This window comes from Erithacus rubecula (assembly GCF_903797595.1).
Source record: "Erithacus rubecula genome assembly, chromosome: 5".
NCBI lineage: Eukaryota > Metazoa > Chordata > Aves > Passeriformes > Muscicapidae > Erithacus > Erithacus rubecula.
This window is the reverse complement of record NC_136687.1, coordinates 51,976,166-52,552,881: the sequence shown is the minus strand read 5'-3', so window position 1 is coordinate 52,552,881 and position 576,716 is coordinate 51,976,166. Positions and strand designations below refer to the sequence as shown.

The following is a 576,716-nucleotide window of genomic DNA, read 5'->3' as shown; positions in this document are numbered from 1 at the left end:
CACTGGACACTGGTCCTGAACTGTGCTTATTTGTAACAGATGCTAGAGAGAAAATTCTCAGATGCAGGTACTGAACTTGTTGATATAGAGACTGAGTCATATGTTCCTGAATCTGCAACAGTGAAGCTCAGACTTGATCACAGAGTAATTTGGGGCCATTGATTGCAGTGTTGAATGGACATCCTGCATCATTTGGGAGAGCTTCCACCTCTAATTCATCCAGCTGTGTCTGAACTGTGAGCAAGAGCCACAGGGGGTTTGAATGTCTTTTAGCTAGTTAAAACACCAGCTTGGTAATAAAGCCTGCTACAGACCTGGAGTGTAAACTCCATCAAATTCAGAGGTATTAGTGCTCCTTCCTAGCTGCCCCTCAAGACAATAAGAACACAGGGCCATTGCTCCTCCAAAGATATATGCTATTTTCATTGTTTTTGTTCTAAGTCATGCAAATATCAGTTTGCATTATAGATAAATTATATTCCTGAAAGACAAGATTGGCAGGAAATACTCCATCCTTGTGTAGAAGTTGTCAAAACAACTTCATAATTAAGAGAATGCTTAACTTAATTTTCCTTTTTCCAATCTGTGTAGACATTTCTAAACTACCTTCCTGTTTGAAGCAGAAATAATTAATTTTTCTCATATAATGAGGATGTAGGTCTGCATTTGGCAAGACTTCCTTTTTTGATGCATGAAAATATCAAGGTGGTTCAGTCTTATGAAAAAAATTAGGATTGGAAAATAGCAGTGACAGTTCACCTCTTTGTAGGACACTGCAAGATCTCCAGTCACCACTGTGTCAGTGAGCCATCTTTAGCAAGCAAAGGAGCACCATTATCCAAAATTGTTTGTCCAAGATCACGGAGGAGGTGAGTGGTGGAGCAGGACTTGAGCCCATGCCAGCACTCTAATCTCTCTGCCCTGTGGCTGCCTGTGCTTAAATGACTTCAGGGACTGACAGCAAAACCTTTGGAGTGCTGCTTTTCCATGGAGGGTTATCCACTGTCCAGCACACAATCCACCTACTTGTGCAAAATGCCCCAAAGCCTAAAATGTTCTTGATTGTAATCAGTGTGGAGGTAGGGAGTGCTGAAATCAATAGACTGTCAACACCTGTTTAATGGTAAGCAGGTGCTTAGATGTAGTGCTGCACAGGAGGGAATGGTGATAAAAGCTGCTGGGTTCTGGTGAAAAGAAATTTTAGAATGAGGAGGAACATATATTTTATTAGTTAGTAGATGTGGCTGTGCTGCAGTATCAGGGAATATGTTGTTGTGCTCAACAAGCTGTCCAGCTCCTACCCATACTCTGTGCTTGGATAATGAACTAAAAATTCAGTCTCATGAATTTGAAGTCTGTACCTTTAACATGAAATTCACTTAAACTGTTGTGCAGCGTGTTGGAGGCAGAGGAAGAAGGAAGAGAAAGGAATATCTCTGCTCCAATCCCGTTTTTCAAAGAGACACATCAGCACATAATAAGTTTTTTCCATCATATTCAAGTAGATGATCATTATCCAGCTTGCAGTGAACATCTGACTTGGCCTAGACAATTGTGCAGTGACTTGATACTTAATCAGTGTGGACCTGACCTTTACAAAAGCAGTTTTAAAAGTCAGATGCCATCATCTTTCTAGTTTCTATTCCTCTGTCACAAGGCTACCCTTCACTTGCTTGTTTACTTGTCTAACTTTCATTGAATCAGTTTGCCAGAGATCAGACCTGCTTTGCTTAGCCACATCAGGCTCTGGCTTTAAACTCTGAAGCGTGTTACAAAACTCTTACAAACTTACCTTTATTACAAAAAAAACCCTCCAAGAAACATTAGGATTTCTGTGTTCCAGCTCCCATATTAGGGATGCCATTTGCCAGCAAGGACAAAACCTGAAAGTGGATGTTCATGGACTCAGGTTTGGTTTGGAGGCAGAAGCCCTTTTGAGAGATACCTACTTATCATGGAAGCTCTGCAGGGGAAAGCAAGGGTAGAGTAAGTGCCCTATCAAACATCTTACCCCTTTTTTTTTTTTTTTTTTGAGCTTTATCTAAAACAGCTTCAGGCTACTCAAAATTTTATAACCTTTCAAAACCTTACAAGCCAGCTGTAAAGCAAGAGCTCCTCTTGTTAAACAGCCTGCAAATCAAGGTGTGAAGGACAAGAAGTAGAAAGGGAAATAAGAAATTTGCCTCTTCTGCTGCATTTATCTTTAATAAGAGGATGCCTAAAAGCTTCAGCTTTTTTTTATCTTTGACAAAGATTTACCAGAACAAGTAATACTAAGCCTTTAATGCTGTTGCATTACATAAACCAAAATGTTAAATTTTGTTTCTGTTCTCATTCATCCTGCTTTGAAAAAACCTCTGTTAAATAAATCTATTATTTTGGAAGCTTGTTTGGGGTTTATTTTTTGTTGTTTTTTGTTTTTTAAATGCCAAGCAGTACTGATTATATCACAGGGGTATTTTGAATTCTCTTTCACCCTCATATTTGCCTTATATAGCCGTGTAGCTTGGTATTTGAGATGCTTTTTTTTTTTCTCCTTTCATTTTTGTGGAAATAATCAGTACTGCATTGTAACCAGCATCAGAGCTTCATTGCCACAAATCTCCTGTGCTTGTTTGATGAAATGCAAAATGCAGAGTGTGGAACATAAAGCCTGTGTCTGACTCCAGGGTCTGTTCATGCCAAAGTGAACTTGCTACCTTTTCCTTTGGCCTGTGATTGCATGGCAGGTGATGTTCTGCAAGATCTGAGTCTTGCAGGTGAGGCACAGCTCCTGTAAGCAATTTGCCTGACCTTTGGTCAGGTACAGGGCTGTGGTAGGGCAAGCACAGCTGAACAGAGGGTGAGACTGGCCCACCCTGGCTTTGTGATGTTTCTTTGACATCTACTGGGACCAATCACTGTAGACTCAAAGGGAGGTACATATACACCCCCACTCTTTCTCATTTTAACTTTTACAATGATCTGCCATGGTCTTGGTTGGTGTCTATGACCAAGATTGATTAATTTTAATCAAGTGATGGTAACTCACGTTACCCAGATCCCAGCACAATAAAACTTCACTCTTAAGGCCTGTCCTTCCTATCTGTCTGTTACATGGCTTGTGAGATCACCCTAAGCCCAGCAGTTTCCATTCCTGACCACAGATGCTGTTTCTGGCAAAAGGATGTCAAAATGTTGTTTATTCTATGACAGCATGCCTGTCCTCTTGACTCTGGAACACAGATTGCTTGTGAGGATTAACCCAGCTGGTTGTAGCCAGGCCACAGGAGTTTGTGTGGGAAGTGTTTTCTCCTACCCAGAAGCCAAAGAAATAGTTCTGACTACATAAGTTAGACACGTAGAAAGATACAGATTTTAATTTGTTTTTCTTTACCGGTGAGAAGAAAAAAAAAAAAGAAAAGCCCAACACAAAAAACAAACTAATTGGTCCTGCATTGCATAGGGAGAATGATTAATCTCCTGCATTCAGGAGCATCTGTCTACTACTTCTGCTTGAATTCCTCAAAAGGCTAAGAGTGTTTCTAATGGTCATTTAAATAATAAATGCCACCACACTCATTAAGGGTGTATCAGTCGTTCTTTTTCTGCTCTGGTGCTTGTTGTATTCTATTAATATTTATTGAATTCCAGGAAATTCATCCTGAGCTAGTGGTCCACATTTCTTTTCAAGGTCACCAAATATAAATATTTTATTTATCTAATTTAGAAAAACGACGTTAGAAGCGATGCAGCAAGCATGACAAGAGTATGAATTAGTGGAAAGCTTCCCTCAGGAAATGTATCCAGATACCAGAAATGGATAATTATAAGTCAAATAGCTTCTCTCCTAGCAGGTAATAAAGATACATAATGGCAATACAAGCCCTCACCTGAAGGTGTGCATATGGCAATAACAGTTAGTAGCACAATAGACTATTTCCTGTTAGGGCATTGGAAACATCCAAAACTTTCTGGTATTTGGGCCCCAAATAAGCTTATTAGAATTTCACCTTCAGATTTTGACATGGATATGCATGTGAGCAACATGACAGATTTTCAGCAACCCTTTGGGAATGAATATTCCTAAATGTGTCAGATGCTTGATGTTGTGCCTTATGCTGGCCAAAAAAACATGCCATTGTATGAGTGGCCAGAGTAGCTAATTTTGAGCATTTTGTGGGTTTTCCTGCCCCTGACAATCTGCTGCTCTCCCTTCAGACAGGGCTGTATTGTATAGTCCAGGAGTGTTCTGTTTCTTTAGCACCAGTTATGAGATGAAGAGAAGCTTCTGATGGTATTTTGTGTACAGAATGTTCCGTGCCCTTTTCTGCTACATATTCAGCTTCTGCACTCTTGGACTCTGTCATCTTTGTGCTCCCTGGAAATATAAAAGTTCCTCTTATGATAATTTCATTTTAAGCACCATCCTGCTTTCTCCAAAAAGAGTGCAATATATGATGTGAGGGGCTAGCTTTTAGAAATTGATAATTGCATTCTTGCAAATGCTGGTTATAAGAAAACAATGTTTCAAAAAGGAAAAAGCCAGTAGATTGTTTACCTCCTCAAAATGTTTACCGAAGAACAGTTTTCCCAAATTGAGTATTGAGCTGTCAAGACTCAAAGAAAACAAATGAAGTGGCATTTAATTTAATTGAATATTGTGCTTGTGGGTTTCTGTATTCAATTTTTAGCGCATTGTAGTCTTTTGCTACAGCTAAGGTTAAAATTAAAATTAAATGTTTGCTGCTATTGTCTAGAAATATCACAAAGCACAGGCTTCTGAAGAAATGGGGGGTGGAAAACTTGTGGGGTTTAGCAGTAGTGTTTTTTAAAATAATACACACACAGCATCTACAGAGAATACATTATGGGAAGGAAAGGCTGTAACCCTGGAGCTTTAAGTGTTGTTGTGTGACCTGGTGAAGAGCTGCAGCCTGTGAAGAGGACTCCTGTCAGAGATCCTGTGGGATGGCTCCCATGATTGAGCAGGGAGAACAGGGTGAGGAGTCCTATACCAAAGAGGAAGGAGCAGAGGCAACATGTGACAAACTGACCACAGTCACCATTCCCTGTGTCCCTGCACTTCTGGGCAAGGAAGAGGTAGAGAAAATTTAGAGCCAAGTTAGGGCTGAGAAGAAGGGACAGCTGGAGGGAAACTGTTTTTAGATTTGTTCTTATTATCCTGTTCTGATTTGAATTGGTAATCAATTAAATTCTTTTCCCCAAGCTGAGTTTGCTTTACCCGTGCTGTTAATTGGTGAATGATCTCTCCCTGTCCTTATCTTTACCCAGGAGCTTTCATTATATTTTTCTCTATTCTTTCTAGCTGGGGAGGGGGAGAGATAAGAGCAGCTCTGGAGAACACCTGGCATCCAGCCAAGGTCAACCCTACACACCTTTTCTGATCTATCAAACTGGAGATTTACTTCTCTGTCTCATTGTTGACTGATACTGAGCTCTGAAAATGCAGTACTAATTGGCAGCTCATTGATAGTCTCAGTGGCAAGGCCTTGATGAGAGCAGATATGGGGAATAAATCACTCCATCTCCCTCTTGCAGAGTTTGCTTCACGCTGCAGGGAGCAGGCTTAATCTCCTGCATCCTGGTTGCAACCGTTTCAGATGGATCTGTGGAACAAAAAAGAGGAGAAACTAGGTCATAATGTAGTCACAGGAACAAACAGAGCTCTGATAATATGGAGCTGACTTGCTAAAATAAGTGTTAAAAGCATTGAAGGTTCTTATGTCTCTAACCCTGAGCAGTACTTATGGACAGGTGGCAACAGGGACATGAAATACTGTGAGAAGAAAGACTGAAAAAATGGGGTAGCAGGAGGAATTGAATCAAATGGAAAGAACAGGTATCTCTGAAGCTGCACAATAAAAACTTTAGCTCACTGTCTGGAGAGCTTTGGTCATGAAAAAAATAGATCCTTGTGTACAGGGACATGAGGTAGAAAGCATATAGACACCTGAAAAAATAGCATTTAGGTGACCAAAAAGCTCAGTAAACCCCTTAAACTGATAGAGAAGAGTGACAAGGAGCTGAACAACCTGTGACAGAGCAGGAACAAGGTACATATGGCAGGGGCACAGAGAGGAGTGCTCTGGGGACTGTCAGCAAAGCAAGCCAGGAGGGCAGAGCAGCAGCAGGTTGTTGAGTGGGTCTGAGCTGGAACCAGATCTGGAGACAGACCTGTTATTGCAGGCACTTCAGAGAATTAGGCTGGACAGGGAGGAGAGCCTTAATGGGTTTGGCAAACAGATGTGATAAGGCTTGGAGTTCATCATGTGCTTGAGCAATGCAAAAATATTTGTGTCACCTTCATTCTTGCTCTTCTCTAGAATCAGAAATTATGCACAATGCATTAATGTATGTATCTTTGTGTAATGCACCATATCCTCCCCTTATTTCAAACCAACATGGAACCTATGCATGGCAAAATTATCTTTGGCAGCAAGCTAAACAAGTTCTATCATGATAAGCTCCTAAGTAAATACTGAACAGTTGCTAACTAAAGTGCAGTGTATAGTCCTTGATTTTTCAATTCACACACCCAACATACAGTAATGCCTTAATTGTTTTTATGCCTAAATATACTTGAAAGAAATCTGTAAGTGTGTCAGTGAACTTTAAAAGACAAATTATTTTCTGTATTTTCAGTGGTATGGTAATGGTGGATTTAACAGAAATTGAAGGGAGGCTCTCGTGGAAACGTACAACAGTCTGAAAATCTTTGGCCTTAAATAATCTTGTCTCTTCCTGTTATTTTCACTTTGCTCTCAGATGAGTCATTGTCAATCAATTACTTGCCCCTTAATCAGCCTTGTGGGTAACTATTCTGCAAGACAGTGTGTAGCTCTGTCCACACAAGGGTCAGCATCCTCTGCTGTGAGCTGTGGAGTGCTCTGGCATTTTGTTCAAACCAGGCAGCTGCCCTTCCTCTGGAATTGTTGTGGAGGAGGCTGAATAGCCCATCATGAGATCAGTGTTTGACAGGTGAGGTGAGTTGGAGCCTGGGTGTGCCTGCTGTCCCTCGGGACAAACAAAGAACTGCCTCAAACAGGTCACCTAACAAGGGGATACAGGGCAGCAGGGCAGGGAGATGCCCATGGCTTTGCTGCTGTCTGGACTCCCGAGTCCCTAATGACAGGCTGATGCCTGCCTGTTCCCATGACAGCACTCCTAATGGCCATTCCCATGGAAACCTGCTTCAAGAAGGATGCACCCATACAAATGAGGGGTAATGGTTTCCACCACCCAGCAGTGGAATTTTTCAGGAGTACTTAGCATTAGAGCTTGTCAGGATTGTCTCAAATGTTTTTAATCAGAAAATGCTGGCTTATGGAAACACAAAGTTTGGGCATGTTTGCAGGAAGTCAGCTGCAAAATGTAAAAAAAAAAAAACAAAACAAAACCCCCCCCCAAAACAACAACAACAACAGCAACACAAAAAAAAAAAAAAAAAAAAAAAAAAAAAAGGCCAATATGTGCTGACTGAAAAATTTGTCTTCTAGCCTGAAAGGAATTTTAAAAGCATGTGTTACTTTGGTGCATTTTATTTTGATTACTGATCATATTTAGAACAAAGTCAAGTACAATCAACTTGAGCTAACACTGTACATTTAGTTTTGGAGTGTGCTTTTGTTTTTTTCAATTTTAGAATTTATATAAATTTGATCTAGGGAGTATTTTTTGTATTTTATATTTTTTTCCTAGGCAGATAAAAGAATCTCTTATCTCTATTACAATATATCTATAATTATCTCTAAAATATTCTCTACTGAAGGCTCATCTAAATATGTTTCATTTTAGTAAAGTGTGTTGTGTTTTTTTGGTTTTAAGGGGTTTTTTTTTTGTTTTGCTTTTTAGGGTTTTTTTGTTTTAGTTTTGGTGGTTTTTTTTTTTTTTTTGGTGTTGGTTTTTGGATTTTTTTCCTTATTCCCAGTGGGGATAAAATGATAGGAAAACTCAGAATGCCTTTGAAAATCTTTCCTATATTTTGCAATGGAAACTCTACTACATTTTGGGTTTTAATGTCCAGAAGTGTATTTCCCTTTATCATGAGGGCTATGAAGTTGTCTTCACTTTGGAGGGGCTGGGAAAATGGGGACACAGGTCCACTGAAGTTGGTTTCTACTGGTAAGAGATGTATGGTGCTGCTAAGCCACAAAATTCAAGCCACAAACCAAAGTAATTCAGCTGAGAATTGCTCTAGCAGTTGGTTGCTAATTCTGAAAAATAATCTACCACCTGTTGTTTAGTCTGTAGGATTAAAGAAGGTTTAATGTTTGAGGCAAGAGAAATTTATTGTTCCAGATGGAGCACAATTTTTTTAAAAACTGTGGGTGAAGATCAATTCTGTGCAGTAGAGTACCTTGTTTAAAAAGGTAACTTGGTACAAGCCACAGCACTCTTAATAGCAACTTGTGGATAGAGATATTTTCAATCTTCATAAATTCTTTTCTCTGCTTAGAAGTCATCACAGAGGAATGTATGACAATTCTTTAATAGATACCCTGTGCAATTGTCACATTTTTATTTTCTGCTGTGTATGTCATCAGATTTTAATAAGAGATGATAATATTATAGTCCCACTAAGAATGTAATCAAAGTTGTGTTTGATGAACAGGATAAACAGTTGCTGGAGAGGAAAATATGAAAATTCAAGGGTTATTTTGTTTGGGTTCTATTTACTGACCATCTGGGAAGAAGAAAATACTGGCAATAAGAAACTTTCGGAAATCAGTGGTATGAAATCGATGAGAAGACAGGATAAGGTAAATCTATTAGTTGGAAAGGCTAGATGATATTGGTTGGAATATTTCTGCTCAGCAAAATCAGTTTTCTGATAGGCACATAATTTTTGTGACAGAAGTGCTTTCAGGGAGTATTTCCCAGTTTGGAGAGAAGGTAATGAGGGATGGGAGAATATTTCTGGTAGGGCTAGAAAAGGGGATTTACTGTCAAACAATCATTTGTTCAAGGCCTGGGGAACTTACAGGGGCAGAAATGTGGATCTTATTCCAGGCCTGGGTCAGCCTGGGATATAAATCTGGGGCATTTGGTGGGAATAGGGGGAACTTGACTAACATCATGCAGAGGAGTATGTTGTCACAGCAGGTATGTTGGTGTACAGTCAAGCTGCACACATGATGCTCTAGAATTGATATCCAGGATGTTCAGCAGGAGCCCCACACACACGTGCAGTGCCCCATCCTTGGGGGAGATTTTGGGTTATATTAACAGGAAATCCTATCCCTGGATAGGAGTTATTAGAAATCTTGTCTTGCTTCTGGTCAAGCTTTGTGCTGAGCCTGTTTTTCCAGTCCTGTTTTCCTCACAGACTCCAAGTTTCCCATCTGGTCACTCTCAATCCTGGTTTTCTGCAGTCAGATTCATCCAGCTGGGAATGTTAATGCTGGAAATCCACAGTGGCACAGCAATCCTGCTCTTTCTGATGCTGTTCCCTGGCACCTCCAATTTGCCCAGCCTGGTCAGCTTGCAGAGTCAGCAGAAAACTGGGGACTTACTTGGTTGGCCTTTATGGGGATTTATCAACAAACTGGACAGGCTGGAGGCTGGGGATCTGTGGGACTTCCCAGCATGGGATGGCCCTAGGACCCCTAAAAACTCAGTCTGTTGGAAATCCAGGGCCTCAGGTCTTTGTCAAAGTGATCCCAGCCTGTTGGATGGGTCCTAAGGTAGCCAGAACAAGGAAAAATTGTTGCCTTTTGTTCAGCTTACAGCTTATGGGAGAAAACAGAAGGCAATGCAAACTGAAAACAAATCAAACAGTGCTGCCATCTGTAATAGGTGTATGGAGTGGCAACTGATGACTTTTAGAAAGCTGTGTAGAAAGCAGCTTAATCAGCACAACCTCAGAGTACACATTTTGTGCTGGTTTAAAGCACTGAATTTAAAGCCTCTTATTTTTCACCACCAGCATTTTGCATTTCAGCGGCAGTAAATATTCAAAGGCCCCAAGACATAAAGAATCCCCAGGGATGCTGTAGTTCTCCCTTGTTTTTCTTCAGCAGAGACATGAACATTAGTGTAGCTGGTTAAGAAGAAATAGCTTTGTCTAAATGAAATCATTAAACCAAACTTTGCTGTTGACTAAAGTATTTTGGTTTTCTTGAAATTTTCCAGCAGGGTGACCTGTGCAGTTTGCAGAGCTGGGTCCCACCCTGGCATGCAGCTGCTTTGGAACTGACTGCACATTCTCCACATTTATGTAGCAGCCCCCCAGGCTGGTGCAATTGTCCATCAAGTAATTCCCAAGTCATCTTCAGCATCAAGGGCTGCTTGCAAGATTTTGAGGGGAATTCAGAACTTTGAAAAGCAGGCCTCAGGCAGTGACTAATGTACCAAGAGAATGGATAATGTTGTGTTATGCAGAATATTCACAAATACTTCCTTCAAGTCACACTGATACCACCGCAGAAAAAGCCCTGTGAATTAAAGCTGCAGTCTGGGGTCATAATATTTCTGCTGCCCCAAAAGGAAAAAATTGCCCATATTAGAAATATTTGATGAACTTTTCCTTATCAGTACTTTGCCAAGGTCTTCAACCAAATGCCTCAACAATGTAACAGTATCTAGCAGTAATACTTTGTTGGGTGCTAAACCCTATGTAGCTCTCATATAATGTCTGAGAATCAAATGTCTTAGCACAAAATCTGATAAGAGAAGGAATCTATAGCTACAATGCTGTGTATGGAAACTCATGCATGTACATCATGAGTACATGAACTCAGAAATTATAAGTAAATTTTAAAATCCCCAAATTATCCAGGATCTCTCCCCAGGTCCAGTATTTCCTTGATTCCTCACTTATTGTAATGACAGTGCAATTCTTTGTGGATATGAATGTTATTTTTTTTAATCACTGAACTGAGAAACATTTAGCAGCATTTCAGGTGGAAGAAAACAAATCCATTGACTTTGTCTTAGTCTATTGGTAAATGTTGACCTAGCCAAAGTGACAAATGTCAAGAATTTTCCTCATGAAGGAGCTGGATGGAAGATAGAAAGCATGAAACAAAAACCTGAGCCAGTAGTACACATGAATGCTGTGCTGCTGCATTTTATCCCTCAAAGGCTATTCTATTGTACACAGCACAATATCGGTGTGCTCCATGTTTTCATCTTTATATTTAATTCACAGCTAATTTCACAGGGGAGAACAAAAACTCTCCCGAGTTCTTCAAATGAATAGTGTGATATAAATAGTGCTCAGGGAAAATGCCAGCCAGCTCCTGGAGGTTTTGTTTCCATGGTGGAGGATATGTAGTGTAGGTTGTGTGTAGACATATTGGTGCAATTCAAGCTCCAAAAATTTGTCTGGAATCTTGGAGAAGGCACTGGTTTGGGTTTCAGAAGATGTGCTATTTGAAGTCTCTGGTAAATAATATTACTGGGGACTTGGAAATTCCTTTTGTTCAAAATTCCTAGCAACTCTGTGCCTGCATAGCCTAAATCTGACCCCTAAATATTTGTGTCTGCATTCCTGACATGCAGGCACTGATACAAGGGATTAAACTTTTCCTTCTGAACCTTATTAGGACTAGAAGTTCTTTTGGGGTGAGGTCTTTGGGAGGCCTTCCACTCCCAAAATCAGAAGGTCTGCACCAATGTGAATTAGTTTACCTAATTTGTGCCTTTGATTTTCATATTTGGCATCTTTTAGCACCTATGACTCCTTAGACATATTTAAAATCTGGTCTCTTATCCATAGTACTCCTCATTCTAATATCCCAAAGTAGCAAATTTCCATCACCTCCCTGGGATTGCTTAGAATTTTTTTGCAGGCTGGGGAAGTCAGAAGGGATTGATACCAATCTTGCAACTTGTCTTGACATGTGTGAGTACCTTGCCAGAATTACTGTGGATCAGTTTCTGGCCTTATCCAAGTGAGGAAAGGTAAATCCAGAGGTTTTTTGCCCTTCTCAGTGAAAATGGACATTGTTTTAATCTCATTCGTTCTGCTCTTAAGGTGAAGTGTATGTATGTGGGTGGAGCTGGCTAAACTTCAGCTTCCACAGTAACAGGTCTTTTTGGCATCAGGAAAAAGATGCAAATTGTTTTTATGTGGCAGGTGTTTCAGCCAAATATCCTGGGATCAAACCAACATTTATCCAGTAATTTGAATCCCAGCTTTATGCACTCGGTGGGCATTGCCCACGAGGAGGTAATGCATCAGTAGGCAGAAAAGCTCAGAACACAAAGAAAGGGAATAAAAAAATCACAAACCAACAAACTCAATTGTATTAAATATGCTGCCCAGGGATGCTTTCCTCTGGCAAAAAAATAAACTATTTAGATGCAGAGCTACCATAATGATTTTATAAAATAAACCAGCTGTAGGTAGATGATAGTTTTGTAACAAACAGTCAAGACCCTGAGCTCCATTTCAAATATCAATTTGTCATCTTGTTGGTCCTGGAAGGGATCATTATTGCTGTTCAATTAAACTGAATTTGGTATGACAGAATCTTACCAAATACTGGCGTCTGAGGGGGTTGTTCTTGCTAAAATTTGAATGACATGCTGTTATGAATGATGGTGTCTGAAATGAGTGAGGATACTAAAAGAAGTAAAAATAGACAGGACTTTGTGAGATTTCCCAGCAACTGATGTGTTTGGCCTGTTATTATAAAGTTGAGTTAATTTGAAAAGATACACTAGTTTCCAGGAGTTTTAAATGCAAATATGCCAAGGAAATTAAATATGTGGGTGTGAACTTTGCAGTGTGTTTTGTTTAGTCAAAATCAGGAAATTTTTGCATGTTCTTTTTTAAACTTGTTAGCGTCTAGGAGGGTGCTGAATTTAGACTCCCCATGACTACATTCTTTACATGTTTTCTAATCCCTTATTATAGCTTTATTCTAGGGTCACAATTAAGACAGCCAATTAAATGCAAAGTTATATGGGGGGGTTGTTGTTTTTTCCAGTCTCAGGTAGGGTAACCAACCTGCCCAGGTAGCCCTGGTGGTTGCTGTGGCTAGAAGATCCACAGTGGTTTGCAGAGAACTGCTGCAAGAGTGAGAATGTTCTGGGAGTTCCTGCTGTCTGGGAACTCCAAATTTCCCTCCTCTGGACCCTAAACACCTGATTCCTGGCAGCTCCAAATTTCTGGCACAGGATTTAATGAGCTGTGTTTAATGAACTGCAATATCTCTGGCACTCATGTAATGCAGCATCAGGAGTTGCTAACAGACACGGAGACCACACTGAAAACAATTTGTGGCTTTTTTCATGTGTTCTGTTTGTGCAGGAAAAGCAGTGTGTTAGTTTTAGTGGCACTGATCAGATTTGAGGCTATTCAGACATATGACATGAGAGATGGTCTATGTTTTCTCCAGCCTGTTTTCTTGTTTTCTGAAGTTTTTACTTCTGTTTGTTTCCCCTTATTTCTGAGGGTGAAGCTCTGGGACAGTTCTCACTCTGGAGGGTTGGAGGCAAGGCACTGTTATCTATGCTTTATACCTCAATTAAAACTCTGCATGGTGAATTAAAGCTAACAGTAAAGCTTCTTGCCTGTGTCCTGACTCTGCCATTCTCCATTTTTTCACAAACCTTCCTACCAATTAGATTCCATAGTCTCTGTCAGTGACAGCTCATAACAAAGCCTATATTGGAATGTCTCTTAATTGAGCATCCTTTAGCTCTTTACTTTCTTTTTCATTTCTTAGCTGCTTTAATACTGTCTTAATAATAGTTTTCTCTGAAGATTTCTTTTCAGAGCCTCTATTCAAATAAATTGCTGTTAAAATGATCATAACATGGCTTTTCTCTCTCTCTTTTTTTTTTTTTTCCACACGCAGAATTATCTCAATTGGCATTAAGTTCAGGGAGTCAAAAGGTCAAATGTACCTTCATAAATCTAGGATGACTTCACTGAAGTTATTGAATTTACAGTCTCTTAACAGAGCGCTCAGGTTGACCCCAGAGCCCTCAAAATTAGCTCTAATGGGAAATTTAGCATTTTCTGGTGAGCTGCATATGATGACACATTGTTAGGATTATCAGATGAATGAAAACAAATGTTTGCTGTACCATAGCATTCTGTTCTCCTCTGTATTCATATCTACTCTGTTTGACTGGTGAATGACAGCGACTGAAATTGAGGGTGATTGCATTAATAACCACTAATTGAATTCAAAACAGCACTTTTGCTAGGAGGATTTTCCTCTCATTTTTCAAGTAGAGATGTTGGCGAGGGTTTGGGTTGTTATTTGTTCTTTCACTATTATCCTTCTTAAGCCTTCTCTGTGGTTGCAGCATTGGCCAGTGGCTTCTCACCATCACAGCCACTTCCCACAATGTTCCCCAGTGATTACTTGGAGCAGCAGTAATTAAGAGTAAGGCCCCAGATTGTTAACACAGGATGCCACAAGAGAGGAGTAGTGCTGTGTGGAGTCCTTGAACCTGCACAGTGATAGTCAGTATGGCAGCACCTCATCTCGAGCTCAGCTTCTTTCATTAGGTTTTTGTATTCAGACTGCAATTTATTTGCTGCAAGTGACTGACTTTATGTGTCTTGGTCATGCAGGTTTCCAGGTAAAAGCACTTTTTTTGTTTGTTAGCTTCCTGAGAAATGGAATTCGGTATTTGCAGTGTCGCATTTATTTGTTTGTTTACAATATCAATTACCTCCTTGTTCTCCCTTGTCTCAGTGCTCTGTGTTTGTTTGCCCTCTTCTATCAATGATAATCAAGGGGCTGATCAAATCTAAGTCTCTTTGTCTTGACTCTGAAGTGCTTGCTGATTAAAGTGGGAGAGATAATGGAATGCAGTAGAAAGGAGATACATTTACTGAGTTCTGTAATGCCACATGTGTTAAACTTCACCCCAAACATGCTTTTCTTCCATTTCCTGCCATTTCCTGTTTATCCATTCATACCTGTTTTCCAAGCCCCCTTCAGAGACATGTTTGCCCTCTGGGCAGGACTGGGGAAGTCAAGACTGCAGGCCTGCCTCTGCCAAGGTCCAGCTGTGAATCCCTTCTTCCTGCCACGCTGGCTGAAGTGCTGGGATGGCAGTCCCTCCTGTCCTATTGTTGTATGTGATCAGTGCAGCTAGTCTGGCTGCCTGTGTTGGTGACCTGCTCCTCTTTGGACCAGGCTGAGGGCTGCTCCACAGTGCAGGACAGCCACTGGCTCTGTGCTAGTCTGTACCTGTCATTCCAGATGTCACAGGGTCCAGGTGAACTGGGAACTCCAAGAACAGACCTGCCAAAAATAGTTTGGGGGTAGGACATATTGCCACCTGGCATATACTGGAGAAGTACCCAAGCCACTATAAAAGTCATTGCAGAACATATATGGGGACTGAAGGCAGGCTAGGGTCCAGCTTTGGTTTTTTTTCAGTGTCCTGAACAGAATTTGGCTGCAGCCAAATGAAATCTCAAACTCTACTACTACAAAGTAACCTCACACACACCTTATCCTGCTTGGTGGGACAAACGCTTCCTGTGTTATATGAATGTCAAACCACATCCCATAGCAGCAGCATCCTTGTCACCAGTTCAGTGGAAACTATGTTGTAGTAATCTGCAAATATTAAAATTATGCATGATTGCCTTGTCAGTTTTGCCACATGTGTTTATATGCAAACAGATCTTATGACTAGTGCTTCCAAAAGTAACTAGAAATGTGTCAGTGCTGAACATTCAGCAGGTTTTGTTGGTTGGGCCTGACCTGAATGTTAATCATGTTTTTCCTTAGATGAGCATTAAATCTCTTCTGCTTCTGGAGACCAACATCAAAATTCAAATATTTAATTTGCTCATTGACATTTATTAAAATAGCTTTGTGCTTGAATATCAAGTTAAGGCAGTGGTAGCTAATTTCGTTAGTCTAGATGACGTTGGAAGTAAATTTAAATCTGATTGAGAAGCAGTTAATACTCACTAAGAAAAGGAGGGAATGAAAGGTCAACATTATAAAATGTTGACATCTACAAACAGCAGAACTTTGGATTTGGCTTTTGAGGTAACTGAATGAAGCCTCAAAAGCTGTTGGTATAGGTGTATTTCCAAGTGTTAGGAGAAGTTCTTCTGCTGCTTCCCAATATAGGCCTTAGTGTCCTAATGAGACAGAGATGACCTCAGACCATCTGTGTGTAAATCTTACTCCCTAGGCTGAAAATTCTGGTTGGGAGGTTAAATGTGGATTCAGCAGAGATGAGTGTCCTGGGGGAATTTTGCTTTACAGAACCATAGAATCATTATGTTTAGAAAAAAACTCTAAGATCATTGAGTCCAAGCCATGAAAACTGCTGTCCTGGTTGCTCATGCTCCCTGGAGCCACTTAAATCTCCCCCAGTTGCTTTGGCACTGCCATGACCTGATCAGCCCCACTGGTGAAAGCTGCTCTATCCTGCAAGGTCTCTCCACTCTCACTTGAGTTCCCCTGGGTCCAGGAACCTCCCTCCAGCTCTTTCAGAAATTTTGCTCCAGAACTTACCCAAGTCACCATTGCAAACGTTGTTGTACCTCACTGACTGAGGAGAAAGTTGCTAATTTAAATGTTGCCATTTAAGTGAGAATATATTTACATATATATGCACACATGTTGTGAAAAGGCCTTGTTTTGAATGATATCAAGTACATAAGGCCCTTTAAGTTCCATAAAATATGAGGAAAGGCATTTATAAGTATAGGTGTAAGGAAATATTTCAGCTGAGTGGAAAATTAAGGAAGGAGGGACAAGAATACTTGGCCTCTTGAATAACCTTTTCAAGTAGCTGGCTGGTCTCCTATCAATAACTGGCTTGTTGGGTATAATTCCAGTTTTATACCACTTGCTTACATGATTGCTTGTATGTTGGCCTGGAATACTGAATTGTGAATGTATTGTTAAATTCCTTTTCATTGTGAAACCATACAGCTGTAACTGAGAGAAATATGTTTAATCCCCTGGGGTGGGGATCAGCTAGAGGCATATAAGTGCAAAAAAGGATTATTTTTTTTTCTTTTTTGAGAAAAGTTTCTGTATTTTTATGGATCAGTAAGTTGGAACATTTATTCAGTAAACAAAGAAGAGCTAGTCCTTTTAACAAACAGCGTGAGGTTTGCTTTGAGGGTTTCTGGTTTGGTCCTGTTTCATTGCATTTATCTAGAAACACTTCTTTTGGACATCTCTGAAGGGCTTTTGTTGTTTCTTTAATCTTGGCTGTCATGCTGAGCTAGCAATGACCTCCTGAAGAGAAGGTTAATGTTAGTGAAACTTCCCTAACTTAAAATAAAGCTGTCAGCCCTGTGCACAGGGGTCCAGTGAATAACATCTGTTTGAATAAAGCTGGTTGTTTACCTAGGATAAACTGTTTTGAATTCTCGGTGGAGTGTCCTACAGAAAACCTGAAAATCCATAAAACTTCTCAGACTGAGAGTCAGTTTGAATTAACCCCAAGTGGGATTTCACACTTGAAAGTTTCTCCTGGGTGCTCTATTTCAGGAATGTGTGAAAGGTACCACACGGTCATATTGAAGAATGTAGATGAGGACATTGCTGGTGACAGTTATTTTCTCAAATGCCTACCCAAGGAAAAGGTGACCATCTTCTTTTGCAGGCACTGAAAGCAGACATCAGTCCCAGAGCATTGTTTTAATGACATCAGTTTCTTGGGTTTTGGCAGACATGTTTTTTTTCTGACACTTGGAATTCCACGTGCAAAACTTGGGGTCAGAAGGAACTTCTGTTGTTAACATTGTTTTGATAAAAATGCCTTGAAGCCCTTTAAGTAACTTTATAGATAAATATGGCTTTCCAGGAAGTAATTGTTTTCATTTGTTTGTTTTGCAATATGTGGAAATGTATGTGTTATTGCCTGCCTCATACTCTCAGTTTAGCTGAAGGAGCACAGAAAAATTGATTAGCCATTTTTTAAACATAATATTGAAAGGAAATTATGGAGTAGTAGTGATTTCATACCAACAGTCTCATTCAGGAAGAGGAATATGGACCAACACCCAGCTGTCCTTCAAGTACAGTTTCCCTGTGCTCTAGTACTCAGCTTCTCTGAGAAGTGGTGCTTGCAGGTAATTTAGAGAATACCTTCAGCAGCAGCTTTTCCTCCTCTGTTTGAGGAGTGTGCCTTTCTAAAATCTGGAAAGACCATTTGTATGAGAAGGCTGAGTCTTGGAACTCTTGTAGTCTTTGAACTGAGTCCAAGAAACGTCAGTCTTCCTGGCTGCTTTGTCACAGCAACACACTTGTTGAGGAGAATCCCCACCCAAAACCTGACAGCATTCAGTTTTGTAGCTGTGGAAGTCAGTTACAGGAGTTTCTGCAGCATTTGAAATCCCTGTGCCAGGTAGAACCTAGGAGTGGCTCTGGCTTGCTAAGGCTCCCACTAGCCTGCTGTGTACTCAAACTTCTTGAATCTGTGGTCCTGTGGTGAGGAGATAAGGTTGATCGGCTTGTTCTGAAGGGGGCAAAAATCATCTCTGAAATCAGCATTTCCAGGTTTCCCATGTTCAGTGCTAGCTGGCAAAGTGTGTACACATACATGTGTTTGCAGTCAAATGGACTGTGGCTTTTCTTTGCACAGATGTCAGTTTGGAACTAGGAAAAAGTTGATATTTATGTTTTGTTTAGAGCAACATTCAGGGTGTCAGACAACAAAGCAATTCTAGTTTGAAGCTAGATGCAATCTGTCTGTACTATCCTCATGACAGCATCACACTCTGTGACCTTTCAAACAGAATCTCTCTGTGAATACTTCTCTCTTTACTAAATTTTAAGGTCGTGGATTTGGGGATGGCCTATGGTTTTAGCTCTTAATTTTGAGAGTGCTCTGAAATGAGCTATTCATTTTTTTTGAGCATTGAAGCTCATGAGCTTTCTCACCAACTTCAGGAGGTAGTTTCACAGATATTAACAAATTGTCAAGAAAATTCTTTGTTTACAGCAAGTTGCTATCCTGACAGTGGGTTCACAAAGAATCAGCATTAACTTCTTCAGGTAGCACAACTGCTCTGATCATTGCAGGGCAATGATCCCAAAGGAAGAACTGTCCCTTGGATGACTTGTCCCTGGGACTGGTACCTTCCCTTGATCTCTGCATTGGGTGAGAAGTCACAATGAGCAAATCAAAAGAAGAAAAATTCAGCCTGTATTGTTAGCTATTGAAGGTGTTTTTAACCCTAATGGATTGTTAAAAGTTATATATCCTGCTTTCAAATGCAAAGGCAAAAATGAATATTTGGTTTTTATGAAATGTTCAACACTGAGTTGGTTTGGGGGACATTTACTATAGGAAGGTTTGGTTCCAGGAGCTGCAAGGGAAGAAACATCTCAGTAGTATTTGTTTTTAAATTAATCTTAGATAATAAGTGAGGAGATTTTCTTGCCAATCCTTATTTGAGGGTGGGTGGGTTATCTTGGTCCTCTGTAGTTACGAGAAGGACTCATCAATAAAGAGCTCAGAAAGCAACTTCTAGTGATCTTGAGATCAGACACATGTAAAACAAGATTTATCTCTTGATAGCTTGTGATACATGGTGAAAGCAACCCTTTTAAAGTTATTTCTGGCTCCTCCTTTTCTGCTGCTTCCTTGCAATTTCTCCAGCCATGTCCAGGCTCAGATTTACCCAATCTTTCTTTACCCAAACACTTGCATTTTTTCCAAGGACTGGCACAGCTAGGAGCTAATGCTGTTTGCATTTGATGTAATAGAGATACAGAGTTGAAAGACCTGACATTTCTGCCAGCTGGGTCTAAACCTTCTTGCTATCTATCTTTGCAGCTGTATGTAAATGCCACACTAGCTGGGGAAGGAGACTCACTCATTTTTATGTTCCATTGTTATGGGTTTATCAGCTCTAGCAAGAGAAGGAAAATTCACTAGAACTGAGTGCTTTTATGAATGATATACAAAATCTTGGCATCACATCTCCACTGTTAATTAAACTCTCTTGATTGTGACCAACTCCTTTGCCTTTGGGACAAAATTGAAGAATGTAGGCTTAAATATGAGCTAAACCTTTCTTATACACTACAAGAGAATCCTAGAGCCATGGATAGTGAGCCCTGTGTCTATCAAAAAATATTTTAAGTAGTGTAGTTGCTGCTCTTGTGTAACTTATCTGCCATTCAGAATATCTCTCATGTTATCTTAATGCTCTGATGGGAGCTGCTGCCTGTGAACTCAAGTGGATCATCCCATCTGACTGATTCTATTGGATTGCACACACCCCTGTGGCTGCAGAGGGGCCTGTGAGTTTGGGGAGAGGAGGTGATTTGCATATGCTTCACTTGTATTCTTGCAATAGCTGTGCTCTGCCAATGTACTATAAATAAACTGGTTTATAGTAAAGTACTGTACAGTATGTTCCTGGCTGTCTTCTGCAGTGGGAACCATGCAGGTACAGTGTTGGAGTGTTTCAGGGATTACTGATTGTTTCACAAGCTGGTCAAGGAAAATCAACATATCTGCATGCCCACTGAGCTCTGACTGTGCAGCAGTAGAGAGAATTTCAGGCTTTAAAGCCACATGATGTGTTTTGGAAACTCATTGGTATCTCTCTGATCTATGCCAATGGGCATAATCAAGGACCTGATAGGTGGTTTTTTGGGTTGTTTTTTTTTTTTTTTTTTTTGTCAGGAATCAGCTGTCATATATTGGCATGTCAAGCCCTCCTCTATTCATCTTCTTTAAACCATTACATTCAACAGCACCAAAAAAAAACCATAATCAAACCAAAACAAAGTTTACCATTCAAATAAACTTTATTTGACCCCGAGTAAGGTGTTATAATTTTCAGATCTGCCTCAGCCAATAAGGCATCTGGAGGAAAAGATTTGTAAATAAAGGATGCAGAAAATGGCTGAAGGGATAAATGAAAGCACAGAAGTGGGTAGGATGTTTTGGAAAACCCTATTATATTTTCAGTCATCTTTCCATCCCAGTCCATGGTCCATGTTTCAACCACTGCCTAAAATTAAAAAGCAATTTTTAGACATCCTTCAGTCTAGAATTTAGACTCATCAGTGATTTCCATAAATGGATGTGAAGATCCTTAAGGAAGTATATGGTTTGGAAAATTGTATCATGTGGGTCTTATTGACACTCAGGCAACGAAATTCTGGTTCCTTCTTCATGACTTCAACCTATGCACTGCCAAGAACTTTAAAGAGCAATCTCCTTTCCTGAGAAGTAGCAACACATGACAACACATTTCAATTTTGAGAAAGTGAGTGTGGCATGGAATGAGAAGAGCCAAGTAAGGGAATTGGTCATTCTTTCTAAAAATATGTGAGACTTGGCTTTGAGATAGTGAAGGTAACCTACAACACAGATCACCCATTCCCTCCCATCAATGGATGAGACTTCTCTGGAGGCCCTTTGAACCCTGTGGGAAGGTGGCAGACTGTGTGCTGACACATCACTTATCATTTCCTACAGAAAGCATAGAACCATGTCCTCTGGTGTCCTTCAGCTCTTTCCTCATCAGCTTCAGAGCTGTTGTCCAAGTCTGAACCCTTAATAGAGGTTGGTTGTCCCTTATAATTTCTCTCCCACTTAATCATTCCATGTCTTACATGCTCTGGTAACACACCTACCTTTCTTCTCTCCTGTTTCTGTTTTTACATCTTGGTTTTTTTTCCCCTCCCCAGTCTCTCAGGATCTTTCCCCCAACCTCAAATCCAATGACAAAAACTAAAAAAAGTAATCCTGGAATCCTGGAATAAACCTTCCTGTTTAACTGGCTGACTTTGTTCAGAAACTCTTCTGTTCTAGAAGAGAAAACTGACACAGTTGTTATTTTCTAAGTGCATGAATTATTTTTTTGTGTTACCTCAAACATATTTTTTTTTGCTATGGAAAGGCAAGTAGTTTTTCACTTTAAAAGCAACTTCTAAGCCATAAACAAATGGAAGGTTTCATATTTTATCAGCAATGAAAAGGTATCAAAAATTCCACTAGAAGTAAATGTGTGTGCATGTGCACGTGTCTGTTAATAGATGATGAAGGGAGGATGAGTTAACTTTTAGAAGATGGTGTTTGCCAGACTCTTAAGTAGCTGGCATCTAGTTCTTTAGTTCTGATATTTATTTTTTTTAATCTGTTTACTTGGGGAGAACCTCAGGCTTCTCTATAGTTAGACAATTCTTTCAATAATTTTAAAATCTCCTGGAAAAAAATGGATATTTGAGGCCATTGTGTTCTTATGGGATTCTTGAAAACTGATGGATGGAACAGTTGAGCTATGCAGGTTAATACCCTTGTTGAGGGCATTAAATTAATTAAATTTAGCCCTTAAATCTTGGTACACAACAGCCATCTCTGTTGCTTTCTTCCTTGTACTGAGTTATGTTATCTGCATGAGTTTTGCTCTAGATTAGTCACAGCATACAACAGCTTCTACCAGACTGCTTTGTCCAAGAGTAAAAGAGGTATAGGGATATTCAGGAGTTAATGGGACCTACCCACAGGAGAGTTGGCTTGTGGTTTTATACTTTCTTACCTGTTCAAATACAGATTCTAGTGTTGTAGCATAAAATATAGTGTGTACTGAGTGCCCTGAACCCAGCTCTGGGGTAAAGCCTTTTATTTTTCCCAAAAATTGAATATCCTAGAATAAAGTTGAAAATACTTAATAGGGAGGTAGAACAATGCACTTCTAGGTGAGTTACAGGTCCTTGCATGGAAGAGCAAAACAATGTTTGGTGACATTGTCAGGTGGATGTAAAATACAGGGTGAAATATTGGGTTGTTTGTTGTTAGAAAGATCATCATGTAAAGGATGCGCTTTCCTTGGACTCTAAGGGAAATCAGTCACTCCAGTTAATCTAAGAATTCAATAAGGAGTTACCAAGATGCACCAGCTTCTTTTCATTGGAACAACAACAAGCCTGATGCCCACTTCTGAGAGATTTTGCCTTGCACTGGGGAGAAATTGCTCTGTGCAGAAGTTAAATTTTGTGGGTGTTGGATTTAGCTGATGTAACCCAACTGGACATCTTGGGCAGGAGGTAGGATGTCTTGGTGAGAATTTTTCACTCATGCCTTTGGGTGTTTTGTATATTTTGTTTAGCTGTAACTGTGGTGTCTTATAGAAAAAAAGTTTGGCTTCTTTCTTGAGCTGTGCTTTGAGATATTTCCATATTCTAAGTAGCTTATCTTGCTGCTTCTCTTATTCAGTGAAGTATTTGGACTCCTTGATGTGTTTTTTCATTGCTGTTAAAAGGTGCCAGCACCTTGAAATCTTACTCCCTCTTTTTTATGAAGTGCTAGGTCTATTCCTAGAAGCATTAATAATGTATTCACTTTGCAATTTCACTATTCAATTACTGAAGATGCCTGGTACGTGAGAACCTATTTAAGTTGATAAGGCAAAGCTAGATGAATAGGATTATCTGTTTCCTAAGCATACTGAATACAATGGTATATGAATCTTATACCTGCAATGCTCTTTATGAAAATGTCTCAGAATCTGCATTAGTTCCCACTTGAATCTACTGGAATTGGCATTAAAGAGAATAGAATTCTTAAATTTAGAAGAGTATTAAATGTTAGAGAAGTGTCCTGTTGGATATCTGGGTTGCCAACACCCTTTTGACAGAGCTGAACATAGGATATGAAAACCATCATAGAAAAAAAATGCAAAAGATGGGAAATTTTCTCATTCTATCCTGGATTTTTTCCTGGAAAACCAGAATTCAAATCCTTCTTCCAGTTTGGGAAGTGATGTCAGACCTTACACTGATGACTGGGGCTGCAGAGAACCCCAACTGGAAGAACAGCACTTCTCACACACTTCACTTGACTTAAGAGAAATGTGATGATGAATCATTAGCAGAACTTCTTTAGCCCCAGGGCATTCATCAGAGACTCCACAGCTATGTCCTCTCTGCTTTTGGTGAGGCACAACAGCAGAGTGCTGACAGAATCAGAGCTTTGGGAGTTGTGCTGCAGGGCCTGAGCTTGTATTTTTTTTTTCTTTCAACATCAGCAGGTTTTTCTAAATTTTTTGGTTTGAGTGGAGCATGCTACAGAACTGAAGTTTGGGTTGTTGTGGGGACACTTCCAGAGGTTCTGCACAGCCTAACTGGAAAGGTACCTTGTCAGTGAAAATAACAAAGTGAGGGAACTGAATAACTGTTGGGTCAGCTGATGTGTAAAAGCTTTCCCAGACTTTTAATATTGCATGGCACTTAAAAATCACATAACTTTTCTCTGGAAGGCACTTCACACTGTTCCAAGAAAAGGGTCATGCCCTTCCATGTGTCCCCACGTACTGGCAAACATGGACTTTCCAGTGTGGCTCCCTCTGAGAGTGGCTTGCCTCCCTCATGCACCCATAACATACAGCTGGAATTCATGATTGGAGTCTGGCTGCACCATCCCCTCCACCTGATCAAGATGGACTTCCCCTGGATCCTTCTCAATCACATCATGCCTCATTTAAGTTTCAGCAAGATACATAAGAACATGCCTTAACAGCTTAGAATAATCCTGTTAGTCTCAGTGGGTTTACTCATACACTCCAAGCTGGAAGGCACTTTGCTAAATGAAGACCTTTGTAATGAACTCAGCATGAGGAAAATGCAACTTCTGTTCCTTTTGATTCCCTAGAAAACTCAGTCTGACTCTGAGAAAAGGTTTAATCAGGCAAAATTTCCAGGCACATTAGGAAAAATTTTAATTACCAAACATGCCTGTCAGTAGGGGTCATTGCTTAGGAAAAGTAGCTGATGTTAGCAGTCCTTGAAAAGACAAAGTTTTAAGTATTCCAGTGCAGATTAAAATGGTATTGGTGCTTGCAGTTGCTAGACAAGAAAGAATAGAGAAACAATAAGATACTTGAAGGCTGGGTAGCTATTGATGTCAATAGGAAAACACTTTTCTGCTTCACAGCAGTCTGTTCTTGCCTTCCTTTCCATACCTAGCAAATGAAGTGAGGGTGATGGTCTGGAGGCTGTACTTGGAAGTGCAACGTGCAAAGTCTTTTTAAAGTCAGTACCTGTGTTTTGTTGTGAAAAACACAGCAAGAGCTGATGATCTTTGAATTGTGCACAACACAGATTTAACTTCCTAAGCTCTTACTTATCTCAAACCAGAGTATGTTCAGAGCAATGCCACCAAACTGGAATCACAACAATGCAATTCTGCTCAGGTCTTCTGGGTTTTACCTATGATTGGTACAACCAGGTTGTTAGGGAAGGAAACAAGCACAAGGGATAAAGGAGACATGCTCAGAATTCAGTGAGGTTATGGCAAAAGCTGTGGAACGAAGTAACAAACACATCCTGTCCCTTTTGTATACCACTCATTACAAAGGCAGACATCACCTCCCACAGCTAGAAAATGAGTGAACTGCCTGCTTTCCTGAGGGCAGCTGGTCCCTTCAGGAGCTGAAATAAGCTCAAGCTTTACTTCAGAAAGTAATAAGAGAAAATGCCCATTTGGATGAAGGAAAAAACCTCCTGATGTGTTTCCTGGGGCACAGGAGAACTTTAAAAATCATATGGCATCAGGAAGGAAATATGCCTTGAGTCACAGGAGATGACAACCCTACCACTGCTCTGTTGCTTCCACAAATTGTCCCTGCCCTCAGACTATGCTGGGAGGGGTGCTGAGACCACGAGATAGCTCAGCAAGTGGAGACAAGGATCAAGGGTTATTGCTCCTGCCAACCCACCACAAACAGATCTGCCATTAGAAGACTTGCATGTGAGGGCTCTGCAGAGGGGGAACTCGCCATGTCCTTGTAGCTGGCTGGCTGCATGCCCAGCAAGGTGCCAAAGGTTCCAGTTTCAGCCATATTCACCACTGGTTTTGCAAAGGGAAGGGACAGAGAGGCAGCATGCTGCATGTTGGGAGGTTTGGAGCTTGTCTGTGGGCACCCAACTTGGACTGCAGCTCCTGGAGAAAGCTTATCCTCTGTGTGTGGGGTTAATGTGAAATCTGGCTCTCAGCTCCATGGTATGGTGATCCAAGGCAGATCTTCTACAGGATTGCTGGTAAACTGATGCTCACAAAAGCACAACATGCAGGACTTTTTTCACTACCTATGACTGAAAAGGCACTGATTTATTAAATCTCAAAGTACTGTTAGTCATCAAATCTTAAAATCTTAGTCTGATCCAATAAATAATTCTTTATCTAGGGCAAAAGCATTCAGTGTTAATTAGAGGAATGATTCAGTAAATAAAGGTCAGAGATTTTAAATGCTTTATATAGGGCAAAAGAAAATTTAATCTCAGGGTTGTAAACTGTTTTTGTTAAGCAGACAGGAAACACTTCCAGCCAGAATCTCTGAAATGTAAATGAGCCTATTTTATCCCTTGATTTTCACAAATCTCTCACCATGTTGCCACTACAGAGGAGGAGATAAAGAATTCTAGTATTGCTTCCAAAAAGATCATATGTTTACTGAAACCAGGCTGGAACTAGGTCTGGGCATACTATTTTGTGGAATTTGTAGTACTATTTTTAATATTGATTCAACACAAATCATAAACTGATGGACTGGTTTGGATTGGAAGAGAGTCAGAGACCATTTATTTCCAACTCCCAAGCCATGGGCAGGGACACCTTCCACTAGACCAGGCTGATCAAAACCTCACCCAACCTGGCCTTAAACACTTCCAGGAATGGGGCAGCCACAGCTTCTGTGGATAACCTGTTCCAGGGTGACTTGCTGCCCTTAGAGTAAATAACTTATTGAAATGGTAGCTTGCAGCAAGATCTAGTTTTGTACTGAGAGGTGGAACCCTGAGTCTGAGCTCTCCTTGTCTATGGACAGTTCACAAATTATAAATGTCCACCTAATAAAGGCCTCCAGTTCCATTATCATACATGGAGATATGGACAAAGCAGAACAAAGCTTGCAACTTATGTTCTTGTGAATGAGAGGAGCAAACCAAGAAAGAGATGAGTGCTCTGACTGATGTCATGAAGTTTTGCAGATCTTCTGTAGGGATGTTCTTGGATCTCATGTTGGTTCTCATGACATCCTTTTATTTAGAGCTCACTCCTGTGCAGACCCCTTGTTCATGGTGCCAGGTCAGAATATGATCCTTTGCAGATAGAACAATGAAAAGGGATAATCTATGAGATGGAGTGTGCTGTGTAGAACTCAGGAGAACAAAACTAGAAAGGTTGAACAATCCTGCTGGTTTTACAGGTGAAGAGAAGCATCCTACCCAAGGTCTGGAACTACTTGTATCTCGAAGATGCAGGGATATACTTTGAGAGGCTTGGAGAAGTGATGTCTCAAGGAATGGTAGAAAGCTGGGAGGTTTCTAAGACAGGGAAACACAGGCATTTTTGCCCTTTTCTTCTTTTTCCTTCTAGAGGTTGGAATCTCCTGTGGTTTACAGTAGTCATGGGACTATTATCTTACAGAACTTCTAGATTTCTCCACATTTGGAAGATAAATAAACTTCCACCAGTTTCACTTGCAGAATTTGAGACTGGGAGTTTGAATGGCAACTGAATTGCAACTGCACTGAGGAGGACTGTAGCTGCTCTGTGATAATCAAATTTGGTTTGCTTGACACATAATGAGATTATTGATTAGACACACACAGCTTGCCATTTCAAATCACATCTCCTCTTCATTTCCAAGGGATGATTGACATAGCCTAGCATGCTCAGCATCATTAAATGGAAAGAGTTATTTACGGTGTTGCATCAGAATTTATCACTAATTCCCAGATCTGACAGAAAAGAATCACTTTGTGTGCTAGGCATTTTTATCTTGCCATTAAAAGTGTATCGAAAGCTTTAGATAAGAACTGAAGCTGAAATTCCTTCCTAGTCCATATCCAGATATCTGGCCTGCAAAACTGAAGCAGGGAGTGGTGGGACATGTCAGAGCAGCTCCTGATCCTTCCATGACCTCGGACATGCTCTGGCTGCTCCAGATGTGAATCTCAACTCAAAGGGTTCTTAGACTGCAAAGTTCTCTGAGGCCTCACCTTCCCCACATTCCATTAGTTATCAGCAGCACCAGCTGTGGGCAGACTTCAGTGGACAGATAACATGTGCTGTGTGAGCCTTCATTTAGGAATTCATAAGGCATCACTTCCATTCAAAGGAGGTGATATTTACCAGGAGCAGGTTTAATATGCTTTTATTACCTTCTCCTTTTCTTGAGGAGAAAGGTGCATGGCACCCAAAACTGTGCAGGAGAAGCTGTGAAGGGTTGCTATGCTCTTGCTACTGATCTAAAGCTGTTAGATTCTTTTTTTTTTTTACCCTGAATGTCAAGCATTTCTCCTTCAAAATCTTCCTTGGATAATTTGAAAGAGCTGAACTAGAATCCTGCCTGACAGGACAATTTTGCTTCAAAGTAGCTGTAAATAAAATCATACTGTTCTTCCAGTCCTCTTGCAGATACTCATACCATATTCTGTCAATGGAGCTAAAGACATCTGGGTAAAAGTAAATTTGATTTTTTATTTTTCAAACAGTCTCCTAGACTTTGTGACAGTACCTCTGTGAGGCATCACTGGTTCCACACTTGGACTATCTGGAACACCTCTACAGAGTCCCAATCCATCCTTCATCCTTCTAGAAGTGTTGTGAGGGTGGAGGGTGTTTGAATAAAATGCACAAAGTTAAATGAGCTGTAAAAATATGCATTATACAGAGAGACTCCAGGAGCTCTCTCTCATTTGTCTCATCAAAGCAAAGATAAATGAGCAACTTTCTCGTAGGCTATAATTACCTCTAAGGGGAACAAAAACATTGATAATTGACAGCTTTGAGCTTGACCCTAGGAAGTAACAAAATCCAGTAGTTGGAAATTGAAATTTACAGTGTAGAGAGTGCAATTTAGAAACTCAGAGACATGATTTTAACCCTGTAAGTTAACTAACTATTGGAGTAGCAAATTTGAAATTGTGTTATCATTGATTTTCAATCTAAATTGTGGGGTTGGGGTTTTCTTTAAAACATGCAGTCTTCTTCTCATATTATTTTAAGTCCTTGGCCTGTTTTGCCTCATAGAAAGAGCCAAGAGATTTTAAGAGCTTAGCTCTTGTTTTGGCAAAAAAAAAAATGTTATACAGATAGTAATATAGTTTGAAAGGCATTCTCCATCTTTAAGCTTCTAAAGGGGGGAGGACTTTAGTTTTGAAAATCTGATCCCAGCTGTGGGATTTGAGAATCTGAAGTATCAAGGCCATGAAACTAAAGAACAAACCCATCCCTCAGCATAGCAGAGGGTCTAGAGCAAACCAGACCCTACATTTTGAATTCCTCTGTCATTTCCTCCCCTGTGTCTTATCATGCCTGAAATTTCCACAGTTTTGTTATAACTGAGATTTAGGCTGTCTAAAAATCCCATCTGCCCAAGCAAAATGCAATGTGGAAGCTGAACCTGGTCACAGAGCACCTCTGCAAACTCCCTAAGCAATGGATATGTTTCTTTGTGCATTCCATGAGTTCAGCTGCAATTGCTTCCCACAGGATATTTTACTCCTGCATCTCTTCCAATACACAGCAGATGAAAAGGACTGACAGGCATTCTTAGCCTTGGTTCAGTTTCCTCTGTCCTCAGCGTCCCTACCCATGCATCTGGGGTTTTTAAAAAAACTCCTTGGACTTAAGGGGTTCTGTCTGCCATTTTCTGGGTTTATCAACATCTTTATGCCTATGCAAGTCTCAGCTCATTTGGTACTTTGCATTTGTTCCAAACTGTAGCTGATCCTGTGCTCTCCTTTAAAAAAAAACGTTTTTCTTCACTTAAAGAATTTCTATTTTTTATGTAGCATAAACCCAAAATGAGAACATGAATATGCAATTGATCAAGGCATTGTCTTGTCTAACCATACAAATGATTTCCTTAGATTGTCCTGTTCTTCAGATTCTGTCATAGGATCCAAATCAAATGAGAAATCAGAACCGATGCAGCTGAATCAGAACTGATTTACAAATCCAAAACCGACATGTGATAATTACAATATTTATGTTAACTATCAAATTTCTAGGTATTGTTTACCTGACTATGCCTTGTCCTGCCATGTAGCTGGAGCATTTTTTTGTGCTTCACAGCTGCAGCAAAATGGAGTCTGCTGGAAAATCAGTATTTGGTTGTTAAATTAGTGTTGTCTTTTTCCCACCATGTGTCACTCACAGTGTACAATCCTATTTTGTCTGCCATTGGCCAGTCACAGTCTTAGATGTTCTTTCTGTGCAGTTCCTCAGGAGGTCCTCACCACTTTTCTTGTTCTGAATAACTTGGTGGTTTTGTCATTGGAGGAGAGAGGAGTTGTTTCTGCATGAGAGAGAACTTGGCCCAGTGTTATTATAATGAAACCAACATTATACCATAAAACCCAGAATCCATTTAGGGTTGAACTGGCCATTAGGGTCCAAGCTGGGATCAGGGAATTTGATAGCAAGCCATCCTTTAGGAGAGCTGTGTCTCAAGCTGAGAGTCAAACAGGACACTTCTGCTCTTCAGTGATCTGTGGAGAGTATTCAGAATTTTTTTTGGAATGAAACACCATCCCTTGGCTTCCCAGCCCAGTCTCAGCTCATCCCTTTCTGCTTACCCTCAGGAACAGAGTTGCCTCATGTTGTACAAAGTGAAAGATGCATTTTGAATGATTTCTGAATTATTTATATTAACCCCAAATGCCAGTGCAGCCAAGCTGCTCTTGGAGTATGGCTTTCTTACAGGGCATGCTTCTCATTTTCAACACATTTACTCTTCCTTCCAGTTTTTCTCATGAGCTTTTTGTTATTGTAAATAGCATGCAAGCTGAGGGTGAGTAATATGTTAGACTCTCAAACCTATTTTTGAGGCTACCAAATAGGTCTATGATGCTGCCAGTCAGAAATCAAGCTTTCTTTTTGTCTGTGGAGAAGTTTGTTGAGGGTTTTTTTGCCTCTCATTTAGCTTTCTGAAATCATAGGCTTCTGACCTTGTTCTAGTTGGCCTCCCTTCCTTTCAAAGACCTATAGAACAGTCGTGACATGCAAAAAAAAAAAAAAATCTGCAAGAAACCTGACTGCCTTCCCAGCCAACTTTGGTGATGGGAGCTCTGGAATGAGGCTAACCTTACCTTCACTGGAAAAGGTTTTGTTCAGCAGTTCCTACGTGCAGCTTGTCAGGGCCACAGACACTTTGTCATTTGGCTCCATCTTCTGGGATAAGGCAGGAGGAACAGAAAGCACTTGAGCTGACACTTTGCAAGTCCTGTCACACAACATTTATTGGTCTTTTCTTATTCTTCATTAATGCTTCCATGCAAGCTCACACTGGATGCAAACACAGTAGGAAACCTTTTGCTTTTCTGGAGATGTTTTAATGGGAGCAAGAATTCAGTACACAAAAAAAAAGTGCTGAAAATCAATAGCTTTTTTGTTTTCTGAGACTAAGAAAGGACAGGTAGTGAATGTTTGACTTGCAATTCAACAGTGATAGAAAAAAAAAGAAGAGCTCAGGTAAATGGCTTTTTGATTCTTGCCCAGTTTTGCAGAATTAGCTGCGACTCTGGCAGCACAGTATTTGCTCTCTGCTGCTGAAGCCTTGAAGGAGAAAAGGGGGATAAGGCATTATTGCTATAGCAACCTCCAAGTGGGTGCTGTAGGTGATCAAAACGCATTTGTTGATGGAAGTTTTGACCACCACAGTCTTTCCATGCAGCCAGGACTGTGGGCCAGCTAGCCGAGCTGTAGCCGCGTTTGCTTCCACTTTCCATTCAGTCTTTGAGTTTCCACTGTTCAAAAATTAACAGTCTAAAAGTCTTCTCAGGCTTTCATCTCTGACGACTCTGTTCCTGATGTTGCTGAGACAGCCTGACATTAGTCCCAGTTCTTGGCACTCTGCTCTGACTTAGGCAAAAAGCAGCAGCTCTACCAAGGCCATTCACTGCATCCAAAGGGCAGCTGTGCTTGCTCCTGATGCTCAAGATGTTGCAGAAGCTGAAGTAATATTTGGCTTTTGTGATTGTGTGGATGGTGGCTTGTTGCTGGCAATGAGCTCCCAGAGGAGGTGTCTGCTGGTTCCTGACCAGCTCTGACCTGCAGGTACAATACCTGCTTTCATCCTGGAGTAGGGATGGCAGTGGGAGACCTGGGAATGAGGGCTTTGTATCCCCAACACAAAGCTGTGCTGGTTATTGGCACATCAGGGGGAGTTCACTGCAGAAAATAAATTACCTGTTTAATCAGAACTATTTTGATCATAATTCAACAATAACTTATACTTTGTTTCTCTTATATGTAATTCATGAGGGGTGGCTAAATGGTTAATGTAATTTTAAATAAACTGGTTTGAAATAGGTTGCCTGAAATCATGCTTTATGTTCATGTATATATCTACTTCTCAAGCAACATACTTATCATATTTACTGAGCACTTAGTGATCCCTTCTGAATGCATTTCTACAGAAATTCTAACATAAAAGGGAATGCACCTCTCTTTTTTTTCCCCTTCTATGTAAGCCAAATTTATTTAAAATTTGTGGGTTTGACTTGAAAATTGCTTCCTAATGTCTAAGATGAAGCTTGGTAATGAAATAGTGTGCATGCTAGTAATAAAAATCTGTAATTTTATAACTCAGGGATGTACTGTGCAACCTTTAATTTAGAATAAGTTGTAATTTGGTTGAAAAGGAGCTACTCATACAAATGCCTCAGACATCACAGGCATGTAGGTGTTCCTTTAGGTCAGTCTTATATATTGGACTTCTGGGAGCTGCCCTGATGCTTTGATTCTTTCTCTCACTGCCTTGAAGAAAGACCCTTCTCCTGCAGCCTCTGGGATGATAGGAATCTGCTGCTCTCTGAAAGGGGGTTTTGGCCTCTTTGGTTGTGTAGTAAGCTTAGTCTGGCTTGGAAAAAGCTTTGCAGGTCTAATTCTCTAATTGAGAATTAGAACTGAAGAATGGGTTACTTGGAACAAGAGGAATTGAGTTGCTAAGGATGCTGGAATTAAAGCTTTAGGTACAACTGAAATTTTGGAGGGACAAAGTATTTGCAGACTTGATATCAGTTCTGCATTATCCAGCAGTCAATACAGGACTGTGCAGTCTGGGGTTTTTTTGCATAGTTTGGGGCTTCCAGAGGACATGGAACAATGCAAGTCCTTTAGTCAAGGCTTTTTGTCTCTTACTCTTTGCCCTGAAAGATGATTTGGCACTTTGCACACTGGAAACTTTGGTCATTTCCATCAGGTTCTAAGAAAACAAAAAAAAAACCAAAAAACCCAGAAGACAAAAAACACAAAACCCACTTTTTTTTCCTTCCTGAGTTTATAACTTCAGCATAGGTTTATAAAATTTCTGAGGGTAAAGAGCAAAAGAGTTCCAATCCTCACACCTTTTTCCTTCATTATTGCTTATGCCATAAGAAAGCCAAGGAGATTTGTGCTTATGAATAACAGTATTATTCAGGAATATGTAGGCAACTGGAAATAACTGCTATGTTCTCCTTTGGGTTTCCCCACTTTTCTCAAAATTATCCTAACCTAGGTATTTCTTCAGTCAGATCTTTGAAGATTTTTCTCTGCAATTTCTCCTGTCCTGATGGATTTAACACTAGCATCTTGTACATGCTGTTGAATATTTGACTTTTTCACTGGTTCATGAGTGTGGAGATATTGTCCTGCAGGTCATTCGTAGTTACAGGAGGTGACAGAGGCTTTAGGGGGTGAGGAGAGCACATATGGACCCTGCCTGGAGGCACCTGAGTGAGCTGGCACCTGAGCACTGGGGACAAAGTCCCTCTTCCCAGGCAGGCAGCTGAGTTGGAGGGGTGTGCTGAGAGAGGCTGGGTCTGTCCCACAGGAGCAGCAACCCCAATGGTAAGAGGGAAACATGCCTGAAAGGGCATTTTGCTGTTCCCTTTTCTATTTTCTTTTCACTCCTGTGCAAAGCCTAAATAACACTTGGCATTTGAGCGTGCATGAGCAGCAAATCTCTGTTAGCAGTGAGCTCCCAGAGGAATGTCTGCTTGTACCCAGCTGGCTCCAAACTGTGGGTGTAGCAGCTTTTTCACAAGGCACTGGCTGCAGGTGAAATAACTGTTCTCCTCCCCAATGCATCCTTTGACTGAGCTTAAACAAATATCAGCCAGCATTCTGGAGACAAAGACGAGGTGTGAAAGAGCTCCTGTGAGGGTTTCGCTTCCAGAAGAAGCCCAGGCATTCAGGAACATGGGGCACTGATGAAAGTGTGCCCTGCAGACAAGGTACCCAAGGCCACATGTGCCCTGCATGTAGGCACAGCCAGAGGATGTGTGTCATATAGCTCTGTCTCATCTGCTGTTAGATTGTGGAGCTGTTGTTGTATTCTCTCTTGATACTGAAAGACAGATCAGGAGAGAGTTAGAATAAATGGGTCTTGCCTTTTATTCTCCTGTAGTCCAAGCCTCTGACAACAGGGAAGAAAAGAGGGGGTGAATTGGCAGTGGCAGTCACATACCTGGCTCTGGTGTGAGCTGAAGTGGATGAGACAGCAGCTGAGGTCTCTGCAATTGTTTCCATTGCACAGTGTGGACATGTCAAATCAGACAAAGCTCACTACCAGTGAGTGCTTGACGTACTTGGTTTGCTTCAGGCAACCTTACAGTAATAGACATTATGTGCCCTTATGTGCAGCATTTCAAACTCCCAGTTCAAAACCCTTATCCACATTGAAGTCTGTGGTGAGAAAATATTTTTCTTTGCTGCAGATGGTTAAAAGTGAAGGTAAAGTGTTGGAAAAATTATAAAATTTTTGATGTCAGATGTAGTGAGAATTTACTTGCTCTTCCAGATGGCATTTGCAAAGGCACAGAATGTCACAGGTTATTATCTTAAATTGAATAATAAAATATGCACAAGTTATTTTACAGCTGCTTTAATACCTGATTTGTAAAATGATTGCCAGTTAATAACAAATCATAGCTGTTATAATTAGGACTAAGTCATTTGTAATTATGGAACTCTAGAAGACAGAGTATTGAAAGAAATGAGGAGAAATAACTTGTCAAATAGCAGTGTTTATTGAATGATGAATATTAATGGATTATCAATTAACTAGTTCTTATCTGATACAAGTTATTTGTAACTGGAGGTGAAATAGGAGTTTGTGACTAAGAGCACCTTTGTGGCCCATCCAGAAATCTCTGAAAAACAAGATCTTCTTCATCCTATTGGCTTCAGTGACACAAAGAGCTGAGGCTTTTCTCAAGTGAGAGTTCTCTTTTCTCCTCACTCTGTGCTTTTTGTTAATGCAAGCTGCAGAACCTTGCTGACTTCATTGAGTAATGCAGTTTCCCTGAGAGCATAAAAATGACCTAACCAAATTAAACAACAGGTCTGGCAGCAACGTGTGCCCTGGGGTGGCAGCAAGTGGAGGGTGAGTGGTGGTGCTTCCCTGGGATGTGGTTCCTGTCACCCTGGAACTAAGAGACTGCTTGGAGCCAAGGTGGAATTCTCATCTAATGGCTTTTAATTCATTGGCCTTCTATAAAAATGTTCGACTGCTCTTTGAACCTGAGTGAAATTTTGATGTTCACATAATCCTGTAGTAATAACCTTTCATCTTGACTGTGCATTGCATGGGGAATTGTAGCTTTTTCTCTGTTTTGAACCTACAACCTGTTGATGTGGCTTGATGCTTTTCAAGCTTTCTCCTATAACAAAGAAAGTCCATATGTATTTCAAACACATTTTTAATAGCATTTTTTATTTTGAACCCGTATCATATCATCCCTCTTGTATTTTAGGCTGAAAAGCTGTAGGCAATCCAGTTGTTCCTTGTTTTAATGGTATATAATGCCTCTGGTTTTCCTTTCCTTTCTAGTTCTACAGCATAGTTTTTAAGATTTGGGAAGAGGCCAAACCTTCAAGCAGTATTCAAAGTCAGGGTCGCTTTAGATTTATACAGATATTTTCTGTTTTGTTCTCTATTTTGTCTGACATTTTAACTGCTGCTCATTGAGTGTTTTAATAGAACTCTCTCTTTTAATTCTGAATTCACTTTTCTGATAGGTGATAGTTTATTCAGAATATTGTTGTGAATATGAAATTAGGATTGCTTTTTTTATGTGCATCACTTTACATTTCTTCAACCTTAGTTTTATCTGTCTTTTACTCAGTATAGTAAAATCTTTCTGCAACTCTTTGGAGTTAGCTCTTGGCATTTTTTCCTATTCTGAACAGCTCAGATTCTTTCCTTTTTGTGCATATATCTGTTTCTTGGAGTCTTTAGGAAATTTGCAACCCCTGTTGGCATGTTCTACCCGCTGCCCTGTTCTAGGACAGTGCAGCACTCCCTGACATGAAGCAGCACACACATTTTGGGATGTGGCCACCCCCTGAAGCCCTGGTGCCAGCAGGAGGGTTGTCTCCATGGCATGTCTCCATGCTGGTTTGTTCTGCTGCAGGTCAGGGCTAGTTAGCCTTTGGGAAAGTGTGGCTGAACAGATCCATCCTCACAGCTGGGCTGGCCAAGGCAGCCAGGTGTGTTTTAGAAGCAGATCAAACATTCAGCAAGGGTTCTGTGTGGGTGGTCATATCAAGCTGTGCACCTTGGGATTTTTCCAGGTATTTATCTAGAAGCAGGTGGTAGAATCTATAATTCTATGTGATCTTCTCAGCTGGCTGTCATGAACCAGGCTGCAGCTCTAGCTCTGTCTTGAGATCTCCTCTGCCTCAGTTCCAGCAATGGAACAAAACTTGTCAGAACCCACCCTTACAGGCCTTCCCATCTCTCTGTTACATAAATGCTACCTGGAGAGTTCACCTCTCTGGGAACTTGTTGTTGTAGGCAATAAATGGTCTGAGTGAGTACAGCATAAGTTAGGGGTGGCAGGGGGTTGGAAAGGAACAAAAGTTCATGGAATTGGTACTGAGATGGGGATTTGTCCCGGGAATAGTTGGGATTACAACCATTTAACTGAGAATGGATGTTGATTGTTTCACTCCCACTTTGCTCTGCCCCCCTGAATGGTGTGAGGATTGCTTCCCAAGCAAGTGCCATGTGTCTGCTGCCCACAGAACAGTGTTTTATACAGTGACCCCTTGAGAACTGCTGCTGTGAAAATTGTCCTTTCACTCTGAGGGCTCCAAACACATCTGCCAGATGCCAAACCCAAGCACAGATCTGCAAGCTCTCCTGGAATGCATCAGCCAGGCTTCCTGTTGAGGGAGGGAGGGAGAGAGAGCTTGGTACCTGTGCAGCTCCTGCACTGCTCATGCATCTTACCTGCAAGTCATTGCAGTGAGGGAGGGAGGGCAGGGAATGGGACAAGGCATAGAAAATCCTCAGTGTAGACTTTTTACTAAAATGCAATTGAATTAGCTTTGTAGTTCCAGTTTGAAAACTTAAGGAATAACTTGGCAAGACTTCTCCACACATATCCTCTCCACCCAAATTTTTCAACCACATATTCTGTAAATAACAGAATTATAAAAAATATTTTTAAAAATATATTTTACATTAAAAATGCATATTAAAATAGTGTGCCAAAAGTGTAGCAAGGAAAAAATGTATTAGTGCAGTTTCTCTGGGGATGTATATATCAAGGATATAGGTAATTCTAACATTTAAGGCATTAGAGTAGGAAAAGTGATTGTACCTCTAATGGCAGGATAAGTCTTGAAAAGAAAGTAACATAATTTTCATTTCCAAAACCATTACAGCATTTTTTAAAGCTTTATTCAAAGCTAGGCTTTTTTGTTGTTACATACTACTGCAAATTGTTACTAGCATAGTGTTGATAAATAGGTATTTGGGTGTTGAGACAGGGGAGTAACTTGAACTTACATCTATAATGATGGATTCTGGGCTGGCTGCTACTCCACAGGAAATATGTTTGGGATTGTAGTATTAATTTATAGTAATACCAAAAAAGGATCTCAGCTGTTAGTAATTAATTATCGGATGAGAGAATGGGGAATAAAGTGGCCCTGTTGGAGCTGGTCCAGAGGAGGGTCACAAAGATAGGGAGCTGGAGCACAATTCCTGTGCAGACAGGCTGAAAGAGTTGGAATTTTTCAGCCTGGAAAAGAGGAGACTCTTGGGAGAACTCAGAGTCCCTTCCAGAACCTAAAGGAGACCTACAAGAAAGCTGGAGAGGCACTTTTCACAAGGGCATGTAGTGAGGGAACAAGTGACAATGGTTTTAATCAGAATGAGGGTAGATTTAGATTGGACATTAGGAAGAAACTGAATGGTCCCTAAGGTTATTTCCAACCCAAAACATTCTATGGTGCTATGTTTATCGTGAGCTCTTTAAATCTATGGTGCACTTTGATTTTGACTGTGCAGTCTGGTCCCCTTATCTCAAAAGGGATATGAAGGAAAGTATCATAGAAAAGAAAGAAGAACAGCCTTGCATGTTGGTGCACAACAGTCAGGAGAGCAGGCAGTAAGAGAAGGTGTGACAGGGGGTCTGTGCAACCTGAAGTGGGACACAGCAGGGAAAAAGGATCCTGTGCTTATTTTCATCCTGGAAGAGAAAGTGCAGCCTGGAGACAGCCACTGAAGCTGCAGTGTCAGATTGAAAACAAGGCAGCAGCTTTTCATATTATTGTAGATAATAAACCTTTACGTGACTTCCAGGAGCAATTTAATGAAAGAGATGCCTCTTAAAGGACTATAAAAAAATAATAATAATAAAAAGAAATAGAAGTAGCACCTCTGCTACTCTGAATTGGGATGCAATTCAGCAACTTGGTTGTCTGCAAAACTCAGGGGAAAAAAATTGTCTGGTCTAGAGAGAGAATGGATCTTTCCCCTTATCTGATGTAGCTACTCTTACCCAAGCGCTGGGAAGGCTCCCAGTGGTGTCAGAGCTATTCTATATAGATATCTTAACTTATAAGCATGCTGAAACAAGAGCCTTGCATTTTTGTGCATCCATATGTGAAGATAACTATAGATGGACCAAAAGATGGGTGGTAGCCTATGATTTCAATGAGTGTGAAAAGCAGGAAGGACTTGAGCTCTTAGCAGAAAGCTATCCTGTGAATCTATCACCTCACCTGAAAAGCAGACTTTTTGCCCGTCATTCTATATTTTTAAGGAAGCTTAAGTGTTAGCAAGTATCACTCTGCAACTGTAATGTGAAAAAAAAACAAATAGGCTTTTTTGAAGAAGAACACAATTACATACCAAGGTGAGTAACCTACTATGATGGTGCAGTGCAGTCTGGTTTTTTTTTTTTCTTTCCCTGAAGGTTTGTTGTATCAAAATCTTTTGAATATGCACATTTATGTTTAGTATTTTCCACTCTAGAAAAGACCTGGAAGATTTGATGTTGGCGTTATTTAAAGGGAAAAAACTTAAAAAAAATATCACCTATAGTTGTGTAGCATGGCCTGACCCAAGTGAAGCCATGTGAAATGCTGCCCTGCTAGCCCAGCATATGCTCCTTGCCTATGTGGGTATCCTGGTCACAGGGCTGAGAGCTCAGGTGGGAGGGAGAAAAGTATGAGAACCTAAACAGCACTGAGGACTTTTGCTGGTTACTTTATATTGGCATGAAACTCCAGTTTCTGGATTACTCATTTCCAAACTATTCCTTATACCCTGGTGCAATGGAGGGTCAGTGTCAGGGTTTTTAAAGTTCATTTGAAACTTTGTGAGAAGGAAGTCAAGACAAGGAGGAAGGAAATAGGATGGTGACATTTTGAACTGATGATTAACTCAGCAGAATTACAGTGGACCAGCTGACATTTTCTTACCATGCTGTCTGGGAGAGCTGCCAGTGTGGAATTATATTAGTCAATGTGTGAACTGACAAGATGTGTGGTCTGGTGTTTGCAAGAGAGAACAAGATTTAGATTGCAGATAGAAGCCTTTGTCACCTTATTCCAGTGTGAATCAAAAGATAAATGGAAGTCCTTTTACAAAGACCAGCTAGTTTTCCACCAATTAATGCTTCAATTATTATCATAAGTACTTTGCAGAAGAGTTGATGCCATTGTGAACATCTCCAGTTTGCTAGGAATCAAGCAATTAACAGTTAGTTTTAAGAATCTGGTCCTGGAAGGGTCACAAATGCTGAAGTAAAAGAAATATAGCCTTGAATGGAGAGCTTAGAAACTGGTCCTTGCTTTCACAGAAATATTATTTCTGTCCCAGTACCTTCTAGGGATATAAAAATCCCAGCAGTATAAAGTAAAAATAATAGAATCTGAAAATAATAGAGCCTGAAGGACCCTCTAACTTCTCAGTAATTTTGTATTGCATATAGTAAGAGCCAGGCAGTCAAAAGAGTGCAAATTTGCCCAGTGCAAATGCTGAATGAGAGAAATTGCTAGGGAAAAGTTGGTTCTCTGAGGGATCACACCCTTTTTTAAGAAAATAAGACTCACTGTACAGCTTCAGAATGAACTGAAATTGCAGTGAGAGTTCAGGGAGGTGCAGATGAGCAGGAAGTGTCCACTTTGTCTGAAATCTCTATTTTCTGTTGTTACTATTCCAAAGTTTGGAACAAGTATGATGTTTCAAGTATTTTTTAGTTTACTTGAAACAGACTCATTCTTTTCACAGGCATGATCGTATTTCTTTTTTAAATATATATTTTGAATCTCTCAGCAGTAGGATAGGCAGAAATGGGAAAAACTGCTGTCATTGAGGCTTGCACTGGCTTACCTCTCCCTGCAAAGCAAACTGCTCTAAAGGTAGTGTGGAGAACAAGAAAGTTGTGGGTGAGGTCAGGCAGCCTGCTGGCATTCAATATTCCATGGGCAGCAGGGTCCCTTGGGTCTGAGTGCTATGGGCTTCTGTAAAGAGGATTTTCTGAAGGGATTCTTGCATTTGAAATGAGAAGAAAAATGTAAAATGTAAGTTGAGGAAATGGTGAGTAATAATGAATGGAATGGCAAATAGCTATAGCTCTGCAGACATACAAATAGTCTGCAGTCAGTTCTGTTGCCAGGGATGGTATAAAATCTTTTTTTATTTTCTCTCTTCTTTTGCGGCTTTTTATGGAATAGTCTGTCTTTTTCCTCTTTGTATTCTAAGAATGGACACATTTCAGGTTTTGACTGTGAGAAATTAGTTTTGGGTAGTTCTTTCTGTGGATAAAATGTTGTTTCTCTTGCTGTGGGAGTGTCTTTGATTTCATAAAGAATAGTGATTGATCCTGTTATGGATTTATTTCCTGGGCAAAAAATAATGAAAAAATATTGAAGCAGGTAGTTTGTGATTGCTCATGAGTCACAGCTGTGAAATACATAAGGCTGGAAAGGACTTCTGAGCTTTGCCCAGTTGGGTTTTGATTATCTCCTAGACTGAAGACTCTGAAACCTCTTTGGGCAGGCTGTTTTATCACCCTGACAATAAAATAGTATTTTCTTATATTTAAAAGGTATTTCCTATATTTCCATTTGTGCCCATTGCATTCCTGTATTGTCACTGAGTTCCTTTGGCAAGAGTCTGGCTCTGTCTCATTTACCATCCTTCTCCCTGCCTCAGTCAGGTTCATATTCATCTAATAATATCAACTCTAAACTTTCTCATCTTCATCCTAAGCAGTCCCAATGTTCTCAGCATATTTCTATCATCTCCATTGGCCCTTTACTGTCTGAAGGGCAACTTAAAAAGTCTTTAATCTCTGAAAAGAATGACAGAAATACAGATTTCTAGAAAAGTCTTTGTGGTACAGGGCTGTCAAAATTGGAATTTGACAGAATACATCATGAAATCATTATAAATCAGTAAATCGCTTGACCCACAGATGGAAATTCGTTGTGTCTTTTCAGGAATATTGTTCCAATGTGATACATGCTAATTTCTCAAGGGAGAAGGGATGGAAAAAGAAAACCTCCAAATTTGACCCCAAACTATAATCTTATTAATGTGTTGTCTTTTAATTCTGTTAATTCTTTTAATACTGAAGGAGTGATACAGAATCCTTGTTTTGATATTTTCAGGCTCTTAAAAGTTGGGCTGCTAGGTAACACTGCTAGAACTAAATAGGTGATAGTATATTCACTGGAGAAAAGTGATATTACTCCGTGGGCACATGAGCTATAGTAATATTGAAACATTCCGTGGAACTGAAGATTGGATTCTGAAAAGTGTGCAGCTTCCAATGATTGCTGTAAACAACACCATTTAAAAAAGGCAGTTTTTCAGAGGCATGGAAATGAGAGCTAAGCTTTATAGAAAATCTATTCTGGATGACTTCATTATATGAACAGAAAAGAAGAGCTAGTAGTGATTTCACATTAACTAAACTATATAAGCAAAATATAAATATTTGGATAGCATTTGAACACAAAATTCTTTTGCATTTTTCCTAGAGCTGAGGTGAAGTCAGGAAGTGCTGTTAGAATAGGGGAGTGAATGGATGCCAGCAAACACAGCAGTGGCAAGGCTGGATCTCCAGCAGAAGGCAGAGTGGGAAGTGCAGCTGAGTTGAGAACATCATTGGCACTGCCCTGGGAGGGGTTACATGGCATTGGCTTGCTAAGAGGCAAAGTCAGGAAAGTAAGTGAGGTTGCTATTTATGGCCCAAGAGAATTTAATCCTTCAGGTATGTGGTAGGGAATGTTATCTTCACATTTCCAAACTGCAAAAATAGCTGCAGTTCCCAGGGGTAGAGAAATCCCTGTGCCATAGCTCAGGGGGGGAACACTGCTGTCATCAATGCTAAGCAGCACCACTGCAACAGCATGGTGAGGTTTTTGCCTTTGATGTTCCTCACTATCCATGAAACCAGACTGTCTTGAAAACTCCTTTGTAAAATGAGCTCCAGATGTGATGTCAGATTCCTCAAGATGTAAAGCTTCCTCTCTCACACTGCACCTTTCCCTCCCTCCCCAAAAAGTTTGAACCTTTCTTCCTTCAAACATCTCCACACACAATTCATGGAATCAGTTGTTCAAACCTCTGATCCACCAGGTGAACTGAGACAGTGCACAGGCCCTTCCTCCCACACTGAAAAGTGAATCTAAAAATTGTTTGAGGGAAAAGAAATGGGTGGGGGAGATATAACTTCTATTGAACTAATGAGCTGGAGAGGAGCCACTGAAGTCCAAGAGCAGGATGCTGTGCTGTAATGTTCACAGAGAGCTTGAAGGCAGCAGAAAAAAGAGATTTCTAAACCTGAAGAAAAGCACCAATATTTTAAGGACAGACATGGGGTTAATTTAGACTGATACAATAGGTCTTCCACAAAAGAATTGGCTCTAATCTATTTAAAAAAATAATAATAATAAAAAAAAACTACCCCCCAGTAGAGCTCTCCATGTTTTAGGTAAATTTTAGAGAAGTTGCAGGTACTTATTTTCTTGACTAAATTTCAGTGTTTTGCAGGCTGTTATAGGAAGGAGGGAAGAGAACTAAAGGTGAAAGCCATTACTGATGTGATTTAGTCCTGTTTCTTGCCAGAAAATGAAAAGCCTGTGCCTGAATGCCTGAATATAGGCAGAAAAGCAGGACAAAGAATCAACTTATGGGAATGTCAAAGGTCCAAGGCTTCTCTATTCTTTTCCACAAGTCAAGCTTAAAAAAAAAAAAAATCACACTAGCATTCACTTGAAGCTTTCTTGTTTGGTTGTTATTATTTGGAGTGTTTCTGTGCTTCTTTGGATTTATTCCTGCTCTCCTTTTTCACATGGGCATGCCCACCCAAATGGATCACTTTCTGGAAGATTTTGATCCAGCTTGTGAAAGCATTCCTCCTCATAGTTTTGGGCTTTCTGTAATAGAAATTGAGCACTCAAGAAAAGCTTCATATTCTTCAGTTTTGACCAGTCACAGCAAATCATTGCCACTACCAGCAAGGTGCAGGAAATTAAGTAGCAAACAATATACTGAAAACATTTTGGACATGTACTTTTCCTGCTTGTGTGACTTTTTAGAAAGAGGCGTGGTTTACATGTTCCAGGAAGGTTTCCTTTGGGCTAGGTTTTATGGTATATTAGTCATTCTGTGGGGGCTTTTGATGCTGGGATCTCTCTGCATCCTGCTGCATAATTAGCCAAAGGCAGCAATGCACAATGAGGGACTGGCAGCCCATTTTAGGGACAGCTAATGGGATGTCAGGCCAGGCCCACTGAATGAGTGGGTCAGTTAGCACAGCTTGGGATCAGGGTGTGATCAACAGAATTTGTTTTGTTGCAATTGTTAAATGCCCCCACAAGTCCTGCAGGAAGATCATCACCTTCCTATTGTCAGTGGACTTTTATTTTATTCCCTATCATTGGTATATGCAGATGGTTTTGAAGGAATAAGAGGATGTGAAATTCAGAGGGGTGTTTTTACTTCCCTCTGGTGAATGAATTATATTGGAAATTTGGCTTTAATGATGTGTTTCTTTGACATTCTTCCAACTATAGTAACTTTCTGCCTTGTGAAGTCATGTGTGAACTAAATAAATGCTTTCCTGGGAGCCTCATTTGCCATCTATGCTGGTAGCTAGGTATTAGGTAGTCATTTTGCAGCTAATGAAAGATAAATCAAAGTCACTGCAGGTGATTCATAGAGGGAATATTTCCCTTCTGTTTAGACACAGGGAAATGATGTCTGATTAGCTGGCAGGTCTACATTTTTGTGTTTTAGGAGGTTCAGGTCCAAAAATTGCTTATTGTTATAGCTGAAATTAAAATGCAAGCACATTAAACTTAATATTCTCACTTGGAGCACAGAACACAATAATCAGAGGTCATAAGCATGCTTCCCTTAAGGACAGTGTCAGAGCAAAACAAAAATCAGCTTTTTCATGTCTCCTGGATACAGGTAACTGGCTGCATACAATTTTGTTATCCAGCCACCCAGAAGAGAATTATGCAGAAGAGTATAGGTATGGAAAGCATGTGCTCTCCAGGACTGTGGAGGCTTTCCTGAAAATGTGTGAATTAATTAATTGTAAATTTACCTAGTGTTTTCTGTGTGAAATTGTTGACAGATGGTACAAACAGCCAAATACTGAAGTTTAGTAAGGAAAGTGAGGGCAGTGGTGATGGTCAGGCCATATTCCTTTGCTGCTCAGAAATGCTGTGTGCATTCTGTGCTTAATGGATTGTTTGTCAGGATTGATTTTAAGGTGCCACCTGATGGAGCTTTGTGCAGTGTTCTGCTTCTTCCCCATCTCTGTCCTTGTTTATTTTATGCTGGTACCAGGTATCTCAAGCTGCCCTCCTTTAAAGGAGACACCTCTTGCTGCCTTTGCACCTTGTGGCCCAGCAGCTCTGCCCTGGGAGAAAGGAGAGCATCCCCTGGAGCAGCACAGCTGGGCAGGTGAGGGTTGTTCTGCTGCAAAGCAGAAGGAGTCTCCAAATATCATTTGCTGGGAGCTAACCAGAGGTCAGTGGAATGATTTGGTGCAGCTGAAATGGGAATGAAGCTCCTGATTTATCTTCCACAAGCAGAGTAGAAGCTCCAAGGACTGATACCTCTTGCTGCCTCTACCCCATCCAGCAGTGAAAGCAAACCCCTCTGTTGCTGTCTGTACTGCTGCTCCAGAGTGTTAAAAAATCCTCCTTCTTAACATCTGGAGATGCTTCTGCTCTCAGTAAGTTAAGTAATAGATGGGCTCTCAGTGAGAAGACACCTCTAAGTAGAATTTAAATAAACTAGCTTTTGGCTGGGACATGGTGGCCAGATCTAAGTGCTGGGCTTAAGTGTATTTAATTCAATATTTGAGATTTTTTGTTGCCTCAGACAGGCAAACCATGAACAATGTGTTTCCACAGCAACAGGAGTCTGACAATGTTTTGGATACTATTTTCAGCTAAGTACATGTAAAATAACTGCAATTTTTTAAAAAGCTGTAATAACCACTTCAAGTGCATTTATGCCTAAAGAGAATTTTTGTACTTACGTATTCCTATCCAAGAAGTTAAGAAAATTATTGTAAAATACATATTACCAGCATATCTAGACTATTTAAATGGTTAAAATGTATCAAAATAATCTTTTAGCAGTCCTCAGTTTTATTTATTCTTTGTATAATATAATGTAGTTAAAGTAATATTCATTCATTTTTAACTACTGATAAAAAAGTACAAAAACTGAGACTTGTTAAATATCTCCCATAAAAAGTAATTTCTAAACTTTCATTCAGTCACATGTAAGAGAATAAATTGTGTGCCATTTGTACAGTGTAATTTGACATCCATAGCCACTAAGAAAGCAAGATTAGGTCAAGAATACATCCTCATTTCCAATCAAGCTATTATTTCAGTGTATTAGTTCACTGCAGAGCTGATGATCTCCCTCATGGTTTTCACACTTACAGACAACTTCTTAAAAATAGTGTGACTGCCTTTTTTAAGCAGCAATAAAATTGTCTCTTGCCAGGGAGAGTAAAAAACCTGATTTTTAATATCCTAATATTAAATAAGCCTGGTTTTCTTTGGTGTACTCAAAAGCTTGCTTTATTTTCCCTTTCCATTTGGCTCAAGAAGTAGTGAAGTTCAATAAAGTTCAATAATGTGTTGGCTTTAGGTGTGAGCACCTGAGTCTCTCCAACAGAAGATGCAGGTGCAGATACCCAGCAGAAGGCAGAGATGGTGTGAGATAATTTTCCTGCTGGATCTGGAGAGTGTTATTGGGGTCATCTTCTGGTCTGTTTCAGGCAGGTGCTCTACACTGCAGGTGGGATTGGGGCAGAGAGAGGCTGATTTTCCATCTGGTGCTTGAGCATTGGTGTTATGCATATGTGATTAGGAGGGTCTAGCTTTTTACTTTACTGCATCCTTACAAACCCATCTTTATTGAGGAGATTATTAGAAGGTAAGACCACAAATTCCCACACATGTGGGGATGGTGAAAGCAGAAATGTGTGTTGGAAGCAGGGTAGATGTCTCTGTGTGAGTATCTGACCATTTCCATAAGCAGAATTATGTTATTCAGGAGATATGTGTGTGTGCTCAAGTTTGATTTCTCTTGCTGCTTCCATGAATCCACCTATTGGCAAAACAATGAGTATTCAGATGTTGCAGGCAGAAAAATATCTAATTTTTCTACCAGTGATGCTGATACTGAAGCCTCACACAGTCCAACACAGATCAGTCTGTTACTTGACTAAATTTATAACTGAATGTTAGATGCAGCTTACTGCAGGTCATTTTAATGTTTGGACATACTTGAATTGTGTCACTGTTGCAAAAGACCATAACTACAGAAATTGCACAAGTCACTTCTGTAGGATAAGGTCTGAAAAAAAGTAATTAGTGGAGAGAATAAAAAACCATGTTTCCTTGTGAGGAAATGCTATCTTCTGAGGGAAACATTCCTTAAGAAAACTGTCAGAAAATGATGTCTGTAGAAAGAGAATTAAAGCAAATTGATTTTTATTTCTGGGCTTAGGATGACTGCATGGGTAAAGTATTCTCTGAGTTCCACAGTACCTTATGATGAATGTCACTGCAAGGCACTAATGCACTTCTTCAAGGAGATGGGGGTTAAAGCTGTGGGAGCTGCTCAGGCTCTGAACAATCACATCTCATTCCTGGAACCTGACAAAACTTAGAAGCAGCATAACACATTATGAACACTAGTATATACAAAGGGCAATATTTCTATGAAAACAGGGACATGGCAGAATTTAGTGGTTTTTTTCCTTTAGTGTGTCTTTCTGAAATTACTCACTGCTCCTCAGTCATTTAACTTGCACCAAGAGATAGAGCCCTTCCTTGGAATGACTGTTGTTCTGCATTTCTGTAAATGATCTGGCTTGAGGTCTGTGTTGTGTTATTCCAGGTTGATGTTGAAGTAATTGCATTGATGTTGATAGGTATGGAAATGGGATAAGTCAAAAGGTCCTTGTAGGTTCATAAATCCATGTTTACCCCAAAGGTAACCTTTTTTTCATGGTTACTATTTCCTTTTCTGATCCTTGTGCTGTCCTCTGGCTTTCAAATAATTATCAAGAATAAAACCAAAATAAATAGTATATCTTTAAGATAGCCATCCTTCAAAAGGACAGAAGCATTTCTTTTTTGAGGAAGAAAATGCCCAGTTGAAACTTCAAAGGGATAACTGCACAGAACTGATTGAGCTCCTAATGCTTGAAAACACATCAAAGAATCCTGGATTTATAATCCTCATATTTTATTCATGAGCTCCTTAGAAGGAAATGATTCAGCATCAGTGAATTTGCAAACAAGACACAAAGAAAGAGCATTTAGAAAAGAACTCCATTTTGATGAGGGTTGTGGAAACCTACTATAAGAAAACATCATAACCAATACTGATGCAGGAAGAGGAACAGTGCCTGACTAGATTAGGAAGTACTTTAGCCTTTAACCACTGAATCTTCATTTGCAATCCATGCCTGATGAGCAGCAAGTCCTTGTTCATGTGATGACTCAGCTGGCAAGGCTTCAATGTCCTGTTTTCTACTGCAGGGACAGCCCATCATAAAAAGCCTGCTTTTTATGGGTCTTTGCTCCAGTGCTGATTGAGGTTGGAGGCTGAATTTTTGTTTCAACCTGAAGATGTTTGTCAGCATATCCTTGACCCAGGTCGTGATTTCTGACCCCAAATGTATTTGGAATGGCAGGATGACAGCATTATCAAAAGGTCACCTAGACCAGTCTACTTTCTAAGACAGGATGAGCTATTCCTTCTTCCTGCCAAGCATGTCAAACCTGCTTAAGATGCTCTGTAGAAAAAAGATTGGTCTTCTCAATGCTTCTTGCTCACATAGGTGTGAGGAAAAATCTTTCTAACTTAAAATGGGCAAGATTTGCATAAGGAAACACTTCTTATCCCACCCACTGTTCACTCAGAGACCATATTTGATAATTCTAATATCTGCTGGTGGAGGTAAATATAATAAAAAGAGATAATTGATTTTTTTTTTCATTCTTTTTGCCCTGAGTCTGGAAAACCCTGGGCAATCTCCTGGAGCCATGATCCTCCCCTCTATCCCTTCTCTTCCAGGGTATGCACAGGCTTTGTCAGCTGAGGTGGTCAGCCAAGTTTGGCTGGCGTGAGTAATTCCCTGGAAGAAACTGTCAGAGACCCCTGCTGTCCCTTGCTCAGTGACTTTTATCAATGAGGGTGCTATTATTCTTTGAAATGTCTTTTACTGCACTGTCCTTCTAGCAGGAAACCTTTAGAATGTTTTTTTTTCCTATTTCTTTCTTTAACTCAAATATTCTTTCTTCCCACACCCAGGTCTTTTCTCCTACAGCAATGTTCTAAAAATATTGAACCAAGAAATTAATGTCTGCTTGCTTCCATATCCCCAAAGAAGAGTAAAAATCAAGATGTTAAAGCAAGTTTTCATGCTTTGTTCTTCCCCATTTGTTCTACAGCACTGAGAAATTGAGATGTTAATAGGCAGGGCAGCAGGCCAGATATCAGCATAGTGCAGAAGGTGCTTGCTGGAAATATATATGATTTTATGCCTGCATTTTTCTTTTGTAGCTTAATGTGTAAGGAAAGACATTACATTTTCCTGGGAGCGTAGCTGATTGATTGAGAAACTTGACTGGAAATAAAGAGGTCTGGTGTAGAGTGTTCCAGAGACACTAACCTCCTTTTTTTCATTATTGCTCTTCTTTCATCTTGCAAGCTTAGCCATGGTCTTTACTCTTTGTCTTTAACACTTGGAGAATGCAGCCTTTCAAAGATTAGTCTTTCAAAATTGACTGGCATTTCTAAGGCTGGCTATTGTAGTTGTTTGGGAACTCCAGTAATCTTTAATTGTTCCCATGTATAATGAAATAAAGGTCTTGTGGCTCTAAGGAAGAGGAAAAAAAGGTTAAAATAGGTCACCTGATACCTGCTGAGAGGACAGCACCTGCTTTCTATGCAAAGAGCTCTGGACAGGAAAATGTTCAGTGAAATCTCTGCCATCTGCCTAGTTAGGGAGAGCTGCTGCTGTTAGGATCACCAAGTGCAATATTGGCTTATACATTCTTATCAGAACAAATATGGTTATTTTACATTCATGCAATACTTTGAGATAGATAAATTATTTACTATCAAAACTTTACTCATTGGTAGGGAATGTTTTTGTATTGCCTTAAAGTTTATTAACAGGCTCTTGCTAAGCTTCGTTGCACTTTTTGATTTAAGGTTACAGTTCACTGGTGATTGAATTTGCAGAGACATAACTTTTTCAGATGTCTTCATGTCTAAAGGTCTCATGGAATCTCCAGACCTTGCTGGAATGTTCACTGTCTGATATTGCCAGTGAAAGCTCTGCATGTAGCTTTCTCACACTTTTGTAGCACTTCAGCCTGATTCCATTGAGCATGTGTTCACTCCGTTGGGAAATAAAACTTGAAGGGTTTAGACATTTGAGTTTTGCTGAGAAGTGCATTGCCATTCATCTTCTTTATTGTCACTTCTTAGCTCCACCAGCTGAGTTTGGTAAGTGAACATATGGGGTGGAAACAGTGATAGACTGTCCTGTCTCTCCCAGTCTGCCTCGTGTCTATCTCATCTACTCCTATTTTTTGTCTTTTCATCTGCTTCCAGAAGGAGTCATTATGTTGATATTAATAAGTATTACAATCTGCAAAATAGTAACTTTTTGACATATAAAGAGCTGTATCTTCATGATGACCTCTTCTCTGGAGAGACATGACAGCTTGATTGTCTGAAGTATTGATGGATCGTTCTGAAATAGTTTAAAACCAATCTTTAAATTATCCTTGTGTCCCCTTTCTTGCAATCAAAGTATTCCTATTAGATGAACTGCATGGTGCTCATCCTTCCTGTAAGAGTCTCCCTCAAAACATTGTACATTGGAAACTGTCCCTAGTAAGATGCAAAATAAACATTTTTAAATATGTGGAGTTCATGTTGGATGTGAACAGAGCAAAAGCCAGAAGAAAAATTAGTTACAACTGTGTTGCATTATGAAGCTACAAGGATGTGATTTCTATGTGGATAGGGCTGGAATTATCATAGAGCTCACTGTGTTACTCAAAGTGATCTGTCTGGAATGCAAGTATTTCCACATCTACACACCTTTGAAATTACTTCAGGGCTACCCTCATGGAATTTTCCATTCCCTTGAAATACGCCTTTTTGTCCACAGTAGAAGTTCTTTCACAAGAGAAGTGTGTGTTTTCTAGCCTTTTGTTTTTAATGATTGCCTGTCTGGATGCAAAGGGAAACACACCCGACACGGCTCCTAAATGTATTTCACTGCAGGAGCTTCTGCTACCCATTCTGACAATTTGTGGGGTTTGATGAATGATTTCAGTGATAGCCGTAGAGGAAAACTTCATTTCTGTGGCACACTGGATTTCAACAAGAGATCTGATCCAGAATAGATGCAGCTCCTACCCTGGGGGTTGAGTGTAAAAATGAAAGCCATGCAAGCGACCATTTCCTTGACAGCTGCAAACTTTTTGATGTCTTTTCAGAGCTATTACACAGGGGCAGGATAAGACTATTAAATGGGGCTTAACATAACATAACACTGCCTTTAATCAGAGAAATTGCCATTGCATGGAGGAGCTTCTAGAAATCTTAAAAAATATTTCACCAAATCACTTGGCAGTCTCACTTTGCATGAAACCAATGGCACATTTCACTTTTGACTTCCTAGTAATGGGATTTTCTTTCTGTCACAATGCATTACTTCATTTTTGCCTTGGCTCAGAACAGATCCAGCTGGTGCTGGGTAATAGAGCAAGTGCAATGTTAGTCACTGGAGTTTTGTGCTAGGTCAGTTTCTACATAGCCATTTCATGGAGATGAAGTCTCCAAAACACGTTAGCTTGGATCTTCCCTTTTTTCCCTACTCTTGCTTTCAATTAGAAGTACAAATTGTCCATCAGTTGTGAACTCCCTTCTGAAATTTAGAATGCAGTTGTCTGCAAGTAGTGAACCTATCTTGAGTGCAGCTATTAAAAGAAGTACTGCTAAAGTAGCCAGCTAAGTGGGTTTATTATGTATGTCACACTGACAGATTGTTACTGCTGTATTTTAGTGCTTTAAAATAACTATTTACCTGTAAAGAAGTCTGCCCATAATATTAGGGGCCTCAAAAACTTCAGACTAGAAATATTTTAGGATATAGCTGATGTTATCTCCTGTAGATGCACTGTTGTATCTTTTGTACCAGAATGAAGTCAGTATTTGGACATGGCCAGATATCTAGAGTTGTAAAATAAACCACAAAATTCAATCACGTTGATATCCAGCCTTCAAAATATTATTTTACAAATTACTTTGATAGCCATAATATATCTGGCTGCAGACATTCTCTTTATTCCACACTGTGGATGCCTTCTTCTAGAAGAAAAACACTGCAGAAGTTCTGCAGGGGAATAGAGGAATGAGAATTAATCCATTGGATAAGGCAAGCTGGAGGGAAGGAACATGAAGGTTCCTTGGTACTCTGTAATTAAATATTTGCAGTCACTATGGAGAATAACTATTATAGGCATATTTTGGCTTGCAACTGAATATCCTCTTTGGGTTTTAGGAAGTATTGGCATCTTAACATCTGGGACTTGGTACCAAGAAAGTAACAGAGTATTGAGGAAGTAATGAAGTGTCTTAACAATTGGAAGCACAATTATGCTTTTAATTACTTTGCACAATGATTTTAAACAACTGGAGCAAGCCATGCTTTGACAGCCCTCCCATTTCTATGGGATTGGGTGTTGGGCATGTCTAAAGCCATTTTGCAGTCAAATGTTGCAGGTGTTAATTAATGTGAGAATGATCAAATTTTGCTTGTGTACTCAGCAGAGGCCTAAACTTGTATCAAGACAAATTAGAGAAAGCTGAGTCAAGTTTAGCACAACCAACTTTACAGCTGACTGCTCATCTGCAGCTCAGGCCCAAGGCACCAAATTGTGTTATACAACCCAAAGAGCAATAAAAGGGAGCCACCAGCACAGACATTGGATTTGATGCATTCATTTTGCTGTCAAGTGTACTTACATTGCAAAGCTTGTGCATTTGGCTTGTGCAGCTTTCTGTCATCATTTTGTTTCTCGTTACGGGGTTGCTGAAGAAGGAGGCACTGGGATATTTTATTTTTCTTTGATGGTCCCAGCCAGTAACTTAATACCTGCTTTCAGGTTCACATTTTTCTGGTTAGACTCCCATCTAGTAACATTCCTCTTTACTCCATAGACTATGCCAGGGAGAGATCAAGCCCCTCTCAAGGGAAGACTCTTGAGAACCCCTAAGTCAGATCTTAGCTAAGCAGCATCTGAAGTATTTGCCCGTAAGAGTGTTTTTGCATGTTGTTACCTCCTCTTAAGCAAAAATCAACAAGAAGAGGAAATTGATAGTTGGATCAGTTGCTTTTCCTATGTGAACTGAATGTTTGTATGGAAGAGAGAAAGAAAGATGTGTTCAATGTGTGAAGGGAGAGTGGAATCTCTTCAGTAAAAATGTTCATGAAATTTGTCCTGCTCGCTGGTATGTTTCAAAGGGGTTAAAGGATGGAGGAGGTTTAATTTTTATTCTGAGGAATTTGGAGAGAACTATGGATGCTGTGAGTGATTGGCTGATGGCCTTTCATGGAATTGACTATCCATCAAATCTAGGCTGCTGGGTTGCTTCTAGAGGGATTTCAAGAAAGATGTTTCTAGCACAGCAATTTGTTCAGTGATCCAACCATGTAAAATCTGAGTAACCAGATTTCAAATGGGACTTTTGTTATCCCCTTATTCTGAGAAATCAGGAGAAAACACAATTTTATCTCAAGTTAAAGGAGAATTACTGCAAAAAAAGAGAAGAGCCCTGGCAGTTTAGCCTGGGAAGCTTTCAGAGGGTCTGAGGGATGGCTGTGGAGCCAGCTGTGCTGATCAAAAGGCAGGCTGTGTGGTGGGAAGGCCAGAGCTGAGCATACACCTTGTCCCTAGCTGATGTGGGGACTGACTATCTGGCAGCTTAGCAAACTGAAAGGGCTCAGGACAGGGCTGGAGGAAGGCCAGTGCTGGCATAGAGAGAGTGCAGGGCCATGGTTTGTGATGGACAAAGAAAAACAAACAGGAATGTGACAGCAAGTGATTAGATCAGCCCAGCCTAACTTGGCAGCAGATGTTTAATTTCCTTCTTTTCTTTCAGTGTTTTGACTGATTCCATGCCTTGTACATCCTCTGAAGATTTCCCTCCTTGTCCATGTGTCCTAGTGGGCCCACTCTCCTCTAGGCAGCACCACATGGCTCTAGCTCAGTGCTGCTTTACTGGTGCTTTCCACATCCTAGAAGTATATATGGCCAACAAAACTGCACTGAAATTGCAAGCTGTTTGGCTAAACCTGCTTCTGAAATTCTGAAACAAAGCACCCTCAAAGCCATGCTTTTAGTATTGGACAGCTTTGGGTGGCACATACAGGAGAGAGAAGCAGTATGGAATTAACAGAAATCTGTGTCTGGGTCTTCAGTCAGGTGCACAGGAGCTGCCTTGAAGTGGTGCATCACCAACAAGGATTTTCCTGAATGAGGCTTTGGACACATAGCTGAAGTTCCCATCCTTGTTATTCTTCATGTTCTCTGCCAAGCTTCAGCAACCCAAACCCCTGGTCAGCTGGGGGTCTTGAGGGCTTGTACTGTCCTTACTCACATGAACAAGAGTCAATCTGTGGTGGTTTGTAGCTCCCAGCAATTCATATAGCAGTCCAAGGTGGATGTGGAATAAATAAATCATGAGCTTGGGGAAAAAGTAGCTGCATGGCTGCATTTCAGATGTTACTTGTGTTGTAGTTAGGGAACCAGTTCACTGACAATAGAATCGTGGAATTGTGGAATCATGGAATCATAGCATCATAGCCTCATGTTTGTGTTGGAAACAACATTACAGATCATCCAGTTTCAGTCCCCTGCCATGGGCTAGGATGCCTTCTGCCAGCCACACTGTCTGTTTGCCATGCAGACCTTGGCTGAGAATTGGGTGATGAGAGTCTGATATGAGAGATGGTGAGCCCCTGAAACTCCCTTTGTCCAGAGGTGGGATTTGCAATGGATGGTCAAGGTTGTAGGTAGCATGGTTACCTGAGCAGGGTGCTCAACTACCCTGATAGTACAAAGATAAATGTGTGAGTTGATGACTCTCACCAAAATGATGCAGATTCCTTCAAGGTTTAGCAAGATTTGGCTTAGTTTGTATGTTTGACAGCAGCTTTGCCCAGGTCCTTACAAGCAGCATGTGGTAATGGCTTGTGCCAATGAATGTGTCAGTCTGTGGTTTTGTTTTGCAGCCTTTTCCAATGAACATTTGACTGTTAGCTTTCAATTTACATGTTTTAAATGTGATTTATACACAGATGCTTTGCACTGTGCTGTTTCCTAAAGGATGGTCAAGATGGGCTGTAAGGATTCTTGCTAACACATACGTGAAATATGTACATATAGGACAAAATTGAACAATAGACCCTCTCTTCTTGGCAAAAACAAAACAAAGAAAAAAAGAAGAAAAAAAAAAAAGAAAGAAAAAAGAAAAACACGGGGAAAAAAAATCCCAAAAAACCCATACATCCCCAAAATCAAAAACATGTACCTAACATCTACCTAACATAATTAAATGCTGAAAAATGGTCTTCAGCCTCACTGAAGAAACATAAATAGAAAATTAACTCTAGCTTTTATTTCATGATACTATTTCTTTGTTAAATTCTGTTGTTTATAAGGCTTATTTTTCTACCAGTGAAATAATAAAGGCATAAAAGTTCTTGTGAAACCACTGTCTCAGGTAAACACTATTTATTCCCTCAAAAGAGATGCTGTGGTTTGCTTTAATGGAGCAACATCTGTTCATTCAGAATTAAGTGAGTTCCCTGAACAATAATTAATAAAGATATTGCCACTAAATATGCCTGGCATATTTTTTATACTAATAACATAAACCCATATAGCTGGGGGAAACAAGAACACAATAAGTGCTCTTGTCTGCTTCCCCCCTTCCCCTACTCTTGACAAAGAACTTCACTGGATAGTAAATTTTTGTCTGAATGTCTAAACACTGATAATTCATTTTGCTAGAAAGACTTGGTATGTTCTCACTAGCAATAACTGTAAGAAGATCTCTCATTCTTCTGATTGTGTGATGATAAGGAGTCAATAATCCAAAAAGCATTGTACTAAGATGCTTCAGAGCCTGAGTATACAGAAGAAAGTCCTAATGCATTCTTTTTTATGTTGTTCTTCACCAGCAAAATTCACTAGGCAAGAGAGTAGGTCACTGACCTTCCATCGATCAGCACACAGCAGTTTCTCATTCTTTAGAGTGGATTTTGAAATTTGCAAATAGAAATGAAATCTCTTAAAGTATCACAGGAAGAGAATGGTGAGTGTTGTCACTTGTTGTTTGTTTGGGTTTTAATATTGTAAAAATATTAAGTTGCATTGCGCTCATCTTGGACATCAGCTGGCAGGGTGTTCTTAGGTTTGGTAACTGTTTCTCCTCTAACTTTACTCCTGGTTATTCACTGCAAAGAGGTTTGCTGTCTCATACAACAGATAAACAAAACATGCTAACAAGCTGATGGTCGAATTTACAATGCTATAGGAAAGATGTTTTTTGTAAGCAATTGAGTAATATATCCATGTTAAACAATGATTTTGGAGCATATTTTCCTCTGTTGACAATTAAGGAGAATTACAAATCAGACTTCTCTATTTTTTTTTTCTTATTTCTCTATGGGCTTATGCCCTTAAAGGAAAAGGGAAGACTGGGTGGCTGAATTAATGTCCCTCTATTTTTAATTTCTCTGGCTGTGATTGCTACTTTCAGTGGCACCTTTGCCCATTACAATTATATGTCTCTTGATCTAGGACTGACAGCATCTCTGTAAAGGTCAATCTCTATAAGAGCATGCAGGGATTTAGCTTCCCTGGAACAATGAGTCTTCACTGAAAGGGAGAGAAGTGGTTAAATCTGGGGGGGAGAGGGGGTGGAGGATGGGGAGCTTTTTTTGTTCCATTATAAAGGAAAAAAGCTTTCAAATAGTTCAAGCTCCACAACTGTTAACAATGCAGACTATTGAAGGGATAGCAATCAGCCTACACACCAGACACACAGATTGAATTCTTGCTGCTTGTCATGTAACCAGAGATAAGAGTATTTTCCAGTGACTCTGATAAAATAAATGCTGTCATAATGATTCTGAGCGAGACTCATCCAGATGTTGCAGACTTCTTGCTGTGGTATTTATTCATAAATCTTGTTAAAACATAATCAGAGAAAACATGTCTCAATTAAAACCATCAAAACTCTGTGACAATGTTCGTGCAAATGCAATAATAATCCTAATGTGTTGACAGAAAATTTGTGCAGTAGGTTACTGGCATATTTGAGCTTACTGATTAGAGCTCACTAATTAATACAAAACTAGCTTCTTACAAGTAAAAGAGGATGTGTAAGTTCCTCTGTACATGAAGGATTATGGATTATGCCCTTTTTGCCTGTGTGCATATGATTGCTGGGACTTCCACAATGCTTAAAATTCATGAAGATTTTCATATGTATTAACCTGTACATGTGCTTATAACTTGCTTCCCCCTAGTCTATGCAATTGTTACCTGTTCCTGGTACATGGTGCCACTTAATTCAAGAGTCTGGTTGTGTAAAATAATTAGAGAAGACCATGAAGATGAAATGGAGTTTTTATGAACAATTTAGAGGACAAAACAACTTGCATAAACTAAGGTATCACCACTCTTCTTTCTAACACTTGACTGTGCAGCCATAGCAGTCTGCTTTTCATTTCCCTTTGGTGAGCTGTATTTAAAAAAGCAAAAAATACTTTAATTCTGTGCTTCCCTCTAAATAATCTGGTGCCCTGCTGTAGGAATACTGCTCACTGGGAGAGGATGGTTCTGAGCTGATGATTCTGTTAGGACGTGATCACGCCATGACAGATTTAACTGTGAAGCTTTAAGATTACTTGTGAATGCAAAAAGGAAACAACTTAGCTTGAAAATTGTAACATCATGTGTCAAATATAATTCGGGAGCAGAAAGAGAGAGGGGATAATTTTTGACGCTTAGGCACAGCCTTAAATCTGGATGAGCTTTTTGGGGACTGGAGTGCTGCAGCAAAGCCTTGAGGATACTTACAAGTTAAGGCATGGCTGGCCAAATGTGTCTTAGCAAGTTCAGGAGCATTCAGAGTAGCTGGATGGAGGAGGGCTAGGCACCCTTGGTTATTTGATGTGCAGAATCTTGCTGCTCCCTGCTAACCTGTTCGTGACTGACACCGCCGTGAGACAAGTTAGGGCTCCTGCTAAAAATTTGTAGCAAGCCTGATAGAAACAAATTCTCACACTGCAGGACAGAAACCACAATGCTGAGGCTTGTAAGCTGCAAATTGATTTTATAAGGCACAAATGTGCAAGCCCAATGGTTTTATCTTCCAATAACATTGCACACTGTTGCAAATGGTTCCCTGGGATTCAGATGTGCTCTGGTTGCCCTACCCCATACCAGAGGGTTTTTCCATCAATCTCTGACTACTGCACAGCTAACATTTTCACACTTGGGAGAAATGTGCAGGACAGGTGTGCAACTATTGCACTAATACCTGGTTTTAAGCTTTTTTACATCCTGGCTTGATGCTAGCCAGGCATCAGAAAATTTTCTTCTACTCAGACTGGGGAAGGTGAAACTGGAAATAAAAGAACATAAAACATGTTCTTAAAACCCTCTAAATTACAAACTAGGTCCAAGTTGCAAATTACAGGAGAAGGAATGAAAGAAAACTGTATTTGATATAAATTCACTGATGTACAAAGTGTCTCTCCATGTGCTCAGGGGAGTTCCTTTAGAGTTTCCTCATGAGAGACTGTGTCCTCCCACATGTCCTGCATCTCAGACACTCTTTATGCAGAGAGGTCCTAGAAGAGAATCTCAACTATTACACCTGATGACTTGCAGCCCTCTGGGGGTTCCTTTCAATGACCCCATTTTCCCTTCCAAAATGCATCTACCTTTGAGTTATTCAGGGAATATATTTTTAGCTTCTCCTGGTAAAAGGACTCTTTCACTTTTTGAAGATTTTGAAGATGCAGGTGATACTTTTGCAGGCTGGATGAGGTTTCCTGTGCTGCACTGGCCTGGGGTCATTCCTTAACTCTGAGGGTTATTTTCATCTCACTCACTCCCACGGTGAGCCAATTTGTATGCTTCAGTGTGAAGTGTCCCCATCCACTAACCCTGCCTTTCTTCATGAACAAGCTGATGTAAAATGTATGTAGCTCATTTTTTCTTTTGAGAGCGGATGCTTTGGGTGAAAAATAGGTTTAGAGTGATTGACTCTTCAAATCAATCTTTGGTATTCTAACACACAGAATTGAGCTTTGTAGGTTTCTTTGTCCTTGCAAGCCACACTGAGAGGCAGGAAAGTGCTGTTCTCTGTATCATTCCTAGCAAACCAGAGCACAGAGAGGCTGAGAAGAGATTCCTCCAAGTGTTTCAACAATCAGTATTGTTTAAGTGTCCCTCTCTGGCTGAATCAGTATGCAGGCTATAAGTCTCTTACTGAATACCCTAAGTGCCCAAACAGTCTTCGCATCTTAAGTCCTGTGTACTCCCAGGGCAGCCCTCATCCCACATAGGCACAGACAATGAGCAGCTGTCTGTGCCTTCTAGACATTTCTTTGACTGTGTTTTAAAAGTCCAAGGAGAGATTGAAGGGGTTGGAGAAGCTTAGGTTCAAAAGTTATTGATTAACAGACAGCAGCCCAATACCTGACCCGTGTTTTGGGGATGAGGGGAGATAGAGGTTTGATGCCCAACTCTGCTTAAAAAATTCAAAACTTTTCAGCATTTCAAGCAGAATAAAAAAGAGCCTAGCAACTCAGGTATATTATGGTGGGAATAACTCTCTCACAACTTTAATCTCTCTCAAAACATTTGAGCTTATGTTGGAGCACAAGTGAGTGCTTTGGGAGAAGGTGGAAGATGCCCCATATGAAACTGCTGTGCTTGCTGTCTTATGGTCCCAAGACTTTGATGTCTGGATAACAGTAGTAGTTAGTACTAGTAGTAGTAGTGTGACATTTGCTAATGTCTAAGAGCCACCTGATCCCTTTGGTTGCATTATAGATCTATCTCAGTCTTAAAAATCTTGGGGTGTGATACTGTTTCACGTTTTGATACTGAAGAGAAGTGTTATTTGCAAGACTATCAAGAATCTGCTTGTTAAAAGCTCTAAACTGTAATTTCATAACCCTTTATTGTCTCAAAGTGTGTATCTAAGGAAGCATTTCAGTAGGCTGAAGTAGAATTGACTCATTCTCTAATGGATCTGCAGCAAACACTACTCCTCTATGGAGGGCAATCTAAGGACTGTGGCCCAAAAACAAGTAATAGCTGAAATATAATCATCACCAGTAAGAAAATGAGTTTATGACAGGAATTACTACAGGGAGAAAAAAGTGTTTTGGACAGAACAAATACTTCCTGAAGGATGGATGCATGGCTTTGTGCTTATGATTGAGAAAGTTCAGGTTAAGTTTGCTGAGGGGGATATTTCTGTGAAATCTCTCTTGATGAAAGTCAGGTCCTTAATTTAAAAAGGCTGTCATACTGTCTGCAATCTATTTATCAAAGGAGGATGGAAGACAGTTCTCTTCAAATTTATAGCCTCGTCAGCTTGTAAATGTAGAAGTAAACTGAAGTAGAAAGTGTTGTGTTGTTTTAAAAACTGATTACTTTCTGGAAAAGACCTCTGTCTCTGTTTGCTTGTCTCATTATTGTGACAGCATTTCTCTGATAGCTTGCTGCTGCCAGTCCTTGTTAGACAGGCAAACACATAGGTGCTCTGTGGGAGCTGCTGTGTTGTCCTCTGGATGGACTTTGTCCTCTGTCTTCCCAATTTCCCTGTGGTGGGCTTCTGCAAACTGAGCATCTTGATTTCAAGGGTGATTTCAAAGTCCTGTAATTATGGCTTTGTTTTTCATCTGTCAGAGAAGCCCCATATTCTTCATCTACCCCAGAGGTGTGAGATGGGGTCCATGTGCACTAACATTTGGATGTTTAAATAATCCAAACTACTGACTGAAATCCTCTTTAAAATCACTGAACTGCCTTTGAAGAATTATCTGTCAGATTCTGTCACAGAGGTTCTAAAGTGACAGGCTCAGGTGTTTAAACTTAAGTGAAAGCCATGTCACCTATTTTACTCAGATCTTACTGGAAAGAGTTCTGGCCAGGCATAAAGGACCAGATGTTCAGAGGAGCTCAGCTCTCAGGTTAGGCACTTAAATGAGGTCAGTTTTTCACTTTTGTTTCATTCCATGTAGACTAGAAGGATTTCATCAGAGCTGCAAAATGCAGTTTTGTGATTTCAGCTCAATGTCAAAAATAAAGAAATGTCAAAAACACAGCAATGACAAAAGGATCAGAATGTCACAGGAAAATGCAGCATTTTAGCACCATTGATCTCAAGTCAGGGAAAGAGTTGAAATGAATGAACAGAAAGTTCACAGAGCACAGGGGTCTTTTACTTCATTATTTTGCAGTGATAACAGAATATTTAAACATTTATAAATTGCACTCTTGATTTTGTTAATCTCTTAGGGACTGCAGGGCTCAAATGGAGGGGGCAGCTCCAGAATATTTTGTGCCTCTTTATTCTCCATTTCTCACAGCCAAGATTAGCAGACAGGGCTCAAAACTCCTGTTTATCTGTGGCCCTCCCCTCTGTCCTATCCAAAATACAAATGAAGACCTGGACCTTCCAGAGTATGAGAACAACCACTGTGACAAAGAGGATAAGAGAAAGTGCTCAATTTAGTGCCTATGCCAGACCAACAGGTGAACTGGAAAACAAGCTAAATGGGGTGAACTGTAGTTACAAATAAATTATTGCTGGTGTTATTGTGGAAAGTTTGGAAGCTTCTCATAGCACCTGCATTTTATTATGCTGCTCTCTGAATGTTTGACACTTGGCCTGACTTGCACAAGCACATTGTGTAGTGTTTTTTTAAAGCAAACAAGCAAGCAAGCCTGTTTTGTTCTATACAGGAAATAAAATCTGCACCAATACAGTAAAAAAAGCAAGGAATGCAAATTGCATCCAGTGTTTACCCCATGGCAGCCAGCTTTGAAAAGAAATTGGATTCTTACACACATAGGAGTTTGGAGAATTCTTCAGCTCTAAGTTTGTCAGGCCTGTGAATCCAACCAAGCCATCATCAGCTAGACATGCTGAATTTGCTGTGTGCAAGGCTACAGTCCAACAATAATTGTTTTCCTAATTAGATAACAAGTTAGAAGCTTTAAAAAGCAGAAATGGATGCTTGGATGCTGGGTATAGCACAAGGTCTTGATTCCAGCTTTTTCAAGTAGAAGAAAATAAACATTTCCTCCCATAAAAAGCAAGGGTTTAAATCCATGTACACTACATATAACTCCTTTACATCAGTGGATAGATAAATTTTATCAACCTATGAATTTCCAGTTTTGGGGGCTGTCTGTTAAGGTGATTTAGCTAATAATTTTAAATTACTTTTCACATCAATAGTTTGGGGTTTTCCACAAGGTATTTCTATTTGATTTTGTGTTGTTTCCTTGAGTATTAATAAAAATTGATTCAGGCAATAAACTTTGTGGTGGCAACCCAATAAACAAGAGAAACCTTGTGAAGTGGTATTGAAATAGGAGACTTAACTGTGAATTGCTTGAGCAACAGCTTTCCCCTTCAGGTGCCAAACCATCAACAAGTAGCACTAATTTATGTGCAACAGCCGTACTGCTGTGAGGTAAGGACAGGCTGTTTTTTCTTCCAAAAAATCCAATGAGATCTTGTCCCTTCTTAGAAGGCACAAGTGTGTCATTCAACTGCTTGTCAGCTTTTTCTGAATTTGTTAGAGAAGTTAGTTCTGGGAAACTGAGCTGCTACACTTTTCCTCCCCTTCTGTTTTAGAGAAAGGGATGATGAAAGGGGTAAGGTGCACCCTCCATGGCAGGGTGTGGACAAAAGAGCTGCAGTGTTGAAATTATAAGGTACTGTGCACTTGCTTTGATCTAGAACTCTTGAATTCCTCAAAATCACACCCAAAAGAAAAAAAATAATTTCAATACAAGTAAACAAGTATTCAGTGATGCTTTCACCTGAAATGCTGACTCTTACCAAAGAGTCTGTTCATGAAAAGCTGCATTAAAGTCTTGGCTTAGTCTAAATGAGAGGTCTTTGCTGTGAAGGTCAAAGTGAAAGGATTGGCCATGTTGCAAACTCTGGAATGAATACAGGACTGGCTTAGAGAAAAGTGGATAGGTCCAAGCAAGAGATAAATTTGGATGCTGTGGTATCTAGTGGCCCATCCTGCCTTCTCTTTCTCAGATGATGTGCTGTTATTAGCTAGTCAAGGAGAATTCTGGTGAGGATTTCTAGTGAGATTATCAATGACATTTAGCAAATACTTACAGCTGCTTTTGAAGACAAGAAAGGACAAAGAGGCTTTTTTTTCATGAGGGGGATTGAAGCCACTGTTTTTATTCATAATGGCAAATCTTTGGAAATTGTAGATCCTGATGTATGAAGTTTGCCTTTCTTCAGCATTTTTATGCTTCATAATTATTTTCTCCCATGGAAAAGGATTGATTATTTATAAGATTAAATCAAAAGGGTGTTTTTTCTGTTTGTCCTGAATTCTGCTGGGATAGAGTTAATTTTATCCCTGGTGGCTGGTACAGTACTGTGTCTGTGATTTAGTTAATGTTTTGGTTGTTGCTCAGTAGTGCTTACCCCAAGTCAAGGATTTTGCAGTTTCCCATGCTCTGCCAGTGAGCAGGTGTACAAGAAGTTGGGAGGGGACACATCTAGGACAGCTAGCCCAAACTGACCATAGGGACATTCCACACCATAATACACCATGCTCAGTGTATAAACTGGGAGCAGTTGGCCAGCAGTTTCTACCTCACTTTTTGGGGTCGAGCTGTCCTGAATGTCCTGGATTGGTCAGCATCTGTATTGTGCATCAATTTTGTTTCTTTAGCTTTATTTGCTTTATTTCTCTGTCTTTTAGCTCAGTCTCACACTATTATTATTTTTTTTAATATTTATTTATATTATCTAAATTGCAATTATCAAAGAATTCTTGTCTCAATCCATGTGTTTTACCTTTTTTTTTTATCCACATCCCAGCAGAGTGGGGGAAGACAAGCAAGTGGCTGTGTGGTATTTTACTGTTGACTGTTATCAAACCATGACACTGCTGAAATTCTGACAGTAGCAATAATGCCTAGTTTTCTACTGATCCTAGATGTGACAAAGTTGAAAGTTAGTGCTGCTCTTTGAGGGAGCTGGTCTGTTGCATCAAAAGTACTGCATGGTTCTTTGAAAATCCCTGCCAAAATTCCTTCAAAAAGTGTTTACATGGTGTGTGCATCAGTGATTTGCACCCATGAATGAGATCACTGATTCTGACACAAACTATTAAAAATAGCTCTGTTAACAGGAAAGACGTGTTTTTCTATTCAGGAACAGTTTAAACTTTTTAATATTTGCTTTGAAATTCTTGAAATTCTATGACATATCCATGAAGTGCTGCCCACCCTTTGGGGGGGGCTAGTCTTGTTCAGGATGACTTACCAGGTTTCTATGATGCATTATAGAAAATATAAATTTTGAGGTAAGGTTATAGGCCTGGCAGAAAGTTTGCTGTTTGCAAATGCTGTTTGCATCATGGCTGGGTAAAAAATTGGCTCCTAAAATGACTCCTTTGGATGAAGGAGTGCAGAGCAGAACCTGTGCCTAGCTCTGGACATCAGCTGGACATCTTAGAGCAGACTCAGTGCTGGAAAGAGGAAGAGAGGAAAAAGTGCTCTGGAGGGAGTGGGGGGTTAGGAACTGTTTGCAGCCCTACACTGAGCAGAGGAGGAAGAGCTTACCCCAGTGATAGACACAATTTCCAGTCATCTCAACCAGGCTCTGACTGCAAAGGGACTGGGAATCTGTGATCTGAGGCTTACACTGCCTTAATGTAACAAGCCCAGTGGAAAAGTCTACAGCCATGGATGTGGCCTGTGGTGCTGGATGTTAGAGAATATTTAGAGCCATAAATATTTGATTTGAGTCAGAATCTACAATGGAGTAGCTTGGCCAAGGGAGCATTTCTAAAATGAAAAGAGAAGGCATAAGGTAAAGATAAAAAGAAATATATATATATATTTAAAAATGAGGTAAAGGGAACGAGTGGATGTGTGTAATGATGAAAGCACAAAGGACTTCAGAGTTCTGTGGGCTTGGCTTGAGAGGCAGAGGAACAGCAGGATGTAGGAATGTTGTAGCCTAGCAAAGGCTTTACATCCATTTTTACTTGGGAGAGACTTTTCTGTTTTCTGGTATGGCAAAGAGGTGATGGTGAGTTATTACACAAGTTTAGCAACACTGACTTGCTGGGACCTGTAATGGCTTGTAGGGATGGGCAGGAGAAAAAGTGGGAATGCTTTGCAATTAGGAGCACCCTGTATGTAAAGATTCTTATCAAGTGGTGACCCTGCCCCATTTTCAGCTGCACCTCTCATATCACATAAAATAGAGTTAACATGAAAAATGCAGTAATAAAGGCCTTTTTGTCCTCCTGGTGTTGATCCTAGGAGTGGCAGTCATCTTTTGGGAAACCAGTAAGGAAGAGCCACTCTGGTTTGGGGTTGTTTCTCAACATATTGCTTGAGTGTCTAGAGAATTGAATGTAGCTTAGACTAAAATAATTATTCTGAAAAAAAAAAAAAAAAAAAAAAAAAAAAAAAAAAAAAAAAAAAAAAAGAGAGACCTAATGTAGTCTTACACCTCTTTGAGGCTGTTGTTGTGGTGATCAGATTCTTGACATCTGAGAAGGGATCTCTTCCCCACACATTTTTACCTGCAGAAGATATTGGTTTCTGATGGTGAGGGGAGCACAGGTGCATGTGCTCAGGAGATGCATCAGCCAACTGTGGCAGTCTGAGTGTGATGCACTGAGAAGTGCTGGTGGGATGTGCTCTTGATGCTGGATTTCCAGAGGTTTTGCCTTTAGGAAATGTTGCATTTGAGCTATTGGAGAGTGGCTAAAAGGATAATGCACCAAAGTTCTTTGTGTAATGGAGAAGCAAACGAGAACTTTCATTAAAGAAAAAATACACTTACGTATATATAGTTCATGCAATACAGAATAGAAAAGGCTCACTGGTCCAAGAAGGCAACACCTCTTTGAAAACATGCTTTCTGCAAAGCATCACATTTCTCATGTCTCCAGCAGGTGTTTAATCATTGTTATAATTTCTTGTCCTTGAGCAGCCTGAGACCCCAAGTCTTCAAGGCTGCTTCTTCCCTGGTTCCCAGCAATATTCAATGACAAGTAAGGAGAAGATGACTTGTGAAGCTGAATTTCACATCTTTCATCTGAGTAGAGAAAATGTGATTAATCTTTGCATGGCAACCCATCCTATCCATCTGCAGTCTTGTATGTGCAGAGCAATATCTTCCTTTATAGTAAGAAAATGTTACCCAATCGTACTTATTGGAAAAGAATGAGAAACATGCAGACCTTGTGAAGAGAGATAGTGAAAGCCTTGCCATTTGGTAAATTGGAGAGGCAAAGTCCTTCCTGTCTCCTTCTGGACAGTCCCAGGTATTGGTTACCCTTTCCCCCTGCTTTCCTCTCCCCCAGTACTGACTGGGGGAAGATTCAGCTTGGGCAGTGTCTTAAACTGCTCATGCCTTTTACACTTCTTTATAGGAATTGCATCAGTAGACATCCTACCAGCCCTAGTGTTTAAATTCAGGGAAAGTGGCTTCCTAGTCAGCAATATCACTAGTTGAAACAGATTTTGAGGATATCAGTTTGCATAAAGTATTTTCTAGGAGAAAATTAGGAAGTGTTCTGTTTTGTGAAGTTCACCAAGCTCCTCCTTCTGGCCATTTCAAAAGGAACTTTTTGAAGCCCCTCCAAGACCTTTTATAACTGTTTTTCTTCACTCCTTAGAGAGTATTTCTAAACATTTTTTGTACTCATAAATGGAAGCCATAATTGTTTTTTTAAAACGGAATGGTTTTTGTCATTGTGTTATTCCCCAGAATTCCATTTGAAAGAAGCTTTGATGGGATTTTTCTATTTGGTGGGAGAGTAAAGTGTCAACATTCCATGCTGCATTCACACTGCTCCCTAACAAGTGTCTGCAAGAGAGCTGTGTCTCACTGTGGCTGTGCTTCCTTGCCAAGACCAGATGCTGCTTCTACAGGGAGAAAAAAAAGACAATGTTTTCAAATATTCAGTGTTTGCTTTCTTGGAAACAAGTGCAACTTGCTAAGTGGCCTTTGGAGTAAATATTGACACAGTTAAGATCCCTGCAGTTTTCATTCTATACTGTGTGTGTCTAAAACAACATTGCAATTTAATGACTGATTTTCTGTGGTATAATGTAGATATTGGGGCAGTTCTTACTTTTTATTTGTTTACCTGTGACAACCCAGCCACAGACTTTTATTTGAAAGGTACTGAATGAGTTCAGGGCACATTTTATGGGGTTTGTTATAACGATATAATTTTCATTTAAGAATACCTTACTCTTTTCATGCAAATTCCTCAATAGATTTCAGAACATCCAGTTGTATTGTGTTTTAAACAACCCCAACCATTAGACTAACCTCATCCTTTCTGACCCCTGTCTCTTTAGGGTTTCCTTGGGCAAAGTAAATGCTTGTGTTAAATAATTAAGACTTTTTTTTTTTTTTTTAACCAGTAGAGAACACTAAAATTCAGGGTCCTTTCTGGCAAGTTTTCCTCCTCTATATCCTGGCCTTCCCACAGGCACTTTAACAGTTCCGCGTATTTTCAGTTTTTGGGATTTTATTACTTGTATATTAATACATCTCTTTGCTAATTCTCTAATTGCAAATATTCTCAGCACCAAGAAATGCTGCAAATAGCACACCCTGAGCTGTACAGTCATGCTGTCTCCAGGAGCTGGTGTGTATGACTGCAAATACATCCTTTTCATCACTTTCAGGTCTCATAGTAAGCACTTCAATTGTCCATGTTCAGGGGAGGATGGGAAAATATTTGGGCTGCTTAGCAGCACGAATCTTCTCTTTCCTGTGAAGCTGAGTGATTTAGGAGATCTGAGTGCTATGTTTATGTAGATAAATGGAAGCTTAGTAGTTTCTCTCTTCTGCCTCCCCACCAATATTTGTCTCCACTTAGGTATGAGCCAAACTGAATCTGTGAGGCTGTGCAGAAGTATTTCATCAGCAATATTTGGATCAAAACTATGTGGGAGAGTTTGGCAGAGTAGCAGATGTATGAAATTATTCCTCTGCTATGTTTTCTTGATTAGGATTTCTATCATATTACAAGAACCAAAACCAAAAAAGGCAGATGCTTTAAAAATGCCAGAAACTTTAAAAAACACCCAAATGCATTTTTAAAGGCATGCAATTAAAAGTCATGAAGCTCCTCTCCTAAAGAAGAAAATCTGTGTTAGACGTAGCTGAAGTTTGGCAGTCTTCAGGGAAGCAAGGTACACATTAAAATATAAAATATTTTCTGTCATTCCACTCTTGTGTTATGATGCACTGGTTAACCATGAATGACTTGTAGTTTCACTGGGGATGGTCTTTTTCTTCATTTTCATTCCTTAATCCCAAAACAGATGCTTAAATGAGAAGCTCACACTAGAAAAAAGTTTGCTGTTTAGCTGTAAAGGCCAGCAATATCCTGTTTCAAGTAGTCATAGCTTTTGGAGACTTTGATTTCAGTGCTCATCTCAAATGCCCTTGAGCATTTGGGATGCTGGACAATGGGGCTTCAGGTCACTTCTGCAACCATAACCTGTGTTCTTACTTCTTGTTGGTTAGATTGTAAAATCAGTCTGAAAGCTTTTGGAGTTGACATTAATTAAATCTTAGGCTGGGAATTAGGAGTTTGGAGTTTTGCTCCTAAATTGCCACTGACTGGCTTTTACAGCCAGGAATTACCTACCCCTTTGTGGTCTTGTTTCATTTTCCAGGCTTAGCTAATGGCACCACAGGGACTTCTGAGTTCCCTGTACTTACACAGAGTGCTTGGCTCTCAGCACAGTGTGGTCCATTTTCAGCACCTCCTCTGGATTACACAGTAATATAATGGTCCTGATGAGAGCAATGGGGTGGAATAGAAACATTGTTGGCTTCTGGAGCTCGTGGGCTCCCTGCATTTTTGCAAGATAACTCCTTCAACATGGATGTTTCATGCTTTCTTTCAATCACTTCTTTCCATACAGTTTTCAAAGAGGTTACATGACCAGCAGTCATGTTCCTCTGAGTATCTGTGGTAGTGAAGACATGCTGCTGTAAGATAATACTTATTTATGAGATAATAATTTTGGAGTTCATCAGCAAGGCTATTCTATAAGTTGGTTTATTCAACAAGGCTTTCGAATAAGTTGGTGTATTCTAGCTATTATGACCAAGTATAAATTCTGAGTGAAAAGTTCCTTTGTCAAAGGAACAAAACTTTGGGTTTGCCTGTTGCAGAAAGTAGAGGCAAAACTGAGAAGTATCCATTGCAATTATTCTTCATTAAATTTTTCATTTTTAATACCAAAATATCTTGTCTTTTGGTTGCATTTGACATTATAAATATTTAAAAGTGACTTATAACAAAAACCATAGGTTAATCTCATTTCTTTTCAATTGACTATAAAAACAAAATATGGCTGATGATTTACTCAAAGTAGATGTGGGGTGTGTTCAAGGTTATTTAGTTGTGTTTTCCAGGAAAATCATAATCAATTGTTGCTCATCTTTTATTGTATGTTTTTTTCTTATCTGATTAGTCAGATGACCTTGTTCTCTGATTTTAAAAGACTACCATTGAAAATAGAATAAAAAGGGAAGGAGTAGAAGGTAAGGAAGAAAGTGGTGTTTTCTGCTAGTTGCATTTTGCACATGTGTATATATAAGGGGCCTTTTACCATAATTACCTATAGATTAAGATCTTCAGGGAATTTTTTCCCTCTATGTTAAGAAATATGTCTGGAAATCATACTGACTGTGCTTGTCATACAGCTAAGCATCTATTTTGTGACTTGTATTTAAAATATGTTCAAATATGCAAAGCATACAAAACTTTGCTCTTAATACATTGCTGTTTCTTTAAGAAAGTTGTCACATCCATCTATCATTGCAAACCAGACTGTTGTCCAAAAATCTAGGGGAGCAGGAGGGAAAGAGATGTTGAAGAGGAAAGTCATATCAATACCATAAATGAGAAATGTGAGCAGTGCAAAGTGCACCAGTAATAGTGTTGGCGTTGAATAAACACTGAAAAAAAAATATATTTCCCTCAAGTTAAAATAAGTTTAAAGTTTCAGAATTGTTTGGTGAAGAATTGAGTAAAAATTCATGAAAGTACATGGATGTTTTAAATGTTTTGCTATTGAATCTTGGAAAACTGAAGATATAGAAAAGTGTCTGAAAAAGATGCTTCTACACTCATCTAAAATGTTTGGATAGCTTCTGCCTTTAAAATACAAAGTAGGTAAGAGATAGCCCTTTTTGGTCTCACAGGTGTGATGAAGCAAGGCTTTTGGCTGTTCCACCTTGTAAATCAGAGCACATCCTCATTTGCAAGTGTATAAATACCCCTCATATTATAGCTAACTGATGCTTTCCTCCCCTTCATGTTTAAATAATGCATGTCATGGATGTCTAGCTGTGCCTTTGGGGAGCTTCTTAATAATTTCTTTGCTCTGAAACAGAATCCACACTTTAGTTCCCTTACTTCCATCCCAGCTTGACTCCCATGGCATGCCCTAGCCTATATTTTTTCATCATACTGGGCCAGGTTATGCTGCCCAAGCTTGACAGTATTTTATAAAAAACACTGTCCTGCTGACTCAAAAAGATTTGATTTGCTATGGTGGCCCTTGGGCTTTGAAGAACAATATTGCATTTCTTTTTCATACCTGCCTTGGCTGTTTTTAAAAAGGAGGCAAAGAAAACTGACCTAGTAGCACTGCAGGTTTTCCATATATCTGGGGAGTAAAACAAAGGCATCACTTCCTCAGGAGCTTTTTTGTCCCTCCATTTTTTTTTCTGTCTTCACTGCTTTCCCAGTAGCTTGCTCTGTTTTTTTCAATAGCTCTTTAGTGTTCAGCTACCCCCTCCCTCCCATGATTTTTATGCATGTTATTTAAGAACTGACTTCCAAGTCCCAGAACTTCATAACAGCTTAGTTGTCAGTAATACAAATTATCTTCCTTTAAAAAATATATTGATGACAACCAAAAGCAGAAGTTTTGTTTGCTTTACCTGTTTTCAGGTAATTTCTTAATAATTTCTTTCTTTCTGAGATTGACTTAGTGACTTTTGAACTGGCAGAATGTGGTGATATTTTTAAAAATACACAAAGCATCTAGGCAAAGTAGCAATGTGGGGCAGTCCATAGTGGGTTAAGAGGTGTGGAGATTCCTTTAAACCCAGTGTTAAGTTCAGAGTATAAAAGGAAAGAGAAGCTGGATTGGAGGGAAAGTTGGTGTGGGAATACACACCACCCTAAAGCCAGAAACTTAGTGCTTTATTTCTGTTTCTTCTCTGTGTTACAAATAGTTCAGGGGGAGGAAATGACTGGAAAGATTGCTGCTCCCATAAGCAGCAATGCTGTAGACCAGAGGGAGCCTCAGGGTGTGTGTTCTCTGCTTTTCTACAGGCACAGAGCACTTCAGAGATGCTCTTACAGCAGCTCTCACATGAGGCAGCTGATGCTGGTTTGCCTTAGGTGGGGTGGGAGTCTGTATCTGGCCAGATAATGCATGTGGTGTGGAGGCAGCAGCACAGATGGAATTGGGCTTGCTTGTGTTTCTCAAGAGCAATAAGCTATTCCTGTTTTCCCACCAAATGGCTCTTGATCTGTGGTTCTCCAGGCCTGGAATTAGAAAGGTGTGATCCCTGGCATGCCTGGAGCTCTGGTGCAGGGTGGACAATTATTCTGCTGTGTATCCATATGTGGAATGTCTGCCAAGTTCTCTGCATTCACTGACTTTCTGACTGAGCTGGCCACATTTCAGCTGCCAGTGTTTCCTCCAGACAGAGCAGGTAGGAAATAAAGTTATGCTCCTTGCTCAGTATAAGAGCTCAAGGGCCTGGTCAGTCTCATTTTATAGAAAGCAGCTGAGTTCCTCAAAGCAGCCATCCTAGAAAAGAGAGGATGCAAAATGGGGAAAAAGATGGAAAAAAACTTTTAGTTAGATACAAAACCTTGATGGTACATATTAGAAACATGCCTTCTCCTCCCTCCCCTTATACTCAAAAACATAGGGAGTTGCTTACAGCCAAAAAGAATTGTAGTCCCTAATTCACTTTATAAATCTGGCCCTTCAGTATTCATAAATAACACCCAAGCAAGGCTTTATAAGGAATTTTTCCCACCAGTTTCTAATAAAATCTGAGACCATAAATGTGCAACCCATACAAAACTTTTTGCCAGCTGTCACTGCTATAGACAGCTCAGCAGGTAGAAATGTAGCTCAACAGTTCCATCCCCAGTCGTCTCTCTAGCTGGAAGAATTTTACTCATTTATTAATGGGTGGACAAACTCCAGATTCCCATAGGAAGAATGAAATGTAAGAATAGGAAAGTTTTCTTTCTCACAGCCTAAGGCCCCTCAGACAGTGGCTTTTCTTATATACTTGGGCTCTGTACAACTAAACTCCTCCAGGTTGTCTGCAAGTCCTTTCTTTGTTCCCATGCACTGATAATGTCCAGCAAAGACTTTCACCCCTCTTTCTGAAATTTCTCACTTAATTCACTTGTGCCTTTTCTGTCTTTTCTCTTGGCTGTCCTGAATCTGAACTGTGGTTGTTACCCTTGCCAATTGCAGTGAGGCTTCCTGGAAGCTGAACAATATTTATATGGTTTCCACTTAACTGTGTACTTTTTAGAAATGCTCAACTGAATTAGAAACCAGTCACATAAAAAAATAAAAGTAATTTATGAAACTGGGAATTAGAGCCTTTTAAAATGTTAAATCCCTGTTCAGAAAGGGATGGAGTAAATATAATTTCATAACCAAAACCCAAAGGTCGAATTTTTTCCACCATTTTTTAAGGCTGTTCTCCTGCTTCCTTACAAGAGAGATGATATTTCTTTTCCACAAGAGAGTTTGTTGGTCTGTGGCAGCATTCAAGGATTCTAATGATATTAACATTAGACAACATGATATGTGATGGGACTTATTATCTCTCTTGGGTCGAGTTTTTGCTTCATTCTTTGCAATTTAATCTTCTGTTCATTTTGGCTGAGAATATCTGTGGCAGATCTAAGTCAGTATTTGTGTCTGCTCTAGAAAGCACAGGAAGATGCCAGAATTTACTTAATGAACTTGAGTTATCATTGTTAGGGTGAAGTCTTGATGACTTTTTGGTCCCTGAAACAGATGAAACTTGTGGATAGTGGTGGTTGGTTTCTCCAGAGATGTCAGTGCAGTGTTTCAAGGGGCACAGGGTGGAGGGTCATCTGAAGGATGGGGTCTCCCTGAGATGGTGCAGTATCGTGTGATGCCACAGAAAAGTTGTATCTGGATGGCAAAAGGATTTGCTTCCAAGTTACCCACAGGGGAATTGACTGAATTTTGCAGTACTTTGTTTTTCCTCAAAGATTCCAGAAACTGGAATTTTTTGTGAGACTGGCAGCTTTTATTTGACAATATGCCATGGCATGTTTTTAACTGAGTCACCCTCTCTCTGTCTACTGATGGAAGAAACATGTGAAGGAGGAAGCATGAAAAAGATCATGGAGTCAACTAAAACAAGCAAGGTATCCCATTACTTTTTTATATTAAAAATCCCTATGTTTTAAGCCTGCTGAGTATTTTCTTGGAGCTGGTCTGTGAGCTGGGTGTTGGCAGCACTGCAGCTGTCATCCTGCTCCATGCATCATCCTGCATTCTCTGTGTTAATCTGACACACAAGTGTTTAAAGCCAAATGGACCATTATCACCACCTGCAGATCACAAATGAAAGAACTCTGCTCAGTAGTTCCTGGGCTTATTATTAGCTGTGTAATGGAAGGGCTGTTAAGATAGAGGTGAAATACAGACCATGACTGTTCAGGATTGGAGTAGGAAAAGAGAGCAAATCCTTTGGATAGACACTGGACTGTCGCCTGTATATATTCCTGTAAGCCAAATGTATGCATTGGAATGTGTTTTGACTGGAAAGTGTTTTTCCTAGAGCTGTAAAATGACATATAAAATAGGATTGTATTGCATAAATGGAAACATTAGGAGGCTTAGAAAGTAGTTTGGCAAGCAGATGTGTGGAGTTCTATTTTATAGAGCTTGCCAATGTTATTAGGAAGCTGACATCTAATAAAACTTAATTCCATAACATTAAAATACTCACTTATTTGCTATAGAAAAAGCCTCTCTCTGAGAGAGAAAAGGGTGGAGGGGAATGCTGCTGGTCACTAGGCAACGTGTTGCCACATTTCTACATTAGTGCAAATGAGACATTTACCAGGTGAGCATGGATGAAATATTGTGATTACTGGAGGAACTTTCAGCTTGAAGAAATTATCATATGCAGATAAAATACAAAAAGAATGGCACTGAGAGCATTATTCATGTGATGGGGAGGGAAAACTGTGACACATAAAACTCTTAGAGGCTCCAAAGTCCTTTTAGGGGTTACAGCCAGGCAGCCACTCCTGCCTCTACTGCAGAGAGCAATGTTAGTTCTGGTCTTGTGGGGAGAGGGCTGAATAACAAAAGCTGGCCACACAAGGCCTGGGGGCTTTGCTGGTGGAAAAAAAAAATAAAGAATTGATTTGCTTTAACAATGAGAGAGTCCCTAGAGCAGGAGGTTTGGTTTGAAATCAAAGCAAATTGAGCTGAATTGAGCTGTGAGGGGCTTGACCCAACATTTCACAGAATGGGTAGGTTTGGAAGGGATTCCACCTCTCTCAGCAGCCTGATTCAGTGCACAGTTACATACATGGCAAAGAAAGATGATCTTCCTCATGTTCAGGTGGAGCTTCCAGTGCCTCAGTTTGTGCCTCTTGTCCTTTTGCTTGTCACTGCTGAGAAGAGCCTGGGAACATCCTCCTGACACCTCCCTTCAGGTATTATAGACATTGATGTTGTCCCCTCTCAGTCTTCTCTTTAACACTGAACAGGCCCAGCTCTCTCATCATGTCCTTAATGGAGAGGCCCTTAATTAATGTAAGAGGTCCCTTACTTTCTTTGTCACTGTCCACTGGATTCACTCCAGAAGCTCCATGTCTCTCGTGTCCTGTGGAGCCCAGAACTGGACACAGGCTGAGCAGAGGGGCAGGATCACCTCCCTGGACCTGCTGTCAGTGCTCTTCCCAATGCACCCCAATTCCTGCCCATCCTCAAAGGCAGACAGCACACTGCTTTGTAGGTGGAAAGGTCCAAACCTCTGAGTCTGATTTTAAAAAAATCATCTTCCACAATGTGTGATTTGCCAAGAATAAGCAACTCTCCAGTACAGCAGGATTTATTGTAGTCATGTAGATTATTTCTATAACTTCTGGGTTTTGTGGCTCATTCTCAACTTGCTAAAGGTAACACTCCACACTATCATGCACTTGTTGTATGTTCCTTTGTGTATTATTTTGATGATTACATGGTGATAGCAGATTCTCAGTAGCAGTAAAATATCAATAGTATTTATACTTATATCCTGGCCCATGAAGAAAAATGTCCATTAATTTTCTTCTTGGTCTAGTTGCAAATGATACAGTAGTTAGTAACTTAAACAGTATCTTCTAAATTAAATTCTTCTTGAGCAAAAACATTATTTATTGGCATTTAAATTTCATCATGCTGTTTTCATATAGTCTTTAGTCAGTTTACATTTATTTGCATTGGTGCCAAAAACACTTCTTCAGAGATCCACAATGCTTAACAGCTTTGGATGGCTGGCACAACTTTAGCTTGCAAATTTTCTTCTCAAACTATGAGTCTTATTTCAATTTCTCTACTGTGCAGCCAGTGTTAACCAAATACCGCTCAGATATGTTTGTTTAACGTGCCAGAATAGAAGTGGTAGCTCTGAGCATTTAAAACATTATTGTTGGAAGCATCCATATAGTACCTTTTTGTGGCTTTCATCTCTTCAGAAGCATGTCCCCTACCTAGTTGTTTTGTTTTTAAGGAAGGTTAAACTATCCCTTTCCTATTTCTGAGGAAAGTATGTGCGTGCCTGCAGCCACTGTCATACTCTGCCACATATGGAGTTACAGGATAGGGAAAAAAGAGTTTTGTTCCTTCCCTCTGTGTTCCACATCACTGCCTTTGTTCTCTGTAGTGATGATAAACACCTTGCTGTGCTCTGTGCAGTGGTGTGGTGTCTCCCTGTCTCCTCTGAAGGCAGAGGACACTACCAGGTGTGGTGTGTGGCACACCCTGTGAACCTTATGCTCAACCTTCTTTCCATGATACCTGTACTGATATGCCAGGGAAGGAGGGTGGCACTGACTGTGGAACCTGCTGGTTTCATCATCTCTGTGGCTGTCCTCTCCTCCTGCAACTCAGCTGCTTTATCTGCTAGCTGTGATCTCCCCAAACTGGCAGAGAGACCATCAGCAGTGGAGAAGTCACTGCTGCCAAGTATTTGTGTTTGCCTCCAGCAGAAACACATTTCTGAAGGAAGTTCAGTGAACTGTTCCAAAGAATGGTTGAATAAACAGTGATTGATATAAAGTAATTAGTGTTAAAGCAGTTTGAGCAATTCTATATTAATTTAGTATGAGAATGTACATTTATAGGGATTTCCAGGTAACATCAAGCTCTTAAGATGAGGTAAGTGTTGACAGAACTTAAGAATGAGAGCAGGGCTTCATAGTTAACATACTTAGCTAAAGAGGTGACAGTTGATTGGTTTGATCTGTCACTGCTGAATCAGCTCTGTATTTAAAGCAGGAAATAAAATTCCTGTCTGCCTGTGAGGCAAAAATCCCAGTTCTATGAAGAAAACCAGTCATAAATTGGGCAGGTGGGATGGAAACAGGGATGGTGCTTTAGCAGAGGGACTAGAAACATGCTAGACACTGCAGACAATGAACTCAAGGAAGCTTCATGGATGATGAGAAAATTACTATTGTGTGATAGTTCCTGACTAAAAAGCTTTGGGATGGAAGCTGCCTGAAAGCACTGCAGAGATGCATCCCCCATAAATGGATTATTCTGTGTTGTCAATCATGATGGGTTTGAGCATTACCTATGAAGCAGAAATGCATTGCTGTGACCAGATTCAGGACACTTGACAAGTTTACAGCAGCTTAAAATATTCTGGCAGTTCCTGTGTCAAAAAGCATGTGAGCTGTATGGATAATTAAGCTATGACAACTAATTAGGAACATTGTTATGGTTTCAATGAAACAGAGATGGATTACTCAAGATGCATATTAAACACAGCATAAATCTTTCAAAACTGGGTTGCAAATATTTGATAATCCGGTATCTAATTCAGTCAATTGTTTATTTAATAGTATTTTCAGGAGTGAGCATTCAGGAAATCTTCATGATGGAGATAGCTGGTGGAATCCTGATGCTCCTATTTCTCATCTCTAGGCCCTGCAGATGATGACAAATCATTCTCAGAACTCCCTGTTCTGCAGCCTTTACCCAATAAGCTCTGGCCCTTGCATGAACCCAGCATTGGTTAAGAGGTTTGTTCTGTTCTTGAGTTTATTGGAGGATCAAGATTTAATTTCAAGAAATGCTTGTTTTTCATTTACTTTATAATATGGAAAGGGGCTAGCTATGTTCTGTCTGCCTTTGAAAATCCTATTCAAATGATCTCCTGCTTGGGAGAGCCCTAAAAGCTCAGCATGTACAAACATGAATTCAGAACTTTGGAGAGGTTGAAAGCTGCTGCCCTGCTCTGTTAATCCTTTAATCGTTGAGCACAGAACATCTGAGCACTGTTTCCCAACCATTCATTTGAACTACAGAGCAAAACTCAGATCCCCCTGAGACTTGTATCCATGGAACTGAAACCATCACCATCCTGGAGCAAATATATTCTGAATTATTAGTTTCACTTCTTGTTCTACGTGACCTGAGAAATGTTACAGTTCTACATCTTCACTGAATATTTTCAAGATGTTCCCAGTTTTTCAGCACTAAGGGTGCTAATATTAATCCATTTTAGCAGCTCCTCTCTTTTCCACCCCTTTACAGCTGTTTTGGAAGTAATTCCTCTCCTGATTTTATTGCATTGAAGTGCTTGTCTTCAGTTTGTCATGCAGAAGTTGCTCTCTGTTCAGTGTACTGCATTGTCTCTAGGTAACATCATTAGCTCAGACTTTGATGTTGCTGTTTATATCAAATTGGAGGAGGGTAGGAATTGAAACAGAAAGGTTTTCTTTCTTATAAAATTATTTCTGATCAAATTCTGCTTAAATGCAGGTAAAAAGGATTGTCCATCCTACAGATTATATGACCTCAGTCAGAAAAAAAAAATATATATTCTCAGCTAAATTCTTTTTTTCCTCTTATTTATAGAATCACTGAAAAATAAAAAACCACCAGCAGCATACAGGTCCTTTTGTATCTTGCAGGAGGTTTCTGCTTTCTGCATCTAAGGAGAGGCTGTAGGACTGGGAACTAGATGTTATGGGGCTCCTGTGACTCATCTTCTTGTTAAATCCTTCATTTTTGCTGTACTCTGGAAAATCAAATGAGAGGTCTGGTATCTTCTGCTCAGACATTAAACTCTTCTTCCCAAAAGCAAAATTTTGCTTTTTGGTGGACTATATTGAAGGAGCAGGAGAAGCGGTTCTTTCCTTTATAAGTGTTCATGGTGCAAGGAAACTGCCATTCCAGTCCATCCTATATGGAATTCTAAATTTTCCTGAGACTTTTATGATGTTTCCAGATTTCTCACATGTGTGTTCCCAATTCAGAGTCTGTCTCTAGGTGGCCCAATGAAGGGACAACAGCATTCTTCTAGAGCATAGATAATGGAGTGGTTGCCTCTACATCCCCAAGGATGTGCTGACACTCATTCCTCTAGAAAACTGCTCAAAAATAAATTTAGGAACTTAATTTTGGGTTTATAAAGTCCATTACCCCTTAAAGTAGCCATAAAATGCTGTCTTTTGAAAGTGGTACAATTTTTCAGCAGGGATTTCTCTTATGAGTTGCTGCCATGGGTGATTTCAGTTCCAGTGACAAGTGTACAAAGCCTTTATTTTGGGGAAGGCTTGCCATGGTATGGAGTTAGAGAAGTTCTTATAGTACTTTGAAAAAATAAAAATGCCTGCATCTGCTTGAAATGTTCTGTCTGTGAAAAAAAAAAACAAACAACTATATCTGCTTGTAATGTGCTGTCTGTGAGCATCTTAGATGGAAACATGTTCTGCCCTTTATTTTCTCAGGCAGTGCTTGATAACTTGTGAGGGATAAGATACTGTAAGGGAAGGTACTTTTATTTTTTTGGCTTACTCTTATGACTGCTTATTTAGGAAGGCTTTATGGCACCTATGACTTGACAAGCCTGGTTATATTTGAGGAGTGCTATTCAGCAGTGGTAAGGATCAGTTACTCTATTCAGCTTTTAGCACAGACCCTTTGAGTTAAAGACCTTCATCCTAAGGACAAGTCGTGTGAGCTCCACATGGTTTTCACAGTGAGCTGGTTTGTTGGAGGTTTTTTTTGTTTGGTTTTTTTTTTTGGTTTTTATTTTCTTCAACATCTCCAGATTTTAAATTGTGACTAGAAAGAGAGTCTGAAAGTGTTTAGACTACTCATTTTCATGCCCTGAAGTATAATATCAGCTGTGTCATGTGTGTGTTATTCATTCAGATTTTATGAGTTCTGTCCATCCATTGGAAATTTGTTGTGGATATGCAATAATATGCTTCAGTCTTGGCACACAAATTGTATGTTCAGTGCCTCTTATACAACAATATGAGTTTTAAAACATAATAAGTTTTTCTGTATTAAAATTGTGTTCCTCTGTGACAGTGCATCTCTGAAATAAGGGGGTTAAATATTTATCCTTCATTTTGAGACACTTTGGTGAAGGTTTCTTTAGGGGAACTGAGTAAAACAAAGACATTCAAAAGTGATAATGTACTGTTCTATCTAGCTGCAAATTATATTCTCTCTCCTGGCTAGGTGGTAGGCAATACATATATATTCCTGTGAGTAATATGTTTTTCCTACTGCTGGGAACAACAGCAACAGCATGTTGCACTGGTGAGCCCAAAAAACTTTGGTTCAGTGATAAGTATCTTATCAGTTTGTGCTCTAATTAAAGTTATTCACCACTTACAGACATAAAATTCTGCAAGTTATGCTGGTGCTTCCTTTTGCAGGATAGTTGGCTTTTGTTTCTCCAAGTGCCAGAGGCTGGGCACAAAGAAAAGTGCCATTTAGTTTGGCAAGTAATGTATGTTATTCCTGTGGGGTCTCAGAAGGGAAAGCACAAGATGCTAATGAGAATTTATCCTGTCAGACACAGACTGAATTTTATAGACATTATGGACTGTGAGGCCAGAAGGGTGCAGAACTGTGTGGAGCTGCTGTATGCAGAATAGATGTGGTTGTGGCTTTATACCCTGCATGCAATTTGGACAGCCTGCACGAGATTTGTGCACAGCTTGACCCAAAATTGAAGGGAAGCAATGGTGTGCACAGGGAGAAGTGGTTACATGGTCAAACACACCTTCCCTGAAGCAGCAGCAATGTTAAAAGACACAGCTCAACACACAGCCAGCATATGCCCTCACTGCTGCTGCCCAGGAAAATTAACTCACTTTTGACAGGAGATTGGTAGAAGAGATTTGTCCAGCCCTTGTCCACCTCTTTCAGGAAGAGTCAGCAGCTGGAGCTGGAGTTGCAGTCCTGCAGAGATCAGCCCAGGTCCCTGCTGCTTGTCCTCCCATGGCCCAAGACCAAAATGAAACTGCACAGGTTTGAGAGGGGATCAGTACAGCATTAATTAAGGCCACCAGTCCATGGCAGCAGACAGTCTGTCAATGGGTTTCACGGCACTTCTTCATAAAAAGTATCTGCTCTTCCTGTTTTCTCTTCCAGATACAAGTCTTATGGCACTGTTGTTTCTGATCATGGTGTTTGCTTGAAAGGATGTACAAACAGAAGTAGTGTTACATCTTCTCACTAATTCAAATTTTTTTTAAAGGGGGAAAAAAAGGACCAATATTCCTCCCTCACCAAATTTTTTAGAAGGTGCAAAAAATTCTTATTTTCCTTTTTTTTTTTTTTTGGCAGAACTTGTGGTAAGCATAGAAATTCCTACTTCCTCCAGTCTCTCCAGAAGGAAGCTATTTCTTTAGTAAGAAGAGTGTCTTGGGAATAGGGTGTAGAGGCAAATTTAAAATTATTGGTAGAAGAAATTGCTACTATGTTAACATAAAATTTTCTGTATTTTGGGCTTAGCAAAAAAAAAGCATGGTAAATTGTAATAAGAATTATATTGAATTGAAGAGTTATAGTCACAGATCTTGTCATTCACTTCTCTCATGACAGTGTGACCCTGAAAGCTCCTACTGTGGCATGCACAAAACCATATTTTGAGTGAAAAGCTAATGTATGGGCTTGGGTTGTTTTTGACTGTTTTGCTCAGCACTATCATTGCTACACTGGCTAGCTTGTAGATATGAAGGGCCTGGGTTTTTTTTGTTTAATACACTATAAATAACATCAAAAGAGATGAAATGGTGAGCTCTCTTTTACTCTGCATACCACCTGCAAAATGAGATCTATTAAAACTATCACAAGATACCATCTCTCTCCTGAACAGCAGTCAGAAGGAACAGCTGTGTGTTATTTCTGCCTCGGGTTGGAGCTCATTTCAATAAGCTGAGATTGGCTGCATTTTCCAAGACTCTGCTATCTGGCTCATTTGTAACAGCCATTCTTCAGAGCTCTTGCATCTGTCAAACCTCATACAAATCCTCCCCTAGAGGAAGCAGATGTTAGAAAGTTATAATTTAGATGTTTGTTTTGCCTCTTAGAAGAATTCTGGACAGCAATCGCTGTGGTCTGTTAAACATCATTAGCAAATGCAAATTGTTGATAAACCTGTATTAGTTAGCAAGTGATTTTTGTAACAACTTTTTACCTCAAGAATTAGAGCAAGGGGAATAAAAAGGTAATCTACTCTGACAGACATCTAGAACTGAAAAAGCTATAGATTCATGCACAGACTTAAAGGATGGTGCCTAAGTTATAATGCTTGAAATGTGTTGCTGGAGTCATTAATAGTGTAGACTAAATGGAGAAATCCAGAAGGTTCTGTCACCAGTGTTAGATGTGTGAGCACTTTCCAGAGAAGACCTTCCCTTCATTTTTCAGGTTGGCTTTTTGGCCATCTGGTGCTTGTTTTAGTAGTTGTCCTTTGCTGGGGGAGTTAGAGCAGACGAGAGCACCTGCCTGGCAGTCTGAAGGACTTGTTGTTATTCCAATGGTCTGCAAAGCTCCAGAAGGAGATATGGGCATTTTGTGTTGGGGCTTGGACTGAGGAGCACAGGGTCCAGTTCTGTGTGTTCTCACAGTTTGTTCTGTATGTGAACCATGTCATGTTGATTTGCTTTTAAAAGTAATGAAAAAAAAATAAAATAGCAGGGAGCAGGGAGTGTCTGTTAATCTTGACCTGGCTGCTGCCCTTGGGGATTAAGCAGAGGAACAAAGGGGTATTTGTTTCAACTAGCTGGAGTTCACACTGCAGCAAGCAGGATGGATTCTCTGCTGAGGCAGGTTAAGAGGGATGAGGCATTTTTCATTCAATTGTCAGGTGTCTTCAAAAATCAAACTCTTAACAAGAAACATGAAATGCAGGAGAGATTGCAGCTGATTTGTTGTTGGCAAATGTAGCACCTTGTTATGTACTTTTGTAAATATCTAGAAGATGTTAAAAACCCAAAATGTGTTGGAGTGGCACATTGTGTTCTGTCTGCAGTGAAGTACTTGCATCATGGATTCATTAAAAAGCAGATGCTGCACACACAACCTGACTATTACACTGCCTCTGCACTTGAGGCCTTGGAGTGCTGAGGCAGGGTCATGGGGCAGATTTTAATGAATTTAAAAAAAGGTTATTTTACTCCTGTCTCCTAAAATACCATACTGTTGTTGAATCCAATCTTCTGTAGTTTTGCTTTTTAAATCTTAGAAAATAGAAAGCCTTTTTCCAAGAACACAACCTGTTTTTTTTCTTAAAATAATGATAAAATGTTCTGTCTGTTCACATGCTGAATTATCATTGACTCTTTCAAAAATAATTATGATCTGTGCCATACTTCATTCTTAATTAACAAAAAGGAGTTGCTACTATTAACTGCCAACACATTTTGATGTGGAGAAAATTGATTATCCATGCTACAGGAAATGAACAGGTCAGATTTTCAGTTGAGACAAGATGTCAGAACTGCAGCTGTTTCTCTTGTCCCCATTTTAGACTTAATGCTAAAATAATTGTAAAATAATCTTTTATCAAGAAATGTTTCTCTGATGGATGAGAAGTGAAGCTGAAAGTGAATTGGGTAGAATCTATCCTGTTTTGCTCTGTCTGGGCAAGTTACTTTAACCTCTCTCTGCCTGGGATTCCCCCCCAGCACCTAATCCTCTCATCTAATTAGGCAGAGCTCTTTTGGGCAGAGTTTATGGTGCATCTTTCAGGGTGCTCCATCACTCTGCAGTTACCCAGTCACCAGCAGTCCCTCAGGTTAGGATTGATCATGGTCATCCTAGAACTGGGGAGTTGTCTCCCAGAGAGATGAATGAAGCTGAAGGAAGAATAATTAGGAAGAGCAGAAGGTAAATAATCTGTCATCTGAATGAGGACAACTACATTTTTGGGGGTTACAGGGCTTAGTGAGTCAATTAATCCCACCATAACCGGTTATCACAAACTGCAACAAAAATGTGCAGAGGATGTTGTGGTCAGTCACAAAATTGGTCTCCCACACAAAATCCATCATGGAGCACCCATCATTGTCCTACCATAGCTGTCTGAAGTTTTTCCAGTTGCTGCCTTGCAGAGCAACAGTGCTTAGGACAGGGCAAAACTCTAACCCCGCCCAAATTGTTTGTCTATGCTGCTTCTGAAGATTAATTGTCTCATCTGCTAAATCTGTGCACCTAAAATTGACTTCTATTACTTTGTTCTTACTTCAGTTCCAGTTACAGATGATAATATGACTTTCCTGAGGGATTAAAAAACTCTTCTATTTCAGGTTATGTGCTTCCTATATTGACACTCAGACATCATGATCAATTCACTTTACATACTATCTGCTATTTTACCAGTTTATTATTCCTGAAATGTGCTTGATGAAGAGAACTGCCAATATAGGGTGTCCATTTGCAGGATGGATTGACAAAACTTTTAATGGTTCCTGGAGTCTGTCTACATCTGCTTGATGGCAGAATTTATTTTGTTATCTTTCAAATATCCCTTGTAGGTGCATATTGCACTCTGCAACATCCCAGAGCTTTAGAATCATGTGGGATTGAATTCTAGGAGATCACTTCATTTTTAAACTTATCTTTTAAGCAGAGAAAACTATATCATAGTGTTTTGTTTTAAACTGTTTATCTTGATGCTTTTTTTTTTTTTCTTTCTTCCCCCCCACTGGAAGGAGAGTATTCTTCTGCATTATTAAAGATATCTGAGTCCCTAAAAACTCCTTGTAACACACAGTAGGGCTGGATAGACCTTTGTTCTGTAGACTCTCAGCTGGAAAGTACAACATCTTTCATGGCTTGTGAGATGGGAGGCAGCCAGGAGAAGGTGATCAAAAATGTGAATGAATTAATGATTCCCAAAGGAATTAAGTCAAGAAAGGCTTAAAGCTGTAGAGGTGCAAAGATGCAGGAAGGAATGTGATTAACTAAGGCTCTGGCACACCTCTGAGGTAAGTCAGATCTTTTCTGAGCCAAAGGTTTTGCATAACCTCAAAGGGTCCACTCAGATAATGCAGAAGCCAAGTAACTTGAGGAAGGCATTTCCTCTCAAACAAGGGTTAAAAGGACAGATTTGAGTAAGGCTTGGCCTCTGGTGTAGCTGTCAGCTAGGTGTTTGTAAGCAGTGAGCACTTAGCAGGATAAAGGCAGCATTCCTAACAATATGGCTACATTAGCAAAGAAAAGGATGTGTGACTGTAATGCTGAGGTGAATCTTTGCACAATCCTGCTTTGTCAGCTGCTTGTAACATTTTGTAATTCATTTATGTGCTCTGTTGTTTGTGCTGATAAGCAGCACTGCAGCCCCACATAAGCTTGGTGTGAGTGATGGTGAGAAACCATCCCTGAACCACCATAACTAGTGGTTTCTTTCTGAGGCACTTGGTGTGTTTTCTGGAGCCAAAGGCCCACTAAGCTCCTTGGCATCTCAGTGTGCCAGTTCTGTCACACAGACACATCCAAATCTGCTTTGAACACTGTTTGGGAAGAGATGGCATATCATCTTGGAAATTTCTACTTGGTTTCCAGTGTGGATACAAAATCCTTACCAACCCTATGCATAAGGGGACTCTGATATCTATATTAAGACCCTGTTGGCAATGTTTGTGTGTTCCTACTTCTGCACAACAGCTTTCTTTGGCTTCACAAACTCCCCTAATGTTCTTTATCCAAGATGGGATTTAATCTGCTCTGGAAAACTCATTTCTAATGCCTGGGTAGCTGTCCAGTGCTGAGCCGTGGGGTGGTTATAAAGTCCCAAGTGCTTGTATGAGCCATTTAAAGACAGAGACACATGTCCTAAGGACACATGGGGCTGCAATGTGACTAGCATGTGCTAGGAACAGCAGATCATGGCTAAGAATTTTGTATCAAGGGCTTAGTGCAAAATGTGTGATGACTCCCTCAGTCATCCTTCTGTATGCATTGCTGAAAAGATTGCAGCAGAAGCCTTGAGAAAACTTGACTGTTCAAAATGGGAGGTTTTTAGCTAGAAACAAAAGGAAATAGCCTGTCCCTAACATTAAGATTGTTTTGGTTATTTAAGCCTGTTGTGTTTAGGAAGCAATTTTCAGCTTCATTTCACATGCCAGTCAAAGAAGAAATTGTGGGTGATAAGTGCTGATGCTGTCAAACTTAACTGTCTGACTGAATTGGTGTCCAGGTGTCTATTTCATGACTTAGTTCTCAGTTAGCAAAGTGCATGTTCCTCCATGTAGGTTATTGGTTTCCTGTTTATATTTCTTAAGCAGTAGGAACATCAGCACTCCCTCCCTGGGAAATGGTTTGCAGAAAAAAAAAAGGCTTTATTTAGTGATAAGCTGTATACAACAAAAGCTCTCAAAAAGTCTGGTTCCCTTTCCATGTCTTTAAGCAAAAGAATACTTTTTTTTTTTTTCTCCCTTTTGCAAAATGCCTCTGTCTGGCTCCACCAGTGAGAAATCTGCAGAGTGCTGTGAGTAAGGTTCAGCAAGGAACTATCCAGTCAGCTCCCAGGGGAGGAGCACTCTGCAGCAGTGGTGCAGCAAGGAACATGCAATTGAACCAACTGCATTATTAGTGCAGATTTGTTGTGGAACATCAGCAGTTTTCCACCAAGAGTCAGAACCATTGCATTAGGTGTTGTTTGTTTATTTGCTCTTCCCAGTAACCTGCTCTGAAAACCTCAATATCATTAGATGGTGATTACAGAAAAAAGCAGCAGCAAGTGGGATCATGCTAATGAATGTGTTCCTTCTGTGCCTCTGAGTGTTGCTGGTTACTGCACTGCTGCTGACACACTGTGCAGTACAGAAAGCCTTCCCTGCACTCAAAACCTCATGTAGCATTTCTTATTTGCTCTGATTATTGCTGTTGAGATGTACTTAAGTGTAGCAGCTGGCAGCTCTGATCAATATCAAGGCCCTGTTATGCCACTGATTGTGCAGCTCTCCCCAGCCAGTGAGCTCACAGGATGGCAGGGCTGGAGCAGTGACCTGACCAGCTTGATGCAACAGGAAAAGCCAGCACTGGTACACAGGTGTCCTGGAAAGCAAAGAGCTTCTGGCTTCTCATTCTGTTTCTGCTTTTGAAGAATGTGCTCTGCTGCCAATGACCCAGTAAAACAAATAGTGCAAGGTAGGGAAATGAGCAAACTTGGGAGTTTTCATCCAGGAATGAGTCCAGAGCAAGCTGGAGGTAGAAAACTGTTTTTGCAGGAAAGCTCAGCCAAATTGTTGCAAATGCAAGCACATGAATGAAAACCATGACATGCTTTCTGCCACATTGTAAGTCTGTGAAAGTACTCAGTATGCCAAGTAAATAAAACTTGTTAGAAGTTTGCTCAGCTCTCAGTAAAAAAAAAAAAAAAAAAAAAAAATCTTGAGTTCAATTTTATACTTGACATTTTTCAAATAATACAGCTGCTACCTCAAAGTAGGCATCTAATAAATATGAAGCTGACTCTTAAATGTATTCTGATATTCAGGTCTTCACTTGATAAATTAAATAAATAAATCACCATGTAAGTGAATTTAGGTGGAATTACTCTTTTTTCCTGAAGAGACTTCAATGCCTTGGGACAGTTGGTGAGGGAATCAGGGACACAGCTTATTTTTTCCTCTATTCTTCCAGGTGCAGGTAATGACATTGAAAGAAACAGATGGTTTCAGATCCCTGGACAGTTAGTGTATTAATATATGGTTCCATGCCAAAAATTTTGTTTTTTTTGATAGAGGGATGGCCTACATGACACCAGGCTTGCTAAGTTCAGGCAGATTTCACCTCTGTCAGAGGGAAAGACAGTCTTCAGTCAAAGGACAGTGGGACTTACTGATAGGGCTTTAAACTTGTTGCAACAGGGGAGGGGGATATCAGGTTTGGCAGTGACAAGGTGTGGGACAGTATGCCATGCCACTCAGCTCAAACTTGATGCTTGCTCTGAGTTAAATAACTGTTGTGTCTCTGTTGAGCTGCAAATAAAGTCTTGCAATGGTGCTTAAGCAGCAGCTTAAGTTTATCAGTGTAATATTCAAGTTTTTCTTGTTGTGAGGAAGAAACAGAAGGAAGGGAAGCTTATTCTTTGGATTTTTTGACTTAATTTGAAATGAGCACTTCAATTTCCTGATTTTATAGGATATATTCAGAGGTGCATTGCTAATGATCTTGTTCCTTTCATCTCATGGGTGGCTAGAGGGGGTCAGATCAAGGAAATGCCAAATGTACCATTACCTTAATGAGGACTGTAGTGAACACCCCTGTGTCTGGTGCCTGTCCAGGGGAATTCCCTGTACCTGCACCTCTTCAAAGTCTCTGTGCTGCCAGGCAGTGAATTAGAGCTTTCTGATGAGGCTCTCAGTAAATATAATTAGCTCAGGTCCCCCCAAAGGGAAAGACTTCCTTATTTTTCAGACAAGAAAGTCAGTGGGACTGTCTGTGAGACTGGATAATAACTTATTAATTATTATTAATTGCATTATTATTGCACACTTACCTGAGACCCATCCTCACTACCTTGCACTGATATCAGCAGGCTTTTTAAAGTAAGTAGACCTACTTAGGTCCATGTGACTTCTCCTGAGAGTAAGACTTTGCAAAATCTGATGTCAGCACTTTAATAAATGAAGTCCCACAAACAAAAATATGTTTCCTGTTTGCAGGTATTGAACCTATGCACCAGATCCATGTCAGTGGGGAAATATGCCTGTCATTGAGCAAATGTTCCAGTCAGCAAAGCACAAGGATTAATGATGGAAAATACTAGATGAATGAGTATTATAAAAGCTGCCAAAGCTTAGGCTCCCATATCAGTTACATTTTACCTTACACATCGCCTTGGTGTAGCAGTAAATTATTAATGCTGAAAACTGTTATTTCATTCATGAATAATTGAATATGGCACTGGATGGGTAATGGGGAGATAGCACACAATGTAGGAACAAAGGCAGTGGCTCTTGCTGATCCAAGATGCTCTACAAGCTCAGCGAGAAAAAACCCTGGATCATCTGTTGTGCACCTAGTAGGCAAAAAGAGAATGGATGGATGGGTCCTGGAGCCCTTCAAAGTGCATCTGGCCTGTGCTGCTGAGTGATACCAGCAGCAGTATCTGCAGAGAAAGTTTCAAGGAGTGGTATTTAAGCTGTGCAACTTCACAGGGAGGGTGTGTTCTTCTCAGCTCAGTATTGCAGAGCACTTTGTCTGCAAAGGGTCGAAAGGGGAAACTGCATTTGCACCATCAAACACAAGAGCCAGAAGGAAGAGCTGCCTGAGCTCTGTGACAGAGCCTACCTCACATTGTCAGGAGGGGAATGTGGAGTACCCTAGAGCTTTGCTTGAGTGCTGTAAACTGCTCTCTAGAGAACACTTAGCTGTCCAGGGATCTCAAACATGTAGATACTCCCAGACTGTTCCTCGAAATTCTGCCTTGTTCTTGCTTTTGTTGTTTGCAGTCTGAGTGGCTCAGGGAATAAAATCACACTCCCTTCAGACCCTGACAGGCATTAATGAGGTCCCCTCTGAGTCATCTCAAGGCTGATCAGGCCCAACTCTATCAGCCTTTCCTCATAAGAGATGTTTCAGTTTCTTAATCATCTTTGTCACCCACTCCAGGAGCTCCATGTCTCTTGTCCTGAGGAGCCCAGAACAGGACACAGTTCCAGGTGAGGCTTGACCAGGGATGAGCAGAGGGGCAGGATCACCTCCCTGGACCTCAGTCAGTGCTCTTCCCATGCAGCCCAGGATACCATGGGCCTGCTTGGCCCCCAGGGCACATGGAGGGCTTGTTGTCCACCAGGATCTCCAGGTCCTTCTCTACAGAGCTGCTTTCCAGCAGCTTGGTACCCAGCATCTGCTAGTGCCTGGGGTTTTTCTTCCCCAGGTACATACCACCCTGCATTTACCTTTGTTGAATTTCAAATGTTTCTTCTCTGCTCATCTCCAACCTATCATGGTCCCTCAGCAGGGCTGCACATCTCTCTGGGGAATCAGCCACTCCTCCCAGCTTTGTATCATCTGTGAACTTGCTGAGGAGACTTCTGCCTCTTCATCCAAAGCATTGATGAACAACTTAAACAATACTTGGGCCAGTATTCACCCCAGGTGCCTTCAACTGAAACCTGTGCCACTGATTGCAAGCCTCTGGGACCTGCTGTTCAGCCAATTCTCAATCCTCACTGTCCACTCATCCATTCCATGCTTCCTGAGCTGCCTTGAGGATGTCAGAGAAGAATCTTGTGTGTGTGTAAAAAGCCTTGCTGAGATAGACAGCATCCACTGCTGTCCCCTCATCCCCCCAGCAATTGCTTCATTATGGCAGGCAATCAGGTTGGTCATGAGTGATTTACCTTTTATAAATTTGTTGGCTTCTCCTAATCACCTTCTTGCCATCCATGTGGATGGAGGTGGCCTCCAGAGTGAGGTGCTCCATCAGCTTTTCAGGCAGGAACAGTTTATTGAAGCCCACCACAAGTCCAACTATAACATCTCTGTTATATTTCTATGCTATATTTAACAGCACTTCTGGTAGAGCATTGTAAAGTATGTGATCTCTGAGGATGGAAAACTGCTTAAAGTGCACTTGCTTGGAGCACATGCACATCATGGCACAAGAGCTGCAGGGCTGTGTCTAGGTCAACCTTCCAGCCCAGTCACCATGCTGGGATGTTGTTTACAATTTGCAGGCTTCACTATCTTTTTTAGATGCATCATGAAACACAGGATGAATTACCAAGTTTCTGGGGTGATTTCTCTTTGTAGAAGTTTCACAGCTTAGTTATTCGTTGCTAGAGGGGATGGAAATGTCAAAGTGTTGGCGACAAAGGAAGGTTTCTCACTGTGGTGTGCCAATTAATTGGTTCAGGGATAATCTGAGACCAAGGGCTTTTCAAGTATGGAAAGAAAATGGGGAAAAGGTTAGATTTACCACCATTTTTTTTTTTCTTCTGAAGCATCTGATGGCTGTGCAGAATCTGCATTCAAAGAACCAGTAGCCTGATTTTCCTGTGCTGTTGTGATTACAGGAGAAATAGGGGGCCCACCTCACCTTATCCTTGCATAAAATGAGACCTTATCATGCCTGTGTGCAAATAAAGAGGGGAGTTCTGGGGAAAACTGCTTCCTGGAGTGAGGGAAAAGGAGCCAAAATGCAGTTAGTCAGTGTCTGCCTTCATCCTGCTATTCTCTGAATGCTTCTACCCACTTGCTGTTGTTATTTCTTCACTTGTGCTTTGCAATATTGAGAAGGTATTTTGAGTAATGTCTGAATCCATTTTTTATCGTCTTCAACATGGAGAGAACTTCTCCCCTAATTTTGCTGTCAAGGCAGCAATCCCTTGACTCTAGCATTGAAGAATATTATGTTGATGCTCTTAGCTTTGTTTGGCAGCATTTATACCTGGCTCAAGTTAGACTATGCTGACAATTTTTTCCTGACTTTGGGGATATTACTTATCCTAATGAAGGGGATGCATTTTGCTTAACTGGCACTGTTCATGGTACATGATTCCATTGCCTGTGAGTGACTCTAAGCCACAGAGATAGGCTCATAAACAAGATATGGATGAAAAGACTAGCTGATGCCTTTTTTTAATTTGCAGAGATATGGTAGAGCTAAGTAAATTAAATGATTCATTTATGCTAATTTCACATGCACACCAAATAATGCATGCCACTTTTGTACTCGATTGTAATATCTCTAATTTATGGAGATTATAATGTAAAATCAGCAATATTGCAAATTGAGTAATTGGTGGAAACTCCATGGCTCTCAAAGAGAAAGGAATCTGCCTCATAGTAAGGCTATCTTTAGACATGAAAGAAGGGGGAAAGGAAGGTTGGGCACATTCATGGCATAGTAAAAAATCTATTTGAGTCAGGCAAACAATCTATAAACAATTCACTTGGAAGAGAGCCGGGTAAAATAAACCATCTGATTTTATAGGAAAAAAATAATCTGAAAAAGGTTTTGACATAGCAGGACATAATTTAGGCCACACAAAGATATGTCCTGCTGCATCAATAATATTTTTTTTTTGTGGTTCTTGCCTTATCTGTATGTTAGGAAGTAAGAGATGGCTCTTCCTTAGTGAGAATCTCTTTGTTTCCACGCAGTTGCTGCAAGGTTATAAAAATGTATCTAACCAAATAGCCCACTTACCTGAACCTGATCTCCTGCATGACAATTAAAATCCCATTGAGCCAAAGAGCTGCCACTGAAGGAGGCTGTGAGCGTGGTGTGTGTCAGGAGTGACATCTCTTGCTAACACAGCTTGTGGACAGCAAAAACATCCAGATTTTATCTTTGGAATTGCTTATCATATTGATAAAGGTTAGCTAAGTTCACTATCAGCATTTTTATGAAAGATTTGATTGGAATGGTAATTTGTGCTTGTTAATTAGAAATCACATTGAAGCATCTCGTGACCTAGATATCAGGATAATTTGCATGCAGAGGCCTCTGCAAGCAGTAGTGTTGTAAACTGAATTATTTTAGATGCAGCACTAATAAAAATGTAGTTATTTCTGTTTGATGTCTTCCCCCTTCTCATGTTTTCTCCTCTTCAAAATTGTAAGTATTATTGGTACAGAAAAAAATCTGAAAATTGCCAGCACAATTCTGTGACACTTGTATTGCTAGACTTTGCCAGCTTAGTTAGACCTCACATAAAATTTCACTGCATAGACTGTGTTTATTAATAAAAATGGCACCACATTTTGTGGGCAGAAATCTTCTTTCCCAAATTTTCCCTTCTTATTTTTTATTTATATGCTGGGTCAAATGATATTTAGAGTACCTATTTGAATCATTGACAAACATTTAGTTCAGAGACATGGAAAATTCTGTCTCTGAAAAATGAAGGTTCTTGTAACAGGAGCATTACAAATTGGTTTTCCTGTCTGTAAAATGTTCAGATGTTTCACCTTGCTCATACAGATGGGGGCTTGTGAAGAGGAACTGGTGTTAGTTGGCATTCAAATACTGCTCTGAGCTGCTTGCACACATCTCAACGAGTTGCTTGACTAAATCTGAGCAGAGCACTTGGAAAGGGTTCACACCTGCACCATGCTCTGGGCTGAAGAGCAGCAAGTGTTGGTGGATGCAGTGTTGTGTATCCCAAGCCTCTGATAGATGGATCCTGGACACAATCCCATCAAGGAAGGTCCTGTGGGAAAGCAAAAATTGAGGTGATGATGTCTGGGTTGGCTACAGACCAATGCTGGGCTTTGTATATTACAGAGGAAATTGTTATAGATGCTGTATTTTTCCCTTTGGAAAAAATGCATTCCTTCTGGGAAGGAATGGAATTGGGTCATTCTGCTGATGCTGCATTTTGAAAGGTGGAGGAAGTTTGGGAACCCAGAAGGCAAAGTCCATTCTCTCAAGAAGCATTTGAGCTGAGTGGTGAAGAGCAGAGTAGGTGTTACACTAAATCTCTGAAGTTGTTTGTCCAATCTCTTCCTGGCAGTCAGGGTTTACATTGTGCAGCTCTGGGAAGATTGGGAAAGATGATTTTATGTGGTGTGGGACTCCATGTGCAGCTGCCTTAAATGGAGAGACTCTCTCTGGATGTGTGGACTGGAAGCTATAAAAGTTCTTCTGGGCTTTGCAGAGAAACTTTTGAATGGAGAAAAAAAGTTTTGATATGTTTTATTTGAGTCCTTAGTTCCAGTACCCATGCTATTGTATCTCCTACCCTTCCATCTCTTCCCTGTTAAAAAGTCATTCTTTCATATCCTGAAATAGACCCAAGAGTGTTTGCAAAAGGAGAACCACCATCTGGTAGGTGGGATTCAGAGAAAGTCTCTCTTATTAATTTTTCTGGAGTGGAATTAAAAGTGCCCAAGGGTTTGATCCAGCTGTTCTGTTACCTTTTGATGATGCCCTGAAGTCTTATCTGAGCCCTTCTTGCTGTCTGCAGCACCTGGTTCTAAGTATTAAGCAGGCAAATCTGCCACCAATTCTTTTATTTCTTTTCACTAATCAGTAAAGTGGTGCCGGAATATATTTGGGATGTTTGGAAAACAAGCCCCACTTAGGACAATTCTCATCCTGGGAATGTTTGTAAATCCTGACTCCTGATTTCCAGCAGGGTGCCTGTGACTCGTATCTGCCTGATCCAGGAAAGAGGCCACAGCAAGATGATGGTCAGATCTTATCTAATGTAAAGCACTTTGCTGATTAATGCCATGTAGGTAGCTTAGGCAGGGCTTTCATAGCCTTGTGGCAGTCACTGCATGTCTCCTAAAGCCTGAATGATGCAAGATTACTTCTGCCACCATTTAATTTGCATTTTACTGATAAGGCCCAAAATAGACCTTGTTCTCTGACTGCACAAGTCTCCAACGTTTTCCTTTGTCCTTTTATTGAGAACTAAAAATCAAAGTTAAAATTTAACTAAAAGTTAAAAACCATTCAGTTAAAGCTGAATGGAACTGCTGATTCATAAATAGAACAGTTGCTTTTGGAAAATGTTAATATCTTGTGATAAAGCAGTCATTGCCATTTTATGATACCTGACAGAAATTACCCAGTTTCTTTGCACACAATTAAATGGAATTATCAGCCCATTAGGTTAGATACATTTCACAGTAGGAAAATAAAACCTAATGTTTACTTATCGATGTTTAAATAAATTGTAATTATCATTCCATGACAGTCTTGTACTACTGTAATTAAGCTTTAAAATAAAGGGTAATTGGAATTAAGGGGGTTTATCTACATTTCATTTAGAAGTTATTGTTGAAGTCAGCTGTGGTAATGTGCAATAACTTTCAGAAAACAGCGCTCACCTGTTTCTGCCATGGATTCCATGCAATGATGCTGGCACTCTAGAGAAGGAATTTGTGTACACCTCACTGAGAGCCACAAGGAGCCAGCTCCATGTTTGGGGAAACTTCCTTACAATGAGCACTGACTGGCTTTTTCCTTTTCTTGGAATTCAGTGCCTTTTGAGACTGAATGTCTTTTGAGACTGAGCTGAGCTTCCTTGTTTTTCTCCCACTCTTTGATTTCTGTTTCTCGCAAGAATAAGTTTCTCGGTTTTCAGTTTTTTCCTGCCCAGCGTAGCAAATTGAATGATATGGATTGCTGGCTGCTTGATTCAGCAGGCTTTGCATGCAAACCTTTGATTTGCCAAGGAAACTCAGGGCTGGGTGAAGAAAAAGGGCCCAAATATACTGCTTGGGGACTTCTAAATTCCCAAATTTGATGCAGCCAACAGGACTTGGACCTTCTGAGGGTATATTCAATAGGTATGGGGTCGGTATGGGGAATGCCCCAGGGACAGAAATCAGCTCTCCCCTCAGCAGCAGCAAGATAGGAACAGTAATGCATTAGTTGAGACAGCTGTTGGCACTACTCCCTGAAAAAAAGGGTATGTCTGACTCTCAAATTCCTTAAAGACTTCAGCAAAAGGATTTAAAAGGGGACATGGGCTCTTCTGAAATGGATGATTCAAAAAACATTTGGAACAAACAGCCCTTTGTAAGTAAGTGGGTAACAGCTCTTCAGTAAGTGGGGCATTCAGGTTCCCACCAGCAAAGGGATGCTCAAGCATGAGAAGAGTTGTAACCTCTGGCTGCTTAGGTTGAAATGCTTCTTTTGAGACTGTGCCTAACACTCAGAAATACTGTGATCAAAGCTTTTGTCCAGATTGTTAAGGGTTTTTTAATGTTTTTTTGGGGGTTTTTTTTTTTGGTTTTTTTTTTTTTTTTTAAAGCTTACTGTTTAGTTTTCTTTAAATTTCATTTGGATATTGTGAATATTTTGCATAAGCAAAAGAAAGCAGCCATTCATGCACATCAGTCATTTGTTTGAAGCTGCTTGTTCTGGTGGGTTTGGTCTTGTTTCCTTCCATGAATTGCTGTGTACCAAGAATCTAGATTGCCTAATTAAAGGTGATATTTATTTGAGTTTCTCCCTAGGCCCTTCAGTTCACCAAGGGAATGGACAGGCCATAGTCTCACAGACAAAATGCATTTCCAGTGGGATGAGCTCCTTGAATTTAGGTTTTTATTCCACATGGACAGTGATAATGTTGAAGCAGTGTTGCACTTAATCTTTGCTCCTTGTTCTCTTCCCATTGTGAGTAGGATGATTCTTCCTTTTCCTCATGGCCTTTGTGCTCCTCCTGGAGTCTGTGGAATTCCTGACACACTATCAGGGCACAGTAGCAAAGGTCCAAGTACCAGGAGGCACATCCTGAGTATCTCCCAGACTGAGCTGTTTGTGTCTCAAAGCCTGACAGATGCTACCTCAGCTGATGGATACATTCCATCACACCTTGAGATCTCATGGTCTCATCCCATTTTGTGAGAATAGCCGGGAAAATACTTCCTGCTCTAGTTACCCACAGTAATATCTTAATTTGAGAGGGACAGCCTATGCCAGAACCTGAAGTCAGGACTGAGAAAGCACTGCATGCTGGATAGGGGTTAAAGTTAGCTTTAATTGCCCAGATTGGTATCAGGTTTTGTCTGGCATCTCACTGTTAGGTACCAGTATTTCTCACAAGCCCATATAATTTTAGGGAGACACTTTAAGCAGTAGATTTAAGACCTGTATTTTAATTTGGTAGTATCTTAGGAACTCTTCTTATGAAGTAAAGTCTATAAACATTCAACATGCTCTGAACTAAAACTCTGCCACCAACAAGGAGCTGCTCCAAAAAGGAGCTTGTTTTCATAAAATATTTTGAGGGTTATGGCTTTTTTATATTGAGGGGGAGCTCTTTGAAAATGTCAAAGTTGAATCAATTTTTTTCCATTGCTGTTTAAGTGGATTTGGATTAAAGATCATCTTCAGCTTAAATATAATTTAAGAATGTAGAGTGAAGACATAATGACATTCAGGAGAAGCAACTACGTCACTTTGAAAACTAATTAGGGAACAAATCAAGCTGGAAGATCATATTAGTTATGCAATATTGCCATGTAATCTTTTTTTTCCTAAAGGAAAGTAAACACATGAGACTATTAGTCAGCTGGGATAAATCAGATTTGTTCCTGTTTCTATGGATTTATTTTAGCTGTGGATTTACTTTGACTTTTAGGTGGTGCAATTCAAAATTATTTATTTCTGATTACCTCGTGATTTTTCTTTTAAATTTTGCATATTTGAGAGGAAGTCAAATTTGCAGGCTTGCCAATGTAGTTAAAGCACATGAGATGACATGGAAGAGAATTTTCACTTTTTTTTTAATCTGTATTCTGAGGCTGGCATGATAGGAATTAACTGCCTTCTTGAGTTTTAGCAATTAGTCTTTGATATCGATAATAGGATATTTTTCATTTTGGGTTTTTAGTTTTGGTTGGTTGGTTGTTTTTTGGTTTGGAGGTTTTTTGGGGTTTTTTTTGTTTGTTTGGTTGGTTGGTTGGTTTTTTTGTTTGGTTTTTTTTGGGTTTTTTTGGTTTTTTGTAGCATCAGTCAATTCTACAGTTCAGTTCATCATTTTCATCATGGGTAAATTAGAAGACCTGATCTGATTTTAATCCCAGTTACTACCAGACAGAAGCCTGCCCATGAAGTGATGAACCAGAATTCAAAATATTTGGAAGTGATTTTTAATGATTTTCCTTAATAATTTTTCAGCATATTCATAGAATTCTGATCTTGTTTCTTTTATTTTTTAATATAAAGGGAAAAACTGTACCTAGATTAAACAAATTTTTAAAAAGGTGTCATCTTATAAAGAAGTAATATTAAATTTTAGTGTTTAAGCCAAAAAATGTCCCTGCAGCCAGCCAGCCAGCTCTGGAAGCTTTAGTTTGATGTGCCAAGCTAACATAATTGAGTGTGGTTACAGATCCACTGAAGTTAAAAGTAAAGTTTCCATTGTTAGTGGGCTTTGATCAGCAGTTGAAGAGGGGGGATGTCAGCCACATTGATCTCCATGTTAGCTGTATTCACAGTTAAATTAGTGGGTTGCACACCATTTCCTGGGTCGGATGTGCAGTTTTGTGAGCTCTAAGTTAGTGTCTTGTGCTGTGTACTTTCAAAGGCAAACATCAGAGGGAAACATGGATCATCCAGACAGCTTGCTGAAAAAGAAAAGTTCTTCTTCATGGAGTTGGCTGGCAAGAGGGGCAGCTGGGGGTGGCAGGTTTGTTAGATACCAGCAGCTGTGTCTCTGATGAGGAGGTTCTTGTGAGGGTTGTGCAGCTGTTGTTCTGCCTTCTCTTATGACCAGTGCCCACCTTTTATTATTGGAAGATGAGAAACTCAGGGAGTAAGGCTCTTCCTTGCTCTTCCTATGAGTGAGGGCACAACAGGGTCCCTCTTGGCTGCTGCCCCTCAGGATGTGCTTTGATTTCCTGAAGGGTAACAGAGACACAATCTGATAGACAGCCACAGTCTCAGCTGCACTTTAACAGGCTGGGCTTTGTGAAGGAGCATGCTGTTATACATATGATAGAAAAAGAGTGTTGGAACAGTAAAAAGAGTTTTAAAATTCCAGTGCTTGTTTATTCTCAGTTAGTGATCTTTACCTTGGAGAGCAGATGATGTAACAGCTCTGTTGGAGCCTGGAGCAGTGGAGTGCAGTCATGATTTCTTATTCCCCTATAAAATTTTACATTGGATACAGTTGACATTTTGGTGCAATGGACCATAAATTAATGCTGGTATGAGCTATAAAAGGAAGGACATTAGAATAATCAAGTGGCTACAGAACCAGTTCAGTGTGTGACTGTCCATGGCACAGAATTTTTCGATTAGCTTACTTTTATGAGCCTGCTCTCTTCACTTTGTCTATATCCAACATACCTTAATTTCATTTTCTCTCCAAAGAAACTCAAGGGACTGCTGAACCTCCTGAGTTATGAGATTTTTGTGTCAACAGAAATTTAATTACTTTAGTGAAATGAATCACTGTAACCCATCTGCAATAAATCTCCACAATATAATCCAGAGAATATAGTATTTGTTGAACCATAAGGTGTAATCTTTATCAGCATTTGTCTCTCTATTAGTATGACCATGTTAGAGACATACTTGTTCACTTTTTTGTTTTGTTTTCCTCTGTGTGTGCTTTCACTGCCTTTAGGTTTGATCTCTGTTGTGAAGGTAAGGACTGTGCATGGCACATCTCCCACACTGAGGTTTGCATTTCACAGAGACACTGTTAGCACTCCCAGAGTGACTCGCTCACGCTGTGTTTGCCAATATGAAGTGACTACTTTAGGCTGGAGTTGACAGTTTTTCACCCTGCCAATTATTTAATCAATGTTAATGGCACATTGAATTACCCTAAATTGCTCCTGTTTTAGAAATTAAGGCCTGGACTTCTTTTTTTTGTCGACTGTTTCCTAGGGCATGAGTATTGGCAGGAGCTGGGGAGTAAGGAATTAAGATGAGAGGAAGGAAGGATTTTGCTCTGTGTTACAGCTAGAATGGAATGATGTACTCTGCTCCATGTATATTTGCCCTCACTAATGTGACCTGTGTAAATTTGTTGACTCAAAAGAGTTCTATATAGCAACAAAGTAAGATTTTGGTTTCTAGCTACTGAGAGAAATCATCTATATCTCAGGCATTAAATTTCTCAGTTGATGAACCAACCTGAGCAAGAAAAGTGTGGTTGTGGTGAGTGCTTGGTTGGCTGGTTGGGTTTTTCCTTAATCAGAGTTCAAAATGGAAAATAATCCTAGTTCAGGAGTCAGTTCTTTCTTATTAGCAAGTTGGTGAGCTGATTTCTTTCCAGTTCAGAAAGAGGAAAAATTACTTTTAGGTGCACAGTAGATGTGAAAACTTTAGTTTCCACTCAGGTTCCTAAGAAAAGTTGTAACTGGGGAAAAAAAAAATTAAAAATTGCTATTCTTTTTTTCTCCACAAGGAAGATCATGATTGTTTTCCTTATAAGTTTCTTACTGAATGATGGTTTCAAATGAGTAAAACTGATAGTCTTCTGGGTATTTTGTTCAAACATCTGCCATGGCAATACAACACTGATGTATTTCAAAGATGTCTAATGTCCTTGTAATAGCCTGTAATTTGCTGTGAATCAAATTTTTTATTGCTGTGTTATTTCTGTGTCAGTGCAGCCTTTGGATTGTGATGATCTACAAGATGATGTCTTGCCTTGTGTAACCCATCTAAATAATTTTCAGTTTTGATCTCTGTGATGTATTTCATTCTTAAAGAAAATAGTCTCTGTTGGAGCAGAGGTGTATAAACTGGAGATATATAATTCATTTTTAAATAGGAATTCACTTTCTTACACCTTACTTTACAGCAAATATGCTCCTCACACTTGGTAACCAACAGTCCTGTGGGTATTATTGGAACTGGTGTTGTATCTTTCCATGCTGTCCAAGAGGTTTCCTTGTTTTGGTAGCTCTTTGCAGTGAGGTCAGTGGGATCAACTGTGATTCAGAGATTCTCTGAATCTGAATTATCTGTCAAATTTCACCCAGAGAAGTCATCTGGCACTGAAGGGATCTGGGATGTGCTGTTTGTGACAGGATCTTTTCTATCCTTCTGTTCACAGCCTTCAGCACTCAGGATTATTCACCTTTTCCAGTCAACTTTTTCATAGAATCATGTAGAAATTATTTCCTATATTTATCTTGAAACTGTTTTACTGCAGCTTACTCCTGTGGCTTGTCTGCATCTTTAAAGATAGGGATGACAGAGCCCTTGGCATGTTTTACATGTGGATATTTTACATTTAAAGCTATCATATTTCCCCTCAAGAACTTTCCTTTTAGGTTATACTCTGAACTCATTATGTGTAGTTTTCTAGACCTGAATTATTCATAGTGTTCCCATCTGGATTTTGTCTAGCCACTTCTTTGATATTTTTTTCCACCAAATATGTTTGATTTGTCAGGATAATTTTGGACTTAAATGCAGTTTTACACTTTGGATTATGTCCCTGCTAGTTCTATATGCTCCACAATGGTGTTTGTCACTACTGAATCATTCAGGTAGTTCATGGAACTACTGTCCTAAGTCAAACCCTGTGGTTGAATAAGCACAAAAGCACCTGACTCTAATAATTGGGTTACCTGCTTCTTTTTATCTCTAGGTGAATGTTACACCTGTTTGACATGGTGCAACTTAGGTACAAATGAGCTATGGGGGGATAATTTTTTTATTATTATGGTTTATATTTCCCACTTTTTCCCATGCCTGCCAGTCTTTAGGCTTCCATAGGAATACTTCTCAATAACTGCCAAGTAACTCATTTTCAGCCTGCTGAAATAAAAAAAACTACCAAAGCAGCTCAGATTTGCTCTTAGGTCTGAAACAGGACTGACAGAGCAATTAATTATTGCAATTCCTAGTGATACCAGAACATTTAGTGTACATACCTGCACAGAGAGAAAGAATTAAAACGTTCCTTTTGGCCAAAAAAAGGGTGAAAGAAATATGAAGGCAGGTAAGTGAATGCAAACGACCTTAAAGATATGACACTCTGAAATGAGAGTCTCCAAGATATTTTCATAAACATCTGCCATACTGTCACAGTGGAATGAGTCATCTGAGGCCATCAGCAAGCTAGTGGGTGGTTTGTTTTAATTAAGGATTCCTTTGGTACAGACATATTTTATATACATATATATATATTTGGTGAATCTTACATGCATGCTTAATAGGTATAAACAGAAATTCTTGGCTTCTGTCCCCACTGCCTAGTAGTTCAGAACTCCCTTACAGAAGTACAGCTTTTTCTCTCAAGCAGCTGTAGCTTGTCTTGCTGTGACCCTGCTTGATCCCTCTGGCTGGCTTTAGGCAATATTTTGAAATCTGCTTTTTAAAGTGAGTAGTGCAGCAGCCATTTGTGGGCATACATTGAAATGGTTCTTTGCTCATCTTCTGCTCAGCCTGCCAAGAATCACATTGAAACTAAGCTTATTAATATAAAGTAATTTACTGCCCATCCACCATTCTCAATCTTTCCAAAATGCATGCTCTGTCATTGTACAATATCTTTGCTGTTTAAAAGGGCCTGCAAGATACTGACAAAGATTGCTGCTGTAACAACCCAGGTCCTCACTTGTTGTAAATCACTGCAGCTAATATAGCAATACCAATTTCTCCAAGAAATGATGAAAATACAATTTTCCAGCAGAAACTGCTTATTCAACAAGATCAAAACATTTTGTGGAACATACCGACTTCAATCAAACTCCATTTATAAAAGAAATCAAAGTGAAGTAGCCTTTTACCTCATTAAAAGATAGCTTTTTGATTTTTTACTTTGAAATTTAGATGAGGAATTGGAACATGATATTTTTAAACATGTTCAGTTTTCATTTATTAAATGAAATATTTGCACAAATATGTACTTTAAGGGAGGTTTTGACAGTTGGCAGTTCATTTGAATGCTGAATTAAGTTCATGAATGGTGTGAATTCCTGCACATCTGAGGACTTTTGCTAGGAATTCAGGGATGCAGATCAGAAGCCATTATCACTGATGACTTCTTGCCATTTTCAAATACAGCCAATGAAAGATTAAGAATGGAGAAGCAGTTCATCCCTAAGGTAGGAATGGTCCCTATGATATCCTATAATGGGGAAAGCACAGGGAATTTTGCATTTCATGTGATATTAGGTATACTTGCATACCCATGTCTAAATGGCTACACATTCATGGATGAAAATGATGCAAGATTCCTTTCAGATTTATTTCTGTATTATATAAACACACAACATGATAATAATGCCTTTAAGTGAAGGTAATGAAACTTTATTAGCCTGTGATAGCTATGTCAATAAAAATGTGAAGGGTGTGCAGCTGTTCTGAAATAAGCTTTGAATTGTGTGTGGCAATGGAGTTATTGCCATCTTTGTTGGATAATCCACTGTAGAATCACCAGAGCTTTGAGGAAATGAGCAGGAAGTTGAATCTCTGGGTCAAGATTTCCTGCTTTTCTGTGAAAGTGAGCACATTATTTTGGAGAAGGGGAAATGCTGGCTGTGAGACTGTGGTTTAACCAAGTGGGTGGTGGGAAAGGTAAGAGGCAAACCAATGGAAAACCTCTAGGGAGAGCATTTGCTGGGGACTGTTCACATTAAGGTCTTGGAGGTGTTTGGTTTCAGTGCTTCCCTGAACTGAAATCTGATGATGAGATGGATGAGTGGGTAGGCACCATGCCCATGTTCCTTTGTAAGAGAGGCAATGATACAGTCATCTGAGCAAACTGGGACTTGCTGGCATTGGCACCCCTTGTATATTTGTACTGTAGCCAGGAATGGTCATGCTGTAAAAAGCCTTGGAGACACCAGTGGGGTTTGTGGTAGCTGCTCCTGCAATCCTTGGAGAAAAACAATATATTAATCTATGATTAATTAAGAACAAGAAGCAACTATGACTCCTCAGCTCTAGCTGATATACGATTGTAGTTGACTGCATGTCCATATAAATCTGACAGCCAAATTGTAAACAATTAATTTGGGCTATAAACTCAGGCAGTGAATGCTCTGGTGTTGAGCAATGCTTGGATCCCTCACAGCACAGATGATTTATGCTTTACAAATAACTAATAATGACACATACAGCTTTTTGTAACTATCACCTAACTTGATGGAATATTTGTGTGTCAATTTGATGATGTTTGTAACTTTGGACAGTGCTATTTACCTGTGGTTCAGGTCCATTTCTGTCTGTAGAGATGTGACTGCACATCTGTCCAAGCTCTCCTTTTCTATTGGTTTGCCATTAGTGTGGTATGGGCATTTCAGAGAGGACCACTGCTGTTTCTGCCACTCATTTTATTCCATCTCCTGCTGTTCACCTGTTTCTGGATCCCTCATTGCTGCAGCAGACCAGTTTTCTTTTGCTTTCGTAGCACCAGACTAGCTGACAATAGGGAAGGATCCAACCCAAAATATAAAAGTCACCCCAGGACAATAAGAAACACCATAGTGTAATGAAAGGCATAACAAGTTTCTTCAGAGTTACCTTGGATGAATTTCAGATCGAATTGAATTGAAATTCTAATGCTGAGTCATGCCCACATATAAGTCTGGCTGAAACTGGGTATCCTGAGAAATGAAAGATGCAAGTCAATACAGCTCATTTCAGTGCTGAGCTTCCATTAATCTTAAAGATACACAATTTCTGTGTTATTTTGCAGGAAAGAAAGAAGTAAAGCACTGTCTGAGTATACTTACACATACATTTGCAGTCACATTTTTTAACTTTTAAAGATGCTGTGGAATTCAAGGTTCACGATATCAACCTGTTTTGCTAGCAAAACAAATTACTCAAGGGCCCTTTCACTGTAGGGAATTTTTCTTCCTGAAGAGAACAAATCTGTTTTCTTTCCAAGTACAAATTAAAGAACAGGAGTTGCATTACTGTTGGCAGGTGAAAAGATGGCTTTTTCTGTGCTGAACGCTGATCAGGGTTTACAGTATGAATCCGAAGTTACATCAATTGTTTTTACCAATTCCTAGGCAGAGCAGATTTTTCTACTATGTTATAGCTTTTTCATGATGGAGAACATAGTATCTGCTTTACAATTGAACTTTGCTGCATGTTAAGATGCCAGAAAGATAAGTGATCTTCTAGAAACTTTGCTAGACTTGGTTAGCCAAATAAAAACCCACTACCTCATCCTTTGTTTATATTCAGGTATAGCCTCTGGATATTATCCAGAGTTGTTAAGTGATTCAGAATATTTTAGCACATCTTTGCAATTTTTCCATCCCTTCAGGCTATGCTATTCATTAAAACTCAGTTCATTAATTTGCTACTGTCTGTGCGTTCTTTCTAAGTGGCAGCACTAATATTCAAAGTTATCAGTTATTGTTTTCTTCCAAAGTATTTTGTTGTCTCAGCTTTGTACAAGCCAAACACTGTAATTGCCGCTTTTAATCTTTCAAAGTGCTTTGCAAAGATGAATTAATTAATTATCATAGCCCCTTGCTGAACAGGTACAGTTGTAGTGGGCAGAAATTGCAGGACTCTGTGCTTGCACCTGAGTGCCCAGTTATAGCCCACATGGGTGTTGTATCAGGAATATGTCAGAGGATTTCAGGCATTTAGGTTCTCCAATTTCCAGTAATTTACTTGGAGAAATATAGAGGCTCTGCCTGCAGAGCTGAGCTAGCCTAAGGGAGATGTGTCCCAGAAGAACAGGGTCACTGTGGACAGTGGATGGAGGCAGTGATCTCTGTCTTAGAGCCCTTAAAGTTTAGGATAATGTAGTAGTACCCTTTTCTGTGACATCAATATTCTGAATTTAGTGCAACTCATGCCCCCACAGGTCTTGTTTGCTCATAGTGAGAAGCACATTTCTTCCCCTGAGCTTCCTTGCCCATAATTTAGCTGGGGGCCTGGACACCCTGGTCCTACACTGGCCAGCCCCAGGGACAGAGAGGTTCACCCAGGTAATAAAAATCAATTTACATCAGCAAAAACCATTTCCTTTCCCTCTCAACAGCAATGCTTGCACCCAAAGTCTGCTGGGGGAGCCTTCTACATGAAATGCTGTTTCTTGTTGAAAAGCAAATTGGGAGTAGTTGTGTCCTATAAATCTTTGACTAAAAAGATAGGTTGTCAATTTTATCAAAGTTGCACTGCAGAATAGCCCTAAGCAGGAGTTTCCAAACCCCTACTTCATATTCTACAGATAAGGATAAATTATAAGCCTCCTTGCTATATATCTCTGAAATGTAATGTACCTCTGTCTGTAACACAGGCCATAAAATGGAAATGAGATAGCCAGCACTGCGGTGTTTTTCTGATGTACAGAGGTTATCCTGGTAATATATTTCAAAAACCTCCAGCAATATTTTAAAAGATCAGCAATGTCAATTTGCATAATTTGGTATATAATCTTTTCATTTTTCCTAATGGCTGAGGAAAGGTGAATAAAATTTCACACTGTTCACAATAAGAACAAATAATTTAAGGCAAAAAAATGCCACTGTTGACTGTTACACAAGGACCAAAGCGAATATGTGTGACTTTCATAAACCTGTCAAAATTATCTTGGGCTTGTACCTTGCACCTATAGGGAAGATACAACTGGAAATTATTTAATTGCCTCTTTGTCAAACCAAATGGATATGGAAATTTTGTGGTTGACCTTTGATATTTTGCTAAATTCAATTAATTAGATTCAGCACTTAACGGTGTACTTGGCTTGGATTACTGCCTGGCCAAATGTATGCAAGTTCTTTATAATGAATGCTGGTTACTCAGTGTTGGGGTTCATAATTCAGTGGGACTGCCAGCCATTAGACCTTTAATATTTTTAACTAGGTCTTCACTGGATGAAAGCTGTTGCACTTCATTTTTCATAAAGGCTTGGGGTTGCCATTTTTTCAATCTACATATTTGGTTTAAAAATTTCGGTTATCATTCTGTCAGGGAGATTTTGGTTTTGGTTTTGTGGGGGGAGAATTGAATATTTGCAAAACAATACAAATTTTAAAAATAATTGACACCGACTTCAAATTCCCTGTTCAAGTCAGAAATAATTTCTTTCATTTTGAATGAAATTGTAACTGATTTGGGGATGAAAAATAGAAAATGCCAATTTGAAGGAAAAAGTCAACAGCACCATTTTAAACATGGCCACAAACTTCTGACTAGACTAGACTTTAGTCTTAAACTCAGAGAGATCAACCCCATGTTTTCTGTTAATATGCTAGGTGTCAGAAAACTCTAATCAGCCTCTCAGCCAGGTAAATCTCTTCAGTTCTTTCAGCTGCATTTGACCTATCGATATGACAGCCTGTCTAATCCACAGATATTTCTTCTACATCTACCTCTCTGGAAATATTTGCTCAGCAAGTTAAACTTATAAACTGGTTTTTTCCAGCTCTTGAAAGCCGATCAATTCCTTGGACTCAAAGTATATAAATTCTCTCTCATACGTCATCTTTTCGTCTCATTGATCCCCATATTATAACTTTCCTCTACATGTATTTTGCTGGGGGCTCTGTTGAATGAGATCAGACACCAATTTGAACTGGAGGTCTGTATTTTGTATTTTTTATTTGTGTTTTGTGAGAGCTTTCATAGCTGCTCTTGCCTTCAAGATACTGCTGTTACTGCCTGGGTGGGTATATTCCAGTTCTGCCCAAATGAGACTCTAACAACTGACTGCAAATGTATTTGCTACAGAACTGTGTTCATTCTTGCATACAGTCATAAATTTGGAAATAATGCCAGTCTCATTTTTTTGTAATTCATGATATATAAGGATATTGCAATTTTCTTCTGTTCCCAAAAGATCGTTTTCACAAACTGAGTAATGCTTGGAAGATATACCTTGGATTTCTCCAGAGCAAACAAATATAGAATATAGTAATTTTTTCTCCAAACAAACACAGAATATAATTTCTTTTCTCCAACTAACTATGTTGACAAAGCCTTATCTACTCCATAATGAAAAGTCTTGGTGACTCAATTGATCCTTAAAAAAAAATTAACCTGTATAACTGTTTTAACACATTTGTTAGCTTGTCTCACTCAGAGTTGGTATGAATACTAAAATGTGGACGATGTGTTGATGTTCAGTCCTTGTTGAAAGGCATCTTCACATAGTTTTTTTTTCCTTCTGCTTCATCTTAAAACCAGAGATCTGGTAAGTCTCTGCTGTAAGGTCCAATAAAGGAGTGAACTGAGACTGAAGGATCTTACTGCATCAGCAAAATACTGCCTCCATATTTAGTGTTCCTCTGGTTTAGCTTTTCTGTCATCTCAAACTGCTTTTTCAGGGAGTTTCTCCTGAAGGCTCAAGTGCAAGCAGTGATTGAAATGAGAGTGGGGAATGCCCTAGCTTCTCTTCCTCATCCCAGAAGAGCAGGGTCAGGCACTAATCACCACTTTCCAGAAGACTGACCATTATTTTTTCATGTATTTCATTCTCCTGGTTGGTCTTAAGCCAATCCTTTCAGCTGCAAAAGACGGGGCACCCTCACATCTCATGAGATTACATCTTGTGTGAGTAGTGGAAGTGCTCAGCATGGTTCCTGTTGCCTTGGTCTCCAGGAGGCCAGATCTGCATGTGCTGCTGTCTGACCATGCACAAAGGCCCCAGCTGTCATCATTTGCACCTAGCTGATGCCTGCTGTATCCAACACCATCTTCCATCTGCTCTTTGGGTGTCCACTGAATTCACTAATTCACTTCAGTGCCATATGTAGCCATTTCTGTGTCAGGGATGTTTGCCTCTTGCTCTGGCCTCAGACAGCTGATGTGGAAAACAGTCCATCCTTCACTGAGACCTGTGGCTGACTGTCCTGGTTTGAAGGACAGGTGTCTGCCAATAAAAGCAGAAGCTTCTCTTTGAAATGGTGAATATAAACCCTCTCCTTCCAAATGACTGGAATTTTGAAATTAAGAAGCTCTCAGGCAAAGATATGGGAATTAGGAATAACAGTTCTTTTCTATGAAAATTAAAATAGAAATACAGTATTAAGAACAATCCCAAAACACTGACAGAGTCAGAATACAGCCTGACACCCTGTCAGTCAGGGTGTTGTTAGCAGTCCCATTCAATGGTGGCTACAGTCCCCCTGCAGTGGCAGATGTGGTTCAGCTGGAGCACTGCTCCTGTAGAAGGTGCAGTTTTCCTCTGAAGGTCCAGTGATGATGTGGAAAGGTCTGGCTTTCCTCTGTAATCCAGTGGAAAGAAGATACCTTGCTGTTCAAAAATCTCAGTTTTTATCTAGGTAGGAAAGGCTTGGCTGCTCCCCCTGGCTGGAGCATCTCCCAGTGGGATGATGTAATTTTATCAGTCACACAGTGGGACTGAACGGCCCATTAGCAGATGATATCTCCTGGAGGGAGGATGGGCTGTGGAACAGATAAAGATGATTGCCCCACCTGGTTTAAAGATGGCCTATTAGCAGATAATATGTGCCACGGAGATAAGGGTCACTGCCCCACCCAGCTTTAACAGATGGTGACAGAATACACATTTCTGGCTACAACCTGTATTTCAACCCAAGACACTGATGAGCCTGACTCTGATCCTAGTAGCAGTACTGCCACTAGTTGCAGGAGGTGATCCTGGGGTTTTAATGGCATGCTTCTTGCAAGAGCTTCTTAGTCCTGTGACCATATCCTTCTTGACACTATCCATACACAGGAAAGAGTCCCTAAGAGCAGTCAAACATCTCTATTGTTGCTTTTGATATGTATGCTTTTGATATGTGGCTTGACTTGAACATCATTTTTGTTAATGCTGTGTTTCATTTCACCAGACAGAGGATATGAATGTGTGGGAGGAAATCAGTGGACTTGTTCCATGTGAGCAAGCACTTCCTTGCCTTTTTCATTTTGTGAGCCATTTCTTTATTTGCGGAGGCAGAATTGCAGTTTGGGAAATGAGCAGATACCATGCTGTCTTACAGGTGCAGGAGATGGAAGGGACAGGATGGTTCCCCTGCATGAAATGGGAAATTGGGCTGTATCTACATCTGTTTCATTTCAGACCTAGTTCCTTGAAATTCAAGACTGGAATGTTTCCATTAGCTGAAGCCAAAAGTCTGTTGTTTGACTCACAGATGAAAAAGCCTGGGTGCCACCAACTTTCCAGAACTCCTAAGGCACATGTCAAAATCTTTGTATGCCTGAGAGTCATTCAGCTTATTTCTGGTGTGAAAAGGGAGCTATACATGTAGTTTCTGGGTGGGATATCCATGACACCAGCTTCTTGGAAGTCCCATCACCCTGTTGTGGAAAGGCATTGGTGCATTAGTAAGTTGTGGAGGACACTGGATCTGATTCACTGCTGGTCATGTGAAACTCAGCCTGCTGAGAACGTAATCTTATACAGAGTTAGGGAGGATAAGGCAGTTGGGAGGCATTAATGAAATGAGCAAAGAGCTGCAAAGTCCAGCTGGTGGGGAGATGAGGGGATTGAGCATTGAGATTTTGGACTAAACTGGAAAAGCTGGTAGATAACTACTTCCATGGGTTTGCAGAGTTAGTCTATAGATTGTGTCACAACATTTCTTGAAATGAATTGTATCTTTTGAATATAAACTTTCCCAGGAGCTTTTTGGGCTGCTTTTTGTCTTTGGAATGCACTTAGGTGATGCAGAGCAAAGCATGAATGAACCACACATTGAAGAAACTCTTTATTTGAGACTTTGGCTCTCAGTGATTTCTGTACAGCAAATCAGAGTGGCAGTGGTAGGAATGCATAGAAACACAGTGTGCTTAGAAAACCTTACCACTATTAAAATTCACTGAAAATTCAAAATGTAAGAGAACATGTCATCTACACTTTACCCCCTAACTGCAGAGAATAAATCTAAGGTAAGAGAAAGACAACCTTTGAAGAATTTGAAGGTTTGAAAATATTTCATTTAGTTTGGCCAGATTTTGTCTCTGCAGTTGCAACATGGATCTGAGCAGTTAAGACTGGGTTTGTTAGAGATTTCTGAGGCAAGGGAAATGCAGAAAATTGATTCTGTCAAATTACTTAAGCCAAATCTACCAAACCTAGTAAAATCTAGTATTGGAAGAATCTGAGATGGCTCAAGCCCTGCACAGATGGCCCTGCTCTGTGAAAGCATTAATGCAATGAATAGATCCTGGGAGAAGATACTACTACATTTATTCAGCAACCAGGATGGAGTGCCAGGACAAGACAAATGGCCTGTCAGCCTGGAAGTAAAGGGACACTTATTAGTTTGAATTTGACACAGGTTCAGAAGACAACATGGTGCCAGAGACCATGTTAGCATTGCAGAAGAAACCACAGATGGTTGAGAGAAAATAGTTAAAAGTCCAGGATGACAGCTGGGATCTGGCCTTTGCTTAAGAAATGCTTGAACCAAATGTGTAGCTAACAAGGTGAAAGAGATACAGCTTGTAAAAGCCTCTGAGAATGCATCTCCCAGTGGGTTAGAGACAAAACAAGCCCTTGGTTACATGTGGAAAATGCTGCTTTTACAAGATCACAGTAGGGATTTACATATCTGTCCTCTTGAAGATGTGCTCAAACACCTTCCATGAACCTTTCTGCACTCTGCCAGAGTCTGAGCAAATCTTCCTGGGGATCAAGATGCATTTGAATTGTCAGCCTTTGGCTCAGAGTGATTACAGGAGCTGCCGCCACAACATGCAGAAGGTATCTGATTTTTTTCCTCATTAATCAATGCCTCCATCAATACTGCCAAGACACAGTATTTCCAGACTAGAAAATATTTCCAGAGGCAGCTAACCACTCAAGATTGTGTGATTGAGTATTTTCACATGTCCATGGTAGGTGAGAGAGGAATGTTGTGCAAACACGGAACAGTCAGCAAACTCCTGTCTTTTCACCTGTGAGCCAAATGTCTACCAGTATGTTTGTCATTCAACTTTGCCTTACATTAACATGCTTTTTTGGTTGCCTAATCTTTCCAAGTATATGTTTATGGCAGCTAAGTAGCCATTGAAAAGAAAGCTATAGAGATTTACTGATGTAAAAATAAGTTTTCTTTCAGTTTGGATGCTGCACGCATGCTCCTGCTAAATCAACAGGAATCACACTGTTTCTTGGCATTTGGTGAAAACAGCATTTAATTGAAGACCCAACCAGTAGTTACAGATGAATACTATTCCTCATTTTGCTTCTGGACACTTTAATCAACCTGCCTGCATGTTGGGATCAATCAGTTTCAGCAGTTCTGTTCATTCATCTTCATCCTGCCATTCATCTCATGGCAGCAAGGAGAGCACTGTGTAATTGAATTTAGTTGAAATCTAATAAGAAGAAAAACCGTGACAAGCCACCTATAATCAGCTCGATTCTGAATTTTCAGAACAAGCGTTAGCTTTGTATTTCCAGGAGGAACATATTGGGGGTCCTGCAGAGCTTCAATGAGAAAGCTGGCAAAGAGTGAAACACTGGAGATATGGAGTCTGTTTTGTGGTTTGGTTGTAGGGTTTTTGCCATTATGCTCATTTAAAATAGAAATTATGATGTCTTGCTTGCTTTTCACTCAGCTTCCACAGAGTTTGCTTAATTTAGAAGGGAAATCCAGCACCTTTTCCCCTGTGTAAGAGGTATAAAATGACATTTTGTGGTGTGTGTGTGTGTATTTAGGTTTTTTTAAGGCTAATGTAACAAACCATAGAGACGAAATCTCAAAATATTTTCACTGAAATTGATGTAGGATTAGACTTTAAATTTTTCTAAAGTGCTCAGCATTTGATCTGCATTTCCACATGGGCTCCCTTAGAAACGATTTTGTAGTGTCATGTTCATGGAGTTACTGCTTTTTTGAAAGCAGGATATTAACCACTTGGGTTTAACATGCTCTAAGTTATGTATGCTGTCTTTAGAGTTTCAGCTGATCTGACTTGACTGAGTATTCCCATGGAACAGTGCCTTTTTTAAGACTTTTACCATTGCAGATCTTTCTGACAGAATTGGAGGACATGACTATAAACAGAAACCAACTTAAGAATACTCCAAGGATTTCTCACTGCCTACAAATTCTTTATTTTTGGTAGTAGTTTTACACATGAATTGCAAAATGTATTCATAATCTGAAATAAGGGAGGTAAAATTGGAGAAGGAAAGGTCCCTATATACATATGTATGTGAAGGGATTGTGAAACAGTCCATCAAGGACCTATTACAAGGGCTTATAATGTGTTATTCAAATAGGATATTTAATAAGGTATCTCTTTTCTTGAAGTGTTATTGCAATATATTGCCAATCTTTTACCGAGTTAAACTCCTGGGAAGTGCATGTGTGGCCATTTTTTCAGACCAAATGTGGTGAGGGGAATATGCATCAGGATACAATTCTAATTTTTCCATATTAGCTAGACCCTACTATCTTCCAAGACAGTAATACTCAAGGTCCTAAGGTTGTTAGAGTACATCATGTGTCCTGATTACAAATATATAGTTTAAGCAAGGTGCTTCAAAAATATTGTTAGTTGGGGAAAGGAATAATAAGCCTATTCCTCAAATATCTTTTTAAGAAACCTAGCAAAGTATCTCCTTTTCCTGGGTTTTGAATCCTGTAGCTATGTCACTGAATAAGAAATGCATATGCTCGGAATGCAGCTTTTGGGTGATTTCAGATTACAACATCAATGAGTGCTTTAATGTTGCACAGTTAAGAATGTCTGCACAGCCACCCACTGTGCAGCTTTTAACCATGGGGTGCTGCACAATTTTGAATTAAGCTTCCCATATTTTATGCACCACGTTGGACTGGGATGCAGAGAAAATGTGTATAAAAATGCAGGAAATTAATCAGGCCATAATAGCATTTTTGCATGTTAAGGGAGTATTTTACCAGTCCATGGCCATGCCTGACTGCAGGAAAGGAGCAGCTCTGTGTACAGCCATTTGTCATGGGCAAATGAGGAAAGCACAGTGATAGGGAGATGTGTTGACAGACTTGAATTCATCCTGCCTTTTTTCCAACCTGGCTGGAGATAAACAAGTTTTGGACTAAGGCTGTACCCGAGCTAACAAGCCTCATTCAGCCTCTTTAATTCAATTACCTGAATTTCCCAGGTCACACAGCTCTCACAAGCCCTCTGCCTGTTGGACATCCTTCACAGCAGTCAGTCACTTCAGGTAGCAGGCAAGAGCACAGCAAGTTGTAGGCAACTCTTTCTCTACCCAGAAATAAGGTTCTGAGATTCCACGGGTTTTTGAATAATTTTTGTTTTTAAAAACAAACCCAAAACCCTTCTCAAATAGCAGCATGGGCACAGTAGTTAATTTTCTCTCACTTTAACCAAAAGTAAAATTAGTTTTAATTGATTGTTGGTCATTGTTGTTATTTCTCTGCTATGGCAGTAGGGTCTTGTGTAACCAGTCCAAGCAAAAAGTATGCAAGACTCAAACCCTGTAACTGTAATGTGAGATAAGTAAAAGTGGGACAGTACTACAGGGTGGGCAGGAAGAAGTGCACAGTCTGCTAATGAGGTCAATGCAATTAGCACAATAAATTCAGTCCAAATCATAACAGGTGCTTGTGGCAAGAAGTTTAATGCATTTTTATCCTTTCGTGTGAAAAAACGGTGGCAACTGCCTAAGTAGAAACATGTCTTTATTTTGATTTTTATCTGAAAATGTTTGGTTTTTCTTTACTCTAAGTAAATAATCTCTAATTACAATGTACTTGTGCATACTCTCCTTGCTGCTTTCTGTAAGAGTATTTTTTAAATCACTGGGATGCCTGGAAATAATTCAAATAGAACATCCAGGATGGTCTCATAGGCATAAATATTATGTGGGAATGAGGCTGCTAAATCTTTTTTATCCACTAAATTTGAAACACATATAGATTATATTCTGAGACAGAACATAATTTAAGGAGGATGTAACAACTCTCATTACATTCCCATTAGTCAGTAACATAAACCACTTTCTAGCTGTGGAAGATTTGACAAGAATAGGCTCTGATATTGTATGCATGAGATGTTTGTTATTCGTGCTAGTGATTAATTTCTAGAGTTTCTGAGATGTTTTGAATGTGTGCCTGACCTGTGCTGCTTTCAGTGTTACAATCACCCTCTTTTCTTACTTTTCTTTCCTCATAACACTATAAAAAATTCAAATTTTCAATCTTTCTTTGGGTGACAGAGCTGTCCTCCAACAGCTACAGGTATAATTGTCTATGGGTGAGAACAGACCACTCTAAAACAGAGCATATTCATTATAACAAAAATTATTTTTTTTTATTGTAAGTTTTAGAGTGCTGCAAGAGGGAAGAAGAATGTTTTTGAATGAGATTAGCTGAGGTATTCAGGCTGCTTCATCCCAGGTAAAATGACTTTTTAAAAAATAAATTCTTCCAGCTTCCTTCTACTACACTGAGTCTTTCATATGTTGCAACCTTTGTCAAATTTTACCAGGGCTTTCACAGTGTTTCTAGATCCTTCTACTGATATCAGTAGAGTCTGCCTTCGAGTTATTCTCTTCTTTTAAAATTTTACTAAATTTTAAATTAGTAAATTTTAGTAAATTTATATTTTAAATTTTCTCATTTTCACTAAAATTTTACTAATTTTGAGGTATGTTTTAAACCCTGAAAGGACCATTTTGTTATCTAAATGCATTGGCTAATAAAATACTCAAACATCCTCTCTGTAATACAACTCAGTAGCAGAGAGGTTTTGTAGGTTTGGAGAGGGATTGGAAGAAGTGGGTTCATGATCCAGATTCTTTGTGTCTCTGACACTCAACAGTGATAATTTTCTTAAATCTACACAGCAGAAGAGACTAGGGACAGGAACATGAGAGTTCTCCCCTTCTGAAAGGATTTATTTCATACTAGCAGCACTTACACATAATACATTCTGTGGAGAAGAAATTTGGGTCCAGAAATTTGGTGGGAGTTTACTCAGTGCTCTCAAAAGGCCAAGATTTTGTTCTGTCTCTCATGCTTTAATTTACTGTAAACAGCAAAAGCATTTCCACTTACATATGTGGGGAGGTCTAAATCATTGTAAGTCAGTGCAAACAGAGGAAAACTTTATATGCAGCCTGTCAACAGCAAATGTCAATGGAAGAGCATTAGTAATAAATGTCATGGTGTGCTCTAATTACCTCCTACAGCTCTGCTCCTTTAGGGTAGATGTTCTATCCATTGAGGTCATGCTGTGGTACATATTAATTAAATCTCTTCAGTGTTATCTGCTGTTTCTGGAAGGCAGCAAATGTAATGTGCAAAATAGTGGCTTATCTGGAAGGAAAAGAACACATCCCAGAGCAAGGAAATATCTTTATCTTTTTGAAATAGATATCATCTATTATTAAAGAAAACAAAATGGGTACCTGCTGGATTTTCTGCTCTTGTTAATAGCATAGTTTAGGAATATTGACTAGAAAGAGGAAAGGGAAATATGGTCAGATATGAAAGCACAAGAGCCACAGTTGTGTAAATATGTGTTTCTATTAAAGTTATGACCCTGTAAAGTCAGGGGCTAGTGAAGAGAGGCATCCATAAGCATTGGAAAGAAATGCAGCTGCAAGCAGCTCTTTGCCCTTTGCTTGGAGAAATTCCATTTGATCTGATGGAGAAGCAAATTGTTCCACTCTGAAACCCTAAAATCCACTAAAGTCAGCCAGTGGAAAAATGTGAGGTTTTCCCTTGCTGCATGTGTCTGGCTCAGATTTCTGGTGCTCTTCTCATGTATATTAACACTCCCTTAGCCCATTTTTGACAGAGCTATTTTTGCTTTTTTATTTCAGCTACAAAAATATCTATCTGCACAGGTAGAACCACCTTTTTACCAGTCAAGAAATAGGATCCTGTTTGATGACACAGTGGAAAGTGGAAATATTTGCAAACTGTCAGGGGGGAATACACTTTGGGCTTGAGGCAGCTCACATTCATGTCTTTTAGATCTTAGCAGAGATGCTTCTTAAATCATTGAGAATCTTCAGAAGAGCAGTCATCCCTACTCTTAGAATTACTGAAGGGCAGCTTATTCTAGGAGCAGGGAGTTGGTTCAAAGTGGGTGAGAAAATGGGTAGGCTTAATTAACAAATTTGGTACAGTCCAAGAATAATGAGATAGAAGCACTGCAATCCAGTTTCTTTGGGTCTCTACTGTCTAGGCTCTTGTGCCTTGTTGATGAATTGGGATCAATAATCTGTGGCAGGTAGAAAAATCCCCAAATTTCCATTACACTCAGTTATAATGTTCATTTAAATCACTTTTTTACTGAAGTCTGTTTGTTTGAGTTTTTAGGCTATGTCTGCAACACAAATACTGGTGGACAAATAGTTAGAAGAATTCATAGTGTTTAAGAACATAATTCTCAGGAAAGTTGAGAAGCAAGTAGTTCCTCTTGTTCCTAGATGTGTACATCAGTTTTGAAACCTGGCTACTGTTTTAAGTTTTCTAGGGATTAGTCATTTGACAATCTGTTAATTATCTGATTTAAAATATTTTGGATGCAGCTATTAGCATAAATTATTACTTTAAGGGAGATGCTTTGGTCTACCGCCAAGCAATTACAATAAGTAGTGTTTAACTAGGTGTTAACATGGGGGAGAATTTCTTCCTTCTCTGTTGTGCAATTCAAGAGTTACCAGTAAAGTTCAAAAAGGAGAATGGAGAAAAAGAGCACAGTGGAAGAGGATCACACTGCTCTGTTACCACCCAGCTCAAATCTCTTCCTCAACTCAAAGGTACAAGGACTGAGTTCCTAGATGGGTTCCTGAATTAAGATCCAAGATTTTGTCCCGAACTGTTCCAAATTTTGGAATTTCGGAGGAGAGAGAACCTGGATACAGAGATTAATATCTAGCTGCTTTTGAATTAAGGTTTAGATGTGGTTTTTTGATGCTACTTTCTACTTAAGGCCTTTTTCTAGTTTAAAATGTTTTCAGATTGGACTTGTTTCTTTCCAAGGCAGGGAAGAAACAGGTGCAGCCCTGGAAAAAGAGGGTATTGTTTTCTTTTTATCTTGTTTCTTTACAATCTCTCTCATCTTAAATTACAAATGTATAGCCATGAATATGCTTGACAGCTTGTCTTCATCCCATGCCTAGAGTGAGCCACCACAACTTGTGTGCTTTGTGTGCCTTAGCATTGACCTTTCTCAACACAAGGTGAAAAAGTCACAATAGAGAAGCTAAATAAAAAAAAAATTGCTTTATATTTTCAAGTGTGGGTACATAAATTCTCTCTTCACAGCACCAGGGCATAGGTATATTTCAAGTAATTGAAGGTTTGCATCTGTTACTTGATAGAAGACCTTCCCACATAGTTGTTTTCTGCTGACTTCAAATAATCATAAAGAAATTATTGTAATTACCTAAAAAAAAAAAAGATCTTCCCATGTATGAGTACCCAAATGTAGCTGTATGAGCATCACACAAAAGAAATTTATGCCATTAATGATGCTGCAGCTGTCCAACAACATCTGCTCTTTTTATTACTGTACATCTTCTGGTGATGTGACAAAAGATATGGCTAAGGCCATGGCACAGAAAGATACCTGGGTGTCAGTCTGCACAAAGGTGAGAGCTGCTTACAAGTCATTAGAAAGGCAACAGGCATATGGAGTTGCCCAAAAATTTGCAAATTTTGCTCTTTATTACGTCAAGTTATGTCTTTGATATCACTGAGGTTACTTCTCTACCCACCTGAAATCCCCCAGTGCCCAGTTGGGTCTCCACCTGCACTGAAGGCATCCTTTGGGAAGAAAATGGCAATGAATGAAATTCAGATCCAGTGAATTGTTCCAGCAGTGTGGATGGATATGAATTGGGGTCCAAGACCTACTTCAGGTTGCAGCAGAGTTTTCAATAGTGTGCAGCCCCCTGTTGGCTTGGGATTACTGGATAGGAAACCACCTTGCACTCAGGGACACAGTTATATTGGGAAGATAGAGGGAAGTAGAGCCAGAGGGAGCTGAGTTTCAAGTCCAAGTCTGACATGACCTTGCAGAGAATCTTGAGGAAGTAATATTGCTTTACTTATATGTAATTCTGGACCTGTGTTTTTCTTAACGTGCTGCACATTGATTTTACTCTCTGGCATTAGTTTGGGAAATTCTTTTCAGCCATGTAAGCAAATAAGTTGTTAAATCACTTTGAAAAACATCCATCAGAAGTGCAATGCTGATGTGAAATAAAATTGCATTTATGCATGTTAATACTTAAGAGACAAATATTCCACTGGGCAGGAACTCCAGTTGCTTATGTTTCCTTCCTAAATCTGTCACCTGCTGTCCCATGGCACTCAGATATCCAAAATACTGCAGCCCTTGCCTTGGGACAGCCTTGGCTCACTAGCACTGCTGTGAAGGAAGGGATGGAGCCTTGAGAAAGAAGCACTGGAAGCACTTTACCACGACCACCACAGCTCTCTGCTCAGTTGCTGCTGTCCAGCTTTAAAACAAACACATGCATGCCACATTTCCTCTCCTCACACTTCATCTTTTTTGCTCATTGTTCCTTATTATGTGTTTGTAGATTGCCTGAGGAGCAGTGGAAGGCTCTGTGCTTGGTGCCAGAGTAGCACACATCACCTTACAAAGTTCTAAAGCCTTGGTGCTTGCAAGGCTTCATAGAGATTTTAAGGTGCATAGAGCAGTTTTTAAATGCTGCTTATGGAGGTTCCCATTTAAAGGACAGTGTTTGTACACAACTGGTTAATTATACACTTTGAGATAATACAGCTGATTTACTGTCCATACAGCTAAACTTGGCAAGTTTGGGAAGTACTGGAATTCTTTAAGGCACTCCAAGTAAGGTGGTTTTTGAGTTATTCACATTTCCACCACTAAATCAGTCTTTCAGGAGGAGTATCCCCATTGTAGTCATTAAGCAAATCTTCAGGCAGCTAAGTGATTTTTCTCAATCTTCATAAAGCCTGAATTCTGAAAGCTAGATTTCCAGAAATGCCACAGAATGTTGAAAATTCTTTCTAAATATCAGGTTGACTCTTTTGGGTACCATATTTTGAAAAAGTTGCTCCAGCTTTGGTCTCCCAAATCATTCAGAGTTTCTTCATTATATGCACTGATTATGTTCACAACATTAAGGTTTTGACAATCTCCTTGCCCTTCTGTTTTCCTAAGTATTGGGTTTTTATTTTTTACAGGGAGAAAGGGAAGGAGGAGGAAGGTCTTTTTTAAAAATAGAGTTATATTCAGTACTATGTTGAAAAACTGTCACTTGCAAAAAAGTGTAAACAGTCTTGGTATCTGTTATGATTTCACGGAGTACTAACAATAGCATAAAGCAGCAGATTCGTAAAAGGGAGTATTTTTCTTCTTTGAGAGAGAACAAAAAGCAGTTCTTTTTAAAAGGGGGATCATTTGTATTGGGCACTGTGGTTCTGACAGATTAGTAATAAAGCTGCAGAACTTTTCCTTTGAAATCTGTGCTTCAGGAAGATTTATGGTGAGACAGAAAACTCCATTTGATTCTGCTCAAAATTTTGGGCATGAAAAGCTTAAGTCTAAAATTCTTTTGAAGAGAGTCCAAAGTAATAGAAAAGATAATTTTGAAGAAGCTGTGGCTTAGAAAACTATTTGTTTCAGAGTTAGGAGCTCTGCAATGAATTTTGTGTGTTTCACAAGAGCTGTAATGTAGTTCTTCTGCAATGGCTTAAGGCCAAATACTTGCCACTACTTTCAAAAAAGTGATTTACAACCTGCTTGTGCCTTTAAATAAGACAGTTTAACTTCTTTCTGGAATCTTTTCTGTCAAAGCCAGTCATTGCCAGTCTTCAAGTGACCCACAATATATTTCTTCAACCAGATACCTTTTGGATTAGATTTTTTCTTTTTGAGGTTTTGTTAGCTCCTTGACAACCTTCACAGTATAGCAGTGTTAAAAAACAACAACATTTTGAAATAGAGGCCTTTAAATCTGGCTAGTTGGTTGTGTTATGTCTTTTTGCTTGGTTTATGACTGTTGAGAAATTGCAATGCAGATAAATATATTTTTCAGCTATCCTTTAAAGGAAGCAGCTCCTGCCAAACCACTTCCTTTAATCTCATTTATTAGCAGTGACTGAGTGTGCCATCCGTTTGGAGACACTGTGCTATATTCAGATGATGAAAAATTCATCTCACCTCTGTGTGATAAGGATTGCAGCACACGTGCAGCAGAGATTTGTATTTGTATAGAGCACTGGAGCTCATTTCCTTAAGGCAGAGAGTATCACAGTGGGGTATTTCCAATGTTACTGTGTGAATACTCCTTGTGCTCTTTAGGAGAGGAGTTCTGCTGAACTTAGGACTCAAACCTCAGTTTTGATAGCCTTAAATACTTTTTGTACCTTGGAAGTAATTTTAAGTTATCTTTTCACCAGATTGATTACTGACAGGAATTTGTGCTCTAGAGGGGAATGGACAATATCTAGCCTTAAAGATTCATTTTCAGGATCTACATTTAGGGTCAGGAAGATGGAATGATTCCTGGATAGTCTATCTCCTTTACTTCTGTTTCTACAATGACTAATTGATGTGTCCTCCAGGGCTTCCTTCATGCACTGAGGTTTACTTTTTTATCTCTGTTTCCATTTATTGCTGTAATTTGGCATAATGAAGTAGATTTCCAGTTGTGTTCTGATTTTAAGCAAATTTATTTTCAGGTGGCTGCTGGAAAGCCTAGTACTACGTGTAGCTATTCTTATGATTTTGAGGGACATCAACATTTGAGTGTCAAGTAGTTACTTATTTCATTTTGTAAGGAAGAATAAAGCACTTCTATAAAGCCTTTGACATGACCTTTCCCATGCTCTTTTCCCTTTGTTGGGATTTCTCTTTTCCTGTACCCCAGGCTGTAATATGTAGGCAATTTTCTGTGCTAAGTCATCCTACAGTGCTGTTCCTGGGAATGGTTCATTATTATCCCTGTGCTCAGCATCAGGATGCATAAAGAATTTATTTTTAGGAGGTAAAAGATCCAGATACATTTACAGTCATTCCCAATTCCTCCTGTGTGCTAGAGGCATCATTTCAAACTACAAAAAAAATTTCTGCTCTGAAGCAAACATATGTCTGTGGAGCCATACTAGGTCCTCAGATGCTTAAGTGCTGTTTCCACTGGAGAATGGGGTTGTCCTGCCTGGGAACACAAAGCAGAGTTTGGCACAACACAGTGGCTCAAGAATTATGAATTGGCAGTTTAATTCTTGCCACTCTAGTTTAAAGCAAGGCTGCAACTAAATTAAATAACCACTGTGAGGCTTAACAGTCACTTTGTTCTTCAAGAAGCAGAGAATGTCTGTTGGGGAGATTTTAAAACCTGAGTTTATATTTTAAAATAAGTGGCCTGTCTCTGTTGCTGCTCACCATCCACATGATATTGGCTTCCCACCAGTGAACAGGACAGATCCCACTCCACTCACTGTTAGACTGGAGGCTGAACCAGCACAGAGCCACAGCAACAGCCATAACACAAAGCATCCTTAGATTTAAGAGCTCAACCTGTTTTTTGCTGTTCCTACCATTCTCACCGAAGCTTTTAATTAGAGAAAGTTCATCTTGTTGATCGTGCTGAAGTTCCAGAAATGAAGTTCCAAAACGAGCTGGGTACCTCTGACATCCCATTTCACCTCTCCTGGCTTTGTTCCACCCACCTGCAAGGGGCTCTCAGTGTGATCTTTGGACACTCTGCACACAAACTGGGCATCAGGAACTCTGCAACCTGCAGGACTGGTCAAATGGGCTCAGCTGGATGAGCTCACATTGAATTAACAGATTGCAGCTTGCTGATGGAGACATGCCTCTGCCTTCCTCTGTAAATTATGAATGGTGATGGTTTGGGCAGCATTTCTCCTGAGTGAAAACACTACCAGCTCAATATTATGACTCACCAAGCAGCACATTCCTATAATGGTAGGCTTTTAAAATATTTTATGGGGTATTTGCATGGGATGAAGTAAGACTAAATAGAATTGCATAGAACACTTTCCACAAAATTTGCTATAAACCTCTAACAGGGCAAATCTCATTGCAGACTAATTAAAGAGATCCTGCTAAAATGAAATTAGTCTTTATTGCTCTCACTTGAATCATCTGGAATATAGCAGTATAAGAAGACTAAAGGATTTTTTAATCTTAAGATATTGAAGAAGTATTTAATAATATTTCCCACTATTTTACTAAAAAGAACATTTTACTAGGTCAAATCATCAAGGATCATCTTTTAAAGCTGATCCAATATTTGGAATCAAACTTTCCAGGCAGTCCCCACACTTTGTCACTTCCACATGGTGAGCACTTTTCCTGCATGTGTCAGCACCCTCCCTGCAGCTCTGAAGAGCACCCAGTGCTGCAGGTTGAGGGTCTCTTGTAAATTCAGTGGTAGCTGTTGCTGTAAGAGGGTTTGAATACCTTTGTGAAGTCTGAAGCTGTAGGAATATCCTTGCACTAAGAGAGAAGTAGGAGATGGTACCTGGCTTTAAATAGATTAAGTGTAGAGCTCTTCCAACTTTTTCCAGACTTTCCCAAGTGCCCAGGTTCTGTCAGGAGCAAAAACTGTTTTTGTTTTTTTTTTTCCCATCTTGCCTCCTGAAATTTAGAAGAACTAAGAAATATGTGTAGTAGAGGAGAAAGAATATTTTTGACATGTGTGATAATTGCAGTGTCTGCCCTGGTGTGTACTTCATTATATGCTGATAGCTTATTCATTAAAAGCTTTATTACAAACACAGACATCTGACACTTTAATTGAAAGAAATGGAAAAGTTTGAAAATTGTTTTGTGCTTAACTCTTATGCAAAAATTACAAACAATTTCTCTTTCTGATGCACAATGCTGATTTTTCACACTGGAATGCTCTACCTGTGAAATTTCATCCTAGACTGCATTTTAATAGCAGATTTCTTACCCCTTCCAAATAAAAGAGTATAATGGAAATAATGCTAGACTGAAATTCCACCCTTAATTTGAGCTGTGCTAGGAAGCCTGGGTTTCTATTATTCTATTACTTTTTCCTTTTTCAGAAGTGAGTATGTACTTCTGTCACTTGGCTTTATGCATATTCATACACCATTTAGCACTCTTTGCTCAGCTGGATGAGGTATTGCCTAGGTAATCTAGCTCATTTATCTTCAGCAGTGCAACTTGTGCTCAGCATTATTCCCCAGTGGGGCCTGTTACACTGCAATGGGTGATTTTTGGTTTGGTTTGGGTTGGTTTTTTTTTGTTGTTGTTGTTTTAGCTGTAATGTGTGTGTTATTTCAGTTGTAATAAATTCTGAAAGCTGTATATTTAGATGCAAGTGTATTTTCATATGATAAAGCCTGGCTGAGTTAATGGAATACCATCTACAGAGCTTTGTAGACTCTGTCCTGTGCTGCATTGCCCCATGTATGCTGGTGTGACCACTGGTGTAGGAGTGATGGAGAGGAGAAGATGTGACACCAAATTCTGAATCCCCAAGCACTTTGTAATTTTTTATGTTGAATTGTCATTACTGGAAGACAGCAATGCATGTGAGCTCCAGCTCAGGTCACTCAGCTGCACAGGAACTTGGACCCACTTTTTGTCTGCTGTTTTCCCCCTTCTGTGGGGAAACAAGTTTCAAGTCCTCTTTGCAACCACCTTAAGAAATTATGACTTTTGGGCTTTTTTAATGATCTCTACAGTTTTAGATTATCAAGTGTCACAGATTACTGAGGAATGTTGTTGTTATTTAGCTTTAAACTTAAGGACAGTCAGTGATTTATGCCCCACAACTTTGGAGCACTTGATTTTGATTTAGGCTGTTCCCTGCCATTTGCCAATAGAAAGAGAATGTTAGAAACGAGCTGTGTCCCTGCATAAGGAAAATATCCTCTGGATGTAAATGTCTCATCAGTGTGGCTCTGTCAACCTGAATTTCAAGAAAAATTGATGCTTTATTTTCTCCTTTCCTTTAGGCAATGGTGAATCATTAAAAGAGCCTTTTGTTTGTTTACTGTGGGGCCGACCCCTTGGGAGCATGGATGTCATGCATGATAGATTTATTGATGGATGATCATTTGTTTGGGGCTCTACTGTGAAAAATGGTTTGACTTCATAAGTATCACCTTCAGAAATTATTTAGAGCCTTCTCTGTTTAAATTATGAATCTTTGCAGCTGGGAGAATCCTTGACAGAGGCTGTCTGTAGGAACAGGAAACCTTCTCATATGAGTAGCATTAACCAATAACCTCCCCCAGGGTACATCTGCATGGGCCAGGCACCCATGTGGGCTCAGAAGAAGCTGCAGTAATGTAAAATTGTGAGCTGATTTCTCTTCCCCTGTTAGGTATGCTCATAACCTCTGTGGCTCAGATAAAGACAGTGTGGAACTGATTGCAAACCAGATGCTCCCAGTACCTGGGCTGCAGGGCTCAGGGCTGCTTGCACAGTACAGCTCAAAAGTGAGTTAAATCAGGTAGGAAAAAAATAAGAGATACGAAGACTTAGAAAATGGGAGCCTAATAAAGATGCTAGCACTGATCTGGTACAGATCTGCAGAGTTAGTAGTATGTGTACAATTCAGAGTAGCTTAGCTTGTCCTGATTACAAGACTCTGAAGAAGAGCTTTACATTGATGCTTCATGAGTTGCTAAAACCTGCTGCTAATTGACTCAGTCTGGAGGCCTCAGAGGGAAACAAAAACAAAGATCCTGCAGGTGTTTTAATTGGTGTTCTCAGAGCAGCCCTGTTGTGCTCCATGGATTTGATTCAAGCTGCTCTCAGTGCCCAGATGGGAAGTGGCAGTGCTGCTGCCATCTACACTCTGTGGGTGCTGCAGCCTCACAAGGAGCCCCAGCAGGTGCCAGGGTCTGAAAGCAGCTGGAGCCATGCAGGGAAAAAGCATTCCCCTCCTCCTGGCCCAGGATCCCAGCAGTGTGTGGCAGGTGAGGAGGCAGGTGATGCAATGTGGGGGAAAATGCAGAACAGCAGGGAATATAGCACAGGCAGTTGCAAAAACAGTGGAGAAGTAAAATCCACATCAGTTAACACCATGACTGGTACCTGATGGCAGTGCACTCCCAGCAGTGGATGTAGGTTACTTAAGAATGACAAAGAAGTTACTTCTCCCAAAACACTGTTTGCTTTGGGGGTTGTTTTATGCCCTATAACATCTGCTTGATCCACTATGAACAGATCCAAGAAATTTAAGACACACTATACAGAAACTGCAGTGCTTAGGAACAATGTATGGATATTGCATATATGCTGATGATAATCCTGGCAGATAAAGGTAAGCCTTGAATAGCTGCCATTAGATATTACAGTATATTTGTTACAGTACATTTTGTCAAATTCATGTGAGAGAGCATTTTGTGTATCTGTCAGGCATGAATTGTTTTACAAGAGAGAGGTAAACTAATCTGCTAAAATTAGCTAGAAATTAGGTAAATTATTGTGAAAACTGATGCTTAGCTGCTTCCTTTTGTTTCTTGCAGTATAGAGTCCTCTTGTGTCCAAATTATTATAGATTGATTCCAAATTATTATAGATTGATTCAGTTGTGCATGAACAGGGTTCAGTAATGTTAAAACAGTACAATGTTTTTTGGCATTTACAAACCATTGTGTATATTCAAAGCATTTAAAAGTATGAAAGTTTAGATTATGATCCACTGCAGTTAATATCAGCCATGAGTCACTGGTCAGTAAAGAAGGCAACATAGGACAAACATTTCCCTGCCCATGTTAAAATTCTTGTTTGCCATATAAATGGAAAAATTCTCATCAAGTGACATTTATAGGTCTCTAGGGTTGTTTGTGCTCAGGATATCAAGGCTGACTGTTGTATCAAAAGTCAAGCCTGATCATCTAAAATGTGAAGTACAGTTTTTATTTAAAGCAGAATCAAAGCAGAACTGGGTCAAATTCCTCCCATTGAAAGCTGATTGAAAAGGTGTGCCTGAATGCCTTCCACCTTTTGAAAATCCAACCTAGATACTTCATTTTAGGAATCATAATCCCTTAAACTTGGGTTGGAGGCAGGTAGTTTGAACATGTTATTTTCTATAGGACAATTTTATAGGCTGATATGAACCTTCACCATTGTAGAGCAACTTGACTTCAGGGTGATGGGTTACTTCACTCAAGTGTTCTATCAGTTAATATTTTAATGTTTCCTATAAGAAAAGTGTAAGTCTGATGCTTGCTAATTTTTATTCTGATAGCAATTTTACACCTCCAAAGAATGTATTTTAAGGCCAGTGGACACAGCACTGTGTGGTCTGCCTTAGCTGTTAGACTGTTTCAAGTAACTCATTTTTCTGTACTTGGACTTTTGTACCTGGCTGTGGTTCAAAAAGAGAGCAGTGATTTTGGCCTTCTTCATGAAGTGCTCTGAGAGTGGTCTGTTAGTTAACTTCTTTTTTTTTTTTTTTGCTTGCTGTCTCAAAATCTAATTTCTGTAATACAATCCATGCAAACTTAGTGCTTTGGGGGATAAAAAAGAAACTATTGGAGTACTCACATTTTTCCTTGAAAACTGAGGTTTTGTAAGAAGAAAACCATGAGTTAATAAGTTACCCCAAATCTCTGAATTCATCTCCTCAGATTTCTGGCTAGCTTTATCTGCTAATGTCAGGCAGTTTTCCCTCACAGAAATATCCATATTCTATGCAGATGCTTTAGGTTTGTTCTTGTGCTGGCATATTTAAGGCAGGACACCTTTTCAAGTGTGGACAGGCTCATACTAGTGAAATATATACAAAGAAAATGGTGAAGACTACCAATGCCAAATTAATGAATTACATTATCAATGCCTTATAGAAAGAGCCATGAATCACATTACAGGGTAAAGAATGAATTTTGCCCCTTTGCTTTTGATAGAAAAAGTAATATACAGTCTGAAGTCTAGCTTTGATATTTCTCTCTACTCTTCTCTCTCTCAAAGCTTTCTCATAACCAATAAAATTCACAGGTTTGCCATATCTTATTCAGTGAGAAGGCAACTTAAAAACTAATATGCTGCGTTGGCACCAAGTGAAAGAAATTGATTTAGAAGATGACAGCGAAAGGGCCATGCTGAAATGTGTATAGCCAGGCAGTGTCACACTTCCTTGGAAAGCATTCAAATCAATTTCTCATGGATATGTATTCCTCAGGAGCTGTATCAGGCAAAAAAAAAAGCTTCCTTCAGGAAGCACTGATCTGTCCAGTGGGCTCCCATCAGTGCACTTCCACAGTGCCACCCCAGGAAGATTTACTGTGCTTTTCCATTTCTCTGGTGTGTTAGAGCAGTCTGCCTGAGGTGGCAGACCAGGCTGGAGCCCAGGACACCCCGTGCTGATCTCAGCTTAACTCCTCACTTGTCCCTTGGTCAGGGGCAAGGCACATCCTCTTCAATTCACTCCAGTTTCTCCACCTGCAGAATAGGACAGCTGGATTTTTTTATTGAGGGTTCTGAAAAAGTGTCTGAGGAAGAAAGGATGGAACTGCTTCAGCTCAATGAGTCTGGTTTATATATCAGTGTTTAAGACCCTAATAAACTATAGACACTTTTCTGTTCTCATGCTGTATCATTGGCCATGCCAAGCTTCAGGCTTACACAGGCAGGACCAAATTTCTGAGGGAAGTTGTGGGATTTGTGGATAACAGTCTGAACTAAACTACCAGCATTTATTTTTCATTCTTCTTGTCACCAGCCACAGGAAGTGAGGCTCTCTTAATGTGTTTGGCATACCTGGGTTTTAAGTTGCACAGTGGCCAGGTGTCCAGAGAGCCAGGGGAGATGAACATAGAAAGCAGAAAGTTTTGGTAACTCACAACTTCGTGGCAAAGCCTGTTGGGATTTAAGGCTACATATAAGTTTTTGGGAAGGTAGACACTACCTAGAGAAATGGAGATTATATCCATAAAGAAAGGCAGTGAGATTGGGCTGTTTAGAAATATGTCTTTTAAGAAATAGTGACTGCAGGTTTCATATTCCCAGGGAATGAGATTGCAGCACACTGCAATACAAAAATAGAATAATAATGTGAAATGGAAATAGAGCAGATGAGTGTGAAGGTTTTCTGGTTGCTGATCTTCCCTTCCTCCCCTGAATCACAGTCTGTCTGTAGAAAAAATGTTAGAAGTGGTTTCTGTTATTCTCCCTGGTAGACAGTGCTTAGCAAGTTGCTAACTTAAAGGCTGTCTTTTGCATTTTTTAAAGAAGATCATCATCATTCCTCATATGCAGGAAATCCTGTATATCACCTCAGTGCTGCTGAACTCACTGCTGCTTCAGAGTTCATCATTTGAGGGATTAATTTGCTGTTCTACTTAGTGGTTTTGTCTGTGTGATTTATGGATTTTGTTTTGTTTTGAACTACAGCAAGCACTACACTTGCAAGCACTTCCTATTTCTTCAAAAATCATAGAATTGTTTAGGTTGGAAAACACCTCTAAGATTGAATCCAGCTATTAACCTAACAGTGCCAAGCCTCAAGTGCCTGCATGCCATCCTTTTGGATGCATAGTTCCCTTCCTGCTTCCCTTAGTCTAAAGGAGACAACTCTTTGCTTTTGACTAACCAAATAACATACCTTTCTCTTTGCCATATAAGTTTCCCAAAAAATGTCTCAGTCTGCAGTCCAGCTCTGTCTTTGAGTTCCTAGACTCTCTAGAAGTCCACTTTGAAGTGGATCTCACTACTGAGCAATTACTCTATGTGTGGAGGTCAGGTGGCACTGATCCCAAAGAGTGTCACTCCAGGACCAGCATCAAGCATTCATTTCTAGGTCCTGAAATATTTTCACAAGTGTAAGCACATTTTGTAGGTGATTCACACGAGGATGCATTTGAAGGAGCTGAAGGCACTGCATTAGTTTAGTCAGTTATAAAAAGGCAAATGTAGGTTTTACTAGGGTCTCCTGAAAAAGTGGGTTGAGCTGTAGCAGAAAGAAAAATATGAGGACTATGAAAAAAAGAGTTTCACTTTTTGTCATGCTTTATTCCGGTTTCTTTGATGAAATGAATGGAAAACTGTTGGTTTAGAATTAAGCAGAAATGCAACATTTTCATTTAGTTCAGGATGAAACATTTGGGGTTTTTTTCCCCCTGAGACTTGTGCCTTGTTTCTCTTTTTCTGTCTTATCTCAATCCACTTTTGTAATGATGAAAAGGAGAGAGCAGAGAAAGAAGAAAACTGCAAAAGCTGAAACTTAACTCTTTCTCTCTGATTTTTATCAGCATATAATTTACTTTGGTTGTCAAAAGGTTTTGCCACTGTAGCCATCTCTACTGTTGGTAAAGAGTATGAGGCAAAAGTGCATCATCTGGGTATGTTTGAAACAAGGTAACATTGCTTAAAATTTAATATTTTATAACAAAACAAGCTGGTGCTTTGAAAACAAATAAAATAGCATGTGAAGAGTATAGACAAGTCTTGCCAGTTTTCAGTCTGATAATCATTGGAGTATTTATTAGTGTGTCAGTTTTTCCTGGAGGAGTAAGCTGGGATCGTTGGTTTGGTAGCATTTTGTTTCCCAAGTGTTATAGTGGAAAATTCTCAATATTTTCTGATATCTAGCAGCCAAATATTGAGGATTTTATGTCTCTATTGTTGTGCTATCAGCAGATCAGGACTAAGTTTTCCTGTATGTACTTATTTTTGAAAATTATTATAATAACCCTCAAAACCAGACTTATTTTGTTGATTTCTTTCAACAATTCTTCTTACACCTTGAAGTATCATTACTTAAACAAGAATTGTATTTTGGAAATACACTTCACTCTTTTCCAGTCTGGCTTGATGCACTCACTGGACAGTGAGATTTTCCTGTTTTGCAGAGGCTGATGGGTTAAGTGATTGAGCATAAACAGACTGAACTGAAAGTTATCTAAATATTCAAATGTTCAATGCAGTAATTCACTGACACATCTTGTCATAGTAAGTGGCTGAGATAGAAGAAGAATCCTGGTAAAACTTGGGGTGGGATTCACAGCTGGCTAGCACCACTTTGCTTGGAATCATCTTGGGCATACCCCACTTTAAACACACCCATTACCTGTGAAGATCTGGCTGGCTGGGCTGTTCTCTTATTTTCTGTGGCTGTGGGAACCACAGGGGTATTGTAGGCTCTGCACTGCTCTTGAAGCTCAGGTTTTATGAGTATCAGGCTGAAAGTTGAGCCTGATATGCCTGCCTTCCAGCTCATAATTCCAAAGTGTCCTCAGCATCCCCTTGAAATTGTGCTGCACTAGGGCTGAGCTGTGGGCTATGGATACATTCCAGGGGCTCCTTTGCTCTGGTTCTGTGTGATGTATGACACCAGAGATTAATTAATTGAATATTTTATTTAACAAAGGTTAAAATAAATTAGTAAGCAATGTGCTGCCTGGCCTGAACACCCAGTCAGAACTAGTAGTTTTCATTATCCCTCAAGAAATCATTGACTATTTTATGTGATGCAGTAATATATTATTCATAGACAATTTCATTGGTAACATTATTGTGGATTCCCAATATAAAAAGAATATATATAAAGACAAGAAATCCTAAGGCAGAGAAAAACAGGTGATTTTCCATAAAAATGAGGATGTACAGTGCATATTCATACACACAGAAGACTACAGATCTTCATGGAATCAGGCAAACACCTGGTCCTGGTGGTGAGCCTTATTCTTAAAGCATGCCTGCTACTATACATTATAATGCACTAATCTCTTCCAGTTTCTTAATGATAAACTTGAAATATCTACCTGAAATGCTGTTCTCTGCCTGAAGCTGGGTATTTTCAGTCCCATTGTTAGCAATGCACCTGTATTTATTACATAGATGCATTCCCATCCATTTTATTCACCAGGCTTGGGAAGTAAGAGTATGCACCTGGCTAAACTCATCTGCATATCTTGAAGCCTCATCTTCTTCAGTGACAGGACACAGCACACAGAATTGTGTACCCATGCTGTCACCTGAGGAGAAGGACTCAATTCCATGGTGTCTCTGGCAATGTGAAGTAACAGTGTTCCAGGGACATTGGTGCTATCACAGCTCTACAGGCATGCTCTAGAGATACTGCCAGGCCCATTGCCAGACTGGCATCTGTCTAAAGGCAGTGCCTCTTGGATTTCACATCAACAGTAGATATTTAAAACTGTCATTGTGTCCTGCACAGCGTGTCCAAACTGTCATCTTGTGGAATGGACTCATAAACAGGGACCTTATGATACTTGCACTGAGTTCAGTGTAAAAGCATATTGTGTTAATCCTTTTCTTTTTGCTCTGTGTCTTGTGGTTGTCCTTGAAACCTTGCAGGAGATGTTGTTATCTAAGTGGAATATGAGTTTGCTACAGTGAACTGGGCTCTTTAGAAAGCTTTTACCATTTCATAATTTAAATGTATGTTTGTCCCTCTTTAATTGAAAAGTTGTTAGGAGTGAAAGGTTTGTGTGTCTGAATTGTTTGAAGGCTGCTTTGACTTCTGGTTGCCGAGGAAACTGTTTTAATATAGAATTGTATCCCAGTGACTTCAAAGTCTCTGTTCTGTTATGGTTCATGCATTCCTTGGGATAGGAACTGTTTCAGTGGGAAACTGTTTCAAAGTAGTTTAGTTCCATCTGGGTTTGGCATATCTAAAAAGTGCTGATGGGACTTCAAAGTTCAGCTGGTGCTGAAATTTCTAGGTGAGTTCTATGTTCCATATGGATTCAGGACTGGACCCGACACCAAAGCTGCTGACTTGTGATTTTGGAATACCTGCACCATCATGTTACCCTGTATTCTGACTCATATCCTCAGCTTCTGGTATTACTCTTTTGCCTGTTCATACTAGTGGAGTATGCAGGGTTTACTGAGTGGTGATTGTGATTATAATGGAGAATCTTCACATTAAAGCCCTTATGAAGATGGGGAAACTGCTTTTTATGTAGATGTGAACTGATGAAATCTTACATGAAGAAGGCAAAGGAGGTGATAGGTCTACAGGGCTTCAATCCTTGTCCCTCTCATGCTCAAGATGTTGGAAAAGATAATTAATCCATCTCTTAGAATCCCATGTTGAGACTAGGTTGCCTATTCACCCTCCTATCAGGCCACCGTATTGTCACCCCAAAGATGTAGTGTCAACCCAAAGATGGGTGACACTGATGCATAGGATCACCCCTTCATAATTAGGAGCTGAGCCATCAAACTGTAGAGTATGGATTTTATTAAGTCCTTGGAAATATTACCTTGACTCTGGTTAAATAATGAGATTTCTAGGAGTGCAGCCTCTGTCTTGGCTGCTATTCTCCTTGTTCCCGAGGCTGGAATAAAAAAATCCACAAAACTTGACTGGATTCCTCCAGCAGCAGGGCCTCTCTTCTCACAAGCTGTCAGAGAGCAAATAGATGCTGTGGGACCTCAGGGACAGGAGGACACAGTTAAACCCAGTTCTGTAGGAGAGGCATTTCCTTACCACAGGTATGTATCTTAAGGTTGAGTGGTAGCCACTTCTTGCTCCATTGCAGCATTTGACAGACTATCTAGAATAGTGTGGGAAGCCCATCATAGTCCAGGTACTGGGGTGAAGAAATAAAGAGGAGGGGGGAAACTCTATCTCAACAGCTCAGACATCTGCCAGTCAGAAACAGCTTCAGAACATGTAAATTGCAGAAGTGCCTTCCACCAAGAGTTGTCTCCCATGTCAGGAAAAGACAAAGCTTATCTACAGTAGTGGTTGTGGGGAAAATAGCATTTTTTAAAAGTGTATTTTCTCCAGGAGGCACATCTTTATATACCTTTTATGTGGAGCATGAATAGGTTAGTACAGAGGAAGAACTCACTTCAATAGCAGGTTCTGCTGTGCAGCAAAGGCCACCGCTGCATGGACGAGAGCCTCCAGCCCAGAAGGGGAATTGCACATCAGCTCTGGAGGCTAATAAAGGCATGACCTTCTTGCCTAATGAAAGAAAAATTTCCCAGGAGATGCTGTTCCCTGCTGGCTGTTTTAGGTTCTCCCAGTCACAAGCCACAATCCCGTCCCTCCTTTGCAATCAGCAGCACTTGTGTTGTCCCACCCAAGCTGTGGGAGGGAGGAGGTCTGGCTGCATGTGAGCCTCTGGGTGAATGATCAGGAAATACTTTTCAGTCAAAAGGGTCCATAAAAAAGGTATTTTATTGCAAAAGAAGCATAGGACATGAGGAAGTTTAGCAAAGAGAATTCTTGAAGGTGACTGGTTGATTGGGGTGATGAGCCCTGTGTGGTCAAATACTTTAATTGCCCTGGAGTTTGTGCCATCAGGAGCAAGGCAAAGAGCTTCAGCACATCTGGGCCATTTTTTCAGTCCTGGTAAAAGATAATTATTACACTGAATGAGTTTTAAAGGTTCAAGGGCTGAAGTGGACCATGGGATTGAGTCATCTGGCAGAAACCTATGTGAAACTGATACACTCATTTTGATTTCATCACAGTCCACATACTTTCTGAAAGTTAATTGATTTCTGGACTGCCATTTTGGAAACAGTGGGGAAGACAAATCTTGACTAATGTCAAAACATCCCATTTTGAATCTGCAAAGACTCCATTTGGGTGGAGGTTTTTTGTTTGGTTGGTTTTTATTGGAGGGGTTTTTTTTTTGCTGATTTTTTTAATGGCATCATCGTTAAAATGCAATGTATAAATGCAATCTAATTTATTTCATATCACAATGTTAGATCAGTCCAAAGCAATTATTTTTCTCCTAAAATGTCATGTTTAATTTTGCCTCTTAATGAATTTAGAATTGGAAATCTCAAAGCTGTTGATGAAACCAAATGTTCATCATTTTTTTGGACAGTTCTCTTCAGGTGCTCTGCATTTGGCTGGGGTAGAGTCACTACACAGCACAGACTGCAGTGTCTTCCTCCTACCCTGTATCTTCACTGGTTGGGGTGAAATCCCTCCAGAAAAGAAAGGCTTTTTCCTATGTGAACTGTGAAGTGGAAAGGAGTAGTAATTGTCATCAAGTTTTCCAGGGTCTACTACAGAATTAATTCAGGCCACGTATCTTGTAGCAGGCATTAACAACAACTGTATATATAATAAGTTTGACACATTTGAGTTCTAAAAACCTTAAACTCCAGGGATTCAAGCCAACTTCATTAAAACAGTGGAAGAAAATGTTAGCAAGTCATTTTAAATGGTGTTGGCATATATACACCTTTTGACTTGAATCACTTACTGTTGTGCCAGTAATTCAGTCTGGGTTTTCTGGCACACTGTGTGAATATAAGGAGGAAGTGGTAGAGTTCCCTTAGACTCCCACTGGTGCTTTGGCTGTTATCTTTGCAGTACTGCTCCCTGTGTATGTGTGTGTGTTTATATTTTTTTTTAATTTATTTTTATTTTCAATATATGGGGGAAAGCTTCTGTTTTTTCATATGCAAGGTATTATGGGGTACAAACTGAATTTTTAATACTTAAGTCTTTTGGGTATTTTACATTTTGCTTGCTGTGATATGTAGTAGGGCTTAAATAATTCTGCAGTCTGGACATGTGTATTTGTCTGTCTAACAGTTTTTGAAGCTGATGGCTAATTTCAATTATATTTTGAAGAGAAGCAGAGTTGTCAGAGGGACTGCACTCCTACAAGTTTTTAAGGATTAGTGGCTCATAGGGGAGCCACAGTCAAGGAAAGCTAGCCCTTTGTTAGCAGGAAATTATACAGAAGAAACACTTGTGAACCTGGTTTACTAGTTCCTATGGCTCATTCAAATTATTTGTTTAAACCTGTAATACACCTAATTTATACAGAGAGCAGTGTATCTACACATATTTTTCTGTTATACACATGCATAATGTTCCCTGAAATCCTTCCAGAAATTAATTGTGCTCTTCCTTGCTAAAAGCAGAACCTCAGCTCCATCTGGTGGCTCTGTGATTGGCAAGACTAAACTGCTGAAACTCATCTTGTCTGTGATTTTGCATTTTGTCTAGTGAAAAAACATAAGCACAGAACCAAGCACACAGATAAGTATTGCTCCCTCGAGATAGATTTTATCTATAACAGAGAAGGCCCTTATCTTTTGATTCCTTTCTTTAAGGGGGGTTGTTTTTCTGAACTTAATGCCTTTAGAGATCAGGGGCTTTTTCTTCAATCATGAGCTAAAAAACTCTTTAGGAAAAAGGGAGAAATTTCCCTCCACCTCACCTTCATCTTTTGAGAGCAGATGGTAAAGCTTTATGAGGAAGGTCAAATATTATATCTGAGTTCCAATGTCTTTTTGTCATGTGATCCCTGGAACAAAGCTTCAAGCCATCTCTAAAATCAGAAATACTAATGGACGGGTATAGCAAATTCTTCACTAACAGCACCCTTTGATAAAACTCAGTGCTAAGAGCCACTATTTTCTTCCTTCATTGCTTTTTCTCTGCTTATATTAGGAAGGCATTGGGCCTAGGTTTTTTGTTTGGGAGCTGAGTTGGAATAAAAATAATTTCTTACTACAAATGGGATAACAAAAAAGAGTTCTGAAATGAATTTTTCATCAAAAATTACTGTTAAGTCTGGCAGAGTTTCTGTTTTGATTTTGGTCACATGCTTTTAAAAGAAAAAAATAAGGTAGCGCTAAAAATGAAAATAAATTATTTTATTCAAACAATAGGCCAGGCTTCACATTTTCAGTAAAATAAGTGATGTAAGTGAGCTAAACATTTTTTGGTGAAAAATAAAATGGTTTGTGGCAGTGGCCTGTGCTGTCTCTGATTTTGCCAAAACATGAGGGCCTGGAAGTAGGGCAGTAAAAATTATTATAGACATGCATAAGGTCAGCTGAAAATTAGCTCCTTTGCTCTTTTTCCATTGTGAATTTATACAACAGCCCTACTGAAACTCTGAGCTAAGTCATTAATTTAAATACATCCTAAATTGAATTTAAAAAAAAATGTTAAAATTAAACAACTTGATTTCCCTCTGCCTGCCACTGTCTTCTGAACCTGACTAAAACTCAATGACTGTTTGGATGGGCTCAGAATGTCTTTAAATTTTAATAATGTGGGTGACATATAATTCTTCACTCCTCTTTTTGGCAATTAGCAGAATTGGTGTTCAGCTTTCCTTTCATGTTTTGTGTATTGCATGTGACCATGAAAGTGGAAAACCTTATACTTAAGGAGCTGATGAGTAGGAGAAGGAAGGGATTGTGACCTAGCCTGATGAGAGGAAAGCCAAATCCAACTTCTTCAGCAGACACTTGGTGAGAGAAGAAGTGAGGCCCAAGACTAGGATATGGAAACAGTAATCCAAGACTGGAATTCATTTTTCCTTGTACTGCCTTAGTCCTCTGGCACAACCTGTCTCATTTATAGCAGCAATGTTCTTAGAGCTACAAGCAGTGAGCAAACCTGAACCTACACAGGAGGAGGAATGGAGAAGGGTGGATCAAAGCATTGTGAAGTGCAGCCAATACAGCCAGGGAGAACACATTATGAGTCAAGAGTCTGAGTAAAACCAGCACATCTTGCAGGCAATTTTAATCCTTAAGACATTCAAGTTTGCTACAGAGGTGCCTTCACTGAGGTTTATGGTCTCCTTGTGCTCCTGGCTTGTGTCACACTTACCCATTGCTAGGCATTTGGCAGTGGAGCAGTTGAATATTCTTTCCTTTTTATACATTGCACTTTCCTATGTGTGGGGAAGAGTTTTATATAGCCACAAAGAGTTTTATATGCCTTGGTGACATTTAATCTACATACTCTCCTCTACTGCTCCGTTTTCCTAATGAACAAGCTGTAGGCTGCATATTTTGCATACATTAATGCTTTGTCACTTCAAACTTGAGGCACAAGACTGTTCCAAGCAGAAATGCCATCTTGTTCCTGTCATAAGTCTTAATACAGGAGAATATAAAAAAAAAAAAAAAAAAAACTGCAACATTTGGAACCCTTTAACCAGTTTTAAGCAGCACAGGGTGTTTGCCTGTCTCATCTGTTTATAATAATGCTTGAAATCTTAAATGAGAGCTATTTCTTCATGTGGGAAGCACAGAGATCATTAATAATAAAAAACAGCTTTTTCCTAAGCTGTGTACAGTCATGATAGATTGTGGTCAGGAAATGTTAATTTCCCTTACCAGGAATTGGTGCAAAAATCACCAGATATGAAAAAGGTTATGCTGTGGTTGTGTCAGAAGGGGGATTTAATCTCTGCTGCCAAAAATAAAAATATACACACATACACAAAATGTAATACATTGCTTCACACTGAGGCTAGCTGAAACAAATATGTAATCTACTGCTAGACAATTGTAAATGGTGTGCTCCAGAGAAGGGAGATATGCAAAATGGTTAAGCAAAGCCCATGTGATAAAACTATTCCCCCATTTCAGCCACTTGCACTTTTAAATGGATGTTGAATGCATGTTTGAAGGATGGCATCTGCAAGACAGTATTTTCCCAAGAACAAACAAACAGTCGTGTTGGGGAGCAAAGCTGTTCAGTGTTTTCTATTCCAATCATGAAATGGAGGTGAACTTTTCTGGCATTTATTGGAAGAAACAAGCCCATAGGACACAAGAGAGCAATCATACTTGCACATGTTTGTGTTCACATTCAGGTGCAATGGGGAATTGTGGTATAAGAAGGCTAGATATGGATCTGGGGAGCACAGACTTCTCAGGACAGGCTGGAAAGATCCTTAAAAAAAATGTATCACAGCCCTTGGGCATCCCTTGTCTTTCCCCCACTTCTGAGCAGCCCCAGTTCTGCATCACAGCATAAAGAACAATCCCTCCACATGCTTATGTGCACATTTTCAGTGAGGCATTAAGGAATGAGTCTCTCTATGTACAGAGGCAGGATTTGCTGAGGGAGCATCCCATGCTGCCTCAAAAAGGGCACTGACTCACAAGTTCACACATTGCCACAGAGACCCTGAAATGTCAGATCTTTAAGGATATAGTAGATATAAAATATTTGTTTTAGTAGGAAAGTGGTCTTGCCCTACTGATCTGTAAGGAGCATGGAAAGGATGATGACTTGACAGGTAGATAAACACACAACATATACCTCTCACATCCCCTTAGTGATCATAAAACATTTTGTAGTGGTGGGGAAGCCTTTGGAGGGTTTGGCATGGGTTTGGGGTTTGGATTTACTTTGGGGTTTGTTGCAGTTTTTTTGTGGGGGAGAGGAATTAATTTGTTTTGTGCAAGCAGAAATATGGGCAACAAAAAGTCAGAAGTGTGTGTTCACAGCAGCACTGTATGTCAGTAGCATCACCACCTTTTCTGTGGAGATTGCAGTGTCTGGAAGCATTCCCTTACAGCAGCTCACTAATAACTATGAGCTAGAAATCATGGGGCAGCAGAGGAAGTATTCACTTTCTCGTGTAGCAGTTAGCTAAAACCTGACCTTTTGATCTCAGTTTGACCAAAAAGGATAAAATCAATCATAAAATGAATATATATTCCCAAATCAAAGTGTATTTCCTAATTGGTAACTCTTACTGCACTGCAGTAGCAGCTTTGAACACACTTGATACAATTTTGACACATTGCAATTTGGTCTGTGGAGTTCTAATGACTGTATGTGAGGTAACATTGATTTTAGGCTTATTTTTCTCCTTTTCTGTTTTTCTTAGTCACCTGCTGCAGCATCTGAATCCACACATGAAATGAAGTGTTGCTCAATCATGTCACAGCCGTGGCACTGTCTCTGCCTCTGAGCTTCCCTCCTTTGATATTAAAAGAGCCTGCAGAGCCCAGGCTCCTGGCTTAAGCATCAAAAGGAAGCTGCTTAATGCAGGCTATCTGAATAGCCTTTTGCTGCCCCTTGTCATCTCTTGTAAGGTTTTCTTCAAGTCACATGTTTGCTTAACAGTGACATTTTTAGGGGAGCCTTCAGCAGGGACCTGTGGAATTCAGATTGGGAGTATCCCTGAATACCTTTAAAATATTTTATAGTTTTATGTAGATACAGAGGGCAGCTGTAGTGGTAGTTTGGGTATGTCTGTCTCACTGGTTGTCTGCCCTGTAAGCTGTTTGCACTGCACCAGGTCAGAACAAGAAATATGACAGTGGGTGTAATGGAAACATTGGGAGCTCTCATTAGGGCTGGCTGACCTTTCTGTCTGAGCTGTGGGTCTGCAGCAGGTTCCATTAGAAGCAAATGTCCAAGGAACTGTTTAAAATAAGTGGTCACTTATTTTAAGTGACAGCAGTATCAGCAGCAGTGTCCCTCTGCTTCACAGGGAGCCTCACACAGACACTTCCCCGTTCATAGAAAAGTAATTTCTCAGGATCACAGAAATACCAATACTGGCACAAGGAAGAACATTTTTCACTATGTGAAAAATTCACATGCTTTAGTTAGCATTAATTTAATGAAAATATTAGAAACACTAAGTTGATAATTTGACCTTGGCTTCTGAAAAATTTAGAATCACCCTAAAGAAAGCTTGGGCCAGAGAAGATATATCAGACAATCAAATCCATCTAAGCTGAGCTTTTGAATTACATTTGTACCGTGCTTGTTGAAAATCTGAATTTTTACTGTCCTTCCCTGGAAGAGGTTGCTATTTTTGGCATCAGCACCTGTGTTATCATCAATGTCTGATCACTTTGTCTGTGTGTGGCAGCCCCATTCCTCTTCTCGTGGTCTGCCACAAACACTGCTCTACTCAGAGACACTGGGGAGGGCAGGACTTGATGCCCAGTTGTAACAGCAGAGACTCCCCCTCAAGGAGCTTCTGATTAAGATCACGAGGCAAAGTGCTGCTTAATTTAAGGAAAGATAATACCCAGAGGTGATATATTCAGTCTTAGCTTAATTGAAATCAAAGAGCACGCAAAAAGTGAGGGAGACAGCAGACAAAAGGTTAAGCAGAGCACCTTGTATCAAACATTCAGCTGATGATTAGCTGTTGATTGTGGAGCATAAGCCAAAAATCAAGTTTTATTGTGTGCCCTACAGCGATTTCTGTGTTCAAAATGAAATCAGAAAAACAGGCGCTTGTTTATCTCCATAAGTTATTGCAGCATGTGTGACAAGAAAATAAAGAAGTCATGAAATATTATTAGTGCTTTCTTTTTATTGATTACTGAGTTTCTTTAGCTGCAGGAAACACTGGAGAAAATTTATGGCCCCACCCTTTAGTTTAAAAATTAGCGTAATTGTTAAGCTGTGGAATTATGAACAGCTCCTTGTCGAACAGTAACAAAAAGGCAACCTTTACAAAAAACACCTAATATTTGCCTCCATCAGGAAACTTTCACACAATAACAAAACCTGATCAGTAACAGGGGAATGTAGATGGCAGTAAATAAGAACTGCTGAAACAGGAAGTGCAAGGCACATAATGAGGGTGCTTCAAAGAGATTTGCAGTAAATACAGGTTTTGGGTTTTTTTAATAATAGGATGTTTACTCTCACTTTTTAGTGCAGAGTCCATCACAGTAATTCCACTAGCTTAGGTGGCACAGGAATCAAGTCAAGACTGATGAGAGTTAGATTTCTGTTTTAAATCACACCCACTTTATCCTCCTAGTCCACTTTGCTTGAAAATATTTCCACCAGACAATGCTGTGCACTTCTTTCAGAACAGTTAAATAGTGGAGGCAGGGTCTTTTCAAATAACTTGTTGGTTTATATCAGCCTTTGTGGCTGACACTTCATCTGTCCATAAATTTTTTAAATGCCATTACAGTGCTGCTGTATCTTTGGGGGCGTGATGCCTCACTTTGCCCCATCCAAATTATCTTCCCTTTGCATGAGTTCCATCTGCCAAGATTTGGAAGAAACTATTTTTAAAAAACTTAAAGATTGTTTCTTGTTCATTGTAAGGTATTTCTATTCCTAAGGCACCTTTCATCTGATGATTAGCATCAAAGCATTTTGTAAGCCTTGATTCTTTAGCTTTCTCAGTAGTCTCAAGATATTCTGAGAAAAAAGTTTTGCATAGCTCAGAGCTGAAACTTCTTAACAGCACAGAGCAAGGTGACACAACAGCTTGGGCCAGAATTAAAAATGCAAGTGATGTTTGGCTAAAACTGTGAGAGGAAGCTGCTATAGAGAATGGAATGCATGAGTTGAGTGCTTCACATGCAGTTGAGACCTCCCTCTCTTTCACCTTCATCTTACTTTGTTCATCAGGCTCTGGAGGAAATAAAGAACTGGGCACTGAGCAGAGATTGCAGAAAACATTGCTGAGCTTGAAAATAGAGATGTAGGTGGAGAATAGCAGTGTTGGTTCTAAGGTGAGAGCCAGTTTTCGGGAGACCAAGGAAATTGGAATGCTCCATCATAGCCAGCAGATGCATTGGGTGAGCAGCCCCCAGCTGGGATGTGTGGTGCTTGAAAGTCCTCCATGTAGTTGAGAACTGGGAAATCCAACAGCAGAACTGCTGAGGATCTGCTACAGCAAGACAGAAAGGAAGGGGTAAAGCAGGTGCCCATCCTTCATAAAAAGGAATGTGGCCAACAAAGCCATCCAGTTCTGCCATTACCTGATTCTGCTGGTCCAGGAATTTGGAAAAACAGTTATTCAGTGTTAGCTATAAGCCCTCTGAGATGTTTACATATGCTCTTTGTTTCACACTGAGAAACAGTCAAAAGAATATCATTGTAGCCTTTCACTGTAGAAAAATTCAATGAGTGCCCAGGCTTTTCTCGACAGAATGGGAAATATGACCATAGGTGTAACAAATACCATCCAGTGAATCACCTCCTCTACCTGATTTTCAGACATGTTTAGCACCTCCACCAGGGATAATGGTTTAAAGAGCTCTCTACTCAAAGGGAGCAGATTTCTTAGTGACTTGGCACTCTTTGGGAGCAATCTACACTCCTAGCATAATGCACAGGGTGAGCTGGCAGAAAATGCTCTGACCCACTACAACACAGGCATGTGTCTTCAGTAACTAGCTGTTGGTCCTTAAAGATGATACTGAAATGGAAAAGGATATGCAGCCTGGGCAAATAATGGCCAAATTTGTTTAACATACTTTACAACAATGGTTATGTCACACAATTTTAAGAAAACCTTGTCTGTTAGAGGCTGAGTCTCTGCATTCAGTGCTGTAGAACCCTGAAGGAATCACAAAGAATTTATCTAATTGGCATCATGGATGAGGGCTGCTGAAGCATTGGGAATGACCAGATCTTCTGCACCAGCAATGATCTTATTGCCATAGTTACAGTTGTCTGACTCTCCTGCTCCCTGCAAGTCGACAAATTACATTAATAATATTTGCAAAACCTTGAAAGTCTCACTTAGAGTACAAGTAGTTGAACAGCTACCTTAAAAACCAGTTCTGCCTACAGTCACACCCAATTCTTCTTCAGCTGTGTGGGGAAGCCCTCATTGGCTGTAAAACCAAAATATCTGTACACTCCTTAATGCAGGCACTGGCATCCCAGGAACTCCTTCAGATTTGAGAATGCTGAGCAGGCTGAGCTCTATGGAGGGCTATGAGGTAAAGTAGAAGTTTCTCATGTGCCTTCCTGCCTAGGGAAGGGAATGAGTATAATTCTTGCAAACCTGTTCAGATCAGGAGCCTGGGTTAGGACAGGGGCACTGAGATCAGAGTGAGTTGGTGTTGACTCATCCTGGCAAGACTGAAATGCTTTTTCTTTCCATGGGGTGAGAGTGTTGACTCCAGCCACCCGTGGCATTTGAGCCATCTTTCATTTCCCACCAGGAAGCTGTGCTCTACCTGAACAGGGCAGGGGTCCAGCAGCACAGGCTGTAAGAGCCAGAGGAAGGACACTTACCACTCTTGACTAAAGAGTCTCAACTCTGGTTCTCTGAATTAAAGAATAGAAGGCTCAAAGGAGTATGGTCACTAACCCACTTTCAAAGTTAGGTCATATTCCAACCCTTAAGATTTGTATCTTTTTTTTTCTTTTCCTTTTCATCTCTCTGTTAGCAAGCAACAGTAGCTTCTTTTTCCACTTTTTCCGTTTTCATCCCCTCTTGTCTCAAACTGGGTGATAAACAGGGTGGCCACACTTAGTCAGGTCCCTCACAGGTATTAAGATGAATTTTCCTTTCCAATGCATTTTGTCTCAATTTCCTGGCCTGTTAGGATCTGTGTGGTGAATTGGGTAGTTTCAGCATACTCTGTAGTCAACTGTCTTTCTTTTTCCATGGAAAATGTGAGGATGTCATTGTCAGGCATGCACAGCAACTAGACTGCCAGGCATTCTTGCATGTATCTTCTTGTTTTGTAAGCTCACTTGATAAATTAAGAATGGATTTCACACAAACAGACTTCCAAGATGTCATTTAGGACAATTAGTACAACAGGATGGGCAAAGGGTCTTTTTATCAAGCACACTGTCTGTGCTCATCTGCCATCTCTTTTTACAGACTCATTTAAGGTGAGTCTGCAATGCATTCAAGGTTTCAGGAGAACATCCATTTGAACCTTTTAATTGAGGTCAGGAGAGCAGAAGCAGCAAGCAAACTTGAAACTCTGGAAAGAGGGGGAAAATATGTCAGTGGGTGTGAGACAAGCCTTGTTGCAAAGGAGCACAGGTTTGGAGAGATGGAGTGCATGTCTTTTGCTGACAGTTTGCTGTGACTTTTGTGATGGTGTCAGTGAGCCTCTCCCTCCCTCTCAAGCACAGTTTCCCCTCTGGACCATTGCTGGACAGGGCTCTGGGGGCACAGCAGCTTGTAGAGGAGGAATTTTTCAGTATCTCATGGTAATAGTCCACTTAGAAGCCCTAGAGTTGAAGAGAGGCCCTAAGTGTCAGTGCATCTGAGAGTGTTCAACTTTCCATTAAAAAAAAACAAAAACAAAAAACAAAACAACTGTTTTTCATGAAAAATACTTTTCTACATTTTTTTTCCAAGCCTTTGCCTCCATCTTTTGCACAATTGAACCATATTATCCAGCAGTGTGGAGGGCATGAACTCTGTATTTGCCTCACATGCTCCACACTAACTGTATTAAACTCACCTCCTTGGTGATATGGATTAATGTTTTGAACTGTCACCTGTAGCCCATTTCATAATGGCCATTAATAACATTAAAAGGTGCATGTGTATTGAAAAAGGAGAGAAGCAAGCACTCTTTCAGGTGAGCAGCTGCATTATATCTGAATTGTCTTGGCAAAGTTGCTACTTTCCTGTGCGACCATGGGTTGGGATTCTTTTTGCTTGTTGGGTGAATTGAGAAAGATTGTATCAGGCATGACTTAGAAGGCATTGGATCAACAGAATGCAAGGACTCATATTGTATTATGCCTTTCACAAGTTGTTTGAACAGTGGGTCAATTCTCAGTTATCAATAGTTTGCAATGAGAGATCTGGCTGTGGTCTTTGATATGGTTTTTAAGTTGACCCCTACTGATTCAACTGTGCATGTAGAGGATGTCTGCAATTGCATCTTTGATTTTAAGTCATAACCAAGCTGTAGGAAATAAAACCTCCGTGCCAAATAAATTATAGAATATTTTACTAAATTTTGCCCAGCAAGCTAAAACAAACATGCATCCTTAGATGTGCCAGTAATTCATGTAACGTGATAATTACTCAGTGTGCAATCATTACCTTTCCAGTAGTACTCATTACCCCAACAGTAACACCTGGCTTGTAGCTATAATGATACCATTTTGCAAGTTTTTGAAGGCATTTATTTGCTCTGACTGGCATTGATTGCATTTCATTTACCTTTTTGCCCCTGCTATTGTTTATTGGCAAGAGTTTATCAATTAGCTCAGTCAAGATCCCAGCTAAAACTACTGTTTCACTCACTAAAAATCAATAAGGAAACTCAATAACTCTTTCCAAAACCCAATAAAGAACCAGCAAATAGTGTTCACAGCAGATATCTGAACAGGGCTTTGGTTGAATAGTTTATCTGTTGAAAAAATTATGTTTTTTATTGGCTTTAACTACCTATCAAATGCAGCCTGAACCTGCAAGCAATTTGTTCCTGCCCTGCCCTTTTACTTTTGTTTCAAAATATTGAAATAAAGGAGGTGTTTTCAGAGAGGAAGTATTTTGATAGTTTAGAAAACATATCTTAAGATAAAGGTTATGAAAATGTGAAAGTACTACTATTTTTGAAGGCTAAAACTATGCTGAAACCAAGCCACAATATTGTGTGCAGGGACAGGAAGGAGGAACAGGCAATGTTATGCTGCTCAGCTCACACCAAAGCAACCACTCTTTGCTTCCACTTCCAAGTGACTTTGTAATTGTCCTTTTGATGTCAGTGGACATCCATTCCTCATGCCTAAAGTGGGAGTCCATCTGGAGTGTATTTTTGGAGACATGGGCTGAAGCTCATTTGTGCTTTTCATGATGAGGCTAATGTAGTGACCTTCATAGCAGAAAGCAATAAGAAATTATTTTGTGTTGTAGTTTGGGATGAAAAATTCAAGAGGAATATATCTGACTATGAGCTAACTAATTCTAATGCAGAAGCAGTAGGTGTTTTCAGCAGAGCTACAGCAGGATCAGTTCTCACATACCCTTTAGATATGGGCAATATTCTTGCTCTTTTATACTACTGTGGCAGCTAGAGGCTTTCAGCCAAGCCAGGGTCTGGAATAGTGTGTGATGCTGTAATGTTTGTGCACACAGTGCAAGGCATTCCTGTCCCAGAAGATATGGTAAAATTAGCAGATAAGACAAAAATACTGGGAGAAAGGAATTTTTTTTGTTTTTTGCTTGTTCAACTGATGAAGATAGGGAGAATTTAAGAGATACTTCCTGATTACCCGTGAAGTTGCAAGCACAGCCCTGAGGCAAACACTAGTACCTTCATTTCTAGCAGGATACTTTAATCTTGTATTATCCTTCATGTGCACAGGAACCAGAACACAGCAGGTGGGAAACCTTGTGCCTCTCATGTTTTGAAATGGTCCAGAGAAAGCAGACGCTTTTGGCATAACAAAACTGCTTAAGGCTTGTCAACAATTAACATCATGTTTAGAATGGAAAACATATATTTTTAAAATCTGCCTCGCTCTGATCAGATTAGAAAACAGTGTCAAGGCAATTAAAGGAAAATAAATAAGGATGAAACTGCTCTCAGAGTAATGGAAAAATAATTATCATTGTGCCAGCCGATGGCGTGTTGTCCCTGCTGGATGCCAGAGGAGAAACATTTATTTTCAAAGTGATTTTTGGGCCTCATCCTGCATGGTGCTCATCTTGCCCAGTTCCCATGCAATGTTGGTAGAAGCTGGAGGTACCCAGCACCTCAATGCCCTGAGCATCTTCCAGGATCAGCCCACCATGGATGAGAGCAGTTTGTGCACTGGCAATGAGAGACACACAAAGGAGTTGAAAACACAACAAAGAAAAATAAAATGTGTTGGAAAAATTCTTAATTAAAGATGATGGCTTTTAGCTGTGATTTATTAAGACAGTTGCTGCCATGTTTCCAATGATTGTCAGCTGTTTTGGAAAAGTGTCTCCTTGGATATGCTGACTCAGTTGTTCTGTTTATGGTGAGAGATCTCCACAAAACAGTTCAGCAGCTGGGAGACTGCTGGTGTGCTGGGAAGTGTGTTCACAGGGCTTATCTCCAAATCTTGGAGAAAAGCCCTCTGAACTTTGGTGAAGAGATTATCATGAAGACTTTGAAACCTTGTCCTTCTGTTCACAATAAGTTACTCCTAGGAAGGGGAATTGAAAATAAAACTCTGATTTTAATGAAAACTTTAGGAGTGTTTACATTTGCTTTCATGGCCTTCAGTTTTATAAACTGAAGCATAATTCCTGCAGCAGCAAAGGGAGAGGCCAGAAGTTTTACTGGGAGCTTAGCACAGATGCAGTTTCTCTTGGCAGAGGAAAAAAAAAAAAGCAGTGAATTCCATTAAGATGTTGGATTTTATTCTGCCTGGATGCAATTTAGCAAAGGTAAATGCATTGTGCAGATCAGGGGCACAGCAGTCATATGCTCTGGCCTGTGACATGAGCACATATTGAATGGTTCTCAAGCATTCCCTTTCTTGGCTAAATAGATGATGGCAGCAGGAGAGCTCATGCCTTACCCTCCTGCTCTGAATGTTCTCAGACCTTTCTAAGTACAGCCAAGGGGAGGACTTTCTTAATCAACCTCATTGATGATCTGACTGAAGGTCTTTAGCAAGGTTTATTATTTTCTTCATCTTTGGCCTGAGTTGGTGAGATGGGTAATTAATTATAGTTTATCCATTTGTCAGGATGATTAAAGCAGCTCTGCTGTGCAGCTTGACCTTGACCTTCAGGTAAACAGAGAATTCTTTCCACTTAACTCTACCCTACCACTGCATGACATTTGTGCAGCCTCTTGCACCTAGTATTTTCCTCTACATTTTTCTGAATTCTTTGTATTTGTCTAATATGTTGTGGGGTTTTTTATCTAGAAAGTACATAGAATCATTCTCACTAGGAGTGAAAGAATTTCAGAGGCCCACAAGAACATTAATATTGAATATTGTGGGCACTCTTGTGGGTTTATTAGCTTTTCTACAGATCTACATCCCTTTTATTGAAACTAATATATAAATTTCCCCTGCCTCTTAGTGATTTATTCTCTCTTTCTTTACTGAAGCTAAGGATAAATCTTTTGTGATCCTACTCTCAGAGGTTTTATTGAAATCCACACTTTTTCTTATAGAGGCTCCTGAGAGAACCAGTTTAAATGCCTACCAGAGAGGTGGAGGATACTGAGGTTTTTGTACTGAGACTCCAGACTGATGTTGGAAAGGGTATTCCTGCAATCTTGTTTGTGCTGAAACAGTAAAATAAACTAAGGATAGCTTTCAGATTTGTTTTCATTAGCATTACTTGACTTCAAAAGTCTCTCCATGTCTTCCTCTTTCCAGATTATCTCTTTCAACTTCTCTAACTTGGCAATTTGAGCAGATACTCTTGTTTCTGTCTTGGGAAGGAGTTTTAAAGATCCTAAACTAGTGGTACAGAACTGGCAGCATGATGGAGGACAGGAGGCCGGAAACTTGGCCATCTTCCTTCTGGTGTGCTCTTGAGAAGTGCCTGCTGTTTACTCCCTGGTGACTTTTCTCACAGCACCATTGTCTGTTAGTGCACCACATGTCAAAGGAAAATGTTCTGATTTAAAATGCAATAGTGCCTGGTGTTGATACTCTAATTGTGTATTCATACTCATAGATCACTTCAGAAAACCCCAATACTTGCCAGAGTAGAGAAGTTGTGAGCAAAGATTCTATAAGTTATGACATTGCTTTAAAATCTTGAGACTCCAGGGTGTGTGGATCTGTATTTCTCTTGGGTATTTCTTTAGGGTTTATATTTTTCAGGCTTTCCTCTGTCAGCTGAAAAGCAAGTCACTTATGAATAAAAGAAAAGCTGAGAATTTCCTTCATGTTGGAGGGCTTCAGGAGCCACAAATTGAGCATGAAATGTCACTGGATTTGTAATGAAATCATAGGAGCTGGCAGGACTGCCAGCTTTCTCTCCTTTGCCTACTTCTTAAAAACAAAACCCTTTAAAATTGGACTGCTGCTCCTATAATAATTTTAATTAAATATTACTGTCCTTTAATAAATACCTCCTATTCTGTGACCTCATGTGTAATTATTTTGCCTTAAGCTTATGATAAGCAGCAGATAGAAGTGCTTGATAATGATAAATAGCCGAGGATTTAGTGTATGTCAAGTGTGAGTCCACCTCCTCTTCTTTGTTGATGCTTTTTAGCTGCAGTTGCACATCTGCAATCAAGCTGAAGTAAATACTTTGAGGAAACTTTTGCATTATTCCTTCCAAAATGGATTTTCTCCACAGCCCAAACTTTTGTAATTTAAAACCAAACATATGCATTGTCCGCACATTTCAAGAGGCAGCTGGATTAAAACCTTTTGGATGAGATTTTAATGAATGACTGTGTTCTCTCACTGAATCAGTGCAGGGAGTAAATTTTTAATGACTCATTAACAAAGTTAATAGTTTTGAAAATCATTACAGTGCGATTCCATTATTTTGTTTCCTTTTTGCAGTGCGACTAATGCTCCATGCATCATAGTAATGTTTTTCTTTTGGTGCTTCCAACAAAAGTTGTTCTGACTCAGAGCTTCCTCTAGGAAATGTATTATGAAAATGGCAATTTGGAAATACTCTGAGATGCTCAGGAGCTGGATTTAGGATCACCATCTAACTACTTGAGGGCCAGACACTACACCCTGTATGGGCCCCTTTAGAAGGAGATACATAACTAATAGGATTTTTTAAAAGTATTTGAGTTTGCCTAGCATCTTGATTTAAGTATGAATCAGAGTTCAAGTTTCTGTAGGCACTCTATATAACCCTGTAAGCTGCCTATATTTTTTTCTTTCCCTCACTGTTTGAAATGTTTCAGATGGTCCTAGGTCTGCATTCATATGCACACTGACCAGCAGACTTTGCCTGACATAATAAGAGATTTATGCACAATACTATGTATTCCCTTCTATCTACAGGCAGCACTTCCTATTGGCTATATTTTATGTACAGACATAACATTTATAGGAGCCTTTTTGCTACAGCTGTCGCCATGAAAATAATCCTGTTGCATTCAGTTCAGATCGACGACTTTGAGTGGATAAAAAAATACCTAAAATTATTTTGTGTAATTTATCTCCTAGTCAAATGTCTGTATAGTCCATTGCCTGCTGAGTGAAGAGAATTTATAATAAATGTTAGCTAACAAGCTCCTTCCTTGCTAACTAGAGCATTAAATTCATTGACAAATGTTGTCATGAGTTGGTTTGTGAGGGAATAAATGGAGTTCTGAAGTAAGGAGAAGAAATATGAGGCCACAGAAAGAGACTTGGAGAAATTTGAAAGCTTCACGCTTGTCAGCATTAGAGAAGACCTTTATCCTGACAAAACTATACAGAAAAAATGATTTATAAAGTGGTTAATGGAGGTGGTATGGTCCCCCAAACCATCCTGAAAAGTATATAGGGGTTCAGAGTAGGCACAGGGGTGAATTTAAAACTAAAACTGTGATTCCCATTGATTTGAGAGCAACTCATGACACTGAAGGAGATAAATGGAGATGATCTTATTGTTTGTGAAGATTACTTGCCATATAGTTCATAGCCAGGCTACCCAAGGTGTCTGAAGGCATCAGGAGATGGTACTTTTATTGTTTTGCAGACAGCACCAGTATTGAAACCTGTGCTCAGGAAACCTTGCAGCTTGAGCTTAAATGTAAAGTAACCTTAAGCACAAGCAACTTTCCCTCTTGCTTATCCAGCCCCAGCCAAGAGCCTCGCAGCCTGCAGCACAGATATCTGCTGAGGCCTTAAGGTGCTGGTAGGGGGGTATTATATTTCTCAAAGACTCTAACTTTTAAGACATTTTGCATGTTTCCTGCTTGTCTTGATATGCATCTGTGTCATGATGGGGACTGTGATCCAGGAGATGTTCACAGATTATATTTCCTTATTCTGTAGGCAATAGACCCTGCAATAGCCTCAGTCCTGCTGTTCTGCAGAGAATAAAGCCTGCTGTGATAAGGGTTACTTGCAGAAATTAAGTACTTTCAAGGACAGGACTACAGGGAATCAGGGTTTTATGAACCACCAGGGCTCCTACCTACCCAAAACCTGCTTGCAGATGCCACCATTTCAGTCATAAATGGGAAGTTACCCATGTGTCACTTATCCTATCTCACTCCTGCTCCTGGTGCTCCCCAAGTTTATTCCTCTTTGACAGAGACACTGATTTCCTTGTCAGTCTCGTGGTGCTGGTGCCTAAAACTCAGGGCTGGCACTGCCTGTGCCAGGAGCTGGCATGACTGAACAGGTCTTCAGGCAGTTTGGTTTCAAAGGAACAGATTCATTTTTTACATTGGAAGTGTTCCCTTTTTCAAGGACAAGAAAGATATCCATGGAAAAAGAGTAATCATCTTGAGGGGTTAGACCTTGCTCAGCAGCATAGACAAAGGGAACTGAGACTTTTGCAACCATCAGACCTGGCTGTTTTTGCAGATGCCTGGTAGTTTCTTAATAGATTATTGCTGTATTATTCTAGGTGCTGATACAGGTTGTAGTCAATCTATGCAAGCTATTTGGATTTAGGTGCATGGATGTTTAGGTCAATGCAGAGTGAGAGCAAACAACATTTTCGGAAAGGAGGCTGCTTCATATGTGCTGCCTGTTACTGGGTATTTAATTCAAGGGAAAATTCAATGCTTTATCCTCACAAGAAATCAGTAAACTATATTGTACACTGGAAGTTCTGTGTAGAGCTCTTGGAAATGGCAGTTCTGAAAAATAAAATTTACTGATATTATCATTGGCTCATTCAGAACCGCAGTATTTTTAACAGTATTTATTGATAATATATAGATTCTAATTAGTAATTCCCACTTTTAATTATCTTACATTTAGTTTCAGCAAATGGTCTCCTCGTTCTTTAATGTAAATAAATTTGTGTGAGCATGTGTTTAATGGCCTCTTTCATATTTTCCTTTTAATCACCACTGGAATTTATTCTGCTTGAGCTAAGCACCTCCATATTTTGTGGCAGTTTACTTATCTATCGTTCTTCTGGAAATATCACAGAAAAGATTAATGGATTGGCACCAATTTGGTACTTGGGTGATTAATGTCAAAGCTATTTCTAAACCATTAGTTAGTTATACATGACATTTTATCTTTGTTTAGGAAAAAAAAATGCACTAAGTGCAGATGCTAACTATAGATTAAGAAAACTTAATTTATTTTGAAATGTAATAAACTTTGGAGAGTGCTTTGCCTCCAAAAGTAATGTCCTCACCCATAAGTGCTCAGTGTTAAATATTTTTATTTTAAATCCACTTTTACTCATTAGTTTGAGGTGATTGTTTGTCTAAATAACAATACACTACAGAAACACTGATTTATGTTTTGCTTAAAAGAAAATAAACACCACCCCTACTCAAGATGTACTGTTATTCCTGCCCTACAACTAAGGGCACTGAACAATTTGATAGTCCAATTCCAGTATCAGATTTTGTATATCATTTCTGAGTGAAGATATTTCATCCCTAACAAAAACCAAAGGGTTTTGTCCTTTAAATCTTTATGCACTGATTTATGTTGAATTATGTGATTTTATGCCTGTATACAGCCTGGGTAAAGGTTTAGGTCTGAGTCCCACAGGGCCTTCTGTTTTACCAGCTGCAATTTCTACTGAAAGAAGCAAAATTTCCAACCAGTTTATGCAGAACAAGTTTCAATCCTGACTGTGTAGCTGATCAGTGGATGTCACAATGGCCAACCTAGAGTGTCACACACTGCAAAACATCTGGGAGGGAATGATTCTGAGTGAAACTGTGACACAGACACACAGCCACTATTTGCAGTGTGTCACTGAACCTGCAGAGCAATAAAGCAGGCAAATGGAACTATGAATTACCTTGGGGAGGGAAAGATGGTCAATAGTGTGATATTGATGAGATTCATGGTATAGATTTCCATTTGCAGCTGCAGTGACGCTGATAGAGAAATAGTAACAACTGTGATGTATCTCCTGAAGGTTAGATCTTGTGTGCTGTCTATTTAAAAATCAGTTTTGCACCCCAAATCAGTTCTTGGTAGCTACAAGGTTTTCCAACGTCCCAAAGAAACCCTAGTCCTTGATTAGCTGAGAAATTGAACTTGGAGTGATGTCCATGGCAAACCAATGCTATGGTTTGGAATAGCACTGTATTTTGACTTCTGGCCTTAAATAATTTTTCCTTCTGTATTGTGCCTAAAATAATTTCATATTTTACTCTAGGGGACTAAAATGGCCTGATTCTTGCAAGTGTTCTAGCAGCAGCCAGGGAGATAGGAGAAGAGTGCCAAGTAACTTGAAGACATATAATTAGCACTGTCAAGCACATTTCCCCAAGGACAGGCCTCTTTAAAAGCCTTGATTTCCAGGAATCCCTATGGAGATCAACTCGTGTGTCCTAAGCACTTTTGCAAATTAGGCTGCTTGTGTTGTCAGTGAGGTATCCCTGTGCAAATTTGAAATGTTGGTTGGCATATATCAGGCTTCTGCAGGGCTCATGTATGGTGACTCCTGAGGACTTTGGCCATTCAAAGAATGCAGACTGCAAGAAATATTTCAGGGTGTCCCATGGTCTGTCTGCATGGGCATCTCATATCACAATAACTGAGGAGATAATTTTTCAATTGAATAGAAATAATTTTGCAAAATGAAAGCTAGTGACAAAGAAAACTGAACACAGGAAGATAGAAAACACCATGACAGAATTAATAGAGTAATCTGTTCATCAATTACTGTTTGAAGAGTATGTCAAGTTCTTTTATTTTGATTTGTATTCGATGGATCAGCACTGCTTCCAGGAATAAAATCATCATCTTTTTGTTCTTTTTGCTTTCTTTCCTTTCCTGCCTAGGACACATAATCAATATCTATAAATTTCTTCAATTTTATTGTTCCAATGTGATTTTTTTAAAAAATACTTTTAGCTAAATCTTAATAAGCAAAACTTTTTTTTTCCAGCATGTTGATCTTCATTCTTGCTCAGCATTTGGAGTGAAACCTTAGTCTGATAAGAAAGCAAAGAGGAATCAGTCACCCAGGTGTACCTTTATCTTATACCCCTGTGCAGGAATCTCTTTATTCCTGGATAGGAAATCCTGAAACTGCATTTTCAGTACCTTTTTTGATATTAAATTTTAGGCTTTTCATTTAAAAACTGGCTACCAAAACACATTTACCTCACTATATGTGTCCCTGCTTTTGGCAGGAATCATGCAATTGTAGTGGAATGGTTTGGGATCTCCCTGCCATGGGCACAGACTTTTGTCACTACATCAGTTTATTTAAAGCTATGTCCAATTTGACTTCAAACACTTCTAATGAAAGGACACCTAAAATTTCCCTGGGCAACCTGTGTCAATCTCTCCCCCTTTGCTGTAAAAAATGTCTCCTTTACATCCAGTCTAACTTTATCCTCTTTCAGACATGGAGGTTTGGAATCTTTATATTTGCATTGCAAACTTGAGCACGTATAATTAAAATAAGAACAAAAGCATATGAGCATTTCCAATTAGTTTGGTGCCATTAATCTTTGGATTAATTTTCTTTGAGCAGCTGTAATTTCCATGTGATGGTATTGAGCAGCAGTTGTCTGGGCTGTTGCTGCTAAGCAGGGATCTGCTGCAGGAGAGTGGTAGATGGGAGCTGGAGCACAGATGATTGTTTGGCTTGATGAACAAAACCTGACTCGTGGTTGGCACACTGGGGTGAGAAAAACAGGGCAAAGAACGTGCATTTGTTGTGTTGTGAAACATAAAACAGAGAAAATAAGGAATCAAGAGCATGAATATGTGCACATCTGCAGGTTTACTTGTGTTCACAGACCTCTAACTCTAGAACTATTCATTCTTTTTGGTGTGGATATGGATATTCAGGAGATCTAGGAAACATCACTCAACTGTGAGATAGCCTGAGTTCACTGCACCTCAGCACAGCACTTGACCTATCTACTTTTAAACTGGGTTGCTTTTTCCTGTCATCCTTCTGATTGCACGGTTCCACTCTGAATGCATCATTAAAAATTCCTTGGAACAGAGAGAGCCTGTTTCCCTCTGGCATATCAGGTGATTTTAATTCATGCCATAAGAACATGGGGAAGCATTTGCCTGAGAAGGGACTGCAAACACATATGAACTCTCTAGTTATTCAATAGGTTAACTACTTTTCTTTGCTGTCCTGTGTTCCATCAATAGCTGAAGTTTCCATTGGGTTCAGTTTCTGCTCAGGGATTTTCCTCAGTGTACAGAAGGAGAATGTGCTGCAGAGTTGCAGCATTTCTGATGGATATTTTCTTCTTGGAGGGGCAGTACTTCCATGTGAATTACTTGTAAGGGGCAGGATTGTGACAGTATGCCTAAGGGCTGGCTATCAGACTGGAATGAATGAGAGCACATATGCATTAGCTGTGTGAAACACTGCAGTCCTGAAGTAGATGCTTGTGCATTTGTACAAGATATACAGCAAGCTTCCTTGGATAAGGAATTGCTGAGGTTTTGGACAGGCAGCTCTTGTGTCTATTGATAGCTGGCTCTGGAGCTGTACTGTGACCTCCTGGCTTGCACTCTGCAAGAAATTCCATGTACTGCTTTATCCTGCATGGGACCTGTGATACCACTGAGGCTATAAATGCAAAATAAATGAAAAGCAGGGTGGAACAGGTGTTGTAGTTTGCTGGTCTTTTTGCTGAAAGGGCTGGTAACAGGTCAGCTTGAGGGTAATCCTTTCCTCGTTCTAATATGTGTGTCCAAAGGCAGTCCTCAGCAATGATAGCCCTTCTCTTGAGAAAAATTAATTTATGTTGCCAGTCCCACTGTATAGGCTCTGCAGGTGGCATTTCCTGGTAGGATCTTTTGGGATCTTTGGGAGGTCGGATGCCACAAAGGAATACATTCAAATAGTAAAAGTTAAAATCAAATTATCAATGGGCATTTGCTTGTGGTTTTTTTTTTCCCATAACCCTTAACTGCAAATGTAGACTGTGCTTTGGATTGGGTCTGGAGGTTTGGGCCTGGAGTATGGGCAGGCTCATCTCTGGCAGACACAGTTTTTTTTCCAGCTCACACTCCAACAATCTTCAAAACAGACTATGAAGTTCTAGGCCAAGAAATAAAAAGGGGGCCTTGAACACTTTTAATTTCTAATTTGATCTGGCTTTTTGGGGGCATGTGTATGTATGACATTGTGTTCTATGTGTGAGCTGACCAGAGAAGTGATAGATCCCTCACTGTCATTCATGGAGCACAGGATTTCAGGAGCAGCACCAGACTTGACAGCTTCTGGGAGAGAAGGTGGGTCTGCAGCAGATGGGAATCAAGCTGTAATTTTGATTTCCCCACCCTGGGCCCAAAACAAGAAGGAATCTGCTGCATGGTCACATCTTTGCTGAATTAAAAAGGACTGGAGGAGAGATCATCTGGGACAGAATGACCCTGCTTCATACCTCCACACACTTTTTGATGGGATTGAGTAATGCTTTGGGTGTAACTGAGGCCCCTGTACAGTCTTGTTCAGTTTTCAGCTTTGATGTAGAGTATTTGCACTGGATCCTGATAAACTTGTTTAGAACCACATTGTAAGAAATGTGGTTTGGCTAAAATTCTAGTACTGTACCAGATCATAGCTGATCACAAGACCCTTCTGCAAAGCGAAAAGGATATGGAACCTTTTTAGAAGTATGTAGTTTTTATCAAGAAGAGATTGAAATACACATTTAACGGCATTTCATTTCTCAATTTACATAGATCTTTTCAACTGGCTTTCAAACAGGCAACAAAATGGAAACAAAAGTCAGGTTTACAGGAGATGTATGATTCCACAAGTAATTATAGAGAGTGTTACTAAGACAGAGCACCTAAAACAATGCAACTTAATTATACCAAGATAGATGTATAACAAATCCTCTCAAGATTAATTAAGGTCAACAAACACATTGAAAAGTCTCACAGAGGGTAAAAAAATAGGAAGGTTCTTTAGTCATTAATCCAATTTTAAACCTGAAGGATCGTATAGAAACAAAGTCAATAAGAGAGGAAGAGAGAAAGTAGAGGAATAATTTACCCATAGAGCACAAAAAGAGTTTGAAGGTTTTGGTTTGGAGCCACTGATGACAGTCAGAATGAACCATTTCTACTCTTAACTGTAGAATCCCTTCTCTCCTATCTCTTCTCCATCAAACATTCCTGGAGATGTGGAAGCTCCTTTTTGTCATTCATGTCTCAGCTGCATGTTGGCTATGAGCTTGTGTCTGAGAAGGGGCAGACACCAGGATTGTTGTGTCAAGTTTCCAGCATTGTGGGGTCCAGAGTCACCTTGGACAAGTGTGTGACAGCCAGTCCCCCCTATATCTTGGGGATTGTTTTGCCCTGTAAATTAACAGTCCTGGTATTTGCCATTTCCTGCATGCAGAGTGTATGCCCAATAATGCACTGTGTAGGTGACAAATCTCTACACTCAGTTGCTTGACTATAAATATTAATAGGACAGAACACTTGAGTTGTTGACCTAAGATGGGCATTAACTCAACAGGTTCTCTGCTGATAGCACTAGAATATAAACTCCTTTAGAAGCTTGACCTTTTAATCACATATAGTTTTACAGGTTAAATAATAGCCTTTTGATGGGTAGAAGAGGCTTGGGATGATCTAGGTTTTAAAATTCCAAGTGGTGTCTTCAGTGGCAGCTTAACATTCACCTGCCCTAGCTGACAATGAAATTCTTTTGGCAAATGAGAGTTTTGGCAAATGTGTGTTAAAGTGGACAGAAGCTCTGTAGGATAAAGAAATCTGAAAACAGCAGAGAGATATTGGATTTATCAAGGTAATGTCACTGGTTAGTTGCAAAAACTCTCACCTGAGTTGATGAGTTTGTAAAGGAAGTACACAACTGTAGTAAAGCATTTTGATAGGCAGCATTGTGCTTAATGATGTTATATTTTGAATTTGGGAAGGTCACAATCTGATGCAGACTTTTAGTGACACTTGCAAGGATTGGTGCTACATCAACACACCTCAGTGGCATCTGGTCCCATTAAAAAATGAAGTAGCTCTCAAAATTCAGCTAAGCAGGGAAATTTACCAGGAGTGATTTGAGGATCTCATGGCAACTATTTATATTTTGAGCTAAAAGGAACTTGTTTTGAAAGGTGTTTTTTATAATTTACCAGCTTCCATTGTTCAGATAAGCATTGCAAAACTGGAGTTATCTTACAGTCATCACCAGTTTGCTTACCCATGAACACAGTAGTGGAGCCCTTTTATTGAAGCAATTGGCTCCATATTTTATACATGCAAATAAGAAACGTGTCCAAACAAGCATTTTCCACTGGAATAGTGCAGTTTCAGAAAGCAGAAACTTCATGGGCACATGCAATTTGATGCCTTTTTCCATTGGAGGGATTGGAAGCAAATAGTTTACTCATGTCATTTATGTAATGCTGAATTGTTTCTCTCAGTTAGTTAAAACATATAATTTTCATGCTGTTTCATTTAATTCTATTGATACTTTTGTACTGTAACATTCTTTTTAAGCTAAAATGTTCTTTATTTTGTCTTATATTGCTTCAATGTTCAGTTAAAGCATCCTCTTCTCTTTTAAACAAAGAAGATTCATCTGTATGAAAACATAGCCTTTTGGTATTTCACAAGTTTTGCAAGAATTTTTAAGGTTTACAAGAAATATCAACTCTTGTGCTACTTTGCAATACAAATGCATTTCAAAATGACATAAGATCCCACTGAACAGAAATATTTTCTTCACGGTTCTAGTCGATAAATTGCTTTTGGACTGTTACAAGTACTGACAGGATGTATTATTACTTCTACTGGGTGGTATTTTTTCATTATGTCTTCAGTCTGAGTTCTGTCTAGAATGTGTTTAAGTACTCTTTATATTGATCTTGTATCACAGTCTCATTTAAAAAAAAAAAAAGTATGCATTATTCAGTTTTCAGTGATCTTGACCACACACTCTATATAGAGGGGGTCAATGTCTTTTCAAAGAGGGATTTTATGCAATTCCTATTCAGGTTACCCTAGAATAGCACTCTGTTATTTGTTTTTTGTGGTTTGTTCATTATTGTTTTGGTTTGGCTTCTTTTTTTTTTTTTTTTCCTCAGACATGTTATTATTTCTAATCACTGCTCATACATGACATTTTGATGGTGAGGATTATGTATTAGCATTTTCAGAACAGTTTGATTTCAGAATGGAATTTTGAAATTTAGTGTTCGTGCAGTAATAGTGTCTGAAGACTTCTGGAGTGATTTAAACTTGTGGTGAGCAAGAACAAAGCCTTCCCTCCCCCATGCTGCCCCAGTGGTTGATGAGAAGAAAACCTACATAAGGGGTACTCCAAGTATACTTTCTACCCTTACTTTCACAATCCTTGTAATAGATGAATATGTTGTGGTGCTTTTATTAACTGCAATTAACAAGAAAGGGTGAATCTGCTCTCCTCTGTGATTCCCAGAGGATCAGGGAGGAAATGTTGCAGATTTGTTTTCTCTCAAACTAGCTCAGAGCGCTGTGACCACCTAGGCTTTTAGTGAAATGTGTAGCTGAATGTCCAAGGTTCTTTAGGTGACCCTTCTCCTGTATTCCTGCTCTGAGCTCATCCCTAAGCCTCCTGTTTGTAGTGATGGGACACAGAAGAGGGAAAAAGAGTGTCTGTGAACGTAACTGTTATCCCTGCTTCACAGAGTATTTGCAATACTCCTCTCTGCTGTCAAAAACCAAATACCAGAGATTATATGCTCCCAGTTACTGAGAAATTGTTTTCCTATTTATTTTGCGCCCTGAGTGCTCTTAGGACTCAGTATCAGTACTCTGCATTAAAGAGGAAGACTAAAGAAAGATACAGTATTTTGCTAGACTTGTCAAACAAAACAGGAAAACCAGAGAGCATAGCTTATATAAAGTCCACAGAACACCGTGTTTCTTACTCCTGAGGTTCTACACAGGAGCAAACTGAGTATGAAAAAAAAGCCCAAAAACTGAAATGTTAAAATAAGCATTCCTAATGGTGTTGTTATGGGATCGTTTGCTGTTGCAATGACACTCCATCAGCAGGTCTGAAAAAGGTGAAGGATTCCTTGGCCATGCTGGTCCAGATATTTCATGGCACATTTTCCACTGCAGATGGTCATGTCAGAGCTGGAGACAGCCAGGACAAAGGAAAAAAATAGTGCTACCCCCTCCCCATCCCACCCCCCAAATTATAGTTTCCAAGGCTACAAAACTGAGAAATAAAATCAAAGGCATGACTGTCACTTGGTGTCACTGAAAATGTTTTGCTAAGTGTTCCAGTAAAGATGATACAGTAATGGTGTCACATTGTGCATTTATATGTCACAATGCTTTTTACAGTAGCTATAGACTTTCAGATGCACTCCTTGATAATCTGGCAATTTTATCATCAGGGAGTGATAACCTCTCAGATATGAAAGCTGATGTCAGCGTCTTCTGCCACTTTGATCTGCACGAGCTGATGCCTTGAAAATTAATGAGAATACTACATGTGAAATCAAAATCAATCTACTGTGGATTTTTTCCTGTTTCTGCCTTTCCAGGAGAGTTGGCAGGGGGAGGGGGTTGGTGAGAGACATGCGTTATCAAATCTGAAGCATGGCAGAGCATAAAGGCTGTAATCTCATCTCAGGATTCTTATGGCTTTAATAAACTCTTCATGCTTCATTCTTGCAGTTTACTGCATCATAGGGGCCCCTCTGCAAAATTGCAGCCATAAATTTTCCCTTCTGCTGGACAGATTTTACTCCCTTGCTTTGGTATATATGTCATCCTGCTTTCAACAGAGTTGAGACATGACAAAACTAATTAAATATTTGTATTACCTTTTCAAACTATACAGAGAAAAGTAATTTCTTAGATGGAGGGAAAGAAGGCCAAAACATTGTTGAGTTCATGGGAACTTCTTGGTGCTTACAAAAAGACAGCAAAAACTAGAATTCAACTGCTGTCACCTCTTGGGATGAAAATTCTTTGTTGCTTGATCTGAGATTGGCAAAATATCTCTATTACCATTGGCATTTGGCAAAAGGTATTAGTCAATCATCCAAAAAAGCATTATTGTCCTGCCATCTGCTCCCACATCTGCTTAAGCCCTGATGGCCCCCAAGAAACTGTATGCCATTAGCAATGATCCCTAAAAATAAAGTCCTTTTTACTACAACTAAGTGAGCTAAGTAGACCATGTTCTCCCTTAAGATGCTTGTCTGGCTGTGGTTGCACATTAATTATGTTTGGGGCTGACAGTTGTAAATTGCAGTAAGTGTTTGTTGGCCTCTGCTGGAGGAATATTTGAGATGGAGCCTGTTTCATCCCTGTTCTTCCTCTCCCAGGCTCAGGCACAGCCTCAGCTCACCCTGCTGCTGGCAAAGCTTCCTCCTGTGCCACATGTACTGATCTGCTCATGTGGCACCAGGCTGGCAGCAGCAATTGCTGCTGAACTGAGCCCAGCAAGGTGTGGCACCTTTGTGTTCCTGCTGCTGTCACCCATTCCTGGGAGGCAAGCAGCAGGGGCTGCAGTTTCCTCAGCAGCAGTGCTAGATTTTCCAGCAGGGAAGGCATCCCCAGAGCTGCCAAGGGAGGGAATTGCAGAGTGCATTGGAGTCAATACTGCTGGCAAGCAACCGTGACAGCAGTTTGGTGCACACAAGTGAGTGAGCATCAAATCACCAGTCTGAGCTGGAAGAAGGCATCTCTGGGCATGCATTTAGATTGTCATCTGCACTACATGGAAGCTGTACTTACATCTAGGAGTAAAGTTTTATGTCTTTGGTCTTTGCATGCTGTGCTCAGTGTTGAAATTGGGTAACAGTGTGGCACTAGTAAAATATTTGCTTTATGTTTTGACAACTAGGAAACAAACTAATCAGAATTTTATGGGGTTTTTTTTTGGGGGGGGGGTGCTTTGACATGATCAGAGACATGTCCTTTTACATGGACAATGACCTTAAGACTTTCATCTCCATTTTCCTAAAATTCTCCAGTAAGCTGCAGAAAAGGTATCATGCATTACTAAAGTTTTCCATTATGAAAAACTGCTTAGTACCAAAACTTTAAAGTTAAAAGCACTGCCCTTACATTTCTTTTGTTTCAGTGACTTGTGTTCAAATTAATCATGACAAATACGTAGGAGGCTCTTTTGCTGATAAGGAAAAATAAATTTAAATAACCCTGGTGCCTTGGTATAAATGTCACAGTTTGAAAATGGAAGTCTAGAGTACCAAAACTCAGAGGCCTTCAAATTAAGAGCCAAGTTTAAATTTGCAGCTCTCATGCTGGTTTCAGCAGGAAGCAAGTGTAAAAGAATACAGGGCGTCAATTGAAAAAGCAGTGAAGATTTATGTGTCTGCATTACCACTGCCAATAAAATATTTTCCTTCTTCATTTTTAATGGCTCATATAAAGCCTGAAGATTCCAAAGGAAAGGAAGAATAGATACTAAGCCTTAAATGTGAAGACAAGCATGCACAATAAACATTTCATAGTTGAGGAGGCATGTAAGATGGATGGGAAGGAAGATGGGTAGACAATAAGTACAGTTTCTTCTGACCTTATTTCCTCTTGTCCTGTAAATCTGACAACTCATCCTGATCATCCACATCCATGCTGGGACCCATTGGTCTGTAGGACACTGCTGCTATTTGCAACCCAGAGTGCTGAGGATGGAACACAAAGCTCTCCTACAGTGTGCCAGCTCTGTGTATATGATGAAAAGACCTCGAGGACCATTATAGGGTTCTACTGATTCTTTGCCTAACAGATTGTAACAAAAAAAATGTGATTGAAATATGGAAAATATGGAACACCAGATTCTCATTCTCAGTGGATAGAAAAAAATAAAAGAGGATTTCCAAAGTACTTGTGGGATTTAGGATGATTGATTTCTTAGGAATTCATTAGGAATTCATAGAGCTGGACAGGAAATTATTATCCAAAAGATATTTTAGTGGAAATTATGGTTCCTGCTGAATTGTTAAAGGTATTTTATCTCCAGTGGCAAAGTTGAAAAGTCCATTTCAGGTTGCCTTCAATACTTTAACTTCAGGGTTCTGTGTATCTTTGAATAAGAAGCTAGTGTACACTCTTCTGGTAACTTGTATTTCCAGCCCTTTCCATCTCCTCTAGACAGAGTACTGGTATTTCCAATGTGCACTGTGTAAAATACACATAACTGAGCTGTACCTCACAGCCTGGCACCACAATAGATGTAGTGCTTTAGAGAAGATGTAGTTCATAGTAGGGTCTTGGGTGTGCCCAAAGCAGGGCAAAGGACTACAACTTCCCAAAGCCACCTTGGGGATCTCAAATGAAGAAGCAGCCACTGCAGCATTTCTCTGTCAGTTTTAGCCAGACAAGGTCTACACTGATGAACCTTCACATCTGATTGCAAGGTCTATTTGCTCAATGCTTTCCTTGAAGGAGAGAGGTTATATGCTGAACCCATTTGACAATAAAAGCATCACTGTCAGTTCTGCAGTCCTTGATGAACTCATAATGTTTTAAATTGAAATACATTTGTTCAGAGCCTGCCATGAGTATATACATCCATCAGAGAGGAAAATGAAGTACCATGTTATTTCTGAGCCACCAGCAGCTGTACAGAGGCTGCTGCTCTGTATCAAATGTGCTACTTAACCAGGTGGAACAAGGGCAACAAAATTTTTCCCAGCCATATCCTTCTTCCATTCTCCTGCTGCATTTCCAAAGTATCATTTTCAGTGAAAACTTGCCTGAGCATTGGAAATTTTCAAAGATATCCAGGACAGCTCATCACACAAAACCCTACACATTTCAGGATCAAGATATGAGTCTACCCAGTCAAATAAGATGCTGCTTCTTGCATGTTTATTCAGTCACTGTAGTTGCACAAGCAGGAGTTGAGCAGGATTCCAGAACGAGTCAGTGCAGGATCCAAGGGAGAAATGAATTCATATCTTCTAAGCAGGAGGATGTCCATGAGAACATATTAGCCCATTTACTCCCCAGTACTCTGATTAGAGCAGTTTTAGTGAGATTTGTTCTCTGTGCTATGTCCCAGTCAGCAATTCTAGTTTATAGGAAACACAGCACTGTCTTTGGTTTTGAGCTGGATATCTCAAGGACCAAAGGCAGGCTGCAGACTGGTGACAGTGTTTGGATTGTCTCCTCTCATTGTCATGCATTGTCCCTGTCACTTGGCCTTTGCTAGTGTTCTGTCCATTATGCTTGCTCAGCTACTTCATCTGTTCTCATAACAAAGCTACAAGAAACAGGTTAAGCTACATATTAATGTTTCAGTGCACAACACTGTAATTTGATAACAATAAACAGAAGCTTTTATGAGGCTGTAAATGTCTCTTCCATTTATAAATATTGTACTATAACTGCAGGCTCTAGGGTTATCAGGCAGTCAAACCTTTCATCAAAGCCAAATAGTTCCTAAAGTACCACTCTTAAAAATCTTTTGCAGGCATTAATGTTTCATTAATTCACTCAAATTAGTCTCCTTGGAAATCTGTATAGCAAGTAAAATCTAGCTCTAACCCATGGAAAAATTAACTGCATTTTTAATTCTCTTCTTTAGAATTTACTCCACATGCCTTTTGGTGGTACATAGCTGGTGTTCCAAAGGGAAGGAGTAAAAGGGAAGCAGTAAAATTACTAACATATGTACAAGTGTAGATTATACCAATACACTCCCATCCTCCAGCCAGGATTCTTTCTGCCCATCCAGATCTCCTGGATGGGAGAGGAAGAGGGGAACTTCCTGCCTCTGCTTAGCCAAGCCAAATTTATGAAAACTGCTCTGAAGTTGTACCCATAGTGATCAAACCAGGAAAGCACTGTCCAGATATTTGGTTGATTCACAGATTCCCAGGGCAGCAGGGACCACTGTGATTTCCATAAATAGATATTATTTCTATCCAAGGTACCTGAAACTAACTGTGCCAGCAGCACACACAGCCTGTGTATTCTTCATCCCTTTCTACCTCCAGCCTTACAGAGTACGTATCTCAATTCCTGCTCAGTGTTTAAATGTGTGTAATTGGCAACCTGTTGTTACTGCGTGTTGGCACGGAGCTTTATAATTGGTGTGAAAGAAAATTACTGGGGCATCTGTAATGGCTTTATCTCAGTTCCCATCTAGCCTTCCAAGCAGTGCTTCATTTTGTGCAGCTTAAACAGGAAACTTTTAATATAAAGCACAAATTGGACCTGCATCTTTGAATTCACAAGTGACTGACAGTTTTTCCTCTGTGAGAAGGTTTTGGGGGAGACTCAAGGCCTGAACTCATCAGTAGATGTGCTTTGTAAGCATTTGGGGTCTTAAAAGGCCTCCTGGGGTAGAAACAAAAGGAAATGCCTGCATGCTGCCCATGTTGGGAGGTTGGGATTTTGGGATTTGGCACAGCAGGTGGTGGAGGGAGGGGAGAGGTGAAGGAAAGGCAGGAGCATGTCAGGAATGTGCATCTCTGGGTGCCTGGCTGCAGGTGTGGGAGTGGGCATGAGCACATGAAGCCCCAAGATTTATACCCCCACCCACACTATTGCTTTGAATAGGGTTCAAAGTACAGTGAGCTGAGCTGTTCCTTGCTTGGCCACACCCTGCTCAGTGTCACTTTGGCTCCCCCAGTTCAGAGAACTTTGGATTTGGGGGTGAAATGAGCTGCTAGCATTGGGAAGAAGTGTGAGTCTGACTTTGGGAGTGAGCTGGAGCATGGTTGTACCTGATGTCAGCATGTCTGTAGATTGCTGCAAAATGTCCACATTCATCTCATTCCTCTCACATCTCTGCTATTGAGCCAATTGCAAATATGTTTACTGATACCCAAAAGCATTGGTAAACAGGGAGTTAGCAACAAAATTGTCACATATCTGACAGGTCCTCCAGGAACCTGATTGAACTGATTAGTCTACAGTACCTGTTTCTGTAGTTTGGAAGAAATTGTTCAGTCTCTGACCAAAAAAAAAAAAAAAAATATTTAAAACTGTAGGTTTTGTAGAATTTAGTACAGTATTTTATAGAATTAAAAATAATAATGGGCACAATCCCATTATATGGCTCTGTGATGCCATAGCTTGATCTGCCCCTCTAGCACCATCAGCACAAGGTTGTGCATCAGGGGATGTACACCATGGTTCCTGTGGGGTAGATGGTGGGGAGTGTCTCATAAAATGTGTCTCAGGAAAGGAGCTGAGCATTCCAAGAGTCACAGCCAACAGAATGTGAGGTGATGACTTCTGCAAACATCTGCCCGTGACAGATTATAATAGGGCACAGGGATGTTTTCCTGAGCCACATGCTGAAAGCATTTGTGCTGCAATGTCACATGCTCATTTGAGTCCCAGTTTGTGAATTCACTCCCCAAGTTCTCTCTTTCTTTCACTCACACTTGATGAAATTGCTGTTTGTGGCAGTGACAAGGTAACATGTAAATATCTTGCAGAAAAGTTATTCATCATTAATGCAGGCAGTTTGAAGTCCTAATCAAACAGCATTTGCAGGAAAAACTTTTTAATGAGAATAGCACTAAGGAATTTAATTTAAAACAGGTGAAGGGATTCTTCTTTGCACATGCCTCTTGCTTCTCAACCTTCCAGCTCTTTTTCTGTCCACTAAAGGGTGAAAAAGAAAAAAAAAAGAAGGTAATTTGGGATTCATTGACTTCATGTAGAGTCTAGATCCTCACAAACAAGAACTGCAAAAAGACTTTAGAGTCAGGGAAAAGTGCAGCAGGGATTTTTGATACCAGAAATCTCTAGGGGGAAAAACGGCATCATGAAAATAATTGGCTGGAAAATGAAGCTGGCCAAAACGAGTGTATAAATAAAGTGGAAATGTTTAACAGGGAAGGAACAGCTAACCTCAAGCTGGGGTGAATGATCTTTCTGTGACATCTCTCTAAAGCAACTCCTAGTGCTCAGTCAGGAATTACAGGGTCGATGCAGAGATTATTTGGTATTGATCTTTGGCCTGGCTTTATGCAGAGCATAAGCCTGTAAAATTACAATGGTCCTTGCAAATTTATTAAAAGGGCCTAAAATTTATTAATCACTTTGGAAATACAGGTCATGGGCTCTGAACTAGACTAATAAAGCTTTAAGCCACTACCAATTATCTAAGAAGTTTGCACAACACGATGGTGCAATTACCCTGTGTGCAGGTTTCCTAGCTAAACTGCAGCCAGACCACATTTGCCATCTGTCCTTTCCTAAGTAAATGGAGTTTCCAGCCCTCCCCAGATTCACACCATACCCCACCATCAACAATTATTCTCATCAATGAGGTATATCTGCAAATTTTTTAAAAGGTTATTTAAATATATTATTATCATCAGAATCAAAGTGTGCCAGACATGAGAAATGGGAGACATTATAAAAAGCTGTGGGCACATATTACTGTTCATGGGGGTGCTTTCTTATCTACACAGCAATAATGGCTGTGCTGTCATATCCCATTGCTCCTGATAAAGGAAGAGGTCATTGTTGTACATATTTTTTGACAGAATGAGGTCGCTGATGTAATCTCTGATTAGTTGAATAATGGTCATGACAGATTCTTAGTTGTCCTACCTTAGAAATGCCAGTCTGCTTTCCTATCCTGGCTGACCTTTTTTCTTAAATGGAACTGTACTTGCAAAGCAGCTGAGAACTGTGGGGGCTGGGTTTCCTCCTCTCTCCTTGTGCAAGGGTAGTGTGAAGAAAAGGGGATAAGCTAGTAGCACCAAGCACTCCTGTTTATCTTTCAGCACACATGAAGGATATGATCTCTCTGGGAGAAATTCCTCCACCTCTGCTGAGGCAGATTGCTGCCCCTTAGAAAGGAGAGCTCCTTGCAAGGTTATTTCATTAGATCATCTGCTTTGCCCTCAACAGCATCTCAGCCCTGTGCCCTGCTAGCAAGCATAATAATGTGACTAAAACACCTCTTAACATTTAACAGCCCCATTAATTCTCCATTGATGCACCACACAGACTAAGGGATTTGCACCCTTGACCTTGGGCATCTCACATATGAAATATTAGATTATGTTTCTGCAACTCTTCTGTACAATTCTCTGTCTTTCAGTGCTGGGAGCACAGACAGGTATAACCAGCTTAGTCAGACAACATAAAAATTTAAACTTTTCTGGCATAGACAAGGCTAGAGACACAGGAGAAATTCAATGTCCTTGTCTTGTTTAATAAGCCTGCAAGCTTGAAAGTCTTATTAAGCATTCAGAAAACAGAACGTGACACACTTAAAGAAAGTTTGTGGAAATTACCTTTTCTATTTTTTTAAAATTCCTGTTGAAGTCTACTTGAAAAACAAGAATTGAGAACAGAATTCTCATCTTTGGTGCCATACAGTAATTTGGATTGAATGTGAACTGTTTTCTTTTTCTCTGCCTTCAGTTAGCAAGCAAATGGAAAGCATATTTTGTTTGAAAAACCTTTAGGGAGTGAATAGAAATGAAGTTATTCTAAACAACCACTGCTTTAGAGAAGCAATATAAATTAATTTCTGTTTTCCTGTGGAACTTCTCCTGAATTTGATTTAAAATGCAAAGAATTAGATCAGAGACACACCCTATAAGAACAGTTAAATTATAGGGAGTAGAAAAGAGTGTTAGAGCTAGAGCTGCCCTGTATCTGTTCTCTGGATCATCCTGCCTCCCTGCCCACAATACTTGTATAAATTCAGAGGGTTAGTGCATGTTTTTAGCTACTCTCTTAAGCAGCTCATGGGAACTAAGAAATCACTAAGACTTCATGAGGAGTGAATTAGGTGTCTGCTTTCCTGGGAAACTCCTTCAAGCACTTCTCCCTTTATTTCCACCCTCAGAGCTCAGGGCTTGCTGTGAAGGTCTGATGCTGTAGGTTTTTTTAGGCATGTTCTAACCAACAGCACCTTTAATCATTCTTTAAATTAAATAACTCCTCATTTTCATCCTGTTAGGAAGCTAACTCATGGAGTTGTAGTGGTCCAACTCATCTTTCTCTATCATCCTCTACAATGAAAACAATGAACAACCCCTTCCTAGGAAAACACAGGGCAGTCTGGGATGGATAAAAACTGGCTGAAAATCTAAGGTTATAACCACAAAGAGAAAGAGAAAATAATATTTTCTGAGCTTGTTATCAGGGAAAGTTAATAAAGCTCTAATGGATATTAATTTATATCCATATAGATTGCTAACTTCTGTGGTTTTGCTGACATGGCGAGCAATCAGTATTTAAATGTCTAGTATTTCTTTTGATTTGCCACAATTAATGTTTCATGGAGTGCATTTGAGTCTATAAATTAAAACATATAATTACAAGTTGTTCTTCTTGGGCGTTTTTTGTAAAGACTGAATGGCAAACAAAGCTGCAAGGCCGTGACATACTCAGAATCAGGATGCTGATATAAATATGGGTAGATGATGCTAACTAAGTTATTTCCTTTTAAATCTCTTCATATCCTGAATGGAAACATGGCTTCAGATGAAAATGCTCATTATACAAATTAGATGGATGTTATTATTGAGCACATTAATCATTTTTTCTCCAAATGTTCGCTTTACAAATGTAATTATTTTTAATCATACTGGTTCCACTAAATTAGAGATTTGGTTTCCTTTTACACTCAAATTCAAGGTCTTTGTATTTAAAAGCACATTATGTTTTATGGATTATTTCCTGTCATTTTACTTCAAAAGCACCTGATAAAATTTCAGTAAATGTGATTAAATAGCACAGGAAAGTTGCCATGGTATTTTTCTTCCTTTCAGCATCATAAAATCACTGGTTTCTCTATGGCAGATTTAAGGCTTCACAAAAGTGTAGGTGTGTAATTAACCTGATTTCTTAATGAGTGTATTGAAAACATATTCTCTTGTAGTTCAGTGACTGATAATAAGCTATTGAGTATTTAGCCTTGGCAGAAGATCAGGACAGAGCTTGTATGACAATTAAATACCACCTATAGCTTATTTTGAAGTCTCATAAGGTACTTAGTAGACCTTGTTGACACCTCAGAAACAAGCACAAATTCTATTCCCTGCTTAAAAAAATCCCGAATCCTCAAGCCCACAGGAGATTTGATGACCTGCTTTTCCCCTGGTCATATGCAGCAGAAAAGGCAGCCCAGCATCTTGTGTTATCAACAGCCATCTGGCAAAATTTCATTGTCTGAGCTTTTCAGCTGCTTTATGAGGAACAACAATTTAACTCCACAATGAAGACTGTGCAGGTTCACAACCAGAACCAGTCATTTTCAGTACTGCCTCTCTGTTAGTGTGTATAATTAATATGGACTTTGAGACATTAAGCAACAAATTCTGTAACTGGAAGATATTTCATGTGCAGATTAGGAAGTAACCATCTGCCACATTCTTTATGCAGTGCTGTAGTTGGTTTGAGAAGAGAAGAAAAATCCCAACATATTCACATGGTTTTGCAAAGACCATGTATATTCCCAAGAGAACCTGGCTTTGCCTTTGCTGGAAATGTACTTCACTTACAAGTGTAAATATACACTCTCTGTGCATGTTTTCTATAGCAATTTTGCTGGTATTTTAAGGAATCATACTTCTGCCTCTCCACAATTTGTCTCCTAAAGGGATCATGCAAAAATGCAGATGAAGGAAAGAGATTAATTGATGTGCAACTGCAGTTTGTGATGAGGCAGAGATGTGCTATGAATATTTGTATTAGTTAGACGGAACAAGGTACTCATGAACAGATAGAAGAGAACGTACATTCAAAAACTATTCCATGAATAAACACTGTTTACCTCATTGTGTTAACAATTTAACACATTTTGAAAAAATCATGAAAGATGGTTCTTTTCTCATTCTTTATACAACAGGTTGCTGAGCACAGTAGTATAGCAATGATGGTTTATGGTTTCAAAGGCTCTGGTTTGAAAGGCATTGAAAATTGGCAAAACATCTATACCAGTTTTGTTAAAACAAGAAAACATCTGTCATAAAGCAGGATCAGGGAAAAAAGACATTGAGGATATTGTTAGAAAATGTAGCTGTTGCATGCAGTTGCCCACTTGTAGCCTATTGGATGGAAGTGTCCACAGTGCAGGAAGGTGGGAGGAATTCCCAGAGGAACTGGGGCTCTCTGCCTATGTCCTCATCTATGTTCCTATGCAAGGCCTCTTCCACAACTCACTCCATAGACATTTGAGGTGATCCACAAAGGTTGTATATGTAATTCCTGTTTTGATTTTAAAGTTCTTCCTAGAATGATTCTCTTAGATTTATACACGAAGTTTAAGGAGGCAGGAAATGGTGTTTCACTGAGTTGTGCTTGTCTCACAGGGTTCTGTAAGACCTCAGGAGAAATATTTCTGTTTTGAACTTCCATTTGCAGGGTAAAGTTTGTTTTTATTCTTTCTGCTCCATAGTGGACTCACTCTTTCCTTACAGTTCTAAATATAAAGCCTTTTGGTGAATGACCACAGAAATCCAGTGCCATAGACTGTTGCGGTAGGAATTACTTTGCCAGCATTCTTGCACTTCACTGGCACATTAAAGACCTGGCAGCTCCAGGGGTGGTGGGATGGATTTAGTTTGGTTTTCTCTGCCTTTTTGTGTCAGTGTTGGCTTGTCAGAGTCTGATGGAGGTGACTCAGCCACATCAGTTCCTCCAGTTGGAGGCTGCTAATATATCTCTCTATTAGCTTTTCCAGTTTTGTGAACATTTTCAGGAATTTACTGCCTTTAAGATCTCTGCCTTTTTGTCAAACTTGATGGAAATATTCACATTTACTGGGGAAGATGAAGATATAGATGTGCACAAACAAATAGCACGATTACATAGCCTTTGTTTCCTCAGGGAAACTGGATAAGAAGTGTCCACTGCATGACCAGTCCCCATCAGTACACACTAGTGAAGTTGTCTATCTTGAAATGCATTTAATTATGTCCCAGTTTTAAAAGAGAATGAGTGATGTGAGTTTGTAGTAAATGGGCTGGTATTTTTTTTTTTTCAGTCCTCAGAATCCTTGACATATAACCTTTAGCTTATATAAAACACTTCAGCTGTTCATTCATAGGTTTAACTATGCTGAAGACTATCCAGTGGAAAGAAATCTTATTATCTCCAGCTTAATATTTCATTATCTGGCACAATATAAGGATATTAGACTTTGATTGCTGGTTCTCTTCAGAGATTACAGCATTTAAATTCTTATTCCCATCTGCATTTAAAACTTCATCTTTTTTTTTTTTTTTTTAACTGGTCACATTTACATTGCATTCAAATCTTGTCTTTCAAGGTTTTGGACTAAAAAGCTTAGGTGCAAAATATTCAAATTAGGTTTGTCCTAAGTTTCCTAAACTATTCTGGTGTTCATCCACTCATTTCACACCCTAACAAATATTCAGACATAATAATGGACATCAAGGAATTGCAATGGTCATTCACTACTCAGCAACATTACACATATGACCAAAAAAATCTCTTCAAGAACAATATGATGACCTTATGCACCTAAACCTTTTACAAAACTATTAATCTGTGACAATGTCACCCAAAGTTACAATAAATAAGTTACTGAAGTCGTTTTATGGGTCACAGTAATGTATCTGTTTGGAATCCATTGTACTCAGACAGGCATATACATTTGCTGTAAATGGATCTTCAATCTCTGTGAATCATTTTATTCTTTTTATACACACTATAAAATTGCCATTTTTATGGCCAGGCTTGATGTATGATATGGCTGAAGAGCTGTATGAGTTAATTAAAGAATAAAGGGCTGTCCCTTCTGCTCTATATTTCTGCTCATGACATTAGTATCATCTGAGAACCACTGTTTTGTACCACACAGAGATTTTGATTTTAAGGGAATCATATAGGTTGAGGTATGCATACTCTCACACTGTGCAGGGCATGTGATTGGGTCCAAAATCCAGAGGCTTTGTTGTGGCTTTGTGATTTGGTCCAAAATCCAAGGCAAGCATTTGCCCTGCTGAGGCACAGAATCACAGAAACACTAAGTTGAAAGAGATCTCCAAAATCATCGAGTCCAGCCCATGCCCCAACACCTCAACTAGACCATGGCACCCAGTGCCACATCCAGGCTTTTTGTAAACACACCCAGGGATGGTGATTCCACCACCTCCCCAGGCAGACAATTCCAGTACTTAGTTACTCTTCCCATGAAAACTTTCTCCTGATATCCAACCTGTATCTCACCTGGCGCAGCTTGAGACTGTCCTCTGGTTCTGTTGGTTGCTACCTGGAGAAAGAGACCAACCCCACCTGCCTACAGGCACCTTTCAGGGAGTTATAGAGAGTGATAAGGTCACCTCTGAGACTCCTTTTCTCCAGGCTGAACAACCCCAGCTCCCTCAGCCATTCCTCACAGGATTTGTGTTCCAGCTCCTCTCCAGCCTTGTTCCCTCCTCTGGATGTGCTCAACCATCTCAAGGTCCTTCCTAAACTGAGGGGACAGAACTGGACATAGCACTCAGGGTGTGATCTCACCAGTGCTGGCTACAGGGGAAGAATGACCTCCCTGTTCCTGCTGGCCACAGCATTCCTGACCCAGGCCAGGGGCCATGGGCCTTCTTGGCCGCTTGGGCACACTGCTGGCTCATGTTCAGTCAGCTGCTGACCAGCACCCACAGGTTCCTTCCTGCCTGGGCACTGTCCAGCCACACCATCCCCATCCTGCAGCACTGCAGGGGGTTATTGTGGCCAAAATGCAGGACTCAGCACTTGGATTTATTAAACTTCATTTTGTTGGACTCTGCCCATCCATCCAACCTCTCCGGGTCTCTCTGCAGAGCCCTCTTACCTTCCAACAGATTGACACGTTCCCAGCTGTGTCATCTACAAATTTATTAATGAAGGACTCAATACTCTCATCCATGTCATCAATGAAAACACTGAACAGAACAGGCCCCAGCATAGACCCCTGAGGGACACCACTGGTGACTGATCCCAGCTGGATGCAGCACCATTCACCACTCTCTGGGCCTGGCCATCCTGCCAGTTCCTAACCCAGCACAGAGTGCTCCTGTCCCAGCTGTGGGAGACAGTGTCAAAGGCCTTGCTGTCAAAGGCCTGGTACACAACATTCGCAGCCTTTCCTGTACCCACCAGGTGTGTCACTTGGTCATAAAAGGAGAGCAGGTTGGTCAAACATGACCCACCCTCCTAAGCCCACGCTGACTGGGTGTGATACCCTGTACAGGGCCATCCTGTAAGTGCTGTGTGATGGCACTCAGTATAAACTGTTCCATTACCTTACTGGGTACTGAGATCAGGCTGATTGGTCTGTAGTTACCAAGATACTCCTTCCCACCCTTTAAATTGGGTATCACATGGGCCAGTTTCCAGTCATCTGGAACCTCCCCAGTGAGCCAGGACTGCTGGTAAATGATGGAGAGAGGCTTTGCAAGCTCATCAGCCTCGGTGGATCCCATCTGGGCCCATAGATTTATGAACATCCAAGTGCTTAACAATTCTCTGACTGCCTCCTTCTGGATAACAGGGGGACCATTCTACTCCCTGAGATCACCTACCATCCCAGGAGGACAGTTACCCTGAGGACAAAGCCGTCTTCCCACTAAAGACTGAGGCAAAGAAGGCATTAAGCACTTCTGCCTTCTCCTCATCTGCACTTATTTCCCTCCCACATCCAGTAGAGAACAAAGGTTGGTCTTACCCTTCCTTCTGCCATTAATTTATTTGTAAAAATATTTTATATTAACCTTTACAAAAGTTGCCAAATTAAATTCAAACTGAGCTTTGACCTCCCTAACTTTTTTCTGAGAAACCAGACCTTCCTTCCAATGATGATACATCCTCTTTTTATTCCTAAGTTCCTTCAAAACATCATTGCCCATCCAGGCTGCACGTTTGCTTCATGGACTCATCTTTTGCCAAGCAGGGATAGTCTGTTCCTGTGCTCTCAAAATCTCTTTTGAAGCGCACCCACCTTTCCTGAACTCTTTTGATTTTAAGGGCTGTTTTGCAAGGAAATCTCTGAATAAGTCTCCTAAATAGGCCAAAGTCTGCCCTCCAGAAGTCCACTGTAAAAACCTTATTGATATTCCTCCTGATTTCACCAAATATGAACAACTCTATAATTTCAATGATCACTGTGCCCCAAGGGGCTTCCAACCACCACATCTCCCACCAGCCCATCTCTATTTGCAAACAACAGGTATAACATAGTCCCTCCCCTGGTAGGCTCACTCACCAGATCAAAAAATTGTCCTCCACACACTCTAAGAATTTCCTGGACTGCCTTTTTTCAGCTGTATTATGTTCTCAAAAGATGCCTGGTAGGTTAAAGTCACTTATAAGAACAAGGGCTGATCCTGAAACCTTCTCCAGCTGATTATAGAATAAGTTGTCCACCTCTTCTTCCTGGTTGGGTGGATGATAACAGATTCCCAGTAGGATGTCACCCTTGTTGGCCTTTTCCTTAATTCTTATCCACAGACATCCCTACATTTCTTTGAAAGCTTCAATAGCAACCCAGAACACAAAGCAGAGTAGTTTCTGTAAATAGTAATCCCACCAAGAAAATAAATGAATGTGGAAAAATAGGGCAGCAAAGGATCATTTAAATTCTGTCTGCTGCCATCACAGATAGCCATGCTGTCTCACCCCAGTTAGGCACACACCAGAGCTCAGTCACATCTCTCAGCCCCTGCTTTGCTTTGTCAGTGAGACAAACAGTTCACCCTCAGGAGATAAACTCACCATCTCTTTGATCATCCTTCACCTGTGCCTCCTTGAGTTTCTACTTTGCACGGAGCTGGCAAACACTGCCCCCTAAACTTCATCAGTCAGAGTCTCCCCAGGTTTCCTTCTGTGGGAGATCATACTCATGTCTCCTGGAAGGAGAGAATCAGGACCACCAAAATGGTTTATATTGCATCAGCTTTTGGAGATGAATGTGTGCCCAAACACCTGACTAAATTTTGCACTAGCCAGGTATTTCCCAGTCAGTAGCTCTTGTGTCACACCAGATCAAAGATGAGGAAAAATCACATAGCAAGGGAGCATCTTCAATTTCAATTCTTTCCTTTGAATTCTGGCTGTTGTGCATTAAACAAGATATTTTCTTCTTTTGTAGCCATGTGATAGAATTTCCTATACACACTTTCCTTTCATCAAGAGAATATTATTTAGGCAGCCAAAAGGAAGGTAATTGTAGCATAGGATAATCACTAGAAAAAGAAAAGTACGCCTCCTTATATTTACATTTTAGAAAGCATGAAATTCTGTTTCACTTACTCGTCATTATCCAGTATGAACTAAGACATTTGCAGAATGTGCACTCTCCAAAACAGTTTTAAAAGATAAAGTATTCTGATTGCTCTGAAGTGTAGAACAATATTTTTCTCCATATTAGTCTTAGAGAAAAATAGCACAAAAACGTCAGGAACTGTAACTCATTGCTCTTTTTTCACATAACTTAATCATGTGCCTTCATTTTGAAACTCACATCCAACAAAGCAAATTCACTTTGAATGACATCTTTAAGAAATCTTTCTTCTTCTGTATGATCTACATTACTGCTGGGCCCCTTCTGTCTTAGTTTTTTTCTTCCTGTAAATGCTATTGTAGATGCAGATCTTTAATATCACATTGGTACCTAAGTTTTCTCCTTGAGATCCCTTTGTTGTAAGAAAAGAGGTATGGTCTTTACTTGTCACAGGGACAGGCAGCTACAACCTCTCACTCCCATGAGGCACTGGTTTGCTGCAAAGAGTCTAGAAAAAAACAGTTAAAGAAATGAACAGTTGAGATGGCAAAACACTGCAAGAAGGGTTTCAAATGTCATGCAGGTTATAGGTCTTTAAAAGGTACATGGATCTGTCATATTCCTTCCCAGAACTCAATTTTTTCTGCACAAATATGACATACAACTATCATTCCTCTCACATATTAGGCTTATCACCTCCTTGCCCTTTACAGCCTTCCTCATGTCCTCTGTAAGCTCTAATAAAAGCTAATCCATAAGAAAAGGCTCAAAAGACCAAGCAGACCAAGCTCAATTAGTTCTTTGATTAACTTCATAATTGAGCAATAAAGCCACAGAGCCAGACCTTCTTCAGCTGAAAGGGGTGACACACAGTAATGCAGAGCTGCCCAATGTGGGTTTCTGCACAGTTTTACTTATTTCATAGTTTTTTTCTACTTTAATAAGTGCATGCAGGGGTAGGATGTATACCTTGGTTAACACCAGGCAGGCTGCCCACAGCTGTGCCCCAAACCTATCTTGGGTTCATGACACTTTCTCTGACATCACACTTCCATTTCTAAGGTTTGGTAAAGGGGTAATCTGGTTGTAACATGGGCTTTTATTAGGAACACCAGAAGATGAGCAGCCAGACCTAGACATTAACTTTTAAACCTGCTTTTAAACTTGTGGTGAGAATGCTCCTCTGCAATGCACTGCAAAAAAGCAAACCTTTTTGAGGCAGCTCTGTAAAGAAGCACTGCATTAAAGAGAGTGAGAAAATCACGGATTTGGGCTGGCCCAGGAAAGGTTCTGAGACAAGTACTTGGGAGCAAAATCCGGATGTCAGTTGCTGCAGGGAGGAATCTATCCTTTTATGGCACAGTGTGCAGTATGTGAGGTTTTCCACGTGTGTTTCTGCCTGAGATATCCACATAGATAAGACACTACAGGTGTTTGGAGATGAGACAGAGCAATACATTTATAAGGACTCTGCAAAAGTTTCCTCCTGAAATTGAATATTCAAAAAATTGTCTCACAATAAATGTATGCCCATCTGTGATATTCACAGCTTGTTTTAACTTTATGATGCTGGAGGCAGATCTCTAATCTCAGCGGGTGCATTCTCACTGAAGAAATGGCCCTATAAAAGATAATGGGTAATTAATATAATAAAAAATTTCCTCAGTAATGACTGGCGATATCAGAACTTGGTTCATATTTCCTTTTGGGACTCTGGAAATAAAATTTTATATTTCCCAGCAAAAAAAAAGGCTGATCTTTGTATTTTGAGTACATGCAACAGCAAATAGTATACTTCCACAGTTTTGTAACATGCTGGCTGGAATTTGATTTCTTCCTTTGCTAGTCAAGGAAGGAAGATCTGAAACATCCTCAATGTCTAACAAGATGCTAATATGCTAAAAGGAGCCTTTGAATGAGCTTGTTTTAGTCAAAATATTGGTAGTGTGTTAATTCCAAGACCTCTAATGACACTAAAAACACTCATTGGCAAATGCCTCATTTTCTCTTAATAACACTTGCTTTAATGTTGCTGTAAATGATATCAACTTTGCCATAATGATACAGCGCTAGCACTTAAAATCTACCTTCAATGGTTATTTGTATTTTAAATTTTGCATTTTCATTAGATCCCATATGCTTTGGACAATGCTGGGTTGATTTAAAGCCAGCTGATTACAGAACACTGAATTAAAGTGGAATCTCAGGTACATTACAAAGGTGAAAGAGCAGTTAGATCCTAAGCAACACCTGAGCTAATGTCTCTTTTCTAATTGAGTGATAGTCAAGCAGTTTGCAGTGCCAGCAAGTCTGGTTAAATCAAATTGACTTTTAGTGTTAGACCAATGGTGCTAATAGACTGGGTTCACTGTCTATAATGGATATGGAAAGACAAATACATTAAAAGCAAAGGTCATTCTTATCTTTTGCTCTTGACAGCAAAGACTAAACTGTACAAAGTTAGTTTCCCCTCCAAGAAATTATCGTTCCTACAGTTTATCTCAAATGAGTTTGGTAATGAGAATCTAGAAGGATTTTTTTTCTTTCCATGTTATCCTCCATAACTCAGGACTTATCATCCTTATACCTGGATGCATTATTTTCCTTTTTCCCTCATGCTCAGAGGGATTGCTTTCATTTTTGCTTACAGAATCCATTATAATGATCCCCTGATCTTTGCTTCAAGTTCTAGCGTATCAACTAATAAGCAACAGTGGGTCCATGTATGGGAAACAGGAAGAGGCTGTGAGTTGTCTGGAGGAGCAGAGCATGTGGTAGGAAACATGGACCATTGCTTCTTTCAGCAGTCAACAGAAAGACAAATAGGCATCTTGTGAACTTGAAACACTACTTCCCTGCTGAGCTAGTGAACTTTTAGCCAGTGCTAAAAGAATGTCCTTTCCACATAGCTGAATGCTATAGGCAGGGGAAGAGTTTTGATACTGCTTTCAGCATTAAATTTCAGGCACTGAGGGCTGCAGAAGTCTTAACCCTTTGATTTGCATGGGGCTTGCAGTATGCTTGGGGTTAAGTATGTGCATGACAGCCTTGACACAGGATGACAACCAGAGAGCTCTGGAAGCTCATGAATTGCAGATTAATGACAATGCAGGTAGCAGTTAGGGTACAGAATAACTTCCTTCAGCACAGTGAAAGTGATGCATGTTTACAGCTGAAGTTTTGAAGCTCTGATGATGAGGCAAGATGAAGGGAGTTGCATTTCAGTAAGGACTCCAGCAAAAGACAGCAACAACATCTTATGCTAAGAAATAAGAAAAAGATTTTGTCAGTAAATAGCAGGATCCACTACCTATTGTCTGATGTTGGCAATTTCTGATTGGTAGAGTTGTGTTGCATCTAGGATTTTCTGACCCATAATAGGCTGCTGAGAGCAATCTGGGCAGTGCCATGCCCCACATCAAGTCACAAATGCAGAAGGAGAAATTCCCTGGGAGTCTCATCTATTTAGGGGATCCATATGTGATGTGCTTCAAATCCTGACAGCACTCACAGGCTGGGACAGGAAAGAGTTCTCTTACTTCTGTTTTAGAGCCCAACTGCCAAAATTCAGTGGCAATTCATCATTCTCTCCCTAAGTGCAGCCTTACCAAAGGGCCTCTCTCTAGACTCAGACTCCATGGTTTGCTTTCCTGGAGGGTGCACACAAAGGGAGGAATTTTGCATGCTTGGGTTTAATGAGTTGAGAACAAGCAGTGCTCTATGTGGTGCTGCTGCATCCAGGAAGGGCTGCATCATCCTGCTTGACACAGTTTTTTCCAATAGTTTTATTTTATCCACCAATAATGCTGCCTATTTGTATTAGTTTGAATGATTAGTATTTTTTTAATGCAACTGTCATCCTCTGTCTTGTTAATTCCAATGATTCTACCATGCTGTAAAGAAATATTTTGACCCTGTAAGAGCTAAACTTTTGCTAAAACATTTTTGACATTCATAAATGTAAAATTTTAGTATGGCTTTTGTGGTTTCACTATAGGCACAAAATTCTGTTCCACAATACATTTTGAGTGTGCTACATTTCTTACTCGATTTAGGAAGGACAGAATAACAAGTAAGCTGAATAGCAAAAGACTGGAATTTCCAGCAAGTTGAAAATACCATGGTTTGTTTTCCACTAATACCAAGAGAGATAAAGTTAATCTGAAAGTACACAGAAATTCACATTTGCAAAATCTGGTCTCCACAAGGCCATGAAATCCTTAATTTGTTTATTTCTCCCAGAAGAATATAAATCACTGTTGCATCGCCCAAATGTTTGTGAGTTTATCAAAAGGAAAGTTTATTCAGCATTCGTTCCACTCTGTCATTAAATCCTCTGGATTATATAGCTGTTGTTGTCTTTTAAATTCCTGATAAATATGTTGCTGACAGCCAGCTGTTCTTTCCAATGCATCACAACCAACCATCCTAGAGTAGATCATTAGTCTGCTTACATACATCTATTTTATTTATGCCATTCGGGGAGATTACAATGGCCATCTGCAACTGTGGGCACTTTTTGTTTTGGGGGAATGCACCATCAGTGGCACAGGAATGTGAGGGACAGGACAGAATTTCAAGGATATCAGCTCTCTTGGAGTGAAAAGTCTTGCCTGCTCAGTAGAGGGACACTTTGGTGTCTCTGGTGGCTTCAGCCCTTTTTCCCCTGAGGTGATGTTGGGGCCATGCAGGTTGGTGACCCCACAAGAAGCCTCTTGGGGCTGGGCCCCCAGGCAAGGCATGGGGAAATGCCTGACCCACCACACAACCTGCTTATCCCTGGGAGCAGAAATTTGGGTGTACAAAAATCCTCAGTTATGGCAAAGACTTTTCCCCCTCATACTCCTGTGCCACATTACATTTGTTAAATAGAAGGTCAGAGCTTTCCAGAGTTTCCCCCTTGGCAGCAAGCTGAATTTTCCTGCTGCTCCTTTGACTTTTGAGTGGTCTGAAGCATCAGGTTTGGTTCACTCGCAGTTCAAGCTGTCAAACTCCCATGTACAGAGCAGTTAGAGAATGTTTCTGCTGGGGAAATCAAACAGTACATTTTCCAGTTTGCAGCATTCAGCCCACGCGGTTTCTTCTCAGAAAACAAGAGAATGCTTCCCCTTGCACTTATAATTTACAGTAATTAGCAAGGAAATGGTGCTTTCTTTTACAGAAAGAAGCACACTGAGCAATCTATTCCTAAAAAGAAAGTTTGGAAAGGAGACTCACGTAGGGAAGTACTCACTTTTATTCCTGGTGTAACATAAATATTCAACACTTTTTGTGAATCAAAATCAGAAGGGAGAAAAGCAGTGATCTTTGGATTGATTGAGCCTTATTTTTTTTCCCTAGCTTATGCTGAAATGCTTAATATTTCAGCTGTGTGTGATATGCAAGTAACCTGATAGATTGGTGGTATTAATTGGAAAAAAAAATAAAAAACCTAACCCAAAAAAAAATCCTAGCTGAGACATTTTATTTTCAAAGAACAGATGGCTTTCTTTACTTACAGCTGTAGAATATTTTGCTGCAACATAAAGGCATATAGTATATCCTCTGGGGATGAAGGAAAATGAGATGGAGAGAAAACATTGCAGGGAAAATCATTAGAAGTTCTAGAAATAATCGAAATACCAGGCCTGACTTTTGGTACTTTTGCTGCCTTCAGATGGCAAGTCCTGCTTGAGATCAAGACATCAGCAGGACCCCTACTTGCCCTGAGTTTCCCACCCTCTCCCCATGAGGACAGCAGCAGGACAAGCCCCATCTGCAGATATTTCTTGTGGCAAAGGACGTTTTTCATGTTTTCTCTACCAGCCTGCCAGGCTTAACCTTTTGACCATCCTTCAGCTGCCTCTTAATGTGACCATTTTATCAACAATGCAGTTAAAATGGCAGTCAGTTTAGCCAGCTCTGTCTGCTGCTGCTTGAAATTTTATGTATTGTGACCTTCTTTGTGCCCTTAATTTCTGCTGGAGATGCTCATCTCCTTGCACTGTAACCAATGAATCAATTTTATTTTCTCTGCTGAAAGTGTTGGGGGGGTGCAAAGCAAAGTTCCTCCCCCTGCTCCTTATCTCAAATAAGAAAACTCCTGCAGTTTTTCTCTCTTTGTAACTGCCTATTGATTGTGTATGTCAGCTGTACCTCTGTGGGTGCTGAAGGATTTGATTTTATTTCTGTTTGCCTAATAATATCTAAAAAGTGACTGCTTGAAGGGCTGCTGAGAAGTGGGGGTCTGGTCCACAGGTTTTATAATGCATTATTTGCATCTAATTATATCAGAAAGGTGTAATTGCACAAGGTATTTATTTTTACTTGTTTAGGTATTCATTTTGGATGATACATGCATCTGCAGTCCCAAGGCCCCAGAACTGCCTTAGGCAAGATTGCCCCATACTGCCTTACACATGGCCAGATTTAGTGCTCTTGCATGAACTGTTTGCCAGTAAATAAAATCAGTCATTTTTCTGAGTGTTTGATGGCAGTGCAAGCTGTCCTCAGTTCTGCTGGTCTGGGCAGTCCTCTGCCACTGAGAGCAGGTAAAATGTGTGCCTGAATAAAACAGGCTGGGAAGGACTAAAAGAATTTCCTAAGGAATGAGAAGCAAACATCAATTATTTGCTCAAGGACGAAAAAGTGTTTGGTAGGCTACTTATTTAGATGGCTAAGCACATCTTGCATTTGGCTTCAGCATCCTGGCCTTGCACTTATAGCACATCTATAATATCTGTGACACTCAAGCAGTTCAAAGAGGGCTTGTGAAACTTCTGAAACTTCTTGTCTGGGCCAGGGCTATCCGCAAAGGAACTCTGAGAGGACATGGCTGAGATGGGCTTTGGTCCATCATGGACTCAGAGCCATCAGCACCGGGGTGGGGCAGTCTGTGGGCACTGTTAGCTCCTGGGTAGGGCTGCTGAACACCTTCTGCAAAGCTCACACACTCTGACACCCTCAGTCAAAGTACTGTGTGTGCCCTAAAGATCTGGATATCAGGCCAGATATCAGGGTGTGATTGCTGGGCTGTCCTGAGCAGAGTTGGACTTGGTGATCCTGAAGGGTCCCTTCCAGCTCCATGTGTTCTGTGATTCTATGATCCAGTAGCAGGTCATGCAGTAATTGCCTGTGTAACCTGCATTGCTCAGTGCAAGTCTGTTGTGTGTGACAATTATTCTAAAACTGGGATTTCCAAACAAACTGCAAAAGTGTTTGAGGTACAGCTTCCAGCAAATATTTGCATGTGATGAAATACATTATCCCTTTATTTAATTCTAGATCCATGATCAAGATCACCTTCATTAGATTTCAGGAAATCTTTATTGCACTGCCTTTTCCTGGGAGAGGTGCCCAAGGTGCTGAGCTCCTGAGCAGAAGCCTGAGTGCAGAAGAAGTGGTTCTCAAATTACCACAGCTCTGTTCAGTTTGTCCCTGTATCTGTAAAAGCACAATATCTATCTTCCTTTTACCTGCTAAGGCCTGCTAAATAGGAAAATGTGTCAAACCTGGAGGAGGGTGTTGCTGTTTCTATTGTTATAGATTTATGATTTCATAGCAAGATAGTAATGCAAACCTGGAAGGATTAAACCTCTACTTTTTCAGAGAGAAGTCCATGAGTCCCTGTGCTTGCAACTGAATTAAGGTGGGATGTTTGGCACCTCTCTGAGCATAGATGAACATTGTGCTTAACATTGGAAGAATACCTAAAAATGGCAGCAAAGTATTAATGCATATATGGGGCAACCGGGCTGGAATTGGTTAACAGGGTACAAAAGACTCTACATCCTCAGTGTTTTGAAATGAAAGGGTTTTCCTGTGATGTATATCAAAGCTCTAAAAGGTAACTAATTTAGAGTTTGAATGACAGGCATACAAGCTTAATGCAAAGCACCCTCTGCAAAGAGATGATGTAAACCAGAGGGTGGAAGACTATAGTGTGTGTGTGTGTGTGTATGTGACAAAAATTCCCTTTTGGTTCAAGAATAGGTGCTTTGTTTTTCATTAGATACAATATTGGAGATGTGTCATCTTTAATCCATTTCTGTCAAGCTCAATTGTCAGAAAGAGTGAAATTTCTCTCAAAAAAGACATAGCTGCTAATCCCTAAAAGTACTGTCTCCTTCTGCAGAGATGCCCTAGAACCTTGGAAATGGCCTCATAATATTAATAGAAAAGATTAAAAGTACCCTTTTCTTCCTATTCTCACCTTGAGGAGAGAGACATCTTTTAAAATATTTGTTTCCTTTGTAACTTAGTGTCACAGTTTCATCAGTCAACTGAAAACTCATCAACCTCTCAGTATGAATTAGTGTTTGAAAAGTGATTGATGTAGTGGTCTATTTCCTTTGGAGCCTGCCTTGTAGTGCTCTAAAAGAGTCCCCATATGGTGAAACCTGCAAATTTGAAACAAAAGCCTTTGCCCATTGAGTATGGCCTGGTACTCAGAATACTGAATGGAATCAGTCATAGAGCTCTATTACTTTTGCACAGGAATAATACCATGGGTTAGGAAAAAACTGGATAGCAATCAGATTTCTTTGACAAAAGATGTAAAGTTTGTTTTTTAAAATATGGAATTCATTAGTATTATTGAATAGCCTTATCACATTTCTTTTAACTATAAATGGTTTCCTCATACTTGGTTCCTGAGTTTTCAAAGGCTTCAGAAGTTACATAAAAGCAGGTACACGATAGAAAACCGGGTATTGTGGAGGTGTTAATACATGGCAGATTTTTTAATAGCCTCAGCACACATATTTCAAGACTCATTATCTTGTCTTTTCTTTTGATAAATCTGTTTTAGATTGCCTATTACATTCCAAGGAAATCCAACATAGAATATTTCAGTCACATGGTGACCAATACTCCTCACCTGGACAACTTCTCATCCAGTTGAACAAGGTGAAAAAATAAATGTGTTCTCAAATGTCCTCTCAGGGAAGAACTGGGTTAAATGCAGTCTCTGGTGTGCTACACAGACAACCAAACACCAGGACCATGATAAAGGCATGGCACAGCTTGGCTCTTGGAGCTGATACCTGCAGAAAAAGATGTAAATTTGAGTCACAGGTGGTTGAAGGATGTGCAGAAACCATTAACATAAACATTCTTCTGTGATGCTAAACATGTGTGATGTGAAAATCACCTTTAATTGTACCTGTACAGCAGCCTCTGTGCTCTCACCTATGATAAACCAGACCTTTCATAAAAAAATATTGCTCATATAGGTACTCATCTGTGTTCAATGACAGCACAACACTTCATCTATTTATTTATTGAACACTGGGATAAGGCATAGAATGTGTTTCTCTAAAAATTTCCATGAATGTTAATGACAAGGAATATCACTTGTGGAGAGCACTCATGCCTAGGAAAATAGAAAAGGAAAGCCAATATAGCATCATGTGAAAAATATTAGCTTGCTGAAAAGATTTTTACGGTTTGAATTAATTTTTAGCTCAGCAGCACTTGTTAAACCTATAAATAGATAAATAGTCTCTTGCCTTCCTATACATTTTTCCTCTTATAGTGTGCTTTAGAAGTCTTCACATTCAGTGATTTTTATTTTATAATATTTAGTTAACACTGCAGGCTCTCATTCAGAGAACTGCTTTGATAACCGGCTGTTTTATCTCAGTTCCTAGTGCGATAAAAGCCAATTTGGAGTCACTTACTTTACACAAAACAATGCAAAGTACAAGATATTTTGATGATAATAGCAACTTTAAAAAAGGATGACCATCTGCCTTTATTCACTTCTGCTTTCAGTGTCCTTTAGAGCTCCACTTTCCCTATGGAAAAATGAAATCACAGAGATCATTTTCAGTCCTGTCAGCTGCGATGATGTGGTAACCATCTTATAAGACAAACATATGGCTGGGTCTTAAGGGCTTTTTCAAACTGGGAATCCAAATATAGGCTGCCAAGTTGTGTACAGAAGCATCTGCCACGTCAGTTGCCCATCACAATGCCTCCCTGCACCACCAGAAAGCCTGAGCTGGTGCCTGCTCTTTTCCAGGTTGGCATTTTATGGCAAGAACCAGCCACAAAAGTGTAGAGCTGTGTATCTGAAGGCTTAACTTTAGACTCCTTAATCTGAATGTCTTGGGAATAATTTGGGGCTCATGAGACTCGTCCATGTGGAGAGTTCCAGCAGAATCCCAGTTGTAAGCTGCAGGGTGAGCATGGAAGGATCTGGAAGTTGAGCAATCTCTCCTTGTGCAATAGGGAGGGATTATTTTGAGATATGCTTTAGTCCCCTGGCAATGCCATTCACAGTCTTTATTGGGCAGGCCAGGAAGGATCTATTCATACTCTATCTGATTTATTTTTCCATTTTTCATGGCCAAACTGTTGTCTAGTCTCTGTATCTTGCTTTCTTCATGGTCTCTTGGTTCCAATGGCTTCACTCTTGAAGCCTATTAAGCAAGAATTATCCCATACATGGGTCTGTAGCAGCTCCTCAGAACTAACCAGGACATGATTCCAACTTCAACCACTTGATTTTCCTTCTGTTCAGTGCCCGGGCCTTGCACTTTTTGTGAGGAATGTTGTAATTTGCTCTGAGAGCTGTTATGGCCCTTATTGGAGGTTGACTACCTTTGACCTTGAAACATGGTGGGATTTTGGTAGAGGGGTGGCCTTGCCCTTGGCTTCCTTCTAGTGGTGGCTCTAAGTGATGTCTGTGCTCAAGACAAAACACAACCAAAGGAAATTGCAGTTGACCACAAACTTCCTCATCAGCCCCTCCTAGGAGAAATATATATATTTATATGTATGTATATATATGTATATGAATGGATATATAAAACTTCATAAGGCATTTTTCTGCAGGTAATCAGCACAATTATGCAATTATGAGAAACTTCTTCATTAAAATGTTTATGTGAAGACAACTGTTTTGGCTAAAAATGTGCATGGTTCCTGTGGGCTAAAATCACTGCTGATATTTTGATGTAGTAATTCTTTTATTTTAATTGGGTGGGTTTCTTTTTTTTGTTTGGCTTTTTTGATGTCCTATAAGGCCTCTCAAAACAAAGACTGCTGATTTTTATAAACTTTTTGTTTTGAAGCAGAACATGCCCCCCATTCCAGGAAGTTAACTTACCTTTTCTAATTGCATGGAACTTGCTCTGAAAATCAGAGGAGGACATATAACATGGAGAGATCCATAAAGGTACAGGAAGTTAGATTTATTGCTATTTGTGAAGCCATTTAACACTGTTCAGAGCAGTTTTAGCTCATCAACACCCCACTGGTGAATCTCAAGGTATCTATCATGTTTATCTGAGACAGCCTTCTGCAATGTATCTTCATTTTTTCTTACCCAGTGTTTGCTCTTGCCCTTTACTTTACTTTTTACCTTACTTTAAAACTTCAGCCATTTACTTCAGGAGCCAAAACTCTTTTCCCCCTTACCCCATGCACTGAATAAACAGGGAATTAACAATTCCTGAAGTACTTCCTTCACCTAAGTTAACTGTTGAATAGGAACCATGTTTCTAGCAATTGGAATCCCACTGGAAACATGCCTTGAACAGACTTAAAGCTGCACCCATTGAAATCAAAATAATTATAAGTACTTGATTTTAATAAGTTACTCTCTTATATAGACTGTTTTAGATCATTAAAATAAGACATTTAATAAACACTAAGGGAAGATAATTTCATAAATTAAAAAAAAAAATGCCAACAGAAAACAGCCTTTACTTACATATCTAAAATTGTCTGGGGAAAAAAAAAAGAGTTTTAAAAACATTGGGATTAAGTATTTGATTAGAGAGTACAGAAAATAATTTTTCAAAAATAGATCTTTATTAGCAGCCTGGGTTAGAGAACTGGATATTCACCTTGATTAGGGTTTTCCTTTGAGAGGAATAAAAATTTTATTTCACAGGTTACAAGTTAAAAAAATATGGAAAGTGATGTATTTACATTACAAAGATGAAATTGAGTTACAGTGGCTAATAGGATAAGTGTTGCAAGTTAGACATTAGAAGAGGGATGTGAACCCAATTTACCAGGCAAATTAACTTTGTTAGAACACTTGAGCTGGTGCAAAGATAACAGAGTCTTTAGGAGACAAACTGCCTGCCTTGCTTGTGTACTCCAGCCTTTCTCTAATGATTATAAAATTCTTTTTTTCACCAGCCTAAGGGCACCAAACAATCCCCTCCTGGGATAGTGAGGCTGATCTGCCTGCCTTAAAAAAAAAGAAAGCCAGTCCTCTATGCAGTGAGCAATTTAAGCCAATTTGTATTAAATAATTTGCTATGAGATTTGATTAAAAAAAAAAAAAAGACAGCAAAGAAAAACTTTGTGAAACTAGACTGAACAGTGTTCACAGCATAGTGGTCATCCTTTGATGCGACACTTTAGAGGAGCTGAGGCAGAATGTGCTTTTTCTGTGCAGTTAAATAAAAATAAGGAAATATGTGAAATATCTTCTGATGCAAAAATCCAAGACCCTCCTCAAGATCTAACACTGAGCCTTAAAATTGCCATACCTGAATGTGTTCAGACAAGTTGTGTTCATTAATTTTAGCAGCATCTGCGCCCATTTATGCCAGCTAAATATCTAACATTCAATATAAGCATTTTTCTTGTTCCTTTTCAATTAGCTCCATTACAGAAAATCTAATTAAATCATATCTTTTAGCAAGAACCAAGAATTCAAGAGTTAAATTTTTGCATTTAATTAAAACCTCTTCATCTTGAACTGTTAATTTCCTGAAAAATATATCCAGTAGGTTTTCCTCTGATCCACTTAGTTCCTGAATGAAATGTCTCATTTACTCTGAGCTGACTCTTGAAGTGTACTTAGGCTCCAACTCTGGTGACAGTCTCAGAAGATGATGGGAATCATAGCTGCTTTTCTCCTCACTTCTGGATAAAATCTCTTCAGATACAGCTTGTGTTTCTTCTGGGCCCACAGCGACATCTGGATGACCATCAGGAAAGCAAAGATGCCAACTAGCAGGGAAAGAGATTTAAAGAAAAGGTGTGTTCTTCCAGTGCCTGTTTCTGTAAATGCAGTAGGGTTATGGAAATATTTGCAGTCTTTCTGTGGGCAGAGACCACTCTGCAGCTGCTCTCAGCCTGGAAGCTGCTGATATACCATATACCATATACCATATACCATATACCATATACCATATACCATGTACCATAGCCTTCACCTCAGAATTCTCACAGATGATGCTCACATTTGTTAGACTCACCCTGTACCACCTCTGAATTCACCATAAATCCATAAATCTCAACCCATGGCCTCTCTCAACCATATTTCTTTTCTTCTGAACTATAACACTCCTTTATTTCCACCTCTGGCTGCCAACCATGACAGGGAGCTCTGCTCTAACTCCCTGCTGTGTGGAGGGAGAGCTCAGTCCTAAAGTAAGTAGGCAGCAGTTGCCTGATCCAGCCAATAGGCACCAAATAGGGGATAATTTTACTGGATTTGCATTTTGTAAATTCATTATCCTTTGGTCAATGTGGAGGTGGTTAATCAGAAACATCCATTTGGCATCCAGTCAAGTTCTGTCTGGGACAATTACAGAAAGGATGAGTGTGCTGCATATTGCATTATTGAGTTGATGTTCCTGCCATTGGACAGCCCTATATTGTTCCCAAACTTTCAGATAATTTCCATAGCAGAGCCTAAAACACAAGAATGTTTCATCTTTCCAAACATAATTTCAATTTAATTTTTGCATCTTGCAGTTTAACCCACTTTTGAAATTTGTTTCTTTTTCACTTGTAAGCCATGTGGGGCTACTTCTTGCAAGTAGGTTTTATAGGTTTTTATTTTTAAAAGGAAAAATCAGTAAAAAGTGAATGTTTTGGAGAGCTCAATCCCAGGGACTGTATTTTTGTAAGTGTTTAGGTCTCTAAGGATGCAGCAAAGTACTGAGCAAGAGTCACAAATGCTAGTAAGCAGACTGCTCTTAAAAGCATCTTGGAGGTTTGCCTCATATGGCAAATTTGATGGCAATGTTTCATCTACTACAAATTTTTTTGGCAAAGTTAGATTCTGTTTCAAACTTACCTGGCAGAGTTTGTGTCATCACTGTGAAACTAATCCAAGACCCAGCCTGTTGCAAAGAAAAAGGCAGTTGTATATTTTATGTACAGACAAATGGCATTTTTTCACAAGCTCCACATGGGAAAAGTGTGATAGTTGTACTGAAAATGGGAGAGGAAAAACAGTAAGAAATGAACCCCCCAGTGTGCTGGATGGGGTAAAGATCACTGGGAAGACTCTAGTGGAGGGAAATATAGACAAAAATCCATTTGATAGTGATGTGGATTGATATGCAGAGGAAACTGTGTGGAGGTGTTGCAGATTTTCTGCAGACAAAGGCTGAAACAGTAACCACCTACCCTTGCATATAAGCAGAAGAAAGTCATGTACCTCATATGTATAGTTGGGACAGGATACCAGCAGGAAGAGCCACGTGAAGGGGTTGTAGGTTGGACTTGGAAAACAGGTTCTATTTCCTTCTGAAAGGGGGAAAAAAAATGTGGGGAAAATCAGAGCCAGTTTCATTAGAGGGAGAGCGGAGCTGAGCCTTATCACAGCCTGCCTATGAAACTGCAATCCCCTGGGCCAGAGCTCCCAGGGTACAACCTCTTAGAAAAGTTTCAGTGAAGTCTTTTGAGGTAGCAGAAGTTGATTTATCCCAGTGAGAAAGAACTTAAATCAATTGTTTTGGCTTTTGCTGCTTTTAAACTGAATTAGGCCCCTTGTAAGAAATTACATAAGCAGTTTCCTAACCACAGAGGATGAAAACATTCCAGAATAGAAACTGACTTCTGTGAGTGAAGTTGACCATACTGTGGTATTTTCTTGAATAGGGTGTTCTAGTGGGGAAATTACACTGTTAGTGTCTGAAAACATATTTTATTTTCTGGTGTATATTGTATAACGTTTATTCTAATGACACAAAAATGCTGAACCCCCAACCTGAGCATACATATACACTGATGCCTGTGTAAGTATTCATGAGCCTTTCTCTGTGTATTTGAATATATGCATGTACATCTTTGCCTGAGATGAATGTGCCTAAAAACTCTGCAATATAGTTTAGAATTTTTTGACACTTGTTTTAAATGAAATACTTTTATGTCAGTCACCAGCATGCTTTAAAGAACTTCAGTGCTTAAATCCATATTTAACTTGCAGTTGTGCCTAATTAAGATAAATTTGCTATAAGTTTTGAAACAATAACAGTGTTGCTAATGTTTCCTTGTCACAATTTTTTTGAAGGTGTTAGACCAATGGCACAGTTACTACTTCATCTTTCTTTATTCAAGGGATGTAGGTACATAAATTACTGTACAGCAGCAGAAGATGGATAGGTTAAGGAACAGGAAACAAAGACAGACCTGAATTGGTTTGGTGAGCTAAAGCTACGTTGATAAAGTGATTTCCAGCTTCACACATCTGCAAGACATTAAAAACATATTTTCAGTTATATGCCTAAAAGGCTGTGGCAATTGTGCATAACCAGAACCCTCCCCATTACAACTCAGCCCCTGTACCCAGGAAATACATATTCCAAAAAAGCAGCCTGTGGTCTCTGTCACACTCCCAGGTGTCCAGTGAGCCCTGTGGGTGCAGCCTGGGGTGAAAGTCCCTGGCACATCCCCATGGAGCTCAGTGGGGTTCCCATCCCCAGCACGTTTGGCCCTGGGGAAATCGGGGGCATTCCCTGGCTCTAAGGAATCCATCAAGGTGCTCTTCTTGATTTTCCTGAATTGAATCCCAGCTGCAAAGAAGCAGGGGAAAAGCTGAGCTCTGGTTTGGTAAAGATGTCATGAAATGATGCCCCTACCTCTCTTCCTACACACACTTTCAAAGGTGTTCAGCAAAACAGGAAGGGAAAAATGATGATTAAAAGAGCAGTAGTGTCTAAAAGGCAGACTGGTTGAATGGGTTGTAATTAGGGGTTGATAAAAGAAGGGAGCCAGTACTATTCCTGGTTCTGGAACTCTCTGGCTATGTTGTTTCCAGCCATAATCAAATTCTCAAAGTTGGTCTCTAACATTTAGGTATTTCAAACTTTTGGAAGAGATACCATTTCTCCCCATTTGCTTTTACAGCCTGTAGTACAGGTTGATTTCAGATTTGCTTCAGGCTTTCAGAACTTCATCAGCTACAACTGCTGAAGAATGAAAATCAATATTTACCCGTATTTAAAATGGGAACTGGTAGGAAAATCAGTTTAAATTCCTGAAGAAGATGAGCTGTCATCACAACTATGTAATTTTATGGTTTTCATTTTTCCTCTACTCTGTGAAGAAAACTCATATGGTGCATACAGTTCAAGCTCAGGCTGAATTGAACATTTTTATTAATTTCTGGGTTTGAAGACTGATTTGTCCTCTCAAATTGAAAAAATGCAGTGTTAAAAATTTGCATTTTCTTATATAATTTTCCATTTTATATTTTGTAAGGGTCAAAAATGTTTAAGAAATTAAAATAAAAAGGGAAATGTTAGAACCAAGAGATGTTAAGAGTGTGAAGTCACAAAATTAATATAAAAAAGAACTTCAATTGTCACTTTTAAGTCAACTCTGAAAGTCATCCATAACAAATTTTTGTTAAAGCTAATTGAATGAAATACATAACTTCATTTTATATTGAAATTTGTTATTATCTGAAAGAACATTGTAGATAGAAGAATGGCTGAAGAATTTTCCTTTTTTTGGCAGATATTTTTGTGGGATTTGTTTGGAAGGTTTAAATCAGGTCTATTAGTAAATAGAGCTGTTAGCTGTTATTCTGCATGGGTAGGTAGTTACAGTTCAATTCCTGCTGTCCTTTTAAATTCTTTCAATTCCAACTAACTGACAATCCTCTATTATAAATACCAGATGTAAAACACTAAATTGCCAGAAAATGAAATTCCATTATAAAATACCATATCAGAAGCTATAACTCTAACCATAGCAATAGATGTAATTTTAATTTACATACTTCCAATTATGAGCAGGGAACGTGATTTGTTTTTCTGATTGCTATTATTTTAAAGAAATATATTGTGTGGTTAAAAGTGGTTTTGTAAAACACCATAGCTAATGAGATGCCCATACTATTGTGGAGCAAGAGATATTCACACACTGTAATTAACCCCTACTAATTCTAAGTAAAACAAGCTAAGGGCATTTCTGCAGGGATATTTGTTGGCTTACCTTTGACTCTGCAGCTGCATCCTGCTGTGATTAACTCTTATGTCCCTCTTCAGAAATGTGACTGTTAATGTTCTACATTGGGAACCATTGCTAAATTTAAGCTAGTCCTCAGTTTATCATATATAAAATATGGGGCAGCAGACAACAGCAGAGAAAAAGCTGATGCTATTTACAATTATAAAATATTGAAGCCTGCACACTGTTTCCCCTCTTTATATTCCAAGTGTGCCCTATATGAAAAACATCCCTGCAAAGCTTAATTTCTCTAAACATGAAAATCTTTCAGGAGGGTCTGCAGAAACTCTTCATACTACTCAGTGCTGTTGTTTACAGTATCTGCAGATTTATACAGTTAAATCAGGATGTGTAATAAAGACAAGACTTGAAAGAGGGTAAAAAAAAAAAAAAGAAATCTTCCATATATTTTATTTATGTGTTTTAGAAAACTGTGAAAGCAGCTTCAAATTATTTTATTTCATATGTTGATGTTTTAAATTCATTGTCTGGGAATCTGCCAAGACAAGATCTGAAAGGACAAGGTCTTGAGTTTCCATGGGTAGGGAGTTCTCAAAAGAGCTGTAAGAATTCAGAGTGCAGACCAGGTGCTGATGCAGATCTTAAGGGGATTGACCTTTTTTATAGCAAATACCCCCAACAGGACTCATCCCTTTGCTTGATGGCAGCATTTTCCTTGCAGGGCACGTTCCACTGATGCAGGGAAAGATGTTTCAAAGGAAAAGGAGGTTTTCTCTAAGAAGAGACTTTGATGAGAAATAATTTTGCTGGTAGCACTGAATATTCAGAAAAGCAGTTTGCTTGAAACACCCCCTGAGCCTGGGGAAGGTGCACACACCAAGGTTCTGAGCAAACTTCTGGCCAGAACCTCCTGTCTCTGCAGTACTGGGTTATTGCTTTTGTTTCTAGAGCCTCAGGGAGTGTGAAGACTTCTTCATAGAAGTATTTTTCTTGTCTTTGCTATACCTTATTAGAGAAAGAAAAGCTGAGAACAGCATGGACAGACCCAGAGACAAACTGCCAAAACTGTGACCTTTAAGGGTCCCGATTTACAAAACCATTTAAATATTGCTAACTAGTTTTTGAATGTTTTTTCTGAATAGTGTTTGCCTCCAGGAACCTAGACATGTTACTGTCCCATCACCCTGTAATTTCTGGAAACTGATCTGTATCTGATTTTCAAAGGGGATGTTTTGGCTACTGGCCCAGCAGTTCCAGAGGACAGAGAGGATATACATTTCCATGTGAGAACTTCTTACCAAGCCTCTGTCTCACTATACAATTATGTTCAAACAGCAGGTTGGGTAGTCTCAGCCATCCTGCATCAGCTGCACTTTACCTTGGTTTATCCCATTTTGTCAGGGTTTATTTATATCTTTTTTATTAGCTGTTGATACAAGTAATTCAGGATACACTGAACTATTGTAAAGTCTGCTTAGCATGTAATTACATCAGTGTTTTAAAAATTACAAACTTTGGTCTGTATAAAAATTACTGCTCTAACACAATTGCCAGTAGTAATAGTGCTGATGATGTTCTCACAGCTCTCAAATACAGTACTTCAGTTTAAACTCTGTGTATGCAAATATTAGTAGGACACTTCCTGACTGAGAAACCTTAATAGATTAGTACTAAATCCAGTTAAAGTACACAAAGCTGTGGACATGGACTTATATATATGTATACACACAAAAGCACAGAAGCATTGCTGCATTTTACTAAATTGTGAGTTAATCCTATTCCGTAATCATAAATAAAACTTCATTTTGTACATACCAGAAAAGCAAGAGCAGCATAAGAAACTTGTTTGTGGCCAAATGCTAGAAAACAGAATGAAATTATGAATTGCATTTTACGGTATGCACATGGTTTGCTATGGGTGAAATTAATCTAGTGCTGAGGAGCAGAAATGCTTCTTTCCTGACAGGCTCTGCAGAAAGATTGGATATTATCACACACAATATGAAGACAATACAAACAGTAGCAGCACTCTAGAAATGCCAGTTTTTACACCACTGATCTCAAGGCAGTTCCCAACTGTTTTTAGTATTTGCCAGCTTCATATATCCAAGTGCTTTGCCAAAGCAGCTGCAGGTGGTGAATCCCTTGAAAAGGCAAGGAGAGGAGTGGAGTGAAGGTCAGTGTCAAAATCAAGCTGAGAATCACAGACTCTTCTACTTCCACAAGCAGAAAACCCTATACATGACCTATCCATTTCCCTTTTTGTTACTTTAGCAGTAAGGCACTAGTGAGGCTTTACTATGCAGCCACTGCCTGCTTCACAGTCATGCAAGAAATACATTTAGCACTTGTAAACTGTACCTGCCATCTGGATGCCCTCTCCTTATTGCAATTGTCCCCAGACCAGTGTGGGGCTCTACCAAGTTCACGTCCAAAGGTTTACAGCTCCTAAGCAAAGCTTGGTCACAGCTGAGGGACACAAACCATGTGTACATACCTCAATTGCTTTGACCCTGTCTCATCAAGACTTTACTTTTTAAGAATTCCTTTTTCCTGGCTGGCATGGGACTCCTCTTAAAGGCAGTGGCAAACAATTAGAAAAATTTCTCCTAGAAACTTCCTCTTTTGTGTCTTGAACAGAGTTTCCCCTGTAAAGAAGCTGGACTTATTGATTTGATAGCCCAGACTGCTAAAAACTCTGTCTAGGGAGGTTTCTGCATTGTTTGCAGCATTGTTGTTAAAGCCACACCAAATACAACTGTCATTCAATGAATCACATAATTGTGAAATATAACTATTGTGCTAGTTTAAAAGGAAAGCAAGTGTCATGCAGGAGAAATTTTTGATTGAGAAAACTTAGCAATTTAACAGAGTGTAAATAAAAATGGCAAGGTAAAAGCTTTTTCCCCAAAGTTCACAGATATAAATCTGAGATACAGAGGAAAATAAAAACTAAGGTGTAACAAGAAAAGTAAAGCAGCAGAAAAAGCCGGTTCCAATTATTCTCAAAAGAAGCAAAAGTTCAGAGAGCAAACAGAAAAAAAAATCATGAAGAAACAGCAATGCAACAATAAAATATAATGAGAGGAAACAAAATTATGCATGAAATCTGAAAATTAAAAAAACCCCTTTTTGTTTTCAGCATATGTGATGGATTTTTACTGGTTTCTTGAGGGGAGGGGAGGGAAGGGAGGAATGACCTTAAATTTCATTAAAAGCATGTATCTTCAGCAAATAAATATCTCCTCCAAGAAAATGCAACCAGCTCTAATTCTCACTTGCATTCTTTAATATCAATGTTGTGAATATGAGTAAAATATATTGACCTTTGTAAAACACTCTACTCATACAAAATTTCCAATTTATAAACTGGACAACGAGTGACCATTGCTGAACAGGCACGAAAATTCAGTGGCACAAATCAGAGCTGCTTCCAACACAACAATCTTCCTCCTGACAGGGAGCAAAGCCTAATTTCTGGCTAGATCAGTCATATGATTTAATGTAAGACCCATTTCTTGCTTTTGGAGGACTTCAGGTTGCACAGCAAAGACTTTTTCACAGTGAGTGTGTCAGTTCTGTGTCCTGCCCATACCTACTTGGAGGCGTGTACCGTGGGTGGTTGATGTAGTATGCAATCCAGGATGTGAATCCCCAGTAAAAGGCACAGCCCTGCAACAGACAGATAATTTTTTTTTTTTTTTTTTTGAAAGGGCAGTAAGGAAGTGCAAACTGTGACTTTATAAGCATGAATTCTGCCAAGTGAAAAACTCAGGTGACCACTGAAAGGCTTTGAAGCTGTTAGTGAGCCTTAGAATATAGATCTTTCTAAAATGTTATGAAGCCAGTAAAAAAAAAAAAAAAATGGAGACACAGTATAAATTTTTTTAAATTTTGTTGAATGTGTTTTACTCCTGTAGTAGGAATTCTTTTCTCCTTTTTTGATTTTACTGCTGAAAATCACATTTCTATGAGCTATTAAAAGTCTAGGGCTGGTTAACACAGCTGAACTGAAATTCAGCATTTCCAAGCAAGATACAGCAAGACAAACAGAAGGCTACACCAGACAAAACAAGAAAGAGTAAAAGTGAAGCCCTGTATTGTAGCCATGTGTTAATCTCCTTCACCAAAATCTTGAATGTTTAAAGGGAGGGTCTTTACATCACACTGATTGGGATGGAAGGGTGATACAAAGCAGCCAAGATAGAGCATGTGAAATAAAAGAAAAGAAGGGCTGTGAGTAATGACACACAGTTGAAATTCAGGAGGCTTTGGAAGAGTGAAGACCTGGCCATCTCTCTATCTTCCTGCCTGAGGCCTCCATCTATAGAAGGAGAAATTTTTTTCCTACTTGTAATTTGATTTTCACTTCCTAGCACAAGGCCTGTCTCCTGCTCTGTATTTATATCGCACCAAGGAAGCAGTGTATGATTTCTGTCAACACTGCTGGGTGTTGCAGCAGCAACTATCACCATAAAATAGCATTCAGCCTGAAAAATATCCTGGACATGACAGTCAGCCCCTTGGGTGAATGAGTCAAAGTGGACATTCACATGCAGGAGCTAAAATGGACATTGATTTCAATTTATGTCCTTGGGGACATGGTCCTGAAATCCTTCCTGTTATCTGTGTTTTCACTAAACATAATTCCTGGAGCTACACAATAAATTAATTTTTATTTCCCTATCTTCTTCCAAGGACTGCTTTGATATGAGGATATTCTCTCCTACACAAGATGATAAACATATTGTCACCTTTATCATATTTTTCAGAGGAGTGTGCCCTTCCGAAAACTTGTGAACAAATAATGTCTCCAGAAGATGTCTGATGTAGTGTAAACAGTGACAGAAGCAGGCCAAGCTGCAAGAGAAAAAAAATAAAATAAAATTAAATTAAGGTAAGTGAAGGATTGTTTTTATTACTTCACAGTTAATGTCATGAAAGGAATAATAACTGAAATTCCAAAACCGCAGTTGCATTAAAATTGTGGGATTTAAGATATTGTCTTAATTGAAGCATCTGCTACCAAAGATTAATGGAATAATTTTCAGTGTTATACAAAGTTGCTTGCATTTTGCAGGGAAGCAACCTATTTTTTCTAGCCTTGAAATAAAAAGAGCTCTGCATGTGATGCATAGTCCTGACAAGACATTCAGACAGGACAGCTGTGTATACAGCCAGGCGTCTGACATGCTCTTCCAAAAGATGTCTCCCATGTTTTAAGGCCACCTTAATGCTCCTGTAGGATGTGTCTGACATTTAAAAACATTCTGAATATCTTCTGAATGGTTTCCTTGTCCTTTGCCAGCTCTAGTAGCTGCATGGAGGTAGCTTGTGTTTCATTTCCTTGTGGATGCAAAATGAGATTTTGTTGCTAAGTTAATCCATTCTGATGGCTTTTTTGTTGCCTGTTATAAAGAAGTGAGGCAATTGTGGTAGAAATTATAATATTGATTCTCTTTTGAGGAAGATTATGAAACAATAACAGGCATTGCTGATTTGCTGCTGAGAATGAGCTGCAGCTCACAGTGATTGAGTTTCAGAAACAAATGTCAGCAGCGATTCCTGATGGCATTTTATCTTGGTTACATTTACCGAACTACCATAGCCCATCTTGCTGAAAACCAATTATAAGACATAAATGAAAAGTGGTTTTCAGCATGTGAAATCTCAAATAATTTTATTATGCATCGTGTACAGTAGTTAAAGTCAAAGATTAAACAATTTCAAAGTAATTAAACCAGAGAGAGTTGAGCTAAGAGAATTTCGAACAATTAACAACTTATCCAAAGCCTGAAGCAAACTTCCAGCTTTGCTGGAAATTTTAAAATTAATTTGACTTAGGATGGAGACCTCAGATGAACCCATTAAGGAGTGGTCACTGGCAGGATTCTGCACAACCCTTGCCCACACAAAAGAAGGTAAAGCCATTGCAGGTCCTTCTGTGCTGCCAGAATCTCTTTCCTTTTAACCACATGCACAAGAGAAGGAAGACAAGCATCTTGCAGCTCTGAATTTGAGTTCAATTATTCTGTGTTCTCATTCCCAGCTCCACTAACTCTCTTAGTGTCTCTCCAAGTGTCTGTTCCTCCATCTGTAAATGGTGTTATTACTCACTGTATTTCTCTGCTGTGTACCTGTTCCTCTGATTCTGCAATCCCAGAGTGGAAGTGTGTGAGAAAGGTGTCCTTGAACCCCCTAGGTCCCTGTGTGTCCCCCTATATGTGGTCAGCTTGTGCAGGTGACAGGCTTTCCTTGATCACTTCTCACCCTCCTGCCAGAAACTAATCACCCAGAAAGGGAAGTCCCTTTGAGTGTGAAAGTTCCCAGTCTGCCTGGTGCATTCTATCACCATCCTGTGGAGATGCTTCTTCTGAGTTTATTGACCTGACTCATGACATGCACAGCTGTTGAATTTCCTCCTTCTTGTGCCTAGGCAAGAGCTGGTGTGAGGGTAGTTATTTTCTGATGCTGATGCTGCTCATTTCAAGAGCAGGAATGTGTAATAAGGAAACTGGGAGTGGGGCACCTAAAGTCTTGTCTTCTCTGTCTAGTATGATTTTGGGTGCTACCACTGTATTATTTTAATTTCTGAGTTGTTGTCAAAGTATTTGGGAAAAACACTGCATCTCCTGGTGACCAGGTGCAGTGACCATTGCTGAGATCCCATTTTTGGTCAAGCTTAGGAGAGCTGCTAAAATGACAAACATGACAAAAATGAATCTGACACCAGGCAGGCAGCCTCAGACCCCCTGTAACACCCTCAGCTCTGGAAATGCAATCTCCATCCCTTGGTTTCTCATGATCCAGGGAAATAATTGACACAAGTGTCACTTACTGAACCACTGGGTGGCGGAAGTTCTTCCTGCTTTCCACTTGATCATAAATGGTCGAGAGGCGAATGTAAAAGAGCAAATATATGAGAAGAGGCCCGGTGTATTCTGTTAGAAAAAACTAGAAATGAAAAATAAAATAGCTGTGGCAGAGTAGAAAATTGTATCAGGAAAGATGTTAGAAGAAGAATACCTCTATCCATAACCCCTATTCATCCTTCAAATTACTTCTGGCTTCATTTTCAGGACTTAAATGACACACAGGGGATTCTTCTGTAGTCTCTTTAGCAGAGGAGTAAAATCCATCTAGGAAATGAGAGATAGGTTTCTGTGCAGAACATTAATCCAGTCAGGAATGCTTCATAGAAGGTGGCCAAAATCACAGTTATCTCCTCTTTATATTTTTGGCTGTGCCATGGGGTGCCTATTTGGAATCTAAATAATACTGAAAATCAAGGCCAAGAAACTGAAGGTAGCTTGCTTTCTGCCAGTGTTTTTTGCAATTCAGTGGTACATCAGTTAAAAGCCAACCAGGCATGACAGAAACACAGCTTTGAATCCTGGTTGCTAGCAGAGTCATCTGGAAGAGAGGCTATCATTGCTTGAAATTTGGTGGAGGATGGAAGAGCAGGACCAGCCTGCCTGGTGCTTTGAGTCGCTTTTTTGGTGACTGTGTGATTCTGCTCCCTGTGCAGGCACCAGCAGAAACAGCCTGTGGTGGGCAGACAAATTAGCTCACTGTGACAAAAACAAAGAAGAAATAACTTCATCTCACCATTGTCACCCCTGCTAGGCTGAGAGGAGGGGCTGGGAGAGAAGGCAGAGTCGCAGAGATGACACAAGCTGCTCTCAGTTTTAATGTCTAACTTTAGTTTGGCACAGCCTGCACTGCTTTTTTGTTGGGGAACATTCTTAAGCCACATACAGATGGAAGAAGTAAAATTACATTAGAGTGATGAGAGATCTAGATTTGATCACCTGTCCCCACTGGACTGAATCCCAGAATAAAATGGAAGTGGTGTAGTCCTACATGTTTACAAGGACTGGCAAATTGTAACTCAAGTGCCTGTCATTGCTTCAGGGAGAAAGATTTATAACTGATGAGATATTTGGCTTTATGGTGTCTATTGGCACTGCTGTAGAATTGTAATGAATAAACACCTGTGGCTTAAGGAAGCAATACTGATTTTAGACCACATTTCTCAAAAGTAGTATTTGGCTGCCCAGAAGGCTGTTCTTCTAATCAGTCTTCAGAAGAACATTGAAAGGTTCTCCTGCAGAAATATCTGGCAATTAGGTTCCCTTTTCCTCTCTTACAGGGGGAAACCTTTTGAAATGTTATCCTTTCATAGCAGGACAGTCTCCAAAAGTAACAAGAGACTTAAGTGTTCTCTACCAGAGGAACACCAAATTCCCTTTTGTTGCAAGTAACATCATGGCTCCAGAGCTCCATTTAGACTCTGCATGATCCCAAGAGCAGGTGTGTGTGTATGCTTGTGTGTTTGTAAAAATATTTAATCTAGGAGTCCAAGAGCACTCATTGCAGAATACCTCACAGCCAAGGGCTTATTAGAATTTTAATAATAGCAGTTTTATGGGTCTATTCCAAAATGTGAGCCCACTGTGTTTGGCACTCTGCAAACACTGATATTTAAATCTAACACACCAAATCTAGACTGTGGTGGTGTAGGGGACAGAGGCACAGGTAGTGTGGTCTGGGCAGGTTAGGGGAAGAGCCTGGAATGAGCTGCTTTCTGCAGTGTAGCTTTTTCTCTCAGCCATGAGCTGCACCCATCACTGCCAGCTTTCAACATCTGTTTGGCACAAGCACACTACAAAGCTGCCAGGAAGAGTTTGGCAGGACCTAGCACCAAGTTGTGCTTATTTGTCACTGCACCAAGTTTTTCTCCCTTACCCCCCGACTGATTGCAGAAAGGAGAAGGAGAGTTTCAAGGTTTAGTAAAAAATCCAGCCTGTCTTTAACAGCCAAAGCTGCAGACACAAGATAACTGAATCCTTGTGATGGGGTTGTAGGAAGAGGTGATGCATGAGTGCAATTCAGAGAAGCAGTTGAGAGCACTGGTAATAGCTCTTGAGCTGAGGTTTGTGGAGCTGAGCAGCATCAGGATGCTCAGGGTGTGCTCTGGTGACCACGAAGGCCAAGGGCATCCTGGTCTGGATCAGGAATATTGTGGCCAGCTGGACCAGGGAGGTCATTTGTCCCCTGTACTCAGCACTGATGAGACCACGCCTTGAGTGCTGTCTCCAGTTCTGTCCCCTCAGTTTGGGAAGGATGTTGAGATGCTTGAGCACATCCAGAGGAGGGAACAAGGCTGGAGAGGAGCTGGAACACAAATCCTGTGAGGAATGGCTGAGGGAGCTGGGGTTGCTCAGCCTGGAGAAAAGGAGACTCAGGGGTGACCTTATCACTCCTTACAGCTCCCTGAAAGGTGCCTGTAGGAAGGTGGGGTTGGTCTCTTCCTCCAGGCATCACTGGCAGAACCAGAGGACACAGTCTCAAGCTGTGCCAGGTGAGATACAGGTTGGATACTAGGAAATAGTTTTTCATTTAAAAAACAATAAAGTACTGGAATTGTCTGCCTGGGGAGGTGGTGGAATCACCATCCCTGGGTGTGTTTACAAAAAGCCTGGATGTGGCACTGGGTGCCATGGTCTAGTTGAGGTGTTGGGGCATGGGCTGGACTCGATGATTTTGGAGATCTCTTCCAACCTGATTCTGTGCTCCAGTGACTTTGTGGGACAGGGTTCAGTCCTGTCAGTGTGTCAGTCACATCTCTCATGTGCAGGCAGGTGGTGCAGGGTCAGCCATGAGATTAAACTGCAATTAAACTGTCAGTCCTGGCAGGCAAGGCTGTATGTGCCTTTGTCATAACAGAGTCCCACAGTTCAGATCAGTAATATTCTGTTTTAGAGGATGAGGCTCAATTTGCTGTAGTAGTTTTTGTTGTAGTTTACTTTATTTTAGGTAAGTTTCAGACTCTGCTGTTGCATCTCCCATGCTGTGACCACTGCTCTCATTCTCTGGCCCCCTGATTTTAAATTTGTCTTAAATGAAAAATGAGTTCCAGAAAGGCAGGCAGAGAAACTGCTAAAAATTCCCATGAGTTCAAGCAGGTGAAAGGTAAAATAGTCTTAAATTAACACAACATTACAATTATTGGTTCTACCCACTGACAATCAAGGGCAAGCACCATTCTTTTTACTTTTTTTCTTTTTTTCATTGATTCTCAATGATTATATGCAACTAAGCCTAACTAGTATCTTCATACTCATCCTATAGCTGATTAATTGCTAGGCTTGGGGAGTTATTAGCTATGTCAAGGATGAGTTCAACCCATCATTTTTATAGGTGCTCAAAATTAGAAATATCTGCTGACATATTCTGCAAAAATAGTAATCACACTTTAAGCAAAGGCCTGCAAGTAATAACATTGTAGGTTGCGGTTTCTGAAAAAAAGAAATATCATTTTATAAAAAAGAAGTGATCATTTAAAATGTAGAGCACATTTATCCTGTCAAAATGTAAAAAGAAAAAAGAAAGCAAACAAACAAAACCACCAAACCCTAATATTTAGAAGAAAATTATTTTTTCTTTACCATCTTGTGATCTTAATTTAGATTATTTTGATTTATTGGCTGCAACCAAATATGGTGATCCATAATAAACACAAATATCTTTTCATGGGGGAGGAGTGTGTCTCTATAACAATGAGCACAGCTAAATAGGCTTTAACTGTTGAGCTCATCATTAACTCCCTGAAGAGGGAAAACAGGAGATTGCCCTTTATTCCCACATCTGTACACACTTCTTCATATCTTGGACAGTGTCCAGTTCTCTTACTTTACTTCTCTCCTCTCCAATGTCTGACATTATATTCTCTGTAGACCTCTTATTCTCAGTAAAATTGCTCTTTAATGAAGCTATTCTGAAATCAAAACTCTCCCCAGCATGGTCTTCATACAGGGTTCTAAAACCAAGCTTCCTGAGCATCTCAGTCCTCAGAGATCTGACTGAGTAACCCCTAAACTGGTAATATCTGCTACTTAAACATGAAAACTGAGCTCCTAAACCAGTCAAAAGCGAGCTAAATAGGAATTTCCATTATCCAAGAGATGATGGAACAAAATATAAAATAGTACAGGAGTGCTAAACAGCAAATCAGCAAAGCATCTCATCTTGCATAAACTAGATTGTATCTCCTTCTTTTATCTCTTATTAGCTCAGGGTGCCAGGAACACCTTGCTGAACAGAGTAACAGCCAGGAATTCAAATCCCAGACCTTGTGAGGCAGAGGGTATGCTTAGGGAGGTATGAATGCAGCAGATGTGGAAGGAGCTCTTTAAACTTACTGGAAAGATTTTCTGACTGGTAGGGATCTGACACTGTCCCAACATGTCTGCTAAAAAGAGTGGAAAGGATTTTGATGTGAGTTACAGTACCATGTGTCCTGGTTGGGTAAAGGCAAAACAGGACAAAATGAAGTTGTAAACACAGGCAGTGGAGTGGAGGGACTCTGAAAAAAAAGTCCAGGCAAATCTTTATTAATGAACAGCCCACATATTAGTATCTTCCCATAAGGGCATCAGCTAATTCCTTTCTGTAATGTTTATGACCTGCCCTTTCTGTGATATCACACCCTATCTTGTTGCCTTTTGGCATAGTCTCACATTATCTCATTCATGACAAGCAGCAGAGCTGAGGAAAGGCCACACAGCCTGTTCCACACTGATCCCTTCCTGCAGCTCTTTCCATGCCATGTAGGGCCAGTTTCCCAGCCACTGGTGCTGCTTGTGATGTTTTCTCTTCCACTGCCCATGTGATGTCTGGGTGGAAGCAGAGAGCATGGGATGAGGGGAATACCTGCAGCCAGAACAACCACTGTGTCATTGTCTGTAGTCCTCAGCACAGCAAGAGATACAAAACAGCTCCAGCATGTCCTGGGTAACTCTGATGGGAAAGCAGCTGCAGTATATAAATTATCTAATGGACAGGGCTTAGTTTCTCTGATCAATGTGAGACAAAGACAGTAGTTGCAGGTCTGAGCCAAGGTCAGACTGGCACAGCACATGCTGCACAAAGAGGAGGATCTCCTGCTATCACACAGGCAGACATTGCTCTGTGTGAGTGTACAGAGCACAGCTGGGATTTCAAAGAAACCCAGGAGAAACAGGCAGTTAAATCCTCCCAAGTCCCCAAATCACATTAAAATTAGCATACAACTGCCTTAGACTCCTTTTACAACCTCAGCCCTAAGTACTCTTGAGCTAATGAAGAAACATTATTAATTTCTAGTCTAATTTCTACTTCATATGCTTTGTTACCTCATTTAAGGCCATACAGTTACCTGGGGATGATAATGGCATAGTTTTAGCACCTCCCTTAAATCTTCACCTTTGTAAAAGTTCTGTATTTTCATGTTTGCAAAAATCCACAGCAACAATTTTGCATTAGATAATGCAGTTCTTAAGGGCTGCTTGAATATTCAATTACTTTTTGTTCCAGTTTCCAGGGAACTGGCTAATCCAGTCTACAAAACCTAAATTGTGAATGCAGGAGCAGTTGAAACTTCCCTTGTTTGGGCAGATTTTGCAGTAACTCAGTGTCTATGAATATTTCAGACCGCTGCTCAGTATTTACTGCAAATACCAAAGACAGGGATGGGTTTGCTGCAGGATTTTATAGGCAAATTGCAGCAGACTCTGGCCAGTTTCAGGAGCTGGGGAGGAACAGCAATGGATGCTGTTTATCCCTGAGTCAGGACTCTGAATGCTCTGTGAAATAAGGGAGGTGAAATCCCAGCCTCCTCCTGTCTCTTCTCCTAGGACTGACCTGTCTGAAATCTTGGCATCAGACCACTTCTTACTATGGTCAACATTCTTCCCTGAGACTACTGGGGACTGAAAGTCATTTCATGTTTCTTACTCAAAATGGAAAATTATTGCAAATTAACAAATGTTATTCTTATGAACACACATACATGTATTTTGTATATGTTTGTACCAATACATATTTAGTGAAGAATTGTTCTGTTTGTAACCAAACACCAGTGTGAATTCAGGTTTGCTGCCAGATCTTTACAGGTCTTTGACAGCATTTTGAAATCTGCCTTTCAATGTACATAGTTTAAAAATGTGTATTTATTGTTTGCTATGTAGATAAGTAAACAGGTGCTTTTTGAACACCTGGTTATTGTAAATAACCTCATCTGTGCTTTTCATCCAGATGCTTCAAAGCACTTTGCAAAGTGGAAAATACTGTTATTTTCTTGCCAGTGTTTTGGAAGCTGAAATATAGAGAAATTCAGTGACTTGTCAAAGCATCAGGCAAAGGTGGGCAAAGGGGCACCTGGTCCCCTCAAACACTGGTTCTGTCTCTGGCTCACTGTGCTGAACTCTGGTTCAGCCTATGGTTCACTCTGTGCTCTCCTCACACCCTGTACGGGGCAAAATTCCCCATACAAAATAATTGTGCTGAGTTTATGCATTCTAGAGGGACTAAAACTGCTCAAATTTGCATAGATTGACAAAACCTCCTTAGTTACTCTGAATACAAATAGGAAGATGTCTACATTTACCAGCTCTGTACATCAAGCAGCTTTTTGCTCCTTAAGTAGCAGGAAGGGTTTAAGCATAAAGTTATGTATAACTGAAAGAAACATATTGTTCTGTTTATGTTTACTGAGTTCCCTCTATCTTCTTTTTGCACTCAAAGGGGTAAAAACTCAAGGGCATTCCTATAAATACTTAGGCATAGGTCTTTCAGTCTTCACTGTGCTTCACAGTAACTAGAACCCTCAGAATTAATTTTTCTTGTAGCTCCCTAATTCCTTTTGGCAACTGAAAAATTGACACTCTGGCTTGGTTCATCATGAGCTAGTGGCATTTGTTGCTGAGACCAAGAGAAATTATTGCAACACTGTTTGCATCATTAGAAGCAGCATCTGAGGAATCCAAATCAGCCAGCTGGGCAGTTTCAGAGGTCTCCTCTTTCCTTATCAGTTAACTTCATGCTACCACTGGGCAGTAACAAAGAGCCAAAAGTACATGTGGCCCAAGGAAAGGCACAAACAATATAAAACCATGGCAAGAAATCAGGCAAATGCAAGCTGTTCTCTCCTGATAACCCTGGAGGCTGAAAAATATTAGACTTAATTAAATGAAAAATAAGAGCAATCTTGTGTGTGTAGTTCACCTTTGTGAAAGGTCACATTGTTTTAGAAAGTTCACAGCTTTTGCCTGGGATCAGCTCAAGACTTGGCCAACTGTACCAAGGTAGAGCAACACTTAATGTGTGTTCAGGCAGAAACCTCTGCCAAGTACAAACTGTGAGCTGAAAAACAGAGGTGCTTTGCATTGCTGATAAAAGGTGCTGTCAAGGAAATGGTGACTTTTTTTTTTTTCCTGGAGATCATCTTCTACACCAAATTATCTATTGATCCAAGAGGCTTAGCTATGAAAAACCATTTGACATTTTTTCTGTCTTTGGCACTTTTTTGCAGCTGTTTTTAAGCCACCCACAGATTCACACAGAATCAAATTCTCTTTTTATTTGGCACTTCTGCTAAGTTTCCCAGGTATCCACAATTCCCTGAGAGAACTATTCAATTTGTAGGGTCCTATCCCACAACTATTTCTGTCTGAATTGGCCACAAAATATGCAAGCCCTGATATGTATCTGCTGAGAACCACATTCAGTGACATTCCCTGCTACATCAAACAAATCTTCACCTCCCTCCCTTACCTGGACCTCAAGTTCCTTCCTAAACTGTGATAGTATGAATGTTCTCACACTTTCCATCTTTACACTGTCCCACTAGTTTTCTGGGATTCCCAGTCCTCCCACTTCTCCAAACTCCTCAGATCCTCTTTTTCCTTGTCTTTGTCTGTACTTCTGCATCCCATTGTGAGGTTATAAACCTTTACTGAAGTCTCTTCTTCTCTTCCCAAATTAGGGAAAATATCTTAAGTTGTTCCCCATGGGAAGTCCAAGTCTAACCTCAGTGCAGAGAAGGTGGAGAAAATTAGTCTGCAGCAGTTTGGCTGTTTTTTGGTGGTTTTTTTTTTCCAAACCCTTCACCACACAAAATGCTTCCTATCACAATCTCATAGACTTCTTGGCATCGTTCCACATTTACAGGACCAATGGATTGAGCTGTGCCAGACAATCAGAGCCAACTGCTGCTCCCCTGTTCACCAACAGGACTGAAAAACTTTGATGCCAGAGGAGAGAACCACACTGACCAAACACTGCTTTCCCCTGGAGAGAACAGGGCACCTCCTTATTGTCTTTCCCCACTGTGTCCTCCTGCTGTGCACAACCACAGAGCTTCCTGGCTTCTTGGTCATTTTCCACAATGTCTAACTTGGTGATAAATTTGCTTGCCAGCCAGGAGGGAACAGATCAATTAGTGAAAAATGTGGGTTTTCAGACTTCAAAGATGCTCCTGGGTTTGAAGAATTATTAGTCTCTACATTTCTAAACTGAGCAGAATCTTTTTTCATTGGGAAATTTGAAATGGAGCAGTTCTGCTGCCAGCTTTACTATTTTAAGGCCCTCAGGAGTCAAAGCACTTAAGCAATCCCTAATTTTAAATCACAGTTACAAAAAATATTTACTGAAATACTGTGTTCCAGGGTTAATCTTCTAAAATTCACAGGCTTGGAGGTAAAATATTTTTTTTTACAGTTCCATGCTGTTTTCTCAGTTGTAATTGGATCCCTTTAATAGCTGGCCCAGGTAGCAACAGGACAACAGAAGCTGATAAATCAGAAATTGCATTCATTGCTCAAATAAGCAAAGCTTTAGCAGCAGTGTGAATTTGAGCCAGAAGAATGGATTTTTCTGGTTGCTTTTTTCTTTTCACTACAGAAGCAGTGTGTTTTCTTAGCTGTAAAGCCATGTTTCAAAAAGTCACCATGCCACGTTGCAATTATGCAAAAATAGGTGTCTGTCAAACCTGCTTAGGCCCAAAATTGCATGGAGATTAAAAATAAAAGCCATCATTTCAGTGGTGGGAATTTCAATATATCCCTGGAGGTAAAATCTTTACAGGGCCATATAGAACAAATCTATAAACTCAGCTCCCATTAGTATCTCTGCAGCATCAGTCAGCAAACCTCTACTATGCCCTCCAGGCAGGATGAAGAAATTGCAAGTCCTGTGCAGAAGTAAATTATTTGTTTCAGGTAATATTTGTTTTATATAAAAGAAGGGAAAGTAGAGCAAGAGTTCTAACAAATTTAATGGTACTAAGAAACAGGTTTTGTTTTTTCCCTGAATTATATTCTGGAAATCAGCCTTGAGGGCCTCCTTTCTTCTAAAAGAGCCAGCTGAGGTTGAGTTTTATTTCAGAAAAGGACTTCATTTCTCAAAACAGACTGACAAATAATTGTTCCAATGGAGGAGAATCACAAATCCCTCACCCCAGTTTGTCCTCCTCCGTCCATCAGAGAACTCCAGCCTCTAGAACTGGAAAACTGGTTAGCCAATCTCAGAGCTGTGGTGTGACCTGAGCCTGGGGAAGTCTGGCCTTTCACAGCACAAAACACCAAAATTATTTTGGTCACTGTGCAACAGTGTTTTAGGAAAGCTGAGGAAGAGGAGGAAACTTCCCTCCTGCAAGGTGTCAGCCTCTGGCAGAGGGACTAAGCAGGCAACATGAGAAAACAAACCCTTGAGCTGCCAAGGTGGAGAGTGACAAGAACTGTAAATCTGAGACTGCCCATGCCCCAGAAGGGAAGCTGAAGCTTCTTGATTTTCCCAGACTTACTGATACACAAACTCTTTGTTTGGGAACAGACAGCAGCATCACCTTTATTTTACAATATGTTTGGAAAGGATGCTGCTCCCAGGAGGTGCAGGTCAATACTGTTTTCCCATTTTAAAAACCAGAAGTCATTGTCTTGGTGTAAATCCCCAGCACTGGTGTTCTTGGTCCTCAAGTGTGATCCCCAGTGAGGTGACAGAGCCCCAGAAAACCCAACTCTCTGCTGAGTGTTCCCCTAGACAGACCCATGCCCAATGCATCAACCTCTGGAGAACCAACATGTCTCCATGTTCTGTGTCTATTTCTGGAGTCCAGACCTAAGCTATCATTTTGCTGGTGAGATAAGAATGTTTTTATTCTGTGCCTTATTTATTTAAATGTCAAACCTTTAAATCAGAAACCTCCCTCACTGTGTGCATAAATCTGGTAGAGCATCAAGGGGGATGGGAGCACAGGAGATCTAAAGACAGTAAAAATGGCAGTAAAACTACACATCCTGTGTACAAATGCATTTCTAATTGCTGTTGCTAGAATACAGTCTTCTGCAAACCTTTTCTCTATTGCTATAGACTAGCTATAATATAAAAGTCTCTTGACTGTTTAAATGACATGGCTAGGAAGAAGATTTCTCACACTGAGAATGGAGACAATTTAGAATATGGAGTAGAATGAGATAAGATGAATATTCAGAAACTCATGGAGTCAACTTTTTGCATGCAGATTAAATCATAAAAAAAATGCCACTGCCTGCAGTACCTACTCCTGGTCATAACTGCAGTATTTATAATGGGATATTAAGCTTTAGTTATGTTACTGTCTCAGGCTACATAAACCACCAGGAAAAGAGAGAATAAATAAGGTTCTTGCAGATTACTTAATTGTAGCAAACAGGAAGCTGCAGTAATCACAATTTTGCTTTGCAAGGAAATTCCATGGTTGAGAGGTGATGGGATGGATTCGTGAAGGAAACGGGACTAGCATTAATTAGTCTGGCCCCAGCAGGCCATTAATTAGGATGGGGTAAGGCCTCAGCAAACTCACAGACCTCTACTCAAACATGTAGGTCATACACTGGGAGATGCTCTAGCTCCACTGAGTAAACTGCTGGTCACCCCCTGGGGATTTGAATCCTTTCAGAGAAGGATGGACACAGGTCCTGTTTTTCTCAAGAGCTAAAAGCTGTCAGGATTTGTGCTGCTCAGGATTAGCTGAGAGTGAAATGCACATGATCTCAATCAGCTGGGATGAATATGAGACCTGATAGAGCTGATCCAGAGGCTGCCTTTTCCCAGATCAAGGGTTACTGTTGTAGCAGTAACCTCCACCTTGAGTGTATATTTCAACAGATATATAAGGATCTGTAAAGTAGCATGTCCTTTCCAAGTGTCTCATAGAAATGCTTCCAAGCCTGTAGTGACCTATTGGAGAGAGGAACTGGGGCTATCACCTGCAAGCTGCTCTAACACCTGACACTCAAAGCTCCATCCTTGTAGGCACAGCCAAGAAAGGACAGAGGCTTGTAGTCCCCCCATGAGAGCAGGGTGGGATCTCTGGGCTGCCTGAGGTAAGAATCTGATAATTTGGCCAGCAGCCATGATACCAGCTAGCAAAAACTCACTTGCTTCATTAAAGGAATTGCTAGCAATCAGTGGTTTGAGTAGTCTTATCATGGCTTTTATGGCTTTCAGAAACTGTGTTGTGTCTTAGCCATGTTTCTCACTGCAGAAATTGAGGATCTCACTACCCAAAGTACAGATGAGGGCTGTGTGTTACTTCAGCTAATGCTCTTCATGCAAACTGCAGCAAAAGCTTGGTCAGAGTGATCATGAGAATACTCTCAGCTCCTCCACATGTGCCTGCTGCAGGATATTGGAAAGATCTCTTCTTCTCCCATTCCTACACTGTCCTTTCAAACCCTTCTACTGTTCTGTCTTTGGGCTGTGAAAGAATGTAATCTTTCACTTCTCACTTTCCCAAAGGAGCCTGTAATATTAGGGTTCCCTATATTCCACATTGTGTAATGTGCTGCTTCTCAGCACTCTGACCTTCCAACAGCTGCATATAGGAAAATAACTAAAGTGAAACCAGGTCTACCTACAGCATAAGACAGGTATTGTTGTTATGGCAAATGCTTTTGTTTTACAAGGAGATTCAAAAGTTTTTACTCTTGAGCCTGGCTGGACATCTTCTGCCTGGAATCCTTGGCCTCTCAGAACTGTTCTTTGCTTGAACAAAGAGTAAGGTATTTCCATCCAATTATTTTCCTGCATTAGTAACAGGATTACTAGAAATCCATTTTTTCTTTATAATAGCCTTCCATTTTCAAAGCTGAGGAGTCTTTCAGCAAATTAATGTATTTGGCTACAGTTCTGCACAGGCATATGAGCCCAAGATAAGCTAAAACTGTTTTTTAAAATTGATTTTTTTTCCCCAGGCAATATTTTTATGTTCTCCTTCTAATCTTTAATTGGAAGTCAGAGCTAGCATATTGATAACTTGGCTCGCTCTCCATTTAATTCTGTTTTGAGTGCTGATAAACTAATTACACCATTTTGCATAAGGAAGCACAGGCTGAGGAAGTTGAAGCAGTTTGATGCCAAAACACATTGCTCATTAAGATGTATCATGCTGACTGTTCCAAGGACATACTTACTGTGGTCCAACCGACCTGCTGACCCAGGTCTGTAAAATACAGTGTAACAATGGAGGAGACAGCAAGGCTTTGGATGCTGATGGAATCCTTCAAAAAGGGCCCATCTGCAGTGACAGAAATGGAAAAGGAGATGGTGTGAACAACAGGTACCCTCCTGTGGGCTCAATATAATGCTGAGGCTGCCCTGCTAGTGGTCCAGTTTGGGTTCTGATTAATTTTGGTGACTTGGTACTTATTCTCCAGGTTAGCAATTTAGAGCTCTCCCATGAGAGTTATTCTCTTCCTGTTTTAGCAAAAGCATGAGGATGCCACGACACGGGGCAGCAATGTGTGGTGGTTGTACTCTGCTGTCTCTGTTAATCTGGCCCATTAGAGACAGGCCAGGCAATCACACAGACAGCTCCACAGAGCACTTCTTGTTCTGTCTTGCAAGACTAATGGCAAAGTCTGTGTTACACAGCCTCTCGCTCACTGGCATGTTTTGCTGAAGCATTTGCATTCTCAGGCTGTTTTACAATAGACAGCAGCTGATGATGAATGCAACTTCTTGGGCAAAGGCTCACAATCCAAGATTTCTTTGCTGGTTGTCTGACCTAGGCAGACCAGGTGTATCTGAGCATTGCATTACTGTTTGTAGTATTCTGAGGCATCTGCTTCCAATACTGATGGATCTAGAGTGTACAGACAGACACATGGAAAAAAAAAATTGGTTTTTTGGTTTTTGTTTTTTCGTATGTAGGCAGTGAGCTGGATATTGGAAAAATCCAACAGGCACTGGTACAGGATGTTGCCATGGCTGCAACACCTCTTTACTCTCCTCTTTATGTATAATCTCCCTTTCCATATACATTTGTTGACTGTTTACATCAGTGAGAGTGCTAAATACCATCAGGTGCTTGAGCCCTTTTTTTCTATGGCTTTGCAATTCTACCCATACACAAACCAAACACCAAACAGCCTCTGGCAACTTGATCCTTCACTGTCACATCCACCAGGAACTTGTGGACTGACCAGAGGCTGCCTCTGGCAGCCAGCTGCATCTTCTAGTGAGGCAGTGAGCAAGCATTAAAACAGGTAATGCAGCCAGGGAAGGAAGGGAGTGGATGGGTTTAAAACTGCCTTGTCTTCATTATGTGATCAGACACTCTATTCTGGAACATTTCAGTGGTCATGAAAACCTTTAAGTTCCTTTATTAATGAGTAAACTAATAAGTTAAAAATTTATGTCAGTTAATGAGAATACACTAACAGTTCACCCAATAGCACATACAGAGAGAGCAATAGTGTGAGGAGGAGAATCTGCCAGAGGATTAGTGACACATGAGGTGGCTGGACTCAGCCATATGAATACTCACTGCGTTCCAGCTGCAGCCCAACACGGGATGGGTACCACTGGGGACCTGTTCCAATCACAAAGCATGGCTGTCAATTTCATGATAGAAAAGCTACATTTCTATTAGGTTTGGGTTGGGGTTTTTTTCAGCTGATTACTAATGGTGTTGACTGACATTTGGGGGAAGCACAGATTGTCAGAGAAAAGTGAGGAACCTGCTGCAGTATCACCATCCCCAGCCATTTCTACCACATTTGTCTTTATTTCCTTCGGCACACCTGAGGACAGTTGATAGCCTGAAGGAGATTTGTTTTCTTTTCAATTCAAAGTTTATGTGAAACTGGTCAGATTTTTTTTAGATATATCTTACAACTCTTGATGATTCTGTGTTTAAGGTACAAATATTCCCATACCTCTGAATGGAGAAAAAATATTCACAGTGACTGTGATCAAACATGGAAATATTTTCTCCAAGAAGCTGTGGGATCTCATTCCCTGGAAGATAATCAGGTTTCATCTGGGAATGACCTTGAACAGTCCTATAGGACTTTAAAGCTGGCCCTGTTGTGAGCAGGGACCTGGATCTGGAGATGAGTGCTGGAGGTTGTTTCTGCCTAACTTATTTCAGGATGGTGAGGAGAGCTTGTTCACCCCACCAGCTGCCAGCTGGAAGGGAGCTGTACACAGGGTTCACTGTGCAGTGACACTCAGCACACTCTCATTTCAAAAGCACTTGGTCTGACTTTTGTAGGCAAGAACAGGCATTAGATGAACCCATGAACCAGGGCTAATAGCAGGAGGTGAGGCATCCATCAAGTAAGTTGCAAACATTTTTTTCAAGGTACCACAACAATCCATGGCTATTAAAGATAACAAAGAGAAGATAGAGAAGGAGCAGCTGTCTGACTTGTCAGGGAAGATATGATTTGCTCCAGGACAGCAGATATCAATAGTTATTTGGGAGCCTGAAATGCAATGTATTTGTGTTAAATTGGAATCTTCCCCCCAGCTCCCCCCTTCACATTACACTATGTTTCAATAAAAGTCAATTTACCCACTCCTGTGGTAATGCTCTTTTAGGTATGGCTCATAATCTTCACAAGGGCAAACAGAGGTTGTGCATTTAAGCACGTCATCCCACATTTCCAGTCCTTTAGCCTCAGTACACCATTATGTTCAAACATGCTCAAAGATTTAGACAGATGGAAGTGTGCCTGTGCTGCTGCTCATCTGCAGTGACCTTGTTATTACATCAGTGTGTCTCTGGTTTCCAGCCATGCTTGGAAAGGTGTGGAAGGATCTGGAAGGATCTGGAAGGATCTGGGATTAGCTGGTCCTTCCCTGCTCTTACTGTTGGTGGGGGGCCACTAGCTAATGTCAAGTGGAAATGCTAAATGGAGTGGGGGCCAAAGTCCAAACACATTTCTATGTTGGTTTGAGTGAGATCTCCAAAGCTTTCAGTCTTAGCTGCCAGCAGATTTTAGCAAGGCTGTTCCCAAGTGTTAGCTGTCCAGGGTCCTGCAGAAACCAGCGTTGCTTTCTGGGGGGAAGTGTGACCCCACAAAGAGTCTGCTCTCCCAGCTTGATGAGGCTCATTTCAGGCAGGAAATCTCACACATTCCTGGGCTTCTGCTCGCCACTTGGTAACAGCCACACAAGGGGACCCTGGCCCCACCTGTCACCAATTATTGGCCTTCCTCCTAAGACTATTTGTCACAGGGATCCTCCAAAAATCTCGCTAGAACAGCTCTGGATTTCTGTTTGGCAGGGTGGAGAGCTATTCCAATCCAGCCTGCCTGCAGCAGACACACATTCCTCTCATTCCTATAGCAGGAAAGCTCTCTTTTCTTTAAATAGTGAGAAGAAGCCAAACCGAGGGATTAATTATCACTTGCCTGTCAGAATGAGGGGTTGATGGCTCTCTTGGACATCCAGAGCCAGGGCTGTCTGACAGGGAAGCTTCATCTGGCATCAGCAGGAGTTCAGGAGTGTTGTGGAGAGTCCCAGACAGGGTAAGCACACACACTCACTAAAGGCAGAGGCACAGCTGCAGCTGTGGGCAGCACTTGAAGCCCTCTCTGCACTTCCACACCTGGCAGAGCTCCCCTTACTTCCAAAGTTGAAGGGCTTCTCTTTTGCAGGATTGTTTTGGAGGGTTTTTAACAGTGTTTAATTCCCAGTTTTTTCTCATTAACGTTTTCCATTGCTGCTTCCTGCAGAGATTAATGGCAATCCAAGACCACAGGTCATGGAATTTTTTCTTGTACCTCCTGTTGCATCTAAGATCAGGCATGCATTAATATTTACTTTCTGACATTGTGATGGTGCATCAGAACCCATCCACAGCAGATCACAGTCTCTGTATAATCCTTGTGGTTAGCAGAGCTGTGCAGCTCCCCTAAGCAGGGTTTATGGGTTTGGATATGTATTTCACACTTGGAACAAAGTTATAAAAACAACATTTCAACTCACTTATATCCCAGACTGGCTTTGACTTGGGAAAGCAGCTATATAGTGTCCAGAAAATAAAAGTGGACATGGTGGTTCAAACCACAGGTCTATTTAGCCAACATTACATCCTCAAAAATTTAGTCAATATAGTGGTTCTTCCATATCCATTACATTTCTAGCATTTATGTAAAACAGCTTTGATTCCCCTCTTTGCAGCATCATTGGACAGCTGTTGAAATGTCTTCCTAGTTTTCCATCTCTATTTGGTTACTTCTGCTCTGCTGGCTTATCCTTCTCTGGAAAGCTGTTTGCCTCAGACCCCAATATGGTCACCCTCCAACTGCAGGAATGTTGGCACCTGAAAGCTTTGCCCATTTCTTTGCTGAAAATCATTTACAAACTCCTTGAATTTGAGTGACATCAACTTCATTCTTCTTCACTGAGTAAACTGATTTAGCTGAGAATGTCCCTGACCATGCCAGAGGGGCTGGACTAGATGATCTCTGATTATCCATTTCAACCCAGACTGTTCTACAGTTCTGTGAGTTATTCTGTTAGGATTCAGGCAAAGTTATGTCTATGTGTACAGACTTCCATTTGTCTGGAAGTGTAAGCAATTAAGACAGGTCTTAAGTCTTTGACCATATCCCATCTTCTCTGTCAGGAATTTCTTCCAACTTTGTCTTTAAAAAATCCATACATTTATTTAAAATAAAAAAAAAAAAACCAAACCCACTTGAAATATTTTAATTCCATGGTGTTTAAGGCGTCATAATTTTTCTAAACAGGATGATATTTGCTTGGAAAGCAACTTGATGTTTACTTTTAATAACCTCTTTTTAAAAATGGATATGAGGAAAAATATTTAATCTTGTATGGGTTATTTGTTGTACCTGTCCATATTTAAAAGAGAAATTAAAATACAAGCAAACTGACAGGACACACACAAACTGATGGCCACCTTTAATTTTCCCATAGCCAGCTATGGAATTACCTATTAATATTGGCTATAAAAAGGAGATGCAGTGCTGTCAAATAACCATCCAAATACCAGCTAAAATGACAGCCTCAGTGCCATGCCCAGCTGCCAATACCACTGCACAAAAATGCACAGAAAACCAAGTTCCACTGGTCCAGCTGCCCACATAGTTTGTTGGTTTTTTCACTGCCTGTATACTAGAATGCCAGTAAATGAATCAGCTAATTAGACAATCCTAGGAAGCAAGGACAGTAAGAAAAGCCTCTATGCAGCTTTAACAGTGTCCAGAGGTACTCTATCCACAGAACTCAAATTGACCTTAGTGTGTGCTCCACCACTTAAACATCACAATGTGTTTTGAAAATTTAATAACTAAGAAATCTAAGTGCTTGGTACTTTTCAACAGTTATGAAATTTAAGGAGTCAACGTAATTTTTATTAAGTTTCATAAAGAATCTTCTAAAATAAAATTATTTCACTCTCTGCTCTGCAGTAAATTGCATCATCAAATGCCAATTTGTCACAAAGTATTTATGGAATTGTGTGAGCCTGTATGAGAACAAAGGTGCAACAAGATGTAGACCTCCCTTGCTGAGGAGTTCAGTTCCTTAGAATGCAGACCTGCAAAACTATTCAAACTATTCTACTGGGGAGAGAGGAGTCTGAGAAATGCAAAACACAACTGACAGACACAATTTGGAGATAATTAGCAGATTGACTTTCCATCATCAGCTAATTTTATTACCAGTTAAATTGTTTGCTTCTCATTGTATTTCACCACCCATGCATCTCTAATAACAAATAGCCTTAATAATTACAAGCAATACCTGCTGTGATATGAATAGGGTGATATGAACAACAAAATTACTATAATCAATCATCAGCAGCATGCTGTTTAAATTTGCAGAAATAGCAGAATTTCCAAGGAACTGCTGCGGCACCAGCCTCCCTTATCTGATCACAAAAACGTTGCACGTGAGCTGAAAAGTGGAACAGCACTTGCCCATGTGAACTGAGCATGGCTGAGATGCATTCCATGACCTTAACCAGATGGCACTTTTGAGACCCATGTAGCAATAAGAAGAGTTTGCTAGGAAAGTTTCACATTTCAGTGTGTGTGGGTATGCTGGGTTTGTGCATAATATATAGATACAGGCAGAATATCTTGAAACTTGCTGAGGTCTTTCCTTGACAAGTAAACACTGAACAAATATAGTTGTCACTTGTTTGTGACCTTAGACAGTGGGCATGGTGTTGTTTTCCTGGGTTGCAGCAGTGTTCTGAGAAAACAAGGGTAGAGACATCACCATGCTAGCAACCACAGCCTTTGCAGGGCTGAAGTTTGCATACTCTTGCTTCACTGAGCTGACAGCAGGAAAATCAGGATGCTGAAGTGACTGGAAGCTATTGCTTTCTGCTTTTATTTGGAGAAAAAAAAAAGTCTGTGTGATTTATTGTGCTAACATTGCACTGGAGTGGTTCCTGAGCAGGATGGCAAAAAGCTAAGCACACAGAGAAACCACAGTAAAAGTAATCTTGGCCACAAGATCAAAAGAGGAAATATCTGAAGTGATTACTTACTGTGCTTGCCTCCACTGTAATAAATGGCAGCTGCTGAGAGCTGCAATCTGAACGACTGGCCCACTTGAAGGATTGCAGCTCTCAGCAGCAAGCCTGGGGCAAGCAGGGCCACAGCATCTCTTCCCATGGCCTCTCTCCAAAGGTCCTCCTTGGCTGCAGGCCAAGAGATGATTTGCTGCTTTGACCCTCTGAGTGCCAGCACAGCCACCTGGGTCTATTTTCCAGGGCTAGTGCAGGGACCAGCTCTGGCCAGGCCCCCTCCAGGTACCAGCAGGCTGAGCTCCTGAGCCCAGCAGGGCTCTCAAGGGTCAGGCTACCAAGTGAGTGCTGCTTCCACCCCTTGCTAAGCATTTAGGGCACAGGGATGACCTTGGGAAGCCACTTTCTGGATTTAGGGTCATTCAGCTAAGCTGTGTTTTCCTGGCAGAAGGACCCTTGAGAGGGTGTATCAGAATATTTAAAGAGTGGGAGCAGATCTTGAGCTAGATCCATGCTTTTATGAGAAGTTAGTGGAAAGAGCAGACCCAGTGTGCCCTGTTTAGTAAAATCTCAGCAGAGTTCTGAAATGGATGTTGTTTTTAATGCCTCCACAGCTGGGGATAAATCCCTTTTCTTTGTCAGCTTTTTTCTCTGATTTGTTTCATTCCAGGGAAGATCTTTGACCATGTGTTTTACAAAGGCACCTTGAACTCTAGTTGCTATAGGGACACAAAAAAGCACTTTCTTAATGGCATATGGAATTTGAAAAATTAGCTATTTGATCATAAGCATCCATTTCTTTCATCTGGTTTTTGCAATAGGTGAACTCATCAAGCTACAGCCACACTGCTGGCCAAGGGAGAGCAGGCAGTGAGCTGGCTGAGCTGATGGCCCCAGACACACCAGCAAAGACCAGCAGTGCTAAGGACAGGGTCTGGCCCAAGGCAGGACAGCATGAACTTCCCACAGACTACACAGCAAGCAAACCCCAGCCTGACTGAATATCTGCCTAAATGATTCTGGTTTACCTGTTCATTTGATTATTCCCATTGGCCTTAAGTGTTTAAAATCTGTGACCACCCATTTTTCCTGCATAAAGTCATGTATCAGTCACCCTGGCAGCTCCACTGAAACCTCACAGAGACTGGTTCAGAAAGTTTCTCAGAGCATACCTAATGTCTCTATAGCACAATGCACATAATTTCTGCACCCATTCTCCTTTAAAAAACTCTTAGAATTTTGCCTTTTTTGCCCAGGATCTGGCAAAAAAGGATAGCCCTGTCCATATGTTGGTTTCTGGGAGCAGTTCAGCTGCTTTGACTGTGCCCAGATGTGAAGCTCCAGCCTGTGGGACTCTGCAATGCATCTTGAGTCACAAATTTACTTGACTGCATTTTCATAAAAAAAGCTTATATAAATGCCTGAACTTGTTAAGGAACAGAACACACACCCCACACTTTTATTTTTCCTTTACTGGAAAAAAAAAATTGAAGTCTCATACTTCAGCTATATTCTGATCAGGCAATAATGGACAAATTCCTTAAGAGTCAGCATAGTTTTTCTTAATGCAGATTGATTCTTATTAGTGGTAAACAGAATATTATTCGTCATTTGGATGTCAATTTATGTCACTAACAGATTAACCTTTCAATATTCCTTCTGAAACAGTCTGCAACTGAAAGCAACAGAATTTCAGACAAGCAAAAAGCATCAGGAAAAAAAACAACCAAGCACACAACATTTAGACACGTATGTTAATATTTTTCTACATTGTTTTTCCTTTGCACTTTGCACAAAAAATAAAGTAGAAAAGGGAAAAGCCAGCCCTGTGCATTTCCATTTTCCATGTAGCCTGCTGCAGAAAGCATAATTAATTTTGATCTTTCTGAGTGAATTTGCATTTAAATTAATGTGCGTGGGCAAAGGAAGGGAAAGCGAATGAGGCTCACCTTTTATTTCATTAATAACAGCCACAGACCAGAATACAGAGAAAGAGGAAAATAGGTTCAAGGCTAGCTGGAAGGAACTTTGCCATGGGGGACTGCCCTTGATCAGTGCAGGGAGGTGAGGAAGTGCTGAGCACATGGTGCTGGCCAGGACAGCAGTGTGACACCCTGGGGCAGTGTCACTGCAGGGCTGGCACCCCTCACCCTGCCCACACTGCAGGGTGGCTGGGGGTGCTCAGTGCAGCTTTGCTTTAAACACATACTCTGCATTAGGCTCTGCCTGATGGGTTTGTGCAGGTTTTGGAGCAGGGACCCCAGGGAGGGTCGTATCTGCCACCCATGCACTGTAAGAGTGATGGCTTTGCTTCCTGTTCACAGACACTCCTGTTCTGGCTCTGAAATGCCAGCCCAAATGAAAAGAGAAATGAGTAATTTATGCCAAGTCAGGATCTGTATTCTGGTAGTTATTTTTGCCTTTGATTCTCCCATCTCCACCAGTCTGGAAAGGGTTATAATGATAATTGTTCAGGTATCAGGGAATGTGAGAACTTGAGCAGGATTCTCCTCCTAAATATAAACTATCAGTGAAGCATTCACACTAAGGGCAACACAAACATGAGAAACTGCACATTAAGGAACATACATTTGCCAAACTAAATGTGTGTTTCAGGGATGAAAAATATCCTTCCTTCTCTATCTTCTTGTCCATAATTTGGCATGGGATTTCTTAAAAAGCATCTTAATATTTGGTAGTTTATGGTAGTTTTTGCTGTCTATCTCAATCCATAAATGCTCAACTATCTCTGCTAGTGTGGAGTTGCCAGCCCAGACAAGGTTTTCGCTGGTAACAAAGCAGAGCATTTAAACACAGGTATTTGTTCAGCCTTGTGGTCTCAGGAAACACAGACAGTAAGGTCCTGAGACCTGTTTTAAGATGTGGTTCCCTTTAAAACCTTTGTTCATGCTCATCCCATGCCAGGCTCTGAGGGAACAAACAGTGCTGTGCCTTGTAGTATCATAGATATGCTGTGCTTCAGGACACTGATAACACAGGTCACTGCCCCCTACTTCAGAGAGCTCTGGTGTAGTACTGCCACAATCAGCACAGCTGCTGAGTCCCTTTAGGTAGCAGCTCTCCACAGAGCTGCAAGAGGGACAGAGAGCAGAGGACTGGTGAGGTCTGTTCAACCCAGTGCTGTTTGCACACTGCCTGAATGCACTCCAGTGCCAACAAATGTTACAGCAGGACTGGGGCCCTGCTGCCTTTATATTCCAGCATCAGAAAGTACCCAGTGGTCCAGCAATCACAGCTAATACAGGAAAGATGGCTCAAAAGCTCATTTTGCCTTCCCTGTTGATGCACTAAGCAGAATCCTACCCCAGGCTCTAGCTGTTTCTTTAAAAGCATTCTACAGCCAATTAGCTAATAAAGTATGCTAATTAAGTATAATTTTCTTTCAATATTGACTATCCAGGGGATGTTGCTCTCTCCAGTCACTGAGCTAATCAGGATGCTTTCCCTTGCTGACCCCCAAAGCAATGTAGGTTTTGTATCTAATGGCCACACCAATGCCATCAACAATTAACTGAGCACATTTGAATTGACACAGTTTTGTCCTCAGAACAAATTAACTTCCCATAATTTCATTGGTAAATTCACCACACTGAAAATTAATCCCCACTAAGAACAGGGCTAAACTGTAATTTCTCCAGTGAGAAAAAGGCAGCAGAGATCTGCCCTGCTCTGGCAGCAGATCAGACACTGACATGAGAGCCAGAGCTGTCATGGTACCATGTCCTTCCTGGGACAAGTTTATTAGAACTGGTTTAATTCCCCCATCCCATCACTTCACTCAGGTTGTGAAAGGCTTTTGTGCTTCAGAAGCACTGCTATGAAGCTTAAGAGGACCTTATCACTCTCTAGAGCTCCCTGAAAGAGCTGAAGGAAGGTGGGGTCAGGCTCTTCTCACAGGCAGCCAGCGACAGGATAAAAGGACATATATTCAAGCTGAGCCAAGGGTGGACATCAGGAGGAATTTCTTAATGGAAAGTGCTCTAAACATTGGAATGGACTTCCCAGGAAGGTGGTGGAGTCGCCATCCCTGGAGATGCTCAAAACAGCAGAACGTGGCACTCAGCGTTGTGGTCTGGTTGACAAGGTGGTGATTGGTCAAAGGATGGATGCAATGACCTTAGAGGCCTTTTCCAACCTAAAAGTTGGTCAGCAAAGTGCTTTTCCACAGCTTTACAGACTTTACTGTGGTGGTACTGCTTGGTGAGTTTTCATTCTTGTACCTGAGGGATGATGTTCCATCCCGATCTATATGGCAAATACTTCATGACCTTTGAACACCTCAACTGCTTCTCCTCTGTAAATGTGATAGACACAGCTCATCCAGACTGTTTGTGCACCCTAAACTTGCAGTCTAATGGCAGAACTTAAAAATATTGCCCTCCACTAGTATGTGTTTAAACCAGAGCAAGATACGTTGTTCCAGTATAACTCACGCATCATTTATTTCAGTGGTGAGTAATTTTTAACAGCAAATATATTCAATACCATTGCAGCTTGGGGATAATTTAGAAAGAGGCAAAACTCTGCTACATTATTTTTACTGTGAATCATTTGTTCACCTTCTTGTCTTTGATGCATTGCTTTCATTAACTTGAAAGAGTTGCAAATACCAAATTTTGTTTGAAAGCTTTCTTATTTTGGTTGTTCTTAGAGTTTCTTTCCTACCATGCACAAGTAAGAAAATAAAGACAGAAATAGGCTACGAGAGGGGGCTTGCATCTAAACAAATGCAAAACAAACCACTGTGACAGGGTGAGATCTTTCACATGAAGTTCTGAACAGCCCCCCTTGCTTTTGTACTCACCTGACCATACCCCTGGAATTGCATAATTTGTTACATGACAGCTCTTGGCCCCACAGAAGGGAGGGGCTGCAAAAGCACATCCAGGGAATCCATGAGGAAGAGAAGACCTGGGGGAAAGTCTGAACTTAGAAACCAAAGCTGCTGCCTCTTCTCTAGCCTGTCTAGCAGAGATGACACCATAGGACTTGTCATAATTTCTCTTTTCTCACAGGTTTTTCAAGGAGGTAGCTCACTCTGGCAAGGGAGATTGACTTCCTCTCCTGTTACCCAGTGCCTGTTGGCTTCCTTCACAAGAATTCCTGGGACATTTCATACAGGTCCATTCCAAGCAGCTCTTTGTAAGAGGAGCTGTTGGACCTTTCAGTAAAGCCACGTGCCAGTTTAGGTGTTCAGAAGTGCAGGGACTCCTGTGAAAAATTGCTGTAGATGCAGAGCACATTTACAGCCTCAGGTGACCTCAACCCTGCCTTAATCAACAGACACCTGTCCTATTAGTGGACATGAGATTCTTTTCACATCAATGAAAATCCACTGTGGCTTTTAGTATCCTGAGCTCCTTGAATGAACATTAATCCCATGAGTCTGCTGGTGAACACCAGGTTAACACTGGAAATGAGTCTGTTCTTCAGACAAAAAACATTAATATCTGAGTTTAAATTGATGTAGGAGCAGTTTTAAACCCAAAAGTACTTTGGCATCTTCTGTTAACAGTTGAGTAGGCTTTAATTCCTCAAGACTTGATATTCCTAGGGCCTGGATTACTTCTATAGGGCCTCCTACTGTAATTTTCTCAGTTGCACCATAGGCACTAATATAAGACACATTGTAAATAATAACAGGCAATTCTGGTAAACAAATTTCGATGTTTTTCATCTAGATCTGTCAATTAAATCTACTGCAAAGTCAAGAAAAGCAAAGAATCTAGCTATGAAATTTCCTTTTCTTAATGAGGCATTTAAATAGCATCTCACATTTGTTCTCCAATTGTTTACATAGGATGTCATTTGTGATGCATTGTTGGAGCCCTGTAAATCTCAGCTGGGAACAATATCCCAGAGAGCAGAGGGGGACAGTTCTGCTTCAAGCTATATCTCAATAGATTTGCTGCCTTTTCTTTTATTATGTTACTCATCTGTAATCCTGCTAATGAAATGCAATAACATCAGATGCAGCAGCTGTCAAAAAAAGAGAAATAATGTGAATTTTCATTAAACTTTTTGAGTTGATCTTCACTTTTTCCATTGCTGATTTAAATATTGCTGGTTTTCTGAAGGTCATCTTATTTCTCTAAGGATTTAATGGATAGTCTGGCTTTTGTGGTTTAGACACCTTACTCCCTCTGGTTCAATAGGTCATTAAAAATATATTTAAGTCATTCTTTGTCCCTGATGTTTCTTACAGGATTGCAGCCTAAAGAGACAAAAGACACCAAGGTGGATGAAAGGCAGGTTAATTATTCTTATTTTATAGATGAGAAGATAAAACTCAAAAAGAAAGTGTCTAGCACACAACCAACCCCTGTCAATAGCACAACTCCCATTGGTCAAGTCTTAAAGACCCAAGTCTTAAACATCACATTAATTTCAGTGTTAATCAGGAGACTTCAAAAGTCCCAGGGGGCCTTCTGCCTTTTATGATTATCTTTTGAAGACCAGAATGCTTTAAACATCTCTCTCTTGTTTAAAAGTCTTATTTAAAATTCTCTGTGCCTCACTTCTAAATCAGCTTGGTGAACCAAACCTCCACCATCACTTCCTAATTTAATAATACAATATTTTTGCAACTGTGTATGGATTTCAGAAAGCAAAACATCATGGATACCTGATCAGATGCTTTTCATACTGCCTTAGTGTCTCTTTCTCCACAACTTAGAATGAGATTCAAGTGCTCAGCAGAGAAATGAACTGCAGATGCCTGGTCTGGTGCTCACTCTCACTGTTGCTATCTCAGCACCCCAGCTAATGTCCAAATGCAAAATCTGGGCCTTAGCAGTGTCAAGAGGAGTAAGTCAGGCTTCAATGGGAGGCTTATGGCCACAGCTCAGGATGCACAATAGTGTCTGTGAAGTGCACAGAACCTTCTGGAGGGCATAAGTGATGGGCTCCAGTCATTGTCTGTCCCTTTTGGAACATGGCCAGAATCATTTTTTCTGCAATTCCAGCACAGAATGGGGTGTGTGGTGCCTGAATACAAGGTAAATCTTCATTCACTTTGAAGATTAAAATCATGAGGTTAACTCAGTTTGGCTTCTCCTTTCTTTTAACAGTGTTAGGTCAATGATGCCATTCTCATTTCCTGACTGGCTGTTACAAAGGAGTGAAAAGAATTCCCAGCTTTCACAGGAGGGCTTCAATTATTTTGACAGCCAAGCCATAAATCAGGTCACACAGATCTGTACCAGCAGACAGATTCCTGTATTTTGTATAGAGAGATTTGCATAGATGTCACAAATAAGCTGAGAGGAGGTCGTCCTCCTGATGCTTCTCCCTGCGCAGGATAGAAATTTAGATACTGGACAGGCTGGTTTTGTGGCTAAAACACCATATTGAGGCAAGAATTTGGGTGCCTCTTTTGACAAACGTGCTGAATAGGCAGGAAGCAGTTTACTCATGGATGAGATCTCTGAGAGCTAAGAAGGAAGAGGGTAGCAACTGGTTTGAGTTTTGTGGCAGGAGCTGTTGCTTACTTTGTGCTTAGAGCTGGGAAGCAAAAAGTAAAGAATTTCAGAAGATACAAGCCTCAATGTGGCAGTAACAAGAAATTCAAGGATTTTCTAATAAACTGGATTGTATTGACAGGCATAGAGAAGTAAAAAGATCTTAGAATTGTTTCATTTGAGGGATACTGAAATTCATCAGGAACTAGTGTCCCATTGATCTCTGCTGTGTGACTAAGACAAAAGAAAAATAAATTATAAATATAGGATGGAATAAATACCGTGTTTCCTCCTAATCTAGTAATTTCCATTTACAAAGTCAGCACAGATGAATGAGCAATTTACACTGATGAAATCACTGTACTTCTCAGTGCCCATTTGCAATAACTGCCCATCCCCAGCGATTCGCCTTCATTGTGTGATTTCCAATTGAGTTGTTATGGATGCAGAGAGGGGAGAATTTATGGAAAACAATAGCTGGATGTGACTGCCAACCCAATGTGCTCTGAGAATCCATACTGGGGACGTAATTCTGCACCTCTGAGCTCTGCAATCAGACGCCTGCACAGCAGGGTATTGTCTGTCCTTTGGAAAACTCCTTCATATATGGATTCTGGGCTAGTGTGAACTGCTTAGGACACAATCAGGGAGGAAGGAGTTTGAGATCTGATAAAAGCTATAGACTTTGTAGCTGCCTTTCTGTCCAGGGAGTGCGTCCAGCTCAAGGCGACTCATGGTGGGATCAGATCATTGCCCTCTTTCAAACATTTTTGCTTTCTCAAAGCCTGACCTCCTAATATAGGACAGGAGAAAAATCCCCCTGGAAGGCACTGTGCCCTAGATATAACTTATTTGGGTCTCTTTGGTTTGTGAGGCACATAACTGATTGACAGGCCAAGACTATGAAGTCAAGTTTGCTGAGCCATAAATAGCATAATTCAGCTTCTCTGAGTCCCCAGCAGATGTATTCATCAGGCACATGAGTCTCTCCAGGCATCAAAATTGACAGATTTCATTAACTTTCTGCAACCTGAGAATCCAGCTGTAATAGACAGTGTGGAGAAATCAGAGGGACTGCAGGTTCTCAGCAAGACTGTGTTATCAGACAGTCCTGATTATACAGAGCCAGTAGGCAAGGACTGGCTTAGCAGTCACTGCTCTCCCTGGTACTGCTCCTAATGACTAATCCCCACAGCATCCTGTCTCACCTCTCTGAGCCTTGCAGTTTAACATCACAGCCAGCCTCCAGAAAGGAATTACGTGATGCAGTACAGTCATCCTTTCCAGCAACAGCTCTGCATCCCATTCTTGTGTGCCAGCCTGGCTAAAAAACTGTTATTCCTGATGCCCTTGCTATTGGAATCCTGCTACTAGATCTCAGGAGTCATGAAAACCAGAAAAGTTGCACATTCAGAGCATGAAAACCCTGAGCAACCTCTTTAAAAAGGAGGAAAGAAAGAGGACTTCCTCGACTAAAGAATTAATTTTAGTACTTCTTGTGCCTTCTCAGCTGTGCTTAGAAAGCCTGCCTTGTGATTTCTAAGCAATGAGAGATTCTCCTTGCTCTTCACCCTGTCAGCTCAACTTCTGCTGTTCTGTGTTTTGAAGATCTGCTTCAGGGTTCTGTTGGTTTTAAAATGCTGCTCTCCCTGCAGCTGCTGAGCACTGCCTGAGCTGAGCACTACTGATAGGCAGCTGGGGACAGAAGTGAGCTGAAGGCACTAACAGGTCATTCTGAAAAGGGAAGGAGGGATAATGTGCACAGGGAAAAGAATTGTGTGATGTGGGACTTCTGCTTATGTTTGCCCTATGAGACTGCACCTCCTTGCATTAGGCAATAAACCTGTTATTCAGGCAGCTGGAAGTCAGTGGGGGTGTTTGGCAGGCTGGGTGAAGGTGGGTGGAAGGGCTGCCTGGGGTCTCTGGTGTTCCTTTGTGCAGGCTGGGGTGTGCTCTGGCCAGGAGGTTTGGGGTGATGGGATCTCCTGTGGCTGCTGGGACACATGCTGGATGAGAGCAGGGGGCAAAACCTGGCAGATGACTCCTAACTCTGCCCTGCTGTAGGGAGGAGGCTGAAAGAGAGATTGGTCCCATCACAAAGACAGAATTGCAGTGTGTTTTTCCTTGTCCTCTCTCCAGAGAAAAGCAACAGAAAATATTTCCCCATTTTTCCAGGGAACATGGCTCTGTGGATCACTATAGAAATACCTGTAAGGAGCAGTCATAAGACAGTTTAACAGGATTCTAAAGTTTCATATTGTTCAGAAATTATGCTGTTTATTGAGTGCCATCTACTGACAATTCCTGTCTTAATTGTTTGCTCATTTTAAATGCCCTATATAACTTCTGTTAGCTTAGATGCTCCTTATTTCTTGAGCACTTCATTTCTCTCTGCAAACCAGGATGTTTTCAGTTATGTCTTGGACTTCCCTTTTTCCTTCCACCCATCACTATACTTCCTCCCTTCCCTGCCTGCTCCTTCTGCCTAGAAAATAATTTCTAGCCTCCCTATGTTCACTCTTCTGGCTTCAAAATATAGCTGTAGTTGTGCTGGCCCCCTTGAACAGGAGGTTGCCTCTATCTGTTTATTATATCACTGCTATGATCATATTTCCCCCTTTTCTTTCAGTTCTTCCTCTTCTTTCAAAAGCTTTTTCAGCAACTTTCATGCAGTAACCTTGAAAATATTTAATGATCACTGACTCCACTATATTATCTCTTCTAGAGGTATTTTATTTTAGTTATGTGATACTTGAATTAGCATTATTATTACAGTTTTTCATTTTCTATCTGTAAGATTTCCTCCCCCAGCAGTCCAACACATTTTGCAAAGATAAAAATAAATTAAAGGTGAAAAGTTATCGCCAAGGACAAGAGCTCAGGAAGTTTAGCCTACAAGATATTTCTTTCTCCATTGAAAACATAATCTGTATAGATAAAGAAAATGCCAGGTAGCTAACTCATTATAAGCAACTGTGAAAATGGGTCAAGAGACTCCTTTCTTATACACTCAGTTTTTGGCTTGGTGCCATCTCTGCCATCTAGCCAAAGGAATGAGGAAAATTCTAGCAAAGTCTCCCAATGCATGACATCATTTTAATTGAGGCTTCTTTGCCCATGCCTCAGACAACTCAGCATGATGGCCACTGATACCCTGACACTCATCTGCCACTCAATTTCAGGCAGGAAATACCAAGCTGTAGAAGTGTAGGCATTTATCCACAGCACACTCATTTTGTGGAACTCCTTCCCCAAGGATTTTGCTGAGGTCAGGACTGTAAGTAGGTTTAGAAAGGATTAGACAGATCCATGGTGGGCAGGTGTGATGTTTGCTATTAAGCATGACAGCCTGGCTCTAACATCTGTTACAGAAAGCCCCTGCAGAGCTGATGGTGGAGGGGGCTGCAGCAGGGAATCTGCTGTTCTGAGCTGACCCCAGTTGCTGCTGCCTGTCCCTCCCATGGGCAGCCAGGGGATGATTAAAAACAGCTTCAGTCTGGACAAAGCCCTTGAATTCCCATGAAAATAGCACTTTGTCTTAAATGGTTATTCTCCTCTAAGATCCTTGAATCTCCAGTGACAAAACTGGGATTACCCCCCTGAACTCAATGCCACAAAAAAACAATATTATGCTTTTCTGGGGTTGTTTCAGTAGAGACAGTTTTCCTGAAGTGAGGGCTGAGGAGTATTTCAATATTTATTCCTGGACTTCTAAGTCCATATTCTGCCTTTTGTATAAACACATATCCAAACTAATATTTGACTAACTTAGAAATTACTTATCAGTAAGATGGCACGTGCCACTTGGATCTCATTTCTTTTATTTTAATGACTAACAACCTGTGCTGCAACTCATAATTCAGTCTCTTTCCTCCTTTCTTGAATCAGGCAGCAAAACCTGATCAGTGACAGAGATGATGCTTGTGAAATTGCTGCACAGGGGTTCCTCTCACTGAAGGGCTGACAAGATACCAGCTGAGGAGAAAGCTTAATTGCACAGGTGATCAAAGGAGAATGTATGAAGACAGGGAGACTGTAAGGGGGTGTGCGTAGGAGTGTGTTTTAATGAGAGATTATAGGGGAACATGTGAGTCTGGCACACACAGAATGACAGAAATGAGTGCATGAGCTAGTACAAAATAGCATGCTAACCAAAGGCATCCACAGAGCAGCTTCAGCTCCTTCCCAGCCCTTGCCTAAGAGAACTGTATTCTATTATCTGTCATCCTTCTAACTATACAAAGAGAAAAAAGTGAAAGTTTCATCTTTGCAACCGGGAAAGTAGGAGGAGGGTGGGAACCTCATGAGAAAACAACATCCAGGCTGAACTGGAAAAGAGAAATCAAAGCAATGAGCTGAACTGAGAAGAAAGGACACAGGACACTGATATGGTGTACTCCCGGGAATGGGATGAACTGACATAAAAAATGAGAATTTAAAAAGCATTGAAGGCACTTGCCAGCCCTTCCATGTGCTGTAACACACTGCACTGGCAGGTTTGGTTCATGATGTGTACTCTGCTTTGTTGTATGCTTACTGTCTTACTGTGTACTCAGCTCCACTTATATCACTGGGGGTATTGAGGAGTAAGATGCCTCAATATCAAACCAGGTGCCATTAAAATGGCTGATACACAATCTCACATCATTTTAGCCCAAATCCATTAAAAACCTCATTAAGTTATATTGGCATAAACCTCTGCGCCAGTGTTCTCCTACTGATTTAAACTGCATCAATATAAATCCAGTTTCAATTGATTTAAGAGATTCTAGGCAGAAGTGCACTGCATTTGACAAACTGATGGGAGGACATACCCTTATTGAAATATTAAAACTTCTGCACTCCATCTTTTCATATTCAGCAGTGTGGCTTCTGAACTTTTGCCATTTTCTATTACACAAGCCCTTACAGGGAGGGAAAATAAGTAACTTTAGAGCAGTCAGGTTAACAGCCTTTCACTTCATCAACTGAACCCTGGAGCAACTACAGATGCCTTAAGCTTTAGTGTTTTATAAAATATAAGGACATGGGAGAAGCATAATGCTTTTTCTACTTACCCTGCTCTGAACTCAAACATATTAGTGGCTGACAACCTTTTTTTTTTTTTTTCAGTAAAAGGCAGTTGAACACACCCATTTTTTTTGTAAAAATAATGAAATCTCAGTATCAAAGATGCCACCCACTAGACCAGGTTGCTCAGTGCCCCATCCAACTTGGCCTTGAACCATTCCAGGGACAAGATATCCAGAGTTTATCTGGGCAGCCTGTGCCAGTGCTTTGCCACCCTCACCATAAAGAATTTCTTTCATACATCTAACCAAAATCCAGATGTCATTATCTAACCCTGAGCTCAAGTTCCCCACTACAGCAGCTTTCTGATCCACATGGTGAGTTTATGCCCAGTTTGAAGCAGTCTATTGTTGTTGAAGTTTATCCAATATAACACTGGGAGAAGAAATGCAGTACTGGTCTTGAAATGGCACCATGTAATGTTAAAAACAAGAGAAAAACTAGTGCCCCTCATGTGCTGGCAGTGATAAATTATGCAGTTCTCTCCTTCCAGTCTCTCCCATCTGCAGCACTACAATAGAAGCTTAGTTCAAACACTATTCTTACTGAGCACTGAAGCTGTCAGGCCAGCCTCAGCTTTTGTGTGAGATTCATGAAAAATAAATTTGACAATTTCTCTTAAATGAAAGGCCTCAAACCATGTCTCCAGCCTGGTAACCATAGTACTTACATGTTTTGTGAAATTTGTGTTTCACATCAAGAATGGTAGATGCTGGAGGTACCTGGAAAAGAAAGGAAAATGCATACTGATAAATTTTTCTTTCTTCTTCACTTTGGGATCCTTTCTCCCCTCCCCTAATGAAGAGATGCTTAAATTTGTCTGCAAGTGCTTCAGGCTGAAATGAAAAACATCAGCAAATTTGTTTTCACAAGGTAGTATGTTATTAAGGATTTTCCAAATTTGACTTATACATCACCCTCTGCTTGGTCGATGGAAGGGTGAAATCACAAGGGTCAAGAAGGAAAGCTGCTGGCCCTGCTCAATGCAATAATTGGCCCCTAGATCAAACAGTGGGAAAGCTTGAAGGGTATAGCTTTAAAGTTAGGTTTGAGCATGCTGAGGTCCATATCCTAGGGACATGAAAGGGCTCTCTGGAGAGGGCAGTGACAGAAGTAGTAGGTTCTGTCCTTTCTGCCTGAAATGAGTTTGCTTCTGTGTGCTCTGAAGCAATTCAGGTGTCACAGTTTTAAAGGGCAGTCTGGAGGCTTTTTATGCTCTATTTTATTATGTTTATTGATTTCTTGATATACTTTGTACAAATTACCTGAGAAAAACATTTAGAATTTACTAGAGCAAAAGACTTGGATTTGCCCTTTGTTTACAAGGAAAGGCAATGGGACTCTTGATGAAGTAGCATGTTGAGCTACTTATTAGTGGATTGTGACAATAACCATGCAAATGAATAGAGAAGAACATAAGAAATTCTCCTAGTAATTTAGCACCTTAACATAGGTTGTTTTGTTGAAAAGACTGAGTTTGGAGAAATACTGATGCAACAAAATAAAATTGCTGACTCTAAAGCAACAAATCAGTACAGAAAGAAAAGTTTACTCTTATGTAATTTGACACCCTACACAAATGTACAATATATGTGCTATTACTACTAATGAGCAACCCAACTTGCTTCCAGTAATATGAATGGGCAGAGAGCTCAATACAGATTTCAGTGATCTAAAGATGTAAAACGACACCTGTGCTAAAAGGTAGTAAAGTACAGATCTCTTCTAAGTTGTTTTTTTTCTTGGGTTTAGATGAGAACACTTTATTTTCTACATTTACAGAAGGTTTTACTGGGCATTTACAGAAATTGTCATGTGTCCTAGCACAGGACAGATGTGCAGGTATTCATTGCCAGCTGAAAGATGGTCTTTTCCAGTTTGATGGAGAATGAGTTGGCTTTCTAAATGCAGCATAAGCCACATTGCTGCAGGACCTGCATCCCTACAGATCAGCACCTCACTGTGACAGGTTCTGGGATAGAGTAGCTAGGGCCAACCCATGCTCTGGAGAGCTGGAAAACTGTAAAGCTTAGCAAGCTTACAGAGCAGTGCTTGCTCAAAACAGAGCCCAGGTCTCCATCTCCAGCTCTCCTGAGTACGTTTTCACTTCAGGGCAGAGCTGCTCTCAATCTGTTCAAGATGTCTAGTCCAGCCCTTGTTAGCAGCTCTACATTTGCATCCCTCTCCTTTTTTTCATCCTGAGACAATCAGGGCTTTCTCCCCTCCAAATCCTGCTATGGCAGCAATGGGATTCATATCACCCTAACTTCAGCTATTTAAAAAATTAATCCAAGCTGAAGTTTTAAGCCTACGTGTGGAACCACCTGTTGGGTTTTCCTGGGATAATTTTTTCTCTTATCTTATATTTACATATATCTATATACACAAACAACAGGACAGGAATGCAGGAGCAGCTGTCTCAAAGCCTTTATTCCATCACAGCTATCAGCCTCATTTTACAGAACCAAGCAATGGAGATGGAAACAGCTTCAGCCACTTACAGCAGCAGACAAAGTTCTCTTGGTTACAAAGTCTTTTAACAACTTTCTAGCCAACAGCATAATATTAAAAACTGACAAGCATTTGCTGTAGCCAATTAGTATACTTAATGTACTCTTGCTTTGAACAATTTTTGCTTGCAATAGCTTAAAACCATGGATAAAGCTTCACTATTAAGCTTACATATTTCTGCTATCTTGCTTAGCATATTTTCCTGAGGCCTGTCTCTAGACAGCTCACAGCCCTATTGTTTCTTGTCCTTGTATCTTCAGCATTCTTGCATTTCTCCATCCTGAGACTTGCTTTCACACAGCTTTGAGAGTTGTATACCTTTGCTGTTTCCCACACTGGGGGCGATGAGCTGCACCCCACACCACCCCCCACTCCAGAGCTGGTGCTCGCACAGCTGGCAGCAGCTGGAAGGGCCATGCCCTCTGCATCCCTGAGCAAGGCAGAGCTCATCAGCAGGACACTGCTGTGCCTGCCTACATCCAAGCTGGGGAAACAGCTGGCTTTGAGAAGGATCCTTCCTTCCACTTGAGACAAATTACGTGGGTTGTGAGCTGAGCAATAACACAAACACTGTCTTGGGTTGCAATAGAGGATGTGGCCTCTGTCACAGGCCACAGAGGATGTGTATTCTGTCACCATCTGTTGAAGCTGGGTGGGAAGTGACCCTTATCTCCATGGCACATATTATCTGCTAATGGGCCATCTTTAAGACCAGCTGGGGCAATCATCTTTATCTGTTCCACAGCCCATCCTCCCTCCAGGAGATATCATCTGCTGCTGGCCCATTCAGTCCCACTGTGTGACTGATAAAATGACATCATCCCACTGGGAGATGCTCCAGCCAGGGGAGGAGCCAAGCCTTTCCTACCCAGATAAAAACTGAGATTTTGGACAGCAAGATGCCTTCTTTTCACTGGATTCCAGAGTAAAACCAGACCTTTCCACATCATCCCTGGACCTTCAGAGGAAAACTGCACCTTCTACAGGAGCAGTGCTCCAGCTGAACCACATCTGCCACTGCAGGAGGATGCAGCCACCATTTAATGGGACTGCTAACAACACCCTGACTGACAGGGTGTCAGGCTGTATTCTGACTCTGTCAGGGTTGGGATTGTTCTTTGTAATAATGTATTTCTATTTTAATTTTTCCTAGTAAAGAACTGTTATTCCTAATTCCCATATCTTTGCCCGAGAGCCCCTTAATTTCAAAATTACACAAATTTGGAGGGAGGGGGTTTACATCCCCCATTTCAAAGAAGATTCTGCCTTTTTTGGCAGATACCCATCCTTCAAACCAGGACAAACACTTCCCCACTTCAGAATGGGCTGTGACATGGAAGGATCACAGTGTCCTTCCCTGGGCAGAATAATGAGGCTATAGCCACAAAAGAATGAAATACATTTTTTTATGATCTTGATAATTCTGTGTCCTTTTTTAAAGACCTCATAAAACAACCAGTGAAGTTATAGTTTCTAATATTGATCAATGAGAAGATGGATTCTGAGACACCAGCTTACTACTAAGAGTGTCCTCTTTGTAGGCCATTAATTATCTTTTGTTCTTTTCATTGTACATCAATACAAGCTAAGGAATTGTAAGGAGTGGGAAAGCATCTGCTCTTATTACCCTTTGTGCTAACTGAATAAAATACCCTGGAATATTTCACTGTAATTATTAGTCTTACTATCTTTTCATTCTTTTGAATTATATCTGAAAGTGTTATAATCCTTTCTTTCCTCTATTTCAGCACTTTACAAATATGCAAAGACAAAGCAGAGTGAGAGACTGCCCCTAGTTTGTACAAAGCAAGACAGATTTCTGCTCTTATTTGGTATGTATCTTCTACAGTCTGATGGTCAAGCCAGTTTCTCCCTACAACTTCTTCACTTACAGTTTAACATCTGATTTAAAGTGTAGTCAACTTTTCAATAAGTGACTATCATGTGTAAGGTTCGAGACTGCCTTTTTTTTTTTTTAATGGTATGAATAAATGCATATTTTACAGCTCTGGGTTAGAGTTATTGCACTTTTCATTCAGAAAAGGATGATTTCAAAATGTCAAATCCTGGTTTTCCTGTACTTTCACAGCCAGAAAACTTTTATTTTTCCATTTGAGGCAACTTTTCATTTACTGGAATTCAAAAATTAAAGGACCTTCTGGGTCATCCATACCAGTTCTATTCTTTCTTCAGACACCAGTGAACAAAGCATCACATTTCTTTTTAAGATTTAAAATACCATATTTGTATTTTATGCTATGACTGAAGAAAGAGCACTAAATGGAAGATATTAAGGGAACTTCATACTGCCTTTTGTGAGTGCAAGCTAATCAGATAGTTATCCACTTTCATACCTCTTTCACATTTATAAGTCAAGGAATTATGCTGGATCCAGTGATCAGTATGTAATTGCATCACACAATTCTTGCACTAAATTATTATTGTAGGGGTCAGAGGTCAGCAGAATATCAATAAGAATTTGAATAATAGAATTTCAGCAAATAAGTAATCTTTCATTTAATATTTCCCTCTGAATTTTTTTTTCTCTTTATTACATGTCAGTACCTCAGCACTGTTGAGTCACCTACTTTGTAGCAGGCATTTTCCATAATGGCAGAAATTCAGGAATTCTGCCACTCCAGCTGCTCATTAACCACTGCCCCACTTTCAGCCTGGGTAAATGTGTTCAAATGGGTGACATCAGTTTACTGCAGTTGAGAATTTGGCTGCAAAACAGATAACCAGCTAATGGGAAAGCCAGGTAATTTCCAAATTCAGAACTCAACAAATAGTTCATCATTACTTCTTTTGCACCCTGCCCTTGTTTTGATACCATGCTGTATTATAAGAAACCAGCAACATCCCACAGAAAGTTAATTTTAAAAAGACCTGTTCTAGCTGATCTCTGTGTTTTGTGAATTTGACTTATAGATCAGATTGGCTCTTTCTTATTGTCAGTTTTCAAAGTCAGAATTAAAAATTGGGCACTGTTTTGCTTTAACCTTTCCCAGTGTGTCCCATGCTGCTCTCTTGGTGAACCAGTGTGCTGGTCATGCCCAAAGAGATATAAATAAATGAGCTCACCATGGAAATGGCATAGAGGTAACTACATATAGACAAGTGCTGTCAGCAGCTACACAGAGGCTTTATCTAGAATTCAGCATTTTACTCAGGAGACTGCAGTGAAGAGCTGGCTCTGACCTCAATCCAGCCTTTCCAGAAGCAGGAAATATTCCAAATTGTGGTTTCAGCTGAGGTAGTTTCCAGCTCACATACGTAAGTAGAGGCTGTCTCACTGATCAGTCTTCCAGATTATTTATTATCTGGTCACATGAACCTTGGCATATGACATAATCTGACTGACTAACATTTCCAGTGATTATGGGCCAAATTAGCTAAGAATACACATAACCACATGCTTGCTGCGTGCAGTCATGGCAATTTACACCAGCCAAATTTGTCCCTAAAGATGATTAATTGTTTTTGTACTGCTAACTGGGTATTTCTATTTTTTAAAAAATCCCCTCTCTTTGCAAGAAATTGCCTGAAAAAGTGTCAAGCACTGAAAAGAACTTTTCCTCTCTCTACTAAGGATGAGGGTAGAAGTAAAGAGAATGTAGTTCATTAGCAGAGAGAAGGGGTACAGAATTCAACATACACACCTATTTCTGAGCAGATCTGACTAGATTGGTACATCCCCATGCCCTCTGATTTTTGATTAAGGGGAGTTGAGTAAGGTTATTGTCCACCTCAGCAGCTGAACAGCAGAACCTGTCAGGAAGCCTCTGTCACAAGACTTTTCTACCAGGAAAATGGAACTTTTCTGGCAAAACCCTGGATGTGTAAATTTGTGTTGACTTCAAATTTTTAAAATGGAATAGAAATTTATAAAAAAAAATACTGCATCTGCCACATGCTGGGAATTAATTTTGTTGTGTTATATTCATTACTTTTTATTTCTCATCTGTATGGAACTTCCATTACTTCTGCTTTATTTTATGACACATCTATCATGATAGTGCAAAATAATATAACACATTGCTTTCATGTCATTGAAAATAACCCAATAGGAAATAATATGCAAATAAATGCACTATTAAGTTGTAAAATAAATTGAACTTGAAATATTTGTTGTGTCATAACAGATTGAAATATTTCAAAACTAATTTGTAATGCAATCTTTCCCAAATTCTACTTCATCAAAAATTCAAGACTCATTTTTTTCCACTGTCATTTTCAAAGAAAACAACATTTGGGATATGCACTTAAAAACAAAATAGTTGACAAAAATAAAGTAATATAAGGCACAAATAATAAAATAAACTTTAAAAATTATAATATTTTATTATAACTAACTATTGATAACTATTATAACTATAGTGCTGTTTTATTCAATAAAGTATAAAGAATAATAAACAGTAATTTTGACCCTTACTTCTCAGGAAGAAAGTGAACCTTAGGGTGGTGTTTATGGGGTCTTTTGGGGATCTTGATTGCCAGTTCTAGCACAGGTAAAGCATATGGCTTAGCTGTGGAACCTCTGAATTTGTCTTCTCTTTTCTATCAAATAGCTGTATAAATTTTTGTTTGCTTTTTTATATCTACACACAGGGCTAAAATTTAAAATCAAGAAGTGTGCCCAAGAAACTCAACCAATATTTAGCACAAGATGGTCACAATCTATTTGAAGGATTGCATGAAATAAATAAAAAGCCAAAAGATCAACCAGTTCAAAAGAAAGTTCCCAGAAGAATATATTTTGACAAAACAAGTGATTCTATGAGTATCAGGACTAATAAAGCAGGTCCATGGAGGGAAATTGGAAGCTTGGAAGCAGCAGAAAGGGATGGGAAATGGGAGTGATATATGAGAACAGCCAGGCAGCTTCAGGTCTGTTAGAAATCCAAGCACTCTTCATTATTCAATACCAAGCAGTGAAGAGAGGCTTGCTGTACTGCTGGTAGAGGTCCTCTGACTGCCACAATTTGTTCTTTTGAGCACAAGAAATGTAGCTGTTAAGGAAGAAAAGCTTGCATTTCAAGGGCTTTTTAAAATCCAAAATTGCTTAAACATAGGCAGATACAATAATAACATTAACATATACTGCTGAGTATTTACAGACCCATGACTACATGGCTCAGGTGTTTTGTGAAGAATCACACATCAGATTTCAGAAAGAACCTGAAGCATGTTCTGATGGAGCAATAAATCATATGCAAGACTATTTTAATGCTAATACTGCCTATAAGAGATGCCATTATGCACCTAACTTTCCATCATGGGCTGTGCTGTTAACTATTAGACTAATAAAACACCTACTGCTCCCCATGGTTTTGTATTGCTCCAGTACATTTATAATTTGCAATAATCTCTGAATTATCTCTGATGCAATAAGGCAAATGTGCAGCTGGGGTAAAATGTCACAACTTTGGTGGGAAAAAGGGCATTTTCACATTGTCTGGGAATCTGTCTCTGCAGATACAATTTTGGCAATATTCCCTGCTCTGGTGGCATTACTGGCTTTCACTGCTGGCCAGAATGTTCAGGGAGAGTTGGAGCAGCACCAGTGTCTCACAAATTCACTCTTGTTTTTGCTGAACTTTGAATACAACTTTAATGTTTTTGAATATTTATTATATTTGCTTCTTTATTTCTTCCCCCAGGCTTAGGCTTCCTTTTGTCTAAAATAAGAGATGTATAAAATCTGTCATTTAAAGGCCCTTCTAAGCTTTGATTAGTATCAGCTGAAGCATTAGTCATCTGTTGCAGCTTCTGTAATTCTTAAAATTATCCCTTTGCAAATGCTAAATGCCCTAAAGTTACCAGCTTCTCCCCTCCCCAGTCTCTCTCTTCTAGAAAAATCAAAGGCCATTTCTCCAGGTATTCCATTTAAAAAGCCATCTCACAGCAAGCAAAAAGTAATATGTATAGTTGCCTCTTTTCATCTGAAACCATCTGCAGCTATATTGACATTAAAATTATGTGGATTTCTAGCAGAGCAGGAAGAAATAAGTGTCATGCATTGCTACAACAGAATTTGAATATGTTTACCTACTTTACCAAGTATAAGTAATAACTGAGGAAGAAAATACTACTGTCATCACTTCCAGCACTGTGGGCTGGGCATAAGATTCAATTCTTACAGGCAAGAAAAGACACAGATTTTATAAATGTATTTTTTCTCAGTGCCCCCCAGCAGGGACCACATCCCCATTGTGCTGTACAGTAGAAGACACAAGACACCATGAAATCCTCCTTCCAAAAGGAAGTAAAAAAAGAGGATGAACCTACACCCAGCTATTTTTGTGTCTGTGTTCCTTCAGCCATTTTGCTGTGGGAATTGCTGTTTTGTGGGACTCAGCATCCATGTCTCACCATGGAAGACTCCTATTTTGACACAGCTGGTTGTTCAGCTCCTTTTGGCATCTCTGGCATCATTAATGATAGATTGTTTGAAGGAGAAAAATTATGATAAAAATCCTCTACATGAAATGAGACAGCTGAGGATAGTCACAGGTTCTGCTCTTTCTACCCAGAGAATATATAGTCTTCTGAAGTGGAAGATTTAGGGGGAAAAATACTTAAAATGGCCATGAAAGTATTAATCTCTTTCCTGGGAAAGGACTTCTTTACTTTGCTTCCCTGGAATGAGGCTAATGGGAAGAATCTGACATTTGAGGCAATGTTCTGGTACTGCAAAGAGTTCCTTTGTAAAATTTCATTGCCTACTTTAATCACTGCATTTGCTCACCTAAAATGAATGTGGTATGTCTAACCTCCAAGCCATGATGTGAGAAGTTATTTTTGTTTGCTAGAGCTGACTGTGCAAAAGAGAGACTGTGATGACTGTTCTCCTAGGCTGTTCACTTTCTGTGACAGAGAGGCAACACACAGGCAAGAGTAAGAGATTTCTGACACCAGAGACAGCATTTTTGCATGCAAATGGCTTTGCTGACATGCCAGTGGAAATCCATTGTATTATTAATCTGTAGCATGCAGGTACAAAGACACTGCTGTTTCAAGTGCTTTTCAAATAAAAAATAAAAAATAATTTTAAAAAACTAAACAAAAACTTATTAACTCCTTCAGAGGAAAACAGGCCTTTCAGAGCAATCAGAATGAGCCCTAATTCATCTTTGCCAAAAGATCTAGTGATATACACACTGTAATATTTAACTGCAAGAAGCCTTGAGTATGTACAAGTGACTGGGTTGATGCACAGACTTGTGTCTAGGCAAGGACATTTTAATTCCCTAAAAATAATAATATTGCCATGACATTCGTTGCAGGCATTGCACAGCAAACAATGCCTGCAACTCACAAACATATAGTTAAAAGTTCCTCCAGTGTGTGCTGTGAACCACAAACATTCATTTAACACTAACAGTGTTTTACAAAGATATTCCAGTGGGAGAAGGCACTGGGTAGAGGATGGAGAGCAGGTTTAAGGAAGAGTAGCCTCCATTATCTTTGCAGCACATCCAGGAAAGAGGCTCTTCCTGCACATCTGAAAAAGCAAAGTCTCTTCTTCAGGCCTTAGGAAATGTTCTGAAAAGGGTGGTCACTGCACAGTAGCCAAAACCTGAGTTTCCACCTCTACTTACAGCTTAACTTGCAAAATTGTGCAAAATACTGAGCTCTGAGGCTTTGGATGGGAAAAAGCTTTCTCTGCTGGTTTTCCCAGAGGTGATTTATTCTGTAAAAACTGTACTGTGTAACACTTTATGCCTTAAAAGCAACTCATGCAAAGTTAATTACATTGCACTATGTTTGTGGGAAAATACATTTTACTACAAGTTAATTTGAAGAAAAAAATATTATACAATGAATGCTATAAAAGAAACAGTTATGAGTTGCCTTAACAGCATTTATAAATCAAATTACTGCACATTGATAACTTTACAACCGACCTACATCAGGCTTTTGGAACAATGTATGAGTAAAACAGTTTTTGAGTAGCCATGTATTTTTCATAAGTTGTGGGTAGCAAAAAAAAAAAAAAAAAAAAAAAAAAAAAAAAAAAGTGGTTATTTGTTTAAAAGTACAAAAAGGAATTGTTTTCTTTCATTTATATGATTTGATGATTTTTGCGTTTTGCTGTTTTCTGTGGCTTTTTGGAAGCAAAATAGAAGCCAAAATCCTTGTGACATTTTGTGATGCTTTTTAATTGAAAATATTTCTTATGAAAAAATCTTTAATTACATGCTTTCCTCTTTACACAGAGATAGGAATTTCATCCATACAAATTAATAAGTTGTGAGGAAAAAAGGGACTTCGGACATCTAGGCTCACCTGCTGTTTTACACTGGCCAAAGAGGAGATTCATTCCTTGCCAAATACTTCTCTCACTCATTGAGCAAGAAACCTATATGATTCAGGTTTCAACTACAGAATATCTCCACACAAATGCAGTATTGCTGTGCATGTTAAAGAGCTGAAGATTGACCCACAAAACCCTCAACTCTTATTTACTAACCCTTGATTGTAAAAATCTGTGCCAAAATTCTTGGCTAAATTTTCCCAATAGTGCCTTTCAGGCATCAGCTCTTGTGAGGCCTTTGGCTGCTTGGGGAAGAACCTTTCTGCTCAGAGACATCCTCTCCTGGGTCTGCCTCCCTGGGGAGCAGGGAAAAAAGGAAGGAAAACCCAGGATGCTGTCCTGCAAACTTGCCTGGACACCTGGACTCGTGTCCTGTCATGGGCAGCGTGTGGGCCAGGAGGCTGCTTGTACTCCTCCTCAAAACTGCAGTGCCTAGTCCCAAGACACCTTCTCTGAGCATTTATATACTGCTTTTCAGGACAGTTGTAGGGAAAGTTATTTAAACTTTGGAGACTTCCCCTAGTTTAAGGACATTTTGTAGAATAACTGGGGGAAAAAAAAATGAAGCTGGTTTGTGATTCCTCCTCATCCCCCAAAATCAGAAGCCTCTTCTCCATGGCATATCACCTCAGAAGTAATTTCAAGAGCAAATCTGTGGGAAAAAGATCTCACACTGCTATTATTTCTCCTCTAAATTCTTTAACTCACTGGAATAGCTCATGTGCACTGAACTACTTGCATAATGTCATATCCATAGCAGAGAAAGTCCCCAGAGCAGGTTGACAATATTAAATAAAAGAAATGATAGTCCTATAAAGAATTTCATGTTCACAGCGTGCATGTGCAAAATAAACTGCCACTGTTGCTGATTCATGTGAATTTAACTCTTAGTTTTGCAAGATTATGTAATTTTCCTCCAAACCCAGCTCCTGCAGGAGATGACTACGGGACCAAAATGTCTGGGATTTTTCTCTTCTGCTTTCTTTCAGTATTTTTTTTTCCTGCCCTTCTTGGTTGTGGAAAAGCCCACAATATGATGAGCATGTGTTTTAAAGGCTTAAAAAATAAATATGTATTTATTCCATTCCTTGAAGTTAAAGACAGCCAAGAACTTAAAATAACCACTTAATATGTGTGACTGATCCTTCCCAAAAGTATGAGATAGGTAAGAAAACAATGCTATTTTTCATTTTTCAAATGGAGAATTAATTCAGAGAATTAATTGTGCTGGATTCAAAATTTTGGATTGATTCCAGCTGATGACTCAAGATGACACAGCCAAACACACCTTTTATAAATTCCTGATACTGCATTGAAGACAGGAAATTATTTTTTGTTAAATACCAGAACTAGTTAAATGTACCATAATTTTGCAGACTTAACAGAGCTCCCACTAATCTGAATGGGATTCATAGGTACATGCAAGAATCTCATAGAAAACTCAACCTCTTGGAAGCAGCTCCTGGTATTTAACCACAAAGAATTAAAGAGTGAATCACTCTGCCTGAGTTTCTGTTGGGTTTCTGCCATTATAATACTATTTTTCCCTTTAAATTCAGTAATCTGAGAATATTATAAATGCATTTGCTAAATCATAATGTTCTGAACCACTGGCAATATGCAGTATGAGTCTAAATGCAAACATTTTAAAATCTATGGTTCCTATTCTCTCCTATTCTGGCAAGCAGTAATTACATGCAAACCCAAGAAATTAAGTTAATTGTAACTATCTCACAATCAGAAAACAGGCATTAGAAGTGTCATTTTGGGCCTGTACCAGTTATATTTAACAAAACAGAAAGTTTTACATAATCCAGTACACCAGTCTCTTGTTTGCTCTAATACCAACTGAAATTAATTTCAGTACTAACAAGTGTTCATGAAAGCAAGGAACCCAACTTCTGTACATTCAGGGTTGATTTAGGAAGGGATTATCACAGCAAATAAAGGGATTTAACAGCCAGGTGAATGAGCATTCAGAAACCAAATTCTTCCGGCAGTCTTGGAAATCTCAGCCTTGAACTGTACTTGTACCTATCCATTGGTACTGTGCCAAAAATATTTTTTTCAAAAGTCCATTCTGCTGGCCATGTAAACTGAACATATATTTCTGTTTCTGAGCAGAGACTTCCAGGGCCAGAAAAACTCAGAATAAAGATTAAAACACAGGTGTGGTGTCATCCCAGCAGCATGCAGCGTGGAAGGATTCCCAAAACTTGTCTCTTTGGCTAATGCTGGTTCAGTACTATATTTCTTTTATTGACATTATAGGAAAGCTCAAGATAAGAAACAGATTTGTCTTTCTTTTGCTCAAAACCTAATCCTAAACGTATGTAGGTAAATTAACAACTGTGTAACTATCCCTCAATAAAGTAATGTGAACACTACCATCAAAATTGTTGTTAATGGTCGTGCTGTTTGTTTGATCATTTTGTGCATGTTTCCTCTTTGGCTGGATTAAAAATGAAAAAAAAAAAAAAAAAAAAGCAAAAATATTTTGCCCCATTAAGAATGAACAAATGAGACATTTACCTTTAATTAGGCACACAAATTGCAAAAACACCCTTTAAATGACCAAGAACACTGGAAATCTGGTAGTGTTCCACCCTGCACATTTCAAAGGCATTAAATTAAACATTTGAAGCAAACCTATCTACCTGTCCCAGCTGTTGCTAATGAGGATAAGGGATTTTTTTTTTCTAGAAAAACAGTAGCAAAACTCCACTAATTTACTGAAGAATTCAGCAGGCAAAATAGATTAGGATTCCCATTTTCATGGTACATGAGAGACCAATTCTTTCACTAAGGGATAATGAATCACAAAAACTGCAATGAAAATTTTTGTGAACCATTTTTTAGCTGTTATTTATGGGTTGATAAGCTTCTGTCCTACCCAGTCCTCTCATCCTACTTTTGCAATTTGGCTGTAGTTAATATATTTTTAGTCACATTATTAAAACAAACAAACCAAACAAAAACTCTGAACGCCTCTTTTAGATATGACCCTTTGTTTAAATTGCCTGTTCTAATCTAATAAGCAGGGCACTGAGTACATTGAGGTATCAGCAAGTCCTCATAGCATTGCAGAGATGGTAAGCTTTACAAATGTACTAAAATTGAGTATTCATTCTGAAAGAAATGTTTAAGTGTCATGCTCTGAAATACACACTGTAATCTAAGTATCAAGAGTCAGCCTAAGGACATAACTTTGAGCCCACAGAGCTGCCAGGAAATCTAAAACAAACCAGTGCAGGATTATTCATAAAAATCCAGCAGAATACCAGCCCAGGGTTATGACTCACAAGGAGTTCTTAGTGTCTCCCAGAGAAAGGAATGAAAGCACTTCTCCAGCAGAATAAGACCACAACACGCTGCAAACAGAGTCCCTGAACTGGCACCATGTGCACCAGGCACAGCCCCAGCGTGCTGGGATAACACACTCACCTTGTCCACAATGCAGATCTGCTTCTTGCTTTGCACATCAACAATCTCTACTTCGAAGTAGGTGATTTTTGAATGTTTGAGCGCTGGTGATGGTTTGATTTGGCCAGCAGAGAGCACCAGCTGAGACAGGTTGAAAAAGGAGCGTGAGTCATTGTGAGACATGGGCAGAGCTCCCCCATGGGCTGTGAGATCCCTGCTGTGCTCTGGAGCACTGGGGTTCTGCCTCTTGAGCATGGTGAGAGCCAGCAGCAGCGATCCTCATATCAGCAGGGGACAGTTCCGGGGGAACACGGTTCCTCCCTGCATCACTTAAATACAGCCACACGCTGACGAGACACAAAAGGTCAAGTGGCATTCCATTTTAAGGGTACTGTCTTATTTAGCAGGAGTGAAAACAATGGCTCTGTAATCCATGTCTATATTTAATCTGCTGCCGTGATGTCCTGTGTTACTGCTGCTGCTTTCTTATTTTCTTTCTTTTTCTTTTATTTTAAACAGCATTTGAAACAAGACATCCTAAAATTCCCTATTATCAGATCCTGAAATTCCACAGCCCCAGAGGAGTGAATGTAGCAAATTCCACTGTTACCTACTGAGACAAATGTTTAAAATGTCCATGCACACACACATGTATGGGTATAAATGTCACCAATTCTACAATCATCATCATCAGATGTCATCTGTTCTAGACAGATATTTATCTAGATATTTATCTACTAACAAAATAGCATGAGTTCATCAGCAAAATTTAAGGGATACTTGCAAATAGCTGCTTGACTTTAGCACTATGGTTTTTCTGGTATTTAATGGGGTAGAGCTCTCCTTACAGTTCTGCTGGGGAAAATCAACTGAAGGAAAGGAAATTATAACTTTAAAGGCATTCATTCAGGCTTGGATCTTTTCACTATTTTCTTATTCTTTCCTGACATTTTTTACAATGCAAGTCTGCAACAAAACAAAAGCAGCTTTAGTGGTAAAAATAAAGACTATATAAACCAACAAATTTTCTCTGAAGCAGCTTCCCCAAACTTTATTTAAACTTCATTTCTCCATGTATGATTTTTTAATAGGATTGTACAGAATTAGCAGCACTTTTCCATCCTGAAACTCTCCCTACATTTCCCTGGGCTGCCTAGGATTACAGTGTTAGAAGGACATCATGAGTTTGTGCAGACAGCTCTTTCCACTGAGTAAATTCTTAATACATTTCTCCAGGGTAAAATCTCAGGAAAACTGCAATCACTATTACAAAAAATCATATGGGTTTGTTACACTGAGAAAATTAATTAAGTGGGAAAAATCTTCACAAGGTAAAAGTCACCACACAAATAATACCTGCTCTAGGATACGAGGGTGGAAAGAGAATTATCTTATCTTTGATTCTGCTGTAACTTAGTTTAAAAATTTAGTGGTTCTTTAGCCATAGTTCTGACTCATAGCTAAGATGCTTTATGCCCACATGATTGAACAAATTTTGAAGTAGCCTAGACTGAGAGAAAAGTCCCCACTGCTTGGTGATGCAGTCATGCAGCCTTGGAATGCCTTCACTGGATTTGTTAATGGAAAGCCTTGACTGGGGGAATGCAGGTGTACAACAATATCAATCCCCTACTACCAAAAACAGGATTAAATTTTGACTATATTGAAACCAGTTAGTGTCTTGCCATTGGTGCAGAACAAGTCAGCAACTAAAGGGAGAAAGCAGTTAGACTTGGACAAGATTATATTGTATCAAAGAAGAGAAGTTCACCTGTCTCTGAGGTTAAATGAAAGGGATTCAAGGAACCATCACCTTGGTGAAGACAACATAGCAAGCAGAAATTTTGGCATAAGCTAGTAACAACAGGGAGAATGACAAATTATTTTATTACTGGAAGGGGCTTGCTAAAAACAGCCACCTAAAGACCACAAAACACACAGGTCCTAAATTCCAAGTGTGAGATACACTTAATTGAACAGGCTACTCTAATGAAACAGTACAAACTGCTCTACAAGGAATGAGACAAACTGATATAATATCCCCTTTCAGCTGTAAGATTTGTATGAATAAGTGAGCTGTAATAGCATATATTAATAAATTTCTAAATTTATTTCAATTCAAAGCCCATAAAGAATAATATTGATCGTGAAGGCTAATTTCTGTGTATATAAAGGAACTGGTGTTACAGTCATTACTGTGGGTATATTTATAACATTTAAAAGGATAACATCTGAGCTGTTGCTGCTGCTGAGAAAAAAAGCTTTTGATTTACTGCAGACATTTAAATGATCAGAATTTTATTACTGACCAATGAACACTTGAATATCTGAACCAATGCCAGGAAAATGCTTACAAAAATATACTCCCATTTTTTCAATCCAAGCTAATCATTTGCAATTTCAATATTTTGATGAATAACCATCTTTGCAGATCCAAACACTTAGCTGATAAAAATTAGGAGAGCTTCCCTAAAGGTGGCTGGCATTTTTCTCTCTCTATTGTATTATGGATTTCGGATTAGACTGCAGTGAATGTAATGCTTGCATATAAGGTGGATGAGAACTACTCTACCAAAAATAATCAGGGATAGAGTTACCACTGATAACCCAAGCTCTAAAAGGGAGATGAACAAAAGCTATGAGGATTTTGCCATTATTGTAACAAGTGCTGCAATTTCTTGAAATGGTATCAATGTGTTTGGATGTTCCAGCTCAATGGGAAGTCATCCAGCCCATTCTGTGTGGAAATGCACATAGAAGGGAAATACTAATTACTGGGCAGAAGGCACATTTTTGCTTTCAAGGCAGTGATTGTACCTGATGTCAGCCCTCAATACTGGAGGTGGGCAGTCCCAGCACATGGGTGCAGGTGATCAGTCCTGTGGTGAGATTTATTGATCAGCATTGAACATTCCTGCAAGGTGCTGTCCCCAGAGCTGTGGCAGGGCTGGCAGCCAGCAGCCACCCAGCCCCTGACCTCAGCTTCATTCTGGGACTCTGAGAGGAGTCAAAGAGCACTCAGCAAGAATTAAATCATCTCTGACAGCTTCCACTCACACTGAAGTTCAGGCCATATAAGGGGCAGATATTTTTGAGGGGCTGCAAGAATGGGCATCACTCTTCGCAAAGTGTGGCTCTGCCTCCCCTCCTCACTTGGCACTCAGCTCACATGAGCTCTTTTGGAGACAAGCAGGCATCCTTCCATAAGGCACTCTTTTGAGGAGGCAGAGAATGCCTGCCCCCAAATCACACAGCCTGGCCACCCTCTCTGGCTAATAGAACTGCTGGTATTTTCAGAGAAAAAGGATTTTTTGCACCCTTCTAATCAATATCTGGAAATGAGCATCAGCCTGTGCTGGTCATGACAAAATAGACAACAAACCACTGGTTGAGGTCAAGACTTAGCATTCAGTTTCTGCTTATGACACTGGTTTCCTGTGAGGCATTTGGGACCTGCTGCTTTTCCTGCTTTTCCCTTCCTATTCCTATGCCATCCCTGTGTGAGGCTCTCTTGCACGGTGCATTTTGCAGGCAGCCAGGCACAAAGGGATTTCAAAAGATCTCAGCTGGGGCCTTAAGGCTCTTCTGAAGCTCCTTTTCATCTTTATTATGTTTTGAACTCCTCTTTCCCCAGTGAGCTGGTCCTCTCCTTTCAGCCTGTAGAATGTCAGCTGTTAAGTCAGCAGAAGAGGGTCACCTCTGTCAGTCCAGATGCTTGTCAGCAGCCCCTCACATGTCACTTTTTTATCCCACACACTTGGAGTGCTTGGCAGGACCAGGGTTATTACTTTCCCACAGGCTTTGCCTCAAGACACAAAACTCCAGAGCCCAAAGTGTGTGGGATTCAGAACCCCACGTCTTGATATCTAAAACAAAGCAGATTGCAAGGTCGCTCTTACCTCAGTGTGCCACTTTTGGACATTCTGTCATCTGTCTTGCTGGGGAGGGAGATCTGAGCCAGTGTGTTCACATGGCCCTTGGCCTCACACCTTTTTCAGCAGCTGTGCAGCCCTTATACCTGGTATTGTGCTTGATCTAACCACCACCGTTAACATCTCCCTGTTTCAGTCTTAGATTTCATGTTTTCAGGGCCAGGCAGGAGTGAAATTGTTCTTCCAGTGTCTCTTTCTTGAGCTGTCCAAGAAAGGATTTAAGAACCCAATCTAATTTATTCATTTGGAAAAACAGTGACAATAATTTGTGTGTCTGGCTCCTGGCTTCATCTGGCAGAGAATTTAGGAATAGGTTTACCAGATTATTTGGGGAGCTGCTGCATTTAAATGCTTGGTTTGATACTGGTATCCATAACAATTAAATAACAGCTAGACTGTATCTCTGAAGCATTGCAGAAATTTAAGCATGAGCCTGGCTGCTAGGAAAAAAAAACAAACCAAAAAAAAAAAAAAATCACTGTGCATGAACCTCTGGCATTTCTTTGCCTGCATACATCTACCTTAGAAATCATAAAATCAATTTAAAACATTCTATCTACATGCTTGCACACAAAAGTGGCTCCACAGCATTCCTACTAAAACAACTCAGGTCATTTTATTTTCTCTCTTGAAGCTAAGTCTCTTAAATAAGTAATGGACAAGAGAAAGGCACAGAAGGAGAGTGTCCTGATTCTAACACTAAAAATTCCTATTGCTATTTTAAATAATGCTGAAGTCAGGACTGAACCCCACCAGCTAGGGGACAGGGTAAAAGTGATATACAGCCATGGTTCTCCTCTTCAGCTCCACTGGCAGGGCTTCTCAGCAGAGGATGACAACCTTTCTGACCCTGTGAACTGTGCAATGGAAACATTACACAGCCAAAAGCCACCAGCCCCATCCTTCAGAGGCTGAGAGAAGGGAGAGTCAAAGGAGTAGCTTGCAAGCTGCTGTCCAGTGTCCACCTTGTCCCTGCAGGAGCTTTTACCACTGACCAGACCAAGGATGTTTCACCAGCTGTTTAAAATCTCACTGTAGTAGCCTGGCTTTATCCTTCTGGCTTCAAAAACTGAAAGTATTGACTTTAAACTCTGGTGTGGGTGGTGCCAATTAGAAGCAAATTCACAGCACAAATCAAATCCAAAGCCAGTGTTTGTTTTATCCCCCACAGACATCCAGGAGAGACACAAGGGAAATAAGCAAAGTTGAAATACAGGATAGTAATTCTGTCTGCAAGCAGTACACAGTGAAACCTCCACCCTCAGCCCCTGTGGCACACACATCTACTTCTCTACCAAAATAAGTGCAGTCTGAATCAGAACTCAAATCTGATGATGGGCAGGATATTTGTAACAGGCAGCTGCTGGAGTGTAGTGTGAAAGAAGCCTAGGAAGATGGTCCTGGTGATGAAGAGACCCAAATGAGTCCTCAAAAGTGACCAGTCTTTTAAGGTCACTGACAATAAATAGCATATTCACAGCTGTGAAGTTCCAATTCTTGTTTACATTAAAACAGTGGAAATTGTGCTTTTCCATTATTTGAGGCATGAGATATATTCCCCTATGCATCTGGAAATACATGGTTATGTGAAATGCTATGTGGAAAGTCTTTTTTTCTTAACTTATATATTCTGTCATTCTCTTTCACTCAGGTAAATGCCCTTTTATACATAAAAGAACATCTGGAAACTTGACTTCAAAAAGCCTAAGGAAGATTTTTTACCTAATTTCAAAACAAGTCTATGATTTTAAGCGAGTCTTGGCATTTTACAGAAAGACAGGGAAATCAACACACTACATATTTAAGTCCTTGCACAGACAAAACTTTATTCCCCATTGTTTCTTTGAGGCCACAATGAGAAAAGTGTTAGAAATCAGACAAAAATAGTCACCCAAACTTGTCCAAGAACTACTTTCAAGGAAAACTCCACTGACCTTTACCTGCAGAATTTTTCCCTACAGCATTACACTCATCCTTTAGCACGTCCTCAAGCTGCTTTTGCCTCTCAGTGGCAATAAGTGCTTTCAAACATTTGCCTTAATATAGTGTGACTCCCCTTACTGCACCATCAATTCAGCCTCATAAAATGGCACCTCAATTAACAGAGGTTAGAAATTGGCTTACAAATGCCTGGCTTTATTTCAGCTTTCCACAACAGACCTTGTGCACTCTCGTGTGCCACTGCTCACCTGAGGAAAGCCACTGGGATGAGCTCCCTGCCAACCTCAGGCCAGCTATCAAACAAGGCAGCATCTCAGCAGGTGAGACTCCTCAAAGCATGGGCAGACAGCAAGTTTCCATGGATTTCATTGTGGCTTTATGTCATCATGTCACCCCACGGCATAAAGAGAAAGGGCTGAGCAGATTAATGAAGGACAGGTGCTGATACCCTGGACTCTGCAGCAGTGAATCTTACTCCATGCTCTCACTTAATTTCAGCTGAGTACTGAGTACAGGTATTACAGACAGCATTTTTTTAAATCCCCTCTGAGAACACACCCTGATGAGATAATGGATTGTAATTTCACAGGATAAGATCAAGTAACCACATTATTGGTAGCTGATCAGCCACTAAGTAAGGATAATAAAAAGAGATACAATAAGGCATTTCTCACAAATGGCAGCAGTACAGAACTGGCAAATCCATGTTCTTACATCTGAGATTAAGTAAATATTTCATTTGGGCAAAACTATTACATGCAAGATCTAGCTGGAGTCACTTGGAGAAGCTTCAGGGGAAAAAATGTTGTTCAAATATGCATTTTTCAGTGACATTAAAGCAATCCAAGAGATTTACTCATCTGGATGAAAAGATTTGAGGTTCAGAACAATCTGGTCTCTTTAATAATTTCTGACCAGTAGGAGAGAAGTACAGCCTTGACTAGAACGCCTACAGATTCCTAAAGAAGCTATTTCAGCATTAACATATTCAAAAGCTCTTGTTTGCTAATGTAGAATGTATAAAATCCTGAAAGCTCAGTCAGTAACTGTCACGAAACATAATCACAGTCTTTCAGACAGTTCTATCCAGACATACATTTAAAAGTTTATAATGACTAAAACAAACCTAACTCCAATTTACAATCCTTCTTTATTGGCAGAAGTTCTTGGGGTGATTGGTCTTTCATTGCTTTTGAAATGTTACATGGTATTTCTTCTCATACAAGAAGCCAAACTGTTCTCAGTCTTTTTCATTTCAGGACTTCATTAATTAGGTTTCTGAAACATCTGCCAGCATAACCTCCTTCTTTCACAAACTTTCAAGTTTCCAGAAAAGTTCCCATTTATTATGACATTTTTAATACTCAGTCTCAGTCCTTGAGCTAAATTATTGGTCTTTTTTTACAATTATTTTGTGATTAAAATTATTCTTGTGACACTTTTCTTTCAAAGCTGAATGATTTTGAGAAACAGTAGAATTACTGGAAACTTGGTATTAGACAAGTAAACAAAAAAAGACCTTATTTATTTCATTAGAACTGTTGTTCAGTGCTAGGGTTTTTCAAGCTTGAAATGTTTGAAAAATGTTTCTATGAAGTAAAATTTAGGAGGAAAAAAAAATGTTCATCAGAATGAAATACTATCTTTTATTTCTTTTTTTTTTTTCTCTTGCTAAGGTTCTACTGCCCCTAGACTACTGGCATTCCCAGTAACAACCCTGATAAGAAAGTGACCCTGCCCAAATTTGAGTATTGTACTAGTGCCTTCTGTTTTGACCATTATTTCTGACCAGCCTGCATCAGAGCCATGCTCTCCTCACTAGGAGAATTTAAAACAGTGCAGGAAATTTATTCTATTTAAAGAGCTGCAAGAAACCCATTCCTTATGTACACTTCAGAAACAGAAAGAAGTCTCACCTGTGGACAGATCACTTTTCTGCTGAGGCTGGTGGCTGGTCCAGCATGGGAAGCAGTCTTGAGCCAAGCAGTTCTGTTGGCAGCAGGTTTAGGTGGAAATGTCACTTACTGCCCCAGGTTCATGTGCTCAGGATTACCACCTCATCAAACCTGCCATCCTCACAGCACCTGGAGCCACCACATGCCCTGAAACAAAATGTGCCTTTCACCAGGAAGCCCAGGGGATGCTGACAGAATCACAGAAAGTGGTGGCTCCATGGGGACCCCAATAGCACAACCATGTGTGCCAGGCTGACCCATGAGAGCTGGCTCTCTCACAAGCCAGGTTTGCTCATGCCTAAACATGACAGCTGCCCACAGACATGATGAACCTCAGTACAACATCAGGGCATCCTCCCATGCACGAGAGGATGGAGCCCATGTGGGTGAGCTTAAGGCCTCCCCTCTCTTCCATTGTTGACTACCAGAAAGAAATACAGACACAAACAAGAGTGCATTTCATCTCTGTAATGGTATTATACCACACAGCAACCTGGAACAAGTTGAAAAGAACAGGAATGTTAAGCTTGAGCTCCAAGGAAAATGGTACTGTTACCTCCAGGAATGTCTCTTGTGAAACACCTGCACTCCCAGTGAATAAAGAATTTTCCACTGGCTCGTTTTTGCTGACATAACCCAGATAATCCATTATTTGTTTCATCATACCAACATTGGCACAGAAGCATTTTAATGTACAAAAATGCTCTTCTGTCCATCACAATTGGCAAGGGAGAATGCACTAATTTGTGTGAGGTTTGAATGCACAGGTTTCCCTTGTCCTGCAGTAAGTCAAAAGCAGAGAGGCTCGATGCAGCTAATATTAGTTAGCATGTGACAACTCAGTGATAAGGACTTTGGCTCCAAGAGGAAAGCAAAGCCAAAGCAAAAGATTGCCATAGTGGACTCTAAAACCTTGACAGAGGAGAGATGTGAGCTTGGGCTGCCAACAGGCAGCACTTGTTGCTTGGCACACGAGGACAGCAGCTCATCACTCAACACCTCTGGAATCTGAGCTCCAGGTTACAGCTCTGAGTCAGGAACAACCACAGTGTGGTTACACCCAGATGTCAAAATTATCTTTGTTTTAGGAAAAAAAAAAAGAGCTGATGCTGTTCCTAGGCTGACAACTGTCTCTGTAAGGCATTCCTGCAATTTCCATAGCCATCCTGGGGGCAAGGTCATAGAGATAGATGTGACAAGGAGAGCCCTGACATTCAACAGTCTGGGAAGAAACACCAGAGGATTATAGGTAAGGTATGAACATGCTTCACCATGAGAAGAGTTCCTGTAGCAGAAAGCAACTCAGTTCCCCAGACAGCTTCAAAAATGATGCAAAATAAAGACCCTGGTTAGAAACAATGCCCTCTCTATATCCAGCTGTAGGAAGTACTCTAAAAGGCTGAAAGTGCAGTTCATATACAAAGGGTAAAATGAAAGAAGATTTAGTGTCATGTCTGCTATTTTCCAGGGCTGGAAATAAAATGGTGGGAATATCCACAGCTGCCTAGTGGGACTTGATGTGGTTACTTTAAGTACAACAATCTGATGAGATACATAAATTCTTTCTTGTTTGATTTTTGTTGTTGTTGTTTTTTTATATTAATAAGAACCCTGGCTTGCCTGTGCTATCTTCCAGCAGGAGGCTGGAGAATGCCTGCATTTGAAAGGACAGGGAGGTGTGAGGTGACCAGGGTCACAGCCACACTGTGCCCTCACAGTGTCCCTCTGTCAGCTGCAGACAGCTGTGGCCATCACTGCCACCCAAAAGACCCTGCTCCAGCTTCCTGATGCAACCTTCCCCTGAGACCAAACCACGCAAGCAGCAGAGATGCTGTAGCTAAATCCATCAGTTTAAAGGTTTTTGTGCCTGAGCTCCTGCTGGTATATCAGCCTCAGAAACAACTGGCTGTTCCTGGAAGTTGGTTTTTTTTTTTCAGATAAGGAACCTGCTTTTCTGTTGTTGCCTGAAACACAGAGAATCTGGGAGTGTCATTTTTAAAAAGTTGATTTTGCATGCAAAAGCACAACAGCCAAGAACAAAGAAAGAAATATTAAAAATAGTTAATCACTGTTTTTGTAGGTTTAAGTATTAAAGTCTCAGATTTCTAATTGGACATTTGAATTCACAGCACTTAGAGCAAAGCTGACTGACCACTGGCATCAGCTTATTGTAAGCAAGCTAAGCACAGGACACAACCTACATAAAGAAAACCACAAACTTCCCTCTAAACATTTCTTTCAGAGCACTCTCTCAGCAGACTAATACCCATTTAAAGTTAGATTTTTGGTTCTTCATCAAGAATAAAAATGCAGCTTTAATGAGCAGGGTGAAAAAAATTAGTTTCTGTTGATGTTACTCCCAGAAAACATCTCTTTTTCAGCTAGCTGTAGCTCTCAAGGAAAAATAACAGGAACATAGCAGCCTTCTATCTTTCTTTTGCACAGCTTACCACAAAGCAGGGATAAAATAACTTCTACTTGTCCTGCTTTTATCATTTTTTTTGTTATTATATGCTAACTACTGCAGCATAGCATTTTAAAACACTCCTAAACAGAGAGGGGTTTTCAAGAACACCAGAGACCCCAGGAATATTGCACACAGGTCCCCTCTTGTAGGTGATGCACAGGCTGGAGTCATTGCCATTGGCACACCTGGACTGGGAGACAGGCAGAGCTTCTCAGCCCCACACCTCCCCACTGCTGAGATGGTGATAAAGGAATAGTCAGACATCTTCACTGGCAAAATCCTTAAAGCTTGCTTTTCAATAATGTTTTGTGTGCTGCTAAAGGGCAAGTTCTGAGCCAAAATTTAATGGTTTGCTACTTGATGCCCTTTGGACTTTGAGAGACAAGTATGTCAGAATCAGTAGTTTCTCTCATGAATTTATTTTTCAAGCTCTCTCTTGCAGAATGCAACCCAGAAAAGCAAAATATTCAGCAGCAGCTTGTGCCTCATTTTCAATAGCCCTGTCAGCTTTGTCTCAGAGAAGCTGAAGCACAGTTTACATCTCTCCCTCCTGAAATCCAGCAACTGATGGAAACAATGCAGGACAATATAAAAGTGCCAGTGAAGCATCTGTAACTACTTCATAATGACAGAACAAGCAGAAAGTCATCAGTAAGACTACTGAAACCCACAAATTAAATTATATATTTTTCCCTTGAGGAAAATGGGAGGTTGAGCAACATAAACTATTTCAGAGGAAAAGACCATCTGGGCAGAATTTTGAAAATCACAGAAGTGCATCAGCATGGACTGGGAATTTGGCCAGAGGGAATTTACCAAAAACTGAGGGCCCCAGGGGGCTCAGTGGACAGGGACCTGGAGCTCTGAAACAACACAGAGATGAAACCCTTTGCAGCAATCAGAAGAGACTTGGATTTGCTTGAATAACACCAAAACATTGGTGTCCTTCATTAAAAGTAACTAAATTCAGAATTTAAAAAATGAAATATTGTGAAACCTAAAAGAGATACTAACATTTTATGGGATAAAAGGTTTAAAGAGTTTTCAGTTTAGTTATCTCATTCAGATGATTTTGGCCTAGAAATTAATAAAATACAGCTGTTCACACCATCCAGCACAGGAAACTGCATTTTATACCTTTCCTACATACACATTGAATAGAAGGTAAATCAAAGCATCTGAATCAAGCCTGAGAAAAATAAACCCTTTCCTTTTCCCAAACTTTTATTATTATGGAAAGATCTGCATAAATCAGCACATTTATTGACACTTCTTAGGGGGTAACCAAGATCAAGATCTGAGTTTTCACTTTCCCCACTCATAGTCCAATTAACAGCAGACACAAATATAAAATCACAGCCTACTTTGAGAACTGATTTTTAAAGATGGATATTTATTATTTCTTTGTGGAGTAAATGGGGATGTTAAGCTTAATTCATGTTTATTAAGGTCCATGAAATTTTCTGTATGAGAGACAAATACAATTATCTTTACTATGGGAATAAATGCATAATGAAATCCTGGCTTTCCCTAGTTAAAATAATATACTTCACAATAAGTATAGATTTTGGCAAAGCAATGTTCCCCTGCCACACAGCACATGTTTAATGAAGTTACTCCTCAGCTGTTACTGAACTGAGCCAAAATGAGATAAGCTGAGTTTGTAAGCACTCCTAGTCCATTAAAATGGAAACCTCCACTGAAGAAAAATGCTTTACACTTTCAATCTAAAAGCTATGTCAGCTTATTGAAAAGACAATCATTCTATCTCCTCTCAAAGTAATTAGACCAGAAAGTAATCACAGAAGGGAATTAAGTATTTGTGGTCAGATTTCCCATCAGGATCACTCAGAGCAGCTGTATCCATACAACCTCGTATTTTTCCCTCTGCCTTGTCACATCCTGGCCAGCAGCAGCTCTGGCACAGGTATACTGAAACAATGCCAATGGCACTTGAATGCCCTGCAATTAATATGCAAGGTTCTAATTTACATCTTTAAAAAATTAGATTCTAGGAAGGTAATGAAAAGCCATTTTCTTAACAAAACAAACTATTTTCTCTGGTCTGAACAAATTATCCTATTATTACACAGCCCACATGAACACAGATGGGAAGAATTTTTGGTTTCATTAAAAAAACCCAGTACTTTTTTGCATGGAAAACCATGTCACTGGAACAGTAGGAGCTGCAAAGTGGCACTTTAATATGCAATAAAGACAGAAAAAAGACACTGTTTGCTACCTCGTAGCTATCAGGTTTTCAAATTATGGAATTCATCTGTCACACTCCACTTAGCATATCTGTATCACTTCACCAAGTAATGCCACTATCAGATAGTTATTTTAATAGTAAACAGGTAAATAAATAGTATAAAGAGCAATAGTATGGGGAGGATAAGGAGACCAGAGAATTAAGTTAAGATTTTTTTCTTTTTCTATGACACTGTAGAGTGAAGATTCCTCTTTGGTTCACTTTAAAAGGGAAGGAATGCAAAAAAGAGAGAGAAAGAGACATTTTTCAAGGTAATTTAATACAGGAGAGATCTTCAAGCTTGTTTCAGGGGCACATCTCTAGTGGTGCTTGCAAGGTGCTTCCCAAGGGTAAACAGAACCTATTGCATCGATTTACATAAAGCAAATGGTCAGGAGATTTCAGTAGCCACTGAGTTTTGCTCCAACAAGTTGCTTTCCTGAGTTCCCCTGGTTCCAGCAGGAGCTTGGGCTCAAGAGGCAGCACAAAAAGCTGCATCCTGGAAGCTCAGGGCTGTAATATTTCATGTGTTGGTTTTGAGCTGCCTTCAGTTGCTTCTTTGGGTCACTGCTCCCACACTGTGCAGAGCAGTGATGCTGAGGGGAGAAAGGAAAACAATGAAAGAAGAGCTTTTGCACACAGGACATTTTTTCTCATTAAAAGTCCCAGCACTCTCTGATACATGCAGTTCCACCCATAAAATCTGCTCCCTTATAAATTGCTGCTACACACATACTGCCACATTTATTAACCACCTCACCAGAGCTTCTTCCATTCTTTCCATTCCTTTTCATAAAATACAGTGTACCAATTGCACAAGTGATTATCTGAATTTTGCAAAGATCTTTTGTTCATTATTTACTAGAAAATGATAGTGTACATTCAGAGAATATAAAAATGTTTTATTCACTATCTTCAGCTGACTCTTATTTTTCCTCTACTCTAGTAATAGTGTTAATACATTTGTACACGTTCTCAATGTAGCATGCCACATTCCACCTGCAGATATATCTTTTTGTCTTTGAAATATCTATGAACTGCATTAAATAAGCACTGTAAGCCACCTTCTGTTGATAACTTTATCATTTTACTGCCCTGAATTATTCATACAAACACTACACCATATCACTATATCATTACAGAAAAGCAATTAAGGTGGCATGTACAGTTTCAAGGAAATGGAAATCCCTCTATTCTGTTGCACAGGGCAGATTGTTCCTACCTCTTACTTAGGTCAGTGTCAGATAACATTAGAAGTTGGCAGAGCTATTGGTGTACCTGTGTGTGGAGGGGATGGTTGTTTAGCAGTTCCCAGCTGCACAGAGGAATAAAGACAGGTTTCTTAGCCCCAATGCCTGGCTCCAAAAAAATCACTTGTCAACAGCACATGTATAAAGCCACAGCTGGTGAAACAGAGGTGTAGCAGAGTCTGCCTCTGGTTACACTCAAGCTCCTGCCTGCTGCAAGCACCCACAGCTCCCAAATGCTGGCTCAGCACTCCTGCTCTGCCACACCAGCAAACAAAAACACAACCTCATCCCAGCAGCTGCAAGTGGCTGGTTTTAAAAACTGCAACTGCCTTAGCACCTGTGTATTGCTTTCATGTACCTGTGAAAGCCACTGATCCCTTAATACCAGACTGGAAATTAAAGTCTACACTGTGACTTACTTCATGGAAGAATCTGACTTCATCTGAGCACCAATCCTCTATCTGTTTGAAAACTGATTTAGTAAAGACAAACCTATTTCCTTCGCAGGACACTCCTTATACAAGATAAGATTATCCAATAATTGTTGGGCTTCACATTTTTTCCTTCTAACAACTCCTGGAACACTGAATAAAGCCCTCTCCAATCTAAAATACATATCAAATTCATGGATGTAGTTGATTTAATGAAACCAGCTGGGAAATTTGTGCAGATCATCAGCATAATTTTTGTGTTTAGATGAGATTTAATGCAAACAGGAGCTGTCCCCACACAATCTCCCACAGCTGTCATTATATCCTGGAACAGCTAGCCTGTGATAAAAATGTACCCTGGGTGTTACTGACAGAAAAGTGAAACACACCACAGTGAGGCATCTAGCCAAAGCTCCCTGTTCATCACGAAAACCTTTGGCTATGAGAAAGTATAAATACCATTAGACATAGGAACATGTATGTATCTATACATATTTGGGTGGTTTTTACTAGTCCCATTAATTATTCTTTTCTAGTAAGCACCAAAGAAATCAATGAAACATTTTCTCACTCTACAGAGACCTATTTGGGATAATAACTGTGAAACACAAAACAAACAAACAAACAAAAAAAAAAAAAAAAAAAAAGAAAGCAAAAATATGAACCAGGTTCAAATTCTGAAGGAAAGAAAAAAAAAAAAAGAAAGAAAGAAGTCCCTCTCCTTTGAACGACTTAATTGTTTAAAGAAAGGATAAAGAAATTCCTCCTTTGCTGCTATCCCCACATCAGCAACTGTGCCTTCTCACAGGGACCACAAAACAAACTGGGACTGCACAAAGTAAAAATACCAAAAGATGCAGCTGTTACATATGGATAGGGAAGTGAAGCCTTTTCCCTCTGCCCAGTGCTGTGCAGCACACAGATGAAACCACAGCCCAATGTGAATAGCAAAATGGCAAGGCTGAGCTTCTGTCCAGCATGTCCTTGAGGTCTACAAGATATCTCCAGCCTCTGGAAATCCTGCCCACTCAGCAGTGAAAAGTATTGGGAAGAGAGGAACCATCCCTGTAAGCAACAATTAGGAAAGAAAAATAAACCCTCCTGCCTTTAGGTAGCTCTGTCCTCCTGCTAACATGTCCTTCCTTATCAACTGGAAACAGCCCTCATGGATGCAGAACACAGAAAAAACACCTCCAGGTTTGCAAGAAACCACTTTAGGTTTGATGGCAAGAAAAAAAACCCTCTGTCAAGTCCCTTTCTCTGTCATTTGCACAATGAGACAATGGTCGAATAGGCACTATTTGCTTATTCACACTCAGCAACCCAGAGCATAAAACAAACCAGGGAGCTGGCAGGTGAGCTGAACATAACATGCTGCCTAATTTATTATACACAGCTCCCTAATGAGCTGTGAAATAAATTCAGATGTGGCCATTTTAGCAAATTCAGAATAATCTCTGTCTCTCAAATATCTGAGGTACTGATTCACAGTTTGTTCAGACCCTAACCTGTTGCTACTGGTTTTAATGTAAGGGGAGCAGCACCAATTCTGTATCTCTTCTTTACATCACAGAGGTACCTGAATGCTCCAAGCAAGCTCGAGTTTTTCTCCTGCCTGGGTCTGCACAGTCTCTTTGCGCCCTCAGTGCAGAGAGGACATTTTCTAAGAATTTTGAGACAGCTCGGAAAACATCTTAATCTGAGAATTTTGGCAACTCTGGCTACTCTTCCATATAATTATCATTGCTTTTCTCCATTTAGCCATAAAACCTGTTCTCTATTAAGCATACTTTAGTATGAGATTTTGGGTTAAAGTCGTTTGTTGGTGTGGGTTATAGGTTTTTCTTTTTCAAAAGAGAGGGGCAGATACACATTAAAGGTAGTAAAAAATATAGTGGGTTTGTGTATGACCCTCAAACATACATGATGGCATGCAAAAGGGAAGATGCATATATTTGACCCCCAAGGCTGCAAGGAACTATAAATTTGCCACACTATAAATTTCTCAACCTTCAAGACATTTGTATTCTGTCACACCCAGTTTTAACTCTCAGGCAAAGGTGATTTTCAGACTATTATATTTCATTAGCAATAAGCTTTCTGGATACTCATTTACACTTTTCCCTTCCTTAATTAAGTCCAGCTACTTCTAGTTACACCTTTGTGTGCTTCATTAAATCATTTAATTTCCTCCTTGGTATTTAATAGCCTTCAGTTATTTGCAGACCGCTGGGCCCTGTTCTCACCCTTTAGGTTGGCTAGTGGCCAAAACTAAACTAGCCGGCTCAGATCCTCAGCTGGCATAAATCACTTCAGTACTTTTAATCTTTCTCATACTGTGCAAGTTGTTCATTCCAAGTCAACGATCTGCTCATCAATTTTTTCTCTTTCAGCTCTGACCTCTCCCTACTGATAACACAATGCCCAGACTCAGCACAACGTTCAATAAATGAGTGCACCAGGGTTCTTGTGTAAAGGCAGCCCAGATTGCCACTGGCTTTTTCTAAGTAGATTGCAAGACAATGTCTAATTCTGGTCTGCTATCCAGATAGTAGACTCTGTCTCCTTCAGTATTTTTTTTTTCTATGCTGTGTATGTGTGGATGGTTCTGATTAAAATCATTGGGAAAAGTACAATTTAATAAAACTCATCTCACTTCCATGTATAATTCTGTGGGTTTTCTGTACTCCAGTGCTTTTGTTTGCCTTTTTGAATCACAGACTCTCAGGTCTGTTTATCTCATTCAGTAAAAGGTAAGCTCCAAACAAATCTCCTTGGAGCATGCACCATTTAAGTGTTTGGGATTTGCTACCTTCAAAATGCAATGGCATAACCCATTCAAGCCTGGTCACCAGGAGAGATGTAGGGGACAGCTGTGATGCTTACAGGTGTCTACAGTGCAGAAGTGAAGGAACAAAGATAAACTCCTCTAGTCTGAATTATTACCTAGTACTGCCAGAGCTGCTGTGCAAACAGAAAACTAGTCCTTGGCTATGCTGCTTGCAGCACGTCATTCAAAGAATTGCAGGCCTGCCTGGGAGCAATTTTACTGCTTGCTACTGAAGGGACTATGCCTGCTGCATAGTGCTGTCATGAGGTGCAGAACTGATCTCTCTAATTGGATGTATTGTCCCCAGTAATTTCCCAGTGACTTCAGCTGAATAGCTGACAGAAGGAAATAGCTCCAGGCTTCTGTGTCTCTGAGGACTCAGCTTCCCTCACAGCCCAAGGCAGCTGTTGCTGTTTCTGCTGCTCCAGGGACTGTGCTTCTGAGTTCTGCTTCTGAGCACAAATGCACTTGCACAGTCCAGAGTGTTCACAGGTCATTTTGTGCCACGCAGCTCCTGAGAAACCACCCCCCAAACAGGCTGTGGATGTGCAGCATGACAAATGGGTGTGCTATGAACAGCAGCAGCTCCTCACAACAGAAAAGGCAGGTTCACAGTGCTGATAAAAGACATGAAAGGCATTTAACACCCTGCTTTTCAATTGCCTAAGTAGAGTGATTATTTTCCTCAAGAAAGAAAACAATCATGACTGGGGTATTGCAAAATAGACTGAGCTGAACACAAATGCCAGGAAATAGTTTTCGACAGAACTGACACAGCTGAACTAGTGTTTAGCAAACAGGTCAGTAGCTGGGGCTATCCCAGAGGGCCACAAATGTCAACATGGCCAAGTAATTTCTGTGTGAGATGAAGGGAATTACATCCTACCCATTCTCTCAGAATAGCAACATAAGGGACAGTGGCGTGACTGCCAGCTTCTGGAAAGATGACTGCAGCTGCTTCTTGCTCTTCCACACAAAAATGGAGCACCTTTTGCAGGTATATAAGGTATATACATCTATCCCACAGAGCAACAACAGGATGGTGAGCTGAGAATTGCCTGAGTGCAGGTTAACAAAATAAAAACTGTCTTCTAAGATACACTGGAAATGACACTTTAAAAAAAACAGCCCTTCATGCTCACCAAAGAGCAGTCAGGGAATCAGATGTTCCGATTTGCTAATTAGACAATTCTCTGCTGTCTTACTAAATAACCAAAATTAATCATGACTGCTTTAGAAAATCCTGTTCTTTACCTTCAGATACATCAGGCTGAACACTCTCAGTTTCTTGAAGCAGACTGATTAACAGGCTAGAGACTGCAGACTATGAGAAAGCCTTTTCCAATGCACTTATTCTCGAGACCACAACTGGTCACATTATTTAAAGCTGCTCTGGGCTTGCTCTAAGCCACACCATACACATGGGATCTTAGCACAGACAGTACCAGTGCAGGAAACCAGCAGGCCCCAGACAGATGTGCTCTGTACCCTCCTTCCATATAGGTTGCTTATTTTTTTATTCCATTATTAGATGCTAGCAATATTGTAATGAGTTCTATTATTTGTCTCATCAATGATCTCACAGATCAATTCTGCTCTCAGCCACTAAATGTTTGGCCCTGATCCATGCCAAATGTGGGTACAACCACAGTGATGCAGAAATTAACACTGTTATTAACTCCTGACAGGATCATCTCCCATTCCCACACAAACACCAATTTTCTCCAGCTGTGGCATATCCTAGAGCTTTGGGATGTCTTTCTAATCCAAGGAAAATCCACACAGAAGTTGTAATTTTAATTCAGGCCCTTAGAGTAGCATAAAGTAAGCTGTGTGTAGCACAGTCCAGACAAATTTCAGTATACATGAAAGATTAATGATATAAGAAGATAAAAGAGAAGTCAATACAGGAAAAGGTTGAAATCTGAGTAGTTTACTGATCAAGTTATAGGAAAAGGAAGTGGCAAGTAAGGCTGAAAAGACAAAACTAGATCCAAGTCAAGAGTCAAGCTCTCATCAGAAGTTCTGACAGGCTACTGTGCTGCAGATTGACCTGGACTTTAAAAGCTGCAGTTTGAAACTAGACAATTTTTAAACTAATGAAATACAAAAAAATGAACTCTAATTTAAAGACGTTAAAGGAGTTATTCTTCCTAGGAGATGATATTTCCTTTTTTTTTCACCACTTAAACTGTTTTAATTCCTCTGCTGACTGGAACAAGTCCCATTATGGCACAGACTACTTTTCTCCAAAATTTTCCTGTTCTGTAAATCAGATCTGCAGAGATATTAAGCACAAACCTTGTACATTTTGAGATTTTCAAGATTTCTTGGAAAAATTCATTTCTTGGATTAGCTTCTTGGTTATGCAAAACTACACTGATCCCAAATACTAGTGCTGACTTCTTCCCAGTGTATCTAAATGGTAGGGTAATGACAAGCTGTTTGCCTTCAATTTTAGAGCAGTTTTACCTCAAGACCCTTTCTAATTTGGATGCAGCCACTTCAAAAAGAAGAAATGTGAGAGGGCACTATCAAATGTCTCCTGCAATGCCTGCTTTAATTAAGCTGTGTTGAATAAACTGCTCTTTGAGCTTCCTATGCCTTTGTTTGCTCGGTATGAATCATCTTCATCATTTCTGATTTCATTCTTTTGCTGATGGAAAAGATAGCAGGAAAGGATTCCTCAGGATTGATTAACTAAGCTCTCACCCCATTGCCCTTGGTAAGTTTAAAGAGAACTGGAGGTTATAATCATCTTTATCACTGCATGATGCAGAGCCATGCAGATTTCCATCTTTCACTTTAGCATGACTTTGCACTTAAAGGAGCACTTAGCTGTGTTAAAGCAACCATCCCCTCTCTCTCCAGCCAACACTTTCCAAGACAGTCTGGATAGATCTGGACCACACTGTGCTGTGGAGCCTCCTCTGATGAGCATGGCTTTGTAAAAGTGCTTATTGTGGTGTAGAGTACATGACATTAATTATATGGGGGTAAAACTGGCGCTTCATCCTATACTACCTGTGTGACTTTGGGCAGTTCAGGTTGGATTATAGGGAGAGAAAAACAATCCTGTAGCCACCATGGTACTTATTTTTTGTCAGCAGCAGAATTAAAACAGTTTAAGAGATGGAAAACAAAGATCCCCCCTAGGAAGGAAGATTTCTCTTACAGAAAATATATTTCATGGTGTTCTTTTGTTGAACTTGCTTTCATGATATTAAAGAGATGGTCTGATGGATCTGATGGAGCATTGATTCCATCTCCTGGTTGCCAGCTGGAAGTCTGAATTGGAATAAGATTTGATTGCCACAGTAAAGCTTTGTAAGTGTCCTTCTAAGCAGTAAAGCAGAACAGAAAGGAATTACAAAGAATAAACACACGAACTGTAGGGTTTTTTTCCCAGAGTTTAAAGGTGAAGTTGTACAAATATCAGAAACTAATTAAGCTGACTGTGTGATATTTAGTTATCTTAAATCCTGGGAGAAAAAAATTGATTTCTGTTGCACTGAATTAAATTACATTTTCATACTGATTGACACAAGCTGACTTTGCTTCTACTTGTCTTACAAAATTACCCGTTATCTGACTTTATTTCTTGAAACTGGGCTGCTGACCTTCTGCAGTGATGCTATTTTAGCACAGTATTGATGAACAAACACTTTGTCCACGGGTAGCATTGGTCTGAAAGGTCTTATATACATCTTACCTCACTTGTTCAACGGTATTTTTAAGCTGTGCAAGTATGCTGTGCTGCTACCAGCTTCCACATTGTGGTAGAGTGTGAATACAGGCAACAAAAGCTTTTTCCTCCCTGAACTACAATCAGTACAATCATGTTTTAAATGTTTTAAAACAAAGTCAGTGCCTGGAAACCTAGCACTGTCATGTATTTGAGTGCATGGCATGTGTACAGTGTCTGGGGGGGACAGTACCTGCTTTAGCCCACTGCTGGTCAGCTCTTCCCATGACCTCTTCCACTGTAGGCTGGTTCTAGCATGAATTAAACTGCTGTACAAATATAGATACAAAATGTTTCAAGTTATGACTGCTCATCTGACAAAACCCCCAAATTCAAGGATGTGACATCCACTGCTTGGCAGTGGTGCCACAGTGCATCTATTTGATCTCTCTTTGACAGGACTGCTGACGTTCTCATCCTCTGCATGCTGATTGCACCAGCAGTCCATAACACTCCTACACCACAAAGGGAGAGCATGCTTGCACCTGTGGATTTACAGGGAAAGGCAAGGTGGACATGGTACATTGCACTTAAATGAACCAAGAAGATAGTCCCAAATTAGTGGGAAAAGCACTAAAACACTTTGGGATGATACAAAACCTGCTTTCCTACTGTGATAGAATTTATTATTTTCTTGGAGGGGAGGAGGGCAGAATACAGGAAGGTTAATCTGAAAATGTTGATTTGCTATTTTGATGCACTTGGTAATGGATGATCTCCTTTGATCTTGTAAAACAATCTTGAAATTCCCCTTGATTCCTATGGAAAGCAAGCAGACCTAGGACTGTCCAAGGACCCCAGTTCAAGCAATTTGTTGAATGCCTGACTCCTTCCACTCATTCATACTTCTCATGGATTCCTGGTGATATCTGTAATGGAAATTGCATGTGACATGTCTTTCACACTCATAGGCTTATCAAGGTAAAGCTGACAAGTTCTCTTTTCTCAGCCTCTGACTCTACATGACAACCTGTAGTAAAACTTGGCAACTTCCAGACAGATGACTTCTGTTCTGCACAAGACCAGAGACATTTCATTGCAATGATAAAGCGTGTCACTGAGGGCTGGGGTTAAGTGCTGCTCAAAATACACCCAAAGCAATGGGGAACTGGCACAAGAAATGATGAAAGAGAGAAATGGAACTTCAGGCTAGATCCAAGGACTGTGAAGAACTTGGTCACTTTGCTGGGAGAAAGTCAGTGGACAAGCTTTGGATGATAGACAAAGACGAATTCACATTGATTTCTTAGGATACAGACATGTGCTCTGTCTACCTGCTTCCTAAGGTTTTAGATGATTTTTCCAAGCACTGTGAATAATTTGGACACAGAAATCTGTGCTCAGAATCTCTGAGAAAGCAATTCAAGAGTTACATTATGTAAAGGTTGTCTAAAAACCTATCTATGTATTTGGGTTATTTTTTTCTAAGCACTGCAGAAAGAGTTTAAAAGGCATTATCAATTTGCAGGCAGTTCTCTTTCATAAAAACCTGTCTTTCCTATCCCATCTTTATGTCAAACAATGTTCATTAGGGCACAGTTCCCCTTCCTTTATGAAGGTTGAAGTAGATGCCCTCTTACATATTATTTGAAGAAAATCTGGATTCACTGAGTATTATGACAAAGACTTCTTACTCATTTGTTTTATTCTTTCATTTACTGTGTAGTTAACATCAAATGAGTGTAAAGGCATTTCTTTTGTTACCAAAAATTACTCCAGTACTTCTTCACACAGGAATGTACAGAGACAAAAAGTCCTAATTTGTAAGACTAAAGTTCTAAGATCCACTAGCAAATGTGAGATGTTTGCAGATGGTGTTGATAAAAAGCAAAAGTGCCGGGATAAGCAGAAAAGATAGAAATAAATGAGGTAGAAAGGACATTCTAACAATACCAAAATAGCCTTCAAAGATCAAGAGGTTGCAGCTGAGACAAATGAATAATGGTGGAAGCACAAGCTGCTGATGCAAAACCAGAAGAGAAATGATGGCTACAGAGGTGGCAATGGCCTTCCCCTAAATTCACCAGCTTACATGGCCTCTGTTGGAACAGGTTCAGCCTGCAATCTGTTGTTTTTATTCTCATGCCAGCAGTAGCTCTAGGGCAGAGGTGGACACTGCCTTTTCAGATGGGGCACAGGGACAGCAGGCACAGAGCAAAGCCAGCAGTGTTTCTCCTGCCCTACACTGCCCTGCAGCCCACCAGGTGCTTGCTCTTACTCTGCTCAGCCCGTTTCAGAAGTAGTACTCAAGGACTAAATTTCCACTTAATTTAATTGAGAAAGGCTGTAGGGCTTTACTGCTATCATTGTTTAGCAGTTATTTCTCCTGAAGCTGCAATTATCACTGCCAATGCAATTCAGTGGGTAATGGAGGAAGTCAGGACAGTACACGCTTCACAACCTCTCAGGTGATACCTGCCCACGACACTTATTTATGAGGCTCCCACTCTGCTCTCCGTCTTTTCAGGAAAAATAAAAAACATGAGTTCTCCCTGGTTTAAACATCCAGCTCACCTTTCACCCGGGCACTTGAAGGAGTAGGGAAGGAGTTCTGGGGGAGGAGGGGAAGAAACTCGCAAAGTTAAACAAGGATAATTAGAGAACAAAGACAAGAAGTCCTTTGCTAATTTAGCCCTTGAGGAGCTGATGAAGTGTCAAAGTAACAGACAGCTGAAGTCATGGCCAGGAAAGACTTTTAGCAACTGCATTATGGACCAGATAAAGTTTTTGTAAGAAATAATGGTGGGATTTAGGCTTTGGTAAATAAAAAGGCCACTTGGCACTCAGTAATTTGTACTGAGGTGCTTCCAGTTTCCCCCTTGAGGTTCTCCTTCACAACCTGGACCAGGTTTTAACTTCAGGTTCTGATCATTTACATTTTTCCATTAAGATTCTGCCCATAAAGAGCTGATGAATGTTTCAATGCTTTCTTCATGAAGTCATAAAATCCAACAGACCAGCAAGTTGTTTCTACCTGTGATCTGTAACCATCTGCAGCACTCGTTGATGTATGTATAATCATCCAGAGAGAAGTGGCATATGTGACAACATTTTATACTCATTACTAAACTCAAATAGACCACTGGAGAATGCTACTTTAATTGGAAGTTGAATCATAATTTTATTGCTTAAAGGACATAAACTATTTTCTACCTACATTTTAACCAAACAGAAGATAACATTGTTTAGTTTCAATAGCGATTCATGGCTTTGTTTGAACTGAAAGGATTAAAGAAAACCCTGAACCACCCATGAACAGATGCAATGAGCAAACCTGCTACAAGCCTTCTGAAAGGAAGAATAAAATACTGGGAAAGGAAAATTTATCCCCCTTGCAAGAAAAAGCTCCGTAGGACAAAGGCAAGTTTGTCACCAAAGTTATTGAAATAATGAAAATGCAATGAATTATCCAGGCAAACTTCTGGGATTAAAATTGCAAAATACAGGGCTTTCTTGATGTAATTATTTTGTATGCCCTGCTTATTCCTACTCAATACTACAGTGTTAGATTTCTTTAATCAATTAAACAGGTACATTCATGATGCAGAACAAATTAAGTGGAACAACTTTGGACAGGATTTGCATGTGGATTTCTCTTGCCTTCAGCCTGCAGTGTGCTGTGCAAGTGTGCCATCAAGTGGCACAGAGGGAAAGAACTCGGCAAAGAACAGATCCTCCACCTTAAAGACAGAAGACAGGACTCTGAAATGCCACCTTTTTATCCACAAATAACCAGGGACAAACATTCACGTGCCACTGTAAAACTAGATGGGAAAGAGCTGTATGGCTGGGGTTGCTGGGCATGTGGCTACAGGGGCAAATGTCTGTGAACTCAGAAGCCCCTGAGGCTCTTTTAACAGGCTTGTATAAAAGCCTGACATTTTTAAAGTCTGCCAAAGGCCCTAATTACCAAGGAGTGAGGTGTATGTCCCACATCACAGAACAAAGCTACCCTTGAATGAAGAGCTGGTGAGCAGCATGGCTTGTTCAGACAGATGATGCTGATTTCAGTGCAGCCCAATTGAGCCCAGAAGAGAAACTGTGACTGCCATCTGGGACCTGCTGGTGAAAGACCTGTGCTCTGATGTGGTGACACCAGGAGATCTCCATCCTTGTCCTTGCACTGCTTTCACCATGCTGGAGCTCATGAGTTTGGCTGTTTGTCTGATTGGGGTAAAGGATTAGGGATTAATTGAGGTCCATAAAGAAACTTCTTTGGTGATTTCTGAGCATTCCACACCCCTTCCATCACCAAACCACCTCAGTATCTCAAACTGAATGCCATGTAAATATGAAAAAAATTGTTTACTACTATGTTTTGGCAGGTTTGTTTTACATTCAGGTAATTTGAGCACATACAAGAAAACAGCATACTTCAAGAGCTGCTAAGGCACCTGTAAGTCAGTAAAATCACTAGAAATTAACTGCCCCTAAATATCTTTACATATGCTATTATTGGTGATTTGTCACTGAGCATACAGGTACATAGTATAAACCCACTGTTTTCTTGGTGGGTGGTGTGGTTTTCTAAGTGTGGTGGGTGGTAAGACCAAGAGCATCCTAAAGCAGATCTTGAACTTTTCAGACTAGCTTGGCTTTGCTTTTACCTCCTATCTATCTCTCATTTATGAGTTACCATTACAGTTGCTATTCTGATGGAAGTGAGCATCAATATTACCCTATGCAGTTTTTTTCCCCCAGTATCACCTGATGCCAATCACATCTCAACAGTGCCTGCTTCCTTCAGTGAAAACATTTGTGTTACAGTGCAGCTCTGTAAGACAGTGTGTGGTTAGTGTTGAAGCAGACATCTGAAATAACACAATAGGAAAACACCAAGGAAAAAGAACAATATGAACAATTACTGAAAGATTGGTTGGGGAGCATCAGTAATTGTGATTAGCAACACAGAGATGTTTGAATCAGGATGACAATTGGTAATTTCTTGAAAGCAAACAAAATAAATCTTTACAAATCAGCTTGTTCTCACTGTGAAAAGCACTAGGACACATCCACATTTCCTCTTTTTCATTGACTGTGAAGACTTACACTCAGTACAGTTACCCATGGTCAGCTGAGCTGGGATATCTGTCTTTATTTCTGTTCTTACCCACAGCCCACCTTCCCTGGCAAGAAAGTCACAGGAGCATAAAGGAAGCCCTCATTTGCCCACTGAGGATTATGTGTCACACTGGCATGGTGAAATAGCCAGGTGGTCTATTCTCTTTGTTATCAATAAAACATATTGCACACTGGCAGACCTCCTAAGCTACCAAGGAGGCGTGAGTGACAGGGAAAAGTTCCTCAGAAGACAATGGCAAAGAATGACAGGTGATTTATTAGGACATGTATACCAAAATACCTGGGAAAGCAAGGAAAGGGGCACTCTGCTCACTAAAAACATACACACATCTGAAAATGCTCATTATTAAAATTGCAGACAGTCTCTCCTCACCTCAAGTGCTGTTGGAAAAATGAATCTGCTGATGCATGGAGGCATGACTAAGGCATGGGAGATTTGGAAAGCAGCACGTGAAAAGCAGAGATTGTGCTGTGAAGTGATTAAGGAAAGTGAACATCAGAATTTCCCAAACTCTTCCAAGATGCTGCCTTCCCCCCTCCTGTCTTGTCATGCTCAAGTGACTGCAATGCTGGTTCATGGAAAGGCAATTCACCCTCTGCTCTTCAGCTCTTCTATTGTAAGGCACTGACTTTATTCTTTCCTCTTTAAAAAAGCAAACCTTAAATGATCTTTTTGTTCCCCTCAGTGTGGCTAATGTGCAGCTCAGTCCTGTACAGCCAGACTGGCCCAGGCTCTTGCTTTTGGTAGAATTTGGTCTGAAGTTTGCTGCTGCCAGTTGTGTGCCAAATAAAGGCCATCAAAGCTGAGGGCACTGCTAGAGGCACCACCACCATTGTACTCATGATCTAGCTATATTTGCTATAAACCCTATGTTTAGGCTACAAAAATGAATGAAAATGCTCCAATTCATAGAAAGCAATAATGTATTATTAAACAGAGAAGCTTTCAAGCATTTCTGTTTATGTGTGCAAACCTCCCTCAGGGAAAGCAGGCTGAGTTCAGTGAGACTAATGGTCTCTGAGGAATAGACAGAGCACTGTGCAAAGGTTCAGAGGATCAGAGCTAATAGTGTTAGAAATCTCAATGGCAGAAAAACATCTCAGCAGTAGGATGGAAACTGCCCACCCCTCTTTATTGTCTTAAAAATTATGAAGTTGACTTAGATGACATTTTAATTGATTTACCTTTTCCTTTCATCTGCTCTTCAGGTCTTCTTACTGCAACCTATAAGGCTTCTCAATTTCAGCTTTTCAAATTGATTTTCTCATAATTAATTGGACCATTAACTGTAGCTTAGTAATTATTTATCAAGTATTGCTCATTATGCAAATACCTACAGATCTAAAATATATTCCATGAATTCAAGGCATTGCTGTGGATATTATAGAATTGTTCTTCACTTGCACCAAGTATTTGAAAAGCAAATGTTAGAATTGGTTTGTTTTTTGGTTTTTTTTTTGCAGTCACCAGGGTTTTTTGAATTTTTTTGTAGAATGTGTTCACTGTCATCACAGACCAGTATGGAACAGCTTAATTAATGCTGAAAGGCCTGTAGAACTTCCCTTTCATGTATTCCATGTCTCACCCATGAGTCATACCTGGACTGTTTGCATTCCTAGAGCACCTGAGGGCCAGTCACACTTTGTGCTCCTTGGATTCTGCCATTTGATCAGACTGGCACCTAGGCTGATGTGCAGCACAGTGTCATCATGGATTAAATTAATGACAATAGCTACTCACTGAAAGAGCAAGTACAAAAGGAGGAGCAATTTTACTGGTTCTTGTTTTCATGGTTCATTCTTTTCTCTTCCCTCTTCATTCATTTATCCACTGACCCAGAGTACATTAATGTTTCATATAGAGAACCAAGGAACCATAAAGTCAGTTCTTGGTCTCATTTCAACATCCCCCACTCCCATACCCATAATTAGTGACTTCTTTTGAATATGGTCAGTTCTGCCCTTCTACCTTTTTTTTTTTTTTTCTTGCAGCTGCTGTTTTCATCTCTATCATGATCCACTCAGAGGAGGTGAAAACACTAAAAATGAAAAATTTTGGAGGTCTACAGCCATTTCTGTGATTGGCTATTTTTAATTTTATGGCTGTTTGAGGGGCAAGGCATTGAAAATACTTGGCAGTTATTTGTGAGTACTGTTAAAATATTCATTTTCCCAACAAGTTGGAAAGTTCAAAAGGCCATTTTATGTTTGGGAAATTAAGTTACATCAACATTTAGCAGAAGTAAGCTGCAGGAACCCAAGAGCAAACGTAAAGGTATATATCATTTCAGAAATCAGAGTCAGAAAGAAATATCCAGGAGCACTCATGGGTGGGAATCCAAAACGTTTTTACTCATATATTGACTACATAAAACTTTAATGAAAAATCTGTGATATGATTAGGTTATTTCAGCTTTTACAGCATGCTCAGTGAAAGGCTTTTTGTTTTGCCTTTGTGAAACTTTCCCAGTAGGATATTTTTGAAGGATATTTTTCCCAATCTGATTTACCTTTGTCTCTCTTTTCCCTGGTTATCTGACTGCCTGAAGAACCAATTAATCACATTTGGGTTCCTGGTAATTCATTATTCCATTTGCAAAAAGATGCAGAAAAAGCTCCAAAGACTCCAGTATTGTGAAGGTATAAATTATTCTGAATTATTCTGCAGGTCCTTTTTTTTTCCAACTGTGGTAAATCTCCAGGAAGAAAAAGAGATCCAACCAAGATAGTTCTGGCTTATTTCCAGGATTCTAGAAACAGAAAATGTCTGGATGCTTAAGGAAGATATATCCCACTAAAGATGTGATGTTTAGTGGCAGGTTACACAATCACAAATCCACAGATTCCTTGGGCCATGTTTGCTCAGTAATTATGCAGTGCTTAGATGCTTTCAAGTGAAAGTGGGTTTAGGTAAAAGCAGAAGTAAAGCAAAGCTCAGATGTACTGTGTGTTGTAAAACCTCACTATGCATCATACTCTGGAAAGTAAATAAAAATCAGTGGCAGTATCAGCAGGAATGCTATTACGTTTACTCATTGTGTAAACACTGAAAGAATTAATAATCTAATCTATCATTTAAGCTTTTATATGCACCCAAGTAAATAAGCCCCAGTCAAACCAGTATCTCATCTATCACAAATATGAATAAAATACAGTCACTACTGTTATCAACAGAAAATGTATTTCCTTCAGGCAGCCCCTGGCATCTCTCTTAGAAATCATTTTAATTGAAGTTAGAAGATTAAAAGCAATAAAAGAGAAGGTTTTCCTTCGTTTTAAACCTATATCCATTTCCATCTAGGTTTTCATCTTCTTACCAGCACGACAAATGTTTTTGAGATTTGATGTAAATGTGATGCAATTTCAGGAGAACTCAAAACAACATAAAACTTTTTGACAGATTGTTGAATATCAGAAATCATATATATTATTCCTTATGCTTTTTCAAAACCTGACCTGTTGGCAGAAAATGGAACCGTGTCACTTTCCTACACTTAGATTTTGTCATGTACATTAGAAGACTGGAAATAGATTGGTGCAAACATCAATTTACCAATGTATGTTCATAATGTAGTTCAAGACAAACATGTTAACACGGAAAAGAACATAATTTTCAAAAATTACAGTCACATGTAGCAAGATGTTTTTTTCATAACTAGTTGAATGTAATGCATCCTTTCCCTTACAAGTAGCATTTTAAGGATTTATACATGTGATTATTTTCATTCTGTTGTGTTTGTTGACCTTGGCTTTCAGTGAGGCTGCCCAAAATGTGCTCAAGGGCTTGCTTTGGTTTTGTTCATTTGTTGATTTGCTAGAATTTCTCTTTGCTTAGCACAAATGACAGCTTTAACCTCAAATTAGTTATCTAAGAATTAGGCATGTTGAATGATCTCCAGTTTGACAGTGAAATGATCTGTACACACAGATAACTCTGAGTACAGCAGTTCTGTGCTCACTCTCAGTGGTGCTCATTTCCACTTGAGCCAGTTCCTACCATTTGTAGTGTGTTGCTCCTTTGACCACCATCAGCTTCACCTCTCTCATGCTCCATTACCCAGCCAAGAGCAGTGCACTCTGCAGTGATTCCACAGAGTCCTCTCAATCAAAACCTGAGGCTGCCTTTTCCAGACTCAAGTATCATAACCCTAACCTAAGCCTCTGAATGGTTCAAACAGGACTGTTTTGGCCTGCACTGCTGGGAAACATCAGCAATTTTATTTCTGGTTGTTTTATTTCCAGGCTTATTAGAGTTTTGGTGTGTGTCTTAAGTATGCTCTTCTACAATCCCTCTTTCAACCCTCAGCCTCCTCCTGACCCCTCTGTCTTTAGTTTTCCTTTTTTGCAGGCTTAGGAATGGAGAGAATAGAATTTGCCAGTCCTTGTGGAATTAGGCTAATAAATGCCATTTATTGGTATCCCCACTGCTTTCTCAGTGACTCAGCATTCTTAGCCCAGCTCTCAGGGTTTTCATTTGTCAAGGGCATTACACATTGTTAATTTGTGAAGGGTTTCATCCCACAAGAGTCCCTGTTGATTTACTGTAAGATATTAAATGGATCAATCACATATTTTTTCATAAACAACATATAGTTCATTCCCTTCTTTGCCACAGAAACTTTCCTTACTGTGAAGTTCTGACATCACTGTTGGTCATCCTCAGGATGTATCCCACCAGCACCATGTTTAAATAAATTGAGCAGCCTAAAATTTAATATGAACTGGCCTAATTGGCCAGTTCTCAGCTCCTGCTTCTCAAACAGGACTGCCAGCAGTAAACCGAGTGGCAGTCTGCCATTTCCCTCACTCATCTAAAGGTGCTTCTCCATACAGATGCCAGCAATCCTGAAACAAACTCATTCCTTTTGATGACTTCCACACTCAGCAGTACTGACTACCACAGCATTTCAAAGTGCTACAGGCTCTTTTAAAAAGGTTGAATTATGTACTATCACAGAAGAATTCCTGGGAGCTACTACACAGATGTAACCACCAAAAGTCCTAGAGTTCCACAGAGGGAGCCCAGAGTGCACAAAGCCCAGGAACAAGTGGGTGTGTTGTAACATGGATGTCAAATGATTGTTTCCAAAATGCTCACTGGATTAATGAAGACTGGATGTGAAAATTTAAAAGCATTTCTCTGCCCACTACAATTTGAGACAAAAATCTCCAACATTAAAATCAGTGGGATTTTTTTGTCAGTATAGATAAACCTTAAATTTTGCCCAGTGAATCCCTGTGTCAGTTCATTCACTGCCTGGTAGGTTCTAGTCAAAGATATTTACTGCATTTCAGTTAGTTCCCATCAGGAAAAAGATGTCCCCTAAGGCACTAATTTGAAAGACTTAGATGCATGCATGCTGTCTGACATGCTTCCTAATACATATTGGAAGGAATTTTCTAAATTTCCCTTATTCTTTGGACAAAAAGAGTAATATGCTCAAAGTTCTGCCTGTGGGTCCCCTTACCTCATAGAGTAATGAAGTATAAACAGCATGTCAGTGAGCTTAACCTCCCTCTGTTGGATACCATGTTTGTACATGTATTTTTCTTCTTTTCTCTCTTTTCCCATATTTCCTCTGCTTGTCATTATTGCAAGAGGTTCAGCAAATTCTCATAACTTTTTTATGTGTATTTGTTATTTTCTTGTCCCATTGTTAATGTTTACAACTTATTTTGTATTTGCAGGATTTTATTAAGGTCATGGCAAATCTGACATTTTAAATCCCATGGACCTGCTTCTAACCTCTAACCTTGCCTACCTTGATTTTTAGAAAAAAAGTCAGGCTTCCCTCACTTCACTGTGTTTTTCTAAAATGAAATGTACTTGTTTTGCAAATACAGAATGTTACTGTACAAGTGGTTTTCTCATCTTGCAAACAAATAAACCAAAGCCACACCAAATGTTCTAGAGGTGTAGAATAAAACTTCTCTTTCATAACTGTAGACAGCTTAATTTAAAATTTCAAAATTCATGTGACTATATACCTGTTTGTTAATTTCAGACTAAATGCAGTACAATCTACTGTGCACAGAGAAAGATCAGGACTAATTTTTTAGTTAGATTTTTATTTTCAATTAGCAAATGTGTAAAGGTATGGTTTCTCATCTCAAGAACTGCTTGCTGAATTCAGGTGTATCCTTAAAACAAACATAGTACATTTTCTTTTGTGATTTTGGTTGGGAACATACATTGTATCACAGAGACATATGTGGTATCTGTGGACAGATTTCTGACAGTTTTGTGAAGAAAAACTGTAGCTATTTACATTTCTCTCTGTTTCCATAATATTTGTCAATTTTACCTCTTTCTAGAACTCTTTCAAGGTCAGTGGGGCCCAAAATCCAGGCCCTAGTTTTGAAATGGTCCTGTGGTGACATTTGCACATAAGACCACAGAATTTAAACCTTATTATCTCTAAATGCAATCCTCTTTTAAGCCGTTTCTGCTACTTACTTTTTTCTTCTCTTTGCTCCAGCTTTTTCCCCTCTTCTTCATTTTCTAAGTGCTTGAAGTTCTCTTTACCTTTATTTTTCCAGATATTTCACTGATGGAAACATATCCAAACTTTTATTCTTCTATAAAAGTTTGAGGAACAGTCTGCAAATTAGAGTCTGTTTCACATTGGGAGTGGAGTGACACCACCCCAGGCAGTGTTCCAAGGAGTACTAAAGCCAAATGTGTGAGAACTTTACCAAACAAAAAGGCAGAGCCAGGGGTATTCACCTCTGCAGCCCATGACAATTATGCTCAGCAATGGATGTTTCTATGGAAATCAGTACCTAAGATACTTTTAGGCTGGATCTAGAGAGGTAGGCTGGCAGTTCTGGCAGATCTTGATACTCTCTCACCACCATCTGATGCACGTAAATCATCCAGGAAGAAGTTTGGATTGGTGCATTTGTTCAAGATGCAGAGGTCTCTGTCTCAGTATTCTGCATTCTTCTCAGTATTCTTGCCTAAGACAAACTGAACAACATGACTTGTTCATGCTGTTTCTAGACATATAAAAAAGTTGTTCAGCCTCTTGCCAGCTTAAAAATGTTCAAGATACACAAAGCAACATTGTTCTCCCATTCAGCTATGAGCAAGTCAAGGAAAGTACATGATAAATCCATGGCCTGCTCAAAAAGAATGGGCAGAATTTGTACAGGAGCTTGTCTGCTGTGTGTGTTACAATAGCTAAGTACAGCACTTTCCCTTCCATCACCATAAAAGTAATTTTAAAAGAATCTCTCACAAAAAACAAAGTTCTAGAATCTTGTTCTTAAACATTAAAAAGATGGTGGTTTTTTTCCTTTTGTGAAGGGGAAATTGAAAATCACAGCACTGTGAAGATTAGCACAGCTAAAACAGATAATCCTCACACCAGTCCTGCTGGCAACTCCTTCAGTTATTTTGGCAGCCAAATGTGAGGCCTGCCAACAGCACAAAGAAATCCAGCCAGGAAGACAGCTACAGTCCTATATATCCATGCTGGAAAAAACACATTCTGGAGCTTGCTGCCTGCGCTCTGATGTTTGCCAAGCACACCCAAAGAGTGGCCACACATGTGCTGGCTTTCACAACAGAGAAACAGAAGGAAAACAAGGGGGCTGTGTGAGTCACAGCCTGAGCAGTGAGGAACACGCTGCCACAGGTTTTTTTTTCTTCTACAAAGAACCAGAAAAGACTTCCTGAGAAGTTAAGGTCAGGGTGCACATATTTTGTCTAATGTACAGGAGGAACTCTAGTCTAGACACAGACTGAACACACGTGAACCACATTGCCTTGTGTTCACTGGCAGCAGATTGACCTTCACAAACAACAACTGATTTTCTACACAGGGTGAACTCAGAGTGCCAGCAAGGACAGGGAATTCCCTCAAGGCAATGCCAAACTTCAAACCCCAGGGCAGCCAGTGCTTCTCAAACCCACCATGGCCCCACCTGGCCCACCCCATCTCACCAGATCTCAGCTTGGGAAGCAGGGAAGGAGGCAGCAGTGCAGGGCAAGGAAGAGGGGAAGGAAGTGGCAGAGCATGGAAAGCAGCTCCACAGGAGATCCTGGCAGCCTTGCATAGGGGATGAGAGTAGCCCTAAGCAGGGGCTGCAGACAGACCCACATAGTGGGTCTGGGCTGAAAATGGGGGGAAACAAAGAGCAGGGCAAAGGGACAGACTTCCCTAAAGGAATGCCAATACATCCTGCAGGCACCAATGCTGAGAAGAGGATGAGCCAATGATTCCTGCTGATCACCCAGCCTTCTTCAGGACAACAGCCAAGGACCCAAGGACAGCAGAGCCACCTCTGGGGACCAACAGACTGATAAGAAAAACATCAGTGAAATGGTGAGGAGATTAGAAGATATTGTTTTGCCTCTTTTCCAAGCAGACTGGCTGGCCATGTGTCTCTCAGTCTGCCTGTCTGGCAGATTGAGCATGTTTATTATTGCACTGGACCTTTCATGTGTTTAGCAAGATGCTTATGCCCACACAAGGAGTGCTTTGTTAACAGGGTCAACAAAGGAGTGTCTTTGAAAAGTTTTATTCTATACCCTTGGTTTCAAAAACAGGTACCCAAGCTACAGAAACCAAATCAAAGCAGTGAATTGCAAAATTTTCTTCTTCAGGCACACGAGCAGACCTGCTTTTCATTAAATCAGTTTTCCTGCATCCAAGAACAGGATACTGCACACTGTAATCTGCTCCAGATGCTGAAGGAGAGAAAGGACACAACTTTTTGTCGATGTTGTTGAATCAGTATCAGCCCCTAGGAGGGCCATACCCACACTGGGGCATTCCTTCTTGCAACTCCCTCCAACACTTTATCTATGGAAACACCTTAATAACAAGGTGATGATTTCTGACATGAGGGAGCATGCCTGCAAGAAACCACCTTCTCTATGAGCAGCAAAGTCAGACCAGGTCAGGCAGGTGAGTTTCCACCCTGTATTTCAATAGGGGATAGGTAAAGGGATCTGCCTGTCAATGCAGATCCCAGGGAGAAGCTGTTTACCCCCTCATAGCAAGGTCCCAGCCCCTCAGTTCATTCAAAATGTCTGCAGTTCAGCAGCTGGATCAGATGTGGACTTGTGGAGCTGCTCCCCAGACCTGCTTTCCAGACTGTGCCTGCTGGCCTTTTGAAATGAGTCCAACATTCTCTGAATACCAGTAAGCCACAAGACTCTCCGTGGGCTGCTGTCTTCTGCCTTGCTCGGGTGACAAGAAGCACTATCTGCTTCCCGTGGCTCTTAGGTTCTCCACAAATGAAGGAGGCTTTTTGGTCCTGTAGGCAGGAGTGCCTGGGATCCTGGCCCCTCTGATGGCACTGATGTAAGGCAAAAGGGGAGGCTCCCTCACCACCAGGGCAGTGCCCTTGGGAGTGTAGGCTCGGAGCAGCAACTCCTCTTCTGCGTGAGCTGTCACTGCCACCCAGCCTGCACAGACACAGAGAATATGGACAGTGAGGAAAACGAGGCCTTAGGATCAAAACAAGGTTCTGACACAAACTACTGCCACACAGAGTGGCTAAAAATCTGAGCTGCCTTCATGTGGTTGCTAAGAAACCAAGCTCAAAGGTCATATCCAGCCCTTTCCCAACAGCACCTAAATCCACTCTTCTAAGACACAGCTCTTTCCTGGTAAACTAAAGAGGGATGGTGGGAGCTACCAAAAACATAAGAATGAAGCTTTCCAATCAATGGCCCTTTCCCTCTCACCTGGACAGCTGACAGTGTCACAGCCATTCCTGCTGCTATAGAACCTGTATGGCAGCCAGAGCATAGAGTATTCCAATGTTGCCATCCTGTACAAGCATAGCTGTCAATCTCCATTCTTGGAGGCAGCCACGCTTCAGCTAGACAATGTCACATGAGGCTGCCATGATTTTGTGTTGTTGACAGTCCTGCTCTGAGCAGGAAATACAGATTCACCCCTTCAGAGGCCTCTTCCCATCAATATTTCTAGGCTGCAGACCCTGTAAAGCAAACTAAAGAAGAAATATTAAATTACCTGCAGAGGAAAGCTTGATGTCTGCAACTGCCTCAGTAGTACCAATTCCTTTCAGTGTAATGTCCTGAGGGACAAGTGGGGGGAACTCTTTCATTCTCTCTTCCCCACCCATGGGAACCTAAGATTAAAACACAGGGAAATTATTTAACAGTCAAGAGATTCTTCAGCATTCCTACCTCAAACTGACAAGCAAGGCACAAGGGAGAATAAAGACATTAAGCATTTCTTAGCCAATTAAGAACTGGATTGAATAGGCTCCAGGAGTTATTTCAGGTTTGCCAGAACAGAGTCAGGATCACATCCAAAGGCACCCTGTGAGCAAAGGAGGAATGCCCACTGCAGGATGCAGCTGGTGGATCAGGCCAGCTGCCTTGATGTGAGTGACACCACTTGTTCTCTGTGTGCACAGGAATGGAAATACCAGGACAGGGACAGCTCACCCCATCTCCCATCAACATGCCAGTGCTACACAGAACAAGGAAAAAGTCAGACCACCAAGAGATTAAGGTATGCGCAGAAGATCCAGCAAGGAAAGAATAAGAAAAGTCATTTTCTCAGCTGCAATCTGTTCTGAAATCCCAGTCTGCACACTTGCCATGTAAAATATCCCCACTGCTGCTTGCACATTAAGGCTGTTCAAGAAGAGCCAAGTATGAATAAGCAGAGTACTAAATGCTAGAAACAGAAACTCTGCTGAAAACACATCTTGAGTGCTCTCTCCAAACACACCTCAGCCATGCAGACTGTGCAAGACTGTTCCACACTGCACATCTCCACTCACCCACAGCTCAAGTCCCAAACTCCTGATACCTGTAGATGCTCCCTGTCAGCTGTGCCCCAGACAGGGGTCCTGCCTACCTGCAGCCACAAGTTCCTCCCAGCACCTCCCCTTACCTTTAGGAACTCTTGGCCTGCATGCTTCTCATAGAGGGCATCTGCATTACTCAGTGTAGTAACATGGACTGGCAAGAGGTTGGAAGCCAAGACAGAAAACCAAGCAGGCTTTTCTCCCTGAAATAAAGTGGATGTTAATTATGTCAACAGAAAAGCAGCCCTGAATTTCTCTCTCCTGCCCCATTTCTTTCCTGCATGTTGAAAACCTGCCTGCTTGATGCCCCTCCCTGTCCAAGAGGTCCTTGCCTCTGCCAATGACAGCAGCCAGGATTTATATAAAATTGGAATTTGATATTCTAGAGGAGAAGACCCACAGCTTCACCATCCTGCCTCAAAGCACTCCCAATGCCATATTTACTGCCAGCACAGCTGCTCATCTCAGGTAGATCATCCAAGAGAGATCTTTGCTTGCATTTAATTCACAAGAACAAACTCAGTGGTGTTACTCAGCACAAGAGGTGATGGACATCTGGTCTGGTGCTGCTTCTCCTATCACTCTACATTTCTAATACACAGCACTCATTCAACAGTACTTGGCTCCAGCTGCTCTCAAGCTGTGCAAAGTCAGTGGAGCAATTTCAGCAGGCGCTCTCATCACATTTGCAGGAAGAGCAAACAAGGTCAGAGAGGGAAGAGACCTCTCCAAACACTACCAGCAGCCAGAAACAAGTCCAGAAATTCCTTCAGAGGTTGAAGCTGAGGCAGGAGCTTCTGCCATGATCTGAGAACAACTGTCCTCCAATATCTCTGGAGGATATAGATACATAAGACAGATAGATCAATGTGTGCTCTTGCCACACCAGCACATTTTTTACTTTGCAGAACCCTGCTCCCTCCACCTTTCTGGTTTGCTAAGGACACTCTCTACCTGCTGGAAGAAAAGTACCAATTCAACATTTCTGTGGTGATCTTGGAAAGCAGACTGAAACAAAGAAATAGCCATACACATCCCTAAAACAGGGCAAGATACTGAGAAAATGATCTGAGACTTATGATAATGTCTAATTTTATGAAAGAAACAGCCCCTTACAGAGAAATCATCATGAGAGGTCAACTCCACACCGTTCAATAAAGGCATAGGGCACAGGATTTTTAATAAATGGAAGAAATTATTGGCAGGGGACACACACAGCACATTTGAAAAGTATTTTTTACAGAAATTACCTGTGCAATTACTTCATTGGGCAAGTTCTTCAGAGGTCTGCCAGGAAAGAAAAACATCTATGCTTTTCTCTCTTAGCAGACAACTTTCAGAAACACAGAAATGAGGAAATCCACCTATTTTCCCAGTTATTTCTGACATTCTCCTCCCTCCCTCATGCCTGTCTGTCATGGGAAGCACATTAAACTGAAGATGTTTGTCAGCATTCAAAGCAGTTCTCATTATACACAATGTAACTAACACTGCATGCTGGTAACAATAACAAACCTCTCAAAGACCCATCCCAAGGCATTCTGACTTCATGAAGTGATTCAGCAACTGATTAATCACCTCCAAAACAGCAATGAAAGGGTCTGGGAAAGCTACCCAAGAAAGCCTTTTATGGTGGATACTACTGTAAGAGATTAAACAGCTGCTCCCAAAATCTTTCCTTCCCTTACCTCTAAGTAGTCTATACGTCCCAAGGCTGCTAAAAACAGAACCATTCCTGGCTTGAGAATGAAGGTCCGTGGAACAATTGCATGTGATGGCAAAACCAGCTTTACTTCCTTCTCTGTTAGGAGATTCAAAACCTGCAAAACAAATTGTCATAACTCATTCCAGATGTTCCAATGGGAACAAGGAAGTTAGTATTGGCATTATATCGATAGAGGAAAAAGACCAATGTCAAGAATATCTGAGAGAACAGTTCAATTCTGGTCCACACAGTCAGTGAGAAACAGGAAGATTCTCCTCTGCCAAAACCTGCCACAGACAATCTGCTTGTCCTTCACTCAGATTGAACACTGACTGCATTTGATCTGAAACTTCCATCAGAAACAGCAGCAACTACTTCTGAATGCAGGAAGTATTTTCCACATGTATTCATTCAACTCCAGAAGAAGGGAAGAGCACACACAATCTCAAGCTCTTAAGCTCAGGTCTCTAAGCTGATGCCAGTGGCTATCAGGTTAGTAAAGCAGGTTATGGTCTGACAAATACATCACTACAAAACCAGGAGTCTTCTAGTGTTCATGAAAGCAGCACCTGCACATGAGCTGTGAAGTTTCAGCACAGTCCTTGCACTTCATTCTCTTCAGAACCTGCCTGTCTCCTTGTACTATTTAATCTTCCCCAAAAGATGACCTGCAGTTCTGCATGGCTATTAAAATAGACCAAAAAATCAAATCATGCCTGTTTTGGACATGTGCACTTTGTCAGCACTGGCTTCAGTAGGGCATTGCTCTACATACTGGAGCCAGTAGCAGCAACACTGTAGATCTTCCTAGTTTCAGGAGAATGCTTTCTCTAAGATGTGGTTTGGTCATAAAACTCTGGTTATTCTCCTAAGCTCCTCCTTTTCCCATAGGCTGGGAGAGCTAAAGAAGTGCCAGCTTCATTGAGTGATGCTGGTGTGAACTTGCTAAGAGCAGTCTTGCTTCCCTTTTTTCAGAGCTTGTGGAAGCTTGGTGATGCAGTCCTCCTTTGCAAAGCTGGAAGTGAGTATTGAACTATTCAGAAATGCAACAGCACGAACACCTTAATACAATTCCCAAAGTAAGAGAATCCTAATGCCAGGACTACAGCAGAAACACTCTCCCACAAGCACAACTAAGGCAGAACAGTCCTCCCAAACCCTGTCACCCCAAGACACAGCACCACAGAGTACCTACACAGTCTTCCTTTACAATTCCTGGAGTGTCAAAACACCACCGAGCATCCTTCACTTCGTTGTGAGTGAACTCCTCCCTTTCCTCATGCTTCTTAGGGGGATCTCTAGGATCTTCATCCATGCTGTAGGAGAGCAGGTCAGGGTCAAAATCAACCTCAGCGCTAGAATTCTGCTGTTGAAATGTTCTTCCAACTCTTCCTGGATTCAAATGAAAGGTTTTCCTGGTAATTTACTTATTAGCTTGCTTTCTTTCAATCAAACATCTGCTACTTCGTTGGCTTAAAAGAGATGCACATCATTAATATAAAGGGGACAAAGACATTAGGTGGCTAGAAATGTGTATGTTCAAAAGCAACAATTTTAAGAAATCCCTTCTATAAGTTTTGCTTAGCACTCCTCATGCCCCAAAATCCCAGCAGGGACCAGATCACAGACACTTTGTTACTTCCAATTTAAGGTAAAGCAGGCTGCCTTCTTTTTTCAGTGCCTCAGACTGTCAAACACAGAATTACCTGAAAAACTGAGCTATCTTCTGGTAAACCCCTATTTTGAATACATACTAAAATGATGTACAGCCTCTGTAGCCTGCAGCCCAAACGTGGTTATTTAAAACTAATTTTCTTTATTTGGGAATAAGAGATGGCCCATATATCTTTGAAAATTACTAAGCTATCAGAATTTGCCACCCTCATTCAGACAGGAGATGCATTGCACAGAGGAACCCTTTGCTACTACAGCAGCTGACAGGTATTCCAAAGTACTAATGATGCTGTTTATGGAGGAGATAGATGTCTTACCCCCATTAATCTGGGAGCAAACACTGCTCAAAACAACTTAACCTTGTGTCACGCAGTGTTTTTATTAGGGGCAAAAAAGTAACATCTTTACTCACCCACTAGGTAACCTTGCTTTTTAAGTTGATTAAGGTACTTTTTTTCTTCAGTGCTTAGCTGATCTTCTGTTTTTGTTGCCTCTTCTTTTAGTCTCTCCTGCCTTCGGAATATCCTGTCACACGTGGGGTTAATAATTGGAAATTTCAACAGGTTCAAGGTTGTTCCTGGAAAAACAAACAGAAGGCACTTTTGGGTCTCTGACTACCTGATACATTTCAGTTCTGAGGAACAAGATTACAAAAAAACTGCTTCTCTAATTCTTTGGTGAAACCCAGTAACACAAACTCAGAACTGGAAATACAGCTGATCCCATAAAGTACTAGCCTCCTTACTTGGGGAGGCAAAACCAAGCTGACCACCTGCTTAAGACCTGTTCTCGCTTATAGTTAATGAAAGGGTCTCAAAGCTGAGTGCTTGCCCACACAAGTCTCAACAGTGAATTCATCATCTCCCTAGGCAGTCCACTGCAATGTCCAGTCACCCTTCAGATGAAAAAACTCCTGCTAAGGTCCAACCTAAAGCTGCCCTGGTGCATGTTAAGGCTACGTCCCCTTCTCCTGTCACTGGCTACCTTGGAGAAAAGACTGGCTCCCAGCTGGCTACAACTTTTTTCGGGTAGATGCAGAGAGTGATAAGGTCTCCCAAACCACCCTTTCTCTGGGCTAAACACTTCAGCCACTCCTCGCAGGTGACAATCTGAAGCACGGCACACCTCTGGAGCTTGCTGCCCACTATGGAGGAGCTCAGGGTGGCAGATGTCACTTTGGTGACAGGTTCTCCTGCTGCAGGGGTGGCCAAGAGCAGTCCAGAGGCCCACAGCTCACTGTTTTCTGCGCACCCCACATCCCCCATACTACAAAGAACCAAGTAGTGCCCTGACCTGGCCACGGGGACACGGTGGCCCTGTCGACGATGTCGGGGGCGCGGGACTTGCAGTAGTCGGAGCGCAGCAGGGTGTTGAAGAGCGTGGACTTGCCGGAGTTGGTGGCGCCCAGCAGGTAGACATCGCCGGCACACTTCCAGGAGCGCTGCAGGCGGCTGACCAGCCCCTCCACGCCGTAGCCGGTCTTGGCGCTCACCAGGCGGATGTCCACCAGCGCCGCTCCCTGCAGCCCGGCCCGGGCGCAGGCCGCCGCCACCCGCTGCCGCAGCCGCCCCAGGTGCCCGCGGCAGTCCGCGGGCAGCAGGTCCACCTTGTTGCCCACCACCAGCACGCCCGCGGCGGGCAGGTCGGGGCTCAGCAGCGCGGGCAGCTGCGGCAGCACGGGGTCGGGCAGCTCGGTCACGTCCAGCACGTAGAGCAGCAGCGGCCCGCGGCCGTGGCGCGGCGGGCGGCGCAGGGCGGCGCTCAGCACGCGGTGGTGCTCGGCGGGCGGCAGCCGCAGCCGCAGCGCGCTGCCGTGGTGCGCCAGCGCCCAGCACCGCTGGCACACGGCGCCGCGCAGCCCCGCCGGGCCCCCGCTCAGCAGGCTGCGGTACTTCTCGGCCGGCACGAAGCCCGGCGCGCCGCCGTCCCCGCACTGCAGCTCGGCCCCGCAGCCCGAGCAGCTCACCCCGCTCGGCGGCACCGACGGGTCGGACGCGCTCGGCATTGCCATTGCCGCCGCCGCCACTGCGCCCCGCGCCCGCTGCTCCCGCCGCGGCTTCAGCTTCAGCTCCCGCTCCCGGTGCAGCGCCGCCGCCGCCGCTCTCTCAGCCGGGTCCGGCTCGTACTCGAGGAAGACGAAGCGCTCCTGCTCCTCCCCGCTGCCGCCCGCCGCCGCCGCCCCGCACCGCCGCAGCGGGGCGCGGGGCCGGGCCAGGCGCGCCAGGAGCGCGGTGCCCAGGCGGAGCATGGCGGGCCCGCAGCCACATCCGCCGACTCGCGTCACACAGTGCGCGGGCGCTCGCGGGAGACGCGGGCGTGACGTCACCGAGCGCGCGGGCTCCTGGCTGGAGACTCTTGCGTGACGTCACGGGTAGCGCAGGCGCAGTCCCGCCGCCGTGGGACCGCGCTCGGCCGCGCTCGTTCTCGCCCCTCGCCCCTCGCCCCTCGCCCCTCGCCCGCCCGGCCGCCGCCCGCGGCCCCTCCCGCCGCCACCATGTACGACGCGGACGAAGGTAAGGAGTTTCCCCTTTATTTTCTCCTCGCCTTTTCCTGCCGCCCGTCCCGGCCAGGGGAGGCGCCGGGCTCGCCGGGGCCCGCGGGAGCCAGGGGATGTGCGGGATGCGGTGGGATCTGCCCCGGGAGCCTAATCCACTCGTTGTGCTTCCCCGCAGATATGCAATATGATGAAGACGATGATGAAATAACCCCCGACCTGTGGCAGGAGGCCTGCTGGATTGTTATTAGGTGACCTGCTACTGCTCGCTGTCCTTATCCCTTCCACAGCCGTGTCTGGGCCTTGCAGGTGACGCCCAGCACTGGGAGCTGCGGCCTTGCTGTGCTGAACTCTGTGCTGCAGCATTTCCGAGCAGGAGGGCTCTTAGCAGAAAGAAAGGGCAGTCGCAGGGATTAAGAGGCTCTGTTGACCCCCAGCACGCACTTTTTTCAATGAAGAAGGAGGTGGTTTTGGTTCCATATCAAGCACATGGTTTTGCTCACTAATCTCACATCTGATTACAAATTCAGTTCTTGGTTATTTTCACCATTTTGGTGGTGGTGGTTTTTTTCTATGAAAACATGAGCGCCCAGAACCTGTGTGGCTGGAACAGAGGGGATCAAAGCTAAAACTTCTGCGTACTATTACTTGGATTTGGGGGCAAGCTCCTGGTTTACTGCTGCTTGGAAAATTAGTTAAAGCAGAGTATAATTGAAAACTTGAGCTGAAGCTGCTTTCGGTGAGGTTTGTCATCATGTTTCTCTTCCAATTTAAGAGAAACTTAAGGCACTGACTGTGTATGCAGTCGTGGCTTAGCCAAGAAGTGGCAGCAGGTTTGTCACTCCAAAGTGTCTGTGTCTTCAGGCAGGAAGGGGATTGTTAAACATTTGTGAGGAGCATCTGTGTTTGAAACTCATGCCTTGGGTTAAGGGAATGTGACTCTGCACTATATTTCATCACTTCTGGGGTTTTGGTAATAAATATATCTTAAGTTTGTTGATGTGTGAAGTACATGAATTAAATTAAAATTTTTTAATTAACCTTTTTTTTTTTTAGCTCCTATTTTGATGAAAAGGGTTTAGTCAGGCAACAGTTGGATTCCTTTGATGAGTTTATTCAGATGTCTGTGCAGAGAATTGTTGAAGATGCTCCACCAATTGATTTACAAGCTGAAGCCCAGCATGCCTCAGGAGAAGTGGAAGAGCCAGTAAGTGGAGAACCTTGGCAGAGATTATGTATTTTTACAATTCAAAGTCATTTTACATTATTCAATCCCTGTCCTGCAGTTTGAGTTCAGAAGTAACCAAGAACAAGTGGCTGCTGCAGCTCATATTGTCAGTTCCTGCACAGACAGAGATTTAGTAGAGCAGGTCAGGTGGCCAAGGGCAAGCTGTGTTTTGGTGAGATTTAGATTTTTCAGAAGCTTTACCACGACAAGAAAGGTTTATGGCTAAAAGCTTCTCGCTTAGCTTTGACTGAAATTAGGTTCAAGTTAGGTCCAGGTTTTCAAGGGGTGCTGCTGTTCATCTTCTTCCATTGGCACCACATCCCAAAAAGGACAGATTGTCTCAAATCTGCACCTCATTATGGCTTCTCTACTATGAGTGTGCACCTTCTGCAGTGGCTCTGGTGCTTTCACCTGTGTCCCTTGTGCAGTCTGATCCCTGTTCCATAAGTGCAAATGGTGATGAGCCATTACCTTGCCGTCAGTTACTACATTGATGTTTCCCTCTAGAGATTTAAAGGAACTTTAGGATACCAGAGTATTGAATTTGTTACATGGTTTTCCTGTTCCTTTGAATTTTTTTGCAGGCAAACAACTATCCTGTAGAGATGTTTCTTCCACTACAAGTAAATATATATTCTTGTTTTCCAGCCCCGGTATCTGTTGAAATTTGAACAAATCTATCTCTCCAAACCTACACATTGGGAAAGGGATGGAGCACCCTCACCTATGATGCCAAATGAAGCCAGACTGAGAAACCTTACGTAAGGTTCAACTCTGTGGTGGATAAACACAAGGAAAAACTGCCTCTGCCTTAGTAATTCATAGCCTTTTACAATATAATAGTGTCTTGGAAATATAACAGTTATTGCTTTGTGTAAACTTCCCACGTTTAGTTGTTAAATGCAGAGGGTGATTGATGATTTGGTAATAATGCTTAATGCAGCTGTGAGTGCTTGAATAACTGCTTTCATTACTAGGGTTGTACTAAAAGGACAGATAACACAGTGGTGGTTTTATTCTGCAGGTATTCTGCCCCCTTGTATGTGGATATAACTAAAACAGTTATTAAGGAAGGGGAGGACCAATTGCAGACTCAACATCAGAAAACCTTTATAGGAAAAATTCCTATCATGCTGCGTTCCACATACTGTTTGCTGAATGGCTTAACTGACCGTGATCTTTGTGAGCTGAATGAGTGCCCACTTGATCCTGGTGGCTACTTCATCATTAATGGATCAGAAAAGGTAAGGGATATACTTTACACAGCCATCTTTACAGACATAGAAAGTTCTGTTATTTGTATCTTCAGTTCTTCCCTTTTTCAGTTTTGGGAACTGCTTTGTGTTTTGTGAACTGTTTGCCAGTAAGTGCTCTAGATACTTTTATTTCCTTTCTAGCACTGCAGAGCAGCATGCACTCTGAAATGAAGCAGTTCCTCACTCAGAGTGTCCTCCAGCTTGTTCACAGCTATATAGATGCATTTTGTTTTAACAATAGGTTTTTCCCTCCATTGCTGTGGAAGCAGCATCAGAAAATCACATCCACGCCATGTTAGTGCCTCACCAGTGAAACTGACAGAATTTTCTAACTGATAACCTGGGCAAACACAGCAAAACAATTAGAATTTTATATTTCTTCTTGGGAGAAAAAAAAATTGGCTTTGATTGTTGAGCTGGCATTTAAATTTGCCTGTGTAGTGCGTTGGCCTTGGAAAAACAGATAGTGAAATGCTTTATGTACCAGTGTGTGAAATGTCTCAGCACAGCCAGCAGGTGTGGTGAGTAATAACAGACAACAGTGTTCTCTGAGTCTCTTGTTTTGCCTATTCCATCTTAACTAGCTGTGTATTTTGTTTGAATGTGTATTTTTAAAATACAGAGTTTAGCCAGTTGACTTCATGCTGTGCAGTGCTCTGAAGTTAAGGCACCTGAAGAAATAGTAGAAACAGTGTGAGTGTTGCTTTCAGTATTCTCTTTTGTCAGCTGTTTACTGGTGCTCTTGTTTCTAACACAGGTTCTGATTGCTCAGGAGAAAATGGCTACAAACACAGTGTATGTGTTTGCAAAGAAAGATTCAAAATATGCCTACACAGGAGAGTGTAGATCTTGTCTGGAAAATTCCTCTCGACCAACAAGTACTATATGGGTCAGCATGCTGGCCAGAGGTGGACAGGTATGCCTAGGCAGGAATAACCCCAGAGATTAATTTAGGAGTTTTGTTAACTGTCCTGTCTCTTTGTGTCATTTGTTTTTGGGTTTTTGAGAAGAAATTTCTTCTGATGATAAGTTGTAAAGAAGATAAAAGTAAATGAAAATTTGTTTGTCATACATTATGCATGTTTCTATGATAAATAATTTGAGGATTGAAATGCAGACTCAATTTGTAGCAGGTTTTAGGGGCAAGGCTAAAAATAATTTTTAAATTACTGTACATGAGTTTTTAGAAAATTCAGACAGGCTGTGTCCTGTTATTTCACTAAAAATAAATAGAGGAACAGGGACCCTCTCTTTGCTGATGGCCAAGCTATTGTTGAGATGTATTTTGTAGACCTCATATTAATTAATATTTAACATCTAATTGTGTCATATATATCTGTGAGGGGAATTAAGTGCTACTTGTAACTTCTAAAGCAAAAGATGTCATAGTCATTTAGTATTGTACTGATGTTTTGAAATTTTCCAAGAGCAATTTAAATAGAAGCTTTACAATATCCTCACTTCTGATGTCTGGGGCACTTCTGATTTCCTCTGCATCCCACATCATTTCCTTCTGGAGAAGGGGAGAAGTTACTTGATTAATCACTTGCACAGTGGGTTAGGAAAGCTGAGTTTAAGCCTGACAAAAGGAGCACTGAAGATGGATAGGGTTGCTCTTGGCACTAAAGGAGACAAATTATGCATATGATGTAAAAGTAGTATTTATATTCTTTTGTATCAGCAAAACCCTTACCAGTTTCCACAGACTTCTAAAGCTTGAAATGTTTTTAAGATAAAAATTCATTGCTGGAGTAAGGTTTCAGAGTAGCTCCTTAGCTGGCCTGCTGAGAAGCCGTGCTTTCCTGCGGTGATCGAATAAATATGCTCGTGTTGTGTTGGATCATCCAAATCCAGAGAAAAACTTCTACTTGAAGGCAGGATGATTTTAGAGACTTTTATGGAAAGGCAGGATGATTTTAGAGACTTATGGAAAGGCAGGATGATTTAAGCCTGGCCTGTGCTTTCCCACCTTTGCAGGGTGCCAAGAAGAGTGCCATTGGCCAGCGCATTGTAGCAACTCTGCCATATATCAAACAGGAGGTCCCCATCATCATTGTCTTCCGTGCACTTGGCTTTGTGTCCGACAGGGACATTCTAGAGCACATCATTTATGATTTTGAAGACCCAGAAATGATGGAAATGGTAATATATATATTAAATTGTTTCATGTTCTCGTGTTTGGTGGTGTGTCAATACCAGTAGTCATCACTTTAAGTATTCATTTTCCAGTTGTAATTTACTTATTATTTTTGTGGGTTCTGTATTAGAAATGTTGAAAGTTCTCTGCATGAATCTATTCTAATGAATACATTAAGGGGACAGAGCACAGTGGAAATTTTTAAGAGTTAAGATGTATTTGGAGATCAGGGTGTTCTCCTGCTGTTGTTGACTTCAATTGCAAAATCTTGATTATACCTGAAACAGCATCAGACCTGGAATGAACTTGAATGAGAACTATTTTCTGAAGTTTAAACTACTTTTTGTGTTCTTCCAGCTTCATTGCTGTTTTCTAATGCCAGAAAGACCTGGATCAATAATTAGCAGATCCTGAAAAGAATCATAAACAAGCTACTGTGTGGTTTCCTTCAGTCTCAACAGGCACTGGTTGCTACAGGATTTTGGTGTATTTTTGTGCTTTAGGTCAAACCTTCTCTGGATGAAGCATTTGTCATTCAGGAGCAAAATGTTGCCTTAAACTTCATTGGCTCAAGAGGTGCCAAGCCAGGTGTCACCAAAGAAAAGAGAATCAAGTATGCCAAAGAAGTCTTGCAGAAAGAAATGCTCCCACATGTTGGTGTCAGTGACTTTTGTGAAACCAAAAAGGCCTATTTTCTAGGGTATGTCAGAACTCTTACCTCACAGCTGCAAATAGATATTTTTTACTCATGTATATTGAAAGAATGCCTTGAATGGAAGTCTGTTTTAACCTTGGTCTTCGGGATACTCTGTGATAAACCTTGGGGCACTGGTATGTTTTTGAGGCTGAGAAAATGCAAATTTTGATAAACTAGGGGGGAAAAAAAGGAACAAAATGAGCCTCAAACACCATTTGGATCTTAAGTTTAAATATGATGACAGTGCTGAATGACTCTTTGATATGCAGATACATGGATCCAGAAATTGATAACTAAGATATAGATAAATACTAATAAGCTGACTGTAATGTAAAGCACTCTTTAAAACATTGTCTTGATCACTGCTTATTGATATGCAGATGAACTGTAGCATCAGGAGACATGTGATTTTATACCTGATTGCATGTGCTTAAACAGAGCCCATATGACAGTACAGGACAGATATTTAGCAGAATGATGTAAATATTTTCTTCTCTGTCCTTAGCCTGAACTTCCTGTGTGCCATCCACTTCTAAGGATATGCTGAAGAGGTTTATTTTAGGACAGTGATATCCTAAAGATCTAGAATGGACAGCCTTTAGAAAAGAGTTCTCTGACTTATCTGTGAAAACATGTAATCTTTGTTGTGAATGTCACCTGTCAGTTTTAAGCATAAACTGTGTTATTTGCTTAGGTATATGGTTCATAGACTGTTGCTGGCAGCACTGGGAAGAAGAGAGCTGGATGACAGAGATCATTATGGCAACAAAAGACTGGATCTTGCTGGGCCACTCTTGGCTTTCCTGTTCAGAGGGTAACTATCACATACATGTTTTCTTTCATGGAAGAGGCATTGCCAACTCTGTGCTTCTGAATCAGACTAATTCTCTTGTGTCAGAGAGCCAGTCTTGGGCAACACAGATTCTATCTGATTATGACTTTTTCATGCAGTGGTTGAGTTTCCTAAAACAGTAGGTGGCTAGTATTGACATGCTTAGAAACATATTTTGTGCATGTTTACAAATAGATTCATTTTCTTTATTCCACTCAGCCCTCTCACCCTGGTTACAAATTGCTTCTTTTCAGGAGGCCAGTGACAGTTTTTTCAAAAAGCCTCAAGTAGGCTGAATTGCACAGCACTGTTTAATTAGATTTCTTGGTGTCTTTCTTCTACAGAATGTTCAAGAATCTGCTGAAGGAAGTGAGAATCTATGCACAGAAGTTCATTGATAGAGGGAAAGATTTCAACTTGGAGTTGGCAATTAAAACAAGAATTATTTCAGACGGTTTGAAATACTCATTGGCAACTGGAAACTGGGGTGACCAGAAGAAAGCTCATCAGGCCAGAGCAGGAGTATCTCAGGTACAATAAGGGCTTTGTCAGGTTTACAGTTCTTATGGTAAAACTGGTCTCATGGAAGAGTTTTTAACTCATGCTTAGCAGCCATGCACATTGTATGTAAAACAAAAAATATTCCTAAAAGGAAATTTCCTGAGGTCACACAGATGAAGATCTAACTAGTTGGATCTCCACAAGTGTGTGGTTTAGGGGTTTTTTTGGTCATGGTTTGTTTGCTTTGGCTATTGCATTCACTGCTAAACAGCTGTGAGCTGTAAACAGTTGTACTTCTTGTAAGGATTTTTTTAGATAGATAATACACTTTTGTGTAAATTCCTAGTCGCAGGGAGCCATTCAGGAGGATGTATTTCTTTCCTTTAGTTACTTCCAGTGCTTCACAGGCAGTTAAAAAAAACATGAGTGACAACTTATAATATAAAAGTTGTTGTTCTGTGGCAAATGGTGAGGAGCCCCGACTTTATTAGCCCAGAGTCTTGCTGTGGTATAAGGATGCTCTGGAAAATTCTGAAACTACAACATCAGTTAGGAGATTGAGATTCTACGGGTAGTCTGAGATTAGTGGAGGTGAACTAAAAAGTATAACTAACAAAAATCAGAGTTATTTTAATTCTTTATAAGCACATCATTTCTAGAGGATGTTGATCCTTTGTGCTGGTGTGTCATGATGCCTGTCAGCAGCACACTAAGGAAGCTTTGACTGACTGAGCTCCTTCCTACGTGCAGGTGTTGAACCGCCTGACTTTCGCATCCACGCTTTCCCACCTGAGGCGCCTGAATTCCCCAATTGGGAGAGATGGAAAACTGGCCAAGCCCCGGCAGCTGCACAACACCCTGTGGGGAATGGTGTGCCCTGCTGAGACCCCTGAGGTAATGAAAGCAGGATTTCTGTACTAACTGCCTTTCTCCTCACAGTCCTTCTGTAGCCATGGCACTTGTGATGATCCCTTGCACTACCTTTGATAATGCTGATGAAAATTTTTAGCTTTATAGCTAACTCAGTATTTGAAAGCATGTTTTATGTCTGGTTCCTTGGGGAGTTAAGTTTAAATTCTTGGATCTTTTTGGAGGAACCCCTTGATTTGAAAATGCAAATTAACTTTGTGTTTCTGCTAGGGTCATGCAGTAGGACTTGTGAAGAACTTAGCCCTGATGGCTTACATTTCTGTGGGGTCTCAGCCATCCCCAATTCTGGAATTCTTGGAAGAGTGGAGTATGGAAAACCTAGAAGAAATATCTCCAGCAGCAATAGCTGAGTACGTGCAAATAGAACTCTTTAAACAGACTTAAGCTTTTTATCCTGCTCAACACTTAAAGGGTTTGGGGTTATTTGATAGGGTGGGATATTTTTAATTATTATTTGTTTGTGTTTCCTTTTTCTAGTGCTACTAAGATATTTGTTAATGGCTGCTGGGTAGGAATACACAAAGATCCAGAGCAGCTGATGAATACCCTAAGGAAGCTTCGTCGTCAGATGGACATCATTGTGTCTGAGGTATAAATCTTTGCAGCCAGAGTTTGGGTGTCCTTTTAAACAAGAGAAGATAATGCCTTGATACTACTTTGCAAGTTTCAAGTAGCATTATTTGCAAGTCTCTTTTTACATTGGGTTTGTTTTTATTGGGGAAGCTTTTGTATTTGGTCCATTCTTTTTTATTACTATCATATGCTTGACTGTGTATGGTTTATTGCTTGGTTGTGGGGTTGGTTTTTTTAGGGGAGGTTGTTTGCTTTTAAAGAGGATCCAGTTGAAAGACAAAAAAAAAAAAAGTTGAAAATAATCTTCTGAAACACTTCTGTTTGTAGGAGTGTTATTCTTTGTTCCATGCTTCTGATAGTACCTGGAAAGTCTTTGCTTTAGGGAATTTGATTATCCTGTTTTGTGTTCTGTGGTTCTGATTCCAAGCTGAGACTCTGTACTCATGAGGTGCTGCTGTCTTGCCCAGGTGTCAATGATCAGAGATATTCGTGAGCGAGAAATCCGCATCTACACTGATGCAGGCAGAATTTGTCGGCCCCTTTTAATTGTGGAGAAACAGAAGTTGCTGCTGAAGAAAAGGCACATTGACCAACTGAAGGAACGAGAGTATAACAATTACAGGTGAGATATGTTCCTGAAACTCAACTGCAGGTATCATTTTCCATCTTGGAAAGCTGCATGTTCCCTCAGGTTGGAGAGAGGAATGTTTAAAGCTTTGTGCAGCACAAAGATGCTTTCTCTGCCTGGTAGGTTAATCAATTCTTTTAATCACACTGAGGCAGTAATAGTAATAATAAGCCTGGGAAGTCTTTGTTCTTGTCACTGTTAAGAGACCCATTTGAGGTGTTAATTGAGTTATTGGTTGTTCAGTTGGCAGGATCTCGTGGCCAGTGGTGTAGTAGAGTACATTGACACCTTGGAAGAAGAGACTGTGATGCTGGCAATGACTCCAGATGACTTGCAGGAGAAAGGTGTGGCATATTGTTCAACATACACACACTGTGAGATTCACCCATCCATGATCCTGGGAGTGTGTGCATCTATTATCCCTTTCCCTGATCACAACCAGGTCAGTGCATTTCTGCTGATATCCTGCTTTTAAAGCTGATAGAAAACCCACAGGTGTGTGTGTGTAAAGAGCTTTATGTACCTAATTATTGCTCTTCCCTTTGTCTATCTAGTCTCCCAGGAACACATACCAGTCTGCTATGGGTAAACAGGCTATGGGAGTCTACATCACCAACTTCCATGTCCGTATGGATACGCTGGCACATGTGTTGTATTATCCCCAGAAGCCCCTGGTAACAACACGTTCCATGGAGTACTTGAGGTTCAGAGAATTACCAGCAGGTGTGTTGTCAATTCATGCTCATGGAACAGAAATACTACTTTTTTGTTTTGTTTCAAACATGTCTCAAATGGTGTGTGTGTGTGTAAAGTACCTGAACATTTAGCAAATGTGTGCAATTTAAGAAATGAATAGAGGTTAAGTGTTATCTTGAGCTGGACACCCAGACTGCAGAAAATTTATTGGTAGTGTTGCAGCTGAAACTACTTACCCAAAAAAATCCTGCTAAAATCTAAATGAAAAAATGTATTTTCTGTATTGATGTTTGATAGGTTTTTCACAAGGGGTCACTCTTGACTCTCTTTTCTATCCAGAGTTGCATTTGCTGATACTGCATGTTTTTGTATGTGGGATATAGAGCTTTTATGTGAGAAAGGGTAGAAAGAACAGCTTCACTGTAAAATGTACAGCCTACTTTGAGTTAAAATAGTGTCTGTCTGGGCATGTGTGCATTCTTTCAATATATTTTCTCTGCATATTTTAGGTATCAACTCGATTGTAGCAATTGCATCATACACAGGCTATAACCAGGAAGACTCTGTCATTATGAACCGTTCTGCTGTTGACAGAGGCTTTTTCAGGTAAGACTTTGTAAATTTTTTAACTGCTTGGAATTTTTTAAAAAAAGCTATACTTGTCCAGAGGCTCAAGAAAAGTTGATTTTATGCTGGAAGATACTGTTCTCCAAATCTTTCCAACTTGAGAAGCTTTTTTTTATTTTATTTTTTTTATGGGGATGGAGAGAGCAACACAATGAAAATAGTGAATGCATATCTTAGCAAAACAGCATGAAACCTGACTGCCTATTTTGTCTTCTTGATCTTCTTTTTTGATCTTTAATCTGTTTAGGGTCCTTTACATCACAGTTTAATGAAAAAAACATTTGGACTCTTCCCTGGTGTGTTTTCATATAAGTCTTGCCAGTTACCAGAGCAATGTTGCAGCAATTTAGCAGTCTCATCTTTATTAGTGAGACAGTTGCTACCAGTTAGGATTGGAATGTTCTCTCCTTAGAAGGAACTGCTGTTGGCACAGCTGGTGGCTGATGTGACTTTGTGCATTCTGGTATCTGAAAGCACTTTGGTGTGCTGGCAACTGAGGCAGCAAACAAAAACCCTTAAAGCACCAGAAAGAATCTTATATAAACTGAAAGTTTTTCACTGCAGCTCAGTTGTACTGAGTTAATAATGAGGAAAGTAATATGAGAATGATATGCTGAAGATGTGAATGATCATTAGGAATAATAACTACTTCTTAGATATCAACCAGATGCAAAAGTCTTTGCAGTTCTTCATAAATTAGCATGTTATCTTAGGTCCTTTGGCAGTATCTGCAAAGTGACCATCATAATGGCCTCTGAAACTTTTTTGTTTGGTGGGGTTTTTTTTGTTTTTGTTTTCCCCTCCTCAGTGAAGGCCAGATTAACAGGAAATCAGAGGAAAGGTGGTATGGCATGTGCTCATTATTTGGATTTGGTGGTCATTAGGAACAGTAGCCATAATATGTGAAAATGAGATCTACAGATGCGAGAAAATGATGCTGGTTTCACTGGAGAAGACTTTATAACTTCATTTCAGGTCTGTGTTCTATCGCTCATACAAAGAGCAGGAGTCTAAGAAAGGGTATGACCAAGAGGAAGTTTTTGAAAAGCCTACACGTGAAACTTGCCAAGGTAAGATAAAGGAGTGTACAAAGACTGAGTTTTTAAATTAAGGTTTTGTGGGCAAGGTAATGTTAAACTGATTCAGTCTTCATTTTGGGATATGTTAACAGGCATTTCTGTATTTTATTGAAATTATCATATCAGTTGAGATATTTGCATTAGGTATTTTAGCAGTTGTCTGAAGTTGCAAGCAGACTTGTTGAATTACTGCAGAACATCAAGAATCAGTATGTTGAAAAATCTGGGAGTCTACTTTTTGTGTTCCTTTTCCCCCCAAGGTATGAGACATGCAATCTATGACAAACTCGATGATGATGGTTTGATAGCCCCCGGGGTACGTGTGTCTGGGGATGATGTCATCATTGGCAAAACAGTCACACTGCCAGAAAATGAAGATGAGCTGGAAAGCACCAACAGACGCTTCACCAAGAGAGACTGCAGCACCTTCCTGCGGACCAGCGAGACTGGCATTGTAGATCAGGTCATGGTAACCCTGAACCAGGAGGGATACAAATTCTGCAAGATTAGGGTGAGCACTGACATTGCTGCTTTCTGCTTTAATACTCTTTGGTCTGTATTTCAGTTACCAATTGCATATTTTCCTGTGGCTTACAGGTACGTTCTGTAAGAATTCCACAAATTGGAGATAAATTCGCTAGCAGACATGGTCAGAAAGGAACCTGTGGTATCCAGTACAGGCAAGAGGTAGTAATTTTTTTTTGTTCTTCTTCTGAAGATTTTACCTGTGATGATCTTAGCATTGTAACTCTTTTAAGTGAATTGTCTGTGGAATATCTACTCAGGTGCAATGTTGACTTAAATGTAGCTAAAATATTTTTAGAAGGGGACACAGCTGCTTCTTACATATTTCAATGCCTTTTAAATTCTTTAAAAGACTTAATTTGGATCCAGGCACATACTTTTCCTAAACATGATGTTCTGGAAGAATTGACTGTGTGTTTCCCTGCTCTAGGATATGCCCTTCACGTGTGAAGGCATCACACCTGATATCATTATCAACCCTCATGCCATCCCTTCCCGTATGACCATTGGTCACTTGATTGAGTGTCTTCAGGGCAAGGTAAGAACAGTCTTCTATACCACATGAGCAATATGAATTAAAATTTGGTGGGGATTGTTGTTTGCTTTGGGATTTTTTTTTTTTTTTTTTTTTTTTTTTTTTTTTTGTAAAAAAACCCACTATGTAGTAGGTGTTAATTAATTTAAAAATTATTGTTCTCCAGTTACTTGACAGCAAAGGGAGATTTCTTAGGGAAGTTACACAGTCGTGTAAATTTTATCCAGAAGGTCAGGCCTTATCTACAGTATGCTCTCTCATCTGTTGCTTTTGTTCCAGGCATTTTCCCCTGACCTAGAAAAAGGAGTAGCAAAATTGTTTATAGTGTGTATTTTTTAAAATATGCAGCAGATAAACACAGCAAGATAGGGTACTACCATTGGCATGGAATCTCAAATTCCAGTGTTAAGAGTTACAACTGTTTGAAACAGCTGAATATGGTCTAACCAATCCTTTAGAAACCTGACAAACTTTTCCAACTCTCTTCTCTGTAGGTGTCTGCAAACAAGGGAGAAATTGGTGATGCTACACCTTTTAACGATGCTGTCAACGTGCAGAAGATTTCCAACCTTTTATCAGATTATGGCTATCATCTAAGAGGAAATGAGGTATAATCAAAGTGCCAATTCAATGTAAATTTTCTACTATACACTTGATGTGTAGTAAGGCTTATGATTGCACTGACTTTTTCAGGTCCTCTACAATGGCTTCACTGGTCGAAAAATCACATCCCAGATCTTCATTGGTCCTACCTATTACCAGCGCTTGAAGCACATGGTGGATGACAAAATCCATTCTCGTGCACGAGGGCCAATCCAGATCCTTAACAGACAGCCCATGGAAGGCAGATCTCGGTAAGGATCCCTAGTTTCTATGTGGCCTTTTGTTTTTCTGTCCAGCTTTGAGCCCTGAACAAGTAGTTGCTTCAGCTTTGCAGATTAATTAGCCCACCCCAAACAGCCACCCATTTTTTCCTGTGTTTGGCTTAAGATCTTGTACTGGGTGCAGGTGCCAAGGTTTTGGTGGCAGGAGGTACTGCTGGGATAGCCTCTCTGAGAAAGGACCAGGGCTTGCCCCATGCTGGACACAGCCACTTAGAGATGGCCAGAGCTGAGCCCAGCAGTGGTGCTGGTGGCACCTCTGTGGGAATATATTGAAGAAAGGGGAGAGGAGTGAGGAAATACAACAGCAACTGTCCTGCAGCCTGTGGAAAGCCCACACTGGAGCAGTTCCTGGTAGGAAGTATGATCTCTGGGGGAACCCTGCTGCTGCAATCTGTTCTTGAAGGATTGTACCCCGTGGGAAGGTCCATGCTGGAACAGTTAGTGAAGGACTGTCCCATGGAAGGGGTCACATGCTGGAGCAGGAAAAAATTGTGAGGAGAAAGGAACAGCCAACAGGAGCTGTGATGCACTGACTGCAATCCCCATTCTCCCAGTCATCACAGGGAGGCGGGGAAGGAGTTGGGAATGAAGGAGTGAAGTAAGCCTGGGAAGAAGGTTGGGGAGGTGAACTCTTTGTTTTGTCTTTGTTTCTCATCATCTTACTCCATTTTTAATGGGTGATAAACTCATTTTCCCCATGCTGAGTCTGTTTTGTCTCTGAAGGTAATTGATAAGCAACCTCCCTGGTTTTATCTCTACTTGTGAGCTTTTCCATCTTAGTTTTTGCCCATGTCCTGTTGACATGGTGGGGACCAGACAGCTGTGTGGTGGACATCAGGCAGACAGCCAAGGTTAAACCCACCACAGATATGCAGAGGATGACTTAATTGTCATCACTTCATTTTGCTGTATGGTTGTGCTGTGGCTATCAGACACCTGCTGCAGAAATGCTCATCAGCACTTATTAATTACTGTTTTCACAGTTTTATTCTGTGGTATTAGAGGAAAAATAATGCATAGTTGTCCTCCTGCCTTGCAATACAGATACTTGTTCCACCAACAAGAACTGATTCTTTTGCCAGTGAACTCAAAAGTTGAGGGGTTTTTCTCTTCCTTTTAGCGATGGTGGCCTTCGCTTTGGAGAAATGGAACGAGATTGCCAGATTGCTCATGGAGCAGCCCAGTTCTTGAGAGAAAGACTCTTTGAAGCTTCAGACCCATACCAGGTCCATGTGTGCAACCTCTGTGGAATCATGGCAATTGCAAACACGAGGACTCACACCTATGAATGCCGCGGGTGCCGCAATAAAACTCAGGTACGTGTGCTTCTCATTAGCCATTGTTTCTCCTTGTGGGCAGGAGGAAATGCCACTTGAGTGAAGCAGGAGGAGAGGGAAGTAAATATTTAAAGAAGCACCAGAACAATTGCTATTTTAGTTTCATAACTGTTTTAAGTGTTTATAGCATTGTAGTCAATTTGGATGCTTCCTTATTAATTTTACAGTGTTGGCTTGTCACTTGGCAGGAAATGCTGTTCAACTGTTGTACAGTGCAGTTTTCAGAGACTTTAAATGCTCAAGAGCTTATTTTTAGAAGTAAAACTCAGAATTACAGGAATTTAGAGGCATCGCCCTTGTGACTGTCCCATGGAGATATTAATGCTTGCAGGGCTGGGTCGCCACAGGAGGTCTTTTGTGTTGCACTTTGGTGGGTTTTTTTAATTTAATAAAAGCTCTGCAGTGCATGCTTGGTTACAGAAGTATGTCAAGGGAGAGCAGTGACAGAGATAAAAATAGTTGCCTTGAACAGGCTTGTTTTTGTGCCAGGGACTGACTGCTGCAACTCTTAACAATGGCACTGGGGTTACAGAGTGGTGTGTGCTGGAAACCTTACCTGCAATTATGCACTTCAGGCACACTCTGCTATGCACATGTTCTGTGTTAAATGGCTCTTGTTTAGGATTAGATCCTTGGCTTCATTTTAACATTAAAAATGTGTTCTGGACAGTGCTGTGTAGCCCCTACAGACAGTCTCAGTTTTGTTCTTGCACTGGTACTGTCTGTGAGCAATTCTTGTTAAATGCTTTTGTGCATAACTCCAGATTTGCTTTTAAGCCAAAAATTCAACAAGTTATTTGTGTAGAGGATGCTGGAAGTTGATCCTTTATGAGTGTTTATCACAAGACTTTTGAAATCTCTTTCCAGATATCTTTGGTTCGAATGCCCTACGCCTGCAAACTCCTCTTCCAAGAACTGATGTCTATGAGTATTGCACCTCGTATGATGAGTGTTTAGACTTAAAAGGGTTGGTTTTTTTTTAATTAGGAGACACAAGTGCTCAGGTTTTGTTTCATTTTGTATACATTGCATTCAAAATTACAGTTTTACTCATCTGGTGTGTGCTGTTCAAAAGTATGTTTATTTCCTGTAAATAGAATTAAAATTTGTAATTCAACTTGTGAATCTATTTGTGTATCTGTGAAAGAAGTGTGCAAAGCAAATTGGGACTCAAAGAAAAAGGGAGTTAAGAGGGACTGATTAGTCAGCTAGAAAAAGCCAGAGCTTGCAGCTTTCCAAAATACTAATTTAAAACTGTGCATAAGTGAAAGTCCTCACATCACAGCTCTGCACCATCATCTGTGGAAAAACAAAAACATGTTACACTCTGTCCTATTCCAAGGGGAGTATCACAACTTTGGCAATAGCTTTGGGATCTCTTGGCTGAGGGTGAGACCTGGCCCCTCCTTCCTTCCTGCCTTCTTTCCCTCTCTCTCTGCTGCAGGGGGGTGATAATAGACACGTTTTTCTGTGCTGAGATCACCTGGGCATGGCACACAGACTCTCACCACACTGTAGCTGTGATGTCTGACAGTTTGTTCCATTAACTTTATCAATTTCCTTTAAGGTGGCAGTCTGCATTTACTTATCACTTAGCTCCAGATGCCTTAGAGCTTTCCTACAGCTGAAAAGAACCAGCTGTAGCATGTGCTGGGTGTGGGTAAGAAACAAACTGAGGCACTATGCACAGTACTGCAACCTCACAGTAATTACTGAGAGAGAGGGAGTGAACATCTTCTGTTCTGAGGTACAAGCGTGCTGTTCATGGCACAACTCAGTAAAATTCAATTTCATTCACATCCATAAATAAGATGTTTGAAAAGGGATTAGAGACTACCTTGAAACCATTAGCAAAGTTCCTATGTATGATATTTGGATTAATTGAAAGCTCTCATTTCAATGCCAGGTGCTGCTAATGTTCTTCTAAGGGTAATATTTTAGCTCTTCACAGACATAAGGACAAAAAAGTCAGGACTATATAGTTTGGATAAAGCTAGCAGGGATTAAAACCAAGGATTACTTCCAATAGGGGATTTGGGCAGCACAGTATTCTCTACCTAGGTGCTTTATTCCCTGTCCCTCTGCCTCTAACAGGGTTTTAGTTACCGTTCTGGCTCTCCAGATTTATTCCTAACATATAATGTGGCTGTGGTGCTGAGCCATCCTCTGCAGCTGGGATGAGGGTGGCTTGTTTGCCTGCAGCTTTGCACACAGCCTAGCAAAGGGGACATGCTGTGGCAAATCTCTGAGGTTTCACATCCCAGCATGCAGAGAACATGGCAGGAACTGGAATGTCTGCTGTGCCAATACTGCTCCCAGGACAGAAGAGCAGGTTTGAAAACACCCAGGCAACAATGAAAGGATGGTGCAAATGTAGGGCTGGAAACTCACTGGACATTTCTCTATAAAAAAACACAAAAGGTGTTTCTTAATTTTAATTTGGTGTTTCCAGTACTTTACAGCACGTGGGGGCTTATTTAACAATCCCTTGAGAACTCTAGCACCTAAGATTTGCTGAAATGTTCTGTCAAATGCAAAAACCTGCATATTAAACTATTTCTAGTGGGGGGGAGGGTTTATTTTTTTGGTTTTTGTTTTGTTTTGTTTTGAAAGCATTAAACAGAGGTGGTCCTTTTGTATCAAGTAACAATAAACTGTTAGGGGAGAGAGCTGCTGAGTGTTCAGCCACACTTACCAACCTTTGGTCAGGGCTATTTCATGCAGAGTTTCCACAACGTGGATTTTTGCCGAAGCTGTTGCCTCTCCTTTGGCATTTGATGCATGGCACTCATATTCCCCAGCATCCTCTTTGCTCAGAGGAGATATCTATGGGAAGAAACACACCCCACTCCTCCAGTAAGCATCTTGAGCACTGGTAAAGGTGATTCTGTTTTCAGCTACCTTACAGAACTCTGCTGTGTCAAACCCTGTCCTCCCCTCTATTCCCCCTCTGATTTTACCAGCAGTATGCACTTTTGCTGCATGCTAGACAGAGGAAGGGTGCTTGCACCAGGTAAGACTGGAACCAGCAGCCACCCTTATCCTTCATCTCTGACTCACACAGGTAATTTTCCTCTAAATGCCCTGTTGCTATTCATCTCCTGTACTGTTCTTTGTTCACGAGCAGTTTGCAAACTGCACTCTGTGCAGGTCTGTGCATACACAGAGTACTTACCAGCACCCAGCCAGTCACTTCGTGTTTCTCAGGGCCCCCACGGGTCTGGATAGCCAAGTTCTCCCGGTCCCCAGGCAGAAGCTCCATCCTCTGGACACCATACTGTCCTCGAATTATCTGAACAGAGGGGCAGGAATTGAGTGGGTAAGAACTTTGGGGCTTATTTATGTTGGAACTGCATGCTGAACCATACCTGCACACAGATCAACATCAGATAGACATGAATTGTGTTTTGTGCAGCAGCAGTGTATTTCTAGCATCAGAATTTCACTTTGTCCTCCGTGTGGTGTAGCCACAGTGCCTCAGCTCTGCAGCTGTGACCCCCCTCACCTCAGCAGCAACAGAGTGGCCCAGTTTTCTGGTACTGGGCAGTGGGATGTGCCAACATGCTCTGTGCTGACCTGGCCTCACAGAACTTTGTGTGCTCCCAAGGGTGTGTTCAGCCCTGCCTGTTCCTGCTGCAGCAAACCAGGCAGTCCCTCCTGGTAGGCACAGCACCAATGGGAAAGCAGCACTGCAGTCTTTCCCCAGTATCTGAGCCCACACCACAGAACAAGTGGTGCTCAGCCCTTGTTACCAAGAGGTCAAGCAGTCTCTCAGCCATGAGGAAGAGGCATGAAAAGCAGAACAGTGCTGACAGAGAGTGTAAACTCGGCATCTATTCATAAACAAGCAGAACGCACTGCGTGGGTGAACAAACCCACATTGAACACTCACCTGACAGTCTGCTCTTGAACCCTTATGAATAAAGCTTGCTGTCTTAAAATCTAGTTTTTTTTCTCCACAGTATCCTTAAGTAGTAACGTTTCAGCTTAATTTTCAGACCCTTCAAAAGTGTGCACAAACCTGTGGCACTTGAGGAGGCTGTGGGAGCCCTGCAGTGGCTCTCAGCCCTACGGCCAGGACCCTCTCCATTCAACACTGGCCCCTGTCCTAAGCCAGATGTTAGCAGTGCTGCCAAAATCAACATGCTGCTGGCTACTGGAGCTACAGGACTGCCCCATGTGGTTCCTGTTCCCGACGTGGGCGATGTCTAGCCACCTCAGAGTCACTGCTGCCAGCAGGGTGAAGGTGAAGCCAGGTCAAGGGACATTCCCTACGTGCTCCGAATACCAGGCGCTACCAAGAGAAACACAGTCCTGTCCTGGCTCGGGACCAACAAGAGTTTATTTTCTAAATAATGTCTAAAAACTAAGCAAAACCAGATGTCTGGGGGTGGACAGAACTGCACAGATGAGAGAACTCATCAAAGAGGTGTGTTTCTACAGAGGGATCTGCTGTGGTCTTTGTGCTTACCAGGCACTTTCAGACACCTCAGGTTTGCTGTGCTGTAAGAGCTCCTAGCAGGGCCCTTACCTTGTTCCAGATGAGGACAGGGGTTGGGATGCCAATGACTTCACAGCTCAGGTAGATTTGTGCTCCTGTCACATTCCAGATGTCCTTAGGAGGAGTCACAATGGAGGGTCCTGCAAAAAAAAAAAAAAAATCTTTTAAGTCCCAGGTGACTGCAAGCCTGCCTCCATGCAAAGCCTTTTAAGTGGGAGCCAGTCACAGTTTTGAGAATGAGGTGAAGATGATTCCTGCTAGGAGCAAAGTTCACTGGGCTGATCCCACATCACAACACTTCTCTCTCCAAAGTAACACACACACCCTTGATAGCCTTGGGCTATCCAGACCAATGGGTGCTTGCCCCAGATGAAAACTCAAGTGTTGAGCAGTTCAGGTGATGAGTCCTCCTCCTCTCAAGGTTGAGGTTAGAAGTAAAATACTGTTTATATTCTGTTATCTCAGAGGCTGAGCAGAACTGTACCAACTCTTGGCTGTGTTTACCATGCAGTCACCATGTCAGCTGGCATGGAGGAAAGGACCTCCAGGAGACAGGGTGCTTCCCACTCACTCTATCGTGACATGAAGAGCTTGCCCAAATTTGCAGCATCATTTCTCCCAGCAAGATTTTAATCCCATGGCTGTGGGTTAGCAGAATTCAAGGCTATGCTGTTCCTGTTTTACCTGGGTGCAATGCTCAGCTGAAGAAGGCTGGCTGGGAGGTGACAGAGCCCTCCATGGCTGAGATCTGGGAAGGGAGTAGGGGAATGCAGAGCTCCATCTTTCTCCAGAGAGCTCCAATTCCTGGTTAAATAGAGAGTTGCTTCTACAGCAGATCAGAGCAGGGTTGTTTTGCATATCTGGCTGGAGATGTTTATCCCTCAGGCTGGGAAACACTGGAGACATAACCCATATCCCAGAAAGGGAAGAAAGGCCTTTTCTGTTCAATCCCTCTCTAGTGAGGCTGTTTTGTAAGATGCAGCTATTAATTCCCTGCAATAGGAAGCGCAGACCAAAGGAGCACAGAGTGTTTATTTCCAGTTATTGATAGCTTTAAGAACACCATAAACAGCTTTCCCCCTCCTGTTCTGAAGATGCAGGCAGTAACAGGAAACTAAAGCTCCCATTATGCTCCATCAGGAGAAGGAATTTCCTACGCAGACAGGTACTTCAGAGCCAGCCTGAAGCTCCTGGGTATACTGACTCACAGATCATTCCCAGCCCTGTAAAAGAGGGGCAGATATGAGTCCTGATTCTCCTTATGGGGTCCTGAATCTGCACTGATCTCAGTCCTGCATGTGCACTCCACCCTGCAGCCTTGGGTGGGGTGTAGGTTTCAAGTGCATCCCACTGCACCAACATCTTCCAGCAGAAAGCTGGTATCTTCTTCCTCCTCATGATCTGGGTACAGATCATCTATCATCTATTTTAGCTCAAGAGATGCTGAGGTGGTTCCCTGCTCCTGAGCAGCTGGTGCAAACCCAGAGAAATGTTTGCTCTTCTCTTTCGAGACTTCTCTCTCCAGGAATGACTGTACACAGCCTGCTGGTGGGAAGCTGCTAAGAGACCAGGGTTGGCTGCACTCAACATTCTCTGTTACAGAAGTATCCCAGTTCTTATTTTTAATAGGAGGCAGCTGTGGGGAAGCAGAAAAGTTTTATGTGTAGCCCTGGGCGATGGTTGAAACCACACCTAATAGTCAGCACGGGCTGGTTTCCTGGCAGACACCACAACCCAGGTGCTCCTCAGCTGTGCAGAGATGAGTCTCTCAGCTGACAAGAGGATTTAAGCAGGTTTCAACACCCTGCTGAAGGTTTCTCCCCAGTATCCCACAGTGATCAGCCCAGGACATTGCCATACCCATGATGGGGCCACCTCAGGTCATGCACTCTGCTCCCCTTACCCAGTGCAGCATTTCCTGCACAGCCCAGCTGTTCTTTTTCTGGTGTCCCTTAAACAATAGGGATAATAAGGCACTTGGAAGCTCTGATGGGACACAGTGTCCCCAGGCAGCTCAGCTGGACCCATGCTCTGTGTGGGACCCCAGCTGACATGCACCCAGAAAATCCTGCTGCTGCTATTATCCTGTTGTCCAGTCCTCCACATGCAAATCTGCTTTCCTAAAGCAAAGCTTGGGACTTATCCCCAGCTGGCAGGAAAAACACAAGTACCCCCCAGCAACCACCATCTCTCACCACAGAAAAGGAGAGATCCTGACACATCAAAAGCTAGGTGGATTTTAAGGCATTGTTATGCTCTTCCAGGATCTGGCTCAATTCTCCCCTGGTTGGGAACTGGCAGCATTCAGCACACCACCAAATCCACTGCCTAAGGTGTCTCAGTCTTGGTTACTGCCTGAGTTCCCCCTTGTGCCAAGAGTTCAGACACCCACTTGCCCAGAGGTGTTTATTCACCCTGCCAGGATGAACAGATCATACCAGGATTTTTCAGCAGCAACTGCTGTCAGGGGAATAGAGACAAGGAATTTCTACCCACCTCCTGGCTGAGGAGAAATTGTTTATCCTCTAGGACAGGGGAATTGCCTGCACAGCTTCACAGCAAAGCCCTGTCTGGCTTGGCACAGCAGCCACAGCACAGTGAGAGCTTGGCTATTACAAGCTAGTCCTGAGCTCGGGATGTACATCCTGATCCAACCAGGCAGAACATGACGTTCTACATTTGGCTGCAAAATGAGCTGGAAGCATCCACAGGCCTCTGCCTGTATCTGACACAGCTCTGAGACCAGGAGGGAATACACATCCTGAGAGATGCAGCAAGTGTCATGGGAAAAGTCACTGTGCTCTCTCTGGACATTTGACTTAAATCCATACAGCCAAAACCCTAGAGCTGAGCTTCTTCCGCCACTAAAAATAAATGAGAAAGGCCAAGAAGTCATCAGATTTAAAGTCAAATCAGCTACAGTCACAGCAGCAGCTGAACTCCCCCCACAGTCAGTTGACACCCAGGAGCATGGCAGTCACCCTGCTCCCTCCCACAGTGCCCAAAGTGGGCAGAGATGGACAAATGATACGGCAACTTGGCACAACAGGAGAGGCAGGGGATGACAGAGCCTTGCATGCACTTCAGAAAAAGTGAGGACATTCCTAGTGCCCCACTTGCTTTAGGAGTTCTTGTGAAGGGAGCAAGGCAGGGACTGGAAACAAGCTCACCTTTTACAGAGCAAATGTCTTGATTCTTGCCAGCAAGGAGCCCCCTGTCATCATCCTACAGCCTTCACCTCAAAGGCCTTGCTGCTCTACTGCCCATGGAGGGGATGGGTTCTCCCTCAGTTTCCTTCAGGCACCTGCCCATAGAAATGGTCACCACCATCCAGGAGGCTGAGTGGTCCCCTCTGTCCTGCCTGTGGATGTAGAGATGCTCCCTGATTGCAGGGGAACTCCGTGACCAAGATGACAGCCCAGGCTGTTGATGGAGATCAGCTGCTGTCCACAAGCACTTCAAGCATTTCCTCTGTGCTCTGCCCATTGTTTGTAAAACAAATAGCTGTCCCTGGCCCAGGAAGGAGCTTTACACAGAGCCCCAGAGCTCATTCACCCTGGGACAGAGCCTGAAAACACTTTTTCTGCAGCTTGTAGGGAACTGACAGCTTGTCTAATGTCAAAAATAGCAGCTGGAAAGGAGTTCCCATTGTTGAATGTAGTTGCTTTTCTGCCACAGCAATGTGCACAGCAGAGTCTCTGACGTCCTTGATGAGGATATTATCTGGCATCTGTTTCTGACACCCCTCCTACACCAGCACCCCTTCTGTGCCCAGCCTCAGCTAGCAGAGACCTGGCATCTCCCAGCCCACCCACTCACTTGTCCTTCACCTGGATGGTCACTCACAGCTGAGGGTTAGCCCATCCTCACCAATCCTCCTTTGGTGCTCACACACACAGTCAAATAAAAAAATCACACAGCAAGAAGAGCAGTAACTTCTTTGCTAAAATCAAGGGGCCCACAGGTATGTGACTAAAGGCAGAAATCAGCTGGACATTAAGCACCGTGGGGTCTGTGCTGGTGCTAGGGAGTGTGTGGAAGCCCAGACCACGAACACACAAAGCCATGTACCACATGCTGAAGCTGATGTGGGTGTCAGCTTGGCTCCCAGCCAGCCCTCCTGGGCACTGCACCGCCCTGCCACAGCCCCAGGTCACACCCACAGGCTGGGAACAGTCCCCAAGAGGACAAACCCAAGCAAAAGCTAAACATTGTTCACTCTCACAAGACACTGCAAGTCTGAAAATAAACCCACTCCGGTCTCCTAAGTTGCTGGTAAAGTACTTTCCCTTCAAAATTACTTTATATGGAAAAAGGGAAACCTTCCATAAGCAACATCCAGTCATTCTAGATAGCATGGCCTCAGCTGCCCCCTCCCAGGTCAGTGCCCTGTGAGAGGCGGCAGCAGTCGGGAAATGCAAGCAGCTCCTGGCCTTCCCCACTCCCAAAGCTGCCTGCTGCTTCCTGGCAGGTTTACAAACCTCCTGTTACCTCCTTCTGAAGGCATTTCTCACCCTCCTGTAATCTGGCTGTGAAGAGACTAAGGAGGTACATTGGTGTGTTGGATGCTGTGTCTATTTGGCACTGCCTCCCAGACCTCAGGAAAGGCTGAACACCAACACAGCTTTGCCCCAAGCCCTGGAGACTTGAGACTGAGACAGTGGGAGGAAGAGCCCTGGGCCACCACACCATCATTCTGCCATGGAGCAACTCCTGCTTTCCACACCACTGGGCTCAGCGTGGTGCACAGCACTGCTGCTGGAAATCCCAGCCCTGCTGCTTCACCAGGGTTTGGAACACTGCCTTCAGAGACCTTGTGCATGACCTTCTATCACAGAATCACACAGTGGTCTGGGCTGAAAGGGACCTTAGAGATCATCTACCTCCATGAGCTAAAGCCTGGAAAGAATGTGAAAAGCTTGCAGTGGGACACACAGAAAAAAAGGCATGGCAGCATTTATGCATGGAAAAGCAAGCAGGGCTTTCAAAAATCCGACCTGATTAGACTTGTTACGTGGTAATCTCCTATTTAGTTCTAACCTCAGTCAACCTCAGCCCAACAAAGGATTAAACACATTTTTTTTAAACACAGCATGCCTTTCCAGCAACAGAAAAAACAAACATAGGGTGGAATTTGCTGATCGGTAATCATTCCTTCCTAGTGAATTTGGGTATGCTGTGATCATTGAGAATGAAAACACAGGTGAAATACAGGATCCTCCTGAGCAGTGAAGGTGTTCTGTAGTCCTTGGCATACTGTTGCTCTCTAGGACTCTGATAAGTAATATATTAAACAGCTTCCATAGTAGCTTTTAGCACACTAACCATAAAAGCTCAAGCTCCAATGAACCAAAACCTTTTCAAAGAGTGGAATGCTTTTTAAGGAGGAATTTATGACCTGTGCTTCAACAGTGGAAGCCCCCAAAGTTACACATGAATTTTAAATCACCAGTATTTTTGAACACTGAGAGCAAGGAACAGCAGTGTTCAGGAATTGGTCATGAAACACAGCAGAGTCCAGAAAGGCTGGATGTGTTCTAAAAAAGGAATTGTTAAATATTCAAGAGCAGACCGTTCCCAAGTGTGGACAATCCAGGGAAAAAGACCAGCCTCATTAAACAGAGAATTTAGGCTGGAATTTAGAAAAAAAAAGGAGGATCTATCATCTCTGGAACAAGGATGAGGTAACATGGGAGGACTATAAAAATGTTGTGAGGTCATGTAGGAAGAAAATCAGAAGGGCCAAAGCCCAACTAGAATTTTATTTGGCTGCTACAGTAAAAGACAACAAAAAAAGTTCCTATAAATACACTGGCAGAAAAATGAGAGTCAAGGAGTGTCTCCATCACTGGTTGAATGCAAAGGGTAGTGACAGGGGATGAGAAAAAGGCAGAGGCCCTTAATGCCTTCTTTGTCTTAAATATCAAGACTAGCTGTCCTCAGGATACCCATCTCCCAGATGGGGAGATGACTGAAGTCCCCATAATCCATGAGGAAAATCAGATACTCACAAGTCTGTGGGCCCAGAGTGCTCTGCCACTGATCTCAGGATGCAGCACAAACCACAAAAGCAACATTTTCCTCTGCAGTGGAAGACAGCAGGTAGCAGGCCACCACTGCAAAACCCCCACTGCACTTGATGAAGAAACTCAGACCAGATTCCCAGAAGAATCAGGGAACTCAGGTTATTTCCAGCCACAGATGACTTAACAAAAACTTTTCTAAATCTTTCCCCAGCAAAGACAAAACCACTTATGAAACATCTCTTAAAATGCAGAAAAAGAAGAATGGGAGGAAAGAACTAAAGCAATCTGAACCTCTTGTTAACAAATCTAGAAGAATTTCTTGCAGAATGTGCCTGGCTATGAACTATGTTTTGTGGTGTCTAGAGCTGTGAGCCTTTGTACATAAGGCAGCTGTATCAGGAGAAGATGAGCTAATCTCAGTGATAACAGCAGTCTGCCATTTCCCATGGTTTTTTTCCCCCCCAAAATCCTGTTTTTGCTCTGCTCTGGTAGTGTATTAAAAAATAAAACAAACCACCCTCAAAACTTAGATATTTCTGGCAAAGCTTCAACAGCTGAATTTGGATGGAATGAGCCAACAGATGTGATTCATGTTTCTTGTTTTGAAGTTGACCTGTGAAAACCTGGTATTTCTTTGTCTGCAGCACAGATGAACCTTTATGGAACAGTGAAGCATCAGCAAAGCTAAACCACTGATGGGGTAAATTGGCAGGAATTTGGGGGGGCGATACATTTGCCCCTGGGGCTGCCAGTCTCCACAAGAGCCTGGCAGTCACAATCCTATGCCCATCAGCTTGTTTTTCTAAACCCTGTGGACAGCCAAGAAACCTCACACCACCTTTTTCTGAGCCCCAGAGCTGATGTGTGGCACCTTAACAAAAATTTCCTTCCATGAGGGATGCTGTCTGGGCTTCTGGGAAGCCAAAAGATGCCTGTCTGAGGGGACAGCACAGCTCCAGTGACTGGGACCTCCTTTCTGGTGAGATATAGATAAGTTTAATGCTGGTTGCATTCAGCTGTAAAAGAATCTCTCCTGGTTCAGCTGTTCATCTGTAGCCCGTGGGAGGGGATCCTGTGAGCCAACATTATCACAAGGAAAAGCCCTGCATGTTCCCAGTGCTGGGAAAACACTTTCATGGAGCCATAGAGTTTTAAACCACACTCAGATGAATAGAAATAAAGCAGACTGCTTGGCAAGCCAGCAAATCTACTCTTCACACAGAAAGGCCCTGAGTTTCTACACCCAGGAGGTCTTTGTAGGTAGGTACAAAGCAGCACCAGATCCCCTGAGAGTGAAACACTGTTCTCTGAAGTCTGCTCAGAGCTGCTTTGTGGCACCCTGCTTTTGAGCAAGAACAGGAGTTTGGCTTCCACCAAGAGGAGGGAGCATAACACAAAGAGAAAGCCTTGAATGACAACAGCAAAACAACCCTGGGAGACCCCAACCCTGTTGGAACAAGCATTATGGACTTCAAACCATATAATGAGGCAACTTTGGCAGTATTTCCAGAAGTCACAATGCGTCTCTCAAAGCAGGTATTTGCTGGTAGCTAATGGTAAGAAAAACTCAGGGGTATTTGTCCCTTCCTGCATTGGTTAGGTGATAAGTCAGTGCCTGGTATTTTTCAGCTCAGAGATCATCATCAGGAATCCTGATAGCCTTTTTTTTATGGGGGTTGGTGCTTTGAGGTTTTTTTTCTGCCTGGCTTGAGCTGAGCCATGCAACCCTAATCCTTATGCCAGCTGGCTTTGCGTGGCAGTGGGTACCACAGTCCTCCTGCCCCAGGTCCCAGCTGGCTGCAAACAGCCTCAGTGAGTGCACTGCAAATCGAATTTCAGCCCGCATTCCTGAAGCCACCAACTCCTTATGAGGCACTTCTGAACATCTGTGCACAGCTGTGTGACAGCAGTGACAGAGGGCAGCTCCCCAGCTGTCAGAGCAGCCTCCCCTCCAGCCGAGGGGGCCACCAGAGGAAGCACCCCAGACCTCCTGTACCTGCCCCACCAGCAGGCTTCTGCTTTGTGTCTGGACCTGCCCTGCTGCGAGACCTGAGCTGCATTTTCACAGGCAGAGAGCAAACAGACAATCTGTTTAAAGGCAGTGCTGGAAAGCAGATGGAAAATTTCACAGCATCCACCTCCTGCATCCTCAGCACTGCCATTAGCTACAAAGAGGCTGCTGGGACACACAGGCAGAAATGGGATGCAGGTAGTGGTGCCCTGACAGGGAGCAGGGCAAACCCTGGGCCAGCTCTGAGTGCAAGTGGGATGGCAAAGCAGGAGCCCAGCCAGATGGGTGCACCATGGCATCACTGCCTGCTCCCCCTGAGCAAAAAGACAGGCAGCTTTTTCTGCTGGCACAGCACCAAGAGCAGCCAGGCAACATCAAGGAGCTGGCAATCAAGTAGGATGCCTTTTTCCAAACATCCCCAACCCACTCCAGAAAGGACCAGCTGGATCCCTCCATCTGCCAAGTGCAGGTAGACCAAGGGTTATTTCCGTCCTTTCAAACTCTTCTCAACTATGTTTTCCTCTGCCCTCCAGCAGGAAGTTTTGGCTGCTGCACAAACACCTTTTTCTGCATGGCTTCATGATTTTTGTGCAAAGCACAGGCATCACATCTGAGAGGTCTGGGAAACAATCAAGGACAAGGTCAAGGCAAACTCTGCAGAGCTGAGAATGTGTTAATTCCTTTTCCTATTTAATATCAAAGGAAGATCCAACAGGATGTGCAAAACAAGTCTTCCCTCTCTGGTTCCACTTGGACAAAAAAAAATTTAAAATCCCAAAATGCAATCAAACACAGTTAGGACCTGCTACTGGAAACACATGTTTATGGATCTCTTCTGAGATACTATGTGGAAAGGCTGCTCTCTCTTGGACTGAAAGGACGTGGAAGGGCATGCAGGCACCTCAGAGCCCATCTTCCACTACTTGACTAGCACAGGATCCAGGTCTTTCAATAAACCTAGAAAAATGTTGTCTCCTATCTGGAAAGATACTGGAAAAGGCTCTATGCTGTTAGGCTGATGGGATGGATGTTCTCTCCTGTCAGTGTTTCAAAATCCATGTGCAGATTACAACTCCCTGCCCTCCCCACCCAATGCTCCTAACTGCCTGGAGGCCCTGAGGGATACAGAAATACTTCCAGATGTCTAGCACGGTTGTGGGATGAGTCCCTGCAAGTCACAGAGCAGTGCCTATCACCAGAAGGCCCACAGCACAAGAAAGGTTCATGCAGCTGAGGGGAATCTCTGAAGGATCAGCTGTGCCACCACTGCTGAGCAGCCCACATCCATTCTGCTCCTTTCCCTGAGATGCTGGGTCAGAGCTCTCCCAGCAGCAGGAGCCAAAAGAAGAACAGGTCCCCTGAATGATGGAGGACTGAACATTTTGCCAGTTGCTCTGTACCACATGTTCCAGCAAAATTCTTAAACAGGTGACAGCCCACAAAGATCTGCAGTCTCACACCTGAAAAGACCTTCTCCAAGGAAGGGATGCAGTTTGTACATGGAATGGTTGTCCACTCTGAGACCCTTCTTCAGCAAAGCTGCTGCTATGAGGTTCAGAAGACAGAAAAATCTAGTGGGACCTGCTGGAGGCTGGCAGGTCAGTGGCCTCCACATCCTCTGCCAGGGGCTCATGTTTGCACTGACCTCATCAAATTCTGTCTCTATAGTCTGGATCAAAGCCTCACCAGGTCAAACCAGCATCCAGTCTGGGACAGACACCAGGAAGCACAGTCAAGGGTGGGGACAGTACCTTGCAGGTATCAATACCTGATTTGCAATGAACTCCCACATTACTTTGGGCAAGACAAGTGAGAACTCAGCCTTCTGCTCAAGTACACACCTGAAGCATGACATCTTTCAAACCCATCTGCTCACCTGTCTGGGCTGGCAAAGCCAAGAAGCAGCACGCATTTTAAGTCTCCTAAGGCCACTGGGCAGGAAAGGCTCTTTCCAAATACTAGACAGGGGCATAGACTGAGGCCATTCTCATCTCATTCCACATTACCCTGAAAGCTGAAATTCCTTCCCTCTAAGAGTTAATACTGTACCACACTGTTTCTGGCTAATATGTAAGCCTAATCTTTTGGACAAGGTTTGTGAAAAGCCACACAGGGCATTTAATGGGCAACATCAAAGCACATAACCCAATCCTCAGTCTTTCATGCCTGCCTTGGGAGTTTCAGAAACATTTTTTTGCAAACTTGGCCTCAGTTATGAGAAGCAAGAGAAGGAGGAGGTGGAGGTTGTGACCTGCACATACTGTGTTTATGAGAACACTCCTCCACCAAAACAGCACTGGCGCTGCAATCTTGTCCTTGAGACGTTCAGTATATGGTTTGCATGCTGTGTCTTACCCCTCCCTCCCGCCCAGCAAAAACCACTCCCAGAGGCTAGAATTTCTACTCGAGGCTCCGCAGCAGAACAACTTCCTTGAGCACCATCCCTAGGAAAAAGTTTGGGATGAATCAAGCTCCTGGTCGGAAATACAGCAATTGCAAACTGCTACGTGTAATTCACAGGAAAGTCACTGTTTCATTTCAAACAAAAGCGAGCCAGTGGATGTTGGCTCTGAATTTCTGTGGCTTTCACGTCCATTTAATTATTTCCTTTCCTCTCTGCTTGCACCCGTCCTGGGCAGAACACTGCCCTGGACAGCTCACCCCTTTTGTTCCATCTCACCGCAGCCCAAATACAAGCTTCAGGCAAAGTACGAAAAGTGAGCGCGTGTGCTCCCGCACCGCTGGAAGCCAACAGCGAGTGCCCAAGCTCCCCCGCGTTTCTGGGTCCCAAGTGTTACTCCAAGTTTAGGCAGCGCCATCCGACTGGGACTCTCCAGTCCATTTACGGCGGGTCTGGAATCACGTCCATGTTGGAGGCAGCACCGCACGGGACGGAGCGGCGGGCGGAGCGCTCGGGAGGCGCGGCGCTCCCCGCGCAGCCCAGCGGCGCTGCCGGTCCCGCACCCGCCCGCCCCGCTCCCTGCCCCGCACCTTGCTCGCAGGCTCCCTTGCTGCGCTGGCTGATGGCGGGCTCGCCGCGGCTCTGTGCGCGCAGGCTGGCGGCGCGGAGCTGGCAGCCGCTGCCGTAGGTGAGCCCGTCGCTGCCGCACACCGGGTAGCGGCTCTTGCAGAGGCACACGCCGGGCGGGCCGGCGGCGGGCGGCACCGGGCCGCCCTTGGCCTTGCGGCGCTGCCGGCTCTTGACGCACTCGAGGCCCGGGGCGCAGCGTCCCCCCGCCGCGCCGCCGCCGCCGCACGCCTCGCCCTCGCCGCGCCCGCACTGCCAGCAGCAGCCGCAGGCGTCCCGCACCCTGCCCAGCGGGCAGCCCCGCGCCGGCAGCGCCGGACACCGCGCCGCATCGCACGGCCCGCAGCCGCCCGCCGCCGCCGCCGTGCCCGGGCCGGGCACCGCCAGCACCGCCAGCAGCGGCGGCAGCAGCAGCAGCAGCAGCGGCATCGCGGAGGGCGGCATGGCGGCACGGAGCCGCCCGCCCACGGCAGCCGCTTAAGCCGCCGCGGGGAAACCCCTCCCCGGCGGCGCCGCCCCGGCCCGGCCACGGCCCCGGCCCCGGTCCCGGCAGCGGGGCACCGCCGCCATCCCGCGGCCGCCGGGCGCTCTCCCTCCCGCTGTCCCGCACTCAGCTCCCGCATCGCGTCCGTTCCCTCTTCCCGCAGAAAGGAACCTGTGGGAACGGGCTGACAGCCGGCTGAACGCGGGCCAGCTGTGCCCAGGACACAGTGAAAAGGGCCCATGGCATCCTGGCCTGGCCAGCATGATCAGGACACACTTACTGTCCCCCTGTACTCGGCACCTGGAGTGCTGTGTTCAGTTCTGTCTACAAGAAGGACATTGAGGTGCTGGAGCATGTCCAGAGAAGGGCAACAAGGCCCGTGAAAAGTCTATCAAGAACACGTCTTTTGAGGAGGGGCTGAGGGAGCTGGGGTGGTTTAGAAGGTTCAGAGGGCACCTCACCACTCTACAACTCCCTGCAAGGAGGCTCTAATGAGCTGGGGGGTCCATCTCTTCTGCTGTGCCTGCAGTGAGAGAATGAGAGGAAAAGGCTTTAAGGAGAGGCATGGGAAATTCACACTAGATATCTGAAACATTTTTCACTCTTGGGGTGGTCAGGCACTGGAATTGGTTGCCCTGGGAGTTGGTGGAGTCACCATCCCTGGAGGTGTTTCAAAGGTATCTGGATGTAGTGCTGGGTGAAGATTTAGTGGTTTAGTGGTAGTGCTGGGTGGATGGTTGAACTTGATGATCGTAAAGGTCTCTTCCAACCTTGATGATTCTTTGATTTTTGCCACCCACCTATGCTCAGCTTGCAGCCACTGGCTGTGGGGGGCTGCAGAGGTGCTGGTGAACCTGTCAGGTTCCTTCAGGAGGCAAAGAAAAAAAGGAGAGCTGTCTGGTTTCTCCTGTCCATGCTTGGGACAACATTGTTTTCTGCTGCCTTCTTTTACCTTAGATTGTGGCTTCTTCCCTGGAATGGCTCCTGAACAGTCTCCTAGAGTGGGAGGCTGTTGCCACCAGGAGAAACTGGGAATATTCCTCAGGCAACACTGGGCAACATTGCTATGAAAACAGTGTTCTGAAAGTGCTAAACCTAAAGAACCACAGTGTTGACAAACCCCTCAGGCAGGGGCAGCAGGGCAGTGTGTTCCCTGTCCTCGTGCCTGCCCGTGCCTGCAGGAGCTGCCATCTCCTGCAGGGCAGTCCAGGCTGAGATGATGTTCAGCCTTGGTTCTGCCAGGGCCTGTGCAGTGGGTGCTGCTTTGGCATTCCAGGGAGAAGGACAGAGGTAGTTGGTGTCCCATGCTGTGATACTGAGGGATTTGGCACTGTCCAGTTTGGGTTGCCCGTGGCTGAGCCCTGCTGGGTAGCCCCCAGGTCACTGTGTCCCTTTCCATGGAGAGAGCAGCTGGAGCTGTGACTCAGGCCAGCTGAGAGGGGCTGCAAGCTCCCCACGCTCCCAAATCCGCTCTGAAGGATTGACCCACTCATGTCTGTTCAGCTGCTGACACTGTGGGAACAGGCTCCCATCACACGTTTCCTTGGCTTCCTGGGGCTCAGCATGAGACATTCCTCCATTTCTCCTGGGACCATGGTATCTGCATACATGCCATTGGATTTCTCCATTCCTCTCACTCTGGAAGTGCTCCGTGTTGTTCTTCTGGGAGAAGCAAGCAATACCCCAGACTCAAGGAGCTTTACACATTTTGGTTGTTGCTGTGCTGTGTTTTGCTTTTGTTTGGGTTTTATGGGCAATTCACTAGAGGAGTGATGGAAAGGTGTGAAATTCACAGATGGACACATCTGTCAATTCTAGCTACAAATACCATTTTGCACATTTCACCTCTTCTCGCTGTCTCCTGCCAGTTGCCACACATCTCTCTCACAGACCCCTAGATTCCACTTCATCAGAGTATCACAAGCCCAGATACTCTTGGGCAGAGAACCACAGGCAATTTAGTGAACCTGCAGTAGCCTTTCTGACATGAAATCACTGTCAGCACTCCACTTAGTGGGAGGAAGAATGTAGCTCTGAAAGGAGGACATAAAGACGTTTCCTTTCTTCCCCTCGAATCTCTTTCTTTCCATGCCAGGGGGGAGGCAGTGCTTGGAGCAATTTTTCCTCACAGGGAGGAGTCCTTAGTTCATGCTGTGGTGCAGAAGGACCTCTAGTGTCCCTTCCCAGCTGTTGCTTTGGCATTACTCCTCTAGCTCCGTATTTCTTGATCATGAGACTTTAATACATGCTGTGGAAGGAGATATGATCCGCAAAGTGCACGTAGAGAAGTGGCTGGGAGAGATAAGGCTGGGTTCCTCCTCCCTGGGCAGAAGTCATTTACTGACTCACCTTGCTTTGCTTCCATGGCTCCTATCCTTTTTTCTTCACCTCAGGGGCCTCCGGATGCCTGTGCACCACAGGCTGCTCCATTTAAATACATTACATTAGATGCTCCTGCTGTCTCAGTAATGAATTTTCCACTAAATTTCAGTGACCACCAATGTAAATCTGTAGATTCATATTGTGTTTCTTGGGACTTCTGTAGAGCGCACCACCAAAATCTATGCTTAGTATTCAGCAGCATAAAATTCTCATAAACGGATTGAATTGAATTCATCAGTGGCAGCTAGTAGGAATACAACAAAAGTAATCTTACATGTTCTGATGAGAATAAGGGTATCCCTTATTTCATGACCAGGATTGTCCTGCGTGCATCACTCCAGTGAGAGGGGCAGGCAGGGTGGACTTTCTGGGAATGAGGAAGCTCGCAGGGTCTTTGAAGGCAGGGGAGATTTAGCTGGCATGATGTGAGAATGGAAGCAGATGGCTTTTACCTTCCAAACCGAGCGTTTCACTTGCGGTTTGACTTCCCCCAGCCAAGCAGCCCCTTGGTTTGCGCGGGCTCTTAGCTGGGAGTAGGTCTCTCGACTCTCCGCAGGATGGACACGGCTGAAGTGAATAATGAAGTCAAAGGGCGCATTGTCCACATGGAAGACCCCGGCATCTCTCCACTCCCCTTCTGCTTTGCCCTCTCCTCCCACCCGGGCAGCAGCAGCTCCGCAGGGTGAGTGGAGCCGGGTACCCACCGGAGCCCAGCAGCTCACGCCTTTTCACCGCAGAGTTTCCCAGCTCCGGGCTCCCAGATATCGGGAACCGCTGCCGCTCCTCCTCCCGCTGTCGCAGCTCCCGATGAGTTTCGGTTTCCATTTCCCCGGCGCGGCACTCCCGGCGCTGCCCGGACACTCCCGAGCAGTCGTCGGGCGAGGATGGCGAGGGGACGGCGGCAGCGGCGGCGGAGCAGCGGCACGGGAGGTACGGAGCGGCGGGAGCGGCACCCTGGGGAGGAGGCTGGGAGACCCCCGGGACGGGTCCGTGCGGGTGGAGCCCTGAAACTGCGCGGATCTGCTGTGCGCCCCTCGGGGACGGGGCGTGAGGGGCTTAAGCGTGTCCCAGTGGGCAGCACTCGGATTGGGGGACTGGAAGGAGGAAGAATGTGCCGGGGAATAGTTAAATGTCTGATGTGTGAGAAGGGTGGGCAGCGAATCTCCAGAGGTGTTAGGTAAATTAGAGCGGGCTTTGCTGATGGTGACCGCCTTTCACTCTTGGGCATCCTGGGTCTCAGACACCTGTGCTGAAGCAGAGCTACAGGCGAAGAACTGAGTCCCTGGTTCCTCTAGGTCTAGAGAGCATTTGCTGTAAACAAGGAGGTCCTTCCTTCTGGTGTAGACAGGCAATGAGTGAATTTTCCATCATTGCTTCTCCAGCACCTTGTAAAGTGCTTGACTTGAAGACATCCTATCCCCAAGGCTTGTGAATCCTATTCACAAGTCTGGGGTGGCCAGATGCCTTAGGAAGTACTTTGTCTTCATCAGACCCTCTCCACAGGTGTACAAGAACAACAGACTGTGCTTCTGCTGATGTTTCACTAGTTGTTTTGGGAGCTGGTGGCACAGCAGCCTAAGAGATGGAGAAAAGTCTTTCAGTGTAGAGTCAGCATGAAACAAACCAGTAGGTCGGCAGGACAGTGAAACCCTAAGGGGCCTGAGAAAGCAAGTCCCACACACTTGTCTCAGTTTCTCCTGAGAAGCAGAAGCTCTTGCTGAAAGCAGTAGCACACTGAGATCTTGGGAAGGGGCCCGAGGTGGTTATGGTTGCTGCTGCCATAGCAGGACCATCATGTCTGTCTGTGTGTCCTGCAGAGCGCAGAATGCAGTCGCAGAGGAATGAGAAGGCGCGGTGCTCAAGCCACGATGCAACACACACGCTCGTTCTCTTCTCTGACGGGAAGGTTTCTGAACACTGGGCTGAAGCTTCAGCATACAACCCCAAGACAAGGTAAGAAGCTTTCACAGGGTGGAGATGTGGATGGCAAAGGTCAGAAAATGCAGCCTGCTTTTACCCAAGGTAATATCCAAGAGTTTGAGGCATGTTTGTGTTTGTAGAGAGGTAACTGGAACACATACCTTCCTAGTACCCAAAACTTTATCTTCTATTTTAATCCAGCCAGAAGTGCAGAGATTTTGAGAATGATACCAAGATCTGAGCTGCTTGGAATGCATATGAGACAGGTTTCTCTCAAACTTAGTAAGGATCAGTTGATTCCAGAGCAATACCAATAGCTTGCAAATCACCATGGCTTGGGAAAACTGCAGGTGAAAGACACAAGCATGTCTGAACCTTCTGATGAAGCTGTGAGGATAACTAACCATCATCTACAAATGGCCCAGCACTTAGCTGTGTGACTTTCTTGCTCAGAGCAAGATAACAGAATCAGGCTGAGCATAGTTCTCTTCCAGCTTCTGTGAAGCAAGCCACAATGAAATTAGTTAGCCCTGCTACAGCAGGTCACCATAAGAGAAGGGTGAATCAGCTTACAGGTGACCTATATTTTTCTACATATTTCCTGCTAAAAGTGATAGGGCTTGGTGAGCAGAAGATCTTTGTCCTTTGTTTTGTCTCACAGCACAGCATCTATTTATTTTGATTTTTTCTCTTATTTTTGCAGGCTGGTGCAAGAACTGGGAAACCGAAATATTGTTCAAATAGCATGTGGGGACCAGCATGCCATGGCACTATCCAGAGGTAACCCCCTTCAAGAACACTCTTCCTCCAAGCAGGAGTCACACTTGCTCTGAGAAGGCAGTGTTTGTACAGCTTGCAGTAGTTGTGACACCATTATAGAGTAATGAGCAGTGGGACACAAAGTGCACTGGCTGTCAGTGCTGCTCCTTCCTCTCAGCACCAGGGACCTGCATCTCTCTGTCTCTTTCCAGTTCCTGAGCACTGCCCCTCCACAAAGGTGTGTTGTGGAGAGCAGAGGTAGCTGCCCCACTCTGTGGTCACCAGACCTGCTCATTTTTATCACCAGACCTGCTCATTTTTAAGTTGTAACACCTTTCTGGTTAGGAATTTCTTGAAAGTATGACTTTAGGGGCTTTTATACTTGCTGTGCTGAGTCACAGGGCAAGGCAGGACTGTCCCAAAGAGGTCAGAAGAAAACAAATTTGGCCACACATGATGGTCTTGCCTTGGAGCTAGGTCCCCAGAAACAACACTGAGTTTTGCTCCTACTCCCAAAGTGCAAATACTCAAGGGAAACAGTGACACTGAGCTGTTTTCTTTTGTTCTGTGTATGAAGGGGGTGAGCTCTTCACCTGGGGCTGGAACACCCATGGACAGCTTGGAGTGGGGAGCCAAACCAGGTTTACTCATGAGCCACAGCTGGTGCAAAGATTAAAGGGCATCCCACTTGCTCAAATTGCTGCTGGAGGAGCTCACAGCACCACCGTGTCCCTCTCTGGAGCTGTGTATTCCTGGGGAAGGAACAGTTTTGGACAGCTGGGGCTCGGAGACACGAAAGGTAAGGAAGGAGAGCACCAGGAGGGTGTTCTTACAGGTCTGTTTCTACTCTTGTCTTGCCTCCAGGAAGTCTTGGGTGAAATAAATTAATTTTATATTTTTTAATATTTTTTAATTATCTGTAAACACAAAGCAAGACAATAATTTAAACCACCTTATCTTCAAACTTAGAATGCTAAGAAGAATTGCCCTAGACAGACAGAACATCTAATCTGAATGTGTCCACACCCTTGAGAATCAGATATTTTGAAACCAAGTGCCATTGGCATTTCAGATATGAAAGTACTGCATTTTGTTCCAGACCAAAGTAAATGAAAATAAAGTAACATGAAAAAGAACATTATGAGAAAGAATATGTTATACTGGAGGGAAAATGACCCAAACCCAAGCTGTAATTACATTAATTGCTGTAAGAAAGGTCTGAAAAGCACTTAATCCTCCTTTCTATTTTTTCTGTGTATGAGACCCTCCAGTACTCTTTCAATCTAGCAGTATTATCTTCTTTCCAGACAGGGACTGCCCAACATATGTTGAAGCTTTAGAGCACTGGAAGACTGTATTTATCTCATGTGGGGTAGATCATACTGCAGTTCTCTCCAAGGTGAGTCTGAAATGTAAAGTCAGCATCTGAGTCCTCACCTTGTGAGAAAAGATACACTGCTAAAAGTCAGCATGGAGAAACTGGGATGGTAATGTCTGCTTCCAACTAAGCCTGAAGGCAACCCCCAAGGGATGTTATCTAAGATGTTGGGAAAACTGGTCTTTTCTCATGTTCCTGTCACCTGCATGCAGCCTTTTGCAGGGATATGGTGAATAGGAATCCTGAGGCAAAGAGGTGCAGTTCAACTCCCAGAACTTTTTGAAAATATTTTTGTAGTACATTGTGGACTTTAGAAGATGTGAACGACTTCTAATTCATTCGGGTTTATTCACACGAGTAAAATTCTTAAGCAACAGGGAGTTATTCTCAAGAGTTAAATTGCTTTTCTCAGGAGCTAAATTATTTGGACATTACAGTGTATGATCTCTCTTGATGCAAAGTGAAACCTTCCTCATGTTTGAATCAGGAATGTTTTGAATCAAGTCCCATATAACACGTTGTGTCTTGCTGGCTCTCATTCTTGCTTGTGACCATTTGATTGTTGTTAAAAATGCAGTGATCCTGTTGTTTGTTTCTTGGTTTCTAGGAGGGGCTGGTGTGCACCTTTGGAGCAGGAGGGTCTGGCCAGCTGGGTCACAACTGCACCCGGAATGAACTCCTGCCTCGTGTTGTGGCTGAGCTGTGGGGAGCAAGGGTTACACACATTGCCTGTGGCAGGTGGGAAGTGCCAATGATTTGTCTTCTAAGGTCAATGCCTTAGGGGAGTCACTGAAGACCAGTAGGGAAAGAAGTCACCAAGGTGTTCAAATCCCTGTATCACAATACACTGTCAGAATATCCATTACTGTTCAAGTATAAGCCACCCTTCTGCCAGAGCCCCAGTGAGAGCAGAACCCTCAGCCCCTGGTGAGACGAGGGAGAGAGCTGCAAAAACTATGAGAATTTCTTGGTCTTTTTCTCTTTTAACAAACAAAGTACTGGGTTTGTACTGGGTTCCAAAGGGAAAAGGACTGTCAAAAGCTTGCATTAGGAAAGTCACTGAATTCCCATCCAGACTGACAAACTGGTAGGTTCTTAATAAGACTTGAAGAGCAGTGATAATTACCTAGTTTCACTTTGCCCTTCTGGAACTGGGCCAGAAAAAGTCTCCTGACAACTTATCTGGGCTTGGTATTGGGCTCAGCAGCACAGAAGCTGCACATTTGAAAATGGAAAGGTACGAAACAAGCATGGAATAACATTATTTTTGTATGTGGAACCCAGGTAAATCACAAACATTTGAGGATAATATAGGAAATCTGAGTCCATATGTGTCTTTATTGCTTAATGTTTATACAGTGAAGAGTTCTAACACTTGGTTAAAGGAATTCTTTATCTGGACTATCAGGACTTCTAAAGACAAACTTCAGGTCTACACTCTGAAAATATATTTGTAAATTTCATTCTGTTTTGCCCTGTGGTTTTTGCTTATTATGACTTTTTTTTTTTTTTTTTTTTTCCTGAACAGACAATACACTCTGGTCTATGTCCATTCCTTGGACACATTCTATTTCTGTGGATCTGATGATGAAGGACTACTGGAAGGCAAGAGGAAGCCCAGTCAGTTGATACCACTTCCCATCAATTCACCAGTGGATACTGGAAAATCCTGCCAGAGTAATGACCACTGCAGATTTATACAATCTGTATTTGTTTCTTCTGTGGAGATGTTTGGTTTCTTGATTTCATATTTACATTGAAAAGCAAACATTATGTCTCATGCTTGCTTGTCCCTCCCAACAAATTCTACCAGGAGTAATTCCATTTGCTGCTTGATTATCATGGGTAATGGCCTCATAGAAACAAACTTTCAATAGATAACTACTACCCAGAGGGTTTTTTTTACTGTTCCACTTTTGTACCCTTAATGCTCTGAAGATAACTGTCTCTTCAAATGTTCCTATGACAATCTTTTTGTTCTTTCACAGAAAAGAATGTGTCAAAAAAGTGGATTGAAATTATTGCAGGAATAAATCAAAGTTCTGCCTGTTGCAAGGAAGAGAACAAGGTATATGCACATTTGATGAGAGCTTCTGATTTATACCACTGTCTACCTTACTGCTGGAAACATTTGGATTTTCCACTGTGCTTGCAGCACTTCAGTTTTATATATGTCTCTTTCAATTTTCTCTGTGCTTTAACTACAGACTAACTTGTATTGCAATTATATATCTTCTGTGGTTAATGCATCCGGATCATGTTGGATGTCCATTAGTTTGTTCATACTTAGGCTGAAATCTTCTTGTAATGATTGAAGAAAAAAAAAATCCCATCTGCTACATTTTTAATTTTGTCAATGTTTTACTGTTTTTCACACAGAATTCATATTTGAATGGAATTGCTACTCTGGACGATAAAGAAGTGGATGCATGGATTTCTAATTCTAAATGTCTTGAGCATATAAAAAAGTAAATCAGAAACTTGCTGTTTGGGTTTGTTGCTGTTTGGATTTGTTTGTGGTTTTTTTTCCCCTGATACATTATTTCCTTTAAAATTTATTATTCTTTGGAGGCTATTGTAGGAACTCTTGTTCAAGAATTTATCCAAGGCAAAATCTTGGCACAAAGTTGATAAGGAGCTGACAAGTTAAATCAGTGAAAAACCATACCTGCAGACCAAAGCCTTGTGCAGAAAGCCTAATCCAGAGTACCCAAACTGGAATGCTGCACCAGCATTTAAAAATTAGTAGTCACTTCTTTAGTTTCCCATTTTCAAAATGGGTTTTATATGGGAGGCTATTTTTATGGGAGGAAAGTATGGCTCCAGCTGCTGACTTTGAGCATTTTGAAAGCTTGGCTAATTTGGAACTAAATATTTCTCTGAGCACTTTTGGTTTGGATCATGTGAAAAGTGGTGGTTGAGAGGGTGAAAGAGAGGGCTCTTTCCAGATCTCAGTAGGGCCTGACAGAAAATTGCTTGATAAAAAAGCTGCTTTGATGAGAACTGAACCAGGAATACTGGGAGTAGGTCTGATGTCCCTTCAGGTTCTCAGAACCCAGCTTTTGTGCTTTTGTGCAGCAGTAAATTGATAGCCTGGTGGGTTTTCCCTCCATGTACTACGGAACCCTGACCCTGGAGGGAATTCTCCTCCCTCCCATGTTGCAGTGCCTTTTATTTTGCATAACAAACAAAAGCAGCTAATGTCCTGACCTGTCAGGAGAAGAATCTCCACTCATCAGACTGGAGGACTGGCTGGCATGGGGTGCTTGAGCAGGTTCCCTTACAAGGCCCAGGAGAGCAGAGGTGGCTTGCCAAAGATCAGTAACTCCTTGAGTGAAATGTCTTCTGCAACACTGACAGAGAAGTGGTGCTAAGAAAAGTTTTGTGTGGTCAGGTGCAGATACCCTTGTACACATTTTTTGTTCTTTCAGAGTTAAAAATCTGAAGTTGAAAGGACTGACTTTTTGTTTTTTTCTATCAGGAATATCAGCCTGATCTTTTCATCTGAGGCTTGCATCAATGGAAGCTTCCTGGACAAAAGGTAGCACGCACTGACTTAGACATAACAGAATATATTGGCTGCATGTAAACTGACCAAAAAGTGTTATTTTAAGTCACATATGTATAAAACAGTTATTTTATCTGAACTTGCAAGAAGCAAGTCTTTCTTTTTCAAATCTCAAGCTAATATTAAGATTTTTATAGCCCTGGTCCTACTGAAATGTGCCAGAGAAGCTCACATTTTAGAAGATTATCCTTTAGTGATATTTGGCAGATGATGATAATCCCTCCAGGCAATATTACAGCTCTCAAAGGATCCTTCATAGCTCCCTCTGGCACTGAAGTGGAAATCATTTTAGGGTGAAATACAGGAGTCTATCATTAATAGTTCACAGCCACACAAGACAGAAAGGACAGGGTGTTAATCTGGTCACAAAACAGTTTGTGTTGTCTGTCTCCTTAGAACATATGAAATTATACCCACAGGAGCTGGGGCTTAACTTTCCAAGTATTTTCTGATATTACAATGCTTCATTATTCAGTAGGAAAATTATTTCATGTTCTTTCTTCTATGTTGTGATAGAGACAAACACTTCAAAACTTCCAAAGAAGTCTCAGGCGTAGACATATCAGAAGTGAAACGTTTTTATAAGAAGATCAGTGAAAAACAAACAGTCTACCAGGAGGTAAGGATTTGATACACAGATACTGAAAAGCTTTGTGTACAATTTATGAAACTTAGGAATTTCATGCCAGCCTAATTACTTTGGCAAAACATAATTGCATTTTAACCCTTGTTTCTTTTTTTTTCCTTTTGAAGGTGCAAAAGGAGATTAGGAACTTACTGCCATCATTGTCTTCCTCTCCCATCTCACCTGAAAATTTCAGAGTCTACTTGATCTTACCTTTCCTTCTGATGGGGAATGATGGGAACTCTTTTCTTTCTCTGACTCTTCTGGCTCAAGCCATCATGAAGCTCCAGCCAGAGGACCTGCAAACTCTTGGTAGGGTTTTATGATGGTAGAACTGAATGATTGAAATGCTTGGTCATTTTCTGCTGCAGAATAAGTGTTATTATCACCAATGTTATGTGTTCCACAGTTTGAAATAATTGCTTTTGATAGACATAGAAACATGGGGACTAGGCAGCAAGGCACAAGAATTTTAAAAATTCTATCTGAGGTTTAATAGTTTTTGTAGTGCAAGCTTAAACTTTCTTTGTTTCATTAATTCGATAAAAAGAGAAAAAGCAGCTCCATCCACAAATCACAGTGATTTGTATGTTACCTGTGACCTCACTAGCTGTTTTCTTTACAGAATGCCTATGGTCAAATCTAGAAACACCCTTTTTTGAGGAGCTGGTTCTTCTGTATCAGAGGGTTTCCCAGCAAATTCTGTATGAATTTCTCATGGATTTCAGCAAAAGGAGGCCAGACCGCCTCTTCAGCCTGGGCCCACGTGAAACTTGCCTTCTGCAAATACTGCAGATGCTTTACCAGGTAAGGAAGTGCTTGGATTTCAATTAGACAGTGTCTCAATGTAGCCTAGAGTATTTTAATACTTCTCACTTGTTGAATTCTCTGGGTTTGACACTGCTTTAGGAATCTCTTGTGCCCTACACTGGCACATTTTTGAAGGAGTCCTGCTTGAGTTGTGCCAAACTGATCCTCTGTAGAAATGAAGAACTAAACCATGTTACAGCCCCTGGCAGGGGTAAGAGTGCTTTCAGTGGATCAGGAGTGCATCCCTTGATGCCTACACAGCTGTGGATGTGGTGTCTTCTACGTAACATGCCCATTCCCCTTTTTGCTGGTGAGATCCCTTGCCCCAGTAGCTGCTCAGAGCATTTAAATACAACCTATCTGCTTGGCCCATTGTGGCTGCCACAGTAATGCTCTGTGATGCTTTAAGAGCCCGTTAGCCTGACAAATCCTCTGGGACAACAGCATTAGAACCTCTTGGAAAACAAAGGAAGCAATAATTGTGTTCTTCTGGACAGCCATACTTTCTCTTGTGGAGATGTTCAAAGTTTATGAAAATCAAGAACTCAAGTTCACAGTATAAATCAGAGAGACTTGTTACATTTTGTTCAGGCTTGGATATCCTTTTAGCTGAGAATGCAGAATTTAGTCTCAAAGTTTAGACTCTCAAATCTGTATTTATGCAGATAAATAAACTCAAAAATGTAGTAGGCATACTCCTGTGTAAGTGATTACATGATTTGGAGCTTTAAATGTTCACTGTCCCCCTGCAGGCAACAAGTAGGAACGTGAATAGGGAACCACAGAAACATGAAAGACATTTCAAGGGAAATATACTTTTCCTGATGGAGTACTGTTCTTTATTGTAAATGAAAATTTCTTTCCTGCTGGTTCATACATGGCTTTCTAAGACTTTTCACTGTGGAGCACTGAGCTACTTGTAGCACCTTTATCTCTTAACTCAGGGTCTCAGAGCCCTTTCTGAAGAAAGCCCTGTTCAGTCCTGTCCTGCCAGGCAGACACAGCTCACAAATTCTGCTGCTGATATATGGTGTTTCAATGCAGGTGAACTCCAGAAGTGGTTTCAGAGTACATGAAAGCAACTTCTATATACCTCAAGTGAGAGAGATTACCAACTTATATGTACACTTCAATATACCAGTAAGTATAAATCTTACCAGCAGTGCGAAACACTCTTTTTTTAAATAGTATATATACACATATGTATATATATATATATGTATGTATATATCAACTATTTGAAGTTAATATATAACTTTATATAAAGTTATTAACACAGCACATTTCAAAGACATTTCATTTTCCCTAAATTATGCAAGCCCTTTACCATCCCAGTGTTCCAGCAGCTACAATAGATCTGAGATGATCCCTGAGATGATCCCTGGTTCTGAGAGTTGGAGCTGCCCTCCAGCAACTTAAGCATCTGTTTGCTTTGAACTAGTAATCACTGTGAAATAGCAGCACCAGGGATGATCACTATACTTTGTGTTACTCTGGATTTTATTATGTTTAATTAAGAGAAATATTTTGAGGTGTCTATTTAAACTTTTATTTAGAAACCCTATTAAGCATTTCAATGTACTTATATCTTAAAACTAAGCCATGGTAATAAAAAGTAATCTGTTGATTATTACTGATGACACAGAGTGAAAATTAGCTACCAAATGCAGTCAGTATCAGAGGAAGCCATATGAAATGGAAATGTGCAAAGCAGGGGCTTCCTTTGGCAAAAAAAGTAAGCTTTCTGGCAACTTGGCTGGAAATTGTAGGGCAACTGCCTAATTCCTTCATAAGCTTTTGTTTGCTAATTTACCAATTTTGTAGCAATTAACCAGAGTGCAGCAGGAGGTTTGAGAAACAGCATAGAATCCTCAGGCAATTAGGACATTAGCTGAAGTTGCTGCCTTATCACACTGGAGGTGTAACACTTTAAATTAGGTTATTTTTAAACCAGTATCTATTTTTGGTATTACATATAATAAACCCAGCAGTTTTTAAAAACAATACACCGTAACCTGAGAATCCAGGACATTTTGGTTTAGCTGAATTATGGAAGATGCTGTTAAAATCACTTTCTGTTTTATTCTTGAGGCACTACTGTAGACAAGTGTCTGTCTGCACAGAGTGGTTAGATGCCTGTCTCTGCTTCTCAGTCACAGGAGTGTGTAGAAGATGTTTTTAGGACACAAACCTCTGTTAGTGCAGCGCCCATGCACACAAGGGCTCATTTCAGAGACATGGGAGCTTGCCAGGGTACAGACTGACATTTCAGTCTGCACACATGTCCCTGAACTCTGGTTTCACAAGGGAAAATCAACATCTTTTCCTTTCTTCCTTGTCCTTTCAGACAGTCCTGTGCATGCTGAGCAAGTACCCATGCATCTTTGACAGAGAAAACAAGATCAACATTCATGATGCAGAATGCAAGGCTCTGTCCAATACCTCTGGTGTAAGTGCACCCAGTTTTGTTACCAATCAGAAGAGATAAGCACATTGCTAACAGACTATTACTTCAATCCTCAGATACCCTTTATATGGATCCCCATCCCATGGAATTTTTGTGTCAGAAGACAATGCCTTCTGCAAGACATACGGAGCAATTTGAAATATGCCTCAGACCAAGATTTCAGTAAGATATTAAAGGTAAGATACTAAACTGTATTACTTGTTAGCTCTAAGTATCTTGCTGCAGTGTTGCTTGATTTTCCGTGTTACTGGATATTGGTAGAAGGGTTTCAGTATCCTCTGAGGATACAAGAAAAGAACTGCTCATCAAATTATTATACCACAGATAGTATAGAGTAAATCTGGAAGGCAGTATTTTACATCCAGGCAGCTTCATTGGTGTAAGTTAAAGGCAAGTGGCAGTGCTATTTACTGTGAGGTTGCTTTGGGTAATGGAATAGAATTGCTCAGTTGTCAAAGTCCAGCACTGTTGCTGCTACACTGACTTTTGAGACTTTATACTAATACATTAAAACCTCAGTGTCTGGAGAACCAGCCTGAGGGGTCAGCAAGCAACAGCACACAGACACTTCTCTCATGGAGATGCTCTCTGAATGGAAAGAAATGATAGTGTTAGCCAGAGAGATGAGCATCTGATTACAATGTTGCTGTCTCCCTGTACCTTTAACCTGTGGCTTCCTCACTGATTCAAATGTTGTGGCAGTTTCGTTTCCCACAGGAATTGTGATGTTGCCTTGCCCTGCCCTGCAAAAGCCATTAGCTGGCTGACATGGAACAGGGCACCTGCCCAGAGCAGAGTTCAGCTTAGGGACCACATGCCCCACCTGTCACTAACATGAGCTCTGGCACCACACCTGTGCCACAGGAACCACAGACCTTGGTGCCCTGTAACCCAGTTCTGTGCTTTCCAAGTGAGCTTTCTTGCCAACCAGAGCTGTCAAGGCTTTTCTTTCCCATTTACTTAGGAGAAGATTCACAGTGGCTCCCAGAGCTACCTTGCCTTCCTGCTTCCTCACTACACCAGCTGAGAGAGGCATTTATTTACAGAGGCAGTGAGGGTGTGCTCTGTATTTTCCTCTAGATTTTGAGTCTCCTCCAACTGCACAAGCTCCGACAAACAGCTGTCCTTAGCTCAAATCAGCCTTTGGGCACACCTCTTGTGAGCACTGCCTTTCACACTGTGCATCACAATATTATTTACCCAGCAGCAGCCCGAAAAATATAACTGCACTGTTAGTAATCCACAGCATTTACAGCCTGGTGCAGCATTTACAACTTGGTGATTCATTTCTGCATTTTTCAGTGGTTAAAGGACATGAATGTATTTTTTGTTGTAGATACAAGCTACTCAGAAGGAAAACATAAAAAAGAAACCTTCATTGTAGCACTGGCCTGTCCCCTTCATAGCTGTATCCTATTAGAAAATTTTTCAGACAATAGTTGGCACATGGCACTTCCATTGTGGCCCTAGAAAGAAAAGATCTGCAGTTACTGCACATACAGACATGGGTATCAGCCAAGAAAGAAATGTCTTCATTTGACTCAAGTTTTGTTAGTAAACACCAGCCTGATTTAATTTTTGCTCTTCTGACACTGAGACAAACATACTTCAGTACACACATCTGGATAAAAAACCCCCGGAGCTCTCAAAGAGAGGTTCATATCATCGCATGTTTTAGTTTTAATTTCATTTATTCAGTCAGGGTACAGTTTTTCCTCATGAAAACTAGTTTTAACTAGTGCCACAACAAATGCTCAGCACTCTTGAAGGGATAAAACAGAGGGAATTAGTGCTTCTTATTACTCCTACTCTTCATCTGCATTAGCAGTAGTTAACAATGGGCTGCTGCTTCATACAGTTCCAGATCCTACCAGGAAAATTATGCCAGTCACTAGTGCCAGAAGGAAACTCTCTCAAGTGAACTGCAGTACTTGAGATGTTAATGAGATTAAACAAATTACGCTGATTTAGAGAAGCCCAGGGGTTAGCAAAGGCATCACACTAGTTGTGCCTAAAAAGCTTAATCCCCATCCAGGTCCACAGGTGAAAGAACACATAAACCGGCACTGTAACAGGAAGGAGGAGGCTGTAGAAACACAGGCTGCTCGTGCTGGTGCAGCCCTGGGGGAAGGTCTCGTCGACGCTGGCCGAGTAGAACAGGCCTGCCAGGGACAGGAGGGGAACGAGCACAGTCAGCGTGGGCAGGGAGGGCAGCAGCCCCGCTCCGGCCATGGGGCCCGGTACCGCCGCGCCCGGCGGCTCCTCAGGGCCGCTCCGAGCCCTCGGCCGGCGCCTCCTTGCGCGTCATCCTGGCCGCCTCCGGAACCATGTTGGGGATGCCGTCAATGATGGGGTACGCGATGCCCAGCTCCTCGTTAATCAGCTCGTTCGTGGCTTCTTCGTACCTGGCCAGCCAAGTCAGGAGGGAGGGAGAAACAGCCAAGCAAAAACATGAGGAGCAGTGACTAACCTGGGTTTGCCCAGGGCTCTGGCGCAGCTCCCCCGCCCCATCCTCACCTCAGCGGCCGCTTGGAGAGCGGGCACACCAGGAAGCGCAGCAGCGATGGCTCCGGTGGCTGCGGCCGCGCTGAGCCTGAGCCTGAACCGGAGCCTGCGCCCGGGTCTGAGCCTGAGCCTGCCCCCGAGCCCGATTGCTGCTGCCCCTCCCGCAGCCCGTGGCAGTGCCGGCTGAGCGCGGAACCGCCGCGGGCCGCCCGCCGCAGCAGCAGCAGCAGGGCCGGGGCGCGCAGCATGGCCGCCGCTTCCGCCGCCCGCTGCCCGCCCCGCTCCCCGCCCCGCTCCGCCCCGGCGGGCCCGGGCTCTGCGCGCGGGCAGGAACGTGGGGTAGATCAGGGTTATCGTAACTCGGGATGCTTTTCTTTGTACGATTTCGAGGTCAATCAGGAAGAAAGGACACCTAGTCAGTGGAATAGGTAGCAGCCAGCATTCCCTAGCCAAGGACATCCGGGAACTGAAAAGCCTTAAGGGGCCAGTAAATCAAGATACTGATGCATGTCTGTACATAGTGTGCTAGCTTGGCAAAATACTTAAGGTCCATGTATCCTGTAGCTGAACTGTTTTCATGATAATACCAAAAATCACACCCATTGAGACCCCTGCCCAGGCGAAGACCCTTCCCCTGAGGGTGTCTGGAAGTCAGCTGGGGTTATGTAACTTGTTTGGAAATTACTAAGCAAGCATAATAGACTTGGACAGTTACTAACTCAGACCTTCTGTGTATAAATAATGGTTCAAAGAGTCTGATGGGGTGTGCTTGGTTTGTGGAATACCACTGAGTACCCAGGCTGGCACAACCATGAAATAAATAATCAGCGTCTCTCTCTCAGGTGCGCAATTACTGGTTTGTTGCCCACCAGGTAAGGAATCTGATTTTGTGGCTATCTCTCTGTACGTGTGTCTCGGGCCTTGCAGGTGTCTTTTGAGGGTGAGATGGGGGTGGACGAAGGTGGGCTGTCCCAGGAACTCTTCAGCATTGCGGCCAATGCCCTTCTCCAGCCCGGCGCCGGCGCCTTCTACCACGGCCCCTCCGGCCTGCTGTGGTTCCCCACACAGGTAAGGCAGCCTGCGGGGTGACGGGGCCTCACCCATGGGAAAGGCAGTCATGGCTCTGCTGTGCTTGTTCCTAACCAGGCCTCCAGCTGTGAGGATGAGGACACCTTCCTCCTGAGCGGGACGCTGTGTGGAATGGCCCTATTTAACCAGCGCACGGTGCCCTTCCCCTTCCCCAGGGCTCTCTACAAAAAGCTGCTGGGCCTGGCCCCCACCCTGGAGGACCTTGAGGATCTGCTGCCAACCGTGGGCAGGTATGAGCCAGGCATGGCCCAAGCTTCAGCTGAGTCCCTTGCCTTGACCATGTACAGGGAGATCCCAGAGGCTGAATTTGGGCCATCCATGGCATCTACATTTACTGTTCTGAAGCTGCTAGAAGCCACAGGTTTCCAAGGAGGTCCTTGTCCAGGGCATGGATGTTGCTCTCAGAGGCTGGCATTGCTAAAACAAAAAGCCAAGCTTCGTGGCTTAGAAGGTGACAGATCTCTGCTCCACAAGACCTTAAGTCCACACTCTGTACAATATATAGTTCAAACCACTGTAGCTTGGACTTGAGAGAACTAATTCCCCAATTATTAATGTTGGGATTTCTTTTTTCTGATTTACTAATTATCAATTTCCACCATATTGCCTTGCACAAATACAGTATTATGCAATACTGCAGTTGTGCCAATTCTGAGAACCCTTGTGCAGAGTTTCCATGCACTGGGAGAGGAGATATCAGGCAGATATAGAGGGAGAGGTGCTGCTGCCACCAACATAATGCTCCTAGGCCCTTGAAGCCTGGTCTTCCAGGCAAGTGATATGAACAGCCAAGAAGATGAGAACCCCATCCCACGAGCCAGTGACTGTGTTGAGGTACTAAATTCACTGAGGTTCCTCAGTGCATTGGAAGTCAAGGTTGCCTGCAATACTTGGAGAGGTGCTGCACCCCAAAACAATTCTCCAAGATCATCCCACAGTTCTACACTTAATTCATCACTAGATAATGTCTGGAAGAAAGGCTGTGGTCCTAAGTCCATTTGTCACTGAACTTTGTGTAAAGTTGTCTACTCAGGGCATGGGGATGGACTGGAAACTTTTTTTACTTGAGGTGTTTGTGCTCAGCTTACATCAGCAGCATGATGAAATGGTCATGGTTTTATATGAGTATAGGTGTTGTGTACATGTATGCATTTAAATACTGCTTTTCAAAGGATTTTTTAGCAGAATTTGAAAGTGCACTGAATGGTCACATTTCTTCTCTCTTTAATCTCTTTTGTGTTTGGACAGGAATCTTCGGAGAATTTTGAATGAAGAATCTGATAACTTGGTCTTGTACTTCACGGTAAGACATCTCACGTAGGTACTTGGGCAAGACAGTCTGCCAGGGCAAATGACACAACTTATCTGTAAACTCAAACTGGTGAGAGTGCCATGTCAGGCCCTTCAGGAAGAATGAGAGATGTAGCACATACATATCTGTCACATGCAGATACAGCAGCCAATGTTTTAATTTATTTGTATAGGTAATGGAAGGAGAAGATTTCACGGAGGTTGTTGAGCTTAAAGAAAATGGTGCCAACATTCCTGTCACTAAGGATAACAGGTCAGTTTTATATTTTTATTTCTTAATCCTGTTGTTTTGTTACAAATGTATGAAATAACATATCTGTACCCATATACTGTTAGAAAATGGTGACTTATGTATTGTGCCATTGGTTTTGGTTCAATAGGTTGTACACTTTCAGTTTCTGCTGTACTTGCTGCACGTGTGCCAAACACTGGCAGTTTGTGCAAGCAGTGGATGACATGGGGATCCTTGGACATCCTGGTATCTGCATATACAGACATTATTATACCTGGCATTAATAGGAAAATTCCTAACAAATATAAAAAATAACCTTGAACAGTATTTTCAAGCAAATACAGATGTTTTGTCTGGGAAACCCAGCAGTAGGTACACTTCTGTAAGGGTTTTTTAAGAGCAAAATGTTTCCTGCTTGATTACATATATGGAATGTATCTTGTACATAAAGGAGAAGGAGCAATCTATCAATAAGGCTTTGTGTCAATATTAATCATCTCGGCACAGAGGACTGAGAGAAATTTTATGTACTGAATTATGCAGATGACCTGAGGATCCATGAAAGGGCTATTTAAGAAGCTTGAAGTACAGCATTTACACTGAGTTGATTGTACAAGTACAATGTCACTACAAATCCCCATCTGAACTAGAGAGAAGAGCGAAACTATTGATCAGCAGCTGTGCAAATATTTATTTTGATTTCAGGGAGATTCTTGGGCATTCAATGGGAGCTAGGTCTGCTAGATTCCATCTTTTATAATAACCAGGTGTCTGATAGGATTTCATTGCAGCATTCACATGAAATACAAGGAGTGTTACCAAAATTATTCCATTCTGGCCAGAATTAATTCTCTTTTATTTGTGAAGATGCTTCAAGCTTATTCAGTGAATAAATAATTTCCAGTGACAAATGGTCTCAGTGAAGACTGAGTCTGTACAACACAGCAGGTCATATGGTATGAAGGAATAAAGTATAAACTTCTCTATAATTCTCCTTATAGAAAAGCACCACCAATGCTCTTTTGGTATCTATTGCAGGAAAGAATATGTTGATTTGTATGTGAATTATACATTCAATAAATCAGTACAGAAGCCATTTGGGGACTTTATGCGAGGGTTCTTAAGAGGCTGCCCAGCTAGAAACTGGAAGATGTTTCTCCCTGAAGAGCTGCAGGTTCTTCTCCAGGGACACACAATATTTGACTGGCATCTGCTGGAAAAGGTATTGTATACAAGCACAGTGTCCTTCTGCTCTATCAGCTAAGTGTAAAATAATTTTGACCTGTTCTTTCATTGAGTACATAACAGATGGACAGAAGCTCAAAGAACTTTTTTGATTTGTGTTGATATTTTGTCTCTAATCTACATCAGCTACAAGAATAAAGGGGAATAAGTATCAAGCTATAACTCAGGGATTCAATCTTTGAAAAACAAGTGAACAAGCAGATTCCAGAGGTTAAGGGGATTTCAATATCTATGAACAAGATTATAAAATTTATCACATAAAATGTTGCTTTAAATATAAATGGAAATATTGAGGTTTAACTGGCTTATTTTTGTCTCTTTGACAGAATGTGATATACAGCGGGTATCAGAAGTTCGATCAAACCATCAGGAATTTTTGGAATGTGTTTCACAAACTACCAGAAGAAAAAAAGAAAATATTCCTTGGTAATCTATCAGGCATTTTAAACTTTGCATAGCCTTTTCTTTTCCCCACAACACACATTCTAGATGGTTGCACATAAAAACTACTATAGTTCCAATCTGTAGCTTTTCAATGTGTTCACCCCTGTTGCTGTCACATTTTCTGGGGATAACCACAAAAAAGTAACATAAGGAGTTGCATGAGGGCAGCTCTGACCCTCCTCACATCCCTTGAGGTTTGCATCAGACCACCCTGAAGCTTGCAGTTACTTTATCCTTTATTTCTGTGGTTGTGTTGTTGGTCAGAGGCTGCAGTTTGTGTGTGTACACTGTGTTGATGCAAGCAGTTTACCTTTCTCAAAGGGTTGCAGAAGCTAGGTCATAATTTTTGAAGGTAGAAAGTCAGACCTAGGCTGGCCTTTCTCATCCACAAAGTCTGTAATATAAAGTAGAAGAGGGCTTGTAATTACTATGAATTGTTAAGAGACTTCAATCTGTATTGAGGTGCAAATTCAACAAAACGTAATGCTTAGCTTAAAAAATATCCATATGTTTACACTAATTTCCCTTCGTGATTTTCATTAACATTAATTATTTTAATGATTTTCAGCTGACATTATTTTATTATGTTTTATAATTTGCTAACTTGTACTTGTTTTTCTTTTTTTCCTTCCTTCAGCTTTTTTGACAGGATCTGATCGAATCACTGGCTATGGACCAGAACGTTTTAGATTTCGTATTGCAGAATACAATTCTCAAGGAGAAAATCCAGATGAGTTATCTCCCTTTGTCAGTACTTGCCAGCACATTTTATTCCTCCCCAGATACAGCAGTAAAAAAATACTCAAAAAAAAATTGCTTTATGCCATAGAGCATAATGAAGGTTTTGGACGTGCCTAAATCTGGGATAGAAGCATTTTAAAACAAAAATAAGAAAACAAATCTTTGTTCACTTGCCATATTTTCTCTTAACTCTAATTTACTGTTTTCTACCCTGCCTTATTTTTACTGCACTTTATAAAAACCTGAGTGTGTGCATTTGCTGAGATTTTACATTGCTTATAAAACTGAGCTTTGACCAGATACCTCATAGTTAGATTGTAAAGTTAGGAAAGAAGAATCCTGTTTGGCACACTTCAGAGAAGCAAGCTGGTAACCAATCATATTTACATATCTATATAGGCAGGGTCTGCACTATTCTGGTTGTGTTAGAACAGTGAGCTGCCAGCAGCAGGGATCCTGTGATTTGTACATTTATGCATTAGCAAGCACACAACCAGGATGTGCTAAGCTGTCACCCTTGCAAAAGCAAAGCTGGGGTAGGGTTTTCATGTGTATTACTTAAGGGTTCTCTTGAGGAACAACTAAAACATTTAATGAGACTGAATCGAAGAAGCAATCTGAGCTCACCTGGATATGGTCTATGATTTATCTGAGAGAAATTCTTAGGAGGATTTGATCATTCCTAGACTTTTTGAAAAGTTGTATTAATGAATTATAATAATATAATTTTCTGTTCTTTAGTGTGATAACTGTGATATTTTTCATGTTTCTTTGTATCTTCTAAGGAGATGTTTCACCATTAAATCATAAAATCTTAGGCTTGGAAAACAGCACTGTCTACAGAGCCCTATGGACATGAGGCTGGCAGGACTTCTGGAATCTCATTGTCAAAACAGTGCAGAGCACTGTCAGAGCATTAACAATGTCAGGCAGGATGTGTGTTTTCTGTGTTGTTTGCTATGTGGAGAGAGGGAGAGACAAAACAGTCATTATTTTTTAGCAATCTTCTCTTAGGTACATTCAATGTGTCAGGGGACATCCATATGTAAAGATTTCCACTGTCTTAAATTAAATGATGATGGATTGAATTTTCACCCCTGTAGCTGTGTTCTTCCTTCCTTATGCATCTGCCTACACAGCTAAGCATAGCAGGCAGTGTGTCTGTGTTCTCTGTCCTCCTTGGAATGGGGGGGCTGTTCACAAATGGAGTCAAAGGCTGATGTAAGTGTGTTTTCAAGGGATGCATTGTATATGCTGAACAAGTCAGTCTTTCCTGTGTGATGCAGAATGACATTGTTACCTACTTAAAAACTAAACAAAACAAAAAAGGCAAGCTTCCTTTTAAGTTACAGTATAGTAATTAGTAAAAAAAAAAAAAAAAATCAAGCACTCACCACAAGCACCAGGGCAGTACAGGAAAGCAGATGGCATGGGAGTGTTGATGGGAAGAGGGGAAATAGGACTTCAGAGGATGGCAGCTCCCAGCAGAGGAGAGCAAGGGGACATGGCCTGCCCAGACCTAACCCCTGTCCCCCTCATCCCCCTGGAGCAAACAGGACATCACAGGGGTGCCTACATCCTCTGAGAAAGGCACCATTCTGATGTATTTTTGTGGGAAGGCGGAACTGGCAGAAACCAAATTTGTTGCCCACATCTCATGTCCAGCTGATGCTGCCACACCACCACAGATTTCTGTTTTGGCAGCTTAGCCTGCTGTTCTTCATCAGCCTGCTCCTGGCTGTTGTTTCTCTTTTTATGGTTTTCTTAGCCTCTGGTAGGACTTGGAAATCCAGAGTGATCTTCTGTGCTGTGCAAGAGCACAAAAGATGTATTCTCTTTGGAATTGAAAATAACCCATTAGAGATTAAATGATAATAGGTTTATTTAGAGCCTGGAGGTATTTCCTTCTCATCATGTATGATGCAACATCACATGGGAGATTAAAGCCCAGAGTCACTTTCAAGGCTATTTTTAATTTGTCCTCAAATAATCCCTGCTTTTATATATATGTGTGTGTGTGTATATATATATCTTATATAAAGACTTTCAGAGTAGTGCAGTCCTCTCAGATTTTCTGAAATTAATTTGAACACTGGGTTGTGTCTCAAGCAGTGCATGTTATAAAACATGCAGGAGAATACAACATGAGAGAGCATCACATTCAGCTGTGAGTTCAAAAGGCTTCACACAGGCAGCAAAAGTATATTGAACCTGCAGCAGTATTTATTTTTAGGCCACTCATCTGAGCTGAGCATCCCCTGTAGACAAATGCAAGAGCAGCCTTGAAAGTTCTCCAGGAAGCTGAAATATAACCAGTTAAACATTGGTTTCAACAAGAGACTCCTGGCTCCCTCACAGAAATTCCATTATTTGCTCCTTTGCTCCATCATTTTCTTTTTTTTTTTTTTTTTTGTTTTTTTTTTTTTTTTGTTTTGTTTTTTTTTTTGTTTGTGCATCTGTACCTTCCCCTCCTTGACTGCGCAATCAGAAGCAGAGGAAACTGAGTGTAAAGGGAAATGTTCTATTTTGCAAAGGTCTCCAGACGGTGAAATAAACAAAATGGAAACAAAAACAAACACAGAGAAGTAGTTTTTCTATCTTTCAGTTTCTTCTATGCTTTCAGCCGCTTGTAAGACTGATTAAGCCAATTACATCACAGGTGTAATTTCACACTGGAGTAGCTCTTTATTCTAAACACGCACGATCCACGCAAAAAAAAGTGATTTTTCACTTGATCTGTCACACATTTTCTGCTAAATGTACAAACACTCCAAGCTGTCAGAGATGTAGCATAAGGGCCACGAATACTTGTGGGCACTGAACTTACCTAGGGACTTCTTGCCCCCTATTCTGAGCCCTTGCAAACACCTGTCTGAGGTTTGCTCCAAATATTTCTCGTAATTTCGGTGGTCTGAACGGGTTCCAGCTTGTGCATTGCTCTTGTCTTTTTCTAATAGATGGCACTAAAGCCAGAAAATCAGTACGTGGGAGTTACATAATTGCTTGCTCATTGGCCTCTTTTTTTTTTTTTTTTTTTTTTTCCCCTCTCTCTCCGGAGACTTTGACAACAACCCTTTTTTAGAGGTTGAAACTTCGTATAAAATTGGAGTTCCTAAAAAATGAGCCTGCCAGGTGACCAGAGGCCATATAAAATGAAGAAGAAACAGCCTATTGTTATTAGTAAGTGACATTTCGTGCTTAACTGATTTTCAAACACTGGAAAGCCGCCTTTCCCTTGAGACCCTCATTTAGAACAGCTTAAATTCTGGAATGCGCTTAACTTCGCTGGGTTTCTGCTGCGTTTAGAGCGGCTACTGATCCGCCAGCCTAAAGCCCGGCAGCGCAGCGGGGTTCGGCCGGTCCCCAGCGCTCCGCCCGCGGCAATCCAGCCGCGGAGGGAGGGGCAGAGCCCGGAGCCCGCGGGGAAAGGCGATTCCCGCCCCGCCCCGCCCCGCCCTGCGCATTGGCCGCGCCGCGCGTCACTCCCGGCGGCGGCGGCGGCAGCGGGGCCGGCACTTCCTCGTCGCCGCGGCGGCAGCGGCGGGGCTGGCGGCGGTGAGTGCAGGTGAGGGGCGGCTCGGCCCCGCCGTGGGGCTGTGCCGGTCACGGTGCCGAGCCCGCGCGTGGGGGAGCCGGGGCTCGGGCTGTCCGCGGCGCAGGACGCGCGTCGCCGGGCCGGGGCGGGCGCGGGGCTGCGGCGGGAGCCGCTGGGCGCTGCCGCAGCATCCATCACCTGGCTGCGGGCGGGCGCGGGGCTGGGCGCTCCGGCGCCGGTGCCTGCCCGCCGGGGAGCGCCGCTCCGGCCGCGGGGAGCCGCCGCAAGAAGCCCGGGGTGAAGGCAGGGAGGGAGCGGTGTTTTTACTGGCATTGCAAAATGGAGGTGATGGTGCGGGGGGGGGTGTCGTATTTGATTTTAGGTGTCTATTTTTATGTGTTTTCTCTGGGGGTGTTTCCATCTGGGGGCATGCGGCTGTGCAGTGGAAATACTCTGCTCGTGCTTTAACTCATTCGCTGGTACACCTTGTATTCTCTTGCTCTGTAACCTGGTTTACATTGGACATTGAGTTAGACTGAAGCGGAGGCAAAAAGAAGGAGAAAGTGAGCTTGGAGGCTTAGTGGCAGAAAGAGGCAGTAAATCCCGTCATTGTTGAGCAATGCTGGTAGAAGAAACACATTTGTTATCTGAAATCTCACAAACAAGAGGGAAGGAAAAACTTGTTTATTCATGCTCTGCCAGTTGGCAGATCTCTTTGTTTAGAGAGCATTGAGCCTTGAGTGTTGTTTGTTGTAATCGTGATATTTAGTTAGGTGACTTTCCCAGAAAGGGCGCAGAGTGGAAATGGTTTTGGAATACGTTTGTGTGATTTTGAGGAGAGGCTGTGTATGGCATGAGAGCTTTTAAAAAGAGAGAGGAAAAGAAAAAGAAGAAAGACACAATACATCCTGTCATGATCACACATGCAGTGTTATTATTTTACCAAACCACCGGGGCTGGTTTTTCACCATAGGACATATACTTAGTATGTCAGCAGAACCTTATTATAGGCAGAGGGTGGGTCTTCCACCCACAATAGATTTCCTCAAAATATTCCTCACAGTGTGAGGTTTTCCTAGCTCCAGCTGTGCTGTGTATACCCTTCGCTGTTTTGATGATGAATTATTCCTGGAATGCCAGGGTCTGAGGATGTGGTGTTATATCTTGCCCTCTCTGCTTTATATGTGAGAAATCTCTGCAAATGGTTTTACTGCATTGCATCTGTTCTTAGCTCTGAAACATGAATACCAAGCTGGCTGTGTTGGGATTGCTGAAGAACAGGAATAGGTGATGTGGTTGGGTGCTGAAGTTCTTGTGCTTTTTGCAATCCAATTTTTAAAAGGAACTCTGAACTTTAATCCCTAACTGATGCATTTAAGAAAAACTTCTCCCCTAAGGGTTTTCCCTCTGAAGATAAAAAAAAAAATCCCCTTTTTAAAGCTGTATTGAGCTGAGCACTAGGGCTATTAATCACTTATATAAAATTTCAGCTAAGTGAATATAAATAATGTATTTAATATATACATGTGTATGGACAGGCACATGTCTATTACTGCTTGCTGACACTAGAAACTTTTCATGTAGTTGTTTTAGTATGAGAAAGATATGCAATTTGTAGAGGTAGTTTGCAGTGGCACATGCAATTTTACTTCCTCTGCTACTGTCAAAGAAGAGTAACTGCCTTAATCAGATTGGAAGTAGAGTGTGAAATTGTCATTTAAAGTCTCGTTGTGTTTCAGGACAAAGCTCCTACTTGAACATATAATGTATTAAAACCTCCAGCATTTTTTTAGGGGAAGTAAAAACAGTCTTAAAGTCATGGTTTTAAAAATGTCTTCAACATAAGTAAATTCACCAGGCCATTTGAAATATTCAGCTGTGCCTGTACACTCAAGCTGTGTTTTTTGCTCTACTCTCCACTGGAAAGTATTGGTCTGTTTCTGTGAAACCAAGCTGCACAGAAATTTATTGGCAAAATGTTTGGAAAATGGGGATGGCAGTCGATAGAGATGATTTTTAAAAAACTAGCGAAAACCAGATTTTCTGTGTCTGGTATAGAGATTGTTAAATATGAGGAGCTTCAGAAAATGCAGCCTCTAGCATGACTTGGGAGTTGAACTCTGAAATATCACCCTACTGTTTATGTGGAGTACAGGGAGTTTGAACTCCTCCTGTTTCAAGTAGTGTCTTGGCTGGAGGAAAAACCCCTCTCTTACTAATGACATATCCCCTTGCCCATTAGCAGCAAGTTCTTGTTTGGAATATGAACACAAGAAAAGTCATTAATGTATTTTTAGCATTTTTAAAAGAAAATAGCACTAGAAGATGACTGTAGTCTGTAGGGAGCAGAGTGTTGAGGCACCCTTTTAGAATATATCCCAAATTAATATTTAGCTCGTGTGGTACAATGTCATTGTAGTTGAAGTCGTATACTGGTGAATTTTTTTCAGCTCAGAGGCAGTATTTATTTATCCTAGCAGGGAACATGATCCTTGGATCTTCAGGATTGCTGCTTATGTCTTTGTAACACGCAGTTCCCTAGGCTGAGAGAAATGGCAGTCCCAGATTTCTGCCGTTCCAGAGGCAGTTTTGAAACGATTCCCTGCCACCTTCAGGATGTTGCTCATGCATTTTTAGTTTGGGTTTTTTTTGGTGGTGTGATAGAACATGGAGTTCGCTCTAAATGTAGCTGTTTAAAGCACATTTAAAGCACATGCACACATTTCAGTTTTCTTGTGTCCCACGGCGTTCCTATTCTTGACATAGCCAGCATGGGTATCTTCCATCAGGCTTTCGTGCTTAGGGCAACCAAATACAGACCATGACTGATTTAACTAGGCAGAACCTTGTAAGCTTCTGCTTTTTTACCCAGGCAGTGTCTTGCAACCTCCTGCTTTTTCCTCTGTGTGCTTTGGCCAGTGATAAGCATATGTGGGTGTGAATGAGTTGAGTTATGCTATAAGGGCAGCTAGAGATAAACGGGGTCCTGCATTACTCTAAAGCACCTAATAAGAGATCCTAGTCGACAGTTTGTGGTAGGAAATTGCACCACTGATGAAGTACTAACTGGAAAATCCCATCCTCTCCCTTCCCCTTCCAGCTTAGCGGTGTCTCCGTGGAAGTGACCACAGCTGACAGGCAAAGGGTAAGAGGTGAACACCCGTTGCTTAGGGCTTAGATTAGGAAAAGCTTTATTGCTAATACCTAGAGCTTGAATTAGCACCAAGTTTTGGAAACTGAATGCATGTGTTTCCTGTCAGCTCAGAGTGGGAGAAGGAATCTTTGGTGCTTCAGGAGTTACCTTTTGCTTTTCTATCTTGTGCTGTGTTAGTAAATTTGCTGCTGCAAATTGCTGTAGGTTAAAACTTGGTGTGTCCTAAGACTTCATGTCTCAGAGCTTTGATTTTCTAATGTTCTTTCTCCTTCCTTTGGCACCAAAAAAAAAAAAAAAAAAAAAAAAAGCTTTAGCTAGTTTATAGTTAATCAGAGGAGTTCTCAATGTCTTATTAGTATAGCATGCTTAACGAATAGCCCAAAACTATTGAGATTATGGGTGACAGAGAAGTATTACTAAAATCTTTCACATGCTTATTATGGAAAGCTGTTTTCTTCCCCCAGTTTTATGCATTAGCATCCTGTTGTCTTTATCAAGTTCAAGCCAAATAATTCCTTGGACCTTTTGTATTGCTGTATTTTTTCCCCTCCTGTGTTACCCCACTCTGAAATCCCTGACTTTCACTGAGCACAGCTCAGAAGATAACACCTGACTGCTGGCGAGTTGCATCAACGTGACCTGTCCATTGCTGTCAGGGCCAAGCTGTCAATGTGCTGCTCCACGTGAACTGCTGCTTCTTGTGTAATTCTTGCTGCAGTTCAGGGGTGTGTGTGTTCAGTGTGTGGCTCAAGTTCATTGTGTATGTGTGTGCATGCACAAATTTGGGGTGCAAGACTGCATTCAACTGAGCAAAGTACTCCTTAATCTGTGTTTGTCAGAAATAACATATTTCTGCCTTGGCCAGTACACCACAAATAGCTGTGTCTTTCTGTTCAGGTCTAGTCTAACCACCATGGAGGAAATTTTTAAAGTGTTACTTAGAAGTGGTGTCAAATATGACACTCTAAAAGTTCAGATTTGGACCTGTTAGCCTGAAAGGTATTACAGTTGGTTTGGGGCATTGTTTGATACTTGATTTATAAAGCATTGTAATTTTTGCAGTTTAAAATCCCAGTCTCCTGGGTTTCAGAGCATTCTTACTGCCTCACAGATGGAGATGGCCAAGGCATGAAGCTGCTGATTCAGTACCACAGCTGATCTGTCTTGATTACTCTTTGTCTGTGTAATGGTTTACTGACAATTCACAAACCTGACAGTCGTGCAGGAAATGCCTTTTCTGGTTGTTTCCACCTCCTGCTGTCAACAGCTGGATCTCTGTAGGATCATTTGTGGTGTACTTGCTTAATTCACACTCGTTCCCCTCTTTCTCTTCCCCAGGAAGGATACATGACTTGCTGAAAAGTGAGAAAATGCTATGCTGGGGCTACTCGTCTTATGGACAACCTGGGATAGGTAGCAACCTCCAGGTCATCATTCCTGAACCACAGGTGTATGGGTTCATCCACGACAGAAATGTCAAGGAGGTGGCATGTGGAGGAAACCACTCTGTGTTCCTGTTGGAAGGTGGGGAGGTGTATACCTGTGGCTTGAACACCAAAGGTCAACTGGGACATGACTGTGAAGGAAGCAAGCCAGGTAAGTCTCCTTTTTATATGCACTTCAAACTGTCTTGAGGCTAGTGGGCTGAGAACGTTATAGAAGCTGCTTTGTGCTGATTACTGTAGAGCTGGAGCAGCCAGCAGAGCTGATAATTGTTTCACATAACACAGTAGTGATGCTGAATAACACTAGCTGGCTCTGGAAAGCTAAAGCTGAGCAGCACGGGTGAGGAGACAGGTCTGCTCGCTTTGCCTGGGAAATGCATCAAAACAGAGGCGAGCACAGATGGTCTCAGGGCAGATTTTGTTATCTGGCATTATGTTGTCTCTTTATTAAAAGGAGGAGAGGCCCATGAGTCATGAGTGCCTTTTGCTTTTTCTTTTCAATTGCACTACATTGTTAGGCCCACTCTTATTCAGCTATTGCTGGCAGTTTTCTCACTTTCACCAAAGGGTACAAGTAGATCTGTGTTGATTATAGTTGTGGAAAACAAACTTGTGTTTGGCCTAGAGGATTTGTAAATTTTGTTTCCCCATTTCAGAATCCCTTGTCAAGTTGTGCCTTCACTCCTTTTTGCTTTCCTAATCTGAAAAATGGTCACTTTAGTGTTGTGTTGCCCAGACTCACACTGCATCTTCATTGTGTTCTGGTGGACAGAGCTCATGAGTGCTGAACCACAGGCAGCTACTGCCTCTCCTTCCCAGGGTGAAGGAGTGACTTTGTTGTTAGCTGTTCTTGGAAGAAACCCTGAAGCCTTTCTTCTGGATTCTTCTGAATGTTTGCCTTCCAGTTTACCTTCCTTTATCTTCTTGGTTTTGGCATGTGGTAAAGATACAGGTATTTCTGTTTCCATAATATAACAGTCCTGTGCTGTGGGTAATTAGAGCAAAAATTCCTCAAACTACAGGCTACCCTCTGTAGGGCTTGGGTCTTCTCTAGTGTAACCCATTATTGCATGACAGAGAGAGGAGGTGTGTGCAGAATAGCCACAGTTCCCCATGCAGTATGTGCAAATCTGACCTGACTGACCCTATTGCTCCTTTCCTCTCTCTTTTGTCTCTTTCTCTCAAAATGAGTTGGCAGGTGTAGGATGCTGGATGAGCAGGGTGCTGGATTAGAGGAGTTGACCTTGAATCTGCCCTCTCTTGCTTTTTCTGCAAGTAGTTTCTAGACAATTACTGAAAGAGACTGGGAACAATAGGACTATTAAGTGCTCTCTGTGCATGTCTTCTGAGGACTTGTAAATTTAGGCTCTGGAATAAATGAGATTATTAGTAAATGGGAGCCAAGCCTAGTAAATATTCACCTCAAATTGCTGAGGATATTGCAAACCACCCAGCTAGCTGAAGGCTAGTGTGGAAGCCCCAGAAATCCAGTACTGTTTTGAGTGCTGCAAAGATACTCTGAGGAACATCTTTGGACTGCACTGCTGTTTTACCCATAAAACTAAGCAAGCATAAGCTGATGATGAAAATGGAAGATTCACAGCAACTAGATCAGAGCTGGAGATGGACTTCATGAATCCTGAATGCTGAAGTGTAGACCTCTCTCTAACTAGGTAATCCTGCTTTCAGCTAGACCTGTAAAAGAGGGCCAGTTTGAGATTTTGAAATAGAAGTGAAAGATTCTTTGTTTTATCCCAAGTGCCCTTCTTCCACCCCGTAATTTAAGGTCTGTCCCCAAGATGTGAAACCAAGTCCCAGTTATCCTGCAGTTACCCAGTTATATTTTTTCTGAGCAATGTTCTGCAGTGCTGCTCTCTGAGGAGCCTGTGGCCATCCCAGAGAAATGGTGTTTCAGCACAGCATTACTGGCTGTGGCTGTGATGGGATTTCTGCTGGCTGGGGCAGGTGGGAGGGATGTGCTGTAAAGCAAGGAGCAGCGGCTCTTCTTAGCTTAGGGTGACCAGTCACAGCAGCTTTTATGGTAACAGTAACCTGGAGAGAGCCCCACCACACACTCCTCTGTACTTGTCTTGCAGCACTGGGAACTGAGTTCCTTAGTTTCCATTTGCAAATGGGAGCAAGAAGAATCAAGCCATCTTTCACCCCCATTTCCTCTGCATGGGATAAAGACAGCCTTACACCTTCTGTGTAGAAAGGCCTGTTGAAGATGATCTTTTCTGTTTTCCATTGTTGTGGGCCTGTGAGTGAAGCCATGCCTGACAGGTGATGAAGGTGCATGTATGGGACACAGGGTCCTGAGCTGAAAGAAGTGATAGAGGATCCTGTCAGGAGTAGTCAGCTGGAGAGAATGGGAGAAATGCCAGGAGCTGGGAGTCCTGGAGCTGCATGTCTCCAGCCTCTGCTGGGCAGGGCAGTGTGAGCTGAGGTCTCTTGGTTTTCCTGCCCTGTGGCTTGATCCTGCCAAGCCCATGAGGCCAGCAGGAAGTGGGTGACCTCTGCCCAGCTCTGGAAGTGAGCTCCATCTCCTGATGCAGGAGGCTGTGACACAACACTGATTGTCCCTTTCAGGCAGCCCCTGGGGAGCCTCCTTTGGGCTTCACATATGCTTACCAGGGATTTACAGAGTGCTTCCGTTGTGTTTGAGAGTAACACAGAGACACAAAAATAATGTGCAGGGGGTTTTGAGCCTTGTGAAGGCTGCATTGACTTCCTAGGGGTGGAGTGATCCCCTTCCTGCTGCCTAGGCCTAGGTCTTCCCTAAGAGAAAGCTCCCTTTTATTACCACTATTCAATTTTGCTTCTCGTTCATGCTGCTCACAAAAATGTCCAACAGTGGCACAGAATTGTTTCAGCAGTTCCTCTTGGAGCAGCCTTTTAGAGGGCTTTTGAAATGAAAGAGAATGTGCTAATTAAAAGCTGTGTTTATGGTCACATCTGCTGACCCTGTGGATGTAATGTGGAGAGGGGGATAGCAGCTGGCAAAGTGGTTCTTATGCCTCTCCTCTACAGGGAACAGAAATTACTGGGGGAGTGCATGCCTCTGAAAGAGCCTAAGTCAGTAGAGGTTTATTTTCTGGAAGTGCCCTTTCCTCTGGATTTTACATTGAGGTGCTAAAATTAATATTTAAGATGCCTAAGAACTTTATCCTAACTAACATAACATTCCTTTTGAACTAAAAGCTATCTGCTTCTAAGTGTTTCAGACTCCCTCCTTTTGATAATGCCAGGGTGATACCAGGTGTGGCACTCCCATGGCCCTGCCACAAGCCAGTTTCCCACATTGTCACACTGTTTGCCAATTCAGTTTTTCTTCAATTGTGGTGATGAACGAGGTACTTGGTGTCCACCCCTCTTAGGGCTGGATATCTGGCTATGATCATTTTCTCTCACCTTTTTTTTTTTTTTTTTCCTCCCCAGCACATTCTGTAGCTTGTGTCTCTGCAATCACTTGGCAGGGATGCAGAGGGGTGGGAATGCTGTTCCAGCATTCTCTCACCATGACCATGATTAATAATAAAGCTTCTGTCTGACCTGCCCTAATTTTCACTTATGTTGTTATGCCCTTGAAGTCTCCAGAGTCTCTGACCATGTCTTAGGAAAAGCAACTTGGCAGTTCTGGTTATCAAGTATTGAACCCACTGTTTTGCAAAGTTTGCATTGATTTCCTGAAATTTAGCAGATAATAACATACATTATGTCTCTAAGCAATAATTTTGTAGTGCAGTAGTTTTAGGAAAAAAACCTGTACCTGTAAAGGTACCTGGGTGGAATTATAGAGGAGTGTGAAACAGCTAGCTGGTTGTTAGTATTTTGTAAAGCTTTGAAAACCTGCTCAAGTCTGAGATGTGGAACTTGGTTTTGGCTGTAGAGATTTGTTCTGCTCAAGTCATTTGGATTTTGAGTTCTGCTGGTGAGAAAACCTGGGCTTTGGTAATAATTGTCTCAAGAGAGCTACAGAACAATGTCTCAAACCAAATTTCCCTCAAACCTTTTGTGTGGTAAGAGACAGCAGACAAACTTATGATTTTTTTTTTTAATTTTTTTTACAAAATTCACTCTCTGGGTGCAAATTTGCAGGGAAGCACTGCAGTTATGGAATCTGTCTGCTCATAGCTTAGGATAGAAATATCATTGTAATGTTCATTCTCTTTGAAAAAGCAGGAAAAAGCACCACCAAAACAAACAAATTAATCAACCCAGGTGATCCAGATCTTCTGGATTTCTCTGAGCTGTGTGGCCTTTCTTTTCAAATGTGAATCCACTTGTCCTGAGCCTCAGCACAGGATAGCAGCAGCAGAGAGCTCTGTGTTCAGGGCAGCATGCTTGTTAATCATAAACCCCAGAACAGCTGAGGATTCAGATGTGTCACCTGCTTGGAAGGACAGTCTGTGTGGATCTTCCTGTTTTAGCCCCTTCCCAGAGGGTGAGAAGTCAGGCACAAGATCCTGGTTGCTCTGGAGGAGAGGTGGCAGGGCTTGTGTTTGTCATGAGCAGGTTGCAGACAAAGAGCTGGGTATGTTTATGTTTCAGCACCCATTGTTAAATGTTACTTGTTAAAAAAAAAAAAAAAAAAACTAATTAAATTGGTCCCTTCTTGGGAAGTTGGGTATGTTCCTTTGTACTCATCCCTCTTGCTCCTTTGATCACAGGATCTGACCAAGCTATTTCAGTTTGCTGTGCCTTCACTAGTGGCTGCAGTGGATTTGCTTTATGGAGTGTCAATTTCAGCTGAATTGATGCCATTTGGGCTTCAGAATGGTTTCTAAAATTTGATGTCAAAATTTAAAATGAACTTAATTTAGAAACAATTGGTGTTTGGTTGAATGAGAACTAAAGGAAATGTTTTCCCCAAAGTATCTTAAATATGCCTGTGTTGTGTTGAATTGGCTGGCTGAGAGATTGGAATATGCCAGATATTTATAGTGGGGGTTGTTTTAAAATTTGTGTGGTCTTGATCATGTGAACTGATTAGTGCTAGTATTTTCCTAGGACTAGGAGAACGTACACTCAGGAAAGAGAAGGCTCTTTAGGAGGGCCTAAACAATTAAAAATCTGATTTCTTGGCAGTAAAGAAATCCAGTCAGCACCTGAAATGGCTGTAAGGTGTTCTCAGATGCAACTCTGAAGTCTTCTCTCTAAACACATGTGTGTTATTATAACCATCAGGTTCCTCTCTTGATTCCATTTTGCTGAGAGTTAAAAGCAAGGATGAGCCCAGGGAAGCAAGATACTGCTTTTTTTACAGTCAGTATGATCTGTTGTTACAGAGGACAAGAGGGACAGTTTTAATGCTTCTTTACCTCAAAAGGCAGAGCTGCAGTAAAAGAATGACCAGATTTTTGCCTTCTGACTGGGGGTTTGTAGGGCAATTTGGCAACCTCAACTTGTACTTACCTCTGTCATGTTTGTTACTTGTCACTCCTGTATCATGCATACTTTTCAGAGGCTTTCTGAAAGTGCAACTGAAATAAAAGCCTGCAAATGAAATAAAGGCTGTCTGCCTGCCTTGGAAGGAACATGAAACCTTGGCACAGTGTGTGGCACTAATGACTGGCCCCTATCCTGCTGAAGCTGGAAAATGTGTTCAGGATAAAATGGGTGGGTAGCTGTGTGTGGTGAGTTACAGGGAAGGGCAGGGAAGGAGCTGGAGGTGATGGATGCAAGTTTTCTGGATGCCCCAACCTTTTTGTAGTCAGAATAGTTGCTTGTGCTGGACAAAAGTGGTGACTTCATTAAGCTGAGTAAGTATTGGCTGAGAGTCAGAGCTTCTGGGAGAGATTTGAGTAATTTAGTGGCTGTTGATTTTGACTCAGTAATCTTCAGACAGCCCAATACTCTTTCTTAAGCTGTATTGGAAATAAGACTTTGTGTCAAACTTTGTGTGACACTTCTTGGTAGCTGAAAAAAAAACTGGTAAGACATGCCCACTCTCATTAAGACCTAGCCTGGCTTTTAAACAGCTCCCTGCCAATAAAAACTCACCAAAAATGAATCTGCAAATGCTCATATCTTCTTTTCTCAGAATGTCCAGTAGAAAAAATTAATAAAATTTATTTTTTTATGTTTAATAGGACTTCATTCTTTGCATCTCTTTTTCCAGTCACCTACTTGTTTGCAGTAACACATTTTCAAGCAATATTTGTGAAGCTGGTGGGAATGCCCTTCAAAGCAAGGACAGAGGAGCTCTACTGAGTGTGAACTGTGAACGTGTGGCTTTTCAGAAATGTGTCTTTGTCTTGCTCCCATGCAAACCCCTGCAGGATTGAAATAAATGGGAGCAGAGTGAGGAGCAAATCAAGCACTTTTGGAAATCATATTACTTAAAGCCTGAGCCTGCCATAAGTGAGGCTCTCAAGTGTCACAGCTTTGCAGTGTGTAGCACCAGCCCATCAAATCCAGCATCCATGCACTCATTTCCCTAATTCCCCCTTCTACTTCTGTATCCACCCTCAGTATGTCATGCCAAGGTTTAGTGCATCCTGCCCACCCTGGACTTGCTGCCTTGGAGCTGTGGGATTTGCTGGGGTGTACGTGGTGGACCTTGGGGGTTTTTCAATAGTCATGGACCAGCCACAGCTTCTGTGCTGCCTGCCAGTGGCCAGCAAGCCTGGCTGAATGGCCATCTTTACAGCTCTCTGCCATAGAGGAAAACAGGCTCTCTCTGGGTTTTCTGAACATGTGTTTTCCCTGTGTTTCTTTAGTGACTCGTGGTGTTTAATTTTTTTGAAAGAGCTGTCCTTACTAGTTTACTTCCATGGTCTGAAGGTGAATCCTTCCCTCTGCCAGCTGATGCTTGCCAGACTGAAGCCCTTGTGCCTGAGCAGCCCTTCCCAGGAGCCTGCTCCAGCTGTCTGTGCCCATGCCAGTCTGCATCTCTAGCTCCTCAGGGAGGCTGTGTCCTCTAGACAAAAGGCAGCAAGGTGGGGAGGGCTTTGCTTTCTCAGGGTAGGTGTCAGGGGAAGTAGCTGGCAAAGCATATGTGAAGTGACACCCTGGGATGTCACAGTGGCCTCTCACTTCTTGCTCTTGCATTCCTGCCTTGACATGACCAGAAACAGCTTTATAAAGTGAAGGCAGTGTGAATAACTGAGCCAGCCTCTCTCAGATTTAAGACTGTAAGTAGCCATGCTAAATAAGTGAATGAGTACCACATGTGTCGTGCAGGTAAACCATCATCTCAGTAAGAATCACTGGTGTCTCTGGATGAAAGGGGACTGCAGAATCTTTTGTTCCTTGGAGCTTCTCAGCCTTGACCAATGGACCATGTTGCTTCCACTGTGATCAACAGTGTTCTGGGAGAGTGTCACCTGCTTAGGTCTGTCCTCTGTCCTTTGCTGTCTTCCCCACGCTTATTTTTCGTTCAGTGAGTCTACTCTCTGTTTACATTTCCTCCCTTGTAACCAAATTATCAGAGTCTTACCAGCTTCACCACTGTTTTCTGTCTCTCTGATCAGGCTTTTCCTCATGCAGCTCTGCTTTCTGCTGCAAACATAGCCCCTTTCCCAGAGTTCAGGAAAGGAAGACCTCAAGATTTGCAAACTGGACTTGTAAAACCCAGCCTTCTTGATGGATATAGTAAACATAAGGTGTTGAAAGTCAGAGGATAGTACATTTTGGTGTAAGCATTGCTTGCTCCATACTTCCAAGTTTTTGCCCCATTCTAAGAGGTTTGAACATAAGGTGTGCAGCTGTATGTAGGTGAGAGCAGCAGGCAGATAGGTGCTGTGCAGGTGCAGAGCACAGTGTTTCTCATACCCTTATGTGCAATAGTGTTGCATAATCTGAGCACAAGATGCAACAAGCATGTTCTGCCTTCTCAGAGACGCTCTGCGAAGAGCAGGAAGGTGAAATTGCAGAGCTGGTGTCAGGCAGGGCGGTTCCTGCTGTCTACGTGTTGAGTGTCTCATCTGCCTGGCCATGCCAGAGACTGGAGAGTCACCAAGGTGTGTTCTTGAGACTGTCCAGCAACCCTGCCCTCCTCTTTGTGCACCCTCCTGATTTTACTGCTGACAGTTCACAGCCTGCAGAGGTGCTGTGAGTGAAGCCACAGGAGCAGTTTTAGCTGACTGGGTTAGATTTTGTTTTCGAAAAGCACATGACAGCTTTACAAAGTCTGTGTTTAGTTTAAATGGTTTATAGAGTCTGGTTTCTTCTTCCTGGTCCAGGACTCCAGATGTTTCCCGTGACAGCTTGGAATGTGGGATGCCTAGGAGGTGAAAGTGGGCAGAGGGAAATCAGAGGGTCCTTCTTGGGAACTTTAAGGGAGAGGGGAAGGGGCAAAAAAAGGCCTTGGCCAACACCATGATTTCCCCCTCCCCAGTTACCTGTTTCCAGGTGGTAGCATCACACTTCCACTGGAGATGATATTTTCTGTAAAAGCTGGTGAGTGTACTTGTGCTGCTGCTGGTTAAATAGCTGTTAATTTACTGCTAATACTGATAAATCCAGTGAATAGCTAGGACATGGAAATTATGCTGACAAAAAAATGAGAAACTTTCATACGAGGAGGGAGATATCTTCTCTCTCAGTGCACTTTAAATTGCAAGCATTTTAATTGTTACACTTTTTTTTTTTCTTTTTCCAGTTTCTTTAAAACACTTAGACATGGTTTAATATTCAGCTGAGTTCAGTAGGACTGAAATCATGAAGCTCATCACAGCCTAGAAGTAGAGCCAGGATATCCATATGCAGAAATGCCTTTGGGATGTGCCATTGGAGAAGGGGGAGTCAGCTGTTGTTTAGTAATTAACATAAAAATCTTGTCAGGGCATTTGGTAGATCCACTCTTGCTTACTTGCATTTTGTACAGTGGCTTAATAAAATGGTGGTGAGTGATGAGTTTGGGCCGTGATGTTTTTCTGATTTTCTTGTTCTGCTTGTTGAAGGCAGTAGCAGATTTTTTATGGAGTTTTTGGCTGTTCAATCAGGCTTTCCCAAGTGCTAATGCTGTTAGTGTCACCTTGTTAGATGGTTTAATGTGTTGGTGCAATTCATCTCCAAAAGGAGAGAACTCAGCTCCTTTCCTGTAAGAATTAAGGCTATTCAGTGCTCAGAGAATAGAAGGATTATACAGGTGAAATTTAGGTCGTAGCTGGTGTCTGATTAAAGCTGCCTTGTGGATTGAAACATTGTATCTCACACTTCTGATTTTTAGGTCTAGGTTGCACAATGCTCACCTATCCTCAGTGTGGAGGTGGACTGTATTAACAAGCATGGCAGTGCCAAGAAATTGGCTCATCTGTCCTCAGACTTGGAAGCTGCTAGCATTTAACCCAGAGGAATTTCTTACCTTAGCTTACCTCTTTCTCTCTTCCCTGTGTTTCTGCCACCATCTCTTATCTGGGCAAGCTGGTAAGGCACCTGTTTTTGAGAATCTGTGCATGCTTTCCTTGCAGACACCAACCACCAAGATGATCAAATGCTCTGAGTTGCTTATTGTCAACCTGGGGAGGTAATGAAGAGTTTTGGCCAGATGTCCAAACTGACTGAAATCACTTGAAACTCTTCCAAGATGCAGCTTCTTCTGACCAAAAATGCAGATATTGCCACTGAAGGTGTAACCTCAGGGCTGATGGGTTCTCTGTAGTTTCCAGGCAGTAGAAGCCATCTGGTGCTGTTCTTGTACATCCTGGTACACGTATGGCTGAAGAATCTTGCCCTGTCCTCTAGCAAAAGTCTGTCTTGTGAGCAGCTGGAAGCTATACAGAGACAGGGTGTACCAACTCTCTGATAAAATTACTGGGAGTAGAAAAGCTAATTAATCATTCATTGCCTGTACATTCTAATTAGAGCAGTATAAGTGAGTGCTTTGTGCTCCTAGCAGTTGCAGACATGGAAGATCCTGTATAAAAAAGATGTAGGGGCAAAGCATGGGCCCTGTTTTATGAGTAAGGAAGCTTTGGACTGGTGCTGGGCTCATCAGGGGTTTTCATTCTTGTCCCAGCTTTACTGCCATTCCCAAACCTTCAAGCTAAATGCACTGGTTGTCAGAAAGTTGAGTTGTAGAAATATACACCACTTATCTTCAGCTTTTGCTGTGGTGTCCTTGCAAACCAAGAAAACCCAAGGGCAGTCCTGGGAAGGCCTGTCACCATTCACAGATTGGCTGTCCTGAAGACATATTGCCTCATTCTTCACTCCAGTGTATTTTCTGAAAAGATCTAACAGGGTTAAAAACGGGAAAAAGTCAAACCTTGATATACCTATTTGTGTTGAGATCCACAGGTTAAAGTGACAGAAGAGAGAAATCAAAGCTGAAACTCTTATCAGCTATGAAGAACTGATAAATGACTTCTAAGCATTGGTGCTGTTTTGAGACAGCTGACAGCTTCAGGAAGAAAAGATTGTGCCAGTGTCTACTTCTTGGAACTTACTATTTTTTGTTTGTTTTTTGAATGTTTATGAGGTGTTGAAACACTGTATTGCATAACTGCTTCAGCCCTTCCCTGTTGCTTTCAGGATTTTGTACTGCTTAGCTTTGTAGATAATTTTGCCTCTTAAGCCCCACTTGACTGGTTTTATGCATCAGTTACACAAGACACAATACTAAGAATAAGCTTCACTTTTGTACTCTTCATCTCAGTCCAGTGATGCATCTCCTCTAAAGAGTAAATAATGGTGTTGTGATGCTTTGGAAGTTAAATGTATACCACTAAAACATCTAATATTTTGATGTGAGGAAGGGATGGGAGGTCAACAAAGAAATAGTTGCCAGATAGATGTTTTTGATATCCCATGTAAGCTGAGAGATGGTGCATTCAGTGACTTGGCAACTGACAGTGAACTGGTACCCTTATTGGATTGCCTGTGATCCCAGGAGAAGGCTGGCTTTTTTCCTTCTCTGGAAAGAAACACAACTTAAAACTATTTAGCATTTACATTTCTTTGTGACTTTTCAGGCAAACTGCTATTGACAGGGTTTTAGGAATGTATTGTGGTAAGATGGGTTATGTGCACCTTTCTAAAGGCAGAGAGCTTCATCTCCGAGACAGTCATGGGTTTTTTGTCTGTGGTTATCCAGAGAGTCCAGGTGAGGCTGTGCTCTGTTCCATTGGTGAGCAGTTCAGTCACTAAAGGCTTTCAGTGACACAGGGCAGCCTTTCAAAGCAAGTTGGTATTTGTTTGTCTCTTGGGATGGCACAGAGAGCAAGGTCACATTTGTGTTGCCAAATTAAACTTAAGATGGAGCCAGAGGGAACTGAAACAACCTCAGATTTCTAAACCTATTGGGTGTCCTCTCAATGTCCCAGTGTGTGAAGTCCTTGCCACAGCTCCATACCTCAAGGCACTTTCTCTATTTGCAGTGCTACTGTGATCAGAATCCAGCCTCCTCCAGCTAATCTTTGGTCACTGGAGTCTTCTGTCACCTCCCCAAGGTGCTTCAGGATTCAGGGTCAGCTCCTGCAGGAAATAAGACTTACTGTGGCAAGTACTGGCTTTCCTAGGGAAGTGTTTTACATGCCTGCAGGTAGTGAAACAGTCTGCTGTGAGTGCCCCAGCATCCCATATTGCCCACGTTTGCTGTTTTGTCAGACTTAAAATGTCCCCTGGAGTGTTTGGCTATGTGCAAGGAGCAGCTTTGGAAGAGGGGCCAGCTGGTGACTTTGTGACCACTTCTAGGAGCTCTGGGTAACAGCCAAGTCTCAGCAAGGGTGAAGTGGTGAAGTGATGAGTTCATAAATCAAGGGGTTTTCCCTGGAGAAGTGGATGTCTTCATCCTCCTCTCCTTTTGGTAGCATGACCCTCTCCAGCAGCAGCTTTAGATCTGGACCTTCAGGTCCCAGAACAGAAACACACCTGTCTGAACTTAGGGCACAGAGCAGCAGGTAATGTTTGTCATGCTGGATGTGTAAGAGGAAGAGCCCAGAGTCGTGTGTGCTGCTGAGATACCTTGTCTGCTGTTTGTCATTGACCTTGATCAGCCCTTACAGCTGCTGGTTTAGAGCTCTCAGATAAAAATAGGTTCCCTCATTTATATACATATGTAAATGAATATAAACCAGACTGCCAAGCAGTGCTATAGTTGGGTGCTTGTGGGCCCAAGTGGGAAGCTGTGTGTCTATATTGAGTTACCACCCTCATACCTGGCTGTGTCTCTGCACTGACAGTGGCACTGGGTGAAATTAGTGCTGCTGGAAAGAGCTGCAGAACCAAGGGTGTTATGGGGTGGCAGGTCTCAAGCCCTCCTAAGATGTTTGTGTGCTTGTTACTTGTAAACTGCACCTCTGTTGCCAATAAGTATTCTGAGTGGAATGAAGCACATGTTCAGGTGGCATTTTCCTCAGCTAGAATATGTATTTAAATAGTTGTCACCTTCTTCTTCAATAACATCCATTAGGGATTTTTCTCCTCATTTTCTCATTCCTGGACATAGAAGGCGAGCCCTCCTAGGGGTACCTTTTTCTACACTAATTTAAGACCTGTAGATTAATTGGCAAGCAGGTTTTGGTGCTTAGTGTGTTAATGATTTCTGAATGCCTGTGATGTGTGGTATCATTTTCATGGAATGACTTGTAATGACCCTTTCCTCTCATGTCCCAGGCAAGTGGGATTTCAGTAATACTGATCACTTGTAGCTTACAGGGTGAAATCTTTCTTCATCCAGCTGGAACACTTGCATTTGTTCAGGGAAGAGAAAAGAAAAGCAACTTTGCTTCTGTCTGGCATGCAGGGAGCTTTGCCATCAGTTGTGTAGCATTTCCAATGTTTGGCTGAAAAACAAGACTTTTTTTCATGTCTGTTTGTAAAAATCGTGTAATGAGTAAGATTTGGTTATAAATGTTTTTAGAGTAGTTGTCAAACCTGCTTCATGATGCAATGATGGAAAGTCAGTTGTGGGTTATCTTCCAGGGGACTTGAGTGATGATTTTTTTTAAAAAAACATATTCTTTCATCTATTTTTCACTTCCTTTTTATGGTAATTTTTAAAATAAGTGTTTTACAGTGGTAGCAATAGGGTGATAGGTTCAAGCTTGTTCCAAGATTAGAATGGAGGGTGTTGTAACATGTACACATGAAGCAATAAATCAAGGTGTGGTGGATGGGTTGTGGATGACTCATCTTCATCGGACATGAGAGCTGTGGAAGGTCAAACATATTTTACAGGGCCTGCTATGTTCTCAATGTTGGATGATCCCAGAATCAAAACTGAGTGGGGAAACCTCAGCTCTGGGCTATCCGTTCATGAAGAAGCTGACAGATTTTCCTGTGTCTGAGTCTGGCTGTCATGCATGTTCAGTTCCCTGGTGCTCGCTGTCCTGCAGGGTGTGTTTCCACCCTGCCTCGGGGCTGGGCTCTGCGCGGGCCTGGCGCCCGCCATGGTGTCCCTGTGGGATGGCTGCTGTGACCAGAGAGGTTTCCCTGTCCCCTCAGAGCCGATCGGGGCGCTGGCCGGGCAGCACATCGTGCACGTGGCCTGTGGGGAGTCACACAGCGTGGCCCTCAGCGACCAGGGCCAGCTCTTCTCCTGGGGCGCCGGCAGCGACGGGCAGCTGGGGCTCACCACCATCGAGGATGCGGTGACAGTGCCAAGGTAGGTGTCCCAGGGTCTGCTTTCCTCAGGGGGGCTGATGCATCAAGATTTACTCACCTTGGGAGGGTTACTTTATCTCAGTGTGGCAGGAATGGGGTCCTTCTCATGTTGGGATGGAGGTGGTTCCTTCTTTTCACTGCTGTTCTGCTCCCTGAGCACTGCAGGTCCTCAGGAGGCTTGGGCAGAACAGACCTTCTGCCCATGGATGGTTGAGGTATGGAAAAGAAAATGGGAATGTGCTTGGTTTCCTCCATGAGAAATGCCACAATGAGTACAGAAAATGTCACAATATGTACAGAAAAAGGAGGTGCATGAAAGAGTACTTAAAACCAGAAGTGCTGTTTGTACTTCATGGTGTTTTATCACGCTGTGTCTCTCATTTGGTCTGCCAGTGCACAGCAAAAGTTTGACATGTCTCTCTATCCTAGATGGCTGTCATTGTCAAAATAGTATTTAAAGGAAGATTTTCAATTACAAAATATTAATGTTTGAGCTGAAGGGCTCTGTGGGAAGACAGTCCTTAACTTGCATGTGGTTCTGATGAAACAGAGAGAGAGAGAGAGAGGCTCATATAGCAATGTGATAGTGCCATTTTAAAAATAACATTTTTGTGGAATAACTTGAACCTTTGACATGCTATTCTCTGTACAAAGCACTGAAGAGTGTTTGGTGCTATAACTCACTAGAACTGCTAGGCCCATAACAGCATGAAAAATGTCAGTGCCTGAAAAAGAATAGTGAAAGAGATGCCAAGAACCAGCTATTTTCACCATTTCCAGATGGTTGGATTCAGTGCTATAGCAGGAATTGTAGTTAAGTTACTAGTCAAGTGTCTGGAGGTCTCCACAGATTTGCATCTATTATCTATGGATCTGTATTGCCTTCAAGACACTGTTCCTCAGTCTTGAAACCATAGATTTTGTATTTTGAGTGTAAATGGATATAGATGTTATTTTTATCTAAGGTGATTTGTGGACACTTATTCTAAAATAGTGTTTTCATCTTTAGGTTGATAAAGAAATTGAACCAACAGACAATACTGCAGGTTTCCTGTGGAAATTGGCATTGCCTGGCTTTGGCAGCAGGTACTGTAACATCCATTATTAATTACCAAAATTTGTGCTGTTATTTTGCACAGTGTCCAAGACTGCATATTTCTGCATAATAAATCACAGACATCCCATGTCCTGACTGCTTTTGGGCCAAATGGGATGCTGTAAAATGGATCAGGTACTGTGAGAATTGAGGAAGAGCTTTGCCAATACTGTGAAGAAAGAAAACATTACAGACCACCCACTGTTTCACTGGTGAATGATAGCAGGAGCACTTGAAAGCTTTTCATCTTGATTTAGAAAAATGTGTGTAAATAATTTCTTTGTGTTGAAATTTTCCTTGGCTGTTACTCTTCTGTGTGAAATGTGGACTGTTTTTTTGTTGCACTGTTTGTTACAGCAGTTGTATTTGATATTTTGCACTTAGTTGCTTGTGTGTTTATTTGCCTGATGGCTTCAGGCCATGATTTTTTTTTTTTTTTTTTTTTTTTTTTTTTTTTGCAAAGAATGTCTCTCTTGATTTTGCTTTTTTTCTTTTCATCGTGAGGCTTGAATGGGAGCAAAGCTTCCAGAACTGTTTCTTTTCAATTTTGACAAACCTGCTTTTCTGTTGGCTAACTTTTCACCCACCATTCTCTTTTTTTCTGTTTCAGATGGCCAGTTCTTCACATGGGGGCAAAACAGCTATGGTCAGCTGGGCTTGGGCAAAGAATGTCCCTCCCAAGCCAGTCCACAGCGTGTCAAGTCTCTGGATGGGATCCCTTTGGCTCAGGTTGCTGCAGGTGGAGCCCACAGTTTTGCCCTTTCTCTCTCAGGAGCTGTGTTTGGCTGGGGGAAGAACAGCTCAGGACAGCTGGGACTAAGTGATGAACGAGGTATGACAATCATGCTCCTAGGTGAAAGAAGGGTAGACTCCTTTGGCCTAGTGTCTCCTGTTGATTGACAGTGTGTTTTTGGTGAGTGGGTCTGTAACACTCAGCAGCTCCTCCTGGGATGAAATGGCAGAGAAAGTCTCTGTCTCTGCAGGCTTTTCATACTCAGTAGAAACAGAAATGTGTTTTTTTCCCCTTGTGGATGTTAATTTAAGTGAGGAGGGTTAAAAAGAGAGGTTTTCCAAGTGAGAGTGTCAACAAGCACATATCAAAGAAAGTGCTCCTTATTCTTTCTTCCTCTTCTCAAAAATATTTTGCCTGTATTTTGTTTCAAGTTGGTTGGAGCAAAAGCTTTCCTTGCAGAACAGCAGGCTGAACCCATCTCCTCATTTCCCAACATGATTTTGACTGGTGAGCATCTGTATGCTACAAAATGATGGCAGCATTGAATATCTCAGTATTGTAAAATGTTGTGTAGTTTTTGTTGACACATAGGGCCAATGGTAGTTTTCTCAGGTACTAGTCTGAAAAGCCCAGATCTCTTCTGCTTTTGTTCACACACTCTTTAACTTTTTGGAATAAAACAAGTGAACACAAGATTTTCTTTGGAGCTTTCCAATCAAAATTTGGAGCTTGATTTCTTAATTGGTTTCTGCATAATTCCTGAGCAGATTTAAGTATCTAGGCAAGTTACTAAGTGTAGATGTGATGCCTAGCATGCACCTAGATACCTTGTACTATTTGTAAAGTAAGGCTGATCTAACAGAAGAGCAGCAGTGTCCTTTCCATGTAGATTGGCAGATAAATGCTTCTAATTAAAACAAAGCTGCAGTTTACATATGAGAGGCTTACACTCACTCGGGGCTAATCTTAAATGAACAGAATAGGCATCAGCTTGTGGGGTGGTGCTGGCCAGGGATCATATTCTACTTCCCCCTCAGTGCCTGGCATTGTAGTAAATATGTGGTATTTATGGTAAGTGAATCATACTTGTCAAACATGAACAGCAAGGTCTACAAACATGGGTATTCTGCAGCACTGTTATTATTAACAATTAAGCTATAGAGAGAAGAAGTGTCATTCCTGTGAAAAGAAAGATCAGAATTCTAAAATACAGAAAAAAGTAAATAAAAAATACGTTCTCAATTCTAAACTCATGGAAATGTGACTGTTTTTCTTTCACTACCCAGTAAAAAAGCATCTTACAAATCCTTAGGTGAGAATTTTAAGAAATGGGCAACTTCTATAGGTAGCAACCCAACTTTTTATTGGTATGAAATAAGCAGCTGCTCCCATTAATATCTAATTGTTTTTGGGTGCCTTCTGCTCCTTGAAGTGCTTAGCTTTTATTTTTACTGTATTCATCCCTGGGAGACAGACTTTAAGTGATTAGTGATGGCAGAGTGAAGGAGAAAAGCATCACTTAATGGTTGGTAGTGATTAGCCTTTGCAAGTAGGAGGATCTTCTGCTTAAAGGATGACAAGAGAAGGAAAGCTGAGTATTTAAATACACACTGGGATTCAGCTAACCATGTGTCTTGCACAAGTGTCTCCCACGTGTCAGGGTTGTTCTTTATGGAAAAGGTCTAAGTAAGGTTTTGGAAACAAGTATTTGCAATCATCCCTGAGGAGTCTGAAATGCAGCATGAAGCTGGAGGTGGGTGTATCTAGGTTGCACTCACCATGTCTCCCAAACAGCAAGTGTATGTTGAATTTATACAAGATAATCAACATTTGCATTCTCTGCTCTGGACAATTTTTCTTGAGTCAGTCAAGCCTTTTAGGATTTCGAGGGGAAAAGTGCTCAAGGACATGTGGGGCCTTTTTCACATGATTGTTATTTCCCTTGTGCTCATAAGACCACATCTAAAAATCAGACTGACAGTGCTTTTCTTGGACATGCAGGTCTGTGTTTATGAAACAGCTGCTTTATTTCCTCTGACTTCCTTGCAGACCGAGAGTCCCCTTGCCACGTGAAGCTGCTGAGGTCTCAGAAGGTTGTGTACATCAGCTGTGGAGAGGAACACACAGCAGTCCTGACAAAGGTAAAGATGCTGACCTGGGAAGCCTGGCCACTGTCTCACCTGCCTGATGGTTTCACAGGAGTTTTCTGTGTAATGGTAGAAAAACACAAATCTACTTGCTGTATTCATTCTCAGTAAAAGAAACTAAGTGGAAAGTATAGCCTATTTATTCTGAGATTCATTGCCAGCACGATCCTTTACTGGTTTTGAAGCTGAAGATGTTAATAATCCACAGCAAGGAATAGCAAAACTCAGGTAAATCACTTGGAAATACTAGCTTTGGGAAATAAAAAATACAACAAACACACATCCAAAAGGGTGAAAAGAGCATTTTGTTGGAAAATAGGGTAACACTGTGCATCAGAATAAGATGGAAGCTAAAATTAAAGTGTGTTTAAATTAAACATTAGTAGTCACGACATTTACAAAAGGTTTTCAGTTCCAAACCTGCTGCTTCCAGTGGTGTATAATTTAGTGGCCAGAGGACAGGGCTAGGATTTGAAAGAGAGCAGCTCAGTTCTTGCCTTGGCTCTGCCACTTTGTAGGTGTTGCTTCCTGTTTTGGAGCATCAGTGTTTTCCAGTGTAAATTGAATTGAACAGCTGAGTTTGGGATTCTTGTTGGAAAAATACCATTGTAGAAAACTAGTTCTGTAGGAGCTTGTCTAGTGTAGAGATACCTGAAGATAGATCTGTTAGTTTCTGGTGGTTGGCAAGGTTGCTTATTTGAAAGCTGCATTAGGAGAGTGCAAGTTTCTTTTCTGAATCCTTTGAAAACCCCCATCAATCTCTGCCTAAGCTTTGGGCTCATACTGAACTGGAGTCAGAGAGATCCTGCTGGGTTCTGGGTCCCTAAATGGAGGCTCTGCTGTTTGATTTGCTAACAGAGTGGAGGGGTGTTCACCTTCGGTGCAGGTTCCTGCGGGCAGCTGGGCCATGACTCCATGAATGATGAGGTGAACCCCCGAAGAGTTCTTGAGCTCATGGGCAGTGAGGTATCCCAGATTGCTTGTGGCAGGTGAGTCCTGTGTGCAGTCAAACCTTTCTTTGGTGAGGTTAATGCTGATACTGAATCATGCAAATAAGTCCTGCTTCTGAATTCCGTGTGTCAAAGCTAAATGAATTTAAATCTTACTTTCCATGAGAATGTTAAGGCCCTCTAAATGAGATGGTTTTTTAATTGGGGTTGTACCCTGCACTCTAACCTGTAAAAGATACCTTCTCAACTTAATTCAGCAAGACTTCAGAGCAGAAGCCCCTTTGGTCACAAGTTTCCAGCCTCTTTAATGGAAAGTGAGTTAGCAGCACTGGTGCTGTGTTGTTGCCTTTCAGAATGTACAGGCTTAGCAAATGACTAAGCTGATGCTGTGAGCCTGATACCAGCTGCATGTTGGCACAAGCTACTCTTTGTCACTTCCATATAAAGGGCTCCATCCCATAAACTGGTGCCATCAGGTGGCAAAAACTGAGCATTGGTGTCCATGTAAAGGTGCTGCTTGGCACCTGCATCTGGCCTAGGAGAAATAAGTTTTAGGCTGCATTTGGTTTGATTGTTGGGTTGTTTTGTTTTGTTTGGTTTTGTTTGTTTGTTTTTTTTTAAACAAGGCCCAAACTCTGTCCCCATCTCTTACAGACATCACACTTTAGCCTTTGTGCCTTCTTCAGGAATGATCTATGCATTTGGCTGTGGAACAAGAGGCCAGCTGGGAACAGGGCACACTTGCAATGTAAAGTGTCCCTCTCCTGTCAAGGGTCACTGGGCTGCTCATAATGGGCAACTCTCAGGGAAACCTGGTATGTACTGTGCTTGATCTGAAATGGCAGGTGGACATGAATAGTTGTACCCATAGCTGTCTTAAGACATCTTAACATTGTTCTGTGAAGTTTCTGGAAATACCAAAAGAAAACCATCCTATTGTCCCAAATGCACTTTCTGAGTGACTTTTTGCTTTCTCTATTAATGTGTACCATCTCCTTTTCTCTTTTCATGGCAGAGCTCAGCATTTGGCAATCTTGAGACTTCATGAAATTGTACTAATACTATGTTTCAAAGACTTTGTTCTCTCTTTAAAGCCCCTATTGCAATTTAGAAATTACAACCTTCCCCTCCTGTATAACTCTCATGTAAGTGGCTACAGTGTTGAGTTCCAGCTGATTTCAGCAGGGCCTTCAAAGGACCCACGTGTGCTCCTTGTAGTTGTACTGGCAGTGCAAATGGGAGGGGAGAAAGTACAAGTAGGGTCTTGCATTCATCAGCCTCTAACACAACTGTGTCTTTCTCAAACAGATGCCTGTAAATACCACATTGTTAAACATATCTTCTCTGGAGGAGACCAAACATTTGTACTTTGCTCCAAATACGAGGTAAACCAAATGAAGTGTCTTTTCAAGCCTTCTCCCCTGTACCAGCATTCACAGCACAGCTTTTGTTTTTGCTAAAACCTTCTGAAATGGAAGTATTGCTTTGGACTCCATTCTGCCTTACAAACCTTAACAGCCCTGACAGTTGTTGAAGGGATTTACAGCTTCAGTGGCTGAGAGTTGCCTTCCTCTAGAGGCATATCAAAGCCATTGGGAAGATCTGATAACAGTTTAATCAGCAGGGAGGGGAATCCAGTCTTTGCAGGTTGGAAGTGGGGGCTGCTTGCCACCTGTGGCACTGGTTTCTGCATTGTTGGTGTGTAGGGTCATCAGCCATTTACAATGAGAATTTTGTCAAGCAGTGCTGAATGGAGGGTTGAATGCTGAATTGGTTTTCCCACTTCTGTCTTCTTTTTTTCTTCCAAGAAGTGTTTGGGATAAACTTTTGAGGCATAGACATAGGTATAAAATAACTGTACTAAGCCTGTAGTTACATATGACAGTATTTAAGAAGGCTTTGGTACATCTAGGAAATTATTTTTCTTTTCTTCTTTTTGAAATGTATTTGAGGATCTTTTTTTTTTTTTTTCTCAAACTTTTTCAGGAAAGTCCTTCCCTTTTGGACTTCTTAGTAATGCCACAAAACATCTAACCAAACTGGTTTTCAGAGACCACACTAAGGAGGCTATCACTTATTTATTAAAACAGGGATTATGGATAGGAAGGAATTGTTTTACAAGCCTTGTCTTTGCTGAAATCTGTATCTTCTCACAGAATTCCTTGCCTGCTGATGATTTCCGGACCATAAATGAAACACGTTACACCTGTTTAATAAATGATGAAACTATAGATGTCTGGAGGCAAAAGCTTTTAGAAAAGAACTGTTCTAATTCTGTCAAGTAGGTATTGTGGCACTGGACAAGCCTTTTGTTGAAAGTTCTATTAATAATTTTGTTGGCTTCCGTGCCATGCTTTCACTTGAAATTTAGCAACCTTTTCAAGTGTGGTTCTTGGTTGTTTCCAAGGGGAGGAGTTGCCAGTCACAAGGCTGCCAGGTGAGAGCTTCTGAGCTAAACCAGAGGAATTTGAGGCTGCCTCAGCATTGCAGATGGTGGGTGGGAATTTGATTTTCAAGTTGTCCAGCACTGTGTGCTTAAAAATCATGAAAAGTAGCAAGAACCTGTGAACAGACTGATTGAGTTCTTTCCTCTGTGTGCCTGCCATGAGAAGGGCAGAAAAGGTGGAAAGGAGGAATTAATTTCTCCTTTCAAAAAGGGACCTTACATGATCCTGAGTGAAGTCTTGCCCTCTGTGCCTCTAAAGGGGTTATCCTGAAATTGTTTTCCATAAAAAGAAGGGAAGAGAGATTAAGAGATTTACTGATGAATCCAATAATAACCTGTATCTCTATTTTCTTTTGTCTTCCTGCTGCTAACAGTAATGTTGTTCAGATACTGTCCTCAGCTGCCTGCTGGAATGGAAGCTTCTTGGAGAAGAAGTAAGTACCAGATTTCCAGATGTATGGCTTTCCCTTGATGCAGACTGGAATCACTTTACTTCACTCACTTCTGCAGGGGAATTTGATTTTTTTTTTGATCAGGCAGAAGATGAAGGCAGAGGATGTTACCTAAAGGGGTGGGTGGTCAGAGCTGGATAAGGAAGGCACATGGTCTAAGAGAGTGCATGGTGAGTGTACTGTGAGTGGCACAGATTCCTTGGACTTGCCACAACTGTTATTCCTCCTTGTGAAACAGATACTAACATTGTTAAAGAGAGGGATAGGAATAGAACATGAAGGGAAATTAGGGGTACCAAGTATCTGAATAGTCTCTCATCCAGCTGACTTAGCTGGTGCATGTGAAAGCTTACTTGCACTCAGGCTGCTCTTGAAAATACATCAGGGGCAGCACAGAAGTGCTTTCCTTTAGGTGACATCATATGTGGAAAGTTTTGTGCTCCTGCTTACAAAAGGAGGAATTTCAAATGAGTGTAACCCACAATAGGTGGTGACAAGGTTGTGAGACACATAGCTGAGTCAAAGGCTGTGGGTTGGGAAGGCTTGTGATGGCTGTATCTGTAAAAGTTGAGGAGGTAACAGCATAAGATGAGGAGGAGGAGGAAGAGAAATTTTTCTGGTGATGTGATAAGTAACTTGTAACTAGGTGAAGAAAAAAACTTACTTTGAGTAATCTTTGTGCAATACATTTCAAGAGCAACTTGAAAGAGAAGATAGTTTGCTAATTATTCTGGTGGTTTTCTGCTTGTCCAGTAGTTTCTTCTCTAGTGTTGTGTCATGTTGTTGCATCAGGAGGGTTGTGTCATGTTGGTTTAAAACCCTTGTTGAGGTATCCAAGTTGTTGAGTCACTTTAAATAGTCTCATGTCTCCTTTGAATGTGGAAATGAGTGGAGTTTATGGCTTCATCAGCCAAATACAGTTGTTCTTCTACTTCAGTGGTGTGTTGGCTAGTGCAACACTTAACTTCCACAGAAAATCTTTGACCAAATGAATGATAAATTCTGAAGCCTTAATTGAGGCTGTATTTAACTATGTACTTTTCTACATGAAGTCTTATGCCAAGGTGCACTTGATAGAAATACCCCAGTGCATCTGTGCCATACCCTAAGACCATGTTAGCCTGTTTGCATTACAGGATTAGATGGGGGAGCAGCTTTTCCATGGCTGTGTGCCTGAGCACACTCAGCACTACCATTGCAGAGCACAGCCCAAAGTGCTCTGTACCATGGTGTGTCTCTGGGGGGCTGTTTCCAGCCTGGAGCCTGTGCTTTTATGGGAACAGCCATTCTACAGCTCCTCGTGTTGTTACAGTCACACCATCAAACTGACAAATGCATTCTGTCTTTAATAGCTGCCTTCCCCTTCAGAAGGTCTAATACAGTGCTCTTAAGTCAGTGAAGGAGTCCTGGGGACACCAAAGGACAATTTCACCTTTGAAGTGTTTCTCTGCAATAATCCCAGCTCTAACCAAGGCCTGGAGGAATTCAAAAGGGAGAGTCTTTGTTTCTAGTCTTATGAATTCCCTAGTGATCATTTCTCTATTGCTTGCTCTCAGGCCATGTCAATGCACAGGTAATGGGGTCTCTCCCTTAAACTTATGCCTGTCTGTGATTTATTTTTTTAAAGGATTGATGAACATTTTAAAACCAGTCCAAAGATCCCAGGGATTGATCTGAACTCCACGAGAGTGCTGTTTGAGAAGCTGATGAACTCCCAGCACTCTATTCTCCTAGAGCAGGTACTGCATTTCTGAGATTTGGGTATTCAGAGGGGAAATCAGGGCTTTGTCCCTCTCTAACATGCAGGTATAAGCAGCATTGTTGGGCAAAGGTTGTATTACAAAACTAAAAGCCAGACACCTAATGGTACTTCTCTTTTGACCTGGGCTGATTTTGTCCTCCTTGGAATGTGTCTCCAAGGCTTTTATTTAAAAACAAATTTTATCTCATAGCATTTAGTACTTGAATGTCTACTGAAATAAATTCTGTGTATATTTGTAATTATTGTGTGTCTGTCAGGAGTTGAGTACTTCATGGTTGTATAATTTATTCTAACACAGAGAATTTCTTTCACAAGTGCAGAGCTGTGGTATAAAAGCATACGTGTTCCCCTTCCCACTTTTAGCTATAATATTTATAGTTTTGGGTTTTTTCACTCTGGGTTTGACTTTTAAAACCGGATTTTACTATTTCATCAGCCCTTGAACATCATCTACATTGTAGGTGCTCTATCACTCAGGGTAAGTTGTCGTTTTTGGTTTGTTTTCTCTCTAGATACTGAAGAGCTTTGAAAGCTTTTTGATTCCTCAGCTGTCCAGCTCTCCACCAGATGTTGAGGCAATGAGGATCTATCTGATTCTCCCAGAATTCCCACCATTCCAAGACTCCAAGTATTACATCTCTCTAACACTTCCTCTAGCAATGGCTATTTTGCGCCTGGATACCAACCCCAGCAAAGTGCTTGGTGAGTGCCATTTAAGAATTGGTTTCATTTAGAAGTAAAATATCATTTCAAAGAACACTTACTGAACAGGTTAATCTAATTTACCTTATCTAGTTTAACCACATTCAGAGACTCAGTTCCAGATAAATTTCTCTACAGAAACATAGATTTTTCTATATTGTGAAGATTAAATGATCCTATTCTCATAAGTTTGGTTAGCTATTGATCACTTTAGAATATCTTTTATGTATAAGCTAAAAAAAAATACTAAATATAATACTGAATTATTTTGTCCTCTACAAGCTGCAGACAAACCTTGGTCTGTGACTTACCTGAACACTAAAACTCTTCTCCCATCTTGAGTCTTTTAATTTCTAATGTGTTTTCCTCTAACCTTATTTTAAACTGATCAGAACATATGCTGCTTAATGATTATTACTTAATTTGTTACGCTACTACTGTTCTTATATTACTCTGTTTCTTAAGGATGTCTTGTACTAAACCTGATATTATCATGTAAAATGTTATGTGATGCATTCAGACCTCCAAAAAAGTCCTAGGCTCCAGCTTTTACTTCACAGGTGATTGGTTCTAGGAAAGAAGCTAATAATAGTCCAGGTCCCTTCAGGGGAAAGTAAGGATTGCCTGTCCTTGGCAAGAAAGAAATCAGCCTCTCTAAAGAGGGGGAGTTAATCCTTTAGTGCAGATGTGCCACGAGACATGCTCTGACACCTGCTGGAAAAGGATGTGGTGGTACAGAGAATTGCCCAAGCAATTCTTTCCTTGTCACTCCTGAGAGATAGATGTTTGCCCTCAAGATCACAGTATTCTGAATGCCAGATACTTGAAACAGTGTCTTGGTTTAAAGTCTGAGAAACTTCAAATTCAGGCTCTCACCCTGGTCAGGGTTTGGGCTGGGTAATGGCTGGTGTGGCTGGATGAGAGTGGAAAGGGGGAGCTTTTCAGTTTCTGATAATTTAGATGACTCTGCCTCACTTTCTGGTTGCTACCACTAGGACAGGAATAGGGAAGTTTTTTGAAGGAGTCTTCAGGTGTATTCTGCTTTTTTTTTTTTTCAGTTGTAGCCCCTTATTTAGTGGATAACCTTTGATTCAGGTTTATATTGATGTCTTCTGCTTTGCAGATAACTGGTGGTCTCAGGTGTGCCCAAGATACTTCCTCAGGCTTGTGGACCTCTATAAAGGTGCAGTGGTTTACCTCCTCAGTGGAAGGAAGACACTGTTGATTCCAGTCCTGTTCAGCAGCTACATTACAGCTGCTCTCAGGCTTCTGGAGAAACTGCACAAGGTGAGGGGAAAGCCTGGGCATGTGTTGGCTCAAGATGGTTCAGTCTTGTCTGCCCTTTGCCAGTCATGAGCTGTGTCACTGTCCATCAAGTCACAACATGGCAAAGATGCTAGTGGCTTTCCTAAGTCCAAGGTTCTTGAAGATTGTTCAATCCTGTCTCAAGAGACTAGAAATAAAGTGACCCTAAAGAAGGCTGCTGTTGGGCCTTACACTCTGGCATCACAAGCACCTGTCCCTTCATGGTCTCTGCTCTCACTGTGTTGTTGCTGGGTGGTTGGGGTGAGGAGGAGAGGGAGCTAAAGTTATAAAGAGGTTCTATTGATTCTTCTTGGCTTGTACCAAAATATAAGAGATGGTGTATTGTTTGCAAAACTTTGAGTACTTTTGTTGCAAGCTCCTATAACTGAATTTATAAAAACAAACCTGAAAATATGTTAAAATATGTTGAATATTTCCATCTGTTCTCTTTATTAGGTGAATCAGAAGGTTAAACATGTGGAATATGATAAGTTTTATATCCCTGAGATTTCCAGTTTGGTGGACATTCAGGAGGATTATCTCATGTGGTTTCTGCACCAGGCTGGAATGGTAAGAGGTTTTATGTGTAGAGATGAAATAGCTGTCTGTATTTGTGTCTCTGGCTGTAGATCTGTATTTCCAATATCCTTAATGAGAGCATAATGTATTCAGTGTAGGAGCTTCTGTATGTTAAATATCTCAGATCTTTACAAATACCTCAGTGCTTTACAAAATTGACAAAAAAAAAAAAAAAACAGGCTGTCAAAAGAGTTGGAGCTAGCAATATTTAACCAAAGCTTGCAACAGTCTCTGATTATTCATGTGAATTTCATTCAGTCTTTGCACAAGGGGATTAATTCAGTCACTGGATCCTTTTAATGTAATCAAGACCTCAGGAGCCAAGTCCTGTATTCTAAAATTATAATTTTTGCCCTTTACTTCTGCTGTTTAGGCAGGTATTGTGAATAATGTAGCCAGTGATGTTAAAATGTTGCTCTGTAAGAGGAGGCAGTGTGGCGTTCTGGCTAGGGGACTGAACCAAGCCTCAAGAGATGTGGGTTCTATTCCTGGCTCTTCCAGTAACCTGCTGGGTGATCTTGGGTAAGACCCTTCACCTCTTTTATGTCTCACTTTCCCATCTGTAAGAAAGGAGATAAATAAACTGAGGGCTGGAATATGCTATGTGGGAACCTGGTGAGATTATTTAATTATAGTAAAGAGAGGAATTTCAAGTGTGAAAAAGCATCAAAAACATCTGCCAAGGGATGCTGCAAGAGTAAAACCTGACTGTAGTGATAACTTTGTGTGTGTTTTCATGAGCTTTGTAGCATTGTGTGTGTTGTGTCCCCATCCTCTGCTTTCCATCATTTAAATAGTGCTGCTGTGTGCTTACCTTTAGTGAGCAGAACAATAAAGTACTGACTTAAATTTGTGAAAGGGATAGTTAAAAATGTGTCAATATGTCTAATGATGAGTAATTTGCATTGCAGGGGTGTTCTTGTATCACCATGTAGTGGCCTTATAGCCTCTCCTGTTGTTTCATGTGGTTTCTGCCTTTGTTACTCTTCATAAGAACAAGTTTCACCCATGGCAGACTAACACAGGATGCTGTGCCAGTCAGTCCTCTTAGTAATGATTGATGTTCCTGTTTTGAATTAGACTTGTGCATTTTCTTGAGAAGGAAGTTCCCATGCTTTTCTTTAAGAGAAACAAAAATGGGTTGTTGGTCCCAAAGGAGGAAAATTTACTTTGGGTCACCTTTGGACTAGTCCATCCAAAAAAGCCCACACAAAATTGAAAGAGTGAAAGATTTTCATGCTTCTCTTTTACTTTCACAGAAAGTAAGACCATCCATCATGCAGGTAAGAAAATTGTTTCTCAAGACTTGTTTAAAAAAATGCTCTGGGAAGTGTAGATAGGAACAAATCTTGCCTTTCTTGCAGGATGCTGTGACTCTCTGCTCTTACCCTTTCATCTTTGATGCTCAAGCTAAGACCAAGATGTTACAGACAGATGCCGAATTACAGATGCAGGTAATCATTCTCTCTCCCAATTTTCCCGGCACATCTCTTTATCTCTGCCTTTTGCAATGGTGCCTGCACAGAAAGGGAGTTAACTGGGAGCTGGTGTGTGCAACATTTTATATTTTCCATGATACAGGAGGGCAGTGTAGCTGGAGAACCTCTTTGCCCTGGATATTGCAGAGGCAGCGCTTGGTGTCTTTCCTTTAAAATGTCTGGCAACATCAGAATGTCAGATGTGCATGTGCTGGAAATTTAAACTGTATAGAGAAGGAGTAGTTATGTATTTATAATCCAAGGATATGGAGTAAGGTAGGAGTTGTAAGACTAGACAAGTAGACAGATGTTCAGGTACATGGACACTTGTTTTGAAATGTCTGCCTGCTGCAGGAGTGGTTGCTCCTTCTAATAATGAGGTGAGTGTTTAGACCAGCTCCTGATGCTGTTTGTGGTTGCAGGCAGCAGCTGTTGCCAGAAGCCCACCCACCCAGTTGCAGTGAGGGGCACAGCCTGGGGGCCCTCCAGGAGTGTACTGACAGCAGGTGTCCAGCTCCAGCACCCTGTAGGTGGCAGCCAAGCCAGCTCCCAGCCAGGCTGTGACAAGGGCAGCAGTGCCAGTGTAAATGTCCCAGGGCCAGGCACTGCTCACACAGGTGCCTCCTGAGACAGGCAAGGTGTTGGGTACTGACCCCTCATCCAGGGCAGCTGGGTCTGGGACTGGTCCCATCTCTGTGAAATAAACTTTCTGAGGTCCTTGGTTGTCAGGTTTCAGGGTGGAAAACTGTCATCACAGTCACTTAATACCTATTTCCTGGCTTTTCTGTGACTGCTTGAGCACACAGCCTGCAGCAAGGCAGAAAAGGCTTGGCCTGTGCTCAGATGCAGCAATCACCTGCTCCTGCTCTCATGTTGTCAGCCTCTTGCATGTTTTCAGCTGCCCAATTTGTCAGCAGTGCACTGCTGAAGGGAGATATTGACCTTACCAGAACAGAAGAGTGGTACAGGTTTTGTTGTCCTGAGAGACAGTATCTTTAGCAAGGCAACCACTTAGATGCCAGAGAAACCAGTAGACTTAGTAAGAACATGAATAAAGCCTCTTCTCCCCAGCCACCTGCCTAAGGTAAAAAAAATATTCAGGAATTTAATCTCTGTTGATTAAATGTGATGAATTGATCAGTGGACTGAAAGTGTTGGTGTGGGAAATGGGGGAACAGGGCATACAGGCATACAGAGTACAGAGTGAGCATGGCATTATTGAACCTGGGAAAACCCAAAAGCAGAAAGGAGCACCAGGCATGTAGTTGTTAACTCTTTTCCTTTCATGGGAAGAAACAATCTGAGCTGTGGCTGCTTTTCACTTCTTTTATTTACAGGTTGCAATAAATGGTGCAAATTTGCAGAATGTTTTCATGCTTCTCACCCTGGAGCCTCTGCTGGCCAGAAGCCCTTTCCTGGTACTTCATGTTCGAAGGAGTAACTTAGTTGGTGATGCTTTAAGGGAGTTGAGCATCCATTCAGACATTGATTTGAAAAAACCTCTCAAAGTAAGTTTCCCCCATATCTTTAGCACCCTCTCATTTAGCAAACATTTCTGCAGCTTTTCAGCCATTCACATTACTGCTTCACCAGTGTGCAGTAGCTTCTCCATAGCTGTCACACATGGGAACATTTGGTCTAGTCAGTGCAAAGACCAAGTCTTTTTTCTGACTCCTGGAGTGCTTTGGCTGTGGATAGTTTACAAGAAGGCAAACACAGGGTTTGCTCTCTTCTTCTGGTGTGTCAAGAAGGAGAAGAAGCATTTTAGGATGTGTTTTATCTCTTAGAGATTACCACAATCCTCAGTAGCTGCTGTCATGCTGCTGCTTTGATTGTTGGTTATTTATGATTTGCCTAGGGATTTAAAGGTGGTTATTTATGATTTGCATAAGGATTTAAATATTCTCAAAATACCTGATTTGCCACCCCTGTTCCTTTTCTGTCCCTGCAGGCAGAGCACAGAAATGAGCTCGTGGTTTACTCTGGGTTTGGGCATGTTGGACAAATTGCTTTGCATGGCTCTCAATTAGAGAGAGAGAGGTCTGATTCACTCAGTTTCAGCTCTGCATCCCTGTTCCTGACCTGTTTTTTCTACAGGTCATCTTTGATGGTGAGGAAGCTGTTGATGCTGGAGGAGTGACAAAGGAATTTTTCCTGCTGTTGTTAAAAGAGCTACTCAACCCTATCTATGGCATGTTCACTTACTACCCAGAGTCAAACCTGCTGTGGTTTTCAGACACGGTAAGCCCTTGCCCTCAATACATGCAGGTTGGAATAAATGCTGCATTTAAATTACAAGGAAGTTAGTGGCAAACTATGAAAGAAATGTTCTTCCTCTCATTTTCTGCTCGTGATACAATGTGAACTTTAGTTAGTGTTAAGTAGGTCCATTAACTTTAGTAGAATGGTGATGGTTGTGCCTGTTAAAGAGCTGGCTCTCTCTCTATTCTTATCCCATAATCAAACTTGTATTAAAGTTCAGGTGACAGGTAATAGAACTCTTACTATCATGAATGTGATGGTCATGTGCTGTGTTACAGAGTGAGAGGTTTATGTGGTAATGGCATTAGAGTTCTGTGACTCCCTTGCTGTTCACATAATTGCAGCCGATCCACTTAGTCATGAATCACTATTGCCTTCAGGATCTACAGTTGTTAATGCTTTGTGAGGAAGCTCTTAAAGAGCAAGAAACATGGCTTGCAGTGGAAGGTTGTTTGTTTTGGAAGAGTGTGGAGTGGAAGATGTGTACCTGTTAGATGGCTGGAGATGGTGTTTTATGTCCTTTCCTTCACCTCCATAGGTAGCAAGGTGGGAAATGATGTTGCCAGCCTTCCCTTAAGGTGTGGCTGTCCTGCTAGGGGGGTTACAAGGAAGGAAGTGGCCTGATACCTTTTTTAACTTGTAAACAGTATTACAGAGCATTCACTGCTAATGTCAGCGCTATAAAACAAGTCTTTTGGCACCAGGAGTGATGACAGTGTAAGCACTGAAAATGAGTCATGTATTTGAGCATTTAACAAACGTGGGCAGCCAGTTTGTGACTGACACATTGAGAGTCAATAAGTGAAGAAAAGGAGGTCTGTGCTAGCACCTCTACTAATCTATCTGCCTGAGTAGAACTGTGCTGATGCAAAAGCTTTTAATAGAAAATAGGATGGGTAAATAGGGAAAGGATTGTTAACACATTTCCTTGCAGTATATAGACAGTAAACACTGAAGCACTGTTAGTGTTTGTTTAGGTTTGAAAGACAGGTGTTTGCTAAGGAAGGCAAGAGCCTCTCTTTGAAATGGAAAATATAACCCCCCTCCCTCCAAATCATTATAATTTTTAAATTAAGGGAATCTCAGGAAAAATATGGGAATAGGAATAACAGTTCTTTACTAGGAAAATTTAAAATAAAAATACAGTATTACAAAGAACAATCTCAAAACACAGAGTCAGAATACAACCTGACACCCTGTCAGTCAGGGTGTTGTTAGCAGTCCCATTAAATGGTGGCTGCATCCTCCTACAGTGGCAGATGTGGTTCAGCTGAAGCAGTGCTCCTGTAGAAGGTGCAGTTTTCCTCCAGAAGTCCAGTGATGATGTGGAAAGGTCTGGCTTTACTCTGGAATCCAGTGGAAAGAAGGCTGCCTTGGTGTCCAAAATCTCAGCTTTTTATCTAGGTAGGAAATATCTGGCTTCTACACCTGGCTGGAGCATCTCACAATGGGATGATTTAATTTTATCAGTCATTATATCTCGAGACTCAATGGCCCATTAACAGACAATATTTTCCTGGAGAAAGGATGAGTCATGGAAAAGATAAAGAACATTGCCCCACCTGGTTTAAACAGATGACCCATTAGCAGATTATGTGTGCCACAGAGACAAGGATCACTGCCCCACCTGGTTTCAACAGATGGAGGTAGAATACACACTTTTGGTCACAATCCTGTATTGCAACCCAAGACAGTGTCTGAACACAGGTATTTAAAAAGGAATTTAAAGGCAGGTAAGGTGGAAAGCTGCTGTTTCCACAGCAGTCATGGTTTACAAAAGTCATAGAGCATGGTTTTTGAAGCTTCATTTCTGTGCCACACACCAGCAAGAAATTTACAACCAAAGTGGCTCTTGATGGGAGCTCTCTGTCCCAACTGGAAAATCAGAGTCTGGTTTCTTAGTGCATGGGGGAAAGGGTACTGTGCATTGCAACAGTGACGGAGTGTCTCATCAGAATTTCTCTGTGTGGTTTTGCAGTGTTTTGTAGAACACAACTGGTTTCACTTGATTGGCATCATATGTGGTCTTGCAATCTACAATTTCACAGTGGTAGACCTTCACTTTCCCTTGGCTCTGTACAAAAAACTCTTGAATGTGAAGCCCTGCCTAGAGGATTTGAAGGAGCTGTCCCCGACAGAAGGAAGGTATGAAAATCAAAATTTGCAGCTTTTCTGGGAAGGTAGAACATCTAGCCAAGAACAGGAAGTGCCAAATTAGGTGAAAGCTGATGAATGAAACACCTCCTGGTCCTTTTGAGTAACTGATTAATCTGGGTGACTGTCGTCCTAGCAAAACATGAGCTGGGATGAATTTTGTGTGAGACTTCTCTCCCACAGGCTGTTGGGTCCATCTGCTTAGGCTCCCACCCTCCTGACCCCCAAAAACTGGTTGCCAGCACAGCCAAAAGACACCTCCCACACCCCCCTTTGAGAACAAGCCTGTCCCTGCCCTGCGTGGCTGTGTGCATGATCCCAGATCCTACCTCAGCCATTCCCCTCCAGCCAGGCTCAGACTAGCAAGCAAGGAACTGTGTGTAGTGCTGTGAATTGTCCCATCCATGAACCAGAGCAGCTCTGACCTGCTTCCATGACTGGAAGAAGTTGAGTAGAATGAAAAGTATTTTTTCCAAATGGTGTATTGAATCTTTTTCTCCTAATTGCATGGGGATACTAGTTTCCCCTCACACTGGGAAGTTAAGATCCCACTGTCTGACTGCTGTCTTATTTCTGTTTCTGAGTTGCCATCTGATTTACCTACAGGAATTGACAGCTGTATTTATCAATAATGAGGTAAAATGCCAGGAAGACAGCAGCAGGATTCTGGGGGGTAGCAGAGTATTTTCTATATGGTGGGCATATAGATACAGTCCACCTATGTCTCTTCCTTCACTCCCTCAGACCTTTGTGTGGTGATGACATAGATTTAGAACTTTAGAGCTAGAAATCTAATTCTGTTCCAGAGCCAGGATCATTAAATATGATCCATGAACAAGGTAGGCGTAGACTGTATTGACAGTTTCTGTGGGACTGGCATTTATCCTGCTCCTAACAAAGCATCTCTTTATTTGAGGTATATTTCTTTCTTACTGCTTCAGGTGACTCAGATTCTCTCTCTTGCAATCCCAGTACCCAGATATATGCTGCTGTTTACTTCTGTTGAATTTGTTTTCCCTGTTAGCAGTATGGCTTTTAAAATATCTGATTATTCTTTTTTTCATTTCTTTCCCTACTTGTTTAGGAGTCTCCAGCAACTTTTAGATTACCCTGGGGAAGATGTGGAGGAGACGTTCTGTTTGAATTTTACAGTAAGACACATTTGACTTATCAACTCTCTGATTCCTATGGTAATCAGTTGAAGCTCATCTGTATTTTCATGTGTATTCTGGCTTATTCCAAATGCCTATAGCACATAGCCCATGCCATGCTAATATTAAAATGTTCTTTGCTGTCAGCTCCCTTCTTTTGTATGTATGTGGTCCTAAAAACTGAGTTAGTAAGTAGATTAAGCTGAGTGGTTTTCAAAAGAACTTTTTTGTCACTGTTTAAAGACCTGATGCTCTAACAGGTTATAGAATGATGGGTTCATCTTGATCTGTATCATTTTTTACTCTGTCCAAGGCCTGCCCTGGGGTAAAAACAAGGTACCATAAAACTGCTCCACACTGTGAAGAACTTTTCTGAGCAAGGAGAGAGGTGCCCATTTTCTTTTTGCATGAATGAGAGCATGTAAATGAAGTGATGGTAATGTAGACTGTGTAAAAAAAGGATACCTTTAAAGTAACAAAAGAGACTTTTCTCCAAATTCTTTTTCACACATAAGGGCCTCTTTTGTTGATGGCAACTTGAAAATTGATCATTTTGCATTTTTTTCAGGTAACCAGTTAGTGTATGGAGTGTAGGTTTGTACTGGTGCCATCCTAGGCTGGCAAAAGCAGGAAAATGTCTGTCATTTATTCTTCCAGTGAGAGAGGATTAATTAACCCACTGAGTTTCTGTTAAAAAAGGAAGTCCTTTTTATTGCCAAAACTCATGGGCTTAGTTAAAAACAGGTTTTTAGTTATCAATTTTGTTTTTTTTCTCCAGGAAATTTACCTAAAATAATTTTTATTCTTTTTTAAATTCACATTTCAACTTAATAGCAGTCCTACAGTAAATGTAGGTGATGGAGGGTGTTGAAGCACATGGGGTACTTGGAGCAGAGCAGAGAACAGAATTTTCTGCACATACCATTTTCTCTGGCCCACCCAGAGGACATGCCAGTCCTCAGCTGTCTAAGAGGACTCCATCTTTCTTGTAGGCACATGCCCCAGAAAATACTTCTGGTAAAATTAATTTCTGGTTTTGTACAGATCTGCAGGGAAAGCTATGGTGTGACAGAGCAGAAGAACCTGGTTGAAGATGGAGATAAAATCCTGGTGCAGAAGGACAACAGGCAAGTGGGGCACCTGTGGGGATGGACTCATGCTTGTGCTGAAGTCATGTGCCACAAAAACCCTGCTGAAGGGAAGTGGAGGGGGTAATTAGCAGTCACTGCAAACAAATTTTAAGACCAGTTGCTCAAAAGTTACTGGGCCCTAGTGGCACTTGAACAAAAATCAAGTTTTCATCATCTTTCTGCCAATGTTTGAAAAATGTGCCATGCACTTGGACTGACATCTTCCCTATAAAAGTATAAAATACCATCTGTATAGACCTTGGTAGCCTTCTCATTTTAAGTAGACACTGGAGACATGATTTTGGCCTGGGTTAATAGTCCTGATGGCTCAGAGTGGAACTGTATGTGACCAACAAAACTGAGCCTGGCAGGCTTGTTTGTACTCCCTAATTCTGGAGCCAGAAACTTTCCTTTGAGCACAGCCTGACTCCCGCCCCTGATCACAGCCAGAAGGACCTGCTGTACTTGGATCCCTTTCCATTTGACTGAACAGCCCAGAGTTATTACTAGCACAGCTACCATTCCCCCCCTTTTTTTTTTTGTCCAGCTGCTGAACTATTTTCTTCCCATAATCCTGTAATTGGATTTCTACAAATGCCTTTATTACTTGAAGCAGTGTTCACATTCTTTCTCTGCTGGCAAAACATTGTGATCCAGTGACTACTCAGCAGCATGGGTAGGGACTTGTGCTAGGATTGCTGAAGACCTTACTGGCAAGGCTGGAGATGAAGTAGTTTCCTATTAATCTGATTATTTAAAAGGGTTTTGAATGTGTCTGAAGCCATTGCTATAGCAAAAGCTTTGTGTGTGTTACTTCTTACCTACTTTACTACTGCCCAAAATGGTGCAATTACACAGCTAAGAGCTGCCTCCATGCAGAGCCCACAGAGAGAAGATGGACTTCAGGTAAAACAGAGGAGTGTTTAATCTACCCCTGCAACAGTGAAGGAAAGATAAAAATGCCAGTGATAGACCCCTTTATGTTTTTAGGTTGGGCACATACATTCAAAAGAATACCTGCCCTTTTTTTACTGTACGCCATCCAGTACAAAGGAACAAAGATTTTAACTGAGAACACTTGGGAAGAACACCAGGGTTAACTATTGGAAGTTTATTAAGTCAAGATAGGAAACAAGGAAAGAAAATCCTTAAGGAGAAAGGCTAGTGTGTAGTTCCACCAGCTTAACATTCCAAAATTCAATGGCTTTATCCTGACTGGAGTTTTGAACTCAAGCTAACCTCTAAATCCAAGTCTAGACATGGCTGTCAATTTACCTTGCAGTGCTTAATGACTTCCTCCACCTCTACATTTAGATGCCAGGGACCAATTTGCCTGAACAGTTTGCTGTGTGCATGTCTGTGGGCACTGCCCTTCCTGTATGAGGAAAGTTTATTGGGACTGGGAATGCACAGGTGTGCTGTAACTGACTATTGCAGGGTAGGAAATGCCTGCATTTTCCCTTTCTCCTTTGGAGTTCATAAAATGCTCCTGATGCAGGGTTCATGACCGTAACAGCCAGTGAGGAATTAAGCAACAGTTAAGTGCTTAATCAGCTTGAATTTCCCTAATGCTCAGGTGACTATGGGGAAAATGACAATAAAACAAAGGCACTGGAAAATAACTCCCCCTTTGATATATGATTTCTTACTCCAGGTTTTCGTTTATTGTTAGTCTGCTTCTTTATTTCCTCACCCATCCCTCACTGATGTTGCATAGTTTGTGTGGTGAGAACAACTCCACGAAAAGGCCAAAATGTTTCTTCCAGTTGTAACCCCCTCAGCTTTACTGGTGGTAGAGAAGCTGGAGGACCTCCCTTGCCCCCACTGCCAGGGAATGAGCAGACACATGGTAGCACTTGCTGCTGAGCACTCTGTCCATGTTGCAGTGACTTAGGGAGTGGAGGGCAGTGGTTTGAGCCTGCTGGAGACTCATGTTTGCATAACATTTTACAAGCAGAAGCAGGAAAATTTGGCAGTGCTGCTGCTTGGACATGTGATTAAAAGTGCTTTCTTTTGCCTGCTTTCTCTCAATGCTTTAGGGAAGAGTTTGTCGAAGCCTACGTAAATTACATCTTCAACCTCTCCATCCAAGAGTGGTACACAGCCTTCTCTACTGGCTTCCTGAAAGTGTGTGGTGGGAAGGTCCTGGAACTCTTCCAGCCCACAGAGCTCAGGGCCATGATAGTTGGAAACAGTAACTACAACTGGGAGGAACTGGAGGAGGTAAAGCTTCTCTCATGTACTTTTTTTAAAATTTTGCACAGGTGCCAGGATTGTGCAGTTGCATGAGATGGGCATTAGTCTGTGTAAGGAGATGGGATAAGCCATGATGCATTTCTTTTTATTTTGTTCTCCTTTTGCACTTTGCTGTCACTCACATGAAAAGTCTCTCACCATGCTGGCCTGCTACAGATAAAGCTCAGAGAGGAAATTCAGGATGAGGAAGGACAAAGAGAAGGACTTCCACCTGCTTCTTTTAGGGATGAAGTCTGTGACTGAAGGGAGGAGACAAAGGATCTTCACCTGTAGTAAAGCTTCACTGCACAAGGGCAAAAACTATACAAGAGTTCAAAGGGAAGTCTGGACACCCAGGAAGGGTTGTATCCTCTCAAAATCCATAGACCAGCAAGTGACTCAAAGTGCAGAGTGTGTGATCCTGTTCATGAGTTCAGCCACTGATAAGGCACTCCAGAATTGCTCTCCACACTTGTAATTAGCTGAAAAGTAGAAGGCTAATGTCTGTATTCCTCACATTGCCAAGAGATCCCTTGCTTGGTGTTTGAGCCATGCCATGGGTGCCCATCACCTATTCTGTGTTCCCTTTCAAAGCTGTCAGGCACTGACCTGATGTCAGATACTAGTAAGATCAGGTCTGAGTTCTGCCAAGTCTTTGCTTTCTAATGCCAGCTGAGAATGTGGCATTTTGTTTTTTAATAGAGCGCTGTCTATAAGGGAGACTACACTGCCACACACCCAACTGTGAGAATGTTCTGGGAGACCTTCCATGCATTTCCCTTGGAAAAGAAGAAGAAATTTCTCTGTAAGTATCTTGCAGTGGTGCAGCACCTCCTGGAATCGAAAGACTTAGGTGGGAGTGGCTGCAGAGCTTCATTGCATTGAGTTGGGTGATCCAGCGTGAGTGACAGTATCCTAGTCAGAGCTGGGGTTTCCCTCTGTGTTTTTCCTTCTGTCCTGGGTAGCTGGCTCTAGGTGGCTCTGCTTGAGCAGGGGTTGGCCCCAAGGTCCCTTCAACCTCAGCCATTTAGAATCTGTGTCTGCTGGACAGATAAAGACCAGTGTTTGTGCCTGGCACTGGCCTTGCTGCGCTGCAGCTCCCCTGGAGCCAGCCAGGCCCTGCACGGAGTCCAGTCAGGGTTTATCCCCTCCAGGCAGGTGGGGCTGAGCTCTGCCTGTGGGTGCAGCCCTGCTGGGAGCTCCCTCACCCATCCCAGCTGCCCATCCTTCCCTGTGCCTCTCGCAGTGTTCCTGACGGGCAGCGACCGCATTCCCATCTACGGCATGTCCAGCCTGCGCATCATCATCCAGTCGACGCCCAGCGGGGAGCAGTACCTGCCCGTGGCCCACACCTGCTACAACCTGCTGGACCTGCCCAAGTACAGCAGCAAGGAGATCCTCAGCGCCCGCCTCGTGCAGGCCATCGACCACTACGAGGGCTTCAGCCTGGCCTGAGCCGCGGGGAGGCACAGACTGCTGAGCAGAACCATGGGCTTGGGCTTTATTTTTGTAAGGGAATAGATCTCAACTTTTTTTTTTTTTTTTTTTTTTTTTTTTTTTCTTTTTTTTTGGGGGGGGAGGGGGTGAATAATAATAATAATTATAGAGATGATGCAGTTTCAGTCTGATGCTGCCAGCATTTTGTGGGGCTTCAGCAGGGAGAGGCTCTTGCTTTGAATTTTCTCATCTGCTGAACAATACTAGTTCAGTGGGCATTTCTGTTGTTTCCCTCCTCCAACTTGACATCACTGCCCTCCTGGCAATTCCTTGTAGTTTGCTTTTATTGCCCCCATACACACACACTCTTACCTCTTCTTTTAATTCAGTTATTAAATATTTTGATGTCTCTTGCATTTAGGGTATGGTGGAAACAGGACGAAATAGCGATCTCCTCTTTGAAAAGCTGTGATTTCCCCCCACCCTTTTTTCTTCCCTTTTTAAATGCAAGCTGGTTCTTGCTTTGAATGGAAATACCTCCTCTGTCCTTTGGTCCTTGGTGGATGGTACTGGGCTGGGATGTCATTTCTGACCCCAGAGTAGTGCATTAGTGATGTTCTGTCTTTTTGGACCAGGATGTCTTATGGAAAATATGGTAGTTTACAGAGATTGGCTTGTTTTTCCTCACTTCTTTTGAATTTTGTTTTCAAGCTTCTCAAAGAACCCTCAGAATCCCTCTGGAGTGGGATTTGTGTTCAGGTTTTTTGAAAGACAAGCCCTACCTATCACAGCAGGTTTCTCTAAACGCCTCCCTCATGTTGTGTTTCTGTTCTGGCAAGTCTGCAGTCTGGGTGGGTGGGCAGCCCTCTTTTTCCATCCCAACAGCCCTGTTACTCCAATACAAGGTGAGGTGGCTGATTTACTGCTGCCTTTTGTCCAGAGGAGCTGTGTGTGTGGGTGTGCGAGTGCAGGGGTGTGTGAGTGTGGGAGGTGTGTACAATCTCTCCAGTCTCATCAGGTCAGGTCATAGAAAGGAGTGAAGATCCCCATTTGAGTGATAGCCCCTTGTCTGGACATTGGTTTGATCTGTGCAGGTAGGCTTACTTTGCTGTTTGAGAACAGCCCTCTCACTTGGCAGCTGTTTTGCCAGGGGGCCTGAAGGACAATCTGTGTGAATTAGAGTGAAAATGTAGAAAAGTCACTACCTAAATGTATCCTGTATGATTGGAGAGCTTTTGTACTCCTTTCCTCAGTCTCACTGCCCCATTAAGTGAAGTTTGAATGATTTTTCTCCCTTCTCCCCTGCCCTTTTCAGATGTTGATGTAAATCTCATTTTAAGCCTAGGGTGGTTTTGACATTGACTTGTTATTAGGACATAGTATTTATGCACCACGTTCAATTTACAGTATTGAACTTTGCACCTCGTAACAAAAGGTTTTAGGCTTCTGGGTTTGTTTTTGTTTTGTTTTGGTTTTTTTTAAAGACAAGCTGTGGGCTACATTGAGAGACCCCCAGCCTCTTTCTAATGCAGCATTGAAGACAAATATACAGTTATATCAAATGTTTATTTTCGATGTGTGTGTACATAGTACAGTATTATGCAATAAATTTGATGTTTAATTCTGATGGAGTGGCTGCCTTTCCATGTCAGGAAGCAAAGGGTGTTCCAGGCACCAGCACTGCCACTCCCCTGTCCTGTCTCAGACAAAGGGAAGAGCTTGGGCTCAAGACCAGCCCTCAGTCATTCCATACATGCATAAGTGGTTAGACACATAAATTGCACATATTTATTTATGTGTAGGTGGATGGATCATGTGTAGACACAGGGATGTGCACATAAGCTCTTACATACAATGTAGCGTGTGCACATTACTGTGTGACCTGTATTGATGTGTAAGGTCCAGGTACTGTTGTATCTAGTGTATGTATATTCTATACTTTGTACATAATGTGTTGCATTGTTGTAGATAACATGTATTACACTAACAGGTAAGTGTGTATATGTTTTATATACTATAGAAATGCAAAGTGTGTGTATACTTATATTTATAAATCACACATCTCTTTTCCAGTAGCAAGTGTCAGCCCTGTTCAGCTGAGCAGGAGGAGGCAGGAGGGGCCAGGGCTGTTGGGGGCTTTATGAGCCACTTCACTGAGCTGAGCCATCTTTGGCAGCATCCCACACAGAACAGAAGCTGTCACCAAACACCTGCAGTCAAAATAGTAATATTTTCTTGTTTTATACAAAATACAAAGTGTACATATAATGTTTTTCAACCCATTTATGTTTAAAAGGACACCATTGATTCAGTTTGAAGTTGCTTACATAAATCATATAAACAGAGACCCAAGTCCAGAGTCACAGAGGTGTCATTAGCTGGGGAATGCATTCCCAAGTTGCTTTTGTATACCAAATGCAATCTGAAGAAAATGGATTATTAACAATTTTTTTTTTAAGTCAGGCACCCACGCCCACTCTTGCTTTACAGCAAGTTATTTGCAAAACTATGTATTGTTTGATGCATGTACATATCCATTATTGTAGGAGCTGGTTCCCTGCATGCAGGTGTCCAAAGGGAAGCACAAGGATCATACACTGACCACACAAGGTCCAATAAGTGTTCCACTCTCCATGCTGTGAGTGACCATGCAGGCTGGTGAAACTTGGCTCTCCAAGAGCTGGAGATGTCAATCCATTCCAGTCTCCAAGGGCAAGAGCTTTTTCCATTAATCCTCTAAATCTAAGGCACCAAGACATGCAGCAAGGGTGTGGGGTGGGCTGTCCAGTTTGGACTCTGAGCCAATTCCTGTGTCTTCCACCCCAAGCAAAGGACCTCTGACACCACATGGCAGTCACAGGCACCAAAATCTTAGTGACACCTGAGGGAGAAACAGGAGGAGTCCAGGAAATCCTGCTTGGCCATCAGCACAATTAATTATGCTACACCAGGCCCATTTAGTCCCTTCTACCACCTGTGGGTTACTTTGTACTTCTCCAGGTATTGGAATCCTTGCAGATGGTTGTTTTGTTGGGTTGTTTTTTTTTTTTTCTTAACCATTTTGGTGTGGTTGCCCACCTCTCACCTTGGCAGCAGCAGTCAATCACTGACTTGCAAACAGCTCCAAAGATGGCTCCTCAGGCTGGAGGATGGCTGGCAGCACTTACCATCTGAAACTTGCACACACCAAAACTAATAACTGATCTATCAGCAGAATGATTAAAAGAAAAATGATTTAATTTTACCACCCTTAACAGAAACATCCATTACTCAACTGTTTACTCAGGAGTAAACAGAATGACAACTTGCAACTTGTTAGAATGATAAGTTTTCCTTCTGTCTTTCACTCTTGCATCTTATTTTGTTCATGGCCAGCATTTACATTTGAATGATTTATTACACCACAATGTGTCCGAGGCAGCCCCTGTGGAAGGGAAGCCCAACAGACTCTACTGCCATCCTACAGCAGACAGCTTTGTTCTAGTGACATGGAAAGAGGTTGTCTTACACTAAACAGCTTATTTATATCACATAAATTACAATTTTGTACAGTACTTCACACCTTTTAAAAAGCAGTCTTGTATTTAATGTTTTCCAGTCAATCATTGATGTTGGCACACACAAATCATCAAACAAAATGTACAGCTGTTGCTTGGATTGACTTGGTGTGTTGGGACAAACATAATTTCTGGCTATTTGTGGTCAGTGAGAAGTCAAATAATCTGTGGGAGATAAAGACAACGTTTTAGTGTTCAGGAGTCCTCCTCCTGCACAGAATTGGGAGAGGGGAGTCACAGCATCTACAAATTCAGGACAAAGTTCAGCTCTGGTACATGTCATTCCAGGACTGGAATTTTAAAATTCAGTTTTCTCTAAAAATCTTTTCTAGCAGTTCCCTTCTCAAGAAGGCAGTTGAAGTTTTGCTTTGCTTTTGCCATAAGGAAGGACTTGAATAATTCAAAAAGAGAGATGGCTAGGTGTGGGGTATTTTTTTTCTTCTTTTAATGTACAATCTCCATTAATAGGTTTTGTTACTTTTAGTTTTCAAAGTTCAAAAATATAAACTCTCTAAAGTGCATAGCTGTACTTTGATTTCATAGAAACAATTTGAAATTCTAGCAGTATACCATGTAAACAGCAATAACTAAGCATCAGAAAATGCTACAATCTCATCAGTTTAAAAATAAAATGGACTGTTCCCTACATCTCATTTATTGAGATTTGTCAAGGGAAAAGCCCAGCTGCTGGGGGTGTCTTAGGTTGCAAAGCAGGATGTAACCAAACCTATGTATTCTATCACCATCTGTGAAACCAGGTGGGGCAGTGTTCTTTATCTCTTCCATGATCCATCCCTGAAAACTCCGGGGAAGGAGGGGATATCTTCTGCTAATGGGCCATCTGGTAAAGACCAGGTGGGGCATTGTTCTTTATCTTTCCCAGGACCCACCCTTCCTCCAGGGAGATATTGTCTGTTAATGGGTCGTTGAGTCCCACTGTGTGACTGATAAAACAACAGCATCCCACTGGGAGATGCTCCAGCCAGGGGGACGAGCCAAGCCTTTCCTACCTAGATAAAAAACAGATTTGGAACACCACAAGCAGCCTTTTTCAAACACTGGATTCCAGAGGAAGATCAGACCCATCTATACCACCACTGGACCTTCATAGGAAAACTGCACCCTTCTACGGGAGCACTGCTTCAGCTGAACTACATCTGTCACTGCAGGAGGATGCAGCCACCATTTAATGGGACTGCTACCAGCACCCTGACTGACTGATGGGGTATCAGGTTGTATTCTGACTCTGTCAGTGTATTTTTTACTACTGCATTTGATTTTAATTTTCCTAGAAATTTGTAGTTCTGATTTGGGATCTCCCACTGGTTTGCTTTCAAACTAGCACAGGGGGTTATTTTCTTTTTCCTTTTGTTCCTTTTTACTTACAGAATTTTTTCTCATTAGTTGCTAGGAAACACTAATGACTGGCTACTTCAGGAAAACAAAAGAAGTGGCCGAGCTCAGGAGAGGAGGGCTGGTTGTACCTCTCTTACCTGGGAGTTTCTCTCCGAGGGGCAGAGATACCACGAGAACTGGGCATCCAGTCCTTCAGGTAACAGACTGGGCTTAGGAGGACAACAGTCAGAGCTGCTGCTTGGAGAAGGGAATTGGCTGCTCCTGCCTCAGCTTTCCCAGCCACCTCTCCCAGTCCCTGCTCCAGTCCCACTTCAGTCTGACCTCACCACTGCTGCCATCATGAACAAGAAGCAGCAGCCATTCCTGGGCATGCCAGGGCTGGGCTGTGGAGCCACAGGTTTCACCACCCGCTCTGATCTCTGCCCTGCCCATGATGCCAACGACCCCGTGGACAACTGGCACGCCCTGCTGGGCAAGAGAGCAGTGGGGAACCAGATGAACAACCAGAGAGCAGATGGGGATTTGAATGACACCAGCTACGATGAGTTCAACGGCTATGCTGGGAGCCTGTTCTCAAGTGGCCTGTATGAAAAAGATGGTGAAGAAGCAGATTCCATTTATGCAGTTTTGGGTAAGAGGATGGATGAATGCAGGAAAGAAAGGAGGGAACAATGAGAAAAAGAGGAAATAGAAAAGTACCATAGGGAACGACCCAAAATTCAGCAGCAGTTCTCAGATTTGAAATGGAAATTAACAGAGGTTACTGAGGAGGAGTGGGTGAGTATTCCTGATGTTGGGGATGCCAGGAACAAGCAGCAGAGGAATCCTCGTTACAAGAAGCTGACTCCTGTCCCTGACAGCTTCTTTGCAAAGCATTTACAGTCAGGAGAGAATCACAGTTCCATGGACCTACACCAGATACAATTTAGTGTACTGAATACTCCGTATCCAGGGGGTTTGAATATTCCATACCCAGGAGGAATTTTACCAGGTTTGATGACACCTGGGACAGGTGAATTGGATATGAGGAAGATTGGCCAAGCCAAGAACACCTTGATGGATATGAGGCTAAACCAGGTGTTGGATTCTGTGAGTGGCCAGACTGTAGTGGACCCAAAAAGGTATTTGACAGACTTGAATTTCACGATTCCCACACACAGAGGAGATATTAACGATATCAAAAAACCCGTTTGCTCCTGAAATCTTTCCGAGAGACCAATCCTCATCATCCACCAGCCTGGATAGCATCAGCCCGACTGGAGGAGGTCGCTGGCAAACTCCAAATGGCTCGAAACCTCATCATGGAAGGAACAGAGATGTGCCCCAAGAGTGAAGATGTTTGGTTGGAAGCTGCTCATCTTCAGACTGGAGATGCAGCCAAGGCTGTTGTGGCCCAGGCTGTGTGGCACCTGCCACAGTCTGTGCGGATCTTTATCAAAGCAGTAGAGCTGGAGACAGATATCCGTGCCAAGAAACGTGTCCTCAGGAAAGCCCTGGAGCATGTTCCAGACTCGGTGCGTTTGTGGAAAGCAGCTGTGCAGCTGGAAGAACCTGAGGATGCCAGGATCATGCTGAGCCGAGCTGTGGAGTGCTGCCCAACCAGTGCTGAGCTCTGGCTGGCACTGGCAAGGCTGGAGACATATGAGAAAGCTTGGATAGTCCTTAACAAAGCCCGGGAGAATATCCCAACGGATCGTCACATCTGGATTACTGCTGCCAAACTGGAGGAAGCCAGTAGAAACACCCAGATGGTGGAGAAAATCATTGATAGAGCCATCACATCTCTTAGGGCTAACTGTGTGGAAATCAATAGGGAGCAGTGGATACAGGATGCCGAGGAATGTGGTAAAGCTGGAACTGTGGCTACGTGCCAGGCAATTGTGAGAGCTGTGATGGGGATTGGGATCGAGGAAGAAGATTGGAAACACACCTGGATGGAAGATGCAGACAGTTGTGTTTCTCATAATGCCCTGGAGTGTGCCCGAGCCATTTATGCCTATGCCTTGCAAGTCTTCCCAAGCAAGAAGGGTGTGTGGCTGCAAGCAGCCTACTTTGAAAAGAGCCATGGAACCAGAGAATCCTTGGAGGCTCTTTTGCAGAAAGCTGTTACTTACTGTCCCAAAGCAGAGGTGCTGTGGCTCATGGGAGCCAAATCCAAGTGGCTGGCAGGAGATGTTCCTGCAGCCAGAAGCATCTTGGCCCTGGCTTTCCAGGCCAACCCCAACAGTGAGGAGATCTGGCTGGCTGCTGTGAAGCTCGAGTCAGAGAACAACGGGGTTTTTGCACATTCCTGCCAGCCCAGCTGCTGTTCCCAGAGTCCTGCAGGAGCACCGGGACCATCTTCCCCAGAGTTCGTGAGCAAAGCCTGTCTGCTCCATCCCTCCCGTCTGGGACACGGCCACCCCTTCCCTGCCTGCCAGAGCTCACTGCCAGCAGGGACGGGAACTGCAGCACGGGGAAAGGTGCCCAAGGCTGAGAGCACTGCCACTGGGCTCTGCTCTGCTTGTTGTTGTTAATTCCATACTTGTTGCTGTTTGTTCACTTTATTATACATGCTAGTAAAGAACTGTTATTCCTATCCTAGTATCTTTGCCTGAGAGCCCCTTAATTTCAAAATTATAATTTGCTGGGAGGAGGTTTATATTTTCCATTTCAAGGGAGGCTCCTGCCTTCCTTAGTGCGCACCTGTCTTTCAAACCAAGACAGACAGGACAAGGATTATGACAGGAAAGAGCTTTCTCCCAAAAGGAAAAACTATCTACTTCTTTCCCCAGCATGGCCATCAGCTTCTGTGGCACATGGGAATAGTGTAGCTGGTGTCACATAGGAAACAGGAGCAGTCTTGTGAGGCTCTGTTGGCATTTCCAATGTTGATTCCTGACCCCCCCTGCAAACACAAGCTGTAATTAGCTCTTGTATGGATTCTGACATGTGGCAGTCCCTCTGTTCTTGGCCCCAGCCTGTGTTCCCTGTCCCCCTTCAGTGTTTGGCCATTCTGATGTTGATTCCCTGTTGGTCAGCAGTTCTGGCTTATAGATGTTGGAATACACTAAGTGTTCTAGAAGGAGATGGGTGGAGTTCTGGGAACAGCCCAGAAGCACAGGGAAAGGTCGGGGCTGACTCCTCTTCTTTAGGTGCTTTAGTTTGGTCCCTGCTAACAAGCTGCTGCACAGCTTGAGTAGCTGGAGCATTTTGTCAAATTCAAAAGCATCTTTTTAGAAAACTTTTCTTCAGTTTTTAAATATATATAGTAAAGCTTATTCTTTTAGGTGTCTGAGTTCATTAAGCACAGTGGTGGTTAAAGTAACAAAGACCAAACTCAGCAATCCCTGAAAACCCTTTTGAAGGAAGAACGTATATTTAGGAGTTGTTCAGAAACTGTGCTTTACTCCATTTTAATTAAGCAACATCCCAAAGACAGCCCAGCTTGAGGTACATGCTCACCATCCAGGCTTTAGTTTTCCTGAACTGGGCCTGAACAATATAAAAATGAGCAAGTGCTAAGGACCTTTTTGTGACCCAGCATTCTTTCTCATCCCACTCTTCCACCAGCAGACTGACACTGCAGCCAGCTTGGCTCAGCTGCTTTCCCTAAAATAACTAGGGAGAGCTGACAATGAGGAAGAGCCCACTGGAGCAGGCAAAGGGGTTTACCCAGCCCAGACTTCTCTTCAAAGCACTTTTTGAGCCAGACTGCCAATTCAGTTAACACACCCCAAGGATCAGAGGAGATCCCATCTCAGGGATCTCAAGCCAAGCCTTAGGTCAGCACACAAGACCTCTGGACTGTTTGGAAATACAAAATTCAGTCTTTGCTGGTTTGATACAGAACAGGCATTTCTGCCATCAATAAAAAAAAACAAACCAGGCTATGAGTCCCCATCCCAAGTGTTTTCACTAACACACATCTCTGCCTTAGCCCATGTCCTGGGGATGATGCTTGTATCCCCAGTTGTCTGTTCTGTTTATGCTGGATATTAAGTTCTACACTTTCAAAGCTGGTTCCAAGAACAAAGGAGGGGACAGAAGAAGGACTCAGTTTGTTTTCAGAAACTGCACTTGGTCCCATGCATTCCTACTCCTGAACTGTGCTGTCTGAAACACAGACAGTGGGACAGAGCTCTCTTCTGCTTTTTAGTTAGCTTTTAGCTAGCTGAGAGAAGTTCCCTGGATTGTGGCTTCTCCTTTTCTTGGAACTGTTCCAAACCGCTTTGGACCAAAATCTCAGAACACCAGGAGCTCACACCTGTGGCCCACCAGGGCTGGGACATGGCATTTTCCAGCTCTGGAGGGGATGAGAGACACACAGCGAGCTGAGCTACACCCCAAGAAAAGAACTTTCTGAATCTGCCATTTCTTCAGAACAATGATAGATTTTATTGTTTGGTATTGTTCATTTTTGTTTGTGGGTGCTTTGCTTGTTAAATAAACAGGTATTTTTTCCACTTTTCTCCAAGGAAATCTTTTCCCGAACCAGGTGGGGGAATTTGCCCTAAACCAGGACACCCACCATGACTAGCAAAGGGCATGTGCAGCCCATGGGTGCCTTTGGAAGAGTTCAAGGGATCCCAAAGAGACCAAAACAGCAGCAATTTTGGCAAGAACACACACAGCACACATGGCAAGTGAAAAGGGATAAACCTAAGTACCACAACCCAAATACAACTATTTGTGAGCCCACTTGCCCTTAATAAAGAAGGAAAGGGAGAAGTTGTTCTGGGAGTCCTCTTGGCTCCTCTGGTATGACATGCATGAGGCCTGGCTACAACCAACACCAGATTTCATCTTGGCTATTTGGCTTCTGTACATTGGCAATGATCCCCTGGGGAGCTGAAGAAAGCATTACAGAAGTGCCCACCCTTGGTACCAGGGTGGAGCCTGGCTCAGGGCAGACCAAGAAGTGCACATAAGCCTCTGGAGTGGGAGAACAAGCCCAGGTGTCCCAGGATGTGAACTGTGAGCCCTCAGTGACTTGGTATCCCTGAACTCAGGGTCTTTCTCTCCAGGCAGCACCTGTTTGACACAAGCACCTGAATCAGGTGTCCCAGGACTTTCTTTTTTGCAAGTCAGAAACTAATTTGGAAACAGAAAATTGTCAAAGCTTGCACTCTAGACAGGTGCCTTTCCACAGGCAGAGCACAGCTCCATGCTCTCAGTTCCCTGTGGTATCCTCTGTATTCCCACATTCCTCCTACACTGTGAAAAAAAGCCCATCCTCTGCTGCCACCATCAGTGTTGCTGCTGCAGCCCACAAAGCAGTGATGTGCCCAAAAGAACAAAATTTAGGTGAGTTTGTGGGACACCCTTGTGGACTGCTCAGCTTGGCCTCAGGTGTCTGTACCATGATGAAGCACACGTACTAATGGGGAGGGTCTTCCAGATATCTACCACATATTTTACACCAGATATTTAACCAATCATCAAAATGCCAAGGGATTCTGACTTAAAGCTTTCAAAATTTCTTCTCTTCCCTGTTGCCCAAACAGAAGGTCTCAGTATCACCCTCCAAGCAGAACAAGCTGGTTAGAACCTAGCTGCATGGCTCACTTTCTTTGCTATCCCAAACATACAGGTACTTCCTTCTACTTAGGTTGAATTGGCCATCAAAAATGTGGGAAGAAAACCCAACTCAAGCCTGGGCAAAATTGCAACTCACACCAGCTCTGGCTGATGACCAGGAGATTATTACAGCATTTCTCTAAAGCAACAGAAGATGCTGGACTCCAAACAGGTCAAAAGTCTGAGCAAATCTTTTCTGTAGCTACACGAGAACAGTCTTGGTGCTGCCTGATCTGTGCCTTAATTTGAGACTGGTCAGGGCACTTGTCTGTTCAACTCAAGTAGAAGCTATTTGATGATTTCATTACTATTAATCCTATTTTGCCTCTTGCTATAATATCCTGTGGAAAAAAAAAAAGAGCATGGCTGGCTTAGATATTCTAAATATTATGGATCTGTAAGCAAATCAGTAGAGAAGGATCCCTTCAGTGCAGTCACTGAGCGCAGAGTTGTGTCTCCTACACTGGCAAACTCCATTTTGGACATCAGGCATGGAGAAACAGTGGGCAAATGTAGAGAGTGACAGAAATCCACCTTTCCTCCCTCTCCCACCTCTGGGAATGACCCTTCAGTTCCCAGGGAGCTCCTCAGCTCTCCCAGTCAGGCCCCCGCTGCATCCACTTCATGCATTTGTCCATTTGGTGCTCTCTCCTCTTTGTTTATTGGCAAAAACAATCTCCTCCTTTACATGATCTTGGAGCTAATATCTCTCTTACTGATCAGGACTTCCAGCAGCCTCAGCTTGGCCTTAACCTGCTTGTATTCATTGTACTCTTCAGCCATGGGTGTGCGGTCTTCTTTCTGCACATTCCTAGTGGGAGTGAAAGCAGACCATGAAGATTCCTGTAACAGAAAGCCTCCCTCTGTCCACCAAGATCTACAAGGCAGCCCCTCTCCTCCACTCCTGATCAAGGAACAAGACTAAAACATTTATGCTTTGAGAGAAAAAACAAAACAAACAAAAAAAAAAAAAAAAAAAGGGGCAAACAAGCCGTTCCAACAAAGTGTGGGATGCTTGTGTGCTGAGGTTGAGTACAACCCCATAGTTCCAAATAAAAAATTCTACTTGAAGCATGTCCTGCTTCTGTGAAACCACCAGCTCTGCAAAACAGCTGGAAAACACTTCAGGAGCCATCTGAGTGTCAGCCTGTGAGCCTGGTAAAATAAAATACAGCCTCCCCTGGCCTGGCACCACAGCACTTGCACAAAGAGGCACACTTGCCAAAAGAAAGATGGTATTTGATCAGACTGCTCTTGCCTTACAGGAACATTTTAAGTTTTCAGTGATTTTACAAAAGTCCCTAAGGGTGTTGGCTGATGGCAAGAAACAGACAAGGTAATTTAAGTGTATAAATATATGAAAACATTCTATCAGCTCGTTAATGAGGGGCATTTTCTTGAAACAATAAAACCAGTTACACTAAAGCAGAAATACTTGATAAAACTAGTGTCTGAATACCTCACAGACAAGCAAGAACACGACAGAAATCACTAGGGGAAAAAACTAAGTACTTTAACACAGAACTTCCACCATTCTAAATGTGGGGAAAGCAATGATAATGTTTGTGAAGAAGAAACATCTAATACTGAGTTTGGGTAACTTTGTCTATTTGGAGATCTTTTCAGATGCAAAACAGATTAAAAGTAGCTGAAGAACAGCGAGGTAGCTGAGAAATTGTTACCTTCCATTTTGTCGGAAAAAGTTATCTTCAAAGTCTCTCAATTTTTTTCTGATTCTCTTTTTCTCTTCCCTGACTTCTTGGAGCTGCTCTAACAGTTCGGGGCTGTTGGGTTTAAAGATAAATGAGATTATCCATACATATACAATAAAAACAGAAAACACCCAGTAAACCTAAAATGTTTAGTTGTATGCATGCCAAGCAACGGAGCTGCTCCTGTCAGCAGCTCTGGCAGCCTCACATCACTTGAAACAAAAAGCTCTCTAAATTTAGTTCAACAAAATGATCATAGTCTTAGGCTGCAGCCTCTAAGGAGGTCAAGTGTGCACTTCACAATTTACCACTAACTTCTAAGAAACTTATCTCCTGCAGATAGGTCTGGGTTTGGTGATTCTTATAGGATCAAATTCAATGGCAACAACTTAGGGCTAACCACATATGTTTGCACCAGACTGGGAACTAGCAAAGCTAGTTCCACTTGTTCTCTCCAAAACATGACAAACCTTCTGGAGTGCAGGGTTTTCATGATAAAGGCTTGTCACTGGTGGAGTTACTAGTTAGTGATGGAATCCAAAGGTGCATAAGCTAAGTATGAGCCCTTTCCTTTGAGGGCCTATTGCCCTTAAAAATGAAACATGAAAACTTCTGGCTCAGATTATAAATGAAAAAAAATCTCTAGACACTTTTCTGACAAATAAAATGCTATATTTGCAAGAAATAACTTTTTGCAGTTGCCTGTGAATTCAACATACATGGATGCCTCATGGAGATTTGAAAGCCCCATATCCTGACTGCTCCTAGATGGCATCTTATCATCCACTGGGGAAACAAAGCCGTCAGCATCATCTTCTAGTTGATCCAAGAAGCTGCGCACACTGAAATCTGGTTTTATGGTAATTGTGAGATCTGGCTTCACATTGCTGTCCTCCTCTGAGCCCTCCTCTTCTTCCTACACACAGGGATAGAGCACCCCCACAACAAGACAGGTTATTGCTTCCCTTCTCAGGAACAGGCTCCTCTCACCACATGCACTTGGAACAAGAAGTGGAAAGGCAGAGCAAACACTTCAATTGCCAAGCAGTACACAGGACACCAGAAGACCATCAGTAAAGACACCCTAGAACCAAAGCATGACAGAGAAATTGCCACCACAAACTCAGATTGGTTAAGGAGACCCAGAGTGACACAACTGAGTGGAAAACAATACCTGGGCTTCAGAGCAACCTGCTGCTTTGTTTAGTTTATGTATTTTGATATAAATGTTACATTCACAGTTGTCCAAAGCACACCAGCCGTCCTCTGCATTTCCCTGCAAACATTTCCCAGCATAGAGACTGCCAGGGTAAAATGTGGAATTTTCTCTCAAGAGATGCAGCTCAACAGCTCTCTCTAATGGCTGAATTCAAGACCTCAAATGCTCAGACAGTGATACCAGTCAGCTCAGATGAGTCTTACCCTTACCCAAATGTGGGATATGATTGGCTGTAAAAGGACTGCTGCTGCTAACATGTTCAAACATCAGCTCTGACCATTTTGCTGGAATATACTAAAAACTGGACTGGAAAATCTGCAATTTCTCATTTCCTCAATGCACACTGATGAATTGGTTGCGTTTCAATTTTTTTACAAAATTTATAGGCGTGAGATTTGAAAGTCCCTGCTGCACTTGGCATTCACCAGCTCACTGTGTTCTCAAAAGTAGGGCTTATCCTGTGACACTGTCCAGAAATAATTTTAATTATCAGGGAATGAGGCTCAGTCTCTTATGTATGGAGACATTTCTAGAAGGCAGTTTTCAACTTTAATATAAGGAATGAGGCTGCTGGCAAATGCCAGCATGGACAGTAAATCTCTCAAATATGTATGTATATGTGTGTAAATGTATTTATTTTACAGCCATGTAACTCTAGCCAGGAAGGATCTAAGCACATGAACGTCTTTAAAAGCTTTTGGAGGCTAATATCACTGAAATCTTCAAGACAAAAATATATTGTAGCACCAGGATCAAAAGCAGACATTTTCTTGATTTGTTTTTTTCATGTAATTCCTTGTGAATAGTTCAATTATTCCTAAGAGACTGCTCCCATATTTCAAGCAAAAAGGGAGAAGGTAACACCAGGACCTGGCTTAGTCCCATTAAACCCTCAGTGATTTATAAATGCATACATTTAAATTTAATTATAGTTTGCCTAGAGTTTTCTTCTTAAGTTAAAGTTCTAGGCCATGATGATGCACTGAAAAGCCACAGGCTGAAAATTACAACCAAGACTGAGGCTGGAGGGTTAAAAAAAAACATTATCTGAGAAGAAGTTTTAAATAGCAATAACAAAAGATATACAGAAACTTGAATGCATCTTAGGAAAATCTGCAGAGAACTTGTGGAGTTGAAGCAATATTTAGCACATGATTAGACGAGACCCATTTTCCCAGACATCAATTGCACAGTTTAAACAGAAAGCACAGACCAGCAGCCATGTACTGTTGTTAAACCCTACCAACAACTGCAGGCTGAAGTGGGGAGGGGAGAGCACCTTCCAGTGCCATTTCCCTGTCCCCAGGCCTCCCACCCTGCCCAGGAAGGGCTGCAGCAGGAGAGCACAGATCCTGCTGTGCCGTGGAGGAAGATTTGCTAAGGCAGTCTAAGCAGTAAAAGCAGCACACTTTGCTTTAGAGGAGTCTCTCTGGCAACAAAGGAGGAGCTCCCATGCCCTTTTCTGGGAAAACTGGAAAGAAAGCAAAGGCACAATGCCCATAAGCAGTGTGACAAAGCTGCTGCTGAGGACAGAGGCAAGGTGTTTTCCTCACAGACACCCTTGAGCCTGTCTTGCCTCGCTGCCCCAGCCAGCAAGCAGCTCAGGAGCCAGCCTCCTGCCACAGGAGGAAAAGATGTGCACAAATTTCATTTAGACCTCAGAGTCAAGACACTGCATATGGCTGTCACAAGACCTCTGAAATCATTCTGCTTTTAAATACAAAGGAGCAAATTAAAAGGATTCTCAGCCAGAACTCCAACAGAAAAGGCCCTTTAAGACCTTCCCTTTAAAATGTCTCACACAGGAACCTCACTTCAAACCTGCAGCACCATTTACACCTTGAACCAGAATGATCTTCATACACAGGACTCATTTAGCTCCACCTGCTTGGACTCTTAGGCAATCATGAGCATTCCAGAGTCACAATGTCAAATCCCCAGACTATCCTATCATGGGCACTCCCACAAAGCAAGAATTCCAACGATTTTTCCAACACAACATTCAAGATATTGTACCAAAATGTTTGGTAAGGTCACCTCAAAACACCTCTCAAGTTTTTAGTCAACTCTCAAATGCTTCAAGGAAAATTATCCATAAAAATACAAACACTGACATTGTCAGTGGCCTGTCAAATATTTCCCTGCCCATAGTGGAGCCTATGCATAAGATAAGTTTTGGAGCCTTTTTAATTTCCTCTCTTTAGTTCTGAGTGTAGCTCAGTACAAAGCTGCCAGATGTAGCTTCACAGAGCCCCATTTAAGTGTTAATAGGCACATCATGTTAACAGGCTGTCATCCTGATCTTCTGCCACCAACCCCTCCAGGTTTGTATTCCCTGCAGGACACTGCTGAACAGGTTTGGTGCTGCCCTGGCACAGCACCAGCCTGTGCTGGCCATCAGAGATCACCATAATTGACAGCTCTAAGTTCTCACACTGGGTGTAGAGATGGAGAAAAAAAGGATACACTAAAACAAAAAACAAAAAACAAAAAAAAACCAAACAAAAAAAAAGGAAGCAAACAAAAACACTCCCACCAGACCAGTACTGGAGATTTGATCCAGTGGTTATCTAGAAAATACTAAGAAGCTCAGTGATGATTAACCAGCTTCCAAACAGCAGCTTAACATCTTCAATCTGCAATCTGGTATTAAAAAATATGTGCCTTGAATAGTCCATTAATATACAATCCACTGGACTCAATCACCTTGGATCTCTAAGTCTGCAGTATTTACATTTAAGCAAGCTCTGGCTGGATAAGAGAAATATGATCCAAATGGGCAGAAGCACTTCTCTCCCTTGTTTCACTGCAAGGGCACAGAAAGCAAGCCAGGGCCCAGCTCCATGCTGCATTTCCTTGTCTGCTTTTGGACTTTATTCCTCAGGGGAAGACCCAGTATCCCAGCAATCTTCCCCACCCCCAATTATTACTCCACAGCAGCACAAGAAGAAACACAACAATCCTGCCATCCATATCTGACCAAGTATCAACTAGCAGAACCAAGCTGCTCTTTACTTCCACCCTCATTAAGTTACAAACACCCTGCACAAGGTGGTGGAAAAGAGCCTGGATAAATAAGTGGATAAATAAGTAAGTGCCCAGCTGGCTCCACGTGCGAGGGTTAGTTTTGTGAGAGCTCATTCCTGCCACGGTGCTGTGTGCAAGCCACAGAGCCTGGGAGTGAGAGAAACTACTGCAAAACAAGTTAGTGTCTTTTAAAAGGAGGAAAGCAAGAAAAAAAGCCAGGTACAGGGGGAACTGTGATTTTTGATTTTTTTTAAAAGCAAAATAAAATATATTATGTGCAGATGGAGGGGAAAGGAGGATAGAAAAGAATGCAAAGCCAAGGAAACACTGTAGTCTTATCTACAACAAGGGAAGAATTTGATCAGAATTGGCGAGGCTTAAAGCAGCTACTGATTTTTCAGGAGGACACTGCAAAAAAATCAACACTGATAAAAAAAAAATCAATCAACCATTCTGTTTCATTGGTATAAGGGGAAAGTTGATGCAAACTGAGCAATTAGTTAGCAGCTGGAGGTCTTCACCTTTATCTCCTTGAAGAAGGAAGCTGTTTCGCCCTCGATAATTGGCTGCAGCAAAGGGCTTCTCCGCTTGCTGGAGGGGGAACCCTGTGACAGGTGTTAACAAGTATGTTACATTGTGAACCCCTTTCTCCTCCACCACCTGCTCTCAGCTCATTCTCACCCACACATTCACTCTCAGCTCATCGCTGGACCACCAGGAGACAAGTCTTTCTCGAGGAAGAAAAGCAGGCCTGGCAAACCCCCTGAACCTTGGGCTGTTTTCTCTCTGGATGTTGCTTAGCAAAGGACACCATTGCCAATCTGTTTTTTAAAAAGAAACCTGGATGATTATTAGCTGGCTAGTGACTACAAGACAAAGGCTGCAAGAAAATAATCCCCTGTACACAGACACAGAGCACTTGGTTCTCCAGAACTACAGGGTAAGCTCAGCCAGGCTCTCCAGATTTGCTTTCCAGGAGCCTGATTTCCCACTGAAGTACCTACTGATGTAGAGATGGATTTTCAAATGTATCCTGTCTCTCTATGAACCTTTCACTGCTCTCACTCAGAAGACTGGGAATAAAACCAGCCTCATCTCTCCTCTGCTAGCCTCTGTGGATTTTGTGTCTTTACAGCGCCTGGGCTCTCTTTGACAGCTTTGCATTAAATTGCCCATGCACACCTACACAGCCTCCTCCTCGATTGTCAGCACTGTCTTCTCAGCACACATTTTGGGGACCATTTTGCATATTCCAGGAGGAACAGCTTTTTATTTTGTTTTAAATGCAGGACCAAGCCCTTTCCAGCATCAGCAGAGAAAAGCCCCACTCCTCAGTGACACTGCACTGGGTAATGCTGTGCCAGCCCATTCACTTCATTGGCCATCTACAGAAACTGGGCAGAATATGAACACTACTTAGAAAAAGCAAAAAAAGGTTTATACATGACAGACAGTCAACAGGAACTTTGATAAAAGAACTCTCTTTCCATAGACAGGCTTGAAGTAATTAATTCTTAAAAACTGGACTACACAAATTGTCTAAAATTAAAGACAGTGAATTTTCTCCCTAGAGGGGTGCATCGGGTTCCTTGATGGTGGCAAAGCACCACCTTGAAACTAGGAATATCCACCATTTAGAGGATCTCTTTAATACAAATTAAGTGTCAGAAGACTGAGGCCCTTTCTTTCAGCCAAGGACACACCTGGCAACTCCTGTAGGATCTACTCGTCTGTTCCTGGGTACAGGAACCCTGTACATACAACCCTGTGGAACCAAGCAGCATGGAAGACCTATGGCTCAGCGTGGGTTGGTATGGAAAGAGAAGTGAGGCTGTAGCCAAACAGAGGATGGATGAAATAACAGTAGCAGCCCAATGGAAAGAGAAGAAACAATACAAGGTGAGATGTGCCCCATGGCTCACAGGTGGGCACTAAACTCCCTCGACCAGCTTTGCCCAACTTCAGTATGAAGAGTGTCACTGATTCACTCATTTGCTTGATCTCTGAGTGATAAGGGAGGTTGGGACTTAGCCTCAGTGATTGTGTTGTACACAAAAGCGTGGTGACTCCTGCTTCCTCAGCTTGAAACCAAAGAAAGAGCCCACAAAAGAATGCTCTACTCACAATAATAGGGATGGTGTTGGCTCTGGAGAGGATCTGTTTGACCAAGCGATACCTGTCATACAACGGCTTCATCACCTGCCGCTCATTTTTGGTAACCTGAAAAGAAAAAGGAGGAGACATCCATGAAGCCTGCAAAAATACTCCACTCCAGAACTCATGTGCCTGTGATCACCCTCAGTCTGAGAGGCTTGAAGAGACTTGTATGGGGGTGACAGGAGTGCAGCATCAGAGCTGAAACCCTGTCCATCACCGCATTGCCTGTGCCCAGTGCCAGCTGAAGCTGCATGGGGTGTCTTGTCAAGGGGCTGTAAGAGACAGGAGGTTTAAATGACCAATCAGGGATGAGATGTACACAGCACAAAATGACCTGCAGAGGCAGCACTCTGTGCTTGCAGTCACTCTGCCACCCTAAGCACAAGATGAGCTTTCCCACCCTTGTTCTTGTGGCTGGCCCTCAATAGCTGTGCTCATGACCCATGAAAAGAGAAAGCAGCTGCATTGACTGGATGTTGCAATGTGAGGAGACTTCCCTTGAGTACAGTAAACTACAGATTTCACAAAAGCTGACTTTCTGGCTTTTCTATTCCCCATAATTTCCTGTACAAGCCAGCAGTTTTTCCCTTTTAGCCCCCTCACCTTGCCCTCCATCCCTCACAGCCACTTTGCTGGGAAGGATTCACTGCAATGATTGGAAGGGATGAAGGTGCCAGGGCTGTGTGGCACAGAGAAGAGAGAATAGTGCTGTGATGTCCACTTCAGGTGTTCCTCATATTGCTCTGTCCTTAACCCCACTCCTCCTTAGTGCTTTTGTGCTCCCTCTCCAGTTTTGAGAGAATTACAAACTGAGTGTGCTTGTTTCTGGTTTTCTTTCAGATTCAAGGTGGGTTTTATTTCTTCAGTGTTTTCTTACAGCACATTAGAAAGCAAACATAATCCTCAGCAAAACCTGCTCATCATTCAGCACTGTCTGACCCACATCCTGTAAGTGTCCTTCCATTAGATCTTTTGTCTAACTTTAGATTATAAAGCTCTTATGAGGAAGCTTTAACTGATGTCATGCCTTTCTCCCTGCTGCTAATCACCAGAGCACCTGAAGATGTGACACACAAAAATCAGCATCAACAGCATAACCCCTAGGGAGTTTTGTGCAGTCTCTATAACAGAAATAGGAAAAAGGGAATACAGCTTGAGACAGGGGCAATTTTAAACTGCCTTTTGTTTTGTCTGCAGTTGACTTTCACTGGCATTATCTTTCTAAAGGTTTTACATCCTTCCTCCAGAGAAAGAGACAGTTTTGGCTTGTGAGGGGTAGAAATGTTGCAAGTATTGCCAGGAGTGGGGATAACCTCCAGAACATTCTTCCTGATAACCCAGCTTATGTTCCCTGCACTGGGGGCAGATGAACAGGGAGGCAAATGAGGAAGATCTTTATTCCTTTCCTGGTCCAATGCAAATATCCCCAGGCTTGATAAGGGGGATACAGATGGGCAGTCTTGAGCTCTGGGGGCCGGATGTCCCACACCCCCAAAGCACAGCAGGGCTCCAATTCCTGACAGCCTCAAGCTGCCTGTTCATTGAGTAAGCAGCTCACATGGATTAGAGGGATGTGAGCAGCATCAAACAATTCACTCAGACCTCTTTGTGTTGAGTTTTGTGCTGATGTGCCTGCACTCAATTGCACTGGCTAGAAAGTTGCCTCCAACTGTGGACATTTCTCTGTAACTCACCCAGAAAACAACTAGAGAAACTGGGTAACCTAAGTAGATATATATATATATTATATTATTCTTAGTTTTACAAGATTAGCAGTTTATGGAACAGGAGGTACAGCACTACCATTGGCTCAGACAGTCTGTTACTTAAAAAAACCCCAGGACTATGATGAGGCTTATGTTGAGGCTGAGAATCAAACCTTCAATTAACAACATTTCCAAGCTGATTAACAGCACTGTTCTGTACAGAAAAATAAACATAAGCCTTGGAATGGGTACAAAGTCCTTAGGTATGCTGAAGAATGGAAAAGTCAAACAACATCCTTCAGTGTCTGAATATCAGTGTGGAGGAGCAGCACAGAGAATTAATATAGGCACTGGAAGTTAAGTGTATGGAGTCTGAGCCTGCTCTGCAGCTCATTTACACCAGCAAACTTTACAGAAAGAACATTCTGAAAGTAAATGTTTAGTACATGGGCACATGTCTCATTAGGTAAACATAAGACCAGTAAAACCTCAGTATATTTTGGGAGAACATCAAAATGCAAAGAGACTGTTTAAATAATGGAGCCTTTGACACAACTCTGGGGCACACTCCACATGGCAAAAGAGCAGCAGCTGAGAACAGACCATTGCTTGCATTGTTAGAGCAGCTCAAGAATTTCTGCAGAGACAGACTTTTGGCCTAACTAAAACAGTTCAGTTCCACCTTTGCAGCTTCATCTATCACTGGTGCAGAAAGACCCAGCTGCACAATAAATCTGAGCTCCATTGTTTTTCTTGTTTAGTTAAATATCTTTAAGGAAAAAAAAAAAAAAACCTTGGCTGAACTATCCACATTCTCCTCAAGCTCTCAGTACTTTTCCACTGCTGCACTGCCAGGAGCTGGTAACAGCAAAAGCTGATCAGTCTTCCCTGCCATGCAGTTCAGTGTTGCTAGGTATAGACAGCTTACTTTAAAACAAAACAAATTTAAAACCAGTTGTATAAATGGAGCATTGGAAAAGGCAGGTGGAAATAAAAGTATGCTGACAAGACAGGCTCTGGGCTTGTTATCTTTTTAAACAGATAGAAGCGAGTTCACTTCAGTAAGATGCCACCTGTTGATTTATATAATTGTAAGAGCAGCAAAAAAAGACTTGGTCTCAGAGAGAACAGGGAAGGTTAAGTGGATTCCCCTGTGCTGCCCTTTTTCTATTTCACACAAGAATAAATCTGCCTGTCCTCTCACACAACTATGCCATTTTTGGTTGCTAATGCAGTTGTGACTGTACAATATTAGCACTCCATGAAGGCATTTAAATAAATTAGTGAGACTTTTACAAACAATGGATAAAGAAAGATATACTTCAGAAGGAAAAGATCAGAAATCTCATGCAGCAGCAGAATGACAGATTTGTGACAGATTTGTGCACCAATCAAGTACTCCTTATAAGCAGTAATTTGTTGCTCCCAAACCACTGCTCAGGGGATTAGCAGCACTCTGAAATTAAGTTACTTTACCTATACAGTTGGTCACAAAGATTATAATGTCATCAGTGAAAGAGAAGAAGAGACTCATAAAAAGCCAACTTTATAGCCTGGAAGCCACAGTGTTTCTGCCACAGCAGACAACAGGAGACAAAACTTTATTCTCTGTCTTCACAAATAAGCTGGCCTTGTTAAGACCAAATATACAAGAAACCTTATACCATTGGTACCAGAAAACTGCAAACCTCTTGGCTGGATAGAAGACTATGCACAACTATTCCTAAGCAGATTGTCTGCTGGGCCACAAATCAGATGTCTGAGAAACCTCATGAGCACAATGCCAAAATAATGCCCACTCAGCCTGCAGGCTCTGCCCTGCAGGTGTCTGTCCAGCTCAGTGCTGTGTGAGGACACCACCCTGCCTGAACAGACTCCTCTGCAGCTGAGGAAGTGAAGGATCAGCAAGGTGGATTAGAGGGTGCACGTGTGGTTTGGAGAGCAAGAAGCTCTAGTGACCTGACATTAAAGGGGCATTAGGGGCATCATTTACCACAGACAAAGACATAGAAATATGTTGTTTGAAAAAAAAAAAACCAACAAAAACCAACCAAAAAACCAAAAAAACTCCCTAAAAAACCCTGAAAACAAAAATAAAAAAAAACCCAAAAAAACAACACAAAAACAAACAAACAAAAAAAGCAAAAAAACCAATCCAAGATCAAATCAAAAACTAAAAAAAAAAAAAAAAACCTCAAAAAAATGAAAAAGAAAAACCCAAAAAACCCCAAAAACCAATCAAACAAACAAACAACCACCAAAAGACAAAAAAAACAAAACAAAAAACCCCAACAAACAAACAAAAAAAAAAACAAAACCCAAAAACCAGCAACAAAATAAAGCTGCAGTACGTACCGGTCTGCCATGAATGCCTTCATAATACAACAAAGCTTTTTGAAGAGCCACTTTTTCAGCTGCTATCTGATCTCGTGTCATGTCCTATGAAAAGTGGCACAGAAATAGAGGAAGAAAAAAAGTCAGATTCCTGGACTCAACAAATACTGATCTGTGCCACAGCCATAGTCATGTCATGCCACCATTATGTTTTAAAGATTCATCTCTACCTTCCAGTTGTCTTTTGTCATCTACATTGCCAAAGAGACTGCTGATGTGAGTAGAACCCTATAGAACCCTATTCTCAATGCAGGCAGATTAAACACACAAATTTTGCATATGAAGATATTTTATTTACAGATTATATATGAAAAAACAACACTATGCAAATTTTAATGATGGTGGATCTTTTTCAGTTAAGATCTGAAATGTAAATTTTACAACAGAACACATGTCCCTTATTTTTCTCCAAATCTGAGACAAACTCCAGTAGCTCTTGTAAAGCTTGACACCTTTGCTTTGACTGTCACAAACACACTTTACCAAAAACTGAAGTGCAGTCAGATTTTCTCTTACTGACAATTCTGCTACAGAGTGAAAAGCTGTAGCAGACAAAAGGGTACAAAGCCAAAAAAAAAGAAAAAAAAAAAAAAAAAAAAAAAAAAAAAAAAAAAAAAAGGGAAGACAGAGAAAACTTCTCTCAGTTGGCCAAAATTCCCCCACTGAATTTGCCTGACACCAAGCCTTTTCTCCCTATCACAGCACCAATTATTATCATGGTACCTCTATAAGTGGCCAGGCTGCAGAGTCTTGCTACAGTCAGGAAATAGTCAAAACATAAGTTGTATGTTTCTCTTCTGCAGATCTAGCAAACAAAGATAATGCTGTCTGCCTCACTCTTATACAGGACTGCACAATTTGCATGTCAGCAGACTCAAGGACTTCATTTACAAGGCTGCCCAGAGCTCAGGTCACAACATCAGACACGAGCACCTCCCTGCTGATAACCCTCAGAGATTACAGCAGCTAACAGAGCTCCATGTGAAACTCTGAAGGTTAGCAGTAACACACCCTGAGAGAATAACATTCACTTTTGGAGTGAACAAGAAGCAAACAGATGACACAATCTCCAGAAGCACCAGAAGACTCAGAATTTGACAAAAAACCTTTGGATGTAACAACAGAAATAACCAAACACAGGGCAGGAAAATTGCAGTAATTCAGAAACATTACTAGGAATATACAAGGGTCACACAAAGGACACAAGGTGATGTACTGAAGACGTACTGAGAAACTGAGCTCGGGGAAAAAAAAATCAAGATACTAAAGGCAGTGGGAAAAGAACTAAAGCAAGTGAGCCCAGACTAAAGGCTGCAGGCTCCTTAACAAAATGTAGAAGACCACAGAGCTTTCACAAGTGATTGTGCAGCCACAGGTAACCTACTTGCACTTAAAGGCTTACATCTGACCTGTCTATATTGTACCTTAATGTCTTCAGGTCGATTTGTCTCTGCTCGTTTCTCTTGAAGCTTCTTCTGGATGGAGTCAAGGGTCACTTCCACAGCAGGCTTGGCAGATTTATCTGTCAGCTCTTGCTTCTTGTCCTCCTCCTTCTCCAGCTGAGAGCCAAAGCTCTTGGGGAGTGTGTTGCTGCGCTGGCGCACAACAGGGCCAAGGTCTTCCTCTGATATCTTCAGTTTTGTCTCTGAACAGGGAAAGATGAGCAATTTTTCATGTTTAAAATGTGAGAGTGTCAGGATGACTGCCTCACATCAAATCTACATGAGGCAGTCAAGCAAAGGTGCACCAGTGGTGGATGCTCACCTTTCAGTTGCTTTCGGAATTTTGCCAAATCATTTGTCCATTTCAGCACTTCAGGGTTGGCTGCTTTGTCACTGTGGGAAGGCTGGGAGGAAAGAAAAGCCAGGCTGAATCTGTGTTAAAACACCAGGAGTGATTCACTTGAAAGAGTGTGGCACAAAGAGGTACAATGGAATTTGGACCCAGCACAGAGCACAGACACTGGCTTCTGACTGGCAGCTGCACACCTCTGACCAGGCCATTTCAGACCTTGCTTTAATTGCTCTGCCTGTCACAACACTCTGTCTTCGGGGGCATCATGAAATGCATTTTCTTTTTAGAAAACACAAAACATTTCATGTCAATGATTAAGATGTAGGAGTGACTCAGAGGGCTGGATGCACACTGAAATTCTTGTGTCTATTGTTTCCTAACAGGAGGGTACCTCTAAAATTGAGGAAACCTAGCATGAACAGCTAGAAAAGTGCTATGATACATGTATCCACACCAAAGGTTGCTTTACATCCAAAGACATCAAATAACCCAAATTCTAGGCTACAGCAAGCTGAGCATTTTTTCAGCCTTTTCTACTTCAGGCAAGATCTTCCCAGTACAGTTCTTTGACAGTTAGATAGCAATAGCAAAAGATGCACACATGCAAGGCTTTACAGCTCCTTACAAAGCTTTCTGTGCATCAGAAGGGCATGTCAGAACAATTAAGAGTCCAGTGCACTGCTGCTGCTCAGCAGCACTTGACTGTGGTTCCTGGCTCAGGAGTGAAGGCAGCTGCTCTCTCTCCTCTGCAATGCACAGGTGTCCTGGGATTACCATCATGCAAATGAGATCAGCAACTGTGCTTTCCATATGCTGATGTTAAATATATGGACAAATAAACAAACAGAAGTTGAACACAGCTATTCCTACACACTGTCTTAAGCAGTGGTCAAATTCCTATGATCTTCCTCTCTTGTGCTGCATGGGTATTGCATAATACCCAGAAAGGTAATTTGCTCAGTGTGCATTCATATTTCTGGGGGGGCAGCACATCTTCTGCCTTTTTTTCCCCCCTTTCCTCATTATAAAAGCTTTCAAACCCTCTGTATGTTTGGCATTATTTCCCTAGTGTCCTTCTGTATGTTTGACCCATTTCCCTGGTGTCTCTTCCCTTTGCTGCTAATGCATACATCTCCACATAAATGCTTAACTCCTAGAGACTCACTCTGTACTTCCTCTCCTCTTCGAATTTGTCCTCAAATCTCCTGATCTTTTTCTTCAGCCCCTGAATCCTCCGGGTTAGCTGTGCAGGGGTAAGGTCTTCTCTGTCATCTTCATAAGATCCTAAAGATGAGCTCCGTCTCCTGCCAAGAGCAGAGATTGCAGGAACAGTTATCCAAACAGCCACTGCAACTTTGTGTGAATAATGGCAAGGCTCACAAAAATGAGAATGCTATGCTGCTACTCTGCAACGACAGCAAAAGATGCTCTAACAGCCTCTTTCAGCAAGTTTCTAGCTATTAATGCACAAGCCCAGAAATTATAAACTAAAAAGAACGTTTTTTAAAACATCAGTTCCCCATGAGTAGGGACAGAAACCTAACAAGGCACAGCCCATCTGAAGAGATGGTGCTTGCTGCAACTCCGCAAACCCTCTGCAGCCTCACGTGAAAGCCAGCACTGGCAAACCCCAACCCACCTCATGAAGGAATGAGAATTGGGAGGAGAAGGAGGCACTTCTGTATCATCCAGGTACTGCTGGCTCTGTCCATAGGCGTAGAAGCGAGGGGACAGCATGGGATCGCTGTCCTCATCCAGCAGCTGGCGAATCAAGCGCCCGGCCTGCGGGGAAAGGCGAGCCTCATCTGAGTCTAAGCCGTCTCGCTGCCATGAGGAGAGAGCAGGGATGGGCTCTGGGAACAGTAAGACAAAGGCTGGTTTTATCAGGTTTGTTTTATACATAAGACAGGCTCCAGGTATCTTTCTAATGAACCTTGACCTGCTCGTCCCGTACTGTGACTCTTCACCAGGCATTCCCTGGTCACAACTCCCATCTGCCCTGTGTGCAAAGCATTACAAAGCCTGGCCACAGCAGGTAACCTACACAAGTACAAGTCCTCTCAAGTGCAACAGAAAACTACCCAAAGATTGAGCAGGAATTACCATGGACTGACACCAAACAAGGCAATCACCAGCTAGCACCTTTTTGAGGAAAAAGTTATACTCAACAGAGAGCATGACTGGCACATGGTATAGAGAAAAGGCAATTGTATTCCAGAAGGAATTTTTTTCAGTTTCAGTTTTCATTACAAATGCTGTAAATTAATAGTGTATTAATGGGTTTTCTATAGGCCCCAGCACTCCAATGCGACCCTGTTGCTTGCTATGGAAATTCAAAGCCAAGGAGTAAGCACAGGCTCTTCTAATCTGCAAGCAAAAGGTGCCTCACATTACCACCTGCTCCACAGGGTGCTTAGCCCAAACACTAACAATTAGGATAATATGGTCTGAGTCTCCTTTTCCCTTTCACATGCAATCCCACTGTTTATAGCATGGTAGAAAAGTGAGGAAATCATCAGCCCTCTGGACAACCTAACCAGCCAGAAGTAAAAGCTACATTGTACAGGGAGGTGGTGGAGTGGGAGAGAAAGGGAAACCCAATTTAGCACTGCTGATTAGCATAATAGAGCCCACGGAAAGCAATCGCCTCAATCTTGTGATCGCTCCCTCCAGATGCCATAAGGAGTCTAACATTTTGTGTTCAGATAGTTTACTAAGCTGATTTGCATGCTCCTACTTAAACTGTCTAATCCTGTGGTGCTAAGAGCCAGGCTTTGAACTTCTAAATCTAACAAATAGTTCTAGAGTCAAGTAACAAAACAAAAACCTTATAGAAAGCTCACAGACCAGAGCTACGGACTAATTGTTTCCTGTGCCTAGTGTGACTATTCTCCATTCACAAAGAGAGAGGGCTTTTGAAGTTATCAGTTTATGAATAAAAGGCAGTGTTTCCTTTTGCTGAATAAGGCTAAAGTTTACACAGCTCAGAGTGGATTGCACGAGGATTCCCCTGCAGAACCTCTGTGCTGTTTCACATTGCCCCTCTGAACAATTTGGGCATTGTGAGATCATCGCCAACGCAGCAATGATGGGCTCAGTGCTCTTCTGCTTGTGCACATCTTCAAATGATGCTCTCCTTCCTTTGCCTTCTTCCTTAGCACATGGATACAAATGGCACACCTCTCTTGGAGGCTGGTGCTGGATGCACACTGAGGTGCTGCCCTGCAAGGGGTGACAGGAGGTTTTTGCTTAAGAGCCCCTCAAAGGTGCTGTGGTAAGAGAAGCACATACAAACCTGGCTCACAGGGGCTACTTCCATGGCATGTGCAAGCCCCAAGTGCATGCAGGCTGTTTTGCCATGGTTTGGAAAGCTTATGTAGCCTTAACTTCCTTCAGGTAATTTCTGAAAAAAGTGTTTCTCTAAGCTCTGTTCAGCCTTGGCATTTTCTAATACTGAAATACTTTGCATCCACTTCTCTAAATCTCTCATGATCTTAGGAAGGGTCTGACAAGATCTTTTGTAGCAAAATAAAGGGTAATACAAAAGGAAAAAAATAATATATTTGACCAGCAGGAATGGGTTAATGATGCATGAAATTCTTCTGGACATCTCTCACTTCTAATTGTTTGCATACCTCTCACCAGCAAACCAAATTTCCTCTTGGAAATTGTTAAATAACACCTCCGTGGGATTTACATAGATTGAATAAACTTAGAAAAAAATCAGGCATATTTAGCAGGAACTAAATTAAGCTCCTACCACAGCAGCTAACAAAGCCATTATTAATCATGCATGATGTACGTGACTTTGTCCAAGGTGGATTTAAAACCAGATAGCATGTGACATTCAGGGAATTGCAATGGCTCAAAGAGCCTCTGATCAAACCCCAAAAGACAGCAAAGCAGTTCATGTAACCTGAGACTGAAATGTGTCTCCTCTCTATTTTATTGATTTCTAAATACTCCCCCAAAACAGAAACTCCCATTACAAAGAAGGAAGTGTTAAAAAGGAGAATAAAAAAAAAAGTCCTAAAAAGAAAAATCAAACTTGAGAATTGACAGAAGAAATGGCTGTTATAGAAAATCAGCTTCTTTAACCCTTGCTCTTGGAAGGCCTGACTCTAATTTTGTTTCCCTTGCTGACCATATACATTTAGAAGACAAAGCCCTAGATACAAAACAGCTAGACCCTTGAGAGCAACGCAGCAATTCATCAAGGAACATATTTAGATATGTACAATTATAGATTTTATCTACATCAGATCACTAAGTGGACCAGAGCTCCAATCCAACTGCATTCTCTCTCCTGCTGGCCAGCTGCCAGGCCTTTCAGCTGGAACCACTGGAATTGCTGGATCACACACACACACAGGAACCCACTAAGGGTAAGCTGCTGCTTTTTCTGACAGTTCCTAATCAATTCATTTCTCTTCAACAGGATGCATAATATCTTTTGTTATTCATTTAGCCAAGATAGCTATCAAAGCATTGAGCTTTTTCTGAAGGCTGAACTCCTGGACTGAATGGTTTTGAAGTATCTGCTATGAAGTCCAGTTTTAAAGCATCCACTATCATGATTAATGCTGTCAGCCTTTCCCCTTTCTGCTAAATGAAAAAAAAAAATCTCAGTAGAGATTGTAAACATTTCACCTTTTCTTTGCCACTGACTTGACAGAGTGGTTACACTTCTCTTCTGTCCTAAAGAGATCTGTCCTGCTTAGGGAAAACTCTGTTTTTTACTCATCTCCACATTCTTTCCATGTACCACTTTTCCCCCCATTTTCCACAATGACAACTTTCCATGGGAAAAAAAGAAAAAAAAAAAAAAGGAAAAAAAGGAAGAAAAAAAAAGGAGGAATATTTAACTACCATGCATGTACCAGTGCAGAGAAAGGGTGAAAAAAAATTTTAATGCCTTGGTCTGACTCTCTAGGCATTTCTTTCAGGCATGCCTTTTCTAAGCTGGTGCAGAAGCAGTGAACTGTGTGCTGGTAGTGAGCCTGCAGTCCTTCAGAAGTGCTGCTCTCCCTCTCAAAATCCCACAGCCAGCTCATCTTTCAGCAAAGCTGTCAGCCATCTGCCAGGTGTGGCTCTGCAGAGCTCTGTAGGCACACAGAGCATTGCCTGTGGCAGCACAACCTCTCTGCCAACCTGCTGCATACAGGGCTGGAGATTTTAATAAACCTGAGCCATTAATGCTTCACACAAAGAAAGATTTATTGTATCAAACTGGTGTATTATTAGTGAGCTCCAAGCCATCTTGCTGACAAAACCTGACTTTTTTTTTATCACTACACTGTGTATTTGCCACAGGGTTACTGGGGCTGCAGGGCCAGCAGAGTGGTGTCTACACAAAAAAACCACTTGAGGAGCAGCCAGCAAAATGCCACAGGCATCTCCTGTTTCCCTCTCTGCAGCCACACAGCTCATACATGCTAACACTGCTTTTACACACACCCATCTGTCAAACAAACCAGGCCAAATCTTAGCTACTGTAAATTGAGGTAGGTCCAGAGGGATTAAAAAGTCTAAATGCATTACAACACCTGAGGTCCTAGTATCAGATGCCACTTTAAAGACTCCAGAAAGACCTCTCATAAAAAAATGAATAAAGTAATTTAAAACTCCTTCCAAAGCATTCACTAGCTCAGTAACAACCTATTTTCTTCCTCTTATAAATATGAAAATGTCCTTGTTTAAATACATCAGCAGGCATTCTTCCTACAAAGATCAAAAGAATAGCCCAAATACAATGCTACCACACCTTTTCACTTAGTGAGACAACACATCTGTCAGCTAGCAAGAAAACTTTGTATTTTGTTTATAGCATGTCACAACAATCTAAAAGACAATTTTAATATTTTTATGCTATTCAGTAAACAATGCAGTTTTTTTAATACTTAGTAATAAAAATAGAATGCCCTCATCACCTTTTGATCTCTTATGCCAAAGAGAGTTATGCACAAATACACTGATCAATCTAAGTCCACAGTGTTGAAAAAAAGAAAACTAAATTCAGCTTCCCTTCTGTTATACTATAGGGATTTTTCTGCACTACTTTGGCTTTTTCCATGGGAAAGTATCAATTAATTCAGTGTCAATACTATTTGTAGATCAGTCTCAAGTGCTGAAACACTTGAAATCAAATTGTGTTTTGAACTTCTGCTTTTATATTTTTATTTTAAGCTCTAAGAAAAATGCCTCCTGATTGTTTCATAAGTGCTTGTTACAGCAAACTCTGCTTGAAATCTCAGCTACAGAACTTTTTTAAAGTGTCAGTAATGGGGTGACATCAGCAGCAATCACACTTCATATTGATTTACTGAGCTGCCTGCTCAGCCCAATCTGCTGACAAGGCCAGCCACTGCTATGGAGAGCAACATACTTCCAGATTTTTCTTGAGGACAGAATAGCAAGTTCTGGGCTTGAATTAGAAACATTTGGTGAGAAATCTGCACAACAGTGCTGGCCTGAGAGAGAACACTCTGTTCTCCTCAGCCACTGCACCCAACTCAGACGTAATCCACAACAATTAGAAACCTTAGCTGTGGAAGCAGCTCTGAACATGCCTGCTCCCAAAGCCATCCCAGCTGGCACTCACTGACCAGCTTAGCAGGCAAACCCAGCAGCCAGATGACACATCCCAGCTCACAGCTTGGTCCACATCCAGGGCAGTAAAACTCCCTCATCCACACCTGCCCAATGCACACCAGGAAGACACTCCTGGACCACAGGAAATGCACTGAGGCAAGGAGTTCAGCACTTTAATTTTGCTGGGGCACTGCTCATGAGTGCTGCACCAACAGCCCGATGATTCCTACATAAGTCTCTATACTTAGCAGGTGAGTGGGATGCAGAAGGCAGGCACATGGCAAAGTGTGAGGCTGTGCATTGCAGGGACCAGGGAGAAAATGTCTCTGTCCCCTCTGTGCTCTGCTTTAGGTAGAGGGAACACAGCCTGGAGAGGTACAGCAAATCTCTCCCTTTGTACAGATTTGACGATGAGGTGAAAGTTATGGGGGGGAAAAAATCTGGTAGGAATTACTTCTAGTGTAACATGAAAGGCACAGGGCTCTGTCAGCTCACCTGGCAGCAGTTACCCTAGTTTTGTGTCCCTGGATGAGGGCTTTTAGGGCAGCTCTGCTCTTTAAATGATGGAGAGCATGCCTGAATGACAAATAAAAGCTAGTCAATGGATGAAGTTGTCTTGTGTAATTATGTGCCCATTGTTGAAGGCTCTTTCCTAACATTTGACTGGAGGCAGTGACAGCTATAGTTGAAGGCAAGTCCTCAACCTGTAATTGTTCTCACATGTCACTTGTGAAGTTCCCAGCAGCTGCTCTGGTCACTAGATGGAAATATAGGACCATTTCCTACAGTATGATATAGAGGACCATGACACCAAACATTAGCTCAACTATGTCATGAAAGAATGGGTAATTTCCCAGGAGACAGACCTACCAAATTTGCTAGAGCAAAGCAATAAATATCTCAGTGTTAGGGCATTTGAAGGCACAGTCCTTTCTCTTTTTTGTTGGGGATGCAACCAGAGCTGTGGCATGGATCCTGCAGAAATGTGTGAAGGTTTGAGTGACTCAGGTTGGCTGGAAGGGAAAGGATGTCCTGGTTGCTAGAGCTGTGGATGGGTGGTACAACTCAGCCCTGCAAAGCCAGTCTCCAAACAGACTCCACTGCTAGCTACAGAAGCAGTCTGAGAGTTGATGTTAAGATACTCCTCTTCCTGTCTGCTGCAAGCTTGATTCCACATCACAGCTAGGAAAGACTCAGTCTCTCCCTGCTGAGACACAGAAGGCACCATTTTGCTGCTGTTCACCCACACCAACAAAATGGTGATTCTGGAAAGCACGCATTTCAGAAGATGATGTCTCTCTCACCCCAGACAGCTGATTCTTTTGCAACTGCCCACCTCCTCCTCCTCCTCCTGTGAAATACACGTGAACAGAAGGAAGGAGCAATCAGAGAAGCACAGTCACATGTGCCCATAATCCTGTCTCATATTTGCAGAGCTAGAAAGCTAGAATGCAAACATAAGAGCATGCCTACTAAGAGGGAGTTGTACCAAAGAAACAACTACTTTCATACAATGGGGAAGCCTCTGGCAGACAGAGAGGAGCTGTGTTCTCCCCTTCATGTGTTCATATGACTCCTATTAGTAATGCAGGAAGGAAAAAAATAAGTCATTATTTCAAAGGTTCACAGGACAGCTGAAGCCACACATCACCTCTGAGAATGCAGACGTGCTCACCCTGGCTTGAGACCCTGCAGGGCTCTGCTAATTGGCCCCTCAGTAAACATCCAGCAGCCAGGGCTGCCTGGGAGCCTTCAGTGCTGCTTTGATCAGCTGTGCTGCATGTGTGGTGATTCCACCCAGGGAATCCCCACCTAGCAATGGAAAAATTGCCTCCTGTGCACAGTGACTGATTGCCTGGCTGAATCAAAGGTGGCCATGGCTGCAGGTTTTCTTTGGTCACACCTGAAGTGTCATAACTAGCCACCTCCTAGAGGGAAAGGCAAAACACAATAGGTCACGTACGCTGTGGAGGCAGGAGCAGAGAACTTCCCTTCTCAGTGTTCCTCAGAGATTGTTATTTTAGAGCAATGAATTAGCTGCATATTTTCCCTCTCTTGCTTTATTAAAACACCACACTTGTGTTTTCCTACTTGCTCCTTGTCAAAACCCATCTTTCACTCCTAAAGCATAAACTAACAGAAGAACACTGGCTTGTACACAGACACACAATCTGTAACTAGAAAAGGGTTTTATCCCAAAACTGCTGGACACCTTCATTTCATCTCAATTTCAAATAAAATTAAGGTCATAGCACCCACAGAGTTTGCCCAGTTTCCCACTCTTAAGCAAGTGTATAGCCAACCAAGCATGTACCCTGGAGAGGAGAGCTAAGAAATAGTACTAAAGCAATTTATTATGACATACAATCAATTTAACATTGTCATTTAAGCTTCTGATCAGAATTCCTACACAGCATACACAAAAAAAAGTTGTTTGTAAGATAAAGTAACAGACAGCACTTTTTACCAGCTGTACTTTTCAGACATGAATGATTTCCAAACAGTGATTGAAGAAAAGTTTTTTTTAGACTGTAAAATACCCAGTTGCTTTAAAGTGTAGGGCAGTCTAGCTTAATGACCAAATGATCAGCCACTAAGAAATACGGTATCTTGAAACTGTACTAAACAGAACATGAAAGTGACTTTGAGAATAAAACATTTCATTTTCCACCTCTAAGTGACAATTAGAGTTAGTACCATTCAGTATTTACTTCCAGATTCTCCAAACTTTCAGTTCTATATTTTGGACAAAGTTGCTTTTCTATTGTTTTTAGCAAGAAGAGAACATGGTCACATAAAGATACACCCAGCCCACTCAGGTTTCCCTTTTATCTCATTTCACTCACACAACCACCCATCACACAATCCTACCTTCCCAGTTGCTGTCATCACACAGTGATGTTAAATCCAGCCGAGGCACTTCAGATACAAAGCTGTTTTCCTGATCATCAGCATCTTGATTTCTTTGCAACTTGTTTTCAGGCATGCTTGGATGTTCTTGAATCTTCATACTTGAAGTCAGCTACGTTCCCATACACCCAAGGAAATGAGAGAGAAAGGAAAAAAACAAAACGTTTCAGGATGCAGAGGGGGGAAAAAACCCCTGCAAGTCACAGCAGCAGTAAGCTCACGCCTTTAGCTAGAAAGATCCAAACAGACCCTGATGTTTCCAGCTCCAAATCCAAATCCCTTGCTTGGTGACCCCTGTGTACTGATTGCTCACTCACACCAGTAAAAACATCCGTCCATCTGCCTTCCTTGAATTTCTCCTTCTTTAGAAAGCTACTGCAAGTTCCCGAGACTGCCTGCCCTGACAACTGCATGCAGCTCAGAAAGCCTCCAGTAGTGGATTGGGATGAAATGGGAGGGAGGGAAGCAGGGAGGCAGGGAGAAAGGGAGAGGGAGGGGGGCAGCTGCGTACACTTCCTACAGGAACGCAACTCCTTCGAGCAACAGCAAAAACGCTGCTGCTGCTGCTGTGTGAGGCTGCAGCAATATGGTGCCTTCTAAAAAGCAGAGCTCCCGAGGCAGCAGCCGCAGCCAGCAGCGCAGGCTACCTACATGAATGCTCTCATGCAGGCTGTGCTGGCTCAGATCAATTAGTGCCAGCTAAGCTGCGCTGGCTGCACATTCCCCGATTTCCTGTGGTTGTTTTCTAGCTGGGCGTGGGGAGAGCAGAACTATTTATGGAGGAGCTCTGGGTATTAAAGCGGCGTTGCGCAAATCCAAACAGCAGCGGGGTTTGGCATCTCAGCTGGAAGCAGTGTGGACTCTGGGAAAACGCCAAAAAATTCGCATCCAGAAACGGGAATAAAAAAGCAGAATTCTGTCAAGTACGTGATTCATCAGGCAGCAGTACCTAGAAGCAAGTGCTGCCTGTCTCAGCACTGTGCTCCCCCTGCACATAGCACACGTCGTGTGCATTCACGCAGAAATCCCTGCCATTCCCACAATCCAGAGACACAGTGCGCCTGTCTGACAGCGCCTGGTGAGAGCGCTTCTGTCACTCCAACATAAATCAGCTGCAATGCCTCGCAGAGGGCAGCAGGGAAAAGGAAGTGTACTGCACGAACATAAACATGTAGTGTGATATGTATAAACCCACCAACAAACACAGAGATAGATGAATAGATAGGATTATGTTACTACATAAACTATTTGGATTTGTTAAGAACAGCTTAGGCATAATTCTCTCAAATATAGTCTAGTGGGCTGTCAGCGTGCAGATTTTTCCCTCTGCAGGTAGTGTGAAAGCCTAGTAAAACAACCTGTCTATTCTGGTAGGGGAAGAAAAGAGGCCAAAAGAAAATAACCAGTATTTCTGGATCTATTTTCCCTGTGAATCCAGAAGCACAGCCAAATGTTTCAATATCCTTAGTACATGCCAATGAGGAATATTTACTTGTTTTCATCTGCAGAAAGCCAGTGATGTGTTTGGTGCATCTTTTCCTTTTTGAGCAGAGAAAAACAAGTAACTTTCATGAAGAGGGAAAAAAGTTGCTCAGTAAACAAATCATATGAATAAATGTTTTTATCTGGACTCAGTTCCATCAATCCCTGCAACTGAACAGAGTGCTAAATAATCTCATCTAGGCTTCCTTTCCCACAAAAGGTTGGATCAGGTGATCTTTTGAAGTCCCTTTCAACCTGGGCTGTTCTACTGTTCTGAAAATCTGGTCGATGAATCGAGAATTACACTCTTTGTAAAAGAGTGTTCTGCATTGTATTTGTGTAAGGTGTGTATTTCCTGTTCATTTCAATAAATGGCCTTTTTGAAACGTTAAAACAAAATGAAACACTAGGTGACAGTTTGCCAAGCACTAATAACTCATGCAGCTTGACACTAAATCTGATTACAAATGTGTTTATTGTGAGAGCTGTACGTGGAAAAATGCTAATTCACCATTTGATATCTTTTAAGCTGCTTCCAGGTTGGGAGGACTTAAATATTTCTCTAAGGTCCATTGACAAATTTTCTGCCAGGATTTAAATAGTCTGTGCACCTCACAAACAAAGACTGGTCAGTGGCCAACTGTATCAATTGATAAACTGCTTGCAGATTGCCAGCACGGTATTTAAAAGGGATATTTTAAGGCATGGAAAACCGAGTTTCAAAACAAGTGCTATTTTTAATAACAAAGAAGTGTGAAGGAGAGGAATGTACATAGATTTTAACAATTTCAAAGGGAGCAACCTGAGAATACCATTTCATCACCACTACTGATACTAATTAGAGATAAATGTCTTTCTGTGAAGAGTGTACAATCTCCTGACTTATTAAGACTCTTAAAAGATATCTGTAGCAGATACAAGGGCACTTCCCAGATAGGTAAACATTTCCATTAGACATATATTAGAAAGATCATATCAATGCTTTCTTCTTCCTGAAGTAATTTCATTGAAAATTTTTAAAAGGTGTGTAAAAGCAGGCCTGTACCCTGCCTGCAGCCAGTTACTCTCCTTTCCTTGCTCACTGATGTAGGCCCTAATACAATGAATAAATCATTAGGTGCTCTGAAGAACAATGGTGGTACAAACCCAGGAGACTCAAGAAAGCAGATGTTTAACTTCCTTTGCATTAATGCTCCAAACCCACAGAGTGGTAGATAATTCAGTATTCCCATCACTTATTTTCTTTTTTGATTTCCTGATGCCACCAGCTGCGAATCTCTAGGAAAACAATCAAGTAAGGGAGAACTGCTTTGCTTTAGCTACGGATGCACCACAATTTCTTACAAATCAAAGGGGCAACAAGTTGATGATGCTGGTAACAGTTGCAGTCACACTTCACTACAGATATTACATAAATGACCACAAAAAATCTTCAAAGCAGAATATTTCTACTTGAATTCTGCTTTTTAGATGCTGCTTTTGCAGCCATGCTTTGCAGGCACCAGTAACTACAGATCTAAGTAGCCTGGGGGTAAGTCAGCTGCATTCATTCTCTCTGCTCCAGTGGAGATTGAGCATAAAGAGTAGCTCAAACAGCAAGAAACAAATGGCAACACAAAGACTTTTAAATTCTGATCAGGAGGTTGTATTCTGTTTAATTACATATGGATTCCAATCAGCTCTACATAAAAGGCTTGCTTCCCCTACATATGATCTTCCATTACAGCCACAAGCAGGAAGCATCCTTAAGCACATCTTAGGAATACAACCTGATACAAGAACACAGCCATTTGGCTGCCTTCCTCCTACCTGAGCCACACCAGCACCCCTCTACACTTGTTGCCATGTTGGTATGAATCTTAAATACTCTTCCCTTATCAAAACCTGGGTATCAGAAACCTGTGTTTTTCATCCTGGAGCTTAGCTACTTCCAAGAGCAGATTATGAATGTTACAAAACCACTGAAAACTCACTTGAGGCTTGTGTTTCAAGGCATTTTTGCATTCTGATGGAGACCCAAGTGAGCACAACTGGTAGCTATGGCAAATTCCAAATCCTTTTCCTAACAGATTAGACTGGAGGCAGGGTGAGAAAAGAGAAAAGAATAAGAAGAACCCTGTTTCTTCCTCAACCTGAATGAGTTGTTTGTTATGAAATGTATGTCTTTAAGCTGCCCTAAGCAAAAAGCTTATAAGGGGCAAGGAATGTAAAACAACTCTGCAGGAATGTAACATTTCCTTGACCTTGTAATTCCTATATAATACACAATCTCTGGGTTAAGATCCTCTCCTGCAGTTAAAATTTTACACTTTAAAACTTCTCCTAAAGTGCTGTTTATCTTAGGATTATGATTTCATTTTAAAATGTATCTCTACCAGGTTAATTTAAAAGCTTAATAGGAGTATTGTGGAGCATGGCAGCAACAACAGCTTTTCCACATGCATGTGGGTACATGAGGAACAAAGTGTTGCAAAATCTAGGCTCTGGAAAATACAACAGCTCACCAGCAAGTGCAAGGGAATACTGACCCTCTGGAGCAAAGCAGGAGATCCAGGTAAGCCCAGTCAGAGCAGTGATCAAAGGCAGCCCTTTGCAGGAGCTACATATTTCAGGGTCCCACAAACTTCACCAGCTCCACACAGCTGATTAGAGCTCAGCTGTCAGCAACCTTTTACCTCTCATGCTAGGAGGAAATAATTCCTACCAGAAATGAAGTCTTTCAAAGGCAATAAATGCATAGTGGCTATTACTTGTAAAAGAAACACAGGAGGGGTGTAATTTAAAATTATCACCAGCCTGCATTCAAGTCCAGAGAGCCAGAGAAACCAGACAGTGGCTACAGCTGCTGTACTCTGCCCACTTAAAATGGATGCACAGTTGAGGGAAAGAAGCCACAGATAACTCTCCCCAGTGTTTTAAATGCTTGGCTGTCTATATTTTTTTAAGCAAAACCAAGGGATTCAACCTCACCCAACACCAATCTTTAAAAACACCATAAAGTCAGTGCAAGAAGTGTGTGTGTGTATGTAAGAGAAATGGAAAGCTAGGGGAAAACTGCTGCCATCAACATCACATCTGCCCTCCTCCTCCTGACATCCATCCCAGTCATAAACTGTTAGAAAGAAGCAGGAGGTGATCCAGTTTTTCTAAGACAAATGGATTACAGACACCTATGTTCAAAAGCAACAGGCTGCCCTAGGAATGATAAAAAAAGAGGCCAAATGATTTTAGAGGAATCCAGAGAGACAAGCTAATCTTACTACCCTGGCAGATAAGCAGCCAGATGTCCTGTTTGCCATAATTAATAAGGGAGCTTCACATCACTTAAACCACAGTGCTGACTTCAGTGATCATTCCCTTTTTGGCAAGGAGGGATCAAAGGGAAGGAAGCAGAAGCTATCAGACTCCCCAAAGGCTGAGAGGCTCCCTAAACTATGCAAAGAAAAGCAGAAGCAAGGGGCAGAAAAAGTACATGCTAACTCCATTTCTCTTGTGAAAAGCAAAACTATATGCATAACTACTTGTTTCTGCTTGATAAAACACTAATTTAGAGACCACAAAACTGAAACACAAAACCAGCAACAACAAAAAAATATACCAACCTGAGAATGCCTGAGAAATACCTCATCATTTTCATTTTCCTTGCTATAAAAAAAAAAAACAAAACAACATATTACAAACACAAAACCAGACTTTGTCTTGTAACAAAAACAAGCAGAACTGCACACAAAGATTTTTTTATTCTTGCACACTCACTAATTCACACAGTAATTGAAGGGACTCTGAGTGCAGCACTTCAAGCTGCTAAACAATGCATTTTTTGCTTCCTCTCAGGAGCTATTTGAGAACAATATCTCATTTATTTCCAGTGCCCTTAATTCAAACCAATACAACTATCCCAACAAATGTAACTGTTGAGAGAAATTGTCATCTCAGGTGAGTAGAGTGAGGCTGTACAGCTCTCACAGAAGAGTGAAGCACAAGGGAAAGGGCTGGATTCCCAACCCAGAGGCCAGGTAAGACAGGTCCTGCATCCCCATGTGGAGCATGCTGGTTCAGGTGCTCCACAGCTGACTTTTTTTCAAGTCTGCACCATCAGCACCTTCAGTGACATTCCTATCAGGCTGGGAAAAGAGCCTTGGTGGCATGTGCTGCAGGGCAAAGCCCACACAACACACACAGTGCCTCCATGAAGCTCAGCTTGAAGTTAACATGGTGGGTAATCTGTTCTGTGGCATACATGCCACCCCCACAGCCTGGGTGGGAGATCTCTCAGGCTGTACTACAACCACAGGGAGAGGAAAACATATATGCATATATAAAATAAAATTTAAATCACCTTTCTTCAGATAAAATTTCCATGTCATCAGGTCCTGTTCTGTCTATAGGCTTGGATGAGCTAAAGTTTTCCATACTCTGCAATACAGTAAATATTAAAGCAGTAAGATATATATGAGAAACAGCTGCAGGTCATTAAACAGATCAAACACAGAAATATCCAACAGGATTTCTAGGAAAAGGGTAACACACACTACTGCCTGCTGCACAAAACAAACCCCAGTTTATTGCCCATAAACTGCAAGAAAACCCCAATGCTCACTGCTTCATCTCTTTCATCAGACAACCTCAAAATGTCAGAACAGAATAATTCTGTATGGTACCCCACCAGCTCCCATTATACAGACTGACAGTCAGCCCAGGCTTGGGAGCAATTCTCTGGCCTGTGCAACTCCTCTAAGAGCAGACAACAGAATCCACAGCAACTGCCCAGCAGAACTCCTCATGTTCATGTCAGAAAACCCTCCACTTCTCAGCCAGACCCTTCCTTAGTTTCTTCTTACACAGGTATAAGAATGCAAAGAGACTGTACAGTGCAATGCTGGGCTAAAATGAACGCAGGGCAAGCAATCCAACTGGTTATGACCTCCTGTTCTGGGATTTGTCTTGGCCACCATTTAAAACATTACACTGTTGAGTACTGTGAGGACAAGCCATTTGGCCACTCCAAGCACATGCCCAGGATCCTTTCTACCCTGGATTTTGGGCAAGTCCCTCTTAAATAGAAGGAAGTGGTTCCTGCCCTGGAAAGTACACAGATTCTTGGGGAAGTCACAGACATTTCTCACCTGCTATACCTCCAGCCTGGTCTGTCATTCCAGCCTTGCCTAATTTGATGACTCATCCTACTGATACCTGGCTACCATGTTCCTAAAATGCAGTTACATTTTAATGCTTTGTGGTTGATTTGTTTGGGAGTCTGAGTGGAACTGACAGTTTCTCCACCACTGACTTGTGCTTTTGAGCCAGATGCAACCAGACAGCTATGAGGAAAGCTTCCACACACTGTCCTACATAACCTTTCAGGCTTTAAAAAAAAAAAAAGAATGCTCAGAAAAGGGTGTTTAGGGAGAGACAACATCACAAACTTGTTTACATGACAAAGACCTACAAAGGCCTATTAATAAACGCTAAGGTGCATGTTTTGTTATGCTTCAAGTAGTAATAATTGGGGTTGTTATTTGATGTGTAAAGGTGTAGCCAAAAGAAAGCTAAACCATCACACATCCTTCTGGCAGACTCTGAAATGCAAGAATGTAATAAACATACTCATTAAAACTTAAAAAGCAGCTTCTGCTCTTCCAAGACAATAGCACCATGCTCTCTGCAAGATGTTTCATAATGATACTTGCAGTTGATCATCCCACTCGTGACATTTCCTACAGGAGGACAAGCAAAAACCACACAGCTGGTCATCTTGGTCAAAGTGCTTTTAATACAAGATTAGTTAATTTTAAGTTCCTTTCAGCCTTTGCCCTTCAAGAGACTAAAAAATGAGGGCAGGGTAAAGTCCAGTGGACACAGCTAAGTTTGAGGCCATTTCTTCTGGGCACATTTGAAGACTTTATGAATGCTTTTCAGGTCCACAGCAAAAGTGGATACTTCTGTCAGTATTTCCTTTCCTAAATCCTGAGAAAAATTCTCATTTACATTGAAACTGCTTTACACTCCACAGGCACAGAGAAAAGGTGCTGAAAAGATCATAAGCACTAGACCTTTGCCTATCTTAAAGTGCATTGCTACAAGCAAAGACAGAAGTGTGAATGTGTCTGTCATACTCTGCTTTCATGAAGTATCACATGAGAAGATTGTGGATACTGAGCACTAAATTTAAGTTACTAAATTGAGCACAGTGTACAATTTTTGGCATCTTGCCTTCTTTTGATCATAACGAAAAGCAAATCCCCCTCTCTCTTCTAGAATCTCTGCACAGGATATGAATATCAGATCATTGCAATTTTGTGATCTAAACAAAATGAGTCCAAACACAAGGTCACATTAAGAATTTGCTTTCAGCAGGCTCTAAAACTTAATCATGTACCAGTGAAGGAAATGTCCTGTAACTCAGGACAGTGTTTTCACACAGCTGCTGCTGCTCCTGTTCACCATGCAATGCATGCCTGGTGCAGGCACAGTGCTTCTGCCTCTGCATGCAGACCCTGCACTGAAGCACAGTGTAATTTCTCAGCTGCTGACACTCCAGTCAGTGCTCACTCTGGCTGAGAGGGAAGGAGGGTGAACCAGTTTTATTCTACAGCATGTAGAAGTAGGCAAACTGTCCTCTACTGTGAAAATCACACAAGAACATGCTGGAAAATTTCTACAGTATTCCAGATTTTTACAATGTTATAACAAAGTCATTGATGTCTCCAGTAAAAGGTGGATAGAGGGATCACCTTTCAGACCAACACACTTCAAAGTACTTTCCAAATTACAAGCACCAGACTAAAACACAGGCTTTAGGGAAAAGGCATAAAATACCTTTGCCATCTCATTACCAAGTAGTCGCTTGAAATCTAGTTTCAGAACTTAGGAAGAATATGAAAATAAACTCGACCTGAATGTGGAAACCTACATCTAAGGTTCCAAACTCCTTGCAAGGCTTTTGAAAGACTGTGAAAAAGACCTATATCCTTTTATGCTTTCCAGAATGCTCCACCAAATTCAAAAGAAAAAAGCAAAAGGTTGTAGAAAGAGAAAATGACTACACATAGAGTATCATAACAGAAATAAGGTTTCTTCAGTTGCCTCATCACAAGGGTTACAAGTGTGGGATCCAGTGTTTCCCATAGTCTAAAACAGGCACTTGAGGTTTGTACCACAGGCAAAAATGGCTACCTAAAGGAACCAGATGTGAACTGAAATGAAAAAAGAGTTTTTCCCTTCCTAGTAACAGACATCAAATAGTGCAGTGTGCTGGCTTACCACAGGACTGTCCTGGTTGTCATTAAGCTCTGACAGCTTGGTGCTGGATTTCTGCCGTTTTGATTTATTCCTTTCACTAAGGTATGAGGAGCTGGTGTCTTGTAGTTTTTCTACATCTTGAGCAGATAGAATACAATCTTCAAGACTGTTGAATCCAGAAGGAATGTTTTCCTTGTTGACAACTTCCCTAAAAAGAAAAGGGACATTACAACAAGAGGTTGTTTAAAACACTCTCTTGCTACATTTATGGTAGCAATAGAGAACTACATCATACTGACTGGTGCATTTCCAGCAGCAACATCTATTCCCTATGAAACCACTGTCTCTGGTTCTTCCCAGTGCAGCCAAAAACACACACTATGCCATGCTAAGTTCCACTGAGGAGCAAAAACCAAGTGTATACACCTCAGGTGAGAAAGCTTTGAGGATCAATGTTTGGGATTTGATTCACTTGCCACTAAAACCAACACACAGAAAACTTCACATGGAAGCTGGACTAGCCCCTGGCTGCCTGTGAAATTTTTATAGAGAGTATGAAGCATATTTTCCTTTGAGACACGTGCTTTTAATTTAGAAAAGTGACTCACAGCTGCGGTCCAGGGATCTCCGGTGCATGACACTGCATAATTGGCCCTCTTACTCATAACTCTCAAATGCAAGAATAGGACTGTGGTGCTTTAGCCAAATGCTTGATTTTTATTTGGGAATTACACGAAACATAAAAAGGGAATGTACCTCTGCAATGGTAATGCAACTGCTAGGACAGAGGACTGTTCTGCTATGTTGGGAAGAGAATGGGACTGCCAGCACTAAGTCATCATGTGATGCGCCCACTGAGACTCTCTGGGCTTGCAGGGTTTGTGCATGTTTACCAGAAGCCTGGCATATGGCTTATTTTGCCCTCTTGGATCCTTCAGCAGGCAGTTTTCTATTTGCAACTTGTTTAGTAGTCTTCCCTCTACTTTGTCCAACAGTGAAGATGCACATACACATCACTACACCATGGGAGCAGGAAAAACACAAGACATCTCATTACCCTGCCAGAGGCTAAAGGCAGCTTGCTTACACTTGACACTGAAACTGGAACATTTGCTAACCCTCTGTGTGGCTGTCTTACACAGTGCTGTGCAACTCCAAAGCCTGCTTTCATGAACAGCAGGAGAATTCATCTAGACTTGACTGGTGTGATAAGAAACCAGTTACTCTGCAGTATCTGGACAGTGCCAGCACGGCGAGTACCCAGAACAAAAACAAAACTAGAAGGCTCCAGTGACTTTGACGATGACTGATCTCTAGGTTTTGTTGGTGGAAAAGAGATACAAAGAGGTATGATAAATCTCTGACTAAACTCCTAAGATAAGACATTTGCCATTGTGGAAGTTTTAATAAACCCTTCAGCAGGCCAACTGCACATTCTGAGCCTGTAGATCATGCAATCTTCAAAGCCTGGGAGTTCACCTATGTGATTTTGTGATAAATACTCTTCCTGCCTGTAGTCCCACTTTGTGACATTACAAATCCTCTTGTGATCCATCACAAGACAAGGAGATGAAGTCACTGATAACCAAAAAAAAAAACCAAGAGAAAGACATTTTGAAAGGAATTCTCAATTTTGATAATTTACCCAGCAATGTGACCTAAGGGAACCAGGGAAAACAATTTGGACCACAGCCAGCATTCAAAACTTCCAACGTGCTTTAAATCCTTGACTCTGGCTTTCTGGACCAAGCCTGAATAACTGTGTCAATCATATCTAGAGGCAGCTCTGTAACACACACTGAAGCAAAGCCCTGCAGTACTATATGCTTCCAAACACGTACACTAGCCAGTCTCTGACCTACTTACCTGAGAAGCCTGTCAGCAGGGCTACTTAACAAGAAAAACTACTTTGGAGCTGCTGCCAGATACTCTGATGACTTGCAAGTACCAATTTCCCAGGCCACCTTTACAGTATATTTTCTTTCACTAGGAAAATGGTGCAGGTTTTTTTTTGTTTGTTTGTTTGTGGTTTTTTTTGGTTTTTTTTTTTTTTTGTACAACAGCAGCACTGACACATTTTGGGAAATACCACGGATGCAATATTAACATTATTAACATGAGGTATTGATGACTATGCACCTGTATAAAAGTAGCTTCATATAAGAAGGTACAGGTCCAACAGAATTTGGGGAACTCAGCACCCAGGAAACAACAACAGGAGAATAGATGTTTATTTTGGAATCAGCTTCAAATCCTAGCAATCCAATACTGCAGTGAGGCATACACATTCTTTACAAGAATTAGTGCTGTGTGACAGACACCAGTTAAGTACTGATTAGAATGTAACCTTGCAAAGACTGTGCTACAGTTTCTCAAATACAGCTGTGCCTTGTGAAACAAGTTTGTTAAAGCTGTGGGGGTATACATTTGTGCCACATAATATATGTTACAACTAGAGGAGTATGAATGGAAAAATAGGTATTATCTTTACTCTTTGACAGACATTTCATGCAATCCACTACTAAGTCATGCTTAAACTTTGTGTAATAGTGTGGATAAAAAGAAAATCTTAGATTCTGATTGATCAAAATCCTAATTTCAGACAAACTCCCAAGTCTCCTCACTAAACCCAAACACAAGCTGTGCCTCCACACACAAAAGAGGAACTTAATCTCATTTTTTAAGACATTCTGAATTCAAAAAAGCAGCTGAGTCCAAATTTTTTATCTAAAAAAAAAGTTACAGGCAGCAGAGCCAACTGCTTGGGAATTTCCACTAATGCAGCAAATACTGTATCTCTTACAAATTCCAAATACTATAATTAAAAACTTGACTGCATAACCCCCCCAGATTCTTATCATGCTTTGCCCCACTCCATGATCTAGTGAACTCTAAATCTCCCAGCTCCAGTGATGCCACAGAGCTCTGCACAGGCACTGCAGTCTGCTTTGCACTTTCAACTCAGGGAAAATGCTCCTTTCATAACAGAATGCAGCATTGCCTTGATAAGAAGACACAGCTGGGGAAGACTTAAACACACTTTCCAAAACAAAGAAATCAGGCTCATACATGTCTCTGTTTCTCCGGGCTTCCTCCTGCTCTTTGTGGTGTCTCCTCCTCTGCCTGGCAGACACATTAGAAGAGGCTGAAGATGTCCCGGATTCAGAGTCCTCTGAACTCTGGCCACCTGAGCCATGCACATCAAAGAGATGCTGCTCCACGGCTGAGCGGATTGTCTTCTCTAAATACCTGTCAAGCCGAAAAATAAGGTCAAATTCAGCTCAAAGACTCTGTGGAGCTCACTCTCTGCAACAATAATAAAACAAGGGTATCTGTGGGTTATGCAAAGCAGCACAAAATGTTCCAGTGCTACAACATATGCAAAGAGCAAAGCCAAAATCTTCAGATTTGGTTCAAGTTCCTCAAAACAGCTGAGCCTTCCCAATTTGCTCTTTTTATTTTTAGGGATGTCTGAAATTTAAGTAAAACAACTAATTTTACTCACTGCAACTACTGACACTGGTGCCTAACTTCCATCCTTCACTTAAAAGCCCCTGCTCTGACAAAATTTGATACCCAGCCATGCTGACAGTGGTCAAGCCTGTTTTGCAATACCAGCTCAGTAAGGCAATGGATCACCTGCAAAAAGATGATTCACTGCTGGCTCACAGAGGGATGACAGAAAGCAAACAGTAGCTCATTACAAACTCCTCACATGCATTGTGACCAAGCATGGGTTTTGTTCTGAGTTCATGCTGTTTTCACACATTTTTGGGCTGCATTCTTGTGTGTCCACAGCCACCCTGACACTGGTGTGACAGCACCCTGCAGTTGCATTGGTTAAAGATGTGGGACTATATGAACTTTCAACACAACCAAATTTTCATTTTGGTACTCCCATTTTCTTATAATATTCCCTTCCTTCCTTCATCAAAAGAAGCTTCTATGGGAAAAAGACATTTTGTTTTTTTCCAAGGAGATCATACAGAAACACATTTTTGTATATGTCCCCATCCCATCTCTGTTTCTTGCAAAATGCTTTAAGCAGTCACTGAAGAATGGGTTTTTCAAACATGCACGTCCAAAGTCCATGTATGGCTTCTACTTCTTTTCCATAATTAAAATATTATTTCAGAATTTGCTGGTTAATTTTCAACTGAGTAGCTACAGTATAGGTATCTGTGCTTGGACTGATTTCTCCTTTACAAAAGCTAAGTTGCTATACTTGAAAACCTGCTGGGACTGCAGTTCCTGGAAAAGTCAGAAGACCTTGGCAACTGCAAAAGCCCAGATGGTTTAACTAGGCAAGTATGTCTGCATTTCACTATTGACAAAGATCAGTTTTGCAAACCCATCAGCCACTGGGAATTCCCAGCTCTGCCAAAGGAGCCACTCCTTTTAGCTCTGCCCCTCCCAGTCACAGCAGTAGGGTCAAGTCACGTCCTCAGCTGGGATGCAACAGGGAGCAAACAGGAGCAAGAGGATGACACAGTGCAAACAGCTTCTTGAAATATCCAACTTCTGCCTAAGCAAAACATCATAGGCACAGTAAGCAAAGAACCAAGGGCCTGAGAATTTTCAGAAGGAAGTGATTTATTATCATTGCAGATGAATTACTTTGGGAAACAATCCTTTATCCTCCCTGCTTTTTGTTTATGTAAGAACAGCTCTTAAAGAGAAATCAAAAACAACCAGCAATACTTTAAAAAGCTCCAAGAAAGACAGCTACAAAATTGTAGAAGACACTTACTCTCCTGTAGCAGGAACGTTGCTACTGACTTGTGATACATGGGCACTGTATAAAAGAAAAAAAGGGAAGAAAATTACATCTTATTATCAATATAAGATCTTAAAACCTCTTGTTCTTTGCAGGGCTAAGATTTAAAGGTCTGAACTGTCTCAACAACAATTGTGTACACATGGCACACGTAATTCCCTTAAGGAATTTTTACTCCCACTGTGATGTGGCAAATTTTGACAAGTCAATATCCTCAACAATTAATTTCCCTGTCATTCCCATGCAATAGGCAAAAGTCTAACAGCAAGCATTTCAACCTCAATGCATTACAGATTTTTGTTTTCTTGTGGACTTTCTGCTGCTGGTGTTTTAGCCTCATCACAGAAATCTTTGCCTTTTGAAGCTGACTTGAAAATGTATACACTTAATATTTAACTGCTCTCTCTGTTAAACTATTCTCTCTTTGAACATGCTCGAAGACCATATTAATATTTTAAAAAATAAAATCCATGCATGCTTCTTTTTACCTCAGTCTGTTATCAGGCTCAGAAAGAGCTGACACAAATGTAGATGTTATCACTTGCTGTTCAGAGCCCTTCTGAACAAGCTGACCTGGCACAGATGTCACTGCTTTCTTCCCTCTGCCAAGCTGAGTCCCATCCTGCCCCTTTTTCACTCACTGACTCAGCTGACTCGGCCTTGCAGATAAGGTGGCACTGCCTATTTATCCCTCCTGTGACCTCCCGTAAGTCAAATAAACTATAGGCCTAGGGGTTTAATTTCAAATTATCCCTGTATCAGCAGAGTACAACTGGAGGATAAATCCCAGTAAAAGGTGGTCAGGGTACAAAAGCCAAGCTGGATGCAAGATGTTCTTCCTGCCATAATATGCATTCATTGTTTTCAGTCTTCACTAGTTTCTCTCAAATAATTTCACTGCAGAAACATCAACAGCTGATTTGCCTTAGTTTCCTCTCTGCTTCCCTTGAAGAGTTTGCACTTCACTGTGTGGAGGTAGAGCTAGCTAAGAAGCTGCAGCACTCACAGATAACCAGATGGCTTTATTGGGTTTGGGTGTCACCTGGCCAGCAGGAAGGCAACAGAAGAAGAGAAGGATAAATGAGGGGTCAGTACAGCTAATTTAACCAACAAACCAATGTGACTCCTCCCCTCAAATGCCCAGCTGCAAATTACACTAGATGTGCTTCAGGCTGAGCCAGTGTGTTCAGCTGGGGTCTGACCACACACATCCTTGCCAGCCCCAGCTTCACTCAGGGCTACTCTCCAGTCCCAGCACAGGTCACCCACAGTGGTGCCACATCAGGAGAGCAGTCATGACTTGCCAGTTCCACATTACCTGAGCAGGACCTGAGCAGTTGTGCCATTCAGGTAATTTCATTCAAGTAAATTCACAAACAACTATTACAGATAAAATATCTGCATACCGGAAATAAAATATGCAAGATCACAGGCTTCCCTTATCTAGCATCGACTACAGGATGGCATTGGAATTTGAAGGGCACGTTTCAAGCACCCTACTTCCTTTCCCCTTTGCTTACAGGAACCATGTGGCCTCTCCCCAGCCCAAATCTGTTTTTAAGACCTGGCCTCCCATGGAGACATATTAGCAAGTAAGGTGCTGGTGTGGTAGGCTAACCCACACCATAAGATAAAATTCATGTCCTTGCTACAGCTCCCTCACCCATGGGAGTAGATTAATGCTGTATCACCTTTTTATAGTACCTACATGCAAGCCAAACAGAGTGAGGCTGTCTTTCATATCACAGTTTTTTTCTCTGTTTTCATGCCAGGAAAGTGGTAGTGGAGAGGAAGAAAGGATATAGGTTTTTCTACCAATAAAAAATTTTCAAACACCCCAGTACATTCTAATTCACAGTTAACTGTATGTTTCACCAACACCAATTCAGTTTTAAGTACATTAACCTGACTAATTTTTAATGACGTATAACAATTAATTTACTGTACCTATAAAAGCCCTATTCAGGCAATACAGATTCTGTAAGAAAGATAGTAACAGGGTGATTTTCAAACTACTGACAAACAACAAGGAAGTACCATTACAAGGAAGCATCCATTATATGCCAGGTGAGTAGATAACTACAAAACGAAGCTCTGACATTGATTTTATTATACTGAATCCAAGTTTATCCTTAGCTCTGTGATAACTTAATGCTCTTTTATTAGCCCCCTCCCAGTAAGACAGATATTTTAAATCAGTTTTTCTAGATACACTAACTTGCTTTTAATTCCACAGTCGGTAACTTTTCTGGCTATTTAATTTTGAAGCTTAATTTAAATATGTTGCTAAATTGCTTTACTTACTCTCCACCAACCTTACACCAAAGAACTTCACATCCAAAACAACTGGAGGAGAGAGAGTTACACAGTGGTGTGAGGATTCGAGCCTGCTGCAGGACAGAACAGGCAGTGCAAGAGCACATTGGCAAACCCAGGCAAAGACACCACCCTGTAAGGATCTCAGAGCCCAGACAAGCAACCAGGCAGGCAGGGTGTATCCTGCAGGGTTTTCCAAACTTCCTGGGTGGCACAAGTTGCTCTGCTGTTGGATGATGGGGAGCAGGCAGGGCAAGCCTGGAAGAGCCCTCTTGGCATGCCCGCCTGTGCAGGCAGCTGCCTTGCTCAGTAAATCATCCCGACAATGGGAACTCATGTTCTACTCCAGTTAATTATTTTCTCCTCACATCTGCTCCACTTAACTGATACTTACGGCCAATTATCTCCACAGCTAGATTATCTTTATTAGATTATGCAGCTGCTGTTGCAGAGCATGCTGAGAAATATCAACTTTTCATATAAATTACAGGTTTTCCTCAGTTGACTGAAGGCAGCAGGACAGCTTCCCAGTGCTGGGAGACTTTTACTTTCAGCCAGCCAGAAAACCTGCATAAAGGCACACAACTGTTTTAAGTACTATGAACTTCTGAACTTGTTTCTTATGACCCTCATGCTTTTCCTTTTGGGAAGTCTGACCTCTAGCACTTCCCAGTTCTGTCTAACTAGTTTACTCAAGTCTTTTAGTACTCCCTAAGTTTAAAAGTTGTGCACTGGAGTGAGAATTATCTCATGCAATGCCTGCACCTTGTCTGGTCTGTGTTGGGCATCTTGTGATAGCAAATGCTGGATATCAATGAGCTGGATATCAATGCCCCTTCTCCTGATTTCTTTCATTCAAGTCACCATTGAGAAAAATGTCTTAGCATCTAGACAAAAAGAGGAAAGAAAAAACATCAAACAGAGCAAACTAGGAAACTGACATACTGGCACAGTGTTTTCCCAGATTGGGTTTTCATTTATGAAGTCATTTAATTAATTCTTGACCATACCTAATGGCCTAATTCATAAGCTATACTTGCAGTCTGTTACTAAAGTCACCTTCCTGAGATGTATTTACAGTCCATCTGCTTTATTCATGAAGCAAAGGTAGCTTTTGTTCTTGATTTTGCTTTTTTAAAAGCCAAGCACAGCAGTAAGAAAGCCTCAATACATGCAAAAACTTTTAACCATTTTGTTATTTCAGCAAAGTTGAGGATGTTTAAATGGCTTTGACATAATATGATATAAGATGGGAAATTCCTGAAGTCCTCCTGAACATAGGAAGTTCCTATTCATAGGTATTTATATGGTCTAAATGCTATCACACTGTGACATGCAATACTGAAAACTCACATGGGATCCATTGCAGGACAACTACTTCATTTGACACACTGCCACCAAAGAGAAGTGCTGTGATGACATACAAAATGTGAAAACAATGAGTTTAAAAACAAAAGGGGTGTGCTGTTTGTTACTGGGATGTCACATCACACAGAGGACATGCTTTCATTACTTTCTCAGCAGCTTCACACTTTCACAAGCTCGGATCAAATTATGCTTCCTTTAAAGGTGGTAAATTATTTTTTACACTACTTTGTTACGCAGAAAACTTCATTCAGGATTCCTAATGTTTTTCACTTGCACCTCCTTTATGACAGATGCACACTGACACCTACTGCTTGGAGCAGAGACAACCCAGTAGGGGATTGATAGAGGACACATGATTCAGCTTGGTGAATTTGCATGGCCGTGTCTGTGCAGGCTCCCCTGCAGAGAAGGGAAATAATCCCCAGGGAGCCTCAGAGCTGCATGGCAGCCAGGCACCCAGAGCAGGGGGACCCAGTGGCCTGGTGTTTACTTTCAGCCAGTGCAGGTGTGATAGACATGAGCACATATAAAATAATGCAATAATGATTTCTAATGGGGCCCAGAATTCCTGTGGATGTAGGACCTCTTATGGCACGTCCCATGGAGGGAGAAGTGTCCAAGTAGCATCCAAGGTGGCCAAGCAAATTTCTGAGCAGGTGTGAAATCCAGAGCCAAGTTTTCCAGAACAAACAGCATAAAACATCTTACCCAATAAACTTCAGGGTAAGAATATCTGACCTGCATTATTTAAAGAGCTGTCTCAACTAAAACCTGTTATAAGGAGAAACAGTCAGTCATACTGAGTAATGCTCACAGGAGTACTTCTAGGAAAAGAACCAGGCAAAACTGTCCAATGCCTTGCCCTGCACTCATGGGTATTTAATGCAATCTTTGGCATTGCTTGTGATGTCAGGTCTCATCACAATTTTAGTTTAATGCTCTGCATGTTAACAAGGAAGCTCCACACTCCAAAGCTTTTGCTTTTCTCCCCTGAATACCACTCTGGTTTATCTCAGGATGTAGCCATCAGGGAGCTCTTCTGGGAGCATCTACATGACTAACAGCACATCTAAGGCATCTATGCCAGCACAAAGCATGCCTGAAGATTCCCTGTCTTCTGGAAACTCACTGCACACGTGGAGTGGAATTGTGCTTACAGCGATTTGCTGCTGACAGATGCTGCTTCATTACCTGAAACTGCTGAGTGTTTCTCAGTACTGATTACTCAATGCAGCTGGTATTCACAGACTCACTAAAAATTATACAAGGAGCACTTTTTAACAATCTCAACTCCCTTTACCACAAGGCTTTGTTACAAAAGGTTTTGGAATGCAAATGCCCAACAGACATGACTCCCTGGAACTATCAGCTAGCAAGGTCTTCCTCTTCCTTTAACAGAAGAGGAATATTCTTGCCTGGTACTAAGCACTGCTGAGCCAACAAATTATCTACTCAAGGACTACAGAGAGAGAGAGAGAGAGAGAGGATAACTCTGGTCAGCAGCAGCTGAATGGATTCAACCCCCAGGTGTTTCAAACTGGTCAAGTTGACATCATCCTTTTTATAACAAGTGAGAGAGGGCTCCAGCTACAAAATTAATAACTTTTTTCCCAAATTCTCTCTTGCATAAGTATTGTTATTCAACACAAACAACCTTCCATCCCTGTCTAAAACTCAGGGGGAGTATGTGTGCTCTGGTTCATCTCTTAGAGTAGTTAGGATCTCCATGCTCTTTTCTCCATCTTCTAACAGCCTTCCCATTCTTTAATCATCTTCACAAACCAAAAGTCATTGGAGCATGAGTGACTTGAAACTGTGTAAGACTTCACCTGTCTCTTGTACTGGGGTACTCATACTTCAAAGTATACTGAAAATACATCCTTTATATATCCACTGCCATTGATCACTTCAACTTGAGTATTTCCATCCCATGCTTCCCTTTCATCCCTCCATGAACAAGTACATTCACATACTATTTTTTCCCTGGCATTTCCAAATGTGAGGAACTCCCCTTTCATGGCAAATATTTTCATTATTAGACCTCAGGTATGAGACTTTATTACTTATGTAATTATTTTTATGGTATAAGTATCTTAAATTAGATGCTTACCTTTATAAATATATAAAAATATCATATATATGACAGTGAGATCTTTTATGAATATATCTATATATCTCTATATAGTATTTGTAACATATTTTCTTCCAGAGGATACTGCCAACCCATTCACCCTCCTAAATTTCTGTTATAAGCTCAATTAATGAACATGATTTGACTTTATTATGCCAGTGGCTATTAAGGAAAAGAAGTTCATGGCACTTAAGGATCTCCACCAGCAATTCCCTTGCTCTCCTACCAGCAATATCTATAGGTCTCACTCTCTTCCTACACATCTTTAAGTTCTAGTACTCATGCCCACTTTTCCATATAGATGGCACGATATAAAACACTTTGCTGACATCAGACAGATTAGGTATACTCCTTTTCTTCCTCTCACTGGCAAGTCTTTTAAAAATAAAGTGGTTGTACTGGTGTTACCACTCTTTACAAACCCAGGTCACATTTTGTCTCATTTACTGCTTACTCTCATACTGTTACAGACTGTTTATTCCCTTACAAAGTAGCAGTGGTGATAAAGTCTTGACCTCCCAACAAATCAGTGTCATTTTAAGAAACAGTATATTTATTGGTGGCATTCTGACAGTTCTGACTTAAAAGCTAAGACCTCCAGAATTTTGTCTTATTGTTAAAACAGCAGCCAGGGAAACATCTCCATTGTTAGCTGACACGGTACAGCACTGGATAATCAAGTCTCTGATTTGATCCTATTAAAACTGATTTATGGAGGGTGTGCTGGTTTTGGCTGGGGTAGAGTTAACTTTTTTCCTGGAGGCTGGTATGCAGCTGGGTTTGGATTTATGCTGAACACAGGGTTGATAATATGGGGATGTTTGTGTTATTGCTGAGCAGGACTTGCACAGAGCTAAGGCCTTTTCTGGCTTTTGTACTGACAGGGAATTTCAAGGTGCATGGGAGGCTGGGAGGAGACACAGCCAGGCCAGGTAACCCAAACTGACCAAAGGGATATTCCAGACTATATGACATCATGCTCAGTGTATACAGTGGGGGGAAGAAGGAGGTGACATTTGGAGTGATGACATCTGTCTTCCCAAGCAGCCACTACATGTGACAGGGCCCTGCTCTCTGAAGATGGCTCAACACCTGCCTGCCCATGGGAAACACTGAATGAATTCCTTGTTCTGCTTTGCTTGTGTGCATGGCTCTTTCCTATTAACCTGTCTTTATCTCAACCCAAGAGTTTTCCAGCTGTTACCAGTCTGATTCTCTACCAAATCATGCTGGTGGGAAAGTGAGCAAAGCAGCTGCTTGCTGGCACTGGTTAAACCACAACAGAGGGACACAATGTTCCTTCCATCTGGCAAAGGCCAAGTATTGTGCAGAGTTTGAAAGCTAAAGAGCTCTTGTTCCCACTTACTTAACTTGTATAATTTTCTATATGGAACTACTGTATAAACACAGCAGTGACTGCTCTGTACCCAAACATTCATGATTCATTTGAAGGATTACTACAGCAGTATTTCAAACTAAGTAAGTGTGGCTGGTAGCAATAGAAAGAGATATGACCATCAGACAGCTAAAGCAGTCTCCCCTTCCTTGCCCATGGAGTGAAATGCAATTCATACATAGGTCATGCACAGCCTCTGGGGGCAACAATTAGAACATTCAAAGTCACAGAATAAACTGGCCACCCACTCAAGTTCTCACTTGCTGAAGCACCAGGAATTGTCCAGCCAGCACCAGCTCTCCTGCCAAATTAACTGCACAGGGCAACTGACCTCAGGAGGACACATTTCTGATGTGTTACAAACAGAAGCAAGACTTACAAGCTGTTACCTTTATTTACAAGTAACTGTATCCCAGCAATGTTACAAAAGACAAGGGCTTGGCAGGAAGCCTGTATGTCAAGGTGTGCGGCTCCCTCTCTACTCCTACCAGCCATTTCTTCACTTTCCAGCTATGTGTTTATTCCTGACTGTTCCCTTGCTATTTGGAAGACAGATTCCCATGGAAACCCATCCCTTAATTTCAGTGGACACACTTATTCTTTGTTCTCTGCCCTCATAAGCCTACATCTCTATTTAATTTGTTCAAATTTGCTCCCTTCCTCTCAGAAATATCCGGCTTTTACATGAATTTCCTCAGGTCCACTCCTTGCTCCTCCTTGGTGATCTTGACAAGGTCAGTCAAAGAGAATTTCCTACATGGATCATTCTTCTATAATCCAGGAAAGGGCTTGGAAGGACAATTTTGAGCAGTAAGACAGATGGAAATGTAATGAAACTCTAAAATCATTTGAAGGTCACTTTAGTCGGAAAGAAAAACAAAGGGGCAGACAATTTTCAATGGAAAGACAGGATGAAGATTTAGACTAGGGAAAATTTGAGACAGGAGAATGTATTTATGCAACTACCAAATAATCTCCTGAAGGAAGAGGCAGAATCTCCTTTGACAATTTGGAGGTTTAGAGGCACACACTGGGCAACATCTGCACAAACAGATTGCAGGGAATGACAGTGCATCAACAGGAAGGCAGACAGGAACATGCAGCCAGGCTAGTCCATGAAATATTCCCTGACATTTCTGCACAGAATGCATTAGCTGCACTCTTTCTAGGTTTCATGTTAGAAAAATTCTTTAAGAAAAAGACCCAAGCTACAAAGATAAATAGGAATATATACCAGAGATTGAAAAAGAAAAAAAACACAGACATCACTGTAAGAATTCCAATTATCACTGTTCTCACAAAAAGCACCACTAGGATTTCTTTTTATTTGTTTAAACTCTGCTGAGATCAAAGAACCCAATTATAATATCTGGCCTCTCCTCCTCTGCAGCCCTTCATTGTTAATTGCTCTGGCTCCTGTTCTATACTTCTGTTAAGTATAAATGGAAGCACTGGAACTGAGCCTTCTACTGAAGCAAGCAGAGCAAACTTTCACAGATGTCAACAGAATTAGACCCCTTTTACAAAGCAGTGACTTTGCCCTCCAGTTGGCAAAACAAGAAACAATTTGTTCAAATGCAGCATGAGCACCATTCCCTCCAGTGAGACTTTCTGGGTATCCAGGCACTCTCCTGCTTTTCTAGGCTGCAGCAGGGAACTGGATGGGCTGCTGACTCACCATCTGGTTCCTGGTTTCTTTCTGAGCAGCACATGCTGCCAGTTCCTCAAATCCTGTAGCAAAAGTCTCTCCTGTGTCTGCAGATAAGCTACTCAGGCATCTAAGCTACATAACAAACCAAATGAAAGAGGAAAACCACGTCCATCTTGTAATAAAGACCTTAAAGCCTGTGCCTTCTCTCTAAATACACAAGCATCACAACAGAGATGGTATCTGCAAAGACTCACCCCCTAAGTGAGCAATAATTATGAATGTAAAATGAATGCTCACTTTGATTATAGTCTGTTCAGCACTTCTGAACCCCTCCCCACATTTAATTCCAATAATGAGTCAATCCCACACAGAAAAATAAATGAAAACAGCTGAGTAAATACCTCACATAGAAGGGTGACATAGGCCGCTCATCTTCCTGGGAGCTAAAAACAAAACATATTTTGTAAGTTAGTATGCAGTTGTCTCTTGGGTTTGCAGCTCAATGTACTCAATCTTACAAAGCAGATATAACAAAAGTGAAATTGCACCCATTACAGAGGTAACATCTAAGTCTATTTTGTCGTCTGGTTGACATATGGAAGACAGCTTAAAGTTACTTTCCTTAAATCCTGGCAATCCAACTCATTTCTGCATGTCCACAAATGTGGCGTAACACATCTCCTGCTAGACAGCCAGGAGTCATTCAGACTCTGCAACAGTGCTAGGGCTATTCCCATAGCAACAATAAAGCATTTTGCCAGGAAAACCAAGACAGTCTTTTGCTGTCTGCTGCTCCAGAATTAAACAACCTGCCTATTAAAGCCAAACTTGGGGGGGAAAAACCAGATTACATCTTGAGTAACCAAAGAAACAGCCATGCCCATAGTATATGCATGAGGCTACCTATTCCCCAGTTTTATCACTCCTGTGGAAAGTTTATTTCAGTGAAATTTCTGTAGGCTTGAGATCAGGGCTTGCCACTGGCTGGCATGGAGGTCCCCTGACAAAATGTTTAGTTGTGTTTTAGTTATCAACTGGCCTGCCCCAATGTAACTACCTGGCAAGTGCCTTACCAGCCCTGATCCAGCTCATTGTGCCTGTGCTGACACAAGGGCAAGAATGAGCTGGGACACAGAATCACACATGATCTCTTGAATTTTGAAGGACTGTATTTACTGGCTTATAAAAGCTGCTCAAAGCACTCGATAAGGGGGAAAGGAACATCTCTGTAGCATTTGCAAATAGGAAATCAAGTACTCAGGTACTTTCTGCAGCTTCCACTGGAGCCAGCATAAAGCTCCCTCAGCAAGATGAGCTGAAACTGGCCTGCAGCCAGGTAAGCACCCTCACACTGTACAGAACCAGAGGCAGATTTAACCATGGCTCATTTCCAACCCAGCCAATGTTATAACAGATCCACAAAAATGAACGCCAAATTCACTGAGGGGAGCAGAGCATAAGGGAGGAGGCAAGAAACAAGGGAGTCAAAAAGGCAGACTGACAGTGTTCCTGAGAAATAATCCCAGGGATTCAACCCCCCAGCTAGAATATGGGAAAATTCACAAATAGAAATCTAAAGAAAAGACCTTAAAGCACACGAGGGAAACCCGAAATACTGATTTGAGGGTAACACCAAACACCACAGACCGGAAGGAAGAGAAACTGTCTCTGAAATCATTGTGGTCTGCCAAAACTTCATCCCTTCTGTAAGGCAACAGTGACTGGACAGCTTTCAGCAGCTCCCCAAGAAGACTGGGAGCACAGCTGCTATTAGAAACCTTGCTGCCACTTCCACAAGCCTGTCTTCAGCAGCCTGAACAAGCTGCAGTGCCCGGAGCTGCTGCTGCTCCAGAGCCAGGAGGACACAGAGCAGTGCACAGCAGTGCCTGCCTGTGAACTGAGGCTAACAGCACCAAAGAGTCTTCATGAGAAACTGCTACAGCTTTGACACTGCCTGGGAAAATTGATGGAAACACAGAAATGCCAATTACAGCCTTCTCTGAAGACAACCTGCAACAAAGACATGGGTAGGAACCTCTGCTAGGTAAGGCTCCCTCCCCTGAAGGCATGCAGTCTCCCACCCTGCATGCATGCTATCATTTCATTTGGTATTTACAGAATATATATTATTTAAGTGTAAAGGAAGTACTTTAAACTCACAAAGCTACTGGTAAAGTTTTTTGCTATGTTCAGTTCACTGCATTAATAGCTGTACTTGTAAACTCAATGCAAATGAGTCCAAGTAGTGGACAGAAAATATGAAAAATCTTCTCACACAAATGAAAGTTCACAGTGCCATCAAGATTTCTGTGCATTAATGTAACTTCAAATGACAACATCAAATGCTACTTTATGTACAAGTGGCAGTTGCTGAAGCCACACCAAACATGCATTCTCTTTTCTATCATAAACACCCCCTCTTATTTCAAGGTTTGTAATCAATTTCCAAATCAAAGCAGCACAATCATACTGAAAAAGTATAAATAATCTTTTACATTTACACTCCCAATATTTTTTTGACAGAGCAGATGGAAAAGTAATATTCAGCAGGGACTCTGAATCCTCTTGCATTTCCTTCCCTTTCTTCCACAGCAAAGTACAACTGGATGCTTCTTAAGTTCAAGCAAGTTTTCTGACTGTACAAAAATTTATCCACCCATACAAAAAAACTGAAGAGAAACAAGATTTTAAGCCTATTAGCTGGGAATAGCAGAGAAAGAAGCTCTTACAGAAGTCAGAAATTAAATATGTTTCATTTAGATCATCAAGTTCCAAGATTTCATATGGTTGGTAATAACTGTAGCTGTGAAAAACATCTTTTACTCAATAGTGGTTCATAGTTTTACATGTGCAGCAAATGAGCAGTAGCTGAATCTGGGATGAAGACTTCCAAGCTAAGTAGTAAGAAATCCAGACTTTTCAAAAAAATCATAAAAATCTTCTAAATTTCTATCTTGCCCAGTAAAGAACTTAACTATTACACAAACAGGCTTAGCAGTAAATTAAATGTTAGGATTTTTTTGTATAGTTAGGATTTTTTATCCTCAAAGTTTTGTGCAGATTTATGTATGTTTTATGCCCAGAAGTCATGAAATAACTTTAGAAACTCCACTTATTTATACAGCTATCACTGATTACCTGGCCAAGCAGGCGAGTGCAAAATACAGCAGTTTCTTTTTTTTTTTGCAATATAAATAGCTCTCCTAAATCCAGGGATTAAACAGAAATTAATCACTTCCATGAAATACTTGGGAGATTACCTGACAAATTCCTTCTTGCCAAAACCCAAAACAAACACCAGTCAAACTAAGAAAAAAAGAAAAGAAAAAAAAAAAAGAAACCCAAAGCAAACATAAAAAACCACAGCAAACTAAACTTGTTCTGTCTATTTCATGGGTAAAGAAGTAATATTATGTAAGTTTGTGACCACCACTGAGCTAATAAAAAGTTTGTCAGACTGGAAGGAACACCAGTTAGTTTAGCACAATTTGGGATTTTCAGGCACATCTTTTCTGTCTCTGAAGAAGTAAATGGGAAAGCCTGGGTGAATCCCAACTGTTCAATGATGAATTTCCATAACAGAAGGAGAGCTATCCTTTTTTGCAACAAGATTGTTACAGGCTATGTTGCATTCACCCCTCACATTCTTAAGCAGACTTTTTTTCCCTGACTTGTCATAGAAACATAGAACCATTGAGGGAGAAAAAGATCTCTCAAAATAAGTCCAACCTTTAAATCATCTTGCCCTTCAGGCAGCACAAGGGAGTTGCTGAGCCTGTTGTAGAATACACATTTAGATGGAAAGCTCCCAATTTCTTTATGTGCATGAGGAATAGCCCTGTCTCAGCTCTCTCCTCACTGGCCTGAGCTCCCACCACAACTCAGAGAATGTTCAGGGTCCTTCCCCCTTGTTTTATTTGCACTTAATCAGCAGCAGTTCTTCTGTCTTGGCTGCCTAGCACTGGAAGCTCCATTACAAAGCTACTGCTGCTTTCCTACTCCACATCTCTTTTCAAAACTTAAATAGGACATTTACTGGATAAAATTTTTAAAAACCCTCTGCATTTTGGCTTTGGGGTTTTTTTTTTTGTTGGATTGGGTTATTTTAACAATTATGAAAATGTACTTTGACTCATGGGTCAACATTTTGCACCAGAGATGAAGGGCCTAGACACTGGCAGGGTCTTGCTGCTCAGCCAAGGTCATGTTTTCCTAATGCCTTGCCAGAGGCTCTGTTTGTTCTGACCTCAAATGTTAGATAAGGGAATAGCTCACTTTCTATTCTACCACAGAAATTCTTGATTCCATAAGAAATGCAATTGTTTTTTAGTGGGATTACTTTTTAAATGCAAAGCAATTTACAAAGACTTTGAAACAAAAAGGCAATGAAAAATTCAGTGACATCAAATTATTAATGCTACCATAAGTTAATGCAGGTTTTGGAAAGAGGAGAAGGAAAGCTAAGTTTGGGTGACTTCTTAAGGTTTCAGACTTATCTCCCTCTTGTTTTCCTCTCATCCTTCAGAATATCTATGCCTCCTTGGGTTAAAAGACATATAATTTTAGCAACTACTGAAGATTCCAACAAATATTGCTTATTTACTTATTATGACATTCTACACCAAGAACACTAAAAGCAGCTTCAAGGAAACATTTATTTTGAGGCCACAGCAGTGCTTTTTGTTGAAAGTCTCATCTTATTCATGAATTTTTCAGCACTTCTTCACCCACCCAAGTAATTTCCCCATAAAAGTTATTTCAATGTTGCAAAAAAATGCAAGATTGAAACAGCTCATGAAAATTTATTGCATACTTATTTTCTCAGTAGAGCTATTTACTCATAGCTTGTGCTTCACAGCAGTGGGTAAAAGGCAATGTTTTTGCAAATGAGAAATAGCAGGCAACATAAGCTTTTGCTTTCAAATAAATCCTTCAAAATAAACTTCCTTCAAATAAATATTGAGGTACATTATGCAAAAGAAGAAATAACAATACCATCCTTGATGCAAGATTAACCATAAATTTAATCTAGTATCATAACACTGCAGTGATACAATGGTCACCATTAAAGTCAGGACCTACCCTCAATCCTTGAGCAATGCCACCCTTGCTCTATATCCTCAAACAGAGGGGCAGGAGGGAATACCATATATGCACTGTTTAAAAAACAAATGCTTAACAGCTATTTTCCTGTGAGAGTTATTTCCATGCCAACATTTCCATTTTCCCTGAAGAGTAACTTTAATAACTCAAAACTGTAACATGTTGTTTCAGATATTTATCTCCAGTCTTCACAATAGTTGTGCTTATACCTAACCATGCATACCACTGAAACTTAAGTAAGCTACTCAGCAAATGAGGCACATGTCAAAATCCAAGGCTGACAACCCAGCTTCTTTACTCTGAACTCATGTATCCTGTCCTGCAAAAATATCATACTATGCAAAATATCTCCAATTACTTGGAAGCAGGTGAATTGGTTTGAATATCAAACTTTAAAGGATCCCATCATCTCCATCAAAGCTGTTTCCTCAGCATGTTTTTCCTAAATATCTCTCAACTAAATTAGACTGCACAGGCATCTATCCTTAGGCATAACTGCACAGGCTATGTGTGAGGGGGCACTGAGATTGAAGCATATTACCTGAATAAGAAAAAAAAAAGGTATACTGAAGGCTTTTTGCACAGCTCCTACTTCAAAGCAGTATCAGAGATCAGGGAAGTACAGGCTATCCCATGGCAAGCTGAAGTGAGCAGAACTTCTTGCTGATTAAGTGCCACTGTGAGCAAGAGGCAGAATTTCCATTTATATTAACACACCTGAATATCCCAGAGCCCTTGACAGCATAATTTTGTGTGATTATTTTCTGCTTACTATCCTCCTAGATGGCAAATATGTTTATCTTTTATGAAATGACGTCAATGTTAAACAGCTCACTTTTGTTGTTTTACTTCTTAAGCTAGTTGGGTCTTATTATGAAAGATGGGGTAGTGCCTTTTCTTTTACTTGTGGTTTGGCAATAACCCTCACTAGGATAAAACCAGAAAATGGCTCAGAAAGAGGCAGAATGAATGTACCAGCTGAAGTCTCACCTCTTCTCAGAATTTAACAGCAAAGTTGCATAACACACACATACCTGTTGCATTATAATGGTGAAGAACTGTTACTAGGTAACCAGTGATTTCAGGATTGTTTGTTAAAAGCTTGCACACTTCAAATAAAGGTATCGAAGAGGCCAGTTTTCAGGCAAATATTAATATTTTGTTGCTTAATCAGGCAGACACCCCAGAGCCAAACACCAAAGAAAATTTCCACACCAATTTCCTCTTTTAGTCAGAGCCTTCCACTCCAATGGTACTGAGGAAAAGCTTTCACAGGCTCCTACACTCACCATGTCATAGCAGTAACAACACAGGACACCCAGCTGTGGGTCAAATCTGAGCTTGGAAGACAAAAAAATCTAACAAGCTATCACCTGAGGAAAATGAGAGCCACAGGTTTGAATTTCTCTTCATTCTTCCACTAGAAAAAAAAAAACCCCAACCAAACCCACAGCAAGCAAATAAAAAGCTAGATTCAAGTTCTCTCCACCCTGTGGAAGAGAGCACACTTCACATCCATATTCCAGAATATACTCCTTTTGGGCTCGTCAAGCACTCCCAGTACCTTGGACAGAAAGTGATAGCAAAGTCCAAAAGATCAGACTTATTTACAGTACAACTTCACACACAAAAATGTTCACAAATGTGATAAAGAGAACACAGCAGCCACCCCCCCTACCCGTGCAGAGAGACAACTGCTGCTGTACAGGTAAGAAACAGATCAGACACATTCCCTACTGTGTTCAGATGCACTTACTTAAAAATACATGTGATGGCTTCACTCTTCCACTACCTTGAATTGCTAAACAACAGAGGCCACCGTTCACAAACAAGGCCCAAGGGTGTACCTGCCTTTCTTATCTCCAACAGAAACTGGTAGATATGAGTGGCAAAGGCAACCACAGGCTTCAGCTTTGCACAGCTGCTGTTAAATGTTCAATAGACTGAGCTAGAATACATGAATTAAAACATGCACCAACAGCATTAGTAATGCTCTAACTAGGAAGCTGGGATACCAAAGGAAGCTAATGCTGTTCTGAAAAGATGGTAGCCTAATAGCAATAGCAGAGACAATTACTGGTGGATAAATTGCTGGAAAATCAGCAATGCAATCCATGTGACATTCACTAGTGTCTTCTGCAGTGCTTGGGCAATACAGTACCTAGTGCAGTGAGGATTCAACATATTTAGCTTTCCACCTCTTCCCATACAATGAAACATAACCCTGACATCCCCATTGTCACTTCCCACAGCAGGACACCATACCCCATCACATACCATTCCACAGATAACTATATATAGGATGATACCATATAGTTCATGTGGCTCCCTGCAAGCACTTCATATGATTTTCTGGAAGACAGATTCACAGCTCACAAGTATCTTGGTAGACACAGAGCCCTTCTCCCCTCCCAAGTTTTACACACCCGTTACACATTTTGTATTGTTTCAGCACAGGAGGGTTTCCATGCCAGGTACAGCATGGCCAGCCTCATGGCCCCAAAGACAGCACAGAGCAGGGCACCTGCAGGAGATGGGCAGGAGCAAGCTCACTCACCCAGGATGAGAGTCAAGTGATTACTGCAGGCAGCTCATTCCCTTTCTTAAGGACAGATTCTTTCAGCTTGGCAAGTGTCCTAAATCACAGAACCTGAAGGGTGCCACTACTCTGATCAAACCCAGTAACAGGAACCATGCACTGAAATTTGTCCATGTCCTCAGCTGGAACAGCAACACCAGTATATCCACCCCACAGCAACCACAAAGAGACTCCTATCCATGCTGGTACCAACCAATACTAGAGGTATCAGCTTTCCAGAAGCTGACAAAAAATGCTCAGAGCCAGCAAAACTCTGCCCTAAGGGAGAGAAGAACAGGAAAATAAAGGTGCAACCTGGAAAATGCCACTGTAAAGGGATCTGGCAATCTGTGCCAAAAAACCCAAGGTGCTAAAAAGTACAGTATATGCAGCCTAAAAACAGATCAAGGAGATGGAAAAGGAGCCAGAATTTCATTAATTAACTGAAAAACTCAAAACAATTCTGTATCGTGCTTACGGCTTAATGGCGTTTGAAGAAAATGCCTCATTTTTGAGGTGCTGACTGCATCTCTAACTGAGATTTAGTCCTTGCAACAACAAAGAGTCTAATTAGAGCCAGCCTGTGAAACCTATCTTCCCCTTGGGTGAAGAGTCAAGAGCATAATAACAACCACTTGTTCCGACCACTGCAAGGACAGTCAGATCCTTGAGAACACAGAAAGGTTAAAAATATTATGTGAGACTGGTCCTTCAAATAGAAATGATGCACCATGACCACTTCTTTAAGACGCTCAAACCATATTTCTGTTCCTCTGCAGTCATCAACATGGAACCCCACGACTGCACCAGAGATTTTCTCCACATCTACCTGCAGAGGACCCTGCACTTGATATCAAGACAATAACAGTTTGGGCAGCAATCTCAGTATTTTTTTGTGTTCAAGTAAGAAGCAACTCCACAGCTTCTGCTGAAACAGCACCACCACAGTGCTGAAATTTTGTACTTACTGTTTTGTAGGTTAAGAAAGATTGATATTCAGGCCATTCAAATACTATTAGGGGAGGTAGGGACTACTTAATTTTGAGAACTGAATGCTAAATAATAATAATAAAAACAAGAATTTGCTGACCCAGTGAAAGGGCTGTGCACTCCTCCCCGCAGTGGTCTGTGCCCTGCATTTCAGCAGCCTGACTGCAGCTGTCCCTGCCATAGCGAGGCACATGCCAGCACAGGTACTGGCTCACAGCTGGTGCTGAAGCGAGGCGCGCGTCCCGGGAACACCCAGCCCTTTTCCCCGAGAACTGAGCGCGTCTCCCATGCTGCGGCAGCTGGGTGTGCGAGCTGCCAGCCTCTCCGGAGATGGATGGGCAGCCCGGCCGCGCTCCCGCACCGCAGCACAGCCTCGGGTTTGCCGGCGGAGACAGGGCTGCCCCGTCCCTGCACAGCCCAGAGCTGCGCCCACCCCGCACGGACAGCGCTGTGCGGGTTTCGGGGCGCTGCATGGAATCCCCCTCTCCGCCCGAGGGTGCCGGAGATCCCCCCACCCGCGGAGACCCGCTAACAGCCCCACTTGTTGCACTGCCCGGGCGCCGGGGCCGGTGTCCCACTCCCGGCTGGGCATCCCTGGCGGGTCCGATTCCCGGCTCCCCGGTGCCCGGCAGCCCCGGCTGGCACGTACCTCTGCAGGGGCATCACCTCGCACGCCATGCTGGCCATGGAGCCGCCGCCCGCCCGGCCGCCCGCCGCGCCTCTCGCCGCGCCCGCAGCGCCGCCGGCTCCTGGCCGCGGGCAGCGCCCGGCCCCGGGGAGGGGCGAAGGGGCCGCCGGGCCCGGGTTGGCGGCCGGCGAGGGCCCGCCCCAGCGCCGGGAGCCCCGGCCCGGCCCCCCGGCTGCGACACCCGCCACGGCCCCCGGCCCTGCCCGCCCCGCCGGGCTCGGCAGGTACAGGGTAACCAGCAGCGGCTGCTGAGGTCCGGTCCGTTCTGGGCCTGCAAGAGACTCTACAAGTTGACGCTAACGGCTCCTTTCAACAGAAAGGCCCCGCAAGCTCCTCTGCATCCCTTTCACAAGTATAACCCACCGCCCTCTTCCGAAACTCGCCCGGGGGGCAATGCAGTCTCGCCCGAGCTCCTTCCCGGCCCCGCTCCGGGAGGGGCAGGCGCGGTGCCCCGGGCACCCAGAGCTCCCGAAAGCTCCTCGACACCCTGCTCTGGCTCTGCCCTCACACACCTTTACCATGGATCTGTGTCTAGCAGGGCTGGCACTACTTTTGCGCTTGATCCCTCCGTGTTGCAGCAGATACCACCGCGGTTTGAAAGCTTTGGGCTGTAGCTGGCCACCTAGCTCCGACCCACTGCAAAGAGAGCTCTTCTTCCCTTAATATTTCAACTGAAGAGACAACTGCAGAGCCGAACTCATGGTCCCTGTGGGCTGTAGCACTCCTGCTTTCACACCTGTGGCTGCTGACCAAATATTGCTCTGAAAATCACACTGTTCTATTGAGTAGAAGTTTGGGGCTGGGAAGAGTGGTTGCAAAAGAATCGCACGCAAGGGGTGTGTCACTTACCAGGACACAGCAGCCTAGGAAAATGAACAGCACAAAATCACTAAGGTCTTGCACCAAAACGTTTAATGGCTACTGAAGGAGCATACCCAGAGTTTTACTTTTCACCTTTGCAGCTCCTCTGCCCAGAAGGCCTGAGGAATTGCCTTCCATTTCCCCCAGCCTCGGACAGAAACACTGGTGCTGCTGCCCAGCCTGTGAACAATGTTATCACGCTGCATACTTTGTGTGATGGGGAAGGGGATGATCCTAATCTGATAAAGGGGCCTAGGAGTGTCCTTTCAACATTGTAGGTGGTACAAACACAATGGCACATGTCAATCTTCAAAAACTCAAGTCAGTATTGGAAGTACCACCCCATTCAGCCCTAGTGAGGATTAGTGCTGGCTTGGGAGAAAGCTGTGGCAGGAGCTTAGTGCCTGCATGTTTAACACTTCCATAGAGATGTAGGTCATGGAAACTAAACATGAGTCACATCAGCTTCCTGGAGAAGCAGCCAGTGCTTGCAGGTTAGCAGAGTGTATCAGACATTGCACAATGATGCCAAACAGATCCTGACCTTTGCCAGCAGGAGGCAGGGGAGTTTTCTGTCGAAATCAAGAGCAGTGGGCAGCTGCAGCCTCAGAAAGCAATGGCACGGAGCAGAGACACGGGGGTCAATTGAGACGTGGCTTCGCTTCAGTAGCCTGAACTGTTTAATATCTGCTCCTGTCAGCTGGCTGACTGGAAGAAGTGCATTACTAATGCTTCTGCCCATTGCCTCAGCACAAGCCTTTTCTGCTGTGACAATCACACCAGGCACAGCACAGAGCCCCTTTTTAGGAAAGTCAGCAATGCTGACAAAGCACTCTAACATCATGGATCTGGGCTGCTCTAATCCATGGCAATTAAATGAGCATCTTGATGACTTCCTGTTAAATGCACCATATGTGCTCATAAGCAACTAAAACTATGAGAGAAAAACTTTACTCTTATATATAAAATTACTTCAGTATAAAACAAAAGCACCTTGTACTGTTTCACAGTTCAACAATAAATCAAATTGACTTTTCCTGGCCAGTCTTTTTTTATACACACACAATTATTCATAGTTTATTACCCTTCTATAAACTGAGTGTTACCATCGGGATGCCATTAAAAAAATTAATTTTCCACATTTAACTAAGGACCTATCTACATGGGCAAGGAGTCAGGGTTCTCCAGAGGAGCTTGCTGAATAAACAGAAGTGGAATAACTCAAATAGCTGCTGTACTATGAATTTATACACTAGCTATTCTGCCATAACTTCTATGGGACTTGCTTGTATAAATAAGCTTAAAAGTACTAAACTCCTTGACAAAGAATTCACTAACAAAAAGAGACGCTATAATAACCAGAAAGATTAATTTATGGATTAGCATCAGTGAAGAAGGTTAGCTTGTGGCATCATGCTAAAATCAAGCAGACGCCAACAGTAAACTTGCAGGGCCTCAACACCTTCAGATCCATCTTTTGTTTCTGTTCTCTTCTTTTGCAGTCACTTGATGGCTGTTAGTTTTCTCCTCTGCATCCTCATATGTCTCTCTTAACACTGCCACAAGCATCACAACGAAGAAGAGGCACAGGAGCTCATGCTTCCCTGCACTCACTGGCACCAACTTCAGCAACTGTTGAAAGAAAGGTGATCAAAGTTGAAAAATATGCTGTCTGATTGCTAGCACTGCTGGTTTCCCAAAGTTTTAACTGTTTCAAGAGCAGCTGCAGACACTGCAATGAAAGATTTTAACATGGAGAAATGTTAGAGTAAAATTTTTAAAACTCCTTTTGAGGACTGTGGCAAACTACTAGTAAGAATGGCAGTACTGGGTGCATGTCACCTTAGTTCAATTCACACTGTCTCAATGGGCCTTTTGAATCTCTCAGCTGCTAAATAAGAACACAAATCTTAATTCTTCACCTCCCCTATTCATGGGTAGGGACCACAAGTGATTTATTTGTGGCACAAAGCAGGCAGACAAAAGCTGCCAGAAAGCAACAGTCTTATCTCCAAACAATTCCACTTCCTTCACACAGATGTTGACACTAAAACCCACTTGCTATTTGTCAGAGGCAGGAATTCCTACCCTCCTCTTGCCCTCTTACGGCTTTTTTTAACTTGCATAACTCAAGCTGGGCTATCACACACAAAACCTGGGATTTTACAATATTTTCTTTTGGATTTTCTTGTTGAATTTGTTCTCCCATGTTAAACTAAGAAGACAAAACCTCTTCTGCAAGTTTCACATAGATCTTGCATTTCTATTACTCAAAGGCCAAACTCATCTGTTGGCAGCACCACAGAAGTCCTTTATGGTACCACCAACTATAGAAAGAGAGGATGAGGAAAACCCTCTTTCAGGACAGGCAGAGCATCCTAATGTATTGTAAATACTTCAGGAAAATAGACAGCAAATAACAATAAAAATGATAAATTCCCTTGAAATACCAATACATACTGCCACACTTCAGCACCTATACCAAGGCAACACCTATGTTCAGACTGTTTGATTTGTAAATTTCTTACTGAGTTTCAACAAAGGAAAAAAAAAAAAACACTGGCTGGAACTAAATATGAATAATCGCTTTTCTCCATCAAAGTTTAAAGAACTGTATGTTTGGAAAGGAAGTCCACTGTCAATCATCATTACAGAAGTGCTTTCTCCTCTTTCTTTCCTTTTCATACTTTGCTGCACACCAAGTAATTTTCTCAGCACAGAAAGCCACGAGAGAAGAGGATCTGTGAGTAGCACCAGAGGATACAAGATATGTGATCTAAATAATGGATTTTATGAGGATGTGGTTGTGTCTGCCTCCTGAAAAGCAGTTATCCCTTGCTTCACTGCACAGTCATACACAAATCAGACATTATTCTAAAATAAAAAAGAAAAGAAAAAAAGAAAATGAAAAAAAAAAAGGCAATCCTGCCTGGTCTGACAGAATCTGAGGGCTTTTAGAATGCTACTCAATACCATCAATTTATTCACAATGTTTACAAAATTATGCAATATTTTCCCTCTGGCAGAAACATGAAATGCAAAGGAAAGATACTGCCAGACTGGAAATTACAGAATGTACTTTTCAAAATACTACCAATACAAAATTAAAAATTCCATTATGTATGTACACATTGTTATATTCATACACACATTTTCCTCTTTAAAGTACCTATGCATATGAACATCTGCCATTGTAAGTGAATACCCTGGAAAATCTCCCACACATGTGCACATATGAAATAAGCAAGTCACATGTAAACAGAAACTGTACTTGGAAACTGTAGCCCTTTGCATCCAAACAAAGCAGGCAGACAATTAAAAACAGCCCCTCCAAAAGGGCACAAACAGGAAGGAAGACAAACTGGTATGTCAAAAACATAATGTAGTGAAAGGGGAGTCCTCAGAAGGGTTTAAAAGAAGTAATGGTGGCTTTACAAAGCTATACTCAGCCATGTTCCACTTCAAGATGTTTCAATGATTTTTAAGTAAATGTAAAATTATAATGGTGGTTATTTTTGTATGTTGTGTGCAAGCCAGCATTAAAACTTTCAGTACAACCATGTAAGAGCAAAATCTGGGAACTATGTGTAAGATGGGGGTACAACATTGTGCTTACAAGCCCTGAGTGACTGTGTGCCTGAAGAAACTATCACTGTCCTCAGAGACATCAACATGGGTATTACAATGAAAAGTGCAATATGTGTATTGTGTCTGTAGATCCTAATGGGTTAGTTGCTACAAAAGACTGTGATCTGTTCAGCAATTCCCATTCCCAAGCAAGTTGTGAAAAACTGAAGAGTGCTGAGAGAACCCATGAAGAGCACAAAAAACTAAACCCACACATTTAGTGCTTTTCAAAGAAAATTTTTCCTGCATGCATCAACAGTTAATACTTGACCTAGTACTCACAAACTGATGAAGACTCAATGGCTGGAAGTCAAAAACAGGCAAATCATGTCTAGAAATTAAGACATTTTAAAGTCGTAAGAATAATTAACAAATAATTAATGTAATTAATCAATAACTATAGTGAATTTTTAACGTTCTTACAAATTACAGTTACCTTTGTTTAGGAACAGCAAGCCTTGTGTAAACTGTCTAGATGGAATTTGCAGAATTTATTTACTCATTTTAATAACTGATACTCCTCTTGTCCAAAAGAGAAGCAGGCTGCTGTCATGTGAAATGACTTCATTTTGCCCCTTTTATTTTTTGCACTGTCATAGAAATACAAGCCTTGTTGGCATATCTGTGGAAAATAACTGGTTTTTGCACAGTAGCTTTTCTATTCCTTCCTGCAACTTAGAGGCCAAATTACCTTTCAAACCTTTTAAACCAGTCAAAAATCTGTTAAGGAGGAAACATATTCCAGAACTGTTCTTTAAACTTGCAGGGATAAAAGAGAAGTATGGACCAAACTGAAAGCTTCTCAGAGCTTCAGGTTCTCAGCACTCCTGATCTCATCCAACAGATAAGCACAGAAGTTCATTTCCCATTGAAAGGGACACTGCATGATGCTCCCTGGAGACCTGGGTTTGCTGCTGTGGCTTCCCTTCATTAAACAGCAGTGTCCTCTGCAAGCACTGCCACACCTGCTTGTCTGCTGCTTAAACGTGCTCCAAAGGACTCTCACCCCATGGGATAGCCCAGAAATTATTTCTTGGCCTCCATCCTGGAGAAGGGGGAGGATTGGGACCAGGTTCCTAAAGGGTTTCCTGGGAAAGCAACAAGTAATGAATGGTGGTGCCAGCTAATCTGCTGTGGGAACAGGGTAAAGCATGCTGAGTGACAAGGTCACTAGGTTCTTCATTTGCACCAGTTAGTTCAAGTGCATGGGAGAGCAAGCAAACAAGCAGTCTGGCACAAGTTATTTTTAAAGCAGGTTTTCCCCAAAGCTCTGCTAATCTAATGAAATTCCTAAATTTTAGTCCAATGAAATTTCTCCCACTCCTCTAAACTTCTTAAAAACACTGAATTGTTATTTCTATAAAGTTGTTCTGCACAAAACCTTTTTAAAAATCTGGCTGTTTCAGACCAGTGAAAATGTCATTGAAAACAATGAGGGAGAAGAATTCATTTATAGCAAAAAGGTTTTTTAAAAGCTTTAAATGAGTCCCTGGTGCTCCCTCTATGATTTATATTACCTACCAAAAATGTCACCGTTTTTACACTTTTCCATTTTTCAAAAGCATCCTTCCAATCCTCCACAAAATTACTATCCTTTGAAGTCCATACCTCTGCACCCTTCATGTTCTTTGCTTCCTAAAGCACCTTCAAGTGACAGGCTTGTAGTTCCCACGAAAAACAAGGACATGGGAAGGGGCTGAAGAAAGCAGAGGAACAGGCCACACTGTTCACGTTTGCTGCACGCAGCTTTTTACTCCACTGAAAGATAAACTGCTGTCTGTCTTGGCAAGGGAGGCAGTCTGGCACAGACACCCTGCAGAAAAAGCCCTCCAGGAATAGCTCCTCTTCTGCAGCTGATTAGGTGACTGAAAGGAGTCCTCCCTTTGCACCAGTGCCCCAGTGGCCAGCCTGGCTCCTGGGAGAGCTGGTGGGAAAAAGATGACTCGGCAGGAGAGACTGACTCTGGCTGGGAAGCATTAAAACAAGAGGGAGCTGGGTGAGAATAACTCCAGCTCTCTGCCAAGGTGCATCTGCCACAGAAGCAAGGGAGATCCTGCTAAAAGGCAACTCTGACCAGATCCATTAAAACCCAACTGCATTTGAGCAGAATGCAGCCCTCTGAGGTCAGCCTTGGGGCTTCTTCCTGCACCCAGCTGTGTGTACAGCAAGAGACAACAAATGGTTGTTTATGCACAGCCAGATACAGCCATGCTCGGCTTAATCAGCACAGCTCACTGCTGTGCCCCTCATCTGCAACATCAGCTTTGAGCCCAGCTGCTCTGTACTTGTCCAGGCTTCACAAACACACTTCTGTCCCACGGCAGGACATTCCTGTCAGGAGTGGCACAAGGGGATACTGCAGGAAAACAAGTTCAGCATACAAGTTCATTATCAGGAACATCCAGAACAACATGGGTAAGGTCTGTAAGTTTTCAACTTCCCAAGCACCTCTTAGAGTCTTGGGAAAAAAAAGACATGCTTTTCTATCAAGAAGCATATGTCCAGCAAAAGCTAACAAGATTTTAGAGGAAACTTTTTTTCTGTGATGCTCAATAGCTCTGCTAGAACAGTGGTCACTTGATTTATTTTTTTTTTAATTTGGCACTTTCTGAAGTTTCAAGGTGGATTTTTTTGAAGGCAACATCTATAAATTTTATAAAATATGGTATAGTGTTATTAGTGTTTTGAATCATCTTATAGTGACTAGATAGTTCCTAATTATAATGCAGAACAATAAAGCTGTTATTTTATTAGATATTAATCCCTTTCTATGTGACTCAAACTTTCTGAATGCACAGAGCTTGAGACTGAAAGGACCTGAAAACCGGTGATGGAATCTTTTGTTTCCAGAAGTCTTGTCAAAGCCTTAACAACTGAAAGTAAATCAACAACCAAGCAGCTTTTAGCTTTTCTTTGCAACTACCTAGTGGCCTCTCTTTGCAGGCATCCCTAGCACAAACACACTATTTCAGCAGGTGCATAATGAAATTAAAAGATTGGTACATGAACAGAACTATCTTCACACTTCCTAACTGCAACCCTCTCTGGCCAGGAGGAAGGCACTGAGCCAGTGTGAGAAGTGCAATTTGTAGATAAGCTGTCAGCTTGGGATCACACTCTTCACAACAGATAAAATGAGAGGAAATCTCTCATGGCTACTGACCATGAAAGAGAAGGATTTTCCAGCACTGAAACAGCTCGGAGCCAAACTGATGCAAGCAAAGTGACAGGAGCAGTGAGTGACAACTCTGCTGTGCCACGCTCAGCCTCTTCTTATTAACCAGCCAGCTGACCACGGTGAATAAAAATATCCATGTGTGTCAGAGGAAGTCACAGCTGAAGCCAGCAGCCTACGCTGCAACGTGCAGAACACGGCGTCCAAGCGGCTCTCCCAGCTGAACCGGGAAACTGCAGCAGCAAACAAACCTGACTGGGAACCCACTGACCTCTGCCTGCTGATCTTCCTGTGGGGACTGCCTGCAGGACACAGGCCAGCTCCCCTCTGGAGAGCCACGGGGGAAGGAACACCTCACAGCCTCAGGTGGTAGAAAACTGCTGGCTCTGCAAAGCCAACGGAAACAAAGCACCTTGTGCTGAACCTCCCCACTGAACAATGGACCAGGCACTTCAGCAGACAGCCTAAGGAAGTTACAGGAGAGGGAACTACTTAATTACTGGAGTAAAAATAAGTCACAGTGCAGAGGCTTTGCTTCTTCCCTACTTGCTTGAAACACAGGTTAGTGATGGGTGTCTTGGTTTATATACACATGAATATTAAAAACACAAAGTTTTCCAAGGTTAGCTTAAACTCCTTATTACTCACTGTGTGTTCTCCAATAAGAGGTCATATATCCTTTTATTTAAAAATTACTTATAAACCATACAGATGTTTGTTCTTCATTTCCTCAGCAAATCTATGATGTGACCCAGTTGGTACCAGAAAGCCACCAGCTTCATGAGATGTAGGGACTTCCTCCTTGCAGCAAAAGTCAATAACAAAATAAAGAATCCTTCTAGCTGGGACAGAAATGCTTGAGGTACAGAAAGGGAGCAATTTCTTTGCAGCTTTGTTACTCAATTACTGTGAATTTACTGTAGTCCTTTTCTGATTTCTAAGGCTGCTGGATGCTGGATGCTGTCCCAGAAAACAGGAAAAGATAATATACTTGGCTCATGGACCGAAAAAAGAACTTTTGTTTCTATATGCACATTATGACAATAAAAGTGCATATGTGCCTTCTACCTTGAATAGTCACCAGATTCTTTGTTTCATATATGATTCACCTTGCTTACACGATAAACCTCCACTTCTGTGGTATAGGTCAGGGCATCAGATTCAAAATGTTCTCCATCCCACAAGCCATAATTCATTACCACATAAATGTTGACAAAGAGACAAGAATAAAATGGACAGAATTATAAAGGAAAGTTAGAATAGTGTGATAGACAAAGCCTAATTTAAAGGAGTAACGTGGAAGGTGGAGGAGGAGGAGGAGGGTGGAAGAGAAAGGTCAATTGCTTGGAAAAATACACTGAAATCCACCCAGGTGACTTGCATGGAAAAAATCTACATAATTACATGTGTCTGTAACTGTTATTACATCTGGGCTATAGACAAGGGAGAACCCAGGAAGAGCTGAGACCACACCCTGATTTGCCATTCAGAATCACCTGCCTTGGAGAGACACAGAAATCACACGTATTTATGGCTGTGTTTTTAGAAAACTGAATGCTTTTCTTAATAACTCATTATGTAAGGCAGCTCCTGCTGCCAGCGTCCCACAATGCAAGAAAGGGAATTGATTGCATAGGAGGGTGGAGACAAATGTACTTGCAAAGTTAAATGAGTCAGCTTGGAAAAACTAACTCAACACAACCTAAAGAGAGAAAGTGGCAAAAAGCAACAACACTTTTACATAAAATGTTCTCTCTGAGGGCTCAGAATAGGGCCTGCCAGAGGCTGCTGCATGCTGAATGATGGGAAGGCAACTGTGTTTACCACCTCCCTACCAACGTTCCAGACCTTTACCCCTTTCCTGAATCATTTTCTTGAAGAATCCGTGGCTGTGGGAGGGCAGCCCTGCCTGCTGCCTGGCTGCAGTCCCTTATGTAAACCTGGCAGCAAGGCTCCTCAGTGGTAAGGCAAATTATTACTTTTGATGGGGACTGAATGTACTGGCATGACAGACTTCAAAAACAAAAAAACCCCAAACCTAAACAAAAATAGTCAGCTAAGCAAACAACACTAGCCCCCCTGTTTGATTTGTTCTGGCAAGAACAGGCCAATTCTTATCACATGCCAGAGAATAATGATAAGTTTTGGCTTGCCTCGGTTTTAAACCGCAGCTGCTAAAAGGAAAGCCAACAAATAAGAAAAGTGTTTATAGTAAGCACAAACTTCTCAGTGTCCAAATATATGTATGTTTTCATACCTCAATAACTAGCAGTGAAAATACACAGTGTCATTAAGAAGGCAGTACAGCAGGGTACATTAACCAACCCTCTATTTTAGGGATGCTACCATGCTACTAGGCACATGGTCCCTTTATTTTCAAGGACACAGGCCAAATATAAGGGTTTTTGTGAACAAAAGGTTGATGTAAATAAACCTTCTCTTTGAGAACGTGCACGTGTTAGAAAGCCAGCACAGCTTATCTGTGCTGGCAAATCTCATTGCAGCTGTGGTGGCAGCCACAAACAGGAATTTGTGATCTCTGGCACACAAAGACGTGGCTACAAAATGCAGAAGGCTGGCTTACTGAATAACTGCTGTGGTTGCTCTAGGCTGTGGCTCTGAGGAGCTGCACAGTGTTTTCCTGCACACTGAAGTCTGGCTGCCATACATGGCACTCATTCCCCAAACACTACTAGGCAAGGACAGCTACTCAGCTGCACTCCTTTGGTGTTTCCATGCACAGAGGCTAACAGCACAACAAACATCAAGATGCCCTCCCACTGAGGGATCCCTCTTCAAAACAGACCCAGGAGTGCAAAGAGATGCAGCTCCAGCAAGTGCTAGAATAGGCACATACAACAGCAAGGCGTATTTCAGGGCCCTTTCCTGGACAAAAGATCCAGCATAGTGTCAACCAAAGCCTGCAGACAGCATGCACCCCTGGGCCAGTACCAGGAAAGACATTTATTCTCACCGTGCTCAATCCCCTGTTTCACATTTTGAAGGAATGCAGGAAGCATTTTCCCATCTTCCTGAAGGTTCTCTCTTCTTTTTGCTTGTATACAAAATTTAGCACAAAAGGAAAGAGAATTGCTTGCAAGAGGCCCTCCTACTTCTGTATCCATTTAAAACTCAATATATCTAACCCTGAAGTAAAAGCCACTTGAATCTATTATTTGAAGCAGTTATTTGAAGTTTTAGTACCTCTAAACATACTCAAAATCATGCCAATTCCTACTATAGTTATGTATGAACCAGAGCTTTGAGCAGACGTTTTCCTTCTAGAGAGAGAAAGAAAGAGGAACCCAAAGAGGGACTCAGCCTCACAGAACTGCCAGCCCACTCTAGACCCCTCTCACTGAAGGTCTGGGAAGGCCCCAGGGTGGCCCACATCCTCCAGTCCACTCTCCAGTCCAAAAGTTGTTGCCTCCCCCAGCTCCTGAGTCTGCAGTGTGTGCCTTGTGGCTTTCATCCAGGTAAAGACAAAGGATGTGTGAGGTTCCCAGTCTCTGGAGGTTTGGCTGCTCTGAAGCTCTGCACAGGAACTCTTGCAAAAATGAGATGAGACTCACAGAAGTAAGTAACTGCTGCATACTTTTCTTTTTTTCAGAGGACCAGTCTCTCCTCTCCTGCCTCTTCCCTACTTTCTTCCTTTCTCTCCTTCTTTCTCCATTGTTTTTGGATTTACTGAAGAGCTGCATTACAGGTATGCTTTTCTGCTGTTGCATAACTAGCAGTTTGCCCTTTGGCATACAGCTATAATAATGAGGCAATTTTCAAAACAACACATACATTATGTGCTAGTGGGGACTACAGGTACATAGGGCTACTCCACCTATTTTGTCCAGAAAAAAATAACAATTTTACATGTAACATTTTCTTAAGGTTACTGTTGTGAACAGAAGGTGATACAGATTTTATGCTCTGCAATGTTTTGACTGCAACTGATATACTGCATTTTCATATGACAGCAGCCACTTCAAGAAATTCCTGCAATGAGGAATATCATACCTGTAAGGAGGCATACCATAACTTTCAATATTTTTTTTTAAAGATAAGTCATTATAGAGAACATAGTCACAACTGTAGTTGCTACTTAATATGTGGATCTTCATTTTAAGGACAACTGTATGAATACACATATTAAGAGGCAAATCAAATAGTATTAAATATTACTGATCAACCAGAAGTCTCTCAGTTTCTCCCTAAAGGCTCTAGTGTCAAATGAAACTGATTGAAAATCTATTAAATATTGCAATCTTTGCTGAAGGAAGCCTTAGGGGCTTAGTGTGTGTGGTTGTTTCTTCACTGTTACACTTGTGAAACTGCTAAAGGTGGAATTCTGCATCTACTGTTCTATACAGCCCTTCATCCCCTTCTAATCCACCTATATCATGGAATCTGAGCGTGGAAAGGGAACAAACCACAGGCGTGTTCATAAAACAGCAAATGATTATCACTGCCAAGAACAACCTTTATTCTTTTCTAACCAAGATCATATCATATAGCTGAGCAGATACAGTAGTTTCACTAAAACTTATCTGGTAATTACATATAATTAATGATAACATTTATTTTAGAACTGTTGGTACCTTGTGACACAAAACCCCCCAACAAGAATAGCAGTGTGTTTGCAAAGCACTTTGTAATCTAGGTCAGATGCCAGAGTCCTGCTGAAAAAGGTGAAAACTCCTAATAATAGCCTTGCACTGAAATAACACCAGGTAATGCTTCATTGTAGGCTTAAATTACATGGGAGTGGCACAAGGCTGCCAAAAGCATGTCTGAAACCACTCCTGATATATCAGTGCACTACAGTGATGCCAGGGAATCAAGGTTTGTGCCCACTGGACAGACAGCTGTCCCCCAAGCACCTCAGGTCTGCTAGACACCTCTCTCTGCTCTTCCCCTAATCCAGGGCATTCTCTCCATCCTGCCCAACAACCTGCCAGCCTGAAGCTGGGAAGAAAACAGCAAACACTATCTACTCCTCCTTCAGCAGCAGCAGTAGATGACTGACAAAAAACTACCAGAAGCAAATGTCTGCACAGATATTCAATGCAATTATGTAAATATGCATGGAAGTGTGACAGGACAGAAAACTAGGACATTCTTTAACAAAATGGGATTACAAGAGAATTAATTCCTACAGTTAATTCATTTCCCAGATAAAATCAGAGATGCAGACATCTTTCAACCCAAGGCCTGAGCATGAAGATCAGGCTTCTGCCTAGTTACAAACACATTTCATTAATGTCTTGTGCCAGCACTGGCCCATCTGTCCCATACTTCAATATTACTCTTCTAAGTAATTACACATTGACAGGAAAGCAGGATTCCTACAGCAAATAATTACATTATTTGGGGACTGTTCTCCTAAAAAAAAAAGGCAGTTTGTTGGGTACCCCATGAAGTACATCAGCCACACACACCTTTTCAGACATGAGACCTGGCAGTTCTTTATTTCAACCCTTGGGCACTTAATTTCCCTTTACACCTTGGAAGACACAGAGTACAGGCACACTTTCTGCCAGGCTCCAGCATATCAATACAAGAGGCTGGAACTTCTGCCACAGCCCCAGCTGCCTGGCCCTGTCTAGCTGCTAGAACTGTACTGCCTTCTCCAATTTGCCAGCTGACCTGCTCTGATCATTGATTTCTAACTCATCTCAGTCAAAAGCAGCTGGATTGATGAAGTCATGTAAACAAACTCGATGTGTCCTAGCTGCAGGAATTTTTGGGGAAGCTGGGGGAGACTGAAACACAAAGCTAAAATAGCCAAGAGTTAAATAGCCCTTATCTAACAAGGGCTAGAAATCAAATTCAACATTTATGCTTCACCACTTCATAGTAATCTATGAATCAAAATCTGGTGCTAGTGCATGATTTGCTAATTTGTCTTGTAAACTGAGTGCTATCTGTCTGCACTGGTGCTGAGAATAGCACACATCTCCTGCTTACACAGTGAAGTCACTCAGTTACGTGTCTGGCAGCACTGCCTCTGCTTTGTGTTCCTGGTTGGTATGCTGGGACACTGCAGTGCTCTATTTCATGACATGTGAATATTTCCCACCAATTCCATATTTCAGTAGCACACAAATTTCCCAGTAGCCTGAATCCCTCATGTGCTGCACTAGACACAGAAGGAAAGAGAACAGTAAACTCAATTCAATATCCTGAGAACAACGAAAAGATCCTGGTTCAGCCTGACGTGTAGGGAAGGACTTTACAGGAAAGCAAAACACCCATTACCTGTTCACCTAACAGACAATCTGCCAGCAATCAAAACTCAGAATACACGTTTATAAACACTTTTATATACACTTTTATAGATGTTTTACACCACTAGACCCTCATAGATAAATTCACAAAGATATTCTTATAGATACTCCACACATAATCTTCTATTCTTGTCTGAATGGAGTAGCACTATCAGTAGCACCATTTTTGCCAGAAAAAGAAAACCCTTCAAAAGTCCCTTCCATATTGAATTTAAGAGTGAGAATATAGTCAGCCATCTGTTAAGACTTAAACTGGGCATATCACATACATTTCATTATTCAGAAGAGACACATTTTGGTTGCATCTTGTGCTTGGTGTAATTTCAGTTGTCTGACTGTAGATCAGACCTGTCCACCTGCACTCCTTCACCAAGCAGGCTACCTTCATATGCTTGAAATTTTATGTTGGAGAGGCAAACCAAAACACACAGCTGGCTTTGGAGTGTGTGGATTCAACAGGAAAAGGCACATTAATATATCTTACACACCAGTATCCTGTTTAACAATTGCCCAGAGCCAGAGATGTAGGTACAAAACCAACAAAGAGAAAAACACAAAGAAAAAGAAAAAAAAAAGAACACTAACCTGGAGAAAAACACATCATTGTTAACAAAGGAGATTTCATCTGCTAAATCCATCTCCTTCCCACATGAACCACTGTCTGTTAATCGGAGGCTGACTTGAGGAATTCCATCTGACTGGCCTGGCTGTGGCAATAGGCACGTCTGGCTGGGCTGTTCCATTGGGGGTTTGGTCATCTACAGAAGCAAGGAGAGAAAAAATTGAAATGTGAAAGGAAGAAAGGCCAGAGCAACCCTTTCACATAACCTGAAAGACATTGTGTACCGGTGTACAAACAGCAAAGGTGACAAGGTGCAAAGCAGTATTACAAAATACATCTAAATCAAATACTGAGCTTGATAAAGACTATGTAAAGAAAAACAAAGGCTTGTCTATTGAAAGAGCAGGGGCAAGAAAAAAAATTAAGAAAAGAAAGGTAAGTAAAATAAACACTTTATGTATTTAATTAGAAAATAGAATTTAAATATAAAAAATAAATATTTTCTATATCACAGCAGATGGACTAAAAAAATTTGCACTGAATTTGATTCTTGACACTACAGAAAATAGATGCTAACAGCAAACATTATAGGTCTTCTCAATCCCGTTCCCAACCTATATAATGATTGATTCAGTTGAAACCAGCATGTGGCCTGAGAATGCTAGGGGAGAAGAGCAAGTTCAGAGGTCAGCCCCTCATTTTAACAGCAAACATTGAACCTAACCTTTGTGACTATGTTCACTTTTCTCTTGTTTTCATTTCTGGTTTTAGCCTTTGCAAGATCCTGTGGTTGGGAGTTTCACAACATTGTTACACATTGATTAAAATTGATTGAAAAGTACTTCTATTTTAGGTATGGTGACATAATCTTTCCTTTGGTTTGAATTATGAGAATTTGCCAGCAACTGTTCCTTAACCACTTTCCCCATACCAATCTTTACTTTACACTATGCCAGTAGTGATCTCTAATCAGACAGAAAAACATGAATTTATATAGTCTCTCATTTTACAGAAGTTATACTCATGCGTTTGATCACTTTCGGCTTTTCTCTGCACCTTTTCACCTACTATGAATTCCTTTCTAAAATGCAGTCAGAACTGCATGTGGCATCATATATGAAGGCAGATTTAGTGGTAGCTTCTCATGAAAATCTAACTTTTTATGTGCCTTCATGATTGCCTAATTTGGAGCTCATCAGTACATTTATATAATCTGTGGGGTTTTGTGGATGTAGTTAGCACATAGTGATGGCAACTCAACTCATCAGTTTTTCAACCAATAACGAGTAAATTAGAAGCCTTCTGAAAGTCCTCGTAACCAGCTTTTAGTTTTTCCTACCTTGAACACTTTTCTATCAGCAGTACACTGAGTATTTTCTAGGTCATTATGGAAGCAGTTCAATAGCACAGATTCCAGCACAGTCCCTCAAGGGACTTCTCAGGAAGTTCCCACCAATAAACCAATCATCTTTTTACTGCTTTCTAGTTATTAATCCATTAAAAGTCTTTCCTTCTGATCACAAGATATCTTTGCTTCTTTAGAAACTGTTGACAATTCCATTAAAACCTTCTGGAAATTCAAATGCACTATACTGACTATACCTATACACATGTTCATAAGCTCTTCTGTAAAATTTTTTTTTTAAAGAAATAATGTTGGTGCCTCCTAACTACTTTAATTATCCATTTGCTTCTCAGTTCTGCTACCTGCTGTAGTTGTTACAAATCTGCTGGACAGTAAATCAGAATTTCTGAACTCTTTTTCATACCTGGCTTATTCTAAAGGTTTTTTTGGCAAAATTTATTTTATTCCTATTTCTAGTACTTTGCTCCACTCACAGTTGCTATCAAAAGCTTTGTGCATGTCGAAAAGTTTCATGGGACAGATAGCTGCTTCTTATTGAGCTTTGTAGAGAATAAAATGAAAAATAAAATATGTATCAATGCAAAGGGAAATCAGAGAGAGACATTGAGAGAGCTTCCCAGTTTCAGCTTCTGTGCTGCTTGCTCTGAGTAAGATGCTGACTTTGCTGACGTCAATGGGCATTTTGCCTGAAGTCAGGATCTCACCTTTGGACCACTGCTGGTTCCAGCAGCACTCTGTTAGCCTGTCACCTGCAGAGGCTGCTGGCCCCAGGGAACTGAGCACACAGCACATGAGCACCAGGCAGTGCCTCTCAGCTGGTATGGAACAGCAGCAGTGCTGTGATTTCAAAAGGGAAAACCATGTCTGTGGGGAGGAGGAGAGACAGGGAGTGACACAATGGCAGTGTTACAGGAGAGAATCACAACAGGAGGCAGCAGGGCCTGGGGTCTGGATGCACTGAAAAAGAGAACAGAACCCAGCTGTCTACAACCCTCTTTCATGCAGAGAGCAATAATTTCACCCCTCAACCTCTCTTTCTCCAGGCTAAACAAGCCCAGCTCAAGAACATATGACCTGCTGCATAGTGAGATGCCTGATGTGGTATGGCACCTGTCAGAGCAGCATTTTGTCCCCAGCAGAATCTAACCACTAAACAAACACAAATCTATGAATCTTTGTAAATACATACAAAGCTTCACTTTGGAAGATGATATCAGTAAATCCAAGGACAAGCCTAGAGAGTAGGCTTTGGCTAAAGAAAAAATAATTTGAATTTTGTTTCCTGAAAGTTTTTTCTCTGATGAAGCTTAACTTCAAATTGCATTTGACAAAGATTAGACTCAGCCTGAAGCAGGTATGTTGTGGGCTGTTACAGCATAGCTACAGTCTGAGGCCACTGAAGGCATGGACTCTGCTGAAGTCTGCTACTCTATAATTTAAAGTACACCTTTATTCTCAGACAAATAGCATCAGGTGCTACTGACAATCAAAGGGACAAGAAAGGATAATAAAAACACCAAAGAACAGAAAACTAGGAAATACTACACCATGTATCCTGCATTTGGCTGTCATGTTTTGTTGCCTCAGAGTTCAGATGCAAGGAACTGTGTTTGCAGTTGTAACAGACATTAGTCAGTTTTATGACCAGCATAAACATGCATCATGATGGGTGTTGAAGAAAGTGCAAGAAAACCTTTCACCTGGAGGCACAAGCTGACCAGCCAGGTGACATCATACCACACAATACCATCAAGATTCTTCATAACTGACTGGCTGCATCATAGGGATGTTTCATTTCTCTGTGAAGTGTCAGAAACTCCTGGGTTCAAAGATGAGTATGACCTATTCTAAAGATGTTACGTGGTATGGTGACTAACCTTTCTCTGTTTTTAATGAGTCTGGACAGCTCTGTGCATATGAATCAACATGGTTTGAAGACAGATCCTAAGCACAGGTCATCCTGCTTTTCTGAGTAGCTCACTCATGTTCTCAAGTAGGAAAATGAAAAACTTCCAAGATCTCAAGCTGTGCATGAACATGTCCAAATAATTGGACAATTCACACCCATTTAAGTAATTATGAAGTCTAAATGCAGATCCTTTGAAAGAAATTAGCTGTTGAGTTTATATTTAAATGTCATCATTGAAAGGATAATAAAGATATTTCTGTAAGGTAATCCTCAATAAACCTGTCAGGTATTTAAAACATACACAGCACATTCTTTTGTTTAAAGATGTATGAACATAGTACTCTTCTGGACAAGAGAAGCTTCCCTCAAAATTTGCTTAATACACAAATGGAATTCTTAGAGCTGTCCACCAAATCAAAGAGGTCCACATTATTTTTTGAAAGACTTCATACTTTCTCACCCTAGTGCTTCTTCAGCTTATGAGTTGTCTGTATTAATATTCCCATGGAATAGAAAATGTACATTTCTTTGGAAAAACACAGGCATGGATGAATGATGTATGGAAATTTGGAATGCTGGTTTCTTTTTCACTCTAGTCTCAATTTGGCTAGCTATCAGCACAAAGCTTTAATGTCAATCTATCCACTCATCAGCATTACCTCTGCTTCATGAAGGACTGAGATAAGGAGAACATTAGCCAGCTGTAACTCATGCCTGACAGCTAATCAACCTAATTCAACCAGTTCTGCCCAGTCAAATGACCAGGGAATGGGTCACCAACCAGTCACCCACACTTGGTATGTGGCCACTGAAACCTCTTGAATGAATATATTCCACTCACTCCATTCAGACATACAGCTTACAGCTCTCTGCCTGTTTGCCAAAGTTAATGGCAATGACAATTACACCAGGCCTTGTTTGGAGACACAGATTTTGCCAGAAGGTTTAAGTCATCTTGAACTGCCCCAGGGAATCTGGTGGGAAATCCTGCTGAGACAGCAAATCCCTTCAAGTCATTCAGTGAACAGACCAAGTATTTATGCTTTACTTGTGTTGTTCTCCAAAATTTCATATTGCAGCCAGTTCTCACACAACACCAGCTCCACCACCATTTTATTGCAGTAAAGGACTTCTGGGATGAATCCAGACAGGATGAGTCTCCTGCAGCTGGGAGTACCAGACATATTTCAGGCTCAAAGGGCTTTCAAAGGCAGGGATAATAAATCTGCAGTGAAATTTTTCAGTTACATTAATCTCTTACACTTCTTACACTATTCTCTCACTTCCATCCCTATGCTCCTACTGAGGTGTGTGATTACATTACTGGCCATGGCACAGAACTTTTGTGTGTGAGGAAGCAAGTACCAAATTGATGGTTTGAATGCTATGTGAACTATACTAGTAGGGACAAAGAAGTCAGAGAGGCTGTGGAACAATATAATCCAAACAAATCTGAATTATTCTGCTGGTTTTTTTTTCTATAACAGTAGAGCTAAAGGCAAGGGAAGAGCTGCGGATGGTATCTATTGGACTTTGCAAGACCTTTGACACAGTCCCCACCAAATCCTTCTCTCCAAATTGCAGAGATATAGATTTATGGATGGATAAGGATTGGCTGGATGGTTGCATCCAGCAATGGAGTGGTCAAAGGCTCAATGTGCCAGTCGAGGCTGGTGATGAGTGGTGTCCTTCAGTACAGCTGTATTTAGTAGGGCTGCTGACTTACCTACAATGGGCTTGCGCCCAAATGCTTCCCCAAAACATACATTCTATTCAGAAAGTAATGGAAGATAAAAATGTCACTAAAACCCACCTTGATTCATCACTTCACCTACCACCTACAATATTAATTTTAAAACCACATAGGCATATTACAGTTGTGAAGTTCTTCTCAAATTAAAGATGCCTCATCATCTCAAATTGCTGACAAAGATCAATAGCTCTGTAATTGTTCCAGGTTCAGCAGAGTCAACACACACTTGAAAAATAATTCAGTTACCAACTCTCTTTCACACTCAAAACCAAGCCTGAAATCCTTCTTTGATTAACTGCCATACTGAAACCATAAAGTCACGATAAATGTGGTCATCTTTATAATATGTGCAGCTGCCACTGCCAAATTTGGATTTCTCTTACTCTACTTGTATTTTTAGGCATTGGATGACAAACACCTCCTCTGCCACTCTGCTCTTCTCAGATATCAAAGTTATAAATTTGATGCAACCCTAAAGTTTATGAAGCTCTGATGAAATTCTGATGTTTTATACAAATTCAGATATCTTAATGAGAACAAGACTCTTTGGAATCAAAGAGATGAGTATTATCTTCCTTTAAACCAAATCCCAGTCCTGCTTGTCCATCTTAATTTCCTTCTATGACAAGGTAACCCATCTAGTTAATCAAGGGAATCCTTTGGATTTCTGTAAAGCCTTCAATACTGTCTCTCACAGTATCCTGGACAAAATGTCCAGCACACAGTTGAATAAACACATCATGGGATGGGTGAGCAACTGGCTCATGGGTTGGGCACAAAGAGTCACAGTGACTGAGGTGACATCATACTGGTGACCTGTCACCAGTGGGGTCCACAAGGCCAAATCTTAGGCTCTGTGCTCTTCAACACACTTGGACACAGGACTTTAAGGGATACTAAGTTTGCAGAGGACACCAAATTGGGAGGAGTTATTGACTTCTTATGCAGAGGCCCTGCAGAGACCTCAACAAATCACCAACCATGTGAAGCTCAATAAGGGAAGAAAGTGCTGGATTCTGCATCTGGGATGGGGCAGCCCTGGATGTATGGACAGACTGGGGAATGAGATGCTGGAAGGCAGCATCGTGGAGAGGGACTTGAGGGTTCTGATCCATGCAAGTTGAACATGGGTCAGCAGTGCCCTGGCAGCCAGAAGGGACACCTGTGTCCTGGGGGACATCAGGGACAGCACCAGCAGCCAGCAAGGGAGGGGATTGTCCTGCTGTGCTCTGGGGCAGCCTCACCTCCTGTGCTGGGGCAGTTCTCGGTGCCACAATGTAAGAAAGGCATCAAACTACCAGTGCCCAAAGAGGCAATGAAGATGGTGAAGGGTCTTAAGGGGAAACTGTGTGAGGAGTGACTGAGGTCACTTGGCCTGTTCAGCCTGGAGAGAAGGAGACTGAGGGGAGACCTCACTGCAGTTACAGTTTCTCATGAGGGGAAGAGAAAGGGCAAGCACTGATCTTGTTTCTGTGGTCACCAGGGACAGGACCCAAGAGAATGGTCTGAAGTTGTGTCAGGGCAGGTTTAGGTTGGATAATTAGGAAAAGGTTCTTCACCCAAGGGTGGTTGGGCACTGGAACAGCTCCCCAGGGAAGCAGTCACAGCACCAAGCCTGACAGAGCTCAGGAAACAACATCAGTCTCCATAGTTGACCAAAGCCACAGTGAACAGCAGAGTTGCTTAAATGCTTGAAAGTAAACACACACTTTGCTAACACAGCGCAATTCCAGAGGTAAGTAGCTAGTAAATGCTAGTAAATGCTCTCAGAAAGCCTGTGAAATTCAAGCACAGCTATGCAGATATGACATTTCTAGCTCCAGAGATAGTTTAAGTGTCACTGGCTGTGAATCCCATAATTTTGTTTCAGTAAACAAGGTCAAAATCATGTCTCTTATAAACCAAAGCAGATTCAGTGAACAAACTCCAAATTTTCCCTGAAGACTAAATATTAAAACTGTACAGTCCACAAAGATGAAACCTGAACCCAACGCTATCCTGTCCTAAAAACATTCAAAATTAAGAAATCAACCCAATAGTAAGATTATCTTAACCTGTGACTCTCCATGGCCCACACACAACAGGAGGTTGTTGAAGTGAACCAGCAACACCTTAAGGCCCTTTTCCTGCAGGAGGACAGGCACATTTGCCTAAGGGAATCTCTCCAGCTTCCTACCCTGTGCAGATCTCCAAGCAGCTCTGTCAAAATGCTGCAAGCATGCAGTCTGCATGGGATGCAGGACAAAAAGCAACAAGATGTAAGGGCCTTGAGCCAGAAGACACAACCAGCTCCTAGAGATTGCCAACTGCTGCCTGGCATCTGTTTGTCAAAGGAAACGTAGCACAGACAATGTTCTGAACTGAAGAGAGCTTTATCCAGGTGGAGAGGAAAGAGTGGGATTGATGTCGACTTGGCAGATCAGGGGTGCCAGGAATATCAACAAAAGGCAGGTTGAGGACTACTTGGTGGATTAAATAGAAAAAAAAAAAAAAAGCAAAACAAGCATGCCTGACTTCACACTGGAGAGATACGACAGCCCATTGTCTTATCATTTCTGTGCAGCAACAAACCTTACAGTCTCTGGAGAAACGTAAAAATCCAGCTTGGTCACAACCCTGAATGCATCCCACAAGGATACTGGAAATTATCCACACCCAAATCCCAGAGTTCTGGCTACACTGCTGGGACACTGCTCCTCTTGGAATATCTTCTGCCTTTTATCCACTTTGGACTCTCTTAGCTTGAACAGATGATGCATGGAGAGTAGGAAGCATAAATATGGCCAGATGATCACAATCACAGGAGAAATGCATGAATTAGAAGGCAGACTATAGTGACAATTCCTGCTCTCAGCTTCCCACAGGGCAGACTTTCTGCTCATGTCTGTATTCACCTGCCCATTCTGAGCAATAGTGAGAGCAAGAAAAAGTATGGTAAGTTGCTGTAGTTACAATGGGAATTATTCGGAATTTCCCTACAGTCTTAAAATAAATGTCACCTCCAGTGAAGGAATCCTAAAGCAAATGCTCTGTAACTCTCTCCTGTGCTGTTAAAGGGCAAATGTTAATGAGCCCATCAAAAGACAGAGAACAAAGGTAAGTCAGTACAGTGCCCATTACATTCCTTCATCCTTCCTCCTGGCCAACTGTTTGAGGTGTAAACAAGTAAGTGTTTGCCAAAGGATTTCTTCATTATAAAAATGTGAAGCTGTGCCAAAATTCAGAGCTGTTCCACTGAAGTCCATGTAAGTAGGCTGGAAAGTTTAAAACAAGCTGCTAAGAAACCTGTCTTTCTCCATGTATGGTGCTTCTCCTGTTCACAGCATGACAATAAATTACACAGCAATGAAAGAATTTGCTGCCTAAAAGACACTGTTGGCACTGTTCTGAACTGTGCTATATCCCATAAAGTGCAGGCAGATCCTTCAAGGAAAACAGATTAGTTTTACCTCTGTATTTCTCCCGCCCTGCATTACTACATGGCCAACTGATTAACCAGGGAACCTGACCAACTGAAATGGTGACTGTAAAGGCTGACTCCAGCTCCCACTCTTCAAACCCTTTTCCTTCTCAGCAATAAGGAATGCTGTTTACAAACTCTGTAATAAAAGCAGGTTCAGGTCTTAGGAATTTTGAACAGAGGTGGAGTAGCACTCTCATACCAATAAACTGGCACTAAACATGCCCAAGCTCATTTTTATGGCCCTCTGAATCAACACTGGGTAATACAGATAAGCTGAGACACCACTAGAAATTCCACTGGAATTCCACGTAACAATCCAGCAACAAAAGGACAGGAATGATCCTGTTCTCAGATCGTTCACCTCTGAACTATGAAAGGAGTTAAAAAGACATTCTGTACTCTAGTAGAACCTTCAAGGTGACCTCATAGGTGTTTTCTATCTCCCATTTTTATGGCATTGCATCTTCATTACAGCTACACCTTCAGTTGTAAGTACAAGTCATCGCAGACAAATGACTCAAGTGAATCACTTACGTGTGTTAGAGCAGATTCCTCTGTCACATGATAGCAAAAGTTAGAAATCAACATTCCTGCAGTTAATATAGGACCAGGCTTGCAACTGACTGAATACTATTAAGTTAGCACGTAACAATCAGAGATTTCAGGAATCATGCAGTACAATAATTGCTTTTATTATCTTGAACAGAGATGAAAAATGAGAACAGAAGTGCATGAACTAAAAGCAGAAAAACCTCTGATAGTACACTATTAACTGCTCCATCATGGATGCTGTAACAGCACATGTAGATTCATGTGTTTCAGTACAGAAATGTATTTAATTTGCACAAAATAATACTTCCAAGGGAGTGGGAGATCCATATACTGGGAACAGAGCAAACAGCACTAGCTAATAATCTATTAAACATTAACCTCCAAAAGTCTGCCAAATGCAGGCTCTGGCAAGAAGTCTTAATTGCATTGCACAGAATGCACACAATTATATTTTTCTGTTCTCTAAGGTCTTATTTACAGTTTATTCCAACACTTGCAAATGTCCTGTTCCTTCCCTACTGTCCTTCAATTCGTGCTTGTTTTTCACAAGGCGAACATTACTATAAGATTATACCACTCCTCCTACAAACTGGCTGTTTTTTCTAAGTGTACAGCACACCTTTATGTTAAACAGGACAAGGGGAAGAACTCATCACCATTAACATGAAAGGTGCAAGACAAAACCTACTAGGAATATCAGACCTAACAGTCACATTTTCAGGCTGCACAAGTCCCTAGGCTACTTGGAAAACGTACAAACAAACAAAAGCAGAATCTCAAACACAGTTTAAGCTGAGAACCCACTGCAGTCAAGTGTTTTGTTCTTGCATGTTAGCCTGTGAAAGACTGGCAGTATGTTTGATTTTACCTTTTAAAATCCAGAAAGTAGAAGGAACATGCTCATTTCCAATAACATGCCATACTTCAGAAACTAAGCATATTTTAGAATATATTTTGATTCTCTAAATATCCTGTGAACTTACAGATCAAAAAGTCAAATCAATTAAGATATTTTTGACCACAGTGAAACTGATTCCTAACTCTACTAGCATAGATTAAATAATTGTACATGTTCAGAATTCTGAGTCTTGCTGTCAGAACACTCTTTGGTACTGGGATTCAATAAATTTAAATTGCAATTTTCAAATGCAAGTATTTAAAGTCAGGCACTCGCATTCCAAACAGAGTAGTAAAACCTACAATATTTAGTCAGGTCACACTTGCAAGGACTTAAAGAGCACTTGTCTGCATTTCTGTTAAGGAAGCAAGCAATTACACCAACCTTTGTACTTGCATTAAAAAATAACATTACATAACTACCTTTTTGCATTTCAGTGCATCTTTGAATTACTGAACTTTGAGAATTCTTTGAGATTTCTATTTATTTATTTTTAGCACTGCTTGTGAAATTCAAGAAACAGTGGGATGAAATCTGTTGTGCTTTAAAGCCTGATTTCCCTTAAAATCCACAACTCCTGTACACCTGGGATAAATTAACTTGGAGCCACAAAATGACCAGCATAGAGAAGCAGTACCTGAAAATCACTTTTCTAGAACATTACAAATGTCCAGAGAATGCTCTAAGAGGTATGGCTTATTAGCAATTGCATAGTTTCCATTCTCGTGCGAAGAAAAAATCTCCAGTGTAGCAGACTGGATACAAAACAAACTTTGGTTTGTTCAACTGTGTGTACTCAACAATCAGCATTACCTGTTTACACCTGGAAAGTTACCCAAGCCTGTTTACTGTCAACAGCTGCCAGCAATCACCCACCTCTCAATCTCACACTCCCCAAAACCTGCTCAAATTACAGTACCTGCTCATGATGGCATCAAGTCCCACCACAGTTAGTAAGAGAGATTTTCTATCAAGAGTACTTGGGCCAAAGTAAATCATCAGCATCTGTACAGGACACTGTTAAATCTAGGTTTGGAAGTAAGTTTCTGTAATGAGTTTCATGCAAGAATTGACAAGGTTACAGAGAAAGCCACAGAACATTTCACTTCCTAACAATGAGAGGCAATATTTATGGGTGAACTGCACAGTCAGAAGTCTACTGGCATAAAGCAAAGCCTTTAGTTATTTCCTACATCTGCAAATGGCAAATTTAGAGACTTGCAGGTCCTCCTAACCTTACCCTATAATAATAAAGTGTCCTGGTTCCCTTATCCATTGCCATTATTAAGTAAGAGGGATTCATACAGCATACTTGCATCTTACACTGTTACCTGTCTTGGATGGGAAGTTCAAAACAGAACAGAATACTACCCTTGCTTTTATCCTTCTCAACAAAACCTTGAATGGGTATAAAAATTGTTATGTTTCAGCCTCAGTCAACTGCAGCCACGAATATATGATCTGTGTAGTCAATTTAAAGTCTTTTGTATTTGTAGCGTGCTACCACACTAACACAAGACTTTAAATGCAACTGATTATGACTGCTTAATGAAGGAATTAGGGAAAAAAATAGCTACTAAAAAAATGGTTATACATTGTGCTGTATTTCAATGACAACAATAAACTTGTTTGTTGATGGTATAATATCCCAATTATCTTTGGAATAATCTCATTATTAATGTTCTGCTCATCCTCTCTTTCCTGCTTGATTCAGTAATTAATCTGTTTCTGGTCTCACACACTGCATAATCAGAGGAAACTGGCCTGTAAGTTTCTCAGTTCAAATTTTAAATACTTCTAGAAAGCACCAGATCTATTTTTTAGCTGTTAATACATAGAAGACACTTTAATTAAAATAAACTTGAACTTCTATCCATGTGAAACTTTTTCTTAATTAAAGCACAGATTGGATTGTTCTGATTTTTTTACAGAAACAAGTACTCAGAGTCCCTTCTGCAATAAAGAATGTGCCATTCTGACTTCACCAAAATACCATCCAATTTACTTCATCAAAGTATTTGGCCTTGTGCCCCAAAAGAGAAAAGCTATTATATGGGATTGCTCACTGACTCTGTGCAAGGGCTTTGACAGAAAAAATAACTGTTGTCAGCACAGTGATTAGGGTTGCAAATATTATTGGCAATTTCTCATCAGGAAGAAAACCCCCAACCACCATGGTAGCTCGTAGGGGGCATAGATGGTGATGTTCTGTTGGACTCTTCACTATGCCCTCCAGATCAAAGCAAAAATCAGGTGACCTTCAAATGACACTAGTAAAAGCTATGTTTGTAACAAACAAAAGTAGTCAGTTCCTCATGTGAGAGGAAGCAATTTGTGGCAATCTTTTGCAGATTATATGTTGGAAGCAAAAAGTTTACACATGTGTGAGAGAGACACGAGACAATTACTCTGGACATCACTAAATACAAAAACCCTATCAAGGGCTGGAAAGTTTCTGAGAATAGTCATGAACTGGTAGAAAAAAAATGAAGGAAACACCTTGCTGTCCTATCCTTCTCCTCCCTTATCTGTTGATGGGCAGTGTTGGAAGCAGCACACTGAGTTAAATCCCCAGAGTGAGCCAGCACAGCCACTCCTGTGTATGATGAGCAGACATTAAGAGGATTATTCAGTAAATTCCATGCTGCAAATGACTGCAGGAATGATGCATTAGCTGATTGCACGAGGACAGACTGCAACAGCTGACTCTTTACTGGGTCAGCAGCTGTACAGCACAGAGGAGGGGATACTCTGCTCCCCCCCACCTAACACTGCAGTGCAGCCTTTGCCTCAGGCAGGTGTCACCAGGGTCACACCTGTGAATTTTCCCAAGGCTTCAACAGTATTGTGCATGGAGCAGTGCAAAAGTGGATTTAAGAGTTCCTGGCTCTCCCTTTATTTGATGTTGGAGTGGCCAGTACACTACTCAGTACTAAGTTCCCTGGTGCACATCTGGGCAGTTGTGACATGCAGCATGCTGTCAAGGGTGCCAAAGTAGTTATAGCATTGCTCTTCCTACTCACAAAATGAAGACAATATGGAATATAATTCCCCTCTGTGGCCATGCAAAATAGCTCATGGCTGATTAAGGCTCCAAAAGACATGCAAGGTATTAAATAATCTGTATTTTTAAGGCTAAAGTGCGTGGTCAGTGATATGGAGATCTTCAAAGGCATTTTCTAACTCACATGGTCACAGGTATTTTCATGAATGTTAAAAGGATGGAATAACTGATTTTTATTCAATTATTAGTTCACAGAGTTGTCATTCAGTGGCACAGACACCTTCAGGAAAAATACAGAAAATCATTTAATGTGAACAGTAACTGAAAAAAAAAAAAAAATCTTTGTAGCCAGAAAGTGATGAAAACATCATTGTTAGAAGGGGGAACAATGTCAGTAAACCATACTAAACAAAACTGGTAACAAACATTAAAGCATCTAGTATTTATAAAGGAGTTTTTTGCCTTGGTTGTTATTAGCATATAAATACTGGGTCAGTTTCTTCCTGTCTGCTGTTCTGCCTTGCCATCATTTACACTATACTTTAATAACCACAGTTCAGCAAAGCTGTTTCAGATAAAAGTGATAAAAAGGAGAATCTCAGTGTTTGCAAAAGAAACTCATCACTGCTTTTCAATATAAAACTAATACCCTTTTCAGTTCAACTTTCATTTCCTTTTGTTCTCCCAAGGCTATTTATACATATGACCTTTTACCTGAGACTGTATCTCTTAATAAACAGCTAAAAGCTACTCTGTTTCACATCAGCACAACCTTAACCTACTGCACTCATTGTCATAAAACACGTACAAAGGTCACGAGCTGTGATACGTAAGCAAGAGAGAGATGTGGAAACCCATTATTTTTAGAGAGGACTGCAAAATGTGAAAGGAAATGACAAACATAGTAACAATCCCACGATGCACCTCAATGCTACCAACTCCATCTGTGTGGTATCATGGGATTTTCCAGGAGAAAGAGTAAAATGTGTCTTCAGCCATGCAGAAGGACTGAATGCTACAAAAAGTTACTGGTAGTGGCAGTATCAAACATAAAAGGCTACAAAGACTTCAGAGAGGGAAAATATTCATCTTCCATCCCCACAACCTGCAACTAAAATATCCCTGTGTTATCAACACTGTTTCCAGCACAAAGCCAAAATACAGCCCCATACCAGCTACTATGAAGAAAATTAACTCTACCCCAGCCTAAACCAGCACACCATCGTATATAAACTGGCAGGGGATTCAGGTGTCAATGACCACACCCTATAAGAAGCCTGGAGTAGAATTTAAGACAAACAACCCCCCCAAATTAAACATTTACAAAGTTGCACAACAGGACTTCTCTCTTGCTGGGTTTACATAACTCTGTGTGTATGTGTGCAGATGTGTTCAGTAACAACAGAGCTCAGATCAGTTCAGGGTAACATTTTATTCAGTTTTGAAAACTGGAATCTGCTTTATCTATTTACTGTAATATTATTCATAAATGGAAAAAGGATGATCTAAAAGAGAGCTATGATCCAGATATGAGAAAAATTCAGGCTCTCCAGATCTGCATCTCATATTACAGTTGTTTAAACTCAGTCTTGAAAAAGCCAAATTGTATTTTCAGATCTAAAAATCAAAATACTCACAAGGAAAAAGTTTTCACACATGGAATTGAAGGAATATTACTTTCAAAAGAAATACCTGATCTGTAGTAAATTAGGGAGTCTAAAGTGTCTCTACATTGCTCTAATTACTCATGTAAGGTTCTTAGGGCATAAAGAACAGACCCCTTTCTAAACATTGAAATTGAGACGTTCACTGCTGGCAGTTGAGGTCAAATGCTGCTGGGATCTGCTGGATCCATCAGATTTTCAAGAATATACATATCCAGTCTTTAGGAGCATCTGGCCCCTTGTGTCCCATGCTCCTGTTGCTCTCATACTGCCCTGAGCCCAGTTTATGACAATGAGCTTTGGGGCACTGAAAGTGCTCCAGGCAGAGCAGGGGGTACCAATCACCTTCTGGACAAACTGTGATCCTCACAGTATTCACAGGAGAAGTTTTTTAAAACTCATCGAACTTATACTGAAGTCAATGGGCATCTCACTGCTCTTAATATGGGAAAAGGAATTAACTTAGTGCTGACTCCTGAAGCTCCCACCTTCAGAGTTTTCCAGATTAAGCTAATGGCACAGGCCAGTAACAATTAAATGCCACAGACAGAAAAATCTCTTAGACTTCTTTACTTTGTATCAGTTCCGAGTGCCTGCAATGTGTCCTTGTCACAAAGACAACACTGACTGCTGATTTATACAGAGGGGATAATGCTGATCATTTTGTGTAACCTGATTAACCGTATGATTAATTAAGGAGAGTAAACTCTGAGGAATCTAAACAGGAAGAACAGAGAGATTTGTTTTAGCTGAAAAATTTTCACCTTGTTGCTAATCTCCTTCTTCCCCCATGGGTACAGCAAGGATGCTCAGCAACAGCTGGCTACTGTAGAAGCTCACATCCCTATTTTACTGCACCCCATTTCTTGGTGCTGACTTTGAAGCTTCCCTTTTGATGATGATGTACTGCCTGAGATGGACTGCTCCCAAGTGCTAAATCACAATGTCATACTCCTTCAAAAAAACAAATCACCAAAATCCCCACAACAAAACAACCAACCAACCATAACAACAACAAAAAAACCCCTCAAATAAACCCAAATCAATAACAGACAATGAATGAAAACATGTCAAATAAAACAAGTGCAAGTGCAGATCAGGACACACATACATATGGATCTACATTTTAGCTATGTGGAATTACCATGGGACAATGGTAGTATCAAAGAGAATTGTTTCAAGACAAATTGCAAGGGAGCAAAAGCAAAATTCCTAAGCACCTCAACTACAAAATTTGTCAGTTATATTCAAACAATTTTCAGCATACTAGAAATATGGACAATAGGAGAAAGAGATATTTGTAATTTGCCTGTCTTTCCTTTATATGTCCTGAATCTTGGCAAATTTCTTCTCATAATGTGTTAAAATTAAAATATGGCTGGTTAAATTCCAGCAAAAAAAAAAGTATCAGCATAATAATTTATTACAGTTTAGCATATTTGTGTAAATATTCAGGACTGCATTTAGTAACACCACAAGTGACAAATTTATAATCCTGTAAATGCTTCAGTGAATTTCAAGAGCAGAAGCATTCTGGTTTAATAATACATGCACAGGGCTGTTGAAGCCAGCAGAACTAGAAGCACTGGAAAGCCATTTCAGAATTACGCAAGGAACTGTTAAGGGTTTTTTTTTTACTTGCCTTTCTGAATCACAGTCTAAACATAACCATCCTCCTCATTCCAGACTGAATTTCCTATAGGTGAAAGGTTTGGAGGCTTATAAACTTTCCCCTACAGATCTCATATTGCTCATTTCCCATCAGCTCACATCTTAAAATGTCATTCTGGCTGAATCACTGTACACCCCTACTATAAACATGCCCATCTGCTCGCTGGTGGACAACTGCAAAGTGAATCCTAGCTGAAGAAATACTAAACAAAAAAAAAAGGAGACAGACTTCCACAGGTGCTCCTTCTCCTCATGCACTTTCCACCCATGTTTGCATCTCCCATGTGAACCCACTCCTACTCATGGGGGCTTCTTAGCCCACGCAGGAGAAAACTGACATGACTTGCCCAAATAAGGGGACACTGAACAAAATGGAAATGTTTGTTCAGATCTTCAGAAAGGATTTCCAACCATCCTTCTTGCTGTCTCTTGATGGGAAAGAATTAATCCAGTACTGAAAGCTGACCATTAACAGGATGCTAAAATGGTCCCAGACATGAAAGAAGAATAAAGGAAACTATCTCGACCCTGCAGGCTGAGCCAGGGCAGTGTAACATGGATTAGAAACTGATGCCTTCTTTCCTGACGTAAATGAGGGGCTGCTCCCATGCCTGCTGAGTGTGTAATCCTGAGGTGACAGGGAAAGGGACTTATTTAGGGAAGCCCATTAGTTGTGGAGGTGGTGAGTGCTCAGAAGTTCCTCCCAGACCTTGTAAAGGTATTAAAACCTTATGCTATAGCTGGAGGAAGGGAAAGAAGCATCTGTAAGTGAAGATCCAGCTTTGGTCATGGGGGGAATTCAGCTGAAATATTGTGGTTTTCAGTGGAGATGGAACTCTAAACCCAGCTGCAGAGGGGCCAGTCAAGCCAAGATGGAGAAGGCTGTGACAATCTTACCTTTCCTACCTCTCCTCAGGGACAAAAGGCTCAAATCTTACTTCAGGATGAATGATCTCCTCAGTGTTCAATGGGAAGGAGCAAGCATTCCACTTTAAGCTAAGTTAGCTGGAGCATTCTCCTTGACAAAACAAAACTGCACTTTGGGCTGTTGCCTGGCTGGGATGGGCACTGCACACTTGGCACACACCAAGCACCAAGAGCTGCAGCCACACCTGCAGCAGGGGCTGCCTGCATGTCAGAAATCTCAGAGGAGGCTTGCACAATGCTGTGCATGCACTTGTGCTGCCATTCAAAGTGCAAAGAAGTATTCTGCCAGCTCATCCCACACACTGAAGTGACAGGTCTGGCTAGAAGACTGGAAACAAACAGGATAAAAATGCAGGAAGGTAATTTCATCTAAAATAAAGAGTTATTTTGAAACTAGTTGTTTATACAAATATCAGCAAGAGACTGTGGGAGCCCAGGGCATACCCCTGGCCTCCTTGGGGGTCTCAAAACCCCCCTGGCAAGGGTCTCAAAGACTCCTCAGCGAGACCCTGGTGTCACAGGCACTGAATTCTAACCCCTGGGGAAAATTATCAACACAAAGAGAATGGAAACAGGTCACCAAAATTAGTAAAGTGTAAATTAGACTTTTAGAACATAGATAAATAGATTTTTTGGAATGTTTATGATAAGGGACACATGGCCAAGATGGAGAATTTGGGGGGTGGACACCTTTTCCTCCTTCTTCTCCATGTCATCCATGTTGGGTGACACGTTGGCACTTTTAGATTGGATGGAGTCAGGGCTGGACCATTTAATAAAATTGTATTGTATTGGGAAAATTTTGTAAACATGTATTACGTAGTACTAACTATATAAGATAAGCCCTGCCTTGACCAGGCAGATTCCACCATGGATGCCAGGCTGAGCAGACCGCTGCTGGCCAGGCAAAGTGTCCCAGAGATAAGAAACAATAAACTGTCCTTGGAAAAAGAGAAAACTGTCTCCAGCAATCTCTCTTCGGCTGCTTCAGAGAAAACCAGGGTTTGAACCACCTTCGTGTCCCTCTGGGGTGATCTTGGGGCAAAGGAGAAACCTCAGACTGGGACAGAGAACAATTTCTGCTGCTCTTCAGGGACTGAAACCTGTCTGTTCAGAGGTCATCAGAATGCACCTACAATATACTCACAATGATAAAAGTGTATATTTATTTACTTGACTTTGTAGGATCAACTTTCAATTTTATTTTAATGTTATATTATGTTAATATTATTTTAATGCTATCTTAATTTCCAGAATGTACTTGTGAGCAGGGTATGTATTCTACCACCCAGCAGAAAAGGAATGGGAAAAGCCTTTTGCATTCCTGTCCCAAACATGTGATCAAACCAGGAACAGCATTACATCCTCATAATGTCAGTGTTTGTGTGCCAGTGCAAATATTTATGTGCTCTGAGCTGACTGGTTCTTGAAACTAAAAGTGCTCTGTCAAGCAGGCATTGGAGGGAAAAGGTGAAAATACAATAGAAAAAAAAAAAAGATATTGTAACCATGCATGACTAGGTAATAGATTGTATGTTTTATCTGAAGACAATACTGAGCTATAAACCATGCTGTTAAAGGTGACATGTTTCACCTCAAGCCAGTGGAAGGAATAATTCTAGAAATCTCCCAAGTGCAAGTCTCACAATAGTTTGCCTGCCCAAATTTCCCATGCCATTTGAACTAAAAAAAAAAATCTTCACTGCCTATCTTTGATCATTGGAGAAGCCTAATAGCTGCTATTCCAAGATCCCAATTCATTCTAGTTGTAGCAATACACCACTGGCTAGTGCTACAACATAGTACTACATGCAGCTGCAGGTCGAACAGCAATTAAAAACCTTTGTATATTAAAGGTCCTTGTTCAAAATTATTATTTCTGCTGTTACCATGGGCTCTGTAAACCTATTTCTTCCAGAAGATTACAAAATTGGCAGTACTGCAACTCAAGACTGACTAATCATTCATTATATGAGTTATCACTCAGTTTAGGAACACAAAAATCTATCAGGATCATATGGATTCACACTAGGAATTCTGTTCCAAAGCAAAATACAAGCAATGCTGTCATTAGAAGCCCTGATGCTTACAATGTGAAAATGCACAATAGTGCAGATGTACTATCAGAAAATTAACTGTTTACACATAACACTGCCTAATAAAAACAGGTATTTATGATCCTGACAACGTGACCATGGAGCAAACACCTAATCAGAACACTCAAGACACTTCACCCATTTCTCTCTAACTAGCAGAGTCTATTGATCAACGAACTGAGACTCTTACTGACCCCTCAATGAGTTAGGAAATTGAAGTAAAACACAGATTAATGATTTCAGTAACAGCTAGCTACAAATGAGACCTGTAAAGTCCAATAAATTCCAGTTTATTTCAGAATTTTAAAAAACAATAAACCCATAATTCTTTTATTATAAGGCATTTCCAAATATAGATATATTTCTGAAGAAAGAACATGTTATACTTCCACCTGCTGGCCACCAAACTGGATGATCATCTGGATATCTAATAGGTAGAACAAAATTCTTCCAGGCAAGGTCTCATGAACCTAACAGTTCAATTTCCCACTGAAATAAAAGCAATTCTAAGACAAATTTTCTTTTTTGTACTTTTAAAATTGTACTTTTAAAAAAAAATTGACGTTTCCAAAGAAACACTTCTCATAATTTCTAATTATAATTAGAACAACTGAGAAAGCAAGCTAAGAAATCCCCTTTACCTGGCAAAATTTGTCTTTCCCTATGACAGAGCAACCCTTGAAAGAAGAAATATAACTGGGATTAAGGTGTTCCTATGCCTCCTCAGTGCACATATGCAACAAGAGTGGTAGTTCAACTATCAACAGTGGTACAAAATCATGTCTCTTTCTTCCATCTCTAACACTAATTAATTTCCTGCCTCCTTAAAACATATTTTCTTTAAGATGCCACAGTTTGTGTCTGATTCAAATGCTCTTGCTCCTTCTGGAAGCCTGTAGCACTGTGGATTTCCCCTAGCTATGACCAACACAGTAAACAAGATGCAACTTGCTCCACTGGAGCTGTTTTTCCTTTCCAATACACTGCTCCAAGAGAAGCTTGATGCTTCCATGACTTTATCTAATGACCCACATACTCTTGTTTTCATTTGACAGCAATAGTGGGACAGGGCTGTGGGAATTCAGAGAAAAATGTAAACATGGAAAAGTGAGGAAGGAGTGAGAGTGAAGGCAATCATGGGAAAGGCAGCAGTGTAGTGACTCAGGGTGAAGTGCTGGCAATACAATGAGGGATGTGGGGGAAAGGATGATGGAATACCCAACAAGGAAATGATTTAGGTCATCTAAATCACTCCTTGCCCTCTTGCTGTTCCCAAAACAGAAGTTAAAAAAGCCACTTAAATAAACACAGATGACTTTGGTAAAGGGCAAGTCCACAGTTTCTTCCCTCTCCTTGCCATCCCACCATAGGTCATGCTTGTATAACACAGGCCAGCTCCTACTATATGTTCAAGCCTTAGCAATCTGGCAATCACTTTTCCCTACTGAATCTCACTATCACTAGGTTTTCTCTTCAAGTGTGCCATCTCTAGTTTATTGTACAAATTGGCTAGGACAAGGGATATCTGCTAGAATACAAAAAATGTAACCCTTAAGAATAGTATGATACATCCTTTCATAGAGTCACCTGACAAATTTAAAAAAAAATCTTCTTGGTACTTTTGCTACATGAAGTTAGAAGATTGTGCCTCTTGTGTTTGAGTATGTGCCTTGCTTAAACTAGAAACCTCCACCCAAATTAGATAGACAACAAACAAGGTCAAATTTTTACATCTGGCTGCCAGAATTTGGAAAATATCAACAGGGTCCAAAGATGCAAACACAATGTGAGTCCTTGTATTTAGGCACAGCTCTCCCAGGCAATCACCTTTCTCCTGAGGCAACACATTGGGTAACACTTCCCATCCCGCTTGAGTAATTTTATCTTTTAGCATATTCTGTTGGAGTAATTCTAGTTGTCACCACGTAATTCAATAGCTTGTATCTCTCAATAGCTGTGGGAAATTTCACAGATCTCCACTTTCGTGCAATTACTACTAAGCCCTTAGAATTGAAAGACTATCTTGATTTTTGGAACTGGCTGAGGCTTGAAGGAGAAGGAAATACATCTGAAGCTTTTCTTCTGGACCCTTTTTTTTTCCACAAATATGTTCTTTCCCTGGTTCTGCTGCTGAAGTGACCATCAGTGGCTAAACATCACTGTCACTGGCCCAGCAGATCATTTCCATTACCCAGGAGTTACTGTGACACTGGAAGGCTATCAGTGATTCTATCTCCTTCCACAAAAGCATTTCTGCTGAGTGTTAGTAACAGCTAAAAGACAACAAAATACAGCTAAATACTTCCTCACTGATTCACCACCTAAGAAAACCAGCAACCCTTGGAAAGGGAGCTGAGCCCAGCGCACACCGATTCAGCAGACCCTCCTGTGATACACCACAAAGGCAGAGATGTTATCAGCTGATTTCATCGGAATGGCAGAACCTGGGCTCACACCAAACTTCCTGTTCTGTCAAGGTCAAAGACACCGTATTTTTGTAACTTATCTATTCCAGACAGTGAAGGATAAAGTGATTTTATCAGTGAGCAAAACCCCACCAAGGATAGGCATGTGGTTCAATCCTCCCAAACTCAAGAATTCACACCCTCTAAGAGAGTAATTATCTGCACAGTTAACACACAACAAGAAATGAGACAACTGCAAACCATCCTCATGACCATTTCCCGCACAGACTTGAGGTTGCTTCCTGTGGTAGAGACAGCACAAGCCAGAACAAGGCACTTTTGGCTGCCCTACTTGGCAGCTTTTGAATTTTAGAATTCTTTGATGTTACAAGCAAGCCTTCTTCCCACCAAAGTTGTAGTACTCTAACTATATCACTTTTCTTTAAGAGCTCCAATGTACTTTCTTCAGAGTAACTCTTATTAAATGTTTCTCTTCAAGTGCATTCAGAACACCTGACTTTTAAACTCAGGTGCATGTTTGAGACAGGCAGACTTCAAGCAAAGGCAAAGACAAAGGCTGGAAACCTCACACTGTCCTAGAGTACCAAAGTTCATCATCACTGAAATACACCATGAATGATAACCATGTCAGAAACCCTGAACACCTCCTAAAATTTTTCTGCCTCCTCATTTAAAAACATTTAAGTTTTAGTGATTATATTTCCAGCATAAATGAGTGTAGCCAACAAAGAATAAGATGTTTAATAGAATGGACTTCCAGACTAGCTATGAAAATTAGCCTATCAGCAGAATCAATGTGTGAACTGCATACCAATCAATAACACAGAACATTATCACAAGAGTCTGACTTCCACTTATCTAAAAGATTTCTGAATTGAAGCCTGAAATAAACCTGAATTATTGATTTGCTGTGAGAAAATGAAATATTAGAGATACTCACTTTTACCAAAATTATTCTTGCAAGTTCCTCACATACAGGCTTTTCTTCATCTTTCTTCAAGCCTTCTAATTCAAACAAGGCATTGTAATTTTCCAGCATTTTTATCATTATCTTGTTGCAGATCTCCTGTTCCTTCATCCCTTCAAATCCAGAGGGCACGCTAGAATCGGAGAGATGACAAAGCAGAGTGTTACAGGGACTTAACTCAAAAGGTTCTGCAGAGGGTCTCTGTAAAATTTCAGTTATGGATCCAGGCTGGACAGCAGGCACAGGAAACTTTGTCTTGGAAATGAGGACTGTGTCAATGTTGGTAACAACTATCACAGTTTGTTTGCAGTTTTTCTCATTGATATTAAATACCAGACTTGTTGGCCAAACTACCCTCTCCAGAATCCAGGTAGGGACAGAACTGAGACAGACGCCAAATGAGGTGCCACCAACTCTGCTGTTTCACAACCCACAATGCAGACAGCCCAGGCATTTACATGCTCTGAACTGTTAATTCAAGAGTCAGATTCCTCCAAAACCTTGTCTGTGATAATCTCAAAGGTACACAAGAAGGATGAGTGAAAAAATTAAGAAATCCCACATGCTAAGCAAAACACTGAAAGTTAAACAAGGCCTTTGCCTTCAGATGACCCAATGCTGTACACCAGATTTTTAAATCTAACTTTTGAGTTAACATTTCTTTTGAAAGTAGGGTCATAAATCAAAGGGCCTTCTAAAACACAGAGAGAGATGCTGCCTTTTGCAGAAGAGCCTAAAAGATTAATACAGAAAGGTTCCTAAGACCCATTTTCTGGGAGAGTAACTAGCTACTTGGCTATTGAAGAAGAGGCTTCTTTCTATCTTAAAACAGGCCCCTTTGCAGCTTACCACAGACTTCAAAAGCACACAGAAAAGGGAAGATACTATATGTATCTGCATGTTTCCTTATGTATTTCACACAACTCTCTCATGCAGCAAAAAATGCACGTCACTCACAACTCATTGAAGTATCTAGTGATCATCTGCTGGAATATAAGCTTTCTGCACAATTTATTGGACAATCTTATTGGCCCCAAACTCACTTGAATTCTGTTTTAATGCAAAAGTACAATCTCTGAAGAATCTTCTTCTGCAATAATTCAGTGTTTCTTATTGTACAGTATTTCCAGCAGACACAGTCTTCTCAGTAAACCACCAGTGGCTGCATAGATATGAGTTTCCTAAAGACTTTATAAAGTGTCAGAAACTGATGATCCGGAGTAATGAAACACAGGAAAGATTTAAAGTGAAGAAGCAGAGAAGCCAAAACAAAAAAAAAAGTTTCAAGTACCTTTTGGCTGAAGACAACAAGCAGTTATGTGAGAAGAAAACACAACCCAAACCCACAAAAGGAAAACAAATTTCCCCTGAGCTATTTTACAGGGATGTAACTAGAAAGTAAACCATTGCTTACTGCAAAGAGTAAATAAAAAAATTACAAATAACTACCTACTCTAAAACTGTAACTGTAGTTTACTGGGGCCAGATGTGCATTTCAACAAGAAGGCTCTGAAAGCTGATGCTCCCAGAAATTTGTCCTCCAAAAAGTGCCTTTTTGTAGAAGCTATTGATCCTTCTCAATGCTTTATTCTCTGCCATACATCTGCATGCTAACAAGGAGAGTAACCCACTGCACTCCACACAGCAAATTTTCACCTAAATGACATCTGCTGGGAACTGCAGCCAACTGTTCCCTACTGGCAACAGCTAATATCAAAAAACTCTACCTGGCTGAAAAACAGTCCAGTCAATAAAGTTTCCACAAAGCACAAAAACACTTTTTAATTTCTGCCCAATTACATGGATTTCTTTCTCTCCCTTCCCCACACTACCTTGTCAGTTAAAATCTATTAAATCAAACCTGTGAAAAATCCAACATCCTATTCTGAACAATTTTGTATGAGTAGGGTGAGATACATGTGGAAAATACAAGGCTAAAGCTCATGGCTTCAAGCTTTTTTACACCTCTCTCTGAGTGTAACTAAGCAAAGGACCATGAATCGATTTATTCTAATGGAAATTTAACATATTTTACTCATTGCCACCTCTCTGCCACTTAAACAGGCATATTTAACAAAGTTTCTAACATATTTCTCCTATAACTGCTATTATTAGACCTCAATTGCAATAAGGACTATTACACTCTTTGAGCTCTCCATGGTGACATTTTCCTTTCAAGAAATACATGCTGAGCTGAAGTTTATAGTATGAGCACACACCACCCTGCCTATTTATACAAAGTAAACCCCATCTGCTGCCACACTGCACAATCTACCAGTTTGACTAGACTTTTCTGAAAATGTGTGCAAAAAAAATAGCATTTGCTTTAGCTCTTCTCATTCTGAAAAGTCACGACATCTACAAATGTCACTTCAACTGACTAGAAAAACCCAGATCTTCGAGAAAATATTCTCCCACACTTCCACTTTCCTGATTCACACCCTACTTGGAAATTTTTCATGATCGTTTGTGAAGATCTTGTTAAAACAAATCACAGGATAAAACTGCTCATGGTCATGGCCCCTGTATGTCTATTTTCATGTTAATTAGGCACTACAACTGCGTTGCTCTGGGAGCTAGACACACAATTTACTCCAGTTACAAAATCCTCAACAGAAGGACTTCATCCCCTTCCAGCCATAGATGTACAAATTACTTCAGTAGCAGCACCAGAAGCATCAGTTTCACCACTACAAACACCAGAAGGGTGGCATAAACGTGCAATTTCTATGGTTATTTCTAGAAGAAAAAGTGTTGATAAGTTCAGATCTATCTTAGCAATCTGAGCCAGAAAACTCCCACTGAAGTCATCACAGTGGCTTGGAAAGTCATCAACAGATACACAGCATAGGCAGAGCAGGAGAAAATTCTTTAGTGTCCCCTCCCTTAGATTCCCTGGACATCTGCCCTTTCCAGAGATGCTCTGAATGATCTGTGTGCAAAGCACAGTAAGTCCACATTAAGTATTTGGAAAAAATGTGTTTTGTCTAAATGAGGTACCAGCATTAACAATATCTGATGCAGTTAAGAAGGGTCAAGGGCAAGGGTGCATTGGCACCACAAGTTTTGCAGGATATTAACAACTGAAATTATTGGTGAAGTAATTTTAAAGCAGAAAAAGCAGTAGTTCTCAAAGGTAAAACATTACTTGGTAATCAGATCAGGCCATCAGCTCTTCATTTCAAAATCTGACACTCAGCAGCATTTCACACTTCTGCACAATGTCCTACAAGCATGGCTGGCCCATCCAGAGCAGCTCCATGCAGCTCCTGTCCATGCAGACACCACATCCACATGCTCTTTGGGTTTTCCAGACTCAGTTCATCTCTCCTTACACAGGGATGCTCAGGAAAGCTTGTCTCAAAGGGTTAAACCACAGCAAGGCTCTCTGTCACAGCTTTTACTCAGAAGTAAAGTGACCTGAGGTCATATTAACTCACTGTGAAAGAATTCCTTACCTCTCAGGCATTTAATCAGATTAATTTACTCAGGGTCTCTGTAAACAAGCTGTAACAGGCTGAATGTAGAGTGGGTTTGCAGACAGTGGATCTCCTGAGAGGTTCACTGAGAGCAGTGCAGTGACACACACCAACATTGCACATGGCACAGGCATCTCTACAAGGCTCTGTCACCATCCAGCACACCTGGGAAACTTGTTTCAAGCGGCCAGGAGGACCTGGAAGTAGTCATCTGTCTGTAATGAGCTGAACTGACATCACTGAACTGATTCCCCCAGGCAGCAACTGCTGACAGCTCCCTGTCACAACCAAGAACCAGAGATTTCCATGTGAAAGGGTCATCTCATTAGGAATTCCCAACAGTGTTTGACCCCACCCTGTCTGAGATAAAGGATGCACATTACCATTTCCCCAAGTGGCTTTGCAGAAGCAGCTTGCATGGAATGACAGCACTGTAATCTTAATATACAACCATGGAGAGTTATATGCTCTATAAACTACTTTTGCTGTTTGTAGAGAACCTTTTGTAGAGAAGCACCACAAATTCACCTTACCATTCTCCCAGGGAATCTTGCCAGAAATTAAGGGACTCAAAGGACAGGAAACACTGTATGGAATTTTTGTTTCTCCAGCCCCGACAAAACATTTTCATTAGCACCTGAGATGCCCACGAGTCCCTCAACAAGCCCAACTGGAGATTTTGAGAGCAGAGTCACAGTAATTGACAGAGATTACAATTTGAGGCAATCTGTTCTGTGCCTCTAGGTGGACTTTACTGTGTCTGTAACAGATGTGACCCCATGGCCATAACTCCTCCACTTCAGCTGATGAAAGGGATTTGTCCTAACACACCAGTCCTGGTGCATCTGAAATCAGGCACATTTTCATGTCTGCAGACTCTGCTGCAAGATCACAGTCTAGTAAATAGCTAAAGATACAGCAACACTCACTTGAGACAGGTGTTCATCTCTGTGTGACTCGTTTACGTGCTCTGCATCACTTGCAGGCTTAAATCTCATCAATCTGGGTGAAACCCAATGACAGATACAACTACTGAGATTCTGCAGAAGTGTTTTAGCTCTTGTGATACTGGAGAACCCTGGAGAGCCAACTCTGGGGCATGTACCTGCCTGTCTGTTAAAATCTGTTCCAGATTATTTTCTCTAGGATCAGATTTATTAGCCTAGGTCAACTCGGTAATTCTGCTCCATGAGCACTGCTATCAAAATAACAAACAATTCATAAAAAATAATAGCACTAATAAATAATAATAAAGCAATAGCACATAATGATTTATAATAATAAATAATAGAATGCAAAATGCAGGCAACACAGGAAACACAAAGCAATTAAAGCAATGATGCCACAAAGGGTTTACTGACTGGCTTAATTTTGTGCTTCAGCAAAAGCTCCATTTTTCATCACAAGATTACAGTGACAGTAGGCATCTCAGAGAGTGCAACTTACATAAAGGGGGACAAAGGGCAGTCCATAGTCTAACATCCCCTTACAAAGTATATTGCTCTCATCTCCAAATATTTCAAAGCAGAGGCTCTTCAAAAACACTCCTTGTGATTGCATTTGAGCTGCACTGCTGAGCTCAAATATTCATGAGTACTTAATATAATTATGGATGAAAACATTCAGAGAGCCTTGCTATATTATGCTTGATGTTTTAAACTCTCATTATAGGCTTCAGCATACTGAATGCTTATGAAAAATTCCTTTACAGTGCCAGAAAAGCAGTATTTAAAATCTATATGAACCCTGTAAGAAAGGTTATGGTTCCATGCTCCAATTTGCAATAATTAATGTTTAAACCATTCAGTAGTCAGTTTGCCCCTGATCCTGGATACACATTTGTTTTAAAGACTGATGCAGGACTGGGGCTGCACTGCCTGAAAACAAAGCCCATCCACATAATGTTGGAAGGCCAACATTACTCACTGAGGAGTATTAATTCAGCCCCTCTACTTTCACTTCTGTTTTATATACCCAATCCATGCAGGCTCCAAGGCTGCTAGAAACCACAGTAAGACATTCACACATAACTTCAGATCAAATTCTAATTCTTTCAAGATCAGCATCTCTGAAATACCTACACTACCCTACAATCTACCATTCTCTCCATATCCAAAGATAATATACTCTTCTTAGTATCCTTTGTGTAATTTCTGTTATGTAGTTATGATACATAAATAACTGCATCTAACTCCAGCATTAAAACTGGACATCTGCATCTGGCAGCCACTCTTGGGGAGATGCAGCAACCCCCAAAACACACTTAATCTCTGTTGGAATGACACATAACCAAGTGAATGAGGGCTTGAATGGTGGAGGCCACACACAGAGATCATCATTTGAGAGAGCTACAAAAAATGAGTGTAAATGGATCCTCTGATCACTCTGTGAGATCTCATGTCTTACCATGCCAACCAAAGGGATAAGGGAAGCAGCTCCTGGAGCACACAGAGGAGGAGAGAAAACCCAGCTGGTTCTCTCTTTTTCAGCACAAGCTGTTAGAGCCAAGCAGAGCCTTAACTAAGACTATGTCTCTCCAGAAGCTGAAATTCATATCAATGGACAATAACTTCCTCCAAGAGTAACCACGCTGCAAATGTTAATACTTTGCACAGATTAGCCCAGTGACAGAAAAGACAACTATTTTTGTTCCTTCATGCTCCTTGTTCCTCCAGGGCTGTATTTCTCAATATACTTGACCTCTGTCTTCCATCACAATAAATCTGAACAATCCAAGTGGGGAGAAAACAGTGAACCAAATCTCAAATCTTTTTTTGAGCTGTTTGACCTTGCCCTTTTACGTGTTCTTATATCTTACATCACACTTCATTACAAGGAATGCAAATAGCCATTTTTTCCCTTCTATTCATTAGAAATACAGAAAGAAGATAATCTTTCTTAGAAAAGCACCAGTGTAGTTTGTCAAACAGCAAGTAAGGAAGCAGGGAAAGTACTGGATAAGATAAAAACAATAAGGGTTGAAAGTTTAGGAGATGGGGTACATGTCAAAGGATATGATGCAGAAAAACAGAATTAGATTAAGAGAATTAAAATGAAGTCTGAAGCCACTGGAAAGTGGCCAAGCAGCATGATTTATTCAACTGTTAAACAACTTCAGATATGGAATATGAGATGCTATGCTTAAGTAGCTAAACTGCCACTAAAAATACCTTGCCAAAAGAAGTCCTTCACTATCAGCAGATGGACTTTATCTTCTCTGATACTGTGCATTAACTATACAGACTCTGACATTAATTTTAGACATGAGTGTGAATTTATGACAGAAAAATCTCAGTTCTCCCTGCTTCAGCAGTGTAATTGCTGAAAAGTTGGATGCTGAGCTTTCTTTCCTTGTTGTGGAGAAACCCCCATGCACTGCTCTGAATAAACAACACAAAGCAAGAGGAGCGTTCTCTTCAGCCTCCTGCCAATATTTAATTTCTGCAGCTTCTCCATGGGCTGCCTGCAGCCAGCAGAGAGAGACAGCCCTGGCCAAGCAGGGTTCAGGCAGCCTTACCCTGTAGCTCTGAAACGTGTTCTGAGGATCTTCTGGATGTTTGGGCAACCAACTGGTTAAGCCCAATACTAAAAACAGTGCTGCAAGTTCTGTCCTCCCCCATCAAATAAATCTTTGTTGGTACAGATGGTCACAGTTCCAGCAATATAAGAGTGCATCCATTAACACAGGAGAAAAGGCTATTTGAACTGTTGCTCACAATCTTTGTGTCTGGACCACAAGACTGAACTGCCTTGAAAAGATTAAGATCTGATGAAACACATAGCTGAATTACCAGATGGTAAAACTTATTTTAAATAAAAATCTACATCCCCATTTCTAACCTATTTGGGTCTTTAAAAAACACCTTAGCCATTTGATAAATGTCAAGCCTTGCTTTCAATGCCTCCTTTGCCACACGAGCACTTATTTCAGCAATGTCACATCTGCTGGGCTGGTTACACTGACATACAGACTCATGAACCTTTGGTTTTTCACCTCCAGTGAACTCTGCCTTCCTCACTCTTCTGCAATGGAATGAGGTGTTTCCATCTCTGTACCTCACAAAATCTCTTGCATCTTCTCCATGCTATCTTAGGAGCAGACATCAGTTGTGGTGACAACTATAGTTTTTAACACTACACTTTGGTTTAATATTAGGAACCAAACTGACTGCAATTCTGAACCACAATTCTCTGCATTCTACACCAGAAATATGCACAGCTAACTTTTACTCCTGAAAGAAGTGATGACTAAGCTAAAAATTATTCTAATAGCCACTTGGGAGCTTGAGCCATAGAGATTTAGCCATTGAAATCAAACTCTTCTAATTACTTCATTCTGAACTCTGCTAATACATTTAGACAGGAATTCCCAAACTACCCATATGAATGCAAGTTTTAAAAATTGTTTTGCTTTTCCTTGTCAGAAATGTGCAGTGTTGTGCTTCCAGTAATTCTCATATTCATGCATTTCCATGCATAGTACTGTCTTTTGAGCATTTTTGTTTTGGAGAGTTAGTTTTGTACTAACACAGCAAATGCTTTAATCCTGAAATTCACCTTCACTATCCACCAGCAACATCTTAAGGCAGCTGTGTTGTCACTAGGACAAGCTTTAGTTGAATAGTCTCTGTATGTTCTCTCCCTAATCAATGAACAAAGATATGCTCCTTAAAAGGACAGCAGTCAACATCTATCCCAAGTATGTGAAACTGTCTCAATATATTATAGGAACCTAAATGCTATTTTCTCTCTTTAAAGAAATGTACTTCTTTCTGAAAGGAAGCTCAGGTGGACAGATTAAATTAATGGCTTCAGGAGACTAAGTTTTACCAGACAACTGAGTATTAGTCCAGAGTGATATTTTACAAAGATCAATACAAATGCAACAGTGATACAAGGAACCCACTTGCCTCTTCCTGATGATACCACACATCTTTCAAGACTGATGACTGAACTAAACTGCTTAGGAGTCTCCCATGTCCAAGATCTTGGATGCCAGCCAGTGGGTTCACTGCAGAGGTGAAGCAGAGTGATGCACTTCACTGCATCACTGCAGTGACAGAAACCTTCTCACTCAAGAGTGTTCTTGCACCTGGAAATAATAGTTCTGACTACTTCTGCAAGTTCCACCAGCACATAAAACACATCTTCAGCACAAGCACCCAAGAACTGCATCCAGTGAAAGAACCCAGTAAAACTGTCAAGTCCAGTAAGGAGTCTTAAGAGACCAGTGGATCCCCACAAGCTCCAAATCAATTTCTGAATACACTAGGCCAGAGAGCCCAAAAACATCAGCATCTGAGGGCAGACACCAGATCACATGGCCAAACATGCAGACAGTATGCAGTATTCATCACTAGAAATTATACAGCATCTGAGTGCTCCATTGGAGTCCCTTTCCACCAAGGATCTTTTGTCAAAGCCCTTTGGAGAGAAGCACTCAATATCAAATGACAGCAAAGGAAGAAACCTGTATGAACAGAAGCCTCCTTGCACTGACAGTCTGAAGGCCCTTCACTGTTATACTTCTCCTCTGCTACCAAAGCAGCAATACAAAACTGATTAACAGTTTAGCAAACAGCAAGAGGAAATGGGAGAGCAACTCCACTTCCATTTGACTCAAAACACATCTTTAACACTGAAGCCCTAGTCACTGCCTCAATCTGATCACCCTGACAAATCAGATTTCTGACATCTACATTTCTGGCCACCTGCCAGCAAACAGGGAAAAATAAGAAGCCCAACTTACTGAAAGCAGTTTGGTCCAAATACAGTGGCAAGACTGCACAGGTTCATCCTGTTCTCTACATGATGTTCAGCAACCTTTATCAGGAACTGGCACAGGTACTTCAGCAGGCAGTAATGAGCATCAGGCAGTTCTTTAAGGAGCTCTTTCAAGTAACTTTCCTTCTGTGTGTCATTTCTAGAAACATCTTCTAGGAAAAAGAAGAAAAAACATATGTATATGGTTTTCTTCATTGCTGCCAACTTAATTACATGGGTGAGCAAGCAGTGGGACCTAAATTTACTCCTGCTTCTGCTTAGAGATACACATATACTGTTTTCCTCAGGGAACGAGTGTGTTTCTCACCCTGGTCACCAAGGGCACCATTTCATTCTTACCTTTATGCTGTAACCTTTTTCCTGAGCAGATTGAGCAGTTACAACAGTCAGCTAAGAGCTTTAGAGCTTGTTTATCCCCACCTGGCACAGATAAATCTGCTTTAACTCCCTCTCTACCAAATCTTCAGATTCCATGCTCCTTCTGGATGTCATCCCTACTTCCCAAACCCTTCCCAAACTATTAGTTTCCCTTCCTATGAAAACCTTGAAAAATAATAAAGTAAGAATGGTAAAACAAAAAGTCTCCTGAAATGCAAAGTGTTATAACAGCACTACAATACCTTCTGTGGGTGACAACTCTGCTACATAATCAGGAAGGAGTCTCCCTAATGGCAAACAGACTGTTCTGGGCACTGCCACACTCCAAAATGAATCAAAATATGGCCCCATGTTAGAGAGCAGACTTGTTATACTGTACAATCTTCTAGAATTTAGGTATGGATAAAAGTTTTTCCATATTGAACTGAGTCACATCCAAGTATTAAAGTAAAAATGGCATGAACTTGACATGATGTTTCACAGATGTTTATACAGACCCAGGTGGTGAACACAAGCTTGGTCTCACACACTGCTCCTGCTTAATTGTGTCCTGCTGCTGGAATTGAATTCACGTGCAAATTTTTTTGCTCCCCTCCTCCATCCCAAAAAACCTTCAAAAAGTGATTTATACCCACCAAAATCTTGAGTTTACATGTCAGTAAAAGCAAAGTTTTGAAAACAAGTCAATATTGCTTTCCCTTTATACCAAAACAAGATGCATTAGTCCTTGCAAATATTAATTTCTCCTCTCCATGAAAGTGTAATGTTACTGAAACTTTCACATTTGCATGAAAACCCCAAGGACTCTGAAAAATCATTTTCAGACAGAAGACCCCATGCCTTGAAGGTTTTCTGCACTGATCTAATTATAAGCAGTGTCCATTAGCATGAGGCCATCTGTGCATTTCTAGTACTTTTCTCTTTATTTATCAGCTTTATGGGTTGCTGGTGCTGCTCTGCTGTATGCCCAGCTACCAGCATGCAGAGAAGACTGACAGAAAAACATCACACAGATTGTGTTCCAAGAAAAAAAGAACATTTTACATTTGCTCCACTTTTTTTTAGAGAGAAAAAAGGAGGGGAAACAAAAACTTTTTGAATACTATTTAATGTATGTATAAAGACTTCAGAAGCCTCATCTTTTTTTTATTACCTTTTATTTCCCAGAAATATTCCAGAGCTGGGCTGAAGAGTGTTTTAGTAGAGTGCTTTGAAAAGTGGTTAGCTGTGAAAATTAGCAGTTTCTATAAAAATATTTGAAAGTGACTCCTGAGAACTCAGCCACTGAGTTCTAATATTATTTCTGCTTTACAATCAGACTTTTTTTTTTTTTTTTTTTTTTTTTTTGCTAATGAACAGGATTTATCCTGCAAATAGTTTGGCAAATAAATGAGATTTTTTATATACTTATTTGCCACTTGATACAGTTGAAACTTGAGGGATTTCATCTGCTTCCATGCTTTGGATTCCTGCATTACCTGACATGCCTAACACTGTACCTGGCAAGAAAGCTATTTTAAGCTTTATCTGTATGGTGAAATCACTTTTATGTGCCTGTTTTGGTACCACAGACTCAGTATTACTTATTTAATCACAGCAGACCAAAGTTTAAAATTTAAATTACAGGACCAAGCATTTTAACCCACTGATTAATTATATCCTTTTCTTCTACAGATAAGAAATCAGCTCCTTTAGAAAAGTCAAATATCAAATATGCATGAAGCAGATGAGAAAAAAAAAATTATTTGCTTGCTTATCACAAGCTTTTTACAGTTAGAGAGAGGAAAAAACAATCATGACTTTGCTACTAGCAATCAGCTTGGCAACAGCAAGAAACCTGATCTTTTATTGCAGCAAAATTCCAGGAGGCTTCTGAAGGCTGAATTAAATGGAATAGCAATAAGGAATTTCAGTGCATTTGTATTTGCACTGATCAAAGTGGACTGTACAGTCTCTGACTTGATTACTAATTATCTTGTCATGAAGCTTAAAAGTAAACAAAACACAACTAATTTCCATGTAGCCAAAACATTAAAATTCAGCTCCTAACATACTTTTCTTTAGATAACAAAGTAACTAGCACAGTGTTTTGTACTACAAATTGCTTGCAGTAATGATAAGGAAAGCTAAAGCTATCTCTCAGAAAAAATATACTTCTTCCATCACCATCACACTGTCATCTAATTAGGGATTGCCCTTGATAACTAATTGCCTCTCTAAGTCTTCCCCTGGGACTTTAGACTGATGGATACTTTTTCATTTACTGGAGGAATTTCCATCCCTTCCAAACTAGCAACATGCTAATAGCCAGCCACCACAAAACATTTTCAATACAGGTTTGCACTCTGACAACAAAGCTATTGGGTCCTGTGGCCTTACTATTTTCTGGGTAGGATGCCCCTGTTCATTAATCATGATGTTTTATGAGGTGTGAACTAACATCAAAAATGTTACTGCTGATTACAGCCAAACCTTTGTTCATTTCTGTATTTTCAAGAACAGATACCACACCATGATCATGAGAAACTACCCTAACTGAAGGATGTAGAGACACTGAGTAACATGAGGCAGCAAACCTCATTTATTGATTATTATTCCTCATTATTATTTCTTCTCCTTGTGAAATCTAAAAGAAAATAGGGGATTGCTCTCTCTCCTCCTTCTCCAGTGAAAAGACAATGGAAGGAATTCAAGTTTTTCTTACAAAAGCATCCAAAAATTAAAAGTAATTTGTTGATTATTCTGCTGATGACATTTCACAGATTTCAGTTTTATTTTTAAAAATCCCTTTTATAATTAGTGGTGAATCTAGACAGTGACATGCATACACAGTATTCCATGCACTTTCTGCAGTTTTCAAGTCTACGACTGCTATCCATGACAATTTCTTCAAATACAACAGCTTTACAACTTATTAGAGAGCAAAGCCAGTCTTCAGTCCGAACAACAACTCATTCTTTGGAGTATTTCTCCTCCTTTTCAGTTTGTTTCAAAGTCAGTCATTAAGATTTACTGAGCTGGTAGTGATTATCAGAAAAATATCAGAGCATCAGAGTGGTTTATACTATTCATGATTTTCAAGCATAGCATATCCAGTTCTTTTGAAAATTGTGCCAATGGGAAAGGAGGAAAATAAGAATGAAAGATAAGAGGAAGGCATACAAAGGCATTCAACTTTTTATTTTGGGAGCCTTCCAAAAGCCATGTGCAAGAGAGAGCATCTCAGCCAAGGCCTGCAAGAGAAGCTTAGCTAGATGTGCAGTCAGGAAGGGCTTGAAACCAAGAATGAAGAGGGGACTGGGCTGAGAAAGGGAACAGAACCAGCAGCCTCAGGCTATGTCTAGGCTCAGCAGCCAGAGGACACAAAACACAGAGGACCAGGGAAGCCAGAAAGGGCAGCTGGCACCTCAAAGCTGAACTAGGGACTCATTACTTAGGAAGGAGTCAAGGAGACGAGTGAAAAGGACAGGCAGTCTCTCAAAAAATGTTAATTAACTAGAAACAGGAGTCTCAACAGTGTAGGAGGTACAGACACATTTGTGAGGGTGTTTTCAGTCTCATTTTATTTCAGCATACACCTACAGCTCACAATAAGAGGGACATATTTTCCAATACCTCATGCTATTTCTGAACATATTGAGTCTCTGATATACTAGAGACACAATCTAATTCCCCAATTCATTTCTGTTCATGTTATTCCTTCATGCTGCCTGAACTTCACTGAAGATATGGAGCTCCTATGAACAGGTGTGTGCAATTGTTTTGCTCAAGTCTCAAATGGTTTGACCCCAAACAAGTCCAGTGTGGAAGCACTGAAGCCACATTATGATAGTGCCCCAGCCAATTATCTGTGCTGTGAGGTGAGGAAGAGAGGCTATTGCTCAGTGTCATGCTACCACTGCATAGCTCCCAGCTGCCTTGCATGCTACCAGACTGGAGGGCAGAGAGAAAAGCCTGCATCTGTCAGCAGCTCTCCATGTGCCCTGGGAAGATGATCCTTGGCAGAGGCAGCAGGTTGTGCATTGCAGTTACCATGGCACCTACAGGGCTGCAGGAGGAATTAAAGCATTTTTTTCCACCTCCACAATCTATGGGAAGTGGGACTCCAGTCTCTTCCTGCCAAGAAACAATCTGCTACAGACACCATCCTTCAGATGTGATCCTGCCCCAGAGAGAAAAAAAACCCAAAACAATCATGCCTTGCTGGCATCAGGAGCAGAAATGTTATAAGCCCTCCTCATAAGAAGGCTGTTGTTACAATCCAGCTTGAGACACCTCACTCTCTATTATTACTGCACTTTGCAGCACTTATTTATCCTTCATTCCAACATACTGGAGGAAGAGCACACTTCTTCAACTCTGGTGAGTATCATCTGCATAAAAATCCAATTCCAAGAGTTTTCACTGCATAACGAATGTCATCATAATATGGAAAACAGAAGTTATTACTCTAGCTTGGAAACAGCCCTGATTACACTAAAATGACAATAAAAGCCAAAGGAAAAGGTTAAAATCATGTCAGAAAGTCCTGAAGAATCCCAGATATCTAATGAATTAGATTTGGTGCACTGCTGGTTACCACAATTAAAAGGTCAGCTCTCATCTATTCATTTTCACAGTCACTGTTCAGATGGAAATTTGACCTCCAAAATCCCCCAACACAAGCTGTATTTTTGGTTCTGCTTGTTCATGTAACTCAAACAGCTGCTGGCTACTAAGTGTTCTGTAAACTGACCTGTTGCTCTGGAAGGGAGCTGCTCCTTCCCTTCCACTGCCACCCATCCCTCTCCCTGAAAAAGGCAAGGCTGTTCACAGGCACCAGACAAAATCATGCCAGCCATCACAGGCTGTGAGCAGAAGGAGGTGTGTGAAACAGAACTCACATCTTGTGGCTGGTCCACAGAAAAAATATAAATTCTATAGGATGGAGCAATGTCAAGAAGCTAGAGTGATGAAATAGCATTAAACTTAATTAGATTAAGAGAGGAAGTCAGAGATAGCATTTCACTGTACCTCCACTGGAGGAGGGAACAAAACAACAACAAAAAAGAAATTTACGGTACAGTAGCTCTTTGTCTTGATGAAAGCAAGTGACCTGTGAAAGGGGTAAGAGCTGTATGTACAGTTCCTAGTATGTACAGATGTCTTAGAGCCAGTGATCATGATACAGAAGATAAGGACTGAAAAGCCAGAGGGAATAAACAAGCTCAGGCAGGGATTGCTGTAGGGGAGCTGCTAGTTTCTGGCTGAGGTTTCTCCAAGTACAGCCCATATTGCACGGGTGGGAACTGCTCTGCAGTGAAGCCTCAGTCACAAAAAGAGATTGTGATGGACATTTTTTAGTGCAGAACTCCCTGTAAGGAGCAGCCTTTATTTGTGAGGCACTGTGAGGAGTCTGGCCAACACCAAGGTCACTATCAGTGTGTCCCTGGCCTGTGCTTGCCATGCACATCCCTGATCAACATCAGTACAGAGGGAGGCCCTTCCCAGCTCCCAATGCCACTGTCCTTCTCCAAGGGCACAGAGAGAATGCCAGGACACACCACAATCCACTACACCATGTTTTATGGAACTGCATAGCCTTAGCATTACACTGAATATTTATATAAACAAAAGCACTTTAGGAGCTGAGGGCAGTATGTAGAGCTCTGTTTCACACAACACTGCACAGGCTGCAGACAGCAATGCCAAACCAGCTGCATGCACCTCCTGAACACCAACAGGACAGCTTCTCTCTTTCATAATAAGGCAGATTATTTCTCTTTGATTTGGTAACAAATTCAATAGCTGGAATTGAAAAGGGTTACAGCTACATGCAAAATTTGTAATTTTCAGTCCAGCTTTCCATTTTTATAGTAAGTGAAGTAACTATGTGTTCTTCTCAGGCTAAGATCTCAGCTCACTTAGAAAATGCTGATAACAATCCCTAAAAATACACCAAAAGAAATCTAACATAATCCTAGAAAAACATTTCCCATGCAAAGCTTCAACAGGAGGGAACAGAGAGGTTGTGACAGAGCTTGTATTTGCCTTCACTGCAGACATGTCGTAAAGTGGCTCCAGATTCAAAGTTATTTTTTAATAACCTGTTGACTCAGAAACAGTTTGACCTACTCTCTTCACAATTTACAAAATGAACACCCAGGCACTGTCCTAGTACCATTTTGCAACCAATACCCTTGCACATACTTTGATAGGTGAACAGATAACTCCTGCAATCCTACACAGCTGGTTGATCATTTAACTGCAAGCAAATGCCCACCCACCACCTAAGCTGATCTGAACACGATGAAAATCACAGCGGCTTTCATAACTACTCATTTATACTGTATTTTCTAGGGTGTGAAAAACTCTTCAGGTTTTCTTCAAAATTTACAAAACCCTTCCCCTTGCCACAACAGCCAACTGGCGTTTTTCAAATAAGAGGTTTTTTTCCCTAATCAAAACTATAATGGCACTTAGCTTGATCTTATTGTGAAATACAGGCAAACTCAGCTATGAAGACACGTCATAGTTGGATGGATTTTTGCAGAACTAGGTTTATAGGTTACACCAGTAACTTTATTTGGAAACAAGAAAGTTTGGTGAGTAAATCTGCTAAGTAATGGTATCCGTGTCATTTCCCTAGAAAGTACTGGGGGGATTTTGCCTTTCTTGTGGGAGAGAGAACAAATTAACCTTTCCACAAACACCACAAACAGTAGTGCTCACAAAGGACATGAGTAGTTCCTGGTACAATACACCAATATGACCTTTGTGGGGGCAGAGATTTGGAACAGCAAAGGTGTGACTTATTTATTATTCACTTACACTTAAGCTGTCATTTATAAGAACATAATTAAATGCAGCTCATGAGCTAGACCTGGTGAAATCTGAAAGTCCCCAAAGAAAGCACAGCAATGACCAGAAAAAAGGGACTTTCTAAAACCAAGCACCTTCCTACACAACACTTCCTGAACCCTATCCTTGTGCATCAGACAACTTTACTAAATAGGGAAGGTATTTTAAACAGTCTACATACAACCTACAGCTGAAATGTCTGCACTCAATGTAAAGCACAAAGCTCTCCTCCAGTGCACCATAAACACTCTCTAAAGCCCAAAAAAACAAAAGAAAGAAAGAAAACACATGGTACTATTCTCACTCTTCTTGGAAATAGCTAAACCTCCTTTCCACTGATGGCAAGAAAAGTGGGAGACCTCAAGACAAGAGTGTGAGAACTTTGCCCCATCTTCCACTAGGGATGCATGTCAGAGAGCATGTTCCTCCTGTGCATTCTCCAGTAACTTTACCCACTCACCTTGCAGCTGCTGAGGAAAACATAAAGAAGTGTTGACTGCCTGCAGCAAGAGAGATGAACTGTCAGTGACCCACACAGTAAAGGAACAGGGCCAACCACCACTTATTCCACCTACCAGCACCAGAGATTGTCAGATACAGATGAATTAGATTGAAACTTGCATAACTCTATTTAAAATGATTTTTCAACTTTCCACAGCAGAAGTGGTGCCCTTTCCTATGGCTGATCCACCACCTGAAGGTGGATGAGGGGGCATGAATTAAAGAAAAAAAGAAATCTTCTAGGTTGTGTGCTATGACAGGGAATAAAACATAAGGTCTGCTGTTACTTGGAAACTGTTTTTATTTTTTTTTTGATGGACAATCACATTAGTCTGTGAGAAGCAGAAACTTTGGCAATGTATGCTTTTGGTCCAATCTGACCAGTGGATGAAGGTCTTAACTTCTCAGAGCCCATTACAACAAAACTGCCAGAAACCACCCCAGCAAACCAAAGTAAATCCATGTCCTAAAGAGAATGCAATTATTGTCTACAAGCATACCCAAATAAACCAGCTGATCATTTCACTTTTTATTCAGCAGAGCAGAAAATCACAAATAGTTCAGATTTTACCAAATATATGAGAAATATTTTTCTGCCTCTTGTAACAGAACTGCACATCTGGGACCAGGTAAGAGCTGAAGCCAAAGGAAATGAGGAACAAAGTAAGCAAACTAAGAAACCAGTTATCCAGAAAGTGCACTGAAGGATGAAGACTCTACCTCCCACTTACCCTGGTAAAGCTGAATGAACCTGGGATATAAGGCAGATGTGATAATGCCATCTGGCAACTCTCTCAAAAACAGTTTCAGTAGACTGGCTGCTGAGTACACATCAGCTTCTCTAACGAGCTCCACCTCTTCCCCACGCTCGTACTGCAGACGCAGCTGCTCCACCATTTTCATGCTGCCATTCACCCTGAAGAGACCTTCCTGGGTCATACCTGGAATTATACATTGATTTAAGATTGAGCTGAACCACCAGTGACATGATGAAACATATTCTAGTTGAGTAACATACATGTAGTAATATAAATGAGGGCAATTAATACATCACAATATTAAAAAAAAAAATACTACTCACACCACAAGAAATCAACTGAGACAGCCACATTTTCCACTGGTATATCTCAACAGAAAAGGATCTACAAAGGGCTCTACAAAACACTTCTGTTGTTTCTTTTTTGCAAGTAGCCCATTACCTTGAGCAGGACTGTCATACACATGACTACTTCCAGCTTCATGATCCAGGACAACAGGTTCCTACCCACGACCATCATGATGCAAAACCATCTGAATATGTGCTGAGTGCAGCAGTAACTCCATAGGGAGTTCTGCAACTTTATGGTAGCAGGAAATCTCAAAGAGCAAATAATGTATCTTGGACAGCACAAAGCCCAAAGTATTTAATGATGAAAAAGCTCTACAGGCCAGACACCCCACACAGTAAAGGAGATGTACAAAAAAAGAAGCTTCAACAGAGGAGTCAGACTAATCACACTAAATTGAACAGCACTTTCTAGGCATTTGTAAAGCTTCAAAATCTTCTGTGAAGACCCTAAAACTGACCTCTGTAAATTACTTTTTCTCTAAAACATTTCCACTGCAAAAATTCTGCCTTTCTAATACTATCTATAGACCTGCTTGCTCTCCCTCAGAAGCATAACACTAAGAGGATTGGAATGTGTATTGTTTTCATCAGTTCAGACTAGACATCAAGGAACTGCAATCTGACAGAATGCTTCCACTCCAAGAAATCAATTCTGAGGCAGCAGAGTCTGTAGAGAAAAATAATCTCTTTTATTGGACCAGAAGACAAACTGCTGTAATAAGGGGAAAAATGGACAAGCATTCAAACATTTTACTTGACTAATATGAGATACTGCTGGCAGAGCTTGTGCTCCTGCATTCACAACAAAATGCATTCTCATGTGACATGCTGTGCTGCCATCTCGAGGGCAGAAAACACCTCATCTCAATAAAGATTTTCAGTTTTGCAGCACTCGTGAGCAAAGGCCACAGCTCCCAGACAGATCAAACTTCCTTCCCTCTCTCCCACTCATTTATGGAAACAAAGAGAGGCTAGAACATCCTGAAAACAGTAATTAGAAACTACTAAATATAGCACAGGGAAATTTGACTTCATCTATAAATTCAGAAATAGGCAGCTTAATGCAAACTTAGTTTAAGGATGTAGCTACCCAACAGTCAGCCTGGGTGTCTGTGCCCTTGTTAAAAATGCCTTCACAGTTAACTTCACCATTAATTCACAAAACAAACCTTACACAAACACAGGACACCCATCTTAACAACTTTCCATATAAGAGGCTATCTCTGAGATCTTGCTTGCATTTTTCAGAAAATGAATGGCCTTTATCTCTATCAGGGCCAGATAATCAACTTGGCATTCAGAAGCCCAGCTAATCTTGCTGCAGAATAGAAAACTTGGCTTATTTAGTCCATATTTGGGAGACACTGTCGTGTGGGATTCCAATCTTTTTATGGAACACAGAGCACAGCCCACAACTTGCAGTCAAGAGTGTCTGTCAGTTTCTGGTTTTGATTAAACCCTAAACGATGGAAAGCTTTTTCCATTCTTTCTATTCCAATGTCCTAGCAGGCCACTTCAAGGCAGGCTGAAATAGATAAAGCAAGATGCTGCTGTGTAAAGGTAGGATCATGTTTTAAATTTGCACTGTACCTTAATCCAAGGTAATTTTCAAGCCATGTTTGCATCTATGAGCTTCTGAGGATCTATCAAGATACGGTCATAGAATCTAAGCCTCTACAATTGGATTATCATTACTGAGTAGCTAAAAGAAAAACCTTAAGGTAAAACCAGATGCAGCTCCTTAGAAGATGGAATTACCACTACAAAATCTTTTCTATTGCTGATCAAATACCATACAAGACATCTGTGCACCAGTGGTGCTCTAGGTTTCTGAAATGACATGTATTTCAACAATAGGAACTAAAGTCTCATTAAATGAATGCAAAGAGAAGCTAAGAATTGAACACCTCCTTCCTTGAGGGGATGAATAATAACTGGAATATATCTGAAAACCTGGAAGAACTTGTGTTCCTTTTCAGTAATATTCTCTGATGGGATGTGTGTGTATGTGTGTGTGTGTGCCTGTGACTATCTCTATACAGAAAAAGTGTTAAAGACAAATGTTTTGCAACTGGAAGATGACACAAACCTGCACAAATGGAATACATTCCATTTATAAACTGAACAGCTTGTTTATGAATATGCTGCTACCTAATACTGTAGTTCACCTTTATAAACATACTAAGAGGAAAGTTCAGCATCAAGGCAAAAAAAAAAAAAAAAGAAACAAACCATATACAGTAATATTCTTTGTCTGTGGTTCATGCCACAAAAAAAACCCCACACTGCTCCCTTTGAAGAGTCTTACATAAAGAGTGCTACTAAGGAGAAGTGACTCCCCTAAGCTTACCATGCTGGGTGAGGTACTCCACAATATTCCACACGACTATCGGGATTCCATTTCTGCTCAGTCCCTGCTGCTGGAGCTCCACAAGACTCACACCAAACACCTTTGGACAGGTCGTGTCCCTCTGCTTGTTCAGTGGAAGCACAGCCACCTTTCTCATATCCTCCTTCAACCTCACGGCCGATTTGCTTTGCTTAAAGGGGGGAAAAAGACATGATGAGTCACATTTGCTGCAGAAGGTTGTGTGCTCACAACACAAGCACATCTATCAAAACTGGCTTTTATGCTCCAGAATAAGGGTTTGGCTCCATTTGTTTTAATCCATAGGAAAAAAACTCTGTGAAGCAGGAAAGTAAAAATTAACAGAGAAAACACTAGAAGAGGAACAAGGATGTAGGTAAGGGGGAAAGACAGACTTTTGTGGACAAGTTTGTTACTAGAATAACAAGTAACTGTAAGCAGGAGACTGCTGTTGTTAATTCATGAAAATCATATGGGTTACAAACACAAACAATCCCAATACACCAGCAGTAGCTCAGTCTCCCTGACTGCCTGCCAGGGCAGTCCTCTCTGGAGGAGGCTCACCACACTCTTCTTCCAAATACTGTTTCCTAGGGATTCATCGTGGCCACTGTCAGGTGAGATGGATCCTTATGAAAGATTTTCTGTTATGTTCAGTATCTGCTAAGTCTGAAATGTAATTACTGAGGTTTTAAGGCTAGAAAGGGACTATGTAATCTAATCACACATAACAACAGGGGTGGAAAACCCACTGCACAATAACACCTTGATCCCACAGGGTCTTCTGGAGGCACAACATTCCCACAAGTTTTGAGTTGCAGTGACAGAGAAACCATGGGAGGATAGTAAATAAAACCCAGGGGAATAAAATAATACATAATTAATTTGTAGGACTGATAGATAGAAATCTTAATCAGCCTACAGGATGCACATTTGGGAAAACAGTTCAAGGCAGAGCAGCAGCATCACCCACCACAGCTGCAATCACACTGCAGGAACTGGGAGTCACTGCTACCACAGAGCTCAATCTCTTCGTTTAAGAAGCCAACCACTGGCATGGTGCTTAAAAAGAAACTTATTCCTACTGTGTTTCATCAATAAACTGGTAGTAAAAACTGTACACATGCAAAATACTGTATAGTAACACAAAAAAGTGCTCAGACTCTTGGCTAAGTCTTGACATTTTACTGTGTTGATGGATTTCATCACGGCATACATATTTTATTTTATTTTAAACAAGCCTTTAAAATCTCTTCACTTGAGACACAATATTTTTACTGCAGTCTGTAAGCAACATGAGCATCTGCTACGTTGCTATTAAGCATGACTGTCCTTTCAGATATAAAATGATCTGGCAGTTCACTCACTTGGCTGTGCTTTTCCCATTAAACAGTTATTTGAAGCATATGTGTGCTCTGCAGTCCCAGGTCCCACACAACACCCGTGTGATATTTACAAAAGATGTTCTTTACATAAACATCAAAAGTATGTTTTATTATTTGTGAAACAAAACCACAATATTGCATTATTGTGACCATCTTATAAATATTTACAATGAACAGTAGATACACCATTGTTTGGACTAAAATTTGACTAACATTAAAATACCACACCTCGTTTAAAAAGACACGTTCCCACCCAGGATTCAATGAATAATAAACAATATTTATTCCAGGCAGAGACATGACAAGGGACAAATCATGTAGACTAGGTTAAATTCAGAGGACAGTAAAAATCCTTTGAGCAGTTTCTGAGCAGCTGTGATGCTCAGGGAGCTTTTCCAATTAAGGACTTCAATTAGCCTCACAGTCTTGCTCACTTACAGGTTTCCAGCCTGTTTCAACATTTGAAAACCTGAGTCACCGAGTTGGATTTACTTGGGGAAACGCACTATTTAAATCTGCATGAGAAGCGACAGACATTTGCCATGTCTACAGAAACAAGAGGAAATTTTTGACCTTGTTTCAGGATCTGAAGAGGCTGCGCTAACTAGGAACAAAAACTTACGTGGTTATCCAAAATACACATCTAACCAAAATCAAAATAAAGCCTGAAAACAGCTCTGAAACAAAGAGGTCAGTGTTATGTTGCCTTATAGGTGGAAGATCTGACTTTACCCAGGGAAAAAGTGTCCAAGTACTAATGCCACTGTTGCTGATTTTCAAGACTGGGAAAGGAACTTAATCATCTCTGCACGATGCCGCCAAAAAGTGCCGCCCAGACACTTGGGAAAGGAAAAAAAAAAAGCTATTTATATGTCACAGGGACGCACTTTTACAGCTCATCCAACAACTTTAACGCGGCGAGCAGCGCAGTTGCTCTCTGGGTTAAAAAAAAAAAAAAAAAAAAAAAAAAAAAAAAAAAGAGGGAAGAGGAGGAGGGGGGAGGATAAACTCAAAGAAAACAGTCTGGATGCCGAGCGGGGAGAAGGAGAAAGAAAAGGAAAGAAGAGAGAAGGAGAGAAAAGATGGGCAGCGCTCGGGACGAGGAGAATGCGCCGGGCCCGGACCCGCCTCCCGTGCCCGGCCCGGCGCGGGACCCCGGCGGAGGGCGGCAGGAGAAGGAGCAGAAAGAGCAGGAGGAGGCTGCCCCAGCCGCTCCCGGCCGCGCTCCGCCGGCAGCGCCGCCCCGCTCCCGCTCCCGCCGCCAGCCCCTACTCACGCGCACGGCCAGCGCCCCGGCCCCCATGCCGGCTGCCGCTCCGCCCCGGCCGCCCGCCCCCGCGGCTCCCGGCGGGCCCCGAGGTGCCGCCCGCCGCCCCGGCCCGCCCCGCGCCGCGCGGGGGGAGCGCCCCGAGCTCTGCCTCCCCAGCCTGCCCGGGCGGAGCGCGGGCCCCGCGGCTGCACCGAGTGGCTCTCCGGGGCTCGGGCAGAGCCGCTGAGCCCGGTAACGTTACTGGGCAGCGGGGGAACCGCGGCCGCGCCCGCCCCGAGGAGCCGGGCACGGGCCGAGCGCAGCTCTGAGCCGCGGCACCCCCCGGCCCCAGTCTGGAAAGTGTGAAGCCGCCCAAGCTTATGGCTTTCCATCCAGGGATATGTTGGTGAAATAGACAAAGGTTAAAGCGGGAAGTGGAGGGGAGGACACTCCGCACAGCTAGCGGCTGCCAGCCGTCACGGTGTGTGTTTCCGAGTGTATTTCTGCCCTTCTACCGGTCACTGCCGCCCAGAAGCAGTGTTTGCCCTAGAAATTCAAATTAGGCTTCAAACCAGAACTGGGGAGTTGTGGCGTTTGACGTTTCTTGTGGGAGAAAAGCAGAACGCACACGTGGATATTTCTGTATCTGTCAGATGCTAGCACCGCTCAGCAGGGCCTGAGTACCAGGGTGGGAGGGATGCTCTTTGGAAAGTGCCTCTCAGGAATACTTGACTCTGGCACAGGGACAAAAGGAAGTCTAGCCAAGTAGAGAAAAGGAGAGGAAGAAGAGCATTTTCTTTCATGTTCAGTTTCTGTTTTCCTCTCTAAGCCACTCTAAACCAAAATTAAAACTTTCCCAGTTGGTGAGTTTACAGAAGTTAGACTTAGTTAGCATTGATGTTGTAATTTCACTTTAGGACTCTCAAAGTGAACTGATATATCATCCTCCCTCCTCTATCCCCCTCTTTACTGAAAGCCCCTAACTTACTTTTCACATGAATCACACACAGCCCTTTTCTTCTTAGTCCTAATTGCAGCTTCTCCGGGAAAACAAATGATATGCTTCAAACTGTAATCCAGAGAGGGAATGATGAGAAACTGTAACTCCTTGGAGACTGCAGTGGGGGGTGAAGAGTTCAAATATGAACCCAGAGCAGTGAACAGCAGCTATTATGGCATTAAGGCTTTCATGTTGAGAGGTAGCAGGTACTCATTCTATAAAAAGCAAGACCAGAAATCAAGCTTTAGCATATGTTTATGAGAGCCTAGTAGGTCACACTTTCTGTCAAGCCACTGGAGCACTTGGGGCTATGACAAGTCTGGTAGCTTTTCTCTGTGTAATTAAAGACCTTTTGGTACTGGCTGAAAGTCTTAGGAGAGCGGAAGGGCAGCATACTTTTTTCCTATGTGGCAGAAGAATCAAGCCCAGAGTGAAACTTCCACAATTGCCTTTGTCCCTTCCTGACTCCGCAGAGCCAACAGCCCCTGTGCAGGGCAGAGAAAGATTTACCTAAACTTTTCTTAACCCCAGTCTAGAAACAAATGGATTCCTTCCTGTACCTTCCACCCTTCTCACAGAGATGTGTTTCTATACATCCTGATCTTTTTCTCCTCCCTGCACTGAAGCACCACCCTTCAGGGTGACTAGTCAAAAACAGAGGTGTGATGAATTGGGAACAGCAGTATGTACTTCTGGTGCCACAGAAATCAGCCAGGATGCTGTGGTATTTCACTCTAGGTTGCACATTACTCAGGAATCCTTTGCTATTTTCCTGCCAAAAATTCAGGCAATCCTTAGAAAACAAAAGATCAGAAGCAGTCATGTCTATCATGGAGAAGCAGAACATTCCCCAAACCCAACAACAAAAACCACACCTCTCTATACAGCTCCCATTGTGCTATTTCATATTTTCTGGCTAAGATGTTGCATCGAGCAACTGTCTTTTCGGTTTTCTACTCTTGAGGAATGTAATGCTGCATGGACAGAATAGCTGCAGGATGAATATTTGTGCAGCTTATCATAGAATATGTCTACAGCCATGAGAGCTCAAGCCAGAGCAAGTGCATTTTGGAAGACTGGTGAGAAGTCAGTGAGACCCACAAGTTGTGTATAGCTGGCTTTTATCATAATCATGCCCACCTACTTTGGGTCACACTGTTATTTCCTGTAGTTCTCAACTATGTTGTATATTTGTGTAAGAGTAGCTCAATGGCTTTTAACATGCTTATCTTTTCAGGGCACCCAACAGAATAAATTCACTAGCTGAGATACACCTCTCCATCAGCTTCTCTCTACTTCCACATAAATGCTAAATGCTAATGTAAAAGTGTTAAATGCTAATGTAAAAGCATTGCAAAGAACAGGCTAATCATGCAATGAATCAAAAAAAGAAAAAAGTCTTTTCTTCCCTTCCACTTGTTTACAAATAAGGCATTTAACCTCAGATGTTGAAACATTCCCAGAGGGGAAAAACAGCTGGGGTAGTGTTAGAGTTCAAAGGAACTGCCTCACACCTCTTCTATGAATGATGCAATATATTGCTTTAACATGATTATTATTCATCATTTCCACAGTGACAGCATAATTCAACACCCATTTCATAAGAGCCCACATAAAAACAGGCTGCTGTGAAATAAATAATTGCTGCCAGCTTTGACCATATATTCTGTTCTCTCCTGGCTAGCTCCAGTAGCCAGCTGCAGGATGCTTGTTGTGACCTTCCAGGGCAGTCATGGGAAGGTCAGCTCAACTAAACTTGGGACATACTCTAGTGAGCAAAACCTGGCAGCTACAGGTGAGAGCAAGAAGCAAAACAATAATCCAGAAGCAGCTGGAAATTGCCAGATCAACACATGAAAGAGAGTAGGTTTAGATTAGATATTAGGAAAAACTCTTTACCGTGAGGGTGTTGAGATGCTGAAACAGATTTCTCAGAGAAGTTGTGGATACTCTATTCCTGCAAATGTTTGAGGCCAGGTTGGATGGAGCTCTGAGCAATCTAGTCAGTGAAAAGTGTCACTGCCCATGGCAGGGGTGTTGAGACTATGCAATCCTTAAGGTCTCTTCCAACCCAGGATATTCTATGAGAGATTTGTCTGTCATTGAGTAACTACTTCTCATCCAAAACGCAATGACAAGACATCTTTTCTTAGAGAAAAAAAGAAAAAAAGGCATGCAGTAAAAAGCATGTGATTCACTTCAATCAAGACATCTGTGCAAAATAAGGATGACTTTCCCCACGATGTTGTTCTTGTAAACAAATTAATAATTTTAAATATCTAAAACTAGTATTAATAAGGGGTGGTGGTGGTGGTGTTGCTTTTGTGAATGAATACATGCACTTCTCCATGAAAACCAGAAAGTGAAAGGGACTAGAAACTACCTGTTTTCCCTTCATTGTGTTGTTCAAATGAAAAAAACACCAAAATCCACTAGGCAGAACATGGAGGACAGAAAATCAAGCCAAACATGTTTGGGAGCTCTGTTATTGAAAGATGGGGCAGGGATTTATTTCACTCTCTTCCAGTATATACCCTACAGAAATGGCAGGTTGAATTTTTAATGTCTTCACATCACCTTTGCCTTTCAAGGCAGGGAAGGATGTAGAAGGAGAAATCTGATTGCAGAGTTATAATTCTAAAGTAAGAAAAATAATTGTTGTTCTTGAAACACAATTTGCAATTTTATCAAGCCTGAATAACATTGTTCTGCTGCTCAGTATTATCTTGTTATTTATGACATCCCACTTTATTTATGCAAAATTTTCTTTAGAAAAGGCAGTATTTGTTGCAGGCACTCATTACAAGTGACTTCTTTGAATGTAGAATACTCTGAATGATGAGTCATCAGAAACAGTATTGCAAAAGGAATCAGTGGTGATAAATAGGAAAAGAGGATTTATAAATAAATCACTTTTCATTGTAGGTCCACAATAAAAATACACAGTACCTACATTATGAAGTAGCATTGGGGGCAGGGCAGAGTGATTAGAGCTATTCACAAAGATATCAGTGGTCCCAAGTTGGTGATGAAAAGATGTTATCTCCTCCTAACACAGATGGTGAAAAATGGGATTTTGTGGGCTCAGGTCCCTTTTATCCTCCCTTTATGTGTGCAAGTCTGAGTAAATGCTTGCTAAATAAAGGGCTGAGTATGCTGAACACTTGTCTTTAGCTCAGAAGGAATAGGAGGCTTCATTACACCAACATGCAGAAAAGAGATATGTGTGTGACGTAGTATTTTCTACCAAAACCTTTCAGGGGCTGCCTATTGTTATGTTACAAAATGAAGTCTGTTAATCATTTCAGCCAAGCTGCCACCACTGCCAACTAAGCATCACACCTGCAAATCTGCAGGGCCTTCCCTGGCCACATTTTAGCCTGGATTTCTTCCCTTGGCCACTTGGGATGGAACATTTGTAGATATTTGATGACCCTTGAAGTTTAAAGCAGAAAATAAAGCAGCTTATAATGTTGATTTAACTGACTAAATCAATAGCCAGCTATTATCTGACTAATCATTAGGTCACTAATCTCTACTTTGTGACACACAGGTATTTTTAGAGAGAGGTTTGCCTGTTACTGTTGCTGCAATGATTTAAAATTCTACAGGGATTTGCAAGGAGCTCAGATTGTTTATGGCCAACTACATCACAGAGGTGTTTTAATCTCAGCAAAGATAAGAAAAAGGATTTTTGCAGATCCCAGCATCCTTCAATAATATAAAATTATTTAAGAATTAATATATCTTGTGATTTTGCAGGCTGTAAATAATAGCAACAAGTGGAGGTCCCCGAGCGGGCAAGAATCATGGAGATGCATTCCTGCGGGAGAAAAAGTGTATTAATCCATGGCCTAAACTCGGGCTTGCATCCCCATCTTGTGGCAGAAGGGGATGGGTGCAAAGAGCAAAAGGAAAATCTCCCCGTGGCCGAGAGCAATCCACAGTTTCACAGCAAACCAAGCAGCAGGGAATGAATAAGGAATGTCCTCGGCTCGGTAATTGCTGCCACACTGTTTCTAATCTCGCACCTCATCAATACCCTTTCCTCATCAATAAATGAGACTCAAAGAAAATCCTATCTTGGTACAAAAAACAAACCAAAAAAAAAAAAAAAAACCCCAAACAAGAAAAAAACCAACCAACAAAACAAACAAACAAAAAAAACAAACAAAACCAAAAAAAAAAAAAAAAAAAAAAAAACCCAAACCGAAAACAACAACAAAAAAACCAAACAAAAAAAAACCCCAAACCCCTAAAAACCCCCACCACAAAGCAACACCGCCCCCCACACCAAAATACTTGTTTCTAAAATCTAAGCACAATTATATTCCAAAGACTTTCACTTGGTGTAGAAAGTGCCTCCTTCCCAGCCCTGTGCCAGCCAGAAATGTGCTTGCCATACTTTAGGAATAGCATCCCCTATTCAATCCTATTTTAGCAGGAGAAACCTGAACTTAATTACACTAATGTCATGGACTGTTGGTAAATTTTGGGTCAGGTAAGTAAAAACCAAGCAAAAAACCCACCACCATTACTACCACCAAAGATATGGGGAAAAAAAACAAACAACAAGACATGGGAAGATCAAAGTGCCAGAAACTGTAACAAGCCTACAGCAGATTATTAAGACTTCACTAGAAAACCTTTGAGAATAATGACAAGCTTTACAAGCAGATAAGAAATGTTTATTCCCTCTTTTTCTCTCCATCTCAGCCCCTACCTCTGGTTGTGAGTCAACCTTAGCAATTAAACTGTTAAAGAACAATAGTTGTAAAAGAAGAGAAAACACCATTTCTACCCTATCCCTGTTTTTTTGCTGTTTTATTTTGGTAAAGGAAATCTCTCTGATATTATGCATCAGAAAAAATTCATCTTTCAGTGACCAGCTACACATGACATCCCAGGCCTTCTTTCTTTTTTTTTTTTTTTCCTTTAGAGTTTCATAATTTTTTATGTTTATGATAATAATGCAGCCTGTTTCAGGAAAAGATGGCAGCTGTGTGCCCACTGGTGCCTGCCCAGGGCATGGCTGGCAGCAAAAGCAACACAAGGCAGTAGGATCCAGCTGCTCAGAACAGTCATAAAATTTTTGCACTTTTTTTTCTCAGTGCCTCTCTGCACTACAGATGTAATAGCAATTTTCCAATGAGGGAAATATATCCACAAGACATAGACCTTTGCCATGACTGTTGCAAGTTAACTTGGTGGCCTCAAAGATGAAGTACCAGCTGTCAAATTACAGTCAGTCATTCACCCCCTTTAAAGTGTAACTGGGAGAAAGAAGTACCTTGCATATGTCTCCCAACTCACAATATTGTGAAGTCCTACCCACAATGGACTTTTGCTATGAGCATTGATTCTTTAGACAGAAAACTTTGTTTTTATTGGCTGTGAACATTGGGAAAGGTGCAATATGAGTAGAAGTTGCCTCTGAAGAGCCAAGACAGGGAGGTAACTGAAATAATGCCCCTTACCCTTATTGCAGGGTAAAATGAAGCATCATCCATAGGAGAGAAATGCGTAGGATGGGACTAAATAAAACTTCTCTGCATTTGGTGTTTTGTTGCCTTGACAATACATGTCTGTGTAAATAACAAAAAAAAAAAAAAAAATCTCTTGAGTACCAGACTGGATGGAGCCACATCTGATGCTGGGAAAGGATCCTGCCCATTAATTATATGAGCAGAGAAAACTACATGACAGGATTTGGGCATTGGAGACAAACCACTCAAGAGGAAATTTGCACTTAGGCTTCATGGTGGAAACATAAAATACTTGCATTAAATCTGACCCTGCTTTAGGAATTTCTGCTCCATGAAGAGTTTGTCATGCCCCACAAGGCAGGCAAAAGTCAGCCTGCACAATAAAGCTCTGAGGCCATATTGTGGCCACCCAGCTGCCTGCGGAGGATAAGAAGGAAGATTTTGTGTCAGCTGTTATTGCCCTACAAGTTGGTTTCAATTATATTTTTAATTTATTAGGCCCTAACCAAGTGCGTAAAATAATCACTTTGACATTGAATGGCATTTTACATGTTGATTTACTGCAAAAGTCAGCATCCCAGCTGAAGCTAATTCAAATGGCCTTCAGAAAGCAACCTGTAACAAAACCATTAATTATGTGTTTTGATTGGAAACTCTGCATCCTGGAGCCAAGAAAAAATCAGTCATTCCACATTTTGTGAATCTTATTTTTTCCAGGTTTTACAGGACCACTTCACTGTCTGGAAAGCTAGTGCCAAGGAGAGATCTAGCGCTCAGAAGAGTTTCAGCAGGAAAAGAAAAAAAGTTTTCATCGTAATTTTTTTTCAGTATCATGTTAGCACACATCATTTTGGCTGAAAATCTAGTATTTCAAATTTGAAATTGCCCCACCATAGCTCATGGACATTCCAGCCAGATGATCCCTGTTCCTATCCTTTTCTTTAGCTCCAACTCCAGGATCTGTTTTGGCTGAAGTGTGATAGTGAGTCCTGATGAAAATCCTAGGATCTGTGATGTGGTGTGTTTCCAGCTGAATCAAAGAAATATCAGTTATGCTGTTTGAGGTATGGCCATAAGCTCACTGTGTTCAGTCCTGCTTCATGAAGGGTTAATCTGAATGAAGACAAGTGCAGAAAAGAACCAGTAGGATCAAACAGAGAGGAGAAAATTCATATTCAAAATATGGCTACAGTATAATAAACTCCAGAGAGAGGAGAGAGTTGTAATTTATGGAAAAACATTAGCAAAAAGTCAAACTAGCTACGTGGCTTGTGAATAACTTTAGGGTGGAAATAAAAAATTATTTAAAACCTATCCAAGTTCTGGAGTAACCTTTTGTATGGAGGAATAAAGGCCAGAAACCTAAATAGGCTGAAGGTGGATTATATGATGGGAGTGTTGTTGCAGCAGCAAGCAGTTCCTGGAGCCCCAGTGGATTTTTTCCTGCCTGTGATTCAAGGGGAGGCCTTGATAGGGAAGACACATGATATGGCAAATTTGGGTCACACTGTTTTACAGGAACTGAGTTTCCAAACTGAATATTTTTTTGAGTTTGGGACTTTCCCTTTTCCAGCAAAAGAAGACTTACTCATGGGAAGTAGACACACTCCACTGCTAAAGAAGATGTTTCCCACTGAGAAATCATTCATCTGGAAATTTTCAAGTAGCCCCTGCACAAACATCTGCTTGGATGGAAACCCCTTGGGCCATGGCCTCCTCTCCTTGTTTCTTCAATGTCAGACACCCTTGGCAAGACAGATAAATAAAGAATGGCCAGGGGAGGGAAGCAGAGAGTCCATCCAGCTTTGCCATCTCCCCTTTCCATGGGCTGGGAGAGGAGAGGGCAGGGAGTAACCTTGATTCACTCAGCCAGCAGCTGGGTTGGAGCAGGGAATTCTGCAAAGATGTTCATCATACGATGAACCTGATCATAGAAAACTCAAACGTGACTTTGCAATGCATAAGCTTTTAATGAAATAAAGCTGAATGAAAGGGTTAATTAATAAATAATAATGAACTATTGCTTTCAATAAACCAGCCAAGTGTCGTGTCAGGTGAAACAGGAGGCATGTCAGGAGCCCAGGCCACACTGAAAATCATGTAATTATTTGAAAAAATAATTATATTTCAAGAGGAGAAAAAGTGGGATTGAAAAGCTTGGGCTTTTTTTCAATTATTCTATTACAAAATTGTTCTATTTAAGAAGAATTCAAGAATTATCCATTGCAGCTGAGCCCTTCTGTCCTACCTGCCTGTTCTCTCATCCTGTGAGTCACAGAACTCTATATATCTTATGCACGTGGGAGAACAAATTTTCTTCCTGGAGAAGATGAATCCTTTGTCAGGTCTTCCTCATTTTTGCCACCTACAAGTCTTTTGGGAAATGCTGTTCAACAAGCTTGAGTTAGCAGGGAATTCAGCTCAGCTCTTTCACAAAGCTTTTAAAGAGCTTGATTATCAGCAGGATGTGCACAGGGTGCTCAGCCACATTCATTTCATTATCTCACACTGCCTGGAGTTCTGAATACAGTGCATAATTTTGGTTTGTACCCCAGCTCCTTTGCAATGTCAGCTAGCCAAAGAAATAAAAGAATCATGCCCACATGCATAGACACACACAGAGTGTTCTTCCTGCTGCAGAAAGAAAGGATTCTCCATGCCTGGGAGTTTCTGAGGAGAAGCAGCAGAGACAGCAGCTTTCCTCCAGCATGTCCTTGCTTGTCACAGCATGGCCAAACAAAAAAGAACTGCATGGGTCTCACTGAGACACGATTGATTGCTCTGATTTACCCTTGTGGGTTTTGTTGTTTTTTAGTTTTTTTGTTTGTTTGGGTTTTGTTTTATGGTTTTGTTTTTTTTTTTCCCACAGCCTTCTTTTTCTGCTGTAACTGCCAGCTACCCAGAACTGTTTTAGTTTTTTTGCTGGCTCAGAGGCTGTAAGGTCATTTTTACTGTATTGCTCCCACACAGTGCTTAATGATTTGGAGTCACAGCACCCTTGCCTATAAAAGGGAACATAAAGCAGTGGGAATCACCGCCACTTGCTGGGCCTGTCCTGAGTGGAAACGGGATAGTCTCCATTAACAGATAATTGTGTTTACATTTCCCAGCCCATAGGGGTACTCAGGGTCATACAGGCACCAGACAAGGTCAATGAAAGCAGCATAGTTTGGAGTAAATGAAACAATTATAAAGCCCAGTTTGCCTGAGCAGTGGTATTGACCATGACAGGAATGGAGCACAATTCCCTTTCCCAGTGAGGTATAGGTGGATCCTGCAGTGCCCTTCTGGCAGGGCCTCCATAAGATTCTTGGCAATTTTTGCTCAGAGATGTATGAATTCAAATACCCTGTGGGTATATGCATATAACACAGCATATAACACAGCAGTTCTGGAACTGGGAATGCTAAATCAGCAGTGAAAAGCCAACACAGCATACAGAAGTACCTAACAGCACAGGATCACAGCACTGATGTGCACTGCTCACCCCTGTGTGAGGATTTCACTGTGCATTCACCCTCTTGGGATCTGTCTTCATGAATCCTCTTAGAGTAGGGTCAGGATTCAGAAGAGGAGAAAGCAGCAAGGTGAATTTCATGGACCTGTCCTCCTGTGAGTACTTGCTAATAATTGCTTTCCTTTCAGAGCACAGCACATGATGGCACATCTCATCCATCCAGCCTCATGGGTTTGCCCAATCCATAGTCTATTCTCTCCCTACAAACAACTTCTTCCTTTCCCACTGTTCGACATGATGTGCAGCACAGGAGTCTCAGGGAAAATTTACAGATCCATGCCAATAGACTGAAGATATTTTCACCTGTCAGGAGTACAAAGTAGAGGTTTGGAGTTTGCCTTGGTGCACCTAAGCTGATCTTTACTGTCAATTGCTTTTTACAGAGATTAGCAATGGACAGAAGTGGGCACCCATCAGGAAATGAAAGCAAACCTTCTCCTGAGGAGAGCAGCACCAGGGCTCTGCCTGCCAGCTCAGGGCCACAGGGAGGAAATCCCTTTTAACAATCCACCCTGATTCATGAGCAGCCAAATTAATGACACAAAGGCTAACAGGTCCCAGGATAATTCCAATTAAATGCATTTGTGTTTAAGAACCTCACAAGACAAGAGCAGAGGAACTGGAGAAAGGTACTGAGCTGAAAAATAGGCTCTGTATGCTGGTGGGGAGGAAAGGGAGGCGCAACATGAGGAAACAGGGAAAGTGAGGTCTTGCCAAGCCCAGGAGCTGCTCAATGACAAAATCTCCTGTTGCCTACAGTGAACTTCCAAGTGCTTCAGCAATGCTGAAATACTTCACAAGCACTTGTCAGTGGTTTAAACATGTTGAGTCATAGGTTAACCAGTTAATTGACAAGTGCATTAGGATCCCTGACCTTCCCAAGGACTAAGGTGCTTGTTTACACTGTCAATGCTGCCACATCAGACTGCTGCTACAGTTAAGCCAATAAAAACACCTCAGTTTTTCAGTCAACTTCATAATTCATATTCTTGAGTGTCTTGTAAGCACCTGAATTTTCATCATCTTTCATAGTAGATATGAAGCTGCCTAATCTTGAAATCCAGACAGAACTGATATGTTCTTCAACTGCTTGATGATTTTGCTTCAATTTGCTTTTTCTTTTTTAATTTTTGGTTTAGCAGATCTTCAAACTGCTGTGACTTACCGACTTTCTTGTGGCATAAATTTATACAACACCCCCAAATTCTGCAGCTAAAGAACACTGTTTAATCTGCATCACTCAGAACTGAGGAGGAGCTTTAAAGAGGGCTGTCTGTATGGCTTTAACTTGACCCCAAATGCAGATGCATCATTATACAGTCCTTAATGACACAGTTACACAGTATTTTTCTTTAGAGAGCTCCTTAGTAATTTACCACATGAGGAGTGTTTTCATCTTGTGTGTCTCATCCTGAGCCTTGTGCTGGACAATAAGGCTCTCATATTTCCGGCAGAAGATTCAGTCAGAGGAGCAGAAGGGACCAACCCCTCTGTTCACCCCAAGCCTTGCCCTAATCACAATCACTCCTGAATCCACTTATTTGCTTCTGCCAGTCTAGGGAGCCTGAGAGACATTAGGTTCCTATGGTTGTTGGCTGAGGAAGGAAAAGAGGTAATTTTCATGCCCTCCTGCAGGATTGATGTACCTGTAGGCTCACACCAGTATCTCCCCCTTAAAATCCATGTCCATACCCCAGGTGTCCTTGGCTCTGCAGTACTGGAAACAACTGCTTTTTTCCTGGTACGCATTCCCATGTTGATACTGGCCACTTATAATTATTCTGTTTCCTTGCCTATGACTTTTTTTTTTTTTTTAAATCTTTCAGTTCCCTGGGGCAGAGCAGTGGCTCTGTGAATGCTGGAGAGCAACTAGCAGCAGCATGAGAAATTGAATTCCTCTTTAAAAAAATTAGATTTCTAAGTGAGACATCCTGTCCTGGAACAACAGAAAAAAAAAAAGAAAAGAAAAAGCAGCAGCCAAATAGAGGAACAAGAAAAGTCTGTTCTTTTTAGCAATAGGATAAAGCTAGAGTGCCTAATAAGGTGGTCCCTTTCCAAAATCAGGGGTGGGGCTGGAGCATCCAGGGACCTTTAAAACACTCTCTTTGGGATAAAACTCTCTTTTTGTGTACTCAAAAAAGGATTATGACTCTCTTGAGCCAAAAGGCCCAAAGGCTTATGGCATCCTGGAAGGGGAAAATAAAATAAAGATTGCATAATATGCAGATTACCATTAATCTGACCTGTGTAAAGGACAGGGGTCTTGTCATCCCCCAAAGTTCAGACAGCTATTCAGACTGTGCACTGTTATAGTATCCTATTTAAATATATGGATTGCATTGTTAATAAAATGCACAAGGGCTGTATCAGGTCATGATTATAGTTTGGGTTAGATGAAGAGATTAAAAGCTCAAAGAGATCTATGTCTACTTCTCTGGCTTAGTATTGAGGGGCATCCACTGCTTGTACCTTGGGGATGGGAGAAAGGGAATGTTGTGAAGGCTGTGCAGAGAGGCAGACACAGTGGGTTGGCAGGGAGGGTGGGAAAGTGATACTGGCCCCCAAATTGGCTTAGGGTCTAACAAAGGCAGGTGGAGAGGACTTGGCAAAATGCTGGAAGGAAGAATATTCCTGATATTTGTTACCAAAACAGATGGGATGCTCTGGTGACACACATCTGAAGAGAGGGCCCCAATAGCTTTGAAACAGTTCTGCAGAGCACTGCAGATGAGAGACTGGCCATGTACACTCCCAGCAGATTGCCTGCATTGAGACCATGGTGGATGCAGTGCCTCTCTAGCATCACTGCTGACAGGAGATGAGAAAAACCTCTTTAGATGCTCTTTTCCCATTTTACTAGTTACCTCTGCTATTACAATGCAGATCTTATGTCCTGCTATCCTGAAGGCAGTAGATGGTGCTATTGATGGCACTATTAATGCATATGTTAATCAAGTAAAAGTATCCCTAGATGAACAGTGTTAAATGCTTGTGTTTTCCTCATACTCATCAGCTCAAGGAACCCCAAGGCACTTGCTAAAATTTAAAACCTGCATTCGGTTCATGTTCAGCCACTCTTGTGTGAGCCCACAGAGCCCTGCTCCAGAGTGAAGACAGAAGATAGCAGACTGATGGTAAATGGCAAAGAGCCTTGTTTCTCCAAGTCCCACTGAGGCTTGAAAGATAATTTCAGGAAAAAGGATGCAAACAAGCGAGGCTGGAATCTGGCAGGGCTGCTGTAAATTAAACTAATCTCAGTTTTACAAGAGAGCCTTTAACAACTTGAGGTCAGGTTGTCATCTCCATTATCTCTTGGGAAGAGCTGTTCTCAAAAGCCAGCACTGATTACCCTGTTGGCACATGGTAGCTACTCTGCTGCTTCTCAGAATGGGGACTTGTGATCTTGTTCCCATTACAATAATTGACTGTTATTAGTCTCAAAGAAGCAGCTTAGGCAAAAGCCAGCCGTGGTTCCCAGGGGGAAAGAGATGGTGCAAAGATACAGCTCTTGCCAGAAACAATTTACAAATGCAACTGCTCCACCCTGAGAAATTAAATTACATCAGCAGTGTCACAAAGCTGACAACACTGATTTCTGACTCCAGACCAGTCATATTTCCAGGAACAAACGAAACTCCTTTTGCACCCTGCACAAAGTTGTCTTTACAGTCACAATTCATGCATCCTAACAGAGATGGCCAAGACACACAGCAAAGTGTTTCAAAGGATGTTGAACTCAACAAGACACTCAGCAGTGTGCTTTGTGTTACCAGGCTTTGTGGAAACCCTATGAGAGCTCATAAAACCAACAGTCAAATTTCTATAGCTGAAATTGTCAGTGCTCACAGGAAAGACAACTCCTTATCTGTGAAAAAAAGGTGCTCAGTGCCAAAATGAGTTTAAATTTTTCTTCATGTCCTAAAGTTTTCTGTGTTTTAAAATTAATGTTTCAGGCTGTATACAGCCCTTTTCCAAATGCATCCAAACACATATCCAGCTTAGCAAAACACATGGCAAGCGTGAGAGCATCAGTCTGGTCCACTCTTGGTCCACCTTAAAATCTCCAGTATCTTCTATAATTTTCCTTTGTCAGCAGCAATTCTTTAGATTGATTTTTGAATGTGTACAATTCTTAATTCTGTAGATGTGTCAGAGAACATTTAAATGGCAGCAGATTGTGTTTGAAGCCTTCCACTGATGGAAATTAAAAGGTCCTTATCCCAAAGCTTTTAAATGCCTGATTTACTTTGGGTGCAGAAGCAACGGTATTCAGCAAAGGGATAATTCATATGTTTTGCTGTAATCCTGCACAATAAGTGGATGACAATGCAAATTGCTCAAGTGACATTTATGAGATTACATGCTTTCTTAAAAAAATAAACCTACAAGAGGAATATTACTTGGCAACACATTTTAGGAAGGGAAAAAGGACCTGGTGACAACAAACACACAACCCTGAGGAATAGAGTGTATTTTGTCTCACTCTTTACAGGTTAGACCACTCTTAAAAAATCTAGGACCCTGAGACCTGGAGCAAGGAAGACTTAGGTGTGATAGAATAGGATGAGGTTAGGGGATAAGCAAAGTGGACATAGGTTCATTCCACTGGCTCTGATGGGATGCACCCACAAGTGCTGAATGCACTGGCAGGTAGTATGACAATGGGGCCACTCTTGGTGATATTTGGAAGGTTGTGTTCCTTGGAGGAGGTTCCTGAAGATGGTAAGAAAGAAAAGATTATTTCTGTCTTTGAGAAGGGTAAGAAAGGGGATCTGGGGAAGTAAAGGCTGATATTCCTCACTTTGACCCCTGGGAAAGTGATGAATAAATTTCTAAATACATAAAGGATAATATAATGGAGTAGTCAGTGAGGATTTCCGAAGGGACAAGCATCCCTCACCAGCCCAGTAATGACTGGTGAGGGGGGAACAGAGTGTGTCATTTTTTTTGTTCCAAGGACTGTAATAGGCTTTCAGTTGTGCTTCCCACAGCATCCTCAGAGACAAGCTGAAGAAGTGCAAACTAGGCACTCAATTGAAATTGGTCTGAACTGCCAGGCTCAGAGTCATGATGACAAAATCCAGTTGTGGCATGAAGCCCAGCTGGAGGCCATTCACTGGTGGTGCACCTCAGAGAGGGTGCTGAGGTCACTGCTGTTAAACGTTTTCATTAATGGTTTTGATGACAGGGTGGGTGGAGTCCACCCTCAGCAAGTTTGCTGATGACACAAAACTGAGAGGAGTGGCTGATACTCAGGGGGGTTGTGTGCCATCCACGGGGACCTCAACAGGCAGGAGAAATGGGCTGACCAAAACCTCAAACAGCTCAACAAGGCACACATCTCCTCCTGCATCTGGAGAGAAACTGCCCTACAAACAGTACCTGGTGGGGGCCAAGTGTTTGTAGAGCAGCTGTACAGAAAAGGACATGGGGATTCTGGTGAACACCAAACTGACCATAAGTTATCATCATGCCTTTGCAAGCCCACCAAAGGCTTCAAGAGAAATTACAAGGAGCATTGCCAGCAGGATGTGATACTTCCTCTAGCACTACTCAGACACATGTAGAGTGCTGAGTCCAGCACTGGGCTCCCAATACAAGGATTTACTGAAGTGAAAGCAGGGGATGGGCCAGAAGATGATGAAAGGAATGGACTGTCTGTCATACAAGGAGAAACTGTGAGCCAGGACTGTACAACCTCAAAAAGAGAGAACTGAGGGAAGAGCTCATCAATGTGCAAAAATATCTGATATGGGGGGAAGGGATAGAGAAGATGGAGCCCAACTCCTCTCAATGCTATCCAGTGACTGAATAAGAGGCAATGGGCACAAATGGAAGTACATGAAATCCCATTCAGCCATAAAATGAGATTTTTTTTCTCCTTCCTGTGAGAGGGGTCAAACACTGGCACAGGTCCCCAGAGAGGCTGTGACCTCTCCATCATTGCTGGTACTCAAAACCCAACTGGACATCGCCTTGAGAAACCTGCTCTGACTCTGCTTTGAGCCTGGGGGTTGTTCTCAACAGATAGTCCAGCAGCAGCTGCCACAGATCCCATGCTAAATTCAAATTTACATTAAGATTTTTAATCTTATTTTTCCTGGTGAGTAAAATAAAACTTTTAAAATATAACAGTGTAGCTGCCTAATTCAGGTCAACTATGAAATAATGGTCATTACAATATACTCAAGCTGAAGGCACTAACAGCCCATTATCCTACAAGTGGTGCTTTAGCAGATCTAACCTTTTAGTCTTTACTCTGTCTTTTCCAATGCTGCTGTGCTGACATTAGAATGTAAATGGAGAGTATTGGTTCACATCTAAAATGTCTAAATAAAAGACACAACCTAACACAATGGAGTTACACCTGCTTTTTCTTTTTAACTTCTGCTTGCAAGGTTACAGGAGCCCTAAAACACTTGCTCTCCTGCAAAAGTCCTTTCTGCCACCAACTGCACTAAGTGAGGCCTCCTCCATAGTTTCCTGTTTTGTCAGAAAAGCAGCAAATACATTTTAAACTTGCAGCATTATGCCAATGAAACTCCTGGAGCACTTATGGTTCCTCTAGTGCAGGCTGAGTCACATTAACACCAAGATGCTGGGAAGCCTGAAATATTGACTCTTGGTTAAACAAAGACTGAGTTATCCAGGTCTGACTAATTGTCAGTCTTCTGCAGACTGGGGAGATTCACTGATCTTCTTCACCATCCAAGTGTTTAAATGACCAAGTAGCCCAAAATTGCAGGAAAGAAAAAAAGGAAAGTTGCTGTGAAAAAGAACAAGGCATTAGTATTTGACAGACTTTAATTACTACCATCAAACTCATTTCAGCCATATTTCAGTCATGGCAGTTCAGTCCAGACCTTAATTCTAATATCTTCCTGGTTTAGTGGTAGATTTGGAGGTATGAGGTTTACAGTTGGACTCTATGATCTTAAGGATCATTTTCACCCAAAATGACTCCATGATCTATAGTACAGTAAGTGCTTACATACCCTATTACTGTCAGTGTTAAAGTTTGCAGCAAGTATCTGGGCAAGCCCTGCATTGGCAACAAGTTACCTCAAGCAATATTTTCTTCTCCAAGGATCAAAACCAGCCCAAAGGAAAACAAGAAATGCTGAAAAGCCAGTCACTAGGGAACCATGTGAACATCAGGAGCTAACAGAGGAGTTGTCCACCACTACTTGTTGCAGATTTTGCTCATGATTTTGCTATACTACACTCACAGAAACCAGATGCTGCTAACAGCAGCTCTCATTCCTGCCTTAAGGAAATTACCATTCTCCATGGCAAGGAAGAGACTTCATCTGGTACCAGCAACATTAGTGTCTTGTTTGGAACCTCAAGAACTGTTGAGATCAAGTCAGTAAAATTGATTTTCTCAGGCCTTGGAGCTTACAGGCCAAAATCTGAGTTGCTGTTTTAAGCTACCTTTCACTTTAGAAGGTGTTTACTGTAGTGAACACTGTCCCCATTTTCCACTTAGTTCAAAAGAGAGGTGGAAATTTGAAAAAAATTCTGCCAGATTTAGTTTGCCTTTTTTTTTTTTTTTTTTTTTTTTTTTTTTTTTTTTTCCCTTCTGCATTCCTGGTGATAGAAACAAGCCAGATCAAAAGGAGGGGCCGGGCTGAGCCCCACTCCTGCAACTGGCACACAAACATGCTCATTAACCAAACACATTGCAGCCTGACTCTGCTGACAAAACAGATCAGAAGCTGAATCACAGCTGAGTAGGGCTAGACAGAGCCTGAGTTTGATGTAGCAGACGTTTGTGGAGTCAGTCCAGCAACAAAACCTCTTTTCTAACTCTGCATGTCAGGAGTTAAGAGTCTGAGAGGAGCAGCCTGCGAGGTATTAAATGAGAATACTACTGAGTTCACAATAGGAAATCAACAAAACTTCTGATCAGTACAAAGATATCATCAATGGGGGTTTTCCCCCCTTGTTGATTTGTCTTAGAAAGTCTTTTACCCAATTTTCAGCTGATCATTTCAATAGAAAGAAGGGTAGAACTAAAGTTTCCTACAGTAAATGAAAGAGAGTTTAGAGAAGCATTACAGAGCCCACATGTCACCCTTTCACAGAATACAGATAATGATTTGACAGTATTTGAAGTGTTCAAAGTGACTTTGCTGTTACGTAGTTTTTTATCACATTCTCATTACAAGTTTCTGAATCACTTTGCTAGTTGCAAAAAATCCTAGAGGCATAAAAATCAGAAAACAGAGGTAAATAGTTTCTATGTGTTGTGATGAAGATGATGACATTTCTGGTGATGTTTCAAATATTTCAGATAAGCAGTACTGACACAAAGTAGCTAAATGGAAAACAAAACAGGAATAGCTCAGATTATTACTTTATATACCCATTGGACACACTTTCCACTGAACCATGAAGTTAATCTCTTCTTATCAATGCTGATTTATTACCACTTTTGCTTGCAAGAGCATATGTATAAAACATTAAATCACAATAATATTTACCTTTCAACAGCCAAACCAAGGGCTAAAATACCAGGTTTGGATATAATAGCATCAATAACTGAGAGCAGCTGGTATGTGGACAAAAAGAGAATGAGTGGGGAGTGAGCAGAACCTCTGTAACCTTGGAGGGCTTTTGCATCAATCACTTCACAATTTTAAATGCCAAATCAGCATTTAAAAATCAGTTTAAAAATCAGCAATGAAGGTGTGCACTCCCAGCATGCTGCAGCCAGTGGCACAGCAGGTAGGAAGAAGCTCAGCATAAAAGCACTTTGAATGTGCATGTGAAAAGTAACAGTATTTAATGGAGTTAAAACGTTGCCTCAAAATGGTGCTGGAAGAGCACAGGCTTTGCTTCTAGGATTGGAAGGAATAATGAAGTACCACCAGATTACACCTCTAGAAAATTTTAGCAGTTCTTGATATATTGTTTGTGTAACTCATGTACCCATGGCTAAGAAGAAGAGTTCTTAAACATCTGGTAGCTGTTCAGCATTTTTCTGGACTGACTGGTTTGGTAGCATTTGCATTCTGCAGTCAAATCACAGTTCTACCAGTAAGAAACCCACCAAATTCTGTCTACTTGGTTTGTGTAAGAGATTCTGTTGATAACACATATGTTCTAGTTCAAATAGAAGTAACCAGACTTTTAAGTCCTGCAAACCTTGACATTAGAGCTAAATATGTCTTTAAATCCTTCTTGGACTAGATCTGAAAACCCATGGAAAGATTTAGGAAAATCATGTTGATAGTAAAACAACTTAAGCCATAAGGAAGGAGTAAAGAGATAATGGTGATAATGAGAGAAGGTCTGAGCTTTATTTATACTATTTAACTCTATTGAGTTAAAATCACAAGAGACTTCTAATTTGGCTCTGGGTTCCTCTATCACAGTAAAGCATTTTGTCTGGTTTCAAAGGCAGTTAAGATACAATAATGGGCAGGCAGTGCTGGTAGATGGCTCTTGTGCTGTTACAGGACATCTCTCACACATATACCTGGACTGTTTCTCACTGTTGTTTCTTTAAAGATGACTGTTCTCATTCAGAAAGGCTGTCTGTTTATGTCCCCTTAACACAGCTTCCTTCACTGCTCTTTAGAAGCTTTATCCAAACAGGAAGGAGGCCAGATTGTCTCTGTAGGATGCTCTTTACAAGGTATCCTGATTTTTAGCTGGGCCTCAGAGGTGGCATAAACTTATTTCTGATGGGGTTTTTTTTCTGCTGGGAATTTAGAGGGAAAGATGACATGCTCCTCAAGGGAAAAAAAGTCTTCTGAAATCAGTGGAAGTCTTGCCAGTAACTTCAAAAAGGCCAGGGTTTTACAGTGATCTAAGGGTATAAATATAAATACTGAGCAAAATGCTTGGGTCACCCCTCTTGTATCCATTAGAAGGCCCTACCCACCAGAAAGAATAACATTGCAAATTAACCTAAATGCAGCTAAGATCTCTCTTTCAGCATAGTGAAATGCTGCCTGGTGAAAATGATGGGCTTGCTGTTACTTATGTCCTCCTTAAAATTCCTACTTCCATAGTACAGTTTCATTTCAAGACATTTATTCTTTATAAAGATTTGGCAAATAGGAACAAAACTAGGTATGAAAGCACTGGGATAACTTCATTAATTCCCTGCAGGCTATGGTGCGAAGGAGACCCTCACATCTTATGCTTTAAATCCAATACTAAAAAGACATTCTCAGTTTGTCCTTAAAAAAAAAAATATATATAAAAGCTAATCCACAATGACTTATCAAGACTCACTGGACTTCCTCTTGCTCTTTTCCTACATTCCTGAATCTGGGCACATCTGCAAAAGTAAAGATATGCTATTAGAGCCTTAAACTAGCACGTGTTCACTCGTCTAATTATTTCTACATGTAACATAAGGTGCAGTTAACAGCGAATTTCAGAAGAATCGAAGAAACTGCTTAGAGCTAATGCAGCAATGCACTTTTTCCTTGTCATTGAAAGAAACTGAAAAAAATGGACACTGATGATCAAGTAATGCCAGTGCAGAGTGGCAGTATGGTTCAGCCATGAAAGACGCTTCCACATATCACAGATGACAGCCACTCCCCCTGGAACAAGATGAAGACCTGCTGTAAAAGACAGGAAGCTTTAGAAATCAGAAGACAGAAACTAGGAGATACTGAAAGAGCTGCCAAAGAAATGCTTAACCTTGGAACAAGGATGACTTCCCCTGATGAGGAGCTCTCTTGCTTTCACATGCACAACCCTCTAATTGCTTAAACATCCTGAGCACTCATTCCCCCAGGGCTTAGAGCTGCCAGTAGAGCCCATTACTCCCTGTATCTCAAGTCGGGTGTAAAAAATTACCCAGCAGACAAAACTGGAGCTTTAGCATCTCCTGATCATGTTGCATTCACAGACACAAAAGACACACTGATGTAAACCGTGTTTGCCCCATTCCTCCACCTCTTTCAAGTGTCTAGACAGGCAATGCCAGCTCTGCCTCCAGAACTGGGCTGTTTCTTTCAGTCTGGGCTGACTCTTTCAGTCCAGATGCCTCAAGCTGTTATTAGCTGTTAAGCTATTGATCATCATTATCTCTCAGACACATCTGCAGAGAGAGGCTTGTATTTGCAGATGCTCTCTGCCTACCAAACCATCTTTGCTTGAACAGACCCATGAAATCTGAAATCTCAAATGCCCATTGCCATAGACTTTCACTGCAATTAACCCCCTGATGACATGTGGCAAAGGGAAGGAGCTGCCCTCAAAGCACTGCTGGAGATGTAATGTGTTCACCATGGACTGCCAGCTGAAAAATTAGCCCAATGTACATTCATGGGGATGGGATTAAAAGGTCATTTGATGGTGATTAGCAGCACCCCATGCCTTCTGTTCAGTGTTGTTAACAACCCCATCCATAGTAGCTATGAGGAGTTTCTGTGCCTTCCTGGTAGAGACCACATTTCTGGACTGGGTTTACACGGAGAAGTGCATGTGTTAACCAGGCACAAAACTGCCATCGGGGCTGTGTAAGGGTGTAGCCTTTCCCAAAGCAGAGGGGAAGAAACAGGACCCCATGGCACAGCCATGTGGCCACAACAGTGTTTTTGTACCCTGCACTTGCTGAGGAAGGAAACCCCCAAGAGACTCTGGGAACCAGAGGGAGCTCAGGGGACAGGCTCTGGCTCTGCCAGCTGGGGTTGTGTAGGTCATATCCAGATGTGGAAACAGCTACAGCAAACAAGAAACTCCCCCAGTCACTCCTGAATATAAACATTATGATAAGCAAATGACTAACTAAATCAAGGGCACTTCAGTAGTGTGACATTAACATTTCTTTCAGCTTCTCTCGAGTGACTCTCTGTTCAGGTAACAGCAAGAAGGTTATTCAGGAGAAAAGAGCCCCTTTACACCAGGCACTCTACAGCCTGGTGTAGACAAATCTGCAGTCCTAGAAAGACTGTAACAAAGCAGAACAATGAAACAAAACAACTTGGGGTGAAAAAATAGTCAATAAATTAAACTCTGTTAACTCTGAACATGGAATTTCTGACAAAGGCTCAGTTAAATTCAGCCTTGAGATATAACAATGTTGTATGCCTAACCTCCCCCAAAATGGACAAAGCTCACTCTACCTACAGGACAGCAGTCAAGCTTTAGACCTTAGGTGTATGGAGTAATTCAGATTCAAAGTTAATTCAGCAGCAGCTATAAAGGACTGTTAGATAAAAGCTTTGTTGAAGTCAATAGCACTATGTTCATTAACTGAAACTGATAATCTGGCCCTTAGGATTTGATTCAGACACAAATCTTTAATGAACTAAATGCCAACATGAGAAGCTGCAGATGCATTTGTGGACAGCCTATTGATTAGAACAGGAAGAAAGAGGTGATTTTTCCACATATGTTTAACAGCTATGTTTTTTGTTTTCAAATCCAACTCAGTCAGACCAAATACGACTCTTCAGAGAAAGCTACATAAAGCAGAGTTCCTGCCCTTTAATATAAAAGGACAATGCAGTGCAGCTGAGAAGTATGATGTGAATTATTATTCTCAATACACTGCAGTCTCATTACATTCCAGGGCAACCATCCGAGTCGATTGCAATGCCCAGAGCACTGGCAATTGCAGTCCAGGGACTGGCTGAGCTAAAAGCCAAATAGGATGCTGAAGAATAGGTAAATGCAGGCTCCCCCTGCCTTTCAGAGGGGAATTAAAGCTCTTAATTTTGTTCCCTGGTAAGAATCTCCCTGCTCAGCAATGCTGTGCTGCTGTGCTGTGGCACCCAAGGTTCTTCTGAAGTGCCCACAGTTCAGGAATTTCTTTAGTCTTATGAACCCTTAAGGTTAAGGAGCAGAAATAGAGATAAGACTTGCAGAGAGAATTCTAACTGAATAGGTAAAGTAGAGGTAGAATTAAGGAAAAGGAAAAGCCATTCTCTACAACCTCCACTGTGATCTGAGGAAGAGTACCACATTAACATAACATCATACCTGGCCTGCACAGGAAGGAGCAGTGGTTTCTCAGGCAAGGCAAAAATTCCAGGCAGAGCTGGCTGCTGGCCAGTTTCACCTTGCAAAGGGACAGCTTGGCCCAAAGGCCAGCATGGAGGCAACGGGACATTTGCTCCAGTGGGCTTCCCACAACCCTGCCCTCTGTCAAGGAACGCTGTAGCCACCTCCTTTCCTAGTGATCCAGGCAGGAATGTAAGCTGGTATTGAAGAGTAACCAAAGCATGAACTGCTTGAGGGCAGCCTGGGCTGTGCCTCACTCACCCTTCTGCAGAGGACACACTGTGCAGTGTCCCCACATAGCACCAGAGATAGAGAGGTGCCACTGGGATGTGTCACTGGGCAGCTGGTGATGCTGCTGCAGGTTTGTATGGAAGGTGCTTGGGCAAATCGAAAGACAAGCATTGATTTGCAGATCCCTCCAAAGGAGCACCATTATTTAATGCATTTAATCAGCAGAGGCTCCCCATTCATTCATTTTGTCTACTTAGCAAAGGGATGCCAAGGCTGTCAGCCTCCACTCACTGGAGATCAGCCTGGAGGCCTTTGCTCCCTGTTGAGGTGAGTAAGCTCAGCTTTTGGAACAAATTATTTTCTGTAAGATTGTGTCCTTTGATACATGGAAAACCCCAGTGCAAGAAGTCTTCTGCAGGTTTAATCATCAGAAGGCACTGTCCTTGTCATCTGAACAGATTGTTTGTCTACCATATGCCAGAAAAACATGTTAACTAATTTCCACACCTGGCTGACTGAGTTTTGGAACTTACTGGTCGTGTGTGAAACACTCCCAAGTGATTAAAGTTGAAGAATGTTCCTGGACTCTGCCACTGATGCTATTTGATAACTGACAGCCAGCATTGTCTCATACATTGCACCTTGTCCAGGCCATGAGCTGATGAACAGCCGGTGGCTTTAAAAAACCCAAACCTGAGCACTTCCCACACTGAAGGCAATAGAGTTTTAATGCTTGGGCTCAGTACAGAAGCTATAAAACGTCCTGCAGTGTGACTGCAGCATTTTCTGGCTCCCCTGCTATCAGCACATCTGAGAGAAAAATGTTCTCTTAGAATAGAGGAACAAATGCCTGCACCCTCTGATACAAGTGGCATGGAAGCAAAGACTTTCCCTAAACATGACAGATAATCAGAAGATTAAGAAGCCTCTCTCTCTCAGACATTAAGGGATAGGCTTAGAAGACCTGTCCTGGGGTGCATAAATCATGACTACCTACACAGTAGTCCCCAAGATTCCCTGATATCCAATGGCTTCAGAATGGCCTACAAAAAATGTGGCATCTAAGCAAGTGAGAGTTAAAATTGCCTCCACAATTGACAGGTTGGCTATTTTGAGGGGAATTCATACCAAGTGCCACAGTCCTGAGACTAACCCCTCCATTGCTGGTTCAGCAGGCAGAGACAGCACTGCTCACTGGAATGAGACGTGAGAACTAAACCTTGGGCCAACACTGTTGCCCTCTTTACTATAAATTGCAGTGCAATGCAAGAGTCTTGCCAAGATCAGCTGTTTCCTCTAGATTTCTGTCAAGCTTTGACAGCTCATTAAAAGTTAGGAGCGGAAAAGGGTTTGATTTGCTTCACTTAGAAGCAAATCACAGAGGCTTAGCCTTTTGCACAATGAAGAAAAAATGACCTTCACTCTTCCCAGCTTTTCTATGCTGCACCATAGCTAACAGCAGGGGAGGACCCAGTTCTGTGCACAATTATTGCCAAAAGTCTTTTAGAGCTTTAAAATTGATTCTCCAGTCAGATACTAATTTGCACTGCAAGAAAAAGATTTAGAGCTACCTGCAGGTTTAAGGCATACAGCAGCATCGATTATGCTGAAAGCACCATTTCAGGCCATCTTTGCAGCTTGGAGAGCTAAACCTCACATTTCCCCCTGCCCAAATTGATTCCCCCCACAGACTCTTACAAGGGCAGACCCACTGCAGGCCCTGCATGCCAAAGGCACAGTGTGAGAAAGAGTTAAATATCCATGTGACACCGTGGCTGGTGCTGCTGCTGCCAGGAGCTGCCGTGGTGTTTGTGTGCAGTGTGTTAGTGTGACATTAAAATCGATGTGTGCTCTGTGTACCTGCAGGCAGTGCTGGCCCATGGTAAACAAGGCAGGCAGGGCTAGGATGAGAGCTACAAGACAGAGGATGCAGTAACTCTGCTCTATTTAAAAGAGATCTCATTTGAAAACTTGGCAGTTCCATATAACTTGTCAAGAGCATCCAAAATAGCAGAGCACCTTTTTGTTTTTCTGTTAGAGCTTTAATAGTAAAAAAGTGCTGACAATACCTTTTTATGGAGGAAAAACCTTTTGTGTCACATTTCTCTAATACTCTAGGAAGTTACCCAATCAATCTACATCTGCCTTTTCTATCTCTCAAACCTCAGTCAAAATATTCTTCTCCCATTAACACCAATGCAAACAGTCTACCAGGGATTTCTTACTTCTCTTTGCAGCTGTGTCTCACGGCAAGAAAAAGAGAGGGAAACAGTAAAACTTCTGGTGGAGAGCTTGGCCTTACAGAGTTCTGTGTGCCTCTCTGGTAAGTTCACACAGCTGAGCCACTTTGCACTCCCTGGGCTGCCCTGGCTGGTAGGGGCACAGGCATAACTGCTGCAGCTTTAGTTCCTTGTACTTCTTTTCTTGGGACCTAGCTCTACTTGTTCTGACTCCTGGCTTGCAAAGCAAGAAACATACGTTCAGCCAAGCATCTCAAACCACCTTATTCCTGCACTGAGAATCAAAACCTCTCCCCAAAGCTGCACCTTTTAATCACTATGCATTGATAACACCATACACTCCATGCAGCACAATATCCCATGTCCATGTCTCTCTTCTCAACTCAGACTCTCCATCCTTTCCTCTTGAAAAAACTTGAATAAAGTCATCACATAAACAAGATCTCCATGTTGCACCTTGTCTGCAGCATCCCTGATTACCTCAGATGTTCTTCAGCATGGACAGTCTCATCTGGAAGCTTTCCCATCTCTCCTGAGTGGGATCTTTAGCCCAATGTCATACCTAAGTCTCTGCTACAACTCACTGCATCTTCATCAAATGCCTTTAGGCTTGTGGCTCCTATTTCCTGCTGCTCACCAAGCTCAAGTAATGAGGAGCACTTGTGCCCCTGCTCTCTTCTCACCTGTCAGAGCCTCTACTGCCTCCTGAGCTTAAGGCACATCACCAATACACCTGGTGCTTGCAAAGCTGAGGAAAGATGGGAGCTTCCTTTCTCACTGTCCTTGCAAAGTCCAACCTGCCAAGATCACTGGTTAGAAACCAATCTAAAAGGAAAGCTGCTCAGAGGCTTTTCATCTAAATGGATGTTTTTCTTTAAATGAGCTATAGCTCATTTTCATGCACACTGCAGCACAATTGAAAACATGTCAATCACCTGATTTTTGAAAGACAAACAGAACTGTTCTCACAGTGCTGAAATGCCTTTGCAAAAGAGAGCTCATCTGCCTGGAAAGATGTGGAGCACTCCAGGAAGAGGAGCATTTAAACCAGCCCATTCCTTTCTCTACAGACCTTTCTCTTTACTATCCAAGCAAACCTCTGCACTATGGTTTTCTTTCTAATTACACTTGTTTGTTGTACATTCTCAGACAAGGACACTGATACCAAGCCTCTTTTTCTTCCTAGAATCAGGAAATGTAGTTTTTGGGGGTTGGTTGGGCAGATGACTTTTTAAGGAAATAGGCCACAGCACTGAAAGACTCAAATAATTTATTCAAGCAGAACTTGCCAAATAAGTTAAAGAAATGTGAAGGCTCTTTGGGGGCTGCTACTGAATGCCTCACAATAATAGAAAAGTGTGTGATCAGAGGAGACTGCCAGGAAAGAGCAGTGTGTGCATTGTGCCACTATATATGTGCTTGGACAAGTAGAAGAGACAAGTGGGCCCCAGCAGAGGGAGGATTCAATGAAGGTATTTTTCCATTTTCTATTTGAGCCTGCACTGGAGACAGAAAGGAGCAGTTGTGCTGAAGGTGGACACAACCTCCATATGTGTAGCTATTACAAAAAGCTGTATCTACACCACATAGCTCTCCTTTTGTCAGGGGTAGGTTCTGCAAAAGCTCCAGCTTCTATTTCAGTAGAAATTAAGAGCAGTTACAGAACCAGAACTGCCTTCAATTTTGGAGACTCTCTCCACAGTGCCATCAATTAGCTTGCAGTAATTATTCCAGCCTGTATGTGAGCCAGGCTGGAAAGTAAATGCACAAATGAAATGGCACAGATTTTCAACCTGAAAGCAAAGGGATGGACATTATGAGATGGCTACTGCAGCTTTGTGCTTTTGGAAAGTGTGCCATGTCTGAGAAATATCCAGTGGGAAAAAAAAAAAAAAAAAAAAAAAAAAAAGGACTGCTTTCTGCTCCACCTGTGCTACCAAAAGGGAACAGGTCAGAGAACCTGGCTTTGGCTTTGCAGGGGCAGAGAGATGAGGACAAATGAGGAAGAGGCTACTTATCCACATCTAGTCCAGGAAGGAGAGGCCATGTATTGACTATGTAGTTTGCACTCAGTTTAGTGATGTCAGGATATGTCCCCAAAGCACAGGAATGCACATTAGGAAGTGCAAGGCAGCTGCCATTATCATTCATGGCAATGTCCAAAAAGTGAGGAGCAAAGGAGAGTGAAAAACTGACCACTTCACTCTTCAGCTGTCCTTCATCATCAGCTGAGCCAAGCTGGAAAGGTGGGTGAGTTTGGGAGGAGAGAGAGTACTGTCAACTCCAGGATAATAAAGGCCAAGATGACAATGTAGATAGTGCTTTCCAGAGAACTTCAGCTACAGTGAGTGGATTATTCTTCTCTAAAAGAATATGAGTGCAGGAAGGAGGTAGAGTCTGTCAGTGCATAAGCTGCACAGCAGGAAAGTTAGGGTGAATATCAGGAAGACTTTCTCAGCAGGGAAATATGTAAGCATGCAGAAGCATGGCAGTGAAGGTGAAGAGATAAGCCTGTAATAAAGGATATTTCATGTAATGAACCAAAATTAGAGCATATTTTGCATTTACCTTATGCAGTTTGTAGGACTCATTACAAGGGGCTTACTTAAACTGCTGTACATAGCTTTCTTAGCCAGCGTTTCTCCTTTAAATTGCTGAAGGAGTCACACTGGATACAGGGAGATATTTGGATACAACCTGAGCAAGTGTCAGCCCTATTTATTCCCCATTTTTTCTCTCCTGCAGCCAGGAAAAAAAAAAAAAAAAAAAGGAAAGCCTGTCCATCAGAAGTTTGAGTAGAGTGAGTAACCAAATGCATGGAGACAATACCTTCCTAGAGGCTTTTCCCTAGCTTAAGACTCACTAAACCTAAGCAATTTCTCTCATTAACTGGCAGCTCAGTAGCTGTCCTTGAAAGAGACACAGGAAGGGAAGAAACACGAGGAGCTCCCAAACCCCAGAAGGAGCAGTTTGGTGGATGGCCTCACCTCTGCTGGGTCCCAGGCAGACCTCGTCTCTCCTCCTTCTCTCAGCCAGGGTGACACAGTCCAGCAGCTCCTGACTCAGCCCAGATATGGGGGCTTTGCAGAACCCAGCAGACATTCCTGCACACCAGCCATTCTCCACCAGGCACCGAGGCAAAGCTGGGTGCCCAGTGGTGTTTTTCACCAGCCCGTGAGAAAAAAGTCCTTAACTGCTGAGCTCACTTATGTCTTTCTAATGTTATGTAAGTGGATTGAGAGAGAAAACATTGCCATGAACAGGTTTCTAATTAGGAAAAGAAATACAAAGAATTATGGAATTAAGGCAAAACCTCAGCATGAATGACCCAAATCCCTTCCTTGTGCTGCAGTCCACAGCAGGCTATAGAAAACTCTTTTTAAAAAAGAAAGTTAATTCATCACTAAGATGGCACAGAAAAGGCAAATTCTTTTGTAGGCTGGCACCCGCTCTCCCAAGCAGCTGATCCCACTTAATTTGTCTATTGTAAGAGCAAAGGACACTTTAGAAAGAGATGTGTTTTGTGGCACGAGCACTCCTACAAACACTGCTGAAATGACAGTAACAATGGGGCATACCACAGAGTCTTAGAATCATCGAGGTTTGAAGACACCTTTAAGATCACCAAGTCAAACCATCTACCCAGCACTGCAATGGTAACTCCTAAACCATCACCAAGCACCACATGCAGACACCTGTTGAGCATCTATCAGGACCAGTATTTTCTGATATCTAGTCTGACTCTCCTGTACCTCAGCTTAAAGCTATTTCCTTTGATCCTCACACTGCAGGCACAGCAGAAGAGACCAGCACTCACCTCACTACAGCCTGCTTTCAGGGAGCTGTAGAGAAGGATGAGGTGTCTCCTGAACCTCCTCTTCTCCAGAAAAAGCAACCCAAGCTCCCTCAGCTGCTGCTCATAAGACGTGTTCTCTAGACCTTTCACAAGCCTTCTTGACTTTCACTGGACATGCTCCAGCACTTCAATGGACATTTTAAAGTGAGGGGGCCAGAACTGAACATAGCATTTAAGGTGTGGCCTCACCACCACTGAGTTCAGGGGAGTGATCACTTCCCTAGTCCTGCTAACCATCCATCTAATCACCACCCAATCACCATTTCCTAATTTGCACTGGCAACTTTCTGTTGGTTGTCTGCAGACTGTCACTGCTACTGGAAGTTGCCTACAATGAGTTACCTACTGTCACACAGGTGTCTCATCAACAGGAGCTTGCTTTGTGAACATTTCAAGCATCCCCAGTTCTCCATGACCCGACCTTTACAGCAAATAAGAGCACCCTACACTTCTCATCAATGATGTAATTTTTCTTTAAATACTCAGTAGCAGATGTAAGTGCCTCAGTTGCAGATTTAAGTGCCGATGTTTCAAAACATTGCCGAACCAAAGTGGTAATTTTGTGGCTCTCATGGGAGCGATATGTTCTCATAATTTGAGAGGAAATAATGTGAGGAAATCTTCTTTTCCCTCACAATACTGCCTATTGTGAGTGGAAACACCTGCCACAGAGTGATTTTGAATCCCTAAGGGCATGATGGTTTCTCTAGCAGGTTAAGTGAAGTGGATACCTCGGGATGTAGTGCAGCTGCTTGGAAAGCTCACATCTGTCATTAGGATACTGCTGGGAGCCAAGAAAGCAGCCTTTTCTCAGGCTGCTCAAGAACAAGAAATTAAAACAATGATTAAACACCTGCTGGAGATGTGAGAAACGTGATGCTTTGCAGAAAGCATGTTTTCAAAGAGGTGTTGCCTTCTTGGACCAATGAGCCTTTTCTATTTTGTGTTGCACAAACTACTCTATATAAGTGTAGTGTTTCTTTATATAAAAACGCTCTTTTGCTTCTCCTTTGCACAAAGAACCTTGTTGCTATATTCTTTTCACTGCTCTCATAGCCTCAAATGCAACACACATAAATCAGTAAATCAGTTGGTGCTTGAACAAGAAGCCATTCTCTGGTTTTGAAGGCACCATATTCTTGAAACTGCCATGTTACATGACAAAGTCTGCATCAGCCAGAAAATGTGCACTGGTCATCATTGGTTTGATAGGATGGTAGCTTATTTTCTGTACTGGTCCTTTTTCTGCTATGTCAGCCCTCTCAGGGGGAGGGATCTTAAGGTTTTTTCCTTACTGCAGCAAGGCTGCAAGGATGAAGTACAAAAGGGAGACCTCAGCTTTCCTGCCTACTAAGAGACAAATGCAGCACAGAGCTGAATGAACCAAATTGCCACAGGGAAGCACTCCACTCTGGCAGCTTGGGGACTAATGTTTGGCAGACACTGGCATGCAGGAACCTGAACCATATGACGAGGAATCCAGCAAAGATCATTGATAAAATACCTTCTGCAATTGCCCGAAGGACTGGACAATTAGTTGAAGCACCCTGACAAGTACAAGGCACAAAGAGAGAAACACAAACAACTATTTTTGGGAATAGACTCCAGCTTAGGGTGAGCAGACAGAACATCACTGCTAGCAGAGGCAGCATGCAACTGCATTATCTCAATCTGTTCTGCTTCTCTCCTCTCATCAAAGGAAAGTGTGTGCCAAGGTGGGGGCCTCATGCCTTCTAGAAGATAGGTACATGGATATACCATATCTGTAACAGTGCTGAGTCAAAATGCTCCCATAATCTGTTGTCTTATGATCTTTTGTACTATGAGACAAAACTTCCCTTTGTGGGGGCTGGAAAATAGTTCTTGTGATGCTGATGCTGTTGGCTTTGTGTGTGGTGTGCAGACATGCTGGGGGTGGTGGTGACCATCTGCTACAGCAGTGACACCAGAGGTGCCTTTTCCACCTGGCTCAGGGGTGGCTGTGCTGGGTGGGGAATGTGTTGTTGTGTGGCAAGGGGCTGCTGAAAGGCTGAGTGAATCTGTGCCAAAGTGCAGAGCAGCAGCTGATGCAGAAGTGCAGAAGAGCCTGTGCTTGTGAGCAGCTGTGCAAAGGCAACTGCACTTACACAGAAGGAAGCAGGCAGGTCTCTTCTCAGGCAGGGACAGCACAGGGAAGCTCCCACCAGCACTCTGAGCTTTGCAAGGTGCCAGAACTCAGGCCTGAATCCAGAAAGCTCTTCGTAGCTGCTCTGACTTACACACATTCATAAATCCAGGCAGAATGTTCACCCTTGAAAGTTCTTTCTTTTCCCATGTCAGCCTACAAACAGAGACCCAGAATAATTAAGACAGTGCTCATTTTATTGTACTCAGCATGGAAACCAGATGTAAAACAGCAAAACATTAAATTCCTAAGGGACTCAATCAGGTGGGTAACATTGCTTTAGTATCACTTTAAGACTTTTCACATGCAAACTTCTGTTGGTATGTCTCAAATGAATGCCATGGTACACCTGGTAGCCTAAGACTAGCTTTATTTTGTACAGTACATCACGGTCAATCAGTGTAACTATAAAATTAATAAAGCCACAATAATATTAGTTATTGTTAGAAGCCTCCAAGTTGGTTTTCTTCTGATGCTGGCTGAGTCATGGCCATAGATTTTTGAAATTAACAGTTCAGATACACTCCCTTTCTTTAATTCTGGGCAGAAACTCCCAGTACTCTTCAGTGTCACTGAGACCTTTACTTCACAACTCAGTGATTTTATGTGTCACAAACACACAAATGGTTCTCTTCCATTTTATGGAAATTCCTCAGGGCAGTGTCTAAACTTGCTTTTGATGTACTTGAAACTATTGATTGTGAACTGAGCTAAGGGAAGTGTCAGGAGGATCGTCCAGCAGCAGGATCACCTCCTATAGCAGAGCTGTTGAGAAGTATCTGAGAGACTCATATTCTGCAGCAGACATTTACTGGAGACTTTGCAGGCAGATTTGTCATTTATTTCTACTCCAAAGAGTGTCAGTCTTAGCAGAAAGCTAACAAAAACTTAAGGTTTGATATTTCAAATGGGGATTAATTGATGTGGTTCTGTTCCTAAGGAGATCAGATGCTTCCTATCATCCACAGTCTGCATTTTAGAGACCAGAGAAGGAGAAAGATTGAAACTTGCCTCAAGGTTGTGGAAAATGCAAGTCTCCAGCATTCAGTCAGAAGGGCAAATGGAAAAAAATCATATTGGAGCATGAGTGATGCATGAGACCTGCACACATGTACTCGCCTTTTAAACAGGGACACACACACATAAACTTACCTACATCAGAAGTTTTTCTGGAGGAAAAAAATATTTCCTCTCTGTGTGATTTGGCTCAGTAATAACATTATTTTTCTTCAAAGAAGCCTGAATGATGTAAAGTAGGTTTCACTTTACAAAATCTTCTTTGCCAGGATTTGATGCAAAATCTATAAACTCTAGGAAGGAAGAGCTACTCAGAAAAACACAAAGCAGAAAAAACAATAAATCTCAGAGTTTAAAAAAAAAAAATCAGTTTGGCTCAATTCAGCTGCTCCTTTTAAACATCTACAGTGACTCAAGTGGCATAATTTAGGCCCCTAAGAGGATAATGAAGCCAGTTCAAGTTTACAGGACTTGACCTTCAGGTCACACTGCAGCATCCCATGGCACCAGAGATATTTCGTAGTGTGCAGTATTTGGGTAAGGATCTATCTGCATGTCTTTGGGACAAATGAAAATACTGACCACTCATACAGGCATCACAGAGACACCAAAAAATAATCCAGCAGAGATTGGTTGCTGAAACAGGGAGTTAGGAAGAAGGAGGGAAGAGTTTCCTTCAGACCACAGCCCTTAATTTTTTAAGCCCAGAGTCTGAAAATCTGTTGTCTGTCATTCAGAGCAGCCATTCCCACAAGCTGTGTGTGAAAGTTACTCTCTTGTAGTAGCATTTTGCATTAATTTTTTAAAAAGTGTAGAAGGATAGACACAGAACAAGATAATGAAGATAATAAGTTAATAAAATTTGCACTTTCATACAAACTTTGCATATACTGAGCTAACTAATGAAACACTGGTATGGTACATTCCATGAAACTTCCAAACTGAAAACCAGTGGTAGCCAATTTGAATTCCTCAACACTGATTTTCGTTTGGATTTCCACTTCTAACTTTAACACTTCAACATAGTAATGAAACTCAAGAGAAAAGCTAGTGTTATCTTTAGAGCATATATTCAGTTTTTTGAATCCCTTCAATATACTTCTTCAAACAGTACATTTTACAAGCTCTTATGTTTTAGTGGCAGTAATGAACAGGTTGACTGCTTACAGGTTTTGTTGAATCCTATTTAGATATATCTATAAATACTAGCAAAATACACAGCCTTTGGAAATATCCATTTTCCTAAAAGACATGGGACACCAACAAATAAAAAATGTGTGAGGTCATAAAACAAGTGGGCAAAACAGACATAGGAATGTGAATTCATTGTAAAGCACCTATACCAACTTTATTTTGCTTATCTTGTTGTCCTTCCCTCCTCATGTTTCTCAGCAATTTCTTCTTCTGTATTCAAAAGAATGTTTTCTTCTCCTGAAATGGAGGAGACAGATATTTCCCTTCTTGTCCCTTCACCTCTTTCTCCATTCTTTTTTTCACACCAAGTCAGCAGAAATGGGGCAGAACTTCAGCACTGCTGCCTAAATAACACAAAGCTGGCAGATCCCAACCAAGTGCACATGGATATCACAGCCTCATATGAAATCCAGGACTATATTGCAAATTGCCTGCAATGAAATGCTCCTTAACTCAGGTATTGCATTGGCAACACTGAAATGTGCTTATTCCCATCTTTGCTAGTGGAAAGCCCCCTAAGTGAAACTAGAAGTAAATCTTCCATTCTTATTCACTGCTTTAATTAATGGTTCTTGCTACATCGGCCTTCCTAGAAGATGTGACGGACAGGGAAGGGCTTCCTGACAACGAGCTTGTTTCCCAAAATCTCTCATCTTGCAAAAAAATGAATTCAAGAGTTCAGCTGGCTAGGCTGCAACAAACAGGTTTGGGTTTTGTTTTTTCTTCATAGAGATTTGCTTTTGGCAATGACAAAATATTTTTTGTTCTGAACCCTCTTTTTATTAGCCTAAATGGATTTCCTTGGTTGCTACCCATCCAACTAATGCAATGTGATTGTGAGTCACTGGGCAGAGAAGAATAATGTGGTGGTGGCGCCCAGATCATCTCCCCTACTCTCTGCCCTATCACTGCTCCGAGCACATTTTCACTTTTGAGACTGATATGACACCAAGAACAGTCTTGGCTGCTACAAACCCACTCAAATGCAAAATATTTGCTAATTGCTACCCCCACCGTGGTTGCTTTGCTGTTGGTGAAAGATGTGTCATCAGTGAGGATTCCCACTGTTACCTAGACATTGTATGGTGGAGAAAGCACTAATCACCAGTGTTACACTAGCAGGTTGCCTACAGTCTGCACTAGCAAGGCACAGTCAAAACCTAAAATATTCTCCATGAGATGTGCTGGTGATTATCAACTCACTTCTATGTGTTGGCTTTTGGCACTTTATTGCTTGGCTTCCAACACACATCTGCAACACTTCTGCAGCCACCACACAGTGCCATGGACAATTTGTATCTTTGCAAATTTGCCCAGAAGACAGGCTGAGCACTACATTTTGTTTCAGTTATGCCCATGCAGCTGTTCAGGTGCATCCACTCAATAACTTGTCCATTAGCACTTTGTAGTACAGGTGCACTGGTGAGATTTTCCTAGAAGAAAGGTCATTTGGTGTGGGGAAGGGAGTGTGAACCAGCTACTGAAGACTCACAGCTGAAAGAAGCTGCAAGGAAGCAGGGATCTCTCATTCCTTGCAAAGAAGCAGTAAGTCCAGCGCTGCCCCAGCATCCTGCTCATTCATTGCCAAGCCCAGTTTGGTCTCAATAAAGCAACCACTACCCATATCTTAGAAATATTTTGCAGAGCTGAAGCTAAAGGATAAAATTAATGGAAATCAGTGAATGAGTGACAGCTGTTTATTCTCCTCTGGAAGAAAAAAAATAGGACAATCCATTTGTATATTCAGAATGAGCATATTTGTGAAGGGACAGTTCAGAGTAAGCTGGCTCACAGCTACAGCAAGGGGAATGCAGAGGGGGAAGCAAGCTGAGCCAAGGGACACAGCTTCACAGGAAGACAGGCTGGGCAGCAGCTAGCAAGGGAAGGGCAGAAGGGAGGCCAAAGGAGCACCACAGAGCCTTGGACTGGACAGGACACAGCAAAAACTGCAGAAAACTCAGGGAACCTCGTCAGGGCTGACACAGACACAATGTGGGAAGAGACACTGAACTTGTCAACTAACCTGACCTAATGATACTGTCAATATTAATCCCACACAAAATTTCACGTGAAACTCACATCTCAGACACTGCTAGGAAGGGGGTGGAAACAGCAGTACTTACAGAAAAAATGTTGGAGACTTTCTTCCTGGTACACAAAGGTGGGAAGATTCTCTCTAAATGTGGTATTTCAAAATTAAAAGCTCAGCACCACAAGTAGGAGAGGACTTGAAATAACATACAGAAATTGAACAAGAACATGACATAAAGCCCCCTGGTATGTATCTGAGGAAAACTAGGAGTCAATTCAGTATTATGCTTAGGGGCAACACTTTTCATTGCACTCGGTTAAAATGTTGCATGTTACAGTATTTTACTTTTCTGCTGGGGAAAAATTGTCCCCAAGCAGCTACTATGAAGGCTTGGCAGTTTATATACTCAAGAAGTCTGGCCTCCTAAATAACTGGGGACCACTTCAGGTTTGCTTCACAGGAAAAAAAAAAAAGAAAATATACTAATACTGATTGACATGGTGTAAACCTGTAAGATTTAGAGTAAGTTGTAAGAGCAAGATCTACAGAGTAAGTCAGGTCTGTGGTACTAGAGACAGAAATAAATTATCATCATGATTCATGGAAAATTTTTAATGGACTAAAAGTATCTCCTATTTAACCCTAGTACTCTGCAGGATCTGCAGGATTACAATATTCAAATCATCAGTGCTTTGCAGGATTAATAACTAAATTTTCTACAAACTGCAGGAGTTCCCCAGCCTCCCATAATGAACTCTAGTGGACAAAATACAAAGCTACTGGGAAACACATTTCCCAAGTTGAAAAATATTATTGAGAAATGAGACCAACATATATTTGAGACATTATTGTATATCATACCTCTGGAGAAACAGTCACTAAGCTACCTTTTATTAGCAGTTTCTACAACTAAGTTCAGAAATACAGCAAAGATTGTCTCAAGATTTCAGTACTGCTGAAAATTTTTCAAGTTAACAGTATAATGGTTCATAATATAGAGTGTTAGGTAAAACAAAATAACATATAGGCTAAATAAATGGTATTCAGGTTATGAAAGGCAGCAAGAAAAGCACCAAAATACTGGAAAAAACAGAGTTGGCTAAGGGCTTAAAAGGGGAAAAAAAAAAAATCAGTGTAACACACTAGACATAGAGGCTCATGGACCCCAATGCACAGGAAAGCCTGCTGCTATGGGAAAGCATTACTGTGCATGTCTGGAGAGAGAAGAAAGATCCACATCACTTTAAAGAGTGATTTAAAGAGAGGTGCTCAGCGCCACGGGAGGCTGGGAGCAGAGGCTGCCCACTCCACCTGAGGAGCAGAATGGCTCCCTGCTTTTTAAAGACTTGGTAGGAGTCCCAGAGTAAGGGTGGGCACCATCCTGCTGGATGCAGGTCCATCTACTGATGAGCTCTCCTGTGCCTCCACAGTTCATACCTCGAGTGGCCACTGCAGGGGACAAAAAGCATCTCTCACCTCCCCTTCTGGCCATCAACATCCCACTGACTTAGCTTCTCCCCAAGAGAGAATCCAGTCTTGATCCTTGTTCTTTGCCTGGTTCTGCATTTCAATAGGAGGGGAAGACTGGGCTCCCTGGGGCTTACCTGAGAACAGCAGCCCACTGTATGAACAGAAGTGAGGCAATGTCTATAGCCTGTTCATGGACTTGCCTTAGCACAGGTAACTTACAAACCAGGAAAGTTGTCTTGTGTTAGGTTCTTACAGCTGTTGAACCTTGCTTCCACCTCCCTCAGCTTCCCCCAGTCCACCCCTTTGAGTAAGACCTCATAATGCACATAAACAAATTCCTGTAATTCTGACAATCCCTCTGTTTCCTGCTTTATCAGAAGGTGCTGCTCTCCCTGCAGCAAGGTGGCAATTGAAATTTGTGCTTTTGCTAAGTGCCTAACTTTTCATCTGACAGCAGTCAAGGTTGGGGCATAACGTGGAAATACACCAGCTGTGACAATAATAATGGCAGGATGGAGCATGTGGCTAGTCAGAAAACAAAGGGGAATAATTTTCCACTGTTGCATCACAACCCCAATTACACAACCAAACAGCAGGACTCAAGGGGAGGGATTCTCTCTCCACCACTGCAGGTATTTAGGCACTCCTGCAAACCGTGTCAGTCTAACACAGAAGAGGGAGCAGGTCGGACGCAGCAATTGGGACGCCTAAAGTTCTGCAGCATGGACTGGAACACGTTGTGCTGCCTCCCTTTCAGTTTTTTATTGGAGGATGTATCTGAGGAAATGGATTTCCGTGTCTGACTGTTCTGGGCCCGGATCAGTTTCTCGTGTTCCCGTATTTGTCTCTGTAAGTGGTTCTGGATGGCAATTCCCAGGGATTCTGGATCGAGGGAAGCACCATAAACCTCCCACGTCATTCCTTGCTCATCCCAAACAACATCCCTGACGTGTTTGGACTGCTTCACCTGCACTTTCGCCTCCATGGCTGGGGTGGAGTGCTTTTTGTTGTCCCCCAGGTTGGGCACAGCCTGAGAGGAAGCAGGAATTGCTGCAGTGTGATCGTGTCTGGACTCCCTGGCCTGGGGGCTCTGCTGCTGGGGAGCTGCCGATGCTGCCGTGGGAGGGGCAAGACTTGCAGAACTCACACTCAACTCGGGCATCAGTGCTGCCTGCAGGTTGTGGCCTGCAGCCACCTGAGTCTGGCCGCTGTCTCCGTGGCCTCTGCTCCCCTCCTGACCGGCATCCTGCGAGCACGCCTTTGCACGGCCGCTAGCGCCCAGCCCTCCTTCAGCAACAAGCACCACCCAGTTTTCTTCCTTTGGTTTTACCACAGACTGATTAGGGCTGGCCTGCCCTTGACTCACACCCTTGCTTTGCACAGGCCTTTGCTCAGAGCTGCCCAGCACCTCCTTCTGCTTGGCTTCACTGTCCTTGCCAGAGAGGAAAGGTGACCGGCTGCTTTCTGCGGGAGGGACGGGACCTTGCACGTTGTTCTGGGTTCCTGGGGCAGCATCAGTGGAAGTGGGGCTTGGCTCACCAGCGCCAGCCCCACATTGTGATGGAGTTTGATTACTGGAGTCAGCTCCAAGCTGCTCAGCTGGGATGGCCCTTGGTGGGACTGGAGCATCCTTTGGCAGCTGAGCAGCATCCTTGATATCACAGGCTGTGCTGGTCGTTTCAGCATTACCCACAAATGTTCCTTTGGAGGGTACAGCTGCAGGGGAGCAGGGGAGAACAGGTTTTGAATTATCTGCTGATACTGGAGATGCCACATCAGATGGGACCCCAGGCAGTTTGACAGGTTGGGTTTGGGCTGAAGCAGTCACAGTCACAGCCACAGCAGTCGATTTTGATGTGACACCAGGAGAACACGGAAACTGTTGTTGTGAGGATGAACTGTCAGTAGCTGCAGCCTGGCTCAGCCCCATACCTCCTTGGTAAATTATATGCAGTTCTTCCTTCTCCTCTGGAGGAGGATTCCCTTTTAAGAAGGCAGCAAAGATGCTGGGACTGGTGGAAGCTGATTTGCTCTCCACGGTAGCCACAGCCTGAACCTCAGCATCCCGCCATGTCCTGCTTACAGCTTCCTGAGTACAAGGGCTGCTCTCTGGCTGAGCTGTCATTGTACCTGTTTCTCTGAATTTGGAGATCTGGGTGGGGTTTGGACTCCCAGGCATGGGGTCCAGGTTGTGTACAGGATGTGGACTCCCGTGTCCAGACTGGGCTGGGGCCTGGCTGCTCTGCACCGTTTCAATTTTACCTGGGGGATGCAGCTGCGCCGTGTCTGCAGTCCCGCTTTTTGCCTCCAGGCTGGTCTGCGGGTCTCTCCCCAGCTCAGCCTCGCTCTGCCTTGCTGCCAAGGCTGACTGACACACGGCAGAACCATTTTTTTCTGCCGCCCTGTCTTTTTCCCCTCTTTGCAGAAGGTTTGCCTGAGAAGTATGACAGAATTGATTAACCCCGACAGGATCACGCGGGGAAGAATAATTTAACATTTCAAGTGCTGGCTGATCCTCAGCTCCCTGAGGTTTCAGGGCAGAGTCATCTATCTGTGTCAGGGAGCTGGTTTTGGCCTGGCTGCCTTGCACAAACTGCCGGGAGCTCTGTGGGGCTGGCATCATCTCTGGCCCTTGCCCCACCAAGAGGGCTCCTGCTGCAGCAAGGGCTGGCGCTGCTGGTGCCTGGATGCTCGCTGGCTGGGAACCACCAGCAGGCTTCACATCTGCAGGATGCTCCTCTGCAGCTGTGCTGGCCAGCCTGGGACAACAGGCTTCCTGCTGGCTGTCATGGTCTGTGTGGCACTGCTCACACCCCTGTGTGCTGGCAGCACCTGTGCAGCTCAGGTCGAGCAAGCAAACCCCAGCTGAGCTGGACGGAGCGCACGGGAAACCATTGCTGGCCCTCTCACCACTGGGGGGCTGGGGCTGGTGCTTAGCAGGCTGCAGATCTCCCAGCTGCTCCTCCTCTGTAGAAGTTGAGACCAGGGAAAGCTTGGCAGATCTCAGAGGATTTGGTACAGTCCCCATGGACTGTTTTTGAGAGGTTGTTTGTCCTCAGCTTCTCCTTGGAGTTTTCTCGCTGGGCAGGCTGTTGACAGACAGGTTTCCCGTGAAGCTAATCTGTTAATGAAACAAACCCAGTGTTAGCAGCAGTCAGATCTAAGAAAAAAGTACCCAGAACTAATTGATTTTACAGTGTGAAGAGAAATACTTGCAGGCAGGGGAGAAAGTGAAGCACCCAATTCTGCCTGAAAGTCACAGAAAAGACACAGATTTCAAGGGTCTCCCAGTTCTCAGGTCTGGATGGAGAAAACAATACTAGGGACAAAGCAACAACAGCTCCTGTGTTGTTGATACATTAATGAAAACACTGACATGCCAAGAAAGAGAAAAAAAAAAAAAAAAAAAAAAAGAGGTACAGACTTAGTATGGAAGGTTGAGTCACAAAATAAAATCCCCGTGACAATATTCTCTAGCAAGCCACCTGTGGAAGGAAATACCTATGTGAAGAACACATCCCTAGGTTTGAGTGGATTCTACATCTTCAGTGAGCACCAGTTCCCCCCCCTTCTCAAGAACAGCCTTTCTAGCTCCACTACCAGCAAGGACACAGTCACAGCAGGCAACTGGTCATCTCAAACTAACGTGGATGAACCCAAACCTCACTGGTAAAAGGAATATGGAGGAATCACAACCTGCTGGGTGATGCAGATAGAAACCAGAGGTACTGCACACCAGGGCTGTCCACATACACACTGCTGTCACATTTAGATCCTTTGAAATAATTACAAGGAAGCCAGCTTGATTAATAAATGCGGGTATAGATGACCTAGAAATCAACTTACAAGTAGGTGGTATGAAATTGAAAGGGGAACATTGCAGCACCACAGAACAGGAGGGGTTCATGCCATGTCTAGGAAAATGTGTGGGAGGGATTTTAAGCAGGTAGAACAGAGTTATCCAGGCTGGAATCATGCCAGGACTGCAGAGAAACCATCCCTTCAAACAGGAGGTGATCTCCAAATGTGCTTGCTGGCTTTCCAAAGGGCTTAGCACTGCCCAGCCTAGAGATCAAGGATAGGATCCATGTCAGCAGAGTGGTGGTGGCCAGTGATAAAATTCCACTCTTCTTTTAAACTGCAGGCTATCTTTGCTTGTTTAACAAGCTTCCACTTGTGCTGCCAGCAAAACACAGATATGAGACCTGGGAGACACCCAAGTTTTGTTAACCTGATGATGGGAACATTGCTGTATCTGTTTGTGTGCCCCTGTCTCTGCAGGCACACAGTAGGATCTCCCTTGCTACATTACTAGGGAGATGCTGCTGCAAGCAGTGGAGAAATCACTCAGTTGTTCCAGACCCTCCCTACCTACTAGCAAAATCAACAAAAGCTCTGTCAGAAAAATCTCTACTCTCTTACTCTCAGCCTGGATGGCAGTGGTAGTTAGTTTCTGTAAAATCAGTCCCAAATTTCAGCACCTTAGGATACTTTAAGAGCAACAAGAGAAAAATGCTCAATGAAGAAAAATTTAAATAAAATACAGCCAGCCTAATTTTTTCTAAGAAAAGGAAAGTGCTGCAACTTATTACTTATTCATTAAGCTTTCTGTCTTCCAGATATTAAAAATATATTACTTCTATACCGCCTCTTTGGGCTCTATTCAACCACATAGACATAATCTGCTGGGTTCAGCCAGCCCTGAGAAACTGTGATCCTGCCCCTGAAGGTACCCAAGTTCCTTAGCTGCACTCTGTGACAGCAGCCCAGCATCTCCTCACACCAGCTCTCCAGAATCCCCAAGCTTTTTAAAGAAGTACTGTGAGTATGCAAACCAGGCTGCAAATCAATGGATGTCTGTGGCTGCCCACAACATGTCTTGCCTTAGTTTTGTTCTCACTTTAAGGGCAGCCAATACAGTCCTGAAGGAAGGACAGACATTTCATGTTCACCCTGTTGTGCTATAAACATCTAAGGGCTGTTAGGAGAGGAGCAGATGGCTTAGGGTATCCACTGGACTAAGTTCTGTTACTCTTTTCTTTTCTTTTCCAAATATTGATGCAAACCAAATCAGTATATGCAACTGGGCAGGTCAGATGTCTTTTTTCCTTATTTTTTAGATCCAGAGTTTATTTAAGAAAAATAAAGCAAATAATGGAACAAAACTAATTCCCATTTTCAGGATGAGATGCACTACTCAGCAAACAGTGCCAGAAAAAAAAAAAAAAAAAAAAAAAAAAAAGATTTCAGAGAAAATCTGTTTGGATCTTCACTATACAAAACTTGGGCAAGGCAATCTGCATACTGGCGCATTATCTTTTAACTCATACCCACTCAACAGGGCAGTGATTCTTAATTTCTCAATTAAATGAATTAACTCTGGTCTGAATTCTGCATGAATTCTCCCCATCTGTTTAGTGGCTCTTCACCAGAATCACCTGAAACCCACAGTAGAATGTCTGCCTTATATGGTAATTAGAACAGATTTTGCTACCAGTGCTTGACATACATACAGAAGAAATTCTGCCCCAGCAAACCCACCTGGACCTATTCTCTGACATAGGACAACTGAGCATAGTCCAGACACTTTGCTTGACCCTTGAATATGGGTTGGAGGGTGGATTGCTCCTCTGCCTGGAATGACTCTGCAAATGAGTTAGTTTATGAGAATAAAGTTTCTATAAAGACTTTGTTGGCAAAGTCATAGGAACTATTTTCTAGACTGTCACTAAGCCATCCTAATGATAGGAGACTAAATAAATACGGTAACTTAAGAAAATATTCTAACTTAAGAATTAATAAAAATAAAAAAAAAAAAGCAAAGTCTTATGAAAGAGAGCAGCAAGGAAGCCCTACAGATTACAGAATTAGAAAGGCATCTTTATTATTGGACTTTCATTTATGATTATTGTCTCATTTTTATTATTTGAGTCCTGCTATAAAGAATTAAGAACAATGTTGGGACCTGTGGCAACACTACTCAACTGCCAAGACAGTGAGGATTCAAACAAACAAACAACATCGCCTGCAAGCAAATACTTAGGAAAAAAAGAAATACAAAACTCAGTAGAAGGCCAAAAAACATGTCAAAACAAATCAAAATTGCTGATGAATTTTTCAAGTCTTGTATGCCAGACCTGGAGCAATAATCCAAAGTTTTTTTCTAACAGGAGGTGAAATTAATATCTCCACAAAGGTCAAAATCAATTTTTAGTAATAAGAACAGATTTGCTACACCAACAGAGTTCTCCTCATCCTTATTCTTGCAGATCAAATTAGCCTGCCTGGCTATGTCATTCTCATCTCAACAAAGAATTATTCTGGACCTTTAGCAATAAGAGGTTTCTAACTTTGGCAAAGTCTATGTTTGGCTCAAAATGGTCTAGGAGGGTCCCTGCATGGCCAGAAGACCTTCATGGACTCTTGTAACTGAGTAGGTCTTTTTCACATGCTGTTAAAAAACCCTAAAAACCCCAAATCCCAAGAAGTTTCCAATGCTGACAATGCAAAGAAACTTGTATTATTTTCAGTAATACCCAACCCCCAATAAAACAACACTGCAATTTTTACTTTTGCTGCTTATGAGAAAGTCAACAAAATCAGAAAGTCTGCATGCTTCATAATACAAACCAATAAATTTTCAGGAAATTCCTACATAAGATTCTGCCTTCCATTCCCTCAGGAAGAAATTTGAAAATTTGCAAAAGCAAATAAGACTTTCAGCATCTCCACTTACCCTCCATAAAAACAATTAAAAAACAACTCCCAAACAAATCAAGCATCCCTTTCCCAGTTCCAGATCCTCATCACCTTTCCATTCCTTGAGTCTCCTACTCTTTGAGCTCTGTCTTCAACCTTGGCTCTGCAAATGGAAGAGCTGAACACTTGTTCTTAATAGTTCTAATCTTACAAGATCTCTCAGATCATCACAAAAATCATTATACAGCCACATTGGTTAAGAACAGAGATAAACATCTGCTGAAGTGGGAATTCAGTGTGTTCTCATTTTCTGATCTGAGGAAAAAGACAATGGCTCACCCAAACTCATATTAGACCACTAAATATACAGAAAATAAACCACATTTCTTTAAATTTGAAATATACAAATGTCCTTGCATCCTTCAAATTCTGCAGCCAGTGGGTTTTTTACCCTCTTTTTAATATCAAAGGGTGTAAGAGACAAGATGCAGAGCTTCCATCTTTCAGTGTGTTTTGGGATGCTGACAGGAGACAAATTATTCACTGATGATGAATGGTGATTCACTGATTCACTGGTGATGACAGGCAGGGAAGAGGTGGTGGGGATGCCCACAGATACCTTGCCCAGCTGTGATTCCCACTAGAGACAGGGCTGGCATTTCAAGCAGAGGGGTCAGACCTGCAGGCAAAGCAGGAACCTGTGCCAGAGACAGGCAGAGAGATGGACAGCACAAGCAACACATTCAGCACCACAGGCCTGCAGCACCTCCAGTGCAGACATTAAGACAAGTGGATGATTATATGCACACCACAGCATAAATCAGCTGGAACTACCAACTGAGCCACATGAACAGCCCTGAGGAAAAAACAGATCCAGTCAGGGGTCTCAGGGTCCAGAGCCTGGTTCCTCACCAGACCTCAGAGCTCTTCCTCCTGGATGCTGACACACAAACAGCAATGTCTGCTCAGAGAGGTGCCACGACACAATGAAAAACGGAAAAAGAGGCAAAAACGGGAAATAAGTCCAAACATAAAAACAGAGGCTAAGTGCTCATCCTTGCTTTGTAATGGTAGTAAACTGAGGAAAATCATGTGCAAATCAAGGGGAAGATGCAGTACCATTTCCAGCCAAAAAGAGATGGCTGCCAATCAGCCTGACACCAACAGAAGGTTTATCTAGCAATATTTGTACATGCTGAAGAAATGCATTTTTATGGTTGCTGACTCCTCCCATCTTGCACCTCTCTGCCAGGTATAGAGGTTAACTCCACAGAGTGCAGAGCATGGGAACTCCACTTTGTAAGGACAAAGCTCAGCTTAACCTGCTGCCTACAACCTACAGATGAGAGAATGTGTAAACCAGTCCTACAAACAGTACAGTGGCCTCTGGGACTAATACAAAGCAAAGCAAACTGCTTTGCACCTTCCTTCATTTCTCTCAGCTTCTGGCAAACCTTAAGCACATCCAGCCAAGAGCCCTAAGCAGGACCTTGCCCCAGCATTTTAAAGCAGTCCAGGGACATGTGGGTACCTCAGCAGTCACTCAGGGACAGATGTGTGAGAATATCTGCAATTGGCTTTTAATAGGCAGGCACAGAGAATAAAAACTGTGTGGTGATCAAGCATGATTCAGCTCTACTGTCCTGCTGGCAGTTACCCTACAATTAGAAAGATGTCCATCTAAAAGGAAATACAGCTCTGCTCCGAGACAGGATGTTCCAGCCTGTGTCCCATCTGTTCCCTGTGGGCAGCACCCATCTTGCCCTGGCCAGGAGACAAGCAGCAACCCCCACATCCAGCTCTGGCACCTGCTGATGAGGCCCTGGCAGGAGCCTGTGCACTGTTAGCAATGTCACAATGCAACCCAACCCCAAGAGCTGGGCTGTCCCTGCTGAAAATGTCACTGTCCTCCAAGAGCATCTTGTTTGTGTGGGAGTAAGAATCAAGTGGTTATGGATTTACAGCTGCAACATGGTTCAGAGAAATTCTTCCACGTTTCCAGAAAAAATGGGTTTGCCTTGCACTCCAACACTTTAAAGCAAGAAGAAAAAGTGTTTAGAAGTGATAGAAAATACAGTATTGAGAAGATGGCTAGAAGACATCATTTGGCAAGGAGATTGAAAATCCTAGTTTAAATTAAGAATTGTGGTATCATGTGCTGCCATTGAAGTTTTGAGCCTTCAAAGTTCACTCCTTTCTCACAGATTAAAAGCCTTTTTCAGGAGAAGCTCAGATCCTCATGTAACTGCAGCCTCTAGAATCTCTCCAAAGAGCCTCACACCTCATCAGAGGAGGGTGGCATGGGAAGGAACCACAGGAGGGCTGGGTGACAGCCTGAGCATCCATGCCCTCCACACTCATCTCCTGCATCATCCTGCCTCTCTATTTCCTCACTCAGCCCACCCTCCCAAGCATGCTCCCTGTTGCAGACAGGCCTTGGGCAGCAGCAGGGGCTGCAAAGACAGGCTCTCTCCCTGCACACCTCCTCCCAGGGCTACAGCACCCCATAAAAAGGATTTCTTCAGCAAGGCGTGTAAACATGCAAACGCCCCTGTGGAATGCTGGGCTTGCTGCAGAGCCCTACAAAGAGCCCATCAGTCTTTCTCCTCCAAGGTGAAAGAGAAGGATAAACGGCTTTATGAAAGCAGCTAAATCAAACAACAACTACAACAACTGGCAGCCAGCTGTAACAGTTGCATAAGCTACAGCCATATTCCAACTTCATATCCTGGGCCACCCTGGAGGGGAGGGAACACATGGCTAAAAAACCACAAGGATATACGGGTTTTTTTTGTTTAATTGCATGTTGTTATGTTTAGCCTCATTATTTACCAGCGGTGCTTTCTTATTCCAGTGCCTGACCCTGGAAGTCATTTTTAAGGAATTGCAGCCTGACTTCCAGGGTAAGTCATGTTTCAGGAGAAGTCTGCATGCACACTCTGACACGTGCAGGTGAGAGGAAACCAGCAGCCTGCTGTCCACATCTGGCAGGTGACTCCACTTCACATAACTCCCTGCCACTGCTTGTTTTTCTTCAGCTTGCTATTGCATAAAACCAAGACGAAGTTTTTGAGGAATGTGAACAGGAGGGTCATGTGGACCTCTCAAACACCACTTTTGTATTTTGTGTGGAAAGCAACAGAATTTCCAATGACCAATGGGAATTTCACTCCTTGCCTATCCTGCTATCTTTCTGATAAAAGCATGGTGAAATCTAACCCCTCATTAACACATATTATGCAGCTGACTGCATTTGAATGTTGACAGCTGACAGCCAAAAGCCCTTCATGAGCTTTTTGTGAGAGCAGTTTAGCAGTAATCAACAATAAATACCTTTTTCCTGCACAGCAATGCCAACGTGACTTCATAAAGCAGAGTGATAATCTTTAGGGATGAAAGCATAATGCTGGCTTGTTGCCTGTGCAATTCTTGGAATTCTTCTTTGTTGCCAAGACAACTTGCAATAACCAGGATGATGTGGTTTACATGGACATCCATCCACTGGAAGCTGGACTAAGACCAAAATCACATTTCTGTGGTCAGGAAAACATAACCACTGCTGAGTAGGTGTGTCTTGGAAAGGGTGGCTCTAGGGACAAAGGCTGTTATGTACTTTTAACAAGCTTTCAAGTCCTCAAAGGGAAGTTTCCTGATTTTCATTATACTTAAGAGCATTCCCCACAGTGCACTGAATACAAACATTCATCTTGTGGCTGAAACATCCACAGGAGCAGAGTTACCACCCTAGACAATTAGGCCTGATTTGCTGCTGAATAAACATTATCAGTGCCCAGAGAAATGTATTGCAGCAGCACTTCTTGTTTTAAAACCAACTTTGCAACTAAGGAAATTCTGCCTTGGAAGAGCTGACAGCAGGATCAATGTCTTTTGCATAAGGTAAAACCCAAAAATGATAACGTTTAACTCTCAGGCACTGTCTGCAAAATTAAGTTCTCCTCATATATAATATTATTTAAATGAAGATGCTGGGCTCAGTATTAGAGAGGGGAATAGATCTTTACATAACAGGCACCTGGAAAGGGACATATCCATTGTCATTTGCAGGCGTTATCCTAACAGAAAAGAACTACTCCAAATGGCATGTAATTAGAGAAGAAGGATGCAGTGCCTACCCAGTCATTACTGTAACAGAAATTTGCTGTACCGTGTGATTAACCTAAGAAAGGCATGATGATGATCTCACCACGTCTGCTCTTGCCTCTTGGCTATCACAAAACACAGCTCATGTGAATAGAGGCCAGCAGCTGAAACAGCTATCACCGTGTTGTTTTTTTTTTTTTTTTTAAACCCCCAAAAGTTAAAAATATCTTGCCTTCTTCCTGCTGCCACCTCAGCAGTTGCTTCCTGTTTTTTCACGTTGTCACTTTGCTCTGCTGCTGACTGTCATTGACAGTAAGAGCAGCAAAAAGAACAAAATAATCTCCTTAGCAAACTGCCTCCTGCTAAACACCTTCTCAAAAAACCCGTGAGAGGAAGTGCCATGTGCTGGGCCACTTTTTGTCTGATGTATTGAGGCTCTGCAGGAAACCAAATGGCTGCAGGTTGGAGGCCTTCGGTGTTCAGGGATAAAATCTGAGCAATTCTGTGGTATCTTTACAATGCCAGTAAATGCTCTTTTGAGGGCAATGACTCAAACCTGTGTGTCCAGCTAAGGACTCTAAGCTGCTCACCTCAGTCACTCAAGCTTATGATGTGACTGTAGTGAGACCATTACATGAAAAGCTGTCACCTCAGCCTCAGTCTCTTTTTCTTTACTTGAGACTATACACTTTATTGTGTTGAACGCTGACCCTAGTGGAACTGGACCACACCAGCACCTCATTCATTATTTAACTGATGAAGAACTGCATGTGGGATGTGGGGGAACCAACCCTTGTCATAAACTGCAGATAATCAGTGAGACCATTGTTCTTTATATCCAGAAATGATAGAACAGCCTAATGGCATACAAAGCACTGTAGGTGGGTGACAGCTTCCAGCCACCTGACTCTAATGAAGGTCAATGCCAGATGGGAAAATGGTAGTAAAATATTACAGCTATAAACCATACCAGGTTTTCTTTGGTATCCAGCCAGAGCTGACAGAAGGTGTTGAAAGACACATCTGAGCAACCTCCCAGATGACAGTGACCTCCACCATGGCAGAGCTGATCAAGTAAAATTGAGATAAACTTCCTGTTCTGGCTCTTGGCTTGAGCAAAAGGTAGTACTGGCACTGATACCAACTCAGCATTGTGAAAAAATCAACTCCCAAACCTTGCATCACTAACTTTGGGTCCTGAAATTCACTATGTGCCAGAGAGTTCCTTGGTGCAAAGGGAAGCTCTAAAGTCTTCTCCATCCTACATTTAGATGTACTTGAACAATGAGACTGCAATGTTTCCTCCAGGCAAACTCAGCCACTAAGTCATTCTCTCAACACCTCCACCTTCCTACAGCAAAGAAAAACACCAACAGCTGCGCTGTATGATGGCTTATTTTAGGACCAACTCATTATTTGCAGTTTATCCCACAGGTGTTTGATGGCAATAGCTTTTTAAAGTTGCCCGTGCAGGGAGCCCAGGGGTGTAAAAATCTCTCATGCTAGCAATTGCAGGAACTGTCCTTGCTTCTGTAAGAATTGTTTCTTAACAATGGCTTATACAAAACACATATTTTTATCCCTACATTCAATATGCTTCTATCCTTCTAGCCCCAAGAAGGGGGACTAAGGTATCCAACTGTCTGCCGCATTTTATTCTGTGATTCAAAATATGATTTTCACAGGCTTAAGAATAATTACATTCTCTGCTTCTGAATTCTTAAAAATCTCTGTGCTCTTAAAAGAAATCCTTATTTAGCGTCTGACCTGGGAAGTCCCATCTGTGTTGGAACTAAACTAAGCCCAGGACCACTTCCTCCTGACAGACAATATTTAAGAGGTAACAGTGCAAAATCTGGCAACTAGTTCAATAAAACACCCTAGAAACAGAGACACAGCAGGTGTTGTAAGCCAAAGCTTTGCCCACTGCATTATGGCACAGCCATAGCCAAACCCTAGATCCCTGCCTTATCCATACCAGGCTTATGGTCCAGTCCACACCCTGGAACTCTGCAAGGGTTACACCAGGCTAATGTGACATCCCCACTCCTGCCAAAGGCTGGCATCTTCCAAGTTACACTGAGCCTATTTCTGGGCACACCTCCTTATTTCTTCTGCATTTAGGACAGGGAGATTGACATTTACATTTATCGGGTGACTGAAGCAATGCATGCAGTGATGAAAGCACTGGTAAAAAACATTACCTTTGACTTGAATCACTGTCCTTCAGGATGATTGCCAAATTGGTTAATGAGAATAATTAGCATTAATTAAAATGACAGCTCAAAGGAGTTATATCACATCTGAGTTCAACTGAGTCTCAGTTTTACTGGAGCTGGCTGCCTCAACCACCCGGGCAAGCCCAAAGCAGACATCCCCATGGGCAGCATGACTGGCACTCAGCTGGCAGCTATCACTCCAGCTCACCTTCCAGCTTCTCATGCTACACACTGCAAGCAAATCATGACCCCAAGCATTTAAAGAAAGAAGGAAAAAAAAAAAACAAACAAAAAATGTGGCACCCCCAAACAATTACTGAGTTTATCACCTAATGCCCAGCACCTCCCATCTGGCTGCATTGCTTTTTACTCCTCTTTGGAGCAGTTTTAGCTGCCCTTGCTCAAGCTGCCAGCATATTTAACCTGCAGATCTTAGAAGTGATCTAAGGTCAAGCTGTACCTTGCTAGAGCACATCTGTGAGTGAGAGGACTGTGAGATAGCTTTGTCCTTGTTTCTAAGTCAGCTGCAGTGGAAACTGGCAGGGCATGAAAAAGGATCATTCACGGCTTAGGGCTTAATTACTGGACTTGTATTGGACATCAATGCCCCATGCATAGAGACACATTTGAAAGAGTGAGAAAACACATGGCAAGCTTAGAGCCAGTATGAAAATCCAGACAAGATGGTTTATTTCCACACAGGACCTCCTTGAAGATAAGTACTAGATACTTCAGCCAGTCATCTGACAGCTGTGAATGCACAGCAACCTTCCGACCACAATGTGATTTTATTGACATCCTGCTGTGGATACAATTTGAATTACCACAAACTATGTGTACTTACATGATTGAAGACAGACATACATATAAAATCTGATACATGCTAACAAAGATAGCCATCTAGCCTAATCTGAATTATTAAAGCTGGGCATGGGAATCAAAGAGGTCTGATGCTCAAAAGTGCTGAATAATCAGAAATACCAGTAAAGTCACTTAGATTCAAAAGGTGCTCAATATTTTTGAAAACACAATTTTTAAATCCCTGTTCTTATCCAAGAAATACCAGAAGCTTAACATACTGTGCCATTTTATTGGATGCTACATGTGAGCATTCATCACTCAAGCAGAAAAGATACAGAGCAAAGGTAGGAAGCTCTACTTTTTCTGCCTCTTCAATACAATCTAACACAGATGAAGATCACAGAGTAAGTTATGCAACAGCCAGTGTCTAATGCCAGTGATTCAAGTACAGAGCACCATCCTTCTACATCTCATCATCTAGTACTAGAAGCTGTGCAATCATGAGCCTGGCAATTCTGGCTTTAGTGATCCATCTCTGCAACATTACTGAAAAAATATTCAAATGAGTTCCTTCCCTTCCTAGATTCAAGTCCTGAATCTACAAAGAGGGAAAGAGACCTCTGCTAAAGGAAAGGCAGAAAACAAAACAAGTGTACAGAATAAGCTGTTGCTAGCATTTGCAAAGGGAAAAAACAAACCCCAGAAAAACCACCACCTTAAAGCTGAATAAGCAAAGGAAGTTGCAGACCCAGGAAAAGTACTTGCACATACTCCACCCAAGAAAAGTACTTGCAACCACTGCAGATTCATGTGTTCATACAAGGAGGTAAGCACTTTTGGAAAGGGCTCTGTTATTGCTCCTGCTCTTCAGAAAGCTCAGGCAGTGCATGGGATCAGATGGGGTGTGAACACATGGCAAGAGAGAACAGGACACCCAGTGTAAACAGGGCAGCAGTCAATGAGATACTGAGCCAGCAACTCGATTATCTTTTCATCTTCTTGCTGATGAGCTGCTTCTTTTGCAGAGAGCAAGGCTGGCAATTTGTTCTGAAACACCTCCCCCTGGACCAAGTAATACCAGGCTACAGAGCTGGGAAACTAAGAGCAATTTATCAAGGGTTCCTTGTATAACCATATTATCAAACACCCAGGCCACATTCCAAGAAACCTCTCTGTCACTAAGGTGGGAATCCTTGTCCTCCATCCCTGCTCAGCTGCTGGTCAACATAGTCCAGATAATTACTGTAGCTTCATTTTCATTATCTCAGCTCTCTTCACACTGGTCCCTCATCTATTTATTAACAATCCTGAGAGCCACAGGTGTGGGCAGCCACAGGAAAACTATTAGGTTTGCTCTACTCCAAGTCAAGAGGAGAAAAATATTTTTGCAAATGCAGACTGCCATGTGAGGCCGTTCCAGGGAGACAGATGTCTGATTAGCACTGCAGATGGGCTGAAAAATCCCCCATCACCACTTCAAAACTCTCACCCTTTTCCTGTTCCAGAAGGACAGAAAATGTGTTTTTTCCCCTTTGTGTAGGGGCTTTGCCTTTATTTTAAGGGATAAACTACAACACCTAGAAATTCATTAGGTCCTTCTCTCCGGGCAGCAACTAGATGAAATGGCTCAGCTGTTGAATTTCAAGGTTAACATGCCTCAGTCCTGAGTTTCTCCCACAAAACCAGAGTTAATGCCAACCTTGGGAAGACCAGCCTTCCCCCATACAAATTCAGTGACTTCATTCCATTTATGAGGCTGACATAGCTCTACAACTGCTGAGTGAATTCTCTCTGGGTAAGAAGGCAGGAGGAGATAAGGGGTGAAGGGAAGACCTGCTCTTTCAGAAAGAAAAAAAAAAGAGGATATGCAGAGGAAAATAAGTTGGTTGGTCCCTGTGATAAGAGAAATCTTTTGGCCCTCTGCCTCCTGGACCTAGGCTTGAATGCTCTTCCAGCACTGATTCCCCATCTGTCTCTTACTGTGTGCTCCTTGCCAGACCATTTCACAGCTTCATATCACTAAAGGCCAGGAAACTGCTCATAAATAGTTATTTTAAAATTGTCTTTTGCACCACGGTATAGCATCATTTTTGAAAGATGGTTTTATGTATTTCTGATGTTGACCATGTTCCCATCTCTTGCTACCTCATGTTGCATGCTCAAGTTGAATAGTGTTAGCATTGCTTTCTTTTTAAGCCTCCAATGAGCATTTTTTTCCATTCCCTGGGGTTTTCTTGTTAAAGTATTAGGTCTCTCTCTTTTAATGCTTGACCAATGTCAAACAATTCAAAAGGCTGCTCTCTGATCATACAGCAAGTTATTTTTCTGTGTGTAAGGACATAAAAAGAAAAGAAAAAAAACCCAAACCAAAAAAATCCACACCATAACCCTTCAGACAAACAAAAAACCACCAAATAGACTTAACTAAAAAAATTTTATATATGCATAAGGGGTGAAAGTCCATTTTCCCAAAGACTGCCCTCTTTTCAGTCACAAACAGAAAATCCTCTCTCAAAACAGAATTAAGTGTATACAACAAAGTAACACTTGGAAGTGTCAACAGTGAAGAATTTCAAGACCAGGTGACATCAAGATATTGATCCCAGCTAAATTCTGGTCCTGGGGGTCAGTTCAGAAGTCCATAAATGAAATTCCCCATGCAACACAAATGTAAATTCTACATTAATTCAAAGGGCAATGCATATTTTCATGTGCATTTCTTCTTCAAAATGATCTCCAAATGTAAGCTAACAGGTTTACCCCAAAATACACTTAACTGTGTCTTTAATTCTACACTGCAAGAGTCATCATATGTTCTACTAGAAAACAGACACTTTTCATTCATCTCTACCTCATCTGCCCTATGTTCATTGTGAATCAGCCATCTAAGGCAGGATGACTGAAAGGATGATGTGGTTTGGCTTCCTGTCAGAATGGCAACTGTGTTGTTTGGAAGAATTTCATATTAATTTAATATCTCTGGTTAGATACCTCCGGTAAACTACAAAGGAATTACAGCCTTTAACTGCAAGGTCAAATTTCACCCATCTAATTAAGTTTCCTGCTCTGAGCAGCATGTTAGCTACTGACTGGTATGATTTTTTACAATAACCAGTGTGGCTCTGATTGCTAACTAGTTGAACTCATGTGGCCATTAAAGACTAATTTTGATTGCTGACGTCAAGATTATTGATCAAATTGAAAAAGAAGAAGGGTTTCAACAGACAAGAGGCAAACTGAGGCTGAGTAGGTGGCATTCATTAGTCACCAGAAGGCAGGCTCTGCTCCTAGAGGAACACCACCACATGAATTGTCCTGGAGCATCCACACAGAAGGAACTGATGAGTAACAGCAAATAACAGTTCTTACAGAGCTGCCTTCTTGAGATCATAATATTAGAGGCATAATGTAATTGAACCTTGCTTTCCTGGTACATACTTAACAAAACTATTATTAGCTTTGCTGTCCTTTTACTTAATTTTCTTCTCCTAAGGCTTTTTAAGGAACAGCTCAGACATTGTGTGGGTTGTCTCCCTGTCATCTACATGTTTGAGCTGGCTGCTGGTGGGAAGGTCTGCTCACATTCCCACAGGCACGCCAATCTGGATGCAGCAAACACATACAAACAGTCTGCATGCAGGAATCTAGTGGAAAAAGAATTAAGAAAAAAACCAAAACCCAACCTCAAACAAACAACAAAAAACCACCCCAAAATCCCAGTATACTATCTCATTAACACATTCAGTCTACTCATCTTCCCATTAGGGACCAAGTGTTAGTGTGCTTATTGTCCATCTCTTTGGCAAGCATCTGGCTACCTTCCTGTCCCCTCCAGCATGGAAAACTGTAATTCTAAAATAGGTCATTTTATTATGAAAATTTGTTTTCCAAGCAATATTCCCTTGAGGCCCTTCATATTAAGAGCATCTTTTGAACTGGATAAATACTATTCTTCTATTTCCCAATATCAACTCACATGTTTATGTGATAATGGTCAAGCATGGTCCAGCTGGAAGCAATTCTCAAATAGACCATTTAATAGAAGAATATTTCTGAGGGAAAGCTCCCAGGCTTTATGATAGGAAATTATCTGCTTTTATTGCACTGTGGCCCCATGACTTGAGGTTTGAATTGATGTATACCCTGAACCCAGAGAGGAAGTAAAAACTCCTTTTCTCACCAAGGAAAGACCATCTCCGAGTTTCTATGCCTGCTACATGCAGGAGGAAACTGCTTGTCCCTTCCCCTTCCAAGGCATCAAGCTAATTGAGACTCAAAACATTCAATAAAGGCTGAATTAATTTCTGAGTGCCAAAAGCACAAGCAGCTAAATTAATGAAGCTAATCCTTTCATAATACTCATTTGTTAAAACTTCTCTGCAGCTCCTGATGCAGCTTGCTTGACTCCTCAGGAAATTAGTTAACCACTTTTATCCCTCAGTTGTAGTTCACAGTGCATCCTCATGCATTTTTAGCACCACTAACACGTGGCCAAAACTACAGGCTATTCTCAGGAATGAGATAACAGCAGATTCTGCACAGCCCTGACCTGAAGTCATCACATGCAGGTATGGTCTCCCAAGACTAAGCAGCTCTTGGCTGAGGTAGGTGAAAGCATATTTGCAGTTACTAATGCTCTCACTTTATGGCATGTAGGAGTTTATTTGAAGAATGGGACAGGAAACAGGGAGCTGAAAGCCTGGTCACTTTATTCTGCCATACCATGCACTTGAGGTGAGTCTTTCAAACACCTCCTGCCCTCTTTGTGAAAATGTCTTTGGTGCTCCAACAAAGAATTGTCAAATGTTACCACAGCTGGCTTTGTTGAGAGGATACCTATCCCTACAGACAGATAGAAACTGATGCTATTTTATGGAGTACTGAAACAGCAGATCTTGTAAGGCTGCTGCTTAGCTTGAGCAGAAATTTGTGTCCTCAAACTCATGCAAATCTTCATAGCCTCTTCAACAGCTTTTAACAGATACTCCCTAACTATTAACCTCAAGGGCAAGATTAACATTTTTTTTTTAATTAACATGGAGAGGCTCTGGTATGCAGCAGTATTATAAAGAGTTCTGAAATGCCAGCCTTTTGGAGAGGAATAATTGTGTCATCTTGTTTCCATACAGCTCATCTCAAGACTATCATCTTTCTGACAAGTATTTTATCACTATTACTTCCACCCCTTACTACACTCCCCAGTATGCTTATCATATTCCATAATTTTCTTAACAAGTCATTTCAACCTTAATCTTTCAATTGTGTGAAGTTTTTTTCATGAAACTAATACTTCAGAGGAAGGAGAGTGACTGTAATGAAAGTGACCCTTTGTTTGTTAAATACTGAAGTGCAATTATCCTTCAGCATTTTCTAGCCAAAGGGCTGGCTAAATCCTCAACAGCCAGACTGCTTCTAAGGGGGCTGAGCTGGGAAGGTTTAGACAAATTTTACACCTCTCCACTTCCTAACTCATTCCTCAGTGCCCAAAACCCATCTTAGAAGCTGCTCTGAATTGTAGCTACAGTAGTCTAAGAAAACATGGACTTGCTGAAATTCAACAGTGCTCTGTCCACATCAACTTCTTTGCTGGAAAGAAAGTGATGTCTGCTCTGTTATGCCAACTTTACAGACTTCATCTGTTATTTGACCCTGTTTTTAGCAAAACTCCACAGTCCTGGGGCCCTGTGGAAGGGGAGGGTCTGTTCTCTGTGCACTCAGCAGACACACTACTTTCTATATTCAGATCTCACTGGCAATATACAGAAGGTAAAGCATTAGTCCTTGGACTTCAAAACATTATACAGTTTCTTTACTAACACAAAATGACTGCCCATGAGTGGAAAATAACTTTCAGTCAGGCTGGCTTTAGACTAGGGGACTCTGCTCATCCCAAAGCTGGCAGACACCACATTTCCCTGACCAGAAAAACCACATGCCAGCTCTACTTGCTATCAAGAGGAACACTCATCTCTTCCCAAAACCATGTAAAATCAGATTAGTAACCAGTCTACTGTGATTTTCCTTTTCTATTTCACCCAGGAAAGGAAAAATCCATCCATCTGAAAATTATGCTTAACCACGTAAGTTTCCCCCCCCCCCCCACATAAATGTTAATGAATTGACTCCTGTTTATGCAAATTTAAGGTAAACATCAGATCCTTTGTTATCCTGTGTTGGAAATTCCCACTGTTTCCATGATAACATCTTGACTGATTTTTTCTCAGCTTTCTAGTGATTATTTCCTGCATGTAAAGAGGGGTCCTGGAGTCACCAGAAAATTCCTGAATTAATTCTTCACTGACTTCACTATCCTAATTGAAGTAAGCCATTGCTTTTTATAGTATCCTTTTCAGATTAGTCATAATGTAGCATAGTATTCATGCCCTCTGAATCTGTTGGATATTTGCATGAAGAATATTAAAAATAATTGCACATCTCCTTGTTTCATTTTGCCTTTTTTCTTGTTTGACTTCCCTTTTACAAATTAAACTTTGTTTGTTTGCACATTAGCATCACTGGGAAAAAGATTTTCACCATTAGAATGCTGTTTGGGATTCCAACTGCAGTAGCCAATATTTGTTCAACATTCTCCAAAAGAAGTAAGAAGGCACATGTGCATATAGAAAGCCATCCTGTTCATCCAGATAAAAATGCCAACTGGTGATAATTGCATGATGATTTTGAAGAGCTGGCAATATTAATTATCATCACCGAGCTACAGGAGAATCTCAGGACAGAGGTGTCACTATGAGAATTCAAGCAAACATTGATTACTTCTCAATATTTTTAGAAACACCTTGTCCACTTAGCAGGAAAAAAAGAAAGAAAGAAAGAAAGAAAGAAAGAAAGAAACCAACCCAGAAACAAACCAAACACAAAAGAGAAAAAGGGAAAAGAAATTAGATCTGTCTTTCTAAAGCTGAATGCTTGGCCAATATGTTCTGCTTATGTTTGGTATATGTTTTCTTCAGAAAGTAGGAATACTCCTGGTTGCAGGCTCTCTAGGCAACCTGTCCTACAGTAGTTACTTCAGTCCTGACCTGTGCTTTAGTTCATAGTTGTAGCTAACTGAAGCACTAAAATAGCTCTTGCCAGAATCATCCAGACTACCAATGCTCCAGGGAACACTGCTCTTCCCCCAGCTTGTGTGTGTGCATTAATGTGCAGTCACACAAATGAGAGTGTTATTACCATGTAGAGACAATCAATCCACAGACAATATGAATGATTTTAAACTTAGCAATGCTGCTGCTTCCTGGATCAGGAGGTCACCAAACCACAGTGGAGATTCTCGTCTAGCAAAGTGCTTCATATGTGTTTTATCATAGTTGAGTTTGACTGTGAGGGTGACGATAAACATCTCAAAACACAGACTTCTTACAATCCTCTTCTAAAAATCTCCTCCACTCTCTCAGCATAACATTTCTTGTCCAAAGCTAGACAACAATGATACAACTTCTGCTGGAAAATGAACTGTTACCACTACCCAAGTGATACAAGCTTACAGCCCCAGCTCAGAGCTGGTCTCCGCTATGTTAGACAGGAACACCAACAGTACCTAGTGATGCTGGTATCACAGATACTAACAGTTTAACAGAGCACTGGGATGTCTGTGCCCCCCTTGATCAACTCCTTGTTCTTCTAAAAGAGCTACTGTCAGAGGGAGGAAATAAGCAAACTCCACTGTTACTACCACATTTTACTAATGTATAATAAGTACTGTAAAAAATAACAGTAATGTGTTGCTAACAACTGCACTGGGAGATACACTTTTTCCTGGATAATTTAATAGATACTGTATCCTCTTGGATGTCTGGCTGATACTGGCTGTGGTAACAGCTTCCATACCTGCCACCAAGCTTTGTTACATAGGATCAGGGATTTAGGGGCATGGGGAAGATGAGGGGAAAGAATTGAATCTGTCCTCTCTGAGCACACCTGTAGCACCCTTTTACCACAATGCATGTTAATACTTGTCATTCTTTCTCCACTTCATTACTCTCATCAAGTGCATGTGTCCACTGCTGACAGAGGACAAATAAGTGTAAAATGTTATTACGCTGGTTCCCAGTAATTCCTACTTCAGTGCCACCTTTTTCTTTGCTTTTCTCCCCCACATCCTGCATGGAGTTGCAGGTGTTGGCACTGCATTTTCTTCCCTATTTACTCAGCAGCATGCTGACACCTCAACCCTCTAGGATCTGCTGCCAATTTACAAATGTGAGCTCCTAGCCACAGACTCCCAAGAGACAAATAATAAGTTAATAAGTAATAAGTAACTGATCATGTGTGATTAAATTTTTAATCAGTACCAATCTTTGTTTCTATAGAACTGTTACTGAGTTCAAAGTCCATATATATAATAAAACAGATTTTTGCTATTTGCTATTTTTGCTATTTGCAAAAATAAACGGTATTTAGATATACTTTCAAAAACTTCTCTGATTGGACAGTAACTTGATATCTTTCAGAATATGCCCAGAGCTTGTTTTCCCCTAGTAAAGTTAGCCTTTTGTTTGTTTGTTTGTTTTGTTTGTTTTATTTTTTCTGACTCCCAAGAAAGTGATGTTTACCTAAATTAGTTAACGTCAGGTCTTAATCCAGGATTGCCCTTAAATCCACAAAGGCAGCAGATTCAGCCTATATCCTAACTTTCCTTTCAGTGTGGGAGTTATAAATTAAGAAGTGATGTGCTGCTAGGAGCATAATTCTCAGTTATGAAATTTTGTTCTGTCTGTAGCTGTGAGACTACAAGCAGATTGCTTGTACTCCTACAGCAATGAGGATTTCACAAACTGGAGGCAGGGTGTTGTTCCCCTTAGCTTTGGCTGAGTCTGACAGAGGGAGTTTATGTTCCTAAAAATAACAGTGTTAGTAACAGTTGCAAGACCCAAATCTGACAAATTTTACCACTGCTATAATATTTTGCTAATGAAATCTGTCTAACCTAGCATTCACTGGACAGTCTTCAGCAAGTCTGAGACTCAAAATTACTATCTCCTATCTGTTCTGACCCTGTAGATTTAATTAACAGCCACTATTCTTAATGCCACACTGACTCTGGATGAACTTCATAATTCAGAAATGTGTAATTTTTGGGACCAGCCACCCTAAGGAAACACATATATTCTTCTGATTGCAAAAGGAGTTGAAGAAAAGGTGCAGCCATGAGAAGAGAAAGCATAGGTTGAGATATTAGCCCAATCTGGGGGACAGAAGCTGAGTTTGAATGGGTGAGGGAAAGATACCTCTCAGGTAGTAATATTTAGAAATTTTGTTTTGGGGAGATATAAAATTGGACAAACAATAGGGAAAATCCCTAAGACACCATTAGACAATTTAGAAAATTCAGCAGAATTCTAGAGCTCTATTCAACTAGATGTGGTATCTGAGCTCTGTTATGATTTTTCAGACCTTTTAAGAGTCCATCACTGTTTATATTTAGTGCATCACTGTCTATACTTCATGAAATCTTATTAATAGACATTTTCTGTGACTTCTAATAAAGAAATCTTCATGAAATTTCAAGAACACTCTTTATACTGACATTTAAGTTGTTACACAATCAGAATGTACATTTCTTAATTTTAACACTTTGAAGAGAACTAGGTCATTCTAAAGGCTGAAACCTTACTCAAGGACATCATCATATCACTTAAGCTTGTAGACAGGCAAGTCAAGATGGTTACAAACACACAACCCCCAAACAAAAGAAAAACCCAATCCAAACAAATTTAAGTTAATTTCAAAGAACTTTGTTTTGCTCTATTTCCTACAGAAAGTGCCTTCAGACTTTTCAACCTTATCTTTTTTTTGAGATTCAAAATGCTACATGCTGCTAGAAAAATTGACAATATTCTGTCAAGGCCACCTATCTCTAGCCCATACTCTCTCATATTGTGCTTTCTAGAGAGCTGTAAGACCAGGCTTAAGCACACTTCAGAGCAAGTAAAACTCACAGTGTTCAAGTTAAAGACTCACAAAATAATGATGCTGTATACATCAGCCTAGACATCATAGCCAGTGGTGGGATTTACAGCTCTTTAAGATGGGAAAGCAATTCTCTTTTCCTCTCACCAACACTTGGAGGCACAATTGAACAAAAGCAGTTCCAAAAGCAATTCAATGTAATGGGCACTTTCAGTTTGCAGTTTGTATATTACTCAGTATAACTTTTGGGTGCCATTTGTTCCAGGTGACCTTAAACTTATTTGAAGTTGGCTGAGGGAGAAAACAGACCTTTAGGAGGGAGGTCGTGGGAAAAGAAACCCTTCTGACTTTTAGAGAACACCAGAGGTCTATTGTGATTCCTGGGCTGCAGACTCCACAGAAGTAAGGTGATCTGAGGAGGGAAAAAACTCTAATATAGGCAGATTCAAAAGTAAACATGTAGAAATATTTAATTCAAATGCTCCTTACAGAACAGGCAACCAGCTTCTGAGAAAACCTTGGCTTGCAAAGAAGTGCAGGGATCACTGACTGTTAACAAATGGAACAGAAATTCCCACCGTGTAGTCGTGGGAAAGAGAAGTTTGTACCATTGGGTGAATAGACAGGGGAATACTGTGCACGAGGTTATTATCTCCACACGTGACACTAACAAGGGCCTTCCTGGAATCCACTGTGCAGCACCAGGGGCCAGCAAGGACAGTGGTGGAGGCTCAGAGAGGAGCAGCCCAGACGTTTCTCCTGGGGAGCATCTGCATTCCAGGGAGAGACCAAGACAGTCAGGTCTATTTATCTCATCAGAGGCAATGTTAAGTGGTTACTTAATTACTGCTCTTAAATACTTGAGCAGAGAGAGATGATCTGAAACTAGATAGCTATTTAATCTGACAGGCAAAACATTACAAGATCCAGTAGCTAGAAGATGAAGGCAGAAAGTTCAAAGTGGAAAAGAGATGCAAACGTTTAACAAAGCGATTAAAAATTGGAGCCAATTATCCAGGAATGTAGTCAATTCCCATCGTTGGAAGTCATTAAATCAAGACTGTTTGAAGAGGCTGGTGGGCCAGACCTTGGAATCACTGGGGAATAGTGTCTGCTTTATATTATGGAAGAGGTTAAGCTATGGGATCATAATAATGTCTTACAACTGAAAAATACACCACTAGCATTGTTATCTACTTTGTCAAAAAAAACCCAAAACAACCCAACAAAAAAACAACAAAAAAGAGATGAAGGAATAAAGCATTAATGAAGCCAAGGCCTGGATGGGGCACAGAACACAAGCTGAATGTGGACAGCACAAGCCACAGACCAGGAGCTGACATCATCAGTAGTTTTGTCACCAACTACAGCCAGAGAAAGATAAGGCCGTGAGGAATTCATGTCTAGCCCCAACGCTCAGAGCCAGGCAAGAGACATCACCCGGCGCGATGCTCCTTGACCGTGACATCCCCGCTGGCAACCCGAGCGGACCCGAGCGCCGCCACATCACGGTCCAGGGACCCCGGGCTCCGCCGACAACCCCCCAGGGGTACCCCAGCTCACCCTCACCCTGCGCCCGCCCGGCTGGGGCCCGGGGGACGCCCCTTGGCCACAGTCCCCGCTCCGGGCGGTGGCTGGGGTTCCCCCCGCGGCGGGGCCCCTCCGGAGCATCTTCCGCGCTGCGACATCGCGGGCGCGTTACCGTGGCGACCGCGCCGCGCATCCCCCGGCCCGTCCCGGCGGTGGGGGGGGCATCTCATCATTATTCCCTCCACCTTTTTTATTTCTTTCCTTAAGTTTTCCGCGCTCCCGGACCACGCGTGAACTAAAGTGGCGGGTAAAGCCGAGCAGAGGATGAGAGAGGCACCCTCGGGGCCGCTCCCAGCCGCTGGTGCCCGCTCGGCGGGGCGGCCGCAGCCCCTCCCGCCCGGCTCGGTCCGGCGGGATGCGCTCGATCCGCCCGCCTGCCCCGGCACCTGCCCACACCCACCCCGCTGCTCTCCGGCTCCGAACGCCCTCGCTCTGTGTGTGTGTGTGTGTGTGTGTGTGTAGGTGCTCACCGTGCCCGCTCCGCTCCCCCGCCCCTTACCTCCGCGGCGCCGCCTGGGGAGCCGCGGGCACACCGCCGCCGCGGGCAGGGATGACCTTGCGGAGAAATCCATCATCCGGCCAGGAAAACAAGCCGCTCCTCGGGGTGCGCGGCGGCTGGAGGAGGGCTCCGCCGAATCGGCCCTTCCCGCCGCGGGGGCAGGACGGAGGCGATCCGGGCAGCCCGGGCAGGCTCCGGCCGCTGCCAGCTGCGGCTCCCGGCCGGCTCGGGAGGCGGGCAGCGCGGGGTGCGGCGCCGGGCCGGCTCCCCCGGCGGCCGCAGCGGAGCGGGGCAGCTCCGGGCCCCGGCGGCCGGAGGGAGGGAGGGAGGGAGGGAGGGAGGGAGCGCAGCAGCCCCGGCGCGCTCGGCCCCGCTCCCGCCCCGAGCCCGCCCCACCGCGCGGGGCGCGGACACGTACCTGCTGCCAGGGAGACACTGCCCGCCGACGCCAGCCCCACCCCGGGCCTCTCCTGGCTTTTATAGCGCCGGAGCTGGCGGCTCCTGTGCTCCAGCAGCATGGGGCTGAGCAGGGTGCCCTCGGCAGCAGCGCCACAACCCCGGGCTCGCCCTATTCCACCTCCGCCAGCCGGCTTTTCTCCGCTCCTAACCCAAAACTAGGCGCTGAGCTGCTTCACGGCAGAGGAGCTAGAGCCTCTATCCAAATCCGCCCCTTCCATCCACCTGTGCTAGCCCCGCATGTGTCCGTTCCGCCAGCGAGGCACCTCCCGAGCCCTCCGCCTCCGGGGTGCTGCAGGTTTGCGCGGGGAATCGCAGCGGATGCAAATGCGGCTCGGCTCTTGTCACATTTTCAATTTGGATTGTTGTTTTTGATGGGTAAATTTGGCTTCCTGTGTGAAGCGCTGCCCTGTTTGCCTGGGAATTAAAAAAACCAAAAAATAAAATAGTAGAGTCAAGCGAAAAAAGGCAAAAGAGGTTTTGGTTTGGGACTCTTAATTATCCGGAAATCTTTGATCTAATTTCGGTTTATTCCCACCACAGAGGAATTTTATCTCTCTCTGCTGCAATCACAGGAAATGGTTCTGCAGTGCCCGGGGACTCGAGTCAAGTACAGGTTTTTAACTGGGAAGATTTTAACTCTTCTGTAATCCTTTAGGAATGATGAATAGAAGCAGGATTTTTTAAAAAGCTGTAGGACGAGCTGTGAGGAGAACTCTGTTACAATATGGAAAAACTTGTGAGGAAAAAAGTACAGGTGACCAAGGTGTCCAAAAAAATAATTTTTATCCCTAAGTATTGTAGGCATCAGTGAATCATATTACCCGGATCTTTATAAATGGACCCATATTTTATTGACTGCTTTACCAAACACCCTCCGCCTCAGTTATTGTTCCTAAATCTCCTTGACTCAAGAGTTAAGTGATCATGAAAAACACCTTACATTTCCTACTATAGCATATGTAATTTCTTTCCCAACAGCAGCCACTTAATTCAGCTCATATTTGAGTAGTAGCCATTCCTGAATGTCTTTCTGACAGTTATTTAAGCATGGAAGATTTAAGATATGTTTTCGATGTTCACCTACAATAACCACTTTTTCTCATATGCCAAAGCCAAACCAGCAGTACTCTTAAGAGCTTGAACATCCCAAGCATCCATCACTGGAAGGAGATTGGAGAGAGCACCAGACTTTATCAGGAAAAGATTTACAGCTCTAGCACATCCAAGACTTCCCAGTAACTCTTCTTTGCTCTGTTCTTTTCACAACCTTCCTACCTTGTTTTGTGCTCTGGAGGGCTGAACAAAACCTGGTCCTCCCCGTGCCCATGTCTGAATCAGGAATACAAGGTCAGCTTGGCAAACTGAGTCAGTATTCAACACCTCTTCATTATACTGCTAAATGACCTATTTTTAAAAAGCGTTGCCAAACTTCCCAGAATTAATCCTCCTGCCATTAGCATTACTACAGTGGAACTATTTTTTTTTTTTTTTTTTAATAAAGAAGGAAAAAGGCTGGATGATGCAATTTCCTTTTGTCAGCAATTACACTTTTATAAGAGAGAGCTGTCAGCACTTACAGACCTTGCAGCTGCAAGGACCTTGTGGGACCTCACGGGCTACTCACCAAGGAACAATTACAATTAGTGTTGTTTTCATAAACCTTCCTAAACATCAGACTCCTTATCTGGATTCTTGAGAGACCTTTCTGTTGACAATCCAGCCTTGAAAGTCACAGCAAGAAGAGTTATATACATTCAGCTGGAAAGACTAGGAAGCTTTTCAATGGGTTATTGTGTTCTTCCTATTTTAG

The 576,716-nt window shown here is 41.6% G+C and overlaps 10 protein-coding genes, 2 long non-coding RNA genes and 1 pseudogene across 32 annotated transcripts; 5 read left to right on the top strand and 8 right to left on the bottom strand.

Annotated features, from left to right (window-relative positions):
* Window positions 1-43,435: 43,435 nt before the first annotated feature.
* Window positions 43,436-47,364, bottom strand: LOC306802748. The gene is made up of 2 exons (XR_013774456.1): window positions 47,254-47,364; window positions 43,436-43,599 (listed from the first exon to the last, which is right to left on the bottom strand). It is a non-coding gene; the product is annotated as an uncharacterized lncRNA (long non-coding RNA).
* A 140,988-nt stretch (window positions 47,365-188,352) lies between these two features.
* Window positions 188,353-245,479, bottom strand: TECRL (trans-2,3-enoyl-CoA reductase like). 2 transcript variants are annotated; one of them, XM_079306281.1, is made up of 12 exons: window positions 245,198-245,479; window positions 231,593-231,644; window positions 213,404-213,448; window positions 212,049-212,152; window positions 199,613-199,728; window positions 197,529-197,634; window positions 196,374-196,446; window positions 194,590-194,633; window positions 190,990-191,047; window positions 190,016-190,104; window positions 189,650-189,695; window positions 188,353-188,574 (listed from the first exon to the last, which is right to left on the bottom strand). In XM_079306281.1, the coding sequence occupies exons 1-12, from the start codon at window positions 245,429-245,431 to the stop codon at window positions 188,447-188,449; spliced, it is 1,095 nt and encodes a 364-aa protein (XP_079162407.1). In that variant the 5' UTR covers window positions 245,432-245,479; the 3' UTR covers window positions 188,353-188,446. The 2 variants fall into 2 exon arrangements, with proteins under 2 accessions (XP_079162407.1, XP_079162408.1); XM_079306282.1 differs by having other exon boundaries at window positions 212,064-212,152.
* LOC306802289 lies at window positions 191,293-194,646 on the top strand. Its single transcript, XR_013774335.1, has 2 exons — window positions 191,293-193,733; window positions 193,854-194,646. It is a non-coding gene; the product is annotated as an uncharacterized lncRNA (long non-coding RNA).
* Window positions 245,480-279,570: 34,091 nt separating the features above from the next.
* Window positions 279,571-287,528, bottom strand: NOA1 (nitric oxide associated 1). Its single transcript, XM_079307546.1, has 7 exons — window positions 286,533-287,528; window positions 285,652-285,816; window positions 284,761-284,957; window positions 283,549-283,680; window positions 281,947-282,063; window positions 281,053-281,170; window positions 279,571-280,478 (listed from the first exon to the last, which is right to left on the bottom strand). The coding sequence occupies exons 1-7, from the start codon at window positions 287,485-287,487 to the stop codon at window positions 280,273-280,275; spliced, it is 1,890 nt and encodes a 629-aa protein (XP_079163672.1). The 5' UTR covers window positions 287,488-287,528; the 3' UTR covers window positions 279,571-280,272.
* A 76-nt stretch (window positions 287,529-287,604) lies between these two features.
* POLR2B (RNA polymerase II subunit B) lies at window positions 287,605-303,323 on the top strand. Its single transcript, XM_079306275.1, has 25 exons — window positions 287,605-287,752; window positions 287,912-287,984; window positions 288,790-288,940; window positions 289,610-289,722; window positions 289,986-290,205; window positions 290,975-291,133; window positions 292,195-292,359; window positions 292,858-293,054; window positions 293,746-293,865; window positions 294,228-294,414; window positions 295,135-295,278; window positions 295,525-295,664; window positions 295,792-295,903; window positions 296,355-296,509; window positions 296,759-296,957; window positions 297,070-297,238; window positions 297,721-297,817; window positions 298,814-298,908; window positions 299,178-299,428; window positions 299,515-299,604; window positions 299,873-299,980; window positions 300,472-300,585; window positions 300,671-300,831; window positions 301,982-302,177; window positions 303,066-303,323. The coding sequence occupies exons 1-25, from the start codon at window positions 287,734-287,736 to the stop codon at window positions 303,153-303,155; spliced, it is 3,525 nt and encodes a 1,174-aa protein (XP_079162401.1). The 5' UTR covers window positions 287,605-287,733; the 3' UTR covers window positions 303,156-303,323.
* Window positions 303,261-318,248, bottom strand: IGFBP7 (insulin like growth factor binding protein 7). 2 transcript variants are annotated; one of them, XM_079306284.1, is made up of 5 exons: window positions 317,728-318,248; window positions 306,730-306,839; window positions 305,374-305,490; window positions 304,894-305,024; window positions 303,261-303,497 (listed from the first exon to the last, which is right to left on the bottom strand). In XM_079306284.1, coding segments are annotated over exons 1-5 (840 nt in total). In that variant the 5' UTR covers window positions 318,209-318,248; the 3' UTR covers window positions 303,261-303,496. The 2 variants fall into 2 exon arrangements, with proteins under 2 accessions (XP_079162410.1, XP_079162409.1); XM_079306283.1 differs by having other exon boundaries at window positions 304,898-305,024; window positions 317,728-318,247.
* Window positions 318,249-322,463: 4,215 nt separating this feature from the next.
* On the top strand, window positions 322,464-340,818 carry LOC306802537 (putative E3 ubiquitin-protein ligase HERC4). The gene is made up of 22 exons (XM_079306943.1): window positions 322,464-322,583; window positions 323,254-323,330; window positions 323,887-324,108; window positions 324,617-324,708; window positions 325,295-325,425; window positions 326,216-326,364; window positions 326,676-326,755; window positions 327,067-327,155; window positions 328,169-328,228; window positions 328,772-328,874; window positions 329,009-329,192; window positions 329,506-329,687; window positions 330,735-330,830; window positions 332,038-332,139; window positions 332,214-332,333; window positions 335,590-335,730; window positions 335,809-335,981; window positions 337,000-337,054; window positions 337,236-337,315; window positions 338,333-338,516; window positions 338,866-338,965; window positions 339,621-340,818. The coding sequence occupies exons 2-22, from the start codon at window positions 323,315-323,317 to the stop codon at window positions 339,839-339,841; spliced, it is 2,580 nt and encodes an 859-aa protein (XP_079163069.1). The 5' UTR covers window positions 322,464-322,583; window positions 323,254-323,314; the 3' UTR covers window positions 339,842-340,818.
* Window positions 333,820-334,389, bottom strand: PIGY (phosphatidylinositol glycan anchor biosynthesis class Y; the record flags this gene model as incomplete). The annotated part of the gene is made up of 1 exon (XM_079306945.1): window positions 333,820-334,389. The coding sequence occupies one exon, from the start codon at window positions 334,387-334,389 to the stop codon at window positions 334,159-334,161; it is 231 nt and encodes a 76-aa protein (XP_079163071.1). The 3' UTR covers window positions 333,820-334,158.
* PYURF (PIGY upstream open reading frame) lies at window positions 333,820-334,946 on the bottom strand. The gene is made up of 2 exons (XM_079306944.1): window positions 334,675-334,946; window positions 333,820-334,562 (listed from the first exon to the last, which is right to left on the bottom strand). The coding sequence occupies exons 1-2, from the start codon at window positions 334,908-334,910 to the stop codon at window positions 334,421-334,423; spliced, it is 378 nt and encodes a 125-aa protein (XP_079163070.1). The 5' UTR covers window positions 334,911-334,946; the 3' UTR covers window positions 333,820-334,420.
* Window positions 340,819-343,210: 2,392 nt separating the features above from the next.
* HERC3 (HECT and RLD domain containing E3 ubiquitin protein ligase 3) lies at window positions 343,211-387,055 on the top strand. 7 transcript variants are annotated; one of them, XR_013774333.1, is made up of 26 exons: window positions 343,211-343,279; window positions 346,360-346,404; window positions 347,752-348,009; window positions 361,251-361,410; window positions 362,419-362,495; window positions 363,116-363,337; window positions 365,288-365,379; window positions 366,244-366,374; window positions 366,990-367,150; window positions 367,644-367,720; window positions 368,492-368,616; window positions 369,156-369,215; window positions 370,861-370,972; window positions 371,508-371,697; window positions 372,821-372,984; window positions 373,459-373,572; window positions 373,955-374,103; window positions 374,922-375,035; window positions 376,397-376,567; window positions 377,157-377,300; window positions 379,300-379,466; window positions 380,560-380,626; window positions 381,671-381,753; window positions 383,796-383,979; window positions 384,694-384,796; window positions 385,238-387,055. XR_013774333.1 is itself a non-coding variant. In XM_079306276.1 (26 exons), the coding sequence occupies exons 3-26, from the start codon at window positions 347,784-347,786 to the stop codon at window positions 385,444-385,446; spliced, it is 3,153 nt and encodes a 1,050-aa protein (XP_079162402.1). In that variant the 5' UTR covers window positions 343,211-343,279; window positions 346,360-346,404; window positions 347,752-347,783; the 3' UTR covers window positions 385,447-387,055. The 7 variants fall into 7 exon arrangements, 5 of the variants coding, with proteins under 5 accessions (XP_079162402.1, XP_079162405.1, XP_079162406.1 ...); XM_079306276.1 differs by lacking the exon at window positions 373,955-374,103 and adding an exon at window positions 374,841-374,864 and having other exon boundaries at window positions 374,946-375,035; XM_079306277.1 differs by lacking the exons at window positions 343,211-343,279; window positions 373,955-374,103 and adding exons at window positions 343,530-343,604; window positions 374,841-374,864 and having other exon boundaries at window positions 374,946-375,035.
* A 3,496-nt stretch (window positions 387,056-390,551) lies between these two features.
* Window positions 390,552-392,857, top strand: LOC306802680 (pre-mRNA-processing factor 6 pseudogene; annotated as a pseudogene). The gene has a single exon. The product of its transcript is annotated as a pre-mRNA-processing factor 6 pseudogene (transcript).
* Window positions 392,858-396,537: 3,680 nt separating this feature from the next.
* Window positions 396,538-511,563, bottom strand: FAM13A (family with sequence similarity 13 member A). Of its 10 annotated transcripts, none has more exons than XM_079305781.1 (23): window positions 511,454-511,563; window positions 508,775-508,964; window positions 506,048-506,257; window positions 497,563-497,749; window positions 488,308-488,467; window positions 465,662-465,834; window positions 442,175-442,216; window positions 432,885-432,929; window positions 431,204-431,383; window positions 428,156-428,342; window positions 425,232-425,308; window positions 424,495-424,537; window positions 419,372-419,522; window positions 411,549-411,762; window positions 411,075-411,213; window positions 409,880-409,961; window positions 409,540-409,760; window positions 408,077-408,160; window positions 403,983-404,078; window positions 402,380-402,463; window positions 398,332-398,528; window positions 397,583-397,684; window positions 396,538-396,711 (listed from the first exon to the last, which is right to left on the bottom strand). In XM_079305781.1, exons 1-23 carry the CDS (start codon window positions 511,478-511,480, stop codon window positions 396,585-396,587), a joined length of 3,018 nt encoding a protein of 1,005 aa, XP_079161907.1. In that variant the 5' UTR covers window positions 511,481-511,563; the 3' UTR covers window positions 396,538-396,584. The 10 variants fall into 10 exon arrangements, with proteins under 10 accessions (XP_079161907.1, XP_079161909.1, XP_079161910.1 ...); XM_079305783.1 differs by having other exon boundaries at window positions 497,563-497,746; XM_079305784.1 differs by lacking the exon at window positions 402,380-402,463.
* A 33,056-nt stretch (window positions 511,564-544,619) lies between these two features.
* On the bottom strand, window positions 544,620-576,364 carry GPRIN3 (GPRIN family member 3). Of its 3 annotated transcripts, none has more exons than XM_079305792.1 (2): window positions 574,866-576,364; window positions 544,620-551,729 (listed from the first exon to the last, which is right to left on the bottom strand). In XM_079305792.1, the coding sequence occupies exon 2, from the start codon at window positions 551,634-551,636 to the stop codon at window positions 549,267-549,269; it is 2,370 nt and encodes a 789-aa protein (XP_079161918.1). In that variant the 5' UTR covers window positions 551,637-551,729; window positions 574,866-576,364; the 3' UTR covers window positions 544,620-549,266. The 3 variants fall into 3 exon arrangements, with proteins under 3 accessions (XP_079161918.1, XP_079161920.1, XP_079161919.1); XM_079305794.1 differs by lacking the exon at window positions 574,866-576,364 and adding an exon at window positions 574,448-574,670; XM_079305793.1 differs by lacking the exon at window positions 574,866-576,364 and adding an exon at window positions 564,128-564,191.
* Between the last annotated feature and the right edge of the window lie 352 nt (window positions 576,365-576,716).

Bases quoted from the DNA above. Each gene is read 5' to 3' on its own strand.
- FAM13A (XM_079305781.1), bottom strand. From the start codon at position 511,480: ATGGGGGCCGGGGCGCTGGCCGTGCGC. The intron at 419,523-424,494 runs GTTGGTATATTT...ATGGGAACGTAG, and splicing joins TATTTCTCAGGCATTCTCAG to CTGACTTCAAGTATGAAGAT. The intron at 404,079-408,076 runs GTACGTACTGCA...TTTTCTTTTCAG, and splicing joins AAGGCATTCATGGCAGACCG to GTTACCAAAAATGAGCGGCA.
- HERC3 (XM_079306279.1), top strand. From the start codon at position 347,784: ATGCTATGCTGGGGCTACTCGTCTTATGGACAACCTGGGATAGGTAGC. The intron at 362,496-363,115 runs GTACTGTAACAT...TTTCTGTTTCAG, and splicing joins TTGCCTGGCTTTGGCAGCAG to ATGGCCAGTTCTTCACATGG. The intron at 365,380-366,243 runs GTAAAGATGCTG...ATTTGCTAACAG, and splicing joins ACACAGCAGTCCTGACAAAG to AGTGGAGGGGTGTTCACCTT.
- PYURF (XM_079306944.1), bottom strand. From the start codon at position 334,910: ATGCTGCGCGCCCCGGCCCTGCTGCTGCTGCTGCGGCGGGCGGCCCGC. The intron at 334,563-334,674 runs GTGAGGATGGGG...TTGGCTGGCCAG, and splicing joins CTCTCCAAGCGGCCGCTGAG to GTACGAAGAAGCCACGAACG.
- NOA1 (XM_079307546.1), bottom strand. From the start codon at position 287,487: ATGCTCCGCCTGGGCACCGCGCTCCTGGCGCGCCTGGCCCGGCCCCGC. The intron at 282,064-283,548 runs GTAAGGGAAGGA...ACTTTATTTCAG, and splicing joins GACGTATAGACTACTTAGAG to GGAGAAAAGCCTGCTTGGTT. The intron at 281,171-281,946 runs GTAAGGGGAGGT...TTTTAATCTTAG, and splicing joins CAGGCCAAGAGTTCCTAAAG to GTTCCCATGGGTGGGGAAGA.
- LOC306802537 (XM_079306943.1), top strand. The intron at 337,055-337,235 runs GTAAGACATCTC...TTATTTGTATAG, and splicing joins ACTTGGTCTTGTACTTCACG to GTAATGGAAGGAGAAGATTT. The intron at 338,966-339,620 runs GTAATCTATCAG...TCCTTCCTTCAG, and splicing joins AAAAAAGAAAATATTCCTTG to CTTTTTTGACAGGATCTGAT.
- POLR2B (XM_079306275.1), top strand. The intron at 289,723-289,985 runs GTAAGGTTCAAC...TTTATTCTGCAG, and splicing joins GCCAGACTGAGAAACCTTAC to GTATTCTGCCCCCTTGTATG. The intron at 299,981-300,471 runs GTAAGAACAGTC...TCTTCTCTGTAG, and splicing joins TTGAGTGTCTTCAGGGCAAG to GTGTCTGCAAACAAGGGAGA.
- TECRL (XM_079306281.1), bottom strand. From the start codon at position 245,431: ATGCTCAAGAGGCAGAACCCCAGTGCTCCAGAGCACAGCAGGGATCTC. The intron at 213,449-231,592 runs GTAAGTACTATG...TGATTGGAACAG, and splicing joins ACACAAATTTCACAAAACAT to GTCCCCAGTGGTACCCATCC. The intron at 188,575-189,649 runs GTAAGTTTGAAA...TTTCCCTGCTAG, and splicing joins GATGACACAAACTCTGCCAG to TTGGCATCTTTGCTTTCCTG.
- IGFBP7 (XM_079306283.1), bottom strand. From the start codon at position 318,208: ATGCCGCCCTCCGCGATGCCGCTGCTGCTGCTGCTGCTGCCGCCGCTG. The intron at 306,840-317,727 runs GTGCGGGGCAGG...TTTTTTTTGCAG, and splicing joins CAAGGGAGCCTGCGAGCAAG to GACCCTCCATTGTGACTCCT. The intron at 303,498-304,897 runs GTTGGTAAGTGT...GTTTTTCCACAG, and splicing joins TGAAATAGCCCTGACCAAAG to ATGATGGTGCAGAGCTGTGA.
- GPRIN3 (XM_079305792.1), bottom strand. From the start codon at position 551,636: ATGGGGACTGTACCAAATCCTCTGAGATCTGCCAAGCTTTCCCTGGTC.